A 483,207-nucleotide genomic window follows, 5' to 3' on the forward strand; every position below is an offset into this window, starting at 1 on the left:
ATTTTGCCCCAGATCCCTAAGTGGCCCCCTCAAGGATTGAACTCACAGGCCCATGCTCAAACCACTGAACTATCCTTCCCCACCCTTGACACAGGATCCTGGGGTTTACAGTAGGGTTTGAAGAACAGCGATGTAGACCATTGCAACTCAGGCTCTGAAGACCCACCCTGGTTTTCAGAGCCTGAATGTTTACACAGGTGATGGTAGCACTGTATTTACAAGCACCATGATCCTGAGTCTGCAGACCTGATCTCTAAGACCCACAGCAGAGAGTCTTAGGGTATGTCTACCCTACAGGATTATTCCAATTTTACAAAACCAGTTTATGTAAAAAAAACATTGTATAAAGTCAAATGCACACAGCCCCACAAAGCACAATAATTCGGTGGTGTGCATCCATGTACCAAGGCTAGCATCAATTTCTGGAGTGTTGCACTGTGGGTAGCTATCCCATAGTTCCCGCAGTTGCCTCCACCCATTGGAATTCTGGGTTGAGATCCCACTGAATGATGGTGCAGAAACAGTGTCGCGGGTGATTCTGGGTAAATGTCATCACTCTTTCCTTTCTCTGTGAAAGCAACGGCACACAATCATTTCGTGCCCTTTTTCCCTGGATTGTCCTGGCAGATGCCATAGCATGGCAACTATGGAGCCCATTTTGCCTTTTCACTGTCACCGTATGTGTACTGGATGCCGCTGGCAGAGGTGGTACTGCAGCGCTACACAGAAGCATTCATTTGCCTTTGCAAGGTAGCAGAGAGGGTTACCAGTCATTCTGTACTGTCTGCTGCGCCATTGTAAATTGGCGATGAGATGACGGTTATCAGTTCTGTACTGTCTGCTGCTGTCATGGGTGCTCGTGGCTGACTTTTGCTGAGGTTGGCTGGGGGCACAAAGAAAAATGAGGAGAAACCCCCCCGGGGTCATTTCTTCTTATGCTGTATCTAAAACTAGTCAGTCCCGCCTAGAATACGGAGCAAGTGTACTAGAGAACCAGGGCTGGTCTACACAAGGGAAGGGATTGATCTAAGATGCTTCAGCTATGTTATTCACGTAGCTGAAGTTGAAGTATCTTAGATCAAATTACTTACCATCCTCACGGCGCAGGATCAATGTTCGTGGCTCCCCTATCGACTCCACTACCGCTGTTCGCTTTGATGGAGTTCCAGAGTTGACAGGAGCGCATTCGGGGATCGATATATTGCATCTCATCTAGACACGATATATCGATCCCTGAGAAATCGATTGCTACCTCCTGATGCGGCAGGTAGTGAAGACATAGCCTCAGTGTGTCAGAACCAGAAAACACAGCTGCTTTGTGTCAGATCCCACAGAAATGATGAGCTGCATGCCATTCTAGGGGATGTCCCTGCAACAACTCCACCCATGCTTCCCTGCTCCCCCAACCCTTCTGGGCTACCATTACAGAGTCCCCCCATTTGTGTGACAAAGTAATAAAGAATGCAGGAATAAGCAATACTGACTTTTTAGTGATATAAAATGAGGTGGAGGCAGCCTCCAGCTGCTATAATAGTCCAGGCAGGACATTAAATGGTGGAGGGGAGAGGAGCACAGCATCCCACTGCTATGATAGTGCAGGCAGTACAAAATCTTTTCTTTAGACATGAAATGGGCCGGGGGGGGGTGTGCTGATGGCATTCAGCCCCCAGTTGCTATGATGAGGACAGTTACCAGCTGTTCTGTACCATCTGCCGGGAATAACAGAGTCACACCTAATTTTACCCAGGTTGCCTCTGGCCAACCTCACCTGAGGCCAGCCAGGAGCACTCATGGGCTGATGACAGGGACAGTTACCAGTCCTACTGCACTGTACCATCTGCCACTGGGGAAGGGAGGGAAGAGAATGCTGCTGTTCATTGCCCCAGTACCGTGGCAACCAGCAGCATGCAATAGACATACAGTGACATTGAAAAAAGTCAACAAATGATTTTTCCCCCCTTTCTTTCATGGGTGGGGGAGGGGGAGTAAATTGATGAGATATGCCTTGAACCACTCTGGACAACATGTTTGACCCTACAGCCATTGGAAGTTCAGCCAAGAATGCAAATGTTTTTCGGAGTCTGCTGGGACTGTGGGATAGCTGGAGTCCTCAGTCCACTCTCCCTTCCTCCATGAGCGTCCATTCGATTCTTTGGCTTTCTGTTACGCTTGTCACACAGCACTGTGCTGTGGACTCTGCATCATAGCCTGGAGATTTTTTTCAAATACTTTGGCATTTCGTCTTCTGTAACGGAGCTTTGATAGAACAGATTTGTTTCCCCATACAGCGATCAGATCCAGTATCTCCTGTACAATCCATGCTGGAGCTCTTTTTGGATTTGGGACTGCAGCGCCACCCGTGCTGATCAGAGCTCCACCCTGGGCAAACAGGAAATGCAATTCAAAAGTTTGCGGGGCTTTTCCTGTCTACCTGGCCAGTGCATCTGAGTTCAGATTGCTTTCCAGAGCGGTCACAGTGGTGCACTGTGGGATACCGCCCGGAGGCCAATACTGTTGATTTGCGGCCACACTAACCCTAATCCGATATGGTAATACCTATTTCAGTGCTACTCCTCTCGTCAGGGAGGAGTACAGAAACCGGTTTAAAGAGCCCTTTATATCAATATAAAGGGCCTTGTGTGGACGGGTGCAGCGTTAAATCAGTTTAATGCTGCTAAAATCGGTATAAAGACATAGTGTAGACCAGGCCTTAAAGACACACTGTAGATGTGCTGCTTGAGGATAGAACAAGTTGCTGCTTCTAAATAGACTAGATTCTGCATCTAATTCCATGAGGACCAACATCAAACTTTTATGTTCACAAGCTTCTTAACATTCAACCCAGATTTGTTTCTGGGATAATTTTTCTACCACAGTCCATATAGCCCCTATGCTGACTAATCATGGTTAATCAGTACTGAAATATTCAGCTGCTATATAAGTATGTCCTATGACTTCTAGCCAGAACTGCTGTTGCACTTAGCTCCCCCACTCCCCTGGCAGGCCCTCCGAAAGATTGCCATCTATCAGCACAAACCTGCCCCATGGTGCCTCAAATGGAGGCAGGCTTTGTTCAGACTTGGATAACTCACTATTCAGGTGCTGTGCAAATGAGGGAGAAGGCATTTTTCTGCCACAGAGTTTCATACTAGAAACATGCACTAGTTTAACTACATTTTTTTAAAAAAAATTATGCAAACTTACATTATGTGCACCTGCATTAACAGTACTTTAACCATTGTTTTGTATTGATTTGATCAGTGAAGCTAAACCAGTTCAGATGTCTTAAAGTCCTTCAAGCTCTTCTACAAAGCTAGTTTGCTTGGCATTGTAGATTCCAATTAATTTATCCCTACTGCTAGTAGAGCTGAGGAACATTAAACAGTGCAGGTAGTTTACATGACCTTATGCTACGGTACACAGCTTTTCCCTCTGACCTACAGAAGGTGCTTCATGCTTAAATAATTATTGGGGACCTCAGATAAACAGCTGAGAATTGAATGATCCCTTTGCTCTATGGCAAAACTACATCCCGTCTTGAAATAGCCTCTGATTTCTTAGGGGGTGGTCTAGAAACTGACCTCTCATCTGTACTGTTGCAGACCTTTCAAGATGCAGTATCTTGGTTGAGTAGAAACCACTTGCTAAATATAGAAAGTGCTCAAGCTGCTTGAAACTTGATTGGCTGCTTTAAGAGCTTACTGTTGTGTCCCAAGGAAGTGTAAACCTCCAATTGAAATGTGGCCTAACTTGCAGGAAACTCATTGGCTAAGGCCCTCCTCCCCTTTCAGCAGTGAGTTAACATCATCTCAGTAGCTTGTTCTCTTACCATCCTCAGACTTGCATAACCTGTAAACAGTCTGAACATGTACATGAAAAGCAACACAGCATCAGGCTAGGGCCTGCTATATCACACCTTGCCATGCTCCCTTACCGCCAACAGGGAATGGAATTGGAGGGCTTTTCCTGTAACAGCAACCAGTTCAGCTCCAAGAGCATGCCATCAGACCTTATTTGGGATGGCTTGGTTTTCTAATCATACCCATTTACCACACACCCTTACGCCTCCCTGCATGATACCATCAATCTTTCCCTCTGGCATCCTCCACTGGCTCTATTTCCTGCTTGCTCTCACTTTGCTAACTTCCCACCTCTACTTGTTACTCTTTAATCCTGCCTTCCCCATTCTCTTACCAGCACAGCTAGGTTCCCGATCCGCATCTGAACCACCTTACACCCATCATACCATTCCTTCCTGCACCTCGCTGCTGGCTCTGGAATAACTGCTCTAAAAAACAACTACTTGTGATCTCTTCATCGCACCAGTTCCTGGCTCAAAGAACTGGATCTGACCCTGCCTCTGCCCTCTTAAAGTGCGTCTATACAAGGAGATGGGGTGGTGGTGATAGACATACTGTGAGCTTGATGAGAGCTAGTGTGCTAAAAATAGTGTAGCTGTGGTGGCACAGGCTGGCTATGCCAAGTGCCTACAGAGTCCAGGTGGGTTTGTAGTTGGTATGGGTAGCCTGTGCCAACACAGCTATGCTTTTTAGCACTCTTGTTTGAGAGTTAGCATGAGTATATCTACATGAATCAAGAATCTCACCTTTAACAGTAAAAGCAGCAGAGTCCTGTGGCAACTAACAGACGTATTGCTCATGCTCCAATACGTCTGTTAGTCTATAAGGTGCCACAGGACTCCTTGCTGCTTTTACAGCTCCAGACTAACGGCTACCCCTCTGATACCTTTAACAGTGCAGACCTAACTTTAAGGAGGCATCTATCTTCATACTACCTAGTCTAGATGCTACCATAGGAGTAGTGGTCAGCTCCTTTCCTGCTGCTTCCAACTCCCCTTTGAACAGCACTCTTGTCCCCTACCCTGCTGCTGTCAGCTACCATTCACCCACCTCAGCCTTCCTCTATGCTTTCAACTCCTGGCACTCAATCTCCCACACATCCTGACTAGACTTAACACACACTGCACATTTTCTCATCTCTACGTTCAACTTGCAGAACTAGCTTCAACCCTCTCAACTCCCCAAAAGAGTCGGTCATTCAACTTATCTTCAACAAGTTCTGATCTTTTGGCATCACCCATGAGCCCCTCGATCATCCTATCAGCTGGCCTTTCCCTGGTTTCTAATTCATCAGCATTAATTTGTCTGCATTCAGTCCTCTCCTCCCTCCCTTTCATTTATATGGCTGACTTTCTCCAGCCTTCCTGTTCTCCACCCTTAACTCTTCTTACCCTTGCCAACTTTCAGCCCTTGCACTCAACATCCACTTACTTGTTTGCCGCTGTCATCCTGCTGCATATCATGGGGTTTTTGCCAGATACCTTGACTTCCTCCATTATATTTATTCTCTCTCTTCTGATATCTTCCTGTCAATTGAATCCTAAGCCTGAAATCTCAGCCTTGTTTTTGCCACTTTTCACACACTCCTTAAGCCACATACTTGATTTTTTGAAGAGAATGTCAAAATGACCCTAGGCATCCCTTCATACCCTTCATCTTTCTGCCCTATCCCACATGCAAAAATTTGTATGACCTCTACTTGGTCCAGTAACCCCATCCCCATCCCCTTCCTGATTGCCCTCCTGCCCACTCTCATCCCTTTCCTCCCTCCCTCACACAGTACAAGCACACGAGCCTCTATCTACCCCCCAAAATACCCACCATAAACAGCCGTGACCCCACTTGCCTTTCAAATGACCACTCCATCTCCCTTTCATCTCTAAGCTCACTGAATGTACCATCTACAATCAAGCCAATATCCCTCTCCATTCTGTTTTAGACCTCCTCCAGTCTACCTTCCAGCTCTTGCTCTCAGTCGAAATGGCTCTTGCCCAAAGTACGGAACCAGTCAGTACTCCATCCTCATTCTCTAGTATTCCTTTGGCTTCAACGACTGTCCTTTCCTGATTCTCCACCATCAATAATAGCTCCTTCAGAAGATGCTCCCACTCCTTCCCCCGTCAACTTCCTGTGGGCATTTCATAGAGTTGTGCCCTTACTTTCCTTCTCTTCACCCTTTCAGTCTTTATTTTTGAGTACTCATCTGCAGACATTCAACTACTACCTCTATGCTGCCAACTCAGATCTACCTCTCTACTCCAGCCTTGTCACCTGTCTGCACTAATGTCTGACAGCTCAAGCTCAGCATGGCTAAAACAACTTTTAATCCTTCTCTTCTCCCTCCCCCCTCTTTTCCTCAATCACAGCAGATACCATCCTGCATGTCACTGAGGCCCATAATCTGATCTTTGACTTGAACCAATCTAGGTCCTTGCATCCAGGCTGCGTACAGGTTTCCACATTCTTTCTGCATAAAATCTGGACTCCTGCTCTCCCTGCAGCTCACGGAGGTGGCTCAGTGTTTTGGCATCACAGTCTAACTATGACCCTGGTTTGCTACCAAATAAACTTAATATGCAGCAGTAGATAGCAGGAGTTTCTTTTGCTGCTTCACTTACACCTTCTATTTTAACTTTGGTTCCCAATGTTTTGGGCAGAGGGGAGCACTGTTCTCTCCCCTCAGGAGTCCTGCTTCTCCCTGCTTGCTCTTCTGCCCCATAGAGGCATGGCAGAGCAGTCAAGAAAGCACTGGGTCAAATTGAAGTGGTACTCTCAGAGAGACAGCTTCCCCAGGCTCAGAAGACAGCGTGTTGTGCCCAGCCTTATTCCAACCTCCTGACCTGACCTCCCAGGGCTGGGAGTGAAACAGGCACATGGAGTCCCCTAACTACCCAGGCAGTCACAGCTCCAATGGGGGAGGAATGGACCAGGAGCCCTGCTGCAGGGCAGAGAGATGCTCCAACAGCAAGGAATGCTTCACTAGGTAAGTCCCAAAGCACCCATGCAGAACAAAGAGGGAAGGACTTTTGGGCAACACTTCATCTCCCTAAGTCCCCCTAAAGAGGAGTGCCTTGGGGAAACAGGCCAGGCTTCTAATCAGCCCCCATCCATCCCAAGCCAACCAGGAAGCCTGAGTTGGACGGGTTTTTCCCTTCCAAGGGGAATGGAAGCCATAAGAGGAGGATTTTGAAGTTCTCTGCTTCCTCCTGTATTGAGGAAAAGGAGTGTCTGGCTCTGAACATTGAGAAGCTGTTAACAGTAAGCCCCAAGAGTACATTGCTCCCCTCAAAATCCATGAGGCACCAGTATCCCTCAATTCTCCTTTCAGCAAGTGATTAGGGAAGGAACAAGCCTGAGAAAGGCAAGGATATGAATAAGAGCAACCTCAGGCTCTGTAACGTTCAAGAACCAAAGGGCTCTAGGGGTGAGGCAACAAAGGTTGATGCCACTGTTCCCTCTGAAGAGAAATCCTACCATAAAGAATCCACAGATAGAAAGATCAAGGGCTCTCTCAAAAAGGGCTTTGAAGCATCTTCCACCACTCTCAATTTGCAGGAGCTTCACTTTCCTGGCTGGAAGATCTCTGTCCTTTACAGGCTTTGAGATCACCCTGACTTTGGCTCCATTATTTTAAAAAAATCAAAAATAAAAATCCTAGCAGTAGCTGCTGTAACTCTTAGTAAATCTCAAAGTACTTTATTAAAGGAGGTATATGCAGAGGATCACATAGTACCTTTTTAGACTAATTTTTCAGGAGGGCTCCTGGTTTGACTCTAATGGGCTCACTCAAATAGCATCTATTCACAGCCTTTTCAGGCAACACTGACCTACAGGGCCTAGGATTAAATACCAGTGCATTTTCAGCACCAAGGGTAGAAGTTGGATTAATCTCCTGTAAGGCCTATTCTTAGTAATAGCTTTTTCACAGAAACTGCCATCAATTGGAAATCTGTTGGGAAGGGAGAAAACACCAGATACAAAGAGGGGCGTGGGGGTCCTGAGTAGATATTCCCATAGTGGCCACAATACTGTTTAGTGGTCTGATTTTTTTGTTTTTAAAACAACCTTAGAGTCTGGTCTAAGATGGATCTTTATTAACTGAACAGGACTATACTGAAAATCTGGAGGTTTCTATGTAAAGAATAATGCTGGAGTTCACCCACTGAACATATTGTGCCCATACACTGTCCAGTCTGCACAAAATAGCAGAGGATTCCTGTAGAGAAGAGAGACAACTTGAAACCAGTTGTTTTTTTGAGGAAGGCGGTTGTTTGAGCATAATACAACAGCCCCTGTATTGTCAGTTCTGGCTCTCAAGTTCCCCCTCCCTATATCTCTGTGTGTATGAAAGACTCAAGCCAACTGACTTCACCAGATGCTGCTATATACAAAGCAAATTGAACGTTTAATGCTTCAGTTCTTAGTGTAAAAAAGAAACAAACAAAAAACCTGTTCAGAGCTAAATTCACAGTATTCCCCCAGAGTATTGAGACCTGCATTGGCAACCATCAATCTATGATTTGATTTGAATGTTGCTCTTTGCAGCATGGATGTGCGACACGAGGAGAGGGGGGACAAGCACCACTGAGCAGCAGGTAAGTGAGGTGGTGGGAAGGATGTATGTGAGGAAGGTGGCCACCTAAAAGAAACAGCCAGAGCAGGGCCAGAGGGGAAAGACCAAGAGCAAAATTAGACTGTTGTAAACATTTCCAAAAGAACCCCTTGCATTAGGTAGCTAAAAAGGTAGTAATTGCTGTACTTGGCCTAGAGTCCCATAGGTAGGACACTGCTCCATAGGGCAGTCAAATGTCTTCATTCAATATCCAAGAACTGCACTATTGGCAAAGAACAGAGCATCAAACCACTTCAAAGAGTTAATTGAACCTCACCTCCACTGCTTACCTAACACAACTGGTAGTGAGAGTATATGCTGGTAGTTCAGAGTTGACTAGTCACATAGTACTGCCTCATTCCAGCTTCTAAAATACCCTTGGGAGAGAATTAATTTCCATGTAATCAATTGCTGTGCTTGCCAATAGGATGTCATGTGGGCCTGGAGAGAAGTTAGTCTGCACACAATATAATAGGGAAGTAGCCCACATTAGGAAAATGATGAATCATTGACCTAACATTATGTCTTAGGGTGGTTTTATTCTTCCAGTCCTTACCAAATAGCTCTGCAGTTGTGGGTCTAACTTGCTTGGTAGCATACCTTGTATTTTCTTTATTCATTCTTTTCTGTCATTAGCAGGAAAAGGCTAGAATGTAGCCCAGAGACAAAGAGCAATGTAAGTCAAGCTAGTTTTGGAGAAAAAGCATTTTCTCTTACCCTCAAGTAGTGTAAAACCATGCAGCTCTCTATTTTATCAATGCTGGCAGTCCATCTTACTGAAGCAACATTATGCTAAATAGCATACGCCTATTCATCTTTGAACTTCTTGATAAGTACTGAAAAAGTGGGTATTCATAGACTGAGCTTCAAAAGAGATCTGACAACTTTCTATTAGTGAGTAAACTACTGAAGGCAGCAAAACAGATATAAAGGTATTGGCATTGTCAACAATTACATTCTCTTTTCTACACATTCCCACAACAGGTCTCCTTTATACAGCCAAATTCAACACATTGATGAGTTTATCAATTACCAGGCAGGTAATCACTGCTGGGAATATTCAAGCATTAATAAATTTAGATATAGATTGGAGGACAAGTGCTACTGATAATAGTGGGGCCCTACTTTTCCTGGATGTGCTATCTGGCAGATTTCTTCACCAAATTGTCACTGAACCAACAGGAGGCCATGCCATTTTAGATTTGGTATTGGTGAGTACTGAGGATCTTATGTTTGTATGGGACAACCTTGGTTCAAGTGATCATGAGCTTATTCAGTTTCAACTAAATGGAAGGATAAACAAAAATAGTTCTTCTTCGAGTGATTGCTCACATCCATTCCAGTTAGGTGTGCGCGCCGCGCGTGCACGTTCGTCGGAAACTTTTTTACCCTAGCAACTCCAGTGGGCCGGCAGGTCGCCCCCTAGAGTGGCGCCGCCATGGCGCTCTATATATACCCCTGCCGGCCCGCCCGCTCCTCAGTTCCTTCTTACCGCCGTGTCGGTCGTTGGAACTGTGGAGCGCGGCATAGCTGTCCTCCACGTCCCTAGCTCTCCTAGTTTTCAATCGCTTATCTCTAGTTCTATATAGTTGTTAATTAGTGTTGTTAAGTAAGTAGTTTAGTCAATAGTGTTAAATAGTTCTTGGCCGGGGGCTTAGCCCTTCCCGGCACCCGGCGCCAGGCTCATGCCTGTCTCGCCGGGCTTCAAGCAGTGTGCGGCCTGCAAGAAGCCCATGCCCACCAGCGATCCCCACGAAGCGTGCCTGAAGTGCCTCGGGGAATCGCACAGGTCTGACAAGTGCCGCATCTGTAAGGCTTTCAAGCCGAGGACAAAAAAGGAGAGAGATCAGAGGCTCCGAACTCTCCTAATGGAGGCGGCACTTGACCCGTCGACTTCGCGGACCGTGGTCTCGGCACCGGCACCGGATCGCTCCGGCACCGAGAAGACTCCTCGGCACCGACCTTCTCCGGCACCGGAATCACAGCCTAGGCCGTCGAAGTCTGCTACTCCGGCCAGGCAGACCCGGCTTGAGCGCCCGGCCTCGACATCGGCCGCGGCACCGCCGGCACCGTCAGCACCGTTGACTCCGGGCCCGGCGGGTCCGTTGAGTCCGGTGCCGCCGAGCTCCCCCATGAGATCTGGGGTTGAGATAGTGGTCCCATCAACACCGGTCGACATCCCGGCACCGAGATGGTGGCAGGTCCCGGTCTCGGTCGACCTCCCGGCGCCGAGCCGGTGGCAGTTCCCGGTACCGATCAGGATCCCGGCACCGTGACAGATCCAGGTCCCGGTCCCGATCCCGGCACCGATACGACTCCCGGCACCGGTCCCCGGCACCGAGACGATCCCCCGTGCCGGCCCGCGCCGGCCCGTACCATCCGGGGGCGGCCCCGCCGTGGCCCTCGAGACAGCCGTCCGTATCTTCGCAGGCGGACAGTGCGTATGCGCTCGGCACCGACCGGCAGGCGGCGCTCTTCGGGGATCCGCCGCTGGAAGACCAAGGCCCACCACAGTGGGGATTCTGGACACCCTGGGCATACCATCAGGCCCAGGGCCCCCAGCAGCTCCCTCCCACACCGGCGAATGCGGAGCGTAGGGCCCCTGAAGCCTCCTTGTCTCGCCCCCCTCCCTCCCCGGAGGCGGAGGAAGGGTCCAAACAGCAGGACTCCGCTGTGGCTCCGGAGGTAGAGGCGAGGGCTGAGGAAGACCCTCAGTTGGACACTATCGTGCCTGGGGTCTCCTCATCCTCCTCCCCGGATGAGGCGGTGGCGGGTACCTCCTCCAACAGTCCCCCCCCGCTGGATCTCAGGGCGCACCAGGACCTCCTCAGGCGGTTGGCCCAAAACCTGAGTCTGCAGGCAGAGGAGGTCTCGGAGATAGAGGACCCGATTGTTACCATCCTCTCTTCGGATGCTCCCACCAGGGTCGCCCTGCCCTTTGTACGGACCATTCAGGCCAATGCCAATACTATCTGGCAGTCCCCGGCCTCCATCCCTCCGACAGCGAAAGGAGTCGAGAGAAAGTACATGGCCCCTTCCAAGGGGTATGAATACTTGCACGTTCACCCGACTCCCGGTTCACTGGTGGTGCAGTCGGTGAACGATAGGGAGCGTCACGGCCAGGAGGCTCCGGCCCCCAAATCCAGAGAGGCCAGGCGCATGGACCTCCTTGGCCGTAAGGTATATTCGGCTGGGGCCCTGCAGCTCAGGGTCTCTAATCAGCAGGCCCTGCTGAGCAGGTACGCTTTTAACTCCTGGGTGGCAGTGGACAAATTTAAAGAGCTGCTGCCACAGGATGCTCGCCAGGAGTTTACGGCCATCCTGGACGAGGGCAAAAAGGTCGCGCGCACGGCCTTACAAGCATCCTTGGACGCTGCGGACTCGGCTGCCCGTACCCTCGCGTCGGGAGTTACGATGCGTCGCATCTCCTGGCTGCAGGTTTCCGGCCTTCCGCCAGAGCTCCAGCACACGATACAGGACCTTCCTTTCGAAGGCCAGGGCCTGTTTTCGGAAAAGACAGACCCCAGACTCAAGAGTCTGAAGGACAACCGGGTCATTGCGCGGTCCCTCGGGATGCACACCCCCGTGACGCAGCGTAGACCCTTTAGGCCACAGCAGCAGCCGTACCGTAGGCCGTTTTCCCAGTTCCGCCAGCGGCAGGACCCTTACAGGCGCCGCGGCAGGAACGGCAGGCGCAGGCAGTCTGGGAACCAAGGGGGGCAGAACCAAGGCTCCTCGAAACCCCCGCCTGGTCCTAAGCCTTCATTTTGAAGGTGCGCCCGAGGGCGCTGTAGCAGTTTCCCCTATGGATCCTTTCCCCCCGTTTTCAAACCGCCTTTCGTTTTTCCTCCCGGCGTGGTCCCAAATAACATCGGACCGCTGGGTCTTAAACCTGGTGCAGACGGGATACCGCCTGCAGTTTGTTTCGTTTCCTCCTTCCCGCCCTCCTTCCTCGTCCCTCTTCAGGGACCCCTCTCACGAGCAATTCCTTCGACAGGAGGTGCAGACGCTCCTCTGCAAAGGAGCCATAGAGGCGGTTCCGGAAAACGAGAAAGGCAAGGGGTTTTATTCCCGCTACTTTCTGATCCCCAAGGCCAAGGGGGGCCTCAGGCCTATCCTCGACCTGCGAGAACTCAACAAATACCTCGTGAAGTTGAAGTTCCGCATGGTATCCCTGGGGACCATTATTCCATCCCTGGATCCGGGAGACTGGTACGCCGCCCTCGACATGCAGGACGCGTATTTTCATATTGCCATTTGGCCGCGCCACAGACGCTTTCTCCGCTTCGTTGTGGGGGCTCTTCATTATCAGTTTGCAGTCCTCCCTTTCGGCCTGTCCACGGCCCCAAGGGTGTTTACAAAATGCATGGCAGTTGTCGTAGCGCATCTTCGACGCAACCGTGTCCACGTGTTCCCTTATCTGGACGACTGGTTGATTCGGGGCACGTCGGAGCAGCAGGTCAGCAGCCATGTCCGCCTGATCACCGCCGTATTTGCAAGTCTGGGCCTCTTGATAAACACAGACAAATCCACTCTGAGGCCCACGCAAAAGGTGGAATTTATCGGGGCGGTCTTGGACGCCACGATGGGCAGGGCCTCGCTGCCTCTGCAACGGTTCCAGACCATGGCGGCGATCGTTCAGCGTTTGCGGTCAGCCCCGTTGACGTCAGTAAGGACATGTCTAACCCTGTTAGGCCACATGGCAGCGTGCACTTTTGTGACCGGCTACGCTCGGCTCCACATGAGGCCTCTCCAGCTGTGGCTTATCAGCCGTTACAGGCCGCAAAGGCAACCTTTAGACATGTTAGTCACAATCCCCCAGAAGGTCTTGGACTCTCTCGGCTGGTGGTTGGACCAGTCCGTGTTATGTGCGGGTCTTCCCTTTCACCCCTCTCAGCCATCGGTATCCCTGACAACGGATGCCTCAGATCTGGGCTGGGGGGCCCACCTGGGGACCCTGCGGACACAGGGCCTGTGGTCCCAGGAGGAGGTGGGGCTCCACATCAACATACGGGAGTTGAGAGCGGTCCGCCTTGCTTGTCAAGCGTTTTGTCATCAACTTCAGGGTCGTTGTGTCGCCGTGTTTACGGACAACACGACGACGATGTACTATATCAACAAGCAGGGCGGCACCAGGTCCTCCTCCCTGTGCCACGAGGCGATACGTCTCTGGGACTTTTGCGTAGCCCGCTCCGTTCACCTCAGGGCTTCCTTCCTCCCTGGAGTACGGAACACTCTGGCAGATCGACTGAGCAGATCCTTCCTGTCGCACGAGTGGTCCCTTCGCCCGGATGTCGCTCTCTCCATTTTCCGGAGGTGGGGTTATCCCCGGGTGGACCTCTTTGCGTCCAGGGGGAACAGGAAGTGCCCAGCATTCTGCTCCTTTCAGGGCAGGGAACCGGGGTCGATAGGGGACGCCTTCCTCATCCGGTGGTCGACCCACCTGTACTATGCATTTCCCCCGTTCCCTCTAGTCCACAAGGTCCTCCGGAAGGTGCGCAGGGACAAGGCGCTCGTGATCATGGTAGCCCCGGCGTGGCCCAGGCAGCACTGGTACACCATGCTGCTGGACTTGGCCATAGCCGACCCAGTTCCCCTGCCCCTTCATCCGGACCTGATTACCCAGGACCACGGGACCCTTTGTCACCCAGACCTGCAGTCGCTGCACCTAGCGGCGTGGCTCCTGCGTGGCTGACTGGCCCAGAGCTGCGATGCTCCACGCCTGTGAGAGAGGTGCTCTTGAGCAGCAGGAAACCGTCCACAAGAGCCACGTATTCAGCGAAATGGAAGCGCTTCTCCTGTTGGTGCGTAGAGAGAAATCTCCGCCCTATGGAAGTTTCGGTTTCCGAAATATTAGACTACGTTTTGTCCCTCAAGGGGCAAGGTCTGGCCTTATCGTCGTTGCGAGTCCACCTAGCTGCTATCTCCACCTTTCACCCGGGTGCAGACGGTCGCTCCGTTTTTTCCCACCCGACGGTGTCGAGATTCCTTAAAGGGCTGGAACGTTTATTCCCTAACGTCCGTCCCCCTGCTCCCACCTGGGATCTTAACCTGGTGTTGTCCCGACTCATGGGGCCCCCCTTTGAGCCGTTAGCTACTTGCTCCCTGCTCTACCTCTCTTGGAAAACTGCCTTTCTAGTGGCTGTCACCTCAGCTAGACGGGTGTCGGAGCTCCGAGCTCTTGTGGTAGACCCCCCATATACGGTCTTCCACAAGGACAAGGTGCAGCTGAGACCACACCCTGCTTTTCTGCCCAAGGTGGTCTCAGCCTTCCATGTCAACCAAGAGATTTTCCTTCCGGTTTTTTTCCCAAAACCTCACTCCTCAGGCAGGGAGCAGCAGCTCCACTCGCTGGATGTCCGTAGGGCTCTCGCGTTCTACATAGACAGGACTAAGCCCTTCCGAAAATCCCCCCAGCTTTTCGTGGCGGTAGCAGATCGTATGAAAGGTCTTCCTATCTCCTCCCAGAGGATATCCTCTTGGGTTACGTCCTGTATCAGGACTTGTTATGACTTGGCCCATGTCCCTGCGGGCCGTGTGACTGCGCATTCTACCAGGGCGCAGGCGTCATCGCTGGCTTTCCTAGCCCGTGTGCCCATCCAGGAAATCTGTCGGGCAGCGACCTGGTCATCGGTCCACACTTTTGCTTCCCACTACGCCCTGGTCCAGCAGTCGAGGGAGGATGCGGCCTTCGGAACTGCGGTGCTCCGGGCCGCGACTTCTCACTCCGACCCCACCGCCTAGGTATGGCTTGGGAGTCACCTAACTGGAATGGATGTGAGCAATCACTCGAAGAAGAAAAGACGGTTACTCACCTTTGTAACTGTTGTTCTTCGAGATGTGTTGCTCACATCCATTCCACACCCGCCCTCCTTCCCCACTGTCGGAGTAGCCGGCAAGAAGGAACTGAGGAGCGGGCGGGCCGGCAGGGGTATATATAGAGCGCCATGGCGGCGCCACTCTAGGGGGCGACCTGCCGGCCCACTGGAGTTGCTAGGGTAAAAAAGTTTCCGACGAACGTGCACGCGCGGCGCGCACACCTAACTGGAATGGATGTGAGCAACACATCTCGAAGAACAACAGTTACAAAGGTGAGTAACCGTCTTATCTGCAACTAGCATCCTTGATTTCAAAACAGCTAACTTTAAACAATTAAGGGAAATGGACTGGACCAAAGAACTCAAGGATCTGAATGTGGAGGAAGCTTGGAGTTAGTTAGTTTCTGCAATTTTGACACAGTATCTGATGTCAGCATCCCAAGCAAGGGGAAAAATTTGTAGGGAAGGGTTGCAGACCAAACTGAATAATAAACAAGCATCTCAAACAGGGTGATTAAGAGAAAGCCAAAAGCCCAGAAGGGATGGAAGATGGGATGAATCAGCAAGGAAAGCTACCTCTCAGAGGTCAGAAAGTGTACGAATAGAGTGAGATCTGCCAAAAGCCAAGCAGAGTTGTACCTTGCAAAGGGAATTAAAATCAATAGTAAAAGGTTCTCTAGCCACATAAATAAAAAACAAAGAAAGAAGTGGGACTGTTAAACGCTGAGGGTGGGGTGGAGATTAAAGATAATGTAGGTATGGCCCAGCACCCAAACAAATACATTCTTCATTAGCCTTATTAAAAACGGAGGCAGTTTAGAGATAGTGGCACGGTGACTAATAGATACACAGATATGGAGGTAGATATTACCACAGCTGAGTGGAAGTCAAACTCAAACAGCTTAATGGGACTAAATCAGACAGCCCAGAAAAATCTCCATTCAAGAATATTAAAGAAACTGGCATATGAAGTTGCAAGCCCAATAGCAAGAATTTGTAATGAATCTGTCAACTTGGGGATCATATCCTATGACTGGAGAATTGTTACTATAGCTTCTATTTTTAAGAAAAGCGGGGGAAGTGATGTAGGAAACTACAGGCCTGTTAATTTGACCTCAATAGTAGGCAAATGTATTGGAATAAATTTCAAAAGAGTAGTTAGAGGTGAACTGTAACTGGGATAAAATACAACATGGTTTTACAAAAGGTAGATTGTGCCAAACCAACCTTGTTCTTCTTTGAGATTGATTTTTTAGACGAAGGAAATGCAAGCAGATCAAATGCGTCTGAATTTCAGAAAGGCATTCAATACAGTTCCACATGGGAAATTAATCCCCATTTTCTCCAATTTAACAAACAGGAGAATTGAAAGGTGGGTAAAGAACTGGTTAAAGGTGAACTGTCAGCCTGGAGGGAGGTTACTAGTGGAATTCCTCAGGGATCAATCTTAGGACAAATCTTATTTAACATTTTTATTAGTGGAAGTATGCTAATAAAATCTGCAGATGACGCACAGTTGGGAGGGTTAGCCAATATGGAGAACCAGAATATCCTACAAAATGATCTGGATGACCTCATAAACCAGAGTAATAGATATGGGATAAAATTTAATCTTGCAAAGTTATGCATCAAGGGACTAACAAGAATGTTTGCTATAAGCTGGGGATGTATAATTTGGAAGTGAGGAGGAGGAGAAAGTCTTGAGTGTATTGGTTGATCACAGGATAACTGAGTCATCAATAAAAGCAGCAAAGAATCCTATGGCACCTTACAGACTAACAGACGTTTTGGAGCATGAGCTTTCGTGGGTGAATACCCACTTCATCGGATGCATGCCATGGCATAGTATTCACCTACGAAAGCTCCAAAACGTCTGTTAGTCTATAAGGTGCCACAGGATTCTTTGCTGCTTTTACAGATCCAGACTAACATGGCTACCCTCTGACACTTGAGTCATCAATGTGATGCAGCTGTGAAAAAGGCTAAGGCATGGGTCACTTGTACGTTTAAACTGGTGTAAATATCGGAGTCTCTATAACTTGAAGTCTTTAAGCCATGATTTTAGGACTTCTGTAACTCATGCCATGGCTACACCGGCGCTTTACAGCGCTGCAACTTTCTTGCTCAGGGGTGTGAAAAAAACACCCCCCTGAGCGCTGCAAGATACAACGCTGTAAAGCGTCAGTGTAAACAGTGCCCCAGTGCTGGGAGCACGGCTCCCAGCGCTACAAGCTAAACCCCATGAGGATGTGGAGTACGTGCAGCGCTGGGAGAGCTCTCCTGGCGCTACGACCACACACACACTTCAAAGCACTCCCGTGGCAGCGCTCCCGCGTTTCAAGTATAGCTATACCCTCAGAGAGGTTCTGTGGTCTGCAATGTGCAGGTGGTCAGACTAGATGATCATGATGGTCCTTTTTCACCTTAAAGTCTAAAACCTATGAACAGGCTCGGAAGTTAGGGGCAGTGTCATTGCTTCTGGAATTTCTCTATTTCCCCCTTATGGAGGACATTTTGTGTCAAGTTTCAGTTTCTTCACTTATTCTTTATGCAGAGTGCTTTGGAGGTAGCTGCATTTTGTGTAGGTGTTTCCAGTTTCTATGAACAGATGCTGATTTTTCCCAGAATGTTAGGATGTTTTTTTCTATGTATTCATTCTCTTGCTTCTTTGCTCTTAGTTTGCTTTGCTTTTCATACTACACAGTACTTCAGTTCTACTACACTCAGTTACTTTTAAAGTGTCGTCTTCTTGCTTTATATTCTCTACAAACGAGGAGTAGTATTTTGTTTTGCCAAATGAAAATCTTACATGCTTGATTTTACTCATTGCTATTTATTTTCAAGAAAAAAATGGAACAGTGTTAAGACTAAATATCTCATTTTCATACTTTAACAAAGACTTTATTGCATAATCACTATTGTATTCATAAGTGATTTAGAAACAAATATAGTCTATATGCTATTTTTACTTTGAAGTATATAGTGAAGGCACATTCATTTATACATGTGGAAGGTTGACTGTTTTTCCATGTTCAGCTTACTTTGGTCACCTATAAAACTGTACATAACCAACATAATATAATCTGGAGAATATTAAAAGTGAGTCATTAGAACCATGAGGTTACAGTGTGCAGAAAAAAAAAATCGGTGATTTATTTTTTAAGAGGTCAGATGTACAAATGTGAAGTACAAAGTTTTAAATAAAGAAAATAGCTTTTTATAAAATTCAGAAAAGTGAATTCGCACTTCAAAGTTTCAGCATGGTGAGCACATTTTAAATTATATGATTTTTTATTTCTCCTACTTGATTTCATTATGAAATATATTGGCAAAACATTAGCTTTCATAATTCCTATAAATATCTTTGTCTTTTAAATTATTACTTGACCTGTTCTAGAAGGGAAAGTGTTGAATTCTAAAGAGATGTTTTCTTCTGCACAAGGGATACTGGAAATCAGAGTTTTAAAAAAATTCATGGCTCCTTCTCCAAGTTTAGAATGGTCCTCTTGAAACAACTGAAGCATTAGGAAGCAGTAGACGAACATCTCTGAAGCAGTAAAGTGTGACATGTATCACAAACACGCACAGGTTTAGGGTAGGATGGCAGTGCAAGTTCATTGCTGGAACAAGTGTTGCAAAAGATGTCACCACAGTTTCTACAGTGATGCTACAAGACAGTTTGAGATATAATTAGGGTTGAGTAAGCACAAACTGTACAGTTTAATCTTTAACTACAGCAGGCTATTAGCAAATTGTGATAAGCTCCTGCTGGCACCATCCATGGTTTCCTGAGCCTCCACCCTCCCCACATCAAGGATCCACTTCCTTCCACGTAAGGACTATACAGCATTCAATCTGGAGGCTGTCATCACAGCTGCTTAGACAGAAGGGGGCATGCATCCGGAGGCATTCATTCTTTCAGGAACTAAAAAACTGCCTTTTAGCTCTTCCAGTTCTTGCTGGTTAGAAAAGGAAACCACAATGGGAATTGAACCCAAGTTTCTCAATGGCAGGCATGTTACCTGCTGGACCTGGGGGAAGGGGGCCACTGTCTTCCCACTGCACTAGCTCCCCCTGGCATGTTTGGCTGCTCTCCCTAGCAGCCAGGCCCCAGAGCCACTCCTGGATGCTGCCCGGTGCAGCACAGCAGCTGCCTTGGAGAATGCCTGGTTGCAGCAGCAGTGGACTGCTTCCCGCCCTGGCGTGGCTTCTGGGAAAGTGGCTGAGTGAATCAGAGCAGCCCTACTCCACCATCCCCAGCATGCTCAGAGTTGGCTCCTGTCCCCAGAGTTAAGCCTGGGTAGGAAGCAGCAGCAGCCTGCTCCCTGCCCAAGGTTGACTTCTAGGGATAGGAGCCAACTGAGCATGCCGGAGGGGCTCCAGCTCATTTGGCCACTGTCCCCAGAAGCTGAGCCCCAGGTGCTCTCCTAGTCAGCCAGGACACTGCGCTGCACCAGGCAGCATCCTGGTCAACATGGCTGGAAGAGGCTCTGGCCTTGCCCCTTCCTCTCCCCGCCCAGGCCATCTGCTGGAGGGTCACTTGATCCTGTGTGCACCTCCCACAAGTCACCAACCACCAAGTTACAATTCTCTTTCATTTATTGCTTTAAAAAAAAAAAAAAAAAGGCTTTCTACATAGTTCTCCACTGAACACCACTACCTTTCTTCTTGAAATGGAGAAGTCCTTCTCACATTGTTTACAGTGGGTTGCTTCATCATCTTTTAGCCAGGTATGGCCCTAAAATAAAAAAAATCACATATGCAAGAAAGATCAATTCAGTTATGAATTACTTGGAGAAAGGATTTGAATCTGAAGGTGGTTTGGGAGTTACCTGCAGTATGAGGTCATCTAAAATGAAATATGTACAATATTTAACTTACTGTACCTTTAGTGCTTTATTTACTTCCTTAATATCTTCCATCTTCAGTTTGGATCTGGAAAAGATAAATTAAGAAATTACTTCTCATTTTAACATGAGATAAAAGGTGGCTATTTACAGAAAAAATGCAACAGAGTTTAGCTGGAACTAAGGGGAGGGGGAAGTCCCAATCCCACAACCCTTGTGTGTAAATAGTACCACTGAAGCAAATGGATAAGACACACATGCACAGATTGCCCAAACTTTTGTATCTACTTTCTCCATACTCATCCTTCATTTTCTAACATTCGCACTTATTTAATGTAACTGGATGCTCTTTAATTGTTGCATATGTTGTTAATAGTTTGAAAATCCAACCTAATTTATCTACATAGTTCTTACGTTATTGGAACTTACTGGCTAAGGTGTAGTCCCATTTCTTGTAGAGCTTGTTCCTGTTCTTCACAGATCTTCTCTAACTGCTGCTTCTCATCTTGCAATTTTCGCAGTTCCTGTAATTAATACACTGAATGCTCTGAACAAGAACATGAATGCTGAGCATCTTCACCACAGTATGAATTACAGGGTTTTTTGCAGTTAAAAAAAACCAAACCAAAAAGCCCCCCAAACACCTGACCTTATATAAAAGTGTGTCCTAAACAAATCAACCCAACATACGGAGGAATTTATGATACATTAACTTCTGTACAAAGCTAGATACTTATTCTTGGACTTTAGGATCTTGCTTTTACTATGTTTATGTTAATAACCTGTTCAGATCTAAATGGTAGGCACTTTATGTATCATGGGCAAGTTTTTAAACTGATTATGCAAATACAAAGGTGGTGAAGAGTTTTTTTCAGGTCTTTGCCATCTCTGTGAGAGTAAACTTGCATATGTGGCATAAACCAACCAGTTGGCCAATGGTGCAAGTATTATTCAGTGAATATGCAGTGCACGCACCTCTTTATTTTTTATATTGCCTTAGCAGCTAAGAGCCATAGTTATACACCAGGACCCCATTGTGTTAGGTGCTGCACAAACAAACACAGAACAAAACACTGTCCTTGCCCCAAGGGGCTTACAAATCTTATTAACGTACGCTTTGCTCCTCCAGCACTTAAAATAAATACAACAAATGCCAAATGCACGCCAGGGAGTGGGTTGCTGCAAGTGTAAGAGTAATTTTAATGTAAAGAATGAGGATTTGCAGAAAATGATTTTAAGAAGCATAGAGGATTTGAAAACTTGTAGAATTAGTCCACTCATTTTAGTTTGAAATAGACACCATTTAAACCTTTGTTTAGAATATCAATTCACCTTTCTTTTATAATATGCTGACCCCAAGCTCCTCCAATTTACATTTTCTAGCACACATTTAGTTGAATTGTTGGCCATTTTCTTGTAACCACTTTTACAAGTGGGCAATCGGGGAAGTCTATAGAAATTAACTATTGAAGCAAAGGTGGGAAATACTTGCATAGCTTCTGTTGACTTTCCATGCTAACCACTCACCATGCTCCCAACATGCTTACCTTTTTCAACCCTTCCATTTGTTGCAGTTCTGTTTTTAGCAGACTAGTAGTATCCTTCTCCTGATGCAGCTCTCGTTGCAAAGTTTGTCTCTGTTCTTTTTCAGATTTTAACTCCTTCTCCAGAATTGAGCTGTTAAAAATAGCTTTGGTTGTAACAGAGGCTGTTTTTATAAAGAATTTTAGGAAAAAGGAAGGACAGGAACACTTATGCAATCCAGGGCAAAACTGGAAACATTGCCCTGGGAAGGGGGAGTGACCTGTTTTAGCAGTGCAGAGATCAATAATTCTATTAAAAACAATCTTTTCCTTTGGTCAAAGCAAGGAAGGAGCAGCCAAGACAGTGGGTTTCAGGGGTTGTGGAGTTTTTATTCAGTTAGGTGTGTATTTGACTGCTTATGTATAAATAACTGAACATACAAAACATTACAACTGAGAGCACATGCACATGTACATAGCCCCATCAGTGAAATCCTGGAAAGACTTTGATAAGAATCAGTAGCACAGTGGGAGATGCATTTGGTATTAAATTCCAGACCCTTTTAATGCAGCAAGAGATTGTTTCTCTATTTGAGCACTGACTCTAAAAGTGAATCAGACCAGGTTTGAGAACAGGATGTGTCCTGGGGAGGAGCAAGACAGTGTCCCATAAATCAACATGTCACAGTGAATTCTTTTGCTTGTCTGAATGTTTTCCATTAAGACTGTAAGCCTTTTGGGTCTAATTTTATGTCTGCAGAGGACCTAGCACACACCCTGATGCTAAATAAGTTAATCATGCATAACCTTATTATTAAAAGGCAAAGCATGCAAGATTTTCTTCTCTTAATAAAGCATCCACTCACCCTCTTACCTGCGTACATACATAAAGTTAACAGCTGCAAAGAATTTACCATCCATAAAGAACTAGTTATTTATCACTCTTTAGCACTAATAGAGAAGAAACAAATCTTAAAAACAAAAAAAATTTTTTTTTAATCTTTATATTAAGTATTATAGAAGTAAAAAAAGTACCATTGATTGTCCACCTGGGAGAGTTGTTGCTGCAGAGTCTCAATTCTGCCACCAAACTCTTGCTTCATCTTGTTATTTTTTCCTTCTGCCACCTGCCTAGCCTGTTCTGCATGCTGCAACCTAAAGCAAAATAAGGCATGGAATGCATTTATTATAGTCAATGCACAAAAATATTACTTACGTGTGCACAACTCTGTCCTTTAAAAAAATTCTATTGCACCCATTTTTCTACAGTGGTAGAACTGAGAATCTGAATGTACAGCAATAGGACATTTAAAAAGCAACAGTTTCTGTGGAAGCCCTAAGTCAGCCACATAGGATGTATGCCTTAACTCAGCATACAGAGAATCCATTTACACATGCAGTAATTGTTGTGGTGTGGGCCAGATCTGTATGTATGAGGGTGGAGGGGGCAGAAAGAGAAAATGTACACAAAGGGGAGGTCAGAGAGTGAGCCTGGATCTGTACAGGAGATGAGGGTGTAGTGTGGATACTTGGAGGCTGTGCAGGGTTGGGGGAGGAGGGAGTGGAGGGGCAAAATTTAGCAGTCAGTACTCTGCAACATGGGGAAAAGTGGATGTGTGTTGGGGCAGCCACGGGGAACCCCCATCACACTTGTCCCGATCATGTAGTTTCCCTGCCCCCTGCTCAGGTCCATCAGAATGGTCTCATTCAGTGCTGCCTCTGTTGTGGCCCCGGTCACAGACTGTCTGGGGATCGTTGCAAAGACTGGAGCTAGGGAGGGGGGCTGCGAAGCTGGGCCAGGGAGGCAGCCTATGAGAACAGATGTATGCAGTGGATAGTTTCCAACCTGTCACAGCTTCTCTTAATGTATGGTTACGCCAAATAAGGAGAGTAACTGATTAAGTTTTATATATTTCTATATACAGATATTTATATTTCTAGTATATGGTGATCATGTGGAAGTGCCTGAAGTTTGGAGTTCAAGCTGTGTGTATCTGAAGGCAAAAGAAAGTAATACATTGATGGCTACACTTCAAGACAGGGTGATTTTAATAGTGTTGTCTGGAAGAGTTACCAAGTATTTTATGAAATAGGCAGAACAGAAAATTCTAAGGATCACATGAATGTTAACTGTGGTAAACGTGGAGACTAAATTCAGCCACTTGAAGTGTGAAATGGAGGGATCTTAGTCTTGTTTCCATTGAAAAGCTCAACCAAGTCTTAACTATGCAGGTACTACCGAGGCTTCTAAAATATATAAGAATATTAGAGGTTCATGCAATATTCTTTTTCCAGCATCGCCTTTAAGAGTTTGTAAATATCACCTCTCCTCCATTTGTTTCATAGTAGACATCATCTGATTTGTTTTTCCTTCAAAAGAGGATATTGTTTCTTTTTTCTGTTGCAGTGAGCTCTCTGAATTCTGCAAGAAGAAATATGAACAGACAATTTCACATAAATTCTTTAATATTCCGAAGTATAACCAAAATAATAAGGTTTAGAGCCAACGTTTAGGGCTCGAGAAAGAAAATCAATGATATTTTGAAGAATTCGATGCAGTAAGAAGAAAACTGAGAAGGGCAAGATGTATTAAATGGTGTTCTCTCTTCTGATGTTCACCTCTACCCCGATATAACGCTGTCCTTGGGAGCCAAAACTTACCACGTTATAGGTGAAACCATGTTATATCGAACTTGCTTTGACCCACCAGAGTGCATAGCCCTGCCCCCTCCCGGAGCGCTGCTTTACTGCATTATATCTGAATTCATGTTATATCGGGCCGCGTTATATCAGGGTAGAGGTGTACTAGACGGAGTAATGGGAAAGCAAAGGTCAGGGAGCTGGCATAGGAGGGGTTCTTGAGATCAGGCAACTGAAGGCAGAGGAGATAATGGAGGATTGAGAACATTAGAGGTTGCGAGGAAAGGAAGAGGACAGTAGTTAAAGGAATATATTAGGAGATAAGGAGAATTAAAGGGATATATAACTACCGTTGGCATACCTTAAAAAAAAAAAAAGACTTAAGAAAAGGAAAGGATATGACTGATTCAAGGGTCTTGAGTCAGTATTTGATTTTAGTTATATCACCAGCTGGAATAGTACTGAAGAAGTTAAAAAGTGAAAAAGGAACACCCCCGTTTCTCCTTTGGGAGCCAACAGTCACATACCATCTCTCAAATCTGTGTTAAGGGAGAAGTGAAAAAACACAAGCACCACACAATTTTTAAAGGGCTACTTGGGCAGGATGAGAAAAGGCATAAGAGCTATTAATTGGACCATGGTATTTCAAAATAAGATAAAAGACCAGCACCTGCTTCCATGTAAGTAAAAATTCAGCACAACCAAAAGCTTCTCTTTTTAGAAATAAACACTCAGAGGAAATGAAGTGATCAGGTTGGATGAACATGGAGGATAAGTTAAAGAGATCAGTGACTGTGCTTAAAGAAAGAGGAAGTGAAGATGCATATATAGAAGCTGAGAGAGGGCAAATGTCAGACCAGAACAGGAAGATGCATATGTAGCATTGGAAGTAAGAGTATATTATATGAAGAGACACAGAGTGGTGAAAGCCTAGGTACAATTAAAAATTAAATGAACAGATGAACAAACTAAAAAAGTACCTCACTAGTGGAAATAAAGCTTACGGTTATTAGACTATGTGCGCAAATATTCATTTGCGCCTGCAAGTTTTTGTTGGCTAACTTACACTTCTATAGCACCTTTCATCTTAATGTTTTCAATTGCTTTACAGACATAAAGGAATATTCATAATACTCTTGAGATAGATCAGTATTATATCCATTTGAGGATAGGAAGTCAGAGAGAGAGTAGGGAACAGAACCTAGGGGGATTCTATTTTTCCACCCTGAAGAAGGCAAATAACTTCCATGACCAGTTTGATCTTATAGCCCCATCTGCTCCAATGAACTGAACTTAAGTAGTCTACTGGCTTGAACAGAGGACCAATAGTTAAGACTCCTGGGACCTTATTCTCCCTCTGCACAACAAGAAACTGATTATTTTAGTGCATTCCCTTGAGGGTATCAAATGGTATTCCAAAAAGGAATTTATATAATAATTTACAACAAAGTCTACACAATCTACAATAAAGACTCATGATATCTGGTAAAAGAAAGCTGTGAAAGGAAAGGTTAAAGATAGGTGTTATGGAAGGACTATTGAATAGTAAGACTATCCAACACACTGATACAACATACATGAGAGTTTGCAACAAAGATAACTGTATACTTGCAACAAGGAAAACATGTATGATTACCAAGCAGCAAGACATTTTTTACTTCTCTCCATCTACAAATCGGATATATTTACCTGGGATTTGTGAAACATTTGCAAATTAATCGCTTTAACTTCTTCCAGCTGTTGGCGAAGAGCAACCAAAGTGTCCTGTTTTTCATGAGTATCTTTTTCCAGAAGTTTCATGGCAATTTCCATTTCTGTTTTCATTCCAATCTGCAGCTCCAATTCTCTCTCTAGTTCCTTAGAAGGACATTTCCTAGTTATTGCTATATAGGACATGCATCATGTGTAAGAAACTTCTTACGTGCTAAACCTACATAACACTTGTCTGCATATTATGTCTAAGGAATAATGTTATTTTATTTTATATGTAATGAGACAAACAGCCCAAATAACACAATAGGAGTAAGTTGGTAAGAAGGAGAGCAGCACACAGTATATTCTAACTCTCAGCATTCTGCTACTTTATTTCATTTGCCGTTCTGCTCTAGACAGTAGGACTGAATGTCTAAGTCAGTCTTCTCCATTCTGGGAATTTCTTTCCAGGTAGGGACTGGCTACAGGAGCTGAAAGTCTGAAATGAAGCAAAGGGGTCTTAATCCAGCCAGTCCATAACTGCTGAGAGAATGCTCCACCTGAGAGCTGACTGTTGTAAGTCACAACAATGCATGACTGCAAAGAAAAAAAAAGTTGCTTTTTTGTGTTGATAATTTAAAAATAAATGTTAAAAATACAGTATTCATTTCAACAGTCTAGCAAACAAGAGGAGGATTTCATTCTTCACTTTCTATGAGCTCTGTTTTGTTTTCTTTATGGACTGTTGCTGTCCATCTGTTTAAGCTATTGTGAGAAAGATGCTTGAAAATCCACTGTGCAGCAAGGACCTTGGATTCAAGCAATCCACAACATTTTCATATTACATGCTTGTGATATAGCACTAAAAATAAAGACAAAAACCCACAATCTTTCATTTCACCCTCTCCCATGTAGTATCCTCACCATCCTAATTTTTTTTTCCTCTTTCAACTGCTTCCAGACATCACTGTACATTTCATCCAGACCTTGGCGTGACTGTTTATAGGTATCCAGTTCTATTTTTGTATCCTGTATTGTTACCTACATGAAACATTAGGAAAATTTGTTTTTGAAGTTTGCTTATAATTTGATTATAGGACATAAAATAACATATTTCTATTCATTCTTTTAATATAAAGTAATTTCCTGTGATTGCACAGAATTGACCTTACATCTAATCAGATGGTCATATTTTTGAGAATTCATTTTAATAAATATTAGTACTGAGGTTTTTAAACGTCCAGTGCTTTTGAAGATACTTCACCCCTTTTTAAAAAAAAACATTTGCAGCCTACATCTGAACAGATATGGTTTCATTACATTGTACATTATGATACTAATTTTATTTTTTAAAAATGTGTATTATATGAGAAGCAAATTTTAAACAGAAGGAACATGTTCAATACCCATATCTATATACAAACAAGGTTGGCATTCAAATTGTTTTATAATACTGAAGCTAATGGATCAGAGGACAGCCTATCTTCAATATTTCCCATATTCTTGAACTGGGTGTCTAACCTCTACACTCTTTTCACTCCGCTCACGAATTAATTCATTTTGATGTTTTAACTGTTGCTGTTCTTCCTGAAGTGAACCGATACGATCCGTTGCTGCTGCAAGCTGGTTAGAGAAAAAAATAAGACACTAGTGATTAAACACAGACAAGCATGCAGCATCTGAATGAGATTTAAGCATACCACTTAGAATATGGCTAGAAATAAGTCTTAGTACCATATGTTTCATAATGCAGCAAAGTAAAAAAATAGTCACGGCTACTCTTTAAAATATTAATTATGGAGCTATTTAATTTGGTGAGTTACACATTTGCCTCTCACCTTGAAATACCAGTTCGAATTCTGGCATAGATCATATGTGAGCTGCATTGTTTTATCATAGATAGCTTTGGGATGTGCAAGGTTGGGACTATCATGTGTTTTGTCAACATAATTGACTTTAGGATGCTCAAAAATGAGATATAACGCACACTGAAGGTTAGATCCAACATGCTTTGAGTGGATGACAGTGTTGTCACGGAATGACATCTACAGCAGGGGTAGAGGCTTGACTTTACAGAATGCCGGGAGAAGTGTAAAATCCACTCAGATAATCTAAAATAATCTGTATAGGTGGAGTACTGTAGTAGGATGGGACTCCTATTCTTATCTGCAATTTTTTTTTTTTTTTTGGGGGGGGGGCTGGGAAGCCAAAATGTGACTCCTCCTTACAACTTTTTTTCCTATTCACAGTTTCATTTTTTGCTTTAGTCTTTCTTCTCTCTTAGGCCTTGGCTACACTGGCGCTTTACAGCGCTGCAACTTTCTTGCTCAGGGGTGGGAAAAAAACAACAACAACCCCCCTGAGCGCAGCAAGTTACAGTGCTGCAAAGTGCCAGTGTAAACAGTGCCCCAACACTGGGAGCGTGGCTCCCAGCGCTGCAAGCTAATCCCCACGGAGAGGTGGAGTACCTGCAGCGCTGGGAGAGCTCTCTCCCAGCGCTGGCGCTGCGACCACACTCACACTTCAAAGCGCTGCGTGGGAGTACTCCCGCAGCAGCGCTTTGGAGTTTTGAGTGTAGCCATACCCTAAGATGGGAAATGTGAGCACGTGCTGGGGATAGATGTACGTCCTGTTGGCATAATTAAGGAGGTGAACATTTTAAGGAGGAAGTGGGATGAGGTATTTAATGCCTCCTCATTAGGCAAGTTTGGATTTGTTTTGTTCAGGAAAAACACACTTTATAAAAAACACTTGATCAGACAGATCAGAGTCTGCAGACATCTTGAAATCACCAGTATAACTGGGATTCTTCTGCCAACATCACATCTAACAACCAAAACTTTCTAGGGCTTTATACCACATTTATCACCATGGTATGGTATGTGGAAAAGCTTTCACAGTGTTCTGACTCAAGCCAGTCCTATTTGTCCCCACATTTCACAAGCATGAAACTCACTCCAGATTTGGGGTGAAATCCTGGCCCAACTGAAATAAAATAGCTAAACTCCCCATTCCTTTTTAAGGATGTAACAATTAAACTCTGTTGACTGTATAGCACATTTGTATTTTAAAAAGGTAAAATTAGCCACAAACCTCTTCCTGGAGTTTTGAATTGGTCTTTTCTAAACAATCTATCTTGCTCTGGAGATCACCAACTGTGCAACTGTGGCAAAAGATTTATATTTGGCTTTAAATAAAAAGAATGACATGTTCAGCTTTTATTAATCCTCACAATTATATCTTTGTAACAGTCTCTTAGAAACAGCAACTAGCAGATGAAAAGGCAAAAATTCAAGCTGGTACAGAACCCCTAGGTGAGCCAACTACTTCTTTCACAAGGTGCAGAGTGAAAAGAAAAAAATTATCTTAATTGATTTTTCCAAACGTATGTCTTCACAATTAGCATACTGCTTTCATTTCTGAGGCCCACTTCTGAGATGTGTGCTCTGAATGATGGTGGCCTTGAATGCTCTGCTGCAGATCTACCTGGATTCCAGCTCTTTATGTATCTAGAGTGTGAAAAGGTGCCAGGAACATGGCCCAGGATTGGGTTTGAGTTTGTAAAGAATCATAAAAGCCCTACAAAACCTAAGTTGTTTTCCAAGTGCCTTTTCTGCTATTTTAAATATTTAAGACCTTTTATGCCTTACATTAGTACATTGTAATATCTGCTTTGGTACTTTTCCAGTTCACAACCCATAAAAAATGGCACCACATACAATATTATGTCAAAAATCCAAATTATCTGGTAACACAAAATCAACACCATTAAAGAGCTAAATAAAACTAGTACTATGTAATTTAGTAACTGAGGCTACAGTCACAGATTTATCCATAGTAATCAGTAGATAATGGAATACCAAGCAGAAAAAGTACACACTCTGAATAGACCAATATTGATATAACGGTAATCTCATTATCTAAAGAGGGATTACTACAAGTTGCAACAGAAAACAAATAATTAACTTTTAATTATGTTAGAGATCTCCAGTGGGAACCGGTTATGTACCCAGAAAACGAATTTAGGGCTATCCTCTGTGGAGCCAATCCAGCAAAGCACTCAAAAGCAGACTAGTTTTAAAAGCATGAGTAGTATCATTCTGCTTTCTCCCATAGACTTCCTGGATCATGGATTATTGCCCTGCCTGAAAATAAGTCTGATAACAGAATTATTTGTCAGAGTTCAACCGCTGACAGAATCCCAAGGTTAGTTTGTAATCCTTGGTTTAGTCACAAAAGTTTAATACTTCTCAGCTGATTTTGAAGAGCTGCATAGTTAAAATTCAGAGAAACAACTGGATTTCCTCTCCAGCGTATCCATGGAGGATAGTTCACATTCCTACATGTATTCTCACTTATTGTACAATTTATTTCTAACATCAACAACAGTAATTAGATTTCTTTTGCAAAAAAAAGTCAGTTGCCATTTTAGACTGGAATAAAATCTTTAGGTTTGCTGTGGTCTGTTTATGTGAAGTCTTTCAGGAAAGAGCCAACACACTGGCTAAGAGACTTGAATATGTTCTGCAATGTTATTTAGATTAAATTCCATTTTAGGAATGACTGACATCAATGCTTATTTTGCTTAGTCACTGAAGTTGTTCATAAACAACACAGGGTGCAGATAAATGACTAAGTACTGGTGTAGGTGTGGTTGGATCAGATAAGAATTTGTGTTGTTTAAACAACTGTAAGCTAGTCATGCTAAAAAACAAAAATGAACACATTTGAAGCAAGGGGCACAGTTACAAAATAAACTATTGAAATATTCCTTTAGTGTTTAGTCAAAGCTAAAATAAGAAAAAAATGTACTAAACATTCTAATAAAGTTATAAATAAAAACATACATATTGCAGGTTACAGATTTTTAACAATAGGGTAAGCAAATATGCCTAAAAATATCTATAAAGCACACCAACTTCTTTTTCTAGTTAATGTTTTAAACACATCTAGTCATCCAAGAACTCACACTGGATACAAAATGAAGTTAAATTTTTAGGAGGAGTGTTGACAGCATAATGATTAGTACTTCTCTAGGACTTTCCACCAAAGTTGCATTAGTTACACAAATCCAGTCTTGGATGCTTCCTCTATGCATTTTAATTTAAAATCACTGCTAAGATTATAATGAGTGCTACGATATATTTAGAAATGGAATATGATAAATAATTTTGACTCCACACTTTTGCAGTAGTTACATTTTCTGAACACAAAATTTTAGGAAATACTTAGGAGTTTTTTTTGTACAAGTGACCAAACAGAATAAGGTTCCTTTTCTTAACATTACACATCAGTAACTTGAAACTTTCTAAAATTGAAGAGGACTATATTTCTGAATTAAGTGTGCATTCATATTCTGAATGTTAACTCTTCTTTTAAGGAGCATGAAAAGGTAAGATATAATTAAAACACTAGCATGATCTCAAAATTGGAAGCTAAAGGCATCAAAGGCATTCTGCAACAAAACACTGATATTTACTAAAACATTACTATTTGCAGGAAATTCCATCAACTTTAAGATAATTAGTAATCTCACCATATGGAGTTGTGAATTATGTTCACTGCTTTTATAAACCAATAGTACCACCTCCTTACAGGCAAAATATTTTGTTTAACAAACAGACTTCAACTTATACTACACAGTTATTTTCCCAGGAAAAATTCTCTCAAGCCTCCTAGGCCAATTTCTGTTGCTTTTATTTTGAGACTGGGGAGTGTTAACCACAGAACTGAAAGACTTGCTCTGATGTTTTAAGTATCCAAAGCAGAAAGGGGGAGGGGGGAGAAAAGAGATTATGCAACTGATGAGAAATGGCTTCCTTTGGAAATCACATACTGTGAAAAAGAATCATCATTTAGTGTATGAATTTGTGAGCAAATTCTACAAAAAGGTAGAGGCAGGGCACAGAGAAATGAATGTTTGCGCATTCAAACAAACAGATCTTACCTTAGATGACGGTTAAGTTCTTCCACATAATGCTTCTGGTCAAGCACAGCATTAATCCCTGGATCTCTAATTTTTAAACATTAAGAAATGTAAATGGGGGTATTCATTTTGAAGTGTTAATCTGTACTAGACATGGATCACCATGCCCTTCCCACATTGTTGAATAAGAGAAATGTCAAGTTGACAATCTTCATACAAGACTTTAAAATTACTTTGTCAGTCCACTTAAGATAAACAATGTCATACTACAGATGAAAGACAGACGTTTGAAGAGGCAAAGTAGCAACACTATAAGACAAAAAAATATGAGCAAGGATAAAGGAAGAGGGGAAATAAAAAAGAATAAAACCCGCACAAGGGCATGGAAACAGAATGCCACCAGAAATTAAAAAAAAAGGATAGGAGTTGGGTACCAAACACACATACAGACCAAGTAAGGATGCTCTATAGGGCAAACAGAGATGCTGATGCTAAAAGGGTCCCCTGTGACAATGAGAGATTTCAGTTAACCTGACATACTGGAGAAAGTCAGAAAAGTAAACAAAGGGGTAGAGTATCTACATGTGTAACAGATGATGTTGTTATAACTAAAACTGTAACGGACAAGGCAGCAAACTTCAGTTTAAATCTTAGGAAATATTAAGGGAGGTGTGGCAGGCCAGGGGTAAAACCCCCTTTAAAGCACTGCCAAAACGCTGGCTGCAGCCTGCTCTCTGGCCAGGAGGCCAGGTGTAGAGATGCAGGTACTCAGCAGGGAGCCCATCTGCAAGCCCTAATGAGGGCTGGCTCAGAGGAATATGCTGAGCTAAGTAGCGACAGCAGGGCTGGAGCAGGAGAGGGCTATAAAAGCCCTGGGCAAACCTCAGTGAGGAGACTAGCCTGGGAGGAGACAGGAGGGCAGAATCTGTCTCCTTACCAACAAGGAAGCCTCAAGGGCCAGGAGACCCTGGGGAGGGTCTGTGGGGCACTAACTGTTGGGGGATCTGGGAACTGCACAAGCACTGTAAAGAAAGACACTTGGGTGATCCAGCAAAGGAAGGCGTGGAAGGCTCTTTAATTATACCAGCCTAAACACAGGGTGCAGGCACAAAAGTGGGAGAGTCAGCACTGACCCTGTGACAGGAAGTAAAAATAGATATTTTGGGCACAGCAACCAACTGCATTTGATATTTCTAAGGGGCAAAAGGGAAAACAAAGGAAGGACTCATTATAAAGATACAAAGTCATAGCAGTTGCTAGATGACACTGTCAACTTAAAATCTAGTCAGTTTCAATACAGTGGCTACAAATGCAGCACATGCCCTGAGTGCACTTAGACTATTTTTATGGTTTTATATGGACCTTTTTCTCTTTTTGTAAATGTGTCTCCTCTGTTCACCAGTGTGGAAAGACCCATGCAGAGCAGGGGGAAAATGACAATACAAAGTGAAGTAAACAGCCTACAAACATAGAAAGATATTTCTTCCACCAATATTTTACTTACAATAGTTATGGTGCTGCTTTACCATAAATTAAGTGGTAAAAATCTTTTATTGGACCAACTTCTACTGGTGAAAGAAACAAGCTTTAAAGCTCCACAGAATTCTTTTTCAGGTCTGTGGAGCTCAAAAGCTTGTCATCTTGACCAAAAAAAGTTGGTCCAATAAAATATCTCCCCAACTGTACCTCTTGCATAACCTGGGACCAACATGGCTACAGTAACCCTGTAAACAGAAAGTAGTAGACCACTTCCTTTGTATGCCCTTCACCCACCCACAAAGACCAGGGGAAGCCACACCCTATATATCCATCCCATGAAAAGAGTCAACAATCCCTTTTCAAGGAATTTAATGCACTGAATCTCTGCAAACTCAGATCACGCTAGTTTGAGGACCACGGGGGCCCAAGCTCAGGACATGGAGACATCTCTAACTGGATCAGAGTTCAACAGTGGTGCACTCCAGGGGAGTACTAACATTTGACAGTTTAATATTCTGAGTTTTCTGTAGAAAGAGTAATTAAGATAGTTCATCATACATACTGTTTGCTATCATCACTGTTCTGTATATCCTTAAGGTACAAGGAAAAATCAATCACTCCAACCTGTTAAAAACAATTTTTAAAAGTTACACAGTGTTACAATGAAAGTTAAAGTCTTTCAAGCAGTAGTTACTACCATTATCTAAGTTTCGTTTACTTTTTACCCATTTAATGTTTAAGTTTAGAAATCCAATTCTTATCCTCTGAAGCAAAAGAAGTTTGCCTTTTTATTTAAAAGAGATCAAAATGAAAACTGAACAAAATTCATTGGATACAATGAATCTATCCTTGTTTATGCTAGGAAATTGAATATTGCTGAAAATTACTTTCAGCAATGATTCCCTTGAATAGTTACTGAAAACGTATTTAAGTGCTGCATAGATAGGGCAACAGTTTCCAGTAGTGATTCAGAAAGCATGACAAACTGATATATGGCAGCCAGCAAGTCTTAATCACACTTTCTGAAATCGTGCTGAAAAAGGTTTTAGCACTTGAATTTTCAATATACGTTTGGTATCATCTTCAGTAAGAGGTAAGTTATCTGGTGTGTTTTGTGAATTTCAGTATTGTGCTCTGTAACAATTTCCAATGAACTTAATTCTTGATTTGTCTGTAATAATTCCATATAGGTCTTGTATTTATCAGTAGCCCCTGGTCAGATGAAGTCAGAGGTTTTTAATTTTTATTGCATCACCAACCTATACAATAGTATCAGTAACCCAACTATAATTAGCATTCAGATGGATTTACATAAAGTCATATTAGACTCTAACAAACTTCTCTTTGGCCTGAAAGCAAGATATGAACTCAAGCTGAGAGTAATTAAAAAAAACCTAAATATTAAATTGGATTAATTTGCTGACTGTAAATAAAACAAATCAAACTACTGTAACTTCTATTAAAGGCAACACAGGGACAGTAGGTACAGAACTATTAAAAATGCCAGACTACTTTTCACAAAAGCATATATTTAAATAATTAGCTTTCATTTATTGTCTGTGTGCTCCATTTCTCATAAAAAGTCTTCAAATGTCTGCTTGTGACATAATGCTTCAGACAGCATTAACCCACATAGCGAACCAGGTTTGCAAATTACAGCCCCAATTCAGCGAAGTACTTATGCATGTGCTTAAGAGTCTTTTGAGATTAGTTTTTTATTTTAAAACCTAGTTTTCACCTGGGAATCCAAATCTTCTCCTTTCAAACAAAGGTTCGCATCAAGAACATTCAGTCCAACCAGCAAACCTACAATCACTGCTCCTTCCTCCTCCATCATCAATGCATCAGGTTCATAAAATTCACTAAAAAAGATAATTTAGAGGAAATTCTCACACATCATGATTTCAACTCCAGCAACAGCAGAAGTTCCATTTAACAAAAAGTATTTTATAAAGTGGTATTGCAGCTCTAGATAAAAGAAGAATATATACTGATCCTCTCCTTATCGCATACTGTAATACAAGAACAAGAATAGACTTCTAAACTGAAAAGCAACAAATGCAGAACCCCAATAGGAAATATTTGTTTGCTAAGCATACAGCCAGCTTGTGAAATTCACTGCCATTGCTGCTAGATTTTTTTTATTTTAAATTTAGATTCACAACCACTAGCATTTGTAGCCATTTAAGGCTTTGTATGAACATTATAACAATCGGAGAACAGCATTCAAGGGCTTGAGAGGTACCAAGCCTTTTATCTAAATCAAAGATAGCAGAAAATTACAATCTCGGTTTAAAGAACGATTGTCCTTGATAAAAGATTATACCAAATAAACTTCTCCAACTCTCAACTGTCCATTGTATTTAGAATAAGATTTTGTATGTTTTGTTTCAGTAGTACTCCGAGATTAAAAGAGCACTGGTAATAAGTAACTAATTTCATCAATTTAGACTAAATAATATTAGGAGATGTTGTATGTTGTACTTGGTTTGCTGAACAAACGTTTCCAATACTATCCCAAGGTTTTAGAGCAACAACTACATTGTATGATCTCAAAGCTCACTGTATGGGTTCCAAACTACTTTAGAAAGTAGAAAGAAATTCCACAGAACTGTGTGTTCTGTCAGATCACCAGACAGGATTTTGAAGAACTATAATGGCATCCTTGTACAAACATTCAGCAGTTTTACATTCTCCCCAAGTTTTGAATGGCAACCTTCCCTGTTATTTCAAGCCATTGGCTCACATAATTTATTCATTCCATGAATGTATATTTGTATTTTATTTAGTTCAATTTAACTTTGATAGGTCCAAAGTTAAAAAATGCTCTATTAATAAAACTACATGCAATTTCTGCTCATTAACATTCAGAGAACACTGCCCAGCACTTTCAAACATTAAACTAACTTCATCCATTGTTTTTACTTCCTGAAAAATTTAAAGATGAAAGGAACAAAGGATATTTATCTCAAAACCAACATGCACAGACGTGTCTCTTTGCAATATATAAATGGTATACCATCAAAAATAATACAGATTGGATGTATGGGTACCTTAATAGATGTTTGTGGTCCAATAGTACTCTCAAGTAATCTGCCAGTTTCTTTTGCATGAGTGCAAGATAAAGCCAAGCTCTTCCTCTTCCTACTGCGGTCCTAGAATATAATACAGATGCATTATCAAAATTGCAATAAATCAAGATTTTAAAAGCAATATTTTTAAGTATTTCTGTAATTCAGCATTAACAAAGATGATACTAAGTTGGAGGTAGTATTTTATTAAATGAGCACAAAAACCCATGAAGAAAATTAAGTGAGAATAAAAGTGTTTAGACATCTACAGAGAAATTATTAAACAAATCAAGTATTTAAGTGAATGGGAAGCATCTGGTCAAATCTGGCCCAAATCAAACACAAGATTTTACTATATCTCAGACTAAAAGAAAAATCCCGGTCAGTTATAAATTCCAATGAAAAAACCTTTTAAATACAAATATTCTTCTGTAATGTTTGTAACCTAACCATTGCAGCATTCTGCTGGTGCTCAAGAATTTGGAAGTGAAACTAGTCTATTTACATCATTCAAAAAACAAAGCAAGAAAGCAGACAAATGACACTAAAAACGATTTAAAAATTCTCTCGTTTTGAATAGTTTAAAGGTTACTTCTTGCACAGGTGAGGAATTTTTATTGTACTTTTTTAGCCTGACAGGTTCTTTTGAAGGTTGAGTTGAGGATATAAAAGTGTTGAAAGCTGATATCATGAAAGACATGTAGAGTTTTGTGCTACATTTATACACTATGTCCTCTGGCTCAGAGAATGAGATCTCCCCAAACGAGAGAGAAAGAGACAAGATGTTATTATATTACCCGTCTTCAACTCACTTCAGCTCTGGCAGATTTTTAACACTAGTTGCTATATCTGATGCTTCTGGACAAAGTTTCTCCACCAGCTCCAAAGGACCAAAAAAGGACTTATTCTGTCCAATAAAACTCTTCCTGGCTAAAAGGGAAGAAATACAGTGGTGTTAATAATCAGGAAAATGACAAAACTTTCTCCTTCAACTCCACAATCACAAATCGTATAAAAAGAGATCCTTCAAATATACTCTGTCTTACAGGCCCTTAGTACATACACTGAGTTCATTGCTCAGCCAGGAGATGACAGAGACCTGATACAGAGCATATCAGAATGTAAACAGATTATGTAATTGATCTTCGCTGTACCCCAATATTTCTCCACAGAATTTTGCTGATAAAATATTAACATTTTACATTATAATATGATCCAAAACCACATTAAGGCAAATCTGAATTGATTTCCACAGCCCCTCAACATGCCTATGATTTCAGCCAAACTCATTTAAGAACGAACTATGGTGCTCACCTTTTAGCCCATGCTTTAGACAGTGCTCCATCACCACAAAGAACTGTTGCAAAGGAGGAAAGTCGGAATCCAGAGTCCTACCCAGGCTCAGGGCTGACTGGATCAAGACTTTGATACTGAGCTTCATCATATTCATCAAGTTTGAACGCTCTTCCATTGTGTGGCATTTAACAGCTAAAAAGTTTTAGGGGGAAAAAAAACCCAATGAAAGCATACAGGCTTGTTTGTCCTTAAGACAGCATTGAGAAAGATAGTGCCAAGGCATAGATTTCAACTCTCAGCCTCCCAAGGCCTGAATGTGTGACACTGTATTTTTAAATATGTCAGACATAAAACATAAGGCACAGAAGAAAGAAAATCTATTCATTGGAAGAATACTGACTGACCGACCAGAGGTTCATTTAGGTGCCATGTGTGAATATTGTTATTTCAGATTCTAGAATCAACATATCAGATTCAAATTTACAATAAAAATGATGAAGTAATAGCAGGACTGTGAGATGTAGCCAAAATTTGGCTCTAACAAGAAACACTTTGTAGTGAAGTACAGTTATGAGGTATATGAATAACAACCAGACTGAAGGGTGCTTCTGTCACTGTCTCTAGATTCAAGTTGATTCCATGGTACTCTGGACTGTTTGACTCTCAAGGCCCTAAGCAGGTCTGGATGAAGCTTTTGTAGGCCCCCATGGAAACAATGGAGCATAGTGATGGGAAGTCAGTCCCCAGAGCGAAGGGTCAGCCAGGGACAATGAGGTGATGCATGGCAGGAGTGGCCCCACTCTGCCCAGCCCAGTGCAAGGGCACTATTAAACTGTAGTTGCTAGATGCACAGTGGCCCACCTGGCCCTGTTCTGCCAGCGTGCCTGTTCCCCTTGGGGACAGGACCATGCCGAGCCATACAGCCCCCTCCACCCAACACCCCCATCTCCCTATCGCCAGAGCCTCCCTGGACACCCCATGCCCAGCACCCCCCCCGACCCTGCCACAAATGCACAGTGCCCTGCACAACATCACCCCTGCCCAGCGCCCTCCTGCCCAAAACCCTCACCATAACTGCCCAGCACCATACACAGAACTCCCACTCCCTAGCACCACACACATATCTTCCTCACCCCCTCACAGCCCAGCAACCCCCAAGAGACCCACTCCCCCATGCCTTGCCTCCCAGATACACTCACCAGCCCTGCTGGGAGGTAACTGTGTCTGTCAGGCTGAGCTGGCAGCCCAGTCAGGGCTGGTCCTGGGCTCAGGAATTGCTCCAGCCCTCGTGAGTGGTGCAATCAGCCAGGCCAGGGCATGTCTTGGCTGGGCTCCCTCAGGACCCACTTGCCTGGAGAGGCCCAGCTAAGTCCTCCCATGCTGTTTCCCTCCCAACTAGCTGAGACTGGCCAGGCTTTTGCACCAGTCCTAGGCAGTTTGGCTCCAGGGAGACAGGTAGGGCCCCACAGGTGGTGGGAAGCAGAGACTGCCCAGAGCCGGAGATGTGCTGGGGTCTGGCCAGGGGACAGAGAGGACTGGTGGGTGGGGCCCAGGGGCAGAGAGCCACCCTTGGCCAGCCAGGCCAAGAGAAGCAAGTGGTGGTGATGGTGGTAGGGAGCCAGCAGACTGGCAGGGTCTTGGACCACAGTGCAAGCAGAGCAGGCCAGGGCCCCTTTTGAGCATGGGACCGGCTCCAGGGTGCCACTGTAAACCTGGGACTGGCCCTAAACCATTGCAACAAGCAACACACGTGCTGAAACTCCACCCTAATCCTTGGCCCAGATTGTGTGGAACATTCTTGCATGTAATATAACTTCATCCTATTCCCACCCCTCCATCAGAGCTAGGGCTGGCTGTAAACACAAGCAAACAACTTGTTGCCCTGAACATCTAATGCCAAGATCTTCCAGTGGTTGTGAAGAGAAACCCCATTCCCTGGGTAACCCTGTGGTAGGGTTGCTTGGGTTCCCACAATTTAATACCTGTCTAGCAAACCTAGGAGAGAAACAGCCAAGTGAAATAACTGGCACTCTGCCTACGTTGACAGGGTCCCCTCCACAGTCTCCTGCTCCCCCTGCTCCACTACCCAATTGCCTCCTGTCCTTCCCAATGGGGATTCTCTCCAGGGCCTTCTGCCCCCTACCACTATTCCTCTCAAGTGGGACCCCCATTATATCCCCTGCACCCAGCACTAACCTCCCCCAGTGGAACCCATATGGTCCCCTGCCCCCAACATCATTCCCCCCAGTGGGACCCCCATATCTTCTGCTCCCCAGCGCTCTGCCCCCTATGGGAGCTCTCCCATTACCTCCTGCCCCCTCACTATGTTTTCCCCATTACCTCCTGTTTGCCTTCCCCTGTGGCCCGCTCCCCCCCTCCCCGGCCTCCTAGCCCCACAGCAGAGTGAGGTCACGGGAATGGCCCCAAACCCAGCCCAGCCCCACCCTGTTATCCGCACTGGCTTCTCACCCCTCCAGCGCTGCCAGAGAAACAGCTCCCCCCGCTCTCTCCAAATAGAGACCATTGATTGGACGACGGAGGCTTATCATTATCTTCCCATGCAAGCCAATCAGGGAGCAAGGGCCACAAACTCCGCCTCCAATTGGCTGCAGGTTCAGACAGGCCCCTCGCACGTTCCCATTGGGTGCGAGAGGCTGCGCTACCTCTCCACCTCGATCCTCATTGGCTCGAAAGAGGCACGAGGGACCTGAGAGACGGGCTATGGAAACCGCCCAGTGGAGTGCTCGGGCCGGTGACTGTGGCGAGTTAGCATAGAGAGAACGAGAGCTGTCGCAGGGGGCAGCCGCCATCTTAGACGGGGCAGCTGGTGCGCGTGAGGGAAGCCTGCCCCTCTCCTCCCTCCCAGTAAGCCGCTGTCCGTGTTGGTCACGCGGCCATTTCACAGCACGGCCTGTAGCGAAAACACCGCGCGCTGCGCGGCTCGGTTCCAATGGGGGGGGGGAAGACGCTGAAACCCCCCATCCCTCCATTAACTCCCCCTCATGCGGTGGGTGCGTGGGAGGGCGCTGCCTACCCCATTAACCTTCCTGATGGGGGGCAGAGGGTGCCCCTCTCTCTCCCCTTAGTCCTCCCTCTCTTACGTAGTGTGTGTGGGGATGCTGCCTAGCCCCACTAATCCTCTGCATTGTCCAGTGTGAGTGGGCGCGCTGCCTACTCCTCTCTCCTATGTCAATGGGGGTGTTGCATGCACCCCCATTAAGTCCCCTCCCACACCAGATTCATGTGGGAGCGGTACCTACATGCCACGTCCCGACTTCCAGCCGTGACCCCCTCACTCCCAGGAGCGTGCAACTGCCTACCTGCGACAGCCTCCCTCCTTCACTCCCCAGCCAGCAACACCCCTGCTCTTGACAGCGTGGAGAAAACAACCTCACCATGGTACTTTGGGGATAACAAACATCACAGTGGTGAGAAGGATTATTGTTTATGCCACACCTAAAATGCTCAGAGCTAAACACAAATGTAAAAATAGGAAATCCATTTAAGGCATCCTCAACAACCAGATCCATTTCAGTTCATAGAGCAGCTCTTATTACCACCATTGAAATAAAATACACATGCTGGTGAATCACAACACACTCCTTCCCAACAGACAGCACAATGCATGCATCAGATTCCTCAAAAATCACACTCAAATGCACATGCTGAACTCTGATGTCAGATGTTTTTAGGTAACAGATTTCGGATCTATATGATTAATCTTGCTGAGATTGCAGGTAAACTCATGTTTGAGAAAGATTTTTAGGAACCTGATGCATATATAGTGTCTGGCTGCACAATAGAAGTGAAAAGAAAGTTGACCTGTGGAGGTGAGGAATGAATGGCTTTGTTTAGGTGTTATGTTTCAGCAGCAATGCATTTTTATTTAAGTTGTTGGGATAGTTTCCTAGATCTGAGTTTGTATTGAAAGGAAATATACTTTTGCAACTGTAACTAAGACTTAGTTTACATCCAAAATTACATTGCTTTAGCTAAAAGTGTAATTTTAAATGGATTTAATTAAGGTGGTGCAATTTTGTGCATGGGCACTTTGAAATAGATTTAAACCTGACATGTTGGCTGAGTTGCACCTGTAACAATGCAAATTAAACAAAGAGGTCACTTTTCAACTGATATAAAAAAGTGTCTGTGTTGGGATTTGCATCAATTTAAATTGTTTTTAAAAATTATTTAAGTTAAACTAGTGCAGCTTCTGTGTTTAGACAAACCTTCAGTTAATATTTGTGTGTGTATACATGATAAAAATTATATTTAAACATGAAGGTTGCAAAGTCAAGCATGCAAGAGCTAAGAAATGCCAGAAATCAAGTTGCTTGTGCAACCGTAAGTTGACCCTCTTTTGCATATGCATTGTGATACAGTCCAGTTATATTACTGGATCACACATTGTTTCCTCAGGACCCCTGCCTTATTCAGCGCACAGGACAGATGGTTTTCACTGAATGAGCAGCTATTCAATATTTTGTTTTAGCCTCATTGTGTGGTCCTGTGCCTTGTTTACTGCACACCATTCAAACTCTGCGGTGAATACAGAATTAGTTTCCTCACAGGCATTCTGTAATACTCATCACTATAGTATTGGCAGGGCCAGATTAATGCACAGGCAAACTAGGCCCAAATTCATGGGGGAGCCCAAAATGGGGTCAAATTTGCAACCTGGCATACAGGATCCAAGTGCCACTCAGGGCAGGTCTACACTACAGCAGGGATTGATACGCTGAGATCGATCCACTGGCAGTCGATTTAGAGGTCTAGTAAAGACATGCCAAATTGACTGCAGATCACTCTGCAGTCACCCCCTGTACTCTACCCCTGATGAGAAGAGTAAGGTAAGTCGACGGGAGAAAATCTCCCGTCAACCCCCCGCAGTAACTCGACTTAAGGTACATCGACTCCAGCTACGTTATTCACATAGCTGGAGTTGCGTAGCATAGGTCGACTTACCGTGGTAGTGTAGACATAGATCCAGGTTTGGCCCAGCTACCTCTCAATCATGATGGAGGGGGCAGCCGGGCCAAATTTGAGCAAGCGGCATTGAGACCCCATTTCCTAGGTTGCAATGCTACTCACTTAAATTGGGCCTGGCTGCTCCACTGTCATGGTGAGCAGTGCCCCAAGCAGCTGGAGGATAAGCAGATGGTCCTGGTAGATCTACAGCATTGCCAGCCTGGCCATGGAGAGTGTATTGTATAGTTGTTTGCTGCAATTCATGTTATAAGGTAAGGACCCAGAAGTGCATGTTTGCCTATGGCCCAGTAATGGGTTAATCTGATTCTGGGTATCAGAGTGCTTCACAGAGAAGGAATAGTCAGTTGCACACATACAAAATGGGAAATGATTGCCTACGAAGGAGAAAGGGATCTGGGGGAGCATAGTGGATCACAATCACAAGCTAAATATTAGTCAACAATGTAACACTATTGCAAAAAAAGCAGATATTTTGAGATATATTAGCAGGAGTGTTGTAAACAAGACATGAGAAGTAATTCTGCTCTACTCTGCGCTGATTAGGCCTCAGCTGGAGTATTGTGTACAATTCTGGGTACCACATTTCAGGAAAGATGTGGACAAATTGGAGAAGATCTAGAGAAGAGCAACAAAAATGATTAACAGTCTAGAAACCATGACCTATGAGGGAAGAGAAAAAATTGGGTTGGTTTAATCTGGAGAAAAGATGACTGAGAGGGGACATATAATTTGCAAGTATATAAAAGGTAGTTGCAAGGAGGAGAGAGAAAAATTGTTCTCCTTAACCTCTGAGGAAAGGACAAGCAGCAATGGACAAACTGCAGCAAAGAGCAGTTTAAGTTGGACATTAGGAAAAACTTAACTGTCAGGGTAGTTAAGCACTGGAATAAATTGCCTAGGGAGGTTATGGAATCTCCATCACTGGAGATTTTTAAGAGCAGGTTAGACCTGTCAGGGATGGTCTAGATAATATTTAGTCCTGCCATGAGTGCAGGGGATAGGACTAGATCACCTCTCGAGGTCCTGTCCAGTCCTATGATTCTATGATTTGTGAATTTATACTCAAAACATCTCTGTGAAGCTAGGTGGTTTTGTTATCCTCATTTCACAAATGGGAAGCTGTGACCAAGAAAGAGTCCATTAATTTCAGGGCCCAATTTGAGATGCCTGTTTTTTTTTTTGTTTTTTTTTTTTACAGCGAACGGTAACATTTTATATTTATACTTTCAATTGCCTTAACTATGAAAGCATCATTTCTCTTCTTGCAATCGCTTCCTCATTCACTACACACTGTGTGACTTCTGCAACAAATGAGGCAGGGGACCTACAGACAAGTCTCCTTCACTGCACACAACCCTGTTTCCTCCCCAGAGCAGGTTCATGCTGTGCACTGAACAAGGCATGGATCCTGCTAAGCCAGTCAGCCTCCTGCTGTCTCTCTCTTTCACCCCCCCACATAAAAAAAAAGAAAAAGGAAAAGCCTGGCACTTGTTCCCTTTGCATGGGATTCAGGCAGCTTCCTCCTCTGCTTGGGTGACAATACGGGGGCATTGAGAGCACAGGAGAAACAGTCTCATGGTGGCTCTCCATGTGTGTCTGGCGCCATAGTAGCCATGAGGAGCAATTGGAGGGAAAATCCTCATCAGCCGTGCTGGCTTGGCTGTAGCATACTCTGGTGGAGATAAATAAATTATCCAAAGATTCTATCTGCCAAACTCTTACAAGTCTTTGACCATGCGTGAAGTGTGATTTTTCAAAGGCTTGTAATTAATTAAGTGTGGGCAGTTTTTCAGGGGGACAGCAAAAAGTGTATCCCTGACACTAGAATAAGGGCCAAATTTCAAGGCCTTGCTCCCATGGATGGGAGTGCTAGGGCTTCTCAGATTTGTAATTTTTTTTTTTTTTAACATGGACTATAAGCCCCTGTTTTTTCCCAACCATGTTCTCCAAAATGGATGAACCATTTTTGCTAAAGTTCCTCCAAAATGTTTCAGCCTGAAGCAGAGACCTGGCATGGGAAATGTCAACCCAAATGGTTAAAGTTTGCAAAGTTACAAGCAACTGAAAACAGAGTCTTATAATGGGACTTGCTGGGCAACCTTAACTATAGGCAGTGCTACCAGCCCCATCTGTAATATTTATAGAGTGCCAGTTTGTATAGCACTGTAACAGAGAGAATGTACCAAAATAAACAGGAACCTGCCTCAAGTGACTAACAGAAGTTGGCCCAATAAAAGATACCACCTCATCCAGCCTTGTCTCAAACTAAAAACACACAGGATAGCACGATTGGGTTACAGCCAGAATGGGGTATAGAATAATTTACATACACTACACATTTTTAGAGGTACTTTTCAATTAATAGTTCTTGTTTTGTTTGACGTTTTAAACTTGAGCTGTTTGAGTTACACTGGATAAGCAAAAAATAATAATAAAAAAATCAACACAAAGGTATCCCATCCCCTTGTTTAGCTTAACAAAAGCAACCAGAAAAGTTTCTGACCAAAATCTTTTAAAAAGTTTGGAATGACTGAGAGAAAGGGAGTTTAAAATGAAAGTACATTCTCTTACAACAATGGAATGAAACAAATAACTGCACAGCAATAGACCTCAGTCCGAAGGTGGGTTATCAAATGTTATTTACACTGGAGTTGAGTAACATACCAGTAAACTTCTCTTTTTAGGACTTTATAAATAAACCCAAATACAGGTTGCAAGAGTAAATTTGACTATTGTTCTTTGCACTTCTGAAGCATCAAAATATCTCGTCTATTGCCTCCTGCCCCTTCTGATCTAGCTATGAATGGCCCTGGAAGTATTAAACAGATAGCCAAATTCAGAACTGGTATAAGTGAGAAACTCCATTAGCCCAAGGTCACTGGAGGACAAACCTAATTTACTGTAGTAACTACTAAGCATTTAATTACTGCGTTTTCTATTTATTTGCATGTTCTAAATATCCTCAGGATGGTATAAAAAAGCAGACTATTTGCCTCATATCATGACAATGGAATTCACCTCTCACAATGAGCCAAGTAAGTAATTTGATGCAGCTACAAAATACCCAGTTTACTAAACAAAACCAATAGATATCAAATTGTGTAAATTATGTATTTTAAGATCTACAATGGGCTTTTAAAAAAAAGGAAATTAAAACTAGATTAAAATAAGAGTAAATTACCAAAGAATCCCACAAAAGCAAGGAGTCATAGAATTTAAGGTCAGAAGGGACCATCAGATCATCTTGTCTGATCTGTATTTCACAGGCCACCAACACCTGAAGTATTTACAACCTACAGGAAACTAACCTATTATGTGCCACAGGCAAACAGTAAGAGGGACTGAGGTGTACCAATTCCCAGGGCCTCTCAAAGGCAGGGAACTGATTCAGATGTACCCAGATGATCCTGGCAAGTAGCCCACACCCCATGCAGCAGATTAAGGCAACCCCCACCCCCAAACATCACTTCTCAAAGAAGGAAATCAGATTAGTTATGGGACTGTCTACCTTTGGTAAAATCATGTGTATGTTTGCCTCCATGAATTTAATTATTCTTTCCTTCACAATTTGCTCTAAAAGCTTGCATACTACTAAGATCAGATTGACTGGTCTGTAATTGCCTGGATCACTTCCCCTCCCCCACCCCTTTCTTAAATATACATTTTACAGATATATGGTAGTATCCCCAAATAGACAGAATTATTAAAAATCCTTGCTATCTGATTAGCAATCTCCTATGCCAATTCTTTCAGTATTCTAGGTGCATTCAGCTCTATGTTTTTCTTCAACCTCAGATATGGTAATATTTCTATACACTTTCCATATCCCAGTCCAGCCCTGGGGTTTTAGGACAGACCCTAACACTATCCTAACAGAACCTCTTTCATGAGCCTTCTCTAATGATTTTGACCCAAATAGATTCAGTTTTGTTCATACTATCACTTTGTAGTTCTCCATAGTTTACTAGATCATTGATGTACAAAGCTACCCCCACCACCTTTACCTTTATTTCTGACTCTCCTAAACAGCATATATCCTTCATTTTTTCCTCCAATCATGAGTGCTATTTCACAATGTTTCTGTAGTCAGTGTAATGTCTGATTCGACCATCTGCATCAGTAATTCCAGTTCCTCCATTTTATTGGCAAGACTTATTGCATTCATATACAAGGATATGAGTTTCCTTCAGACCTCACCCAGTTTTCCAGCTGGAAATGCAGAGACATTAAAAATGTCACATCTTTGTATATTGCCAAATCAATCATGGGCACTTGCTCCCCAGGCAGCAAATCTGTGAAGACTTCAAATTTGTGTCTGAATTTTACAGGAGCTGTAGGGCTGCCACACTTTAATACTATGGAGGCATTGCTTTAATTTCATTACACTGCTCTCTAGTAGTGGCATATACAATTTTAACAACTACACTCATATTCAGCAATTCACTTAATATGCATGGGATCATATACATGCATCAAAAGGAATAATTTTATAGCTTTGATTGTTTATTTACAATCCTTTGTGTCTCTCAGAGGATCGCCACACGCTTTACCAAAATATCACTATTATACAGATGGGGAAACTAAGGCACAGGGAGGTTAGAGGGACATTCAACTTTCAGTGTTTATTATTTTTGCAAGTAAAATCTGATTATTGAAAAACTAGAGGAAAATTCTAGTCTGTTTTTCAGTTTACTGTGCACTTGACAGCACTTTATGTATTCATGTTTACTGTTTCCCCTGTATAGTCAGTTCCCTCTGTGCACACTGAAAGGGAAGGGAAGATATTCAAAAAAAAGCTAAATGTGACTGTAAAGCTATAAAAACTGGCAAAGTAACATAGGGGCAGCTGTATTGCCCGAAGTCACTTAACACATTTTGAAAATGATTAGATTTCAAGTTGATGTTTTGAAGTGATTTTTCCAGGGTTATGCAGGAATTCAGTCAGGAACACACTATACTACGTGTGTGTGGAGGGTGGGTGTGCACAGATTTGGGAGCAGAGGAAAAGTTTTCAATTAGCAATAATCGCGCCTCAGATTAACCTCATTGGCTACGATACTGCTAATAATATATGGCTTTCCCCTTCCCACTGAGAAAGTTGCTCAGCCACCTCTGCAGTACCATTCACTTCCCTTCCCCTCCACTAGACCTTGTGAAGGGTGCTCCAAATAGGATGGGAAAGGCTGGAATGGTGGTGGTGGGTAAAATGGGGCAGGAATGCATATCATTTCCCATTTGGCCTTGTGGAAATTCTTCAGAATTTCCAGTGCAGCCTGGGAATTTATTCTTTTTCCCCATGGAGCTCCCATCTAAGTGGGGAAATCCCCTTTCTGGGATGGGAGGCTGGGCTGGGGTAGGTTTCAAAGGCCGCTTCACTGCAGCCAGGGACCAAAAGAGGTGTAGAAGAGGCAAGAGCTGCTGCAGGAACATGCAACTGCCACTGAAATGGCCATAGTCTTCTGCTGTCTCCCTTCCAGGAACTACAAATTTTCTAACCAGGCCATGCACCCTATACCACATGGGTTGGAGTGAGAGGGGCAAACTCACACCAGGCTCCTCCCCAGTGGAATCATGCAGGGATGGGAGGAGAAGAATTCCACAAGAAGATTCTTGTGGACTTTTCCTTCTCTTGGAGGGTTCAATCTGAGTCCAGGTCTAGTGGCTTGACATTATGCTATACTGAGATTTATTTGCTGATTAGAACTAGACATTCAGTTATTAGTTTTCTATATGCAGATCACTCTTGTGTTATATCTTCGTGGACATACACACACAGAGCATTGACTATCTTGTTGCTGCTACGCAGAAACATACCCTGCTACTCTTTTTTTCCACAGAAGCTTCATAAGGCATCTATTGAGTATGAGAAATGCCTTTGTTGTAAGACTCCCAGCTCCTGATCTTTGTGGAAGTAATTAAATATATAATATGAAATCAAACTACTTTAGAATATTTTGATCAGACCCAGTAACTTTTGCACTGTTCATTCAGATCTCTCTCTCTCTCTCTTTGTCCCTCCTCCCACAATTCCTCTTCTGCTTTTCTCTTCCTTTTCCCTTGTTTCCTTTTCTACCAATCCTTTCCTCTCTGGTTGTGTCAATAAAATGTTTGTCTTTAGGTGGGACCTGAACTGTGCTATGTCAGCTCACCTGGGGATAGAGCTTTCAGTAAGTACAATAGACCATGACACGCAATGAGAGGGTAACCGCAGAATCTGATACCTCAATATAGATCTTCCCTATAAAAGAGGGCCCCATTAGAGGATGTAGACAGAGCCATCATGTCCCATCTTTCTCCCCCATGCCTGGCACTATTTAGTCTCCTTCAAGTTGATGTTGCATTTAGTCTGCAATGTTGGAAGACTCTTGTCTGGCATTTTTGGGAAGACTTACAAGAAACAGTTTAGCTAATGTATGCAGCAGTACACACTACATAGAAGGTGACATCCTAACCCTGCTGAAATCAGTGGCAAAACTCCCATAGACTTCAGTGGGGCCAGGATTACACTGATTAAGCAGATTTAAGCCCATAAAAGGACATTCATAAATGTTTGCTAATAAACCATCCAGTTTCTCTTAAGAATCTTTTTATACATTATAAATAATTGTAATATGTTATTAGATATTACACCTCTTTATTGCACAATTGCTTCCTGATGTTTCATTACTGTGTGTGTATTAGAGACTGTGAAAGTCATATGATTAGAAAACATATATAAAAGTTTCCTTGTCCCAGTCAGCCCACCTCTAAGTAAGGAAAGAGACCATACTAGATACCGATGCAGTCATGCTACATCTAAGCCAAACTTTTCTGGGAAACAAAAATGTAATGCACAAAAATTAAAAGCCATCCTCCCCAAAATATAAAAAAGTTATGCTTTCCTTGATAATGTAAACGTTTGCTGAGATTTGTTCTCCAGGATCATAAGTACTTTGTAGAAATCATTACAGTATTCAAGGAGATAGTTTTTTTAATAAAATGCAAAGTAATAATAATGCATCTTTGACACTAAAACATGCCACTTGCAGGCTAACTAACTTATTTGTACAGGGTACAAGAAAGTTTACTGAATAAACATAACCATACTTGTTTTTGCTGTGTTGTCATTGCTGACTGGTTTGGGTACGAGTCCTACCAAAGCTGCAGACTTCAGAGCGTTGCCATAGCTCACTGCTAAGTTTTCTGAAGCTTTCTTGGCCAGTGAAAAGATGGGAGCAGACCATCCTGATTCTTCAACAGTTTTCTCTCCCCCCTCATTTTTTAACTCAGTTATATTAGGAATCAGGTTTCTGTCCATTATTTCAAAATCTTTCTGTTCCAGAGCAGATACATTGCAACTCTCTCCTTCAGCCATCTTTAAAATGTCATATGACACTAGTCATGAGCAATCGAGTGAAGCAGAAACTGTCTGCCCTGTCTTCCAACTTGCAGTTCATAGGAGTTGTATGAAAAAAAGGTGTGTTCTGAGTGATTGTACAACACCCACTTGCATGAGCAAACGTGTCAGATACCAAAACCTCTGTGATTGTGGACATTTTGCCTTGCATGCTTGAAATTATATACACAGCTATATATTTTCTTGTTACTGATTAATTACAACAAATGGTATCCCTTTAGGTATAGTGTAGTGGCTGTCCTTTTGATTTATTTCCAATTGTTATTTGTAGCAATCTGAAAAACCAAATGAATCCGCTGCATTTCTACACAATATTTTAAGTTAGCATTTTGCCAGAGTATATGAAAGTCACAGATTTTGCAGAATTTACAAACACACTCAACCTTTTGAGTCTGGATTGTCCTGCCTAAAAGTGGACCATCATAACCTGGAGAAGAGGGTTGATAAAGGTTTATTATATGGTTTTGAAAGTGAAGTATGCTCCCCTGCACCATCTACACGACAAAAACAGGCATATTTAAGCAGAGTTGGGAAACATGGCTGCAGCTTAGACACATTACAATGTGCCTGCCTGTGTGGACAAAAAGGATATGTTATAATCATGTTGGGGAATCAACCAACCTGATCCTGGTTAGAAAAATGTAACTTTACCAGGTATCTATAGATTAACATGGGGTGCCTTAACATGGCTATAACATGCAGGTTTCTGTCCAGCAACTATATAACATAGTTGGACTACAGCCGTTTAAACTTGTATTAAGCATAATTGGCTCACCTATTTCTAAACTGGCTATTTTTGTTGGATAGACTTTGGAAACATTTTGTTTGGTGGAGGCTAAAAGGACAAGGAGGTAATTTGGGACATCTTGTTACCAACAAACCTGGTAGCAGAAGAAACATCTTTAAACTACAAGTCCCTCATCTTTTGTTTATTTATATATAGTTTCTACTCTCAAATATTTTTATTTGATTGCAGTATAGAGGTGCGAAGCTGCAAGGAGAGTTGCAGAAGTTTCCTTGAGAGAATGTATGTACAGCATACTTAATAGGTTTCAGAGTGGTAGCAGTGTTAGTCTGTATCAGTCTAATGAGATAGATCAATTAACAGCAGGATATCAAGGGAGGAAAAATAACTTTTGAAGGGGTAAAAGAGTGGCCCATTACAGAGAGTTGAAAGAAAGTGAGAGTAACAGTAGGGAGAAATTGGTATTGGGGAAATTAAGATTAGGTTTTGTAATGAGCCACCTACTCCCAGTCTTTATTCAGGCCCAATGTGATGGTATCCAGTTCTCATTAGACTGACCTCACACTTGGTAAAGCGACCCCCATCCTTTCATGTATTTATACCTGCACCTGTATTTTTCATGCCATGCATCTGATGAAGTGGGTCCTAGCCCACAAAAGCTTATGCCCAAATAAATTTGTTAGTCTCTAAGGTGCCACAAGGACTCCTCGTTGTTCATACTTAATAGATAACTTTAAACAAGACTGATAATAGTGGGGGAAGGGAAAGAAGCTGGTCATCATGCCCTGTTGTGAAGGGGAGTGTCTTTTTGAGCTGGTTAACTTTTGTAAATTAGAAAGTTTGGGGGCAGACTGAGGCCCCTTTGTCCCAGGGAAATCTGTTAAAGGGATCTGACGGGAGGAGCCTGAGTTTCTGTTCAGTGACCCTGTGTGGTGGCATGCTAGAGTGGATAGCCTATGGTATTGGTGAAACAATACATCTCCCTCCAGGGCCAAACCCCTGCACAGATGCTTCCAAGAATGGGGATTATGGTGCCTTGGTGGTGGATGAACCTCCTCTTTCATTCAGAAGAGGGAGAGAGATATGTATGTAGATGTAGGGAACACAGGAAGATACAGATTTGGGGCCAGACTAAGATTTTGTATTTAAACTACTGTTCTACTCTCAAGTATTCTCAGGCACTGTAAAAATGTAAAATTCCAGAGTTAACTTAGTCTTCACAAAACAGAGGGCTACTTCTGAGTGCCTGTGAAGGATAATAGAACCTATGAAAGCTGAAATCTCTTATTCACTCAGGATTTATTCAAACAGAATATAGGCTTTTAACTGCTCAGCAGCAGAGCTACAACCATATGTTTTTCATGCCATCTAGTGGCATGAAATGGTATTTGACACAATGCTCGTTTGTTTTTTATGGATACTAGAACAAAGGACAGTTGTTCTGTAATAATTGTATAGGCCCTAGTCCTACAATTGACAGCATGGCCAGGGCCCCATAGAGGAGCCACCTGGAGAGTGAGTTGCAGAAGGAGAACCTCATGGGACTAAGGAGGTGGTCACACAAGAATGGTATTCTCCAAGGGTCTTTGATGATGTCATCTCCATTGAACTATATTTAAATAAAAACAAAATAGATTTCAACTTTTAAATAATGTGAAAGCAGAAAGGGGGAAAATAGAGGGTGGAGATTTCTTCCCTTCCTCCTGAACTGCTGCTCCCAACAATTAAATATGCAGCAGATACAGATTAACATTACAGTACACGTGTTCAATTGCAAAATATTAACTGGAAGTAAGACATAAACAACAATAATATTCCTTCCCATAAAATAAGAGAAAATGAAAAACCTCAAAAGAAATGTGAAAGTGCACAGTAAGGTAATAGTGGAACATTTTAGTTCAATCTTCCCGGCATTTGAGTTCAAAGGAGCTATTTTACTGTGCACAAGGTTACTAAAAATCTATGCTGCATAGTTTTATATTTTTAAAGTAATGAATAGAACCCAGTTATATGTCTAGTAAAAGTGAATTTGAAGTTAGTAAGTCAACCACTGAAATAGCATTAAACAACCCCCACCCCCTTTAGCAATATAAGCAACATGAAATGCTAGGGTTGTTCCAGTTAGGTTCAAATTCCTATTGGGAGTCTTAAGAAAGCAACTCAGGATGTTGTTTAAGTGTGGTCAGGCTTTAGCAGAATTGCTGGTACATCACATACTAAGACTAAATTACTATTTGTTTCATATTGCAGGTTCTTAGTCCTGCCGTCTCGCCCCCAAACATTTATCAATACAAAGGTCATTAGACAGGGGCAGTGCTACTACTTAAAGTTCCCTATATTCATACAGATCCCAAAGAGCGTGCAGTGCTACTTCTGCATTAGATGGTCCCCTTCTGCTGTGACATTTTATTCTAGTAGTCACCTCTGTCACAGACCGTTAGTGCAGCTCTTACCATCTGTGTGAAGGCAGAGCACTATTTTCTTATGGCAGCCTATTAAGCAAGTTTCCTAGCAAGGTTACTGAAGAATGCAGAGGTCAAGTCTGTTACTTAAGTGACATATCTGTCCTATTTCTACATGCCCTGATGTAGAAATCTGCCAGATGCTTCTAAACATGGGCTGCTATAACAGGCCATCTTTGATCCTACTGAAGTCTGGTTCTCGTTTCACATAGCTCTTGTGTCTTACTGTTGTGTTTTACTATTTTTTTAAAATACTGTTTTAGATATCAAAATCATTCATGTGATAATATAATGGAGGGAGGCAGAGTAACGATATATCTGCTGCTTATGGACTCTCTGCTTCTTATGGACACTCTGCTTTGATCTTGAAATTACACACTTAAGAGATTCTGTCTATCTGAAATCAAAGTTTTAAATTAAAAGAGGATGGCTTATATCAACTTCACTGACCTTCAGTGACATTGAAAAGGGTGGAGGAAGTATCATTCAATGAAGATTAATGCAATTTTATATAAGCGGATTCTTCTAGTTCAGTTTTTTCCCCTAAGCTTTATTCGGATGTTCAGTAATACGGACTATTAAAGATATATTTTTGCTATAAAAAGTAGTCTGATATATTTCAAATGCATCATGCACTATTAAAGGATGAATTTTATTAATTACTCATTAATAAAATATCATTCTGATCCGGCTTTAAACATACCTTGCATTTCTGTAACGTCTTCCACCAGAAGATGAGAGCGTACTTTACAAATATTAAAGTGACATCAAATTAAAAGCATTTATATCTTTTTTTTAAACATTCTAGTATTAGAGGTGACACCTAAAATTACTGTAACAGGAAGAGATTAGAGAAAAAATGTTTGAGTCTTTTTTGTGCATTTGACAGCACTTTGTATTGAGTCAACTAGGCCTAGGTCCTGCCCATTAATTACATAGAATACAACTGGACTACTTATGGGAATAAAGTTATTCAGATGGGCAAGTATTTGTGGGATTGGGATCTTAGTTTCCCTTGTGTATGTGTATTTTTCCACACAGCAAGAGGAGAGAGAAAAATCTAGTAAAATAGGAAAATGGGATCGAAAACCACAGAAGTTGGCAGGGGAATTCAGGGACAGATACAGTATGGGAAACTGCCTTTAACTCATTTTTAAATTTATCAGATTGAGCGATAATCATATAGTTTAAGGCCAGAAGGGGCCACCAGATCATTTAGTCTGACTTCTTGCACATCACAGGTCACTAAACCCCACAAGTTACCCCTCTGTTGAGCACAATAACCTGGATGAGACTGAAGTGTTACAGCCCTGAAGAAACTAAACTCTTGTGTGCCACAGGCAGAAAATCGAAGGTGTGAGGTGCACCAATTCCGTAGGCCTCTGCAATGTTAGGGAACCGATTTGGTGAGATACTCCAATGATCCTAACAAGCGATTAGTGCCCAATGTTGTGGAGGAAGGAAAAAAACAAAAATCCCAAGGTCTCTGCCAATCTGTCCTGGAGAAAAATTCCTTTGTGACCCTGAAAATAGTGATCAGTATGACACAGAATGTGAACACAACCAGCCAGCTAAGCATCTGAGAAAGAATTCTCAGTACTGTCTTAAAGCACTGTCTGGTGTCACATCTCCAGTTGTTACCATCTCTGATGCTTCAGAGGAAGGGGAATCCTTCCTCCCCAGAGTACATCTATCTGGGGGAAAATAATCCTTCCTGACCTAGTACAGGCTGCCAGCTGAAGCGTGAGATTAGGTACATAAGACATAGGCCTGGAAAGGACTCCCCATGATAGTTTCTCTTTAGTCAATTAAACCTTGGACACCTCTGTGGGGTAGTTATTCCTATTTCAGAGCTGAGGAAACTGATAAACAGAGAAGTTAAGTGACTTACTACAGTCACATGATCTGTGTATAGCATGTGACAGAACTAGATCTCATGACTCACAGTCCTATTAACTGAAAAGTCACCAATCCTTTCCAATACTGGTTTGTTTTTCCAGAGGGATAGAAGGAAAAATACAGCCTTTTGTTATGGATCAGTTTCTTTCCTAGTGGGGTGCAGCTTTGTTATAGAAGTGTGAACATATCAGTCAATCAGCATGTTTGTCTGGCTTTATGGAAGACTCTGTTGCATCACCAATAGCATTGCCTATTTATTAGATGTTATAAAGTAATAGTAAAAGAAAGATCTGTGTTTTTGAGTGATTCTAGGAATATAGAGGTGCCAGAATTTATTCTTTGCACTGTCTATCTTAAGTGCTTCAGTGACCCCTGTTACTGTGGTATCTGAGCACCTCACATTATTTACTATATTTATCCTCAACACCCCTGCAAAATAGGGAAGTGCTATTATCCCCATTTTAGAAGGGAACTGAGGTACAGACTCTGGCCTGGAGGCTCAAAGGTATTTAGGCTCCTGCCTTTCACTGAAATCAGTGAGACACAAGGCGGGTGAGGTAATCTTTTTTACTGGACCAGATTCTGTTGGTGAAAAAAAACTTTTGAGCTTCACAGGGCTCTTCTTCAGGTCCGGGAAAGGTAATCCCTTGTTTCTCTCCTATTCTGAGACCAACATGGCTCCAACACTGCAAACAACAACTGAAATCAGTGGAAGCTATGAGCCTAAATACCTTTGTGAATCTGGGCCAGAGAGACTTGTGTGGCTTGCCTAAAGTCACAAGAAGTCTGTAGCAAAGCAGAGAATTGAAACTCGTCTCCCAAGTCCCTAGCTGGTGCCTTAACCACCAAACTATCCTTCCTCTCATGTCCTATAGGCATAAAATATAAGAATCACTGGCTCCAACCTGTTGCACATGTTGTGACATGGAAGCCACCACCTCTGTCCTAATCCTCCAGCACAAGCAGTGCTGTGTATATTTCCCAAAGCACTGGTAAAAAAGTAGGGCTGAAATTAATCACATACCAATTATGCTAGTATTAATGAAGGTCTCCAGTTTTGCTTTTATATTCCTTGGGTATAAGTTGATGGTTACCCTATTTTAGTATCTTTTAGAATATAGGCCTTATTATTTAATAGCACCCAGAGGCCCCTCTCAGGAATGGGGTCTCATCATGTTAGGCACTTCACAAACACATCAGACACAGATCCTGCTCCCAAGAGCTTACGAGTTAGTTTTAAGACAAGTTGCAACAAGAGAGTATAACAAACAATCGAAGGGGAAGGTCATATGTATAAAATTATGCATTTACATAACTCAGCAATGTAAAGTGTTCAAATCATATTAATTTTTTTAAAAAATCCTTTGCCTGTTTGTCTGTTTTTATTTTTTCAGTGAACCTCTGGGATAGATACAGGAAACATATGAATAAACATGATCTGGACATTCCCTAATTGATTACCCTGCTAGAATTGGGACATCCCCTATGGACTGCTGAGAGTTTTTCCATGTGTGCAGTGGGGTGATGGGACAGCAAATAGGGGATATCAACAAAAGATCTCCTGTTTTCTTTGGGAAATTACCAAGAAAATTTCATAACAGTCAATATTTTCTTACTTGTCCCATCATTGCACAGCAATTAAATGATTACATTTTGCAGACACAACAGTTTTAGTTGTTGTTCTATCTGTAGCATAGCTAATCAGCTAATAAGCATCCCAATCACCTCTAATCAGGGAGCTTGCTTTAAATATCTGAAATTATTTCCAGTTCTGCTGTTGCAATAGATCAAACAGCCATTCCTTTCCTAATCACATTCTCCTGCTCTCCCACACAAATATACCAAGCAACACCCTCCTTAAGGCAATCCACCCATGATTGTTACTGCAAGATCAGCTTCTAGATCAGGGGTTAGCAACCTTTCGCATGCATCTGACTAAGTGGGCAATCATCCATGAAAGCTTATGTTCCAATACATCTGTTAGTCTTTAAGGTGCCACAGGACTCTTTATTGCTTCTTTCAGAAGTGGTGTGTGGAGTCTTCATTTATTCACTCTGATTTAAGGTTTTGCATACCAGTAATACATTTAAACATTTTTAGAAGGTCTCTTTCTATAAGTCTATAATATATAAGTAAACTATTGTTGTATGTAAAGTAAGTAAGGTTTTAAAAATGTTTAAAATGATTCATTTAAAATTTAATTAAAATGCAGATCCCCCCTGACTAGTGGGGAGGATCCTGGCAGTGTGAGTGCCACTGAAAGTCAGCTCGCGTGCTGCCTTTGGCACGCATGCCATAGGTTGCCTACCCCTGTTCTAGATAGAGGAGCTTCTATGAGGTGTTAGGGTCCTTGAGATGAGGAGATAAATTGTGGTGGGTGAAAGTGAGTGAAGGGAGTAAAAAAAGGTAAATAAAGCTGAATATTTGAATGAGCCCCTTGTTAAAAGTTCATCGCCAATTTACTGGTTAATATTGGGTTGACATCAGAAGAATGTTGCCATTTAACATTTCAATCAAACATTTAGGGCCAAATCCTGTTTCTATGAATATCAGTGGGAGTTTTGCCTGAATAAAGGAGTGTGAACTACATAAGGACGGACCTTAGGATTTGAGATGTGATGATATAGTGATAAATAACTAGTTCCTACTTTTCAATTGCAAATAAAGCAGTTAATAGAAATGAAATTGATTCACGAATGTCACAGACACATCCTATTACTGTGGGAGCTGAGGCAATCAGCAGGCCACCACTAGATGGCACCATAACATTTCAGTCACAGAGAAGAGCCTCAGAGACCAGATTTTTACCTTGCATTGAAATCAGTAGGGTTAGGCACCTATAAACCTTTACAAATCTGGTCCCAATGTCTTGAGAAGCATGTTGAAAGGATCAGGAGGAGAAGTGGTAGCTCTCTTTAGCTCCTACACATTGCATGGACTCCCTAGAACAAATAGTGGGGATCATGTGAAACTACCTGAGGCAGAGAAAATACCTTGCAAGGACTCATCTTCTCACCAAACTCTTTGCAGTACTAATAGGCTGAGTGCAACCCTTAATAAGATATTGATTTTGGGGAGATCTTTTAGTAGCTTCGTGTCAGGACAGAGGTTGAAAACTATGACTCACATTAGACCTATTCCCCCTTTCAAAGCCTTACTTTTTCTGAGAACACTTAGTTTTTATTTGAAAGGAAATCAGCTGATCTGCTTACCTGAGCAACTCCTAACATCATGGTCCCCAGTGAATGTAGCCATGCTAAGGGAGGCCATTTTGGGGAAGGAAGGTAGTTGTCTGGCATGCATTTATAGAAGTTACAAAGATGTGATCAGTGGCCACGTGTTATCCTACTTCAGTAGCACTCCCCTTCGGCACACCCACAGAATTGGGTAAGCCCAGGTGAATTCAGGGTCACTGGAAGGGTCACTTGATTTTCAAAGGTGCTAAGCATCTGCAGCTCTGAGTGACATCTGTGGGTGTTCAGGGATTATGAAGAAAGAGCACACATTTCTGTTTAACATTGTGTGTATGTTAATTTCATTGTAGAAGCCTTAGTTATTTATGTAGTGTTACAAGACCTTTGTAAGAGCCAAGTGAAGTTGCTTGACCTAGCCTACAATACAAGAAACCTGAGGACACCTGTCCAAATGGGAAGAGTTGTGGACTTTGTGAAGCTCAAACCTATGATCTACTTGTGTCCGTCCCCGCCCCCCAAACCGGTTAATTACTATCTGAGCCAAAAGTGGTCCCATGTAAAAGCATCCAAGTTGAGAACAGAACAGTTCAGCTGTATAAATATGTGATGTTTATATTTAGAGTTAAGTTACAAAAAAAGTTAGCTGTTTATATAATCAAATTAAACAAGACTAAATAAGGAATAACTGTCTTTTTTTTTAGGATGGGAGAACTTCAAATGGTGATGGGGTATTAATTTTATAATTGCGTTTTACTTAAGTTGACTATATAAACACCTAGGCTCTTTTGAATATGACTTTCTCTTTTCTATGTATTACATCTTCTCATGGCTGACTGGTTTTGTGTTGGTTTTTGTTGCATGTCCTTATTTTTTTAACTTGGCTGCTATTGCATGTGGAATTTTTTGTATCAAATATATTTTGGGGGGGCTTTAGAAAAGTGGTAAGAATTAATCAGTAACTAGACTGATTGGTGAGTGGTAGAAGGAAGGGATAAAAATCTTAATAAAAGCCCAACCCTAACAGAATTTGAATGCAGTACCTTTGAAACACGAGACATACACTTCTGCTGATACAGTTGTCAACTAATATCCAAGAGAATATTTATATGGGGGTTAAGTAACCACACAAAGGACCCTATATTGTTCCAAAAATGTAATAGAAACTTTGTGAATTAAAAGAGAAAACAGGATCAGATATTTTATATTCAGTCTATGGAATGCAAAGCACATTCCTAGATGATTCCCAAAACTACCATTATGAAAAACTATGCTCTATGTTACGGTTTGATTTTGTTTTAATAAAGCATTTAAATGTTCATTAGATGTTTTAAGTTTATTACCATACTTTAGAGTTAATAAATGCAACAATTTATTTGAGAGAAGAAAAAAATGAACAAACTTGTAATAAAAATAGGACAAGCCTAACTGGATTTGATCTAATTGCCTCAAAAATCTCCAGACCATCACTTTATCTACTAGGTTATATTGTCTTTGCATAAAAGCTTTGTAAATTTACAAGCAGTGGTCCCTGCATGCAATAGAAATATATTGAAAATTATTAAAAACAAGTGGTTAAAAACTGACTATTATTGCAACAGAGTTCCAGAGGTATTTACATTTTATGCAAAACTTCATGCAAATCAGATGTAATTTACTGAGTTCTTTGCTTCTTCAATTTAAAAAAAAATTAAAAGGAATTGGGGAGGAATACTTAGTTTAATATAGAATGTTTAAGTTATGTTTCTCCTTTGATAGGGAGCTTATTAGAATGACTTTCAGTAACTGATGTAAAAGGACTGTCAGATGCATGCATGCAGTTCTGATGAGAGCTGGATGTGCACATCTGAGGGTAGAATGTGGCATGAAGTAATTAGGTCTTTCCAACAAATAATAAAGCTTTGCTTGTTGGTAATGGCTGGGCAATACTCTACATTCCCTGTCAAGCTTGGTCCTATATAGATAACTGTGGTGTTCTTTTTATAATTTTCCTTGAGTCACTTCCATGAGATGCAATAAACAAACACAACAGAGGAGGCCAACTGCACCAGATAGTGTGTAATGCATCCTTCCCCTCAACCTTTGTTTGCTCAGTTTTCTCAGAGTCTTCTGAATGTTTTGTGAATGGTACTGCATACTGACTAGGGAAGGGATCTGAGGAGTCCAGATACCAATGTGATGGGTGGGTGCATAGGATGAATAAATATTCAGCTAAAAGGTTTCTTTAAATACAAACAACTTCAGTATCTCCTCTCCCTCAGTCCTCTTTTATCCTTTCTTTCCTCATCTTCATTTCTTTCTCCCTCCTTTTTCCTTCTTTTATTTTCTCCTCTCTGTTCCTTTATTGGGGCCCCTAAGGCTTCTCCTCTCAAGACTGTGCAGCCAGAAAAGGTGTCATGTTTTCTCTCTCTCTCTCTCTCTCTCTCTCTCACACACACACACACACACACAGACACACACACACACGAAGATCTGACAATATCATCCTATCCAATAAGGGGCAGTATTTGGGAGAGAAGTGTTACAGATGTACAGTAAAACTTTGATTATCCAAAGATCTCAGGGGAAACCCAAAGTCTTTGGATAATTGGTTTACCTAGCTCAAAAATGTTCCTCATTCCAGCTTCTCTTGATCCTGATTCTTCCTGCTGAGCTGAATCCTCTAAGACACCTGCCCAGCTAGCCTAAGTCTTTCCATCTAAGCATGGTTTCAGATGTAAGTCTCTATAAACTGAAGCTTTCTTGAGCACATGAAGACTTATACCTGATGCCCCAATGAAAAACAAGAATATTGGATCTGGGGGCTAAGATTCAGGTATGTCCCTAACTCTGACATGCTGTTCTGATGTTGGCACACATCATGACCATTATCATGTTGCCAACTATCACAATATAAGTCATAAGTCTCCTGATATTTGTTTTTTTACCTTAAAACCCCAGCTTCTGGAATCAGGTGACTGTTGTCAGTGTGCTGTGGTGTGGTGCGCTGCTCTTGTTCGATGATGGTAACAGTTGGCTGTGTGTCTGTCTGTGTGCTGCCCCAGCTCTGTGCAGATAGCTGACACAGCAGACCCTGAGAGAACTCCCAGTGACCACAGACTCTAGCAAGGTATGAAGGAACCCGAGCCAGGTTTATTGTCAAACGAAGAACAGTAATAGTTTCCTATAGACTCTACAGGACACACTATGAATATGTGCCCCCTGGCAATGGACACAGCTCAGTCAGTGGCAGGACACTCCACTGCCCCTTAGGCTGGACAAAGATGCACACTCTGGGACCTACTTTTATACAGTTACAGGACAGATTACTCATCCCTACTGACGTATTGAGGTACAGCCCCTTGGCTCATTAGGGTGCTGTCTCCTCCTTTGATCATGTTGTTTCAAACAGATAGATCTATCCATCATGCTGTCCTTCTGACCCTGTCTTTAAGATGCACCTGCCTGTTCCTTGTTATGTCTGTGGAGTTTACTGATGTCATCTTGGCACATGTTCCTCTTATTAGCATTTATGTGTGGATGCACCTGCTTCTAACAACCCTTTTCTCGCCAACGTCTGTGAGCGGGGCCTGCCTCTGGCTCACAGCCCAGCTTTTGCTTAGCAATGCCTGGAAGTACTTTGGTTCAGGCTTCAGGCCTCAGACTGAGCCTCTGACACAAGAGTTTATGTTTCAGGACTTCATCTTACTACAGTGACCAATGAAAATCTCAGCTTTCATTAAAAAAGGGTATGTCTTCACTATGGAGACTATACTCACATACCTACATCACTGTAGCAATATCAGCATAATCCTGTAGTGTAGATGCAGCCTACACCAACAAAAGGGTTTTTTCTGTCAGTGTAGGAGCGTCACTTCCCCAAATGATGGCAGCTACAGCCATTGAAGTATTCTCCCATTTTGATACAGCTGTGTGTTTGATGAGGGTTAGGTCAGGATTTCACACCCCTGACTGATGTAGCTATGTTGATCCAACTTTTAAGCATAGACCAAGCTTAAGTTTCTAGTCCTCCTAAATACAGAGAAATACTTGAAAATATCACCTGAATGCATCCCAAAGGCTCAGCCCCCAGAAGGCAAATGAAAGAAACTTGATGTTTATTATTTTTTAAAATCTCATCTCATGATTTTATGGGTGCCTGATGCAAGTTTTTGAATATTTGGAAATACTGCCGTTGCACCATGTAGCTTATGTTACTTCCTTCCCTGAAACCTCATTTTTCAGTACTTTTACAGCGGCCATATCATGTATACTGCAAGCTAGGAATCTGCCCTGTTGCATGAAGTACTCAGGCTAGGAAGCATTACATGTTTTCTGCCTTGAAACAAAGTTGAAGGGAACAGTAAAGCCCAGAATCCTTACATACAGCTGGCAAACCTCTATTGTTCTCTCACTTCATGTAATATAGTCCATTTAAAATATCTCTTATATTCAAGATGATTCCTTTTATGTATAAAGCCTCCTTTTTGGGTGTACTTTTATCAAACAGTGTAACAGCTGTAATTTATAGTAACTAGGGTGGAAAATAGAGACAAGCAATAATGCCCCATGTGAAATAAAGTGGAGATCTTTCTTCTTTTAGGTGAACTTGTTTGAATTGTTCAGCTGTTCGAAAGGGAAAGGGATAACTAATTGAATTGCTTCTCTGTACAAGTGGGGAGATAAGAACACCTCCAGTGGTTCGCTATGTTTTCTTAACAGACAATAATAATTGGCATCCTGCTGTTAAGATTCAGTGTCTTGACATCTTTGCTTTTCCTCTTCATCCTATTAATTCCAAAAGATTTTACATGTAGCACTGGCTGCAGTCTGGAAATATGGGGTTAGTCACCATAGCAAAATTTTCAGTAGTGCATATGAATAATATCCTTTTTTTAAAACCTCATCTAAAGATGGTTTAGATCATTGAGGCATGAAAGAAAAATGCAGGATCCTAAAACTAATAAAGGAGGCTGAAGTTAGATACAATTTTATTATCTCCCCCAATAAACATAAAACAAACTAGTTCATTTTTTTATTTAATAAGAAAAAATGAGACATTGTCATTGTTCTGGCCATTACTGCCTCAGCCTATGATCTTGTCAGATCTTATAAGCTAAGCGGAGGTGATTTACATGCGCATTTAGATAAGAGACCTTTTCATTAACTCCTGTACTGACAGGATATGGTGTTACTGATTTTCCCTGAATCAATATTAAATCAGTGCCCCACAGCATTCAGGGGCATTATGCTGTGCTGTTCTGAGGTGCTGTCTTTCAGATGTATAACACAGATAATACTGAGGCCCTAGCCTTAAATCAGTGACCACTTCAGTGCTCCCTAATGTACTAAGGAAGTAATAGGCAAAACAAATCTCAGTTGTTGTCCTATGGTATTGTACCTGTGTGTCCCTACTGCAGACTTAATGTTTCTATTCAAATTCAAAGGATGCTTCCAAAGATTTCATGGTACTTTTAACGTTAGTGGTGTTAAGCTTGATGTCCTGGCCAAATTTCAGTTTTCAGCCCAGATATGTTTCTAGCAAAGAAGGGCCAGAGGTTGTTGCATATCCATAGAGGAACGAGTGAGTCCTAAACCATATATGCTATCTGGAAAGCACTTAATTAGCCTTTTGGTTGAAATGCTCAGTATACATATAAGGCATTACAGAGTCATAACAGCATGACTTCATAGTTAATGTGGTCAAACAGTTTCCAATATCAAGCTGAATGAACCTACTATCACAAATTCATAGGAAAAGCTCCTTTCATTTATAATCTCTCTTCCCAGATGTGGCAGGGCAGGGGTAACCCCCCCGCCCTTCAAAGCCCTGCCAAAATGCTGGCTGCAGCCTGCTCTCTGGCCAGGAGACCAGGTGTAGAGATGCAGGTACTCAGCAGGGAGCCCAGCTGCAAGCCCTAATGAGGGCTGGCTCAGAGGAATATGTTGAACTAAGTAATGACAGCAGGGCTGGAGCAGGAGAGGGCTATAAAAGCCCTGGGCAAACCTCAGTGAGGAGCAGGGCTGGCTTTAGGGCAGTTTCTCTGGTTATCAAGCCCTATGCCCTGCATCCTCTGCCAAAGTGCTGCTGGAAACAGTGGCAATCAATTGAGCTGCCTCTGAATTGCTATTGCTATCTTTAGCGGCAGCTCAGTTGGGTCCTGCACATCCTAAAGCTGGTCCTTGTGAGGAGGCTAGCCTGGGAGGAGACAGGGGGGCAGTGTCTCTGTCTCCTTGCTAACAAGGAAGCCTCAGGGGTCAGGAGACCCTGGGGAGGGTCTGTGGGGCACTAACTGTTGGGGGATCTGAGAACTGCAAAAGCACTGTTGAGAAAGACACATGTGAGCCAGCAGAAGAAGGCATGGAAGGCTCTTTATTATACCAGCCTAAACATAGGGTGCCAACACAAAACTGGGAGGGCCTACTTTAACCCTGTGACCCCAGAGAAGAATTTTTCTGGACAGTTTGAGTTTAATTAGCAACTCAATATTGAGTTAGGTAACTTTAAAAAGGTGGTGGGTTTTTAAAAAAAATCAAATTGTCCATTTTTAACTCAAATATCACTTGATGGAAAAATTTCAGACTTTTTATACACTAAATCTCAGTGAGGCTATGTAGAAAGGGAAGTATGATCTTATGGTTTATCACTAGTCAGAAACTCAGGAGCTCTAGGTTCAATTCCTGTCTCTGCTATATGCTGATTGTGTGACTTGGGCAAATCACTTTTTCTCTCTCTCTCCTGTACATCTGTAAAATGAGGATACTATTCCTTCCTTCCTCCCACCTTGTTGTCTTGTTTAGATAGTAAGCTTTTTGGTGCAGGAACTGCCTCTTTCTATTTGTCTGTACAAGTGCCTCACACAATGAGATCCTAATCTTTGTTGGGATCTCAAGAAGCCTCTGGAATATAAATAATAATAAAAACTATTGGATAGGGCTGCTACTTAGTTGAGGTGCAAATGTTTTTAGTTGTTATGGTTCTCTCTGTGTGTTATAACTTCTGTGAGAGGCACAGTGAATGCTACCAACCTTGCTCTACCTACCAATCTTTCATTTAAAAAAAAAAGAAAGTGAACCCATCACAAGCTTTCTCAGAAGCCTGAAACTGGGTCCATCATGTCTGTTTGAAAGTAAATATTAGCAAACACAGAATATCCTTGTTGTTATTAGAACCTGAGCTGCAAAGTTCCCACATGGATCTGGAGTTTCTAAAGGTCAAGTGAGATTGTATCCAAAGTAGAGGGAGAGACTTAAAGAGAGAGAGATTTTGTCCTGTTGCGTTTATCCTACAGTAAGGATTTGGGACCTATTACTATCAGCTAAGGGAATTTTTTCTTTGGCTCATGTATAGAGGCCTGTGTTTGTAGAACTAAAGGGCCAGTGTTTTTGTCCCATTTCCTTGTGTCTAATTTACATAGTAATTGTTCCTACTCTTTGCAGCACATGGATTTTAGTATGCCCAGAATTTGACCTGGCCCATTATAGAGATAGGGAACAGCTGTCAAGTCTGGATCCCAATCTGGACAAGGATGTCCCCAAAGTTTTGCTGTTTTCACATTCAGGGCTTTTCTTCAAGCTCATTTCTAATTATTATAAACAACAAAATATTGTTGCCTCTATGAAGCTACAAGTATTAGCTGCAATGCCAGCCAAGACACTTCAGACCTTTTCTAGACAGTCTTGAGTCAACTGCTCTGCAAATATTCTGCTGCCTTCATTTGATGCTCCACTGGGCAGCACTTCCCAGCTAGCTGAGCTGCTTTTATGTTTAAATTTTATTTAAGAAACCAAGCAGTGAGTTCTTAGCTCCTAGCATAGCTGCTTATGTAAAAGTTTAACTCAAAAGGGGACCAATTAGATGAGAAGCTATACTGAGTGTAGAGAGGCCAAAGGGATAGAGAGAGAGGAGGAGAGACTTGCGTGGAGAAAATACTAAAGTATTTGGCTGCCTTTATAGCTAGAGCCTCTAATATTTACTTTGAGAAATCATTAAAAATAGAGGAAGAAAGGCTTTTTTTTTACTAGAGATGGATCCGAGCTAAAGCCCAGATCCCAAAACTACGAAATTTGGGTAATCTGGATGTGAACTCTGGGACTCAGACTCATCAATTTCCCCTTGTGCCTTTTTCTTGCCACCTACCTTGTATGTATTATGTAAATGAGCTGAGCTGAAGTCAGGATCACATTTCTTGCACCATTAAAACATATGACCTCATCAAGATAACCCCCAATGGCCAATCAGAACATACATTTGGTTAATCAGTTGTCGTAGTTGTATTATAATACTTGAATTAAGCAGACTCAGGTTTCAATTTACACATTTTTTTCCATGTATCCAAATAACCACATGGGACTAAATATGAGCCTCAAGCTCTCAAACTTAGCTCCCAGTGAATCCATGGAACATCCTCAAAGTCTTAGCTGGGCAGGACTAGGAAGATCATATATATCAGTCTTAATCTCAAATATAACATCTCTGTTTAGAACAATAAACAGCGGGTCATAAAGTGGCCAAGTGATTCTGCACCTTTACTAATCAGTGTTTTACCCTTCATCAGGAGTACTTGGCTGAGCATGGGAAGGCCTTACATGCAGCTTGGTGTCATTTCTCATCTGTCTGTTGGCCTGTAATGCAATAATTTTTAAATGCCAGTCAATCAATTCCAACATTTCCGGAAATGTTCTAGGCACCAATGACTTTAATCTCCAGTGATAACCTCCAAAGGGTTGCGGTTCTGGCTCACTTAAACAATGGTTTTAACTTTCAAAGTTTGCCTATTAAGTCATTATTACCAAGTAACCCTGGAGAATAAAGCCTCATAAAAGGACTTTTTTTTCCATTATGAGCATTAGATGGTTAGGTAACAATATGGTATAAACCAAAGAGATTGTTTCTTGTCTGTAGTTCAGTTTATCTGGTGGTAAATCAAAACTGTGCATCTAGGTAATTCTTTAATAATAGCAGGTTTTGTGCATGCTTCATCCAGACAGTGTAATGAAAATGTCTTATTGCTTATTTTGTATGTAATAAACAAACTGTTATAAATTGGATTGATTTACACTCATCTGCATGAAAAAAGACCGCAATCCACGTTAGAGTTAACAGACCCATCTGGCAGCAACAACAACAAAACAAAACAAAAACAACAACAAAAAAAACCCACCCACCCCCGCCCCCCTCCAAAAACAACAACAACAACAAAAAGGCCTGTCCTTCAAGCTTTGTTTCTTTAAGATTTTTTTCTTGACAGGATCATTTATAATGAGCTTGTTGCTTTTCCTAACCCTAGGAGGGACACACACAGTGATCAAGCAGGCTTTTTAGTTCAGACATCTGAACTCGGGCTATTAAGCTGCAGATTCTCTGGCTAAAGCTGTAACTAAATCTAAGTTTTAAAGCAGCAGTCCGCAAGCAGAATAAAGTTACACGGTTTTCCTTTTTTGTACGCAGAGATTATGGGACTACACCTTGGATAATGTTACATTATATTTCAAATTATTTGCAGTTTTTATTATGGCAGAGCCTATCTGTTTGTATGGCAATCACCAAAGGCACCAAGGAGCTCAAGACTCTAGACTGAGTTTAGTTTGCTTCTTAGAGTGTTATGCTAAATGGTGGCACATGCATCTCTTGTAACTTTTTTATGAATTAGCTGCTAGTCATAGAAATGGGTGGGATACCAGGATATCTCTGTCTCCATTCCAGAGCTCTGGATGGATTGAAAGCCACAGTTGAAATCTTCTGTCAAAGGCCTTGGAAAACAATGAAATTACCATTTTTGTATATAAAACCAACCAACCTCAAACCTGTCTTCTCATTTCTGATTTGGAAAAGTAAAATGTTTTTTGAGTGATCTTATATATCCACTAAAGTAGTGAGTCTGTGCTTATAGTGACATAATACATTGATTTCTATAGAGTGGTTAAAAAAAAACACAGAGTTTCTTTGATTCTTTAAATAAAGACACAAATTAATTTATTGTCAAATTGGGTTGGGGACAAAAGCTATGATCTGCATTAATTTTACTTTAGAATTGTGTGTTTGGCGAGGAAGAGAGCTGGATATACATGTGAAAGCAGGTTGCTTTGCAATATGAAGTTTGTGGGTGCCATGATACAGAGAGAAGAGTAGGATGTATTTGTTTCAGTCAATATCGAGTGAACATTTCTGTGTGGAATTATTGGAAACCTTCGAGGTGGGGGTAACGGCTAGTTATAAAGAACCAGGTTTTCATGATGTATAGATAAATGAGACCAAATTCAGGTGAGTGTAAGAGCACTCCATTTTCTTCCTGTTTACACAAGGACTGAATCTGGCTCAGATAATGTTATATTGCTTTGTTTGTGGGTTCCTTAACCACATTGAAGTAGTTCAGTGAGATGCTATTCACTATCTATTGCAACTTTCTGACTGAGAAAGATACTGATGTCTCCTCTCCTAAGTAAGACACATAGGCCTTCATCCTGCTAAATACCTCCTAAGAGGTTGCTGAGCACCCTCCACCCCATGGAAGCAAATAATAACATTATCTCAGAATCTACAGACCATTATGGAAATGGTTAGTTTCACCCTTGGAACTTTGCAAGCTGAATACTAACCTGATTGTCCAGGTGACTGGGCCTTTTTAGAATTGGGTTATCAGAACCTTCTTAATTTGTGGGTTTAGGTTTTGCTTTAATCACCAAATTCTTCCTTTATTGTTATTAATTTTTTATTTCAGTAGCACCTAGAAGATCCAGTCATGGACCAGGAGTTCATTGTGCTAGATGCTGTACAACCACAGAACAAAAAGACAGTGTGCCTACCTAAGGAGCTCCCAAGCTCCTTAGCATACTGATTTCCTGTGGCATGGTGTGATTTTATTAGACAGGATTGGTTGACTCCCTAGAGAAGGTTTACAAACCAAGTTTAAAAATGGCTCAACCTTCTTTCATCCCCGTCTATCAGGAAGGGTTTCTATGATACACATTCAGTTTCTCTCTACACTATAGATTTTACTGTTCTCCTGAGGGGTTCCATCTTATCTGGTTTGCTATACTTGTACCCCACACACCTAATGATTGATTTAGAGAAGAGCGTCACCTATTGAATTGCTAGTACCAGTTCCGATAATATCTCAATATCTCCCATCCACCGACTGAACCCACCTGGTCTTGCGAAAACTGACACATCACCGCAAGCTGCTGACCAATAGCCTAGCTAAGAGAAAAAGGTTGATTTAGGATTGGATCAGAGCAACATAAAATTCAACACTGTGTGTCAGTATAGTCTCAAAAAACCTAGCCAGGAGCTGCTTATGTTTACATAAGCATTGCCAATCACCCAGCTACCTTACATAAGTCCAGTTAGTTGCTATAGCTAATCAATTTGGCATGCAGCCCAGCAAGGTAGTAAACCTATATACACTGAAGTGGAAAAATTTCATTAAGATAAACTTCACCAATTTGGTTGATAAAATTGACATAAGTCGAAATGCATGTAGGAAGGCTGGTTATCGACTGGTAAAGGACAAAAGGAGTGAGTTTCCTGTGTCCAAACAGGGCTGTGAGGTAACTGCTTGAGGTTAAAGTGGTCATGGCATGATCCAGAAAGCCCAAGGAGGCCATTGTCTAATTAAAGCAGATTTAAAGTGCCCTCAAAGGATGAGCAACAACTCTGATCTTTAGAAGACTGTTACTGAGTAATATTACGTTTTAGTGTCCAGATGTTTGCAGTTTAAATAAACTACAAGAGAGTGAATCCTGCAGATGTTAGTAGAAGTGATTTTCATTTCAGGGAGCTCAGAGCAAACACAAAATAAGCTATTCTAAGGGTCCCTGTAGAGGTCAGAACAAACTATTAATGACTTCAAGAAAGTTTTGTTAATTGTTTACCTGTGACTGATTTCAGAGGCAGGTTCTGTTCTGAAAGAAGATAGGGCCTCACAGTATATCAGTTTGGAGACTTCAGCAATCAGCAGCACCAGAGTAAAGAGTAAGGAGAGAAGAAAGTGGGAGAATAAAATTGGCTCTTCAGTAGAGAATAGACTGTTGTTGTGCCTGCCTTTCATGCTGTCTGCCTCTATATTAATGTCAGACCTTTTATGTGGAAGTTTTTTTTCTTTGGATCACAAAGCACTGCCTAAATCTAGGGCTACATCGTACTCTGCTGCAGTAAAATCCATGGAAAGAAGATGAAATGCCAAGGAAATTCTGCAAGGTTGACCTTGAAGAATGAACTTGGAATGCTCCCCTCTGGCTTGATATTGGCCCTCTTGACATGGTTCCTAAGGGGACCATAATGCCTTGGCTTCTTTGCCTTGAACAATACTGCTTCCTCCTTAAGGGAAGTGTGGGAGTAGAGCAAAGGGGTAATGCTGCTGAAGCAGCACTAACTCTCACAAAAATATCTGCTGGGCTCAGAGCAGCTGCTTTTCTGGGCTCAGCCCTTCCTTTCACCTGCAAGCCTTCTCCCACTAAACCTAGACCCTGCAACCTTGTGGAAGAATGACTTCTGTGGGATGAACAGCAAAGAATCCTGTGGCACCTTATAGACTAACAGACGTTTTGGAGCATGAGCTTTCATGGGTAAATACCCACTTCGTCAGATGCATGTAGTGGAAATTTCTAGGGGCAGGTATATATATGCAGGCAAGCTAGAGATAATGAGGTAGTTCAATCAGGGAGCATGAGGCCCTGTTCTAGCAGCTGAGGTGTGAAAACCAAGGGAGGAGAAACTGGTTTTGTAATTGGCAAGCCATTCACAGGCTTGCCACACTATAGCAGACCTTAAGGTGGCCATCCTGCAGCAAAAAACTTCAGGACCAGACTTCAAAGAGAAACTGCTTAGCTTCAGTTCATCTGCAAATTTGATACTATCAGCTCAGGATTAAACAAAGACTGTGAATGGCTTGCCAATTAAAAAACCAGTTTCTCCTCCCTTGGTTTTCACACCTCAACTGCTAGAACAGGGCCTCATCTTCCCTGATTGAACTACCTCATTATCTCTAGCTTGCCTGCATATATATACCTGCCCCTGGAAATTTCCACTACATGCATCTGATGAAGTGGGTATTCACCCACGAAAGCTCATGCTCCAAAACATCTGTTAGTCTATAAGGTGCCACAGGATTCTTTGCTGCTTTTACAGATCCAGACTAACACAGCTACCCCTCTGATTCTGTGGGATGACAGGTTCAGGGAGCTATGGCTTCTGCTTTCAGTGTCCACAACCTAATTTTGCCCACTGCTGTTCATCTCCACTCTGGACAGGGAAGAATATATACCCTAGAGACTTACAGTTAATATTTGCATTTGGACTATTTGGCTAGGACATTAAGGCTCTTGAGATATATTCTGCTCTGTAAAAGCTGGTGTAACATGCCATTTAGGGTCTTATTCTGGGAATTGCTCAGCATGTCCTGTGAGGTGTTGCATACCATCAGCTCCCATTCAAGTGTCCTCCAAAGGGGCTGACGGTTCTTATCATCTTATGAGACCTGGCTCTAATAGTGTTACAGTTTGGACTGTCTGAAGCATTTTCATTTGACAAGATCTTGAGCAACCATTACTGGGCTATGTGGTTCAGAAATAAAACTGTAATTATTGTCATCAATTCTAGGAAGAGAACATGAATATTCAGCAGTGGGTATCTGGCTTGTTTGGAGAAGACCCTGCTGCAATCAGCAACGGCACTTTTCTTTCATCGTAAATGCAAACGATGCATTTTTATAGAATAGTGAAGGGTGGGCTTTGTAGTGGGATTTTCATCATTTCTGCTACCACAAATGGCCTTTCATGAAGTTCTGAGACAGCAATACTTTCCCAAGCATATGCAAATCATTCCCTACTGACCTTGGTAAATGTCAAGGTATTTGCATTTTCTGGTAGCAGTCTGTTCCTGCTGTCAGTCACAATATTGCTAGATGCACTAAAATTCTTTCAGAGCTGATATTTGTGGGAAGGCAACCTAAATATTTAATTGGTACTTGGGAGAGTAAAACTGCATTAATAGTTCTGTTCTCTAGTATCCCATCATCATGCATAATCAGCAATCACTGTAACCTGGAAGTCATCATCAAAAAATAATGGAGAAGATTTGGGGACAGTTGTTTCTGAAGCAATTTTTGACTGGTTTAGGACCAAGTACAGCCATGATGTAAATGGGTACAACATATTTGACTTCACTGGAGTTAAACCTACTTACACTAACAATTGCATTTGACTCTTCAATCAAATCAGATCAAGTAGATTCTCAGCTAGTGTAAATCCAAGTAGCTCAATTGAAATCAATAGACACACCAAGGGCAGATCCTCAGCTAGTGTAATTTGTCATCATTTCATTGAGTTCACTAGATGCCAATGTTTGGGCAATAGTGATTACACAGTGTTGTCTGCAATGTAAATGACACACTCCAAAAAGGCAATCATAAGTTAATATCACCATCTTTTTCTCTATTCCTCTGTTTAAACCTTGTTGTATTAAGAATTCATGAGTACTTTACATAGGCAGGTGAAAGCAGAGAAATGTACCACTTCATTCGTATTTCTCCGGAGTTATTTTTATAGCAAAGTTGTCCTCTTGAACCTTTAGCTGCAATGCACCATGCAGAATTCCACAGCACTATAATTTATGGAGGAAATGGGTGAGACACCAAATGAATCAGAACCCTTCATTTGACTCCATGCAGTCGGTTGTATTGATGTGGCAATTCCTGGCTAGAAACCAGGACTGTCAGGTGTGCAGGTCCCAGCAATTGGTCCAAAAAGTAATTTTATTTAATCCATAGGCAATATTTACAATTAACTGTTTCGAAATACTTATCAAAATGTATACATTGTATTCTGTACATGTAAAAATGGATGCACTTCAAATGTTTAAAAATGAAAAAGAGGTTTACCAACTGTACTTCCTCTTTTCCCACAAATCTATAGACTCGCTATGGACAACACTTTCATCTCTGCTGCAGCCAGATGTTAGACAAAAAGTGTGCAGTGGATTGTTATCCTTTTTCCTTTTTGTACTTAAATTATTTAAATAACAGTTTTGACACAGGAAATTGGTTTCTAACAATAGGTAATTACAGGGCCAAAAATACATTGTAATAAACATCTACATTCTTTAGATAATATGTTTACTACTTTAGAATAAAACAAAACAAAACAAAACCTGATGATTTTGCAATCTTTAACCTGAGTTTATCTGGATTAGATTCCATTTGTTTATTTAGATTAAAGAATTGTTTAAAGAAAACGGCTGGATTCTTTGGTTCAGTTCTTCACTACCTAATAAGATATTGCAATTTATCATTTAAATGACAACAAAGAGAACCAGAAAAGGATATAAAGCTAAAGCTAACATGGATTCCAAAAACACCTATATTTAAGTTTGAAGCTTTTTAAAAAAAATATAAAAAAATCAGACATTTTAAAATAATGTTGAAAATGGAAGATCATTCTATGACACTTTATAGTAAATAGCTAATCAATTTAATTCCTTGGCAGTCATTGTAATAAGGTTAATTCAGCTACACTCATTAGGTTTTAATAAAAATATAAAAAAGTATATGCAGTAATTCCCAGAATATTAACCTACTCAGTTCCCTAAAGATGTGTACTGGCAACTTTCTAGGAATCTGAGAGCTACTCCTAATTTACATAAAATGTACCACATTGCAGCTGTCCTTATCTTTAATATAAATATGAGCAATATAAAGGTGAACCCTGTGGGGCTTATACATCCCAGCATCTAATGCTTATTATTGAAACAAATAGCTACCATCCAGATGAAGATGAGACATCCCATGCTGGGACCTATAGTCACCATAACTCTGTATTAAAGATTTGGGCAAGTGCAGGCCATGTTTTCTCAGATAAAAATGTTTACACACATTCCTAAAAAGTGAAAACATTATGAAATCCTTAGAATATAGGTTACAAATAAAATAGGTGTAAGAAAGAAATTTAGCAAAATGCAAAGTTTACAGCATGGTACCAAAACACCTAGTGAGGTATAGCTTCAATATCGTGTAAGAACAAAACAATATTGGCAGTTGGGTTGTTAAGCACTGTGAGGTGCCAGCTCTAAGGCTGGTACTTAAATGCTCACAAATGAGCAAGCATGGTTATAATGACTCAGAAACAAAGCAATGTCTGGATGGCCAAGTTACATGAGCCCCTAGCAAGCCTAACTTTTGTAGCAGACATTCATGGGGTTGATGATAATCTAGTGTCCTGCTGACCTTCAGGTATTTTATGACATTCCAAGCACTGGCTGACCTTGACACTGTATTTTTGTCAAGAATGACAGTTCTTGTTTTTTCCCATAGCTATCATCCATGTCACCATTTCATAAAAGAGCTCCAAGAATAATTAGATGTCTAGGAAGATATGTCCTGTAGTGAGAGACTAAAGTAACAACACTATTTAATTTATCCAACAAAATGTTAAGATGTGACTTGATGATGGTCTACAAGCATGTTCATGGGCTAGAGATTTCTGATAGCAGATGGCTCTTTTATCTAGCAGAAAAAAATATATTGAGATCCAATGGTTAGAAACTGAAGCTAGACAAATTCAGACTGGCAATTAGGTGTAAATTTTTAACAGTGAGGGTAATGAACCACTGGCTGTGGCAGATTCTCCATCACTTGTAATCTTTAGTCAAAACTGTATAAAAAAAGATATGCTATAGTTCAAACAGAAGTTCTGGGTTTGCAGAAATTAGTGGCTAAGGTTCTATCTAGAGCAGATAAAATATTTTTTCAGTGGAAAATGCTGATTCATCAAAACCAAAAGTTTTTGTGGGAAAGAGTTGGTTTTGACAAATCTCCTGATTTAAGAAATTTTTGAAAACAAAGTTTTGAAATTGCCGAAATGTCTCATTTCAATATTATCAAAATGAAGTTTCATTTTTCAGTCTGAAATTACTTTATTTTGAAATTGTAGTTAATTTATAGTAAAAAAGGAAACAATTTTAAAAGGTCAAAATTGAAACATAATATTTAAAAATTATTGAAAGTAAACATTTAAATTGACCTGATCTGAACATTTTTTGATGACATTTTTTTTCAAATGTTTTCAAGATTTCGACTTTTCATCCCCATTCAAAATGGAAACTTTTTTGATTTCTCAAAATTCTTGCAGGATGGAAAAATGGTTCCTATCCAGCTCAACTTTTATGGCCTTTGCTATGCAAGAGGTTAGATAAGCTTATCATAGAAGTCCCTTCTGGCCTTAAAATCTATGACTCTTTAAATTCCTCTTCCCCCCCCCCCCCCCCCCCCCCCCGCAATTCATTCTTGAAGAAGAACCTGTTTGCTCTGACCAGTTGGATGGACAAATGATAGTCTTTACTTTCGATTTACTCTGTCCCTGTCTCTTACAGAAGTGCAAGTATTGATAAATATGTTGGTCTATGTGCTTGGCTCTATTTACTGCAACATATTGGATCTACATTTTGTGGTAAATCACCAATTTCTACAGCCCATCAGCAGTGAATTTTGGGGAGGATTAAATGCTTGACAAGAATATTCAAAGCAATCTTATTTTTTGTAGTACATTGCATATAAGCTGTGTGTCAAAATGCTTTGCAGAATTAAACGATACAGATATCAAGCTATAGTAAAAAATGGAAGCAGAGGGAGAGAGAAATGAAGAGTAGAGAGCTGTGATAAGGCAGAAAAGTAGATTGTGAATGGTATGCAGAGTAGATGAGGCAGAAGGAGATAGGAAGACTGCTCCAGAGGATGGAGCTGCAAGTGGAGAAACATCGACAGTGACAAGGGTGTGAGATTTTTCTGAAGCAGTTGTGATCAGTTTGAAATTGAAATGATGTAGCAGTGTAGAAAGTCAATGTTATTATTCCCCAATACCATGTCAATACAGAATGTTAAGCTTACACCAGAATTGCCCATTGTCTTTTCAGTCTAATATCTGGCCGTTGATTGTGGATAACTTCTTTTGCTTCAGAATAAGGGGACTCCCCATAACACCTAGCTAATTGTGAAGTACTGTATATGGCACAGGGGACAGGAGAATTCCTTCCTCACATGTATAAGAGATCACTGCAAGTCTTGAAGCATGAGTCTGGTTGTTGATGTCATTGCTTTAACTTGCATTGCTACAGATGGTATTAAAGGTCATAAAATTAAAATCCAGTGACTATCCGTCTTGAGGATCTCCTGCAGCGATGAATTCCACAGGCTAACTATATGCTGCATAAAAATGCATTGTCCTGAGTCGGGGTACTGCGAGCCCTGGCAGGAGCCCTGCGGGGAGAGGTGCCCCAAGCTCCAGCAGGAGCCATGGGGGGCAGGCACTCCAAGGCTGAGCATCATGAGCCCCGGCAGGAGGTGGGGGGAAGCTGAAGCCCCTACCCTGGGCACCCTGGGCCCTGGCAGAAGCTGTGGAGGGCTGAAACCCTGGGCCTGGGTGCCCCAAGCCCCAGAGAAACCGTGGGGTGGAAGTTCCAGGACTGCTGCAGCACAGAGGTGAGAGTGTACAGCCCTCACTTCTGTGCTGCCTCTGGAGGTGGGTCTGATCTCTCCACTGTGCAGGGGAAGAACAAGTCATGTCCCTTCCCAGCCCAAACGAACAGCTTGGAGTCCCCAGGTGGGGAAGGACTAATTTCACTGTCTGTGACACGTTTTGATTATTATATTACCAGCAAGAGCGAGCTCCATAAAATATTCTTGATTCCAGCCCTCAGAGCTGGAGTGCACACTCCTTCACAACCACTTCGTTAATTAAAGTAAATGACGTAAATATGTAGAAACAGAAACTTCTGATGATGATTGCATTTCATTTTTGGCATCTTCAAAGACAAAGTGTTCTCCCTTTCCAGGCTTTTGACTCAATGGTGGTTGTTGTTCACAAATTTAGTTCAACATGGTATCTGGTTGATTTCTTATGGTGACTCTGTGCAAGCTTCAGTCTCCACATTTTTTGCAGAACTTTTATGACCTTGGTACTAATGATGACCAAACTACCAGGATACAAAGACCCCATCAGGAGCTGACAGGAAGTGTTTTAACAGTGTTTCCCTGCCCCACAGGACAGCTGAGGGGTCTGAGTCCACGTATCCAGGAATGTTGTAGAATTCAGTCATAAAAACAATATGGGTTGGGCTCAGCTGGAGCAAATTAATCTTACAGGAGGGACTACGAGCTAGATCAATTTCTGTGCTGCTGCCATTGCTCATGTAGGGTCAGGAGGGAGGTAGCTGGCAAACATGGGGCTGCCCTTAAATTGCATTCCTCCTATGATTCCATGCAGGGGCAGAGAATAACTGGTAGTGGTGTGTGTGTGTTTGTTCAAATACCTCAGCTATGTCTCTGATTCACCCTCTCTCCAGCCAACCCATAATCTGTAGGCTCCTGTGGAAGTGGCGAAGAACTGGCGGTGCTGGTTCTGCCTTTAGTGTAGATGTTCTCTGAAATGAGGGCATTCCCTGGTGTGGGGTTATGCCCAACACCTGGCTCTTTTGCACTAGCCTAACTAGTGCAAAGGGGGAGCAGGTCTATGCTGAACCAAGAGAAGGACTTGGGGCCAGATTTACAAAGGTATTTAGGTTCCTATATGCATTTTCAGTTGCCTAAATACTTTTGTACCTCTAGCCCTTAGTACTTAACAGTCTCTCACTGCATTTTGAGTTGAGCTTGGAGCTATACCCATCCTGAAATGAGGGGACATACTGGTTGTAAGAAGCCTATTAGATATCACTGAGTCAACTCTGGGTCCAACTTTTGTCTCCTTCACGTAGCCCTCAGTTTACCTAACACTCAGAGGATGTTTCCAAACTTTACCGTCAGTCCTGCTGCTCAGTGTCTGTAGAGTGGGGGGCCAAATTCTGTCTTTTCTTATACCTATGTAAATCCCACTGCCATTAGGGCAATTACATGTCTGTAACAGAGAAGACTTTGGAACTACCTCTACTAAAATTGCTCTTCGTAAACAAACCAGCACTTTATAAAAAAGATTCCCCTCCCCCAACTGTGTGGGAGCTGAATTAGGAAATGAATAGAGGCAGGGTTAAGTAGTGTGCAATATACTTTGATCTGAATAATTTATATGCAAAGTACATAAATATGAGAATCCGAGCTGGTAGCAAAAAGCAGTCTGGTTAAGTGAAACAAGGATCAGTATCAAAGAGAAAAGGAAGCTTTAAAGATACAATGTATATAGTTTAATGGGTGAATTAAACAAGTGAAAAAGTAATTAGGGTCCAAAATCTATTAAGCATCACTTACTTTGGGGAATCTGAACTAACAGAATACATTTTTTTGCCTAGCAGAGTACTACGTTGAAGTGATGAAAAACACAGATGATAAGGAAATAACAAACACTGTAGAGTGCCCTGAATAATCACACTTCTCTGTCTATCTCGGGGGAGGAAGATTTGCATTAATATTTTTAAAAGAAGATTTTTCTTTAATATTCCTAAGGTCCTTCCCAGGAAGCCTATACTTGAAAGGGATAACACCTTGATACTCCAGGGCATAAACCAACCTCTAACTAACAGGAGTTAGGAAAAAACTTTCCCTGGGGTTGGTTATCCTGTAAATGCCTGCTGCAGGGCTTCTTGAACCTTTTATTTTAAGCATCTGGTGCTAACCACTGTCAGAAACAGGATACCGGCTTAGACGTACCACAGCTGTGATATAGTATAGCAATTCCGTGTTTTGTGGCAGAGCAATAATGCTGCTGTGATGAGGGATGATACCCAATTTTCATCTCCATGGCTTAGGCCCTGCTGCTGCAAGAGACATGAAGTGCAGCCATCTCACTGATTTCCTTTTAGGTCCTTCCTCCAACTGGAAAATGCCCAGCAGGCTGGGCCCAGAGTCATTCCTGCACCCCTATCTCTTCAGCATGGGGTTTATCCACCCCACTAATATTCTGTCTTGTGTTTAGTTTTGTTCCAAAGCAGAACTGGCAATAAGATATTTTAATATTCAAATCAGAGTAACCCTCTAGGAATGAACAGGAGCAGAACTTAAGTACAACAACTTGCACTGAATTACATAAGTGTTAAACCAACAGCTCATATGATCTCGCCTCTTCTAGAAAGATCTTCATCAATAAGCAATCCACTATCATGCTGCACATCTTACAGCTTTAGAGAAGCCACAGAAAGCGTGCTTCTGTATGTTTGTTTCTATTGCAGTCCATGAGGTGGTTAGGAGAAGAAGTGGGCCTGAATTAAAGCTCTGGATCAGAACACCCTCAGAACTTTGGGGGAGCTCGGATGTGGACAAAGATCCAAAGATTGGAGCTCAGAGTGCATCTCTCATTGGGAGTGATTTTTATTTATTTCTTTTTGGTTAGACAGATTTTTATAAGCGTCCAGAATAAAATAAAATACAATTTCAGAAACATTTTATAGCCTACAGGCAGAAGTCTGGTGGTTTTCAGTGCATAGTTTCAAAAATGTTATTTTAAAAAGCTGTGTCTGGTTTGCTGATATTTAAGTAGATCTGGGATAAAATTGTCTACAGCACCTCAGGGTGTGTCTACACTGCAGCGTAAACCCAGGATTAGTAGAACCTGAGTTAGCAACCTAGGTTTGTTAATCTAAGGCTTCAGTGTCTACACGCATTTGTAACCCAGGTTAGGAATAGTTGAACCCTGGGTCCCAACGTTGGGCTTTAGTGTCTGTGTGTCAGTATGCAGGCTTAAGTCCAAGCACCCATCTCCCAGACTTCCTAACACCCTCCCACAATGTGGCTGCTCTAGCCTTTTCTTCTTGGTGCAGTGTAGGAAAAGTTGATTGTGCATCAAGCTTGACTGTTCAGAGGACAAAGAAGGTTGGCCTTTGGGATTGTGGAATACTTTTGGCAGACTCCTAGAGTACGAGTCCAGTGGGGCTGCGTCTACCCTGCAAAGCAATAGGGCTTGGACTTGGGTCCCTGCTTGACTCAGGCTCAGACCCTGCACCCCTGAGGGTCCTTGGGTCTGAGCCTGGGATTAGTGTGATTTGTGTTGTAGACAGAAGAGAGGTTAGTCATGAGCCTGAATTGAACCCTGGGCTTATAATGAGACATAAGCTTATAAATCACTGAGGCATTTTTGAAAATTTTAACCACAGTCTATTTCATTGGCCTTATTTGTTATGATATAATGGAGAAAATCCTTTGGGTTCTAAACATCTGGGTGCCTGTTTTTGTTTTTTAATCCATTCCGTATGATAAATTGGTGGCGAATCAAGCTGAGTAATTTTCAGACCCATTTGGCTGCTCAGAAATGAGAACAAACTCAAAAAATTGGTTTTTATAATCTAAGAAAATCCAACCTTAGGTGCTCCCTCTGCTGGTTCTGCAACAGTAGTTGATTGGCAACAACAAATATTATAACAGTGGTGCAGATTTTAGTTGTCAAAGATGGTACCCAGAAAAAGGTACTTTGTAATTTCCAACCAAGGTACCATCTACTTCAGTGTTTAGACTTCCAGGTGACAGATACTTTCTAAATAAATACCTAAAAGTTAGGTAGATAGTTGACTAAACTGAAGTTGTTTTTGATGTTGAACATAAGAGCTACACTAAGTTAATTTTAGCTCTATTCAAAACAAAGGGATAAGATGTCAATATTTGCTAAATGTGAAAGGACAGATTCTGTAGAAATAAATATTTTAAAACTGCCAGGATAGCATTTTAAACACAGAGGAAATAACAAAGATTAAAAAATGGTTTGACTGATCTTTAAACACTGGAAATTGTAATACAGTCAAGATGGCTAAATTTTAAGATGTAGCAAGAGAAGCCAGATGTCATATTTGACTTTAACTTACCTAACACCAAGTCTTACTGCAAAACACAAAAACAGATTTGGTTTCTTGTCAATCAGAAATACATAGCACTTCTGTGGCACCTTGTAGTGTTCATATAATCCAAATATACATCTTTAACTGAGTGTATGACAAGCATTAACTAGACCTCCCAACACCTGGATGGATAAGAGGTGCCTACACTACTTATGTGACGCTGTGTTTGGGGTGGAACATGGCAACTGTCTGATAGCACACAGCCACACTGCACAATAGTTTAAGGTAGGAAAGGTAGGAAGTTGCATACAAGTGAAACAACAGGGGAAATTTAGATAGGGAGGAAATACTTAATGGGGATGATATAACTCCAAAAGAGCAGCAAAACAAAGTTTCTTCAGTGGGCTAGACATTTTGGGCACGAGCCTTGTGTGGCCAGAAGACTTCAATGGGGAGATAAAATCAGCAAACATCTCAAAGACTCAATCTCTCAAGATATGTCCACATTGCAACAAAAACACCACTGTCTGGCTCCAGGACTGCCTGGGCCCAGATGTCTACACTGTAATTTTATAGCCCCGCAGCCCAAGCCCTGCAAGCCTGACTCAGCTGACATGGGCCAGCTGAGGATGTTTTACTGCAGAGTAGACATACCCTGGGAGCCCTATCTTGCAAGGCACTGAGCAGCCTCAACACCTACTGAAGTAAAAGGGAACTGAGGGTGCTCACCAACTTGCAGGGTATGCACTGGGGCAGGGACCCTATCTTCATATCTGCCCACCACACTGTTAGGAATAATCTCTGCTTTCTCAGCATAAGCAAGTTATAAATGTAGGCCAAGCGCTTGCTCTGTATTGGGACTGTTCTGTATGTTCCAAGTTGGTTTTGTTCTGTTCTGCATTTTCCATGCATTTAAACATTCTTTTTGTTAAAAAAATGGAAAATTGAAAAAAATGTATGGAAAGTTTTCCTTTTGGCTGAAATTTTCCTTTCATTGGACCAAAAACCCTGAAGATTTCCCAGTAAAAATATTTATTGAAACCTAAAAGTTTTTATCAAACCATTTAAAAATATTTTCTAATGCCAAAATTTTTCTAAATGTCCATCAAAAAATAATTTTGACCCTTTACAATTAGCTCTAGTTTCCATGTACTGCCTAAACTGGCATCCCATGCTATTTGCTGAGGGAAAAGGTGCTGGCTTAGAACAGGTCTCAGCCTCCATGGCTGAGTAGCTAGGAATGCCTGCAATATGTGGAAGAGGGAGGAATCAGTCACTGTTTTCTGTATAGTATAGAGTACTGTACTAGGAAACAAAGACTGGTTAGAGTATGGATAAGCCCAGATATTTCCAGCTGCACTGGTAATGTAATAAACACACCAGTGTGCTAAACATACACCTTTCCATTGTAGGCTTTGTTTTTCCCCCAGTGCATTTACGCATTTTCAGGGCTAAAGTACAGAAATTCAAAAGAACTTGCATGAAACTATCATTGCACTAATACTCAGTAACTGCCTATGCCCTTCACTGGAACAATATATTCCTGACCATTTTCTATACAACTATGAAAACATAGTGTTTTAGTTTGCTGCTGGCAAGGATGCAGTTCAAAATTCATTTTTATTGGGTCGTCTAAAGCCCGTAAGTGTGTGCACAAACACAGACAGAGAGCCACCCCTCCCCAAACAAAATCATATACTGTTTTAGCCTTTTATCTTATTGAACACAGAAGGTTAAAGTGACATAATGAAAAGTCAGAAAGGGGATGAAGTGGATCAATATATTGCTAAATTCTTATTGAAATTCTAATGCTTTGACTGTTCCATGCAGTTTTATTTCTGCTTAACATTTTCTGAGTAAAAGTCATTGCCCTAGAGATGCAAGATTTATGGACACAAAGAGATGAAAATGATTAGCTAAAAGGTTTCTGAACAAAGAGAATCAAAATCATGATCCATCCTGCTGAAACACTACAGGATGGATCATGTATAGGAGATTGAATTATTTCAAACAAGTTATTAATTTTCAAAGATACTGCATCTTAGAACTTAGCATACCCAGATCACACCAAACCTTTTTTCTCTGCTTCTTTTATAGGGATAACATACTTCTCAAAAAAGCTTTTGGTTATAAAAGATATAAACATCCATGCTTGTTAAACTGCATAAAGATATTTAATCATTTTCTAGACAGATGATTTTTTAATTTAAAAAAAAGAATATAAGTGTTTGCATACCCTGGACTTTCATGAGTTAACATTATGGGCTGGTCCTACAGTTCTAACAAAGGCAAAACTCCAATAGCAGTAAATTCTGACTATTTGCACTCCTGCCCTCATATAGTTTCCATCTGATCTTTCCTGCAGCAGGATAGGTGTATTACCTACAAACATCTGAGACATGCAGCAATGGATTTGGCTCACTGTGTATTTGACCACCCTAAAGAATTGGGCAGGTCTTCTGCTTTTAGACCATATCAGGGAACAGGGACATGTGTTCAGACTTGACTCTGCACTTCACATAGTACAACAAAAAATGGGAGACCTTAACCATCAGACTGATCGAGATCAAGTGGAGAAATGGGAAAAATTCAATTTCTGGTGGTGCATAGGAGTCATGGAAAGGGAGACTCAGTGGTTGGACAGAGGCTAAAGACATGGAAGGATTTATTCTCTGGTCACTGGGGTTTAAAGAGAAGAGAGTGAATTTGGAGGGTGCAATTGTGTTGAAGGTGGATGATGGGAGGGCAGGGTCAATACTTAGAGTTAGAAGGGGATGGGGAGTCAGTTCTAGGTGGCAGATGGATTAAGGGAATGCTTAAGTAGAGCTAGAACTAAGGGATCAAACAGACAAAATCCTTCTGTCTTCAGGGGACTGGAATGACAGAGGCATGGCAACCAGAAGGTATCGATGATTGCAAAGTTTTCAGTCTGATGCTGTCTCCGTCTGGTTTAGGGTGGAATAGAAATAATAATAATAAAAGGCATTACTTTTCTATGTCCAGAACCCAGATAGCTTTCTGGCACACTGGTTGGCAACAGGCCTGCTCAGTGACTGTAGAGTTAGATTATCATTCCCTTATGAAAAGTGATTGATTTTATTATTAATTTTAACTACTGAAAGGGACACACCAAACCCATGGTCTGGGCAGGGATAGGAAGTGTCTAAAGAGGCCTAATTTACACATAATAAAGGGCACTTTTTTGCCACAATTTATGTGTTTTTGGATATTAAGCAGTCTGGGTTACATTATTGACACTGCACTTTTTAGACTGGTTATCTACTTTGAAAACTGCAGATAAATTATTCTTGATTTGTGGTTAAATTATTACTATATAACACTAGAGATTTGTACATGGATTTTTACAAAGCCCATACTAAGACACAGCTCATGCCTGGAAGCACCTGGAAGCTTACTAATAATTCTGCTGTCTTTGTTGCTATGCTGAGCAGTGTCATTACATTTTTGCTGATAAATTCCTGATGGCCAGATCTTTGTTCCCTCCATCTAGCTGCTTCAAGCTGCTCAGTGGACAGCAGATGGGAATCCGTGCATGGTGTAAAGGGGACATGGACAGACTATATTGTCCTCCCATGTTCATAGGCCAGCGGAGTTGCCCCTAGAAGGCTGTTCTAGCCAGTGTAACTTAGAGCAGCACTTAGACTTCTCTAAGCTGCGCCAGGGTTGGACTGGCTTCCTATTGTCCCCGGGATTGTGGGTAGGCTGCAAGAGGACATATCTCACAGCACAACTTGGCCAGATCCAAGGATATGGCCCAATATATCTATACTATTCCCACAGCACTTTTTTAAACATGGGAACTTCTAAGCAAAATTTACTAAATCAAAAAGACTAAATACAAATCGCAGTTGAGAGAAAATGAGATGAGAGCTCAGTAAACCTCAGACAAAGCTGGAAGGATTGAATAATTATGTATATTGTTGCAGGAAATGTATGGAATTTAATTCTTGGTTTCATGCGGGTTTTAAAGCTTTAAGCAGGTTTTATTTTCAATGATTAAATATATTTTTTTCAATACTTTTACATGATTAATGTAACAGTCTGATCTTTCCATGAGTGCATCATAAATACAATCCACATTGGTGTGCTGTATATGGTGGGTTTTATTGCTGCAGCACTTTATGAAATTATTCTTTGGGAAATTATAGATAGTCAATGAATAATTCAAGGCACAGAATAAAACAAAATCTAATAAGCGCTGGGTATGATTGAACTTTGACATTATTACAGTAATGTGTATATATAAACCTCCTTGTTCTTCTGGAACCGGGATTCAAATACAGCATGATTTTTGTAGGAATAGACATTTTCATAAGTAACTCATTTGAGAAGAAAGGTGACATTGATTTACTAATTGGTAAGCTGTCAACCTATAAAACTTGGACTTGTTTCAGGAGAAATGACAAAATAAAGGATAATTGCAGAGGAAATACAGGATTTTGGATGGGGATCCCAGACACTGTAATTATCTCCCTGGGGTTGAAAATGCCACCGTAAGCCAGATAAAGTAAAAGGTAAAGGAAAGGAAGGGATGAATCTCATAAGGTGATAACATAACTGCTATCCCAGACAGATTGAATCCAGAGCAGAAATCACTGCAAAAGCCACACAATCCCCATGTTGAAATTGGGGCAGGGAACTGTAGTTTTGGTGAAGAGAGAAACAGTTACTGTCTTCTTTCTTCCCCGGCACAAAGTGTCAGAGGAAGCTGCTGGCCTTTATATGCGAGTGAAGGGAAGAGATCGAGTTCTGGTTGATCTAGGGAGGTAGACTACAGAAAGATGAAGAAGTTTGGGTGAGACAGAGGAGGGCTTGGGCAGGTGAGGTGACAGGCTGAGCGGGGCCATATACACACAGTACTAGATTGTATCCAAACACATTACTACTGTATCTGGGCTGAGCTTTTGTGGAGGGCTCTGGGGCCCAGGTTTCCATTCTTTTCCCAGGATCATGAGCTATGATACTCTCCTGTCTGTGCACAGATGTGCACTTGATGCTGGTCTGTTAGGAATCCTGCAACTGATTTCAAATAGGACCTGCACTGGCTCCTCCCATGAACTATAAGGAGCTAGCTAGGGCCCTGACTGGTGTGTACATCCAAACACTGAGTATTAGTCACCAGTTTAATCCTGCTTGCATGTTAGAGATGGGCCTAAACCAAAATCCCAAGGACCAGAACACCTCCTAAATTTAGAATAAGGTAAGATCCAAAATCGGCCGATCCCCTATTTCAAACCATACCACTGACTCCAGACTGCCTGCACTGAAAACAATGCTGCCCTGTCTACTCCTCAGCCCTTTCCCATTGATGTATCTGTTTTTATCTCCTATTTCATTTGGTAGGCGTATAATGCAGAAACACAGGGCCAATTCCGCAGCTGTTGTAAATCAAAGTAGCTCCATTAATTTTAATAAACCTTTGCCGATTTATACTTGCTAGGGATCTGGCTCATTGCTTTCAATGGCATTACACTGATTTACACCGGCTGAGCATTTGGCTCATTGATTTCAATGGATCTACACTGGTTTAAAACTGGATCAGGCCCTTAATATTTTTGATTGTCCTTCTTCTGGGAAAGGAAGAAGCAGCAGAAGAGGAATGGATAAATGGATGGATAAATGAGCTGTTTAAAGAGGTAAAAGTCAAGGAGGCAGAATTTTCATTTACCTGGGCTGACAAAGATTAGCAAGAATCTTGGGGATTGCTATGAAAATGACTACAGGGGTCCACAAGTTTGTAAGTACTTTTAAAAACTTGCCCCTCTTGTTCTTTAGGAAAGTTTAAAAAATTAGAGCAATTTTCTTTTTCTATTCTTTTAGACTAATCACTGTTATGCAAATATGGAAATTTGAAAGTGCCTGGGAATAGACCAACACTTAATTTCATTGTGTTTTCTCTGCTCAGTTTAGGGATTTGCACTTTTAATTTCTTTTGCTTAGCTTGTGAATTAATGTTTATTTCGCTAAGCTGGGGGAATCATCATGATTATTATGGAAGGATCAGGCATAAATGTAATTTAAAATGCAATAAAATATGAAAAAGGAACTGGTTTGCTGTTGGAAATTGAGTATAAGTGAACTTGGCCCAAGCAGCTAGGTAAATGCTGCCTGTCATATCAAGCTTTTTTCTTTATCTAAAGAAATTATTAAGTTTCAGACAATTCCTATATTGTTTTCAGTGTTGTAGTGGTGTTGGTCTCAGGATATGAGAAATATAAGGTAGGTGAGGTAATATGTTTTATTAGACCAACTTGCGTTGGTGGAAGGTACAAGGTTTCTGAGCTTTACAGAGCTTTTTACTCAGCTGAAGAAGAGCTCTGTAAAGCTTGAAAGTTTGTACCTCCCACCAACGCAAGTTAGTCCAATAAAGGATATTACCTCACCTACCTGGTCTCTCTCTCAATTCCTATATTGTAAATTTGTGACGAGTGAAGTTGATTAGGAACATCAAGGTTAGTTTAATCCTGACCCTGTTGTATATTATTGCAATATTTGGAATTGTAAGAACCTTAATGGAGGTCCACGTTATTTTTAAAGAACCTAGGGAAACAATTGCCATCATAATTGGAAATACATACCATAATTAATGGATTGTTTTAAGTCGCTTCTCTGTCTTTAACCCTTAAAACACTGGCTAGTCCAAAGAGACCAGGTTACAGCCCACATAGAAACCTAATTCCTTCCTTGTATGGGTCTCTCATTGTGTCACTGTAGGCAGCAGCAGGAAGTGTTGTAGGGAGAGAACCCCTTAGTTCAGGAGTTCTCAAGCTGGGGCTTGGGACCCTTCAGGGGATCACAAGGTTATTACATGGGGGGTTGCGAGCTGTCAACCTCCACCCCAACCTTGCTTGCCTCCAGCATTTATAATGGTGTTAAATATATAAAAAAGTGTGTTTGATTCATAAGGGGGGTTGCACGCAGGGGCTTGCTGTGTGAAAGGGGTTGCCAGTAAAAACATTTGAGACCCACTGCCTTAGTTAGTGCTAAAGCTGGATTTGCATCAGCTAAAGAGAGTAGAAATATGTGAAGCTGCTGCGGTTCCAGCAGCATTGGTGGCAGGCTAAGATGGGACCCAAGGGCTTCCACAGACCACAGAGGCCATTCCTGAAGCTCTTGAAGGGGCCCAGAAATCAGGCAACCAGCAGACTTCGCTGGCTTGAGAGATCAGCTCTGCTAAATCATGCTTCTAAAATGCTTACCTGTTTCCTGAAAGGAGTGGAGATCTTGAGTGTCCTGTGAATAATTACCCCCCTTACCATATTCCTGTAAAGAAGGTGGGTGTCATATCCCATTTCACAGGTAGGGAAACTGAGGCAGAGAGGTGACATGATTGCCCAGACATTGGCAGAGCCAGAACTATAATACTGAAGATTCTGTCTTCCTCTGCCCAATCATCCAGATTACATTATTTCTCAGACTAAAAGTGAACAACATCTAAGTAATAGGAAGAAGATGGAAATATTTCTTAGGTATCTCTATTATGAAATGTAAGTGATCCTTGAAACTGTAGTGGGAATTATAAGATATGAGCCAAAACTAGAATCTTTTGTCTAAACCTTTGTGAGCTATGATGGTTTGGACCAAATGGAGCTATGCTGATCAGTTGATAATCTGGGCTTTGAATTGCAACTAAATCTTAGTGTAGTGCATCATGCCGCAGTAAAACTGATTATACAAGTTCTGGTTTTGAGTGTTTTGTTTCTTTTATTATAACATAAGGGGGATGTGGCTGTCTTGGCAATTAAAGAAACCCTAACGTTATGTGACTTGCAGCATCTATAATACATTATGGGATCAATTATCAAAAAGGTGACTTTTTAATACAAGAGTATGTCTGAAATGATGAATTCCCCATCTGTTAAACAGACTCAGTTTCTGGTGACATTATAAACCTGAAAAGGGCAGCAGGCTCCTTTTTCATCATACACAAATCTCTCAGAAAGAAATTACTATATAGAACACGTTCAGAATTGAGGTACAACATACCCAAGTCACTACTGAATGGTCTGAAGAATGCAATTTACTCTTTTATTCTGTCACTTGATGTTTTTGCAGGATTCCTTTTGACCAAGTGTATCTTGTAAAATCTCACTGAATTGTGTTATGACTGATAGAGATGGGCTCTTGAGAAAGATCTGCCTGCCTCAGTACGCAGTGAAATACTCCATGGTAACCTGAATTTCATGGTACCTGGCTACAGTGAGTCTCAAATCTTCTGGTGTGGTAACCCACTACTTAGCTGAAGTGTGAATGAATGGCAACACTCTGTTAGTCTTAATTCAGCATTGCAAGGGCATAGTCAAATTCTAGACCTATTTACCCACTTGTTTCAATGGCGTTATACTGATGTAAAACTGGAGAGATGCAGTGGCAAACCAGGCCCTCTGACTTCAGAGGCTCCCTAGTCATCATTGTCTATAAGTTATTCAGCATGAGCATGGGTTGTAAAGCAGGCTTGAAGGGTGGATTTTCTTTAAAGATATTGAAAATATGAGAATACTTGTAATTTAAAAATCCTTAAAATAGGTACTTTAAACAGCAGGACACCCAGTATTTATCAGGGCTCTGCACTCCTTTCCTTTCTGGTCAAGGAATTATGGCTATGTCTGTCCCCCAGATTTCTTTCTGATCATTCCCTAGTTTATAACAGGGATGGATTTACCACCTAATACTAATGGGTTAGTTATGGAGCACTTACAGATTTATACTTCCATTTATTCCATTGAAAGGAAAGAATATATTGTACCTTCATAGCCTATGTTTAAAGCAGTGGGAGTTTATTTCCAGTCTGCATTATATACATTTCTAGAATGTTCGTCACTGTATAATTTGGGTGCTTTTATTTAAAATCTTCAGCCCTGAACACATTTCCAACTAATTGGGTTGAATGTTTGCAAAGAAATTGAGGATTGTACAAGGACTTTCTAGCAAAAGTATTGGTACAGAGTAGGTTAGGCTATTTGCCTTGTGCTTATGTAATCTGTTACCAACTCCTTTCCACATTTTCAGGGAAGGTCCTTCTCTCTTTTTCCCTTTCCTTCACAAAGGAAACTGTTTCTTTTCATAAAACCAGAGCTGGATTCTGAAACATTAGAAATTAAAACGTAGCATCTGTGGAAAAATTCACATGTATCTCTGCTTTCATTGTTTTTCTGAATCTGGTGAAATACAGGTCCAAAAAATATAGTCATAAAGGAACCACAGAGTTGCTTTCCCAAAAGCACAGTAAACTGAGAAGCACAACATGAAATGTTCTTTTTAATACATTTCCACTAAATAAATCTACCACACCCAAAGTCAGGCCCAAGAAAAGGAAAGAAAGGAGAGCTGTACTGCAAAAAAGACATATTTCCAATCATCCTTTATACTATTGTACAGCTTTCCTCTTTTCCAATACTTTTGAGTCCTAAAATACTCAGATACTCTTCTTCCACATCCATGCTATTCCTGTCACAAGAATGGTAGTTGATTAGCATGTTGGAAAGGATAAGTCATCCCTGATATATGTGACTGAGGGCTCAATCCTTTGCACTGCTCTAGTCTTGCTGAGGAGATTTAAGCCGCTTTAAACAGGCAGCTGAGGATTCAAGTAAACAGACTGCCATCTGCATCCACCACATTTAGGAGTGTGCTGCTGTCTTTAGCAACTGCAGTGCAGATGCAGAGTACACCAACAGAAGGAGTTTTTCTGCTGGTGTAGAAACTCTATCTTGGCATTGGCTATGTTGACAGGAGCACTCTTCTGTCGACATAGCTGCTACACTGGGGGTTCTGTCAGCATAACTATTGTGTCTTTGTGTGTATTCTTTTTATACCTCTGACCAACGTAGGTATACCTTGAAAGATCCTATGCTTGATTGGAAATACTGAGCTTGGAATGTGGTTTAATTGGAAAAACTGCACTTGAAGGGTAACTGATAAGATAAGAAGAAAAGTCTTTGGAAAAAAGGCCCCAATTATTAGAAATGGTTCTAGCTAGTTTGAACAATAAAGGAGGATCATGTGTCCTGAACCAGTAGTGACCTCAAGTGGGCCCAAACCTGTTTTTTTAGCCAAGGAATTGTCTACACTGGCACGTTTTGTTGCCAAAAACTGCCTTTTGGCAACAAAACAGAGATAGCGTACACACTGCAATGTGACTTTTTTCAGGAAAAAAAAAAAGTTTTGGCGACAAAAAACTTCCACCCCTGTGAGAGATTTTTGTCTTTTTTCCTCTCCCTTTATTGTCAACAAACAGCTAGTGTGGACACCACAGCTTTTTTTTTTTTTTTTCAATTTTATTGACTTCCAGAAAGTGTCCCACAATTCCCCATGCTGCCACTCTGCTCAGCGGTTTGAACTTCACTGCCCTGCAGCCAACCCACCCCTCCCCCTTGCAACCCCGGGAATTTTAAATCTCGTTTCCTGCTTGCTGGCTTCCCAGATGAGCTTCCCGGGGGCTTCCCAGGTGAGCATGGCTGTCTATTGCACCAAATGCGCTCATGCTTGTACCAGTGCTGAGTTGTTAGATCTGATCAGTATATGGAGAGAGGAGTCTGTTCAGTTGCAACTGCGAGTGACCCATAGGAATCAGGACACACACGAGCAAATTTCTCGAGGCTTGTGCGAAGAGGACTATGATCAGGACATGCAGCAGTGCAGAGTGAAGATAAAGGAGCTGATGCAGGCGTACCATATGGTGTGGGAGGCAAACCATTTTTCCGGTGCTGCACTGAAGACCTGCCGCTTCTATAAGGAGCTGAATGCTATCCTCAGTTGTGACCCCATTGAAAATACTAAATATCACAAAAATCATGATAAAATCATTAGAGCTGGCAGTGTACCAGGATTGTTTTTTAAAAAATCCTTTATGCTTTGGGCCAAATTCTGCCCTCAGTGACACCCATGGAACCCCATTAACTTCACTGGCAGAATCTTTCCAATCCTGAGAGCAGAACTGGGCCCTGCAACTTCAAAATCCTGCCTTGATCAGGAACAACTGGGTATTGGAAGAAGCGTCCTTTCTGAGGATATTGAAACCAACCATCATATAAGCCTACAATAATGACACAAGACAGTTGTGCTTATATAACTGCTGAAAGGCTATGTAAGGACTAAGTGTTTCTATCTTTCCAAGTCATGTTCGGTGAGGAACATTCTGCTCAATCCTTGAGGAACAGCCAAACTACCAGTGTTCAAGTAAGTTACATACACAATGAAATGCAGTTCTTAGGAATAGGCATTGTACATTGGCGAGACGAAGAGTCAGGGTAGCTGGCATGTTCTGTCCATTCCACCGATACAGTACTTTTTACTTCATTGGGCTTGGGTGTGGAGATGTCAGTGCAATATTTAGCCCAGTATGTTTAAGGTCAAATGATCAAAATGACTCCAACCAAGGCCTCTTTATGCACATGCAACTTTGTGTAAGTGATTTGCACATACAGTGTTTACAACTGTAATTTTTGCACTTATTTGTGTACACAAGTGATAGACTCTACACTTACAATAACCCATGTACAGTGTGTATGTGAATTAAGTGCAAGAGGATTTTTCATGTGTAAATTCTGGTACTAGTGCACACATAAGAAAGACCATACTGGGTCAGACCAAAGGTCCATCTAGCCCAGTATCCTGTCTTCCGACAGTGGCCAGTGCCAGGTGCCCCAGAGGGAATGAGCAGAACAGATAATCAAGTGATCCATCTCCTGTCACCCATTCCCAGCTTCTGGCAAACAGAGGCTAGGGACATCATCCCTGCCCATCTTGGCTAATAGCCATTGATGGACCTATCCTCCATGAACTTATCTAGTTCTTTTTTTGAAACTTTTTATGGTCTTGGCCTTCACAACATCCTCTGGCAAGGAGTTTCACAGTTTGACTGTGCAGTGTGTGAAAAAAATACTTCCTTTTGTTTGTTTTAAATCTGATGCCTATTAATTTAATTTGGTGACCCCTAGTTCTTAGGTTATGAAGAGTAAATAACACTTTATTTACTTTCACCACACCAGTCACAATGGATCCTGTGCAACAAATGTGTGTGAGAGTGTGTTTCTAACTTCAGTTATGAGAGTGTTTCTCTAAGTTCTGGATATACTTTCTCAAAGGTCAGTCCAGTTATCATAGTTGCCATTGTATCATCTACAATATAGATACTCCAGCTGATCTTTGTCATTCTGGCCCACTTTCTTGTCAGAATTGGTAAGCATTAGAATTTTACTCATTTTATTCACTGCTCACAATAGTAAAGTTAAGTATGAGCTTATGTATTTGAAGGATCAGAGCTTATGAGAGTGTCATGTGAACTGTGCTTTATTCAGTTTATGCATGGCTTCTTCATCTTTTTCTTAAAGCTGCCTACGTAGATCTTTTGGAGAAGCTCCTGATGGCTTGGTGAGCAATCTGAAATATTATGGAGAGGCAGTCACCTCTCCATAGTGAAGGTTGCAACTGAGTTTTCAGCACCTTGCAGGATTGTTCACTTTAGTCTGGATCTTGTGAGATGCTGGGCATTCCTGCAGGGGACTAAGCACCCTCAACCCCTCATTGTCTTCAATGGGAGTTGAGTGTATTCAGCACCTAATGCAATCAAACCCCAAACGAGGAGTGGAGAATGATGGCCTTCATTCTGCTATTTGTCTAGTCAGGAATTTGTAAATTAGTTTTCCTTTTTTCGGTTGTGTCGGACAGTAAAGAAAGCAGGCATTGGCTCAGTCAGGATCAGTCACAGTAAGACATTTTAATTTTCCTGATGAGATGAAGCTGTTGTTAAGGATGCATAAACTAGTCTGAGGTTATGATTTTTCTAGTCACTCTGAGGGCAGAGCTAAGATAGACTGGGACCAGACTCACCGCTGCTCTGCACTGACTTCCTGGAGGTGGAAAGTGCTTCCAGTGCAGCCCCAAAGCCCAGTCCAGCCATCCCTCTTGCAACCTCTTCCACGAGAGCTTCTGTGGGGCCTCTGGCAAAAGAAAATCAGCCTTTCCTTCCTATCACCCCTGAAGTGGGGAGCTGGGGAGCTGGGGAGAATGGAGTGCAGTGGGCACTAGAGGCAACAGGGTGGTATAATTTGCACTGGTGTGACCCCTGGCCCATCTCTATAACCTAGAAATACAATACAAATCCATATGTCCTAAAGATAAATGCAGCTTGTGTGAACTCGCTGACAGTCTTTGAAAAGGTCAGAACTAAATACAATACAGCCCCATTTATCTGAGTGAAACCGGAGACACAGTATTCCTTTAGATTAGTGTTTCCCAAATTTGGGACGCCGCTTGTGTAGGGAAAGCCCCTGGCAGGCTGGGGCAGTTTACCTGCCACGTCCGCAGGTCCGGCCAATCGCGGCTTCCACTGGCTGCGGTTCGCTATTCCAGTCCAATGGGGGCTGCTGGAAGCGGCGCGGCCCGAGGGATGTGCTGGCCGCCCTTCCTGAGCCCCCATTGGCCTGGAGCAATGAACTGCGGCCAGTGGGAGCCGCCATCGGCCAGACCTGCAGACGCGGCAAATAAACTGGCCTGGCCCGCCAGGGGCTTTCCCTAAACAAGCAGCATCCCAAGTTTGGGAAACACTGCTTTAGATAAATGGGGAGAACAGAAAAGTAAATGAGAAGTTTAAGAAAAACTTTATGGCACCCGCTGCTCTATCTGCATTGGGTATCTCACAAAATGGTGTACAATATGTAAAATATGGTGTCAATGGTGTAAAGTAAAAGTTTATACCATCTGCATAGCTGATAAGGTGAGCAGGTGACGAAATTTGTAGATCAGATCTGTGTTCCAGAGCTCAGTTGGTGTAAACTGAAGCAATGGAGATATGTTGATTTATACCAGCCAACCATCTGAGCCTGTATGTGCCAATTCTTCTACTTAATTATGTAGCAGGACTGCTTGGAGTCCCCAACTGAGTTTTGACTCTGCCAGTGTTCCCTAATTTTTCCCATGCGTGTGTGGAATGAATTTTGTTATGTGCACCAATATGTACACCGTTACATCACCTCCATATTGGTGCATGTACAAAATTCAGCGGTGAGGGTGGGGCAGAGGGGTTTGGAGTGTTGGAGGGGGCTGAGGGCTGGAGCAGAGGGTTGCAGTGCGGGGGGCCGGGGGGGTGCTTGAGAACTCCGGTTGGGGGTTTGGGCTCTGGGGTGGGGCTGAGGATGAGGGGCTCAGGGCTGGGGCAGAGGGTTGGCTTGCAGGGGGGCGAGGGCTCTGGCTGGGGGTGCGGGCTCTGGGGTGGGGCTAGGAATGAGGGGTTTGGTGCACAGGCGGCCTTGGGGCTACAGCGGGGAGAGAGGACTCCTCTCAGATCTCTCCCCTCACCAGCAGCACCTGGGCTGGTGGGAAGAGGCACCTCTCCCCTGGTCATGGCAGGTCTGGGGCGGGGCTGGGTTGGGGCCAGAGGATGGACAACTCTCCCTCCAGCTGCAGCTGGTCCAGGCTGAGGCTGGGTTGGGGTCAGGGAAGGGGCACCTCTCCCCTGGTTACAGCAGGTTGGGCTAGGGGAGAGGCGTCTCTCCCCACCACAGCTCTGAGTGCCTGCGCGGCGCTTAATAGGCTGTTGCACAGCTGCATGGCCACACAGCTTAGAGGAACTTAGCATCTCCACAGTGGAGTCCCTGTAAAAACAATGAAAACAAAGTCATGTTTCTGCCCCACAGAGCTTACAATCTAGAATTATTGTATGCAGTATAATTGTAGCAGTGTTGGTCCCAAGATATTAGAAAGACCAGGTGAGTGAGGTAATATCTTTTATTGGACCAATTTCTGTGGTGAAAGAGACAAGCTTTCGAGCTATACAGAGCTCTTTCTTCACGGCAGGGACACATACTCAGATTTGTACAGCTAAGTACAAGTGGAACAGATTGTTTAGCATAGGTAGTTAACACATATTTCAATGGATCATTCAAGATTACATGGCCCATTAACACCCCTCCCGTCATAAAAACCCTTGTGAAGTCCTGAAGTCCTATTTAGGACCTCATTCTCCCCTCCTATGATACTCATTCTTCCAGCCAGGCTGAGGCTGGGGTGTATTTTGTGTCCCTGGGAAGAAGTCTGGGGGTTCTGCTTTGCAGGAAGCAAGGGACATCTTCTGTGATGCTCCTTGCCTTCATTGTACCCCACAGCCCCACGATCCCTGGAGAGCAGGTTCCAGCAGGAGCTGAGCTTAGAAACCTCCCTGATGTTGTTGCCCAGGAACCTCCCCTGGCTTAATGGGATTCCGTAGCCATCTGAGGCTGTTATACATTGTGTGGCTTCTTTTGTGGCCAGAAGAGGATGACCCTGGAGGAAAGCAGCTGGCTTATCACCTTAGTGATACCCTTTAGTTCTGCCAGGTCTAAAACATACCAAGTCCACAGGTAGCTGCTTTCCTGGGACCAGAGGAAGGCCAAAGGTGAAAGCAAGGCTCTCTAGGGAAACTTTCCCTCTCCTGATTGCACAGGACCTCTTCACATGCAGAGTGAAGTATGAGGCTCTACCTTTTATTCCGGCCTCACTCTGGCAAATTCCCACTGAAATCAAGACAAGGTAAACTGCTCCAAGGACTTCAGAGTTTAGCTCCAGGAGATCTTCAAGCTCTTTATAAAATTTAATTCTTCTTTTCCTATTGTATCTAAATGCTGCAAACAATGCCATTTAATGTACTTGATGTTGGTTCATTGGTTCTGAGTAATAACTTTTTACTTAGTTCTACTATCCAAAGATTAATATTAGTGTATTGCTTTGTCTGGTATTTTCAACCTATTTAATTTTATAGACCTTGTGTGAATGGATTGTATTGTTTCTTCTTTATTTTTCCTTTGCACTCACTGTTCCCTGATATTAAGTCTTCCAGTTGCCTGCATCCTTTATATCAGGGTGTGCGGTTGCTGAGCAACACAAGATTTGCTCTTTAAATTATCCAGGGTTTCTACAGCCAGCTTTCTGAGCTGTGCATGGGGAAGCCGTAATACGCCTTAATGCTCTGAAAATATGCCCATTTTTAGTTCAAATTATTTATGAACATTTCTAGTACCTGGGCCATAATATACATATAGTTGACTATATATCTGAAAAGTTATGTAATATAGTTTCATTTCATTTTTAATTTACTACTGCTGTGTATATTCTATCTATCTATCATGCATAATTAAAGCATAAATATAGTTTAGTTATAATCTTTTCAGATTAGAATTGTCCTAACATCTTACTTAACTTTGCAGACCACCTTAAAGTCTTTGCACATTTCCTGCTTTCAGAATGCTGTATATCACATTTCCAGCACCTGGGATATATTGCGAGAGTTGGCAACACTATTATGGTCTAGTCTGGCCTTAAAATTGATGACTCATACTACTTGAAGGCCTATTAACTAACCATTTTTAGATGCAGTTTTTTCATCATTGCCACTGGTGGAGAGTAAGGGGTGCAGAAAGTCCGGTGGATTCAGAGCTAAACTCTTTCCTGGCTTACTTTCTGCCCATGCAGGTCTACTGTGAAACAGAACTCAGTACAGCTTCACAGTACTAGATGTGGCCATTTCCATGACTGCCCTCGGTCATCTTCCCACCATTGACTTCAGTGTGTTTGCACAGGTGTAACCGACAACAGAATCTAACTTTATTTATCAGTCACTTGGTCATTATATCCACATTGCTAGGGGCCCTCAGAACACGAAACTCACCTCGATGATAGTCCCATTGTCTAAAGATATTTAGGGCTCAATCCTGCACAGGGGAATAAAGGTTGTGTGTAGGGCAGCTCCTTACTTTTCACCATGGGTTAACCATAGTGCTGTTTTCTAAATGCGGGGGAAAGCAGCTGTGAAGCAGTGGATAGGAGTGGGTGGACAGCAGCCTGGGCTCTGCCCCCCCCTTCCAACATGCTGGTCACTGCAGCTGACACGGAGGAGGGAAGTGAGTAGGCTAGGTAAAATGCTGGTGCGCTTTCTCCCCCCACCACTAGAACAAGGGATATGTAGGGACTGAACTGTGCCTGTGAATCACAATTCGATCCTTGGCCTGTTCCTTGGGCAGTGCAACTATATACTCATGGTTTGTGGTAACTCCATGATCCAGCCCTTGAGGAGTGTAGTCTTTACCCTCTGCAAGGCTTTTAACTGGTTCTTTTCCATCATTCATGTTGCTATGAAAACGCAATAACATTAAACAGTAACACGGCATGGGTTGATCCTGGGTTGGTTCATCCCTGCCTACCCCAAACTCCTCTAGAAGTCAGCGGGGATTTTTGGTATATAAGGAGTGTAGGATTAAGCTCTTTGTGGATATTTAATGTTGTTGTCTGGAATTCATCTCTCATATGTATCTGAGTGGGAGGTAAAACTCCCCTCACCTACAGTTTGTGCTCTTTCCCCTCTTTTCTCCTGTGCAGATTAATATAGAAATGTAAATATTTAGAGTGGTGATAGCAGCAGATCAGCACCACATCTGCCAGCTTGTAAGAAACGCATCTACAGAAAGCCCAAGGAGTTTGAGTAGCATCCATGTTAGTCTGTATCTGCAAAAAGAACAGGAGTACTTGTGGCACCTTAGAGACTAGCACATTTATTTGAGCATAAGCTTTCGTGGGCTACAACCCACTACTTCTGTTCTTCCTAAGGAGTTTGGCAGTGGATCTGAAGTGGCTGGTGTGCTCTGCTGTAGAAGGCTCTGACAATGTAGGCATGGTACAAGTAAGAAGCTTTGGCCCTAATTAAGGAAAAAGGCACACACTTAAATTTCAGTATATGCTTCATTGATTTCCTGAATCAGGACCTGAGGCTGCTAAAGTTTGATTTATAAACTTAGTTGTTGAAGTGGGTATTTCTACACTGCCTTAATTAAAAAAAATAAATGAGAAAAAGGAATAAAGCCAAAAAAGGTCAAAATGCTAAATTAAAAATAGCCTGCAGCTGATGCCTAGAAACTGCCAGAAACATTAAAAAAAGAAGACGACGCTTCCAGTTTTAATTACCTTCTGAAGTTTGTTTGTTGTAAGATCTGGCTATTTTGTGTTGATTTGACTGGCTAGCTAGAGATCTGGGAGCATTTCTGAATGTTGCTAAAATTACTCACACATTTGCATCTGTACTCTGGAGAGAGGACAATGAGAGGATTCGTTTCTTGATGATTATGCTCACTCTCAGTTTTGAGAACTTTGAATACTTCCTGTGTTTGATTTGGATTGCTGGTTTATTTTATGTTCTCTTCCAGGCCTAAAGTACTATGGGGAAATACTTTGGCATTCTGGGGAAATTAATTATCTGATCTTGGAAATCTTATTTAGCATGTTATTTAAAAAGCAAAACACAAGTGCTTACATAAGCATTTTTAAGTGGGCTTTGGGGGGGCATATTTAATCAATTTTAAGCACATTTCCCCCATATTTTCACATTAATTTTTTAATTAAGTTTTTATCTGGACCTTAGAAACACATGAATTGAATGCTCAATCCTTTCATTCCCCAACATCAATTTCTAAAGCTAACTGTAACAGATTCCTCTTAAAATCCTTGTAATATCCCCACTATGGACCTGATCCTGGAAATAATTAGGCCTCTGTTCAGCAAGGTAATAAGGCATGTGTGTAACTTTACACAGTTGAGGAATACCACTGAAGTCTGTAGGACTCCTTGTGCTTAAACATACATAAGTGCTTTGGTACCTTGCTGAATCAGGAACTTACTATTAAGTGTATTGCTTTGTCCCATCAAAATCCATTGGACTACTCACATTGGTAAGGTTCTGACTGAGAAAAGCACTTAATCACATGCGTAAGTCTATTTGGGATGTCACTTAAACACATGACCATTTTGGGATGACCATTTACAACATATGCTTAAGTCCCATTGACTTCAAAATTGATGTAAGTGATCTGTAAGAACATTCTTAGAGTTAAGCGTGTGCTTAAGTGCTGTGCTGAATAGGGAAACTGCTGAAATGGGGCCTAAATGTTTGCAGGATTGAACACTATAGGCTGGATCTTGCAGCATTAAATTAATGAGAGTAGTGTCAAGCTCTATATTGCCAAAGGATGTTGTGAAGGCCAAGACTATAAGAGGGTTCAGAAAAGATCTAGATAAATTCATGGAGCATAGGTCCATCAATGACAATTAGCTAGGATGGGCAGGGATGGTGTCCCTAGCCTCTGTTTGCCAGAAGCTGGGAATGAGCAAGAGGGAATGGATCACTTGATGATTACCTGTTTTGTTCATTCCTTCTGAGCACCTGGCATTGGCCGCTATTGGAAGACAGGATACTGGGCTAGATGGACTTTTGGTCTGACCCAGTATGGCTGTTCTTATGTTCTTGTTCTGTTATATTAATAAAAGCAGAAAAGAATCCTGTGGCTCCTTATAGAGTAACAGACATATAGGAGCATGAGCGTTCGTGTATGAATACCCACTTGGTCAGATGGACTCTTTTCTGCTTTTACAGATCCAGACTAACGTAGCTACCCCTCTGATACTTGACACCTGCAACGCGCTGTATATTAATGCTGTTGTTTACTGATAACAGCAGAGTAAATAATTGCTGTCAGTTTTAAAATTATTTTATTTTGAATCTGCTATGAGAATATAGATTGTTTTTGGTAACAATTAGGGCCTGATTCTGATTCCATCAACGCCAGTGGGTTTTTGCCATTGATGTCTTGGGCAGAACAAGGCTCCTTTTTCTAATAAAGATTAGGAATGGTTTTCTATTGTTTAGTACAGTTTGCAGGTGATAGGTCGAGTCCAGATGACCACCTACAATTCCTGATTGACTTAATTGGGAAATAGGCGTGTACATTGCAGCCTGTCCTGGTGTTACCCGTGCTGTCAATTATCTAGGACATCAACACAACAGGGTAAATGTCATTGGCTGAAGAGCTGAATAAAGTTCTAGCCTAACAATATCCGTGTATTTTTTTTTCTTGCTTGTGTCATTAGGCCTATAACTTGTTCCTTTTTTCTGGGAAAGCTGCCAGGAATTTTCATACTGAGAAGCTGAGAGTTAATTAAGAGCTAATGGCTGACTGGAGGGTGTTTCATGGTATTTAATGACCAAGTGCAAGAGCTGAGAGTTGAAGGCTTCTCTTCACCCAGTTGGTCATTACTTGCCAAGAAATACCTGACACACAGGACATTATTGATGCTGTAAACCTGGTGAAATGCTTTCTGTTTGACTGGAGTAAATGGGGAAAAAGTCATTTTATAAGGCTGTTTAGGAAGGGAAATCATATTATGAATCTTGAGTGTGTAAACATACCCTAAGATCATTAGATTAATGAAGAAGAGCTCTACTCTCACTTAGCAGACATAGAAGTCTCTGTGCAGATTCTCTTCTCAGTTGTGCAGCACACTGGGATTCTAGATATGCAAAAAATGGAGTGATAGTTTGTGATGACATGCTATCTTTCTTAACCAAGATCCTTTTGAAGTCCATGCCCATACACTGTTGGAACTCTGTGTGTTTGGAGGGCCTTTTGCTGAATGTGGCTGCTGTAGATAGCACATACCTCCCCCCCACCCCAAGCCAGCAGGAGGAAATGTTTGTGAAACTCATTGTCCTTAGATGACACAGCTCCAAGTAGCATTAACTTCCACGGCCATGACTTTGAGTGGACAGGCATGAAGGAGGTAGGCAGAGATGGCATGCCTGAGGAGAGAGCTGTAGCATGTAGGGGAAGCTGACTGGTCACATCGAGGGGCAGACACAACATACAGATGCTTTGGGATCTGTGGAATTTGCCCACAGATCCTTGGATGCCCCTGGGGTTTTACAGTTGCCATCTCTGCTCCTCCATAAACCTTGCAGATGCCTGCTCTCTGAGGGGAGAATGCTGCAGGAACTCTGATTTCACAGGATTTATGTGGCTGTTCTTGTGGGTATTTTCATGGAATGGAGTGTCTGTGGGAGCTTCAGGGCAATATCTTTGCATGCATCAATGGTACTAAGCAGAAGTGGGTGGGCTCTTCTCTGGCAGAATTTCCTCTTTATTGACTGTCCTTCTGTGGTCAGTGCAGAGCAATGTACAAATTGAAGATCAATTTTAAATGAAAAAGAGAGAATATCAACCCCAAAAGGTGAAAAGAAGGAAGCCAGAGAGTTGGTGCTCAAATGCACCTGCCGAGCATATAAAGCCATGAAATGTCTTGGCAGTCATTGCAGAGGAGGCAAGGAAAGAATTATGGCAAATAACAATCAGAAAACGTTGATGATCATCTTTCCAAATGGCTAGAGCGCCTTGAAAATGTCGACCAGAGCAGAGAATACACCTAGGAGACACACAAGATAATTACAGAGGAATTAATAAATCTCAGCAAGAAGACAAAACCAGTATTAGGGGGAAGTATTAGAATGATGTGCCAAGGATGAAAGGATTTCTTAAGTCCAGATGTTCCTCTATAAATCCATGGAAAATAACACTCCCTTTGACTAGCACTTTAAAGCTCCCCAAGGCAAAAAACCACATTTATAAAGTGAACATTTTACAGGTAGTTAAGAGTAAGGAACCCATAATGCTCTCTCTCTTTAGCAATCAGCTCTAGGAAGCCTCTCCAACACTCCATCAAATCCCTGTTTACCAATCTTCTTTGCTGTGATATCTACAAAAAACTTGACAACAGTTTGGCAGTTGGTGTGCTGAGACCACTGCATCATGCTGACCAGTACCGTCCCACTGTGGACTGTTCTCTCCCACGTGTCTATCTGGGTCCACTGTTCTCTCATCTTGTACTTAGATTGTAAGCTCTTTGTGGCAGGAACCATCTTTCTGTTTTGTGTTTGTACAGTGACTAGCATGATGGGGGCTTAGTCCTTGACAGGGGCTGCTTGTTGCTGCTACAATGCTACTAATAAATAATAACAAAACTCCACTATTATTTAAAAATAAACTATCCCCAACCTTAGGTCTGGCCAATAGCCATCTATCCTCTAACCTACAGCCACCCTTGTGAGTTGTTACAGCCTCAGGCCCCATTCCTGCGAAAGGATCTTCTAGTTTGGACCCTTGCGCATGTATAGAGCCTCATTAACTATGCTCATTGATCCAGTTGTTCAAAGGGGGCTTTAGTAATTCCCGTGGGTTATGCAGCTAGCACCAGAGGTTGTGGCGAAAATCCTGAAAACATGAACCCTAAGGACTCAAAAAACAGAAGGCAATGAAAAAGAACCCCAAAATGATTATTTTTAAAATATCACATGGTTTTTAAGCCAATGTCAGGATATTAGCATATTCAATATAAGCACACGCTTGGTGTTTTGCTGAATCAGGGCCATAATGGGAGGAGAATCCTGGAACCAAAATCTACCAGTGGGAACTGAGAGAATAACATGGCCATGTTCTTAAAGAAATACAGACACTAAGGCTGTACAGTGTACAGCTGATAGGTGTAATTCCAGCATAGGCAGGCATACACATGCTAGCTATGCTAGAGCTAGCATGCTAAAATAGCAGTGTGGCCATAGCAGCATGGGCAGTGGGTCAGGCTAGCCACACGGATACCTACCTGGAATTTCAGATGGAGTTGTACTTAAGTGGCTAGCCCAAGCCACCGCCCATGCCACTATGGCCACACTGTTGGTTTTTAGTGCCTGTCATCCAATGACTCATAAAGATGAGATCAAGGAGGCATTTTAGGAAGATCTCAGCAGGGTAATCAGATGGGTGCCACATCCGGACAAACTCATTGTCCTTAGAGACTTTAGTGTTCTTGCGGGAGCTGAATCTGACATGTGCAGCAGGGTGCTGGGCCATCATGGCATTGGAAGGTCAAACTTCAGTGACCAGCTACTTCTCTCCAAGTATGCTAAGTTTAGTCACTATTACCAACACAGTCTTCAAACAGGCCAACAAATATAAGATGACATGGATGCATCCCAGGTCAAAACAGTGGCACATGCTGGACTATTTAATTGTACGGTCTGAAGACATTAAAGATGTGTACATCACCTGCTATTTGAGAGGTGCCAAATGCTGGTCAGACCATTGGCTTTGGAGAAGTATCATTTGGCTACACTTCTCACCAAAGCATCCCAGAGGATACCTCAAACCCCTAAAGAAGATCAATGTGGCTGCCATGAAAGACCCCAGATAACAAGCGAAGTTGGAACAGACACTGGAGATTGCTTTAGCTGAGGTGCCAAAGAACCCCACAGATGAGGCAACCTGGCGGAAGCTCAGAGATGTCACATATAATACAGCATCCAAGGTTCTTGGCTTTGTAAGGCAGAAACACCAAGATAGGTTCAAAGAGAACCCTGAGATAGACTGGCTACTGGAGACCATGTATGCCACACATAAGTCCTACATCTTTAAGAAGAAATCAGCAAGAAGGCCATGTACCATCAGGCCAAACATACACTACAAACATGACTAAGGCTAATGAAGCACACTGGGGGAGCAGAAGGCTATAGAACTCAAGGAAGTAGCTGACAAGCATGACACAAAGGCCTTCTATGAAGGTCTCCATGCTGTGTGTGGCCCGAAATCCAGTGGTACAACCCCTGTCCTCACAGAAGGTGATAATTGGCTGCTTACAGTCAAAGTCTATATTCTATCACTATGGCGAGCACTTTGATAGTCTTCTGAATTGTCTGTCTACTATGTCCAACGAAGCCATTGACTCTCTCACAGCATCCTGTCCTGTAAGAGCTGTCCGTAATCCCTTCTTCTGATGAGGTTACTAAGGCCATCAAGCATCTGTCCATGGCCAGTCTCCAGGCCCTGACGGCATTTCACCTGAAGTGTACAAGAAACTCACCAGCTTTTTCAAGACTATATGGGAACAGGATGCTATGCTCCAGGAATATAAGGATGCTTTCATAGTCCATCAGTACAAATGGAAGGGACACATATCTAGCTGTGACAACCTTCGCAGAATCTCACTGCTGTCTGTAGCAGGGAAGATGATTGCATGGGTTGTCCTCAACAGACTTCTCTCTCACCCAGTGGACTCAGTTTATCTAGAGTCATAGTGTGGCCTTTGTGCTGGCTCTGCCACCACGGACATGAGTTTTGCAGCCCAACAAATACAAGAGAAGGCGTATGATCAGAACAAATACCTGTACATAGTGTTTGTTGACCTGACCAAGGCCTTTGACATGGTGAATTGTGATGGCCTATGGAAACTCCTTCATAAATTTGGTTGCTCAGAAAAGATGACTGCTGTCATCCACTCATTTCATGAAGGCATGATGGCCAGGGTGATAAAGCTTGGTGACTTGTCAGAAGCCTTCCCTATCACCAATAGCACCGAACAAGGATGCATAATGGCTCTTTGCTGTTGTCTTTTCAGCCATGCTTTTGTTTGTATTTCAGAACTTTGACAGAAGCGTACATGTCTGGTTTACATGGGGGGGGCAGGGAGTCTAGTCAATCTACAGCAGTTCAGGGCCTTCACCAAGGTAATGAAACAGCTATTAAGAGTGTTCCAGTTTGCTGATGACTGTGCCCTCATTACGCACACACACTAAAAACAACCAGTTTATCAGGAACTGCTTTGTCTATATGTCAAAATGCTTCAGTTTTACAATCAGACTGAAAAAGACAGAGGCCATGTACCAACCAGCACCAGGCCATTGGCATCACAAGCACCATGATTGACAACACACCTCTCAACTCAGTCAGGAAATTCTGCTGCCTTCATAGCTTACTTTTCAGCAATGCCATGTTGTATTATGAAATTATTCAGCACCTGGCAAAGAGCACATTGTAAAGCCAACACCTTAAACCCTTCCAATAATGTCTATACTTGCAAGACATGCAACTGCATTTGCAAATCCAGGATTGGACTCACTTCTCATGTGAAAAGCTATAAAAACAAATAAATCTAGAACTCAAGTCATACTAGCTGAACACTCATCCATCGAAGTGACAGAAGAATCCATCATCATCAGATGCAAAGATTTGTGTATTGAATTGGGTCTAAGAAGTGTTTCTAAGTCAATGACCTATGTGACCTCAATTTTTGTTTGGTTGTAAACCCTTTCCCATTTCTTCATTCCTTTTTATTAAGAGAGAATTAAAGCCACTCACACCTTGTCAAAATACCAGTTAACACTTCTGCAAGACCTGACAGTTTTCTGTTTCAATTGCATAAATTGTCACTTTAAGTTCCAGACAAAATCTTGCAGAAACAACTCAGATGGATCAGATAATTAACAGTTTGATAACTGGAGCACGTAGCTGAGAGTGGAGGAAAATTTCGTAACAATAAGAATGTTATTTCCATTCTGTTTGAAAGAATTCGAAGAGGGTGATATATGGACACAGAACTTCGAATATATCACAGGAATAGGTTATTATGAATTTGTTTAATGTGCTACAGCTGTGATGGGATGAAATTTTGATCCTCTCAGCTAAACAAATTTCTATTAACTTTTGTAGCAAAAAGTTCAAGAAAACATGTCTTATTTTCTGAATTACGTGAATCAGAGGTTGGCAAAGATCTTGAGAGATTAAAGATGTTTTTTGTCATACTTGATATTTCTGAATGTGTAATTTCAGTTTTTGAAAGTCACTCTTTACAATGGATGCTACACATCATTATCTAAAACAAACATTCCATGATTTCCCTCAGCACATCCTAGAAATAATGATCACTTGCTGCCTACAGAAGTTAAACAACAAATATTGTGCCGCTTAGGATGAAATTTGCACTGAAGCATTTACCCATTCTCACTTTGAATTTGCACATTAGACAGATGGCATCTAGAAGAGTCTTTATTTACACACCTATAGTTAAACTCATTAAAAAGCATTGCCACACACAGCCAAACTTTAAGCTGTATATTTTTTCCAAAATCTCATTAAACTGTTGTACTTTTTCTGCATTTCCTGTGACAATATTCAGAATCACTGAAAGTGTTGCTGTCTAACTCTGAACAAGGAGCTTTATTAAAATAAGGAAAACAATTTCTGTTAGACTAAGAAAAATTGTTATCCCCAAAGCTGCTTCTCTCTCCTTCTGCCTCTCTGTACAGTTTCTTCAAGGGTTTGCACCAGTTTTGGCTGCAGATTTTAAGAAAGAGTACACATATCTTCACACTATCCCAATATTGCATGGGATCACACATTGGAAAATGCACAATACTTGGTAGAAAATGTTTGCAGGATCAGGCCTTTGGGAAATATGTCTAGTGTCTCAGTTCATCTCCATAGAAATGATTCTGATGTCACATACTTTACTGCAACACCACTGAATGAACTAGGCAGGAAGAGCAGGCTAATTAGAAATAAATATTCATAGATTCCAAGGCCATTGTGATCATCTAGTTTGATCTCTTGTGTAACACAGGTTATAAGAACTTCCCCAAAGTAACTTAGAGAGCAGATCTTTTAGGAAAGCATCCAATCCTGATTTAAAAATTGTCAGTGATGGAGAATCCTTCACAACCCTTGATAAATTGTTCCAAAGATTAATTACTCTCCCTGTTAAAAATGTATATCTTATTTCCAGACTAAATTTGTCTAGCTTCAGCCATAAGATTGTTTATAACTTTCTCCTAGATCGAAGAGACCGTTATTAATTATTTGTTCCCCATGTTTACATTTAACACTCTTACCAGCCTTAACTTTGGAAACTAATGGAGATAGGATGAGAGGTATGGATATGGCCCAGCACTTCTGAATTTTGGGAAAATTTGGATCTAGTGGCTCAGAACCAACTCCATTCATCAGCAATGATGGAACGGAGAATGCAGAAAAAGCAACAAGGTTTTGGAAACATAAAGCTGCTGCTTGTATTAATTGTATGTTATCTCAGGAAATGTTTCCTGGGATTGCATGATGAGCCATTTTTCCAGAGGCAGTAGGTCACAGAAGGCCGGGCAGTAATGGCACTGTTTGTCTCCTGACAATATCACCATTATTGTACCATGCTCTATTAGATGTTTATTTGTTTGTATGTGGCAGTAGGTGCTTAAGGTAGCAAAAGAAAACAATAAAAAGCTGCTGCCTCACAGGGTCTTAGTAAAAGGGCTCTTGCACACTTTGCAGGTTCTCAGTGGACATCACTACACAGTCATTCAACATTGTTCTGAATGGCTTAATAATAAAATAATAAAATAATAAAATTTTATGGCCCAATCCTTCAAATCTTCCTTGTGTAAGTAGTTCTTACTGACACAATAATCTGGGGGAAGTTGATATGGTTGTGCGCATGAACAAAAAATACTCTTGTGACCAATGCTGACAGGGTCAAACCCTTACTCTTTGCTATCAATCTTCAGAAAGTCTTTCTTGAGCCATTCACTATGAGAACTAGGTTACTATTAAATATGGTTTCCAAAGCTCTGAATGTTGCAATAAATTTGGAGGCTGGGCACCTGCAAAAAGCTAGGGTTTGCTTATTTTTGAACCCTTAGTTGAGTAGCTTCCACAGGCAAAACCCCCACAGAAGTAAAGGAGAATTTAAACTTCGTAAAGAATATAAGATCAACTCTTCAGTGGGTATTTGATTTTATGTATCCATAGCAAGAATCAAAATAATAAAGAGCCACTCCAGCAAGGTACTGAGCATTCCCTAGTTCCACTGAATTCAGTAGGAGATAAGGTCTCCAGGAATGTGACATTCAGGCATTTGACATACCAAAGCTGTATCGAGCAAACACTGTTCATGGGGCTGAGCTATTGAAATCAATGGCAAAATTTCATTAGCTTCAGTTGGTGCAGAATTTGACCTCTGGTCTCTTAATTTCTTGTTTTCTTAAACAATATTTTTAAAAAATGGTACAAATCCATTTACAGTTGTGTAAAAGTATGATCTTTACATCCTGACTTATCTAAATGCTTTGGCCTACATTCAAAAGGCTAAAGTTTTTCAGTGTTGTTTAAACTGGAATGACATTTAGAATTCTTTCCTGTATGAGTAATAAGACAAGCGCTTGGCAAGAATTTGTCTGTTGCGTTGCAAAAACAAAACAAAAAACCCACAAAAAACATAAATAAGAGGAGCAAAGAGTCCTGTGGCACCTTATAGACTAACAGACGTTTTGGAGAATGAGCTTTCGTGGGTGAATACCCACGTCGTTGGATGCATGTAGTGGAAATCTCCTGGGGCAGGTATATATATGCAAGCAAGAAGCAGGCTAGAGTTAACGAGGTTAGTTCAATCAGGGAGGATGAGGCCCTCTTCCAGCAGCTGAGGCATAGCCTCCAAAACTTTTTGTTCTCTTCAGTCCTTCTCCTTCAAAAAAATCTCACGTTTTAAAACTAAGAACATAATCAAAGAAGAATACTTTAGAAACCAACCCCTCTCTCCGCTCTTGGGGACTCAGTACTTAATGTGACTGTAATATTTATTCTTTGACTTCTTGTATCAACTGCAGAATCACCTTAATTTTCATTGTTGATGATCCTTTGAAAAAGTGCTAAATGGAAATGTGCATATTTTATTTTATTAATATCCATTTTCACCAAAAATATCTTGCAAAACATCTACAGAGCCACCCATAATTATTAATATAGTGCTATAGGCACTTTACAGACAAATAATAAAAGAATCATAGGCCCCTGCTTCAAGGAGTTTACAATGTATGGTCCCTCCTAATCCTGCAAAGATTTCTGTATGTGAATGACTTTAATGTCCCAAGTAGATCCATTGACTTCTATGGAACCATTTGTGTGATTAAAGTTACTTGAGTGCTTAAGTGTTTATACAATCAGATCTAAATTAGACACAACATGGCAAGGGATGACAAAGAGTGAAACAGTTTTATAACAGTGAAAGATCAGAGCATACTAAACTTGATAGATACACATCACATCAGTTACTTTTTGTTTATGTAGTGCCACACCCATGGGTGGGTTGTTGGCAGCAGGAATGAAAGCCGGGACCTCTGGATCTTAAAGCATAAGCCTCTCATGCCTGAACTAAAAGAACTAGGACTATGGCTACACTAGAGGATTTAAAGAGGTCAGCTGCACTGATGCAGCTGCACTTCTGTAAGCTCTCTAGTGTAGCCATTCTAAGCTGATGGGAGAGAGCTCTCCTGTTGACTTAATTAACCCACCCCCAATGAGCACAGGTAGCTATGTCTTCCCACACCAATTATAGCATTGTCCACACCGGCACTTAGTCAGTGTAGCTTATGTTGCTCAGGGAGGTGGCTTATTCACACCCCAGAGCAACATAAGTTATACTGACATAAGTGGTAGCGTAGACATAGTCTAAGGCCTTGCCTACAGTATGGTGTAAGTCAACCTAAGTTATGCAACTCCAGCTACATAAATAATGTAGCTGGAGTTGATGTAGCTTAGGTCGACTTACTACGGCATCTACAGCGCGCTGGGTCAATGGGAGACACTCTCCCATCAACTTTCCTTACACTTCCCGTTCCAATGGAGTACTGGAGTTGATGGGACAGCGATCTGTGGTCGATTTAGTGGGTCTTCACTAGACCCACTAAATTAACCCCTAGTGCATCGTTCACCACAACATCAATCCCCGAGAAGTGTAGACATGGCCTTTGGCTGTATCAGGCTCATCAACCATTGTGTGACCCAGCAGTTGCTAGAGGGAGACAGAGCATCACACTGAATGAATCTGAGTTTTTGATTAATTAATAGTGTTGAGAGTATAGGTGAAGATGGAAGTCAACTGTAAAATTTCTAGGCTAACCATATGTAATAGTAATGTAAAAAATAAGAGGTTTTTTAGTTATATAAATAAAAAGAAAAAAGGATGAAGTTGGGCCACTATGCAGTGTGGATGGAAAGGAGACTAAAGATAATCTAGGTATAGACCAAAACTAATTGAATATTTTGTCTCATTTTTCAATGAGGATAATAATATGGAACATGGGCCTAAAGGTAGGATGGCTGATGGAAAAGTGTGTACAGAAATGGAAATTACCCAATCTGAAATGGAAGAAAAACTTAGAGCTGAATGTGCTCAAATCACAGGGGTGGAGGAACTGAATAATTTCCATCCCAGAATACTGAAAGAATTGGCACATGAGATTGTTAGTCCAGTGGCAAAGTTTGTCAATAAATTTGATATGGCTGGAAAATAGCTAGTGGCATGCTAATATTTAAGAAAGGAAAAAAGGGGATCTGGGAAATTATAGACCTGTTAGTTTGACCTCAGTAGTATGCAAGGCTTTAGAACAAATTGTGAAGGAAAGAATAATTAACTTCATGGAGGCAAACTCTATTCAAGGGATGTAATGCAACATGGGGTTATCAAAAATAGATTTTGCAGACTAACCTAATTACCTTCCTCTGATGAATCAGAGATGGCCATGATTGGAGATGGGCAGTGATGAGCTCCCAAAATCCTAAGAACCAGTTCCCTACCGGGTCCTCGGCGGCAGTTCGGCAGCGGGGGGTGGGGGGGAGTTTTCAGTTGCTCCGGGTTTTCGGTGGCATTTTGGTGGCAGGTCCTTCACCCGGAGCCAGTGAAGACATCCCCCCACCCCCACACGCCGAAGTGCCACCAAAGACCCGGTAGGAAACCGTGCGGTAAGTACAGTACAGGCCCCACGTGCCTGTCTCCCCCCCACACCCATCTGACCCCAACCCACGTCCTGCCCCCAACTGCCCCCCTCAGAACCCGCAAGTTTCTCCTCCCCCTGCTCCCCCACCAGGGTAGTAGCAGCAGCCCGTGGATCCGGGGGCTATTTAAAGGGCCGGGGCTCCCCAGCACCTACCACCCTGTTCCTTTAAATAGCCACCAGAGCCCTGGGGAAGTGGCAGGGCTCTCGTGGCTATTTAAAAGACCAGGGTGGCAGAGGCAGTTGGAGCCCTGACCCTTTAAATAGCCCCTGGAGCCCCCTCACTCCCCCTGGGCTCTGGGAGCTATTTAAAGGGCCCGCAGCTCCCCTGCTTCTACCGCCCCAGCCCTTTAAATGGCCGCCAGAGCCCTGGAGTAGTAGTGGGGCTTGGGTGGCTATTTAAAGGGCCAGGGCAGTAGAAGCAGCAGGAGCCCTGGACTTTTTAAATAGCCCCCAGAGCCCCGCAGCCCGACCCTAGGGCTCCAGCAGTAATGTTCTGGTGGCAATTTAAAGGGCCTGGGGCTCCAGCCCTTGCTGGGAGCCCCAGGCCCTTTAAATTGCCCCCTGGGGAAGCCGGGCCACCCCTTTAGCAACCGGTTCTACACTGGCTTCTAAATTTAACAACCAGTTCTTGCGAACCAGTGTGAACCGGCTACAGCTCACCGCTAGAGATGGGACAGTGATGAGGGTGGGCCAGTGGTTTTAGGTGGCATTTAGCATTCTCTCTCTCTCAGATCTTGGTTGACTGATTTTTGCTCACATCATTAGGATTTAGCTAATCACCATATGTGGAGTCAGATTGGCAGTGACCCGATCGTTGATTATGTCACTCCTTTGCTTTAAATAGGTTTTGCATAGGGGGGGAACCCTTTCCCCCCAAACTTAGTTCCCAAGCCAGTCAGTGGAAAAACACTGGTATTCCCAGATGGATTCCAGTACCAGGTGATGTGATCACATGACTCTGCAGCCAAAACTTAAAGTTTATTTGCAGCGTCCATGGGAAGACTTTCCGGGAAGGTGGGAAATTAGCATCTTTAAAGACCTATTTTTCTGTCTAATGGCTCTTTCTCATAGCAAGCCATCTAGATTGATTGATTGCATTTTGTTTGGTGTGCATTCCCCAAGTGTAAACCCACTGGTAATTGATACATAGTTCAATATTCCAACTTTAAAGAAAGATACATGTGTACAAATAGGATATTCATATTCAGTAAATCATAACCTTTCCGATGATATCTCACATGACCCATCTTGCATAAAATACATATTAGATATGCAGTAATCATATTATAACAATATTTCTATGAAGAATATGGAGTGTAGTGTTACCATGGGGGCCTTCAGCACTGGTGCACCTTGGTCCCTTCTATTCTCTGCCAATGGCATATATTGTCTATTCTCCTGTGAGCTGTAGTGTTTTTGGTCTAATTTTGGTTGTTGGGTTTAGTGTGTGGGTGCTGGGTTGTCAATAGTGGCCAGGAGGTCAGACTAGATGATTCAGTTGTTTTCAGTAAGAGAGTGACAGTAGTTTTACAAAGATCTTTGGCATATAATAGGGATCTAGAAACAGTGCATGGCTGATGACCTGAACTTTTAAAAGGTTATTGAGTTTATCTCTAATGGGGAAGCTGACAGTGCTGAGAAACATAAAGGTAAAATATTACGAATAGCTATTAAGGGATATCCATCTCTAAAGGTGGTATTTTTTTACAGCTGAAATATGTTATACTAAAATACTCCCACCTGGCCTAATTAAAATTGGGAAACACATAAATGCAGTCTCAGTGCTGTTAACCTATAGGATGTGCATTTATGCTTGAATAAAGCTCATTAAGGCCCACATAATTTCCAGGTAAGAGACGAAATTGGTAATAATGAGGTGATAAACCCATGACTGTATATTTTATGGTACTTATAATGAGCTGCAGAAAACTCCATTTAGTAACACTAGATTTAATACAAATAGTATCTTGAAACCTTGAATGGTTCTTTGTGCCAACAAACTTTGATTTCCTGTGTGCTGTTGTGCATACTGTATGAAAACCAGGGTAAATTTAGGGTACCTCTACCCTTAAAATGCTATGGATCTTTTAGGCTTCGCTGCATCATGGTCCAGATGGTGGCCAGCAGTCATTGCACTAGTACAGTGTCCTTTTTAGACCTGCTTGGATGTAATCAAAGATGAGCCATGAGAAGCATTTGTTTAGATGGAACCAGGTGAAAGCTGATCTTTACATTGCATCTCTAGTACAAATCTTAGCTTATGGGGCAGCAGAACTTGCATTTTTAACCTTCATCCCTTAGGGAAGCTTAAGGCAGGAGCTGGCTACGAGATTTCCTAGAATACACTTACTCTTGTACACAGTTGAAATTGACACTCCATCTCGCAGGAATTTCTTCTTTTTTGAGTTGTTGCAATTCAAGTGTTTGTTCCTGCATCTGGTTTAGATTCTTTTTCACTGTTTGCTACAGTATATGGATGTGGATTTTTCCCTTTTGAAAGCTATCGGGAATTCAGGAATCACAGTTCTTCTTCCTGTTTTTTTCCTCTCCGATTTTTCCCTTTTCTTGATTAATTTTTTTTTAAGGTAGTAACAGCTGGGATTTTCTTTCCTCCTATGTATATATTGAGAAATAGGGTGCAACAGGAACCTCAAATAGGAAACCTTCCGTTTTCAGAAATAGGATTTTTTTCAGTCAAATGCTCAGATCCCGTTCTGTCCCTAGAGCTTTGGATCTAAAACCCGAAGAGCCCTATTTTCTGGTACCAGCTTGGATGAGTCCAAAAGCTTGTGCAAAGAGCTGATCTTGGAAGATTTCCAGCATTTTGGACCAAAATCTGTTGAGAATAATTTGAGATTTGGCCTGAGCTCAGACCGAATCTGGAGCAAAAGACCACTTCCTGGGCTCATCACAACAATATATGGAACACTGGGATTGAGTCAAATATATACTCTAACATTTAAGGGAGTTAGGTGTCCAATTATCATTGACAGTCAATGTATATTGGGTTTAAGAACCTTTGAGAATCCCAGCTAAAATTATGTCTCTGACAGCATTTTCTATCATAACAATAGGTGCTCCATAGATAAAACTGATGCTAACTTCCCAATATGAAGAAACCAACCCTCTTGAAATCCTCCCAGAGTAGAATTTTTCTGCTTAGTTTAGTTAAACATTTTAAAAAGGGGATTTAAAGTTATGGTTCAAAATTTTGAAGAACTGGAGCCTGAAGTTAGTCTCCTAAATCCACATTTAAGCACTCCCATAAGTGATTTTCAAAAGGGTGGCTGGAATCATAGGACTGGAAAGGATCTCAAGAGGTCATCTAGTCCAATCCCCTGCACTTATGGCAGGACTAAATATTATCTAGATTATCCCTGACAGGTGTTTGTCTAACCTGCTCTTAAAAATCTCCAATGATGGAGATTCCACAACATTGCTAGGCAATTTATTTCCGTGATTAACCATCCTGACAGGAAGTTTTTCCTAATGTTCAACCTAAACCTCCCTTGCTGCAATTTAAGCTCAATGCTTCTTGTCCTATCCTCAGAAGTTAAGAAGAACAATTCTTCTCCCTCCTTGTAACAACCTTAACAACTCTGCGACACAACTATGATTATTATCCTCATTTTACAGATGGAGAAACTCAGTCGCAGAGAAGTTAAGTGACACTTCCTAGGCCTTCAGTGTCACAACCAGGGTTAGAACTCAGATGTTCCTGGCTATGCTCAATACTGCTTGTATAAAACTATTATCGCGTAACTGGCCTCTGCGCTGTTAAAAATAATGCAGATGCCAGAACCTATGGCCGGATCTAGAGATAAACTGATACTTATAGGACTGGAAGGGACCTTGAGAGGTCATCTAGTTCAGTCCCGTGCACTCAGGGCAGGACTGAGTCTAGACTATTCCTGACAGGTGTTTGCCTAACCGGCTCTTAAAAATCTCCAATGATGGAGATTCTACAAACTTTTATGTACTTGAAAACTGTTATCATGTCCCCTCTCAGACTTCTCTTCTCTTTTCCAGACTGAACAAGCCCAGTTTTTTCAATCTTCCTATAGGTCATGGTTTCTAGACTTTTTAAATCATTTTTGTTAAGTATCAGAGGGGTAGTCCTGTTAGTCTGGATCTGTAAAAGCAGCAAAGAGTCCTGTGGCACCTTATAGACTAACAGACGTTTTGGAGCATGAGCTTTCGTGAGTGAATACCCACTTCGTCAGATGCATGTAGTGGAAATTTCCAGGGGCAGGTATATATACGCAGGCAAGCTAGAGGTAATGAGGTAGTTCAATCAGGGAGGATGAGGCCCTTTTCTAGCAGTTGAGGTGTGAAAACCAAGGGAGGAGAAACTGGTTTTGTAATTGGCAAGCCATTCACAGTCTTTGTTTAATCCTGAGCTGATGGTGTCAAATTTGCAGATGAACTGAAGCTCAGCAGTTTCTCTTTGAAGTCTGGTCCTGAAGTTTTTTTGCTGCAGGATGGCCACTTTAAGGTCTGCTATAGTGTGGCCAGGGAGGTTGAAGTGTTCTCCTACAGGTTTTTGTATATTGCCATTCTTAATATCTGATTTGTGTCCGTTTATCCTTTTCCGTAGCGACTGTCCAGTTTGGCCGATGTACATAGCAGAGGGGCATTGCTGGCATATGATGGCATATATTACATTGGTGGACGTGCAGGTGAATGAACTGGTGATGGTGTGGCTGATCTGGTTAGGTCCTGTGATGCTGTTGCTGGTGTAGGTATGTGGGCAGAGTTGGCATCGAGGTTTGTTGCATGGATTGGTTCCTGAGCTAGAGTTACTATGGTGCGGTGTGCAGTTACTGGTGAGAATATGTTTCAGGTTGGCAGGTTGCCTGTGGGCGAGGACTGGCCTGCCACCCAAGGCCTGTGAAAGTGTGGGATCATTATCCAGGATGGGTTGTAGGTCCCTGATGATGCGTTGGAGAAGTTTTAGCTGGGGACTGTATGTGATGGCCAGTGGAGTCCTGTTGGTTTCTTTCTTGGGTTTGTCTTGCAGTAGGAGGCTTCTGGGTACACGTCTGGCTGTGTTGATCTGTTTCCTTATTTCCTCATGCGGGTATTGTAGTTTTGAGAATGCTTGGTGGAGATTTTGTAGGTGTTGGTCTCTGTCTGAGGGGTTAGAGCAGATGCGGTTGTACCTCAGTGCTTGGCTGTAGACAATGGATTGTGTGATGTGTCCGGGATGGAAGCTGGAGGCATGAAGGTAGGAATAGTGGTCGGTAGGTTTTCGGTATAGGGTGGTGGTAATGTGACCATCACTTATTTTAATGTAATATATGCCATCATATGCCAGCAATGCCCCTCTGCTATGTACATCGGCCAAACTGGACAGTTGCTACGGAAAAGGATAAACGGACACAAATCAGATATTAGGAATGGCAATATACAAAAATCTGTAGGAGAACACTTCAACCTCCCTATTGCAGACCTTAAGGTGGCCATCCTGCAGCAAAAAAACTTCAGGACCAGACTTCAAAGAGAAACTGCTGAGCTTCAGTTCATCTGCAAATTTGACACCATCAGCTCAGGATTAAACAAAGACCGTGAATGGCTTGCCAATTACAAAACCAGTTACTCCTCCCTTGGTTTTCACACCTCAACTGCTAGAACAGGGCCTCATCCTCCCTGATTGAACTACCTCATTATCTCCAGCTCGCCTGCATATATATACCTGCCCCTGGAAATTTCCACTACATGCATCTGACGAAGTGGGTATTCACCTACGAAAGCTCATGCTCCAAAACGTCTGTAAATCATTTTTGTTGTTTTTCTCTGGATTTTCTCCAATTTGTCCACATCTTTCCTGAAATGTGGTGCCCAGAACTGGATACAGTACTCCAGATGAGGCCTAATCAGCACAGAGTAGAGCAGAAGAATTACTTCTGATGTCTTGCTTACAACATTTCTACTAATACATACATTCCCTTTTTTTGCAATAGTGTTACACTATTGTCTCATATTTAGCTTGTGGACCACTATGGCCCCCAGATCCCTTTTCACAGTACTCCTTCCTAGGCAGTCATTTCCCATTTTCTATGTGTGCAACTGATTGTTCCTTCCTAAATGGAATACTTTGCATTTGTCCTTATTGAATTTCATTCTGTTTACTTCAGAACATTTCTCCAGTTTGTCCAGATCATTTTGAATTTTAATCCGATCCTCCAAACCACTTGCAACCCCTCCCAGATTTTATAAGTGTACTCTCTATGCCATCATCTAAATCATTGATGAAGATATTGAACAGAACTGGACCCAGAACTGATCCCTATGGGGCCCCACTCGTTATGCCCTTCCAGCATGACTGTGAACCACTGATAACTACTCTCTGGGAATGGTTTTCCAACCAGGTTTGCGCCTACCTTATAGTAGCTCCATTTAAGTTGCATTTCCCTAGTTTATTTATGAGAAAGTCATGTGAGACAATATCAGAATCTTTACTAAAGTCAAGAACCAGAGTCCACAGTCATGATACTGGGAGGTCAGAAGCAGGAGACATACTGGCAGTGTTTCCCCCAGGAATTGAAATTGGGGGGGGATGTTCAAAAATACGGTGTGTGTGTGGACAACCGATGAGGGGTGAGACCGTTAGGAAAAAAGTGGGCTGTATGGCACCGTAGTAAAAACTGAAAAATGTTTCACAACCATTTTATTAGATTTGACTCATGTTTTTAAATCATCACACAAATTAAAGTTGGCTACACAGGCCTACTATGAAGCACTACATCGACATCCTTCTTGGTTTCTTGTGATTTTGCACAACTCTGTTAATGAACTTCTCGAATCCAGTGCATTCATTTTTGGTAGCTTCTTATGTATCCGGTACTTCCAGTCCTTCATGATATGCTCTTGAAGGCGACTTCTTTCAGAACACACAATTCTATTCAATGAGGAAAAAGAATGCTCAACTGTAGCTGTTGTGACTGGGACTAGAAAGATGAATTCCTACTTCTTTCAGACCAGGAAACCTAGAACAAAAATTGGGTCGAACCACTAGTGATGATAAAGAAGAAGTTGAAGTCAAATCTTCATTTGTTCATCGTATGATATTCCACTCAGTGTTCAAATTCTCCATTCTGTCCTGGTCACATGGCAGCCCCATCACAGTTAGTGCCTCACTCCACTCAACTGTCAGTGTTTTATAAGACAGGCATCTGTAAAAGCTACATAGAGGTTGATAGAATCCAGATGTTGGTGTTGTAGAGATGTAAGAATCAAGTCTGTGTACTTACTTTTTCAGCTGGCTTAACAAACACTTCTTGTCCTCTCCTTTTAAGGAGTCAATATAAGTGCCCTAATTAGTCAACTTCTGAACTGAAGTCTTTGCTTCTTCCAGTACGTTTTCAGTGGCTATCTCTCTGTTTGATCCAAATGTAGCTTCCATTGCTGGACTGAGGTCTACTGCTGTTGTAGCAGATGCCTAAATGCCATTGTTTAATGACCCAAGTGGTTTCAACTGTATACTTACAAGAGAGAATGGTGATTGTTTTCTCTGAACTTAAGAGCAAAGTAGTCCACCAGCCTCACTACTTAGATCTGTTCCAGCTCAGTAGATAAGTTCCAAAGCCAATGGTTGCAGCAATTTTAAGACAACTGCCAAGGATCGCTCATGAGAAAGCCCAGGTTTTCGCAGGTTGGACTAATTTGAACTTCAGTCCCAGTGTATCTTCTATATTTTCCAAGACGTTCAGTCCTTTTGGACTCTTGCTGGAAAAAAGAGTATAATGAAGATATTAAATAATACTTTTAAATGCCTTCTGAAAATTCTGCAGCTTGTACTAGTGCTAGCTGGAGTAGATGGCATCTGCAGTGTGTATAAGAGAGTTTAGAGTTACACTTTTCTCTGAGCAAAGCTTGTACTTCACTATGTCTTCCAGAGAAGTTTGCAGCTCCATCAAATGCACAAGCAACCATCTCTTTGGGGTTCAGTTTACAAGCATTTAACTTTTCTAAGATGTGGGTTGTCAGAAATTCAGCTGATGTTTCTTCTATAACCTGAACCCTAGAAATTCATCTGTTGGCCTACCATTGACATCAAGATAATGTATGCAGTGACAATACTCGACACCCATTTGCATCAGTTCATTCATCATTCAGAAAATGTGCATACATGACTGTGGTTCACTTTTTCAACTGCTGAGTCTTTCAGTGTTGCACTGCATGTTTCTAATCAGTCAGTCAGTTCGTTTCTTGCAGAAAGATAGGGAGCATTTGCTGGTCTTGGTCAGAACCAGTGTCCAACTTCAGGATTAACAAATGACAATGCAGTTAACATTGGCCTCCAGTTTGTAGTCTGGGGTATCTCTTGCTTAAGGAGAAAGTATGATGTGACAACCATGTTGGTTTGAATAAACTGTGTCTCCATTATTTTTAACAGGCTCGTTAAGTAGTTCTAAAATTGGCTTTGACAATGACTGACTGACTTGTAAGGCTTTCTGCATGTCCAGAGGATTGGTGTTTTGCAGCCTTTTCACATAGTTTGTCAGCATTGGCTTTGCTGATTGGTCTGGCATACGAAGCTCCTCCACTTTTATTCTATAAATCCATGGTATGCTCACATCTTGAATACTGCGTGGAGTTCTGGTTGCCCCATCTCAAAAAAGATACATTGGAGTTGGAAAAGGTATGGTGAAAGGCAACTAAAATGGTTAGGAGTATGGAACAGCTTCCACATGAGGAGAGATTAAAAACTGGAACTTTTCAGCTTGGAAAAGAGAGGATATAATAGAGGTCTATAAAATCTGGACTGGTATAGAGAAAGTGAATAAGCTCCTTCATATAACACAAGAACTAGGGGTCACCCAATGAAATTAATAGGCAGCAGGTTTAAAACAAACAAAAGGAAGTATTTCTTCACACAACACACAGCCAACCTGTGGAACTTTTTGCCAGGGGATGTTTGAAGGCCAAAACTATAACAGGGTTAAAAAAAAACTAGATAAGTTAATGGAGGATATTTCCATCAATGTGTATTATACTTTTTCAGGTACAAGTATTTTATACACTGTATGTGTCTTTAAAGTGTGTATTAATGTTTCAGTTTCGATTCAAATTTCCAATCAATGACTAAATTGTCAACACTTCATGTAACTTGTTGACCACTGGGGGGGTGTTGGAGAAATTCATGGGGGGCTTACACCCCCACTGGATGTGTGTGTAGGGAAATCCCTGCATATTGGAGATCATAACCATGAGTGAGGAACCAGAATCAGGCTAGGTCAGGATATCTGAGAGTCAGAGGGAGGACCCAAACTGGAAATCAGGAACCATAAATCAGATGCCAGGAGTCAAGTTGATTTGGAATGCCAGGAAATCAAGGAGCAGGCAGCATGCTGTCCAGAGCAGGGAGAAGTCCAGTTGTTCAGATAGCTTCCTGTTCCTGCTGCTGGCTTAAGTAGGGCCAGTCAGCTGCTCTGGGACTCTGCCAGTTGGACCTCAGGGGTAGAGCCTCTTGCTGGGGCTAGGCTTTGGGAAGTCAAGGTAAGGCATTGTTAGCCAAGTAAGGGGTTGGGGTGGGCTGCTCTCATGAGTCTTGTGGATCTGGGTTTGAGACCCAGGATGTCAAAGCCTATCAAAGTCATATAAATGATTAAAAAAAAAAAGCCTAGAGTGGAAATATTATCACCCTCACTGTTACAGCCACAGATGCAATTTCTTTATTTAGATGTCTTGATATGGATTCAGGTGGCTAACTCTAGGCAACAAAGTTTTGCAAATATTGGTCAGTGTTTTTAAAAAGGACCGTAATATCAATCTCCTGCATTTACAATCTAGCAGAGTCAACAGCAATTGTACTTTAAAAGATTAATCTCTTAAACACAGAGATTTTAAATACTATGATAGGACTAGTAAATTTATTATTTTAACTAGTGCTGTGATAGGACTAGTAATGTTAAACAAAACAACACAGTGACTGAAATAATATGGATTAAGTAGTTATAGCAAGCAGAACTGAAAAAGAATCTCCCTTTGGCACCCAAAGGTCAACAGGATTTATTTTTTTAATGGCTAAACTGTGGTAAAATGTTAATTAAATCTGGACTTGATCATTGGTGCTGAGTTCCCACAACTGCCACTGAATGTGCTCAACACTTTTTTTAAGATTAGGTGACAAGGCACTAGATAAAAGCCTCAAACATTGCATGAAAGAATGTGATTCTCTCTGAATGAAACCATTTTCTGCTTTTGTAATACTGGAAAAAGAACGTACCAGGCTGACCTAGGTGTAATAAAGTGAGTGTTAAGGAACCATAAATATGTATAAGAAGTTCCACCTGAATGGGAGTGGGATATATTTTAGTGAGCAACACCAGTGAGTTTGATACAAATATATGAGAAGCTCTGCAGACAAAACAGAGAGCAAAGGAATGTGTGGAACTATTTCCATGTTTTCTATGGCTTTTGTTCCTCCAAACAAACTCCCAGATGAGCTTTAAACCTGAAGTAAGGGCATTCAGCCATGGTCTATCTTTCTTGGACGATTGTGCTAAGTCTTGTTAGCTGATATCCTACATAGATATTATTGAAGCAATTAAAGGACATGGCCCTCAGTATTTCTAGATAATGCACCATATGTGAATAGTTTTAGGTAGCCTGCTACAAACTGTTAAGGTATGCAGGGCTGTGGTTTGACTTGAATAAGGGTGGTTAAAGGGGATGGGAGGTAGATTATAAGAGGAGTTTGTGGGCTTGCACTTGAAGATGAAGCAAGAATACAAAATATTTATTAGGATTCATATGGTGGGAGAAATTGGATTCTAATTGCTCTGGATATAGGATGTGGGTCATGAAAATCATTGTGGAAATTAGCAATAAATGAGCAGTATGGTCATGTCATGTCCAGTAAACTCTTGATTCCATTACTTAAGTTTTGTCTTTTCAGCACATGCTTAACTTTAAATAAGTGCTTAAGTCCAGCTGAAGTCAATTAAACTTAAGCACATGCTTAAAATAAAATGGCTTGCTGAGTAGGGATAGACTGTTTAAACTACTACAGTTAGAGGAAAACACCAGACAGCTGTAAAAGCAGGTGTATGGAAAATAAAGCTTGCTGTTCTTTTCCTGAGTATTGATGAGTTATCAGAACTCTTTTGCCAACAATTACAACCAGAATATTTCCCTTCTCAAGTTTTGACAAAACTAATGAGATATTGAGGTAAGAAAGTCCAAGGGATTGCTATGCTATATAATATGGATCAAATTAATTTCTACATCAAGGATGTAGTTACGTCAGGGATGATTTTGTTCCTATGTTTTCCAGTCCACATCAACTGGATTCTTTTTGGTACATCTAAAGTTATTCTTCTTTGCCTTTGCCTTATCCCATCAATCGGGGTTGCAGCTCTTGTTCTTCATCTCCAAGCATTCTTGTCAAGTGCATCTTCCAGTCTGACGCCAACCTTCTTCATATCCTCCATCAATGTCTCAAATCACCTTTTTTCTGGGTCTCCCTCATTGTCTTTGTCTTTTATCCTGTGACCACTAGCTCTTGTACTCACTGGCCAACATATCCCACATCTTGTCATCTCACATGACGCAGCCATCTCAGTTGATACTCCATGGACTTTCCTGTGATGGGGGCTACCTGCATCATGCCTTGCAGTGTTTCATTGCATAGCCTATCAGTTGTTTTCTTGTGTATTCTTATTTTGGCAGTGTGAAGTAGTTTTCCTTCTCGCTGATTAGCATTCTGACCCAGACACTGTAGCAGGCCTAATCCTGGTCTTTGCTCTTTAGTTTACCTGGTATAGTCTTATTGCAGAGAATTCCTGTCAAATCCCTCCATTTGCACCAAGTACTCTTCATGTGGCCCCTAACATCAGCATCCACATCATGACTTAACATTGAACCATGGTATATTAGTTATTTCACAGACTTTAACTCTATAACATCTAGTTCTATTGGCTTCTTGTTGTCCCTCTCAATAAAGCATAGTATGTATTCTGTCTTTTCTCGGCTGATTAGTAAATCATTTTTTTTCTAATGCAGCCCTCCATCACTGTGGATCCCTTTTTCCAGTCTGTTTATCTTTGCAGTACAGCATAATGTCACTGATAAAAACCATGCTGTATGGAGCCTCTCCTCTAATCCCTTGTGTCAAGTTGTCCATTACAGTCACAAACAGGAATGGGTTTAAGGCTGATCCTTGATGTATATGTACTATTACAGTAAATGGCTCACTGTAGCCACAGCTCCTTCTCGCTGCTGTTTTTGCTACCCTCATACATATCCCTGATAGTCTGAACATATGTCTGTCTGATTACCACCAGATAGGTCTGGTCAATGGTCTGCGGGGAGATGTTGGATGGGATGGGAACTGAGTTACTGCAGAGAATTCCTTCTTGGGTGCTGGCTGGTGACTCTTGCCCACATGCTCAGGGTTTAGCTGATCGCCATAGTTGGGGTCGGGAAGGAATTTTCCTCCAGGGCGGATTGGCAGGGGCCCTGGAGGTTTTTCGCCTTCCCCTGCAGCGTGGGGCACGGGTCGCTTGCTGGTGGTTTCTCTGCAGCTTGAGGTCTTCAAACCAATTTTGAGGATTTCAATAACTCGGTCCTGGGATAGGGGTTGTTATAAAATTGGATGGGTGGGGTTCTGTGGCCTGCCTTGTGCAGGAGGTCAGACTAGATGATCAGATTGGTCCCTTCTGACCTATGAGTCTATGAGTCTATGAGATTGTGACTGCAAGCCGCACCATAGGAATTCTTTAGGCCTTCTGTAAATCTACAAACATTAAATGCAATTCTTTGCATTTCTTCCTATACTTCTGCAGTATTCAGACTGAAGACACTGCATCCATTGTTGATCTTCTTGGCATGAACCCAGATTGGCTGTTGCTTACATGGTATTCCTGTGCCTCATGGAGACTTTTTTCTCAATAATTCTTTTGAACCATTTTATTGTGTGACTCATTCACTTGGTGCATTGGTAATTTACTACAATTTTGCATTCCTCTTTATACTTGAAGATGAGGACCATAGGCTCTTCCTCCACTCTTTGGGTGTTTTCCAGTATGGAGAATTAAGTTGAAGCGTTGTATTAAGATGGATATATGGTCCTAAAGCATTAAGGATATTAACAAACCCAGTTACTGTTCAATATTTATAGTTTTAAACCAGATTCAGGGTTTGGTATATAGAGACCTCAGCCTGCTTAGTACCATGGCAAACATGCCATTAAAATCCTTAGGCTTTCATTTTAACAACATCCCTTGTTCCCTTTCAGGGTAGAGAGTCTTTACAAGGAAAAAAAACCCTTTTTTGACAGGCTGCTAGATGGTAATTGTCCTTTTGGGGAAAAGAGAAGTTAGTTGAATTGGGCTAGAGTTGTGTTTGTTAAAATCCAATCCCATTTCTTAAAAGACTAAACAAGACCAACACATACAAGAGCGAGAGAACAGAATACCAAAAATAGATCATACAGCTTCTGTCTCTGGAGTTGACTCTCACTTGCAACCTCATTGCTGGAAAAAACACTGGTATAGCACACGGTCTTATCAGCCACTCCAAGACCTGGCAAACTCATACCAGCATCAGGCCATTTAGGGCACTGCTTTTACTTGCCTCTGTACTTGGATCAGGTTAAAGTCTCCTCCAGGTAACTCTCTTTACTGTGGCTCTAGAAGGAAAGAGGCCATTGTTTCAAATGATAAATTGTCCTTATATGCAGTTATGCTTTGAACTATTGTCCATTCATAGAGCTAACTTGTTCACTGTCACACTGATACTTCTTTTACTTTTCACTGATGCTGTTTTTTTTACGTGAAGGGATACCCTTGTTTGTTCAGTGAGGTCCCCTCTATTCAGGGCCGGCTCTAGCCATTTCGCCGCCCTTAGCATGGCGGCACGCCACGGGGGGGCGCTCTGCCGCTTGCCGGTCCCGCGGCTCCGGTTGACCTGCCGCAGGCGTTTCTGCAGACAGTCAACCAGTCCCGCGGCTCCGGTGGACCTGCTGCAGGCATACCTGCGGGAGGCCCACCGGAGCCACCCGCCGCCCTCCCGGCATCCGGCAGAGTGCCCCCCGCAGCATGCCACCCCAAGCACGCGCTTGACGTGCTGGGGCCTGGAGCTGGCCCTGCCTCTATTTCATTGAGGCCCTAAAACAGTTGGCTTTCTAGATGGACCAGTCGCATAGTTTGGCCTATTACAACATACTTCTACTGAATCTTAGGCCTAGTCTACACTAGGGGACGGGGTCAATGAGAGATACTTTGACTTCAGTTACACTATTCCCATAGCTGAAGTTGTGTATCTTATTTCGACTTACCTCCCATCCTCATGGTGCGGGATCGACGTCCACAGCTCCCCCTGTCGACTCCACTACTGCCGCTCACCCTGGTGGAGTTCCGGTGTTGACGGGCACTCGTTCAGGGATCGATATATCGCATCTAGATGAGACGTGATATATCAATCCCCGATAAACCGATCGCTACCCGGCAATCTGGCGGGTAGTGTAGACAGACCCATACTTTGCTTCCTCGTCATGCTTGACAGTCGACAGTCTATGTAATCTGCTGTTCATGCAGTACCTACATGAGTTTCAGTGTGACTGGTGCTTATTTTAATTTTACAGCATTCATGGAGTTTTATATGGCTCTAGCTCCTTTCTGTACTTTCAACTCCAGGATTCTGTTTGACTGGCATTTTCAAAGGAGTCCTAAGAGTTGGGCAGTTAAGTCCTGTAGGTTCCTTTGACAATCTCAGCCTAAGGGAATATTTGTTGAAGACTGAGTTATCTTCATTTTTTTTTTAAGTCTGCTATAAAGAACCTGAGCAAAGCAGTGGAAACAAGATCTCCTACATTTGCTCTGTTGGTGCTGGAATAACTTCTGCATTTATCCTTGATTTTACTGATGGCCTCCTGTGAAGATTTTATAATACAGAACTTGAATTTTCATAGAAGGTACATCCTAAAAAAGTTCTAAAAGTTGCTAAGAAAGGTAGCAACATAATTTAAAAGTGGTTTAGCAGCCATTGTATTACATACCTGCCAAAGACACAAAGCAGCCATACAGGATTATTCATCATTACTTTAGCTTCTGCATTTAAAAACCCTTGCATTTTAGAACTATATATATGCATATAAAGCTTCAGATTGCAATCAAATTGGTCTGTGGTGATGCTTGTCTGGTTTACACCTGAAAACACTTTCTGTGGGCAGCACCTACTTTTCATGTAGAAGGGAAAACTGAGTTCAAATTTAGGACACTTACCATTTGGAGGCAAAATGCTTAAGCCATCCAGATACAATGAAATTCTGCAATGACCCTTAAAACCTACCACTGCAGAATTGAAGGTTAATCTGTCTTATACATCAATCAATCGTGAACAAGCAATATAGTACATTGAGCAAAAGAATAGGAGATTTCAGCATGCTAATGAGTTAGACTCTCAATGTACCTATAACAGGAATTTTAATCTTTTCTGTCACAAGCCTGAGTCTGTAGGCCATAGTAAATGATCCCCAATAAATTCTTAATCTATTCAAAACTCCTGCCAAATAGATGTACATGGATGTCTTGCTTGACAAGCATGCATTGGTTAAAAACACTTGTTACTTTGTCCCTTAATTATTAATACTGTATGGAAAAAGAAGGAACTGTGGTAATAGTTGACAGTTACCAACTCACTGTCATAATACAAGAGCTACTAAACTTATCTGAAGCACTGTGGTGTTGGTCCAAATTTTAATCTGTTCTGTGGATCTGAAAAAACAATGAGGAGTCCGGTGGCACCTTAAAGACTTATTTGGGTATAAGCTTTGTGGGTAAAAAACCCACTTCTTCAGATGCATGGAGTGAAAATTACAGATACAGGCATAAATATATACTGGCATATGAAGAGAAAGGAGTTACCTTACAAGTGGAGAACCAATGTTGAAGGCCAATTCAGTCAGGGTAGATCATAGAATCATAGAATATCAGGGTTGGAAGGGACCTCAGGAGGTCATCTAGTCCAACCCCCTGCTCAAAGGGGGACCAATTCCCAACTAAATCATCCCAGCCAGGGCTTTGTCAAGTCTGACCTTAAGAACCTCTAAGGAAGGAGATTCCACCACCCCCCTAGGTAACCCATTCCAGTGCTTCACCACTCCTCTGAATGAAAAGTTTTTCCTAATATCCAACCTAAACCTCCACCACTGCAACTTGAGACCATTACTCCTTGTTCTGTCATTGGGTAGCACTGAGAACAGTCTAGATCCATCCTCTTTGAAACCTCCTTTCAGGTAGTTGAAAGCAGCTATCAAATCCCCCCTCATTCTTCTCTTCTGCAGACTAAACAATCCCAGTTCCCTCAGCCTCTCCTCATAGGTCATGTGCTCCCCCCTAATCATTTTTGTTGCCCTCCACTGGACTCTTTCCAATTTTTCCACATCCTTCTTGTAGTGTGGGGCCCCAAACTGGACACAGTACTCCAGATGAGGCCTCACCAATGTCGAATAGAGGGGAATGATCACATCCCTCAATCTGCTGGCAATGCCCCTACTTATACAGTCCAAAATGCCATTAGCCTTCTTGGCAACAAGGGCACACTGTTGACTCATATCCTGCTTCTCATCCACTGTAACCTCTAGGTCCTTTTCTGCAGAACTGCTTCCTAGCTATTCAGTACCTAGTTGTAACCGTGCATGGAATTCTCCGTCCTAACTGCAGGACTCTGCACTTGTCCTTGTTGAACCTCCATCAGGTTTCTTTTGGCCCAGTCCTCTAATTTGTCTAGGTCCCTCTGTATCCTATCCCTACCCCCCAGCATATCTACCACTCCTCCAAGTTTAGTGTCATCTGCAAACTTGCTGAGAGTGCAGTCCACGCCATCCTCCAGATCATTAATGAAGATATTGAACAAAACCGGCCCCAGCACCAACCCTTGGGGCACTCCACTTGAAACCGGCTGCCAACTAGACATGGAGCCATTGATCACTACCCGTTGAGCCCGACGATCTAGCCAGCTTTCTATCCACCTTAATAGTCCAATCATCCAGCCCATGCTTGTTTAATTTGCTGGCAAGAATACTGTGGGAGACCGTGTCAAAAGCTTTGCTAAAGTCAAGGAATAACACATCCACTGCTTTCCTCTCATCCACACAGTCAGTTATCTCCTCATAGAAGGCAATTAGGTTAGTCAGGCATGACTTGTCCTTGGGGAATCCATGCTGACTGTTCCTGATCACTTTCTTCTCCTCTAAGTGCTTCAGAACTGATTTCTTGAGGACCTGCTCCATGATTTTTCCAGGGACTGAGGTGAGGCTGAGTGTAGTCCACTCCTAATAATTGATGAGGAGGTGTCAATACTAAGAGGGGAAATTGCTTTTGAAGTGAGCTAGCCACTCCCAGTCCTTATTCAAGCCCAAATTGATGGTGTTAAGTTTGCAAATGAATTGTAGCTCTTCAGTTTTTCTTTGAAGTCTGTTTTTGAAGTTTTTGTTGCTGAAGCATGGCTACTTTTAAATCTATTATTGAATGTCCAGGGAGATTGAAGTGTTCTCGTACTGACTTTTGTACGTTACCATTCCTCATGTCTGATTTGTGTCCATTTATCCTTTTACATATAGACTGTCCAGTTTGGCCAATGTACATGCCAGAAGGGCATTGCTGGCACATATCACATTAGTATATGTGCAGTTGAATGAGTCCCTGATGGTGTGGCTGGTGTGGTTGGGTCCTATGATGGTGTTAGAATAGATATGGGGACAGAGAAGGCAACAAGGTTTATTACAGGGATTGGTTCCTGGTTAGTGTTTCTGTGGTGTATGTGTAGTTGCTGGTGAGTATTTGCTTCAGGGGGGACTGTCTGTAAGCGAGGACTGGCCTGTTTCCCAAGGTCTGTTAGAGTAAGGGATCGTTTTCCAGGTTAGGTTGTAGATAGTTGACACTGTCTCACATGACCTTCTCATAAATACCTAGGGAAATGCAACCTAGATGGAGCTATTATAAGCAGGCACAAAACTGGTTGGAAAACCATTCCCAGAGGGTAGTTATCAGTGGTTCACAGTCATGCTGGAAGGGCATAACAAGTGGAGTCCTGCAGGGGTCAGTTCTGTTAAATATCTTCATCAGTGATTTAGATAATGGCATAGAGAGTATACTTATAAAGTTCGTGGATGATACCAAGCTGGGAGGGGTTGCAAGTGGTTTGGAGGATAGGATTAAAATTCAAAATGATCTGGACAAACTGGAGAAATATTCTGAGGTAGGCAGGATGAAATTCAGTAAGAACAAATGCAAAGTACTCCACTTTGGAAGGAACAATCAGTTGCACACATACAAAATGGGAAATGACTGCGTAGGAAGGAGTACTGCGAAAGAGATCTGGGGGTCATAGTGAACCACAAGCTAAATATGAGGTGTAATCTGGATGTATTACCAACAGTCTTGTAGGCAAGACATGAGAAGTACACCTCTACCTTGATAAAATGCTGTCCTCTGGAGCCAAAAAATCTTACTGCGTTATAGGTGAAACCACGTTATATTGAACTTGCTTTGAGCTGCCGGAGTGCACAGCCCCACCCACCCCTGGAGCGCTGCTTTACCGTGTTATATCCAAATTCGTGTTATATCGGGTTGCATTATATCAGGGTAGAGGTGTAAATCTTCCTCTCTACTCCACCCTGATTAGGCCTCAACTGGAGTATTGTGTCCAGTTCTGGGTGCCACATTTCAGGAAAGATGTGGACAAAATGGAGAAAGTCCAGAGAAAAGCATGACCTATGAGGGAAGATTTAAAAAACTGGGCTTGTTTAGTCTGGAAAAGAGAAGACTGAGAGGGGACATAACAGTTTTCAAGTACATAAAAGGTTGTAGAATCTCCATCATTGGAGATTTTTAAGAGCCAGTTAGACAAACACCTGTCAGGAATGGCCTAGACTTAATCCTGCCCTGAGTGCACGGGACTGGACTAGATGACCTCTTGAGGTCCCTTCCAGTCCTATGATTCTATATAAGTATCGGTTTATACTTAGATCCAGCAATAGGTTCTGGCATCTGCATTACTTTTAATAACACAGAGGCCGGTTACGTGATAATAGTTTTATACAAGCAGTATTAAGCATAGCCAGGAACATCTGAGTTTTAACCCTCGTTGTGACACTGAAGGCCTAGGAAATGTCACATAACTTCTCTGTGACTCAGTTTCTCAATCTGTAAAATGAGGATAATAATCTATAGTTGTGTCACAGAGTTGTTGAGGATTATGGTAATTAGTGCAGGATTTTGAAAATGAAAGGCACTATATAAGTGCTAAGGTTTTTTAATAAATGTAGTTAACAAGTGAGTTCAAAGGTTTTTCAAATCTTAGTCTTTAAGAAAAGTCTATTAGAATTTAATAAGGGTAAATCCAATAAGGATTCAATGGCTACTTCTCTAAAAACCTGTGGAATTTAGTAGAGTGACATCTTTAGCATAGAAATTTTAAACCAGACTATAGGATTTAATAGATTGTATACCTGCTACAGAATTCTACAGGTTATTTTAAAAGTTAGAAAAGGTATAATTCTTTCATAGCATTCTGTATTTACCATAATTTAAACCAACTTCTGTATTACTTCTGGTAAATTTTCCAGGGGTTAGGGAGGGAACATGTAGTTGGACACAAGGGGAGAGATGAATTAAAATTGCAATGATTTATTTAATAAGAATTTCAGATTGCATACGACAGAACTTCAGTATTTCTGCCTCTAATTTGCCTAATTGACAGCTCATTAGCAGCTCTGAAAAACCCTATGACAAAACAAACAATAGGGGACAGAGCCTCTACTTAGCGGGTTATATACAAAATCCAATTAGATTAAAAATTACAGTTGACAAAATACTCTGAAAATAATTTGGAAGAATAATCATTACATAATTTTAGAGCTGTGTCTAGTATAAAATATATATTTCTGCAGGCAAAAATGGAATTTTTATATTCCCTGTCTTTAAAACTTCATTGAGTTTTGGGATGACTTATTTAAGGGTTAAACATGTAATATGTATCATGCACTGGACATCTTGGGAGGTATTAGTTTATTGTGAATTTGCAAATTTTACGTTGCAGGATAAGATATACTGAAATGTAACTGTTTTCCAACTTTCCTCATAAAACAATCAGATATATTTTAAAAAGAGAGGCAGCGAAGCATTGTACTGCTTAACCGTCTGTTCACAGTAGTCTCTCCTCCCTTTATTTGCAGACCTAGCTCCTAGTAAGACTAATGGGAACGTATGCACATGGATAAAGAGGAGACTAAATTTCTTAATTTTCTTGCATCTGGGAGACATCTGTACTTTAAAAATAGGCTGTACTGGACAATGAAGAAAAGGGATAAGGAATAGTGCTTCCTTTCCTATTTTATGCCAAACTAGTTCCCACTGTAATAAATGTATGCTAGGGAGCGAAGTATCAGCGTACCCAACTGCTGCTTAAAATTTTACAACTGAGCCCTGGGGGAGCATGTATGCCAAAAATTAACTGAACAGTATCCCCAAACCATCCTTATTCTTTGTTTCTGTATTCATGTAACTATTTAAAACCCACTGTGGATATATTCCTCAATTTGAACAGTACATTGTATCTTGGGAGAATCATAGCCATATAATAAGGCAGACTCAGCCCAAACTAAGACATTCTAGCTCTACTGAAGACCTATGCATATTTATGGAGAAATCTTTAGTGTACATCTCTCTAAAAATGCAGATGCAGCACCACCTTCTTTCTAAAGCACCTCTCTGCTCAAGCTTCTCTGGCTTGTATGATTCTGTGATACAAAATTGACATTAAATGTAGCTTGTGTAGTGCTGGATTGATAGTGCTGGAGTGCATGGTCCGTTTATTCACAGAAAAGGAACAGAATGGACAGCAGCATTGCTGTCATGTTCACCACTGGTTATGTTCCTCCGTGGTCATATACACACACATTTTATGTCCACAGGCCACCAAAGGTTAGGGGTGAAATCCAGGCACTTTTAAAGTCAGTGAGAGTTTTGCCATTGCCTTCACTTCAGCATGACCCAGTTTTTCCCGTAGGAGAGGAGCTATGGTGTAATAGAGATGATGAAAGGGTCTAGCAGTGCACTGCAGTATTACAAGCAAGGTCATTTGTTCAGTTAAAACACTTAAAAACTTTGTTGCCTTTTGTCTATCAGTGTGTGAGAGAGAAAGAGAGAGAGAGAGAGGAGGAGAGAAGAGAGGGGGGGAGAGAGAGAGAACTTTACAACAGACAACTTGCTCTCATGTGGCCATTTGCTCTGAGCAACACTGTCACAGTTACAGGGTTAGCTGTACTAGTGGCAGGCTCCTCAGTGGCCCTTCTGGACACCCGGAGCCTATCACCAGAGCCAGGGGCAGAGACAGGATTCCAGACCAGGATCAGTGGCCTCTGCGTCCTTTGGGTCGCCATACACACCCTCCAAGTCGCTGCACGGGACCCATCTGGAAGCTGATGATGACCTTGGCACTGACTGCGACGTCAACAATCTCAGCACCGATTGCTGCATCATCCTCTGCACAGGTCACGGCTCCATCTGTGGCACAACCAGTGACACTGACCACAGCATTGACTGCAACACCAGCAGTTGCACCATCTGCAGCACCATCCGTGGAACTGACCGTGGCACCGTCCATGGCACTGACTGCAACACTGGCTGCTGCATCATCTGTGGCACCATCCACAGTACCGACTGCCACACCATCCATGGCACCGTCCATGGCACTGACTTTGGCTCTAGTGGCCTCCTCCTAGCGACCGCAGAGGGCTGAGGGCAAGGAGCAGGCTCTGGTACCGGCCACCATCTCGTCGTCCTTGTCTCCAGATGAGGCGCTAGCTGGTTCAGCCACCGCTCCAGCTTTAGAGTCCAGCAGGATCCTACAGCAGCTGCTGAGAGGGCTGGCCAGAACCTGAACATTAAACCTGAGGCGGAGGTGAAGGAGGCCGACCCGATGTTCGACATTCTTTCCCCTCTGGGCCATCCCGTACTGCGCTGCTGTTGATTAAAACCATCAGTGATGCCATGAAGACCCTGTGGCAGAACCCATCCTCATTGCCGCCTACTGCCAAGAGGCACGAGCGGAGATACTTTGTCCCCTCAAGGGGGTACGAACACCTTTACACGCACACCCAGCCGGACTCCCTGGTAGTGGACATGGCCAACCAGTGAGTTAAACTGGATGGAATTAGATGGATAATTTTTAACCAGCCCAATCATGGACATTTTGAATAGATTTAAAGATAGAGCTGTGCCAATAATGGAATTCTTAGTGTGCTGGCAATTCTGAAAAAAACATAAGCAAAACCAAAACACCTCGCTTTGGGTTGAACTGAAAATTATTTTCAGACATTTAGGTTTGCCAAAAACTTTGAAGAAAATTCAATTTCAAGTTGAAACAACCCAGTCGTTTGACCTGAAATGAAATATTTCACTTTAATTTTGAGCACTTTTGATGGTTTTTAATTTTTTAACAGTAGAATTGTGAATGAAAAATGTTTCATTTGGAAAATATTGAAATGAAAGATATTTCAGTTTTTAATATAATTTTTTTCCCAACCAAAACAATTTGACAAAATTGACACAAATTAATGAAATATGTCAGTGTCACCAACTCTGTACTTTTCCAGTGGAAAAAGAAGTTTGGGTTGAAAAACTTCATTCAGTTCTATTTTAAAACTATGCTCTTATGACGAGCCTAACCTTAAAAGTGCCAGATGCAGGATCTCAGTCAGACCTTAGCTGCCTTGATCTCTTTCCATCCCTAATAGGAAAGGTCAGATGATAAATTTTGTAGCAAAACCAGAACCCCACGCCGGAGTCAGGCAACTGCTGAGATCCTTATTCTGCCATTCCACTCAGTGATGTGGCTTCATCTGATTCTTGACATATTCTGACTGCCTCAAATGTTGGCATAATTAGTGCTTCTCTACGCACATACTGAACTGCCAAGCATCAACACTCATTAATGCTTCCTTTCCATTCTGCAAGGTTGCCTTTGATGCTGGAAGCAATCTACTTTTATTTTCAGAACCAAGTTACAGCTAAGTTTCTTTTCTTTTCTACATTTTGTGTTGAAATCTGCAGCTCGTTAATAACTAAGAGATTAGATTAGTTCAAATTAGATGCCTGCTGAAACAGGCATCATTCCTCATTTAAGTGATGTAGTGTTATAAATCTATTTGATGCAATACAAAACCTTGTCATTTGTGATGAACTAGAAAATGTAACCAGGACTAGATGCTGGACAGCAAATAGTGCAGAAAACTTGTTAAAAAAACAGAACAACAATTTTGTGAAAAGTTTCAAAATTTGTTTTCGTTTAGTGGGATACGAAACAGAACCACTTTGTTTTTTTTCCAATTTTTATGAATGTTTCCCCATAGAAATATTTATTGAAAATTGTTAATTTTTCTTTAAAAGTGAAAAAAAATACAATTACCATTTTGATGTTTTGGTTAAGAATTTTGATTAAAATACTGCCCCAAATTTTGCAAAAAAAAAGTGTTTTGAAAACTTGACTTTCTTGTAAAAATAACCGTTTTTTTTGTAAAAAGGCTTTTTAAATGTCTTATTTTTGTCTGAAAAACTTCAGCCATTTGTTCAGCTTAATGTGTTCAAATGTTTTCAGAACAAGTTCCCACAGATATGTAGTTCAATTGATGTCTATGGAAATGAGCACCTTTGAAAATCACCCCACATACTACTTGCTACAACACTTGTCCCTGGCTAGCACTAACCAACTCATGGTTGCATTTGCTTTCATTTAGTTTTTAATACCATCTTTAGTGCCTTCTACTCCCTTGATAAACAGCTTTTCCATATACTGACAGCGGTAGACAGCTGGTATAATTATCTGATCCCTAGCCTTTTGAAAATGCTGTGAAGTTGGCAAGCATATTGCAAAGATGAGGGGGTCAGAACAAAAGGACTTGTTTTTAAATTGTCATATGGAAATAAACTGGGCTCTAGTGAATATCTTTACTCCTAATTAAAAGCAAAACAAAATACTCGTGAATTGTCATCTCCTGAAAATTACTGTCCAGCTTGCAGTATCGATGTCTGCAGATCCAAACAATCTGAAAAGAGCTCAGAATCAAATAGCTGAATACTGTATTTTGAATCAGTGGGCTGGATTTTTCATTGCCTTGCACCTTGTGTTATAAGATAAACCAGTGTACTGGGGAGTAAACCATTCCCATTGTGATTTAATAGGTCTTACCCCTGCTTTGCACTCACCTTGCACTAGGGTGAAGGACTGCAGAAGGTACAGGGCAAATCTGTGGAATAGCACATGCAATTTGGCTCACGGATAATATTCTTGAAATTACTTTTGATTCTTCCTCATCTACAGGTATATTTTTCCCCTTTTTATTTGTGCTGTACAAGATATATTTCATTTTGTCCCTGCATATTCATTCTAAGTCAACGTTCCTGTTTAGTTTTTGCATGGTTTTGAAGACTCACTGACTTGTTAGAGCTATTCAGGTTCCATTGTCTAGCTGTCTGTGGTCTCTTGTGCAAATTATAAAAGCAGAAGATAACCTAAATTGGAAAAGCTGTGTTTAGAAAACTCCTGAAAGGTTGCATGTAGTTATTTTTGCTTTGGACTCAGGAAGGTCTATACCCCTAAGCATAACTGCAGATACATGATCTGAGCTAAATCTTGTATGTGTCAGTTTTAATTCCATTTGGGAGGATTTATAGATTTTGGGGGTTTTATGACTTGAGACTCAATCTGTACTGTGTTCTTTGCACAAAGGGAGGAATAAAGAAGATCTTGTTTAAGGACTTCGGCTGTTTGTCCTATGGAATAGCTTGCTCCAATCCCTGTGCTTTTTTGTACTATAAACACTGATGATTAAAGTGAAATAAGTGAAGGAAGTTGCTGTGTGGCAGTTTGAGTCTGAAGTACTAAGTCGACCATGCCAGGTTTGAGAGCATTGCTTCCATGGAACCTAGCAGCCTAATTCTCTTCTCATGCTGGTGTAAATCAGGAATAATGCCACTAAAGTCAATGGAGCTGTACTTGTGTAAAAACAGTTCCTCATCTTATTCCTTTGTTTGCATAGTCTGTCCCAGTCCCCAACCCTTGGTCTTTTTACATGTGTCCCTGAGACTGCTAACCTTCCAGGGCAGGGACTGTATCTTTCTCAGCAAAAAGGAACCCTCATTTTGGTCTTTGGCCACCACTATGATGTACTTCTTCATAAAAGTCAAATGGAAGGATTCAAATGCTTCTGAGGATGTGGGGAGAGAAAGGAAAGGGACAAATTTAAATGAATGAGTAAGGTGATGCAGGATCTATGCAAACCAAAAGTATAAAGAAAGAAGAATATGTTGCACTTAACAAAGCTCCATAGGAGAGGACACTATGGAAAGCTATTATGTAGGTTTCAGAGCAGTTGGCATTTCTGTCCATTTCACTATCAGATCGTTCCACTTTATTATTCACTTTTAATTTAAAAAAGCCTCAGAGGAGCATGTTTATCTCTTCAGATATCTTTCAATAAAATAAAAGATAAAAGGTTATGCTCAAATCAAGAGAGTATATCTGTCAGGTCTACTCCAGTCAGACAAAAAGGGTCCCCCCTTCAGTTAAGCCTTATTTGATATCATTTTAAACTCACCTTTGATTGAGATTTTAAATACAATAGTAAAAAATTAAAAGTGACAGCCACACTTGACAGAATGGTAATAAAGCAAAATAAAGACTTTTTTTAATTTTACAGTTGAATAGCAGCTCTCACAGAAAACATCCCTCTGGCTGAGATTCATTAATACCAAAAAGAACACGAGTACTTGTGGCACCTTAGAGACTAACAAATTTATTTGAGCATAAGCTTTCATGGGCTACAGGCCAGTCCTTGCTTAAAGACAGCCCCCCAACCTGAAGCAAATACTCACTAGCAACCGCAGACTACACAACAAAAACACTAACCCAGGAACCTATTCTTGCAACAAAGCCCATTGCCAACTCTGCCCACATATCTATTCAGGGGACACCATCATAGGACCTAATCACATCAGCCACACTATCAGAGGTCTGTTCACCTGCACATCTACCAATGTGATATATGCCATCATGTGCCAGCAATGCCCCTCTGCCATGTACACTGGCCAAACCCGACAATCTCTACGTAAAACAATAAATGGACACAAATCAGACATCAAGAATTATAACAGTAAAAAACCAGTCGGAGAACACTTCAATCTCTCTGGTCACTCGATTACAGACCTACAATTTGCAATATTACAACAAAAAAACTTCAAAACCAGACTCCAATGAGAGACTGCTGAATTGTCCATTTTGCAGATTAATTCCACCATTAAATTAGGTCTGAATAAAGACTGGGAGTGGATGGGTCATTACACAAAGTAAAACTATTTCCCCATGTTTATTTTCCCCCTGTACTGTTCCTCACACCTTTATTTTCCACTGCATGCATCTGATAAAGTGGGCTGTAGCCCACGAAAGCTTATGCTCAAATGTGTTAGTCTCTAAGGTGCCACAAGTACTCTTGTTCTTTTTGCAGATACAGACTAGCACGGCTGCTACTCTGAAACCTGTCATTAATACTGAAGTGATGGTTGAAGTCAGCATTGCAGTACCTATAATGAAAATAATGATTACTGCAGTGAAAGAGAACAAAACATAGTGTACTTAAGTGGATTTAGGCCTCCTCATTCTGGGTAAAGGGTGTGCCTTGGTATTACTGAAAGTTGTTTGTTTGTTGGCCTTTATACAATGAGGTTGGGGGGCTTAGTCCATTTCCCAATGGACAGGTGTTCACAGCTCAAAATGTGATGAAGATGCTGCAAATCACAGACTCCATAGAGCCTATTCCTTTGAGGTGCTGAGGACACTTGTCAATATGTATTCGTCACCTTTCAGTATCAGGCCCTAGATCAGTGAGAAATGCTACAGACAAAGAAGTGAATCATTGCCATGAATGTAAGAGCAATTCCTGTAGTGACCCCATCAGACCTAGAGCCAGAGGCCAGATTCCCACAGTCATTGAATGCACTGCAAAGACTCCCAGTGACTTCAGTGGGAATTACAGTGGGCTCCAGAAGAACCAAATGTACTGACAATGAAGAAGAGGGTTAAGGTCCCAGTCATGCAACTAGAGATGTGGGGGGGGGGAGGGATATGAGGTCACGTGCCCCCTCTGGATTTGCTGGTTGGCTTGTACTGAGCATACTCACACAGCCAGATGCTCTGTACTATTGGCAAACATGGGTTGTCTCTGTGCAACCATAAAAAAAGCAATGAGAGTTTTGCCATTGCTAAAACAGAAGAGGGATTGAGCTCTAAGATCCTGATCCAAAGCCCACTTAAGTTAACAGGAATTTTTCAGTTGGCTTCAATAGGCTTTGGGTTAGGCCCTAAATCTGTTGTTTTCAAATAATGTAGTCTACTGCATACCCTCTGAGATGGAGTCATAATATACCTATGAAAAGAGGCGGGGAGGCGGTGAAGTCTGTAAGGGATAAAATGATGCAGTGTCTGTCATTACAGGATTTTTCTCACATACTCCAGTTTGAAAACCAATGCTCTAAATGATAATATTTCATCTGTGTATCACAAGCTGGATAATAGATCAGTGATTGGCAGGCTGTCAGTACTGTTAAAATATAATGCTCACTGAAGCAAAGACTATGAGTGATAATTGACTTAAATAGAAATGTATCTGCTCTGCTCCTCTCCTTTATGGAAAAGTCCTGTAGAATTCAGTAGAAAAATGAGGGTCTTGCTATTGGTTTTTGAACCAGCCTATAAAATTTAATGGAGAATTATAATCCTGTTACTGATTTCTCCAGAGTGTTAAAAATACCTTCAAGAAGCACAAATTTTTCTAATTTCTATAGTTCTTAGAAATTCAGGTGGCTTATAGAGAAAATACTATATAGAACTGTATTGCTTCCTTGCCTATTAAGTTAGGTTGGACTTTCCTGTTAGCTTTGTTTGCTGTGAAGCAAATATTGTTTAAATAGTTGGGAGAAAATACCAGGTATAATGGGCTCTTTGATCTCACAGAGAAAGGTATAATGAGAACCAAAGTGAAGGTGATTAACTAGTGAAACAAACTACCAAGGGAAGTTTTGAAGTCTTCAGATCAAGACTGGATGCCTTTCTGAAGATATGCTTTAGACAACACAAGATACTGGGCTCAATACAGGAATAACAGTGAAATTCTATGCCTGTTGTTATTGAGGAGGCCAGACAAGATCATCTAATGGTCCCTTCTGGCCTTAAAATCTATTAGTCTAATCTATAAAGATAAATAACTGAACTGATCCTTATTTAATAGCAACAAATGTTTCCCCGGATATTCCTATTGCATCTTCCTCTGAAATATTTGGTGGTTGCCTCTGCCAGGGACAAGATACCAGAGTAGATGGACCACAGATCTGATCCAGTCTGGCAAGTCCTACGTAACATAGGGCCAAATCCTGAGAGATGCTGACTCCTATGGGAGTGGCAGGTGCTCAGTACCTCTCAGGATTTGGCACATGTTGATTTGTCCAGTGCTGTAGCAGTGAAGAGCTTTTATGGAACCAGATATCTCCTTGGGAAAGTATATACTAATTAACGAAATGTAAAAAAAAAAACCCTAGGCCAGTGTAAAAAACTAGATTGTAGCTACAGAAACCAAGCAGTGAAGATCTGTTCCAAAGCAGTCAGAAGAAAAGGAGTGAAATCAGTTTCATTTCTGTTGTCAGCTGATGTGCACAGATACGTGTGTGATTCTGCCTCTTTTTTGTGATGCTTCCTAGCAGTGTAGTTTAATCCCTAGGACAACTCAATTGTTTCAGGGGTGAACCAGGACACTGTGCTCAGGTTAGAAAATATTTGTACAAGGAGGGTGACAAGGGCCCAAGTGTGAAATAAAACCTGTATAACATGAGATGCTGATCTTTCTTTTTTTTTTTTTATAAAGAGTGATAGTCAAGGTGACATCTTTACTAACCTGCATCACTGTTCTGTTTCTGGGCTTCTGGTTGAAGCATCTGAAGTAATTTCTTGCTGGTTTCAGAGCTGTTTATCGGCCAGAGGATCTGGTGTGCATGCTGTTGCTGGGAAACTGAGACTGGGAAGAAGTAGGGGGGAAATGTGGCAGGTGGAAGCAGCATGTGGAAATGTTGTTCCATTTAGTTTTAACAAGGTTTTTGAGTGTCTTGTGTATGGGTACCTGTTTTAACACTCTCTCTGTTCCTGGTGGTTTGGGGAATATAGGTGTGTTCCTGGCTGAGAGAAACTCGGTCTGAACAAAATGAAATAAGGTTTTAAAGAAATACACTATCCTTATTTCTCAGAATGTTAGGGGAGAAAATGGCAGAAGCTTGCCAGGAATAAGAGAACTATCTAATTAGTGGTTGTATATTTTTTTCACTGCTCAAAGAGCGGAGCTGTTATTTACTATGGGGAAAATAAATGTAAAAAGATTTAGATTGTAGGGACCCTTTATTCATTATATGTGTGCAGTGCCTGTCTCAAGGGGGCCCTGATTCCTTGTTGGAGCCTCTAGGCACTACCTCAGTACAATAATAAAAGCAAGGAGAGTGTAGCAGGGTGGTTACCCCACTCCTGCCCTGAAGGGCTTAAACCAGCCCTGGGAGAGGGCTGTGGCAGGGAAAGCAGCTACTAGGCTGGCTGAGGAAGCAGCTGCAGCTGGGCCGTGCCCCAATCAGGCCTTAGCTGGCCCTATATAAGAGGCTGGGAGCCAGGAGCTCAACAGTTTCTCTCTGTGTTCAGAGAGAGATTGGCCTGGCTGCAGGGAGGTTAACCAGGTATCTGGAGTGGAGCAGGGCTGGGGAAAGGCCAAGGGATCTGGGGAGCTCTGGCCTAGGAAAGCCCCAGGCTGCAGGCCTGGTAAGGCCTATTTGCTGCTGGGTTGCAGGGGCAGCCCACAGGTAGCCAGAGGCAGCAGGTCCAAACTTCTTTGCCTGTGATGAATGGCTTATACTGCAGTCTGCCCCAGTGAACAGGGGCTAGATGGAGACTGGGCAGTAGCCAAGACTGAGGCAAAGTGGGAATAGTGGATGAGGGGTTCCCCTGGTAGGGGGAGACCCAGACTGTGGTGGTACTGACAGGGGCAGCACCCAGTTAAAGGAGCACTGGGGTTCTGGCAGGGACTCGGGGCCAAGCAGCAGCAGGACACTGGCTGACAGAGGGTGCTCTGGAGGCTGGATGAGCTAATTCCCTGAGACTAGCAGGAGGCGCCACAGGGGTGAGTCCTGCACGGTCACAGAGAGAAACAGGAGCAGCAAGAGCACTCATAGCTAAGGGTGTCACTAGGACACAGAATAGCTGCTGGCACAGGCCCTTCTCAAGGAGGTAAACATATTAAAGACAATGGAGCAGAAAAAAGACAAGTGAGATTCCTTTTCCTTGGAGTAAGAATACATGTGATGGCTGACACATTGGCGATTGAAGTAGGCTCTTTTAGAGCTAAAAGCATGAGCTTCTACAGTATGAACTAAAAGGACAAAGCTCCCTAGGCTGGGTTGTAAGACTCTCATCCTCTGTAGGTTGGATACAAAGGAAAGACCTGTAACACATCAGTGGGTTACATACAGACCACAGTATAAATTAACAAACAGCATTATTTGGTCAGAAAACCAAGGTTCCTCTCCCCACTCCTGCTGCTAGCTAACATTGTTTCTACAGACAGCATGTTGAATCCAGATGCTGATATAGAGGAGTTAATGGAGAGCATATTAGTCATATGAAAACAAATGATCAGGAAATAAAACTGGCTGAGGACTAGAGAAAGGATGTGTTGCTTCATTTTTTGATAGCCATTGGAAATATAAATGCTGTACTTTCTTCCAGGGGACAGACTGACCTGGGACATTACAGAAACTTTTTCCCTGCTATGTTTTGGTGTTTGAATCAGGGATTAGTTAGCAAAAAAGAACAGAAACCACCTACTCTCCCCCACTATTTTGAGCATAAAAGAGAGCAAAAGAGCTGAAAACCCTCATGAAAGAAGAAGTTCGTTCTCTTCAGTGATAATACCCTACAACTTCTTTCACATTCCTCCATCAAAACAGGTGAAGGAAACAGGCTACTCCTACCAGAGAAACTTACAAACCCATCCTTAGAAGTAAATGAATGGACCCCAAATGCACAAAAAATTAGAAGGGCCTACAGTAGGACTGGTATATGCCCCTATATGGGTGGTGCCTTTCATTTGTTTCTCTCTCTGTTATTGGCTCTCTGGGTTTCAAAATTATCACCTGGACTCCAGTAGCACCTAGAGTCCTCAGCCCCATTGTATTAAGTACTGTTCAAACATATAACAAAGAACCCTGAGGAACTTAACCATATAAGCATCAAATTAACTTCAGCCACTCCTACTTCTGCTGCTGTTTAGCTTGTCACAATACAATGCTTATTATTAAAGGGGCTTAAACTGGAAGGTACCCAGTACCTTCCATTCCAGTAGTTTGGTAGGGATGTACTGAACACTTTGCAGGAGTAGGTCAGTTTTGCAGAAGGGAGGAGGAAGACATGTTAAAACAGAAGAGATACTACATTGTATCTCTTTTGTGCACTTCTTCCTGGGGTGTGTGTGCAGCCATGCATGTGCGAGTGTGTTGTGTTTTGTTTTCCAAAGAAAATAACGGTTTTGGTACTTTGTTCTCCCTTCCTGCCTGTGCCTTTCCCCTCTAATTTGGCAATGCATGAGGGGCAATGCAGCTATAGGAATTGGCTGCTATGGCCAATTGGACTGCAAAATAAATTTTTACCAGCATGTAAATGCTGATAATGATTAGGAGTGTAATCTCATTCAAATTGTTTTCATAATTAATGTGCATCAACTGGCAGGTGGATAATCCTAGACATGGTATTAGAGATATTGGAGATATGATTGGCTGCATAATGAGAAAAAGTATCTGTAAAGCAGGGATCACAATGACATTAGGTTTGGAATTAAATAAAAATTACGGATGGCGGACGGCAAAAATATGAAATGTGCAAAGCCCAGGGCTTTAAATGGCATTGACTATTAGGAGCAGAACTGGTTCATGAAGCTCTGTGCAGAGAAGAGAACTAGGGTGAGATCCTCTCCACTGAAGTCAAAGGGAGTCTTGCCATTGACTTCAGTGGGGTCCAGATTTGATCCCTACATAGTCGACATGGAGCCATGAATCAGGTGGAACTGTGGTTCTGGTATTAAACAACTCTATACAAAGTTCTGAAAAAAAGTATTTGTTTTATGGAATATATTTTTCTTAGTGACATGGCACAGTGGAGAGGCAAAAGTTCAAGAGCCAGAACTCCGACTTCTAAACCCTCCACTAACTCTCTCTGTGAACTTCATTTAAATCACTTACTATTTTGGCTTCAGTCTTCTGTTGCTATAAATATGATGATCTTCACAGGGGCATTAGAAGATTGGTTGTCCTGGGTACATGCTTTGAAGATATCAAGGATCTTCAACTCAAGTGGTTGTTGAGGGCTTGGATAGTCCTTGTAATTGGATGTCCTGGTGCCCTCAGTCTTCACTCAAGCAAACTTTTTAGATTATGGAAGTTTGAGTTAAGAATTTACGATTTGTCCTCATTTACTTTTCTAAATCATGCAGGCCACATCTGGCTTCTGCATGTGGCTAGTCTTGTTTCCAAAATGACTCCAGGATTTGAAATCGCCCTCTGTCTTTCACTTTTACATTTTCTGGCTATATTATGATTAACTGAATTGGGGGTAAGATTTAAAAGGAATCCTTAAATTCAGTGATTAAATTATTTGGATAGATTTATTAATAACAATTATGTATATCATAGTAGCACCTAGAGGCCTTAACCTCAACTTGGGCATCATTGTGCTAGGCACTTTGCATACACAAATTAAGTCAGGCCCACATCCTCATAGGTATTTAGGCACCTAACTACTTTTGAGAATCTTGGCCTAAGTACCTCCCTGAAAGAGCTACAGTATATGTGGAAATTAAGGTTCAGGCTGCACAGGTGGGATTTTCTAAATTGCCTAAGCAAGGTAGATGCCTAGCTCCCTATGAAAGTCAGTGGAGTTGACCGTCAATTGACTTTGGATCAGTGCACAACATAACACTAGTAGGAGTATATTGCATTAAGAAGAGTTTCTGCCTCTTTAAGAGAGTTCTCAGACATGATCCTGGAATGTAAAGGAAGAAAACATATGGTTGGCCATCTGCTGTTTTAGGTTCTTAATCTGCCACCTTTACTCACTTTGAGTTGAGTTCAATGGGAGTGCTCACATTGCAAAGTACTTCTCAACGTAACATTTGTGTAGGGTAACCAGATAGCATATGTGAAAAATTGGGTCGGGGGTAATAGGTGCCTATATAAGAAAAAGTCCTGAATATTAGGACTGTCCCTATAAAATCTGGACATCTGGTCACCCTACAATTGTTGCAATACCACATAATTGATTTCAGTGGATTTACTTAACATGCCTAAGGGCTGGCAGTATTGAGCCCTTAGTAAATAGTTTGGAAAAAAATAATGGATTTTTTTTAGTCTTCATCCTTATTGACTTCAGCCTCATTCATCATATAGCATCACCACAATCATCTCGATACATTACGAATTGGGTAGGAATTCAATGACTAAGCTTGCTATTAGGATTCAAACTGCCCAGTTATTAACAGTAGAAACAATTGTAAAACAAACACTTCTATTGCTTCATGAATCTCATGCTTAAGGGCATACATTCTGAGTTGTTCCCCATATGTACTGCAAACTTCCAATATTTTAGAATTCCTAACATATGTAAAATATTTTGGATCAAGATGTGCACAAAAGCAAGTACTGGGACTAAAGGGGAAATGTGCCAGTGAATGCCCCTAGACAGGCACCGTGCCCAAATTCGTTGGGCGGAAAACTCAGCTGAACAACATACCCGCAAGTCATCCGCCTGTTAGGAAGTAAAGTAGGAAGAAGGGATATGACTTGTGCAGTCTTGTTTTATTGGCAAAAATGTCTGCACAAAATGAGTTTCAAAGTGGCATGTGCAAGCACATGTAAAAACTGAATTTTAAAATTTTGTATTCATCCCTTCGGGAACAGGAACAATACCACATGATATGTCTGAACAACCACAGCTAGCCATCACAGCTTGAATGGCAAATATTAAATGTCGAGATGTGTTGGTAATTAATCTGTGCATTTTTTTAATTGCCAAAATGTCACAATTTCAAATAATGAATAAATCAAAAGACTGTCTGTTCATGGAATATCTTTGAACAGTGAGAGGTTAAATTTGTCAGATTATTCCTAGTGGATTATTCTCTCAGCCATTATCCTTTCAAGAGGAAGTCACTGCCCCCAAAGAATTTACAGTCTGAACAGATTAACAAAGAAGGGGAGAAAGGATGTAGTAGAATTCATATTTTGCAGCTTGATAACTGAATCACAGAGTGACTTGCCTGGAAGTCTGTGGCAGAGCTGGGAATTTAACTCTGATCTTCTGAGCCCCTTAAGTCACAAGACCATCCATCCTCTCAATTAAGCCACACTTTCTTCTATAGATGACTCAGCAGTTCTGTTTTTATGCCTAAAGCCCTGATTCTGCAAAAACTATATGGCGGTCCCTATGCAGTGCCATTGACTCTCTACATGACTTCCTTTAATACAAACAAAGGGTTAAGAAATCATTAAGTGAATGGATGTTTTGATTTGGATCTGTGCAGGAAAGTGTGGTTGAAGGGCAGAAGAGTTAAAACATAAGTTGGAATGTTCTTTTTTTGTTCTGTGGTTTAGGAAAAAACCCTCAATCGACATGACTTTAAAAGAAAAATCAATAGGAAACTAGTATGAGTTACACGAATTAAAAAAATCTCACATTGGGAAGTTAAGCTAATGAAAAAGGGGGCAGGTTTATAAAATAAGTGCTCCTTTAGTTTAATGTTGATTAGAGAACTATATTTTCAAACTGAACATAATTTCTGTAGCAAATTAATGAATGCTACTGAAAGGAAAGAAAGAGGGAAGCCATTTTACACTAGCATAACAAATGCCACAAAGATTTATCCTATTACATATACAAAACTTAATTGCAGATGCATCATTTTAAAGTTTCTTAGCATTATTCACCATCTTATGTTACACCTGCTGGTAAATAATCTTGTAGCATACATTAATTGTGGTAAGTGATCCAATTAACTGTTTAATCAGGTAATTTATTTATAAAAGCTGTCATCTAAACTGTGAAAAGAGAGAGACGTGAGCAGTTAGAGCTTTTTAGGAATTCCTTAAATTCCATAGGTTTGAAGAAATCTTTAGCATCCTAGTGTATTGTTTCTGAATTAAATGACATCCTCTTTGTAGAATGCATGTAGAGCAAGCATCAGGGTTGTCCCACAACATTTTGGCACCTGAGGCAGGGAGCTCAAATGATGCCCCCAAGCCCCCTCGCTTGGGCCAAACTTTGAAAGGTATCTATTCTGCCTTCTTCCAACCAGTCTATTTTCATTGTCTTTGGGGAACATGAAGTTTTTTCATTTGCTGTGGCCCATGCAGTACAAGGAAGTCCCTCAGGCTACTGCTCAAGTGAGTCCACAATCCTGGATCATCTAGACTTAAGGAACTAAACTCAGCAGCAGCTGTTTTTTGCGCCTCCACCACACTCTCTTCTCTCATCTATACTTTTCTTCAGGAATGTGCATGGTTCCATCTATTTGAGATGGAGATATGGATGCTGCAGTAGCTGCCAGGTCACTTGCACTCTGACTAACTGGAAGATCAGGCATCTCCTCACCACTCACATCTCTCACAGTGAACATTTGTGTCTGTGTATCTCAGGAGAGCTCCTTCCTGCTTAGATAGAAAAGCTTCCTTTGCTTGCTTTCTTTTTCTGAATGCTGCCCCAGAGGGGCATTTTCTTCTTTCACTCATGACTGCTGTTCTGTGCCAGGTATAGTGGCTCTCAACAGAGCCGACTTTAGGAAGTGTGGGGCCCAATTCGAACAGTTTCGATGGGGCCCCGGCAGGGATGACTTAAAAAAAAAACAACAACAAAAAACAACAAAAAGCACATGTAAAAAAACACATGGGGCTTGTGCTCACCGAGCGGTGCTCCGAGTCTTCGGCGGCACTTTGGTGGCGGGTCCTTTGCTCGCTCCAGGCCTTCGACGGCACTGAAGGACTCGTTGCCAACATGCCACCGAAGACCCGGAGCACCGCCAGGTGAATAAAAATTAAAAAGGCGCCTCTAGCCAGGGAAGGGATTCTCACTGGGCATAGGGCCCTCTTAGGCGCGGGGCCCGATTCGGGGGAATTGGTGGAATAGGCCTAAAGCCGGCCCTGGCTCTCAACACTCAATTGAAGGGGACAAATAAGCAGGCTGGTAACAGGGCCTGAGTGAGAGAAGATATCAGTGTCTTAAGGGCCTAACTGGCTCCTCCTACTTCAGTTGACTGCGTGTTCTCCTCAAGTGGGTTCAGGGAAGCAGTAGGAAACAGGAAGCATCCTGAGAAGCTGGTGTTAATCAGTTCAATTAATCAGTCCTGGGGGTGCTAAAGAGGTACATAAGAGGCTCCTCCTCTCTCTCCCTGCAGCTGCTGCTTTCTGTTATGCCCTCTCACCTTTTCTCTTGCCTGCCTGTTATGTCTTGTGCCCTTCTTCCTCCAGCACAGCACTCCACCATCTCTGTGCATCTAGAGGAGAGAGAATACATTTGCACCAGCAGTAGACACAATTTTCTACACTCTGGGTCCTAGTGATGCCCCCCTACCCCGTCTCAGTTCGTCTCATGGTAAGGCCAGCCCTGGCAAGCATGAACGTGGGACTGAAAGATACCCATCTGAATTGGATGCTGAGTATTAATTCGTTAATACTCTGCTGAGTATTAATTTGTTAATACTCAGTTCTTTACAAAATTATTTACTCTGGATTTAGGCCTGATCCAAACATCCACCTGAATTCTGTGGCAGTCCAGATCCAGAGCTAAATGCTGCAACTAGATCCAACTAAGGGCCAGATTAATTGTTGCTCTGTGTATAATTAGAGGACTCTGTCCTCTAAGTCTGCCAGTGCAGCACCTCTCATGAGCAGTAATTTTGCTTTTTAAAAGTATAGTATTTGTAAAAATAACCCTCGCCCCAAGAAAGCCCCTAGTGTTTTGGTTATCTACAACAACTTAACCGGATTAAAAAAATATGTAGGGTTTGGTTGTGTTTTCACTGCATAGCCAATAGTAATTGACTAAGCCCATTTAAAAGGTATAGTGTATTCTTCCTCACACACAGCCAGCCTGCTCTACTGGTTGGCCCAGGGAAGGGTGAAGGACTGTGGTTCCACTTATTTCTTGCCCAGTTATTTGTGGGAGAGGGCAACTGGGGCACAGGCCCTGTGTCGCAAGGGCCTGATCCAAAGCTCATTGTAGTCAATGGATAGATACTGTAGTCTTTTATTTAAAGTAAATTTTGTAATGTGGTATTACACCACCATAGGTTCGGCTCTGGCAACTACAGTTTCAAGCTTAACAGAGTGGAAGTCACCTCTGGTACTTGCTTTAGAGTTAGAGTCTCTAGGAACACACAAAGACCAAGGATAGTGACCATACATACATTCACAAGAACAAGTCTAGTCTGTTTTACAAGTGTTATTAAAGTTACATTTAAAGTTATGATTACCCAAGCATACAGAAATTCTATACAGACCTATACACAAGTTACAAATATAGTTATACTCACTTCCTTAATAACAGTGTTAGGGTCTGATGCAGTGGTGAGCAACCTGTGGCCCATGGGCCACATGCGGCCCATCAGGGTAATCTAATTGCAGGCCATGAGACATTTTGCTGACATTGACTGACTGTCTGCAGGCACGGCCCCACAGCTCCCAGTGGCTGCAGTTCGCCGTTCCCGGTCAATGGGAGCAGCGAGAAGTGGCGGCCAGCATGTCCCTGCGGGCCGCAGGTTGCCCACTGCTGGTCTGATGGGTCTCTCATGGATTGATCATCAATAAAGGGATGGTTCCTGCTGGAGTTTCCCACAGGGAGCTCAATTTTGCCCCTCTGGGCACCTTCTTTTTATAATGTGATTCTGTCTATACCTACATTCTGCAAATGTCCATAAAAGTGTCAATCCTCTTTTTCCTTATTGGTCTGTGTCCCCTAGAAACTTAAGTGACCCCAATTTCTATAGGTTGTGTAGGCTCTCTTTATTCTCATTAGCATTGACACACAATTGGTATCAAGTGGTTAAGGCAGATGTTGGAAACATGTGCCTTTACAGCCTTTGTATGATTTTAAAATTAATATTCTGGCTAATTTTTCACAATATTACCACTTGCTACCTCTTTTCCCATAATCTCAGGGCATTGGATTATTCTTTGGTCACTTATTTGTGTCAGCATTTCTTAGTTCCAAGGCCTAAAATAGCTAAACTAAAATCTTGCAGGCCTCAGCCTACAAGCCTTGCATTTCAACCCCACTTACTTAGGTACGTAATACATGATTATTCCCTCTAAATACTGATTAATCTTATGCTTCTATCATCCTACAACTTAACTCTATTTAGCATACAATGATTATATATAACATAATATGTTAGTTAATTGTAACACCACACAGTAAATGAACAATAAACTAAAATCATTGGCTAAAATGTACTGTCTTCATTTAGATCAGGCCTCAGTTGTAGCCAGAACAAAGAATGCGGGAAGACTCCTTACTGTTTTCTGCATGTCTGTGTAAGGGCAGAGCACAATCTAACCCATCATTATATTTCTGAACAAGTGTTGCTCCTGAAATGCATTACTCACAGAGAATTCCTATAGTCTAATGTTTTGTCTTTTATAAAGCTTAAGTTTTATTACTGTGGAAAAAGGATGACTTTTATTAGAAAAGCCATTCAGTAACTTATTTTTGTGTTCGCAGAAGTAATATATGGAGAAAGGAAAATGTACCTGACTGATTCTCAAGGAAACAGGCAAGCATGCATATTTTCAGGGACTTGTACAATTCAAAGCCATCAATTTATTGAAAAACCAGCTTTCCTTATGGAGAGAAAATAGGTATGTTGTGAACTGAGTATTTCCTCAAAGGTAAACATTATTCAGTGCACTGCTAGGCATGCTCTTCCTTGATATAGCTGGTTAGATAAAATTACTGGCTAGCCATATGTATACAAGCTCAGTGCTGCAAAATGCGTTCCCCAGAGCTAGCTGACAGGATGATATTTTAATTAGTCTGGGATTCTCAGTGGAAAACGGTAGGACATGCAGAGAATAGTTAATTATTTTTAAAATGTCATTGAAAAAGGTGAGCACCAGGCTCCTGTTAAAAATTAGCAGAAAAGTTCACAAATTGAAAGGAATGTTTTCACTTAGTGTGAGTGTTAAAGGAGTATCCCGAACTTTGTATCACTTTGTCTCTATTTCAGATGTAAACGGGTACTAGAGCTCAAACAAACAGTACCAAGCCCTCAGGCTATTATGATCATGAAGCCAAGTTTGAATATCCTCAAATGCTTTAATGCATTACAGATAAATCCACCTAATAAAAAGACAGTAATATATCTTTAGACAACAAGCTGAATCACTTGTAGCAGATGCCGCAATACAGCACAAGTCGGTACCACTAGCTTCTACTGGACAGAAGAAGGGGCTTTGGTACTAATGACAATGAGGTACTTGAATTCAAAATGGTAACAAATGAGTCCATAGAACATAACACCATAAAGATACTGAATTTCTGTTATTGCACTGTCACTACTGCAGTTCCTTTGGTGGTAACAACAGTGGGAGTGCTAGGACAGACCAACTGAAGGCATTTTAGCTCCTGTGACAACATGGTGGCTAAAATGTCAGTGTCCAGTCTCATATGTCCATCATTGCTACCTCAGTGGAGCTACTGCATGGGGGGAACAGCAGTGGGAAATTTTAGAAAAAGAGGGGGGTGTGGACACTCCCAGTTTCCCCAGGAAATGATGTGGAATAATACTTAGCTATTTTTCTAGCACAGGGATCAGCAACCTTTCAGAAGTGGTGGGCCGAGTCTTCATTTATTCACTCTAATTTAAGGTTTTGCGTGCCAGTCATACATTTTAACACTTTTAGAAGGTCTCTTTCTATAAGTCTATAATATAGAACTAAACTATTTTGTATGTAAAGTAAATAAGGTTTTTAAAATGTTTTAAGAAGCTTCATTTAAAAAATGCAGAGCCCCCTGGACCGGTGGCCAGGATCTGGGCATTGTGAGTGCCACTGAAAATCAGCTCACATGCCACAGGTTGCCTGCCCCTGATCTAGCACTTTTCATCAGCAGATCTCAAAGCACTTACAAAAAGGGCCAGCATCATCCCCATTTTACAGATAGGGAAACTGAAACTCAGAGTGTGCCTTGGCCAATGGCAGAGCCAGGAATAGACCCCAGATATCCTGAGTTCCATTCCAGTGCTTTATCCACTATGTGGTTCAGTTCTATCTACACTTGCAGTTTAGTTGCACCTGTTGTTGATGCTCATTGTCGGCAATGGGCAAATTTCCTTGTGTCGGTAAAGTTTGTAGGCACAATACCTCCTAGAGCTCCTCTAGGGCCCTGTGGCTTTGTACTGCCTACAATGGTCCTGTGCTTTAATGGTGCAATCATGCTCTAAACGGGCAAGTGTTGCAAACACAACTGGGAAGAGAGAAATAATGTAAAGGGACCTAAAGAGTTCAGAAATAGGGGCAGGAAGCAAAATGAGATTAAAGCAGGAAAAATGCAAGTATACCTGGGGAAAACAATAAAATCAGTTCTAGCCAGCTCAGTAGGGGAAATGCTAAGGGAATTCAGAGAAGAGAACAAAAATGATTAAGGGGAAGGAGGAACTGACTTGTGAAGAGAGATTAATAAAGCTGTGGGCCCAGTCCTGAAGCCCTTACTCAGCAAGATTGCCAGAGGAAAAAATGGATTTCAGCAATAGAAATTCTTGGCCCAATTAATATTATAGTAATTTACAAGTATTTGAATGGGGTGAGCGAGAAGGACAAGAAAGATGTGGATTAAATTGATCCAGAGTAAATGTAGGCCGAATATCAGACATTTCTCACCTGTCCTTATAAGATCTTAAATAGCCTTTCAATTAAAGCAGTAGAAGTTTCATTTAAATATTTAAAACTCAACTGTCAGCTTTTTCAAATAAATCAAAAGGAAAGTATTGCACATTGTCAGTCACATTGGTGTTTTGAAACTGAAACAAGCAACCTTCAGTGTAAAGTTTACAAAATCCCAGTAAGACTATTGTCTGAGAGAAATGAACGTTTGTGTGAAATGTCTGTTTCATCATACTCGGCAAGTGGGTGAAGTAGTATTACTTATTTAACAAACTTATGTTGGTGAAAGACTCAAAGTTTGTCCAATTAAAGATATTACCTCACCCTGCTTGTCTCTCCAATACTCTGGGACAAACACACTGCAAACATGTTTCATCTAGTTACCAAGCATCTGTTTTTTTACTGGAACACCCAGTCAAAAAGGGATCCTGGTGGCTCTGGTCAGCGCAGTCGGGCTGCTTAAAGTCTGGTTGGCCACAGTAGCCAGCTCCACGCAGCTGCCAGAAGCGACCGGCATCTCCCGCCGGTTCCTAGGCACAGGGGCGGCCAGGGATCTCTGTGTGCTGCCCCTGCAGCTCCCATTGCTGCAGTTCCTGCCAAAGGGAGCTGCAGAGCTGGTACTGGGGATGGTGCCTGTACCACAGGCAGGGGCAGCATGCAGAGCCCCACTGGCTGCCCCTGCATCTAGGAGCTGGAGGGACATGTGCCACTTCCTGGGAGCCACCTGAGGTAAACACCACCCGGAGCCCAAACCCCGTCCGGCACCTCAGTCCCCTGTCCCAGCCCTGAGCCCCTTCCCGCACCCAAACTCCCTCTCAGAGTGCACCCCCCCATGCCCCTCTCACACCCCAACCCCCTGCTCTGGTGCTGAGCCCCCTCCCGCACCTAAACTCCCTCCCAGAACCTGCCCCCCTTCCTGCCCCCCTACCCCTCCGAATCCCTCTCGCACTCCGAATCCCTCAGCCCCAGCCTGGAACGCCCTTCTGTAACCCAAACCCCTCATTCCCGGTCCTACCTCAGAGCTCACACCCAGCCGAAGCCCTCACCCCTCTGCCCAACCCCTGTCCCCGTCCAGAGCCCCCTCCTGCACCCTGAAACCCTAATTTTTGGCCCCATCCTGGAGCCCACACCCCCTCCCACACCTCAACCCCTGCCCCAGCATGGAGCTCTCTGCCACACTCTGAACCCCTTGGCCCCACTCCCCAGCCTGGAACCCCCTGTTGCATCCCAAGCTCTTCATCCCTGGCCCCATCCCAGAGCCCTCACCACTTCCCTCACCCCAACTCCCTGCCTCAGCCCAATGAAAGTGAGCGAGGGTGAGGGAGATCAAATGATGGAGGGAGGGGCCTTAGAGATGCGGTAGGGCAGGGAGTGGGGCAAGGGTATTTAGTTTTCTGCAGTCAGAAAATTGGCAACCCTAGTTTCATCCTATTCTTTTGCTTCATGAAAGAACCAAACAATGGTTGTTTGCAGGACTGGATTTAATACAGCCGACATCTTTCAAAATCAAGTCTGACGTCAATTATTTTTAAACTTTAATTTCTTTTTGAGTTAATCTTTTGAGTGAATGACTTATTACAGCTTTTGATACTAAAAAAAGACCAAGAAATACCAGAAACTTTGTATGATTTGATGTACAGATTTATCCAGCTGTAGTACAAAACATGAAGCTAGGTTGTAAAAGATGCATAAATGGAGGCCTAAGAGCTATAGCTTGCTTTTGAGTGTTCCATTTGCTTTTTTATGAGGAAAGAATGGCTTTGCTGATGGAAAACTAAATCCAGTTTTGCATATGAGTGATGACAAGTGCAAGTGGTGGCTTGGCAGAGTAAAAAAAAATTAGTTTCATAATATTTGGCTGACTTCCTTTAAATGTAACACTGCTTACATCTGTACTAATGTAAAAGATATTATTGATCTAGGACAAGAAATTTTATAAATATACTCCCAGCCTCTGCAATGCCTGGGAATACATTTATAACAATGTTCTTCCTAGCTGTAGACTAGTTTAAAAAAAATTAACAAAATTCTTTGTGACTTTTATGCCGTGTAATTCCATATGATTTATTAATACATAGGAACAATAGAATAGTTAGGTTAAAAGATCATTCCCTAATGCAGGCTGAATGCTTGGTGACTTCAAATATATATTTACAATAAGACAGCTACAAAATATTATTACTAGTTTAATATATGCTGGGACACCTCAGTGTAGCAAGATGTCTAACTGTGAGGGTTCATTTATGATTGAATCTGACGGGGCAGCTGCCCTATATAGGGAGTTAGGGTTCAGTCTGACAGTGACTGCTTTATGAAAGACCCATCTGGGCAGAATTGATTGCCCCATGTGGCTGATTATTAAATGAGCACTGGGGCCTAATATAGGTTACCTAAGCTCAGTTGAGGGGACTCCCAAGGGAAACAGGAAGCTCTTATAGAGAGGAGCTTCCAAGAGAGGACTGAGTCAGAAAACTGACTAGGGAGCCTAGAGGGTGAGCTTTCCAGGGAACCTACCAGAATGGGAAGCCTGTAAGAGTTGCTCCTAGATGAAGGGCTGCAGTTGACAGATATCAGAGAGGAGCTTAGTCCTCAGCTGTGAGGTCTCCCAGATAAATGTGGGGTTGAAATGTTTTGTTATGTTCTGGGCTGGCATTTTTGTTAATAATATTAGACCTTCTAAAATGGGGCACATTTTAGCATCAGCTATCTGGACTTGTTGATACAGGTACTTGATTTTTCCCTTACCCAAGAAAAGGGCTCCCTGCAACACCAACCACCTCCTGCCAAGGGGTGGGGCCAGGTTGAGCCTGCAACACATGAAGAGTCTGTTTTCAGTATCAAGCGCATCTGTATATTCCTCCCCATCTGGTCTACCAAGGCACACCTCTTGGGCAGAAACCAATCTCTTACCTCCCTCCTGACCAGGGATGTTTAAGGCTTTACAGATCCTGCCTTATACTGTGATATCCCAAGCCAGAAAAGCCTAAAAGGCCAGCACCTGTGTTGACATCTTTTCTATGAGAGCGTGGACCAGTGTATTGCCCACAGTTATAAGTTTATCATGCAGGTCCTTCTAAGCTCACTATTTATTTGTAAAGGGGGGAAAAAGCTTACCAAAGGTCACCCTCTACTCCAACCTGAAGCTCTGGTAGGTTTAGGTCCTTGAAAACCTACACATGCTGGTTTCCCATGGTACAAGTTCATCTATTTTAGATCTTTAATCAGAACACAGGCTGGACAGATCAGTTCTTTATACAACTTGGCACATTTTCAATGCAGTATTCTGAACTACCAGTCTTTTTGAACTTTTAATAAGTCACATTTCTTCCCCACTTGCCCTTTCTGCCTCCGAGAGGTTACATACAATGCAACCCACAATAATGCTAAACTTAATAGGAACATCTTTCGAAAGATACTGCCGGAAATTGCCATCTTCGGTCAAGTTTCTTGATACTGTATATGTATTTGACTATCATTACACTTGTCCCTAAAAATTTACTGTGCCACCAATGATACTGCAAACCACCAGCAGTTCAAGGCCCCAGTTTTTTGCTAACAAGCAGATGCAAAAATTATAATTGCTACTTTTTGTGCTATGAACCATTTGAATCTGTTAATGATTTTGTTGCCCATGCTTAATATTTAAATACAAGCTGCGCTAGATGTAAATTATGTGATTTTGGAAGATGATTTTGGGTGACTAGAAAATTGAACATCTGTTCTGTAGGTGAACAGCATTGGCAGCTAATCTCTTGTGTCTTGGTGTCTTTATTCTCAACTTCTTGTTTGATGGTTGGCTATCATTTGTGTGGAGTGATGAAAATACCTTCTTTGACAAGACAGTGCACAAAAGCATTTGAACATGCTGATGGCTGATTTAAAATCCTCTGCCACAAGCTGATTATGCCAGCTGTTGGAAAAGTAGTCACAGTATGCATATGCTGAGTCAAGAGACACAATTACTATATAAATCATACATCCTTTAACTTCAAAAACACAGACTTCGACTGCTTGAGCTAAAGAGGACTACCTTAGCCAGCACTAGGAGGAGATTCCTTGTCCTGTCTGTGTGCCACCTACTAGAGGGCAATATTACTCATGCACAAAAGCAGCACTACCAATTGTCCTTCACAGTATCTCTTAGCTTGTGAGGGAGATTGAGTCTCCTAAAAGACATTGGGTTACAAACCACTTCTCTATAGGAGTAGCCTATACCGACAAGAATTGGAAAGGGCTGTATTTTTTTAAATTTGAATTTCAGATTTGTTCTTTATTGTAAATGAGCATTAATTAACCATGGATTTTTTGTCATATTTTGGAAAGATGGGGCAGCAAATATGAAATTATTTTGGAAGAAAACAGTCTGAGTGATTTGCTTTGATTTGTTCTATAAAATTAAACTGACACGCAAATATAAACCTTGAGCCAGATCAGAGTGTGTCCCATATACTGCGGGAAGCAGACAGATTCTCTTTGAAGCATTTTTCTCTGCATTGTTCCATGAGTGGGATGGGTGGTGGTGGTGGTTTGGTATTTATTTCTTTCTCTCCCTTCAAGCCTTCTCTAGAATAAAGTAAGGGTGTGTCCTATAAATCAGTCAATTACTTGAGGTCCTCATAGGCCATTGGATCCTTTGCCTCTGCATGAGCTCTAATCTCCTATCCCTTCTGCTACTTGCTCGCTTGCAGCACGTTTCTAATGGTGGGAAAGAGTAGTTTCTGTGCAGATGGGAGGAACTATGGAAAAGTAATACAGCCTTTGACAATATTTCAGAGGAAAAGTAACCTCCATGGGGCATGTGTGCATTTCTCAGTGTTTGCCTGCCCACTCTTCTGGCCCACCCAACTCCTTACCCTCTTCATTTCATGTGAGAGGTTGGCTCTACGCATAGAGGCAGGGCTGCCGAGAGTGGGTTTGGGCCCTGGTAAAAAAAATTTTTTTTTTTTGCTCCCCTCTTCCCCACTCCCCGGCAAGGGTGGACTGGCTAACGGGGTCAAGGAAGCCGAGCCCCCCTTCCGGACTGCTCGGCCTTGGTAATTTGTACTGGCTTCTCCTCCCACCCCCAGCTCTGCATAGAGGATAAGGAGTGTCTTTAGGCTTAAAATCAAAGGATGCTTTTGAACACATACTAGTGTGGAAGGAGCAGAGTAGAACTTTGTCTTCAGTATATAGCTGGACAAAAGTAGAGCAGTAGAGATCCTGAGAATCAGCCGCCATCTCATATTGTTACAATATGGCAAATATAGTGACTTAACAGTTGATACTCAACTGTGCACATGGTTTATTCACACTTCAACAGTGAGAGCAAGGATAAAACACAGATCCTAATCCTCAAAAACACGTCCCTCTCACTTGAGTAAAAGAAGAGCTCTCTCCTTTAGCTGCTACTAGAACAGGACATTCACACGCAACCTTATAGTAACCAGTAGAAGGCAGGGGTCCCCAAACTGTGGCTGATGGAGCACTTTCTGGTGGCCTGTGGTGACCTGGATGGTCATACAATACTTGCTCTCTTTCACGTATCCAGATACTACATTGCATTTAAAAGACAGCTAACAATATAGCAATACTTTCCATGTAAGTATTTGCTACAGTTGCCACAGGATTATTGTTGTTGTATATATAGCAAAGGAGGTCATCTAAGTAATCATGATGGACTAGGACAGTGGTTCTCAAACTTTTTTACGGTGACCCCTTTCACACAGCAAGCCTCTAAGTGTGACCTCCCCCCTTATAAATTGAAAACACAGTTTTATATATTGAACACCATTATAAATGTTGAAGGCAAAGCAGGGTTTGGAATGGAGGCTGACAGCTTGTGACCCCCCCATGTAATAGCCTTGTGACCCCTTGAGGAGTCCCAACCCCCAGTTTGAGAACCCCTGGACTAGGAGATGCCTGTGTGAGGCAATGCAATTGATAAGTTTGATAAGCACTTGTAACAGGGCAGCCTGCTCCCTTAAGGGCCAGAAGCCTGGGTCCAGCCCAGCTCTGTTCACTAATTGGATGTAGCCCAGAAGGGGGAACAGGTGTCCCCTATAAAGGGCTGCAGGCAGGCAAGGAGAGTGTGTATACTGCAGGATTGGACAGTCTTCCTCAGTGTTCTCTTAGGAAGGGAGAGTCCAGGTGAGGCACTTTGGGAGTCATGGCTAACTAGAAAACTCTAGCTGGGAATTGTTTTCAGTTTGTGGTTGTTTGGACAATAAATGGAGAGTAGAGGAGAAGGGATAAAGACTGATTTGGGTGTGGTTGATAATTCCCCAGGCTGGTGAAGAAAGTTGCTAGTTTACATCCCTGCATTTGATTCATTATTATGAGTGACTATTCTTCTCCAACAACTGTCCTCTGCATTCAGTACATGTTAGTCTTTATGATCAGTGCATATGACTATTGCCTGTCAAGTTGTATATTGTCTGCCTGTGGCTATCCTTAGTATTTCTGAATTTTGAGGTAGTTACCTAAGATACTCAAATCAGCTCTTGATTTTAGAGGAACACTTTTTTTTTTTTAATAAAACCAAATCCTCTGAAATATTTTAATGATTTCATTTACTGTAAGGATGGTTTGGGAGCTGCAGTCAGTGGGGAATGTCTGTAACAGTTGTATTTTGATGGCAAAGGGCCAGATTATTAACAGGGTTCAGAATCCAGCTGCTCCCTGTGAGAAGAATGGGATCTGCGGGTACTGAACACTTTGAAAAATCTGGCCATTACATAGAGACTCCTTTAATTGCAATATACTGTAACACCACCTCTGATCAAGTAATATACTTTTAAATGAGTTAAAGACCAAGTTTGTGCAGTTCTGTGTTGTGTCTGAGCACATCTTATTCAGAAGCTGCAGATAATCAATATGGTGTTGTTTTTTAAAGCTAACCCTTTACCACAGTCCTTCAGTGCTAGAGATATAAAATTCTCTTATCATGGAAACCTCAGAAATACCCTTTAGACAGTTTTCAGGGGGAGAAAACATACAATAATAAATTCCTAGGAAAGTGAGTTACAATAACTCATATTTCCAAAGAAGCTGCCAATCAACACTTCTTACCATCAATTTATGGAAACAGTAACTTTCCCTATTATTATTGTAAAGATTGTTAGTACCACTAATAAAATGTTCTTTAAGTTCCACAGCTTGATGGGTTTCCTTTGGAATCATATTAATCCTTCTAATTCTAACTGTTTTCAATATTAAGAAAAGTATTTGCAGAACTACAGTACCAGAATAAGGCCACCTTTCCCAGGAAATACAGCTCCAATTACAATTTTATTGAAAAAAGACCAACAAGGCCATAGTTGAGTGATTCCCTTGTCATATGTGGAATGCTAAATTATTGCTCAAGAGCAGTGCTTGTGTCCTAGAACTGAATCTGCAGTGGGAAGCTTAGTACATAGAGACCAAGCGGGAGTCAGCAAAAGTAAACAGAGGGGGAAGCCTGCACCCATTTACCATTATCAGCCATTCATGCAAAGCTTTGCCTGTCTGCCCCCAAGGGTCCTAGGCACCTTTCTTTGCTGTAGAATGCCTGTCCTTCTTTTCCAAAGCCCACATGCCATATCCTTCATCTTTCATCTTCCTGAATTCTTTACCACTTTCTGGTATTCATTTGCTGTGTCCTCAGTTGGAAAGCATCTGTTCCTCTGTCCTGATTCTTCTTTTTGTTTGTTTGTAATTACTTCCAGTTCTTTTGGAGAAGAGCACCTGGTAGACTACTGCTCACATAAGAGGCATCTTTGTCTCAGAATATATCACTGGGTGTAACGAGTGAAATCCAAATGAGCGCATGCAGTTCATCTTGCAGAGAAAAACAGTTTGGAAGCTTAATCCACTACCAGTATTTAAAAACTAAACTGATCACTGCACTTTCAGCTTGATTTTCACTTCCCTTGATATCATTTTTAAATAACTAAGCATTTTTATTGTCTTTAAAAATGTCCATGGTTGTCATTTTTCTTTTGGAAATGGCTTTATTTAAAGGGAGCATTTTATGTTCATCTCTCCATCACTTCACTCTTACCTGTTGCTCAAAGATGCCTCTGAAATTCAGATTGCTATATCTTGATCTTCCACTGCACAAGCCTGCTTCACTAAATATAACTGTTCTTTTTGAAGGCTAATATGCTGCATGCATGAAAGTGTGAACATAGGAATTATCATACTGGATCACACCAGGAGTCCATCTAGTTCAGTACTAACAGTGGCCAATTCTAAATACTATGCAGTCTGGCCATGCCCCTTCACTGGGGCTACAGCAAGCCAGGGAGAAAGAGAATAAAATCGCCACAGGCCAGACAGGTCCTGCAGCCTCTGCCTGAGGGCAGGTAAGAATCCCCTTGTCCCACACTGAAATAGGGTGACCGGATGTCCTAATTTTATAGGGTCTTTTTCTTGTATAGGCTCCTATTACCCCACACCCCCATCCTGATTTTTTCACACTTGCTATCTGGTCACCCTACGCTGGAACAGGGTATCCTAGAGACACCCTTTCCCCATCCCACACTGCCAGGGGCTTTCCAAGAGCCTGTCCCATGCTGGCATAGACTGTCCCAGACATCATCCCCCTGTCCCATGCCGGCAGGGGCTTTCCTAGAGACACCCCCGTCCCGTGCTGGGAGAGGGCTGTCCCAGAGACAATGTACTATAGGGAGGGAACTGGCCAGTCTCCCACTAGGGAGGGAGCTGTCTCAGTATTCCCTGCTCTGGGAATGTCTTGTCTCCCCTGCTGAGGGCCTTGGGCTAGTCCCCTCTGCCCCACGCTCTCAGTGGAACACAGCCGGCCCATTCTCATTGTGGGCTAGGAGGTATTAGGGGGACAAGGAGAACATCAAGGACAGCTCAAGTTTATCCCGAGGAGGAAGGCCGTCTGTCCAGCACACAGTATTGGCAATACCCCACCACAGCAGGCAGCATTTCAACACGTCTTGGCCAGGTCCCTGGGCACACAAGGGGAGGTGGGCATCTGATCTGAGGTCGCAACAGATGGAGTGTGCCTAGGCACTTAGGGAATTAACTGCTTATAGTGGAAATCTATTTTCTGAAACCCAAGCAGTTAGTAGTTTGCTTATGCTCTGCAGGGTGTGAGGATTTTATCCTATCTAATATAACTGAGGATCTTTAGCTTATACATATAAATGTCTAAGCCTTTTTTGAACTCTGTTTTTCTTAGTCACAGTGATCTCTTATAGCAATGAGTTCCACTGATTCATTTTTTGACTGTATGTATTTTTTTTTTCCTTTTTAATTGTTTTAAGTTTGCTGCCTTTTGTTTTTATTATCATCCCTCTTGTTCTTGCATTATAAAAGGTAAATAAGAGTTTGTGGTTTATACATAGAATATCAAGGTTGGAAGGGACCTTAGGAGGTCATCTAGTTCAACCCCCTGCTCAAAGCAGGGCCAATCCCCAGACAGATTTTTGCCCCAGATCCCTAAATGGCCCCTTCAAGGATTGAACTCACAACCCTGGGTTTAGCAAGCCAATGCTCAAACCACTGAGCTATCCCCCATCATATACCTCACTATAACATCCCCTCTTACTCATCTGATTCTTAAACTGAGAATTGTAGTCTTTTAATTCTCCTTCTACATGTGAAAGTGTTTCCATATCTTTAATAACTTTCATCACCTGTCCCTGGACCTCTTTATTTTCCTGAAATCACTTACCCGGACAGTCCAACAATGGACTTGTGTAAAGTATGGTGGCAGGAGAGTAATCGTGGGACAAATTCGTGTGTGTGTGTGTATGTGTGTGATGGGATCTCGTGCTAGTGTTGACATACGAGGATTCGGCAAATGCTACTGGGGAACGTGGATGTGTGAGATCAGACTAGCCCTGTTTCTAGATTATAGTGGGAAGGTGTGTGCAATTTCAGTCACACTATCTTGTCCACACAAGCCATGTGCCATACTAGTGCAGAAATTGCAACAAATAGGGCAACAAACTTGGGTGCAGGTTTAAATTTGGGGCTTCTTCTCCTAGCAAATGCCATCGATCCCTCATGGTTCCTCCACCTTTCCAGAGTTACTTCTTGAAAGACAATGATGTTCTCTTATTGGTTGTAATTGGCTGGAGGCTTATTTAATGGTGGTCTACATTCACCATGTCCGGTACCATCTCTGGACATCTGTGTCATTTTAGAGGGACGGCAGCGCCACCTGCTGTTCCACCACACACTGTTGGGACTGACGACAGATTGTCCTTGACTGCTTATTTGAATGGTTTCCGTGCTTCCATTGCAGCTACTCTTCATATTTGGATGGCGTTACACTATCTGCAACCTGTGGATATGCTCAGTGGCATGATGCTGCCTCTGGGAAGTGACCCCCGCAGAGTGTGTTCACCTATTTTCTAATGGATGGAATTATAGTGCTTAAGCATGCATGAAGGAGCTCCTCTTCTTGTTGAAGTGTTAGGGGGCCTGTGCTTTTGGAGTAAAAAAATCTGGGTTCTATTTCCACTGTTGTAAATTTCCAAGTAGTCATGCAGCATGCAGTGGAGTGACACCTGTGAAGTGCCTAGTTGGCCACAGATTGGTTATAATAATAATCTCCTAGTTTAGATATTAACTCTCATGACAGAGTATCAAAGCATTAATCACTGCTAGGCGAAAAAAGTTTCCTCAGAAGAAGATTGAAAAGATTGGTTCCCTCATATCACTCAACAGGTTAGTGAAGTGCTGAGGAGTGGGCAATATGCTGAGCTCTTAAATGGGTAAATAGCTAGATCTGTGGGTTATTTTAACTTTCACAACAAGCCTGCACGGTGTGAGTTCTTGTTACAAACTTAAAATCCAGGCCAGGTTCGGGAGCCTGGGCTGATTTAAGGTTTTGGACAGACAGCCATGTGAAATTCAGTGGCTTCAACGTACAACTAGGCAAACTCAGGCTGTTTTGCAGTGGTTTGACCAATATTTTGAGGGCAAGATAAGAAATCGCATATTCTTGTGGATAGGGCAGTAGATTATGAGGCAGGAGACTTGGGTTCTATTCTTTGCTCTGCCATGGAGCTCTTGGGCAAGTCACAGCATCTTTCTGTGCCTTTCTCCTCTTACCTTTTGTCGGTCTTGTCTGTTTACAATATGAGCTCTTCAAAGCTGTCCATTTACCGTGTTCCCGTACAGAGCCTAGCACAACGGGAGCCTGATCTTGTTTGAAGCCACCAGGTATTATGGTAATATGTGGATTGCAGGGAAAAGTGAAAATAAATCACTCAAACTACTGCAAACTAAAGCTGCCTGTTTTACACAGCTATTAGTTAACGCTCCTCTCCAATTATTTGTTTTCTTCCACTTTTGTGCTGATACTCTGATAATGATGTCAAAGCAAGATGTGTCTGAGCTGCAAAATTCAGATCTAGCTCTTGAATTGCCTCAGAGTTTGAGGGGTATTTGAATTGAACCTCCCTCTAGGTAAGGTCAGAAGCACAGCATTAGGATTTTACATAGTAAGAGTGGTCACCAGCAGCTCAGCTTGCATTTCAATCCTTTCGAGTTTGAGAGCAGAATTGTCAAGACCTCTCCTTTTCATATGATTTGGATCCTCTTCTCAAACACCCATTTCCGTTCCTCCCCTTTCTCCTGCTGCTTATAACTTCCCACCTGGAGAGTGGGAGAGCACAAGCAGCAGCATGTGATTGACATGTCTGTGTTGTTACATCAATGTCTGTGTTAAAATTGCATTAGAAAAGATGAGGCAGTGTGGAACACAGTAAGTGAGACACATATAGAACCCAACATTAGGAACTTCCCGGTACCATACAATTATGGATAGGAATGAATTGCTGCGTTGTTTTAGCAGCCTTTGAAAAGGACAAGGGTTTAGAAATGCTTTGCTTGATCCAGGCTGTAAGGATCATGGGCTGCTCTATATTTTCCTGTTGGGACATGGACTGCTAGTAATTATGGTACCATGCCCTTCAGAGGACAAAAATAGTGTAGGTTTCTAAGTGCACCAGACAACATTTGTTGTGCTAACTATGTTTTTTCTCTTGTTCTTTTTTGGAGCGGGTACTACTTGAATTATGATCTCTGTAATATAATCCGTTTGTGATAGAAAACATAACTCACATGAATACTGGTGGATAAAAGATCCATGGTTAAAACATAAAGAAGAACTGAGGCCCAAGAGATGGAATCTGAGATCTTTGAAGAAGAAATTTTTCTGACCTTGAAGACAGAGTTGTTGTGTATAACTTGCTCTACAGCTGGATTTCCAGTTGATCCATTGATATTTATGCATTCCATTGGCACATAAGAAATGACCTGCTTATATCAGTATTCTGAGACTATCCACCTCGTGGATCCTGTACTATGGCTCACTGGCCAAGAAAGGGAATCTGTTAGTTGATATTGACCTGGATGATGTAGAAGATTCCTGTGAATAAAAATAAAATTGATAAGCTTTTAAAAATATTTGCTATTAATTTATTTTAAAGAATACTATAGTGCTTGTGTTTGTCTGTATTAGAACATGTGTACATCATGTTAGTTAACATAACTTAGCACTAGTACATAAGGACTACCATGCTTAACATCATGTCAGCCAGTTGTGAATAACCCTAGGGTTACAGCCACCTGACATGTTAACTATGGCATGTGTTTAAAATATGTTCTTATACAGTGTCATTTCCCAGTGTAGACATGGTCCTTGGTAAAGCGTTAAACTTTTGAAGCCTGAAGTATTGGTTTCAGTTCCTTGGGGGCGGGTGGGTGGGTGGGTGTGTGTGTAAAGTCAGGGTGAAGTAAGGAGTGGAAAAGGAGGCTCAGAGACTAGACAACCACTAACTTTAAGAATCCTCCCGTCGTCTCCTCTATATCACTTACATTAGTGCATGTATATTACAGAACAGATACTCGTCGTAAACCTTTCCAGGCAAAGAATGAAATCCCTCTTATGAGGACAGATGGAGAGTTATGCAACTTCAGGAGGATTATGCACATGTGTATATGTAATGTTGTGAAGTCCCCCGGTGGATTACAAACTTGAGGAGTAGTAGCAGCACAGATTTGGATTAAAAAAAGCATAACTTTAGTAGTGAATGTAATGTTTGTAGAAGGGGCTTGAAGGCTGGAGTCCCCACTGAACCAATGCAGCCGAGTTAGTGCAGTGCCCCTTTATAGTGTCTTAAGTCTGACCAGGTGTAAAATGCTTTGTTCAGTATCAGAGTCAATGCCAATCCAGTCCTTGGTCTCTTACTGATACCAGATACAAGATGCCAGTGGGAGTTTGGTTTGGTAATGTGGATGCCTTTTTCACTAGGAATTAGACTTAGATATATCAACTCATATGACTAAGCTCCTGGGAAATGATTACTATAGACCTGCGATGGGGTAGAGGGAGGGGTTGCCCCTTCATTTCTTTCCCCTGGCTGTCACTGAGTCCTGGTAACCATGGGATTCTGCAAGCTCTTCTAAACAAGAGGATGTGATGTGACTCAGTGGGCACCTTGGGCCTTTCCAACCAGAAGATAAAACCCCAATGTACACAATGATCATTAACAATTGACCAGAGCCTTATCTTGCCCAAAATTCAAAGTGGGGAGGTGGTTTAGAATTTGTTACTCTTCACCTAAAGATATGTATTTTATGTAGTTTAATAAAACTGTAAGGTATCTAGCAGATACATGCTAAGTGGCACAACTGTTTCCTGTTAAGAACTAACATTTCCTGTTGGGCTAGATGAGTTTGAACATCTGTGAACTCATGCGCCACTCTGGAAGAAATACGTGTATCTCAATCAGCCTTTTCCAAATAGGAATGCTAACATCAAATAAGCAAGGAATAAGGCTTAACTGTTTCTTGTGACTGATTTCTCTATCCTCTCAGTCAAAATATCCCTCCTATCCAGAGCTGGGAGCCGCAGAAGGTCCCCCAGGGTTCACTGCTCTGTCTTCAAATCTGCATTGGAGAGTGAAATACTCCTTGCACACATGAACATAGACTGATGATAAGAAGCTATTCTTGTGCCAAAGAGAGAATTTCTGACTGACACAGACAAGATGCCTAGACCATCCTCTCTCACAGATTCTATAGTTCTCGTAAGCTGCTACCAAAGGAAGACAGACCTCATAAGTTATCAGTGGAAACTTTTGTTTGAAAATGTGAAACACATAAGAACAGCCATACTGGGTCAGACCAAAGGTCCATCTATCCCAGTATCCTATCTTCCGACAGTGGCCAATGCCAGGTGTCAGAGAGGGAATGAACAGAACAGGTAATCATCATGTGATTCATCCCCTGTTGCCCATTCCCAGCTTCTGGCAAACAGAGGCTTAGGGACACCATGCCTGTCCATCCTTGCTAATAACCATTGATGGACCTATCCTCCATGAACTTTTCTAGTTTTTTTTTTTTAACCTGTTAGTCTTAGCCTTCACAACATCTTCTGGCAAGGAGTTCCACAGGTTGATTGTGCATTGTATGAAAAAATACTTCCTTTTGTTTGTTTTAAACCTGCTTGGGTTTGGTTGATCACTGAGATGCCATCTTTTATGTAAGATCACATCATTTCTATGAAAGTGAAAACTCATCAGTAAAACCTTATCTCAGTTTAACTACTTTGAACTTCAAACAGCACGATACCAAAAATTTGTTCACAATGTCCAGGGAAGTAAACAGCTAGGACATGACATTTCAGTAGGTAGATTTCACATTTTTCACTGCTTACTTTGCTTTCTGCTTTATAGGATTTTTTTTCTGTCTGACTATGAAATGCCCTTGAATAACTTTCAGTAGCTCCATATTAGAGGATCAAACATTAAGTACAGAAAGCCAAATAATGGGAAAACATTCTTGTAAACTTAATCTAGTATATAGACATTGAGTCTGAGTCTGATATTATCAACACCCATTTCACACCGGGGACACTGCACTGAGTATACTGGGATTGCTCCTGATTTACACTACAAAAAACGGGAGGAACAATCAAACCTTTCTGAGATTCTGCAATCAATGCAATGAACCAGATAGCCAGGAAGCCTACTAACTAGCTTTCAGGTCACAAAATGAACCTTGTGATCTACTTGTCACTGTTGGTTAAAATTGCAGCAGACAGCAGCCATAGAATTGCTGAAAGTTAAATATTTGCATTAAAGTGATTTTATTACATTTGTGGAAATGAGAAAAGGTCATTAGAAACATTCATATTTCTCTTTGTGCCCCAGGGGCACGGAAGGCTTAATGCGTGATCTGGGTTTGCTGGAAAAAGCAGGCTTTCCACAGCTTTGTTTCCAGGTGTAAATTGTTTTATTATGCCTTCTAAATTTGTTTCCTTAACATCCATTTATATCCACTTGCCTTACTATTTCCACCCTACTGGCAGTAGCAGTTCAGCAGCAATCCCCCTTGAATCACAATGGTTCTCTTTCTTTTTTTTTTTTTTTTTTTTTTTTTTTTTTTGTATGAATCAAGTTTTATTACTTTTTTAAGGAAAACATACAATGTGCCTGCTCAAATAAGGGCTATTTGTATTACAGATGAGACCTTGATGCATCATTTATAGAATGCACTGAGGAACAGCCAACATTGTTTTACTACATGCACTTCAATAATGGCCCATCTTTTACTAAAGATTTTGTAAGCTGTTCTCATTACTGACATTTAGCACTAGGTTCACAGTCACCCTACCCTGCACTTTAAGGACCCCAGTCTCCCACTGCAATCAGTTGGGGTGCTGGTATACCAGGAATGAAGGGTTGGGCCCTAAATTCTGCCCTACAGAGGAGAATGAAAATGATCCTAGCTCTACTCTGTAGTGTTCCCAAAGACCTGAATTTCCTAATGCCAGTGATGCAGGTTGCTTACTCTAGTACAGGGGTAGGCAACCTAGGGCATGTGTGCCGAAGGCGGCACGCAAGCTGATTTTCAGTGGCACTCACACGCCTGGGTCCTGGCTACCAGTCCAATGAAGCTTCTTAAACATTTTAAAAACCTCTTTTACTTTACAGACAACAATAGTTAGTTATATATTTTAGACTTATAGAAAGAGACCTTCTAAAAATATTAAAACGTATTATTGGCACGCGACACTTTAAATCAGAGTGAATAAATGAAGACTCGGCACACCGCTTCTGAAAGGTTGCCGACCCCTGCTCTAGTATATGTTTTATTGAACAGTTCCCTTCCCCACACTCCTCTGTCCCAACCAGTGAAGGGCCAAGTAGGAGCTAAGGCAATTTTAAACTCCCCTGATGTTACCTCCTTCATGCACAGATGCAGAGACTGGAGCTAAAGAAAATTTAATTTGCTACCTGGGCAGTAGTGATAGCAATGGGTTTAAGCATTTAAGTGAGAGAGGGAGATGAGTGAGGCACATATCCATCAATTTTTCACCTCCCCATTGACTTTGACCGCCCCCCCCAGTCATCAATAAACATTTCTGTTTGTAACCATTGTGCTCCTGTGGTAGGCTGAACTTCCTCCAGAGCAGGTGACTCTCTCACTGAGTCAGACTTCATGAGCTCCCAGAATTTATTTGGCTCAGATACTCTTGTACCTTCTCCTTTCCTGTCACCAAGGTACTTTAACAGCAAGCTACAGAAACAGTGTCACCTCCATGACCGAAGAAAAACCACTTCAAATATGAGCTTCTGGTTGGCGGTATATTTTCCTTAACCTGATTTGTAAGGATTTATCTCTGAGTCAAGTGCGGGTACCATCAAATGAACTCAATATCTCTGCTTCTGCTTAAGGCTTAAGCTCCTCTCCAAAGATACAATTAGTTACAGTTTTCTCCCTTTCAGTGTTAAGGCTCTTACTAGCCCAAAAGGCATGATTTTAAAAATTAAATAAATAAAACATGTAGCTTCGATTCCTAAGTTGCAAGTGCACCTGCATCCTTTGAGCTGGCAATATAAGGTGGTGAGAATAGGAGAAGGGAAGAGCTTGTCTCTCATTGCTATGGGAAATGAAAAGTTATTTGCCTCATTGTCTGTAAATATAAAGAACAAAACTCAAAGTACGTTTAAAAAAATTGTTCAAAATTGCAGGATGACTTAAAGTATGAGCAGTGGGTGGGGCACTGGACTGGAAGTCAATTTATTCTCTCCTTTACCACTTTGGCAAATTACTTTACCCTTCTATGCCTGCTTTCCCTTCCCTCCTTTGTCTGTCTAGCCTATTTAGACTGTAAACTCTTTGCAGCAGGGACTGTTATGCTATGTGTTTATACAATGTATAACACAGAGTTCCCTGTCTCCACTGCAGCTTGGAGGTACTGCTGTACTACAGAAAAATATTCTGCAGCTGGAGAATCTCAAAAATGCTTTTTTAAAAAGAGGGATCTATTTGTAGAGGAAAAAAAATCTATTTATGAAAAGTCTGTATCAAACATGGGACTGCAAAACAGGAGATTTAAAAATGAAAGGTCTCTGATGGCATTGCAGCTAGTCCATCCCTCTGTGGCTACACTGCTATTTTTAGTGCACTAGCACAATCTGCTGGTGTGGGTATGTCTTTGTGAGCTGGACATTACACCTTCCAGCTCCAGTGTAGACATAACTTTGGGCAAGTCACTTAGTGTATGTCTACACTGCAACTAGACACTTGGGGCTGGCCTGTGCCAGCTGACCCGAGCTTGCAGGTCTTAGGCTAAAGGGCTGTTTCATTGCAGTATATATGTTTGGGCTCAGGCTAGCACCCAGGCTCTGGAACCCCTGAAGTGGAAGGTAACATAGGTCTGGCTGCAGCCCAAATGTCTACATACCCTTAGGGTGTGGCAGAGCACGGAATGGCTTTCATGGATTCCAGGATACTGCTCTAACCACTGCATCATCCTTCCTCTACAGGCCTGCCGGCGGATAGTGTGGGAACACTTGTACTGCTGCTGCCCATGCAGTGGAGTAATAGGGGATTGACAGCCCTGGGTACTGAAATCTGGCACTAAATCTGCATTTAAAAAAAAATTAAAAAGGAAGCAAGGATTTTGCCCTTTGACTCTGTTTCCTCCTCTCAAAATAGGTATCGTATAAATTTAGAAATGGATTGGATAGTAACGAATAAGAGTTTTTCAGGAGGGAAATCAAATGTCCCAATACTAATCAGCTAAAACTAAAATCACCCAAATACTTGTATAGGAAAGGCAGGTATTCTGGGAACATGCTGGGTAAATCACATGATGAGAATGTTAATAGTGAGGCACTAAATCAGCACAGAAGGAACCAAGGTGAAAATGAGGAGAGATTGTACTATTTATATAAAACAACCCCCAGTTATCCTAGCAATTACATGGAGATGGCTAATGAAGGGTGTGGTAACAATGAACATTTGTGGATTATGATGAGCGAGAGAGAATGTAAAGGGGGATTAAGATAAAGCATTTACTTTAGACCCTTAAATCAGAACTAAATGGCTGAATGAATACCAAAGATGAAGAGTTACAAGACTCAGTCCTCACAGTGTATTTCAGTTATTTGGATATTGGTTAGAGAGACCATTTGAGAAAAGTTCTTATGAATGCTAACCTGAAGTTTCAAAAATTAGAGAAATTAGCTAAAGGGGAAGCAATTTTGGACATGGCATTGACAGACTAGGAGGGCATAAGTAGGAACTTGGCATGAAGCGTAGAATTCTGGAGTAGGCTATCAGGAATTGACTGTACTCCCTATGCTGTATTAGTGGGAACAAGTAGGAAGTTGCACGAAAGCCTGGGAGAGAACAATTTTGTGAAATTGTGTAATCCCAGAGTAGATGGATGTTCTAAGTGAGCGCATGTAGACTGACTTGCACTGAGCATCTGCAGGATCAGGGGAGTGCGAGGGTGAGCTTTATGCCACCTTTACACCACTCCACTGCCTCTCAGCTTGTGTCACGCAGATAAAGCTCTGTTCAATTGTTTCTCTTGCTCTGTGGATTCAATGAAAACATAATTACTTGGATTAATGTTTGGAAGGCTGTCTTTAGCCACCTGGATAGAAACTTTAGAGGGGAAGGATGTCCAGGGGCTAGTGCCAGGGGCTCGTAGTGGTGGGGGTTAGTGCCCCCCGGCCCCTGACTGGAGTTTGAAACTTGGCCTGCCCACTCCTTTGTGAAGATAGAGGCTGTTGGGCCGAATTTGGGTGGAGTTGTGGCCCCATGTGCCTGTTTGTCCTCCTCCCCCAAATCTTTACAGTCCTTCCAGTGCCCATGGGCACTAGACACCCACAGCCTCTGGGGGGAGACAGAGCAGGAGGCACTATGAATCCCCAGTTCCCAGAGGGGTGAGACTATTGGATCTGGGCTTTGGGTACTTTCTGGGGAAGTGGAGATGCAGGAGGAGGTTTGGGTCTGGGGCTCCCAGAACCACCTGGCCCCTGGTGGTGCTGGTGCTCTTCAGCTTGACTATCTGTGCAAGAGTGTGGGGCTGGGTGCAGAAAGGAGCATGAGATAGCTCGGACTGGACAGGGGGAAAGATGTGGGCTCGGTGCAGGGCTGGAAAGTGAGACCTCTAGGCCTCCGCCCTAGGAAAATTCTGGCTGCGCCCGTGGTTGGCACACTAGCCTGAAACTTGGGAGACCTGGGTTCAAGCCCATGCTCAGTCACAGACTTCCTATGTAACCTTGGCCAAGCCACTTAACTGACAGCTCCCCATTGTGAAATGGAGATGGTAGTACTTCCCACAACACCCACGGGAAATGGTGGATAAGTACATTACAGAGTGAGGAGCTAAGAACCTGCAGCCGTGGGAGCCATGTAAGCATAACAAATAACTTACATTTAAATTCTGTAGAAATGTTGAAATCACCAGGGAAGTGCTGGCTCAATCTGGCACTTGATATACTGAAAGTAAAGACTTACAGAAACACCCATATGATCTATGCTGCATGAACATAAGACTGTTCTGCTATGCGGGGCTGATTCAGCCAGTGCCACCAGAGATGCAATCAAAGGGACTTTTCTAGTGTCACGTTTACCACTAATGCTACAGTATTCCATGTTGTGGAATACAAACTGAAATCCCACAGGAATTGGGATGTATTATTGCCAGGAGCACATCGTGGGCTCTTTCCTCCTCTTGTTTATCAGGAAACCAAAATCCATTGTTTTCCTAACCCGCTCCACAAATGCACATGCCATTAGAGACATGTTATCTGTTCACTCCCCTGCTACTCATCTTGACCCCCTAAAAGATTGCACTGCAAAGGAATTTGTGGCAGATGAAGTGGGAGAAGGTCACGTAATAAATCTTAGGTCTTGGAGTTAGGAGGCTGCATCAAATGCCTACATAAAAGGGTCCATCCTTGCATAAATATCCTTGCTAATAAGGGAAAATCCATCCAGAGCATATAGCCTATGCTTCACCCAAGTCCTAATATTGGACTCAACTTGTACCGAAGAGCCTATGTGGGCCCTCTGTGCTGAGCTGAATTTCATCCTTCATCCATTTAGTTTTTTTGCAATATTGTAATTTTCTTTTGCTCCTCTAGCCCAGTGGTCTCCAAACTTTTTTGATCGTCACCCCATCAGTAAAAAAATTTTGAGCACGCACCCCAATATATGTATGTATGTTTATTTATAAATTATATAATGTACTACTATACTAATATATTATCTACATTATAAAACATACAAAAAATAGAAATTAAAGGATGAGATACAATATTAAAATTTTTATTGTATTTTATTTATTAGTGGTACAAAACCTTTTTACTCTCTCAAAAAATTAATATTTTTAGTGAGCAATGTGATTGAATATGCTTCATTATTTCTGAAAATCTTGGTTTAACACTTTGTGATACAGTGATTCGAAGGTCTGGATTAGGGCTAGGGTGCGGGAGGGTGCTTAGAGTGGGGGTACGGGTCTGGGAGGGAGTTAGGGTGCGGGAGGGTGCTTAGAGTGGGGGGTGCAGGGTCTGAGAGGGTGCTCAGGGTGGAGGTGCGGGAGGCTCAGGGCTGGGGCAGGCAGGAGGTGCAGAGCACTTATCTGGGGCAGCTCCTGTTTGGTGCAGGGGGTGTGCAGGTGGCTCTACACACTGTGGCACCACCTCCATGGCCTCGATTCTGGGGGCCACAATTCTGGGAGCTACCCCCCCACCCTGGGCAGGGCCACCTGGAATGCAGGGACTGCAGAGCCCTGGGCTAAGGGGGCCCCCAGGCCCTGGCCTGCAGCACTAAAGCCCCTTTTGGAATGCGGCCCTACGAGCACGGGCTGGAGGACTCGGGAGGAGCAGGGGCAGCCGCACAGCCAGCAGCCGGAGAAAAGTGGCGCTTCTCTCCAGCCGGCTTTGAAGGGGAAAGCACCGCTTCTTTCCGGTCGCTGGCTACACGGCTGCCCCTGCTCCTCCAGGGGCCAGAGGACTCAGGGCCACATTCTGAAAGGGGCTTTACAGCTGCAGACCTGGGCCCCGGGGCCCCCTTAGCCTAGGGCCCTGCAGCCCTTAAAGCCCCTGCGTTCTGGGTGGCCCTGCCTGCGAGGGAGCGGGGCAGCTTCCCCGCTCACTCGTTCCCTCCCTTCTCCGGCTGCCGCCCCCGGTGGTGCTCCTCCTGCTGTGCCCCCCAATGGATCGTCTTGCGTGCACCCCACTTTGGAGACCACTGCTCTAGCCAGTTGCTTTTACTGCTATTGTTGCTTCTATGAGGGTTTCTTTAGCTACCTCTTTCTCAATTACATGTTTCTCTGGCACTGGAAATGGTTCGTCCTGCTGTCACCTTATCTTAGAAATGAATCTATCAAAAAACAAACAAACAAAAAAAACCTTGAACATTCACACCAATGTACTAACTTCTGCATCAGGCCCCACTTTGAGTTATGTATTTTTTTGTCATTGAACTCAGACTAGTGGGAGGGGAGAGAAGGACAGGGCTGTTTCATTTTAGTTTTTTGGCATACGGTGTTGCAAAATACGTTTTAAATACATGTGTCAGGTGGTGTATAGTACTGCCACGTATCAGGGATAAGAAGGGTTCAAACAATAGAGGGCCTAGAAATTTCAAGCGTGGAGGAAATGAACTGGCACAGAACTTTAATTTTTCTTCCTTTTAATTAAGATTTATAATGTCACGTAACTGGTATGTATACATATGGCTAGGAGCAAAAGCAGAAAAACATGATCTGCATGAAAACCACAAGCAGCTGATCTATAGTCCTTTCACATAAAAATACTAAGGTCACCAATAACAGGGTTAGAAATAAAGTTTCTTCCCTCCCTCGCAGGAGAATCTTTGGAGTAAGAACTAGGAACCATGTCATGCCATTAATTTTAAGCAGAACTCCCCCTATGAATTTCATTGGGGGTGGGGGAATTTTGCTTAAAAACTGATGGACTAATGCCCCTTGGAGAAGGTATAGAACATAAGAATGGCCATAATGGGTCAGGTGAAAGGTCCATTTAGCGCAGAATCCTCCTTCCAACAGTGGCCAATGACAGGTGCCCCCGAGGGAATGAACAGAACAGGTAATCATCAAGTGATCCATCCCCTGTCGCCCATTCCCAGCTTCCGGCAAACAAATGCAATATAATGCCAGAAAGACTCCCTCCACCCCCCCACCCAGAAATTTTCCTTTCAGCAACATAAATTGATTTCTCCTCTATAACAAATAAGGGTTTTGAACTCTCAGGAACAGAGGGCGGAGTGCTCTATATCTATATTTAAAAACATTCTCGCAAAGCAGCAGCTAGTGCCATAAATTAAAGACACGTGCACTTTACTGAGCTAAGTAAAATGTGCTACAAGAAAGAAATAGTGCCCTGCACCCTCAGACCAGTCAGGGTATCCCCCCCACCACCTTCCACTCTTATGAGAAACTGGTATTACCAGGACTCTCAGAGGCGTGAGCTCGAACAGGCTGAATACTGGGGCCTTTACTCCAACTGAAATTGATGGTAGCTTTTCTGAACAAAGACTTGAGGATTTCATTTAATCAAAAATTAAGCCCAGATTTAGAACAGAGGTAAAGATCAAGGGTTGCAAGTCTCAGGCTGAACTTGGCCAATTCTGTCATAATTTTGTTTAAAGGTTTTATGCTGGAGCCTGGCAGCAAAGGAAGTGGCCTCTACCTTCATTAGACACAGCAGAGCTGTTGGTGGTAGGTGGTTTGGTTAATCTGCACTTCCTACGCTAGATTACTCAGTCAAGTTCTTCTTGCTGCAAGGCTTCATGCTGTGGAGGATATATCAGTTTGGACAGAGCTACCTGCTATTGTGGTGTTGGAACAGCATCTTAATGGGACAAGTGCAACAGCATCTTGCATTTCAGCTCTTGTCAGTCATTGAGGCTCTGGTCTTGGGCATGCCTGGGGCCACTCCCATTGATTACAACAGGACCAAGATTTCACCCATTAACTTCAGTGGAACTATGATGATTTATAGCAGTTAAGGCTCTGGCTTCATCACTTGACTGAGGCCATGTCTACACTACAAAATTAAGTCAACCTACTTTTTTTCTGGCATACAGCAGTAATTACATAGCTTGTGCATGTCTGTGCTTTGCTCCTTGTGCCAGCGATGTGCATCCTCGCCAGGAGCGCTTGTATCAATTGTACTGTCAGCATGGGGCACTGTGGGAAGGCTCCTGAAAGCCATTAACAGTTGACAGAAGCAACACAGTGTCTGTGCTGACACTGTGTTGCCCTAACTACATCGACTTTGACTCTACACTGCTGGAGGCGGTGGAGTTATTAAGTTGGTGTAGCTGGGAAGTCATGTCAGTGGGAGCAAAATTTAAGTGTAGATACTTCCATAGTTAGGCTGACATAAGCTGCTTTGTATCAGCCTAACTCTGTAGTGTAGACCAGACCTGACAATCTTACCAACTATCGATTTGTTTCTATTCTCCCTTTTCCTAAGTTACAGAGAAGGTTATAGGCAAAGCAGTTCTGGAGGCACCAGGAACCAATGGATTTCCTTTGATCTTCTTTGGCTGTGGTAAGATAATAACAGCTGCATGTGAAACTTATTTGCTCCATAGAGAAACTTGTGGAAGGTTTGTTGGTATCTTACTCTTCCTTGCTTATGTCATAGCTCTTCAATGCAGCTGTTCTCCATATTAAGCAGATTTGCTAACCTCCAACTCTTCCAATTAGATTCCATCTCAGTTAACACAACTCTCTTGTTGGCCAGTCCATGTGTTGTATTTCCACAGCATCTGTTGTCACTGTATTCTCTCTCTCAGGAACATGCATGCGAGACCTTTGGTAATAAACATATGACCTGTTCATGTTCCCCTCAAATCAGTGGGGATTCTGCCTGTGACTTAAGTCAGAGCAAGACTGGATCCATGGACTCTAAAGGAACCATATCACTTTAAAATACAAGCCCAATAAAAATAAAGCTGGAGCTTTACCAGCCATGGAGCTGTACTGATGAGCATATATAGGATTTTCAGTAAGAGAAGCTGCTCAATACAAGCTCACAAAAAAACAAACAGGGAAATCTATTGCAAAAGCTTCCCCCAAAGAAAAGGGCATCCAAGAAAAACACTAAAGAGAAGATTGATATGTATAGTTTAAGTGGTTCTGCTCTTACAGGTATCTATCAACCCTCTTCCCTTTTTACCAGCTTTAAAGATCAGACTTCCCAAAACAGAGGAGGAAAAAACATAGGGATATAGACCAGGAGTTCTTAAACTGTGGGTCATGACCCCTGAGGGGGTTGCAAGGTTATTATGTGGGGGGTTGTGAGCTGTCAGCCTCCACTCCCAAACCCTGCTTCACTTCTATCATTTATAATAGTGTTTAATCTTAAAGTGTTTTTAATGTATAAGGGGGCAGAGGTTGCACAAAGAGGCGTGCTGTGCGAAAAGGGTCACCAATACAAAAGTTTGAGAGCCACCCATATAGACATTATAGACTCATAGACTTTAGGGTCAGAAGGGACCAATATGATCATCTAGTCTGACCTCCTGCACAAATCAGGCCACAGAATCCTACCCACCCACTTCGAACACAAATCCCTAACCTATGTCTGAGTTACTGAAGTCTTCAAATTGCGGTTTGAAAACCTCAGGCTGCAGAGAATCCACCAGCAAGTGACCCATGCCCCACGCTGCAGAGGAAGGCAAAAAACCTCCAGGGTCCCTGCCAATCTGCCCCGGAGGAAAATTCCTTCCTGACCTCAAATATGGCAATCAGCTAAACCCTGAGCATGTGGGCAAGATTCACATTACCAGACTGGATCAGAAGTGAGGTCCATCTTCTCCTGTACCCTGTCTCCCACAATGACCAGTACCAGATGTTTTTTACAGTCTTGTTCTACTCCAATATTTCTACTTTTGGGGCTTGGTCCTACACCCTCCCACTGGGTGTAAGCCCAGTGGAGTCAAATGGGTTAATAATGTAAAGGCTGCAGGATTGGGCCCTTAATCATGCAGAGTAGCAATAAACAGGGATAGCCAGTGAAAACTTGCTCCAGGAAACCATCAAATGCAAATAATCCTTGGGATGTAAAACGTGCAAATACACCTATGACTCAATCTACTATGAGTGAGACCCCAAACCAGTGACAACAAAGAGGCAAGGCCTTCTAGACTACTGCAAAATGGGCCAGTAAACTGATGAAAATAGTAAATAATCCTGGAAGTAAACGTATATTTATTCAACTGCTATACTAAAGTCACATGTAAACATTGGGCCTTCAGGCTGTGTCTGTCCAGGTAGCAAAATTATTATGGCAAGAATGTAACTTATTTTCTTTACATAAAAATCACAGTTAATAATTATTTATTGTTATTTGCATTACATTAGCACCTAGAGACTCCTTGCAAGATCAGGGCTCCATTGTGCTAAATGCTGTACTGGCAGTCCTTGCACCAAATAATTTACAATCTAAATATTCTCCACCTGCTCCCCAAGAAATGCTCTGCTCCAAATGTATTATATCCAGGTGAAACTCTGTGATTTTGATTTGCATTAGTCCATGTCATCATTTTCTTCAGTTCTGATCTTTACATTTCCAAATGAATCTGAGACTCAAGTGAAAACATCTGAACATCACCTGGCCTTGCATGAAAAAGTTGCTTGTTTTTCATGCAAATCCTTGGATTAATACCAGGGTTGCTCTGTCTCTGTTTTTGATGCAAACATTTTGCACAACTCTACTTGTTGCTGATAAACTGCAAATGGGGAGGAAAAGGTGGGGAGGGTGTGTGTGGATGTGTATTTAAATAAGTGTTTAGATTTATTTAGTAATACTGAGAATTTCTAGCGGCTGTAGCAGCTAATCCGACTACTTGGCCAGAAATTAGACGTGTCCTTCAATTTATAAAGTGTTTGAGATGGGAGCTAACTTGTGCGGCAAAGTTGAGACCCAAAGATGATAAGCTTCCCTGAAGGGGAGGTCAAATTTGGCTTCTTCCACAAAGCGGCCTGAGTGCCAAATTGAGATGTGGGCCCAACTTCCCCCGAATGTGCTCTGTGTAGGGATCTGGTCCACGTCTTCAGATCCGTGAGTAACATAAACCCACTGGGAAAAGGAGCGTGTGCGCCCCTCATCTTGCTGCGCAAGGTCTAGCGTAATGTCAGGACTCCAGAAATAACGAGAGCTTGGCGCAGACTGAGGTCCGAGCTGGGCGTCTTGGGACAGGAATTTGAGCGCATTAGGACCTGGAGGGAGCGGGGCGCTCACTACTCTGGGCTGCTGCGAGCGAAGAGTCAAGGGCAAAGAAACGTGGCTGTCGAAGCGGTGGGTGGGGAAGTGTCCCGCAGCCAGAGTTGGATCCGAGAGGGAGGGGAGCCGCGGGACGGCTGCCAGGGCTCGCTCCGGAGCAGCGCTGCGCTGCGCTGGGTGGCAGCGCCTCTGTCAATCAGCCTGACTCCACTCCCGCACGCCCTGTGTTCTCCAGTGCTGCGCTCCAGCTGCCTCCTCGTGTCTCCGCTCGCTGCGAGCTGACAGAGCGGCCGCCGCTGCTGCCGGGTGCATGCACCGGGGGACCGGAGCGGGACTGAGGCGTCCCGGGGCGGCGCCGGGCTGCCCTCAGTTGGTGCTGGGTAGCGGCGGGGAACTTTAACGCTGGCTCCAAGTGTTGGGCTCGGTCTGCGGTTCAGCTGCAATGGATCCTCCAGCGGGGATCGCCTGTCTGCTGCTCTGCTGTGCGCTCTTCCTGCCCGGGAGCGCCCTGCAGAGCTCCAGGGAGAGAGGTAGGTCTGGGCTGGGGGCTGGCTCCGTCCCTCAGACCCCCACCCCAGGGCCGTCCCTAGCTATTTGGGTGCCCTGCAGCCTCCCAAGCTTCCCCCCGCCCCAGGGTCTGGGAGGCTGGAGCTGTGAGGGGGGCACTTTTGGGGCCCCACAGTGGCCCGGGGGATTAGCGGGGGGGCCGGGAGCAGCCCGCTCCGCTTCCCTTGCCCCAGCCCCAGCCGTGTTGCTCAGGGGAGGGGGTTTGGGGGAAGGGATCCCCTCAACCGCTTCCCGCCGCCGGTGTGGAGGGGGGAGAACCGTTCCCTAACTCCCCCTCTTCCCCCAGCCATACGGCTGGGGCCGGGGCAAGGGAAGCGGAGCAGGCTGGGGCCGCGTTGCTCCGCCGCTGGTGCGGGGAGGGGGCGCATCCTTTCCCCAACCTCCCCGCACTCACCGGCGGCGGGAAGCGCAGTGCCGCGGCTGGGAGCTGACGGGGTGGAGCGGGCTGGGGCTGGGCTGTTCCGCTTCCTGCCGGTGCCGGTGAGTGTGGGGTCGCTGGGGGAAGAGGTGGAATGAGGGTGGGTCAGAGGTGGGGCGTTGGGAGTTGTCCCGGGCCCCACCCCTAAGGACGGCCCTGCCCACCCCCTGCTGCCATGCCCTTGGCCTAGCCCCTGCTCCCCTGCAGCCTTCCCCTCTGAAGTCCCAGCTAGCTGCCCTGGCGCTGTCAACTCCCCTTTAACTTCTGCTCACACTTTTTTGGGCGAGACTTGCAGTTGCTAACCTCTTCTGGCGGCAGCAGCAGCAAAGGGGCAGATGGGTCTGCCTCCTCCGGGGAAGGGACTTCTGGCATCTGGAGGAATGACACTGCTGTGCCCGTGTCTCTGCAGTCCCATAGCCACCCTCTGGCAGCCCCAGCGGGAGGATAAGACTGGAAAGAGAGGAGGCTGCGGGAGACTGGTTTAAATCCCGGAACGCATGCGAGAGAGAGAGTGTCGAGAGGGGGTGGGAAGTGGGAACCTGGAATGAACTCTGGTTTCAGTGTAACACATCTGACAGATCAGAGGTTAGTGTGTCAGATCCTGAAATTCCATGTGTAGAATAAAACACATTGTAGCAGCTTTAAAAGCTCTGAAAGTTGACGAGACATTCCCGCTGGTCCCAGCCTGAGTTACCAGCTGTATATTGCATCTGCTAATCATGCTTCCAATTTGTTTAGAATTTGATCAACTTCTCCCACCGTTGTTTTTTGGGGAAACTTATTTTCGTTTATAATATCAGCATTTGCAGGTCATAAATTTAAACATTTCCTTCCCCTAACCTCTGTGTATAGGCCTGGTCGGAGGTCAGTTTAATAGACACTGAAGCATTCTCAAGGATTGTGCCAGCAGTCCCCAGAAATTCAGCATCCTAGGTGATTAATGACAACAGTCTGAATAGCTCAGCTGTCTCAACTGACTTCATTTCATAAAACATCTGGAAAGGGGATGCAGGGTGCTTATTTTGTAGGAGGACTTTGCTGTCTTACAGTCTCTTATTATTGCACTTTGCTCTATGTTAGGAACTAAAACAGTTTGAATGACCTCTACACAGTATGTTTAGTCACACTTGTGAATGAAGTGGCCATCTCCCTTACGTAATTCTGTGATGGGGTAATGGATCATAGACTGATAATTCTAAACCAATAATTCTAAACTAATTTTTAGTTTTAATACTGTTTTTTATCTTTAAAGATCCTATTTTGAGGAACATAGAGGAATACAGACTTGTCGTCCCAATCAGCACAGATTCAGAAGGCAGATTCCTATCTAACCTGGTGTCTGGACCTCCAAGGGGGCGCTTCCGAAGAGATGCTGGGGATATGCAACTTGAAGCTTCAAATGAGCAAATATTTTATAATATCACTGTTTTTGGAAGAGAGTTTCACTTCAGGCTGAGACTGAACTCTAGGCTGGTTGCCCCTGGAGCACGAATTGAATGGCAAGAGGATTCTAATGTGACTCATATTGAACCACTCCATGGGAATTGCCTATATGTTGGGGATATCACTGATTTGCCTAACGCTTCAGTTGCTATAAGCAACTGTGATGGGCTGGTAAGCTGCTTTGCTATTATACCTAATATGACTTTACTTAATTTTCCTGTACTATATATATTGAAAATGTGTTGAACTTTGTCCTTAAAACTTGCACCTCATATGCTATGATAACTATGAATTCAAGTTAACTAGGTGTTCCTTAACATAGGGGTAGCTGTGTTGCAACAATAGCTGCTTTTACAGGTAGACTGGGAGCAAGTTCAGTGAGAACAGGCATGTTCTGGTTACAGTAGAACAGGGGGGAGGGATAGCTCAGTGGTTTGTGCATTGGCCTGCTAAATCCAGGGTTGAGAGCCCCCTCCTTGAGGGGGCCACTTAGGGATTTGGGGCAAAACCAGTACTTGGTCCTGCTAGTGAAGGCTGGGGGCTGGACTCAATGACCTTTCAGGGTCCCTTCCAGTTCTCTGAGAGGTATATCTCCATATATTATATTATTAATAGTTAAAATAGACTGCTAAATACTGTAACTCAGCAGTGATTTTTCATTAGAACTTACTTGAGGTTTTTAACATTTAAAAGAGGAATAAGCGTCATGTTGTGACAACATATTTAATCTTCATAATATGGCTTTTATCTTTCTCATTTCAGTTTAGGATGAGAAGGGGATTTTTAGAAGAGGAGAACATTGCAAACAGATTTGACATGTTATGCTTTTATCTCTGATAATGAAACTTGTTCAAAGGATAGGGTCAGACCTTTACAGTTTTACAGATCTTTCACTGGAGCCAATTCTCTTGCCCAACCAAGTGATTTATGAAAAGTAGCAGAAGTGTTAAAGGGTTTCACAAGGAAACTGCTCCATATCATGCATTTTACATGGCTGGGTATGTGTGAGCTTGGTGTGGTTTTCTATTCTGGAACACATGTTCAGTGGCCAAACTATATCTATTTGTGGCAGACATCTGAAAGAAGCAGACACTGTGATTTTAACAGTAATTGCTATGTAGAGCAAACTTTGGTTAAATGACAAAGTGACTTTTTGAGGAGGCGTAGTGAACTTTTAATCTATCCAATAACTTCTTGGTAGACTTTTGGGTCTCTTGGGTCTCTTATCTTTGTGATTATCTAATTTCTATATAGTTTTCTGCTCTTCTTAATCAACCATTTGACTCAGTTGTAGTCCATTTTTTTTTCTAGGTAGTCATAGAAAACTGTTGGTTTACAGCACCAGAACACGTCTCAAAACTATAAAATGAAGTGAGAGGAAAGTCATCTCATTTACTTTTCCTTATTTCCACACCTGTGAATCTTCTGCACTCTTAACTGTATATGTTCTTATTTCTAGAAGTAGGCTTTAATGTTGCAGTATGAGGTGGACAGGTTGCTAGGGGCTAAAGTTCCTTCAAGAAATACTCTGATAGCACATTTTTGCATCCCAAGAACACACCAGGAAGCAGAAGATGACTTCCCCTTGCTCAGGTGGGGAGTGGTTGTGCCAGCACAATACCTGGTGCAGATTAATCAACACACAATTGCAACTGCTTTGGCCAGTGCATAGCTAGGGGTAGAGCCAAGATTCTGCCTACTCCTCACCCACTTGCAGCAGTGGGGAAGTAGCAGTCTTGTGGAGGCTACTATTCCTCCTGTACTGGCTACACACACTGATGCAGGGGATAATAGGGAGACCTGTTCCTTCTTACTCCTTCATAAGCATTAGATGGGCTGCAGTCTGCTTATTAATATTTTAAGAGTCAAATATCAATTGACTAGCAAAGAACTTGGTCAAAGCAAAAGATTAGGAGCCTCTATCCCCATGGCCTTGCACCTTGTGTTGTCATTTATACCTGTGCACAGTGGATAGATAATGCTGCTGTTTGCACAGGTGTAAATAACTTCATAAAGTGCAAGGGAGAGGCTAATTGGAGCCAATGTCTCCAGTGATCAGTAAAGCCACCCTTCACATAATGATAAGAATAATTTTAAATAGCTAAAAGCTATAAAACAACATTGGTTATCCAAAGAATGCCACCTGGTTGTCTAGTAGTGTCAGTTAGTTAGGATAAATTAAACACAATTGCATTATCAACTGTCTGAACCTTAATGACTGACTTCTATGGAATAATATTTGAGTGAGTTGAGTATGATCATCCAAGTGAAGGCATTATTTTCACTTATGTAAACCTCGTTTGTGGCCAATATGCATGGAATAAATTGATGTGATTCCATTGTACCAACTTGCAACTGCCTGTTGCACTTTATTCACTTAGGCCCGTTCCTGAAAACATTTATGCTTAATTTCAAGCTCATAAATAAAGTGCTTTCAGGACTTGGGCCTCGCTTTAGAATAATAGAAATAATATCATTACCCTGGAATACTGACCCAAATGGGATATTTTCAGCTTTTCAAATAAACATCCTGTTTTACCTTTTTGTTTGCTTTGTGTCATTGCTTAGTACTGGCTTTGGCATTTAGCTAGCAGCTGGAGACTGTTATCCTGTGATAATGTTCTACACTAGTGACTAGCTCTTTGTAAATATGAGAAAGAATTAAAAAATAATAATTTAAACTTCAGCCAAATGAGCATCAGCCAAAAGTAAAAAGCAAATGCAGAAAAATGTACATAGAGGGTGACTCAACTCCCATTAAAGTGAATGAAAAAGCTTCTGCTGACTTCTGTGGGTACTGGATTAGATCCTTAGTTACTGAGGTAAATAATCTTAATAGAATACTAAGATTTCAAGCTAGGTTGAAATACTGTGGGTTAGTTTCTTATCTGGGTCCATAATTAATATGCTGGGTTCTGTCCAGAATTCTTATTTCCCCCCTGTCCATTAGGGAAACTAACAGGTTAAAGAGAGAAGGGAATGAGAGCTAGCAAATTCTAATCTGGCTCTGACACGGATTTGCCCAAGGTCACATAATGTCTGTGCCTTGATTCATCCACTTCTAAATGGATAATTTTAGACTGTAAATTATTTAGGACAGACTATCACCTATATCTGTCTGTACAGTGCCTAAATAACTTAGGTCTTGTAATGCAGAGCAGTGCCCAAGTACCTTTTTAAAAACTTGGGTGTAAATTATTCCCAAGGTCACACGGGAAGTCTGTGGTGGAGCAGTGAATTGACCTTGGGTCTCCTGTTTTCTAGGCTAGTGCCCTAATCACTGGACCACGCTACCTAGAACCTTTTAGGTTCTTAACAGTTGATTCATATCTGAGAACCATAGGAGGCTGTTCAGTATTCTAGGCTTATTAGTGTGTCTTAATCTGAATCCTTCCCATTCTGTCAAAGGTCGCTTAGGGCACAAACAAGGCCCTGCCATCCCTGTCTGTCCTGGGCTGTTCGTTGCATGTCCTCTGTGTTGTTCAGTGACATAAACTTTCCCTCTCTAAGTACTGTTTGACAGAGTGATTCTTGGGATCAGCCCTTCTACGTGTCCCTCCAGCCGCCTAATGGCATGCCTGCTGTGGCAGATGTTCTGGCTTCATTCCTAATACATGTCCCAGATATTCCTCCTCCTTTGCTGGATAACTTTGAAGATAAGGGATTGCTGAACTCTGACAAATCTTGGCGCTTGTTATAAATTCTATTTAATGCCTCATATTTTCCTGAGGCATTTGCTTTCAGAGGCATTTAGTTATCTGGACCTTTTGGTGGATTTCCATCTTTCACATCCTTACATAAAGATGGAAATAACATTTCAGTTGAAAATGTTGTGGTTTGGTTTTCAGTTGTAGATCTTCAGTGACTGAATCTTGTTTAAACTGGTGAACGTAGTTGCTGCCTTGCCAATTCATGACGTTATTTTCTTCTGCATATGTGCATTGGCTTACATATTACTACCAAGTGCATCTTACATTGCAGTTAATACACATGAGGAGATGGTCTGCTGCTGCTGGTTGTACCAGAAAGCTAAGGTTGTTGGAACTGATATAAATCACAGCAGTCAGTCTGCAAGTGAAGTTGTATTCTATGCAGTAGAGAGTTTAGGTTTTTTTTTTTAAATCCTTGAATGTGTGATCACTCTAAAACGCACAGTGGGGTTGTATATCCAACTATGTATGATATTTCAGTCAGAACTGAGGGCTGGTTGTTTTTAATGTGGGTCTTCCCAGAGCTTTCCAAAGTAGAAATCAACCACCACCACCAGTTTCACTAAGCACTGGATTTGGCAAGGGGGGAGAGCCAGGGATGGATGAAGACTTCCAAAGTATGTAAACCAGACATATTTTTCATAGCTGAATTAGGCTTTGAGAGATCATTGACATATTGAAGCTTATTAGTAGGGAACTTTCCTTATGAGCTCTCTAGAGCTGTGAATGTGGGTTGTTTTTTGTTTTTTGTTTTTAAAACCATGTTAAGAAAGTGTCACCGTAACTTGCCTACTTAAAATAAAAGACACTTGTTCTATGTTGGGCTACTGAATATCTTCACTGTTGACTGAATCACACCCAAAATGGGTATGAGTGTTTTCTGAGTTTACAGCTTCAGTCCCCAGTTCTCCATTCCAGCAAAGCTATGCTCTGTACAGGGTACCCTTGTGCCTCCCTATATTCTGCGTCATATAAGGGCCTGCCCTAGTGTAAAAACAACCACAAAGCAGCTCTAAAATTCTCAGCTGCTTGTTACCTCTGTGATCGTTCCAGAAGACACAGTACTCTGGTCACACGCTTCTTCTTGGTATGCCCTGTACATTAGGGATGCCATTGGCGCACAATGAAGAGCCGCTAGTTCCTGGGTTAGGGTTATTCTCTGATGGATGGATCCACTCCCTTTACAACCTCTCTTCATTGCTGGCATGCCACAGGGCAATGAAAAATCAGGCCTATGGCATTCTTTCCTGACTTCCTTCCAAAGGGCCATCTTTACCTCCCCCTGAAAAGCAAGGATCAGAAATCTGCGGGCCACCATGGCCACCTGTATGAAAGACCTGTGACAGCACTGCAGGCTGGTCTTCATGGCTGCAGAGCCCTACATAATGACCATCTGCTATGTCACAATCCTCCTCCCTCTGTGGAGGGTTTTCATTGAATGGTGGGTGAAGAAAGGAAAGTTATTGTTGGTGGTGGTCAGTGTTCACTGTACACCTGCCCAGTCCAAGAGCCTCTGCCCAACTACAAGGCCCAATCCCCAGGGAACACTAGTGGTGTTGAAGAAAGAAAGGGAGCGTGCCATGGAGCCAGAACTCTTCACTTTATTGCATCCAGATTTGCTACTTGTGGGAAGTGAGGGGAACATACTGACTAACATCAGTACCAATATTTATGGTGGCTGAAAGTCTTCAGCAGGATTTGCATGATGCCAACATTTTTGGGTGTAGAATTTCAATGATTCTGAATATGCCCCATCCTCTTTATAATATATTTCTACATCTATAGGAAACTGGCTAGAGTGTGTACTTAAATACAAAAAGACGTGAGATAAACACAGTACAAACTGGGCATGTGACTCCATGTAAGAGAAACAATATGCACACAATCAATTTGGATCAGTACAGAATCTAGCATTGTGATGTATTTTAGTGGATATGCAAATATGCAAATAATGCATGCTGATTAGAATGCTTGAGTTTCTTATGTATAAGTCTATCTTTGCAAAGAATTTGGACTGTAGCAAAGCCTTAAATGGTTTTTAATGTCTCCAGTTCAGTGCCACTAAAAAACACCCAGTGGTAAATCCTGAATAACAAGAACTAAGTATAATAATTTATTCCATGTCTGGAACACAACAGAAGGCTCAAATATAACTTTGAACTTTGATGTCCTGCCATCTGTGTAAAGTAAAATTTGGGCAGCTATAAATAATATGTACCCACGATGTTCACTTGTGTTCTAAGGGGTGTGTGTATATGTGGATGGGTGGATTTGAAGAGGACGGCAGGGAACTGAATCTCAAAATGATGGGGGCCAGATCTTTAGCTGGTGTAAATTGACATACTTTCAGGGCCGGCTCCAACTTTTTTGCCACCCCAAGTGGCAAAGAGAGAGGGACAAAAAAGAAGGGGAAAAACCTCCTTCAGGTCGCTGGCACTTCATTCTTCGGTGGCAATTCAGCAGCTGGTCCTTCCCTCCAAGAAGGACTGGGGGACTTGCAGCTAAAGACCCGGACATGCTGCCCCCTTCCATGGGCCGCCCAAAGCATCAGCTTGCTGAGCTGGTGCCTGGAGCTGGCCCTGCATACTTTTACTGAAGTCAATAATATTGTACCAATTTAAAGTAACTGAGGCTAGGACCCTGAGTAGAGCCCTGTGTGGGACTGTTTTTTTTTAAATCCTGCTCCTGTCCCATCTCACAATACCTGCTCCTGCATTTTTCTGCAAAAACCTTAGATCCCACAAATCCTGCAAGAGAGACAGATTCCCCGATGCTACTGAAACAAAATTATATATAAACACAATTCAGACACAATTTTTACCAATAAAAGAATAAAACAAATCGTGCTTAACCCATGTAAAAAAATACTTTAACTCCTGTTGTAATAGACATCAAATCTTTCTTCCCCTTGCTTAAATTTTAGTATTAAAATCTTTATTTAAAAATAAGATTTAATGTTTCCTGCAAATTCCCACAGTCTGGTTGTTTTTGCCCACCCAGTCCCGCCTGCAACAAAGTACATTTTCTTCTTCAAGAGATGTCCCTGTGGGTGCTCCACTCCAGGTGTTGGTGCGTTCCTGTGCTTTTGCTCGGAGAGTTTTGCAGAAGTGCCTGTATGGGTCATGCACTCTCGGTGCCTACCTTACGCGCCATTGGCGCTCAAAGTGTCATATGTGTGACCCAGACTCTTCAGTTCCTTCTCAGCTGTCCCTGGCCTGAGACAGAGCTCAGCAGTCCGTTTGAAAACCTGTAGTCCCATTCCATCACAGTTTTCCAGTGATGAAGATGGGGGAGTGGAAGGGGTATTCTCTCACCATTCTTCCCTGATTAGGACACCTACTGCTGCTGGACCATTAAGATCATAGTCCACATATGCTCACGACATGTGACCTTGGTATGGCCACCCATGGATGGGACCGCCCATACCTTTCCCTGGTCACTGGCCTTATTGGAGTCCTTAGGGGGGCGGGTCTGACAGAAGACACCATAGCAGGCACCCCATCCCATGTAGGGAGGACACCAGATCTTCGCCTCCACCTATGGAGACAGCAGCGGTGAACACACAAGAGGAACCTGTGGCAGAGCAGGAAGAGGACACTGCTCCCCAACACCTCGCCACCCAACAATAATTCTTCCTCCTCACCAGATGAGGCTATTATGCCTCCACCACCAACCACGGCAGATGACTTTCACCCACTTCCAAGACTTGTTTAAAAAAGTAGCTAACGAGCTTAAGATTGTTCTAGAGGAAGTGCCAGAAACTCAGCATGAGTTAACAGATATTCTGCGGACGTCTTCCTCCTCCAAGATAGTATTGCCAATCAATGCAGCTATCACGGAACCTGCCAAAACGGCGTGACAAACTCCAGCCACAATTCCACCAATATGCAAAAGGGCGGACTGAAAATATTACATTCCCTCGAAGGGATCAGAATTTCTCTTTATACACCCAGCAGCCAACTTGCTGGTGGTGGAGGCAGCCAACCAAAGGGGCAAACAGCATTTCCGCTCCACCCCCATCAATAAAGAGAATAAGAGGCTAGACCTGTTTTTCCGCAAAGTATATGCCTCATTCACACTTCAGTTTAGTGTCAAATTATGTGGCATTACTCCCAAATATGACCACAGGAGCTATGGAAAATTTATGGACTTTATTAATGACATCCCTGAGGACGAGACAACAATTTAAATCTTTGATCTCTGAAGGACAGATGATTGCACATATGGCTCTAGAGGCTTCATTGGACACAGCTGACACTGCAGCCAGATCCACTGCTACTGCTGTTGTCATGTGATGGGCCTCGTGGTTTAACTCCTCAACATTTCTATGAGAGATACAGAATACAGCTGAAGACCTTCCTTGCAATGTAGAAAAATTGTTCGCAGCCAAAACCAAAAAGTTGCTGCACATGTTTAAAGACTTGAGGGCCATGCTCCAGTCCCTTGGCATCCATACACCTGCCACAAGAAGGAGACAATGTAGATATCAACCATATCAGTGCCCTAGATACCCAACTTACACATAGCAACACCAAAATCAGTACAAACAAGAAAAACAGCAATGACAGAGACAGAGGCCACAAGGATGATACCTTCATTATCAGCAGCATCTCAGCCTACTCTGATGAGCAAATGTGACCATCCCAATAAAAAAATGCAGGATGGTGACCAATTGTTGATCTCAGGTGACTGAACAGGTTTGTGGAAAAAACAAAAGTTCAAGATGGTCACTTTAACAACAATAATAGCAGCGCTGGAGCAGGGGGATTGGTTTTCAGCCCTCGACCTGCAGGATGCTTATTTTCATGTCACAATATACCCTCCACAAAGATGTTTTCTCAGATTTACTTTGGGCACAGACCACTATCAGAACAAGGTACTACCTTTTGGCCTGTCAACAGCATCCCATATTTTTTCCAAGATCCTCACCATGGTAATGGTGCATCTGAGAAAGCAGGGAATAATAATTTTTTCCTTACCCGGACAACTGTCTCCTGAAGTTGCACATTCAATCAGGCCTCATTTGCTCCACTCCAATGGCGATAGAGTGTTTCCAGAGTCTTGGTCTACAAATAAACATAAATAAATCAACAATAATACCAGCTCAACAGTGAGAATTCATTGGCGTGTACCTCGACGCAAGGGTGGTGAAGGCATCACTTCCACGAGACAGGTTCAACACGATAAAGACACTCATTTCCACAGTATGGAACAGTCCACAGATCACTGCCCACAAATGCCTAAAACTCTTGGGCTATATGGCAGCATGCACATTTGTGGTCAGACATGCACGCTTGCACATGCGCTGCCTGTAAGGATGGCTAGCAATTGTGTACAGACCAAACAAACGAAGAATAAACATATGATTAACAATGCCCCATAAGGTCAAGGACTCACTAACCTGGTGGACTCACCTGCACAAGCTGTGCTCTGGGATCCCATTCACACAAGACCCTCAATCACAGATGATTACAACAGGTGCTTCCCTCATTGGGTGGGGAGCACAAATGCAAAAGCATACAGTACGGGGACTATGGGCCACAACTGAGACAAGTCTACACATAAACTTGCTGGCACTGCAGATTTCACAAAGTTCCTGCCTCCACTTCCTCCTGTTCATAAAAAAACCAGAACATTAGAGTATTGACCGACAACATTGCTTGCATGTTTTACATAAAAGGCAACGAGCAGTCAGATCACCTTTGCTATGCTCCGAGGCTATGAAACTCTGTTGTGTTGGATACACCAGCTATACCTACCTGGATGCCAGAGCACCTCAGCAGATGTTTTCCCCATGAATGGGAATCAAATGATACGATACTGTAATATGTATTCTGAAAGTGGGGTCACCCATGGGTAGATCTATTTGCGACTGCCTGCAATACCAAATGTCCGAAATTCTGCTCGAGAGCAGGTCTGGGAAAACAATCCATGGGAGATGTGTTCCTGATTAGTTGAAACATAGACCTTTTCTATGCATTCCCACCAATACAATTGCTACCCAGAGTGATACAGAAAATAAGGACCGACAAAGCCAGAGTCATCCTCATAGCCCCCATATGGCCAAGACAACCATAAATACTACGGATGTTGGCACGTGCTCCAATCATGCTCCCTGTCCACATAGGCCTACTGACACAATGGGAGGGACAAATATAACATCTGAATATAGAGATGCTTCATCTCAAGGCATGGATTCTCTATGGCTCTCTAATAATGAGCTAACTTGTTCTGACCAGGTCCAAAAGGTGCTACTCCATAGTAGAAAACACTTTACATGTAGCACCTACTTATATAAATAGGAGAGATTTACAACATGGTGCACTGCCAGACAAACTGATGCAATGTCTGCATCTCTCCCATTGATATTAGACTACCTTCTAGAACTGAAACAATCTGGCCTCTCTGTTAGTGCAATGAAGGTACACCTGATAACCATCACTGCCTTTCACCAAAAGATTGATGACACTACAGTCTTTGCCCGCCCAATTGCCAAACAATTCCTCAGGGGCATTCAAACTCTCTATCCAGACGTTTGACCATCCACATTACCTGGGACTTAAACTTTGTGCTAATGATCCTGACTTGGAAATTGTTTTGAATCTTTAGCAACCTGCTCTTTCTTGCACCTGTCCATGAAGGTATCATTCCTAGTTGCAATCACATCAAGAGACGTGTGGGAGAAGTTGGGAACTTATGGCAGACTGACCTTATATGATCTTTTTTAAGGGTTAAGTCACATTAAGTATCTGTCCCAAATTCCTGCCCAAGGTACATTAGTCTTTTCACATTAACCAACTTATACAGCTTCCGACTTTCTTTTCTAAACCACACGAGAACTTGCGAAGCCACGATGCATACTCTGGACATTAAAAAGGCACTGGTTTTCTACCTGGGCAGAACCAAACCATTCAAAGTCTCACTGAGGACTCTTTGCATCTATGGCTGAACACTCCAAAGGAACCTCCATATCCACTCAAAGACTCTCTAAATGGATATCTGGATGCATTCATCTGCTATCGATTAAAAGGCACACAACCTCCATCAACAATTAGGATGCCCTCTATTAGATCTATATCAGCATCCACAGCATTCCTAAACAATGTTCCCCTTATAGACCTATGCAAAACCGCCACCAGGGCCTCTGAACACATCTTTGCCAAACATTATGCAATCACACAAGGCCCTAAATCAGGTATAGAAACACAGAAGATTTGGGTTGGAAGAGACCTCAGGGAGTCATCTAGTCCAACCCCCTGCTCAAAGCAGGACCAACACCAATCAATACCCAGCTTTTCTAAGTGGTACTATCCACAGTTATCTTACTAACTTTGAAGCCCCTACCATCTTAGTCACCTGGAGTGGAGCACCCACAGGAACATCTCTCAAAGAACAAGAGAAGGTTACTCACCTTGTGCAGTAATTAAGGTTCTTTGAGATGTGTCTCTGTGGGTGCTCCACTACCCAGCCCGCTCCCTTCTACTTCAGAGTTTGATGCAAGCTCTCCAGTAGAGAAGGAACTGAGGAGTCTGGGTCGCGTGCACGATACTCCAAGCGCCAACGGCATGTGAGGCAAGCACCACGCATGTGTGAGCTGTACGAGCATTGCTGAAAAACACTCCAAGCAAACACTCCATTACCTGGAGTGGAGCACCCACAGGGACATTCATCTCCAAGAATCTCAGTTACTGCACAAGGTGAGTAAACTTCTCTTACCCATTCCCACTATTTTGGCAGCGGGTCCTGCAGGACTCAAGAGATCCCAGTCCTGCTGCAGGGTTCCTGCCCTGAACTTTGTGCTACATCAGTGTAATTCTCTGGTATCAAAATCTATATGGGACTTTTTTACTTTGTGTGCTTTTTTAAACTAAATCTCAGATGTCCAGGGACTCTGCAATATTGCTTTTAAAATGGTAAGTTATTACAAATAGAGATGTGACAAGTAAACTATTAAGAACAATTCTGGCTACTTCATTCTTCTTTAAACTGCATCGAGTGTCAAGCCTTGCTTGCCTTATTTAAGTGAGGGGTTGAGTTCAGTAGCACTACTCAAGTGAGCAGGGATTGCTTTTCAGTATTTCCGACTAGGTTGTATGCTATAACAACCCTCACAAAATATTTTTGAGAGAAACCCTTATTCTCTGTCAGCTTGCCCAGATGCTAATTCCTCTAAAAATGCCTGGTCCATGGTAGTACCATTTAAGCTTTGTTCCCTAATAGCAGTAGTGACCCCAGCACAGGGCCCATCTTGGTGAGTTAATGACAATCAAGACTCTCCTAGCCAATCACTAATATTCAGGAAGTAGCTTGTTACTTTGGTTGTTATTGCTTAAGTGCCTGTTTGCCAGATGTCCTAACAAAAAAGATTTTATGTGGGATTTGCAAGTATCTTCCTGTTTTAGAAATCAAGTAAAGAAATTATTTGTGTGCACTTAATCTCTCTCATCTCTGACAGATGCTGTGCTCTAAAGTGTTAAGTTTACGGGCCTCCATTAAGGAAAGCACTTAAGCACATACTGAAAGTCCATCCCTGTTCAGGACAATCCCGATTAACTTTAAGCATGTGCCTGAGTCCCACTGAATTCAATGGGATTTAATCATGTGCTTAAGTACTGTCCTGTTGGGATGCTTTCCTGAATCGGGACCATAGGACCTGATCCCTAGCCAGTTGAAGTCAATGGGAGTCTTTTTTTCCATTGACTTTAGTGAGCTTTGCATCAGGCCCATCGTGCGTGTTTTTGATAAAGGCTGCCTTGTAATTTATTCACCATTAATTTTAAATAAGTTCAAAATATCTTGTAGCAGCATTTTCTACTTTTGGTATGAAGTCTGTTTTGACTTGTTATATCTTTCCTTAAAAAATTCTGAGTATTTCAGGCAATCCCTGTTTTCTTTTTCCAATAACATGATGTGTATGTGTTGGCAATATTCTTCTAGTTCTAAATATCAGTTTAGTAATGTCACCTTAAAAGTTGCCTTTATGATTATGATGATCAGATGATCTGTTACTGATTGTTGGTGAGACTGATTTCTGTACTATTTGAGAGCCCAATCTTGCAAATACATATGCACAAGATTGGGCTCTCAAAACGTCTGTTAGTCTATAAGGTGCCACAGGACTCTTTGCTGCCTATGCACAAGAGTAACTCTCCACGAAAAATACACCACCTGAAGGCAAACAAATTCTTCTAAACTTTTTCATTCTTTCTCCAGTGAGATTCAGCCATATATTTTTTGTGTGAATTTGCAATTTAGTTTTGTTTGTATTTTATTTTGCCCTTTGTTCACACTAGTTTGTAATATATGAAGCGAAGTAGAACTCAAGATAGGGCAAATTATTATGCAAATATTCTCACCTGCTTTCATCTGAAAATGGAAGATGTAATTTCCCACATCAGGCAAACAGACACCATCTGGACAGAATATCCTAACACTGTCAAAGTTGATACCTTTGTGCTATTTGTAAGCCTTTGGATAAAAGATAGGCATTTCCTTACGTCTTATTTGACCTTGTGTTGTGCTCTCCTTGTTGTTGTGTCTTTGATGTACTCTAGTTCTTGTGTGGTCCAAGAGCAGTTTTCCAACTAGAACTTAGAACAGTGTACAATGGGCCTAATGGCTCCCTCTGTTTTCCATCTTGAAAGGTTCAAAAATAATAGCTAATTTTGACAAAGTCATAAATACCTCCACAAATGAGCAGAACATTTATTTTGAGAATCCTGTCCCTCTTCAGCTTCCAGAGCGTGTTGCTATTAGCTTGCAATAAACTTCTTGCTTCCCTCTGGTGTGGTTTGTAGGCTTCTTTGTGATTTTGCAAGATTCTCTAAGGAGCTAGCAGTACAAATTCCTGCAACTGGTCAGAATTTCCCATACTTGAAGCTGATTTAGAATTTTGGTTGGTATAGGAAGCTGGAAAAGATTTTTCTCAAGTCAACCAGTTCCAGCCTCTGCAGAGAGCAGGATCATTGTTTCCTATAATCTAAAATACGGAAGTATTTTATCTGACCTATTTTTGATTCTGGTGACAGCTACCTCTGTCGGCATATCAGTCCATTGCCTTGTTGCTTATTCAGATAGGCAACTTCTCACGTCAAAGCTTATTACCTAAAACAAAGACATGGAGAACAATTGCTGTGCTGAATTGCATACAGTTCCCTTCCACTGCTTCCTATTAACAGCTCTGTAATATTTGTACAGTATTTTCATGTTAATCCTATCCCTCACTGAAACTTAGGATTTATTGCTTTTTTTGCTCCCAATCAGTCTCTCTCTGTATGTTGTAGCCTCTATTCCCTTTGTCCATTATACCTGTGTCTGTTTGAAATTCATCTTTGTTTTCAGTGTCATCTTTTAGTGTTTTCTTTTATTATGTAACTATATAATGAAAGGCCTACATTTCCAACAGTATTTTTAGTGCCATCACACCAAAAATGTAACAATTTCTTTCATCATCTAACAAAGGCTCTTTTCATCATATAAGAGCCTCCTGTCTAGTCAAAGTCCAAGATACTGATTCTTTTTGTTTTATTCAGTAGTGCTGTGCTGTTTGGTCACAGCCATTTTATTGTCCACTAGAGCTCTTTTGACAATTGGTGATTTTCTTAAAGCTCCAGTGCCTGGAGTCATGTGAATATGTGCAAAACCAAAAAACCACGCCAGTTAAACCACGCCAAATTATATATAAATTCTTAAGATTTTTAAGCCACTCTTGATATTTTTGCAGGCTTGATTCATGATTTTTGGACAGCTGAAGTGGCAATACTGCTTTTGCACTCCCCTCCCCCCATTGCATCTTTTTCTGCATTATCGTTTCCTCAATAAGTTTCCCACATTTTTAGCTATGCTAATTATTTCTCTCTCCAGGTAAAATTCTACCTTCATCTGATGCAAGTGTTATGTGATTAAAGGACAGAATAAAGAAGCAACAGCTACACCTTGTACAAGACTCATTGTACCAGTGTAAGGGAATATTGCTTATGGTTGACTGAGTTGGTTGATAAAGGATTTGCTACTCAGTGCACTTTCCTCTCCTTTGCAAAGGTGCAGAGTTTACCCCTGTTTTGCATGTGCTTTACACAGAGCTAGCCAATTGGGTTCTGTCATGCTCCCGTCCCCATGTTTGGCAGACCATGTCCCCAGAGCAGTGAAGCCCTGGCCAGGGCCGGCTCTAGCCATTTCGCCACTCCAAGCACAGCGGCACGCCACGGGGGGTGCTCTGCCGCTCGCCGGTCCCGCAGCTCCAGTGGACCTCCCGCAGGCGTCCCTGCGGAGGGTCCACTGATCCCGCGGCTCCAGTGGACCTCCCGCAGGTGTGCCTGTGGATGCCCCACCGGAGCTGAGGGACCAGCGGACCCTTCACAGGGACGCCTGTGGGAGGTCCACCGGAGCCGCTTGCCACCCTCCTGGCAACCAGCAGAGCGCCCCCCGCGGCATGCCACCCCAAGCATGCGCTTGGCGCGCTGGGGCCTGGAGCCGGCCCTGGCCCTGGCCATTGTAGACTATGACCCATGCCTCATACCAGTCTCTTCTGGTGCTGGAGAGAGATCCTGTTCTGATCTCACTTACAGTTAACCTGTCTTTCTTACTTTTTGTATGAGGATTCTGTAGTTTTGGCTCTATCCACTTGGACATTACCATCCATCTGTGAATTCTAATAAATGTGGGGTTCATGGTATTACTGTATCGTGATTCATGTGGTGTCCCAACATGGACCACTATTAGGTTCCATTTAATTCAAGTTGTACCAGCATTCTGAGGCAGCTCTGTTCAGCAAATTGATATGTTGCTTTTTTGTATTCCTTCCTTTGCCTCATTCGTGGGATTCTACCCACCATCTCCTGTAACTTTTCCATCTTTGCTCCCCTAAAACAAAGTACAACTTCATTGTACAACTTACTGTTACTTCTCATCCATAATATCCTAAATATAATTATTTTGTGATCTCTTACTTACCCATTCCCTTTAACAGGAAATGGAAATGTATTCTTCTGTATTGGTTTATGCCAAATTCAAGGTTTCCCCACTTTTTATTGCACCTTTATTGACCTTTATTCTCAACAAAAATAACTGCTTACTCGTATGCATCTCTCCACATGGATCTCAGGAATTAAAATTATCTGTGAGCAATGGTTCCTGTGCTTTTTGTAATCTTTTTACATCTGATAAGCACTGCATCTTTGCTTTAATTCTTATTTTGTGACCTGTTCTACCTTGGTGTTGTATAAATAAATCCAGGTGTATTTCCTTGCTTTGTCTTCCTCTTTACCATGTCCCATAGTTTCACCTCTTTCCAATTGTATTTCATTGTATTGTCACACTATGTTTTCTCCATGTTTTAACCTAAAACTCACTTGAGCAGGGTGCATGAATTGCAGCCCATTCTCCATTAGAAAAATAGCATTGCTGTGCGAGCACTGAATGAACAAAGGTTCAGTTAACATTACTGGTGCCTAGGTGAACAACAAAAGCTCCTCTTTCATCTATCTAGCTAAAGCTAATGTAATGCTTGTGAAGGTATAGGTTATTGCTCTTCGTTGGAGATGGAAACTCAGGAGCTGCTGTTCCTGCTATATAATGAGTGTGAACAAAACCATGGTGTAGCTAGCTCTAAAATATTAATATTTTCCTTTAAAATGGGAAAACAAAAATCTGAATCTCACTCAACATTTTAACTGATCTCTAAAAGCCATAAAAGTAAAATACCTTTATGCTGCTTTAAGAGGACGGTGTTCTGTATCTTGACATAGGTCCTGAATATTTAAACTCTTGCTGATGTGTGTTCTGATTAATTACGTGCTGTAAGAATAATGAACTGAACAGGTTTTGGAGGAAAAATTGCACCGCTAACTTTCAGGGTTGCTGGCACCACTTCAGTGATTTCTTTTCCTTCCCTCTTTCAGTTGTGATACCTAAAATAGGTTGACCATTAGAAAGACATGGATCTGTAGGGTCACACTTCTGATATAGCATGTTTTACAGGAGGCCTAGGTAGATGCTCTTGGTCTTTCTTTCAGACAGAGAACAGAACACTAATCCAGTTTGGCAAGGGACTTAAATGTATGTGTAACTTTTAGCAGTTAATAGGAGTCAGGTGCTTAGATGCTTTTGAAAATCCCACTAGGCTTGTAGCTGTATCCTTAGCCCTAAGGCCTAGATTCGCACAACTACCATCTACACACACAAACCTCTGACGTGAGTTTGGTGATGCTTTAAATCTTGGTGGGCCCAGCTGTGGGTACCGACTGGAGCCTGGGTGCCACTTTCATTTAGACTGGTCACCCATCCACTTTGCAGTGTGGGCACAGGTTAGTGAACTTGGATGCTGATAGCCCACCATCATGGGCAGTGACTATAATAGGCTAAGTCTCCCCAAACAGACTGTAGCTCACCTCCCTTTGGAGGCGTGTTGCTGGCCTGCTGCCTGTGGAGTGCTGCTGCCAAAAGAGTGCTCTGGCGATGACCTGGCCCACACTCCACCCTGAGGTCCTGCTCCCGTATCCTGCTCTTAACCTGTGGCCCCACTCACACTGCTTCTCTTCTTGTCCCTGCTCCACCACTTCCCTGAGGCCCCCTGCCTGCCTCTCGTGCTTCTCTGCTCGGTTTTTTACTCCAAAAAGTGCTGTACTTTCTTCTAACGTTCTCTTTAAATGGCCTGCCCTAGGTGCAGTACTACCTCTATTATCCAAAGGTCCCTCAGGACACCCAGAATTTAAACATAATTAGGGGACTGGCTTTTGCTGCTGGCCATTCCTCCAGTTATAGACAGCTGGCTTGCTTCCCCAAGGCCTGTCAGCACAGCGGGACTAAGGCACTTACTGATCCAGCCGGCTGTATTATAGTCAAACCTCACTTATTTGGAACCGTAGTGACCTATGAAATGGTCCTGTCCCCAGAACGGTAGTCACGTAACGTGCCTGTGACAGGGATAACGGGGAAGTTTGGACAGATGAGGTTCAGGTAATGAAGTTTGTGCTGTGTCCTGTTAGTCCTATGAATTAAGTCAAATGCTTAGAAATTTATTTCTCGAGTAAAATTTTCTAATGTGCCTAAGTGACTTTGGAACATAAGTCCAATCAACATTGTTAGGCTCAAGCTCCTTACTGCCTATTTGAAGTAGGCACCTAAGTCACTGAGGCACTTTTGAAAATTTTACCCCTAGTCAGAACAATCTTTAATAATCCAGTGCCTGGAATACACACTTTGGGTGGCAGTGGTGTTCTGAAACTGAATGCATATACAAAGTAAGAAAACAGACATGCTGGGCAATTGATGACAGCTTCTTTTTAAGGACGCAAACCTGATTGAAAGGATTTCATGAGAAGTAATGTGAAACATGGAACTCTGATGGAAAGCAATTTATGCAGGGTCAAATTCTCTGCTGGTGTAAATGGGTACAGACTACAGTTTGGACTATTTCCATGGAGTTTTGCTCATAGGCTCCAGCAGGGAATGTGGCTCAGGGAGTGAAAAAATGACAATCTGGGGATAAATCTGAAAGCTGTAATTGTATCCAGAGGTCTGACTCACTTTTCGGTGGTGTATTTAGCTAGGTAATTCTAAAGATTCTATTGTTTTGTGTACTGGATCTTTAAATCTATGAGGACTCAACTGTAGCCATTTTCTGTACAGTTCAGTACAGGCTGTTGGAAGATGCCCTCCATTTGCTTTTTCTCATTGACACTTGCTCTTGTGCTCTTTGCACAAAGATGGGTCTGGCTGAAAGTATCCACTCTGTGAACAAACCATATTAGAGTTCTGTACATCTGCACTTGTTGGTATGTGGAAGGAAATGTTGAATACCACAGCTGGTGCAAGCCACAAACAAGATAACCCCACTCGCAAATCTGATCAAATATCAATTCACCTTGGAATGATCAAAAGTGAAAGCAATAGAAAGAGGTCAAAACACCCCTGGACAATAATAGAAAAGGCTGCACAAAGAGTCTGATGCTTGCTAAAACAATAGCTATCTTCACGGGGTGGTAACAAACATCAGGAATCAGTCCTCTCTAAGATACAAAAAGTTAGGCTTGATAGCAAAGTAGCATATGCAAGTCCGGAAATATCTGACAAACTAACCACAGCTCCCACTCCCAGACATTGGTGAGGAATTGTAAATGCTATATAAAGTTGGAGAACTGCAAACTGGGCTAGGCAGTATTGTGCCCAGAACTGTCAAGTGCTCCTGGGAGGGAGATAGGACACAATGGGCCTCCCTTCTCCTCGTGTTTCTGCCCCTGTGTGGGAGCCACATACAGTCTCTTTTCTTGCATTCCAAGGGCTTGATACAACTTAATCTGAATTCAACAGAATGATTCCCATTGACTCCTATGGGAGTTGATTTGGTGTCTGTTATGTACAGAGAGTGGGACTCACGCCCCAAGAGCAGTGCTAAAAATTATGTAGGAAGTTGGAGAAGAGCTAGGTAGTAACTCTGCTCTCCTCCACAGCAGCCAGCCAACCTGGACTAGTGCAAGGGAAAGCACATGCCGCCCCCTTAAGCAGGCCATCCCAGTCCCTATTGCTGTTTGTGCTTCTCTTGAGACCTCCAGAGATTTTGTGCCACACTTGCAGCTCCCATTAATTTCATTTGGAACTGAGGGTACTAGGCACCTCTGAAAATCAGGCTTGAGGCATCTTAAATTGGGCACCCAAAATCAGAGTCCACTTTTGAAAGATTGACCTGTAATGATCTCTCAGAAGGAATCATACCTACAAGTTATCCCACTGGAATACCTTCCATCCAGAGCAGTTTAATTCCCCCTGACCTGACATCAGTTAATACTATACCTCAGTACAGTCTTGAGAAAGCAAGAAGAGAGAGCTTACCAAAATAAAGAACCAACTTGGCAGGTTCAGTGGAAAAGAATAAGGCCTATTTTCTTGAGGAAATGAGTCAAAATATCCCAGGAGCAAAATTTAATGCAAACCCTGTAAAAAATGACAAAGCAAGGGGGAGGGAAAGAGGAAAATATACATTTTACACTTAAAAGCCCTTTTTGCAGTTTTCCCCCCAGGTATGTAAAAGACAGAGCAGTTCAGTATATCAGCCTATTGGAATGTATCCTACACACTGTGACTTACCAGATGTCATACTTACTATTATGTTACCAGGCTTATTGCTTGCTGCTTACTTCCTGAGTAGTCCCATCAAAACTGTGTACAAGACTTAGACCTGAATTTGAAATGTTAGGGGGAAAAAAGCCTCTTTAAACCAAACCGCAGAAACTGACCAAGGACAGGTGATAGCACAGGCTATGGTTGTGTCACTGATGATGGGCTTTTATAGTTTTGTAAATAATAGCTTAAAGCTAAATCCTTCTCGTCAGGATCAAACTTGTTCCGTAATCATGTGAGTCTATCTTACAATTTCTGTAAGGGGAATGTGAAAGACACTTTCTGGAAAATATACAGCACAGCAGAATATATTTAAAAACCTTTATTTGAGAAATAAATGGCTGCCTGATGATGAAGACAATTAATCTGAGCCAAGAGCATTTCACAGTCCAACTCTCTCTCATGGTGAAAGTTATACTAAAATTTGGCAGCCACCATAGCTTGCAAAGCTGAATATGTCTTTTAAAAAGTTTTGCATATAGTTAAACAAAATATTTAAGTAACAGCTGGACAAAAACATGGTTTTAAAATATTGTTTTGTAGAACAATGCAAATCCAGCTAATAGCACAATATTTTACTTATTGCAAACCTCAAAGATTAATCTGTAACCAAAGTTTCACATCTTTTTAGTCCAATACCATGAAGTGTTCAAAAGGTTTTTGAACTTTAGGGATGAACTTGGACTAATTTAAAACTTGTAACACAACTTGAAACCAGACATTGGAAAAAAGTTTTAGGTTTCATTGTAAACTTTAACACAGGTCTAGAATGCACTAGAAAAAACTTCTGTGGTTCAAAATAAATATTAAAGATGTCTACCAATTTTAAATTTTCTCCTAAGTTTACAGCGCACTAAATTTGGAGTAAGCAGCCTGTGGTAAAGGCAAAGGAGACTGTGGGTTATTTAGAGAACGGCTCACCACTCTTTTAAAGCAGAGAAGAGGGAAATACTAAATTCAGGCTGAAGAGCAATGGCCTACCAAAGAGAAAAAAGGAATTTACAAGAAGTTTTTCTTTCTTTGAAGTTTCTCAGTAGTAAAAGTGGAATTACTGTAGCAATATATTTGTTGCAACATTCACCACAGGCAATTGTATTCAGTAATAATCCTGCACATCTTGACTTTATAAAATGCAGGAAAATATGTCCAATAAATACTGAACCTCTTTGAAAACCAGAATTTAAATTCAGAATAATCTTAACATGTTCAAAACTGAGAACAACATGGGAATAAATATGCCCAAATCTATTTTTATTGCAGTAGACTTACTGTTTTGCATTAGTGCCCGAGAGGCCCACTATGAATTACTGAGGTTTGGACTTGATCTGAAGTCCATGGAAGCCAATGAGTATGTTTCCGCTGTTTTCAGTGGACTTTGCATTAGGCCCTATTTGAATTGCTAGGAACTGGAAAAAAAAAACAAACAAAAAACATGCTGCTCTCCTTGTCTTTGACCATGTTTCCTGTCGCCTGGTATGCTGGCAGCAGGGAAAGAGACTGGCATAAGAGCCTCAACTCCAGGTCTTTGCCACCAGAGGATCCCCCTTCCACTTGAATGAGCCTCCCAAGCCCTCATATGCTGGCTTGTTAGTCTGTAAGGTGCCACAGGACTCGTTGGCGCATATGTGGCGTGTTTAAGTATTATGGCCAGTAGTAGTGGGAAGAATGACCAGTGTCAATAAAATTCTGGCAGCTCAACTGTTCACTGGTTCTTTCCGTTAGTGCAGTAATTGGTAATGGAATGCCCTGGCTCCTCAACATGTGTCCAGCCAATTAGGACCTTGCTTTTCTCTGATGCAACTGCTTTCCAACCCCATGCTACCTTTCTGTGGAGGGTTTGCCAAAGTTTGGCTAAGTGTGATTGCCAAAGTTCCAGCAGGCTGTCTGTAGATGGGCTAATTATAGGGTTACCAGATAGCAACTGTGAAAAAATGGGACAGGGGTGAGGAGGTAATAGGTGCCTATATAAGAAAATGTCCCCCAAAAGGGGACTGTCCCTTTAAAAATGGGACATCTGGTCACCCTAGCTAATTAGAAGTTCAGTAATCATGGGCCAGATCTACATCTAATGTACATCATCATAGCTCCATGGAGCTCTTCCAGCTTGCACCATTTGAGGACCTGCTCCCCTACAGCTAGTGCTTGCTCTCTTTTGGACTTTGCCATAATGTGTTAGGAGCTATAATGATTTTTTTGGGGAGGTTGGAAGAGGTGTAACTGCAAATTAAGCTGCTGAACTCAGTGGGGAGATTTTTCAGAGGTAGCACTGTGGAATTGATTTCTATTCCTCGAAGCAGCAGGAACATATTTAATAAGGAAACTAGATTTCCCTAGCATCCCTTAAAGCCGGAGGTGGGCAAACTTTTTGGTTCAAGGGCTACATCTGGGTATGGAAATTGTATGGTGGGCCATGAATGCCCATGAAATCGGGGGTTGGGGTGTGGGAGGGGGTGAGAGCTCTAGGGTGGGGTTGAGGGTGCAGGAGGGTGCTCCAGGCTGGGACCGAGGGGTTTGGAGGGCGGGAGGGGGATCGGGGCTGGGGCATGGGAGGGGAAATGGGGGGCAGGATCCAGGCAGCACTTACCCAAGCAGCTCCCAGAAGCAGCGGCATGTCCCCCCTCTGGCTCTTATGCGGAGGCGCTGCCCTGTCCGCAGGCACTGCCCGGTAGCTCCCATTGGCTGCAGTTCCCAGCCAGTGGGAGCTGCAGGGCTGGCGCTTGGGGTGGGGGCAGGGTGCAGAGCCCCCTGGCTGCCTCTATGCATAGGAGCGGAGGGGGGACATGCTGCTGCTTCTAGGAGTCGCCTGGAGCGGGGCAAGCTCCCCACCCCTCTCTCCACCTGGAGTGCCGGAGCGGGGCAAGCTCTGGATCCTGATCCCCAGTGGGAGCTCAAGGGGTGGATTAAAACGTCTGGTGGGCCGGATGCGGCCCCCAGGCTGTAGTTTGCCCACCTCTGCTTAAAGCTCTTGTAGTTCTTGGTCCCAAAGTGGACAGCAGAGTAAAATGGTCTGACTTAAGCTCTAAATTGCATATCCCCAAATAGCTGAAGTCACTGAAGGCCCTTTCAACTTTTTGTAAATTTTTTACTATATAGCATATGATTGTGCAAACTTGTGGAGACTGTGCCATGGTCTGCAATGCTGTTTAATACATTGTTAATACTTAATGTGAAATATGTTGCAGTTCTCAAAGGGATAGTAAACTGTTGCAATCTTGCATTCTTGTGGAGTGAGTGCAACATGTTCTTACTAGATGTACAGACTTCAGTACTTTCTGCACATAGGTTACATTTTTCTAATGCACTTTTAGAATTAACCCCGTGCAGTCCATAACTAGATGATATCATCTTGTAATATTTTATTCTACGGTTGGTAAATATTGAACAGATATACTCATAACTGTCTTACTCTGGGAAACAGGATTTCCTTTGTTTTGTGTTTATTTTCTTTATGTCCACTTCTTCGTGGAGGTTAAACAGACCTAAGGGCACAAATTCTTCCCTTAGTTACACCTGTACAGCTTTACTGACTTCACTGAAATTGCATTGGGGATGGAGGAGTAAATATTAGGAGGATTTGGCCCATTGTGTTTGACTGTGACATAGGCTTTTCTTTTCAGTTCTAACAATTAAGCATCAATCAGAATAAAATTATGCACTGGTAAAATGAGTAGAGCAAGAATAATTTTTGAAGCTAGCTACTTGCATATCCCAAGAAAATGAAGGTATAAAAACATTGGGCCATATTATGTCATTGTTTTTTTTTAAAGCTGAACTCCCTCTCAAGTCAAAGGAGATTTCTGGCTTAAAAATCCGTGGCATGGTATTGCTTGTTGAGCAATAACTGACACCTTTTTGGCTGTAAACTTTGAATTAACCAGTACTGCTTTGTTTTGGAAGGATGGCATGTTGAAAGGTTAAAATTAAGAGCCTTCTCTTTTCAGAGAATGCTTGTGAAGATCATTCTGTTAACAGAAGAGATAATCTAAAGAGGAAAGTGGCAACCACCTGCTAGACAAGCCTCTCTTGGCAGATAATATATGGAGTAACATTGACATCAGCCTTGAAGGAGGCAATGTTCCTGCCCTCCTGGTCAGAAGCATAGGGAATACTGCAATTGTGCCTGAGAGAAAGATTGGTTCCCTAAAGCAATATGCCAGGATATTTATCTTTTTTGGACCAGTTTGGTGGAGTGAGAGGAAAGGCTATAAAAGTATTTCATGTCCTAATCAGTCATGCCATAAAATAGCATGGGCAATCATCTTATCTCAGACTTTAAAATCATTGGGTCAGATCCAGACCTAGTGTAATCATCTCTGCTAATGTCACTAGAGTAGGTGCTTGAACTTACACCAGGTCTGCACTTGGCATACAGTTCATATGTACTTAAATTTTAATTTTTTTTTTTAAGTAGAACCTCACAGCTTAAATTAAAAAGCCAGAGCCAATGATGGAATTTAATGTACACGGGTTGCTTCGCGACCTACATGGTGCCAGGAAAAAGAGACAAGATGCTTTAAGGTATCATGAAGGAAGCATTATCAAGATGGGCTAAGCCTCCAGAGGGAGTTCCAGTCTTTCATAGGCAGCTCTTGGGATAAGTGGTTAGCATCTGAGGTGCCATCGCTATACAAGATGCTCCAATATTTTATCAAGCTGGAAATTTAGAGCAGTTTCCAAATCACATTTGGATGCTATTCAGCTGAATTGCACTGTATCACTTGTGGCCATTTCTAATTAGTGGAAGGTGACTTTGCAGTTCTGCTCTGGTGCTGAGGAGATATGAGGGAGCACAGTACTCGAACAGTGAATTGAGCATTTTGTCACATTGCTGCCTGTTTGTCTCCGTGTTACCATTGCCAGTTTTGGGGACAGCCTTTTATAAAAGAATGGAACTAACTACGTTTTGTTAAATTTCTGTATCTCTGTGTGAGCCATCTGGGTGTGCGTCTCCTCTGGCATTCTGTCATATCAAATAAAAAAAAAAAAAGCACATGGGTCTCTCCTATAGGAGTTCCAGTTCCCTGTACATCTCAGGAAGTCATCTATACATGGTCACTTGGAACATTTTGCTGATGTCTCATTCTGTATTACTATATCTAACTTGGTTATAGGCATGTTTTCAGCATCTGTGCAAAACTTGCATAGCGGACAAATTTTTCCCTGGTTTCCCCCAGGCTGGTGCAGGTGGAAAGGTGGCAGGAAGCCACCTCTGGCCCCATCCCCTCAGGCGCGCCCAATATAGCTCCATCAACCCTGAGGATCTGGCACAGAATGTGACTTGAAAAATAAGGAAGATAATTTTGCAGTCTTGGATGTATGCACCTCCAATATGCAAGCTAAAGCCATGATAGGAGGAGAACAAAAGCTTACAACAAAGTTGGTTGTTAGGTTGAGGAAGCATTGCACAGTTAGCACCTGATCAAGATGCATCTGACTTGGAGATCTGTTGATGAAAAGCACTATATAAGAGCTAGGTCTTATTATTCACAATTTTTGCGCTTCTTGAAGCATGAGAGGACTGGCCAGTGCCAGAGGGCAGCGTATTACAGTTGAACCAGAGCTAACTTGGGGTGCTCTCAAGCATCATTGCGACTGTTCCTCACCTAAGCTACCTCAATCTTGTTGATGAGTCTATGGATTCTCACCAGACACCCGCTCCAAAGCCAGTGACCATCTCAGCATTGTTCCTTTGTCTGGGAATGTGGGGCAAAAGAGCTGCCTTCAGAATTGATACCAGGAGGTTATTAAAGTGCTGCACCACATTTACAGGCTTCGAATTCTTAGACTAAATATTGTTTTCAAGTCTAGCTCCCCACAGGCTACTTGTTAGCTGGTGAGCAGTAGTGCTCTCCTTTTCATTAGCTGGAAATACTTCTTTCACTGAAGAAAAATGTGCTGTGGTTTGTGCATAGCAGCGAGGAGTGTTCAGAGCAGCTAAGATTGTATCTTTGTGTGTGTTGGGGGAGAGGGGTGGGCCAGGATGGGGAGAATATTTAAAAACATCTGGTGATTAGTATTAGCAGGATAGAATGCTCAATGCCATCATCACGGTTCTGAGGAAGCAAGACATACGTTTTGAGTGGACCCAATGCAGCCATGTAGGGCTGAGCAAAAAGCTTTACATCCCTCAGTCACCTATGCTACCCAGCTACTCATTGGCTACTCACAGTAGCAGTCTCTGAGCTCTAGAATGTACAGGAAATACTAACAAGTCCCTCCAAAAGAGGCAGTGAGGAAGCAAGGTGGTGGTCCCGTTCCACCTCAACACTAACCTGCAGAGCAGGACTGGCATACTATGGAGATCACTCTGCTCTATGCTAGGTAGGGCAGATTGCATTTCCTCCACACCTTTTTCATGAGCAACATCTTTGCTTTTTCTGTAGTAAATAAGGATAGGCCTAGAGCTGAATGTCTCATTACCAAACCCATCATAAAAACAGCTAGTTAGTCCCATCTTGCATTTCCATCAGTCACCTTAATCAAATTGGCAAGTGACTATGTACTATAGGGTGGGCTCCTGAATGAAGCCTTCCCAGGGTTGGGTTGGTAAACCTGATTCTGAAACATGCAACAAAGTTAAGAATGTTTCAAGAATGTACTTTTAAAGTGTGTATGAATGGTATATCAATTTGGTTTCTCACCGTAAATTTGTTTTATTGGATTATAATACTAATCTAGGACCTGGTCCATAGCTTATTAACATCATTGAAATGACTTTTATTGACTTCAGTGGGCTTTGGATCATACTCACACTGATTAACTAGAAAAATATCCCTTAGAGATAAAGAAAACTGAAGAGAGAACAGTGAAATACTGCTTTAATGACACTTCTGAAGTTGAGAGGACAGTAGGCACAGTGGCAACATCTCTACAAATAGCTAAACTTTCCCTATTAGTGGTGGTGTCTCCTTTTTTTTTTTTTTTTTGGTGGGATGGGGTGGGAAGATGTTACTGGTTTTTAAAAATGTGTCTATACAGGTTTATAGATGTACTAAATACTATACAAGTACTATAAGCTACATATGAAGCCTTCTCAAATGGGGACTTCAGTAGCTTCATTATTTAAAGTGTGTGACAGGAAGAAAAAGGTAGGAAGTGGAATATGAAATGAAGAATTAGATAGGACCCAAAGCTCAAGTCAGGCACCTATAATACATATTAGTGTTTTGTTTTGTTTTTATTCTTGCACAGTGTTTCTGGAATCCAAGATGGTGTAGTTGCTAAGAATAGCAGAAATAGCAGAAATATTTTCTTGAAGCTATCAACAATGCTAGAGGATGAAGGGCATTGTGAGGAGAGTTCAGCCTTTCTGGAAGGTTGCTTTCCATATTGTCTGCACATTGTATGAAAGGTTGTTGTATATCAAGATAATCTCTTCTTGTTGGCATTTAAATATGTTAGGCCTGATTCTTCATTGACTGTTGCCCAGCACCTGATATATCCCACCCCAAACACATTATCAAACATTCATTTCATCCTCAACAATAACCATTTTACATTCAACAACAAACACTTTTTGCCCAAACCATAGGAACCGCCATGGCTCCCCAGAATGTTGGCCTCTTCGTTTGGCACCTTAAGGAAGAATTTCTGGACAAAGGCATCACAGAAACAATGACCATACCTGAGCTACATCAATGACCTTTTCATCCTCTGGTCAAACAACCTAAACTCCCTCACAGATTTCCACCATACCTTTTACACAGTTAAAACCGCCTTCATCAAACGAGGACACCCCATCTTGGAAGTAGATCACCTTATGGAAAGGGCCACCCAAATACTCTGAGAGAACCTGCTTCAGTACAGGTGAAAATCCCCACTCCTACCACAGACCCCTACTTGTCACTCAGCACACTATGGTGGGTCCTGTACGGCGTATCATCAAACAATTACAACCCATATTTGATGGGGACCATATCCTGAAATAAATTTTACCCACCCCTTTCCTCTGGCCTGCTCACCCCCTTTTTCTGGCCTTCAAACAACCCACCAACTTTGCCAAGCTCATCATTGGAAGTAAGACCCCCAAAGACCGGGACCCAACAACTCAGAATGGCACAAGACCCTGCCATAACATATGCAAAACCTACAGACATATCTCCACAGCTATGATGGTCAACACCTCCCCCCCCAAAACCCCTCGTCTTTCAAGATCAGTGGGTCCTACACATGTCTATCCCAGCACGTGATGTTCCTCATCCAGTACCCTAAATGCCTCAATATCAATGGTGTGTGTGAAACAAGACAATCACTACGCACTTGAATGAACTCACACAGAAAAATGATAAGACAAAAACACCATCACCCTTGGGTGGACTTTTCACAAAGTGATCGCTCTATATGTGACCTTCAGTCCCCTTTCTCAAAGGAAACCTATGGAACTCTTTCAAAAGACTAATTTGGGAGCTAGACACATGGGACTTTCACATGCATAAGGTTCTGCCTGCACAATTCCTATGGGATGATCAGTACTTAAGTTCCAATCCCTGTAAGGGTATGTCTAGACTACCCATTGTATCGGTGGGTAGAGATCGATTTATTGGGGATCGGTATTGCGCATCTCGTCTAGACATGATATATCGATCCCCGAACGCACTCCCATCAACTCCAGAACTACTCCAAAGCGAGCGGCAGTAGCAGAGTCGACGGGGGAGCCGCTGCTGTCAGTCCTGCGCTGTGAGGATGGGAGGTAAGTCAAAATAAGATACGTTGACTTCAGCTACGGTATTCCTGTAGCTGCGTATCGTACACCTCCCCCTGCCCCCGCAGTGTAGACCAGGCCTGAGAATTGTGTGGTTTTCCCCTCTTGGACTGACATGCAACAGCAACCACTTTAAATTCCTGTTCTTGAAGTTATCCAGGTCCTCTGCATGACTCATCACCTTCCAGTAATTCACTCCATGTTTGGAACAGTTGGAACTTGGGCATTTACTTTTGATGTAATATGTTGCTTTCCCCTCTCCCCCTGTTTCTGGAAGGTCTTCTTCATGGCTGTGAGGAACAAGAGGTGGGTAACACACTTACCTGTTTCACTGCTAACCGTTGCAGAACAGCTTAACTGTAGTTCCTTCTAGCTCAAGGGTTGAAAGAGTGACTTCATTTTAGTTCCTTTATCATAACAAATGAATCCATTTCTTTTGGTTTCACTGATCTTTGTGCTCCTTTAGCCTCTTCCAAAGTCCACTGATATTACTGGAAATACTTTGGATCAGTCCCTTTGGGACCAATTTCTGAAGGTGCTGAGACTGATTTCAATGAGAGTTGAGGGTGCTCACCATTTTACAGAAATTTTCAATGCAGAAACACAGCATTGGTATATAATGTATTGGATTTCATGAGACTACACTGCTTTATACAGGACGGTTATAGCATCACCAAGTAACAGTGGTCTAGATAAAAATGGATTGTTGCTGTGGAACCAGCCACAGAATCAATCATGTAGTGCCAGATTGAAAATAAATTAATAAAGGTGGAATTCATAAGTGCTGCCTGCTGGATGCAAAATTAATCTGGCATTTAAAACTGGAGAATGCTGTTCCTCATTCGTTTTGTCATAACCCTTTTTACTTGGCATGTAGCAGCTGTCCATGGATTCTCTTCCCCACATCACGGTTCATGCAGTAGGGCCAGGATACAAATCAAATTCAGGGATAATGGACCAAACTATATTTTGTGTGTGTGATGCAAGTCCAAAAATAAAGACTCCCCCCCCTCAAAGTAGGGAAAAAACCCTCACTTTTCAAACTCTCATTTCTTCCAAATCCCATGGATGCCTAAATGATCTTCTGACATCACACCTGAAAAAATTACAAGGTTACAAAAATTACAAAAAATTACAATGATCGCAAGACATCACACCTGAAAAAATTAGGGTGGCAAAGTTGTTTGTTTTGAGGAAGTTGGGTGTGGGTTTTGTGTTTAAAATCAAGCTGCTGATGGAAAGCTAGTGACAATCTTATCTATGGAATTAGCACCATAATAGTCCCAGGGTATCATTTAGGAAAGTAAAACCAAACAAAACCATGAATCTGTTGAAACAGAGGAAGGAGCACAAATTAGAAAAGATTGTCACTGCATAATGGCACAGTGAGGCTCTGCTTGAATACTGGTCAGAATTGCAGGCCTCATCTTGCAAGAGTGATAGGGTTTAGAAGGTGTCAGGAAAAAAGATAATATAGATAAGTCAGATGCTAAATGTCTATTCAGTGATCCCATTTCAAACATATGAATAATTTTACTCCCACAAGTAGTCCTGTGGAATTCAGTGTGAGCACTTAGATGAGGACAGTTACATATGTGTGTAAGATTTAGAGGATCAGGTCCCAAGGTAACAAAAGGAATGGCTATTAAAGGAATTTAATATTTATGCAGTGGGTTATTAATGTTGAATTGTAGAATGGACAGCTGGGTACATACCAGAAGAGAAAAACAAACATACAAAGGAAAATATAGATGGATCTACCATATATGGATCACAAAAACCTTATCCATCCAGGAATACTATTATTCTGTAGGAGCTCAAATTACTTTCTGTGCTGGATAGGAAGAACCAATTTAAAATATGGTGTATAAAGCTTGCATTACATCAGTGGTTCTCAAACTGTGGGTCTGGACCCCATTTTAATGGGGTCACCAGGGCTGTCGTTAGACTTGCTAGGGCCTAAGGCCAAGGCCAAAGCCTGATGTCTTCAGCCCTGGTGCTGGAGCTCAGGTTACAGGCCCCCTTGTGAAGCAGCTAGTACTTTTTGTTGTCAGAAGGGGGCCATGGCGCACTGAAGTTTGGGAACCCCTGCATTACATTAATTTGCAGTGGTTCTAAATTAAATTCATTCAGTTGCTGGACAAATGACAAACTAATTTTCTTTTCCACTGAAAACTTTTAATTTGACAGCCCTAGTATTTTTTTTTTAAAAAAGGGTAAAATGTTGCCTTATGTTCCATGAATTACTTCCTGAAAATTGCAGAATGTGCTTTTACTGTGTAAAATGACTGTGTATATTTCCATAGCAACCTCACCTTCTCATGTCCTGAATCTACAGACAGCAACAGATGACTTTTAAAACTAGAAAGCATTGGCATATTATGTTTAATTACAAAACACAGAAACAAATGGCAGAATCAGAGCAGGAGCCAGCAGCTTGGAGGCGTGTCCAAAGGATGGTCTCTCAGTGATGATTAGGTAGAAAGGTATCCATGATGAATATGTTGTTGTGACAAAATTGCTTGCATACTTGAGTACAGGATAATTACCTGAAGCACATGTAAACTTTCCTGATCTCACTGCTCAGAGGGCCAGTGCAAAGCCTATCCCCTGCTGACTCACTATTTAAGGGTTCAAGTGTGTTTTTAGTGCTTCCTATCCTTTGTGGTGGCCCTCTGCACACTGGTAAATTTCATCCTTGTACAGAAATGCATAAGGAGACAAGGAGTTAACTTTCTCATCTGACTTCCAGGTGGCAGGGGAATAGTGAATTAGGGCTAGGATCTGAAGGTCCAGTCAGACATTTAGAAGACACACAAGAAACACCGTAAAACTGGCTTCCATGGCAGTAGTGGGTAAATAAGTTTTTGAGGATCACAGCTCCACAAAAGGGTGAAATCCTGGCCCCATTGAAGTTGATGGAAGTTTTGCCATTAACTTCAATGGGGCCAAGATTGCATTTCCAGTTGCTAGGGGTCTGGGTTGCAGTCCCACGGAGTTTTGTTTTTCATATGATTTTGTGTAAAATCTGTTGGTTAAACCCTGTTTATGCTAAGCTCCTATCAGCCCTGACCACCTCTTACCTGCATCAATGCTGACACTTGCACATGAAGTTGTTTGAATTTGCACCTGCAAAAAATCCCTGATGTTCTCATGGTTTTTTGTGTTGAAATTCTCACCTCTGCGCACACAGTTGTTTGCTTGTGTCCCAGATCATATTGGTGCATGTGTAAACAAATAGATCGTGGATTATAGCTTGGCTGGAAATTGAGCTCTAGGACTTCAGATTTTTATTCTTATCTTGGTGAAAGCTTGCTTTTTCCTGCTTTGGTAGCTAACATGCCCCTCCTGACCCTGGCTCTGGCTTCTATTCTCCAATTGCCCCACACTCTCATCTTCTTTCTATGATGAAAATTTAGCGTGGACATTAGAAATGTTTCCAAGGGAAATTGTTGAAGCTTCAAAACCTGCCCAGACAAAATTTGAGGGGTGGATTGTATGACCTAATATGTCTCATCTGTTCTCAGTACCTATGAGTCTTGGTCACCTGGTGTTTTGCATACAGCTAACTTTCAAGATTTGTTTATTCTTTACTATTCTACATTTAATCCCTTCACATCAAAAAACAAAACAAAACAAACAAAAAAAACAGGCAAACATTTTCTTGTGGATAAGATTTTTAATGAACAGCAAAGTAGAATAGTTAGGTTTGCTTAACACAGTCACAGAACGTCAAGTTTCTGCTCCTGCAGGTAGGAGGTAAAGCTAACTGCTTACTGTGAGCAATGCCTTTGCTGTCCTCTTTTATTCTGTACCATGGCTTTGCCTGCTGAAGCAAACATTTAAAAAAATATATACTTGTGGAAATGGGCAACCTGCCAAAAAATTGTCACTCATTAAAATTGCCTGTTGATCTCTTTTTAAAGCTCTTGGGGAAATTAGCATTATTCTTAGGAAGTGATAATCAATTCTGACTTATTGTAGTATTCTTGTAAGACACTTTCCTGAAGGATCGCTCTGTTTCTACTGAACAGAAGAGGCAAGGTAGTGGAATAGTACTCTCTGCTTTCAGGCTGTCAACATGTATTTGGTTTGATCTCTTATATGATGAGATGTGGGAGGGATGGTCTAACTTAGTAGAATTTTTCATGACCCTTAAATCATTATTATAGTGGTAAATTTCTTCACTAAATTAAGATTATGTTAAATGCTTCTCAGATTGTGATTTGTGACTAAACATGGCTTGTAATAGGGGAAACCACTTCAAGGATCACCATACCTATATGGAATGAACCTGGTTGGCTTTCTCCTCTGTCAAGAACAAAAATACAAATTGATTGTGATAACACTTTGCTGTTGGTAATAGCACTGAAGCCCCCACTTCAAATATGTTTCCTACTGTGGTTATACCACTGGTTAATAAACTCAGCCCACTCACCAACTTGCTTGCAAATACCAAAATACAGGGTTCTTACTATATATGGTAGTCTCTCTCTCCTTTCCTGAACAGTTGTGTAGAGTGGCAGTGCTGTGTTCCATATCAGAGGTGGGTGAATGACCGTTGTCCATGCAATATGTAAAATGTTTTGGGGAGGAAAGATTCTACTGTAATGAGTCGTCATCTGGGACTGAACATGGACTTTTGGTCTAAATGCAAAAACTGTACTGTTTGAGCTAAAGGTGTTAGTGCAAGGAAGGACAGGTGGTAAAACTGTTCAGGTACAGTGTCTGGCCATGGATTATTGCCTCTTTGTTGCTGTCCTTGTGAAGGCAGGTGATATGTAACGGTTCTTTGTATCACTCCATGGGTTTCTAACCAACTAAACTTGTATGCTGAATGCTAGGTCTAATGCTTTGATCCAGATCAGACATAATATGGGTGAAATTTGGTATCTTTCCCCTTTGCTAGTCAGGAAATTAGATAATTCATCTAAAAAGGTCTCTTTGGTGAGAGAAGCTTCTAATGAATTGTCTAACAGGAACTGATTTTCAGATAATTAATTTATGTTTTGCCTTCTGTAGCTAGCCAAACATTTTATACAAATGATCCAATAATCTACATTTTCTACACTTCCTCTGATATGAACCCAGTTTCAGACATGAGAATGGGCATTTGTCCCTTTCAAAATGTATTTGGTTCTTTTGAAATTCCAGGCATTTAAATAAATGTGTTTCTCTTCCCTGCTAATTTCCATATCTTGTTCTATCTATAGCAAATCTAATCAAACGCTGATTACAAATCCTCTTTTGATTGCTGCAGCCACTGAAAGTCAATATTTCCTTTTTTCTTTTCTTTTCCCCCTTTTTCATATTGAACATAGCCCATTCTACTAGTCTGTCCTTTCAGGAACCCTGTAAAAATTATTACTCCTGTGTCCTTTTTGTATTTTGAAGCCACAAACTAAACTCCGTATTATAGTTGTTTTTGCTAATGCTGAGTAAGGAGAACTAGACTAGATCGGGGTAGGCAACCTATGGCACGGGTGCTGAAGGCGGCATGCAAGCTGATTTTCAGTGGCACTCACACTGCCCGGATCCTGGCCATCGGTCTGGGTGGCTCTGCATTTTAATTTAATTTTAAATGAAGCTTCTTAAACATTTTAAAAACCTTATTTACTTTACATACAAGAATAGTTTAGTTATATATTATAGACTTATAGAAAGAGATCTTCTAAAAACGTTAAAATGTATTACTGGCACACGAAACCTGGAATTAGAGTGACTAAATGAAGACTCGGCACACCACTTCTGAAAGGTTGCCGACCACTGGACTAAATTGTACATAGGACATAAGAATCCTACATTAGTATTTGCAGCTGCATTGCTTTGCTCATTATTATCTAATGTTGCTCGTATTGTCACCTCTGGAGCTATTTATACACTAGTTCATCAGCCACCTTCTTCCAATTTGATAATGTTGCTTACAGATTCCCAGCAAGACTTTAATGTCTGGCTTCAGAGGAGTCTGGTACATACCTTTTTGACTGGGAGAAGAGCAGAGGATACAAAAGGAGCATAAAATGGTGGATCCTCAAATTGTGCGTAGGATTGTTTGGTCATTTGGGAAAAGGGCTTCAGAACAATTATATCATTAGAAAACATTACTTCCCCTCTCCTCCTCTTCCTCCCTCCCCCAATTTAGTTTCCCTCAGTCACTTTATCTTCTTCAGATTAGCAATTTATATCTGGGATTGATAATCCCTCACTCAGTTGATGCAGTGTCTTACTTTGCAGGTGGATATTCCTAAATTTCTTGAGCTTTCCAGTACTGTAATTGTGTCCAGCGTTTGTAAATCTTGTCTCTTTGCATTGATACCAAGTTAATTAAATAGGAGGAGGAGGAGCACTGACCTGAAAGAACAAATGGTTGTTAGTTGCTGGTGATGTATTTTAATTAGTATTTTAGACCAGATTTGCAAAGGACACTAGTTAAGTTGTATTACCCTGTCAGTGTCAGATTTAAAATAGCTCTCTTGGACCAGCTAATACTAGTATATGGACATATGCATGTAAAGAACTCCTGTAGATTGTTCCTGGTTATCAGGGCAGGCTCTGGCTTTTTTGCCACCCCAAATGCCAAAAAAAAAAAAGGTGCAGCTGGAGCGGCAAAGCCAGGGGAAACCCCCCCACTGCGGCGCAGCCGGAGCCAGGGTGCAGGGGGGCTTTCTGCGCTGCAGACGTGCCCCAGGCAGTGGAGGGGTGGGGAAGGGAGTAGTGGGGAGGGAGAGAATGAGGGCGGCCAGAGCTTCAGCAGGGCGCTCGCCATGCGGCCCCAACTGCTGGGCTGCCTGCCGGGCAAGCTCCATGCCACCTCTGGTTGACGGGAAGGGAGAACACGGGCTGCTGGGCTTGCTGCAGACCTGGCACCGGCAGACGGAGCGCGCAGCCCGCTCCCAGCAGGATACTCCTCTCCTCCGCACTGCCGCCCCCTACAGGATGGCCAGATCGGCGAACCAAAAAAAAAAGCGTCCGTGCCGCCCTAGGATTGGGCGGAATGCTGCCCTGTAGAAACTGCTGCACCAAGCACGAGCTTGCTCGGCTGGTGCCTGGAGCCAGCCCTGCTGGTTATGGACAAGATTCAGTCCTTTGGGGGTTGGAATTTTCTTTTTGTCTAGCTTCAGGCCCAAACTCCTCATCTTGCACCAGTATTTGAGACTACTTTATCAGTCTTTAGGCCATGCTGCAAGGCACATTTGTTTTGCTGAGTTGAGAGAGCATGGGAGGACTTTGGTAAATCATTAAATCCTTAATTCAAGAAAGCATTTAAGCATATGTTTAACTTTAAATTTATGCTTAGAAACCTTTCCTGAATATAGATGCTTTCTTGAATTGGGGTCAAAGATCCGATATATATATTTTAGTTGGTGAATTAAGGTTTATGTTAATTACTGGGCAAAGGGGGATTCCTGCAGGAGTCTATTTGTATAATTATATTTTCAAAATATTTCAGGTAGCACATAGAGTGAAAGACTGGCCTGCCATTTTGTGGAACATATGTAGAAATTAAAAGTAATTAAGAAATTTCAGAAATATTAAATTAATATTGGTAAATTAAAAATGCCTAAAACAGTTTTAAAGGTGAATGAATGAGCAAGTGACCCTTGTGTGTGCCTCCATAGTATATTGGAAAAGATGAGTAAACTGACTAAATTTTGTGTACATCAGAGGTTTACACCAAGGATGATAATAAGAGAAGACTTGTAGAAGAAGCCATACTAGCTGCAACACGTAAGGCTGAAAAGCAGCTTCCGTTAGAAACCTTTTCAGCTTCATGTAACATTAGCCAACAAATTTTTTTTGGGTTAAAAGGTTTTCATTCCTGGGCATCAGGCCACATGTGCGTTTTTATGTATGTGGAAAGTTTCAGCAAAAATCCATTCAGTCATCCTTTTTTTCCCTTTTTTCCTCTTTTTCTCTCTCATCAGCATTCCTATATGGTATCACCTATGCATGTATAACTCAGCAGATGAACTTGTTTTGTTGAACCTTGGCTTGTTTTGCAGAGTGTATGGCGGTTGAAAGAAATTTATCCGGTGCTTTAAGTTATGAGTGTTGAAAGTTACTGCATGTGTGTGAGGCGGATCTGTTACATCCCTTTACTTCATAGGTTTTAAGATCTGTAGTGACCATTATGATCATTGTTTGACTCCAGCGTGACGAAAGGTGTCCAGCCTAAATTTAGACTTCTTGTGGGGGAGAATCCACCACATCCCTTGGTAAACAGTTCCAGTGATTAATTACCTTCACTGTTAAAATTTGCACGCAGGACCACGTTTGCAGTATTTAGATGCAGGGAGGTGCCTAATGGGATTACAAAATTGCATATGTGAGTTAGGTGTCTACCTCCATGACTTTCAAGGAGAATTTGGCACCTAACTCACACAGGCACATTTATAAATCCCACTAGATACTTATTTGCACATTTATACATCTAAAAACATCTGGCCCCTCATAACTAGTTTGACTTTTTCTGTCTTCAGATTCCAGCCTTTGATTTTTGCTTGATCTAAATCTTAGGATGTTGGAAATGTAGATTTGCAGTAGATTTTGCTGTCAGGCTTTTCTGCTCCATCTATGGAGGCTTTGAACATATGGGGCACTGTGAAGTATTTTACATTTACAAGTTTAGATTAAGCTAATGTGTGAGGAAGTAGGGATAGTAATGGTCCTTTCCAAAAGGCCCCCTGGAGTAGAAGAGTGCACACAGATCTCCTGAGTTTTGGTCCAACTTCTGCCATGGTAACACTTCATATTTGTTTAGCCCTTTACTTTACTTTAGTTAGGCCTCACAGCTCCCTTTGCAGTAGCTACTGTAAATATCAGTATTTTAAAGATCACGAAAAAGAGACCCAAAGAGTTTCAAGTGCCCCCAAACTCTCCTGTGTTACAATTTGACATACTCAGACAATCTAAGTGGTGTTACACTGTCTGCCATGGTATTGTGGGGGGGGGGGGGTTTCTATTGAAATAAGCTAGCTCAGTTGAACACTCTACCTTTCTGCATGAGTCATTTGGGATAATTCTCTGAAAATATCCACCGCAGCAGCAGTTGAAAAAGCTACCAGAATGTTGGGAATCATTAAGAAAAGGATAGATAATTGTTGTATCAACCAGGCAAGGTACTAACAAACTTCAACAGGACTTTATTTTTAAAGTAGAAACCTCTTCACCAAGCTGCTGCTGCACGCTCTGTAACTCTCACTCTGCCTCCTCAACTCTTCCCCCCACTTCCTGTTTGAGTCCCAGCAGCCAGTTTCCCCACTTCTAATAATTACAAGCAACATCTAAACACTGCATTCCCTCCTCTCTTAAGAAACTCTCCCAATTAAAGTAAACGTTGTTCTAACCACAGGAACAAATAGGAAACAAGACACTATACTATTGGCAGAAATATTATGTTGAAAACACTGTAGATACTACATAACATAGTGTCTAGTCCGGACAGGTGGTCGTCTGGGTCTGACAGGCTGTCTCTGAAGCCCTGGTTCTAATGCGATGTCTTGTTGTGTTAATACTCTGGTGAAGTCATCCAATACAGACTGGGCGTTGGCATAATCTCCTCTTGGTGCATAGGCGGGTGCAAGATAGGAAGCATTCCATACCCGCCCATCAGAAAGTCGATGGGTGTAAGGTCCTTTCTTTATCATTTTAAGAGGAGCTGTGAATTTATGGTCCCCTTTGCATAAAATTCCAGGTTTTCGTATCCTAATGAAGGAACCACACTCAAACTTTGGTTCCTTAGCACCCCACCGCTTGTTCGTGAAAGCCTTATACTTTGCTTGGTTCTGTTCAACTGTTTTTCTCACATAATCATCGGCTGGGGCCTCAGGTCATGCCTTTAACAATCCAGCAATGTTCAGTTTGGTATTCATCTGTTTCCCATGCAGTAATCTGCAGGTGATGTTTGCGTTGTGGCATGTCGTGTAGCCCGGTATGCTTGCAAGAAATCAGTAGTGAAGGGTATCCACAGTCGCCCTTCCAGTTTAGTTGTTTGCAAACTCTCTTTCAAACTGCTGTTAAACCATTCGATTTCCCCACTGGCTTGAGGGTAATATAGGGATGACCTTCTGTGTAAAATGTTCCTCTCGGCTAGAAAAGTTTCAAACTCCAGGGAAGTATATTGACTACCATTATCTGAAACCAGTTCTTTGGGGTTACCTTCCCTGCTAAAAACTGAAGAGAGGAACTTAATTACTGTAGCAGAAGAGATTTGCGATGTAAACACTACCTCAGCCCATTTACTGAAATAGTCTATTAAAAGTGATGGCATAATGACAGTCAATTGGAGCAGTATCAAAGGGTCCTACAATGTCAATTGCCACTTTTTCCCATGCAGATTCAGGAAGAGGAACAGGCTGTAATGGAGAGGTACATGTCACTGCTGTCTTGTTACACAGGATTTTATGAGTGCTTCAGTTTGAGAGTCCATCCCTGGCCACCAATACAGATCCCATAGTCGTTGTTTGGTTCTGACAATTCCTTAATGAGTATTGTGTGCTAGGTGTATGAGTTTTTACTGTAATTTTTCTGGCACAAGTAGCCAGTGTGTACCTCGTAGCACACAGCCATCGAGCAAAGAAAGTTCATCCCGAACACTAAAATAAGGCAGCAGAACTGAGTCAAGGTTAGGGTTACTGGGCCATCTCTTTGTCAGAAATTTCCATAGTTTTTGTTGAATTGGACACGTGGAACAAGCAGCTTGAAAATGTTCTCTTGTAACTGCAGTAAGAGTGCTTGTAATAAGCGCAACTACTACATCCTCATCCTCCACTGGACCATCTGGTGAAGGCAAAGGCAGGTGAGAGGCAATCAGCGACCACATTTTTGTTTCCAGGCTTATATTCCAGTTCATACCTGAAAGAGAGTTGTCTTCCAGACCATCTAACAATACGATATCCTGCTCTTCCCAGTCCTTCTGTGGTGAGCAACATCGTCAAAGGGCTGTGGTCTGTGCATAAATTGAACGTGCGGCCCCACAGGTAAATTCTCCATTTTTCAGTAGCCCAGACACAAGCAAGTGCTTCTTTTTTGACTGTAGAATATTTTCTCTCCACATTACTTAGTGTCCTTGAAGCAAACGCAACAGTCCTCTCTGTGTTGTCCTCACGAAGTTGTGTGATGACAGCCCCAAGTCCACAATCAGAAGCATCAGTAGTTACAATTGTGGGCAATGCAGGACTGAATGGTGCAAGTACTGGACTATGTACAATCAAGTCTTTCACCATTTCGAAACTAGCTTGTGCATCTGTTGTCCACACTAAGGTTGAACTTCTCCATAGTAATTCTTGTAACAGTTCAATGACAGAAGCATAATCGGGAATGAATTTTGCATGCCAGGAGGTAAGACCCAAGAAGGAACGTGAGGTTTGCAAATCTATTGGAGGAGGAGCATTTGAAATTGCCAGGATATGATCTGGATCAGGTTTTAGTTCAGCCTGTGAAATTGTATGCCCCAAATAGGAGAATTCAGTTTGTCTGAATTTGCATTTGGACCTATTGAGCTTAAGGCCTGCTTTGCTAATGCAGTGTAGTACAGACTGCAGGTTATTGTCATGCTCCTCCGTAGTAGTTCCAAATATGATGATATCATCCAAATAGCGCTGAACTCCATGTTGATTCTTTGGAATCAATGACATCATTTTTTGGAAGGCACTTGGGGCTGATGCAAACCGTATGGAACACGTTTAAAACAAAATAGTCCGTCATGTGTAATAAATGCTGTGAGGTCTCTGCTATCTTCATGCAACATAACCTGGTGGTATGCGCTCTGCAAATCAAGAGTAGAAAACGTCTTTGCTCCATGGAGTTCTGCAAATACTTCTATATGAGAAAGAGGATGGCTGTCAATCACAATAGCTTTATTTGGCTCCCTTAAGTCCACACAAAGGCGAAAGCCTCCATTCTTCTTCTGTGTCACTACTATAGGTAAAACCCATTCCGAGGAGTTCATCTCTTCAATAATGTCCTTTTGAACAAGTTTTCTAAGTTCCTCTGAAACAGCTTCTCTGACTGAAAATGGTGAGCACCGTAATTTCTGTCGTATAGGCATCACATTATTCCGCCTTTTAACTTTATGCAGAAACCCATAAGCACAGCCGAGTTTCTCCTCAACCTGGTGTTGGGTCCCAGCTGAAACTGGTGTGTGTACCGCAAGAGTGCTTTGCTGAGGAAGATCAATTTCTCCATTAACTACCCTGAGATTTAAAGCAGCCAATAAACCTCTGTCAAGGATAGGACTGCCTTTGTGGACAATGTAGAACTCTGCAGTTACACAGCAATCACCAAAAGTAACTATTGCTGGCAGGCAGCCATGTACTGGAATAGGGTTTTTCAAATAGCACACCAGCTGAAGTTTTGGGTTCAGTAGAGGCACATCTTTAAAGTAATGCAAATAGATGGAATCAGGTAGTATAGATACTGCCGAGCCAGTGTCCAGCATTAGCTGAATAGAGTGTGATTTGCCTGAGGGTATGGCGGAAACGTTTACAATGCACATTATCTATTCTGGAATATGTGCAGTAGTGGTTTTGTCCACGCTTAGCACAGTAACATCTGGTATTGTAACTGCATGCACCTGTTGATTGAACTGGCTACTGTGACACACTTTAGCAAAATGCCCAATCTTTTTGCAATGATTGCACTGAGCTACTTTTGCTGGACATCCTGTGTAGCTTGCAAGGTGTTGTGGGGATCCACAGCGAAAGCATGCTTTTACTGTATTTCGAATTTGCTGATTCAGTGGCTTTTCATTAGTTTTCCTCCTGCAATTGTTTGTCTGCAGCGATAGTGAACTTTTCTGCAAAGGAGTCACAGCCTGGACTGTGCCTCTTGTATCCCTGCTCATTATTTTGGCTTCAGCTGTAGCTAACTCAATCTGAGTAGCAATGGTTATTGCTTTTTCTAGTGTAAGTTGTGGTTCTAGAAGTAAGCATAAGTAAGTAAGGGCGACAGGGGCGGATCACTTGATGAATACCTATTCTGTTCATTTCCTCTGGGGCACCTGGCATTGGCCACTGTCGGAAGACAAGATACTGGGCTAGATGAACCTTTGGTCTGACCCAGTATGGTCGTTCTTATGTTCTTATGTGAAGTCTCTTTTGCAATTGAATCTAGTGGCTAGTTCTGTGTTCTCTCCTTCTCTTTAGCTCTTGTTGGCTTTTATTGCACTAAATAGGCTGAAGGCACAAGATGTACCAGCGTCTTCTAATCAAACCTGGGCAATGCATGCAGAGTTATGTGCCTCACCCAGAATCAATTTTTGAATATTGTTGGCTTAGTTGATGACCAGCCTTTTTTCATATGTTAGCATGAGGCTGGGTTTAGATTGTAAATACCTGCTGTGGTTTACTTAATTTCTTAATTACGTAAACTCTCAGTACAGTGAAATTATAAGGTGCTTATGGCACCATTTTGTTTAATTAACTCTGATATACTACAAACTCTAATATCAATGCCAAATATATATATATATGGCTCTAAATACAATGTAGTGGTAGTATTTACATTTCCCCATACCTAATTAGAACACATGCAAGTTAAGCAATTACTGATAGATCAATACAGTATTTTCAGAAAATCAGTTGTTTAGGATCAGCAGAAAAGGCTGAGGGGAGTTGGTGGAAAAGGCTGGTTGTCAGCAAACTTGTGGCCGCCAAAACAACTACCTCTATGGTTAGTCTCTTATAGTAACCTGGATTTCCATTAATGGAATAGTTAATAGGCAGATACAGAATATTACTTTCTCTATTCTAGTTTGGGAATGAATATTTTCTATGCTCTAGGTTCTGCTTTCTCAAGCTTTGAAGAAACAAAAGACCTTAAGCACCCCTTTGGCTGTAAATACTTAGAATGTCATTATCAAAACTGCAGTGGCATCTAAAGTAGGAAGTAAATGTTATGTTCCCAAGCTGCTGATTAAAGCTAGACAAATTTACTCTTGTTTAAAAAAATGTGGTGTGTGTTAAAGGCTGTAATTGGCTCTGGAGAAGACCTTATACTTGTGTTCCCCAGTCATGGCTGTCTGCACTTATCTCATTCTTGGCATCCTCCCATTTTCAAGTAAGACGTGGCAGTAAAGTATTCTGAGGCTATGCCAAAGAGCAGATTGTTATAGGAAAAAAGTTTCTTACACGTTATGTTGAACTCTAAGCTGCTAGGGAATTAGGCTAACGTTTGTCCTGTAGAGTTAAGGAGAAAGATTGTCATTGGAGTAGCAGAAAGTTCTTTGCAAGTGTTTCTGAGCATGGTGAATATGGCTGGCTGAGGAAGAACCTAGATCTGTGCCTCAATTTACTTGTTAAGCTCTTAGAATCTGACTCCTTTGTGCTAGGTACTTTGGTTAAGTGCGACAGAGAAACATCTGACGACACTAAGTGGTCTGCTGTGGTCTGGGTCTCAGACAGTCAGTCAGTGGTGTGAAGGAGATAGCTGCCCTGCAAGAAACACTGTGTGAGATGATTTTTTTCTAAATGTATCTGAGAAATTGGACTGAAAATGGGTCAGGGCACATGATTTTAAATGTATGTTAACTATGGATCAAACTTCCCTACCACCAGGATTTTGTAGCAGAAGAATACTTCTGCTTACCTCCTGTAGCAGAGACTATTCATTATCCATTAAGCTGTGTGGGGGGGGGGGGGGGGGGAAGGTGGGAGAATCTCTGTTCCAACGTATTTATTAAATGCTAGCTTGGAATATTGAGTGGAGTAATGGCGCTACAATTAGGAAGGAGAAGACAAAATGGAAAATGAGGATTGTTATATTGAACGTTATGTATTGATCCATAAACACATATGTATTAATTTGTGGAATCTTCTCTGGAAAATGATAGGATTAAAAGCATGTTCTTCTAATATAGTAAATCTGGGTTGGAATAGGCGAAAGTGGTGGAGCGACTACAGATGGCAAAGGAAGACTATTTTTGTTTGACAGCGTATGTGTTTTGAAGGTTAATAAAGGAATAAGGTGCAATGTTGCATGATGGAAGGGAGGAAAATATATTTTAATTTTAAATTGATTGAGCGAGGATAATATTCCTGATCAGGTTTTATTGGAGGCACAACTTCACTGGCCCAAGAGATGTTGAGATCTTAGCTGTATCTGAACTGGAACCAGGAATGAATTTCCTCCAAGTATTGGATCTGACCCAAACCCAGAATCTGGTTTGGTTTTGGGGATCCATCTGAAATGTTACAGGGTTCAGATTAGAGGTTCTGGTTTTGCCCCAAGTCTGGTTAAAACACACACTTTCTGATCTTGCATTTCATTGCAGTCATAGAGCAAAAGTGTCTAAAAAACAGGTTTTGCTTGGTTAAAGTAACGAATCTGACAGCATACCCAATACACGAAGCAGTCACTCCCTCCAATTTCTCATTCTGCTAATTAAAGATGCCTGTTCTCCTCTCTACCTGCTTTCTAATAAGTATTTCTTTAATGAGTTAAAGTTCTGTTCCTGGGTGGGAAAGGGAAATAAATATGGCAAACTGAATAACAATGTCCTCTGATATCTGTTTCACAAAGGCTTGTGATTCACCTTCCATTTAAGCAGGTACCCTATCCATAGGAACCCTAACTCTAGGGCGAGGACCCCTACCCATAGGAATCTTAACCTTAGCTCCAAGTACCCTGTCAGGGTATGTTAATAAGTCTTCAGTTAATGGCTAAATACTATATAGGGAACTGGTATAATGAAATTATTCAAAGTAATTAGGACAGAAAATTATTTAATTTGCCTAGCTGAAAATCCTTCGACTTGTTGATCTGAGGCCATATTTGGTTGAGTTCTGTGTGTATAATTCTAAGCTGAAGAAGCCCTTTATGGCAGCTTGTAATCTTTAATAAGTGTTGCATTATGCAACAGTGTGTAAATTGTGATGGGGACGGATTGGAATAGCATGCACTTGAAATACAAAACTGACAATTAAATCTCTAACATATAAATGAACCTTTGGATAGTAGAGCCTGAGACCACAAAAGTGGTTAGAAAAAGATACTTTTAGGTGAAGAGAAATATCCTGCATCATTGAGCTCAATTCTTCTGCTTGACTAGTCGCCTGTTTTCATTCTATATTTCATAAATATTAATAGTAGTATCATGGATTTAATGGATCACATTCATCCCTGTCAGAATGCCATTGACTTCAGTGCAGTTATACCTGGGATTAATTTGGCCTACCATTTCCTGTCGCAAGTGAAAATGGTCTTTGTGATGGGTTATTACACTACATTGGTTTGGCCAGGTTACGTATGGCGTGTTTGGAATGTAGCTGATTCTCTTAAGTCATGAAATTTGGCAAATCAATTTCTTAATGCAGACTGGATGGGAAATAGAATGAAAGTCATACTTTTTTTTTTAATTTTCACTTTGCATTCATCATAGGTGTTTCATGCATCTGGTTGCTTAGAAATTAGGAAAATTATCTATAAAAGGGAAAAGATGCACAGTTAGTTTGTAAAGGCTTCGTGTTCAAATGTTCACGTTTCCTGACCTCAGTGGCTAGGACTGCTGGATCTCTCATTATCTGGTTTTATTAGGCTCAAATTCTTCCCAAGTGCCAAAATTACCTACAGCTAAGTGCGGAGTGAACTTCAAATTAGTATACTGGATGGGCATGTGGAATGTCTGCTGCTTTTCTGAATTTACAAAAGTCCCCCTCCCCCATTCCCTCCCCATTACTATGCTCTAGCTTCCTACTCTTCGTGTCTCATCATGGGCCTGATGCAAAGCCCAGTGATGTCAATGGAATACTTTCAATTGTCTTTGTATCAGGCCCTAAAAACGAGAGCACAGGCTTTTGAAACAGACCTATTTGTCTGTTATTTAGCCACTTGTCTGGCTTAATAGGTACAGTAACATTTTTTTTTATGCATATTTTGTCAGCCAGCTCTTAAAATTTTGGACAAACCTCTCTACAGTAATAGGAACTAGAGATGTTTGTCCACAAGGGGATTATTATTACTGGATATTGCTCTATTACATGTGTACACCAATTTACTCTCTTCTAGAATCTTTCTTCTTGCTCCAGTGACAAACAGTGTTGGACCATAGCCTTCCCTTGGCACTTTGAAATCTAACTTATTTCATTCCAGCTGGTGTTTCTGACCTTTAGAACTGGAATTTTAAACACACTTTGTTGGCATTAAGTCCTGCAGTATGCTCTAGTCAATAATTTGTTGAATCACTCCTGTGCCTTCCAATATCCATCTCTCTCTCGTAATAATGAAAACTCTCAGAAGAGCCAGCTTTAAACAGAGGATGCAGTGTACTCCCAAGGCTTTTGACCTTTTCTAAAGAAGGGAATTATTTTGGAAATGTGTCCATTTTAAGGGTCTGTTAATTGACAAATGAAACTAAAGTCAAAATTAAACTGGAAAAAATCTATAAAATATTGACTTTATCTCAGGGAAACAATTTAGGAGAACGGCCTTTGTTCTTAGTAAGGAATCAGCATGGTTTGATTCTGTATGTATGTACTTAATGTGATCCTTTCAACATAATCATGGGTTTCCTTCGATTATTTTTTTTCTGAGAGTCTGTGACGGGTTGGATGCCCTTCCGGGGTGCCACCTGATGTACTGGGGTTCCCCTGAGCCTGCCTCTTCCACCAGGCTGGGCTCCCTTACCTTGTTCTGCTGCACACACACATAGGTAGTGATACACCCAGCTGCAAACAGACACAGAGGCACTCAGATCAGCTCTGTGTGGGAAGACTCAGCTCAGAGATTGCCCAGCGCTCAAGTGCACACATCCTCTGGAGTGTAAACCCAAAATGATATTGCCTTATGCTGTATAGAGATCTATACGGCGGAAGCTCATGAAATTTGCTCGCTCCCTCCCTCAATGTGGAGGAAGATGTGCACAACTTCCACCCACCCCCCGTTATGAATTACACGAAGTAGTTATAGAATAAACAAAAAACAAGTTTTGTCATTAACAAAGGTAGATATAAGTAATTATAAAGGATAGCAAACAGATCAAATCAGATTACTGAGCAAATAAAACAAAACACACAACTTAAGCTTAATACACTAAATTAACTGGTTAATATTAGCAAATTCTCACCCTAAAAGATGTTTTGTGCAGGTTGCAGAGTTTCTTGAAGGTAAACTGCACTGTTTGCAGCTTAACTCTCCAGGTATTCCTTTCACAGGCTAGATCTTTCTTGCCTGGGCTCCACCCCTGTCCCCTCCCCCCTTTGTGTCTTCAGGTGGTTTTCAGCAGTCTTCCTTTTTGGGCAGGGAGGCAGTGAAGAAGAGCCAAGATTAACTCAGCCTTAAATAGGATTTACATATGGTGGGAATCCTTTGTTTCCTAGTTTGACCCCCCACCCCCTTCCAGTGGAAAAATACCAGCATGGTACAAGATGGTATCCCGTACCAGGTGACATGGTCACCTGTCCCTGCAGTGTCAAGACACCATCCCAGGAAGCTTCTCAGAAAGGTAGTAGCTTAATATCTTCCAAATCCTATTGTCCTTCCTAATGGCTCATCCAGGCTGATTGCCTACTGTCTGGTGGGTGTTCCCCAGGCGCAAGCACTTGTGTGATTGATAGATAGCATATTCCTAACTTCTGATACAGAAATGATACATGCATACAAATGAGACAATCTTATTCAGTACATCATAACCTTTCCAATAATACCTCACATGAGCCATCTTGCATAAAACATATCTTAGTTATGCCATATTCATATCATAACAATATTTCTATGAAGAATATGGGGCTCAATGTCACAGTCTTCAAGCCATGACAGAGGTGAGCTCTGATCTTCCTATGTAGGAAATGCACGTAGCAGTAAAGTATAAGCATTATGGCAGTTTTGCTTGGCGTACATTTTACCACTGATAAAAACAGATTCTGGAGACACATCTCTTGGAGATAAGGCAGCATTATTTTACAGATGGGTTCAGTGCCTTATCCAAGATCATGTACCATCTTGGGCAAAGCCCAGCCCCTGCTCTAACCACTAGCCTAGATTTGCTATCTTAAAATAAAGTTTGTGTACTATGTTAAAGATGCTTCTCCTAATGCTACATCAAATCCACGTGACCTTCTGGGCTGATATAAATACAGATTCAGAACATTTGAAGTGGCCTGATTTTTCAGAGGTGCACTCACAAATTCCACTGAAGTCAGAAGGAATAGAAATGAGTTAAAATCAGGCCACCTCTATTTAGGTGTCTAAATATGGGATTGCAGAACAATTTTGTTTAAATTATTTTCTTTTCAATTTTCCTAAGACTGAGTGGGGTTTTTTTTGTATCTGCTACTTTAGTGGACGGCAGTAGATTGGGGTTAAGGGTGCTCAGGAGTTCAGGATAAATGGTGGTGGCCATTTAAAACCAAATACAGCTTGAGGAGAGAGTATCCATGTCAAAGTATCCATGTTGCCTTAATCCAGATCTATGTGAAGCTTGTAGTCTGGGTGATGAGGGGATATTTACTTTGCCGTAGGTTCTGCTTCTGAACCTGGCACGGTAGTAAAGTTTAAATAAAATGAGGATGATGAGGAGCACACGATAAATAGTCTCACTATGTATTCTCTGACTAGTCATGTTATAAATTTTATTAGCAAAACAAACAAGATCACAAACACTGTAATATAGCAAAAGAGAGAGAGCCGATACACAGTGGCCAGCACTTATATACTCACATCATCCCATGCAGCGAACACTGGACTAGAGAAAACAATCCACGGAAAGTCATCAGGCCAGTGTATTCCAACATTTACCACTGCCCTTATACTGAGCTTTTATAGGGAGTTACACTGAAGCACACTATGTTATGCATATTCAGTTATGGTTTCAACCTTCTTTCCTAATACATACTCCCATACCATAATAATACTCCGGTCCCTATATTCAATAGGTCACTTAGTCATGTTATAGTCATTAGCATTTACGTCAGTTGCCAGGGTACATCTGTGTTTAGAAACATGTAAGTTTTGGTTAAATTAAACATCCTTTTAAACTTTCCCTACAATTCCAAAAGTATACTTTTAGGGTACCTCATTTCGCCTTTTTCCATCTCGTTTATGATAATACTTATCTTGTGATTTAAGGTCAAACTATTGGTTAAATATAATTTACCTAGTAGCTACCTACATTATTATTGCCATTTTATATCGAGGCCTTGGTTATGTTTAGCTATATGTTATACAGGTCTGAGGCCTGTAGGTCCTTGTGTTACAGCCTTATAATATTTATGCTTTACTTATATAAGCACAATTTATATATGGCTGGCTACGAACTCCAACTTGAGCCTTCTAGGCTTAAAAGACTCCTGTTATTTTCTGATCTGTGCACATGCTCATCTGGAATTGCCCCTTATAGCTCCGCTTCTAATCTAAATCTACTCTCTCTCTCCCTCTGCCAACTATCTTTTATGATCCCATGCATACATACAAGGGGAAAGTGAGTAGCATGTATTTGTTTGTTCTGGTTTTGTTTGGAGTAAACATCCCAGTTATCCCAAATGCTCCTCCTGCTGAAACAATTCAATTTACTGAATGTAATGAACCTTACTTGTTAGTAATCTCCATAGTTGGGAGAAGCTTTCTGCTCTACCTTTTTTCTTTTACTTATTTACTTAAGCGCTCTTTGTTTTGGCCATGATGTTTTATGCTCTGTTCCCTGGGGCCCCTCATGAAAATAAAATGTTGCATCTTAGAACATCCTGTTGAATAAAACTGCCTGAATAAAATACACATGCTTGTTTTATGACACAGACTGACTGTGCAAGGGAGAGGTGAGGAATGTAGGTCCCCAAGGAGCAAGGGGTGCTTAGGTGCTCCCTCGCCTTTTCCTTTGATCATAATGAAATAGATGTTACTCTCCTTTTACTTTTAATTACGCTTTCCACACTCTGCAGCAATTTCAAGCCTGATTTTAGAAAGACTTTAAATGAATAATACTAAAAAGACCATAACTAGGCAGTGCCCAATCCATGCCCTCAAATGTCATACTGCAGCTTGTTTTATATAGCTACTACAGGTCATTCTGTCATTCTGAAGGTTTAAATGAAGCCTTTAAAATTTGTTTTAGTGCATTAGTGTATACAGAATATAATATGCTGTTGCTCAGAAATGATACTCTGCTTGTAACTAAAAAGTTTAATTGTGCAAAGATGAAGTATCTCTGGTCTGTTATTCCTATAGGTGCTTTCCTTCGACATACTCAGGATCCTGCATACACAACATGAGCTTTGCCTAGCAATAACATGTTATATTCTGTAGACACTAATGCATTAACAAATTTTAAACCTTTAGTATAGAGTAAATCAGAGTTAAATGTGAAGGCCATCAGATTACGTATTAAGAGTACGGTGGGCTCACTAATTTTTCCATCAGTGTTCCCCCCCCCAAGTGGTAATGAACCTTGATAGCTATATAAACTAAGTTGCAATTAAATAGTAACTTACATTTAAAGGCCTCAAAGTACGTTACATGGACTAACTACTCTTTGCAACACCACTGTGAAGCTGGTCATTTTTTTCATTTCCATTTCACAAACTGGGAAACTCTGGCAAAGAAATTCGATTGTGAGTTGGTGATGAGTTAATGACAGAGCTAGGACTGGAAGTCAAGATCCTGTAGGAGCTCTTCCCATTAAACCAGATTCCCTCCAAACTTTATAATAGCTTGTCACGGTGTATGGGGAAGTCAGGGCCCTCCACCCCCACTTCCTGCGATTCACCGTGACTCTCAGCCAGACAGTAGATCAGAAGGTTTATTTAGATGACAGGAACACAGTCCAAACCCAGAGCTTGTAGGTACAAACAGGACTCCTTAGTCAGGTCCCTCTGGGGGATAGGGAGCTTAGACCCTAGCCTTGAGGTTCCCTCTGTTTTTCCAGCCAGCCCAAAACTGAAAACCCCCCTCCAGCAGTCTCACTCCCCTCCCCCCAGCTCCTCCTCCAGCCTTTGTCCAGTTTCCCCGGGCAAAGGTGTCACCTGGCCCAACTCCCCTCCTGGCTCAGGTTACAGGCTCAGGTATTGTCCCTCAAGTAAAGTCATCCCATCCTCCAATGCAGATAGTCCCAGTAAAACTAGACGACATTCCCACGTCAATCCGCCCTGCTCCCTGCTGTGTCACATAGCTGCCTGCAGAGATCTACTGACAAATTCTCCCAAAGTCTACAGTCAGGCCTCCCAAAGCATGCATCTCCAGAAATGGTATGGCATGTAAAATTTGACAACATTCTGAAGCCACCTGTGTAACCTGGACAGCATATAGGGGTTGCCTTATGAAGAGGTTGTCAATTATTTTTATTATAAACCCATACAACAAAGGGAATAATCTCATCTGAAAAATAATCACTCAATGCCATATAACTTGTTAATTATATATTGTATATAATTATAACATCATTCTTCAAGGAGCCTGATTCTGATCTCACCCCACTGTAAATCAGTAAATAGCTGAAATCAGTGAGGTTACGCAAGTGTAAAGGGCCCAAGGTTTTTAAACCATTGTACCATCTAATGCCTGCTTAGCTGGTTCTAAATACGTGATGAATTAAAAATTACAATTCTACCCGTCCTGTACTGGGTTGAACCCACAGAGTCATTATGATCTGCCTGCTGGCTCTGTAACTATGGTTAATTGAAACCTAATCCTCTCCAAGTTGTATTGATTTCATTGATATTAGTGCATGGCAAGGTTCTAATACAAACAGAAGGGAATTAAATGAGAATAGCTCCATGAAGGTTGGTTCTGTTCAGGTTATAGGTAAATCAATGTCTAAGAAATGGAAGAGAATAAATATTCAAAGGCAAAGGAAATGTTTACAAACATCAAGTGTATGGAAAACAGCACTGGAAAAATGAATCAGCAACAACGATGACTTGCTGGTGTCCTTTCAAGCCAAGTGATATACTTCTTAATTAAGACAGTGCCTCTTGGGATGGGGCTAATTGGCTAAGTTAAGTTGGAGAGGAAGTAGATGAGAATAGTCTTTTTATAGTTTATTTGCTCATTATTAGAGCTCTTGAAGAAATACAGCTGTAATTTGTACCATTTCTTTCCAGAGGATTCTGTATATTTGCAGAAACTATGTAAGTAATTTTTCTGAGAAACCTACTTATTTTTTGCAACTAAGCCATCATAATGTTCATGCTGCATTAACTACAAGGGAAAAGAAATCTGCCAGAGCTATTAGCAAACGCCCGAGACTTGTCACCCGAATTTGTGAAATTAAACAGATTATTGACTTTACTACACTAACTTTAAGAAGCTGGAACAGACTACAGGAATCTGCTGAGTCTCCAAAGCCTGATCTTGGGCCTGACACTAGGAGGTGTGGTGCAGTTTCAAGTCCCAGTAAAGTTGTGAAGCTACTGAAGAGCAAGGCAGGTTCTCTTTCCTCTGCTTCTGTCCTATGGAGAAAGGCGTGGAAAAGTTCAGGGCCTTGTTGCACTCTGGTCCCTCAGTAAATGTGAGAGTTGCAGAGACAGGATTGATGCTCCTAATGCTAACAGTATGTGACACCCTTCAATTCTTTGGAGACCAACCAGCCAGGCTTCAGAACAGGACAAACTATACAATTTGCCCTAATCTCAATGGGAACTTATTTCCCTGTGGCAAAGGTTAGAGGTCAGATGTCCTTCTAATTCACTTGATCTTTCAGTTGCCTCCAAAACAATCAACTGTGAGATGTGGTTAAAATGGCATCACTTATTTCTTTGAGTGAGATCCCAGGTGGTAGTAGTAGGCCACTGCTGTTCTTGAAGGCTTTTGGCTTTGGAGTCTCATAGGGCTGATTCTTGTCGTCATGCTCGTTCCACGCTGATGTGTACTGGTAGGAAGGGGCATTGTGCGGCAAAATGGGCTGTACTGTGTCATCAATATGCTGATGATAACTGACTCTTTCCTTTTCAGGAGGCTTACATGGTATGATTTTATTGCTTTCCCAATATTATGAAAAATATATGGAGACAGCCAGGTAGCTTAATATCAGTCTGGATAAGATGGAGATAATGCTGATTGGCCGAAGCATTTTAAGGAAGGAGGGAGTGTGATCACTCCTTCAGTGTATAGTTGCTTAGGATTTGGTAGCTAACTTTGTATATGTGGATGCTTTAATGGCACACATTAATATAAAAGCCTTAGGGAAAATCTGAAGTGTGGCTTTCATTATCTTTCTGTGGAAGAAGGATAATGCAACCAGCTTGACAAAATACTTTACTAAGATGTGTTTGTGACTGTCAAATCAGCAATCCCTGGTTTATCCCATCCAAAGAGTGTATTGTTAAATGTGAGATTGAAATTCTTTTCATTTATGAATATAATGTGCCATGGTTAAATCCAAGTATGCTAATGAAAATCTGAGTAGGCTTAATACATCCTCCTGCTCTGATTGACTAGTACTGTATCCAACCATAGTAACAGAGTTTACATGTTTTTTGTTTCATTGCTACTAAAGATGAGAAATTAAGAGAAAAGACCAGTAAACCTTAAAATACAGGATCAAGATGTCCTCTCAGTTACACTGATGTAACCACATTAAATCCAATGGGAATTTCACCAACATAATTGATAGATTTCGGCAGAAAGACATGGGTGATTTGTTAATATAGGAGTGGGATTTTGGCTCGAATAGAGGATAGCAGTTGAATATATGGTGGGTGAAGTCCAAGACAGTGTGGTGTGATCATGCTATGCAAAAAAATTAACCTCAGGGCTCTTAACCTGCACAGTTCTGTAGACAATACTTATCCATCTTTGCAATATATTCAGCCTTCACCTGGCAAGGGAAGGAGAGGGAGTCTCTCCCAGACATATCCTTGTATTCAGGGATATCTCCCAAGTCCCAGTAGGTCATAAAATGAACTTCAAAGCATGTCCTTTTATTCATATGTGCCATATTCTGAGTTTGTCAAGAGCTCCATATCTATTTTTCATCAGATATGATAAGGAAACACAAGCATACCATAAAGTACTTTTCTTTTATGTTCTTTTCCATCATGTGCTTTCAACTGCCAGTTGGTTTATCTGGATGTCCATTGTGTATAGCAGATTCTTTGAAGGCTCCTATTATGTGTTGCAAGTTTTAGAATTTGACTCATTTTACAATACTTGAGTCTTTATTTTAAAAAAAAATTTTTTAACAGTGTGGTGGGCTCGAAGTGTGCTAAGATCCTGGTCTAACACTAGCTGTATGGTTGGTGGTTGGCTGATGCCAGTATGAATTGGGCAATTCCCATATTTTATGCTTGCTGAGTTTTGAAAAATAACATGCTTTTGACATAAAATTTAAACAAAGCTATGGCTTTTCCTCCACTTCTTAAAAGTGAGCCAAAATCGCATTTCTTGCTATATCTAAATAGTTTATAAAATATTGTATATGCTTTTCATTTTCTTTCTTGGTCCTGTGATGTCCTGTGATCTAGGGTTACTCCTGGTTAGCTGTGTATGCTAAGACTTTTTAAAACAGTGGTGCAATTTAACTCAGATTTGGGATGAGAATTATAAGACAGTCTTCCTGATAACCATTCCCCTGCCAGCAGCTGGAAGACAAATGAGGTAATCTCAACATAAAGGTGCTATGGACAAGTTGTATGTTGCATGTAAAAGAAAATATAAACCATAACATTTATTCCTTCATTGCAAAGAATGTTAACTGGAACTTTGTCACTGTACGGTATATGCTTTGGCCTATAGAGAAGTGATTATTTTATAGATAAAAAGAATCCCTTCTCTATAGTCCAAAGCATATATTCTCTCTAGCTATCTATATAGTATGTGTGGATGTATATCCAAACTATGATACATCTATCGTTTAATATATATTTTTCACTAAGTGAAAGGTATTGTAAGTGTTAGTGCATATGCTCTGCATTATCTCAAAGACCCAAATCATCTTCCCTCATAATGCTTCTTTCCTTTTACTTTTCCAAATGCTTAATAGTAAATCTTCAGTGCGGAGCACTAAGATTTATTTCTAAATTCTTACACTGACAATTTACTCCTTAAAGTTGAAAGCTTGGATTTAATTTAAGCTGCCATAGCAAAACACATTTCTTACTCAGAGACAAACATGAAACTCATAACATTTGTCTAACTTGTGTATGTGTAAGGAAATGGGGTACGCATTAGTTTGCCATTTAGTCTTCACTAAAAACCTGAACGAAGTGCTTTCCTGGGACTCTCCCCTCTTCTCTCCTCTCCCCCGCCCCCCATCTCCTTTTCTGTGATTATTTGTTTGGTGTCACTCTTGGATGCAGATTTGACTGAGTGCTTTTGTACTGTGACCCTGTTGCCACGTGAAAAGTATCTGATGATAATTGTGATGTATAGGGATGTAAAAATGGGTATTGTGAAATTGATTCAATGTAGCTTGCTGGGATTGTTATTTTCCCTACACTTAATTATCCTGTTAAGCAAACAGTTTGGATAGGCTAATACAGTTCACAGCCGTGGACCAATTTCATGTATACAAGATAATCTGCAACTTCAAACAAAATATGAGGGGAAAAATTATTTTGAAACTGTCATTGTCTGGTTGCAGACCTGAAAGTGAACCTACAGTCTCATTGCATTGTGGGTATATTTTGCAGATACAGTTACTGACTAAAATTTTCTTGTAGATAAGTTATACCTAATGTAATAGTGAAGATACTGTACACCTTGTACATTTGTCACTTTAAATGTATAGGTGTTAGTGTGGCATATCTACTCCCTGAGTATCCCCACAGTTCAGATAGCCATGGAGTTCATATACTGAGGTGAGCTGCCATCGCAGGGCTTACACAGAGCTTTATTTAAACCCTCCTGGCAGGGGATGTTGCCATATTGCCAACCTCAAGCATTCAAGAATTGTGAATCAGGCTCTAAAAAGTCAGGGACTGTCTTACAAAACCATGTGATTTTTTAAATGAATTTGAGTTCTTTTGGCTTTTGAGCCTTGCATATACATTTCAGTCACATTTTCAAACTTTTCTCCACAACCAGAAGGGCTAGAAACTTACCTTTAAAAAAAAAAATTAAAGCTGAGATTCTTACGTAGTCACATAATTCCAAGAACTGTGGCTTTATGCAAAACACCGAATATCATGAGACTTGTGAAAAAACGTGAGAATTACCAATGCTGTGTCGTGTGAACACAAAGATGACAGACTCGATGTACTTAATTGGAGAACTAGAGAATGACATCTCACCTGGGAGTTTTTTTTATTCAGTTCCTCCTACAACATATCCAGGTCCTCTTTAGGAACTGGAGGAGCAAGAACTCCGAGTTAAACTCAGCTCTACGGAATCTGTACGTTACCTAACACAATGTGACCCTGGCCTAGTAGGGATCTCAAAGAGCTATAAAGGGGCTTTGGTGTAAAAGAGAACTGTGCATTGACCCCAGAAGAATCCTATTGCTCTATGAATGTATAGAAACATATTGACAGTGGAACAAAAGCTAATAATCACTTCAAGCTACAGTAAAGACCTATACGTACTTCCTGTGATGTTGACAATATCTGCAGTGTTTGAATTGATTATTTCAGTGGGATGCACTGTGTATCACAGAAGTAAGAATGGGTTCCATTGGTGTTTTTTTATTTTAGAAAGGCTAGAATACAAAGTCCACTTTCTTGTTCCACTCCTTTGTGTGTTTGGGAATTGTAGGATTCTCCAAACCAAACAGGAAACCAACTGTCTCAGCTTTTGCTGCTGCTGTGAGATGTGTACTTCCCACCTGGTGTTTATGAATTGTCCAGTCAGGTGAATGGGGAATGTCAGAACTTACAAGATACATCTGGCCACTCTAGATAAATACTTTCACTGGCCAGGATCAGGCACTTGCAACATCAATCAACAGTGAAATGTTAGCATTTAAGCTAAAGCATCAAATGGTAACTTTTGAGTGTCACTATGCGTAATCCACAGACCTCCTTGGTGTGGTGTTCTGTCCCATCTAGTGACACCAAGACCACTTAAGGAGACAGATCAATGATTCTGCTCTACAGCCTGAGCTAAAAGCCATACAGCTTTTAGCTCATGCAGTAAAGGCTCATGTATCTAGCTTCGGAGGTCCCAGGTTTGATCCCACCCACCAATGACGGGGGTCTGTCAGTGTTACACATGCTATGAAGAGGAATGGCATCGCTTGCACCTCTTCTCAGTGCTATGGGTCCAGCCAGTCACATTGCAGACTCTGCAAGCAAACAGTTCTCCAGGCAACAATGTGAAAGTTACATTCTGTTCCTGAAGAGCTGGACAGTCTTTGTTTGAACAAAAGCTTTAAAATAAAGACAAACGCAACTGGCAAAAATTTAGGCTTGACTCTCCCCTTCCAACTATGAGAGCAGAGGGAGCAAACCTATGCAGAAATAAGGAGAGTAGTGACTGTGCAGGAATGAGGGGGGTGGGGGGGGCTGTGGCTTTCTGGCATGGTTCCTTTCCCCTGTACCATGAAAACCCCTTCAGGCAAACTTGATGGGTTTTCAGAGTGAGAAGTACAGGGTCATGATTGCATAGATCCAGAGGGCCCAGCTAAATGCAATGTGCTACCTCAACTACCAGGAGACTTCCATTTGGAAATCTACTTGATAGTTAGTGCTGGCTGAGTAGCATTTGCTTTTCACTCCCCTTCAAGAGTCTTTGGCAGCACAAATATGTCAGTAAGTTGATAGGATTTTTCCGCCAAAAAGGGATCATCTTTTTGTAACTGGTTCAAATAATGCAGATAGCAGAGATTCCTTACAAGTGACAGCAATAACAGGAGCCTTTCCTGCTTGGATTCTGTTCACTTTTACATTTCAGGAACACATGTGACTCCAGCAATCCCAGTGTCTGTTCAGGGAGGATATTACCTTTAACTACAAGTGTATTCTGTAAGGAAGCAGTTTCTGCAGACTTGATCCAAACTGGATTTGACACAATCTCCTTGCTATCTCTGATTCATTGAGTCCACTCATTCATGAAGCTTGTTCACTTTAATGACATTGATTCATTTTATTTCCCCTCTAGAGAAGTTAATGCCAGCTGTATTTCATCCTCCCAGGCAAGCCTTTGTTCCAACATGCCGCCCATAAATAGTCCCTTTGCTGACCCACCTCAGGTTGTGTTGCCAAAGATGGTACTGGCTCCACCCACATGTAGGAGGGCTGCAGTTAAAATTTTTTTTTGATGCTGTCTGCATTGGTCAGCATTTTGAGGCTTTTCACTTTTGCCTGAAGGTGGAGTGCCAGTTACCTGCTTGATAAGCTAGAGTTGGTTGGGACATTTTTGATAAAATTTTGTTTGGTTGAAGTGTTTTGCAGAGATGTATCAGTTTCAACCAAGTTTTCTTGGGTCCAGGAGTCACTGTGTGTGTGTGAGAGAGAGAGAGAGTGGTTATTACAGCACTGGCCAGAGATGTGGGAGGCCCTAGTTCAAGTCTCTCCTCTGTCTGACTGAGTGATCTCATTTGAAAAATTCCACTCTGAATGCAGAACAAAAACAAATGTCAAAACATCAAAAATGGCTGTGAAATAGAATTGTCCTCCAGACAGCTTTATGATAAGCCCTCTCCAGAGAACCAACCACTTGTACAACTGTTTCCCACTTTGCAGAATCTGTACTGAAACCCTAATTCTGTTTTGGTTCTACAAAAAGTTCTTAGCATCTTGTAATAAACCTGCTTTCCACAGATCTCTTTCTGTTTCTTATTGCCTCACTGTTAGGCCAAAGACCAGACACCATGGTGGGGTGGAAAATAAGAAGGAAGAGAACTTAGGAAAACCTGAATTATTGTGATTGAAGAAAAACCAGCTGGACTCTGAAACAAAGTAGTAAGGGCAAAGCTCTTCTAGACTCTTAAAGTTTAGATTTAGTGGACACATCTGGGGACTCTACTTTAGAGCCAGTTTTCAAAGAGCTTGCAAGGGACGTATATAGAGCGAGAGAGAGATTGATTTTGCTTTTAAAGTGAAAAATGCTTCTGTAGTTAAGGGCGTGTGTGGAAAAACTATGAAGTTGGAATGTGAGAGCAGAAGCTGCACAAAGCCTTTCTTATTGCCAAGTCACTGTTTATGAGGAGATAAGAGAGAAACGGATAGGACATGATAAGAGCAAATGGACTTGCTTGAGTGTTATGAAAATAAACAAAGGGGGAAGGATCTGTGCAAAGAAGCAAGCTCATAACTAGCAGGATCCCCAGAACTTCAGAATAGCTACCTGAGAGATTTAGAGCATTTCCCAGTGACTCAAGCCATTTGTTAACTTGTCCAGAGATAGCTGGGACCTGAGGGCATCACTTAAACTGTGAGATGCATAAACTGTTCAGAGAGATTGGTATCAGACCAATTAAGTTAGGGTTTGCAAGCCATGAGACAGTAGCAGTCTGCTCAGCCAACAGAATGAAGGTGGTGGGTGTGTGGCAGATTTCGGTCTTTGGAACATGCACTCCAGTTTAGGTTGAATTTATTTTATTTTTCAAAAGATGATCAAAGTAACTAATTCTCCCTAGAATTATCACAGGAACATTTTCATAACATTATGGTGCCTGAAGCTTTTATATGCTCAGGGCTGAATATTCATACTTGGTTTTTTTCTTTATTTGCTAATACAATTTTCTGAACTTCAAAGAAATTTGTATGCATAAATCACAGGAATATATATTTACTTGATTTGTATCTATGTAAGCCTATTTGCACAGGGAAATCCTGATTTTACATGCACAAATTGGTGCATATGCAAAATTTTCATTAACAGGTTTAGAAGTTGGTTTAAAAAATTGGCTTAAACTATTAAATTTATCTGAGATTGTAAGATTGTTGGTAAAATGCCATAAATTTACTGTAGAGTATAAATTATGTTAAATAATAGTAAGTTAAAAGCAAGTGACTATCACTGAAGAAATTGAGTCCCTGAATCAAAATTAAAGGAAATATATAGGAAAACAAACAAACCAGCCTAGTAAATAATTACTAGTTTCTTAGAAAAAAGAATGAGGAGTCCTGCTGGCACCTTAGAGACTAACACATTTATTTGGGAATAAGCTTTTGGGGGCTACAGCCCACTTCATCGGATGCATGCAGTGGAAAATACAGTAGGAAGATATATATACACAGAGGACATGAAAAAATGGGTGTTGCTATACTAACTTAGAGCATTTCTTAGAGTCTGTAGATTCCAGTCCTATATAAACCTTTAAATTGTGAAAGGTTTTCATATAATGAGGCATGAATGGGTGGTTGTTGAATGCATTCCACAGCATGAATTTCATGATGTTTAAATGGGAACATTTGAGAGGTGCAAACATGTTAAAAAATAAGCTTGAAGTTTGAAAATATGTATGAAATAAACTGGGGGAAATGAACAGTAGTAAAGGATAGAGCAGATATGTCAAACATTAAGTCCACTCAATACCTTGATCTACCCTGCATGGTAATTTATGTTTATGCTGTAATCAGGCTCAACCTATAGAAGCATTAGCAGCAAAAATGATGCTCCTTTGAAGAGATGTGCTCTGTACATAGACAGCTGCAAAGGGAAGCTATGAGCTGACAATTCTACTCTGGTTCCCTTTGTAGTTGTCTTAGCATGCAAAGAGAGCTTTATGCAATATTGCCAACCCCAAGTGTTCAAAAACAGATAATCAGATGCCCCAGAATTATGAGATAATTAAAAATAAATAAAAATAAAGGTAAAATTTGGGTTCTTTCTATTTGTTTGCTAGTTTTTGAGCCTTGTGGGTTCATATTTTCAAGTTTTTCTCTGCAACCACAAGACCTATACACACTCTTTTTTGTTGTAAATGAAAGCCGAGTCTCATAATCACATGACTCCAGGAGTTGAGGCTTTTAGAAAAACATCATATATCAAGAGGCTTGCAATAAAACTAAGACAAACAATTTTCTCTGTGCGTGAAGTGTGCAGGCACATTTATATTGAGGAGAAAGGCCTCATAGGAAACTGACTGGGATTGTGCAGGATAAGTCTCTTGCTTTATAGCCCATAATCTTTAATCAGCCTGTCTGTTCTGCCACCTAAATTATAACATGCAGACTCTGTACTGTGATCAAAACACAATCCTGAGTTAAGATTAAATAGGTGTATAGAGAAAGGTGGCTTTGTGACATGAACAGTTTGTTAAACCGGGGAATAAAAGGATGTGAAATGTAGTGAATCTCTAGAGGTGAAAGGGTAAGCATTAATAACAACACTTAGCACTTACATAGAGTTTTTCCTCCTTAGAACCTTACAGCATTGAACTGTTTACATGGTATTGAAGGGACTGCAGTGAAATTCCATCCTTGATAGAGCTAAGCAAAATTTTTTTCCCTGAAATCCTTTTTTTGAAAAAATGTGCAGATTCAGTGACACCGAAATGTTCTGTGAGTTTGTATTGATTTTGCTGGATTGTTCAATTAGAAACCCTGTTTGGCCTCCCAAAAACAAAAAATTCTGAAACTCAAAGCATTTCATTGTGATATTTTCTAGAAGAAAGTTTAATTTTTTTTTAAATTCAATATGACTTTGTTATAGAAGTTTATTTTAATTGTAAAAAGTTTTCAGAAATGCTTGAATTGTAATGAAACATTTCATTTGAGGTCAAATTGTTTTATTCAACTTCAAATGTGTGGTTTTTCTTTTTGATTTACCTTTTTTTTTTTTTTAATTAATGTTTTGGTTTGACATGAAATGATTATTTTTCCAATGTTTTAGAATTGCGAACAAACTGAACAATCAGTTATTTGTCCAGGTCTATGGAAGGGGTGGAGATTACTGCTTCCGTACCACTCTTCACCTCCATAGCAACAGGGGGACCCAACCAATAGCAGAAGGACTCTTGCAGGATCCAGGATTTGTGAATAACACGGAATTTGTGTGTAACTTGCTGAACTCAGGCCTTGAAAAGGCAACTCCAATATCAATTTATGTAAACAGGAAACTTTTTTCAGTCATTCAGATGTTTTTGAACTGCACATATTACTTTTATAATATTAATTCTATTTGCCCTAAAAAAATGGGAAAATACTTTCAGCAAGCCTGCCTTATTTTATCTTTCATACCTGCATACAGACTCGTTTTGCCTGTAAACGTATTTCCCTTCCTAGGGTTGCATTATTTTGTCTTTGAATTTGAAAACCAAGTGCATCTGTAAAACCAAAATGTAATAGCATTTGTGTAGTATTGCGTTCATTTGCATTAATGTCTCTTAAAGTATATAGGCTGCATATTTTATGCATCACAAGATGGTAGAATTATGTGCATTTAAAGAAAATAAAACGTATTTTCATAAAGGTCAGTTTCTAACTGGCTCCAGGTTCATTTAATTTTGATGGTACATAACAGTTGCAATAAAAGGAATAGTGCTGGTGGAAACTTAGATTTACTTTGCAAACTCACAGTATACGGAGCCTTACTTTCATAGCTCGTCCACAAAAAGCACTTCCATTACATTCTTGTCTTTCTTGAAAAAATACAGCTGCAGAACAAGTCCTATTTATACTGCTCAGAATGACAGTCTTTCCACTGAATGGATCCAGCCCTATGTACTGTGAGACAGCATAGTTGTAGGCTGTCAGATTAAGAATATAGGAATTATCATACCAATTCAGATCAATTGTCGTATCTCTGAAAGTGGCCAGAGCCAGATGCTTCAGGGCAAGGTACAAGAAAGTTACAATAGACAATTACATAGTAATCTGCCCTATGGAAAGTTTCTTCCTAACACCAGGCAATGATTTTGTTTAATGCCCTGGAGCATGATGCTTTATAGCCCTTATATTTTTAGGTAGGCTTATATAAATGTGGCTGTTCTTACTAGACTATTTTACCAACAATAGATTAATGTCTTAACTAACTTTTTAAATCCAAGAATAGGGAACTGAAGTATGCTTATTCCAGTCGTCTTAACTTGAGCGGCATGGTAGATTTTGGATTCATTTAAGGAATTCTGGGAGTCTTCAGCTAGCAATGTCCAGGCCTCTGAGAGAGAGAGAAGGGCTGTTTGAGTAGATTAGAGCGGATTAAAAACAAAGGAGCATTGAACATGAGCAGATTTTGCCAAAGAGATACTGTACATGTGGCCAAGCTCAGTTTATTTATATTTACCCTTCCTCAACAACTGCATTTGGAATCTGGTTTACTACCAAATAAATGACCAACTGTCTAAAGTAAATTGTCTAATTAGAGAAGCAGCTTGACAGGCTTGAGTTGCCAATAAAAAATTAACTTTTAGGTTTCTTTGAAATTGCTACATTTGGTCTGGTAGATAATTATCAGCAGTGGGACTGTTCTGTTAATGTCTGGCAACAGAACTGATGGCTGTACTACCTACCCTTCTTGGCACTGGATTACGCTGCATGGTGGTTGAGGCCCTTTTAACTTTTAGGAAATTGAAGTTACATTTTCTCCAAGTCACTCAAGGGGCCTGAACCAACTCCAATTATGTCTTCCCCTTACAAATATTTTGAGGTCTCTCTTCTTTATTGTTGCTATGCACAATTGTGGTTTTAACATAGTTGCAGAAATCACATCTGTCAAGTTGGGCACGTGTGTCTATTTGGGATCACTATCATGAATGGTAGGTTTCTTCACTCTGACACCACTCACTCTATAGGGTTTGCACCGCCTTGCATAAGGTTGGCAGGTTACCATCTTTGCTTTTCTGGTCTAGACTTTAGTAGAGCTGAATGAATAATGCAAAGAATTTCCATGAAAACTAATTCATTTTTTTTTTCTAAAATCAAGTTCATATTGAATCCAGTGGGACTCTGGATGTGGGTAAAGTTACTCATGGACAGGTTTTTTTACATTAGAGTCTAGGTAAATAATACTATTGACCTCCACAACAAGTAAACCAGTTGGACACAAGGACTGCAGAACTGGGTCCCAAGTAGATCCCGTAGACCTGATTTAGTGTACTGTTGTTTGTGGAAATTTGTCACTTCAGCTTTTGTTCCTCTGTCATTACTTTCATGTCTAAAGATTTATTGTAATGGGAGCTATATCCTCCAGGTTACAAGAGTTGTTTTTAAATTCCATAAATTATTCCTACTTTTTTTTTCTCCTCCATGCTGAACTATTTTTGTGATCAATTTGTTAAATGTTCTGTGCATTAATGCCAATTCAGTTATTTTTTTAGACAGTTGTAACTGACCAGATGCTGGGGCCAGAGATGTCTCTATATTAGGAGAATCCTCAGCTGCCCCATCAGGTAGTGCAAAGCAGGCAGAATGGAGGATGAGGATGTGTTCTCTGGTATCTGAAGTTTTCCATGGAATCTCAGTTTCCACTGTATTATTCATTGACCTAGATAACTAAAGTTCAGCTATAGGTATATTCTGTCTCACTATCTTTAATACACAATGGCTTATTCTTTAAATTTATGTCAAGCACAGAAGATACTGCACAAAATAGAGACTCATAACTGAAGAAGACTGGACTCAGACTGCAGTTAGAATGCAGATATTTTCTTCAGATAGACCCCTTACTGGAGCATGTGTTACTTATACGTGGCATGCCACATGTGGTTTACATTTAAATGGTAACTTTCTCCTTTTTATTTTTTGTCTCCCCTCATCTTGCCTTCGGTTGCTATCTTTTAAAGCTCCTGGCAGAGGTTAGATGAGCAGGTCTCTTTAGAGCCAAAAGCAATATCACTTTTTTAGTCAGCAGGCTGTGATACTTCATGCTGCTGCTTAGAATTTAGATTTCCTTTATGTACTCTACATATGTATACATTAAAATAACATAAAAATCCATTCTGTCTGTCCATCTTAAAAATACATTTCTGCGGCTGCACGTGACTTTTCACCAGTTGCAGACCACTTTCGTTGGATGGATCGTATAGCTGCACCCAGGCAATTTTAAGTATCTCAGATTGCACGAAGAATGCAGTATCAGGCTTCACTCCTTTTTTTATACTGAAGGCATACATGTAGTAGGGAAAGGAAACTTGGAATGGAATTCTTGGTTATGCATGGTGATTTTTCATCAGTTTGTTTTCTACTATGTAAATCTGTCATTTTTAAAAATCCATCAGTGGCTGATGGATTGTAAACCCTTTGTGACAGCAGCTGTGAATTCATTCCTTTTCAGTGAAACATGAACTCCATTCTCCTCCCTGCCACCTCATCCTTTCTTTCAGATCTCTGTTCTTTTCCCTGTTACTATAGGCTGCCTTGCCCTCTTCCATGCTGCCTTCCTTCTGTTTCCATCTTCCTTCTTTTTGCTTCTTCCCCATTGTTTTCATCTCCCCTTCTTGCCATTTTGTGTCATCTGCCTTCGTGCAGTATCCTCCCTTTTGTACATAAGAAGGTAGATGATTCACCTCAGCCAAACTGCAGCTTCTGAGTGACCCAGTGCATTTTCTCTTGTGGGAGGCTGGGCTAGCACAGAGTGGAACAGCTAGAGACATGAAGCTAGGTCAACTTGTGTAAATAGTCATAGCTCCATTGAAATCAATGTGCTGTAATGATATACCTGAGTTATGGATCTGTCCCATGGCCTCCACTTCCAGTGGAAGGCCAGGATCCAGAGGAATGGGGCTCCTTACCATGGACCTTGGCCTGGGCACGCTGACCTCCATACTTGCAAGCACTCCCATAACATATAGATTTTCTCCCCTGCCAGGCCTGTTGTGGCTGCCCCCCCATCGCTGCTCTTACTTTCTCTGCATTGTGTAAAAGCCCCAGAGGAGGATTTTGAGCTACGCAGAGCAGCAGTAACTTGTGGCATGTATTGTACTATATGGTAAGTTATGCTACCTGAGATGGCACTGTGCCATGTCCCACAGGTCCTTTGACCACTCCTCCATTATGTTAGCCATATTCCTTGGCTGCAAATCATGGCCGACGCTACTATATAACCACTAGAGCTAGTTGAAAGATTTTCATCCAACTTTCTTTTGATTTTAAAAAACAAAACAAAACAGCTTTTCAACTAAATGTACATGAAAAATCATCTGTTGTCATAAAAATGTTCAGGTTTTTCATTAAAAAATTAAAACTAACTACTATTTTTGTTTTAAACAAAAAACGAAATACTGATTTATTTATTTAATAAATTTTTTTTTGGATTTTTTTTTTTTCATTTTCTTAAGTTTTTGGAGGGGAGAAAAATTACTTCCCAGCCAGCTCTAAGAGCTACCTTTCACCTCTCTTCTTTCTTCTACTTCTGTCTCCTTTAGCGGCATTTTGGTCACTACACGTGGAGGTAAGAAAAACTGGAGTGCAGATCTGCCCCGGCCACACCCCTCAGTCAGCTCCCTACCTCCAAGCTGCCTCAGAATGCCCCAGGGCTTTTGCAGAGGCACTGCAGAAGTCCTCTGGGCTGTGGGATGAAAGGGAGGGGATTCAAAAAAATGATGGCCCTTTTATGCCAGCCTAGTTAGTGCGAGGCTATAAAAGAACAATGAATCAGGCCTCTGTCTTTGCTTATCATGGAATAAACATAGACCTGGGTATAAGGGACAATGTTTTCTGCCAAAGGGTGTTGTGAAATGCCAGTAACTTTTTGACAATATTTCTAAGATATTGGGAGAAAAATATTGAAGTACTGTAAATCTGTATATAAGGCACCCCTTCTATTTTAGTTACCATTGAACTGACCTTGGAGACATCTAAGTGATGGCAGAATAACATGCATTCAAATTCCCACTGGTGTCCGGGCTTGTCTAGCAAAGTGTTGTTTTACCTTCTGGTAACATAGGGTATCGTTTATCCTCAGGGTTGTGATTGATACAGTAATGTACTGATTTGCAGTTCCATGACATATGCTAGTTACAGTGGTACATTAGCTTTCATAAACACAGACCTCACAGTGCATTTGGAAGAGACCACACCAAATGACTGTCATGGAAGATATCTGAGATATCTTATTTAACTTAATACTAGACCAAATGGAGATACTTTGCAACAGTGTCTTCAAAATTATTTTCTGAAGACCACAGTCTGGCCATTTGGCTGCCTGTAAAATGATGCATTTCCTTGGGTACCATAGCTGGGAAATGGAGTTTGTAACATTTTAAAATAGAAACTAGGAAAGCACCCCATAGTAATTTATCGGTCTTTGCTTAGAAGAACTGTTGTTTTTTTCCAGAGAAGCCAGACTAATTGGAAACAGAGTCCTTACATTGCTGAGATGACAAACACAGGGCCTCACCGTTTGGGTCTGGCCAAACTATGCTTAGCACTGGCCCTGACAGGTAAGGGTAAAGATGGCTTTACACCACATTACCACAAAGGGCAGATCTGGTTCCCAGCATAAGTAAGAACAGCTTTAAGGCTACTCTCGTTTAACAGAACCCATGGGTCTAAAGTGGTGGGTGAATACTGATGAAGTGCAGCCTATTCTGGCCTTGCTCATTTGACTCCAGCATGTCCTTTAAACCAGGGCTTTACAATAGGAGAGGATGTACGGTGGAATCTCCAGCTTATAAACTTAGGCAAATGTTAAGACTGCTTTGCCTTGTTAGAGTAGGACAAAGCCTGTAAAAGGCCAAGAATTTTGACCCCAGTATTTGATTGTGGAAGTGGCATTGAGTCTTTCATAATTAAGGATAAAATTTTGTTATGGTGGTCATGGAAGTCACAGATTCCATGACTTTCAGAGACTGCCATGGCATTTTTCCTTCAGCTTCAGCCATGGCCAGGGCAGAAGGCCAGAGCTCTCAGCCAGCAGAGGCCCTAGAGCTCTGAGCCCCTGGCCCTGAAGTTGTCTGGCTCAGGCTTAAGTCATCCCCCTGTCAAATCCTGCCTCCTCCCATTATTTTTAGTAAAAGTCACAGACAGGTTGCAGGCTCCCTTGAATTTTAGTTTATTGCCTGCGACCTGTCTGTGACCTTTACTAAAAAATAACGGTGATGAAATCTTAACCTTATCCATAATAATCAGATTCTTCACCTGTAGTAGCTACCATTCTGGAGGTGATAAATTACTACTTTTCCTCTTTGTACAGCCAGCAGACAGTAGTCAGCATCGTTGCTTCCAACGCTGCTTGGCTGCTTTGAGATTTTTCTTTAGTCTCATCTCTATGTTGACTGACACAATATAGCAGTAGCTCCATTACTACTTCAGATGTCAGCATGTTGTTTTCCCCCAAGTATTGGGCAGTGGAGATGTTTGGAATGCCTGTCTTTACTGCAGGATTTGTGTACATAAATTGCTCTGGGGTTTATGATTACATCCCTGTCAAAAGGAACTAAATGAGTTGCTGTTTCTGGGACCCATACAGTGTTTCCAGGTCAGATCAGAGAAAAGGAGGAAGGATGTCAGACAGCAGATGGAGTATCAGGATATGAAGAGCTCATTCTATCCCAGTCGCCCTTACACATGGCAAGGTAGAGGGCTTAAAATCAAGGACTTCATCTTGAGAAGCATATCAGTTAAACACTGTAGAGACAAGGACTGCTTCTTTTAAAACTACTAGTATATCTTGAAGTAGGTCAGTAGGTCAGTAGGTCATGGTTAGATCTCTTTAGTTTCTCGTGAATATCAAAGCTTACAATTCAGATGTTGGAGGATTCAACATCAAGATCCCTAAATTGTAGACATGAGAACATATTCTGCATTCACACGAAAACAGACATTTCAGACACAGAATAGTTAGTTGCTATGACTGACCCGCTTGTGAAATGTTTCCAAGATTCCATTGCACAATGTTTAGTTTATAAATTGTTTAACTTTTTCCCACACAGTAGGATTTAGCAAATAAATTGGAAATTAGAATTGAGTGAACAATTCATAAAGAGTAATTCATGTTATGAATGTCACCTCTTTTTCCTATTTGTGAATTACTGTGAGTAGACCATGATTTGCTTGAATTTGTATGTTGATCAAAATAGTTCACCAAATAATTTCAGCCAACAACTCTTGGGGTATAGCTTGTTCGCAAGCAGTATTTGATATTCAGAATTCAAACTGCTTGATTATATGTTTATATAAACACACATGATTATATATTTCTGTTCCCTGGTTGGATAAGTGTAACTCTTAGAACAGAGTTTATTATTTTAAATAATTGTGATTAAGATTCAAAATTTGCTTTGCATGAATATTCTGCAATATTTGCTTAAAAAAATCCCTCTTTTGGCCAACACTTCTGCTGATAAATTTGCCAATCAATTTCATTTAGAAATTCAAACCAATATATGCGGAAAACATCTTGCACTTTTCTCATTGCTGGAATAGAAATCCTTATTTCTAGTTCTCACACAAACTCTTTGCATGTGATAACTCCACCTAGATGTTAATGCTCACCAGACTACAATATGTACTTTTTCTGTATGCACTTTGAAAACAGACAGAAATCTAATTGTATATATCTCTTCCCTTCTGCTGAAACAGTGATCGTATATTAGGTCTACATCAGACCTTAAGAATTCAAAATTTTCAGTAATCGGCTCTTTTAAAACATTGACTAGATGAGCACACAATAGCAGACAAACTGTCTCTCACAACAATAGCCTTCCATGACACACTCTGCAACCCAGCAAGGAGTGATGCTTTATCTTTTTTTCAGTTTTCACAAGTCCTCACCTTACCTTCACTTTACCAGATTTTTTTTCCCCCAGAACTGGAAACTAGAATAATCTATCCAGCTATACTAACCTGCAGGAATTCTTCCAAACCTTCTCTCTGCATGCTACAGATGCCGTTAGGATCACATCAAGTGTAGAAATACCATTAGTTACAATATGTAGCATTTTGGACATTCAAAAACTTTGTTACTGTTCATTGGACTAGGGTGTCACACTTTGCTTCTCCCCAGTACACTTGTTGCAACAATCTCTGCTTATGGGCTTTTTCTTTATGTTGTCTTGTGGTTAAGGACTCGTTCCTGTGAGCTGACTTTAACCTTATGAAACATGCCTCTGGTTCCTGTCTCTCTCACTGAATAGTTCTTCATATAAGGTGCGCTGTCTATAGTGGTTAGAGTGCAGTGATCGAGTGAATAGCAACTCCAATAAATGTGTGTAATTTATCCAGCTTATTTTTGTTTTCTTGAACAAACAGAAAAGAACAGCCACAGAAAAGAAAAGCAGATGGATCTAATGCTTAAATTGAACTGCTTCCCCTCCAGGCAGACTCCCAGCAATGCCATTCCCTGCAGAGATCTTTCACTAGAACTAAATGAATACATGTCAGTAGTTTGTAGTTTATCCTACTGCTTCAACATAACTGACAACCAAGCCCAAAGATCTCTTACATTAGCATCAGGCAGAAATATTGCTAGAAATTTTAGCTTCATACGTAGCCCTTCACATGTCCTCTAATACAGGTCTTTTCATGCTGCATTTCATAGTAAAGACGCTTTATTAAAAATAAATGATTGAATGCATTAGTGGTCAAGTGCACACATCTCATTTCATGTGCCTGTTATCACCTACAGGCTGAAGTTTCTCACAGTAAGATTATTAGAATGCTCCACTTTATCCTGAAAAAGACAGTAGTCTCATTATGGGATAATTACTTTGAGAATACCATCTCTTTCTTATATTTTAGAAATGTATTTATATAGTATCTGTGTGTGTGTGTGTGTGTGTGTGTGTGTGTACATGTTCATGAATATCCTTCTAAATTTATAATAATGTACCTATGTGTGTGGGTGTGAATATCATAGATGAGGCAGGTAGTGTTACCTATAGTTAAGATTGACCAACACTTAAATCCCTATTTCAGTTGCTTATAACTTTGCCAAACCAATTGTCTTGGCTGAAAATGTACATGCTGGGTCTCTGCTTCAGGCAAAAAAATTTTGAAAGTTTTTCAGAAAAAATGGTTCAGTCTTTTGCAAGAATGAGATTAGGGGAAAAATGTGTTTTGTCCATGTTTTAAAAAACAAAACAAAAGAACTTACCATTTCACTGAGAATCTCTAGCGCCTCTGTACTTTGGAGCAGGGATCTCCTTAGAGTCAAGGATGTGCCTTTTGATGAATGAACCCCTCTACATTCAAGTCAATTTCCTCCTCCTGCCCTATGGTATTTTGATGCCAGTAGGGGGAGCCTTGCGAGCACAGGAGAGACTGTCTCTATGCTATTAGTTCCTATGCCCAGTGCAACAGGTGTCCACAGCAGCTGGAGGGAGAAATTGCAGGGAAAGCACTGCTCATACCCTGCAGCCCTGGGCTAGAGTTTGCTCAGTCACTTTGTGGGGATAGTGTGACACATTCTAGATGGCATGTAATAACTGTGATGGGATACTAGCCCAAACTCAAAGTATTAATTACATGTCCCTGATATGATATCACAAAAGTGATTTCCTTCCTGCCTCCCCACAATTAGCATGCTTTCACAGCCTAAATATGTGGAGCGGCTTTTTGGTACACTGTGGGAAAATGGGTGTTATTTTTTGTATTGAGGGCAGTGAAGAGTCAGAACATCCAATTTTGCTTCTCTTGATCTGAAGCGATTATCACTTTCCTGTTTGCAGAAACTACAGTTGCATTTAAAAACAATTTTTTTTAATTGATGTCCCAAATAACTTCCTCCTCTTAACAGAACATTTCCATTTCTGTTACATCCCCAGTAGCCTGGCTTCAACAGAAAACTTCTCCTTCCACCTATGAATGTAAGTCACAACAGCAGCCTTCCTTCGTTGAGGGAGGCTAATGTAACCATAGGTTTCATTGCAGAGTGAAGTCTGTCACTCATAATCCTTCCTGGTCTGAGGAGAGATCTTGAATCTCTCACATTGCAATGCAGAGTGCTAACTGTGAGGGCCACCAGGCCAATGCCCATACTGTAGTGCCAGCTGTATTCTGCTGAATAAATAAATGACACAGTCTATGGGCTTGGCTACACTGGAGAGTTGCAGTGCTGCAACTTACTCACCATCCACATTTGCAAGGCACATACAGCGCTGCATCTCCCTGGCTGCAGCGCTGGCTGTACTCTTGTTCTGCTTGGGGTATAACGATTGCAGCGCTGGTGATGCAGTGCTGCTCCGCCAGTGTGGCCGCCAAAAGCGCTGTAATTGGCCTCCAGAGGTATTCGGGGGTATCCCAGAATGCCTGTTCAGCAACTCCCAGCAGCGCTGCAGATGCTGCAAATGTGGCCACACTGCAGCGCTGGTAGGTGTCAGTGTGGCCACACTGCAGCGCTTTCCCTACACAGCTGTATGAAGACAGCTGTAACTCCCAGTGCTGTACAGCTGCAAGTGTAGCCATACCTTAATTCTACTATATGCAGTTGCATAAATGGACTTGATTTATATGAGCTGGTATGTTGTGACTGCTTGGTCATAACTTGTCATTGTTACCTTGTATCTTCCCACTCCCCTCGTCTCTTCTCTCCCCTTGGATCAGTTTTTTGATCTATTTGTTTATAGTTAGAAGGTAAGCTTTGTGGCAGGGGTTGTCTTTTTGTTACATGTGTGTACAGGTGTTAAATCTCATATTACTACCATAAAATAGTTTAGCCAGTTAATTAGGCTGAAAAACTTAGGTTTGCTCTTCATTGATCCATCTGCTCTGTATCTTTTTGGTTCAGGCACATTCCATAGATAAGATCTAGGTCCTTCGGTGCAAAGTGGTTATTCATTAAAAATACAATTCAGCTTATTGGCATTTGTTCCTCTTTGCTATAACATGACCCAGATGTAAGCAACTGTTCATAGAAAAAAATAAAGATATTTGTATGCAGAGAAGCTATTTTCCTCTTTTCATAACATTTCAGACATGACAATGTATCTTGATGTACAGTATTCTCCTGCCCAGGATATCCAATGTCAGATCAAAGTAAGTGATGTTAACTTCATCTATTATTAAAGTGAGTCTTCTAAATATAATTAAATATAGGTTTACAGTGTTAAAACCCACATTTTGCAGCCTACAGTTCTGTCTGTGGTTAAGAGTGTGTCTAGAGTCAGATACATTTGTGATGGAAAAGCAGGGAGAGTGTTATGCCGGAGAGAATTCACCAATTCTAAATGTACCCAATTATATTATTTTGGCTTATGGTAATGGTAATTCTCAGTAGTATTACGATTGATTGTTTGTACTGTGGTAGCATCTACAGGTGCCAGCCCTGTTGTGCTAGATGCTGTAGGAGTGTACGGCTTCAGAGAACACTCCTTTAAAGTACAATATTCTATGTGCAGTCTTTATCCTAGATTTATGTCTTGGTATCAAGAATGTAGGTTAGTATGGTTTGAGGCTATGCCAGCAGAAATTAGCAATATGATTAACCTCTTCACTGCTGAGTCACTGCAACCTCCTAATGCTAAAAGAATAGTGTCATAACCAGCTAATCTCCTTCATAACGTCAATATTCATGTACATCTTATTTTTCCTATAGATCATGTACTTTTTAAAGTGTTGTGATCACATGATCAGAAAATCCTATTTAATAATGTATTCAGTGTGGTTATTTTCCTGGTAGTAAATTGGAGATGATGATCTACATATCTACGTTGTGAAGTTGTTCTGAATTGCTGAAATCCTTATTTTGGGTCCTGATACTGTGAGATGCTTGGGTGACCTCAGTTCCCACTAATTTCTCTGGGACTTCATGTGTGCCCCAGAATATTTGGTTGTTCTTTGGATGCACATTTAACTGGGATAGCATTAGATTCAGGTGTGAAATACAGATTTGCTCATTTGATTACATCTGGAAATATTCTAACAAAGATTTATTTTGGTGGCTCTTAGTCAATTGTCTTTACATATTAATTTAAGCAATATATAAAACTTCTATACACACTGACTAGAAATTGACAAGTGCTCCAGTATACATGAGCTTAAATACAAAAAGGAATTTTAATGTAAATGTTTTCTACACATTTCTCCCTATGATTCACTAGTAAAATAGGAAACCTTCATTTGCACACATTTGTTACTTAGGCCAGGCATCTTGCTTATTGTGGTACTGTGCGTGAGGCTTTTCACAGGAGAACAGATTCCTAGAAGACCATGACCATTTGCCGTGTGAGGTGTGAATGTTGTTGTTCTTGATCTGTTGCAGTCACATCTGCTTTATCATGCAGGCAAGTCTGCAGTGAGAGCCTGCCATACTGTGTCTCTTTGGTTTCTAGAATGGAACACAATGAACATTTTTGAAGTGTGTGGTTCAGTTCCTCCCCTTTAGCCAGAAGTGATACTCATAGACCAAAAATTTAAACTTTAAAATTTTTTTTGGCTACTTATATTGATTCTTTTCCAGGGGAGTTAAAAGTGAGGTAGTGCTGAAGGGCACGTTCAGTTATCCATTCCTAGAATCCTCTTTTTCTGTAGTGTTAGACAATGGCCCAGCATTTAAAATGTATTTAAGTGTTGCTGCGCTTAGCACTGCAATACCTGTTTCATTTTCAAAAGGGATTTAGGCACTTGGGAAAATCTCATTGATGGATGATAAGATTTAAGCTTCGAAGTCACTTTTAACAAAGAGGCAAAGGCTCCTAAATCAGGTATGTTTTGCAATGCCTAAATACCTTTAAAAGTCTGAGCCTCTGTTAATATACCAAGGTATCTCACTGCTGAGTTCCTGTTCTGGTACCAAAGTGGGGATGGATGTTCCAATAATTGTGTGACGTGACAAGTGTAGCGCTGAGTATAAAAAGGTAAATACTTTCTATGCAAAATTTTGAAAATTGTATTTTAAAATATTACTTGAATTTCTCAGTTTTTCAGTTAAACAAAAATTTTCATGTTAGTGTTAAAAAACCTGAAAAAAATCTCCTTTTCCCCCCCTCCTTTTCCCAGTGGGGAAAAACAGGAGCATAAAGGGCTCAGAGAGAGACCCTGAAAACCAAAAGGTTTTCACTTCTCAAGAAATTAAACAAACTTTATTTTTTCTTTTTGTTGAAAATTTTGAAAATTTTGAGGGCAACAGATTTTTCCAGAAACGTTATTTGTCTTTGGAAAAAAAACCCTTTTTGACCAAAAAAAAGAACTTTTTTTTTTTATTCCAAAAATTTCAGCGGTCTCTAGTCAATGATGTGCTTGCCTCGATTTCATACTCCCAGGATCTGCAGTTGGGAGGTGAGATTGTAGCATGTGTAGACCCTCTGGCTGAAGACCCCAGAAATAGTTTACTTGACAAGGGAGAGGAAGCAAGAGGTAAGAGATTGGGGTTTATGGAGGGGAGAATTGTGTACAAGGGCTAGATGCTCTGTAACAAAGCTGAAATGTTTTGTATTTTTAGGTAGAGAGGCAAGGATAATCTGTAAAACATAGCACAGACCTCTGTTAAATTACCCTCCCCTGACACCCAGGAACGTGAACTAGACCTGTTAGTGATACCTCAGTTAAATCACTCTGTGGTTACATTGCTGCACTCATATGGTGTGACAGTAACTGTTCCTGACTTGAGCGAGTAGGCTACCCTCCCCATAGGTAATTACAGCCAGAGCTCCCTATCTATTTGTGTTCATTGTGGGTGTGTGATATCTTTAAAGGGTGAGTGATGGTCTACTGTGTTACTGTGGTGTGATTACATATAGCAGCACTGTGCTCTCTGACGGAGAGGCTGGAAGGGAGAACCCACTTCCAGATATGAGTACACCACCACCAAAGTTATGCATGCCCTGCCCTGGGGTTTGTGTGTGTCTAACTTGGCTTACACAGAGACCTGGGGTTAGTGTCTGCTGTTACATACTTTTAATTCTCATGCTTACTGAATATACCAGGTAAGAGAGGCGTGTTCCGATCAAAACCTAAAGTCACCACACTAAATAGCCTCTGGCTTTCCAAGACGGAACAGGTTCTTTTCACGAATTATAATTCTGAATGATGGAAGACTTCTTTAAAAAGTTGAAATATAACTAAAATGTATGGATCCTGTCCTCCAGGCTTTTGCAGGAATGCCAGTGTATCTTCTACCTTTCTGTTGTTCTTGTGCTTTAACTCTGATTGTTGTTCTATACGTATCTGGGTCACATCAGGGCACTCATGCTAGTGCCTGTGCTGTCAGCTGGGAGGTGGTGGTTTGTGTTCAGTCGTGTGCACACACTGTTTGAGTGCTAATAAGTCTTTGCAGGAGTGAAGTAATTGCTTGTTGCTCCAGCACACCAGACTGACCAGACAAATTGCATCATCGCTGTGTTGCTCTGAGAGGCGAATGTTTCCACTAGCCGTGGAAGCGAGGGGAAAAGAACAAAGTGCACGGACAAATGCAATTACTAAAGCAAATCAAAATATTGTGCCATCGGATCTGCAACCACATTAAAACCAGTGAGCTGTAGGGAAACGGCAGAAAATATGCTCAACATCAGGTGAAAATATGGATGAGAAATTAAGAAGCTGAAACTGGATGGTGGTCTGGATAATACCAGGACAGACCAAAACTAACAACAAAAAGCAGGCGAGGCCAAGAATATAAAAAGAAAAGCCACCCTAAATCACGGTTGGAGGAAACCACTATGCAACCTGTCTTGTGTAGATTTCCTTCCTTGTCTTCCCTCCTCCCATATTCTTGTTAATTTTTCACATGAAATGCCTATTGAACTTGGCTCCAGAGGAGAGAAAACAGGTGGCATTTAATGATAGGAAGTGGTACAATACAACAGAAGCCTCAAATGTCCTCCTTGCCTTAGGGACCAGACTCCAGTAGCTCTGACAAGAGGTCCCGTGAGGGCAATTTCTGAGATTGGAATCGTGCCTTCCTTGAACTAGAACTACTGCTGAAAGGCACGGATGTAATCCAGTGTGCTGCTGCGTATTTTTTAAAAGGAAGGGAGAAGAATTGCATGAAAAATGATAAAACCTGGAAAACTTTTAAAATAATCTTTATAGTTTTGTGAAATTCTTACTTTCCCCAGTTTGGATGAGTACCAGGAAATTCAAATTGAGTTTAAGGAAACGTTAATTTCACAGTTACGTTATGTTAAAACGCTGTGGGTGGTGGTTTTGATGTAGAGGTAGCAGAAGAAGGTAGTGGCACACTAGAAGAGGAGACAATTAGTGGCAGTGCTACATGCAGCAGAGTCGCAGGAGGGGAGAGAGATATCGAGAGATCAGTGTAATGATGTTTCCCTTAAGACTACCGTATTGTAACAAGAACCCCAGCACTGCTGGAAGTTAGTCTAAAGTTCTAGAGCTGTTAAGGGTATGGAACAGTCTGCTGCAGCTCTGCTGATCAAAAATAGAAAGGATGCCTTGTAGTTTAGGCACTGGGTTAGGACTCAGGAGATCTAGATTCAATTCCTCATCTCTGCCACGGACTTTCTGTGTGTCCTTGGGCAAACTACTCAATTTCTCTGTGCCTAATTTCCATGACTGTAAAATCAGGATATTGCTTTCTTACATCACAGGGTGTTGTATAGCTAAACTCATTAATGTTTACAAGGTGCTCAGCTTCTACAGAGGTGGAGTATCTGGATAGAACTTTCACGCCTGTTGAAATAAAGGTGGTGGTAAGAGATTGGTCTTTGATGCCTACCATCAGTCACATGACAGAGGTCAAGATTACAAAAGCTTATGACATTGTCACATGATAGGGATGACTAGCCAGTAACCCCAGTGCCGGCCATTACACCTTCCTCTTTCTTAAATAATAAAAAAAAATCAAATATCAATCCAAACCAATAAACAGAAACTAATCTGGCCACTTGGCAGTTAATAAAATAGAAAAATGGAGATGTTCCAGATGATGGTGAGGTTAGATAATCTGAAGCTTCTTGACTAGTGCTGCTTAACATTTTTCATTTGGCACTTATTTTAGATGAAAAATGGCCCCTGCCTTTTTTAAAATGAAAACTTTCACAAAATGCATTTCTCTTTTTGAAAGTTTCTGATTTTTTTCATTGAAATGGAAACTTTTGAAATTTCAGTTTTTTGAATCTTCAGTTTTTGTTTTCCACTTATCTCCCCCCACTTCTTTTCCTTGTTCATTTCTGCCACTGAAGGCAATAGAAAAAGTGATACCTCTTTTGCCCCCTCATTTAATTTATTTCATTTGTCCTCTTTTCACTCTGTAAGTTTGCAAAACTCATTTAATTTTGGAAAAGTTACAGAATGGCACAGAGATGAATGAAACTCTGTATCTGCAAAGTTCAGGAAGTTTTGCAAAGTTACGGAGTAGAACAGAATAATTGCCAGACTTGATCAGACTCAGTCTGTTCAGTTCAGTCTCCTGTCTCTGACAGTGGCCAGCACCAGATGCTTCAGAGGAAGGTGTAGGAACCTTACAGTAGAAGATGATGGATAATCTGCTCCCACATTGTCTCTTGATTTAGCTAGAAATTGATTTAAGGCTTGAAGCACAAGGTTTAATATCCCTTCCAAATTTTTTTTTATAATTAAGTATGGTAACTCTGGATATTCTTGATATCCATACAATGTCCCATTTTGAATCTTGCTAAATTGTGGGTTTCAATTACTTCCTTTGGCAGTGAGTTCCACAATCTAATGGCACATTTTAATTTGGTTGAGTGTCCCCTTGTTCTTGTATTGTGAGACAGGGAGAACTGATGTTTGGGACCTACCTTCTGTAGAGCACTCCTTATTTCATATACCTTATCTCCTGTTTCATTCCTCTCCTGTTAAGGTAAACAGTCCCTGTATTTTCAATCTCTCTCCATATGAGAGTTTGTCAAAGCCCTTGATCATTCTTGTCACCCTTCTCTGAACCGCCTCTAGTTCTGCAATATCCCTTTTGAGAGGGGGTGACCAGTGCAGCAGCTCCATATAAGGTCACTTAATTGATTTATAAAAAGGAATTCTAATATTGTCTGTATTATTTTTCTATCCTATTCCTTATGCATCCTAACGTCATCTTTGCTTTTTTGACCAGAACTGCCTATTGAGCGGAAGTCATCATCAGATGTCTACAATGATGCTTAGGACCGTTTTCTGTGTTAATAATAGTTAATTTAGAACCTACGAAGGTATATAGGTACTTTATATTTTCCCCTCCAAAGTATATTAGATTGCATTTATTGACATTAAAATTCATTTGTCATGTTACCCATTCATTTATCTTTTTTAGGTCTCTGAAGTTTCTCACAACACCTGTACCCCCATCTTCTGTACCTTATCTCCAGAAAGGGGAGGGGGCAGGGGAACAACACAACAGGGCTCAGGAGAGAGGGAGCTTGCTGGCAGCAGGTGCTGTCTCAATTTGCTAATCTACTTAAAAAGGCAGTGTACTTAGAGTGGGCTCAATGTACTTAAAGGGGCAATGCACCTCTCTCTCACACACCATGTGCATCTCTGTCTCTCTCTGCCATGCTGTCTCCCCTCCCTCCATTCGTGCTGCCTTGTAAAGTGTGAGGCTACACTAACAATGTGTTACCCCTTGAGGGATGTTTGTTAATAACTACCATCTGTGAAACTCAGTGGCTTTCTGATCACATGGCTGCTTCTTACTCTTAGAAGAGTTCAAGATTGTCCTGTTTGGCTATAAGGGGGATCCAGCAATTTGAGCCTATGTTTGCTGCTTTTGATGTTTCTGGAGAACAGACAGTTTTCTTCACCCTTTCTGCCTGAAATATTGAGATGCTTTTTGTTTTCCATTGCATTTTTCACTCTGTTTCCTTTTCAGCTTGGACAAATTGTACTTTTCACACTTCCCTGCTGTTAATGGCTGGCTGCAGTTGTATTCTTTTGGGTTCTTTTTGTGTCTGTCTTTGTTTTAAGTTGTTTTGTGTTTTTGTGTTAAATGTAGTGGAACTCTTGTTCTTGTTGCCATAGTACACACAGTAGATGCAGGGAACAATGTAAAATTCTTGATGCCGAATGAAGTGGCTATATCAGTAACTGCATCCCTAGAGGGGATGGAGAAGATGATTAGGAAAGGAGCAGATGGTAAAGAAATAGAGAATTTGAGAAGGGAAAAACAGGAAAAGGTCATCTTGTCCATCCCTCCTCTGATGCAGGGATATTCACTACAGAATGTTGTTGACTTCTTTGAGTCTAGATTTAAATTACTCTAGTGATGTGGCTTTGTTTTATTTGTCTAACATCAGCTTATGATCAGAAGCCTTTTATCCTGTTCACCATAGCGGAAACCTCAGCTCTATTTTATACCCTTCTGTTCTTCATTAGGGATAGACTAGGGAGTTTGGTAGATCTTAGTTTTATAAAAGTACTAGTTGTCTCTATAGTGCCTAGAAAATAGGGTTGGGATTTCTGGGCATTACTACAATACAAATAATTAGTAATAATATTAGCTCACTGATTTTAAGGCCAGAAGGGACCATTGTGACCATCTACTCTGAACTGAATAAAACAGGTCAGACTAGATGATCATAATAGTCCCTATGGGCTTTAAATTCTATGAATCCATAATTCTCATTGGCTCTCATGGGAGCTGGATCATGCCCTAAGCAAACATACATCTGAAGAAATATTCTGTGATAACAACTTTGTTCCTGAGAGTTCAAGGTGAATAATTTTCCATTTGGAAAGCGTTCTTTTTTCAGTTGGTATGTTCATTGATTTGTTTTTGTTTGTTTGTTATTGCTTAGGTAGAATTCATCTTCGTCTTGGTTAAAGTCACTGCAGAAACTTTCATTTCAGGTGATGTCTTAAGTTCAAATTGGATGCAGTTAATCTCTTTGGTTCTTGCTGTTAGCAAATTCATGGACTTGATATTCATGCTTTTTTTCTTGGAAAGATCGAGATTGAGAAATTGTGTTGCAGAGAACTGCAATTATTACGCCCAGCTTGCAACAACAGTAATCAAGCTCAAGTCCCTTGAGTGCAAAGGATCTATCACATTTATCATTTTCATTCTCAATAGCTATTTAATAACTTTTTTTCTCTTTTCTATTTGGAACCTGAGGGCCACAAACCTTAATAGAGTTGCCAAAATGTTCCATTTCTGGCATCATTTCTTGCTGAAGTAACTGCTGCCTTTTGTTTCAAAAGCTATAGGGTATAAAACATCTACAGCTTAACTCTTCAGAGACAATGATCCTCCCATTGGAAGCTGGAAGCATCGGAAAGAGGGTAGGCAAAACTGCCACCCAAAGAAGTTGTGCTCTGAGTCCCTTAATAGTAATTGGGAAAGCTTATTCTAGATTTGACTCAAAACCCAGTAGCTAATGTGGAGCCTCCAGTGGAATCTCAGTAACTATAATTTACACAGAGATTCTCTTAGCAGTGCAGTTTCTTTTAGGAGAAGAGTTATCTAAAGCAACTTTGGTAATGGTGTCTAGTAGTAGAAACAGGGGACTGATAGTCAGGATGCCTGGGTTCTATTCAGAGTGGAAGACATGAGTTGCTATGGGACTTAGGAAAAATCTTTTTACTTCTGTGTCTATTTTCCCATATATTAAATTGGGGTAATACTTAACATACCTCACAATATGCCCCCCCGACCCTCCCCCCCAAAAGCGTTGCATTTCTATGATGAAATGTGTAACATAGATGCAAAATATTGGGTCAGAATTTCAGCTGGTGTAAACTCATGTAGCTCCATTGACTTCAGTTGACACCAGCTGAGGATCTGGCTGTTGTCATTGTTATTCATTATCTGTGAATGTCTTAGCCACTACGTAATGTGATTGCACTGACAAAGCTTTATTGGAGGTAGAAGTGAAAGTCTATTGGCAGAGAGGCCTTAACGTTGATATAAGTTATTTCCCTTTCATTTGCTTGGGGTTACCTTGTACTGAAGTGGAGAAGCAGACTAATAAATCAGATAGAGTATTGCCCTGGAACATGTATGTGATCATTCCGTTTTTTTAATTTACATCCAATGAAACTGGAAACCACGTTGCATAACTAGAAGGGCATGAAAGAAGCTTCAAAAGGGTTGATTTATAGTTGACAATAAGAAAAATTCATGCATTCAGTTTAAAACTCCCCCTCGGGACTATATAAATCATTGTAGCTGTAGGGCAGTAGTAACACAGTACAATATGTGCCAATGCGTTTGAAATGTTTTATGTAACTTTTCAGTACTTCTGTTCAGTTAAAAGAAAAATAGATTTACCATACTATGCAATTCTGGCCCTGTAATTCAAGGCATCCTCTCAAAGAAACAAACACAGAAGCTAAACAGGATTAAAAATGTAAGCTAGTCCATTTTCCGCTTGTGCATTTTTCTAACTTAAACTATTGAAGGATTAAAATAGTTTATGTAGCAGCTGTGAGATGACTTGTAGCACACATGATTGGGAGTCAGGAGAGCTAGGTTTCAGTCCCGACTCTGACTCTAAATCACAGTGTAAATTGAGACAAGTCATTACAGCTGTCTGTGCCTCCATGTTTCCCCATTTGTAAAATGAGGATAATGAGGCATATCCATTATCCCAGAGAGAGTAAGGATGGTTGGGTGGTTAAGGCACAGGCATGAATTTAAGAGATCTATATTCTGTCCCTGGTTCCGCTACACATTTCCTGTGAGATCTGGGACAAGTCATTTATTTTCTCTGTGCCTCAGTTCCCCTTCAGTGAAAATGGGATAATATTTCTCTGCCTCACTTCTATATTGTGGAGATAAATCCATTGGTTGAGAGAGCCCCATATTCCATAGTGATAAGATTCCATAGAAAACCTATAAATAAAAATAAAATGTTAAAAGTTCTTTGAGATTCCCTACTGAAAAGTGCTAGATCAGTGCTAAGTTTTATTATTATATTTTAAGAGATGTGTTTGTGCGCAGAATGCATTTGATTTCCATAGGCTTGACTAAGACCTTGCCTAGCCACCTTGCTCCTGTGTAAATACAACCTTTTCCCATTTTGAATTGCCTAGGAAATCTCTTTGAAGCTAAACAATGAAATGCAAACCTGTAGGGTTCTTTGCTTCTGTGATTTAATTGATCAGTACAAATCAGAAGGTAATACAGTGTAGTCATTTTAAGTATTTATCACCGGTTAGTTTTCAGATTGGCACACATAACTGAAATTTAAGATCATTTTTTGGATTTGTTAGTGTGCAGCTCATGTATACCCACATGGTGTTGGTTGCCTTTTTACTTCAATGTAATCAAATATTCCACAAGGATGGGGGATTGCTGTCTTTGCACAGCAAAATTGTCTCTAGGAGCTTCCGAAGTGTTCTGATTTCTTGTAAGCTACTGTTTTATTAATTGACTAATCAAAGACTTGGATTTATTTCTTAAAATATTAATTTGTAGATAATGCACATTTAATCCTGTTCTTCCTTTCCTTGGCTATTGGGAGGTAAATCCATCCTTGTGTGGAATAAGCAATTCTATAAGCCCATGCTAATGAGGAAAAAGTGATCATTAATTAAACTTGAAGCTACAGGACGGGCCCAAAGTCTGGAGTCTTGAAAGAGTAGAGGCAGCAGTAGTTAGTGAGTTTACTTGAGTACGGCCTAGGACATGAAGCTGTGATGTCAATGTGAACGAGAAGACAATTAAGTCGCTCACTGAGCACAGAGCTACAGAAGACATTTAATTAGCTATAGGAGCTAAAGCTGTGAAACCTGGAGTCATGCCCTGTAAATAAGAGAGGAGGTGGTGGTAGTTAAGGGGGCTAGAAGAGAGGCATATTTTGAACTGAGCTCTACAATACTGTTGGAAACCCTGGCTCAGGTCCCAACTGATAGAAAGGCAGGAGGTGCAAGGGCCACAGAGAACAAATGGAATTTCCCTTACAGAAGAGGCGAGGGGGGGTAACAGAAATGTTTCTTGGTGTGAATGTCACCTGGGACACAATGGGCCTGTCGGGTGTAGCAGCTGTACTAAATGTGGCTGAGAGTCGGAAGCTCTTTTCCTGGTTCTCAGTTCCATGCTAAATCCATTGGACCCTGCTGCTGCCTTTCTTTTTTCTTTCTCACCATGTAGTGGGAAACTACGACTGTTTACTTAGTTGCTTAGCTACTTTTGTTGTTCTAAGGCAATTATTAATTCCCTCACTAGTAATTCACAGAGCTCTTCTATGGTGAAATTACATTGACTGTCAGTCGGGGTTAGACACCTGACTGCCAGTTATGCCTTTTGGAATGTTCCCTCTAAGTGAGTAAATGGAAAAACAGAACATTTTTTTTTACTCACTCCCTTATATTTTTAGCAATCTCAGATATTAGCTACAACTCTAGTAGGGCAAAATATTCAGAGATGTGATGGGAGGGTTTTGTGTGTTGTCATCCCTTTATAGTGGCAACTCAGTTTCTGTTTTCATCCCAGTCTTGCCCCATCTTTCCCCCTCTACAATCCAACAAAGGCATATCATCCTCAAAATTGCTAGGTTGGGATTTTTCTACCACATCTGAATTAAATTAGGCAAGAAATCTGGTTTAGGATAATCCAAAATATATTCCCCAGACTCCAAACAGCCTTCTAACTTTTTCTGCAGCTTTTATACCAAAAATATGAGGGAGAAAATATGCAGGAGGGAGATCACACTTGCTGGGCTATGTCAAATGTGATTTTTAGTGTCCATAATAAACTTTTTGTTGATCAGGTCCTAACTTTGGGATAGCTCATCAGTTTGTGATGTAGCCTATAGTAAGGGTCAATGCACTGTTGTGCTGTCTCTGGAGCCGCCTAAGAGGGAAGTTGTGACTCCTGGTCTCCCCATTGTGTGGGGGAGGGAGTAAACTGTGACCGATCCTGTCACAGAGGCAGGGAGAGAACATGGAGCTTGGCAGGGACAATGGACAGAGGAGAGGGACCACAGTGGAGAAGAGAGTGTGTGATGTTAGTAGAATGGTGAACACTGAGCTCCTTCAGTCCTTAAAACATCATGTCAGATCCCGCTGGCCAGTGTTAGGAGGTGCACTGCACATGCCCCTTTTACCAGGCTTGGCGGGCGTCCATACCTTCCAACTTCCACATGGCTTAATAGGCTCATCAGTGACCCACCAGTGTCTCCTTTTCCTCAATGGGATGGGATAGCATTCTTCATGCTTTCTTTCTGAAGTGCCCCCTATGTGGCTTAGACTCCCAAATATTTTTCTTACTAACCTGAGGAGGGTTTGTTCTCTTACTTAATCATAAGGAAGATGCAGTTATCTTCTTCTGCTCCACCTCTTGATGCTTGTTAATGAGCTCTAAGAGGTGTTTGACTTGAGAAATTTGTGGTCTGGATATAAAGCCTTTGGAAGGAGGGCCTAGGGCTATCCTATCGTGGGAAATATTTGGAGACTATGGACTATTAGATTGGTGCATCCCAAAGGCAAATACTTTTTCTCTTCGTTAGTATTTTGTACAAGCTAGGGGATAAGGCACTCCTGGCAGGGCTGATTTAGCAATATCCTTCCTGCAGTATAAGCACCAAAACAAAAGGGGAACGGGGAAAAGGGAAGAGTGAGCTCGGCAGTTCTTCCAGAGTTTCAAGTCATTTCTATGGCTGGTGCTGAATTTCATGTCTGGTCCTGAATTACACAGCATTTACTGTGGCTCGAGAATCATAGTAAACCGGAGGTATTGTTTATAGGTGACTAGTGAATATGCAACAGTCCTGAGCATTGACTAAAAATAAAAAGCTCGAACAGAATACAAAAGACACTGTGCTTTGCAGCTACTTTTGAACTTCTGGTTCTCTTGAAGCAATCACCCATCCTCTGCTCCAAAAATTGGTAACTTACTAGTGAATGGGCCCAATTCTGCTTTACTTTCCACTGGGGTAAATCCAGATGATCTTCAGTGACCTGTTGAATTTCCTCTGGACTAACCTTTGTGGAACTGAAAGCAGAATTTGGTCCAAAGAATTTGATCTTTTTAGTTTTTGCCATCTAGAAATACTCTCCAGGAACATTATAATGATAGTCGTGATTGTTAAACTTTGAGATCTTTGAACATTTATTTTCTTGGCACAAACAATGTTGTCACTAGTGTGGGATATGGCAACAGTGAAGAAAAGAACTTGTCATGTAAATGGTATGTTTATGCTAATGCGAACACCTCTTCTGCCTTTGACTTGGAGTTCTTTTGACTTGCACATATTACACTATTTGCTGGGTCATAAAACCTCATGATGATGAGCTTGTATCCACAGATGTATCATAGCAAGAACTATTATTTTTCTGATTTCCTGGATAGAAACAATAATAAAAATACTTAGCAATTACAGTGAGCTTTTCAATTTCAAAGCATTTGACAAACATTATCTAATCAGCCCTCGTAACTCCCCTATGAGATAGGTAATATTATTCCTATTTGACAGATGGGCAAATTAGGTACCAAGGTTAAATGACTCACTCGGAGGTACCAGGCAGGCAGGAGTCCTTAGAACGTCCTTGTCATAAACAGATAGCTAAGGGTTAATGTCTCTTTCACCTGAAAAAAAGTAACCTGAAGCACCTGACCAGAGGACCAATCAGGAAACCAGACTTTTTCAGGTCTGGGTGGAGGGAAGTTTGTGTCTGAGTTCTTTGTCTTGAATTTGTCCCTCTTGGCTATGGGAAGGATTTTTCTATTTCCTGCTTTCTAATCTTCTGTTTCCAAGTTGTGAGTACAAAGATAGGTTTGTTTTTTTGTATTTACATGTATGTGTTGCTGGAATGTGTTAAATTGTATTCTTTTGAATAAGGCTGTTTATTCATATTTCTTATAAGCAATTGACCCTGTATTTGTCACCTTAATACAGAGAGACCATTTTTATGTATTTTCTTTCTTTTTATATAAAGCTTTCTTTTTAAGACCTGTTGGAGTTTTTCTTTAGTGGGGAACTCCAGGGAATTGAGTCTGTGCTCACCAGGGAATTGGGGGGAGGAAGAAGTCAGGGGGAAATCTCTCTGTGTTAGATTTACTAGCCTGACTTTGCATTCCCTCTGGGTGAGGGGGGAAGAGAGATTAGCTCTCGGTACTTCTGTTTTCCAAGGCTGGAAACAGGGAGGGTGGAATCCCTCTGTTTAGATTCACGGAGTTTGCTTCTGTTTATCTCTCCAGGAACCCAGGGAGGGAATAGCTGGAAGGGAGAAGGGAAGGGAAATGGTTTATTCCCCTTTGTTGTGAGACTCAAGGAATTTGGGTCTTGGGGTCCCCCAGGGAAGGTTTTTTGGGGGGACCAGAGTGCCCCAAAACACTCTAATTTTTTGGGTGGTGGCAGCTTTACCAGGTCCAAGCTGGTAACTAAGCTTGGAGGTTTTCATGCTAACCCCCATATTTTGGACGCTAAGGTCCAAATCTGGGACTAGGTTTTGACAGTCCTGATACCCAGTCCTCTGCTCTAGACACTTAAACTACACCTTTCGTCTAGGCCTGTGTTAGCATCTTTCCTCAGAGGTCTGCATGTATAGCTAGTGATAGCCTGAGTGGGAAAGCTCGGATCTGGAACAGAATCTGATTCCATACTTTCCCCGTGTTCGGAGTATGGTGGCTGCAGATTTGACATTTCAGTTCAGCTTGTTACATAGAGAGGCATGGATTGTAAAGTGTGGAACTTCCCAGAATAGGGTTGGGTCCAGTATTGGGCTCAACTCTATACGTGACCTTCATTATCGCTTAGACTGTGAACTCCTCAGGACTTGGATTATGGCTTACTTTCCAAACAGAAAAGATCTAGTATATAAATAAATAAAAATAATAGCTATTATTCATGTTGATTATTTCCCTATGAGTGGCAGCTCATTTGCTGTACTTTACCATATCCGTGTGTGCAGTTTACTGCAGTTACACACACAAACAGATAGATGGGTACAAACACATTTGTTGCACACATTCACTGGTATGCTATGATGTCCAGCAATGCAAAGCAGCCATAAACCTGGCTTAGCTCACCAGAGCAGTGCAAACGACAGAGACCACTAACCTGAGTTTACATCTCTGGACACAAAGCAGCTGCAGTGTACTGGTGAATCTGGCCCTGTACATGTAGTTATGATAATTATACGCACGATTTTGTTAAACCGGTATACTAGTGAAGGCACACAAATACATGCATGGTTTTGAACATGTGAATGCTTTCCATGGTAAAATTTTCATTTTCTTCTTGACAAACAGAAGGCCCAAACCCCAAAATATTTTAGTTTGGAAATGGTGCCTCATTTCTCCAATCGCTTCCATAGGCAGGACTCTCATCATGCACTGCTTCCCTCTCCAAGAAGGGAGACCAAGATGCATAAGGTGAAATGTAGTCTGACCAGGGTGCCTATAGTGGAGAATGAGAGCATAAGGCACTATGGCAGCTTTTCCAAACTGAAATATTTACCAAATTTTTGCCCTAAAATTGAAATTTTCCACTGCAAATTTAGACAAAAACAAACTTCAGTACCACAGCAGCATTTTTCCTAGCATCATGAGGTGGCTTTGCCTATTAAACCCTCCATGAATTATTAAGATCCACCTTTAATTGCTTTATTATTGGTGACTTTAATTCATCTAGAAATGTATACTTTTTATATTTGCCCACTTAAGTTAATTGTAAATGGCAACTGCACACCTATATCATGTAGCAGTTAAGCCACATGTATATTTGCTCTGGGTTTAAATATGACATCCTCATCATAGTCTGCTTCTGTTTGAGCATGCAAATTTTTGCTCCTTTCTTGATCTGTAGTTGTGCATATTTCATGCAAAGTTTTGAAAATTTAGTTCTTGGCATATGTATACTTTTAAAAAAAGATATAAGCAACAGAACATTAATTCCAAAGTTTCTTTGTACACATTCCTGTTTACAGGAACAAGATCAATTGCTTTTTACCCAGTTTAGCATTTGTTTTCTTGGTTGTCCTAGCTTGCTTGGCTGCTGAACCTGTTTCACCTTCCTTGTGTCTGATGTAGAATCTAAATTAGATAAAAGGAATCAGGACAGGATTTCAAATTCAGTTTGCTCGCTGTATAGGCAACAGAGTAACAACCTGAACTGCTTGAATATAATTTTGTTTCTTTAATCCTTCCCCTTTAATCTGTTTTTATATATACTATATATATAAAAATAAATCAAATTGAGGACTGGAAGTCTTGCCTAATGTAAGTTAAGACATGACAAATGAACCTGACATTTTTTCAAGAAGGGACTCAAAGAGCATGCTGTATTTATAGTAGCAGCAAAAGTAGTTTACTGTTTTGTAGCAAAAGTATTTCTGGGCACTTGCACTGTATTAAAATTTTACCATTTGGGGTATGGTGGAGTGTCCAAATGACAACAACGGTAATTTGGACATTGACTTCAAAGGGGCCAGAAATTGGGTCCCTTTTTGGTTCTCTTGGGAGTGCTATGATCTACAAATAATTTGGAATCCAAGGTGCTTAGATACCACGATAACGAGTGTGGTATAAATGCACAGACACACTCATTTGCACATGCTATAAGTCTAGTGATTGGATGGGGTACTGCTTAATGGTGCTTGACTCTCTAGTGCAGGGGTGGCCGACCTGTGGCTCCGGAGCCACATGCGGCTCTTCAGAAATGAATATGCGGCTCCTTGTATAAGCCCCGACTCTGGGGCTGGAGCTATAGGTGCCAACTTTCCAATGTGCCGGGGGGTGCTCACTGCTCTGCCACAGGCCCTGCCCTCATTCCACCCCTTCCCGCCCCCTCCCCTCAGCCGGCAGTGCCCTCGCTCCCCCACTTCTCCCGCCTCCCGAGCCTCCTGCATGCCACGAAACAGCTGATTGGGAGGTGCGGGGGGGAGGCGCTGATTGGTGGGGCTGCTGGTGGGTGGGAGACTCTGGGAGCAGGGTGGGGGAGCTAATGAGGGGCTGCTGATGTGTTACTGTGGCTCTTTGGCAATGTACGTTAGTAAATTCTGGCTCATTCTCAAGTTGGCCGTTCCTGCCCTAGTGTCACTGATTAGCAGAATAAAGAAAAGGGAGTTACTAACAGCTGAAGCAGCCAGCTTCCAGAAGGCTACGTTTGGTGACGTTCCCCTATTTAGTACTGTTAAGAATTTCTTTTGCTGTGTTTCATGTCATCATAATCCAGGCTTTCTGTTTACAAAACTAGAGTTCTTTAGTTCAAGTGCTCAAATGTAGACGTGCAAACTGATATGTACCCATCTTGTCAGGAAAATCAATGCAAGCCAATTGTCGACTATCTTAACCTTCCTCAGCAGAGCAGTACTATAACATTAAACAAACATTTGTGGTGAAAGGCGAGATATTTTTCCATCCAAATAAAAATGTTGGAAAGATAGTTTGTTCACTATGGTAGTAAAAAACAAACTCTCTTAATGACTTTCACACTGATCTAGTTAGCAGTGGACATGCTGAGAATGCTTGTGTCAGGCTTTTCTTTTGTGCTTCAATGGACAAGTAAGGTTTTCAGTTTTTCATGCCAGTATATTTGTCCTGGTTTGGATTTTTAAGCTTTTATCCCTTAGAAACTTATTACAGAAAATTATATTTTAATCATTTTTTGCTAACTGGCTAAGAGAGTTTGTGCCAGTTCAGTCTTTGGTGTCGTCTTTACATGATGCATTAATGCAGGAGAAAAATGTACAAAGCTTATTTGCCAGCTAACCAGGCTTAGCACTTCCCCATCTTGTCTCTGAATAGAACGATCTGATCAAGCACCATAGAACTGTACATCTGGAATGGCTCATGATGCTGAATTGATCCTGTATTTAGCAGGCATGGGTATTCGTACAACATTGGAGCAATTTGTGGCTGACAAATCACTATGGTCATATTACCTGTTTCTTTGTAGTTGATTTCTAATTGAGAGCCCATTTCCACATACATATTTTAGTCCCAGCCCTTGCTAATTAGATTCTAATAGAAATCCCTTTGGTCTGGTGTTTTACCTTTGTCCTTCCTTGTCAAGTTGAGGCATTAATGCTACATTTTGCTCTAATAAAGAATTCATCTAGTTTGCTCCCTGCACTCTAACTGCTCTCTGGAGAGTGCTAAAGTGTGCTTAAGCATATTGTAACTGTTTACTCACAATATCTGCTGTATGCATAGTAACTTAAAATATTCCATCTCTGTCCTGTCATTCCTAGGCTGGCATGATTCGCACAGACAAGGACGAGTTCTTCATTGAGCCTCAGGAGAAGGGCAGTCAGGAGGAAGACGGAGGCAGGACACATGTGGTATATCGCAGAGCAGCTGTGAAGAAGCCACTTCTCACCAAGAACTCAGATATCCAGTATAAAGGCAAGGCTGAGATGTTAATGACAACTGGTGTTTAATGCATAGCTAAAAGCATGTGTCTAGTAAGCAGCCTCTATGATCTGCTGCCTCTGGCTGTTTGTCCTTGAGAGTGGAAATACCTTTTCTTCTCTTTATATGTGGAAGGGTAGGGGAAGGCTGGGCTAGATTAGACAAACATTGCAGCAGCCTTAAACACTTGCCAGTGTGGCAAATCTTTTCCCCTTTTAATGTACAGGTAGGAGTGGTAATTCACCCATGATGAAGCTGGGTATTAGGCTGGATATTAGGAAAACCTTTTTCACTCAGAGGGCTGGTCTACACTACGAGGGAAAATCGATCTTAGATATGCAACTTCAGCTACGTGAATAACGTAGCTGAAGTCAAAGTATCTAAGATCGAATTACTCGCCGTCCTCACGGCGCGGGATCGATGTCCGTGGCTCCCCCTGTCGATTCTGCAACTCCGTTTGGGTTGGTGGAGTTACGGAATCAATATAAGCGCGTTTGGGGATCGATATATCGCGTCTAGATGAGACGCGATATATCGATCCCCGAGCAATGGATTGCTACCAGCCGATATGGCGGGTAGTGAAGACGTACCCAGAGAGTGGTGAAGCACTGGAATGAGTTACCTAAGGAGGTGGTGGAATCTCCTTCCTTGGAGGTTTTTAAGGTCAGGCTTGACAAAGCCCTGGCTGGGATGATTTAGTTGGGAATTAATCCAGGTTTGAGCAGGGGGTTGGACTAGATGACCTCCTGAGGTCCCTTCCAGACCTGATATTCTATGATTCTATTACAAGCCACAGTTGAGCCATATGTAAGAGCAACCCTGGGACATCACAGGTGGAGCAGCAATGCGGTGGTTCCTGTACACCTTTCAAATATGGGGGAAACATTGTCTACACGGGCTCTGCACAGGCCACCTTGGAAGGCTGCAGTGGTGTCTGGGCTTTGTGCTGGCACTTTCTTCATGGGGGATGGAGTGCCATTGGGGGTGGTTAATTTCACCCCAGAGGAATAAGATGTTGTGTCCTCAGACACAGATATGGAACTCCCATTGAATTATGTATCCAGGTTTGAGGGTAGAATTTGACTCAATATGTTATGGAAAGAGCTGTATTAAAAGGAATCTCAAAGCTGCCAAGAAGTCTTCACTGTGTGACATAAGCAGTCTTGTATAGAAAAGAATTTTCTACCTATATGTATGGTAACTGCTTTTGCCAAGTGCCTTTTTAGCAGTGGATACAAATCTTGTAAGTGGATATATTCACAACTAATATTAATACTGCTATTGACTGGATTGTTTGGGTGGCAAAGCAAAAAACAGCCACATTTGGGCCCAACTCTGTTGTACAGTATAGTAAATTAATGTACTACTAATAATTTAAGAGCAACCTAGTGTTAGTTAGTTGCAGTTCTGTTATTACATACAGTACTAGGTGTGTGATTGCCATCAGCAGAAGGCTTTTTTCCAAGGGTCCTCAATGTCCCTGTAATTATGTGGCCCTTCAGTACCAGCTTCTAAAGACAAATATAAAATTGTGATACATTTGTAAATTCCTGCCTTTTCGGTGGCAGAAATGAAACACACAAACCAGTTAGAATGCTACATATTAACAGAGACCAGGCAGTAGAATTATAAAAAAGGCAAATAGGATCTCTTCTCCTTCAGGCCATATTCGGAGCGTATGGTGATGTAAGTTACACAGGGCTCGAATTGAAAACAAAAAACAGTAGCAGTCTCCTAAGCTTCACCCACTTGAGACATCAAAATCATATGCCAATCAAAGCAGATTGTGCAGATGTCCTCTGGTGAGCTCCTTGAGCTGGCTCATTTCAGTGGGATTCAGATACACCCCTGGACAGAGCTGGACTAAGGCAATTGGCATGTGCCTAGGGCCCCTCCTCCCGGAGTCACACGGTGGAATTTGTTATATTAATACGTGCTTATACCATTATTTTAACGCTGAAAAATATCTCTGTCTGGCCGTTTCCTTTTAAACAAAAGAGACTTAATTTTATTCACACCTTATGGCAGTATTTTTGGTTTTAGATGGTAATATTGCTCAGGAGTAGGAGTTTGATACACAAAAAAGCACAAATCATATTTCAGTTTTGATAGCTCAGCTCAAATATTGGCATGCTGTACCTGCTAGAGGAAGACCCTTGACAACAGTGTCTCAAAACCTCTCAGTAAAATGTAGAGACCTAGTGTAAGCCTTTCTCTCGCAGAGCTGTCTGAAAATAACCCTAGTGTAGCTGGCTGGTAGGCATAATAGAGCAATTACAAAGCCAAAATGACAATTATGTTGCAACATTATAGTTCAACCTGTGACTATATGCAAGTACACTGCAGTTCTGTGTTTATACAGCACCTTGCACACAGGGGAACAAGGTGCTACTGTCATAAACAGATAGCTAAGGGTTAATGTCTCTTTCACCTGAAACACCTGACCAGAGAACCAATCAGGAAACTGGATTTTTTCAACTTTGGGTGGAGGGAAGTGTGTCTCTGAGTCTTTTGTCTGTTTGCCTGCTTCTCTGAGCTTTGGAGAAGTACTTTTTATTTTCTAGTCTTCTGTTTCTAAGTGTAAGGACAAAGAGATCAGATAGTAAGTTCTATGGTTTCTTTTCTTTGGTATTTGCATGAATGTAAGTGCTGGAGTGCTTTAATTTGTATTCTTTTTGAATAAGGCTGTTTATTCAATATTCTTTTAAGCAATTGACCCTGTGTTGTATCATCTTAATACAGAGAGACCATTTGTATTTTTTCTTTCTTTTTTATATAAAGTTTTCTTTTAAGACCTGTTGGAGTTTTTCTTTACTTCAGGGAAATTAAGTCTGTACTCACCAGGGAATTGGTGGGAGGAAGAAATCAAGGGGAGAGCTGTGTGTTGGATTGCTAGCCTGATTTTGCATTTCCTCTGGGTGAAGAGGAAAGTGCTTTTGTTCCAGGATTGGGAACGGAGAGGGGGACTCACTCTGCGTAGTTTCACAGAGCTTGTGTCTGTGTATCTCTCCAGGAGCACCTGGAGGGGGGAAGGGAATCAGGATTATTTCCCTTTGTTGTGAGACTCAAGGGATTTGGGTCTTGTGGTCCCCAGGGAAGGTTTTTTCAGGGGGACCAGAGTGCCCCAAAACACTCTAATTTTTTGGGTGGTGGCAGCAGTACCAGGTCCAAGCTGGTAACTAAGCTTGGAGGTTTTCATGCTAACCCCCAAATTTTGGACGCTAAGGTCCAGAATCTGGGAATAAGGTTATGTCATGGTGTGCAGCGGCGGGATATAGACAGAATCCAGAAGCCAGTAGGAATATTATATTTTTCTTTTCTCTGCTAAGGGCTTTTTAGCAGAGAGAAACAGTTTGGTTTTAAAAGGGAACCAGAGAGAATTTTTTTTTTCTGCTCTCTCTAGCAGTTTGTGGTTTGCATGTTAAGCGAAAAGACTGTTTAGGGTCTTTTGTCATGCAATAGCCCTCCCATTAGGAGGCAAAATACCAGCACTTATATGCATGCAGATAAAGTGGTTTTTCTGGTTTCCCTTAATTGAACATTAGCTAGAGAGAGAAAAGGGAAAAGGCACTGTTGCTAGGCAGACTTCAGGAGGCAACAGAGAACCTGCAGTTCAGAAGATAAACACCGGAGGGCACCCCAACACAAGAAAACAGGAACCATGACTTCTAAGGCAAAAAGAAACGCCGAAGAACACATCAAAGAAGCTGAACACAGGCGACAACTGGAAATGAAACAAAAAGAGATGGAGATAAAAGAAAAGGAAGAAAGCATCAAACAGGCAGCCCAAGAGGCAGCACACAAAAGAAAACTAGAAGAAGATGAGGCAGCCCACAGAAGACAGATAGAACTCCAGAGGGAAGCCCACCAACAGGCCATGGAATTAGAAAAGGCTAAGCAACAGACTCCAGCCAATCCTAGCAACCCATCGCCCATTATTGCTCCACAGCACAGGAAATTTCCCACCTACAAGGCAGGTGATGACACCGAGGCCTTCTTGGAAAATTTTGAAAGAGCCTGTCTTGGGTACAGCATCCCCGAAGACCAGTACATGGTAGAATTAAGGCCACACCTCAGTGGACCTTTAGCAGAGGTGGCAGCTGAAATGCCCAAGCCGCAAATGAATGACTATAAACTTTTTCAAACCAAGGCCAGATACAGGATGGGGATAACCCCAGATCATGCCCGTCGGCGCTTCAGAACCCAAAAATGGAAACCAGAGGTGTCATTTCCCAAACACGCCTACTACATTGCAAAAAACTATGAGGCCTGGTTAACAGGAAACAACATTCAAACCTTGGAAGAAGTGAACCTCCTCATACAAATGGAGCAGTTCTTGGATGGTGTTCCTGAAGATGGGGGCCATGATAAGAAAATTCATCAACGAATTCTCCAATAATTGGGACCTAGTGTTGCAGCAGTTGCTGTTTGCCTACAGGGCTGTACCACATCCCAGTTTAGGGTTTTCACCATTTGAACTTGTGTATGGTCACGAGGTTAAGGGGCCATTACAGTTGGTGAAGCAGCAATGGGAGGGGTTTACGCCTTCTCCAGGAACTAACATTCTGGACTTTGTAAGCAACCTACAAAGCACCCTCCGACACTCTTTAGCCCTTGCTAGAGAGAACCTAAAGGATGCTCAAGAAGAGCAAAAGGCCTGGTATGACAGACATGCCAGAGAACGTTCCTTCAAGGTAGGAGACCAGGTTATGGTCTTGAAGGCGCAACAGGCCCATAAGATGGAAGCATCATGGGAAGGGCCATTCACGGTCCAAGAGCGCCTGGGAGCTGTAAACTACCTCATAGCATTTCCCAATTCCTCACTAAAGCCTAAAGTGTACCATGTTAATTCTCTCAAGCCTTTCTATTCCAGAGACTTACAGGTTTGTCAGTTTACAGTCCAGGGAGATGATGCTGAGTGGCCTGACGGTGTCTACTACGACGGGAAAAAAGACGGTGGCGTGGAAGAGGTGAACCTCTCAACCACCCTGGAACGTCTGCAGCGGCAACAAATCAAGGAGCTGTGCACTAGCTTCGCCCCATTGTTCTCAGCCACCCCAGGACGGACTGAACGGGCATACCACTCCATTGATACAGGTAATGCTCACCCCATCAGAACCCCACCCTACCGGGTGTCTCCTCATGCCCAAGCTGCTATAGAACGGGAGATCCAGAACATGCTACAGATGGGTATAATCCGCTCATCTACCAGTGCATGGGCATCTCCAGTGGTTCTGGTACCCAAACCAGATGGGGAAATACGCTTTTGCGTGGACTACCGTAAGCTAAATGCGGTAACTCGTCCGGACAACTATCCAATGCCACGCACTGATGAGCTATTGGAAAAGTTGGGACGTGCCCAGTTCATCTCTACAATAGACTTAACCAAGGGGTACTGGCAAGTACCGCTAGATGAACCCGCCAAGGAGAGGTCAGCATTCGTCACCCATGCGGGGGTGTATGAATTCAATGTCCTTCCTTTCGGCCTTCGAAATGCGCCCGCCACCTTCCAGAGGCTGGTAGATGGTCTACTAGCTGGACTGGGAGAATTCGCAGTTGCCTACCTCGATGATGTGGCCATTTTTTCAGACTCCTGGCCAGAACACCTACTACACCTGGAAAAGGTCTTTGAGCGCATCAGGCAGGCAGGACTAACTGTTAAGGCCAAAAAGTGTCAAATAGGCCAAAACAGAGTGACTTACCTGGGGCACCAGGTGGGTCGAGGAACCATAAACCCCCTACAGGCCAAGGTGGATGCTATCCAAAAGTGGCCTGTCCCAAGGTCAAAAAAACAGGTCCAATCCTTCTTAGGCTTGGCCGGATACTACAGGCGATTTGTACCACACTACAGCCAAATCGCTGCCCCATTGACCGACCTAACCAAAAAGACCCAGCCAAATGCCGTTAAGTGGACTAATGAGTGTCAAAAAGCCTTTACCCAGCTTAAGGCAACGCTCATGTCTGACCCTGTACTCAGGGCCCCGGACTTTGACAAGCCATTCCTAGTAACCACGGATGCATCTGAGCGTGGTATAGGAGCAGTACTCATGCAGGAAGCAACAGATCACAACTTCCATCCTGTCGTGTTTCTCAGCAAAAAACTGTCTGAGAGGGAAAGTCACTGGTCAGTCAGTGAAAAGGAATGCTATGCCATTGTGTACGCCCTGGAGAAGCTACGCCCATATGTTTGGGGACGGCGGTTCCAACTACAAACTGACCATGCTGCACTAAAGTGGCTTCATACTGCCAAGGGGAACAACAAGAAACTTCTTCGTTGGAGTTTAGCTCTCCAAGATTTTGATTTTGAAATTCAACACATCACAGGAGCTTCTAACAAAGTTGCTGATGCACTCTCCCGTGAGAGTTTCCCAGAATCCAGTAGTTAAAAAGTGTTCTTAAAGTGTAAAAGTCTGTTAGTTATATACTTAGTAGTATATGTAAAGGTGCATGTGTTGTATTAATCTGTTTATTTTCAAGTTCTAGAAGGAAATTGCCGCCAGTGAGCTTCCCCACTGTCTGCAATTTGGGGGGCGTGTCATAAACAGATAGCTAAGGGTTAATGTCTCTTTCACCTGAAACACCTGACCAGAGAACCAATCAGGAAACTGGATTTTTTCAACTTTGGGTGGAGGGAAGTGTGTCTCTGAGTCTTTTGTCTGTTTGCCTGCTTCTCTGAGCTTTGGAGAAGTACTTTTTATTTTCTAGTCTTCTGTTTCTAAGTGTAAGGACAAAGAGATCAGATAGTAAGTTCTATGGTTTCTTTTCTTTGGTATTTGCATGAATGTAAGTGCTGGAGTGCTTTAATTTGTATTCTTTTTGAATAAGGCTGTTTATTCAATATTCTTTTAAGCAATTGACCCTGTGTTGTATCATCTTAATACAGAGAGACCATTTGTATTTTTTCTTTCTTTTTTATATAAAGTTTTCTTTTAAGACCTGTTGGAGTTTTCTTTACTTCAGGGAAATTAAGTCTGTACTCACCAGGGAATTGGTGGGAGGAAGAAATCAAGGGGAGAGCTGTGTGTTGGATTGCTAGCCTGATTTTGCATTTCCTCTGGGTGAAGAGGAAAGTGCTTTTGTTCCAGGATTGGGAACGGAGAGGGGGACTCACTCTGCGTAGTTTCACAGAGCTTGTGTCTGTGTATCTCTCCAGGAGCACCTGGAGGGGGGAAGGGAATCAGGATTATTTCCCTTTGTTGTGAGACTCAAGGGATTTGGGTCTTGTGGTCCCCAGGGAAGGTTTTTTCAGGGGGACCAGAGTGCCCCAAAACACTCTAATTTTTTGGGTGGTGGCAGCAGTACCAGGTCCAAGCTGGTAACTAAGCTTGGAGGTTTTCATGCTAACCCCCAAATTTTGGACACTAAGGTCCAGAATCTGGGAATAAGGTTATGTCAGCTACCGCAATACAAATGATTATTTTTAATAATAGAAAGGTAAGCAGACTGTAATTAAGAGTTAAGAAGCATGCTTACTGAAGAGGGTGATGAAGAGAGAGAGTCTGATCCTGCTGGGCTTAGGACTCTGAGTTTATTTGAATTAATGCAGACCTCTGCTTGGGGAAGGGATGACTATTTTAAGTAGAGATGATTGAAATTCTTCAAATTTCCAACTTTCAGTGAAAATGTAAAAGAAAAATCACGGAAAATTTTGATGAAAAGTTTTGCAAAATTCCCTTCCAACGCTCATCCCATTTTTTCACCAGTTGGTCGAACATTTTCAATGTTTTGACATTTTGAAAAAAGGAGGAATAGTGTCAAGAAAATGTTCATGAAATTCTTTTTTTTTTTTAAACTGGATCTAATTTTAAGTCTTCTAATTTTTTTCCATTCAGTCTGGCTTTTCCCATCGCTATTGAAAATATGCAACCTCTGCTGATGGTAGGATGATATTCATCAGTGAAAACTACTTGAAGACAGCCGTTATTTATGCTCCGGTCTTGTCAGTGTTTCAACAAGTGTTTTAATGCTAAGCCATTGTTTTCTTTAAAGGAAAATACCAGCTGATCTCTCTTCTCTGGCTTTCTGGGTATCATTGTTCCAGTTCAGTCTTGCATCTGGAGACTCCATTTCCTCTTTGAAATGATGGAGCAGCTATAGAATTGGGTTCAGCTGGCTATCCACTGAGCTCACCACAGGGAAGTATGTTAAGTGCATGGCTGGGCTTTCTCCAGAATGCAACTAGAGGTCATAGGAGGAGCCAGAGTCTGGTTGAGAGAATGATATCCTGCTTCCATAGGATGATGTCACATTTGCTCCACCTTGGCATTGGTTGTAGTGAAGTTTACATTACCAGATACTGTAAGGTGAACTTGAGAGCAGCGTGTCCATACTTCTTTCTTTTTTTTTTCCTTTTATCTTAAAACAAGGGAAATGGGGACTTTATTCCAGCTGTTCAAAAAATCAGCCTTCTAAACACTGGGGACACTGGGGTATTCTTCTTTGTATATAAAGGTTCTGCAGACTTGTTTTTTAATAAATGGAATGTGCTGGGAGAGAACAGATGTGAAAAAAAATGGCAAAGATGTGTTCTGATTCAAGACTATCTCAGATTTTCTTCTGAGTTTAAACAAAACACTATCCAAGTAGAAGGGGGAAAGTAAATACCAGTTTCTGACAGCTTAAATCACTGATTTTGGCAGATTTTTCTGTTTGGCAAGGTGACAGTAATAGTCTAAGGGTATGATATATCCACCCACTCGTGCCTTTCTCACACAACTCTGTTTTTCCAGTATATTAATAAACAAACTACTTATGCTTTAGACAAATAATTGTCTTCAGAGTTCAAACAACACATTAGTACTGTAGGAGTTATTATGTTTTGACCAGAATCTGGGTAATTCTTTTAGAAAGAGGCAGAAATATTTTCATGTGCTAGTTTGTGTGTTGCTGGTAAGTTGTTAAGCTCTCCAGCAGGAATATACCCTGTATTTTCTGCTGATTATATTCTTAATATGTAAATGGATATAATAATTTGTCTTCTAATTATGCCCTCTACTTTCCAATGTAGCGGGCATCTTTAAAACTTATTGTTTTGAAAGATTCTACTATTTCTAGTAGAAGTCCTCATTATAAAGATGGGAAATATTGCTTGAGAATGGTAAAAACTTTTACACAGTAAAACTTATTAAGTGTGCCCATTATATCATGTGTAGAATATTATTTTTCTGACTTTGATTTATTGTGATATTTTGTTCAAATGTTCTTTACATGTGAAATGAAGAAATGATGTTTTTATTAAAGTTGAGACCATGTCTAAAAAATGCAAGAATTTAATTTTGCATGTGCAAAAGTGGATTCTAGTTAAAGCCGGTTTGAAGATCAGCCCCATAAAAAAGAAACGTTTTTATAGCATGTGTACAGTTAAATCATCATGTCCATTCTTATGATGCATGCGATCAATTGAAAGGAAATAATTCTACTAAAGTTTTCCTAAACATGTTCATTTTCTTTCTTTAAATCATGGGCTAAATACACCACAAATGTCCAAGTTTCAAGTGAGTTTTGATATTGCTTGATGGAGAGGCAGAGACTCAATTTTAATTGATAGATTCTTTTATTATGCAGATGAAGGATTTCTTTAACAAGGAACAGTTTATTATAGAACAAGGCTGCAAGTTAATTAAGTAGAACCACTTTGAAACAGACAAATCATTCTTGTCCTAATTAGCAACTCGATCCTTGGAATTTCCAAAGCCTGTTGAGACACTCAGATCCCACCATGGACATATGCTGAGCACTTGGCCCTGCCTACAAAATCTTAGCTTCCTGATGTTCTGCGACCCATAGAAGGTCAGATATTGGGTCCCTGAACACAGAGTCCTTACCTACAAACTCAAAGCCTGTTGAGGCATTCTGAAAGGCAGGCACATTCATTCAATTTCAGACCTGTCCACGGGCAAATGCATAGACAAACTCGATATCCTGCAATGGTGCCTACTGTCCACTTGGGTGGTATGTTTTAAAACAATAAAAAACTCATCCACGTGATATCCATGAGGGATGGACTCACACTGGCACATAGAAGTTTAGCTGTCCTTTCTGATGCCAAACTCCAGAGGCGTGGTAGTTTGAGTACCCCATAAATGTGATCATTTTGTCTATGAGTTTTATGCGTGTGCAATACCTTTCCTACTCTGTGAATGTAGTTTCTCTGGTCATGTGTGAAGTAGAGAAGCTTCCCAACAGGGACCTGTTTCTGGCATAATAGTAGAGGAACTTAAGATAGTAGCAGATGTGCAGGTTCATAGGCACAATAACATCAGAATAATTAATAGCCATACAGTACATTTATACTGCACCCTTCTCCAAAACAAATTCCTGGGTTGTTTCACAATTCCTATATAATTAAAAGCAGCAAACCTCCTATCCAATTGGATTCACAAACTAAAGTGAGCCAGTCCAATGAACAGAATGGGGAAGTTAGATCAGTAACCATGAGAGCTAGGCTTTCTCCAGAAAATTATAGTGATTTTTCAATTTGATTCATGTGCTTGTTAAAGTGAACCCTGGTCATTTCTTTGTTAATTATTTTAGCTTGTTTAATTGATGAATCTCCTTCTCAATTGCCCATCAATTTAGAAGGGTGCTACAGTAAGCAAATTTAAGGAGCTCAGCTAACAAGTTACCCAAGACTTCTGAGGGTACTCAAATATGAAACTGTAGAACTGCTAACTGTTGTATGTAACCTTCTTGCTTAAATCAGCCTCTGTACCAGATCTGTGGAGGGTAGCTAATGTAATGCATATTTTTAAAAAAGGCTCCAGAGACAATCCTGGCAATTGCAGGCTGGTGAGCCTAACTTCAGTACCAGGTAAACTGGTTGAAACCACTGTAAAGCACAGAATTATCAGACACATAATAAACATGCTATGTTGAAGAAGAGTCAACACAGCTTTTGTACAGGGAGATCATGCCTCACCAATCTATCACAATTCTTTGAGGGAGTCAACAAATATGGACAAGGGTGATCCAGTTGATATAGTATATTTGGATTTTCAGAAAACCTTTGACGAGTTCCCTCACCAAAAGCTCTTAAGCAAAGTAAGCAGTCATAGGTTAAAAGGGAAGGTCTTCTTATGAATCAGTAATTGTTTCCTATCTTTTAATCAAAGGATAGGAAACAATGGAGAGCGGTAAATAGTGGGTTCCCCAAGGATCTGTATTGAGATCTGTGCTGTTCAACTTATTCATAAATGTTCTGGAAAAGGGGTAAACTTTGAGGTCAGCAGGTGGGCCTGGTTGATTCAAGTTCAGGGTCAACCAGCAGTGGCTACGTGGGGATGGCTGCGATACCTGCCCTCCTCTAACCCAGTGCAGAAACTCCAGGAGAGCAAGGCTCATTCCCAATCCCATCTCCTAATGTCCTGTTACATTGTTGTGGGGAGATGTTGGGATTTTGGGGTCCTATGCTGACATAGCTGTAAAGACTGGGGACATTTCCCTCCCTCAGTACTGATGGCGCATTAGATAGCCACTCCCGCGTGTTTGGTTTTGGGGGCCATGTTCTCCAAACTTCAATAAATGTTGAGGCGGAGAAAAACATGGCAATTTAGATTTGACTAAACAAAAGATGGAAAAGTAAAATGTAGAGTAAATAAAGTTAGATGACAGTTCTTGTAGGTTTTAAAGATTATATTTCAGAGGAAAGCTCTTCCATCATAGTTCATCAGACTGTCAATGCTATTGATTTACTATAGTTTTCAAATTACTTTTAAAAAAACAAAATGCACATTTGTTTCGTATTTCTTGGGATTGCCCGAAATGATACATAAATTGGCTGAAAATTGGCTGGTTGCCATTCTAATTTAAAGAAACTATGCCAGTTACCTTTGCAAAGGAATTGCTCTATTAGAAAACTGAAGTTCCTCCAAATCCAATCGATTTTTCCTTTCATTGTGCACCCCTGATGATTAATTACTGTTCTCTTCTTTTGCAGTCACTAAGACAGCAGTGACAATATTTTTTTTGTCTCCTTCCTACATCATATGTGCATGATAAATACGTCTGTCTTTCTCTTGTCTTTGATTTGTCTCTGAATTTCACTCTGCTGATTCACAGAGCTTCTCTGGAGAGAGATGGATTGATTATTCAGTTGCAATTCAACTTTTGAATAAGACGCAGGGTTATGCACTTGTGGAAAGACAAGTCTCCAAGGACTGTTATTAGGCCATTGGATGTCACTCTTGCTAACTGCAGATGTGACTGATGAAGCATTTCTTTGCTAGCATAAGAAAATATGTGTCTTGAAGCAGTTTTAACAAGAAGCTTTTGGATAGTCTTAGAGATGTCTCTTTTCATAGCTCAAACAGCATTTTTTAACTTGCTGATCTGTTGTCTTAATTCTTTTCATAGATATAGTGAAAATTTATCTATGAAGCTGACTTTTCTAAAAACATTTCTGTCTTGCCCGTTAAACAGTCTCTCTGTATCAGTGGTCTCCAAACTGTGGGGTATGCCTGCAGGGTGCAGTGTGGATGAACATTTGGGTTGGGGAGCGCATGGTGGGGCCTGGGCCAGCCCTCACTTTGGGCCAGGAGGGAGCACCACCCAGTCCGGCTCTGTCCCCAGCTGCAGTTCTGCTCCACTCCCTGCCCAACTCCCTACCCAGCTCCAGCCACAGCTCTGCTCGATCCCCAGCTCAGCTCTGGCCTCATTACCTCTTCGCCCACAGGCCAGCTCAGCCTCTAGCTCCAGCTCCTTCCCCATCCCCAGTTCTGCCCCCAGCTCTGCGTTCAGTCCAAGCTCCTCAGCTGAGCCCAACTGTGCAGTAATGGAGATGTGGGGGTGCGGATAGAATCCATTACTGGTAAGGGGGAAGCATGATAGGAAGCGTTTGGGCACCACTGCTCCATATTGTATTTCACCATAAAGTAACTCAGATTTATTTAAACAAATTTCTGGCTTAAAAGAGGTACTGCACTTTTAACTTCCAAATTCAGATTTTTTAGGGGGGGATGAGGACGGAGGGCAGCAAGTATCTTGTTTTCTTCCCTTACTGAAAAACCCAGTGAAAATATATTGAGAGTTAAACTATTGCTAACATGGTCAACCATAGATGGTGAAATAATAATTAATAAGGGAAATAACAATGGGTAAATTCATATCTCCCAATCTGCTGATCCTTACTTCAGTAAAAGTCCAGTACATACCCTCAGTGTTCATATCTTTGCTAATGGACAGGGTTCTTGCATATGGCTGGTTGAAATGTGGAATACTATCCTTTTTCCCATCATGGATATATTCTTCTATCATAGTGGTTGCCAAATTGTGGCCTGTTGACAGTCATTGGTCCATGAAGCATTTGCTCACGGTGTGGGGGCAGGTCACAGAGAGCTAGAATCTTAACCGTCAGGCCCGGCCCATGTTTTCTCCACTACCCATAAGGACATGGGTGTCAGGATGGTGGTGTTTGAGATGCTGGTGGAGATTTTATGTGGGCAATTAATTGAATTTTGCTACACCTATTGTGGAAGAGAAGGATGTAATCCATGTAACTGAAGACTGTATCATAAGGCCTGCTCACAAGGCAACTGAATTAAAGTTGCATAGGCAACTTTAATGTTCTTGTAAATATAACTTATTTTTTGTATATAGTAAATAAATTGCATCCAGAGAAGTTGAACATACATTAAATAATTTTCTAATATTACTTTTCCAAGAAAGCCAGTGCCGTAGTTATAGTAATGTTATTAGTTCACCAGTGGGACATGTCGGAGTTTGCGAGTGAGAACACGATTATGCATTGATAGGTATGTATCTACCTGACAATTTGTCTATTAAGATGTAGTCCACAATACAGTATTTGAGAACTTTTGCTCTAATAAATTCACTTTTAATGTGGGCGTTAGAAACTTGATAATGTATATTGTTGAAGTTCTGCAGATAGTAGATCTTTGGCACCACAATAGTATGATTATTCTTTTAAGCCCTGATTCAAGAAAGCACTTAAATACGTGTTTAACTTTCAGCATGTGCTTAAGTCAAATTGACTTCAGGCATGTGCTTAAAGTTGAGAATGTATATAAATGCTTTCCTAAATATCCATGCTTTCCTAAATTGGAGTCATAAGACATGATCCAGCAAGGTGCTGAGCAAACCTTTAGTTTCCCATAGTTTCCTTTCAGATCAACAGGAACTGAAGGCACACAGCATTTACAGGATCAGTCTTATATTTATTTAAATATTAGCTTTACTTAAGTATTGGCAGTCTGCTCATGTAACATATCAGTAACTGACTTAAAAATAAAATGCAGTTCCTTCTTCATTGATGAATTCACTTTAAATTCTATGAACTAAATTAAAACAATATGATAGATCAGAATATTCTTAAGTGTTTTTTGCAAACACTTTACAACTGGAGGTGGATGTTACTAAATGCACTAAGTGGCTAAATATAACATGAAAACGAAGCCTGATATTGCTTCATATGGTAAGTTTCCCAGTCCTGAAATCTATAAAATGTTTGCATGACCCATTAATGAAAACATATGGGAAGTTCTCTGCCCTTCTCCCCATTCTTTTCTTTTAAGTTCCTTAGCGTTAGTGGTGTGTGAAATGCCACGTTGGATTAAACTACGCCATGTTATGCATGCTCATATTTGCATTTATGTTTTAGAGGCAAAACATTATTAAAATTGAGGTTTGGGGGAATGTCTTTGTTTATAGGCTCATCACTATGATATCGGTTCACCTCCCAGGAATTAATTAATTTATCCTCACAACATCCCTATGAAGTAAAGAACTATTTATTAATGCTGTTTCACAAATGTCCTAAGAGAAGCCAAATGCTTTTTTTAAAAATAAACAATAGTACAGTAAAATGTATTTGTACAACCGGCCAATGTTTAATGTTGATTTCTGCTGCTAAAGGCCCACTGTAGAATCTGAAGAGCAGCAGTTTCCAGGTCAAATCTCTGCGCTCTCTCTCTTTCAGTTTTTGCTATTTAGTTTTTAGCTTCCCAGAGTTTGTAATCAGATTCAGAATAACTTCTTTATATTCTGCATTCCTATTGTCTAACCAACCAAGTATTAGGTAGGTCAGCAGTGATGCCAGAGGCCTGCTATATCTTGGCTAGTCTGGTGCAGTTAGAAAAGAACCCTGGGTCACTGAAAGACACAGCTGTTCCACTTTGTCAATAACAAATGTCCTGTAGTTCTTATCTTTATTTGGAAAACTGATTCTGGAACTGAGGATCTAAGAATGTGGCTCCCTATATTATTTGCTATTTTGTTCCATGGTAGCAATTCTTGATCAGTATGGCAATTGTCAAGGATGGTATTTAATAATTATGAGCATGACTCTGTTCTGGGGTTGCTCTTATTCCTTACCACTTTTTTAGCAGATGGATGAGTGGGATAATTTGATTTAACAATGCTGTTTCCGCGTTGACTTGTTTAGTAACTCATACATAATTTCAGGATATTAAAACAAATGTTCTTTTATGGTCTATTGGGTTAGAATGGATATCAAGGAATTTATATTCTCCTTTCCTAAGAACTGACTGTTATCTCAGCCCAGTTTCACACTTAAGAAAATCCAACAAAAGTTTAATGGAGTTCCTGCTGGCTTACTCCAGTGTAAGTGAGGTCAGAATCTCTGGTTGCATGGACATTTGGGCATTAACTGATGGTTTGAGTACAGGCAAGCTGAGAATAAATATGTAGGTCATTTAATTGTATTTTACCTGGCTGATATTGTAAATTGCAGGGGTTATATTTGTCAATTGGTACTGTTTGACAAGAAAATGGGCCCAATTCTGCAAGCCTTTACTTCTGAGAGTAGCTCTTACTCATGTGAGTTGTCCCACTGAAGTCAATGAAAGTACTCGTGAGTAAAGACTACTCGTATGTAAGTCTTTGCAAAATCAACTTCTATGTTCAGAGATAGTAGGCAGAATAACATCTGGTGTGCGTCTGCTAAATGAAATCTTGTGGTAGAGGCCTGACAAACATTTCATGCTTTTGATGGTGGCAGCAATGGATATGAATCTTGTCTACTGACCTTGATAATGACTTTAAAATAGTGATCATGCTAAAAACTCTAGGCATGATCAAATTAAAGCAATGGGCAAACCCAGAGCTGAGAGTGAAACAGGCATCCTTAAATGCTCATGTCACATTTCTGTCATTGCTTGAGACAGAGGAGCCACATATGAGGCCCTATGAAGTGATCCAAGCATAAGGAAGATATTTCCAGCTGGTTTTGAATATTCTCAGCTGTGGGTTTGTTTGCAGGAAATGTGCTACTTGGAGCCCAGCCATGTGGGGGGTTTTTTTTGTTTTTTTTTTTTTAAAAACATGGTTGTGCTGCTGGTCTCTCTTGGCTTTCTGCAAATGGTGGTGACTGTCAGGGCAAATGCCAGGCCCACAAGCAGAGTTAGAAATAATAACTACTGAGCTAATTCTATTGTCTACGGGAGAGGAAGCTACTATATGAAATTGTTTTGCTGCTAACATGCCGATAGCTAGAATAATGAATGAGTGTTGAGTCTCTAGGCTTCTTTGGAGTACCAGCTTATCAAACTCTGAGCTGTGGCTGGATAGGCAGCCAGCGGGGCTTGAACTCTGGGCAACTGAAGAGAAGCTGCCTTCTTGGAGCCAGGACATGAGATGTCACTCTAAGATTGGATAGGTTTCTGAAGTAGACGTTTGTGATAGTTAATATTGGCACTAATGACACTGCGTCACAGGATATCTCACACATGGTAGATGACTTTAGGGGACTCAGAAGTATGCTGAAGAAGACAAATGTCCAAGCGATCATCTCTGAGATTCTTCTGTCCCAGGAGTGAAGGAAAACAGAAGGCAGAAGATTCTGGAAGTGAAACCCTAGCTAAGGAGTTAGTGTAGGGTAGAAGATTTTGAGGTTGTGGAACATTCCTCCACCTTCAATAGGAAGAGGGTGCTGTATACTTTGGAGGCCATCACTCCAGTAGAAGGGGGACCAGTCATGAGGACAGGCTGGTTAGAATAGTCAGGAGAGAGTTAAACTAATAGCAAAAGGGAAGGGTAAAAAGAGGGAAGGTCTGAATATTCAGCACAAAATTGAGATGTTGAGAACAAAATTAACCAAGGAACCAAAGGAGATGAAGAGAAGAAATTATTGAATTGCCTATATATGAATGCTAGGAACTTGGGTAATAAACAAGAAGAATTGGAATATCTCATTTATGAGCATAAATTTGATCTAGTTGGTGGGATGATTTGCATAGTTGGAATGTTCTAATCAATTCAGAAAGGATCAAGTAGGAAAAAGGGGAGGAGTGCCGCTCTGTCAAAAATGGCATACCTGTTTCCGAGTCACTGATAACTCAGAAGAAAATGATCTTGAATACTTATGGATCAATGTCCAAACAGATAAAGCACAAGACGGGGTATTAGTTGGTGTCTGCTCCAAACCATCAAATCGTACTGGGGAACAAGATGACCCCCCAGTTGGTAAGGCAACTCCCATCTTTTCATGTGCTATAATATATATTCTGCTTACTGTATTTTTCACTCCATGGATCTAATGAAGTGGGTTTTAGCCCATGAAAGCTTATGCCCAAATAAATTTGTTAGTCTCTAAGGGGTCACAAGGACTCCTTGTTGTTTTTGCTGATACAGACTAACACAGCTACCACTCTGGATCTCAAACAATTATACAGATATTACAGCATGTTGTGATGTTCAGCCAGGAAGTTGTAAATACGGATGGGGGGCAACTGTTACAGTACTCTGTCATCTCCCCGTAGACTTGCACTGTTAGTCTTATACATAGTCTGACACCATAATCATTGTCTCCACAGATCTGTACTAATCTAGCCTGGGGTCTGTATTCCCACAGAAACTTCCATGCCCTAATGAAAATAAGTGACTCCCTTTACGCTGGTGGTTCTGGGCCTTGGGCTATATTGTCAGGGTTGGGATTAGCAAGCAGGGCTAACACACCTTAGGAAATTGACTAACCACAGCACACAGCTAGCTATCCGCAGCTTAGAAAATTAACTCAGACTGCTGGGCTGTCCCCAGTGACCATGGAGGGATACCTTTCATTGGCCGACTGACCCAAGAGTGGCCCTATAGGGGGAAGCACCACTACACACAAGGCGGAGGGAGTTTAGTAAGAGAGTTGAGTTTATAACGTGTTACCATGTCTGTTGTTGTTCTTGGAATCTTAGGAGTTTGTTGCTGGAATAAACAGCGTGCTTTATTCTCTGGCGAGAACTTTGATCTATTGCCTTGGTTTACTTGTGTTTTTCCCTTACCTTTATCGGATGCTGAGTTTTCCTGTGGCTACTTATTTGCTTCAGTGCTCTGTACATGTGTGGAACATCTGGCACAGCTTGTTTGGTTGATGGCAGATAGTCCTTCCAGGAGGGAAAATTACTATCTGGATGGTTGGGAGATTAGGGATTGTTGTTGTTTCAGCCACAGGATGTTGAAACTCCACTGAGAGAGCAAGGAGTTGCCTTAGAGGAGGCCTCAGCAGGCTCTGCACTACCACCTGTGTGAGGGGAGAGGGTTTAAGGGAAACCATAACTCCAGAAGGGCGAAACCCCAGAGCTGGGAGCAGTGGGTCTCAATTAGTTGTCTTCTTCCACAACAGTGTGGTGGCCATACTGTGCTTCATACAGTTGTCCTTGGAGCAGAGCCCATTTATCTGGGTTTTGTTCAATGTGATAATTTGGGGGATTGGTCTGTGTACAACTTGTGAATTCTGATTGGTTTTATGAACCGTATGTATAACCCCAACCCTCGGTGAGTAGTAAACCAACCATGGGCTGACAGAAACCCTGGCATGTATCATACCCCCTGCCTTGAAGAAGCTACAGAACAAAACAAAATAAATTATTAATATTTAAGTCACTCTGCTCTGGCAGGACAATGGATAGGCTAAGGGGAACCTAAAATGGAAAAAATCCAGTTATTCCAGGTGGTCTTCAGAGAGGGGAGTTTGGAGCAGTGGAAATCCTTCAGAAAGGGAATGCCAAGACTAAGGTGTTGGGACAACTCTTTAAAAAAACACAGGAAGACTCCAAGAGGGTGATGGGACAAAATGGACAGCCTTAGAGGGGACTTGGTTGCAGGACCAACCAAAGCTGAAGGAAGCTAACTGGAGAGAGACACCATGTTCTAGAGGAGAAACCATGTGTAGGAGAGGAAGGATCCTGGGTTCTCCAGAGGACACTGACCTAAATCTCAAAGAATGCCCAAGAGTGGTGAGGAAACTGAAGAAGGTAATGGCATGTAGGTGTGTTCTTATTTTGCATGAATCGGTATGACTTCTATGGTGTCTAAAGAGCATTTGTTTTAGAAACCCTGTGCAAATCCTTGGTCTGTTTAATTCAACAAGTATTTGTCCTTGAATGCCCACAAGGCCAGAGCTCTGGGAGACTGTGTGCTTACACAACTGGGTGTCTGCAGGAGCTGACACTAGTCTTCGGGTCTAGACAGTTGGATCATGGAGTCTCAGGTCTTGGAAGGGGGTGCTAAAAAGAGAATCTGCACCCCAAAAGCATATGTAGAAACCCTGATCCATAAGCAGTGTCTGGACCAGCATGTGGGACCCAAACACAGTGGCCTGGTGAGTGTCCAGCAGGGAGAGAGAGACCTAGACTCTGAAAGTCCATTTCTCAAAATTTGGACCCTCGTGACTAGCAATTTTAAAAGGGGCATAATTTTCTGCTGATAATACTAATGCTCATTCACCAAGTATAAATATTTTTAAATATCAAGATTTGTTTTTTAAAATATCTATTTTAAACAGACTTCTGTTGCTGAAAAATATCTCTTTAAAAAGGTATTTGCCAAACATATTGAGCCCCAAAGTAGTGTGAAAGTAAAAGCTTAATTGTGGAGTTATAAGTGACACCTGCAAGGGTTCTTTAACTTACAACCCTATCAGGTATTTCTGCATTTTATATCTGTATCAGTTTGCCTTTCAAGAGAGTTTTTCCCAGCATACGTATGGAGGCACATTATAGTTGGTTAAAGGACCTGCTGACTGTGAATGGTGAGAGACACGGGAAATTTTTTATGCCTGAAGTAGCTGCCTCTAAGATACGTATCCCAATGGCTCTCTTCAAAAACCACCATGCATACTTAGCAGTAAAGGCAGGAAAGAAAGTTTGACTCACTGCCGTGGAGATCTTTGACTTTTAAAGAGATATGAACCATTATTTTATCTCCTCATTCTGCCAGATTATTTTAAAAAATGCACCTCGTTACTCTATAAACCTTTAAAGCAATTTATTTAGAGTGACAAGGGGTTCTGTGCTGGTCTTTTGATGTGGGAACTGATGACATTTTGAAAACCTAATTTTTTCATAGACTGGCAAACCCAGGTCACCACAGATAAAAGCCGCTTTCTAGTTGGCAGCCAATGTATTTGCAGCAGTTAAATGTTTATATGAGAATTGGCCAGTGTCTGGCTGTTAATAACTAATTTAAAAAGTATTAAGAATTGCACCTCATAAGCTCTGTTTTTGTTGACATACATGTTTCAGAATTAATTCATCCTATTTCTATCTAAGGTTTCCCGCCTTTATATGTCTCCCATTAGCATAGTAATGAGCACCTCACAAGCTTTTAATGTATTTATCCTCAGAATACCCCATGAGCTAGGACAGTGCTATGGGGAACTGAGACACAGAGTGGCTGAGAGACTTGTCCAAAGGTCACACAGGAAGTCCGTGTGGAGCAGGGACTTGAACTCTGGTCTCCCAAAGCCTCCCTTAGTGCTCTAACCTCTGGATGGTCCTACTTCTCTATTAAATTTTTACCCTTTTCACATTTTTAGTTAAGGAAGCAGTGACTGAACCATAGACTGGAAATGACAGATTTTAACTGTTATTGTACCGCAAGCTAAAGTGTTTTTGTTTTTTAAAGTAGGGTCGCAGGAGACCCATTAAATTATGAAATGCTGAGAAAGACCAGTCTTAAGACCTCCAGCTGAGGTCACTAAATGTCTCCAGGTAACCCTAAAGCACTAGCACTGAATCTGCAGCATGCACGCAAGTGCATCCACACACAAAAAACTACTGCTCAGTCACGGGCAGTCAGTATCAAAGGCCAAGACAGGCTAAGCCTCCCCTAACCCAGGCTGTGGGCCTACCCATGTTTCACCTCTAGGTCCCGTATCCCTCCCTGGCTCACCTGAAGCTGGCAGGGGCTCAGCTCCAGCCAGCGGCCTGGGGCTGCCTGGTGCGGCACTCGGCTAGCCTTGGGAGTCGGATCAAAAGCGCTTGAGCTGGCCAGGGACTTGAGGATCCTCTGGTGGCATGAGAGGAGTGGCTCGGGGATCGGTCGTTAGCCTACCCAAAGGGAAAGTTTTTCCACCGCCCATGTGCTCAGCCATAGTCAAGTGTCTTGTCTTCAATTGCTAAGTTTCCAGGTAATTTTTCTTGAACAGCACAATTGCATGTGAGCAGGGAACCAGACCATATTGACATTTCCATGGTAATACATTATGGTATTTCAGATTGACCTTCAGGTCATAAATTATCAAAGCAGGATATAAGATTTGGGAAAATCTATTTGTATGGTACAAATAATAAAAAGAAATCTAGCAACAAAGTCAGAAAAAAATCCAGGGTTTTGAATCATATCAACACTTAAAATCAAGTGGGATTGTTTGTTTAATGAAACCGTTGGTGTTGAGTTAGAGCAGATCTCAGGCCAGAGATAGAGATCTGTTCATTTTGTCTGTGTATGTGTTTTGTGTATCTGGCTTGATGTGTGAAAAGAGACCAGGAAAGTCTTGCAACACTCTCTAGCAAGTGCACCCCCTCTTGTGCTTTTAGGAATGCTGCTGGAAGGCTCGATGGAGAGCCATGTCTCGTTGTCGTTGTGCTAAGATTGCTGTTCCCACACTGTCTTTTGGCAAAAATGCTAGGATATCCCACTTGCATATTTAGAACTGGAGACTTTCCAGCGACTATTCATAATGTTTTCATAGCACCTGATTTCTCCATTTGGGGCACCATATCCGTCTGTGTCTTGCATGAGGGAATTAAATGGCTCTGCTGCTCTATTGCTGAAGTGGTAATGCTGGTGGAAGGCACTGGCAAGGTCATGGGTGGGGTTCCTTACAGGACTGACTTTAAAAAAAGGGTGACTAAGAACTTAATATCTGCTATTGATAAGATTTACAATCCTGACGTATTTCAAAGCCCTTAGAATTGGAAAGCCTTTGTAATTGTCTCTGAAACAGATCTGTGAGCATTTCTAAAAGTCGTTTGCCGGCTTTATTGTTAGCGTCTCCTCCTTTTATAATGATCATCCTTAAATTGTAAAGATAAAGTCCCTTCTTAGGATTCAGTTGTTTCTTTTCCTACTTCACATTTTTAAACATGTTGAAGTGACTTATAAAATCATGAAAGTTTTCACAACTTGAGAGATGGAACTTGACTCCCTCCAAAAATTGCAACATCTTATTCCAAATCCCCATAGGCTGTACATGTTCCACGATTGCTAGCTCTTATTGACCTTACGTGAGTAACGTTTGCTGTGAACTTCTATAATAATAAATTATTGGTTGGCAAATGTATAGTGTTCAGCCAAATGATGAGGCTGATCCATTTGTCACTGATGTCAGTGGAAAAGTTCCCACTGCATTCAGTGGGAACAGGCCACAGTGCAGGGCTGTGGGAAACTTGCTGCTTCCATTTCACATGGATTTCAACAACTATTTTAATCTGTTTCTGTTTTACTTAATTTTGTACCCCTTGAGTTTCATTGTTTAGTTTGAGGTTCAGTCGAACTCAACAAGGCTAAAGTGAAACTTGAAATGAGACCAGGATGTTTCATTAAGCTTTGGCCATTGCATAGGGTTTACTGGACGAAGTGGCCAAATGTCATATATTTTCTTAGGTAACCACAAAACTCACTTCTTCCCCTGCCTCCACCAAATTTGTGCCTGTCCAGACATGGAAAAGTCTTTCGTTTTTGATTAAAAGATTCTCAGAGCCCAAAACTGTTGAGCATAAAACTCTCATTCATTCCTTGTTTGAAAGCCAAACTAGTGCACAGCTACATGGCTTTGGTTTTATTGTGAAAAGTTCACAAAACTCCACTTTTAGGACATTTTCCCTTTTAGGTAATTATATTTGAAAAATCTTTTCAATAAGATCCTCAAGGTCCAATGGATCCAGTATTTCTGTTACGTGTCTAATTAAGTGGAGAAATTCCTTTCCTTGGTTGTCAGACAGATAGACTGATAGGAAAGGAACATATTTAACCCAGTCTATTTCGTAGATCTGGAATCCACTGAGCAACAATAGAGGTGGGGTGGCCCATGGTTAGCCTCCTGAAAACCTATTTAATGCAAAACATGGTAGCCTACATTTGTGTGGGAGAGGTGACTATGAAAACCTAGCAACCTGTGCACTCCATTGGTTACAGTACCAGGTACAATGTTCTTAGCCAGTACCAGGTACATATTTCCTACCCACTGTTTTCTGTGGTCTCCTAAAAACGAGATAGCAAGTACAGGCTCTATCTTTCTGCATTGCAGAAAATGAATAATCTTTTCCTATAAAAGGCAAATGGGGACTGGAATGAAATGAAAGCCTTGGAGATAATATTTGGTCTGCCCTTGTGTCGAATGCCCATGGAAGGCATTCCAATGCAAAGAGAATATTTCCTTTTTCTATTCCCTGGTCATCCGTAAATTATGTTGCCAAGTAGCTCAGAGCAGAACTGAAGAGGCAATAGGCAAACAGCCACCATTGTCATGTTTTCTTGGATTATAAAGAAATCAGTCAATCAACCTTGTTCTTGGTACAAGTTCATGAGGAAGTACATGGCTGATTTCAGATTCATTATATAAAGAGTTCCAATCTATTATATTCTTGCTAACGCTCCACCTGAACTTATGTCACTGAAAGATACATATTGACAATTTTCAGCATAGCTGCTAGAAAATGTACTGTCTCTTTTGGCTTTTAAGAGGAAAAAGCCAGGGCTGAATGTGTAGTTAAAAACCTACAATACATACTATGGAAGGAATTTATCACTGCATTAATGAAGTCATTGCAACGTCTTTTCTTGGCAAGTTGAGACCTGATTAGACTTTTATTTATATAAACCAGAGGTTTTCAACCTTCTCCATATTTTGACCGTATGTTACAGCAGAAAAAAGTTTGGGAACCCTCCTTCTATGTAGGCATAAAGAAAGGTAGGGTGGTTGGTTCTTTGATTGAGAACCCATGATAAAAACAAACTGGTGGAAATTTTTTTTCCAAGGCCTAATCCTGCAATCTGTAGTGAAACAAGCAGTCTTTATTCACATGAATAGTCTCATTTGGGGTTTGCAAACTCCCCTCTCCTGGGGTCATTGAGAAGTTTTCCCAGACCAGAACTATCAACTTCTGCACAATCTCAGGCCCTAGTGCTGCCAATATTTACTCCTATGACTAGCTTTATGCACATAAGCAGTTCCACTGGTCCCAATGAGACTACTTGTGTGTATAGTTAGTCCCTGTGTGAAAACTTCCTATTCACCCAGGATCCAGTGGAGTTTTCATACCCTCCATGGGGCCATTTAGATAAGCAAGGCCTCTTAATTTCCTGAAACTAAATCAGGACAAAATGCAGGCCTTGTTACAGTTATCTTCTCTACAGAAGTTTCCTGAGTTCCTTTTATTCCTCTCAATCTGTTTTGTCTAGAACTCCTTAGCCCCAAACCAGTCATGCTTTATACTGTCTGGAAATAACTAAAGGAATAGTTATTACAAACAACTCTGTTACAGTCCCTCAGTTTTCTTTATAGTTCTGTAGCGAACTTGCCATTTTTTTCTTTCATTCTCAAATTAAAAGAAATTGGTCCCAGTCCAAACCCCTTGGAACTTTGGGTAGATCAGATCTTGACCTGAACTTTGTGACTTGGAACCAACTCTGCAAATAGCACAGAAAATGCTGTTATACACTTATGCTTAAGTTATTAATATCTTTAAACAGAGCGATGAAGAATTCAAACCAGGACATTGCCATACGCATGTGAAATCATAGAACCATAGAGTTAGAAGGGACCACAAGGGTCACAGAAGGGACCGAAAGGGTCAGAGGGTAAAATGATATGCAAAAGGGTCAGAAATAAAATGACGTTAAATTATCAGAGATTACATTTATTTTTATTTGCATTGCAGTAGCACATAGTACTCTAATCATGGACTAGGACCTCCATTGTGCTAGGTGCTGTACAAAGAGAGCCAAAAGACAGTCCCTGCCCCAAAGACCTCACAGTCTTCATTAAATTTAAGAAAAACCCTTCTCCAGTACAATCTGTTCTAGTGATGGTGCACAATAGAACAAAACTTCATGTGCCTTCACAGCAAAACCTATTGCAGTATCGACTGGAAAATTTTATTATCATCAAACACAAATACTCTTTCTACTCTTATAATATAAATAAAAAGTCCAATATTTTTCATTGTAGGTTTCAAGTTCTTAAGGCAGTGACATAAATATTTTTAGCATTTACAGAGAACCTGTTATGAAGGTTACTTAGTCAATTTCATAGATGGGGGGGGGAGGGGAGATCAATAAGGCATCCTAGACTATTGAAACTCCCTTCCTGACCTCTGTACCTGGGGCTGCGCTCCTCTCTCCTTTTCCCCCAGAAGAATCCCCTTCATGACAAAACGAGGGTGAGCCGTGGGACTTCATTTTATTTCACCCTTTACTTTAGACCCAAAGTGATTAATCAAATGTTTCAGACATGCTGCCATGAGTTCAGTGTGAATTTATATCCCTGGGAAGTGCTGAGCTCAAACAGTAAGAAAAGAGTGCCCATACAAATCTGACTGAGGCACTGCTCCCCCTTTGTGCAGCGGTTAAAAAATATAAGGAACTTTGATGGAATTGTTTTCATTATTCTGTGCTGTTATGGAGACTTTGACAAGAGGAGAGAGTGCTATAATGCTTCAGTAGGTTTGGTAGGATTAGGATTTTATCAGTACGTGTCAATTTCCTCGTATGCACACAAACCAAAAAAATATTTCCATACACAGTAATGTAAATTTACAGATAGGCAAAGCAAGAAAAATGCTGGATGACAGAACTTATTAGAGTCCAAATCCAGTGATTTAGACCCTTGAGTTAAGTTTGTTAGAAATGGGCTAGTGAATGAATAGTAAAAACAGGGATAATTTGTTGATTTTGAGATATTTACTTGGTATATTTCAACATATGATATTGCCAGTTTGTGTTTGAACAATTTTATAAAGCTTTAACTTTTTGAATCTCAGTGTCTGCTGTCACTAAATAATTGTCTGTCCCCCCATTTCCCACAACTGTGAAAATTGAAATTGATAAAAATAGGGAAAAAATGCTTGACACCCGTAATTTCATGCAACTGTGAATTTAGATCAATAACAATCTTTAAAAATGCTTAAATACAAACACTGATATTATCCATCAATTTTATATATAATTTTGCCAACTCTGTGCTTAGAAGGCAGGGTGGCTTTGTGTTGTGTTACACCTCAGGACTGGCCAGTTTCCTTGGTTGGGGGCGCTCTGTGGCATGCTAGGTGGTGAGCACTGGGAAGAACCATTCCTAGTACACACTGTGTATTGGAACCGTGGAGAAGGGCCAGTTCCAATGCACATTGCCAGCAATCTGTTCCTAAATCCATGCAGGGCTCTCACTTCATCCATGAGAGTGGGAGTGATGGGAAAGAGGAACAGCATATAGAGGAGTGGGAGGGTGAAGAGAGGAAGAGTTTGCTGGACTCCTCTTCCTCACCGTAGGATAGTAAGGAGTCCTTAAGGTTCTCAGGACTAAAAAAGAGCTTTCATGCATAGAGGAAATCTTCTCAATAGTCTTCAGATTTCACCATATGTCCCTTTTGTCTGTTACATGCCTTGCGCAATGTGCCTAAAGCTAGCTAATTATTAAAACACCAATTTTTTCAAAACGACGTCTCTCTGTCTCATGGCTCAACATTTCCTATCTGATCCTTCAGTGGAAACTTAATACTAAACTTGTAATGTCCTAAAACTTTCCATTAGCCTTGCACCATAATGTCATCATTACAGGTTGGGAAGAGGAGGAAGCTGAACTGTGTGTAGGTCTAAGAGACATTATTAGAATACAGGTCACTACCATGTTAGTGTAGTCCAAAAATGTCTGTGATTTATAGTCATGTGCTTCATTTATAATGCCACCTAGTGCCTGATGATGGTAGATGGTACTGCGGGCTTGCAGTATGCTTTGCCTTCTGTAGGAGTCTTGATGAGAAAAGCAGCCTGGCTTGATTTAAGTAGTGATAAAACCTTAGTTCTTCTAATCTTCTGTGTGTTCCTTTTTATTGATCCATCTATATCTTATATTAGATCGCTGTCTATATTACCTAAACAACTAAGCTGACATTTTCAAAGCCTCCTACAGGATGTGGCTGCTGCCAGTTTCCATCACTTTTAATAAGAATTGAGCTTCCAAATCTGTTAGGCAGCTTTGAAAAACTCAGCCCTGTTTTACAAAACAGTCCTGAAGTATGTGCTGCATCCAAGGTCCTTTATTAGAATCATATTTGATCAGAACCAAGTTTGATCTGTGCTTGGGCAAATTTTTTAGATTCTGTAATTTAGCAAGATGAGGCCCTATATTTGAAACCAAATACTATAATAAAGAGAATACTGGTGAAATATCTTTTGCTTAGTAGAACTATTCCCCTGCAAGTTGGCTGCAGTATGTAAGACCCATTGCAAATGCAACAGTTATGCAAACAGTTTTGCCTGTAAACATGAAACGGGAGCATGGTGGGTTTGTTTTTTTTTGCCAATTCTGCCCAAAAAAAACTACGTAATTTTTTACCCAGGAAAATATCATGAGTTTTGGCCTATATTCACAATGGCTTCCTTTCTGAAAACTGATCTTAGCCAAGTAAAGGTAAAATGTAGTTTGGGTCATGCTAATTTTGTATTAGTGATAGCAGGAAAGTATGTTTAAAAAACTTTTTGATAAAAATAATGGTGAAAATGCCACATAAAATGTTTATCATTAAGGTTCCAAAGCAAAGTCGTGTGGATAGCTCCCTGCGTTAGTATGAAACCTCATTCACTTCATGATGCAGAGGTCCTGTCAGGTGTATAGACCTAAAGAATCAGGTCCTAAACGTGTAAATGTTATTTCACAGATGGTTGCAGGTTTGGCATCAAGTTAAAAATTTCCAGTACAGTTTGGTTGAAACGACATTGATTGTAAATAGTTTGATTTGGCTAGGATTTTAATTTCTCGTCTTGTGGGGTTGATCACAGTTTATAGGGTTAAAAAGTAGAGTCTTATTTTGTTCTAATATATCTGATCAGAGAGCCCCTTGACAGTTAATGTTCATATGCTTGCTTCTCTTGAGAAAACATTTCTTTCCATTCTGTACATTCAGTCCTTGTGAGCAAATGGGTTGGGAATGTACTTAATAATTTGTGAGTAACTAATAAAATCCTCCCAATGCTTTGTGATGGTCCAAAATGATTCCTCTTTCATCCATCTCTCTCTCTCTTTCTCTCTTCCTCTGCATTTATCTTTTGCTTTGTGGACTGATGTCTGATTTGCCAACATCATCAAAACCACAAAAATCTGGTTTAGTATTTGAGTCAATTATGCTGTTTAATGATTCAGGAGCCAAATATGTAGATTCTTGAATTTGTTTATATAGTGATATTAGTATCAAAAATCTATTATGGCAACAATCTATCACCCAGTCCACCCCCCCAACACGTGCAGCACTGGTCCCTATTGTATATTCGCGAACATTTTGCTCAGACTTATTTTAAATAATTCCAGAGAGAGAGATTCAACAGTTTTCTCTTGGAGACTGTTCTGCAGACTGCGTGACCTCATTGTTTGAAAATGAGGTCCAAGTCCAGCTTTAATTTTCTTGTACACAATTTAATAACATCCTGTATACTTATTCCCATTTCCTCCATGAACAATTTTCTTCTCCTTGAGCTAACAGACTTTAGATACATAGATTATTTCACGTTGCTTAAGTTATCTTTTTAATCAAGCTGTACTTGCTTAGTTCTTGTGAACCTTTCTTCATAAGCCATTTTTCTCTCTACTCCTTCCTCATCTTTAGCTTTGTATACACACAAAAGTTATACCACTTCAACTTTATTGGCATAGTCAAAAGCAGTACAACTCTTCCTAATGTGAATGTAGTAAGGTTAGTGTGGCTTATTCTGTACAGGCAGGGGAATAAACTATAACTGTATCAAACTACAATTTGTTCCAGTATAACTATTTCAATTAAAAAAAATCACATCTCTAACCAAAATAATGATACTTAAGCATCGTGTGAAAACCAGGCTTTAGTTGCCCTTCTGCATTCTTGCTAATTTGTCTCATTCCTCTTGGGTGTAGTGGTCAAAATTAGTCATTTCTCCAAGTGTCACCATAGAGGATACTTGACATTCTTTTGGCCCTTAAATTGATGCTTGGTATCTAGTGTAAAAAAAAAAAGAGAGAGAGAGAGACTGAAATCTGAGATTCACCAATGGAAATATTAAGGTTTCATTTTGTTTTGGTTGCACTTGGTAAAACTCCCATTAACTTCAATGAGACCAGGATTTCATCCATAGTCCAGCTCTTCTTCATGTATTCTGAGTGGGAAGAAGGGTTGGATTTGGGAGTCGGGAGGGAGGGCATATGTGACTGACGTTTTGACTGTAAATTGAGATGGATGTTAATTCCTTTTAAAATTTCAATTCTTCCCTACCTGCAGATGTTATGAGTAGAATTTGGACCTGACTAAACAGAGCTATCCTCTTCTATCAAAGTCATCTTTAGTTTAGAATTTCTCACTTTGATTCACCTTTTATGTGTTCTTAAAATAATCCAGATGGCAGGGATCTGGGACAGTAAACCAGCAGTTTGCCTTTAATTGAACAAACAAGACTTTTTATTCTTTAAAAAAATAACAGGCAGACAACTTGGCAGCATAGTGATCATCTGAATAAGAATGTGTCCTTGAACAGAGTTCATGTAGTGCTGTGGTCGGGTGGTGATTGGAAGGAGAGTTCAGGAGAGAGGATTCTTATCCTAGAACACACATTCATTAATGAGTCTCAGTGATTAAAACATCCAGAGTAAGCAACAACCAATATTGTATATGTCTAGAATTAGGGCAAAGCAAAACCTGCAGCGTTATCCTGACACTTGTTATAGGCACCATAGCACAGACATTAGATAGCCATTTCTTTAAGGGTTTTGAGTTTGTGGTATTAGAGAGGCTGGGTTATAGTGTAATGGCAAACCAAAACCCCAGTGATGTTTAGGAGCTGAAAAGTCACATGAAGATCAGTTTTATTTAGGATTTTGTGAAACAGATTCCTCTCTCTCTCTCTCTATGCTGGTGTAAATCTGGAGCAACTCCAAGGACTGTCCAAAAACTTGACTTAAAGACATTGACTTCACTGGATTTAGTCCAGACTTACATTCTACTCTCAGTTATACTGATGTATCCCATCTCTTTATCTTTCCACATGCTAGACACTTTCCAAAAATGAGGTGAATGTTTTTTTCTGAAAGGATGACTATAAATCATCTGATGTCTTTGTTGTGGTACATGCTAACCAAAACATAGTAAATAATGCCAAAATGTATCCAGCATATTTTTTTAACTATTGCTCAGCAGTTCAGTGAAATTCTTGCCAGTTAAATCATGGAAATTTTAGGAACATGAATTAATAACAAATGGAACTCAAAGGTACTGTGAATGGCACTTACATTCATACACATTGTGTCACCTCTGCCACATTTAGGTGCAGTAATACTGGCGGTGGGAAGATCAAACTGAACCTGTCTAAAGTTGGTCCAAACCAGCCCTGCTTTGCCTTGAGAAAACATTACTTCACTTGGTAAAACCATTTGAAAGATTAGAAAATGCTGATCAAAACAGAATTGAAATGCCATCATGCAAACACACACAGTCACCCAAAATGTTAAACAGTTCAGAAAACTCAAGGTCACGGGTTGAAATCCTGTTGAAGTCAATGGGAGTTTTAACATTGACTTCAATGGAGCCAGGATTTCATCCAGTGCTCTTAACACAGGAAAAGCATCACCTGTGAAGTTTGCTAACTACATTCCTTGTCTGCCACTCTCTGTGCTGAAGCAATATCTCTGCCTTACCAAGTGAAGGGATCCCTCCTGTATTGTTGAACTAGCCTAGCAATAGGATCCAATCTGTTGGAAGGCAGGGTGTCCACTACATATGCATTCATCCACTTACAAGGCCTTCCTAGGGCTAAAGAATGATAGGAGGCAACAGCAAGGGAGTTGAATGTGCTCATTACCTCACAGGATTGAGCTGTACAGCCTTTCCAACCACACTTCGCCCCTCTCCCATTAACCTTTTCTACAGCATGTCTATCAACGCTAGAAAGTGTTCTCAGTGTTAGCATGAAATAACCATGCCCAGGAGACTGAAGGCAATGTCTCCAAGGTATTTCTACTCTCTGATGTCCCAGGGAGTTGATATCCTGTGGTCATCCACTAAAGCATAATGTGTAAGCTAAGACATTGCTCTCAACCCTTCCAGACTTCTGTACTCTATTCAGTAGTCTGATTTGTCTTCCATAGCCCCAAGTTTCACCTCACTTAAGAACTGCTTGCTTACAAACTCAGACATAAAAATACAGTAAAAGCTGTGTTATCTGACCCTGTACCAACCGGAATGCTCTATAAACTGGCATTTTTAATCTTCATAGAAAGTCCGATTTATAGTCCAGCTGGTGCGGAGCCAGCAGGCAGGGCTGGCTCTAGCCACCAGCGTTCCAAGCATGTGCTTCGGGCGGCCCTTTTCAAGGGGTGGCACTCCTGCCTTTTTTTATATAAATTTTGGCTTGGGGCGGCAAAAATCCTGGAGCTGGCCCTGCCAGCAGGCTCCCTACCTGGCTCCATGTGGCTCCCCAGAAGCAGTGACATGTCCCTGCTGCTCCTAGACGGAGGAACGTCCATGAGGGGTTTGGAGTGTGGGAGGGAGTTTGGAGAGCTGGATTCAGGGGGCGCTTATCTCACACGGCTCCCTGCAAGTAGCGACCTGTCCTGGCTGCTCCTAGGCAATCCAGAATGTTAGTACTTGGGTTGCACTATCAGCACCATACGAACAATTCTTTTGTATTGGGCTTGCACACCATTTATTCGTGTTTGTGTAGCATTTAGGTGTAACCTGACTTTAGGTTGACCTTTGTGTGCTATATAAATGTTTAATAATGATAATAATATGTAGTGCAGTGGTGCTGTTGAGACTACCATCTCCAGTGCCTTCTATGGTATTAAGAATTTAAAATTTGAACATGGTTTTGCTACATATGGCAAAACAGAGCAAGGCAAGAAATTTTCACTATATTCCTGAATTGCACGACTATCATAAATACAATTTTGTAGAAATCTGCTTAAATCCTTCGTATCTGAATTTCCTATTGAGGAAAATAGAATGGAGCATGAACTCTGGCAAATCAAATACAATTAACCAGGCCAAAAAAGAATTTGAAGAGCAACTAGCAAAAGACACAAAACCTAACAGCAAAAACTGTTTTAAGTATTTCAGAAGCAGGAAGCCTGCCAAACACTCAGTAGGCCAACTGGACAATCATGGTGCTGAAAAAGCATTTAAAGAAGACAAGGCTGTTGCAAAGAAGCTAAATGATTTCTTTTTATCAGTCTTCTTCACTGCAGAGGATGTGGGGGAGATTCCCACACCTGAGCCATTTTTTTAGGTGACAGATCTGAGGAGCTGTCCCAGATTGAGGTGTCAATAGAGGAGATTTTTGGAACAAATTGATAAATTTAACTGTAATAAGTCACCAAGACCAGATACTATTCACCTAAGAGTTCTAAAGTAATTCAGTTCTGCATTTTCATACCTAACCATGATATGTAACCTATTGCTTAAATCAGCCTATTGCTTAAATCAGCCTCTGTACCAGATGATTAGAGGATAGCTAATGTAATGCCATGCTTTTTTAAAGGCTCCAGAAGTAATCCTGGAAATTACAGGCCAGTATGCTTAACTCCAGTACCAGGCAAATCAGTTGACATCAGAGTAAAGAACAGAATTATCAGACACATAGAGGAACACAATATGTTGTGGAAGAGTCAACATGGCTTTTGTAAGGGGAAATAATGCCTCACCAATGTGTTAGAATTTTTTGAGGGGATCAACAAGCATGTCAACAAGGGCAATCCAGTTGTTATAGTGTACTTGGACTTTCAGAAAGCCTCTGACAAGGACCCCCACCAAAAGCTTTTCAGCAAAGTAAGCAGTCATGGGATAAGAGAGAAGGTCCTCTCACAGATCAGTAATTGGTTAAAAGATAGGAAACAACGGGTAGCAATAAATAGTCAGTTTTTACAATGGAAAGTGATAAATAGCCCCTAAGGATCTGTACTGGAACGTGTGCTGCTCAGCATATTCATAAATGACTGGAAAAAGAGATTAACAGTGAGGTGACAAATTTTGCAGATGATACTAAATTACTCAGGATAGTTACTGAAGTCCAAAGCTGCCTGTGAAGAGTTACAAAGGGATCTCACAAAACTGGGTGACTGGTCAAAAAAGTGGCAGGTGAAATTCAGTGTTGATAAGTACAAAATAATGCCATTGGAAAACATAATCCCAACTATACATACAACATTACGAGTTCTAAATTAGCTCTAACACTCAAGAAAGAGATTTTGGAGTCATTGTGGCTAATTCTCTGAAAACATCTTCATGGTGTGCACCAGTGGTCAAAAAAGCTAACAGAAAGTTAGGAACCATCAGGAAAGGGATAGGTGATATGAGAGAAAATATTATAGTGCTATTGTATAAATCCATGGAAAATAGTGCATGCAGTTCTGGTTGTACCTTCTCAAAAAAGATGCATTAGAATTGGAAAAGATACAGAGAAGGGAATCAAAAATTATTAGAGGTATGGAACATCTTCCATATAAGAAGTGATTAAAAAGACTAGGGCTGTTCAGCTTAGAAAAGAGATGAGATGTGGAGATACTAAATGAGATGTGGAGACACAAAACTGGGAGGAGTGGTAGATACGCTGGAGGAGAGGGATAGGATACAGAGGAACCTAGACAAATTAGAGGATTGGGCCAAAAGAAATCTGATAAGGCTCAACAAGGACAAGTCCAGCATCCTGCACTTAGGATGGACGAATCCCATGCACTGCTACAGCGTATGGACCGAATGGCTAGGCAGCAGTTCTGCAGAAATGGACCTGGGGGTTACAGTGGACGAGAAGCTGGATATGAGTCAACAGTGTGTCCTTGTTGCCAAGAAGGCTAATGGCATTTTGGATGGTGTAAGTAGGGGCATTGCCAGCAGATCAAGGGACATGATCATTCCCCTATATTTGACACTGGTGAGGTGTCATCTGGAGTACTGTGTCCAGCTTTGGGCCCTACACTACAAGAAGGATGTGGAAAAATTGGAAAGAGTCCAGCGGAGGGCAACAAAAATGATCAGGGGGCTGGAGCACATGACTTATAAGGAGAGGCTGAGGGAACCCGGATTATTTAGTCTGCAGGAGAGAAGAATGAGAGGGGATTTGATAGCTGCTTTCAACTGCCTGAAAGGGAGTTCCAAAGAAGATGGATCTAAACTGTTCTCAGTGGTACCAGATTACAGAACAAGGAATAATAATCTCAAATTGCAGTGGGGGAAATTTAGGTTGGATATTAGGAAACAGTATTTCATGAGGAGGGTGGTGAAGCACTGGAATGGGTTACCTAGGGAGGTGGTGAAATCTCCTCCCATAGAGGTTTTTAAGATCAGGCTTGGCAAAGCCCTGTCTGGAATGATTTAGTTTGGGATTGGTCCTGCTTTGAGCAGGGGGTTGGACTAGATGACCTCTTGAGGTCCCTTCCAACCCTGATATTCTATGATTCTGTGATATGATAGAGGTCTATAAAATCGTAAGTGATATGGAGAAAGTGAATAGGGAAGAGTTATTTACCTCTTCACATAACACAAGAACCAGGGGCCACCCAATGAAATTAATAGGCAATAGGCTTAAAACAAACATAAGGAAGTAATTCTTCACACAGTGCACACTCAACCTGTGGAACTTCTTGTCAAGAGATGTTGTGAAGGCAAAAAGAGTAACTGGGTTCAAAAAAGAATTAGATATGTTCATGGAAGATGGGTCAATTGATGGTCTTGGTTGCAAGCCCATACTCTGGGTGTCCTTAAAACTCTGACTGCCAGAAGCAGGGACTGGACAATAGGGGATGGATAATTTGAAATTGACCTGTTCTGTTCATTCCCTCTGAAGCGTCTGGCACTGGCAACTGTTAGAGGCAGGATACTGGGTTAGATGGATCATTGTTCTGACTCAGTATGGCCATGCTTATGAGGTAATGAGTGTGAAATTTTAATTTGCACTTGTCAGTCAGAAGCAAGGGGAGCACAAAATAATAGGCTATGTTTCACACTTTCTGCTGAGCAAAACAGTGTATTAAGTTTCTTTTAACTTTTGAATAAACTTTTGTGCAGGCAGTTTTGAAATGGTGCTAAGTCTACAGAGATAGCTAAATTATAAGCAGAGCGGCTGGCACCACCAATTATTAAGGTTGCCTGATGCTTCCCATTATAAGATGCTATTTCAGTTGCTTATAACTGCCAAACTTTAACCGTTTGGGCTGAAATTTCCCATGCTGGGTATCTGCCTCAGGCTGATTTTTAATTTCCGTCCCAGTGGTTTGGGCATTTCCAGAAATGAAGTTACAGTTTTGCATATTTAAAATAATTGTGGTGACCTTTTCTTTAAAAAGTTCTAGTGCCCCTATCGCAGTTTAAGACAATTGCACCTGTACTTCCTGTCTGTGGTCCACCAAGGGCAGGCACTCTTAGGCTTCTGGTTCCACAGACACCATTTCTCTTGGGCAGAGACCTGCGTCTCTCTCCTCATGACTGGGATGTATTTCCAAGCTGTAAAGTTCCTTGCCTACACTGTGAATTCCCCACTGGTCTCTAGAGAATCCAGTTTGAACCAGTATAGGGCTCTCCAGTTGGTGGTACCTCTCAGGACGTGTTACCACTAGGGTTGCCAACCCTCCTGGAATCGGCCTCAATCTCCCGGGTGCTATTGAAAGTAATCTGGGAGATTTTCATAGGCCAAAAGTCGAGTTGGGGGTGCAGTGGGGGGTGCCCCTTACCAGTTGGGGGTGCTTCCTACCTGCCTTGGCTCCTGGAAGTGGCCAGCACGTCTGGCTCCTAGGCGCAGGGGCAGCCAGTGGGTCTCTGCGTGCTGCCCCTACAGCTTCCATTGGCCAGAAACCATGGCCAGTGGGAGCTGCAGGGACAGTGCCTGCAGGCAGGGGCAGCACACAGGGACTCCTGGGTGCCCCTGAGCCAAGGAGCCACAGGGACATGCTGCAACTTCCAGGAGCCGCCTGAGGTAAGCACCGCCTGGCCGGAGCCTGCACCCCTGTCTCGCACCCCAACCCATGCCCCAGTCCAGTGAAAGTGAGTTGAGGGGGGAGAGCAAGCGACGGAGGAAGAGGGAATGGAATGAGTGGGGGGCCAAGGCCTCGGACAAGGTGGGGGCAGGATTGGGGCAAGGGTGTTTGTGCGATTAGACAGTTGGCAACCCCAGTTACAACCCGAGGGAGTTTGCCAGATCACTCCTGTCATAAACAGATAGTTAAGGGTTAATAGAACAGGAGTACTTCATGTCTCTTTTGACTGTAAAGGGTTAACAAGTTCAGTGAGCCTGGCTGTCACCTGACCAGAGGACCAATCAGGGGACAGGATACTTTCAAATCTTGAGGGAGGGAAGTTTTTGTGTGTGCTGTTAGTGTTTGGTTGTTGTTCACTCTGGGGGCTCAGAGTAACCAGACGTGCAAACAGGTTTCTCTCCAATCTCCCTGATATAGGTTCTTATATGTCCAAAAAAGTAAGTACTAGGTAGGTAAGGCGAGTTAGGCTTATGTTTGTTTTCTTTATTTGCAAATGTGTATTTGGCTGGAAGGAGTTCAATGTGTATTTTGCTGGAAGGATTTTAATTTGTACTTGAATACTTAGGCTGGGGGGGTATTCCCAGTGTCTATAGCTGAAAGACCCTGTAATATATTCCATCTTAAATTTACAAAGATAATTTTTACTGTTTTTTCTTTCTTTAATTAAAAGCTTTTCTTGTTTAAGAACCTGATTGTTTTTTTATTCTGGTGAGACCCCAGGGGATCTGGGTCTGGATTCACCAGGGATTGGTGGGGAGAAAGGAGGGAAGGGGGAGAGAGAGGTTAATTTTCTCTCTGTGTTAGGATTATTTTCTCTCTCAGGTAGAGTCTGGGAGGGGGAGAGAGAAGGAGGGGGGAAGGTGAATTTTCCTCTCTGTTTTAAGATTCAAGGAGTTTGAATCACAGTGATCTTCCAGGGTAACCCAGGGAGGGGAAGCCTGGGAGAGGCAACGGTGAGGGAAAGGATTTACTTTCCTTGTGTTAAGATCCAGAGGGACTGGGTCTTGGGGCTCCCCAGGCAAGGTTTTGGGGGGACCAGAGTGTACCAGGCACTGGAATTCCTCCTTGGTGGCAGCGCTACAAGTACTAAGCTGGTAATTGACCTTAGAGGAATTCATGCTGGTACCCCATCTTTTGGACACTAAGGTTCAGAGTGGGGGTTTATACCATGACAACTCCCCACCATTCTTAGTTCCTGGAGGGCTGTGGTGCCCCTCCCCCAATGGAATTACATACAATTGCTGGCCCACAACAATACATAAACAGTTCAGCTTAATTAATAAGGTTTGTCCAGGACGTTGCAGGAAATTGCCATATCGTTCACACTCCAGTGCTTTGGAGCAGTGAGGGACATGAAAATTGGGAGGGGGCAGGTGAACTTTATCAGGGATATGCCCTGTGCTGTCCCTATGAAAATCTGCCCAAATTTGGCCAAGTTGTAAGGCTGTGAAATATCACACTTTTTGCACATGTTCAGTAGAGACATGCTAGAGTTTAACAGCTCAAATCTCTGGAGATCCCATTCTCACTGGCCTCTCAGCTCCTAGTGCTGACCAGATTGTGCCCTGTTTGCAGAAAGCCCAGGGCCACAGGACTGAAGCTGGACTTTTCTTGCTTCTGGTTGCTGCATACCAGGGCTGGCGAGGCAGTGGAACTGAGAGCAGGGAGCTTCTGTCTCCTGTGCTCTCTCTGTCCCCCTTGTTGGCAGCCCAGAGGAGGAAGCTCGTCTGATTCAAGTGAGGAGGGAACCCATGGTGGGCCAGGGTGTGGAAAAGTAGTAGATATGGACAAAAAGTCTTGTGAACTTATAAGTAATGACTGTATCACAGTGCATAGGCACAAAGGGGCTGAATTCTGTTCCACAGGCATTATATTGCAACTTTAATTCTGGCATTTTCTAATTTCTGAGTGCTTGACTTTGCAAGCTTGAAAAGTTCTTTTAATATAAGGTCGTGTGTGTGTGTGTGTAAAATAGAAAATAAGAGATTACGTGCATTTGTTACGATTTAATACTAGTCTCAATATAATTCAGAGTGCTTCCTGAGAGAAGTAGGATGGGATTGATTCTTCAAAACTCTCACAGGATCTAATCCAAATCCCACTGAAGTCAGTGAGAGTCTTTCCAGTGACTTTCATGAGGGTTGGATAGGGCCTGCAAGAATTCAGATCTATGTTACAGGGGTGTAGTGTTTAATAAATGGCTGTCTAAAACATTTTGAGTAATTTTGCATTGCCTCACTACATACTGCGATTTATAACGCAATGTCTGATAAACTTACCAATAAACAAACAAATGACAGTACTGTACTTTATTCTACTGCAAGAAAATATTTTAAAAATTGCATTTACACATTTCTGAACATTTTGATGACCATTGTTGCTACTAACCTAGAGCGCTGTAGAATTTTACATTCTGAGTTCCTTAATGTTACAGTGTTATGGTCAAAACTGTGTCTAGAGAAGCTGATGTGATTTTCAGTAATTCTGAGATTGGAGTTTCTGATAATGAGGATTTTTATCTCCTGGGGACTAGGGGTTGAAGGAAAAATATATATTTTTAAATGAATCACATGGATTCCTTGCTGGAGAGAGTGAGCTATGCCAACATACGACTGTTGGTTAAATGTCATAGAGCAAACTGATTTTGCTGTGGCAGCTATAAAATCCTGTTCTGGTTGAGGTTATGGAAACATACTCGAGAAGAAATTCAGATATTTCTTGGGGGCAGCGAGGAAAAGGATAATTGACTTCTTGTGAATATTTTGGTCCTTTAATAATGTTTTTTTAAATGTTTTGCTTGTGTTAAAGTGCAAATTATGTTTTCCTAATATAATGGAACATAACCAAACACATGATTTAGTACTTTGCATCGTAATGTGGCCTCACATAACATAGACCTTTCCATTCTGGCCAAATTCTGCAGCCCTTAATTGGGTAAAACTTCAGTTGACTGGAAGGCATGCTTGATTAAGGATGGCTGAAATTGGCCCACAGTGACTCTCAGTGCAGACTTGTGAATGAAAACAATTGCAAAATATCCAAATACATCCAATGAAAACAAATGTGTTAGATGGATCTCATCTGTTAATGTTTATTTCCTCTTGTCTCCTGTTCTGTTGCCCACAAGAACTGGATAACCGCTAGGCATTCTGCCTCCCAAACAGAAGTGAACCTATCCTCACAGAGTAAGCATTAGCAGCACAAAGGGAAGCTAAGGTGGCTGGAGATTTGTCACTGGGGAGTTCCCCCTCCACCGGGGCAATCTCTGCTGGTGTGAGATTGACTGACAGTTCTACTGCTTCCTGTGCAAGTTGCATTATCTCCTGTGCTGGAGCCATCCTCCCACAGTGTAAGGAACCATAGGGAAGCATTGTGGCCTGATTGCTAGGGCACTGGTTTTTTGGGTGCCCTTGGGCAAATTAGTTTTCCTCATTGTGCCTCAGTTTCACCATCTGTAAAATGGAGATAATAATACTTCCTTTGTAAAACATTTTGAGCTCTACAGATGACAAGGTGGGGGAGCTCTTTCTCAGGTCAGCTTTGTGTAAGCTCAAAAGCTTGTCTCTTCTACCAACAGAAGTTGATCCAATAACAAATATTACCTCACCTGCCTTGTCTCTAATATTCTGGGACCAATATGGCTATAACTATACTGCAAACAACAGTGGAAGGTTTATAAGAGCTAGGTATTATTATCATGAAAGGGAGGGGTGGGCATGTTGGGAACATGGAGGGGGACATAGTTGGGAAGGGATTGGTATGTCGGAGCAAGGCTTTGCTACTGCAAGCTCTCCAGGAAGGAGAGTCTTAGAAGGATCTTACCTGAGTGGTGAAAGTGAAAGTTGCCCATGAGCTTTTACTTTTCCTGGGGCTGGATGTGTGTGAGTCAGGGAGGCACAACCGGCTCTCCGGCAGCCCCACCTCTCTACTGCACTCGAGCAGAGCTTGTGCATAACAGAGAATGAAGCTCATCGAATCACTTTCTGGTGTGATGGAATGGAATCAAAAGATTCAAAGAAAACATTCCATTATGTACATTGGCCGTTTCGCCAGGAACCATGCAGGAGAATAGATATGTCAAAATATTCATTGGATGGCAACTGAGGTGAGCTACATTTTGAGCCGGCCTTAACACCAACTTGGTGTTAGCTTGAAGAGCCTCTTTACTGCCATGCACTGTCAGGTAATGGCTGCACTTTGCATAACTACATCTGGCAAAGATACCCAGCAGTTAGCATTTTCACAGCACTTTATGCAAGTGTGGTTAGCATTTAGGCAGGGCCGTCCTTAGGCATAGGCAGAATAGGCAGCAGCGTAGGGTCTCACACTGCCTGGGGGCACCACTCTGCAGGCAGCCCAGACAGTGTAGAAGCAGGGCTGCTGGGTCCTAGAGAGAGCCGAATGCAGCACAGTCTGAGGATGGGATTGGCTGCTGGGGTCTCTGGGAAGGGGAGGGGGAGGGGGTGGGAGTTGGGAAAGGAGCTCACCTGTGAGTGTGACTCTTTCCCCCCCGGCTGAGGTCAGGTGAGGCTGTGGCTCTGGAACCAGTATCCTTTGTTGTCTCCCATAACATCCATTCTTCTCCCCCCTGCCCCACGGAGCACCCCCTCCTCCCCAGGAGCACCCCTCTCTCTCTCCTCCCTCCCCTCCGTCAGGGCTAGGTTGGGTGAAGTCCTGGGGGGGGAAGGAGGCTGGCTGGCTGCTTGCTGAGGAATGAAAGTGAAAGTAACTCACTTCCTGGGCAGGCAGCCAGAATTGGAATGTGACACAGGGCTTGGCTGGGCTTAGCCAGATGTGTGAAAAATCAGGATAGGGGATTGGGGTAGGGTGAGCAGATATCCCTATTTTATAGGGACAGTCCCAATTTGGGGGTCTTTTTCTTATTTAGGCTCCTTTTACCCCTCCCACCCCCACCCATCCCTGTCCTGATTTTACACACTTTCTGTCTGGTCACTCTAGGTGGGGGTAATTGGTGCCTATATAAGACAAAGCCCCAAAAATCAGGACATCTGGATCTGGCCACCCTAGCTGGGGAGCGCCTCTCCCCCGGGCTGGCAGCTGCCAGCGATCCATCTCATTCGAGGGGAGCTGCACAGGGCAGGATGAGCTGCTGTGGCTCTATGGGTGCCCTGTCCCTGAGATCAGATGCTGTGCTAACTTCACCATGGTCCATAAGGCTGCTGGTGGTGCCCATTGGCGTGTGATTGGACCTGAGGGTTTGCTGCTGCTGTTGCCACTCTGCACCCCAAGAGGTAGATTTTGGGGTCCTGCAGTTTTCTACCTATCTCCTCCTCTGCTGCAGCTGTTGGACCAGCGGGCTGGGGGGTGAGCCAAGCATGAAAGCAGTACTGTGTTGCCATTTAGATTGTCATTTAACAACTTTGTTTGCCAAAAATTCTTGCTAACAATCCTGAATCCAATTTCAATATTTTTTTTTTTAAAAATCAATATCTTAGCCAAAAACAGAAAATTAAGTTGTTGACAATTATTAGTGACAGGTTTGGTTTGAGGCAGGGAGTGGGCCAGTTTTCATCAGAGAAACAAAAAATGTTGACTGACTTTCCTATAGCCTGTTACTCCTGATAAGAGCCCTCCAACAACTGTAATATGCTCATCTCCTTACTAGTGTATAAAGCAGGGGTCGGCAACCTACGGCACACGTGTCAAAGGTGGCAGGTGAGCTGATTTTTGATGGTATGCAGCAGCAGGCTGAGCAGCTCAGCCCATCACTGTTCTAGGGTTCCGGCTGCTGCCCTATTGCCAGCTGGGATACCAGCCATTGGCCCCACTCAGCACCTGCTGCTGGCCTGGGGACCCCCAAGGAACCCCAGGCTGGCAGTGGGCTGAGCAGGCCAGCTGAACCACTCAACCTGCTGTCAGCCTGGGGTTCCATTCACTCAGCCGGTGGCGGGCTGAGCAGGGCCGATGGGGGGTTGAGTGGCTCAGTCTGCTGCCAGTCTGGGGTGCCAGCAGCACTCAGCCTACTGCTACTCCAGGGTTCCGGCTGCCGGCCCCTTGCCAGTCAGGAGCTCAGCCGCCAGCCCCACTCTGCCTCCTGCCAGCCTGGGTGAGCAGAATCCCAGGCTGGTAGCGGGCTGAGGGGGGGTTGGCGGCTGGGATCCTGGCTGGCAGGAGTTGGTGGTCAGAACCCCAGACCAGCAGCGGGCTGAGCAGGGCCTGGGATCCTTGTCTAGGGTTCCAGCCACCAGCCCGCTGCCGGTTTGGGGTTTCATTTACTCAGCTGGCAGCGGCCTGAGCAGGACCGGTGGCCAAGACCTCAGATAATAACAATAGTTTATTTATATAATATAGACATAGAGAGAAACCTTCTACAAACATTAAAATGTATTACTGGCACGAGAAACCTTAAATTACAGTGAACTTGGCACACCACTTCTGAAAGGTTGCCGACCCGACCCCTGGTATAGAGTGACCATATGTTGTACTAAGATTCTCCTGCTTTTTTTTTCCCCTGTGAGTCAGTATAACTTTTGCCAGCCCAGAAGTTGGGCAGCCAATGTTTTACGTTTTCACAATGTTTTCTCCAACTTTCATAAAGTAAATACATAGTTAATGTGAGTTAAAAAGGCCAGGGACACTTCTTTGTGAAGAATCTGTACAGAAGATCATGCCCATTGACGATCCAGAAAAGAAATTTGAGGTTGAATTTTTTAATGTTGTGATGGATAAAGCAGTATCTGCTGTTGATGAAAGGTTTAATACCTTGCAAGTACACCATGAACAGTTTGGATTTTTGTATGACATAACTAAATTCAACGAAATAGGAAAACAAGAGCAACTAATGACAAAGTGCAAGAACCTAGAGAGCCTCCTGAAGCACGGTGATAGTTTTGATTTAAATGGACTTGAACTGTATGAAGAATTGAGTACACTGTCATCAATGTTGCCACATGCAAAATCGGTGATGGACATTGTACAGTTTATTCATACCCGCAAACTTGTTGACATATATCCTAATGTGTACATTGCCACTCGTATTCTACTGACAATTCCTTTAACAGTAGCATTAGGAGAATGGAGTTTCTCAAAACTAAAGCTAATTAAAAACTATCTCCGCTCTACCATGAGTCAGGAACGCTTAACTGGTCTTGCTATTCTTGCAATCAAACAAGACACGACTTTGTCTTTGTCATACGATGACATTACTGATTTTGCAGCCAAAAAAGCCAGAAAGATTGCTTTTAATTAAAAACAAATCTTTGTTTCAATACCTCTTCATATAAATTTCCAATAAAATTTTGATAAATTAAAAAAAAATTGCATCATTCTGTCATCAGAATTTTTTCTATAGTGCTGCTTCTTTAGTGCTAGTCCATCAACATTACAGTGTGCTTAATTAAGTTAAACTGGTTTTAATAACATGAATGTGGCAAGTTTTCCAATACTGTAAGCTTATGTTTGTGTTGCTAAGAGCAGATCAGGCACAGGGGCACCAGTTTAATAATCTCGCTTAGGACACCATAAATCCTAAGGCCGGCCCTGCATTTAGGAGGCTCTTCTTCAGGTCATATAGTCCTTAATTCAGTATCTGTCAGCTATGTGGGAGAGAAAGATGCATCTGTAGATTTCCACTCAGAGCCGGAGCTGGAATGGTAAGCTTTTATGACCTGAAGGAGGCTATGCTTTCCTGCTTGACTGCTGTATCCTGGGTTGAGCATCATCCCTTTGTAGTTCTAGGAAATTGGGCTCCAATTTGAACCACTGTTAAGTTCAACCCCTATTGGCAATTCCCTTTCTTAAGGAACCACTTTACAGTATCTCCTGCATGTATATTTGTTTTGCAATCTGCATTAAAAGACCATCCATTCAATGCCTTCAGCAGGAAGATCAGGCTGTTCTGGTATATTATAGCTGCTATGCATAAATTAATACCAATCCAGGTATTTGACCATTCTGCACAATACGCCAATGCATAGATAAAGTTTGTCCTATAGCAACAACATGTGGAAATGTTAGAATAAGTTACTGGGCCAAATTCAGCCACTGGTGTAAGTGAGTGCAATTCCATTGTTGTTTTGCACTCAAGGACTGAATTTGGCCTACTGACTTGTCAAAGATTCACGCTGGTTCACTGAAAAAACCTGAAGTATCCTAGACTAATGCACTCATTCACATTTCAGTGAATATAGTGCAATGTTGTTTCTCCTTTTTTTAATAGAATTTTTTAATTGCAAACTTGTGAAATTTTTCAGTGTGCACCACGTTAACTGAAACTTTTGAACTGCATTATGGCATCAAATATTACTTTCTGATGTGACTCTGTCTTGAATAGATTTTTTTGTTTGGTGTTTCCTCTTGTTCTGTTCACCCTATCAGTAAAGATCACATCTACTAGATTACAATTTTTTTGATGTTCTCTTGAATGTATACTCCAGTGCAGGCTGGTGGCATCTTTGTGTAGATTTTTGATGGAGGGGGAGAAGGAAATAGAAAACAATTTTACAGATCTCCCTGTGCACATGACCTTGATGTGACAGTAGCTTAAATCCATTTGGGCATGTGATAAGTCTATTGACTTGTTTTGCCATCAACATCAATGGAAGTAGGTTTGGCTCAATATACCTTTACATGGGACAGAAAGTTTTGGTCCAAAGGGGGAGTAGTGTATATACAAACATGTTCTGTAGACAGGTGAATGCACAATTTAGTGTTAAACATTTCTTGTTTCATTTGTTAGTTGCCATTGTTAATAATAAAAACAGCCCTATTAAGCTGTAAATCTGCTCTCACGGCATTTCTGCTAAAGTTATTGTAGTGTTTGCAAAGGAAAAATATCTTTTCAATCAAAGCAACACATGATTAAGAAATGAAAGCACAACTTAAAATATTCCTTATTGTCTGCAGTTTTATTAGTAAGAATAGTGTGTGTAGAGTAGAGAAGTATATTGGTTTGCATGAATATTAATATGCTCCAAGATTTAACAGTTTAAATGTAAGTTACAGAGTTTCAGTTCATTAGCAATTACCATGTCTGGGAGATGGTTAATCTCCAATGGCAGCCCTTTAGATCCTTGGCATTTGTGGCTGCAGATGGGTGAAAGTCTCTTTCCAGACACACACACAGCAAAGTAAACCTCTCCAGTGAAAGGTAAATGCATGTAAATGACTACCAAGAGAACCGAAGAGTAACTGCATTGGCTTCCTTCATCATGTCTCATTGTGACTATTAATTTATTCATGTGCTAGTTGCCCTTCAAAAGACCAAGTTCTGATTTTTTTAATATGCCATTGACAATGTGTTTATCCGCCATAATGTTCTAGCAAAAGGGAACAGATTGTTTGGTTTCTCTTTGTAGTTTCTTTGACTTTATTGTTGCGGGGGGTGGAGGGGGTGGGAGAGACAGGGACATTTCCTTGTTCGAAACAGTGAACTACATTATGGAATCTGCTCTTCTCTTTTTCCTTTCAACCTCAAGTATTTTGGATTCCCACCTTCAAATTTCCCTAATCCTGTGTTGAAGCAAGACAAACTTGTATGGAATAGCTATACCTTAATTGTAAAGAACTCTGTCCTACAATCCCTGTCTGATTCTCTTTAGTTTGTTTTTTGGAACCTGCTGTTCTTCCAGACATGCTATTCGAGTGACAGAATCTCTCTTAAACAGTTGAGTTTGGCGCTCTGGGGCAGGTCATCCATATTTCTTGGCCAATCTGGTTGGCCTTGGATTTCAAAACACATATGCTGCCCGTATCTTCTTTTTTTTGGACATCCTAAGTGACCTCATTTCTTCAAGGTGGCCACTGGTTTACAACTTGCAACACATTCAGGTGGCCAGTTTTTCAGAAAGCGATGAGCGCACTGCTCTCCGAATATCAGCCCATTTAGGGAGTTTCCATGGACACCCAAAATTGCTTGGCATGTGCAAATCTTGGTTACTGACTTTGTTTGGGGTTTGTTAGAAATACACCTCTACCCTGATAGAACGCGACCCCACGTAACACGAATTCGGATATAATGCGGTAAAGCAGCGGGGAGCCCAGGGCCCTCTAAAGTGCCACCCGAGCCCCGCTGCTTTACCGCGTTATATCTGAATTTGTGTGGCGCCCTGGGCTCTTTAAATCCCCACCCGAGCCTGGCTGCCAGAGCTCTGGTGGTGATTTAAAGGACTTGGGGCTCCCCACAGCAGCTGGAGCACAGGGCCCTTTAAATCCCTGCTGGGGCTCTGGCAGCCGGGTTCGGGCGGTGATTTAAAGGGCCCGAGGCTCTGGCCGCTGCAGGGAGTCCCGGGCCCTTTAAATCCCCACCCGAGAACTGCTGCCAGAGCTCCGGCAGTGATTTAAAGGGACCAGGGCTCCCCACAGCAGCTGGACCATCGGTGGAGCACTGCAGCAGGGCTGGGCCTACACTCACTGGCGGCAGGAAGTGCAGTGACCCAGCTGCAGCTACGTTGCAGGTGAGTGCTGGGGGTGGCTCCCCACTGCCCCCTAAGCCAGCCCTGCCCCCCTGTGGAGGCCTGCCCCTGCCCCATGGGGGGTTGCATAGGACCCCAGAATAGCTAGGGACAGCCCTGCAGGGAAACATCTGTTACATAGAGGAAGAGTGGATGGGTTATTTTGACTTGTATCTGTATGGTATCACCCAATTATAGATGGACAGTTAAACAGCATCCTTGTCAGACTACTGGACATCCACAGCTCCAGCCCCAATTTACTCATCTAGGAAAGGCAGAGAAATTGCACATCCGCAGAGGCTGATTTGACCTAAGAGGTTAGGCAAGTGGAATTAAAGCTTCACTTGGCTGACAGAACCTACTCCTTTCAACTTTGTTTCAAAGCCTTCCTGCAATATGGTTTTTAGTAGTGTACTTCTTAAGTAGGGCAAAACTCCCAAGTTTGGACTGACATAAACAAAGCTCCCCGTGCATGTCTAGGCCCCTTTCCATATTACCTTGGCTGGCCTTTGTTGCAGCAGATTTTTCACCTCCTCTCATAGGCCTAGAGCTAAAGGTTATTTTCATCCCTCCAGATTCCTGCTGCTTATCTCTCTGATCCTCTGCCAAAAGTTAACAACTCCAGCAGGAGGAGGTTGACAGCACTAGGCTCGCATAGTTTGTGCTGGATCTGTTGTTCCCGCGCCCTCTGTCTGCCTGTGACGTGCTCTGACCTTTGGATTTTTGCACTGCTGCCTAGTTTCTGTCTCTACACTCTTATTTTCATTCTTGTAAGATCTTGTTTTATTTATCCTTCTCCATGCTGAAGCGACAGTATCAGGTAGCAACATTGACACACCATTGCTTCCAGAATCATGAGCCTAACACTGAAATCCCTGCTAGACTCCTCTTTTCAGGGAAAGGGAACCCTAAAGTCAGAATGGTTTTGCGTTTTGTGGATGTTTAGCCAAAGATGACTCTTTGTAATTCCTCCTTCAGTATGTATTTCAGGTGGCTCTCCTCTGTGATTTACTTATTTATTAGGTTCAAGAACTTTATAACATTGGAGATAGTCAAAACAAGGGCTGACAAAAACCGAGTCTCAATAATGTTGATGAGATCTTTTTGCCTAAATAAAATGGAAGGCTATACATATACATTTTAAAAATAGCTTTTTTGTTGTTTATGTATTACCACTTGTCTGTTTCTCTGCTGAAAATTGTTTTTCCTCCATTAAATGAAAGGGAGCTGAGTGCCTCTAAATCTAATGTAGCATGAAAAAGAGACATGGTCTGAGCACAGAACCCTAGTCCCAGAGCTAGTGACTCCTGAGTATTAATTACGTCTCTGATGCTTACTCTTTGTGGTCTCAGGCTAGTCTTTGCCACCATTCCGCCATCTGTGAATCAGGATAAATAATATAATCACCTCACCAGTGAGCGGTGTGTGGTAATTAGTTATTGTTTAAAGGAGAAAAGCCCCGTCGGTGCTATCATTTACAGCTTTTAAGAGCTCAGGGACAAAAATGCAGCATTTGAATTCTAATTTAGTATTCTGTCCTAATAATTCTCACAGGTTTTGTTGGTCTAACGCCTGATGTACTCACAGAACTAAAAAGTGAAGAGAGTGAGAACTTTTCAATATATTCTTAGTGAAAAACAGATGCTTCTAGGTAAATTATTGGTATGTTTTCAGAATTTATATGGTATGGAAATCAGGATCTGCTGGAAGATGCACTATGATGTGTAGTGGAAAATACATAAAAGTCACAATAAATAATATGTGGCTGCAACAGAGGAGGCAGTGGTGCCTACTGGATAGAGACCTGGGGTCTATTCCTGGCTTTACCACAGACCTACGAGGTGAACTGGGAAAGTCATTTCACTGCTCCGTGACTCAGTTTCGCAATCTGTAAAATGGTAATAATGTTGCTGACCTCTTTTGTAAAGTGTTTTCAAATCTACTGACAAAAAGTGCTGGGTAAGAGCTAGTTGGTAGTGGGAAACTAATGCTGGATGCAGAAGGGAGCAGACTGCTTATTAAAAGGATATTTTGCCTTGAGCATATTAGACCAGTATTCCAGGATCAGGCTGCTTATTGGTTTTTGAGCAGTGCTTAAGCTGTTAGGTTTTAAATCTATAAAGTGCTAAATGGCTTCAGGTCCTCACCTAAGAGACTTGTGTCTCAACCTGGGTGACAGGAATATACAGGTACTTGATCTGGCGCTCCCTTGGTTTAATAGTGAGGGAGCTGCTGGCAGGATATTCTTGGTGATGAGTCCACAACTTTAGGTTTAGTTCATTACTTTGTTTTCAAGTCATTGGAATCTGCTGCCCCCGACAAGCCTGCTGCACAGCCAGTCCATCAGCTGTTGTAGTTTTATTTGTGTATTTGGAATAAATTCTTATAGCCTTCTCTCGTGTCTTGTTTATTCATTATTTATTATTCATTTATTATCTAACTCATTATTAGAATACATTACATTGCCCTTTCTCTCATCCTCCTACTATTAACCCTATCTCAAGTATTATTTTTTGTAGTATTATGATGAATATAAAAGAAAGATCAATTACTTTTAGGGGGCTCTCCTGGACTGGTATACTAGCATCCAGAGTTTAGAAAAATCACATTCTTACAGACTTGTGAAATTTCTCATAAATAAAGCAGTACATAACATCATATAAACCTATTACAACTGGACACTGCTTCCTTGCACAGCAAGGTAAAAGAAAAGCCTTATGGGTAAGTATATTCATATGTAGCCATCTGACTTGGATTAGTGTACTTAATATGGTTTGCTATTGCTCTCTTGGTGAAAACAAAGAATGCAAAAACAGAAACTCACATCTCCCGGAACTTTGCTTTGCTGAAGAGTTAGTTTAGCTGAATGTTTTTAGCAAAATGGACTCTGTGGCCTCATATAATTGTTTTCTCATGGAAATACGTCTTGTAGAACAGATTAACAAGCCTCCATGCATATTTTTTTTCCTTTATGAAATTGAGTAGCCTGTGTCGCTTTCAACACCAGCTGGCTTCTGTGGCTACTCACAGAATGTGATCCTTTGTACTGCACAGTACTGTAAATGGCCAGTATCTTAAAACCCAAACAAAATGCATGTCCTGTAATCGGGGCAACTTCATACTGAATATGATTTATGGTAATATCACTGTTAGCATGTGATACAATGCTGGCCTAAAACAGTGCCTCTCTTTAGACATCCAGTCAACATCTTTCAACATCTTCCTATGTTTTAGATAAAGCACAGGCAGTAAGATGCCTCCCAACACACAGATGTTTTAAACTTTAGTGATTTACTTTCTGGACACAGAAATATAGCATATACAATACTCAGGTTGGGCTATTTCTATATAACATAGGGCTGTTAATCTGAATGGAGTGTGAGTACAACCTAGGATACAGTGGACTTGATTCTGATGTCCCTTAAGACCAGTTTAACTCAGTTGCCTTATGTTATCCCTGATTTACACTGGTATAATTCAGAGCAGAATCAGTTCTAATAAGTAATAACATATTCCCAGATAAAAACTACATTCAACTGGAGTTAAGATTGAGAGTAATCTAAGGGTAAAACACTAAAAACATTACAGGATGTTGTAATTATCCCAAAAACAAAACTCAGGAAATTCAGAGTTAAACTTAAATGAAATCCAAACATGTTAAGTTATGGAAAGGCATAGTTAGGTCACCCAAGTGGCAGCAGTCAGGAAAAATGGTGGCCCCCTATACTGCTAGAGGCCACCATTTTCCTTGAGGGCAGCATGGCTTCATTTTTACTGGAAACAATGAGAGGAGTTAGCCATTTTGAGTGTCAGATACTTCAGAGGAAACGAACAGACCAGGGCAGCTTTGACTGATCCATCCCCTGTTGTCAAGTTCCAGCTTCCGGCAGTTGGAGGTTTATGGACACCATTTTGGAGCATGCTATCTTCCATGAACTGATCTAATTTTTTTTTAACCCAGTAGGACCTGTGTGCCCTCAGTTCCATTGCAAACAATAGCAGGTGGCTGTTTTGAAATAGGGAAGCTTTTCTTTGAATTCTCTATAGAAGATTATTTTTCAGCCACTACAGAAAAGAATTTCTTTAATGAAGAATAACAAAACTAAGACCACTATTCTAAAAAAAAATTAAACATAGGCAGTGCACAAGATTTCAGGAGTGAAGAGGTTGTATTATGTTATTGTATTATTCATTTACTAAAGTCATCCAGGACTAAAGTATGGTCCAGTACATTTAAATGTAAATTTCTTAGAGGATCCATTTTTGCTTTAAGAGCAAAATTCAGCTTAACCTTAAGTATGGAACCATGATTTATTCTTATATGTACTGTATGTATGTGGTGGAGCTTGAAATAATTAAATCATTCCCCCTTTTCTAAGCCTGTAAACTGTATATTAGCCTCACTAATTGCTAAAAATAATTTATTTGTATTTGCCTGGTTTTGGAAGCTGATGCAACAGTTTAACTAGCAACAGCTAAATGAGAGAGGAACTTCCACTTGTTTAATTTACTTCCTTGCATGCTGATATTCAGTGTTCTTCCAGCTCCCGCTATTAAATAGCAGTGCTGGTGTCTGGGCCCTGGTGACAAACCCAAGGGGGCCTGGGTGTGCTTTTATGGGAACAGAGTTGTTTTCTACTGTGTGTTGTGATACATCGCCATTAAGTTTCTAGTTGTTCTCGTATTACTAGATATTCTGCAATGGTATTAATCTGAAGCGAACTGGAAAGGAGCGTTGAAGTAATCAGCTAATGATGAAACTGATGATTTTTGAAAACTAGTGGGGAGTTGTTTTTAAGCTTTCCTCTCTTTTGGAGCAAGTAGGAGGCAGCTTCAGAGATCACTGTTAGGGTTTTCTCACCCACTTGCATAGAGGTGCGGGGCCTAGAACACAGGTCTGCAGAGCCTGGGATGGCTGACATGTCCATTAGGGTTGCTAACTTTCTAATCGCACAAAACCGAACACTCCTTCCTTGGCCCTCCCCGAAGCCCTGCCCCTTCTCCGAAGCCTGCCCCCTGGTCGCTCCATCCCCCCTCCTTCAGTTGTTCACTCTCCCCCACCCTCACTCACTTTCACTGGGCTGGGGCAGGGGTTCAGAGTGGGGGAGGGGTGCAGGCTCCAGCTGGAGGAGTGGGATCTGGGGTGGGGCCAGGGATGAGGGGTTTGGGGTGCAGGAGGAGGCTCCAGGCTGGGGGAGGAGGTTGGGGTGCCGTGGGGGTGAGAGATCCAGTTGGGGGTGTGGGCTCTAGAGTGGGGCCAGGGATGAGGGGTTTAGGGTGCAGGAGGGAGCTCAGGGCTGGGGCAAGGTGTTGAGCAGGGTGTGGGGTGCGAGCTCTGGCAGGGAGTTTGGGTGTGGTAGGGGACTCAGGCCTGGGGCAGGGGGTTGAAGTGCAGGAGAGTGGGTGGATGGGGTCCCGGCGGTGCTTACCGCCGCTCCCAGGAAGCACCTGCCAGGTCCCTGCACCCCTAGGCACATTAGCGGCCGGGGAGTCTGTGTGCTGCCCTTTCACCCACAGGCACCACCCCCACAACTCTCACTGGTCGCAGGTCCTGGCCAATGGGAGTTGCAGAGCCAGCACTGGGGCAGGGGCAGCGCCCGGAGCCTCCCTGGCTGCCCATGAACTAGGGGCTGCAGGGACCTGGCAGTTGCTTCCTGGGAGCCGCACAGAGCTTGGGCAGGCAGGAAGCCTGCCTTAGCCCCAGGGTCCCGCTGCACTGCCGGCTGTACTTTTAATGGCCCTGTTGGTGATGCTGACCGAAGCCGCCAGGATCCCTTTTTGACTGGGCATTCTGGTCAAAAACCAGATGCCTGGCAACCCTAATGCCCACAGTGCCACCAGGAGGCCATACAGAGCCACAGCCAAGGAGCACTATGAAGAATAGACAAAGCAGGAAGTTCTGTCCAAGGGAGCCAGACTGACAATATCCTGCAGCCCTCTGATTGGCCAACCACCTTATTTAACCCTGGAGAGTACCCCAGGAAGCTGTCTGGGCAACAACACAGACATGCTGTGACTCCATACTTCACTTGGCTTCCAATCCCAGCTTGACAATGAGCCTGACTCTGGCCTCCTGATGCCAGCCTGGTACTACCTCTGTTATCCAGTCTCCACCTCCAGCCTGATTCTGACCCTGATTCCTGCCTCCCGATTCCAGCCTGGTATTCTCTCTCATCTCCGGTCTCTGACTCTGGCCTGATTTTGACCTCAATTGTTGCTCATTGAACATGGCTCTAGCAATTCCTCCAATCCCGGCTCACTAACTACCATCCGTGACATGTGGACTCCAGTCCAGCTGTGGCTGCTAGGCCAGACTACCTATGTCTTGGTGGCTTACAACTTGTCTTTTGTGTTTCTGACCTATGAAGCAGAATTTCTGTTAAACTAACAGTTTTCTGCTAGTGTGCTATGAGGACCTTAATTTCCATCATTTCAGTGACACTGGAAAGAACATTTCAAGATAACACAATCCTGATCATACGTCATCTGCTCAACCCGCTTCTTAGTTCTGGAAAATCCTCGCACAGTGCATAAGTTTGGGAGTTATTTTGTCCATAGTTCTGGTTGGATGTATTTTAGAAATATAGGATGAAATTCTGGCTCTGAAGTCAATGGTAAAACTCCCATTAGCTTCATTAGACCAAGATTTCATCCATAAAAGTTTGGATTTGAAATTTTGATTCAAGCCCATAACTAACATAAACAAAGACAGTACATTTGATGGGAAGGAAGAATAATTCCAAGCAGAAATACACCAATACAGAGTGGAGACCAACAATGCAGAGTGAAACATGAATCTCCATGTGTTTGTTTTTTTCCCCAAATTTGACTTTTATGCTTTAGGAGATGTGGTTCAGGAACATGTACAGAACCTTCTGATGTATTGTTCTGAAGCACATTTATCTTTAGGTGCCAAATATCACAGAATATCAGAGTTGGAAGGGACCTCAGGAGGTCATCTAGTCCAACCCCCTGCTCAAAGCAGGACCAGTCCCCAGACAGATTTTTACCCCAGATTCCTTAATGGCCCCCTCAAGGATTGAACTCACAGCTCTGGGTTTAGCAGGCCAATGCTCAAACCACTGAGCTATCCCTCCCCCGAATAGAATGTTATGTATTGGATCTCAACTTGAATGCCACCTGTATTAAGGACGCTCATCCTGGGAATTTAACCGCGCCTGTCTGCCAGCAACTGGTCTTCCTGGATAGTTATTAAAGTTTGTTAACTAATAAAGCAGTGGTGTGGATAGTGCCATTGTGAACACTTTCTGTTGACCTCTAAGCTTTGGTGTAACTGTTTATATCACATTTGAAACAGCTTTGGTGTGTATTTCTCTGCCAGCCAGTCACATATCTAATTTTCAGAACTATTGATAAAGTTAGTGCAGTTCACACATATACTCTGAGTATTTTTCACTGGTCTCCATGGTAAATGGCAGAACTTAAGGCCTTGAAAGCGGAGGAATGGAAGCTAGGAGGACAATGGGAGAGCAGCTACATTTCTTGTACACATCCTTTGAAAATTTCTTATGTCTAGGTATCAAAACCCTGTGACAGCTGCTAGGGTCTGACAATTCATAGATTCATAGACCTTGAGAGGCCATCTAATCCAGTCCCCTGCACTCATGACAGGACTTCAGTTTAAGCAAAGGATTAAAAAACCCACAACAGTCTGGAATTGTACTTAGAATTACGGTATATGTTATCCAAGTGCATTTCTGAAACTCTGCTGCTGGGGAAAAATCAAATTTTTTTATGATTTTTGAGCAGTGGAGGAAGGGAAGGAAATTGGAAAACTGAAATTCTCAGCACTTAAATGGCTCCTTCTGTAGCCACTTAATTTTCTCTGGACATAGCATCATCATCCATATAACTGACCTTCCTGGAAAGATCTGTCACTTTAAAAACTATTCTGCTATAGGAGATGTAGTCAATGAAATAAGGGAGTGGTTGAGATGGAGTTGAGGTTCTTTGGTTCCAGAGGGATGCTGGTTTAACATCACAAAAACAGTAAATTTGATCATCCCTTTGCTACTGGCAGATTGTTCTTTTAGATAATGCTCTGATTAATTTGAAATATGCTGTTATTTTATATACAGTATTTTCTAAGAAAGTCAAAAAAAGTTGTTATGAAAGATTTGTATGTAAGTAATTATGGTGCTTCAGTATTCAGTACAGACAGAAATTAATATATGAGGTGAAAATGTCAAAATAAAAGGTCAAGAAAGTGAATTACAAAGAAAGTTTAACATTAGCTAAGAGGCACTGTTTGTTGGCAGCAGCTCCCTGCAGTATAAAAAGGGTTAGGAAGGGGACTTATAAAGACTGAATATTTCAAACTTAATTAAAATTCTGTATAAGGTAGATAAAGAGTCATGTTGCATATTGAAAGTAGGACAATTAATATAATGAAAAATTCATGTTTATAGCTGCTGGATTTTGCTTGGGGATACTTCATGAGCCAAAAGTGATCTTTTTCCTTAGAGGTGATTCTAAGAGCAAGACATGAGACAGGTGTGTTAAGGAAACTCCATTCAAAGAATATAGAGAGTTCTTTAAAATAATAGCCGCCAAGTATATAAATTATAACTTAGAGATGTTTAACAGTGATATTCCTTACAGTAATCTGAGCTATACCTCATTATGAGAAAGTAAGTCACGTAAAAATTACATGATGATATAGCAGGGTTTATAATGGTGGAATCACAGTAATCATCAAAAATAATGAACCATATAGTAGGATGTTACTAATAAAATGGATGGTGAAAGTGCACAATGATTCAATATGTCTGTCTTTTAACTTGAAAATTCAAAGTGCCCTTTGTGCTCCTTAAAATTTCACCCTCTCTGAGTTTTGAAAGTAGATATATATGTTGTTGAAAAGTCATAATATTCATAAATTTATAAGCTAGTGTTTTTTAAATTAACCCATCTGATTCCAGTAAAAAAGTGACTCCTTGATGAGTTACCACAGGCCATTTTGCAGACTGAACTAGAGGTCAGAATTAGTGAATTTTCTTTCACTTGGGCAGAGATTTGCAGTTGTTGATGTTATTGTTCCATTGTACCCTGGATTTCAAAGATAATATGCTTATTTAGAAAGAATGGCCTAGTTCAGATGGCTATTGTCTCAAATGATGTATGCAAAGTACTGCAATTTTATGCTAGAATTACTGGTTTTTTTTTTCTTTTGTAAACATTTTTAAGACGACCAATTTAAATGAATTTGTACAAACATCTCATATTAAATACCGAGAGGATTTTTGCCTTGGCTAGCTTCTGTGGGAAGTCTGCTTTAGGCCTTGCATGTAATGGTGCACTGACATTTTAAGATGCTACAATATCAAAATAAATTGTGTGTGGAATTCAACTATGGGTACCAAAAAGCGACTCTCTTCTTAAGGTGGATAGAAACCTTTTGAGTAGATGTGAAAGATTCACTTGTCTCCATTGTTGCTATTGAAAACTCTCAGCTTAGATGTTCATAAGTAGGATGTACTGTGTGCTGGATCTGCTCAGCAATGGACTCAGCTTCCATCAGCCCCTACCCCATTGCATTTTCCTTTCCCTGGCCAGGTAAGGGGAAGGTCCTGATTGGGGAAGTAGTGGCCACATGGCAAGCCAGGAGTTGCACAGAAGCTGGATGGAGAGACAAGTCCCCAGAACTGTATAGAACAGGTTGTCACTGCTGGATGTTACAGCTGGGTGCAGGTCTTTGTGGGAGTTATGGTGAAGTAGCAGTAGCTGGGCAGGGAGCCCGTGCAGAGGGGCCCCAGTGACAGACATTATCTGAACCTGGCCTGGAAACCTGCAAGCTCCTATGTGTCTGAGTAGAGACTAGACTGGAAAGGGCACCCAGGCACTAGGCCTAGAGAGCTCTGATTCTCGACTGGACTGCCCCAGAGGCTCAAACAAGAATTTGCTATCACTCACTTTGAACTGTAACTGTGTAAGCTTCTCTACCTAGGGTATTTGCAATTTTCTTTTTCCTGTCATCACTAGTAAAATACCCTTTCACCTCGCCATGTCCTTCGGTGGTTATTGGAACCTACAAGGACTAGTGCCCGCAAGGCCTAGCTACCAAAGCACCTACGTGCTTGCCTCTGAGTTACAGTACACCTCGCATGCTATTAGCACCTTTAGGGTTGCTTAGTAGCCCCAGTAATCACAACTGTACTCAAAACAGAAAAGCAATGTCTTCTAGCTAGAGTAGCTCAGCAGAGCTTCTTCCAGCTCTGGGAGGGAAGTATCATCATATGTAGCAGAACTGTTGCCCACAAACCATCAGGGCCCAAGTTCATTCTAGTTTGTGGTTACATGCAAGTTGTACAGTAACTCCTCACTTAACGTTGTATTATGTTTCTGAAAAATGTGACTTTAAGTGAAATGATGTTAAGCGAATCCAATTTCCCCATAAGAAGTAATGTAAGTGAGGGGGTTAGGTTCCAGGGAAATTTTTTTCACCAGACAAAAGACTATATATATACACAAACAAAAACACACACAGTATAATTTTTTTAACAAACAATTTAATACTGGTACACAGTGATGATGATTGTGAAGCTTGGTTGAGGTGGAGGAGTCAGAGGGTGGGATATTTCCCAGGGAATGCCTTACTGCTAAATGAACTAGCAATTGACTGAGCCCTCAAAGGTTAACTCTCACAACACTCTACAAGGCAACAGGAAAGGAGGAAGGGCAGACGGACGCACACCCTGTGTGAGAGGAAAAAAAAGGGAATTTCCCCTTTAAGTAGATGACACCAGGCTTAAGTACTCTGTCTTGTTAATTAAATCAGCTTGCTGAGACCTGAGACCGCCGCCACTGCCTAGAACAGGGGTCGGCAACCTTTCAGAAGTGCTGTTCTGAGTCTTCATTTTTCACTCTAATTTAAGGTTTTGCGTGCCAGTAATACATTGTAATGTTTTTAGAAGGTCTCTTTCGCTAAGTCTATAATATATATATATATATATATATATATAACTAAACTGTTGTATGTAAAGTAAATAAGGTTTTTAAAATGTTTAAGGAGCTTCATTTAAAATTAAATTAAAATGCAGAGCCCCCCCCCCCCCGACCAGTGGCCAGGACCCGGGCACTGTGAGTGCCACTGAAAATCAGCTTGTGTGCCGCCTTTGGCACGGGTACCATAGGTTGCCTACCTTTGGCCTAGAAGCTCCCTTCATCCGTCGTGTGTCCCCTCTGCTCTATGGAAGATGGGGTAAGTGGGATGCAGGAGCAGGGCGGTGGGGGAGCCACCCTGACATTATGCCCCACCTTCCCTTCTCCCCCCATCCAGCAAGCAGGAGTCTCTGGGAGCAGCTCCAAAGCAGAGGGCAGGAGCAGCACGTTGCAGTGGGGGGAGGGTCAGCTGCTTCACAGGGAACTTAGGAGAGTGGGGAGCTGATGGAGGGGGCTCTTGGTCCACCCTGGTTCCAACCACCCACCAGCTAGCTGCAACGGGCTGCTCTTCCTGCAAGCAGTGGACAACGTTAGAAGGGAGCATTTCACAACTTTAAACTAGCATGTTCCCTAATTGATCAGCAACTTAACATCGAAACAATGTTAACCGGGATGACTTTAAATAAGGAGTTCCTGTTTTACTGTGGTATAATTCCTTTAGCTTGAATAGAGTTTTGTTTTATCTACACCAACGTAAATGAAATCAAAACTGGCCTCTACAATTTTAGGAAGCATGTTGAATACTAAAGTAAATGAGACATGTTCTTGTCCATGACAGTGGTATAAATCTGGAGTAGCTTCATTGACTTCAGTTGAGTTACAATGGTGTAAAACTGGTGTAGCTACGAGAAGACTCAGGTGCTTAGCAGCTAGTCACCAGATGCAGGGCTTTGGTAGATTAATTAAGTCAGCTATCATGCCTGGTTACCAGATGGCAGGCCCAAAGCTACACAGTAATCTCTAGCGTGTGATATTATAACAATATTATGTAAATTATAGCCAGAGATCAGCCATACGTTTTTGTTCCTTCAGACACGGCAGTACTTCACTAATGAGATCAGTGAGATCCTTCCCCCTGGGTCTTCACTCCCACAACATGGCATGGTACAGGTTACAATAAGTGTCCTTCCCACAGCTTGGTTCCATAATAAGTGCAGCTCTATTCTGAAAAGTAATTTTGTAAAGAGAACATTGTGGAGTTCCACATGTATCGCAAAATGACTTCCAGATCAAATCTATCCTGTTTTCAAATATAAAGATGTTTCTTCGAATGCCTTCCCCTACAATTTCAAACGAGGATCTGCAGATCAAGGTGGATTCTTTTCTGCTTATAAATCATCCACAGCAAAGATTCTGCATTTAGAACTTAGTTAAAAGTTATGTTATATCTATCCAAATAGAACCTAGATCACTCTCCCATTAACTATACTCTGCTATAACATTAGGAAACATTAGTGTTAATTATATGTAGAAATAGAGTTAAAAACACAACAGGTATGGAAATAAAGGCAAGATTTAAAATATATTTTTGAAAACAGGCAAGGGTTAAAACATAAATCATATGTCTCTGAAAAATTTTCAGCCCAACAAATAAAGCTCGGATTAAGAAGAGATGCCTGTCATTACCCTAACCACTTTGCATGTGCGTTTTATCCCCTTCTCTCTCCCTGTGTCTGCTTGTTGTTGTATTTCTAGATTGTAAACTCTTTGGAGCAGGGAGCTTCTCTTTGTGTAAACACAAAGCAATGCACAATGAGGCCCTGATCCTGACTGGGGATTTTGGACACTGCCACAATACAAATAACAAGAGTAATACTTTTAGTATGTTGGGTTTGCAGGGTGACTCTTAATAGGGAAGAGATGAGCTGTCTCCGAATGTGTCAGTTTTTATGCACTCCCCCCACTGGTTGGGTTGCATGTGGGAGGGGTTTTAGAAAGAGGCTGGGGAATGGGAAATGAAACAAAAGATATGTCTACACTGCAATTAAAAACCTGCAGCAGGCCCATGCCAGCTGACTTGGACTTGGGCTGACTCCACCCCTTGTCAAGATCCCTGACCCCCTTCGTGGCTAAAGGCTCCACCCCCACCCCCCATAACCTCTTGTTTAGAGCTGTGGAACATTTCAGAGTTATAAACAACCTCCATTCCTGAGGTGTCTGTAACTCAGGTTCTACTGTAAATGGTGTGAAGTGTCTGGACCATCTGGAGAGCAACTTTTCAATATGAAAATCAGAAGTGATTTATTGTATGCAATTTGCTATTACTAAAATCAGAGTGTGAATCACATTTTCTGGACCTTTGACTGTTTTAAAATCTTAGATAATCTGTCCTTAATAGGTCTTGTCTTAAACACATCTATAAGTCTTTGGGTTTTACATGGCTGCCCATCACCGTAGTATCTGCATGCTTTCCACATGAAATCAATAGCAGTAAGTAATGATGTTTCTAGTGGATTTCATTGAGTACATGGTATTATAGATAGAGGTGGCCAGTCCAAACACTGCCTTGTTATCTGTGTTCTATTCGTTGTACTGTCCTTCTGCAAAAATAACCTATTTCATTTGACTTTTTTGTTTGTTTACTACTATAGCTTGCAATTACAAAGTCCAAAGGAATATAGAGCAATGAGAAAAATATTGGAAGTCTCTCCCTACGGGATGGGTGGAGACTACATGGGAAGGCACAGTTAAATTAAGGCTACCAGGCACAGATTCAGGCAAGGCAGGCCATGCTTAAGTAACCTGCTGAACTTCTTTGAGCATATTACTGCCATAATCAATAAGGAAATATCAGCAGATATATTATACTTAGATTTGGAAAAAGCATTTGACAAGGCTTTGCGTCCAAGATTAGAGGCCAAGGTACAGAGTTGTAGAACAGGACTGCAGTGGGGAACATATGATATGTCATGCAATGCCAAATAGAGTGCATAAAAAGAAGTGATACCATTACTATAAAAGGGACTTGTGAAATCCTGCCCGGAATACTGTGCGCCTCACTGGTCAATACACCATAAATAAGATACTGCATTAGAGAGTACACCATGGGCAACAGAGATGCTAACTGGTATGGAGAGTCTGGTTCATGAGGATGTGTGAAGGGAATTGGACTTATTTTCACTGGGAAAGAGACTTAATTGATGGTTTCAAAGGGCCAGATTCTGCCTAGCCCTAATGTGAGTATTCGGGGGTGGAGGAGAGGACATAAAAGCTGGTGCCACTGTAACATCACCCACCCACTCCCCGAACCATTCAGAGGGGAGTGCACCCCTCCCTAAACATGTAAGGGGTTAGATAGAATTATAACCTCTCTGCTCTGGGATGCCTGAGGGCTGCTACCACCCTTTGGCACCCAAAAATGGGCAAGGACAGGAAGCAGGATGTAAAACCCTCCAAAAATGGGAAGAAAATGTTGGGGCTCTGAAAAGCAAATAAAGGAGTGAGAGGCTTGAGGGAGAGGGAAGGATAGATAGTCCTATAACTTTGTTCCAAACCAGAACTTCCAAATCAACAATGTTCCCTTCTGTCTCTCCATACACCCAGCTCTTCCTAGGCTGCCTAGTTACCTACCATGGAAAAGAACATCTACTCTCTCAATTGAGAATAATTGGAAGGCTCTTGCTGTCGCTTCCTGGGTCAAATTGACCAAGATTGCCAGAAAGACAACCTCAGTCTTCCAGTTCTTTTGTGGAACGGACTGCCCTTAGCAACTGCCAGATGCTCAATATAGCCAGCCTCAGGACATGATGCAAGATGCAATTGTTTGATTTAGTTGTCATTTGTTGTTTTTTTTTAATTTTATTCCTGGGTGAAATGACAACATGGTTGCTGACATTTCTGCAGACAGCAGTGTTCTTCATTACTACTTGGGGGTAACTTTGGATCAAATGTGCTTTTTTAAATTTTGTAATGTTGTGGGTACTATACCATAAAAGAGGAGAAAACAACATGTATTTAAAAGGAAGCATAGAGCATATAGGCCACTCAATATAGAATCCAGGGGCACCTAATCTGTCTGTACCAACAGCTAGCACAGTGGGGACCTGATTTTTGACTGGTGTTCCTTGAAGCCCCTGTAATTCAGATAAACAATAATGATTTAAATGTGCAGTGCCAGAATGTCTAAGCGAGTAAATTAGGGGTGTATGTTATCTACATAAACTCTCTCTCATGACGCATCCATTATGTATTTTGCGTAGTTTTAAAAACTCAGACTCCGGAATGAACAAGCACCATGCAGCAGGATTAACCTTGATCTAATGGGAGCAATTTGTTTTATTGCTTTTAAACAAATTGACAGTTTAGAGCTACCTTCTTGGATATGGCAGCACTACATGCTAAGTTTGAATGACAGTTGGTCTGAGTGGTTTAAACATTAAAACCTCCAGCGTGGCTTTTCACAGTCCCGGACCTGACTGACATTACTCAGAAATTCACCCTTCAATGTTAAGTGAGGCACATATTTTCATCTCTCTTAGAAGAACCGCAAAGCAAGCACAGCCTTTTTCAGATTTGAGCAGAAACTTTAAAATCCTAGTCTGCCAGTCAAAGTGATGCTCTCCTAATATGGTGTTACATTTAACATGTGGTTTTATTAGAGGAGATGTTTCTCTGCCAGGTTATGCATGAAAGGCTTGATATAATTAATATATTTAAAAGTTGTATAGAAGTACTGTCTGATTACACAATGTGTAGCTGTTAAATTGCTAATTAGAGCTCCTACTCATTTTGTAGTAGGAGAAAGAGGAACAGCGTAGAGGAAGGAATTGTGCTCTGACAATGCACAGTGCTGCATAAATCTAATAAAATATCCTGATTTGTTTTCCCAACTTCTAGTTACAGTTCTAAAGGTACATGCTCCATATAGAGAAATGTGAATGAACCAGTGAATTCTGTTGGTTTTTAAGTGTAGCTAATAAGATTCATTCTTGCACAGTTACCTGATTTGCACAGGCAGTCACTGCATTGCACACAAAGAAGGCATACAATTCCATCCCTAAATCTAGCCTTTATAGGTAACTGCGCATCAGTATCGCCACATCCTCTCCTACCTATGTGGAAGGATTCACAGCTGTGTTCAAGTCTGGGGGAGTGCTTGACCCTGGGAGGGACTAGTTGCAATACACCCTGCATGGGATGCTGCATGTGCCATGGAAAGTTGCTACTGTATACACATGTTGTTCAAACATGTCTTGTTTCACACAGAACAGGTGGGAAGGAGAGTCACAGCACAGTAACTCTTCACTTAAAGTCATCCGGGTTAATGTTGTTTTGTTGTTACGTTGCTGATCAATTAGAGAACATACTTGTTTAAAGTTGCGCAGTGCTCCCTCATAATGTTGTTTGGCAGCCGCCTGCTTTGTCCACTGCTGCCAATGCACATCTCTCTCTCTGTCTCCATGCTGTCTCCTCTCCCTCCATTTGTGCTGCCTTGTAGAGTGTGAGGCTACATTAACAACAATGTGTTAACCTTTCAGGGCTCAGCCAAGTGCTAGTTTATCATTCAGCACCAAGGCATTCCTGGGAAATATCCCACCTTCTGACTCCACTGCCTCAACCAAGCTTCACGATCATCATTGCTGTGTACAGTATTAAATTGTTTGTTTTTAAAACTTATACTCTGTCTCTGTGTTTGTGTGCGTGTATGTGTATATATATATGACAAAGTCTTTTGTCTGGTGAAAAAAATTTCCCTGGAACCTACACCCCCCCGCCCATGTACATTAATTCTTATGGGGAAATTGGATTCGCTTAACACCATTTTGCTTAAAGTCGCATTTTTCAGGAACGTAACTACAACGTTAAGTGAGGAGTTACTGTATGTGGTTAACCCAAGCAGCCACAGTCTGGAAGTGAGATCCCACATGATGCAGCACACAAGCACTGGTGATATACTGCAGTGGGTTCCAGTCAGACTTTGGAAGCAGCTAAAGCTGGCAAAATCATACAAATGACCCTGGGCCTCCACTTGTTCACTCAGGGCCGGCTCCAGCCAGCAGCCGAGCAAGCTTGTGCTTGGGGCGGCAGATTCTACGGGGCAGCATTCTGCCCAACCCTAGGGTGGCATGGCTGGGCTTTTTTTTGTTTGTTTGTTTGTTCACTGCTCTGGCCGCCCTGTAGGGAGCGGCGGCGCAGAGGAGGAGAGCATCCTACAGCAAACTCAGCAGGGCTGCCCGTGTCCTACCCTCCCCGCTGACTGGAGTGGCGTGGAGCCCTCCTGGCAGGCGGTTGGGGCCGGGTGGCGAGCACCCCGCTGAAGTGCTGGCCACCTCCCTTCTCTCTCTTTCCCCCTTTCCCTCCCTCTCCCATTCCATGTCCCCCCCCCCGCTTTGCTGCTTCAGCTGCTCCGTGTTCCCCCCCCGCTTTGCCGCTTCAGCCGCTCCGTGTTCCCCCCCCGCTTTGCCGCTTTAGCCACACCGTGTTCCCCCCCCTTTGCCGCTTCAGCCACGCCGTGTTCCCCCCCTGCTTTGCCGCTTCAGCCACGCCTTGTTTCCCCCCCCCCGCTTTACCGCTTCAGCTGGTCTATGTTCCCCCCCTGCTTTGCCGCGTCAGCTGCACCGTGTTTTTGTTTGCTCCCCCCCCCCTCCCGGCTTTGCCGCTCCAGCTGCCCCCCTCCCCTTTTTGTTGTTGTTGTTGCTTGAGGCAACAAAAAAGCAAGGCCGGCCCTGTTTCCACTGATCAGAACAACACACTTGAAATCACCCCACTTAGATCTTTTATGTATTTGATACTTGTACCATTCTTGTGCACTATTGCTGCTTCTCTGTCGTTAGTATTTTTATCAGTCCTTCAGGATGTTCATTTCTAACCCTATGATCATCTCCCATTTTGCACAGACTAATGACCAGAGCCAGCTTCAGGCCGATTGCCCCGATTCCCGGGAATCGGGCCCCGTGCCTAAGAGAGCCTCGCGCCTTAGGCATCTTTTAAATTTTTTAAATTGTTTTTACTCACCCAGCACTCACGGGGGGAGTCCGGGTCTTCGTTGGCATTTCGGCAGTGGAGGGGTCCCGGACAGACCGCCACTGAAATGCTGGAGTGAACCCCTGCCGCTGAAGTGCCGCCGAAGCCCCAGACTGCCGCCAGATATTTGAATTGGGCCCCGCAGTTCATAAAGCCGGTCCTGCTAATGACTATCCCTGTTGCTTGTGGAATAGCATTAAGTATTTAAATAATGAAAATGCCTGCAGTGCTTGGTACCTGCTTGAATGGCAGATGCTTAACAAGACAAAAGCTCTCTTTCCATTGCAATAAACTGTCAATTCAAGCTCTGCTTTAACATCCTAGAGTAGCTGTTCTCTTTCTAGCACAGACAGCTGTCCAGTCAACTTTCTCTCAAGTCACAGTCTCAGCAATACAAGCTATTGTTATCTTGTGTAGGAGACTGTGAAAATGTTGGTGCCTGACCGTTCATGCTGGAGGTCTGTTTTAGCACTCTTTTTTTTCCTTACTTGTCAATTACTTGTTCCAGACTAACAGTCTTCCTACTTTTCTCCCCTCTGTGCTCATTTACGAACCCCAAACACTTTTGGGCTGTCACGTTGTCTTTTTGCCTCTTCCATTGCAGTACTCCCAGCAGTCTTTTCCTTCCATGCCCCATTTCCTGGAAGCCTACACATGATGCTTTCCCCCTCCCATGTGTCTGTTTTCTGAGAGCACAGTAGATATCACAATGGACCAAAGATTTGTATCTCTCAAAACCAAACACACATATCTCCCTCACTCCCCAAAAACACAAAACAACCAGCTAAATAAAATACCGAATATGTTTTTTGAGCTGTGCAAAATGCTTAGCTTAAATGTACTCAAAATAAAACAGGTTTGGTTCCAGTTTGACCTGTGTATGTGGAAGAGGATTGTTTCATTTGAACTCTTCTTTGTGCCCACACAAAGGTGAAATCCAGGCCCCACTGAAGTCAATGGGAGTTTTGTCCTTGACTGATAAGTTAGCTGGAGAAATGCAGGCTTTGTGGAACTACCATTAAATAGATACATAATTGGTTAAACAACTGCAAACAAAGAGGAACTGCAAACAAGGAAACAAACTATTAATGGAATGATGTCAGATTGGAGGGAGGTCTCAAATGGGGTTCCCCAGGGATGTGTTCTGGATCTGGTGTTAACATCTTTATTAATGACCTGGATGTAGAAATGGAGAACATACTGATCAAATTTGCAGATGACACAAAGTTGGGGGAGGGGAGGTGTTGCCAACACTTTGGAGGACAGAGCTAAAATTCAGAGGGACCTTGATAAACTGAAGAACTCGTCTATATACAACAAAATGAAATTCAACAAAGGCAAATATAAGGTGCTACCTTTTAGGGAAGAAAAAAATAAATGCACAAATACAGAATGGGTATAACTGGCTTAAAGATAATAATCTCCTAGAATTGGAAGGGACCTTGCGTCCAGTCCCCTGCCTTCACTAGCAGGACCAATTTTTTGCCCCAATCCTAAGTGCTCCCCTCAAGGATTGAGCTCACAACCTTGGGTTTAGCAGGCCAATGCTCAAACCAACTGAGCTATCCGTCGTCCTTCAGCATTGCTGAGAAGGTTCTGGGATTTGTGGTGGATTACAGCCTCAACATGAATCAGCAATGTGATGCTGTTGCAAAAGAAGCAAATGCAATTTTAGTTTGCATTAACAGAAGCATAGTATGCAAGTCACGGAAGATGACAGTACCACTCTACTCGGTGCTGGTTAGGCCTCAGCTGTAATACTTGTCCAATTTTGGTCACAGTTGTATAGAAAGGATGGAGAGAATGTAGCCTTTTATTTTATTAAAGTAAATTTAATGATGTATTACATCATTGTAGGTTTGACTCTGGTGGCTACAGTCTCAAGCTCAATAGAGTTACCTTTGCCACGTGTTTCAGATCTAGAGCTTGTAGGAACACACATAGACCAAGGAAAGTAATGCATACAATCACAAGAACAATGTCTAATATCTTTTACTGATTTTATTATAGTAGCAAAGTTATGAATATCCAAGCAGATATAAAGCCTAAATATATCCATACACAAATTATATCTACTGTCATGCTCTCATCCTCCTAGATAGTGTTAGGATCTGATGGATCTCTCATGGATTGATCATCAATAGATGGATGGTTCCTGCTGGAATTTTCCTGTAGGAAGCTCAGGTTTCCCAGTCTGAGCATCCTCTTTTATAATGTGATTCTGACTGTACCTACACTCTGCATGTGCATGAAAGTGTTAACTCTCTTTTTCCTTATTTGTGTTGTATCCTTCAAGAATTTTGCTGTACCCCATTCTCTATAAGTTGTGTATAGTTCTTTTTATTCTCATTAGCATTGACACACAACTTGTATCCTGTGGTTAAGGCATGTGTTAAAAAAAATGTGACTCTAGAGCATTTTTATGATCTAAAATTAAACTTACTGCTAATTTTTCGCAATACCACACATTGATACATCATTTCCCATAATCTTGTGGCATCGCATTATTCTTTGGTTACTTACTTATATGAAGCATTTCTTAATTCTAAGGCCTAAAATGGCTAAACTAAAATCTTACAGGCCTCTCAGCCTGTACGTCTTGCATTTCAGCCCTCCTTTATTTAGAAAGCTAATACATATTTATCACTTCTAACTGATCAGTCTATACTTCTATAATCCTAACATCACACAACACACAATACATGAATGATAAAATAAAATCATTGGCTACAAGAAGCTGGAAAGGATCCAGAGGTGAGCAACAAGATGATCAAAGGGATGGAATGCAAGCCATATGAGCAAAGCCTGAAGGAACTGGGTATGCTTAGTTTGGAAAAGATGAGATGAATGGGGGACATGATAGCAGTCTTCACATACTTGAAAGGCTGCTGTAAAAAATGTGGAGAAAAGTTGTTCTCTCTTGCCACAAGGGAAGGACAAGAGGCAATGCATTCAAAGTACAGCATAGCAGATTTAAATTAAATCTCAGGAAAAACTTCCTAACTGTAAGAGGAGTAGGACAATGGAACTCGCATCATCTGTCACTATGTTGCCTCCCCTTTCAGTAAAGGTCCCACACTTTCCCTGACCACCTTCTTGTTGTTAACATACCTGTAAAAAAAAACCCTTCTGTTACCCTTCACGTCTCTTGCCAGCTGCAACTCCAGTCATGCCTTGGCCTTTCTGATTACACCCCCACATGCTCTAGCAATATTTTTATACTCCTCCCTAGTCATCTGTCCAAATTTCCATTTCTTGTAAGCTCTCTTTTTGAGTTTAAGCTCACCGAAAATTTCACTGTTAAGCCAAGCTGATCGCCTGCCATATTTGCTATTCTTTCTGCACATCGGGATGGTTTGTTCCTGAGCCGTCAATAAGGCTTCTTTAAAATACAGCCAGCTGTCCTGGACTCCTTTCCCCCTCACATTAGCCTCCCAGGGGATCCTACCCATCAGTTCCCTAAGGGAGTCTAAGTCTGCTTTTCTTAAGTCCAGCGTCCGTATTTTGCTACTCTCCTTTCTTCCTTTTGTCAGGATCCTGAACTCAGCCATCTCATGGTCACTGCTGCCTAGGTTGCCACCTGCTTCTACTTCTCCTACCAATTCTTCCCTGTTTGTAAGCAGCAGGTCAAGAGGAGCACTGCCCTAGTTGGTTCTTCCAGCACTTGTAGCAGGAAGTTGGCCCCAACACTCTCCAAAAACTTCCTGGATTGTCTGTGCACTGCTGTATTGCTCTCCCAACAGATGTCAGGTTGATTGAAGTCCCCCATTAGAACCAGGACTGTGATCTGGAAACTTGAGTTAGTTGTCCCACGAAAGCCATGGCTACCTCATCCTTCTGATCTGGTGGTCTATGGCATACTCCCACCACGATATCACCTTTGTTGTTCTCGCCTCTAAACTGAACCCAAAGACACTCAACAGGCTTTTCTCTAGTTTCATACTGGAGCTCTAAGCAATCATACTACTCTCTTAGATACAATGCAACTCCTCCACCTTTCTTCCTGTACCTATCCTTCCTGAATAGTTTATACCCATCCATGACAGTGCTCCATTTATGTAAACTGCCCCACCCAATTTCTGTTATTCCGATCACATCATAGTTCCTTGATTTTGCCAGGTCTTCCAATTCTTCCTGCTTGTTACCCAGGCTTCTTGCGTTGTTGTATATGCACTTAACATAACTAGCCGATTGCCCTATTTTCTCAGTATGAATCAGGTGGCTTCCCGTCTTGTACCCTCCTCCTTGTGTTTCCTCACTGTATCCCACTTCCCCACTTACCTCTGGGCTTAGGTCGCCATCCCCGGCGAACCTGAATTCCTCCCTGAAGTATGAAGTCAAAAGTGTCTGTGGGACAAGAACTTATTTGCTTGGGATGAATCCAGCACAAATTTGCCAAGTCAAATGGTTTTTCTTGCAGACTACATATTTTTGGTCTTTTTTCACATGGCAACTCTGCTGGTTTCCTGAGTTTCTCTGAAGCTGTGGGAATTGTAAATGAAAGTACAGAGTGATTTGTTCGTGTTAAGAAATTGTCCTGGCACTCAAATGCTTCAGTGTGATCTCTTTCACTGACTCCTCTCCTAATTTAGATTATCCAGATACAGATGTTCTCTCTCATTTTCAGAGCATTATCAGGGTTTTAGGATGCATTTGTTTAAAATATTTCTGGTGCAGTTGTCTGGAAGTGCCACCGGCATGAACCCATTCACACCACCTCAGAACTTCCACTAGATCTGAGATTTTGTTCCTTGCCCTGTTGTCTCTGTTAGCCTATACTCTTTTGTTGCAGGGAGGAAGATTAAATTCTGAGGGAGTCAACATTTTGCTTGATCCTTCACTTGAGGAAAAACTAGCAAGGATAGCACTTATTTGAATCTCACACGGTATCTATTACTGGAACCTGCTGTCTGAAATTCAAATCTTCTCTGTAGGGCAATGGTTATCTCCATTCCCTCTCAATCCTTTCTTTTGCATAATACCCTAATGATCACTCACCAATAAAAAAGCCTGGAAAGTTGAAACATTCTCATATTGAGGCAGCTGAGGTCTGTCACTCAGGTGTGGTTATGCATTTACTATGGCATCATTTCTCTCCAATTCAAAGCTCCAGCAGCCATATCCTTGTGATAAGGGGATGCTGAGACTGATGAGATATGCAATGGTTGCTGCACTAATTTCATACCACAGCTTGACACTCATACTTTATGATTTCACCTTTAAAAGGGTTTTTCCTTTACAAGCTGCTTTCTGTTCTCTTCTTCGCACGTTGTGTTTTATCTTTCACAGCATCCTTGTCTCAGCTGGCCACACAAAGTTAATATTTCCTAATTTTACAGGGACTAAGGGATATTGCTAATGGTATGAACTGTGATGTGCTGTTTGCATAACCTCTATGTAACAAATGGGGACAGCAGCGTGAATGTGGTCAGCCTCTGGAAAAGGCAGAACTCCATTCAAACTAGAGGGTGTGAGAACACCCATGATTAGGTATGATACTCCCACATCAAATATGAGCCCTCAGAATTTGGGCAAGATCCAGTTGCTCTTTTTTTTTCCCTCCTCCCTCCTTTGGCTATTCCTGTGTAGTAGTACAGTTGGAGATATTCACAATATAATCTCTAACTCTTAGAAAGAACTCAGGGATGGGAAACTTTGCAGCATTGTGTGACTTTGCAGGATTCAGAGGGTTATACCTAATTTCCATACTTTTAAAATAAGTGTGTACACCCACAGTATTTTCCTGTAGCCGTGCCTTCTGTGCTAGGCTAAGAAGCTGCTTGTTGCTTGAATACATCAGTTAAAAGGAAAAACCTAGGGCATACAGAGAGCCCCTAGAAGATTAGGGATGTGATATTTGCCTGACCTGGTGCTGAACCCTGTTCTCCTCCCCAAGGCTCCCAAAACTTTGGAAACGTGTTATTCTGATTTGTAATCATGTTACAATATGCTAGCAATGTAGTTTGAAGACTACAAGCCTGACTCTTCTCTCACGTCCACTTAGTTAACACTGACATAACTCCATTGAGCTACAATGTAGTTACTCCCAATTTACTCTAGAGAAAGTGAGAGGAGAATTAGGCCCTACCAACTGGAAAACTTGTGATATTTCTGATCCAGGGTGGATACCAGAAATACAAAACAAAAAAAAAACCACAACAGCAACCACATGAATGTTTCAGAAACTTTACAGGATCGGGGGAAGTTTGGTTCTAAAATATGCTGAAGGTTTGGGGTAATTGACCCATCACTAGTAGAAGTGTGGTATAGGGTCGAGCTTAAAGCTTTATGCTAGTAGAAAGCATATAGCTAAGATAATCAGAATCTGGTAAACCAAGGGGGAAGAACACCTAAACATGAGAGACTGGTTTCTGTTGAAGCGGAATGGGATAAAAGCAGCTGGTGATGTCATATTTCTTATAAAGCTGAAAACAGTGGAAGAAGTGATGGGTATTGATTCGTGCCAGATTCAATAAATACACTGTCCAGCTGCCACACTGGAGGGGACCAGGTAAAAATATACAAGCCCCAAACAATGCATCGTGTGGGACTTGTGGGAGTGTCTGGAACACTCAAGCCAAGCAAAGTCTTTATTGACTGTGTTCCTTTCATATCTTTTCTTCTTGCGTAATCGAATAAAATTTATCAGCCAAGTAAATGCTATTTTGTACAAGCACTTTAAAAGCATTCATTTTGAGTACTGATTCAGCAAAGCTTCTCGCTGAAAAGAACAGTGTAGATAGAACAACAGAAAATGTCCTTCGCCAAGGATGCAGTGAACAGCCTCCCAGTAGAAATATGAAAATAATTAGTGTTTATGCTTGTGATTTAACTATGTGGAATTATTTTTTTTACTAGCCGGATAATGCACAGAATTTATATCATTGTCTTAAAATTTGGGACGATAATACTGCCTTATTTTGCAGAGGTTTATGGGAGGATACATTCATTGGTAGTTAAGGTGTTCAGATACTACAGAAAGGGAGCTATGTTAGTTCCTAGGTAGATAGTGTATGTCCAGGGTGCCTGTTAAACTATGTAAACACAGAAGTGCTCAGTAATTATTATTACTGATGTCTCTTATCATAGAATCATAGGACTGGAAGGGAAGGGACCTTTGTTATGTTTGACAGACAAATAGTCTTCATCTAAGCAATAATTTCTGGGACAAACAGGTAAAAGAAGGGGGATGTGTGTGTGTACATATATTTATAAAATATACAGATTTACAGCTGCTGATTAATGGGAGTGGCTTTGAATTTGTCCCACATAATCTTATATCAGCTGTTTAACCTGATGAAAGGCTTTTTAACTTGAAGCAAAATAGCTGCAGCCGAATCTTTTAGGTGAATAGTCCAGATGGTACAGGTTCGAACGATCAGAACCAAGTATTTATATCAAAACCTAACTCACTTTAGAAGCATGGGATTTCAAACTAGTCACCCTGTTTTACCAGTTTTAGCATGTACATCTCAATCCAAATGTATTAATTAATGGCAGCCTATAATTCTTACAGGTGGGTTCTCTAGTTGGTTTTTTGATTAATGTAACTTATGCTTCTGTAAAGGAGTAAGTGGTTTCATTGGTGGTGGCTTTGGAGTTTTGCATTCATTATGGAGAAGTAACAGATTAGGGGCTATACATTCTTTATACACTAAGTAGAATTCAGAATGCAGTGAACGTATCAAGCCCTGAGGCAACCTTCTGCTTTTACCTTAATATTGTCTGTATATTTCTAATAGCTATAGATTTGTCTAGCCTTTTACCCTCAGCTAGGCTTAGTAACACTTTGGATAGTTTAATGACATATTTTGAATATCTCAAGGTTTGCTATTGGTTATACCAGTGTAGTCAAGTGAACCATTCTAATAGTTTGCCAATATCCTTGTCTCATATTAAAAAGTCATTAGCAGAAGAATCTGACTGATAAAAAAGTATTTATGTTAGCTAACAAGTGACATTTCCCCCATTTGGATCATATCTCATTAAAATACAAAGTTATTTCACTAAAGGTTTTATTATATTTATGCCTAAATGGAAGAATTTTTCATATTCTTATCATTTGACTTTATACGTTCACTTTCCAGATCCTTCATTTTATTTTCTAGACCAAGGGCCCAATTCTCACTTCCCCTAATGCCACTTGACAGGGCTCTGGAGGTGTAAAGGGTCTCAAAGGGAGTATAAATATAATTTATTGCCTTTTGAAGGATGGTTTGTGCTGCCAGAGCAGTGTAAAGTTTTCTTATGTAAATGAGCATCAGGCTTATGTAACTTTGGTTTTTGATGCAATGGTTGGGTATGACTTTACTCTTTTAAGATAGTTCCTAAATGCATGGTAAGCAGTACTATCTGGTACCAGTATAGCTTGTTTCACAGAAGAATTACGTCAATTGGATTACATAATAAGCCATTCGAAAAGATGGAGGAATTGTACCTCTATCTTCTACAAGGAAGTCAGACATCACTGAGGTTGACCTGGACACCAATAATAAATAATCTTGTATGCATGTTCTGAAATTACCATGATGTCAATGGAAGATAGATGGGGCAAAGAGGGAAATAAAAAATAAATCACATTTACAGTTGGCATCCACAGTACCCTATGTCCTTGTGAGCCCACAGGTATCAAGGCTATGCTAATCTTAGCTTTTTTTAAAAATTACATGTTTAGCACTTTTCATTGCAGAGATCACTTGAAAATTTTTCATGTTAACTTTTCCTGAAACTGGGTGTGCTATTCACATTCCCAGAGCCTGGACTTGATGGCTTGAGAAGCACATGGCTGTGGTTTGCTTTGATTTTTTTTGTAGGAAGTAGTGGGATATACTTTTACTCCCACTTTTACATTTTTATTATTTTAACCTTCATTTCATGTATGTAAAATAAATAAGGCTTTTAAAATGTTTAAGAAGCTTAATTTAAAATTAAATTAAAATGCAAAGCCCCCCGAACCGGTGGCTAGGACCCAGGTGTGTGAGTGCCACTGAAAATCAGCTCACGTGCTGCTTTCAGCACACGTGCCATAGGTTGCCTATCCCTGCTGTAGAATTATAACAGGTTGATTGAGAACACGTAAGAAAGTCAGGATACATGCGTTTTTCCCCATTGTAAGAGTTTTTTTCTGTTCCTTTTTCAAAAACCGAAGACAGGTCATTATTTACAAAGCATTGTGTAGTTAAAAGATCCTTCTGTGTGGCCGCAGCTCATTGTATAGGAGGAACAGAAGTTGATCATATGGTCATATGGGTCATTGTAAAATATGATCAGATTTCTATTTATTTGTATTGTATTTAACATTTAAAAGTTTAGTTGAGTGATTTTTAGTTTATGATCATCTAGTTAGGACTTTTTTCCTCTTAAAATGTATTGTATAATTCAGCTTTTGAAATGTTAACTAAATATGAGCAGAATTTTTTGTTCTATGAGTAGAGCTAAAATGCATTTATAAAGTAAATGTTTGCTTATAACCTTTGTTATTTTTCAAAGGTGCTTCTAATCAGCTCAGGTGTATCATGTGAATTTCTTTGCTTATTTTCCAGTGGTAGGGAACTGTAAATTTTGATTACTTGCAGGATTTTTTATGTTTGTTTGTTTGCACTGTAATGAAATTTCATTTTCCCTTGCTGCAAAATACACGGTGTAAAAAGAGCATCGACATCAGATTAAACTGTTGTAATTCAAGTCTTGTACCATGGCTTGGCATTTCACTCTATTACAATTGCAAATGAGGTTGTTGTACATGTCCCTTAAAGTGCCAGGGGTCACCTATCTCAGTCATGAAATGTGCTAATTCTCTGTAATTTGCTCATGCTTTGCAGTCTGGACTGAACATTCAAGTGTCTCATTGGCAGAAGTTAACTAGAATAGCACTGAGCTTAAGACCATAGGGAAAAAAATTGTGGGACAATCCTGATCCCAAGATCAGAACCTGAGTAAAAGGGCACTGCAGGTTAGAGTTATGTGGGGATTCATACGACAGAATCTTTTTTTCCATCTGCAAGTAGGTTCTGGGCCACACACACAGTTCTAGGGATGGTGTTATGCAGGAGATCAGACAATGAGCACAATGGCCTTATCTATGAAAAAATGAAAATAAAGAATTTGCACAGAAACTGAAAACAGAAAGCTGCTGTCATAATTGTTTAATTGCTCTTTATTTGTGGATTATATGGCAACAGTCACAATCCTAGGCCCAAGCACGTGCTTAAGTGCTGTCTTGCTTGGGAATCCTTTTCTGACCAGGGCCTTAAGGCTGTAGCATTTTACTAGTACACAGTGTAGGATTTGTTTTCCCTTTTATTTAGGACACTTTTCAATTTGCTTTCACCTCTCAACACCTCTCTTCCATTTTAATTCACCTTGTTGGATTTGTCCTGTGTTCTTATGCATGATGTATAGCATAAGAGTCCAAATGCAAACCATGCTATGAAAAAAGAATTCATGAATTATGAAGAGGCTGTTGTGGTTAAGTAGGAGTTTAAAGATGAAAACACAAATAGAGGGCATTAAAAATAAAATACAAAGAAAGTGGGAAAGAGGATGGTAGAGCAGACCTATAAATACACATAGAAAAGTTGGAGATTTAAAAAGGAGTAATGATTAGCAATTGAGCCAGACATATTGCAACTATGTGCCCAACTAGCAAAAATAAAAAGCCATTGTGTTATTTAAAAATGAGGGTAGAGAAATTATATCATGGGCTAAGGAGCAAAAGTTAACTGCTGCTTTTGTCTGTCTTTATAAAGGAGGCAGGTGTCAATCTCACTGAGTTGATGTTCAGCTCCCCAGGGAGGACAGATGAGAATTTATGTAACATAGAATTAACAGACTTAATTTGGAGATCAGTTGCTCGTGGAGGACAGTTAAAATGGGTAGCATGCAAGGAATAGGGATGATTAGAAAAATGCGAGGTGCAATTTAAAGGTCTTGAGTCAAAAGAGCTGCAGAAGTAGCTAGAGGGTTGTGCAAGTTAAGCATGTGTCAAGGGTACCTGAGTATGGTACTTTCCCTTCTCCCAGTCCAGCAGTAAACATGAGCCAGCTAGCTCAGCAGCAATGCAGATCTGCAATTTATAGCAGCTTGGTCAAAGTGACAGGAAGCCTAACTCAGGGGTTTCTTCAGGAGCGTGCCTGGAAATACTAGCATCAGATCCACTGAGTCAGAAATGCTGGTCTTTGGGGCTTGTTGTTTCATAATGAGAGGCATTTTGCACCATGTTACTGTTGTTCTTATTACTAAGCTGTCGGCAGAGGAAAATGAGCTGCATTTTTAAAAGTCAATTGGACAATCAGAATGTGAAACTTATACGTTTAAAAGTAAATTGCCATGGTTTGTCCTATCCACATGTCTCAGACTGTGACTGTGCCTATGTGAGGTAATATTAGGGTGACCAGACAGCAAGTGTGAAAATCGGGACAAGGGTGGGGGGGGGGAGCTAAGAGGAGCCTATATAAGAAAAAGACCCCAAAATCGGGACTGTCCCTATAAAATCGGGACATCTGGTGACCCTAGGTGGTAGGTTCTTTTCAGGATGCCATGTTGGGTTCTGCTCTGTGTTTTGGAGAATGTGCTGTTTCAATTTCACTAATGTGGATCTTTCCTAGCAGGAGCAAGGTGAAAGTTTCCAGAAGAGGTTATTTGTTAATGTTACTCTGGGGAGATGGAGCACAAAAATTGGCACAGATAATTAGTGGCTGGTATTCAGATATGCAGAAGTTGCTGCAAATGAGCACCTTATAGAGAGACGTTGGGATAATTTACTAAAATATGGTGCAGTCCAAGGTAACTTTTGGAATGTTATTGCACAAACCGCATGCGCCTGAGGGGCTGTATGGAAGGTGGCACATTGGAAATGTGAGGAGGCAGTTCAGACTCTTATTTTGTTCTTATTTCCCCCTCTCTCGTTTCTGACACTCGATAATTAACAGAGCAGGAATGTGATGGTCTAACAGTAAAATTACTGGGGTTAGTGGACCAGTATGATAAAAGACAAAATGCAGCCTCAACCTGAGATTGACAAATCACGGATTTATAACAGATGCTTCTGCTTCTCATTTATTTTCCCTGTTACCTGATATAAGTGTTATTTATTTTGGATCTTTTGTTTTTTCTGATTTAAACATAATTTGTTGGGGAGGAGTGGTAGAAATAGTAGCAGTGCACCATCCATTAGACCGTGACAGTGAGATGAATAATGATCAAATGAGTAAATCAAAAGGGGGCATCTCCAGCAGCCACAGGATAATCAACTAGGAAAAGATACTAAATAAGAGGGCAGAATATGTAGTTACCATGACAAGTGCTTTGTATGACTTGTGAACAGTGTGTGGCAGTGACACCTGTGGGGGCGCTGAAGGACAGTGCTGCCTGCTGGAGAGCGGCGTTCTGTTCCACAGGAAGGATGTGAAACCAGATCCTGAGAGGTACTGAATACCTGTAACTCCCATAATTGTCCTGGAAAGGATACCACTTGGGGAGCAAAGATGAGATTGGCTGTGAAGAATTCATGCTCCAAGGAAAGACTAAAGGCATTGGATGGCTTGCCTTCAAAGTGACCTATTGGAGAACTTCAGTGGGCGTGTTTAGGACACTAGGGGACATAATAAGGAAAAGAAGAGTGAAATAATAAGGAATCCAGCAAGCAACTGGCTGCAAAGGTTAGTGAACAGAGAACTAGGATCATCCCATGAGGCTTTGCAGGATTATTCATGGCAGGAATATAGATGTTATGTGTAGTCAAGCCTGTCATCTCCAGAACACCCCCTTAGGTCTGGACACAATACTGCAGGGGTTCGTCCAATCTAATGCGCCTTTGTCCATGTTGATTCCACAATGGCATGTTGTTTTAAGTGGCTATACCCTCTGGCTGGTTCACTTCTCCATTTGTCTCCAACTGCAGTGTCCAAAATAAGAAAATCCAAAGTCTAATGTCTTTAAGCCTGGCCTTCAACTACCATCTAGGACTTGTAGTTCTCATGGTCTCATGCATTTCTAGTACTCTTATCTTCCTCTTTGTTCTCCTCTGGGTTCCAGCCCATGGACCCTGTTTTAGGTGGATAAGGACTAATCACTGTGCCCCTCTACCCCTTCCCTGAGCTGCTCCTGTCTTCTTCCTTGATATGGTCACCAGACCTCTGAACAATGCTATACCCCCAATCCCCTGACTGTGTGGTTCTTTCCAGCTTCTTCTTAGCCAGCTGTGGAGATGCTTCCATGAAGACCATTTTCTGCCCTGCTCTGCAGATGCTGGGCTGTATTGTGAGTATTTAGAGCAGTCAATATCTCACTTGTCCAGACTGAAGTTTCCCACAGCCCTCCTCCTGCAACTGGGGTTGTGCCTCGGATCAGCTGCAAGGCTTTTGTGAGCTTCCTTCAGCAGGCTAGTCTTCTCCTGCCAATGTCTCCCTACTCTGAGGGAAGAGGCAGTCTTTATGCTGGTCCCCTTCTCCCAACTCCTTCCCAATTGGTTGGGTGAGAAGGGAGCCATGCCCCACTCTCTCTATAAGGCTCCTGGCCCCTGGGCTTTAAAGGTACAGTAATAGATTCCCTCTCCAAGCATTATTCATTCCCAGGGCTGCTTCCTTTCTATCCCTATTCCCTTAGGTCTCTCTATCTAGATATCTGTTGGCTCTTTCAAGCCCTTAAAGGGCCATGGCAGGTGAGGGATGGGAGGGCTGACCATCCTGTCACACCTCCTAGAAATCATTATTTTATTTTGATTTAAACACCTAAACAGGAAAAAAAAAAAACCAGACAGCTCTCTCAAGGACAGCATCACAGTCCATAAGAACAACAGAACAGAGGCGGATCTGCCAGCACCACCATCAAAACTGCCTGTCATCAATGACATCAACACAATCTCCTTATCTCAGATCACGCCAAAGCATTCAGCCCCTCAGAGGGCCAGTCTCCCTTGCCCTGCCAAGCACTGGAAAGAGAAACCATTTCTCAATATCATGTTCAGTAGCCTTTGTTTTGCTGTTTTTTATTATACCTATCTGTGTGCAAAGTAAACAGGACATGACTTGTAGCCATTGCCAAGCTAGTCTAGCTTTTCTAAAAAGCTTGTAAGATTTACTGTCAAATTTCACACTGACTACAGTTTGCCATAGTAGAGAACAAAAATACGGTTGCCACAAGATTTCATAGTAAATCTCATGAGGTTTTGAGTGATTGCTAAATAATTACTTCCGGTTGCTATAAAAGATTAACACGAACATTTTTATGCAGGAATGCCCTATGAAATAGGGCTGCAATGGGCTGCTTGACAGATTTTCAAACCCTGGTGAAGAATTCCCTTTAGGATTGCTAGTCTAGGGTTGTTTACCTGTCAGCCTGAAACTGTCAACTGGGTTTATAGGGAAGAACGAATTTTCAAGTTGAGCCATTGATTCTGACCAACTTAATTTCCAAAAACTTCAAGCTGCCCCAAGAGTTGGAGCCAATGGAAGTCTGCAGAATATGATTGCTGCATTCATTAGCTACATTTAAGGCTGTCTTTATCATAGGAAGAACTCCTGTTTGGAGCAGCGGAGGAAAGAAGGGGTACTGAAACAGACCTTCTCCCCTTCTGTTTGTGTCATCAATCTGTTGCATCTTGTTGTTAGCCAAGATTGTAAACTCTTTGGTGGCAGGGCCTGTGCTTTTATTACGTGGTTGTATGCCTACTGCAATGGGGTTCTTTTTCATAGATATTTAAGGTCAGAAGGGACCAACAGATCATCTAGTGTTGCCTGTATAATAGAGGACTTATAATTTCATCCAGTTGTTCTTGTATTGAGAGCAGTAACTTGTGTTTGACTAATTCTGGAAAGACAAGGTGGGTGAGGTAATAATTTTAATTGGTCCAGCTTCCGTTAGTGAAAGAGACAAGCTTTCAAGATTACACAAAGCTCTTCTTTGGGTGATCTGGGAAAGATACTCACAGATAAATACAAGGGTGGAAAAGATAAGGGGTTAACACATGTTACAAGAGACCATTTAAGGTGAAGGGGGCAGCTAAAACCTCTACAGACTTGACATGACAGCCCCCATCTTTTCTTGTTCTCTGTATGTATATATATCTTGTATATCTTTCTACTGTATTTTCCACTCCATGCATCTGATGAAGTGGGTTTTAGCCCACAAAAGCTTATGTCCAAATAAATATGTTAGTCTCTAAGGTGCCATAAGTACTTCTCGTTCTTTTTGCTGATGCAGACTAACGTTGGTCCCACTCTGAAACCTCTGCAGTTGTAGAATAAAGGAGGTTTAGTAGGTTACAAATTGTTGTAATGAGCCATAAAACGAACGTCTTTCTTGAGCCCATGATTTTTGGTAACTATCAGAGTTATGAATTTAAGCTCCCAGGCTTATCTTTTGAATGTGATGCACAAGTTTCCTTTGAGGACAAGAACTAGGAGGTCAGATATGAGTGATCATTTTGTGACAAGTGTTTGCCCACAGTGATATGGTGTTTTTATCTTTTACCATTTTTCTGTGCGAGTTCATTCAAGAGCCTGGTGGTTGTTTGGTTTCACCCACATAGTTGTTACTTGGGCCTTTTGATATACAGGATGAGGTACAGCACATGTTATGATAAGCATGTGTAGGACCTATGGCACAGCTGCTGCTGCTGCTGGACCCCAGTTGAGGTTTGGTGGGGGAAATATTTGCATTTTATTATGCATCATGCAGGTTCTGGGGCAGTTGAGGAGAGAGTATGTGCTACTCACTTCCTGGGTTCATCAGTAATCTCCCTGGACTCTAGGGAGATTACTGATGAACCCAGGAAGTGAGTAACATATACCACCTCCTCAGCCACCCTGGAACCTGCATGGGGCATATCAAATCTAAGGTGGTTCTTCTGGAAGAGAGAAGAACTTTTGAATTTTCCTGTGGGGTGGCTTCAGGTCTGCAGAGTGGCAACGTGGCTCTGTGGCTCTGGCTGACCTAGGGCTCCTCTGGGGTGGGCTCAGGGCTGTGGGGAGGAGTGAGCATGGGGTCCCGGGACTCTGGCTATGGGAGGGGGTGTGGGTATGGGCGGAAAGGGTGGAGCCGGGGGCTAGCCTCCCCAAAGTGGGGCTCCACCCACCACCCATGCCTATGGATCTTGAAAAGTTTTTTATGGGTGGTATTGTTCATCATAGCAGTGGCGATATGTCTGCAGGTTTTGCATGTGTTGTTATGGTTGGGTCTGGTGCCTTTTGAGTTGGTCTGTCCTGGACTGTGGGGAGCTTGCTTCTGATGATGAGCTTGGCAAAGTTGTTGGATTGTTTGAAGGCCAGGAAAGGGAATCATCCAGTCTTAATTTGAAGACTTCAAGTGACGGAGAAGTTAGTGTAGGGTTAAGTGCCAATACTTTGTTTTCAAGATCGTTTAAGCGGACACAGATCGTTCATTAACCGCAGCCTAGTCCATTTTTTTTAAATAATGAGCACTATTGAAAACAAATAAATAATTAACAGTAATAATATTTCCTAATTTTCCACCTAGGAGTTTGTGCTTGTATGTACAGCAATTCAATATGACAAGTCAAGTTGGGCACAAAGGATGAAAAGTTGTTTTAAAAAAATCTTGAATATATTTCTCATTGTATTTCTTTGTTATGTAAAATGTCCATGAGTTGTAGAAAACTTATCCACATCATTGCTTTTCAGATAGATTTTCATTTCTATGAATAAATCTAATATTTCTCTACTGGCAGTGGTTTGTTTGTCCTCACATGGCTTAATGCAGAGGGCTTACATGGGTAATTGCATTTGTAGTGAAATTTGATCCTAGAACTGCAGAATCTGAATAATAAAAGGAAGGCATATGGGCACAAATCCTCAAAAATATTTAGGCACCTAATTCCCATTAGAAGATCTGGGCTATTATTATATTTGCAGTTAGGGACAGCACCCCATTACAAGACAGCTGAACAGTCTCTTTATTCCAGAAACTTCTAACAACAACGAGGATTGTACTTCAAACAGGCACATGGTATATCAACATAGTAGCACGCTCTAGCACCGTCTTATAATTGTTGTTGTTATGTATTTATATTGTGGTAGGTGCAGGTGCCGGCTTCTTACGGATTCAGGGGAACTTAAACCCCCTCTCTGCCCCAGGCTCCGCCCACACCCGTTTCCTTCCCCCAGTTCCCCACCGCTTCTCCCAAGTCCCCACCCTGCCTGTTCCTGCCCCAACTCCACCCCTGCCCCACCTCTTCTTGCCCAGTTCCATCCCCTCCCCTGAGTATGCCCCGTCCTCACTCCTCCCTCTCCTTCCCCGTCCCTCCCTCCCTCCTGCACGCCGCAGAACAGCTGATTGCTATGGGCAGGAGGAGCACTGGGAAGGAGGGAGAGGAGTTGATCAGTAGGGCCGCCGTCAGATGGGAGGCGTGAGGGGACAGGGGAGCTGGCTGCCAGTGGGTGCAAAGCGCCCACAAATTTTTTTCCATGTGTTTTCCAGCACTGGAGCACCCACAGAGTCGGTGCTTATGGAGGTAGGGTCGATCGGCCGCAGCCCCGTTGTCTTAGGCATTGTACACACACATAAGAAAGAGATGGTCCCTGCTCTGAAGAGCATACAGTCTAAGTATAAGGCGACATACAACTGTCCAACATCCACTGGATGCCACAAAGATATGGGGAGAGGATTCACATTTGTTGCAATGTGGATATACTGTAGGCCAGATTTTTCTCTTTGCTACACCTGTTTAAATGCAGAATAATGCTAATGAAGTTACTTACACTGGTATAATGCTGGAGAAGAATCTGCTTCTTTTTCTGTCTCTCTCTCTTTTTTTTTAACCATATTTTGTCTTTTCAAAGAGGATTAAAACAATCACGCCTTGATATACTGTTGACAGCCTATTTTTCAATTTAATTTCAGCAGCTGACCTGAGTAATCTGGATAACCTTGTCAATATGCTGAGCCTCATTGAAGACCGAGTAAATAGCTCAAGAAAGAGATATCGGAGGCATGCGACTGATGATGACTACAACATTGAAGTTCTCCTGGGAGTTGATGACTCAGTTGTGCAGTTCCATGGAAAAGAACATGTACAAAAGTACCTTCTGACCCTGATGAATATCGTAAGTAACTTACTGCTACCTGCGCTGAGACCTCAAAATGAAATTAGTGTAAATTTACTTCACTTTAGCCCTTTGAATAAAACACAGTAGATCATTCTCAGTACAGGAAATAACATAAAAATCCAGGCCGCTTCTACATAAGTATAAAAAAATAAAAAGTGATGGCCAGGAACAGTACTGTCAGTGGGACCATTGCCATGCTTCAAGTTAGGTTTGTGCTTCAGTGCCATGCTGGACCAAGCCTAGAGTCATGGAAGAGTATTTGGAATTCTGGGACTAGCACTGAAAAGCAGTCGTCATGCTTTAGGATGTATGTTCCCTTATGCCATGTTCCCCACAGACAAACTAGATATTATGAGCTATGTTATAATAAGAGATTAGAAACATTGATTGGCTTGTAAATTTATTTTTTAAAGTATTTGATTAAGTCATTTGATATATTGACAGTCACCCGACCATTGGTCCAGACTTTCTTTACTCTGCATTTAAATATATACAGTAAGCTACTTAGTCTTCTGAAATTGATATAATTTGCTCCATTGTTGGCATGTCTGGGTTTGCCTAACTAAATATGTAATCTTTTAGACCCCATCAGTGTAATAGACTGTGCATGGTTTGGTTGTAGGGTTGCCAGGTGTCTGGTTTTTGACCAGAACCCCCAGTTGAAAAGGGACCTGGCAGCTCCGTTCAGGACCGCTGACAGGGCTGTTAAAAGTCTGGTTGGTATGGGGCTGGCAGGCTCCCTACTTAGCTCCGTGTGTCTCCCCAGAAGTGACGACATGTCCTAGGCAGACAGATGGCTGGGGGGCTCTGCACTCTGCCTCTGCCCACAGGCGCTGCCCCCACAGCTCCCATTGGCCGGGAACCACGGCCAATGGGAGCTGCGGGGGCAGCACCTGTGGGCAGAGGCAGCATGCAGTACTGCCTGGCCACGCCTCCACCTAGGAGCCGAGGGACATGCCAGCCACTTCTGGGAGCTACCTGAGATAAGGACTGTCTGCAGCCCGCATTCCCTCCTACACCATGTCCCCCTACCCTAGTCGTCAGCCCCCTCCTGCACCCAGACTCCGTCCCAGAGCCTGCACCCCCTCTCATACCCCTGCCCTAGCCCTGAGTTCACCTTCTGCACTCAAATTCCCTCCTGGAGCCCACACCCCTGCCCAGGCCTGGTAAAAATGAATGAGCGAGTGAGAAATAGAGCAAGCGACAGAGGGAGGGGGATGAAGTGATCGAGGTCGGGGCCTCGGACAAGGAGGGCAGGGGCAAGGCCTCAGGGAAGGAGTGGAGGTGGGGCAAGGGTGTTTGATTTTCTGCGATTAGAAAGTTGACATCCCTATGTGGTAGTGATAAAGATAGACACAAATCTCCATTAAATATAATTGGGTAGAATTTAACAGAAGACACTGCCATATTTAGTCTTTGACTGAAAGAATTTGACTGGTAGGGGTTTAGACTGACCCCAGAGGCTGAATGTCTTGATAGATGACTTTGGGGCACTTTGCAGAATGTGGAAGTTGAAACGTGAATGGAAGCCCAAAACACTCGGAACATTTCTGTCTGGAGCATTTTTTTAAATGTTATTATTTTATGACTATGATTATGAGACTCTTATCTCTGCATGGAGTTTTAAACTGACTGCCCAGATATATAACACTAATCTGACAATCTCATCTGTAATTTTTAGACACTCCTAGTGTATTTTTCCAGTGACATCATGGGACCTCCAACATCTGTCCCCCATCATGCAGTCTTTCTTTCAGCACATTATAGATGTTTAAGGAACTGTTTATTCTGTTTTATAGTCTGGCCAGCACAGAGGTAAATCACTATGGGGAAGGGGACTGGGGAAGACCCGGCTGATGGCTTCTATCCTGTGCCAGGCTCAGCTGCTAGTTTTATCTGGGCTAGGGAGGACAGGACTTCCTCTTTCCCTGCATGGCATCTGGGGCCGGGTCAGACCCACTCCCAGATTTTCCCCCTATCTGTAGGAACCTCTGCAAACTCTTCCCCCAACCCCATACTTACTGCACCCATCGCTCCTTAGCTGCAGGGGGAGAGTTCACTGTACAGGGAGCTGCTCCCCCATTTGCACAGCCCCTGTGCATCCAGACCCCTCATACCCAGACCATCCTGCCGAGCCTCACTCCCCCCCCCCAGACCCAGAACCCTCCCTGATGAGCCCCACTCCCCCTGCAGCTGGACCACCCCGACGAGCCACCTGCACCTCGATCCCCTCCCTATTGAGCCCCAACAGCTGCACCTAGATCCCCACCCCACTGAGCCCCACTCCCCCAGCTCTGGACCCCCCGATAAGTCTTCCACACCAAGACCCCCCAGCTGAGCTCTATTCTCCCCACACCTTGACCTGCCCCACTGGGCCCCAACCACCTTCACCTGGACCCCCCTGCGTAGTCTCATTACCATTGCACCCAGAACCCCCCCAACAAGCTCCTGTGCATCCAGATCCCCCATTGAGCTGCCCGTACCCAGATTGCCCCACACAGAACCCTCTTAACTTTAAAAAAAATAATTAAAAGTGGTTTAGTGATGTTGTATATTAAATCTAGTGATTAAAAACTAATTTTATTCCATCCTAGTTTTCCTTTCAGGCATAACTTACACACACCTGTTCCCCATGTGCATTCTCACATTCTTGCGTAGTTGATTTCTTTATCTGCAATCTTTATCTAATGCTGCCATTAACCCTTATTATTCCTACAGGCTCTATCAAGACAGCCCCTAGATATTGCAAAGTGGGGATACTCTAAATGAATATGTTACAGGAAAATACAGAATCATAGAAGTTAGAAAAGAACTGCTTGTTCCCCTTTTCCAGCTCCTTGCTAATGCTGGATTTTTCTGTCAACATTTTCTGCAGGGTTCTGTGCAATGTGTATCTTAGAATGCTTCTAGGAAGGGTGCTGACATGAATTCCTTAGGCAGACTTTTCAGTAGCAATAGATTGTGCTGTCAGGAAACTTTTTCCTGAGAACCAGCCTAACTATTTTCTTAACTCATCTTTATTCCATTTTTCTTGGTCACAGCTCTTTAGACCACCCCAGAAACTGATCTCCTGCTTGATGTTTGCCAGGGGCTGCAGAGCACCACTGAAAGCATGTGTGTGTGGGAGATTGATTTGCCCCCCCACCACCTGACCCTCCCTCACCCCTTGACCCATGAGCCCCTCCACAAATACCCTCCAAATCTGAGTGAATGGCATTGTGACCTGCTACATGAAGTTGCAGCACCACTCAGGTTTGGCCTAGCAAAAAAAGTGGTTGGCCTGTGGCCCGGGTGCCACCAACCCTCAGTTCTGTGGCCTATGACATTTAAATGCAACCCTTTAAATGCCATGCAAGTCCACCTTTATTTATAATCTAGCCAAGATAGCCATAATTAATTGCTTTATTTCTTTAACAACTTTCTTTAACATCCCCTCAACTCCCCAAAATAATTTTGTTAATACTTTCTCAGAAAAGACAAGAAACTACATACTAAATATTTTGGCCACACCAGATATTGTCAAAAAGGTGACTGAGGGGTGAAGTGAAAGTAGATGCTGCCAAACTATTTGACTGGGTGACAGACTCCAAAGGAAAGGTAATAAGTGAAAGCAAATATATAGTAGAACAATACTCACAGAAAATTTAAAAGGAGAAATGTATTTATGTAGAGTGCCATTAATGTGTGCTGCAATGCAAACTGCAATATACTGTAAAAATTAGCAGAAATATGGCATTAAAATATATTAAGAGGGAAGGTCACTACAGGACAAAGGTGTGGACCCTAGAATTTGTCTCTGTTTGTATAAGAAAGGAAAACTGGCTGTCAAATAATATAAGGAGTTGGACTCAAAATAACATAACAGACTTGGGCTCAATCCTAATCCTGCTGAAATCAGTGGGAGTTTTGCCATTAACTTTCCTGGGAGAAGGCCCAAACTACTGATGTTTAAATAGAAAGGATTGGATACGGAACAAATCAGGAAATGCAGTAATTGAGAATTTGGCATAAAATATCCTTTAGACAAAACATTTCATTCCACAAGCAATAGAAACACTGCATAGAATAAATTTACCCAAACAACCATTCAGGACAAAAAACCAGCTAAGCCACGCCTAGGTTGTGTCTATACTAAAATTGTTATTCACTTTTCCCATTGCAGTGCTATGCCAGTTCCCCACCATCTAGAGCATCAGTGGCAGGAGTTCTGGAGTATATTAACATGGTGTCATAAAATCCAGATCAGCACAGGTGTAGATGACATGGTGGTTGAAATGCTGATTGCTGATATTTTTAAACAGAAGGAATAAAAATGTAATCTGACTCTGATTAAAAAAAAGAATACAAAGAAATAAGACAGACCAAACCTTTTCTTGCTCAATGATATCTCAAATGTGGGCATTATTTACTTATTGTGTTTTTCAGATTAAGAGACAGAGAGATACTCTGCCATCAATACCGATGAGCAAACAACCCACTGAAATAGAACATTATGTGAAACTAAAGATGTGAAACAGGGCAGAAAGCATGTATTGAAAAACATATAACAATTTAACAAGCCTTCAGGACAGTCCCTTTCACGGATCATCGAAGTGCATACACACATGTAGAGTTATGAATATATGTGGTGGTAGCTTCCTCCAATAACAAGCTATAAAGTACGAACTAAAGACCAATGTGAGTCAGGCAAAAGTGTTTACTGTAAGACAAGTGCAGTTGAATTCTCCACGATGAACTGATTCCTGAAGGCTAAATCCCTGTGATAACTCCCCTTACCATAAACATGGAAAGAAGGGAGCCCAAACAAGGTTACTTTTCCCGGCTTTGTTAGGTTATAATGTGTGCAAAGGGCATTAGCAGAAGGGTGTCCCTAATTAACCTTTCTCTGTGCGGTTGGGTGAGGCCCCAATGCCAACCCAATCAAACCAATATTTTTTTCAAGCCCAGTGTAATGACTTATTCAGTAAATCTGTTTTACATTGGCTAAGGTGACAGGTCAATGTCAACACCAAAAGTCCATAAAGGGAGGAAAAACCCAGGGCTGGGGTGTTCAGAATGGCCTGAACAGCTACTCTGATTTTCCCCCCATAATTTGGAAATGAAGTCACAATCCGGCCATAACTAATGGTGATAAATGCCAGAGGATTTTTCACACTTCGGGCTGCAGCTAATCATAGCCTGGCTAAGCTATGAGAGTTTCGGTGGAGTGGAGGAGGCCATTTGCCATGTCATTTTTAGGCTCCAAACATTTCCACATACAAAATCTCTTGTTTCCATTAATGCCTTGGTACCTCCCCACAAAATAGTTTAAGCCTTTTCAGTGCAGTCTTTTAAGCAAATACTGCAGTTTTCACTTTATAGAGCCCCTCAGTAGCAGCCTGGTGCCCTTGCCATTTCTCCTGCACACGGTAGTGTGGTTTCTACCCTGTAGGACATTATCTTGCAAGGTGCGCTCTGTACCTCAAAAGACTGGGTTCACATGTCAGTGACACATTAACTTCAGATTTATTGTTGTAGCAGTTGTGCTGTTGTATACAACAGTATGTAATATTACTATTTATGATGGGGCACCCGACTCCTTGAAGTAAAGCAGAAGTGATTAAATAGTATATTGAAATATCTTCTGACTATGTAGTCTACATGAGGGTGTGAAAGATACTCTTACTTCTCAAGTGAAAACAACAAATGTCAGAGATTCTATTAATCCATCTCCTTTTGCCATGCTTTCTCTATGTCTTGGGGAGGTGTTTAAAGTACACTAGGCAAAACTGATTATCTGGAGAGTCTTATGCTTTATTGTGAAATAGAAATTACATACTACGTGAAAATAGTGGAAGAAGAACTAAGCTTTTAATGGATAGTATAGTAATGATTTTGGCACTTGTGACACCAAGAAAGTGCCATTTGTGCCAAGGGTCCCAAACCATTTCATAATTTGATTACAAAATGCTTTCAAGGTTTAAGCAGTACTTCCAATGGCCATTTCTGCTGGACATGCAAGGGGTTAATCTATGCTTTAAAATCTAGTTCCAGGAGCCATTTTTCTGAACTGGACTTTGAATTTTGGTGATGTGGAGGGTTTCAGCCTCTAGATCCAACTCCTCCACGCTCCAGTTTTGAATATGGGTTCACATCCAAAACTGAAGATACTGTTTTCTGGATGAGATGCAGCCCAAGATGACAGAAATCTAGTTAAAATATCTGATTTCCATCATTTAAAATTGCTGAAGTCTCAGGAGATCAGGTAACCTGGTGAGATTTTTCAACATGTCAGCTCTTAAGAGTCATTACCACCCACCCTGAACCTCTGGGTTAAGTTTCAAGCTCACCTCAGAACTTGACCCTACTCTCAACACCATCTCAAAATTGCCATGGGGGGTATTTTAGAGGTAGGTTCCAAATGTATGTAGGTTTACACAATCTGTCTCCCAGGGCTTAATGGATAAGCAGCTTATGAGATTTCTCCTCCACAGAGTGTTTGTCTCTCCTCAATACTCTCACAAAGTAGTTTTTCAATTTCTGTGCAAATTCTGTGTCTTTTGTTACAATGATTACCCTTGCCCATTGAGGTTCTATTTTCTCTCTTTACCCTAATGTATTTATCTCATTTCCATGCTGAAATCTCGCTTCAGGCATCTCATTTTGTGATGTGGCATGTCTCCTTTTTCCAACTTTTTCGGAAGAATTTGAGTGAAATCTGCATACATTGTTGATTTCAGACTTTATGAAATCTTAGGAGCCTAAGTCCTATTGACTTATAGTGAGACTTAGGCTCCTAAGGGTGAGATTTTAAAAAGTATTTGGGGGCCTAACATTGCAAATAGGCACCTCATGGGATTTTCAGACACGCCTAGGTGCCTAATTCTCATGAAAATAAATCACTGGGAGTTAGGTGCCTTAGAGCTTTTGAAAAATCTCACTAGATACACCTATTTACTTCCTTAGGTTCATAAATACTTTAAAAAAACTGAACATTAGTGGCTTTTGAATATGTTATCCTTTGTCTTTAATAGGATGTACATTATATAGTTATCATATGTGAGAATTTAACTTTTGTAGATTTGGATGATGGAAGGTGAAGATATTCTGATACAGAACAGGAAGTCCTAAATGAGTGGAAAGGGCAGAAAAGTCATCATTTTTAACTGACAAATTGATGAAAGCCTGCAAAGCGTGTCTGATTCAAGCTGTTGGAAAAGATGATGATTGAACCATTTGAAATAATAGTATACTCTGTAAGCAGAATCGTATTTATTAAACTGGGTAGCATTTTTAGGGGAGGGAGGATATTTCAGTAATACTGTACTTAAAGAAAAAGATGTGCATTTTTTAAAAAATCAAATAATCTGTATACATTATTTCAAATAATTTATTTCAACACATACTCTTTAAGTTTGAGCTAATTCTTAATAATTATGCAGCTAGTAATTGTAAGTCTAATACTATACACCTAGATTTTAATTAACAGTATTTAAATTAGAGCTCATGTGTGCTTTAAATGTGTGTTTGGATGTTAACTCATCATTCACGGTATTCTAAGAATCAATACTTTTGAACTGTGGAAAATACAGATTTTGCCTGTGCCTCGGTGATTTATTTTTTTTTTTAGTATCTTTGCTGCTAAATTTCAGCAAAAGTTGTGTGTGCAATTTGACATCTGACAGATATATTGGGAAATGTTTATTGAACTCTTAGAAGTTTCACTCATTTCTATGGTGGCTTTCAGGTGTAATTTTCAACAGTATGAAGGCTGGATTAGATGTGCACTTCCCATTATTGTTAATGCCTATTTTTTTTCCATGAATAAAACTGGTAGCTTATAGTGATGAGCAAACCTCCCAAAGTTCAGATCAAATAAGACGTACAGTCAAAGACTGTGATGTCTAGACAAATTTAGTCAGTTGTTTTGAAGTACTCATTCTCATCATCGCCTCTCAGCAGCAACAGCCTTCCCCATCTTGAAACTCCCAGACAGCTAGTACCAGTCTGACTAGAACATTGGCATTGACCAGATGCTGGTTGACTTTACCCCAGATCTAAACATGAGCCCTGACCACAAAGTTTGCATCCAGATCTGAACTTTCTTTAAGAATGGGGATGTTGTAGTGTTATCATTGTTACTATTGATCATGATTATTGTGGTTATGTGTAAGGGACAATTGAGAATGGGGCGTGCTTCAAAGTGTTTACAGTCTAAATATAGGATTATGGTTCAGGCCTATCTCCATCTAAAGCATGAACCTGACCCATGTCCTTTTCCAGGTTCTGAAATTTCTGATAAAGAACTTCCTCATTCTGTTGAAGAATGGAGATATGAGACTGGCTCGTCCCACTTACAGGGACCTAACAGAGTAAAGCCCCAACCTCACTGAGGCTTCCAGGAATTACAGCAATGTATATGTAAATAGAGAAGAAGGATGGTTTAGTTGTTAGAGCAGTAGCCTGTGACTCCAGCGACCCAGGTTCAATTCCCTTCTCCACCACCGCCGTCCTATGTGACCTTGCGCAAATCACTCAGTCTCCCTGTGACACACTTCCCTTATCTCACAGGGGTGTGTGAGGATAAGTACATTGTGTAAGGACTGTTGAGGGGTGATGATAACATAGTTTGCATGATGGAGGACTGAATAAATGGGTAATTAGGATCAGATTCTGATAGGTATCCAAACTTTTGAAGGCTTTCCTTAACCAAACCTCTGAGGTTCACCTAGTCCTCTTTGTCTAGTGCATTAACATGGCACCGTCATCTTCTCTATGAAAAATAATTAAATGGGTTATTTTACTGTGTTATACTGTGAATAGACTTTGCAATAAGACATTGTGATAGAAAGCTTGAGATCATAATGCAAATTAGACTGCTTCAGTCAAAACTTAGTTTATATTGTTTGGAGAAACATCTCGGTGTAGTTTGTAGGCAAAAGCTGGAGTTCAAAAAAGTCTAAGGAAGGAACAAAGCAATTGGTCTAGCAGCCAGCAAAAAGTCTATAACCTCTCTAAAGCCAAAGTTACTGTCAAAGATGAGATAGGGATCTATAATACTAAGCTAACTAGCTTCTTGCCAAGCCAACACATCTGTGCTGTGGAATGTTTTAAATTTGGATCATAAGCAACTAATTTGGACTTAATTATATCCACGGTGCTCTCACACAAACTGAGGTAAGTCAAAATACTAACCTGGTATTTACATATGGAATGCCAGATTCTCATCTCAATTTTTCAATGTACATTGTCCTATATTTCCAGAATGTCCATCATTGCACATAAGTGTTTGAGCACAATGGTAGATTATTTTTTCAAGAGGCGTGGGGTGCACTTCTTCACATCTGAGTTCAGAATTTGACTTCCAAGTTTTGTCTAGATTGTGCGCTCTCATTATTATTTTTCCTCGTGACACTGAACAAAGACTTGCAGGAGGAAGGGTTCCTTCACAGGGAAAATGAAAAAGTGTCGTTTGGTAATTAGAAGAGGGGCCTGGGAGTCCTGATTCATGAGTTGTGCCCACAGACTTGCTGTGTGACCATGATGGAGTTATTCAGTCTCACTGTCTCTTGGGTTACCCTCCAAGGAAATGTGTGTAATGCTGATGGTGTTGCTTGAAAGAATAGAACAATAATGTGGCTGTTGTGGGAGTGGGATTTTTCTTTTGGGGAGATTTTTGGACTACAAAGATGTTGTGTATTTGGTTGTCATGGTTTTTGTTCCTATGACAACTGAGTTAGATTATTAGGGGGTAGCCCAGCCAGCTTCGGCCGGTTACGCGAGCTCTGTGTCTGTAAATAAATGGTAGTTTTGTTAGCTGTCTGCTATCTGGCCTCAAGTGATTTCTTCCTAAACCGGCTGCCCTCAAGGATATAACAAGTGGCGACGATAGATGGGATTCCGGTGCTGCTCCAGTAACAGAAGGAAGTAGAAGTCAAGGTAAAGAACAAACAAACAAAAAAACTGCTTGTTTGCACTGACTGTGAAAGTGAAACTAAGAATCATGGCTACTCTGACCAGGCCACTGGAACCTTTTGATGAGAATATAGTGCAGTGGCATGTGTATACTGAGCGTTTTGAGCTTTTTGTTATTGCAAATGACATTACAGAGGCAAAGAAGGTGCCAATATTCTTAAGTGTTGTAGGGGCTAAAACCTACTCCCTGCTGCACAGCTTACTACACCCTGTTAAGCCTGAGACTAAATCTTACGGTGATATCGTGGAAATCCTGGGGTCCCATTTTTCCCCCAAACCACTGGTAATTGCTGAAAGATATCGGTTCCACAAAAGAGACCAAAAAGAAGATGAAACAGTTGTACAATTTGTAGCAATTTTTAAAAAGCTAGCAAACACTGTGAATTTAAAGAGCTGTTAAATGATGCCCTGCGTGACAAGTTAGTGTGTGGCCTCTACAGTGAAGCTATATGGAAGCGTCTACTGACAGAGGCTCAGCTTACATTACCGAAGGCTGTTGATATTGCTGTCTCCGTGGAACTGGCTACAAGTGGGGTGCAATACATCGGTGCATCCCCTAGGGTGCAAAAAGTGTCACAAGAACCTACCCACAAAACTGTGCAGAGTCAGGAATGTTACTGCTGTGGTAAGCCAGGTCACCAGGCATCAGAATGCTGGTGTAAGGACCTGATGTGTCGACACTGTGGCAAAAAGGGACACATTGAGTGTGCCTGTAAACAAAAGAAAAAGAGGCCTGTGGTCTGGCTGACAAAAAGAGGAACCCTGCATACCCTAGAGCAGACCCAGGATGATCAAGGTGACACTTCATCGCAAGAGGAAGTGCCACTGCATGTTTTGTCTTTGGCGGTGGGCTCACATGAATACTGGGTAACCCCGTTGTTGGATGGCAAATCTATACGCATGGAACTGGACACCGGTGCAGCCGTCTCGCTGGTCTCCGAGACTGTGTATAAAGAAAAGCTACAGCATCTTCCGCTTAAGGCAACAAAAACTGTTCTGAAGACGTATATGGGAGAAGCTGTGCCCATGTTGGGCACTATTGATGTTAAGGTGGAGCTCAATGGACAGGCTGCTAAATTGCCACTGTTCGTGGTGAGAGGTAACTACCCAGCCTTAATGGGTAGATCTTGGCTTGGGAAGATTCAGCTGAACTGGGCAGAAGTGCACCGGATGACTAAAGAAGAAACCAGTCTAACCCCTATACTAAGGAAACATGCTGCTGTTTTTGGAGAAGATTTGGGAAGTATGAAGGGAATCACTTGGAACACTGAACATTAGACCTGACAGTCCATCAAAATATCTGAAAGCCCGAACTGTGCCATATGCCATCAGGCCAAAAGTTGAAGCAAACCTGGAGCGCCTGGTCACCAATGGAGTCCTAATACCAGTTACCCATAGCTCATGGGCCACTCCTGTCATTCCAATAGTGAAGAAAGATGGCTCTCTCCGGATTTGCAGTGATTTTAAAGTCACTGTCAACCCAGTGTTGTGTGCAGAGCAATACCTGCTTCCCCGCATCGATGACCTCTTCGCAGGCCTGGCTGGGGGACAAAAGTTCAGTAAGATTGATCTGAGTCAAGCATATTTACAGATGCACGTCCCAAGAGCTGTTGACTATTGTGACTCAAAAGGGGCTTTATCGATACTGTCGCCTACTCTTCGGAATAACGTCTGCTCCCGCCCTGTTCCAGAGGGCTATGGACCAGATCTTGTGTGGCTTGTCAGGAGTTCAGTGCTATCTGGATGATATCCTGGTCACTGGAAGGAATGAAGAGGATCACTTAAAGAATTTAGAGGCTACCCTACAAAGACTGGAAGAGTATGGCCTACGAGTTCACAAAGACAAGTGTGAATTCTTCAAGTCCTCTGTTGAATATTTGGGAAACAACATTGATTCTGCAGGTCTTCATAAGGCCCCTGCAAAAGTTAAAGCTATTGTGGAGGCTCCCCCACCTCGAAATGTAAGCCAGCTGCGCTCGTTTCTAGGACTACTGAACTGTTATGGAAAGTTCATCTCACAGTTAGCCACACTGCTAAAACCGCTTCATGAGCTCCTGGGGCAGAACAAGGCCTGGAAGTGGACTGAAGCCTGTGATGTTGCATTTAACAAAGCTAAGGATGCATTGCTAAATTCTGAAATTCTAACGCACTTTGATCCATTCTTACCCTTACAATTGGCCTGCGATGCCTCCCCTTATGGAGTGGGAGCAGTCGTGTCACACATTATGCCTTCGGGAGAAGAGAGACCTATTGCTTTTGCTTCATGCACTCTAAGCAAAGCAGAAACTAACTACACTCAAATCAAACGTGAGGCATTAGAAATGTTTTTGGAATTCGGAAGTTTCATCAGTACCTGTTTGGGCAAAAGTTTACTCTTCTCACAGACCATCAACCTCTGACATCAATTTTTGGACCCTACACAGGCATTCCCCCATTAGCTGCTAGTCGTATGCAACGCTGGGCATTGTTACTTTCAGCACACATATGAAATCAAATATCGGAAATTCACTCTGCACAGCAATGCAGGTGGCCTCTCAAGATTGTCTTTGCCAGCAAACATCAAGATAGTGCCCAAAAGGAAATCTTCTACTTTAAACAGGTAGAGAATACACCCATCACTGGTACTCAGATAAAGAAGGCAACTCGCATTGACCCAATATTGTCCCAAGTTATGGACCTGGTGATGCATGGAAAATCTCGACAAACCTCTCCGGTCTCACCCGACCTTGTTACCTACATGTCTAGGAGGACGGAGTTATCAGTCCAATCTGGAGACGTGTCATTATTCCACCACCACTGAGATCACAAATGTTAGAACAGCTCCATTCCGGTCACTGTGGAATAGTACGTATGAAGGAAATTGCACGAAGCTATTTTTGGTGGCCTGGATTGGACAGTGCTATTGAAGAGAAGGCAAAAGCTTGTATGTCATGTCAGGGTGTGAGGAATGCACCCCAGTGGGCACCCCTACACCCATGGGACTGGCCTGAAAACCCGTGGCAACGTATTCACATTGACTTCGCTGGCCCCCTTGAAGGAAGCATGTTCTTGGTGGCAGTAGATGCCCATTCTAAATGGCCAGAAGTCTCTATTATGCAGTCCACTACTGCAGAGAGTACTATCCAAAAACTACAGGGACTCTTTAGTCATTTCGGTCTGCCAGAACAACTTGTGAGCGACAACGGACCGCAGTTCGTCTCTCAGGAGTTTCAAAATTTTATGAAGGCAAATGGGATACACCACATCACATCAGCACCATATCATCCATCCACCAACGGATTAGCTGAATGATTTGTGCAGACAATGAAACAATGCTTTGAAATCAGGAAGGGGACAACACTCCATTCAAAAGCGTCTGGATACCTTCTTACTTTCCTACAGAAACACACCACATGCTACGACCCAGGCATCCCCGGCCTTTCTAATGATGGGACGACAGCTGCGCACTTGCTTTGATCTGCTGAAACCTTCTGAACCCCGACAAATTGTGCAACATCAGCAGCAATATCAAGTCATCAGACGGGCACCCAGAGCAAAAGACCGAACCTTTAGCCCGGGACAGCCAGTTTTGGCTTGGAATTATACTTCCAGAGCTAAATGGGTTCCTTCCACAATCATCACTCAAACAGGACCTGTTTCCTACACAGTCCGGACTGCAGAGAATCTTACCTGGCAGTGACATGTAGATCAGCTGTTGCCAGGTCATGCCAGTCCTCAGGACACATCTGCAGTTGAGTGGTCTGACTTCACCTCTTCCGGCGAGACACCGAATCACGAATCATGAATCACCTGTTCCTGACTGTTCTCCTCCATTACTGCCGGCGGCTGAGATACCCCTTTGCCCAGCACAAGCTGATACCACCCACTCACCTGTTCATGCTGCAGACCCTGAGCCCATGGTACTTTCGGGTGCAACAACACCAGAAGTTCGCCATAATCCACCTAGAGACAGAAGGCCTCCTCATCGGCTGGATCTTTAGCTAGGGCGAAGCCACGGTTATGGGGCAAAATAATCCCCAGGGTTTAGCCGGGAATGGAGGCAGTCTACCCTCCTTCTCTAATCTAGTGTGTGTTTTATTTAGGGGATGTTCTTATTGGTGGGGAGGAAAATGTTGTGTATTAGGTTGTCATGGTTTTTGTTCCTATGACAACTGAGTTAGATTATTAGGGGATAGCCCAGCCAGCTTCGGCCGGTTAGGCGAGCTTTGTGTCTGTAAATAAATGGTAGTTTTGTTAGCTGTCTGCTGTCTGGCCTCAAGTGATTTCTTCCTAAACCGGCTGCCCCCAAGGATATAACAAAAGATTTGAGTGGCCATGCCCTCCACCATGGTTTCTGCTTGATATTACAAAATTTAAAAAAGACATTAATGCTGTACCAAAATAGGCAATAAATGCATTGCTCCCCAGCCATTCCATGTCTGCTGTTGGCAACAACCATACAACTGAAAAGCCAGATGAATCAGCTGCATCTCAGTGTCCTAAAAATGGCTTGATAGGAGTTTGGATGTCCCACCTGAGGAAGGGCATGGAGTAGAAGGCAACCTCCCCACTGCAACTGATACAGCAGTGACATCTTTAAATCCTGATGTGAGGACCTCAGTAACTCAGCCGGAGGTTAGGGGTCTATTACAGGAATGGGTTGTGGGGGTGAGGTTCTGTGGCCTGCAATGGGCAGGAGGTCTGACTAGATGATCATGAGGGTCCTTTCTGACCGTAAGTCTATGAGTCTATCTAACCTCTCTCTCTCCTTCCCCCCAGGCCTCTGCCCAGAGTTAATGGGTACAGAAAACTTCAGTAATAAGAGGGTTTTGTATCTTTTCAGTGATCATAAAAATGTTTGAGTGAACTGGATGGATCAACAAATTGTGGTAGCTGAAAAGCCAGATGAACAAGCTGCGTCTTGCATTGTGCCCTAAGAATGGCTTAGGTCTGTGAGCTTTGGTATCCTATGTTGCTGATTTAGAATAGGGCTAATAGTCACATTATTTATTACATGACCGTTGCTACTAATTGGTTCGTTGAGATTTCTCTGAAATCAGACGCAGTGACTTTTAATAAAGCAGGCTCCCCATTGCATAACAAGCATTAATAAAGATTCTACACCAGGATACTGCATAAATGAGTCCACCTGTGACTTTTTCCTCACTGTGGTTGCTTTTATTAAGAGTGGCCTAATATAGAAAACCACTCACAGTTTTTGGCAGATCCTGTCAAATTTACTTCTGATAACACCTTCAAAAGTACAGGGCTGCTATTATTATTTGGATCGTAATAATGCCCAAAAGCCCCAGTCATGATCGGGGCCCCATTGTGGCAGGCACTTTAAAAACACATTAATGTTTCTCAAACCTAATATACACAAAGTATAATGCATCCCTCACAGCTAGGGTTACCATATGTCCAGGTTTTCCAGGAGATTTCCTCTGATCCTCTGTCCAGGCGGATTTTTCTAATTAGAGGAAATGTCCAGGATTTTTCTGAAGCAGAGGTAGCAGCTCAGAAGGAGCTGGTTCTGCATCCCAATGGGTCCCTCCCTGCACCCGCAGCTGCCAGATCCTGCCCACCCAAGTCCTGGTTCCCAGACTGGGATGGGGAGAGGCAGGGAGGTGCTAATTGATGTCTGGCACTGTGTCCTGGGCCTGCACCACGTGCCCTGCCACTGTGACAGGGAGCGACACTGCCCCCCACCTCAAGAGTGAGGCCCTCTGGCACCCTTCAGGTGTACCCCTCCCAGTACACATACACCCCTCAGCACCTCCCAAATACTCCCTCCAAGTCCACAACACCCCTCCAGCACACCCCAAATACCCCGTCAGCACCCTCCAACTGTATTCCCCTCCAGCAGTGTCTTCTTTTGGAAAGATGTTAACCCTACTCACAACTGCATGGCTTGTTTGCATTGTACTTGGTTACAGTGTCGGGTTCAAGTTTGCTTAAGAGAAACTGAAAAAAGTGGGGGAGATTCGGATGCAAAAATAAACACAGTCAATATATCTCATGTAGTGCACCAACTTGTGTCAGCCTAACTTTCAAGTGAAACATTCTTTATCCCCAGTACAGAGCACAAGGCTTGCATTTAGATAGAACAGCATAGTTTTTAATTAAAACACCATGAAAATAAACCATGGAATTAAATTACAGGAAAAAAATGGTCTGTGATCTACAATAGTTTTGCCAACCCCCAAAAATACTTTTCCAAACCTTTAACTCTTTTAGATTCCCTCAGCCCTACTTGTCATCCTCTGTAAATGCTGAATCACCATGTGACATCTCCAGGGCCGATGCTTCCATTTAGGTAACCTAGGCAGTCACCTAAGGCGCCAGGATTTGGGAAGGTGGCAGACTGCTCCGGTGGACCTCCCGCAGGCGTGCCTGCGGACGGTCCACTGGTCCCGCGGCTCCGGTAGAGCATCTGCAGACACGCCTGCGGGAGGTCCACCGGAGCCACGGGACCGGCGAGCCAGCCCTGCGCCTAGGGCACCAAAAACCCTGGCGCCGCTACTGGACATCTCATGAGATTTGATGCAAAATCTGCCCTTCCCAGAGTGCAGGAGCTGCAGTTCTGAGAGCCTTTTTGTGTGCTCTGCTTTCCTGTGCACCAGCATAACATTAGAATCTGACCCTCATGGGTTAAGGATAAACAGGAAGCGCCGTTCTGATGTCTCTTAGAGCGGTATAAACCAGGGCATCCCCACTGAAGTAACTGGAGTTACACTGCTGAATAATTAGGATGAAATCAGAAGCAGCGCTACATCCCTTACTCTAGACGCATGCATTTTTTTGTATCGGGCTATCTGTACATTGAAGTAAATAGATCTGCTTGTAATGCAGTAGTTCTATGTTTGAGGAAAAACACCACAAATCTGGAGCTTTAAAATTCCATAGTTCTACTGGTAATTTTATGTTTCAAAGTGTAATTCTCATGCACATTTGAGCACATCTATTTGAGAGCTCAGTCACTTGGATCTCCTTTCTTTAACAGTACATTGAAACAAACAGATGCCATTCACATCCCACGTTGAAATAAGTGTGAATCTATTTCAGTGTGTTGTCATATGCTGTCCCCCCCATTTTAAATAACCAAGGAAATGCAAAGCAAAGAAATGATTAATAGTAGAGCTAGTCAGGAAATTTGTCAGAATATTTTTCCTTTGGAAAATGCCCATTTTGTCAAAATCAAAACTTTCCGTGGGAATGCATAGATTTTGATGAAATTTTATTTAAAAAAAAGTTTCAACCTTATTGGAATGGATCATTTTAATTTTTTTTGGAAGTAACTTATTGTTTTAAAATTTATTTTATATTCCATTTAAAATGATAATAAAATATAACATTAAAAGAATCAAAATCTGACTCTCAATCTGTTTCCATTGCAAAGAGGTACTTCATACAGCCACAGTTTCGCCCAGCGAAAGAGACGTAGGGTCCAGCTCCCACAGAAGGAGTATTGCATTGGAGCTGAATCAATCCCTAGATGTGACGTTAGGATCCAGGGCTTTGATTTGGCCCTATGTCTGAGAGAAAACCTACTACACAGATGTCAAGGAACCTTTACAATGTTTATGCTTTTTTATTCATTCACAAAATGTGTTTGTTAGATGTCAGTTGGGTGAACTGGATAACAATGTTTCAATGCCGTTCTGTTAATGTTTCCCTGCCAAGTTTTAATTTGGCATGTGGTAATGATACAGTTGATGTATTGCTTCACTATTGTTAAAAAAGGCTGAGGTTAAGTTCTGAAGGCTAATGAGAAAGGAATGTGTAAGAATTGGGGTTATGGCTCATGAACTAATAAAACACTTAGTTACATGTCACACTTATTATTTCCTATACACAGAAGATTTTATTCAGTGTTTATTTTATGTATATTTAAGTTACTGCAAATTTCAGCTTGTTATCAGTGAGCCTATATTCTTATCCCAATGCACATAGAATCAGGCAAATTAGCATCCCTGCATCAAGATGACAATTCCCTTGAGTGTGTGGGGTATCTAGTAAAGAACACAATGAAATGTCCTTGTTGGCACAAAGCTTTCCTTTAAGCACATAATTTATTTTAAATAAAAGTGTATATGTAAATCCTTCAGTATGTTAATCTGCCTTTTCAAAAGTCCCTGAGAGGAAAGGTAAAGATATTTCAAATATAGGAGCCTAAAGTTAGGATTCTAAATTCACGTTTAGGCACCTAAATAGTTGGCCTAATTTTCAAAAGCACCAAGGACTAAGTAGCTGTCACTGCCTTTGTTGGGAACTGCAGGTGCTCACTACTTTTGAAAATCAGGCCGATATTTAGATGCCCAAATGTGAATTTAGAAGCAAATTTAGGCTCATATTTTTGAAAATCTATATCAAATGTATTCAGATACATTCAGGTAACAGTCAAAGACATTGTTGTAAAGTAGACAGTACATGATATTTAGAGAGAGATCAGAAGTGAGTTATATTTGATATGGTCCCTTTTGGACTAAGGTATATTGAAAAAATAGGAGTGTATTGATCTTGTTTTTAATAAACAACTCTGCAGAAGCTTAATAACTTATCCCAGTGAATGTGTTTCTTATGTCAGAAACAAACCATGAAATCTGAGCGATTCTTTGTCTCACACATAAAATAGTCCACTTTTGGCCCATGATGTACTAGGGGTGCTAATGATCTGAGGGGAAGGGAGCAGGGAATATATTTGCCTTGCAGATATTTATTTATCTACTTATTCTAATTTGTAAAGCAAAAAACCAAACATATTTATAAGACCCTGAGTTGGCCTTCTTTCACTCCTCTCATCATAGATGACCCCAATCAGCTCTTTTAATAGCTAATATTTTGCCCAACTTGCTTAGAGTATTATTTTTTCTGTATTCCTTGGATTTCTGTATTTCATTCTCCATTATAATATTCATAGTGTTGTCTTCAGTGTTCTTAGAATAGTTTGTCTGTGTGTATGTGTGATTATGTATATATGTATAATACAACCCCCCCATTTTTCTATGTTAGTATTTTACAGATTTTGTTATGCTTGTATAGTTTGAAATTAATCAATTTTGACATAATAAAAACAACCCATGTGGTTGACTGTTTCATAAGGATATCACCCTGAGAGTATTTTAATAATTTAGTCCATGGTTTAGGGAAGCACTTTATGCACCTGATTAAGTTTCACTGACTTTAGTGGGTTCCTGAACAAAGACAAGTTCCTGATTTGACGCCTATATGAAACCTTTATGGTAGAGCCTTGTAGTTCACAGAGAGAAAGTTCTTTCAGTTAGTGAAAATGCCCCTTTTTTACAAATGAGTATGGTTGATCTGTATCTTAAAGACACAACATATAAAAAGTTTGTGTTTTATAATTGCTACTGTGATTACTTATTGACAGAATCATTATTAAAAATATCCACACTCTTTTGCAGGTGAATGAAATCTACCATGATGAGTCCTTAGGTGCCCACATTAATGTTGTTTTGGTGAGGATAATCATGCTGAGCCATGGGAAAGTAAGTAATTTTAATAATGGAACTAGATGTTCCCAGGATTCTTTTAATGAACTGTGTAATTCATTTGTGACACATACTACTCTGTTTTAATGGGTTCATTGTCCGTGTGTCTATTAATATAGCATTAATGTATAATATGTAATTTACATCTACACTTGTTTATTATATGAAATGCATGCTGACAAGTAACTGTAACATAAAATTTCCTGTTGTGTTTTCTCTTATTATGTCACTTTAAGTTACCACTTTGCTTTCGCAGTATTATTTCAAGTTTGTTTTAGATAACTTGTGGCAAATTTTATGGGTAATGACCCTTTTGGCACTAGAGGGGGTGTCATATATACTGTGTATGTTATACATGCATAAGCAGTAACACATGACATTGTGTACAGTTATATTACCATATATAAGCGTATTGTGGGCTCCATTTTGCTGAGCACAATGGTTCTGATCCAGAAAATCCCTTAAGCTTGTGCTTAACTAAAGTTGGATGACACGTTTAAAGTTAAGCATTTGCTTTGCTGGATTTGGGCCAGAGTGCTTTGCACTTTGCAGAATCAAATCAAAATTAAATATTACAAGTTTTTATTTTTACTTTTTACTATTCTGTTGCTGTTTCTGTGGAATGAGTCAGTTTACAGGCAACACTCCTGTAAAGAACATTGGAATGAGGAGTAATTTTGAAAGTGGGATTACTTTACAGCCTTTAGTATTTTTATCCCAGTTTTGCCTGAACAACTTCTAATTCTTTGGAGATTGGAGGAGAGTTATAAGTGTGTTTATAACATTCAATGAATGAGGACAAGCCCTACCAATACCTCTTAGGTATAGCAGCACCTCAACTATTCAAGTGAAAATATTTTTGTGATCTAGCTTGCCTTTTTGTGACTACAGTTACTGGCATTTGGACATTCATGAACTGTACCTGATTTGCAGAGACAGCTAAGTATTTAGACATGCAAGTGGCCTAAATGGTATCCATAAACAATAGAGCAGGAATTCTCAAACTGGGGGTCAGGCCCCCTTAGGGGGTCATGAGGTTATTACATGGGGGATCGTGAGCTGTCAGCCTCCACCCCAAACCCACCTTTTCCTCAAGCATTTATAATGGCGTTAAATATATTTAGAAGTGTTTTTAATTGATAAGGGGGGTCACACTCAGAGGTTTGCTATGTGAAAGGGGTCACCAGTCCAAAAGTTTGAGAACCGCTGCAATAGAGAGTCAGGTCAGTTGGTATAAATTGGTGTAGCTCCAGTGAAGTGAACAGACTTATACTGAGTTGCAGTAGCTGAAGATCTGGCACAACATCAGCTCTTTGCTGAGAGTCAGGAGGCCCTGAGTTCTAATCCGGGCTCTGCCACTGACTAACCATGGGGCCTTGGATTAGTCAATTGACCTTTCTGTCTGAGCTTCCTCATATGTAAATTGAGGATAGTAATACTTTCTTGCCCACCTCACAGGGTGATGTGCTTTGGCGATATAAAGTGATATATAAATGCTAAGATAAGGAGTAGAATGTGGGGGGAGTGTTTTGTATCTGCCATACTATGGCCCAGCATTCATAGTGTGTATATTTAGAAAGTTGGGTTATAATAGGGGAAATAACTTAATAATTGGTATACAGATAATAACTGAGAGAGTGTAAACAGGCTAATAATTCTCAGCTTGGGGTGGTAGCAGATACCCACGCAGCTGGAACCTTTATCAATCAATCAGTTGCCTTGTTTTATAATTCCCATTTATTAAATGCATGCATTGCTATGTCTATCTCTGTATAATTATACAATCTATAATACTCTGATATCTTGTAACTTCTGCTGGTTTATCTGCTGAAATACAGTAAGTACAGTAGATCCCAATTCCACTTCCAGATTCTTGTTTGCGTTCCAAGGAGAGAGTGGATTGTTTTTCAAGAAGGAAAGAGGGAAAAAATCTAAACAAAAAATATTGTTCCTTAATAATTTGCATCTCACTGATACTGCAGACCTGTATAGAAAGCAGTGTGCTTCTGTCACTAATTTGCATCCCAACGAGATTAGCAGAAGATGAAAACATTCACTCCTTAATGACTGTTTGGCCTGTGTGAAAGGAGCAGGTAATTCCAGTCAAGTTTCCAATGGGCATATGATCACATTACAAAAATGACCATTGCAGTTAGCACCAACCGATCCTTTTATTGGCAGCCTCAGTAGTGAGTAACCTGGAGCTGGATTCTGATACCCAATGGGTAGCGTCTGCAAGTAGCCCCACTGACTTCAACAGAATTATATGTGGAGTAAGGTACCATTTGGGTATCAGAATCTGATCCTGAATGAGCATGGAGACTGAGCTCCCCTCTCACTTCTAGAGGTTTGGGGCCTGATTCTCATTTACGCTCCAGCCTCTTTACACCATTCTGGAAGTGTAATTTTATGTCATTATAATTTGTCCCCTACTTGGAGGCCCCTTTACCTAGCCATTGTGCGATAAAGGAGTCTGCGTGTAAATGAGACTCAGGCCCAGATTTCTCTTCAGAGTAGGATTGTCAGGGAAAGGACATTGTACTGCTCCTGCCTTCTCTGTCTGTTCTGTAGGGGGGACAAGAGGCCTCTAATCTTGTGCCGGCAGAAGCAGTTTTAGAACTAAAGGGATGTGCACAAGTTGAAACAATCCAAGAGTAAAATGGTGTATTTGGCTTCACTATGTGGAAATATCACCACAGAATCTTGTTTGAGTAAAGTATTGCTTTAGAAACCTTCCAGTGAGTACCTGGAGGCTCGTTTGCTTCATTCTGAGCAATTCGGTATATAGATCACTAGCTTGATAAATAATCAAAATCATTACACTGGGATTCCATAGTAGATGGGGCAGGAGTGAGCGGTGTGCTGTTTTTCCTTTGAGGTTGTGACACAGTTGTGAGTTATTGCAAGTACTGCCCACCCACAACAGCCTTTCACTGTAGTGTGTTTTTTAAAGAGGATTATTTTATTTTATACAACATGTCATCTGTTGGTGAGGGTAATACAGACAATACAGTAGGTTGCATAGCAACCAGCTTTTCAATGGTTGTTTTATGAAGGCATCACAGTCACTGAACTGCACTCATTTTCAGTATTTTCAGGGCAGTAAAATGAACCCAGCTGTAGTTTTGAAAGTTTCAGGTCCTTGAAATTTCAGCAGTTAGATGAGAATGAACAAATACAGAAGAGATACAGGAAGTTGCTCCTCTACATTCATTGTGATAACATATTGCAGCTATCTAATGAACTGAAATCAAAACATCTGAGAGAGTTGGATTGAAATGGCACATTTTCATACACAATTTATTGCTTCCACACTTAAGCCAAGCATGAGAGAAGTGATATTTTTTCATAAGGAATAAGGCTAGACTGTGACCTTACAATCTGTCTCGAGTAAAGGGCAACATATAGCTGTGTTGCCCTAGGAGTAGACCCTGGAACAAATTGTAACTGAATGTCACAGTTCATTTCCTGGATCCCCACTTGTTTATATCAGAAGCAGATTACTACCCCCCTCTTCTGTGTAAATGCAACTGCCCCAGCAGGCAAACTGAGGGTGCGATCACAGCTCCACCCAGTTCCCACGTTTGCCCCAGGGATAGTGGCCCTCCAGGGGCTGTTTTCTGCACTGTACTCTGAAGCATTTGGCCCATTCAAAAGAGAAGGGGGACATTTTCTCTCCACTCACTCCCCTGAACAGGCATGTAAGGCAAACAATGATTTAGTCCTCATTCAGTGACTTGAAAATGTTTTTTTGCGGGGATGTATATGCCATAACTATAGCACCACCGCAGCAAAGAAATTGTGAAGAAAATTTTTCAGTCAGAGGCATATTTCCCAATGAACTTTGTCTAATTTAGTTTGTCTCTTTCTAATTTTAATCTGGATTCACTTCATAATTCATGAGAGATACAAGGTGGGTGAGGTAATATCTTTTACTGGACAAATTTCTGTTCGTGGTTGGAACAAGATTTGAGCCCCTGGAAAGCGAGTAAAAGATATTACTTCACCCACCTTGTCTCTTTAATAGCCTGGAGCCAACATGGCTACAACAGCATTGTAAACAATATATGATAATTCATGTTTGTCTTCCTTTCTGAAAAAAATTATTCATTTTCTTATTTAATGTTCAACATTCAGTAAAGATAGATATTTTGAGGTGCCCAGATACTGCAGTGATGGGTGCTTACAGTTGCTGTAGTTAGATTTTTTTGGATGGAACAGGGCTCGTTCCTGCTCTGTTGATGTCAGAGGTAGCTAGTTCTATTCCAAACTTTGTAAATTACAGATAGATTTGGGAGGAAAGCTATCACCCAACATCTACATTAATAATTCAGACATATTATTTGATATAACAGCTCTGTAATCCAATCTAATATTAAAATAATCATAGTGAAATAAACAAAATAATAACCAGAAAACCTCACAGAGAAAATGATAGAAGACAAGATGAATGACATGAGAATGAATAAAAACAACAATTTGTAGTAGTAATTCTTAAGATTTAGATAGGGCTTTATATTCCAAAGTGCTGAACAAACATGAACTAATGTATTCTCCCAACTTTCCTGTGAAGTAGGTGAGTAAAGAATGTTACACAATTATGAAACAAAGATGTTACATGAATATTCCAATACAACACAGCAAGTCATTGGCAGACCAGGGTTTAGATTTCTTACATTCCTGGCTTCCACCACCATGCTCAGTCCATCAGACAATACTGCTTCTGTGCAAATGTAGCAAGTACACTAGAATATGTTGATGTCTCATAACAGCAAGAGAGAGAGCGAGACACACATTAACCATAACAGGCATCATGCAAACGGAAGAGAATTCAGGAAGGATTTTCCTCTAGGATCGCTCTGGATGCAGTTCACCAAATGGACACCAGGATTAAAATCCTGGCTCCATTGACTTTTCGGGATTTGATTGATTGATTGTATCTTTTCATGACAGGATGTTTTATTTATCCTTGTGTATCTATTTTTTTTCAAATTTAACTATGACAAATGGTATTGTGATGCCTCCATGTGGATAGGGAGTAGCAGAGCCAGCCATGCTGGTAAGAAGTGGCTTGCTTTGACCCAGCTTCCTTTTTTCTCCATTCTTCACAGAAGGGTAATGTGAGTAATGTAGCTGAAGTGGAGCTACAAGCATGGGAAGGCTAGAAGGACAAGTTTATTCCATACTGAACGAGGGAGGTACCTGACCTGACCACGTTCCATTTGTTCCTGGTTGGTTTAGAAAGGGGTCTGTGGTGGTTTCAGGGCTCAGTTGGGTGAGATGCTGAACACCCTATGTTTCCATTGAAATCACTATGTTCAGGAGGCCCTTAGTAGCAGCTTATAGAATTGATGCACTTTTGCCAAATTAGTAACTGTTACCTATGGTATTATTTATTTAATCAGTCGTTCCTTTATTTATTATTGTTACTACTTGTTACATGAATTGCTGTAACACCTAAAAGCACCAGTCAGGATTGTGCGAGGCACTGGACCGACACATAGGAAGATAGGGTCCCAGACCCCAATTGCATGCGCTGACTCCATGCAGGCGTAGACTGAGTTGCAGGGCCAGGCACCAAGTATTATTTATTTGTGTATTGAGCTTTGCTTGTTGTGTTGCTGTGTATGTAAGTTTGCATCATTTTTCCATTAGTTTATTTGAGTGGTGGAGGGGTATTTTATCCTCTCTCCTTCTGTAGGAATGAACGAATCACCTTAATTTTAAATCAGACTCATTGCATATTGTTTCTAAACTCATTTTGTTGGGGGTCTTGGGGGGTGCTGCACTGGCTGACCCTATACACTGTACTTTGTATTTCCAATTTGCTTATATTTATACAGGATTAGCAACTGAGAAATAACTGCTATCAAAAAGTGTTAGAAATCCTTCAAACACACAATGTCAGTTTGCTGAGTGAGCGCTTTTTGTTAGTGTGGTGACCATGGACGCCCGATACTCCCTTTTATTTATTTTTCCTTATCTAGTACAGTATGACAGGAAAAAATAAATAAATTAATCTACTATATGATAAATAACAGAAATGCCATATAGAAATAATGTGAACAGAGTATTTTATGGAGTGTTCACTCATTTAGAAAAGGAAAAGCATAGATTTTAGATTGCCTCAAAAATATACGCGCTTCAGTACTCTAACTTTCACTATCAGCGCTTTAAAATCTACCAAGTTAAGCTTCCTGCGCTCACCCCCATGGAGCATCTGCAAATTCTGAAGAATGGCAGTATCTTGCCAGTTGTTACTCTTGGAGCACCATCTAATGGATGAGTTATGAAAGATCCTTTTTCTAGCAAGACAAGCCAAAGTTCTTTGCATTCTTGTCATTTGGTACCCACTTTGAGTTAATATACAACCAAAGCCAATTATTCCAAATCCCAGTTAATCAAAACCCTTAATTAACCAAAATGTGATCATGTCCCTGATATCAATAAGTGGTTCACAGAAATTCCCAATTTTAGTGTTCCTGAAAGTTTTGGATTGCTTTGGATTAAGTTTCTTTCTACTATGCACCTATACAAACTTTAATATTTGCAACATTCCCACAGGGTAGAATCTTCACTATTAGCTGTCCCTGCTTTCTCCTCCACACATACAGGTTGTTTCCTTACCCATGACCTGTCTAGTCAGCAGACATCCCATGGTATTTCTGTTGCCTGCCCCCTAAAGCGCCCAGAAAGTTCCTGATTCTCTTGCTCCAGTGAGAATGAAGTTTCTCTCTCCACTGGCAGCCTTCCCACCGATCAGTTGAGTAACGTTCTCCACGGTCCTGCTGGGAAATATGTCCTTTTCAGCTGTCTCCAAGATCCTAGCCAGCTGCAGCACCTGCAGGCTCTTGGCAGCCAGCAGCACAGACACATCCTTAGCAACCAGTACCACATGCCTCTTCACCTCCTACTCAGCAAGTGCCTGCTAGCCCACATGCCTCAGTGTTTGCAGACTAAACAGGGATAAATTTTTGCCTCACTCCGACTCTTGGTTTTTCTGCCCAGTCTGTTTCTACCTCTGTTTTTTTCTTAATCCTCTGAATCCCATTTTCTTTGCACAGGGACCAATTTAACCCATGGTCGCCTTACCTGGGTATGGGGGAAACTCGCCTCTTGTCTACAATGGGAAATAATATAAAGAGTTATGTAGCGTCTTGGTATCTCAGCTTCTGGGAACCCCAAGTCCATCAAGTCTTTCCATGAACCATCTCTGCCATATCTCATGTCCCATCTGCAACACATCCCTATGGTTCCCATGGATTTCTAAGGAGTTCTCTTCAGCAGGATGGAGGTAATAACTCTGAGATCCTAGTGGGACTCCAGGAGTCTGGGAGGATCCCAGGAACCTAGCAGAATCTGTGATGCCCCCTTGCCTCATCTGTTTTGAGAATCCTTGCTAAATAGCAAAAAGCAATTATTCAGGAGAGGCACCCTCGGTTAACCAGCCAGGTTTACCATTGCTTGATGCTATCCTGTGGGGAACAAGGAGTAATGACCAGTGCACCAATGCTCAAAGACCTTTGAATATAATTATTATATCTTAGTGAAGAAAGTGGACTGTTTCCTGTCCACAATGTGGACTCTCAAATGGTTTCCCTGTATGGAAATCCTTCCTGCTAACTGAGATCATAGCTTCCCTAGTGATGTCAGTGGCGATCCCTTTAATGGACTTGTCACTGAGTGTTTGAGTTTGTGTTATAAGTGCTTATTTGCACCATACCTTTTGTGTAAGGCATTCTGATGCCTGAATCCAAACTCTCTACCTGGTTTATTAATCTGTCGTTGTCAAAGCTTCCAGTGCTTCAACATTCTTGTTTTGCCAAAATCCAGGAATCATTTTGGCAGGCCATTCTTTTATCTAGTCCAGTATTTCCCTCCACAGCTCTTTTAGGAATTCCCTTCTCCTGTACTCTTTACTGGATTAGAAGAAATGACAAATGCATCCTTATGTCTAAACATAAACCACATTTATTTTCTCTCATTTTTGGCACAAGCTAGTTTTTGTTCTCCATTAAGGATTTTGGAATGATAAGAGTTTGTAGTGCTGTATGTATAATTAAAATGCTGTGGCTCTTGTTATGGTAACGTTGTCCTAGCAACATTACTTGTGCAAATGGAAGGCCAGAGTTCACATATGTGTTTCATACAAATTTTGGAAGACACAGGATGGATCCATTTTATATCATCCCACATAGAGTAACCTTTCATAAGTATTAACTGCACACCACTGAAAATACCATGCCTGAAATGCTTAAGAAAATGCTATTTTTTAAAAAGCAAATGTTAAGATTGGACTCTAAAATACCTTTTTTTTGTCCCTCATCCAAGGATATTTACCCTTTACACCACACCTGACACACACTGACTCTTTTTGAATCACCTAAGTGGTTACGAGGTAGCACAGGTATAATATGTTCCCCACAGGAAGTGCTGCTTAATGAGTGGATGGCTATATTTTGTGCCATTATCAAGTGGTCTTAAGATGTAGGATGAGTTGAATTAATTTTTGACAAGTGCAGACTTCAAAAGCACACTTAGGCATTGCACCTAACTGGATAGCCAGTAGCATTCAAAGGCCCAACAAAACACTGTTAACTCCTCTGTCCCCTTGCACTGCTGATTAAAAAGTCATGCGCATATTCTGTCAATCTGCCATTTCTTCCAATGGCTTTCCTCAGCCAATAAGCATCACTCCTCTCTTATCCTGGATGAGTCTTAGCCAACTAACTGTTGTCCAAATTCCAAACTTGGGCTGCATGATTGGTAAGTAATTGCAACATCCAGATCTGATGAAATTGAGCCATTGAACTGGGTATCATCTTACTAACTCTCCTAGCAGCCTCACATTAGATAGAGCTAGTTGGAAAAAAATTCAAAATAGATTTTTGTCGGAAAAAGCTGTTTTGACTAAACAAATATTTTTAATTAAATGGTTTTGGTTAAATTTCCCGTAAAAGAAAAAAACATTGAAATGATTATTTTTATTTGGAAACTTTTTTTTTGAAAATTACGATTTTTTGTTTCAAAATTCCAATATTTTATGATATAGGTGTTCATTTTTGTATTTTTACATTACAACACAACACTGATAGGAGACACTTTGATCTGGAAAATATATTTCAATCAGTACTGAGTAGCATCTCCCCTTAATTATTTTTAAAATAAAATAAAAATAATAGAATATTTCAAGTAATATATTGTCAGGAAATAATGTAAAATAATAATTATAATGATAAAATATAAACATTAGAAAAAACATAAAGTAAATTCCAAAATAAAATTTTTCCAAAATGAAAAGTTTTAGGATTTTCATTTTGCCGGTAATTTCAAAATATTTGTTTCCATTCCAAATTGGAACAAAACCAGAATTTTGAAATTTCCCCAGAAGAATGCAGTTTCTGGGACAGGGTGATAATTTGCAAGATTGACCACAACAAAATATGTGTGTGGGGGGGAAAGTGGGAGTGTTAAGCAAATGCTGTACAAACCCTTCTTAAGGAATTGCTATCACCTTGCTTTCCAAATACACCTATAATGGACCCATGATCTCCCTTCTCAACTTCACCCACCAAGAAGTACAAAGACCCAATATGCAAATTGTAATTGGAAACTCCCTCAGCACTTCAGTGAGTGACACTGACTGAAACTCAAGAAGAGAAGATTTAACGTTAGTTCTTTCCTACTCCACACCAAACCATGTTTTTGCTCCCTGTGAGGCTGGTAATCCAATCTGATTGGTGTACTCTTATTCATGGAGTAGCTGGAAGACTTTAGAAATTGTGAAACTTTTTATGCAGCAAGTGAGGAGCCAACACAGATTACCCAGGCATTTCACCACTAGGGACAATTTGTTGGAAATTTTCAGATACTGTGGTGGAGGCCTCCTGCAGAGACATGAGTTTTTAATGTCATAATTGGTCAGACTCAGAACAAGACTGCTATCATCATCCCGGCATCAAAAACAAGCTTGAACTGGAGATTCAGATTTAGTTTCTTCACAGATTTCTTAATCAAATGCTAAATTAAACTATAATTAACCAAGTGTTAATGTTGGAAGGTAAAAGAGAGTGAAATGCCATCCACAGCTTCTGTCGAGGGAATGTGTTAGTAGACAGCTTCTGTGGATTAATCAATTATTTCACAGAGTAGGTAGGTTCCATTTCAGATTAGTCATTTAGGGTTGAATCTAAGATAAATGGTAGCAGAGGACAGAGAATATGTCCATTTGTTCTGATGAGTGGCAGAGTGCAGAAGCTCTGACTCATTTTAATTTTAAATGCTTTAAATTTTAGCAAAGACAAAAATTTTAATCAATGAGGAGACTGAAGTTATAGGCCACTAATTACTCCTAAGTGAGCCTAAGCTTACGTCTTCACTAGGAACGCTGCACTGCTGTAGCACTTCAGTATAGGCACTCACTACAGCGATGGGATGGGTTCTTGTATCGCTGTGGTTAATGCATTTCCCTGAGAGGTAGTAATTGAGTCAATGGAAGAATTCTTCCGTCAACCTAGTGCTGCCTACACGCCGGGGTAGGTCGGTTTAACTAAGTCACTTAGGGATGTGGTTCTTTCACACTCCTGAGCGACCTAGCTGAGTCAACCTGACTTCAGTGTCAGCCTGGCCTGGGTTTGTGTCACGTGGACCATGCATTGAAATCCCCATTGAAGTCATTAAGAGTTTTGCCATTGCCTTCAATGAGGCCAGGATTTCACCTTGAGAGATCAGAAGAAAGTGTAAGTGATGACAACACAGACTACACTAGATTCACCTCCTGACTTGTGGCCTGCTAAATTCCCTGTAAGCTGAGTGGCCGGGTAGTTGCCTATTAATCCCAGCCTCATGCAGGGGCTCAGGGCTGAGGCGGGGAGAGATGCCTCTCCCCCAGCATGGACCTGCCACAGCAGGCAGAGACACCTGTCCCTGCTGGCCCCAGCACAGACCTGACCTGCCCCAGACTTGCCATGGCTGGGGGAGAGGAGCCCCTCCCCTAGCCCCAACCCAACCTCTGCACGCATCTGCCATGGCTGGGGGAGAGGTGCTTCACTCCCTAGGTGCTGCTGCGGGGAGAGAGAGCTAGGGGGAGTCCTCTCTTCCCACCGTAGCCCCTAGGCAGTCTGCACCCCAAACTCCTCATCCCTGCTCCCCCCGCCCCCGGAGCCCCCTCTAATCCTGTGCCCCAGCCCTGAGCCCCACTCCCACACTCCGAAATCCTTGGCCTTGCTCTCACCACATGAATTTTGTTACACATCACCTCCATATTGGTGCACATAATGGAGGGGGAAATGGGCAGGAAAAAATAGAGGGAACACTGGTCATCATGACGCTGTATTATTATTATTATTATTTTATTTATTATTAGCATTAGAAATAAGGCCAAACAGGTGTTTGCCATCTCTATCGTCTATGGGCAAACTCTCTGCTGGTGTGACTCTGCTGAAGTTAGCAGAAAATTTGGCGGTAAGAAGGAGAAAATGTAGGCAGAATATCAGGAGAAGTTGCTGACAGTGAGATCTAGCAGCCTATGGAATAATCTGCCAAGAGAGTTGATGGAAGCCACATTCCTTGACATATTTAAAACCAGCCTGGATGAAATCATAGGAAATGTATAATGAGGAACAGTTATGCACTGTCAGGAAGATAACTGGATGAGAGTGTTCCAGCTCTACATTCTATGTGCAGTAAACTACATTAGACTCTTCAGTATCTCAAATCCAGTGGGACTTGCCTACATATAGATTGATTAAATAGAGGGTAATACGTCTCATAAGTTTGTTACTAAGTTAACCGTGATCTTTTCTTGCAATAAATCGTAGGCAACATGAATTATGTCAAAAATGCCATAACTAATGTGTAAATGGACATGTGATATTTCCATACATAGTTCATACAATAAGTCTTATTCTTGCAATATTTCCTTTAACATGAATGGAGCTTTCATACAATGTTTGAACAAATGTCTAAGCATGTTTTCAAAGGTAACAAATTGAGAAAGGTTGGCCAAAGTTAATTGGACTGAAATGCTTTGGTCTACCTAAAGATTTTGGGTTCAATATAGAGGTATCTGGGTGAAATGTAAGAGTCTGTGATATGCAGGAGATCAGACTAGGTGATCTAATAGTCCCTTCTGGCCTTATAATCTATGAAACAATGAAATAATCATCTTTTTCTTCTTTGAATATCCAGTCCATGAGCTTAATAGAGATTGGGAACCCTTCCCAGAGTTTGGAGAATGTATGTCGCTGGGCCTATCTACAACAGAAGCCTGACACTGCACATGCAGAATATCATGACCATGCTATTTTTCTCACAAGGCAGGATTTTGGTCCATCTGGCATGCAAGGTAAGGTATATGCTGAGTGATAAAATGTCTTATAAAATATTACAGTTACTGATTGGAGTTTCTTTCACCATTCAGAAAAAGCTGATTTAGCTTAGGAGCCACTAACATTTATCCTTAGTGTGAATATTTTGCCAAGTGCTATTCGTTTTCAGGTGATCTATGCTAGGAATGCATTCCTTTCTGTTTCAGTCCTCATTGTTTTACCTCTCTATTTCAATACCGTTATTGTGGGGCACATGCAGGGTGACCAGACAGCAAGTGTGAAAAATCAGGATGGGGGCTGGGGGGCAATAGGTGCCTATATAAGACAACGCCCCAAATATTGGGACTGTCCCTATACAATCAGGATATCTGGTCACCCTAGGAAGATGTCTTTACCCTTATTTAAGCCAAAGATATCTTATTGCTTTGATCCTTGTATGCAAGGTATGTAATGTAGAGGAGGTGTGTGTGTGTGTGTGTGTGTGTGTGTGTGTGTGTGTGTGTGTGTGTGTGTGTGTGTGTGTGTGTGTGTGTGTGTGTGTAGGTTTTAAAGATTCCCAAAAGCTAAGAAGTAATTGTGCCTTAAGGCACAGCTCCAGAATAGTTATTGTAGTACTCCAGCAGGAGTTCCCAGAAATATTGTGCCTTTATAGATGCTTATTACTGAAGGGGCCTAGAACAGCGTGGCCAAGAGTAGCCCCAGCTTTTACCCCTTCACAGGGCATAGCTTGTGCTCCCAGCTCCCTTGTGAATCATTCTGCTGGCCGATTAGAGAGCATGAGGCTTTTCTCCACTCCATTTGGACTGACTAGTGCCACTGTTGGCATTGGCCAAGAGCACTCTTGGTACCTACCCCCTGAGGACTTGAACTGTATGAAGCCCCTATGACGTCATGCTAGAATAGAGTCCTTGTCCTCGCTCTCTGTACCCCTTCACAAGCAGGGGAGACTCTAGGGATTTTGCCGCTCCAAGCACGGCAGGCAGGCTGCCTCCGGCGGTTTGCCTGCGGAGGGTCCTCTGGTCCCATGGCTTCGGTGGACTTCCCGCAGGCGTGCCTGGAGGGGGCCTGGAGCCGCCCCTGTTCACAAGACAAGGTCCAGAATGACTTTAAAGGAGATTACACTGAATTCTTGGTGAACTGTGAAAATAAATGTTCAACAGCCAGACTTTGTCTTTTATAGAAGTGGGAGCACATGATTAAAAGTCCAGGGCAGAGATCTCTTGTTACCTTTCAAAGCAGTATTGCAGTTGTATCCAATCCATGCATGATCTAGGAGATTAATGTGCTTGTTTCACAGGGGATAATACTTGATTGACTTGGAGCCAGATTTTATGTTTCTTCTAGATAGGCACCATGTACCCCAGCATAAAATGAATGTATTTATTCCAAGTGTGCATTGTCTTCAGTAGACATGTGACTGCTGGTTATCTGCTAGGTAGTGTAGTGTTGAACAAGGTGTAGTGAGTGTGTAAACATTTATGCCTAGAGTTGAATCTCAAATACTGTTACATTCTTGTGTAAAGACCCATGTGTCTCAAAACTAAACAGCCTGCATTCACACAAGAAAAATGGTTACTCAATATTATCTGAGAACAAGGGGAAATACTCTAGCAGCATTATAACGTAATAGTGGCAGTGTGGTCTACTGGTTTGAACATGGGGCTAGGAACCAGAAATTTGTAGGTCGTAACCCCAGCTCTGCTGCTCAGTCATTATGGGTATATCTATACTGGAATAAAAAATATGCAGCATGGCTGTAGCTGCCCAGGTCAGCTGACTCAGACTTGTGGGGTTCAGGTAGTGGGGTTAAAATCACCTTGTAGTCATTCGGGCTCTAGACCCCTCCCCCATCATTGGATCCCAGAGTTCGGGCTTCAGCCCAGGCCTGAATGTCTACACTCCACAGTCCGAGCCCCACAAGCCAGAGTCAGCTGACAGGGCCAGCCGGGGGTGTTTAAGTGCTGTGTAGCCATACCCTATGTGGCCTTGGAGAAGTCGTTCAGCCTTATTGTGCCTGTTTCCCCATCTGTACAAAATGGAGATAATAATGCTTGCTTGCTGATATCACAGGGCTGTTATGAGGATTCAGTATTTAGGGCCAAGATTGTCCACAATGTAGTTCAGGATAGAATTTGGCCCTTAATATTAATTCAGTGCTTAGAATAATGTAAAGCACTATGTGGCTGTTCAGAACTAATTTTAAATGTGAATAGTGTAAAGTGGGTCTAGGAGGACATGTTAGTTTAGGACATCTAGCACTATGCTGCTCCCTTTCTGGAAGCCTGGTGATGACACTTCTGTAAGTACCACTTCTGTGCTGCTGCAAGACCACAGGTGCCACAGCAGTAGAGATTAGATGAAGGTGTTGTATAAAGAGTTCTCATAAACATTCTCACCCAGATTCACTTATTTCTTGAGTCATGCTTTCTCTATTTAGGCTATGCTCCAGTTACTGGAATGTGTCATCCTGTAAGAAGTTGTACCCTCAACCATGAAGATGGTTTTTCCTCTGCATTTGTGGTGGCCCATGAAACTGGGCACGTGTAAGTACTTTAAAAGGTCCTATCTTATTATGTCTTTGATGCTGGGGACTGTTTGTGGCATTGGGAAGGTGTGTCCTTGTGCTTAAGACACAAGACTAAAGAGTTAGGCCTAGATTCCATTCTTAGCACTGAAAGAATTCCTTTGTGACCTTGGATAAACCCATTAATACACTCAGTTTTTGCAGCTGTAAAATGGAGGCATGCTTACCTATGTCACAGGCGCATTCTGAGGCTAAACTGATTAAGGCCTACAAAATGCATTCTGATCTCCTGGCAGAAGAGCGAAGTATTTGTTGTTATGCAAAATAATTTATTTGCTATAGTGGAAGACATGACTCTCGAAAGCAATTCTCAGTAAATATAGTCATGTCTTCTATGTGTGCATCACCTTCTAGAAATACTGTATAACACCTCATTGAGGGTACACTGTATCATAGGATATCAGGGTTGGAAGCGACCTGTCATCTAGTCCAACTCCCTGCTCAAAGCAGGACCAATCTCCAGACAGATTTTTGTCCCAGATCCCTAAATGGCCCCCTCAAGGGTTGAACTCACAACCCTGGGTCTAAGCAGGCCAATGCTCAAACCACTGAACTATCCTTCCCCCCCATGTTCCAGCATAATCACATATGCCAACAACTGAAGCTACATCCACTTCCTAATACATTCATTTGACAAATACGACTGTTTTATTTGCTTGTGTAGTAAGAACCAGTGTCCAGGCAGGGAGCTGGTAAATCTTTTATCAGAGGAGTAGCCGTGTTAGTCTGGATCTGTAAAAGCAGCAAAGAGTCCTGTGGCACCTTATAGACTAACAGACATATTGGAGCATGAGCTTTCGTGTGTGAATACCCACTTCGTCGGATGCGTCCATAAGGTGCCATAGGACTCTTTTTGGTAAATCTTTTGTTATTTTAGGATGACTCAGTTTCTTCAGGAATAAAGCACGTTCATTTAGATGTTGTCATCTCCGCAGTGGAATCACAAATCCCAGAAGTCTTTTCACTGAATGGGGCTTTACTGTTCCTACATTAAGAACACTTGTCAGAGTCCGGTGAATCCTACCGTGCATATTAATTAAATAAGAATACAGAACTGACATCTACGTGTATTTGGTTCTCATATCACTAACCTTTGGCTTCAGCATTTCAGCAGCTAGGAACATGTGATCAGAATAGATGATACATCACTAAAGATGTATTTAGCTTTTGAAATCACCTTTAGTCTGAACGTGTTACCATATAGTTAGTTATCAGGCTGTGTCTCCCGAAAGAAGACCTCAGTATCAGTCAAATTTCATTCTCAGAAAAAATATAGTAGAAACCCCTAACAAAGGGCAAGAGGGAAGATTGGTTTTGTTTTGTGTTTTTTTAATAAAGCAAAAAGGAATAAAAAATTGCTGTCGCTTGGGGTGAAAGTTTTAGAAGCTTCCTAAGTCACTTAAGAACCACAGTCCCATTTACTTTCAGTGGGATTAAAGATCCTAAGACACTTAGGGCTTTTGATTTTACCCTTGATGAAAATATGCTTGTTCTTCTGTCTTCTGTTCTAGATTAGGCATGGAGCATGATGGTCAGGGCAACAGGTGTGGGGATGAGGTCCGAATGGGGAGCATCATGGCCCCTCTTGTCCAGGCTGCATTCCATCGCTTCCACTGGTCTCGCTGTAGTCAACAAGAGCTGAACAGATATCTACAGTGAGTAACTTATGAAGCTGACTGTCTTTGGCTAGGAAGTTTTTAAAAGTCCCTCTAGAGTCATATTTGAACTTTGTGCTTTTATTAGCTACTAAGACTGGGTTTTAAAAAACCCCAAACCTCATCCTGCTGGGAACAAAACACTTTTCCAGGAGATGCAAATAACAAAGGCTCGGATTGACTATTCATTTAATTACAGCTATTATTGTTACTGAAATTTGATAATATGTACACTGTCATCCTAGAATCTGCAAGCAAATATCATTACTGGTCTTGTTACCAACTTGCTTCCTCCTACCCTGCAGCTGATGGAAAACCTGTCTCATTAATCTGAGTAACACTCTTCAGTTCTAAGGGTAGCTAGAGAATTGACTGCAACTCTGGTTAGTAGCAGTATGCATCAGCAGCATTTCCCAACTACTAATGCTGTGCTGAGCCAGTTGCATTGTACTGTGATGCTTAAGGAGGAAACTGTTCCCTTGGATGTGTGTGCAGGGCTCCCACTGATCCGTGGCAGCCTTTCAAGAACACCAAAAGGAAGAATTTGGCCCTAAAGCTTTCTTTCTGTGATTACTTTATCTTTAAATACCCTGTCATTACAAAGGGCAGTCCATTTCCCATGCTTTCTAACAGCCTCCTTTATGTTCCTTTCCTCTTTAAAGGGAAACCATCGACTTGAAACTGAGTTTCAAAAAGCGAATAAAAAAAGAACTCTGTCTGCTTATGTGTCCTCCTGTCAATGGATGCGTTTTTCCTATTTTATAAAAAATCTTTTTTTCTCTTTGGCTGCTGTGTGAAAGACATACAAACAATGGGGGGGAAACCTATTAACTGACTATACCAGGAAACTCTGAAAATGCCTAGAAAAAAGCTGTGAAATATGCAAAATAAACCAATTAAAAGAAACCACTCTTTATTTTCTCACTGCTTTTTAAGTTACGGTATCTGAAGTCAATTTAATATACAGTCCTTAAATAAAGAACACATCAGATATTAAACGTATAAAAACAGACACTGCACTTTGATCTTAGCTCCAAGTACATGAAGTGTTACTTTTGGCAACAATATGTAAAAAATTATGAGGAGAAAGTGTGATTTTTTGATTAAGTCCCTTTAAGCTATTTGTGTTAAATAAAAGTAATCTGGCCCAGAGCTGTGATTTATATTTTAAGCACAGGGTACAGTAAATTGCTTCTATGAATAAAAATATTGCACAGATAAGAGACGAGTATGATGTCTTATTCTAAAGTAGACCTAGGCCTGGTCTACACTACGCGTTTAAACCAAATTTAGCAGTGTTAAACCAATTTAACCCTGCACCCGTCCACACAGTGAGGCCCTTTATATTGATATAAAGGGCTCTTTAAACCAGTTTCTGTACTTCTCCATGATGAGAGGAGTTGCGCTGAAATCGGTATTGCCATGTTGGATTAGGGTTAGTGTGGCTGCAAATCGACGGTATTGGCCTCCGGGCGGTATCCCACAGTGCACCATTGTGACCGCTCTGGAAAGCCATCTGAACTTGAATGCACTGGCCAGGCATACAGGAAAAGCCCCGTGAACTTTTGAATTTCATTTCCTGTTTGGCCAGCGTGGAGAGCTCACCAGCACAGGTGACCACGCAGAGCTCATCAGCTCAGATAACAATGCAGTCTCCTGAGAATTGAAAAGGAGCTCCAGCATGGACCGCACGGGAATTACTGGATCTGATTGCTGTATGGGAAGAGGATTCCGTGCTAACAGAACTCCGTTCCAAAAGACGAAATGAAAAAACATTTGAAAAAATTTCCAAGGCCATGATGCAGAGAGGCCACGCCAGGGGGCTGGTCTGCACTAGGGGGCGGGATCGAGCTAAGAAACGCAACTTCAGCTACGTGAATAGTGTAGCTGAAGTCGAAGTGTCTTAGATCGAGTTGCCTACCATCCTCACGGTGCGGGATTGACGTCTGCGGCTCCCCCCGTCGACTCCGCCACCGCCGTTCAGTTCCAGAGTCGACAGGAGCGCGTTCGGGGATTGATATATCGCGTCTAGATGAGACGCAATATATCGATCCCTCAGAAATCGATTGCTACCCGCCGATATGGCCGGTAGTGAAGACGTACCCAGGGACTCAGTACAGTGCTGTGTGAAAGTTAAGGAGCTCAGACAAGCCTACCAGAAAACCAAAGAAGCAAACGGAAGGTCCGGGGCAGGGCCGAAAACATGCCCCTTCTACGCTGAGGTGCATGCAATTCTCGGGGGGTCCGTCACCAGTACCCCACCCCTGTCTGTGAATTCTGAGGTGGGGGTGGTAATCTCAGCCATGGCTGAGGATTCTGTGGACGGGGAAGATGAGGAGGAGGAAGAGAAGGACGAGCTTGCAGAGAGCACACAGCACTCAGTTCTCCCCAACAACCAGGAGCTTTTTCTCACGCTGATGGAATTACCCTCCCAACCCTTCCAAGCCACTATCCCACACAATGAAGCCATGGAAGGGACCTCTGGTGAGTGTACCTTTGTAAATATAAAACATGGTCTAAAAGCAAGCATTTTTTAATGATTAATTTGCCCTGAGGACTTGGGATGCATTCGCAACCAGTACAGTTATTGAAAAAGTCTGTTAACATGTCTGGGGATGGAGCGGAAATCCTCCAGGGACATCTCCATGAAATGCTCCTGGAGGTACTCCAAAAGCCTTTGCAGAAGGTTTCTGGGCAAGGCAGCCTTATTCCGTCCTCCATGGTAGGACACTTGACCACGCCATGCATGTAGCAAGTAATCTTGTATCATTGCATGACAAAGCCTAGCTGCATATGATCCCGGAGTTTGCTGGCATTCAAGCAACTTCCGTTCTTTATCTCACTTTGTTATCCTCAGGAGAGTGATATCATTCATAATAACCTGGTTGAAATTCTGGAATTTAATTAAGGGGACAGAGATGGCCATTCCTACTGGGCTGTTTGCCTGTTGCTTAAAAGAAATCCTTCCTTGCAGGTAGCCAAGCAGGGGGAAGGGGGGCAGGTGATTGGCGCTGAGCTTTTTCACGTTTGGTAGCAGTACCAGTCACGTGGTGGTGGGGAAGGGGGGTGTTTAGCAGTATCTTCCATGATACCAGCCACGCAGTGGGAGGAGGGGTAAAGCGATCATCCCAGAGAATTGGATGGGTGGGTGGTTTCTGCTGCTGCAAGTTAACAGGAAAGAAGCAGCACTGAACGGGCTTTGCTTGCTATTTGGTAAAGGAGGGCGCTGGATATATGAAGGCTGCAGAAGACAATGGCTTACCATGGCCGCATGCAAGCCGAATTCTGCTGCCCGGACCTGCATCTGTGAGATCTCTAACACCAGAGCTGCAGGCACTCAATATTAAGATGCAAAATACGACCTTGTAGTCAAATCACATGTGCTATGTAAGGTGAATAGTGTTGTTCACCGTGAAAGAGTATAAGCATTGTTCTGTAAAATGTATCTTTTTAAATACTTCTCTCCCTTTTTTCCCTCCCTCATGCAGCTGCAAAATTTTCAAGCCTCCCTACTCCATCCCGAAGGCTATCTCAGTTAAGGCAGCAGAAAAAAAAGACACAAAACGAAATGTTCTCGGAAATCATGGAATTGACCCGCAATGAAAGAGCTCATCTGAATGAGTGGAAGGACGGGGTATCAAATTACAGGAAAGATGCCGGTGAACGTGAGGACAGGAGGGACGCTCGAGATGAGAGGTGGCAGCAGGAAGATCAGAGGTGTAGACAGGAAGATCAGCGATGGAGGGATGCAGAGCTGGGGCTGCTGTGTGATCAAACTGACATGCTCCGGCGTCTGGTGGAGATTCAGGAACAGCAGCAGGATCACAGAGTGCCGCTGCAGCCCATGTATAACCACCCTCACTATGTTCCACATCCTCCTCACCCAGACATGTAAGAATGCGTGGCGGGAGGCTCTGTGCACCCGCCCACTCCACTCCCATGGACAGCCCAACCAAAAGGCTGTCATTACTTCGAAATTTTTTTAGTGGCCTTTTCCTTCCCTCCTATCCTCCTCCCAAACCACACCCGGGCTACCTTGTCAGTTCTCTCCCTCTTTTTATAATGAATTAATAAAGAATACATGATTTTTAAATGATAGTGACTTTATTTCCTTAAGCAAGCTGTAATCTAAGGGGGAGGGTGGGTTGTTTACAGGGAATGAGTCAATCAAGGGTGGAGGGGTTCATCAAGGAGAAACAAACACAGCAGTCACACTGTACCCTAGCCTGTTATGAAACTCGTTTTCAAAGCTTCTCTGATGCGCACCGCTTCGTGGTGTGCTCTTCTAATCGCCCTGGTGTCTAGCTGCGCATAATCAGTGGCCAGGTGATTTGCCTCAGCCTCCCACCCCGCCATAAAGGTCTCCCCCTTACTCTCACAGAGATTGTGGAGCACACAGCAAGCAGCAATAACAATGGGGACATTGGTTTGGCTGAGGTCTGAGCGAGGCAGTAATGTGCGCCAGCGCGTCTTTAAATGGCCAAATGCACATTCTACCACCATCCTGCACTTGCTCAGCCTGTAGCTGAACAGCTCCTGACCACTGTCCAGGCTGCCTGTGTATGGCTTCATGAGCCATGGCATCAAGGGGTAGGCTGGGTCCCCCAGGATAACTACAGGCATTTCAACATCCCCAACTGTTATTTTCTGGTCTGGGAAGTAATTCCCTTGCTGCAGCCATTTAAACAGAGTAGTGTTCCTGAAGACGCGAGCGTCATGAACCCTTCCTGGCCATCCCATGTGGATGTTGGTGAAACATCCCTTGTGATCCACCAGTGCTTGCAGCACTATTGAAAAGTACCCCTTGCGGTTTATGTACTGGGTGCCCTGGTGCTCCGGTGCCAAGATAGGGATATGGGTTCCATCTATCGCCCCACCACAGTTAGGGAATCCCATTGCAGCAAAGCCATCCACTATGACCTGCACATTTCCCAGAGTCACAACCTTTCGTAGCAGCAGCTTAATGATTGCTTTGGCTACTTGCATCACAGGAGCCCCCACAGTAGATCTTCCCACTCCAAATTGATTCCAGACTGACCGGTAGCTGTCTGGCGTTGCAAGCTTCCAGAGGGCTATTGCCACTCGCTTCTCAACTGAGAGGGCTGCTCTCATCTTGGTATTCTGGCATTTCAGGGCAGGGGAAAGCAAGTCGCAAAGTTCCATGAAAGTGCCCTTACACGTGCGAAAGTTTCACAGCCACTGTGAATTGTCCCAAACCTGCAAAACTATGCCGTCCCACCAGTCTGTGCTTGTTTCCTGGGCCCAAAATCAGCGTTCAATGGCTAGAACCTGCCCCATTACCAGCAGGATCTCCAAAGCGCAGGGGCCCATGGTTCGAGAGAATTCTGTGTCCATGTCCTCATCGCTCTCGTCGCCGCGCTGCCATAGCCGCTGCCTCCTCGCCTGGCTTTGCAGGTCCTGGTTCAGCATAGACTGCTCGAGAATGCGCGAGGTGTTAATAACATCCGTGATTGCAGTCTTGATCTGAGCAGGGTCCATGCTTGGCTATGTGCTATGGCGTTTGCACAGTTCACCCAGGAAAAAAGGCGTGAAACGTCTGCTATCATGGAGGGCAGGGTGAGGCTGTACCCAGAACCATCTGCGACAATGGTTTTTGCCACATCAAGAACTGGGATCTCAACCCAGAATTCCGAAGGCAGGGGAGACTGCGGTAACTATGGGATAGCTACCCACAGTGCAACGCTCCGGAAATCGACACCAGCCTCGGTACATGGATGCACACCACCGAATTAATGTGCTTAGTGTGGCTGCATGCACTCAACTTTATACAATCTGTTTTAAAAAAATGGTTTCTGTAAAATCGGTATAATCCTGTAGTGTAGACATACCTCTAGACTGAAAATTCTGTCCTGTGTTCATTGAGATGATTAGAATGACCTGAATAATTGCCAGATCTAGGACACTCCGAGTCTTTCTACACAATCCACAAGGACTTTGATCCTAAATGGACTTTTGGTTACCATTTTTCACAGCCAAAGAACTACTTTTGTGAATATGATGAATAATGGCAGAAAACATGAGAGGAAAATAATGGCCATAAAAACAGAGAAATGAGTTTGTTAAATTTAACGAATTTTGTGATGTCACAAGATAATACTAGATTACATATGAACATAGCAGGGATACTGTCCACCATGAGACACTTGAGAAAGTAGCTTTGAAATTATGAAATTCACAGTTACACCATAGTCAACCATTACTTGTGGATCCTCTATGCTCGAGGAGTCTTCCCCATGTATGTTTCAAGTTCATTGTAGACAATATGTTTGCAGTGGGGACATACAAGTATTTAAGATATCAGGAGAATCTGTAATAGGAGCACCTCCTCCCTCCCACAAACAAACATGTACACACACACATACACTCTCTCTCTTTCTCTCAGGAAGGAAGCCCTGTCAGAATCTTGTAAAGAGAGGAAAGATGTCAAAAGATGGAACAGCCCTACAGTTTAATAAAGCAAAGGCCAATAAGTACATTTGCTTGTATGTGAACTTGCTTCTCCTGGTCTAGTGTATAGGAATTTATTATGGAGCTCAGCAATATTCATGGGTGGCAGTCCTGACGTTTGCTTTTAAAGCTTTACTTGAAAGGCAGCAGGCAAGAAGAAATTCCACAAATGGGAAATTAATTAAATTTTTTCTTTTCTTCTCAGCCTCATTTGTAGAGGATTCTTTCTCGATTCTTTTCAAGTAGGGACTCTGGGGAGTTACAGAAATATACCTGCAAGCTAAATGGAAATTATAATGGAAAGACATAAGAAAAATAAAAGGTCGAATGCTGTCCCATGTTAAATGCAGATACAGCATGGTAAATACCATGTAAGCATAACTGAAATACTAACTGTTCTTTATGAACCAGTATCTGAGAAATTATACCTTGTATTTTGTTTGGAATGAAAATTTAAAGAAACCATAAATGCTATAAAAGTCTCACATTCCCGTCTGTTACTGTAATTTTTGCCTATTGCAGTTCCTATGATTGTCTGCGTGATGATCCTTTTGAACATGATTGGCCTTCCCTTCCCCAGCTGCCAGGAATTCACTACTCCATGAATGAGCAGTGCCGTTTTGATTTTGGTTTGGGCTACATGATGTGCACAGCTGTAAGTACTTAGCTGAGTTCTGCTGTTCCTCATCCAGAAGTATTGTAATTGTCCTTGAAATGGCCTTAATACGAACATTATAGTTAGGGCTTCTGATTTTAGGTTTTAATGGATAAACACTGATAAAAAAACACCCTGATGGGGGAGGGCGGAGAGAAGAAATCAGTGATTATCTAATAAACATGAGGAAAACATCAGAAATGGTTACTTGCATCTAAGGGCTTGTCTACACAGAGCAGTAATGTGAACTATGAAGGTGTGATTTCTAAAGTGCACGAATGTGTTGCATATTAGTTGGTCCACGTAGACCCGACTTGTGCACACTAAAGGTTCTGCAGGACACTTTAATCTAATGCTACATTAAAGTGCACTAGGGAACATTACAAAGAAATTATTCATTACAATATATACTGCTGTCATGAATAATGTAATATATGTGACAGATATTGCAGCTGCATGCCATATCTTTGGGAAAACATTGGATTAAGGTTATGAATGATTTATGTATCGCTGTGGGCCAGGGATTATATGCAGTTCTGATGGGTTGGGAGGGTTGTGTTTAGCTCCCCCAGAAACTAATAACAGTATGGGGTGAGTAAGGTAAATCACTCAGCTGTACACACCTCCAGAGAGCTACCACCCCTGGGGAGGCTTGCATATCTTGGTTCAAACTGGGTTTTCCTGATACCAATAGACAAAGGAAGGGCTTTTGGCATAACAAATCTTCATTTAAACTAACTCAGGATCTTCTTTCTGATCCAGGACCTTCTCTCCAAGGGGAGCCTCAACCCTTGCTGAAGGGTTGAAAGACTTTGGCCTGCTAGGGTCCCATAAGACTGATGGGTGACTCCTGGTGTGTTTAGTGTGTGTTTAAATCTGTTAATTGTTTCTATTACATTTCCTCTGTAACGTTTTTGCCTGAAGAAAAACGGTGCTTGCTTAGACAGAGCTGTGTGATAACCTGTAACTGCTGGTCATAGCTCTTGGAGAGAAAGGACAGGTGCTGGCTTTCAGGCAGACTGGTTTGCTGGAGGTATCACAGTGTAAGTCAGGAGCTGTGCAGCCTAACTCACTGTGCTACCTCCCCATCCCCGTCAGAAGGAAGTGAGGCAAGAGTCCCTACCCATAGACAGATGATGGCTGGAGGCCTGACACCTGATTGGGCATGCCTGGAGTGGACCATGGAAGTGGGGAATATAGGTGAAATTACTCTGAAGCTGTGACAATATATATTACCCGTTACAGTATATACAAAGAGAGAGCCTCCCCAAACCTCTAACTTTTGGACATCTACATAAAAATAAAAAATTGCTACTAATAAACCTTGAAAATGAAATTAATAAACCCTGAAAAACAGAAGCCCTAATTATAGCGAAGCCTGCCATGAAGAATATTGTGTCCAGCTAACTATAAACAAGGAATAATACACTAACTTTGATATGATAAGGAAACTCTTTTTAATCTTGTTGGGTCTTTTATTTTTTTTTTAATCAGAGGTCAAGAAATTATTATGCTCTAATTTCATTAGCAGTTCCAGGCTTGAAACAGAAAGCCAGCTGTGTCATTTAGTCTGCCACGCACAGTGTTGGTGTCTGTTTACTTCTTTTTTTGCAAGACTTCCATCTAGGCTAGAGAGAAACAATAGTGGTTTTCATCACTTGCTTGTTTAATGTTTCACGCTTACTGCTCACATAAGGCGAGATGCTGCATCTCGCACAAAAATAACCAATTTTATTGAAAGGATGATGTATTATTGTTCCTAATGTGGGCAAGGGGCACTGAAGGCAGATAAGACAGTTTGCATGCACATTTAGTGAAGCAGTGGTCTCCCTTGTCCGTGAACATAATACTCAAAGAGCATCTTTGAGGTAAGGCAGGATTAGTACAACTCCCTACTGGCTTGGCTTGAGGGAAGATGGTCTTTTGAGACATGTGATAGAGCTTTGCCTCCCACTTCCGTCTCCTAAAAGTGGGACTAAACTGTAAGCTATGCAAAGAGGAGTTCCAGAAGGTGTGGCAGCTGCTCACGCACAGTGAGAATTCTGGTTCAAAACTCATCAGTGATAACATGTATGACAAACGCAGCGACTCCCGACATTGAATAGGAGACTCTAAACATCAGCTGTATTAGGATGTCTGTACACAATCCTGTTGATGCTACTCTGGGAGAAAGTCACTGGTATGTATTCTTTTGAATAGTACCTTCTTCAAATAACTTCTGTTGACCTAGTGGCCAATCTGTGTTTGAGTGAAATGGGTGAATCTCTACTCTTTCAACTTCTGCATCAACTCTGTTCACTTTCCCACTAAGGTACCAGTCCCTCAGGTCTGGGCTACACTATGGATTTAGGTCTAATTTAGCCATGTTCAGTCGATTTAGAAAGGAATTCATCACACAACCAACTCCATTCCGTCGACCTAAAGAGCTCTTAAAATCGACTTCTGTACTCCTCCCTGGCGAGAGGAGTAGCGCTAAAATCGACTTTGCTGGGTTGAATTTGAGGTAGTGAGGACGCAAATCAATGGTATTGGCCTCCAGGAGCTATCCCAGAGTGCTCCATTGTGACTGCTCTGGACAGCACTTTGAATTCTAATGCAGTAGCCAGGTACACAGGAAAAGCTCTGTGAACTTTTGAATTTCATTTCCTGTTTAGTCAGCGTGGCAAACTCAGCAGCGCAGGTGACCATGCAGTCCCCCCAGAATCATAGAGCGTAGAATGTTTCTACACTCCCCCATCATCTCTGTCCCTGACGTTATCGCAGATTTGAAAGTGAAAAAAACGCGCTTGCGATGACGTGTTTTCCGAGCTCATGCAGTCCTCCTGCACTGATAGGGCACAGCTTAATGCATGGAGGCATTCAGTGGCAGAGGCCAGGGAAGAATTAAGTGAGTGCGAAGAGCGGAGGCAGGACGCAATGCTGAGGCTAATGGGGGAGCAAACGAACATGATGATGAAGCATCTGTTGGAGCTGCAGGGAAGCCAACAAGAGCACAGACCCCCGCAGCATCCACTGTATAACTGCCTATGCTCATCCCCATATTCCATAGCCTCCTCATCCAGATGCCTGAGAACGTGGGGGGGGGGAAGGCTCCGGGCACCCAGCCACTCTACTGCAGAGGATGGCCAAAGCAACAGAAGGCTGTCATTCATACAGTTTGATTTTTAGTGTGGCTACAATAAGCAATGTGGCCTTGTCTTTCCCTCCTCCCCCACCCGGGCTACCTTGTCCGTTATCTCATTTTTTTTAATTAATAAAGAAAGAATGCATGGTTTCAAAATAATAGTTACCTTATTTCGAAGGGAGGAGGGTGGTTGGCTTACAGGGAATTAAAATCAACAAAGAAGGTGGGTTTGCATCAAGTTGAAACACACACAATTGTCACGCCAAAGTCTGGCCGGTCATAAAAACTGGTTTTCAAAGCCTCTCTGATGTGCAGCGCGCCTTGCTGTGCTCTTCTAATCGCCCTGGTATCTGGCACAAAATGATTGTCTGCCATTGTTTTTACGGGGGGAGAGGCGACTGATGAAATGTACCCCAGACCACCCCGACAATGTTTTTAATCCTATCAGGCATTGGGAGCTTAACCCAGAATTCCAATGGGTGGCGGAGACTGCGAGAACTGTGGGATAACTACCCACAGTGCACTGCTCCTTAAGTCAATGCTAGACATGGTAGTGAGGATGCACTCTGCTGACTTAATGCACTTAGTGTGGACATACGCAATCGACTGTATAAAATCAATTTCTAAAAATCGACTTCTATAAAATCGACCTAATTTCGTAGTGTAGACGTACCCTCAGGAACCTGTGCAAATGGGACCTTTGTTTGCAGCACCAATTTAGCATAGTGCTAAATCCAGCTTTGTGCTCCACAGGTGTCTTCAGCAAGGAAGAGGGCTTGGACAGACCATTCTCTCACACACACCCAGCCGCTCCCCACAGCAGTAAAGCAGCATGTGTACCTACCACCCCCGAGAGCAGTAGACAAGGAAACTGTCTTGCCTTTGCCCAACACAATATATAACCTGTTAGCTAAGGTGTCTAGTCAGATCCTTTGCTGGCTAGCAACCCCAGTGAAGTCCTGGTCCATGACTTTGGCTCCTAGGCATTTCAATTATACAGATAAATAATGTCTAGTGCCGTCTACTGCGTGCAGCTCATCCACATGGTGGCTAATTGCCCTTGTCCATTCTATCCTGTGAACCCACTTTCACATTTCCAGCATCACTCCACTCAGGGCAGGATTTCACTTTGAGAGTCAGTGATGTTGCATGAAAACTCCACTCAGATGTGACCTGGCCACAGAGATATTATTAAATGCTCCTTATTACTCTGTGATATTATCTGCCTCTTTTAAAGCTGGAAGAAAATAGACAGCAGAGAGTGTTTCTAATGAAATTCTGTCTGACAGCTCCAAAAGCAACATATGCTCTGCGTTTTTGTGTGTCCTAGTTCCGTACATTTGATCCCTGCAAGCAGCTGTGGTGTAGCCATCCCGATAACCCTTATTTCTGCAAAACAAAGAAGGGACCACCACTGGATGGGACTATGTGCGCGCCTGGAAAGGTGAGACTATATATCACATTTTTTCATGCTATTGGGCGTACTGGTATGTGTTTGTGCATTTGGGGGATTTCATCAGAGAATCAAGGAACAAGATGGCGTTGTTCTTTCTGGTTTGACCTTCTCTGAATTTGTGTGCAATCTGGTCCACTCATTTCAGAGGCAATACAAAAAAGGACCACAACAGGGGTAAGACTGGAGACTAAGACTTATGAAGAGAAAATGTTCACTAGTAGTCCTCAAACTATGGTTCACTGCAGACCACCCAGAAAAGACTGACAAAGTTGTGAATTGGGAGGATTGTATGGATATGATTCAAGTGCAGATGCCAGTGTCTTGTAAAGTGGTCTACAGAAGAATTGACTTGGATAGTCATTGTTATATAGTATAAAAAAGAGAGTGCACAAAGAGGGGCTTAGTATCTTAATACTTTTTAAGTCAGTAGCTCATAATATTTGGCACTTACTGTTTTTCATCTCTACAAACTTTAACTCATTCATCCTCACATCACTCAAAAAAAGTATTTTAATCTAACTGAATGGAGGAGAGAAACTGAGGAAGACAGTTTAAGTGTTTAGCTCAAAACTGTAAGGGAAGTCAAGTTGAGAGCTTGCTTAGAACTAAGGAGTTCCAGGGGCCCCGGTTTGACGAAAAGTATTGGCTTTTGCATTGCTAGTAAAAATCTAATCAGCTCAGAGATGGGATAATCTGAGCTGTGAAGAAAAGTCGAGAGATAAAATAAGGTTGCAGCAACATGAGGTCTGGAGCTAAAGATTTGTGTTGATCTGTTCTATGTAACATCTGTCTAGCGGTCTAACCTGTTTTCAGTACCAGGCCTTGTAGTCTCTGGGCATCAATAGATCTGTACTTATTTGCAAATCGTAGTGATATGGTCACAAGAAGAGTTATTCATTTGCAAACAATCTGTAATAAGTGTGGTTGTGTTTACACCACTGGTGATGCTTATTGGCAGCCATGGCATCAGAAAGTAATAAGATTTCAGAGATTACAGTTGAACTAAGACCACAGTAACAATAGTCAGAGGAGCCCAAATGAAAGTGTAAGTGTGATGGGGAAAGCACAGCAGGTGTGGGAATCCAGGCTGGATACATGAGAGAGGTTGCCTTAGCTTTTGACAGTCTTTTGACAGTCGCTTCAAAGGAGGATGGGACTATGAGACCTATTCAAGGGCACCAATATGAGAGCAGCTAGTGACTATTATGAAGGCAGAAGCCAGGGGCCATTATGAATGCTTTGGTGGGGAGGAAATATTGGAGGCTTATTTAGTGGTTTGCAGGGAGCTCATTAAGGATCTGATCCCAAAACCCATTAACATTAATGGAAACACTCCTCCTGACATCCCTGGGCTTTGGATCAATCAGTCTATACAATGACCCTTTCGGGGCAGTGTTACCACTTGGAAAGGGTTTTTCTAAATGGTGTTAAAAGCAACATACCGTTTCCATGATGGACAGCATAATTTATACAAGTAAATTATGTTAGCAGCTGCTGCTGTGGTTTGAACCCTCTCTTTTCGGATAAAAATTGTCATGTGGTTCTAAATTCTTTCCCCCTGCACAGTGTGGTCTGCTGGAACCCAATCTCTTCTCTTTTTCTCCTCCCCAGATGATTCCTATTATGTAACACCATATCGTCTGTGGGAAATGTAGCAATAAAACTTGAAAAATTAAACCCCAAACCTAAGACAACATTTTTAGTTAGTTAGTCAGGATGTTATTTTTGGTTAATAATATAAAATTTGCTATTTATACAATTAATAAATTTAACAAAAATGCAGTATTGAACATAATCTATACTGGAAAATGATTACTTGTTTAACTGTTATTACTGTATAGCACAGCGTTGGAATGTCAAAATAATTGAATAAATAATATAAAAAATGAGTTTCATTCCAAATATGTTGGAGACAGGCTTTTGAATGAACAAAGCACTTCAGAACAAACTTTACTAATTGAACCTGCCTTGGTTGGTGAGAAGGATGAAGGTCTCTTCTATTTCTCTTTTCTGTGACTGTAGTTAAGCATTTTTATGTTACCAGATTGCTAGTGAGCAGAGAGAGAAAGAGAACTGGCAAATGGGAGCCATCCATAATAGCTAGCTGGAGAAGGTTAAGTTTTGACTGCCATCAAAACTATACCCATTGGTTATATGGAAGATAGTAGTTATACTGTAGATAGTAAGTGAATTGTTTGTTGTTCTCTTACTAGGGTGACCAGACAGCAAACGTGAAAAATCGGGACAGGGAGTGGAGGGTAATAGGAGCCTGTATAAGAAAAAGACCCAAAAATTGGGACTGTTCTTATAAAATCGGGACATCTGGTCACCATATTCTCTTACCAAACTGGCACCTTTTGGAACAGCTGATACTACTGTATGCATTTGGGATGAAGTCCTGGCATCATTGAAGACAACAGCAAAACTCCCATTTCACCCTTGGTAGTTTACTTCATTAGACAATTAGTTAAGGCAAGGATAGCTGCCATTTTGTCACTTGCTAAGTGTTCAACATTCCTTTCTTGAGTCCTACTTTGAAGCACGTCAGCCTTTAATAATTGGAGCTTCATCTGGAAGAAGGTTAAAAAAACCCAGAACTTCATCTTTTCTCTGACAATAAAAACTACTTTGCTTGGTCTTCCATGTTTCACATGGATGGACATAATACACATGTGTCTAAGGTCTGTAATATGATTTTGCATTAAATGTTTTTATGAAACCAGAGACAAATATAATTATTTTCCTTTTGCTAGCTCTCCCTTCCTCCCGGCCTATCAGTCATTTTAGTACTTCACACAAAAATTGGAAGAAACAAAGGACATTAACAAACTAGAATAGCCTTGCACTTCCAACCATATAGTTAAGGATTAGCCAATGTTTCCATTATAAACAAAGATCTTCAGTACCTCAGCTGAGATGTTGCATACTGTGTTTCAGACAAGAGAGAAGTTTTATGGCTAACTATAAATTGGCCATTTTTATAGTTATGGAGACACTGAAGAGAGTTTATGCATATTTGAAGCTTTAGTAGATAATAGAATTATAATCATCTTATCCCTAAGGACACTGTTCCAGATTTTTTTGGTAAACATTTTGTTTTCTTCCAATTTGAAAATTATATAAAATTAAAAAGTACATTGTTAACTAATATTAAAAAGACTGAGCCTAAGCTTTCTTCACAATAGCATGAGTTTTAAAAGTGTCCTTAAATTTGAATTTGCTGGCTCTAAATATGAACAATATATTTATCAGGAAGGTGATGGTACTTAGTGGTTCTGAATACAGGCAAATCAGATGAACTCCCTGCCATCTTTTCCTTGCCTCTTTGCCCTCTATTTTTGTTGCTCTTTTTTGATGCATGCACCATCACCACCCACTTTGGACCATACCGAGATCTCTGTTATATAATAGATTATGTTGTGAGGGTGTGATTGTACCATTTACACAGCATAGAGAGATGAGAGTCAAGCCCTACCTTTGCAATTTCCTTTTATATGAAATGGAAGGTCCCACATTCCTTACTACCTGATCAGAGTCTGAGGAAGAGTAAAATAACTTGAAACTTTGTCCACATATTTTCTTTGGAATAAGGTCAGGCAAAAAAGGAACAACCATAAATAATTAACTAAAGGTGTTGGTTCAAAAAGATCAATTTGTTTCCCATTTCTGAGATTTGCAGCTGTCACCACTAATTCCAAGTGCCTACTTTAAGATGGGCCAATCTAAACACTACTGGTGCGTCATGAAAACATTCTGGCTTTGCAACGGCCGACAGAACTGAATGCCAGAAATGGTTGTGATGTTGTTTTGGAGACTAACTCAAGTTAAGGGGGACAGATTTTCACCACAGTGTTGCTTGCAGAGTACTGATAGCTGCTCTCTGAACTTTTCTAACCTTAGTTGATGTTCCTGAACAGAATCTAATCTAGCCTGTCCTCTCCCTCACTGAAGGAACTGTCAGGGGACCCAGACCACCTACGATAGAGACTAGATAACTAGAATGTTTTCAGCAGATGTTGTATGGCAGCATAAAAGTCTTTGTTCTGAGTTCCCAGCCCATATCTTGGACACAGCTCTGAGATTAAGTAGTGAAAGGAGGACAAACTGTTAAATTTTCTAATGTCTTACATATTTGTCTGATCCAGCAAGATTTACCAAAATTCATCCATAGTTTCCAGCAGCAGTCTTTTGCCTTTTGGTTTATCTTCAAATGCTTCCAGCTAAAGTCCAATATAAGTGTAGGAATTATTGGAAATAATCACTCTAAAGAGTTAGATTTTGCCACTTCCAGCACTTTCAAATGGATTTCCATGGGGCCATTGGAGAAATGTGACCCACTGTATTTTGTTCATTTGCAACAGGCTGACAATTCACTCTTTTTAGTGATGAAATGACAAAATATTTTCCTGTCTTCCTCCTTCCCAGGTAGAAAAGGAAATATTGCTGTGAAAAACCCTGCCTTTTGTCATACAAAATATTAATTTTTTGTTACATTTTATGGAGAAATCATATATTGTTTTGCATTGCAGGAAAATCTAATTTTTACCAGCATTGAGAGGGAGTTCTGAGCAAGGAGGAATTGCAGGATCTGGCCCTATACTGCTTTTTAAAAAACTTTAATCTTGCAAGGATTTATGCATGCGTTTAATACTATGCGATCTGAGCAGTCCCATTAACTTTCATGAGACTGCTCCCATGGGTAAAGTGAAGCATTTGCACAAATCCTTGTGGGATAGGAGCCTTAATATGAAGTTGAATATGTTGCATAAATTGCATTGTAAGATCTGCAGATAAGGAGCAACTAGACAAAGCTTAAATCTTCTTAATGCACTTTGACCTAAAAAAGCATATGCTTTCCAGGTGATGATATATTTATTTACCTGTATCTGATTCTCTTAGCCCCGCTGTTAGCCTCAGGCTTCTCCAACTGCATGAAATCAAAAAGTGTTTGACCGTTTTTTTAAACTAGTACTTTTTGGTTGAGACATTTGCTTTGGCTGAGGCAGCTAGGCCTTCCTCATGAGAAAGAAACAAGAAATAAGAGCATTCATGCAAAAGAGATTGCATGCTACAATCCATCTGCTGTCTGCAAAGAGGAGTGCGCAGGCTTATGCCACCTGGCACTCATTTATTTTGTTGTTAGAGAGGTAAGAACCCTCATATCTTTCAGTGCCAACAAAGTTGACATTATTCTTGAATGTGGACACATAAACCAAAGATCCAAGTACACAGTTGACCTAGCAGCTATTTTCCTTCCTTGCACTGTTTTAACAAGAAGATGATCCAAGCTGACCCTTTCTTTTCCCTCCTTCATAAAAGCATGGAAATTATTAAATATTGAAATTGAAATATACTGTTAAAAATTGACCAAGAAAAAGGTATTTTGACAAGGCTAATATGCACTTGAGGCAGTCCAGATAATTTCCCAGTGAGAAAGCAGACCTCCACTTCTCTCAGGAGATAGTTGGATAAGTGACTAACAGACAGTGAGAATACTTGATTCGCCACTCAAAGAAACTTTTATTGGCTTGCAGAGCCCATTGTTATGCGACAGCCTTCATTTGATACTTCACAACTAAATATGCTTGAGCAGATGAAACAGTTGGCCTAGACCTGCAATGCTCTGCCATGATAGCGAAGTTTAAATAAATCTCTCCATGGTAGGATCTCAGCACATCATGGAGGAGATTGAGAAACACAAACCCTAACAGACATACAGACTTTGGGAGTATCTTACAAATGTTTGGACTGAAAAACAGGGATGTGCCCTAAATAGAACAAGCAATGTCTCTTATAATGTAGTCAGACACAAAAAGAAGGTATACCAGCCCTCTCTTGCAAATTAATTTGAAAGTGCCAGTGTCCCTTGGAATGGGGGTTCTCAACCTTCTTCTTTCTGAACCCCCCACCTCCCAACATGCTTTAAAAACTCCATGGCCCACCTGTGCCACAACAACTGTTTTTCTGCATATAAAATCCAGGGCCAGATTTAGGGGAAAGCAAGCAGGGCAGTTGCCTGGGGCCCCACACCATGGGGGCCCCGTGAAGCTAAACTGCTCGGGCTTTGACTTCAGCCCTGGGTGGTGGGGTGATGGCAACGTGGGCTTTCTGCCCTTGGTCCCAATGAATCTGATGCCAACCCTGTTTGTTGGACCCCCTGAAACCTGCTTGTGGACCCCAATGGGGCCATGGACCCCTGGTTGAGAACTGCTGCCTTAGCAGCACACTGGCTCCTTCTTGGCATGTACACTTTTTGCTTCAAAGAACAGCTGAAATCAGTCAGCAGTAGAACCTTTTACTGTAATAGATTTAAACGTCCTCTCCTGGAAGTCGCACTTGTTTTTGACTGTCCCTTCTGCCAGAAAAAGAGGCGAGACTACAAGCAGAATTGTCTCCTCTTCCACTCAGAAAACAGTTTACGTTTACCCTCCCTTTTTTCCTTCTTACCAAAAAACTGTTTTGTGCTTTAATATCAGTTACATAATTAAAATGAAAACCTCTGTTTTTGCTAGAAATAGAGGTTCCAATTGGCCCTTCTCCAGCTGATTAAGAAGTTAACTGGGTTAATGGTGGGAAGGAAAGAATCCAGGTTCCTTCATTACACTGGAGATGAAGCTGTTTATATTTGACATCCTCATGCTCCTTCCCCCTTGTGAAAGTGCTGGATTCTATTACGGATCTTGTTCTCCTGTGGAAGCTCCCCCTGCAAACTCTTCTCCTTTCATCCCAAAACAAGAATTGGCAGAGCTGGAGATGACTCATTTTGCAAGTTTCTTGATGGCTAAACTTCAGCTTCCATGTTTACCATGTGGAGACTGGCAACCAACATAGGACTAATTGCTCCGGTGAAAATTGAGACAGCTTCTTTCCCTTGAGCAACAGTGCCAACAGTGCTTCACTTCTATTAACTCACCATTTTGTGAGCCTCTCAGTCCTCCTCTGCCCCCTGAGTTCAAGCACTAGATCATTTCATAGTAAGCTGTAAATACGCAGTTGATCTCAGATAGGCTGGGTGAGTCAGAGAATAATGTGTAAATTACACCTGATGGTTCAAAGCTTTGATGGTGAGAGAAGGATTTTTGGATAATTGCAGACCAGGAAATATTGAGTCATCTTCTCTCAAACAAGGTTGAAATGTGGACTGACAGCCTGATGCATGCTTCCACACAGGCCCCAGCCACCCTTCATCTGTTGTTCAGGTTAAGCCCTGCCTCCAGACTGGCATCACTAGGGAATCTGAGAAGGGTACAGCACTGAACTTTCAAATTCTTATGAAGCATGAGAGAATTAGCATTCATGACATGAGGCTAGAGAAAATTCATCATAAATGGCTTTTGTGAGTAACCCACCTCCTTCATAAAGCTTTTCAGCAGTAATATGTACATGCTACTCTTTGATTCTTAAATTCATTGCCATCTGTATTCATGTCTTTAGATGAGAACCCTCAGGAGCAGAGATTTAGGTTTTGCTAGGAAGAATTTACATGTGTTAGGGCCCCCTATACATATAGTCCAATGCCCCAGTTTTGCTTTGACATAAAGCATCTGGCATAGAGGACCAAATACTGATACCGAGTAGTTGAGATCAGTGATACTGTCCAATTATTACTTGATGTTAGTAAGGGTGTTGGAATCTGACCCTTACTGACTCTCATGCTCCCCTGGAATGAATGTGATCCCTTAATCATGTTTTAACGTAGAGTATTTTACAGTCATGATAGAGAATCAACATCTTAAACCAAGTTTCTCCTCTATTTTTTTGAGCTGCTGTCTAACCAAATTACTGACACAATAAATAATCTGAATAGTGATTCAAAGTCACTAAACAATTCAGCAACTCAGTAAAATACATTGTTACAATTTTACTAATTATTCCCTTTTTTATTTACTTTATTGATGATTGTCCATCACTTCGAAGAATTTGTCTTCCTGAGCACTAATCATTCTACGCTTTAAGAAAGATTTTGTGTTCTAAATCTTCTCTTTTTGTTTTTGCTGGCAGCATGCATTTGGCCATATGCTTTGCTTATCCTAGCTGCCAAATTCTTGGATTCTCAGGCTTGTTAAGCTGTGTAAAATTTTGTTGTTGACTTGAATGAGAAGAAAAGTAAGTGAATGATTGCACTTGTTGTTATGGCCATCTGTGTGTGAGAACCAGGCCTCTCACCTTGACAGGAACTGCTAAAACAGACAAACTACAGCGTGAGTGGGGTGTAAAATAATTACTGCTTCTAAAATATCTCCTGGCACCCAGATTTCATCAGTGTAACTTTTATAGGAATGATGAAAAGGAAGGACCAAATTCTGCTGTCCTTAACTGAGGAAAAACTGCCCTTAACCTCAGGAGGAATCTTTCTTAAGGACTGGAGAATTTGGCTCTGAGGTATTAGGGGGTCTCGTTAAAGAGGGAGGGGATAAAGTTGAAAAGATGGAAACTTTTTGGTGTTTAGCAAAGGGGCAGCTTTCAAACGCTTTAGGACCACTATACTCTTATATTTGAAATTGAATCTGAAATCATAGAGCAACGTAGACAGCGAGGCATCGATTAAGTCAGTAAAGACATACGGCCCTCGAGTACATACTCTACATGTTCTCAGCTGGCCCAAGCCCTGCCTCCCATCTAAACTGCTAGTTTGAGCAGTGTAGTGTCCTGCTGCCTCCCTACTGCTGGAGCCTTTCCTGTCCACGGGAAAAGACTCCGGCAGCGGGGAAACAGCTGGAAAGGCTGCCAGCTCCCTGCCGCTGGAGCCCTTTGCACCGCAGGGAAAGTCTCCAGCAGTGAGGAAAGGCTCTGGTGGTGGATGAGCAGCCTTTCCCTTTCCCCCTGCCAGAGCCTTTCCTCACTGCAGTGAAAGTCTCTGGCAGTGGGGAGTAATTAAAGCTGCCTTTCCTCTGCCGGAACCTTTCACTGACATGTGTCGCTACACACTGTAGTGTGGACATGGTGTATTTTTTCACGGTGGCTTGTAGTCAGCTACGTGTAAGCTGCACACCACTGAAAATGGTGTCCAGCGTAGACATAGCCATAGAGATGAAGAAAACCTTTTAGGTCAGATATTAGTTACTCTAAGGCAGGGGTCTCAAACTCCTGGCCCTCCAGCAGTTTTGGGGCTGGGTTTCTCCCTTGGCCTGCCTTGCCGCCCCTGGGTTGATATACTGTGACAGTAACTGTGCATCTTAAAGCTTTCAGCACAATGGGTGGGTGCGCCCTTTCCCTCCTCTGTACACAGTATTTTATGTTGCAATGAAACTGTACATTGTAGAAAGAATCCTCCTCATTGCCAGATAAACCGAGTGCATGTGGTATGACAGATAACACTTTGTATCTCTGGTTTCGAAAGCTTACGTCTCTACCGCTTGTACTAAATGAGAGTCTGTTAGTTGCTGTAAAGTTATGGTTGCAGCCACAAGATGGAGCCATAATACTCTGGAGGATGTGTGACATTCCAGGCAATAGAGGGCAGTGGTACACACTTAGGTCCTGATCCTGCAATAACTTATGCACATGCTTAACTTTATGGACCTAGGGAGAGTTAAATATGGGTGTGTTTGCAGGATTGGGACCGTAGGCACATCAGGACAGCGTGGACTCATTCTTATCTTCTGGAGTAGTGAAGAAATTTATAACCTATGCCTATAAATGAAACCTGGGTATTATGTTCAGATTTCATTGACCATAACGATATGCAGTACTCAGGGTATGTGTTCAACTGTATGAAGATGACACCACACAATATCTAACCTTTTCAATGTTCTCTTTTAGCACTGCTTTAAAGGTCACTGCATCTGGTTAACTCCAGATATCTTGAAACAGGATGGAAATTGGGGAGCATGGAGTAAGTTTGGCTCCTGTTCTCGAACCTGCGGTACGGGGGTAAAATACAGGACACGGCAATGTGACAATCCATAGTAAGTTCAATATATACAGGTTTTTTTCCTTATATGCAGTGAATGACTGTGGGGGAATTCCTGTTAAGTTACTGATAAAGTAATGCACCAAGGAGTATTGCATAGTGCAGGTTAAAAACAGGGTGTGTCTACACCTACAGAGGTGTGTAGAGTACAGACACTGCATGCACAGCTAGCAGGGGTATAAATAGAAGTATGGATGGTGAGGCACAGCTTAGGTGAGTAGAGAAGAGAGCCTGATGGGCCTGAACCCCCAGGCTGTACACCCTACACAGCTCTCAAAATGCCCTAGCAGCGCCTCCCACGTCCACAGTGCTATTTGTAGGGAATAGCAGAGGGGAGCCGCCAGAGCATTTTCTTGCTGCCTCGCTGCTGCCGGAACCTTTCACTGTGGTGTGTAGTTACACTGTGGTGTGTACTGTACTCCACCATAAGTGTAGACATAGCCTGGGAGTCTGAACTCCTGGATTATATGCTGCCAGAATTTCTACTGACCCACTTTTTGCCCCTGAGTAGATCATTTATCTTCTCTGTACCTCAGTGTATACATCTGTGAAGCTGGTTATAACAGTACAATACATTACAGGGGACTTGAAATGATTATATCCATTATTAACATCAGTGGATACTGAAACAGTCCCTAAGAGATTTGTAAAAACAAACCTCCCTTGCTTCGCTCATTAATACTATCGTTAACCATTATTTTTCTTTCCTCTTCACAGCCCAGCTAATGGAGGCCGTACATGCATAGGACCAACCTATGAGTTCCAGCTTTGCAACACTCAAGATTGTCCTCAGGATTCTGATGATTTTAGAGAGGAGCAGTGTAGACAATGGGATCCATACTTTGAATATCAGAATACAAAACACCACTGGCTCCCATATGAGCATCTCGATGGTTAGTGATTCCCCATCTTGTTCTAATGTTGTCTTAGCAAATTCAGTCCCAGTTTGATAGCTCTGGAGACAGAAATTCATTGTCTGACAATGAGGTGCCACCTGGTCATTAGAGCTGCAGGCTTCCCCCGGTCCTCTTACCAATATGTATCAACCTGGTGAAGGAGAGAGCCCCTCTTAGGGTGAACAGACAGTTCTGCTTTCCATCCCTGGCTCCTCTGCTTGTGCTGTCAGCAACATTGCAGACTGTTGATACAGAAGCAGGAATGGGTTGTTAGTTTGTTTCCTTAGTGTCTTGAAAACATGATGATGGAGATAAAAAAACAAATTTCAGACTTTACAACAGTGGGAGCTGCTGTTCATCTTTAAAATCAGGACATTTAGTTCAATTCCTTAGTATGGATTAAGAGTCCTAACAGGCAGCCAAGTTTTAAAATTTTGGCCTCAGCAAAGAATGGATAATAAGAGTTGGCCACATCTGGTTTCTCAGATCCCAATAGAGGAAAGGCTCTTCTTAAGGGCAATCATAATGCATTCAGCCTGAGAGTTGATGGGAACCAGGAGTTAATGGCAAAATGCCCATGTAGTTCATTTGTCTGAATTGCTCCCCAAAACAATTTTCAATAGTGCTTTATTTGTTTGTTCCGTTTTTGTGCAACCTGGGATTTTAAGAGGAGCAGATGCAGATAGCTTCATTGCTTCATTTCAAGATGTACATTTTCTTCCACAGATAGGGGCCCACAGACGTATGTAAGGAATATTTTTCTACAGCCTGACTCACTGAAGCTAATGGGATTCTTTTCATTGACTTCAGTGGGCTTTAGATTAGACAACTACCTGGTCTGCTCCATTTTTTATCATTATGTTGTTTAGTTAGGGGTATGATATTTTACTGAAATAATTATACCATCTTATTCCCCTTCCTGTAGAGAAATAAGGCTACAGGTGCCAGTATAGCTGCATCCACATGTTGGGGGCTGTGCCATTTAACTATCTACCAGTATAGTTAAAGGGATACAACTTTGGTGTGTAGACAAGCCTTAAGTTCATGAAAGTATGGTAGAAAGTGCAGTTCTAATACATTCAAGGCCACACACCACCCTCTTATGAAGATAAGTGCGTATAAATTGAGTATTTTAGTGGATATACACTATTCATAGTCTGGGAGCAACATACATTTTTATCTTACCCTGTATTTTCTCTAGAGAGTCACTTTGGCAGATCCGCCTGAAGTTAGGGTCTCCATCTCCCTACATTTGGCTGGCTGTTGTCTTGCTAGTGTTAATCCCATCAATGGGGACAGCTCTGAGTCCTCTCCCTCAAAAATGCTTTGTTCAATGCCATATCCTTTATCACACCATATGCTAACACATCTTCCTTTATGACATCCCACCACTTTTTCTTGGGTTGGCCTCTCCATCTTTTTCCTTCAGTCTTGCTCTGTTGGACTCTCTTCCCCACATAGTTGTCAGGACTACACCTTACGTGATCAAACTGTCTGAGCCTGCACTCCCTCATTTATGGGTGTTACTTTGAGCATGCCTCTAACATACTCAATCTTCACATGGTCTGTCTTGCTTACGCCACTCAGCCATTTGCATTTCTGTGGAACAGATTGTTTGCTCATGATGGTTCTTTGTTTCCTAACACTCAGTGCCGTACATTAAAACTGGACGGGCCATCATTTTATAGACTTTCCCTTTTAATTTTACTGGTATCTTCCTGTCACACACACCACCACTCATCTCTCTCCATCTGAGCCTGGCATTTATGATTATAGTTCTAATTTCCTCCTCAATTTCCACATTTTCCCAGATTCTGGAGCCCAGATACTTGAAAGATTGTGTTTTCGGCATTGTCTGCCCATCTAGTGTCAAGAATAATACTTCCATGTTCACATTATTGAGACTGCAGACTGTTTCTCCTCTCCTTATTTTGACCCCAAGTCTCTCCAACACATTTCTCCTTTTATCAAGATCCTCTTTTAGACTGTCCTTCTCCTCACTGCATAGAATTATAGCATCTGCAAACAACAGGCTGCCAAGCTGCTGCTTCTGTATGTTCCTCAGGAGGGTATCCAGGACAAGAATGAAAAAGAAAGGGCTTTTGGCTCGCTGTACCCATTATAATCAACTGAACCTCAGAAGGCTTAGAAATTTGGTGCTTTGTCTGCTGTACTGCATGCACATACCTTTGGGCTAGCTTGTGCCTTTTGGACTGTGTGCCCACAGGATGGCATACAGTGGAATAAGAGCCCACTGTATGCAACTAGTCAATGGGCAAAGCAAGAAATGTGTGTGAAAATGAGATACAAAGAAGCCATGTTTGAGGTCCTAGGTTTATTCAGTCCTTAACCAGTCATTTCAGCTCTGTTGCATGTTTTCAGCTCACCCAGAACAGATTAGAAGAAAGAAATGCAATGGTTTGGCTGTTTGCACACATACTAGTGGTAAAATTACCTTATTCATGGTCTGTCAGAGTGCCTGTCTTGTTTGATGTCTTAAGCTATCGTAGATCCAAGCACTGCAGTAGTAGAGAATAACGTTTTTGTTTAGGAGCAAACAGTCCAATACTCTCCTAAGAGTCTTTGGAAGCCAATGTCACATACAGTGTTGAACTGTCACTATTCAGGGGCAAAATCTTATCTGCTTTTTCAATTTTAAATATAGTGAGCATTGAGGCAGAATTCCACCCCTTGGGTAGTGGGGCTCTGAACCGCCCAAACATAGGCCAGATTGCACAGTACAGAATGCAGCCCCTTAAGAAGTAAAATGGCTTCTTATGTCTACCCTGCATTATTAACTCGGGTCTGTGGGACCTGACTTTGTGGACTCGATGTTTCCAACTACTGCTTGCGCATCCACACTGCAATTTAAACTCTAGCATATGTTTGCTGGACCTGGGTCCCAGAACCATGCTACTGCGTCTGTACTGCACTACACAGACCTCCTGACTTGCATCTGCGGCTTGAGTGCTGTCCACACTGCAAAATGGTAGGGCTTGGACCTGAGTCTCAGGAGGGCTCGGGCTCTGACCCGCCCCCCCCCCCCCAGCAGACTCCTAGAAGTCAGGTCTTGAGTGCTTGCTAACCCAAGTCAGATTGAATTGTGTGTAGACAGAAGGTGGGCATGGGCTCAAACGTGAGTCAGAGCCTGGGCTCAGTGTGCAGTGTAAACTCAACTAAGTCATTTAGGGTTTGTCTACACTGGGGAAAACAAAAAAGCCACAGCTGTGAGTCTCAGAGCCTGGATCAGCCTAAGGCAGGCTTGCGGGGCTTGAGCTACAGGGCTAAAAATAGCAGTGGAGACATTCCCAGTCAGGCTGGAGCTCAGGCTCTGAACCCGGCCAAAGAGGTCAGTTTACCTGGGCTCTGAGATTCACAGCTGTGGATCTTTTTTTGCAGTGTTGACAAACCCTAAGATACAGTCCCAAGAACAATCCATTGGTTCTTTTTTATCCAGCAGTTTCCAACTGAGCCTTTGTAGAATAATGATAGTAACAATTTAGCATTTATTGGATGCGGACAGTGTGCTCAGCGCTGTATGAAAGATGATGCAGGCTAGTAGCTAATACTGCTGCCATTCAAACTGACATTCATAGCTTGAGCAAATGAACTGTTCAAGCTTAACAATAAAACATGAGGCATTTTGTCTTCTAGCTAAAGAAAGGTGCCGCCTGTACTGTGAGTCCAAGGAGACTGGTGACGTCGTGTATATGAAACGAATGGTACATGATGGAACCCGCTGCTCATATAAAGATTTTTATAGCATCTGTGTGCGAGGGGATTGTTTGGTAAGTAGCATCACTCCTGATGCTTCCCTTTTAACATTTTTCAAGACTAGCTGATGCAAAAACTATCAAAACAGTCACTTGAATGTTGTCTGAGAATGAATATTTAAGTGAATGCCATAATGCTTTGGGCAGTGGAGAGATTTCATTACAATTACTGTCACAATATTGTGTGTGATATTTGCAGTTGCCATCACTTTGCATGGGAATCGATTCCAGCAGCGTCTACCTACACAAGTAGTGGTATATGCAGTAGTTTTTAAGATGAATCATGACAGTTAGCTTTCAGGGAAGCTTTTCCTTCATAAGGCTTGATGATGATGGAACGTATAGTGAAATATGAACATACAGCGACTTTTGAAGGAAGTGGTGTTAAAAGGTATCTGGTGTGTATGCTGTATCTGTTTAATCTGGCTATAATCACCAACAATTTGTATAAATTGGGATCTGCTATAATTCATCAGTATTTTAAATTACAGTTTGGAACAGAATTATAGCCCTGATTCATCACACCACTTCTGCAGGTGTTTTAACTTTAAGCAGGTGCTTAAATCCCAGTGTAACTTCAGCTTGTGCTTAACTTTAAACACATGCTTAAGAGCCCTGAGTTAATAGTGATGCTTTCCTGAACCAGGACCCTAATGAATCACAAAATATATTTACCGAACTGCAATTACTGCAATGACTGGAAATGTGTGTGTTTACCAATGTGCACTCTAGGGAAGTACTATAATTTTTTAGCTAATATTAAAAACCTATTTTTGATATCTTAATCCAAGGATCATTTGAGTTAAAGTTTGGATGAACAAGTAGCATTGTCTTTCCTCTCTGCTCACAGAAAGTTGGATGTGACAGGGTAATAGGTTCCTCTAAGCAAGAGGATAAGTGTGGTGTCTGTGGTGGAGATAACTCTCACTGCAAGGTGGTGAAAGGAACGTTCTCCGGGACACCAAAGAAACCAGGTCAGTTCATTCAAGATGTATTGTTCTGGGTGAATGATTTCAGTGAGTTCTCTTGTTTGTTCACGCTGGATCTCTTTGCTACCATGACAAACGCAGGCCTATTGCAGATAGTTTTAGGCTTAGCTATTCCAGCAGACACTGTCAGGACTTTATCTTTGAGATGGGTCTTGAGTTTGGAAGTACGTAAAAAGCTTTTCCAAGTTGTCATTCCTCTATGCTAAGATCAGGGCCTATGCCTGCCACAGTTGGTACAGGGAAGTGGTTTTAATGGTTCCCCCTAAGAGACTTGTAGACCGATTTGTGTTGCAGATTTCTCTGCAAACTAATGTAGCTCATCTATTGAATCTGATTCCATGGAATGCTATGACAGTATCTTATCTCCAGTCATTACCAGTCTGGAACTTGGATGTCCTGCTCTTCTACATTGTGTGTGGTCATTTGGGGAGATAAGGAACCATTTTGGTCTGAAGTGGCATAAGTTTGCTGATGACATTTAAACTGTTTTTGTTAACCCAGAGGTCACTGTCTCTTTCCTCTCTCGTTACCTGATGTAGAGATAGGAATAGCATAATTGCTTATGCCCAGCTTGCTTTAAAACATCCTGAGTTTTGTAAAAATAAATCCATTTATATACAGTAAAACAGATTTGCCCTGTTTTTATCATATTGACCAGTTATTATTTTTTTAATATTGGAATAAAGGGTACATTAAGATGTTTGAAATTCCTGCTGGTGCAAGGCACTTGCTTGTACAAGAAACAGATGCCACCATTCATAATCTTGGTGAGTATTCATTTGTGATATATTTTCTGTACAGGCTTAGTTTGCTTCTCCCCCACCCCCCAAGCTCCTAATGTGTTTGTGCATTGGTCTGCGCAAAAGAACCCTCCTCCCTTTACATGCACAAATTAGGAATTGGATCCTAATTCCCTCATGTTTTATTACTTAGCACCTTCGCAGGATGATCCCAGAATCAGTGTGTGTCTGCTGCTATATGGGGTGTTGAATTTCATTAGAGGGTGTGATAGCATTTGCATTGTCTTCACGTGTATAGTTCACAATATGCATCCTGTATTCATCCTCTTCCCAGCTACCTCCAAAGCATACCACTGTCATTCTCTCTGTTTCAAATTCTGCACCACTGTTAATAGTAATGATGCTAGGATGGCCAATCAATCACAAAATTTAGACAGTAATTGAAATCCTCTCCTTACAGTGCAATGGGATCAGTAGGAAGCAGTGCCTGATAGGTTATTATTAATTGGAAGTGGATTCACAGCTAATTCTGCTATGAATCATTCAAGCTTCTCTTTAGTAAATGCTTCCTTAAAAATGCCATTCATTACCCCCTGGCAGATCAGAATGGTGACCAATTCAGGAACCACATTAGACTCATTCTTCATTTGGGGTAAACCAGTTGCATTAGTATGACCACCCATTCCCCTCAATCTGCTGCTTCTTCACAAGCCTGTACATACTGCTAATATAATTATACTTCAGGACTGAGCAAGGCACTGAGAGAGTCCAGGAGATTGTGGACATTGAGGAGGAGGGTCATTCCTGAGAGGAATAGGCTGCTCAATCTGCTGTTAGTGAATGGAGTGGATTAAAATGTGTATAGTGAATAAAGAAACACTTTATCTTCTAACTTCAACACAAAACGTAGGTCAACGAAGTACCATCGGACAAGATAAGCCAGTTCCTTCATCCCCAGTAAAGATCAGGGGGTAGAAGACCAGCAACAGATAAACCAATGTGTGGTGTTACCTATTTTACTGCCCAGGCTGAAGAACATCTGACCGTTTTCCTTGTGCCCAGATGTTCCCTACCTGCACCCAGCACAAGCAGCTCATGACTCTGAATCCAAGTGCAGCAGCTTCAGGCCGTGTTTGCTGTACTTGAGTGAAAAAGACTGAATTGTTGATAGAAGCAGAATATAGGGATATTGTAGAGCAGGCCCAACTCAGAACCGGCTCTTCCACTTGGGGAAGCTGGTTTAATCAAGAGGGGAACAATGTAGAATGGAGGAAGGACTCCCTTAGATAGGACCCAGGTACTAACAGATGGAGGAGGCTGATCATTGCTGCTGCAACAAAGAGGTTACTCCAGGGGTGGGGACAGAGATGTGAAATGCAGACAGGTTGCAGTGATAGGAATCAGTGCTTGGTGCCAGGAGGTCCACTTGGTGATTGACATCTAGATAAACACCTAGGGATTTCTGGGATATACGTTGGTACCTGTTTTTTAAGGTTGTGGAAGGTTGTAAGAGATGTCAGGGAGCTGAATTTAGTTTTCTAGAAAAAGTCTTGTGTCAAGACTTTCCCTTTTAGTTTTCTCTAAAATGTCTCGAATTCCACGCTCCATTGAAACCTTAGGGTTTCAATGTATGGATGAGTCTATGGAGCAAAGAGGAATAGTTTACATTCATTAGGCACCTGGGAACATTTTAGGAAGGGAAGGTCTATCTAGTGAACCAGACTGCTGGTGCATAAATTAACAGAGGCCTAAATTTTCCAAAGTGACTGGTGCCTGGGGATGCCTCAGATTTTGAAGCCCAACTAGTTACATCTTAAAGAGGCCTGATTTTCAGAGGATGAGTACACAGTGCTTTCTGAAGATCAAGCCATATTAAGATGTCTCAAAATGAGCCCCTGAAATGGAATCACCCAAAATCACTAGCCAGTTCTGAAAATCTTGGCCAGTGGTTGTTGGTTTATTTAAATTATAAGGTGGCGGAAAGCCTGAAGGTGGTGAGGAGCACTTGAGTTAGATGTACACATTTGCCGGGGATATCAGTAAAACAAAGACCACTCAAGTATCTGATAGTAGAAGATAGGACAGAAATTAACTGGAGAAGGGATGGGTTCAGATCACAGGGGTGTATCCTGGAAAAGTAACTGGAGCAAAATACAAATAGACACAAGGCCAAAAAAAATAAATAAATAAAAATCCACAGAAGACTGTGTGTCGAGTGAGAAAACAAAATGAGGTAAAGCAGAATGCCTAAAAAATTCTCTCTCAAACCAATGAGAGAACTGGGGAAGAACAGACACTGGTATCCTTGGAGCTCTTTCATCTAGCCTTCTACTGAAAAAAATATTAGAAATGAGATGAAAACCCCAAGTATTCATGTTTGTTATGTTACTTCTAGCAATTAAGAACCAAGAAACAGGGAAATTCATTTTAAATGAAGACAACTATGTACCGGATTCTAAAATATTTGTTGACATGGGTGTGGAGTGGGAATACCGGAATGATGATGATAGAGAAACAGTGCAGACCATGGGGCCTTTGCGCAATGGTATAGCCATTCTGGTAAGTCGCTTGAAAACCATCTTCTGTGGAAGAGTGTCCGGGTTACACTGAGTCATAATGTTTTATAGTATATTAAGGTTCCTTTTGTGAAACACATTGTCATCTGCTTTAAGAATAAAAGTGATGTATTTTAATCCCTTTCGAATTCACTCATTGCCACTTACTGGAAATGTGTTTAACAGTAATTCCAGGGTTGTAGGTCAAGCATCTGACCTTCCCAGTTATTTCCTGTGGATGGCCTAGGAATCATCACTCACTAATGGATATCCAACTTACTAATCACAGCTGAGATGTGAACATTAAGAAAAAAAATCAGTGTACCACATCATAGTCAGATGTAAATTACCCTTTAACAACATCTGCACCGACTTTTGAAAATGGCTGGCACATGATCCTTGATGCAAAAGGATCCTTTAATGGGGTCTCAGGTGGTTTAGTCCATTTCAGAATTTTAATTCACAAATCTTTTAAACTCTGCTCATTATATTGTACATTGTAAAACAGTAAATGCAGTGTAAAAACTGTGGGCCAGACCCTCCACTGGTGTAAGCTCACAGAGTCTCACTGAAGGCAGAGGAGCTGTGCTGATCTAAACCAATTGAAAATCTAGCCTGCTGGAAGAATAAAAATTACATTCTCTAAGGGCCAGATTTCAATACCTTCACTCATGTGGAATAGCAACGTACTCCATGAATGGTCCCATTGGCTTTAGTACTACAGCGGAAGCTGGCTCTAAGTCATTTTTTATGTGGAAGCTCCATTCCTTGGTTAGGTAATGAGTTTATTATTCACAGAACTTGCAAGACTATCGTGAGAAAGGTTGTGTTTATTGCAGAGGTTATTACAATTCTTTCCACCTGTTTTAGTTAATCTTTAAAAGCAGCAAAGAGTCCTGTGGCACCTTATAGACTAACAGACGTTTTGGAGCATGAGCTTTCGTGGGTGAATACCCACTTCATCAGATGCATGTAGTGGAAATCTCCAGGGGCAGGTATATATATGCAGGCAAGCTAGAGATAATGAGGTAGTTCAATCAGGGAGGATGAGGCCCTGTTCTAGCAGTTGAGGTGTGAAAACCAAGGGAGGAGAAACTGGTTCTGTAATTGGCAAGCCATTCACAGTCTTTGTTTAATCCTGAGCTGATGGTGTCAAATTTGCAGATGAACTGAAGCTCAGCAGTTTCTCTTTGAAGTCTGGTCCTGAAGTCTTTTTGCTGCAGGATGGCCACCTTAAGGCCTGCTATAGTGTGGCCAGGGAGGTTGAAGAATTTAAATTGTGATTCTATTTTTATTTCCTATATAAACAATTTTGACCTCTATGCTAGCATTTATAATCACTTAAAATCTAACTTTGTGCTTCGGGAATCTGCTCAGATTACAAAGGCTGGTGTATGTTCACTATTCTTTTGATGAAGTGGCAAACTAATTAATGAGCTTGCACTGTTAAAGAAAAGATCTAGAGCAGTGTAAAATAGTATATCTTTGGGGCGTAAGGCTTGGGAGCTGGGAGAACTGGCTGGAGTCTCTTTGTATAATTCATGACTGGTTTAGAGAGCGTTCATGCAACTCAGTTAATCTTTGTATTTTTATTAATCTTTGTTGTTAGTAGAATCACCATTATCATTGTACCCTAATGTTTGTCTCCTTTAGAATAGGCTATGGAAAAATTTAGCGCTTTAAAGTCAATGCAACGCTGGCAAGAAAAATCAATCCAAAGCAGTGACGGTCTATTTAAACGTGCAGTGTAAGAATCCCTATATTCCAAGGATACAGAGATACTTAACAGCAAGAACAGCTCTAATGGGTTAAAACATTTACATCTCTTGGGGGATGTTTTTATATTTGTGTCATGATTGTCATTGTAAGATTGATATAAGCTTTTTAAAGGTTTTATTTTGTCTTGTTTGCTAACTAGGTGATTCCTCATGGTGGTGCCAAGGTTTCTTTGACTTACAAATACATGATCCATGAAGACTCCTTAAATGTAGATAACAACAATGTTTTGGAGGATGATTCAGTAACATATGAATGGGCTCTGAAAAAATGGTCCCAGTGTTCAAAACCCTGTGGAGGAGGTAAAAAGAGAACACATTTAAAACTGAGGAAAGGAAATGGCTTTTATTTTTTACACAACACAATTAATCTGTGGAATTCATTGCCACAAGACAGTAATAAGGCCAAGAGCTTAGCAGGATTTATTTAAATAAAGGATTAGAAATAAAGAATAAGAAAATCCATATTTGCATTAGACTAGAAAAAATGTGTAAGGAATATTAACCACCATGCTTCTGGATACAAACTGAACAAGCATAGGGTTAGGGACAAGCTTCCTCTTTGAGCAGCTTATCCCATATCTGTCCATTGTCCATAACTGTCTGGAGCATCCCTTACTGCTCTAGAGACAGGATATCTGGCTGAGATGGACCTTTGGTCACATCTGGTATGACAGTTTCTGTCTTTGTCCCTGTCTGATACTGAGAAATTGTACTAATTATATACGAGTTGGCTGTCTGCTGATGAAAACTAGTATGTCAAAACTTCAAGCACATAACACAAATCATATCCATTGGCAGATTAATTCTGAATCCTTTGTGTCCAATGATCTTAGCCTCCAGTTTAGGGATCAGTGAGTACCAGACCCTGATCCTGATGAATGCTGGTGACCAGTGCTGCCTGGAGATAGGAGGTTTCAGCTGCTGTGCTGTTTGGCTGCTCTTTTAGGTGTGCAAATTTAGAGGACACTGATGAAGCTTTTACTCTTGTAATGCGAAGAGGTGCACCTTTAAAAACATAAAAACAGTCATTCTGGGTCAGACAAAAGGTCCATCTAGCCCAGTATCCTGTCTCTGACAGTCGCCAGTGCCGGATGCTTCAGAGGGAATTAACAGAGTGGGGCAATTTATCAAGTGATCATCCCCTGTCATCCAGTCCCAGATTCTGGCAGTTGGGGGTTTGGGGACACCCGGAATATGGGATTGAGTCCTTGCCCATCTTGGCTAATAGACAATTATAGACCTAGCCTTCATGAGCTTATCTAATTCTGTTTGAACCTAGTTATACTTCTGGCCTTCACAATATCCTTTGGCAATGAGTTCCACAGGTTGACTGTGTGTTGTGTGAAGAAATCACTTCTTTATGTTGCTTTTAACCCTTCTGCCTATTAATTTCATTGGAAGATGCCTAGTTCTTGTGTTATGTGAAGGGATAAATAACACTTCCCTATTCGCTTTCTCTACACCATTCATGATTTATAGACATCTATCTATATCCTCCCTAGTAATCTCTTTTCTAAACTGAACTGCCTGTGTCTTTTTAATCTCTTCTCATATGGAACCTATTCCATACCCATAATTATTTTTATTGCTCTTCTCTGCATGCTTCCAGAAGAGTCAGTCATTTATTGTGATTATAGCTTTGTTGTGAGAAGACAAAGAGGACTGGTAGTTCTGGGTGCTAAATAGGTAGCTGCTTGTAATGAGTAAAGTAAATGCTAATCAGATGCAATCTACAATCCCGTAGAATGGTCACCTACCATTCAAAATACACCGTTAGCCATTTCATGGACAAGTACAATCTGAGTTGTGTGTAAGTATTGTAAATGCTGAAGATAAAAGTAGTATCTTTCTTAAGGTAATCAGTTTACGAAATATGGTTGCCGGAGGAAGACAGACCACAAGATGGTTCATCGGAGATACTGCGAGACGATCCAAAAGCCAAAGCCTATTCGCAGAGTGTGCAATCCGCAGGAATGTTCCCAACCAATGTAAGCTTTGCTGTCCCTTAGAATTGGTCATAGCCCATGTCCAGTTAATGCTAATGGTCAACTGGAACGAAGTGCTTTCAGCTATCCCCATATACCTTCCTACTCTGACATGTGGCTGTTTTAGATTAGGAGCCCTTCACCATTATTTTACATCATTGCCTAGATAGTGTTATGCAATGCTAAAGTGTTGCTTGCAGAAACACTATTTCTGGGAATGACAGATCCTGCTGATTCTGAGACAGGTTGGGTCAGAAAAATACTCCCGTCTTGATCCAAACACTTATATTCACTGGACCAGAAGTGCAGTCATATAAATTGGTTTTACAGTGTGTGAATTTAACTATATAAAAGCAAGCATATAGAGTGTTGTTTAAGAGAAGAAATGTCATACATTTCTAATACAAACACCAATAAAACTCTCAGCATATTTTTAAAGCTGCAAAGGTCAGGGAAGGGAATGGTTTGGCTCATGCAAGTTTTTGCTGAAACATTTATGTTGATTTCCATGGATATCCCAGGACAGCATTTTAAGAGGTTATTATTTGTGCTTCCTTCTTGTTGTTGTGTATAGTCAATTATTACGGATGTATTTATTCACATTTTACAGGTGCTTTTTTGACTGGCAGCAAGTTAACCCTGTCACATGTAGGACTCACATATTTCTCTTGTTGCTACCGCAACAAGTAAGGAGTAAGTTGATCTACCGCTTTTATCTCTGGCAACCGAGTCTTGATTCCAATGCGTGTGATGAATAACTAGACAATACCAGCCAATATTTTGTAACTCCCTTCCAAAGACAAACTCCAGAGAAGGAGAAGTCAAAAAACTATGCCCCATCAACACAACAAAGATCAGGGTTTAACAAGTTTATTTACCAGCACTGACTTAATGACCACAATTAGAACTCTCTGCGTAAAGCTACAATCTTCTGTTACTCAGTTCTGAGCTCCTTTCCAGGTAGTAGAACTATAAATGAAAGTAAAATTAAATTACACACGCACATGAGCCACAAAATTCAGATACGGATTTCAAAGACCCCAAATTTAAGGGTGCTTGGATCTGGAGTTTTGGCTCAGCCCATTATAGAGATATTAGCCAACTACAATATTCATATCAGGATCTTGGTTCTAAATCCCCAATGTTTGCGCAGTCTCTGATCCAGGGTTTTGGTTTGGGCCCCTCCCTAATTAAACTAGTAACTTCATTCTTACCTAGAAGGTGGTTTTAATCCTAAATGGGGCCTTCTCGTTCATAGGCGAGGCAGATTTTGATTGGACTCCTTAGCACTGAGGCCAACAGAATAAAACTGTAAGCTGCTGCTCCCTCACAATTAATGGAGGACCATTGCAACTCAGTTGTCCCAGAGATCCTTTTCCTTTTCCTTTTCCTCCAAGGATTGTTGCCTTACTCCTCTACTGTGTAATTTCATAAAATCAGAGGTTAAAAACAGAGGAGATGTATGACATCACCAGTCCATCTCCTGATCAATGCATGATTATTCCCTACACCACCTTTTCCAGTGCTTTGTACAAACTTTAAATGTCCCAAGTAATGATATTTCCATCAGCTCCCTTCTGGAACCCTGCCACTGCCTAGCACATCTCAAACTCAGGCATTTTTCAGTCTATATTTATATTTAGTTTACGCCAGTTGTACCTGCATGTACCACACTAAATAATATCCCCTCTTTTTGGTTTTTGCATCCCTCAAATATTTGTAGACTATGATCATGTGCACCCACTTTGTCATCACTTAGCCCATCTTTCAGTATTCCTCCAGTCCCTCACTCCTTCCACTTTGTCACTTTAGTTCTTGCAAAATGGTGCCCAGAATGTAATACAGCGTTCTAGATTTCTGTGCATCTATAGCTAAATGTCCCCCCATCAGCTGGGCTGTAATAGTAATTTTTAAAAGACTATTTCCTAAATTGCCATCACAGGGATTTATTGATTTATTTCAAGGGACCCTTATCAGATCTTCACAGAACATTACGGAGCTCAGTGGTATGGTGGCAAGATTGTCTTCTGCCATTGTGAAAGAGGGTGAAACCTCCCTACGGGTAAGAATGAGCTCAGAGTTCTGTGAAAACTGTATTAGAAATATTACATAGTTAGCAAATATCCCAGGACCAACATGGCTACAACAACACTCCACATCATCAGCAAAACTAAATTTCATCTGCTCTGTGGCTAAGCATCAAATATACCACACAGCTTCCCCTGTAGATAGAAAGCAATATTCTTGGTGTCTAATGATGTGGGGAGATGGTATTTAAAAATGGAGTAAGCTCTGGATCCAACAGAGATGGATCAGAGAAGTCCCCAAATGATGCTGAGGTTTTTGACACTCCCTCTCTCCCTCTTTTTTTCTGCCACCATCTAATAGTTTCCCCAGATACTCTTCTGCCTCCTTTGTGGCCTTCAGTAGCTTGCTGCTTCACCCCGCCCCTCCACACAATCCCCACGGGAGGAGAAAAGGGACCTGAGGCGTTACTTTGTTCTCACCACAATGCCTCTAATTTAGATTCTACTAGAGACAGTTTTCTAAAGAGAAGCAGCTTTTGTAACAAGGAGCACATAGAAAAGAAAAGTAAACGTGACATATTATTCTCCTCTTGGTTATGCACGCAACCTGTGTTAGCACTAATGGGATGTGTGCATTTGCATCAGAAAGGGAATGTATACCTACAAGAGTCTCCGTATGAACATCCCCATGTAATCAAGCTGTCTACATGTTCTGTACAGTACAAGATGCTTAGTGGTTTATATTCTGTTCTTTAAAATATTACTGCAGGGATTTAGGAGGCCCTTAATGTTGCTCCTAAAAGGTAATATCTTTTAATGGACCAACTTCTGTTGGTGAGGGAGAGAAACTTTTGAACCACACAGAGCTCTCTCTCACCAACAGAAGCTGGTCCAATAAAAGATATTACCTTACCCACCCTGTCTTTCTAATCCTGGTACTGACAAGGCTACAACACAGCCTACGACCACTTAATACTACTTTATCTTAGGGCTAGTTGGTTTTGTTTGTTTTTTTAACTTTTGAAATAGTAAATCCACCAAATGTGGGCCTGTAATGAGTAGGGGCCTCATTAGAGAATTCCGAAGAAAGAGAAGTTAAGTGGAAATATTCATGTTGAGATAATATTATGGGAGAAAAAATAACATTTTTCTTTTCCTAGCCATATCAGTGATTTGTGTGTTTGGTCTATTCTGTCTGAAAGTGAACAGAATTAATTGTAAGGGTCTCAAAAGGAGCCTAAAAGTGTTAGGTGCCCACATGCAAATTGGGTATCTAACTCCTTTAGTCTCCTTTGCAGATCTCAGCCCTTTTACATGCAGTCCTTAAAGGACCAGCTTAGAACCAAAATAAGTGAAATGAAGTAATATTGACGCCTTCATCTCAGGAATAAAGAACAATTAGAAAGCATTACTACACTGGTGCCCCAGGTGAACTCACGTAATACAATACTGAAGTATGGTAGGAAGAGATGTGACCTTCATTATAATGGGTTTCATGCCTCTGGCCATTATGCTTTGAACTACAGTATAATTGTCGCTGAGCTGCCATCTACTTGCAAGAATTTAATAATCCGGTGCACAGTAAAAAGTTAAGAAAATAAGTTATTGTGAGATGAATGTAGGGAGGGCCTCAATAGGAGTAGAAAGGTGCAAGCTTTGAAATGGGTACATAAATGTTTCTCCCCAACCTGCTTAGATCTTTAATGTTAAAGACAAAACATCTCTTTTGCCAGTTGCACATATGGTGATAAAAACCACAAATTGGATACAGTCTTGTCACTGATAGAGAGCACTGAATTCAAAATGGTGGTACTGAACCTCTAGATACCAAAAATAACTCTACAACGGATGAAATTTCACATCGTGCAAGTCCAGAGCATTAGTCTTTCGATGCTATTTTTCAGAATAGACAGTGATTTCTCCTTATTAAAGAATTAATCATCTAACAAATTTGGATCTGGAATGCATTTTGTATTATGACAGTGCAAAAAATTCTGAAATTCTCAAAAATGTATGTGTGTGTTCCTTTTTCTTTTTATAACCTATCTGAGATATGTATGGCAAGATTTAGTCAAGAGATTTAGAATTCCTTTAGCTTCCCCTATATGCAAAGTTAGTTTTATCTGATATTTCTTCAAGATCATTCACAACACAAACCTGTCACAGTATTAACTGCTGCTAGATCTAAAATATTACGTTGATCGACTAAATTCCTTCTTGTCAGTAGCTTGCTTGGAATGGTAAGACACCCTAAATCAATCCTAATTACAATAGCCCTAAGTGCTACCACTAACAGACCGAAGGACCCATACTGCACTATTTTTCCAGTGCAGAAGACACTGCTTGGATGCATTTAGCCCACTTACTGTCAGCTTCAGTGCTGTGGCTAATTCAGCCTCCCAGAACATTTAGTAATTTTTACTTATCCTCTTTCATTTACTAGAGTGGGATCAAGATCAACATACTGCTAATCCTGAAATTTAAGAATTGTAGTTCAATAAATATTTTTGACATGACTAATGTATGAGAGAGAGCGTTTTACCTCACATGTCCTGTTTTTCATTAACCAGATGGGTTACAGGAGATTGGGAGCCCTGCAGCAAAAGCTGTGGAAAAACAGGATATCAAGTACGTTCTGTACGGTGTATCCAACCCCTACATGACAACACAAATCGTTCTGTTCATACCAAATATTGCAACAATGATCGTCCAGAAGGCAGAAGGTCTTGCAATCGAGCACTTTGTCCTGCCCAGTGGAGGATAGGACCCTGGTCACAGGTAGATAATGATCAGAAGTAATTAGCAATCATATTTTTCATAATATTTTATAAAGCAGGGAAGGGGGAGTCTTCAGCGAGTTGTCCTGTCCTGCTACTGCACTGACTGGAAAACTTCTGCTTACCAGTGTAGAGCACAATATATCCACCAGGGCTAATTCAGCCCAGAAGTGAGTTTAGGTGGGGGTAATGGCAATATGGACAGCAGTAAAACACCTAGCAATTAGTTCAGAAGTAATGCTGTTTGATTTTGCTCCCATGAGCCAGATCTTTCTGGTCTTGGTTGCAGGTTCAGAAAGAAAGGACTTGGCCCCTTCAGCATTTCTCTTCTGTTTGTCACTTCAATTATTTCACCAAATGACACTGCTCGGAGAAAAATAATACAATAGATTTGTGTTGTGCCTTTTTCTTTTTTCCTTAAAGTCCTTTATGGACATGGCTGGGTTTTTTTTAGAAGTGCCTATAAGAGTTAGGCACCCAACCTCATTGAAATTAAATGGGCATTGGGCATCTTTGACGAAGAAAAGCCATTATGAGGGAAGGATACAAGTATTGAGTAAAAGGGATTTCAGGCTAGTTGTTCTTCCAGTGCTACTTTTTCCATACAAAGCAGATCCAATGGTTCTAGCAAAGTAACAGGAGTTGGGAGTGCTAAGCTTCCTATTCCTGGCTCTTCCACTAACATAGTGTGCAACTTTGTAAGTGTGCACTTACCCTCATTGTGCTCAGTTTCCCCATGTGCCAAGGATTTACCAATTTCCCAGGAGCATTGCGAGGCTTGATCTATTCATGTCTGTAGAGTGCCCTAAGCTCCTCAGCTGGAAGGAGAGATGCAAGTGTAACGTAGTGGCATTACATGTCAAAGTACTCAAGTTGAAAAGATACCATACATCAAAATTATCTGTCATGATGGTTCTCCATGAAGCAATTTACAAAGTGTAGCTGTGTCTGTAGGAACATTTGATTTTAGCCCAACAGGAGCCATAGGATTGTGGTTTTTTCTTCGTGGCTTTCTTAAGAATTGTAAGCACTACAGTTCAGGATAGATGCAGTGGCTAGATGGCTGTCATACAGTCTTATTCATATACTGCTTAGACTTTGAGCTCTTTTAGGGAGGGATCGTGTTTTCACAGTGGGCTCTCACCAGGGTTGGAGGTTTCTGTGAATGCTCTTGTAGTATGAATGTGATAACGTGGTTAGGTCAAATTATGTACCATACGTAGCTGGACTGTGGTCCAAGACAAAAAGAGAATTCCTAATAAATCATGTGCAAAAGATGAATCTAGGCCTAATTTGTGCATTTTTCTCCCCAGTGCTCTGTAACTTGTGGAAATGGCACACAGGAACGACAGGTTTTGTGCCGGACTAGAGACAATGCTAGTGGCTATTGTAAAGATGACAAACCGGAAACAGTGAGGATCTGCAGACTATCTCTGTGCCCTAGTAAGCACTCTGCTCTTTGTTGTTGTGACTGGCATGTTTTGCTAATTTTGAAAACGTTATTGCAAGTAAACATGGTTAAACAGTGAAGCCCTCTGTAACTGAATTCACATGCATGCAAGAGGTTAATTTGTATTCAGCAATATGTGCCAGGGGTTTTGAGTGTCAATGAGATTGTGGACCTGTAAGTGGTCTGTGTGGCTAGCATACTTTCTATGCCTCATTATTTCACAGTGATATGGGACACTAGCCAATCCAGCTGCTATGATATTGCAGGCCAGAAGCGCAGAGAACACTGAGGTGGAATTATGGGAACTGCTCCTGCTCAATGCCAATGATTCTGAGAAGTGTTGGGATTGGCCAGAGTGTGGTGGGGTGGTACCCATTAAAAGCAGCACTGTGCAGAAGTGGGCCTCTTCCTGCTCCATCTCTCCACCAATGATATCTCAGGGCTGTTGCTCTCTTCCTGTCACTTCTATCAACACAGGTCATCTTTAGGAGTTACCTTGTTTGAGGTTTCAAGGCTATAATATATTTGTGTCCACTGAGCCTGTTCCTGTCCTCACTGTTTTTTTTGCCATTTGCAAATGTTGCCTGTGAGATCATTTAAAAATGATAAACAGCAAAATCATACAATTTATTAGCAAAACATCAGTACAACTATTGAGAACAACAATTATTGAATACTAAGTAAAAATATGGCCTTGGAGTTAGCCTGTGGACTTATTAAGAAAAGTATCACTTATATGTACCCTGCCAAAGATCCTAAAGAGTGCAGCTGTTAAACACAAATCTGATGACCCTTAGACTGCAATACATGATTAATACTGCTACTGGAAACTGGTACTTTTCAGTCTTCCTTCCAAGTTTGCTATTACACTCCAAACCAGGGAGTAAAATTATTAATTAATAGCAAATTGAAAAAAAAGACATCGCTCTTCAGTTATTCTAAAAGATACCAACTTAGCAACATTTTAGTCTCACTCACTACTCCTTTTTCCACTCAAGCCAGCTCAATCTGATCAGTTATGACATAGTACCGCTATTGATGCTAATATATTTTGTGCTTACATTTTTTCCTCTATTCCAGGAAATGTTTCTGATCCATCAAAGAAAACTTATATGATACAATGGCTGTCAAGACCAGATGGAGATTATCCCATCCAGAAAATATCTTCAAGTAAAAGACCCATTTATAACTCTGCTTTTGCCCTTAAATGCATGCCACATCAAATGTGGACTTTGCCTTTTGCTCTTTTCTTCTCTATCTATGGAAAATTCCCTTGACTTTACCAAGTTAAACCTTGGGCTGAATCTTTTTTTCCTCACTGGGCCCTTGGTGCGCAGTGTCTTTCTTCTCTGGAGCTCGTGCACCAATGATGGCGGAGGTCTTGGAGTTGTTAGATGTGTGAAGTAGGATCTCTGCAGTATGTTGTATGTTGCACTCCTCTGAAAGGGAGCTGGAGTCAGTTTGTTTGTTGGTTGGTGATGGTGAAAAAAGGCTTACTGGTTCATGATGTTCAGTTTGATAGCAAAACTGAGAACTTATTGTGAATGTGATCACATCACAATGATGACACCGTGTAGTGCTAAAGTTCTCCTTTATCTAAAGGCTCTGAATCTCATAACATACTAGTTTTCCTTTCAGGGGTAGTTTTTTGGATGAAAGAATTCATTCCAGTTTCTGTTGCAGTGTCATTGCTTACTTATCCATGCTGCTCAACTTTATTCCTAACTTAATAACTGTGTTTGTTTTTTGTGAAGAGCTTATTATTACAAGTAGCTCAGTTTCTGTTGATATTTTAAATGCTGCTATTCTGCTGTATGCTTTCTTCAAACTCTTACCTGTTTTGAATATTTTCTTTTCAAAAGCTACAAGGTTCTTTTTTTCTGCATACAGTTTTGCCAGAGTTTTGTATATTTTTCCTATGTTTTTGTTAAATGTAAGTGGTCCAAGCTATAAAGATTTATTGGTGGTGGTGTTTTTAAACATAGTTGAGGCAATATGATATTTTCATAGACTATGATGTCTCAAGTTGCTCAACATTGACCTACTTATGATCATTACATCCATTGGTCTTTTTTCACCATATGCATGTTTGACTTGATGGGTATGATTGTGTGTGTGTATGTTCTATATGTGTGTCAACTGGCAAACATAACAGTATGAACAACTACAGAATTACCTCAATTTTTATTGCTTTTTTTTTTTTTTTGCATAGAAAAAATTTTTTTTAGAAAAATGCCTTAATGTTTAAATGTAATGGCATTAAGTACCAGACCCAGCTTTAAATACAAACAGTACACTGGAACCATGAGTTAATCTTCATAAACAGCATTTTTACTTGAATGATAAAATTATTGGAAGGAAGGAAGTAAATTTAATCAAAGGTTAATTTGCACAGTCCATGTACATTTCATAAAGAAATGGTCATTATTTAATGTTTCAAAATTTAATTGCCATTGTTGCTTCACCTTATGTGTTTGTGTTGAAGATTTGGAATTCACTATGCATAAAACCATTTGTGACATCAAGTAATAGTAGAAGCATATCAATTTTTAAACAGCAGTCTTTGAGTTACACAGTAAATTGTTACTTTATTCCACTGATCCTATCCTTTAGAAAGGTGGCACTTTCAAATCTTTGGCTCTTCAGCAATGTAGCACTTCAAACTTGTCATTATCATGTGATCACATATTTAAATTTTGCTGTTAATATGATAATTTCCTGAAACATGTTAATAATTTACATGACAAGGTGAAAAAGCAAAGACACATCCCTGGCACTGAATACTGTTATGTAAAATAATTGGTGTTTAACTGTATAAATATATTCATGACTGTTACCTTTAAATAGACAAATGTTTAGTGATGTTTCAAAATATGGATGGCTACAGAGAACGGTGCCATAAAGGTATCTGGGCATTGTGCACTATGTCTATATGCACTTTGGTTTATCAGGGATATTTTATTAGTGTTTTGTATGTATTGAACATTAATATTAAAGATGTGCCAATTCATCTTGCTTTCCAATATTTTTATTAGACCAATTTAATATGTACCAAAGTGACTTTGAAACTGACTTATTTTTTTCTTAGTGATGATTTGAAGACATACTGCCAGTCTGTCATACATACTGCAAATAAAACAGAAGTTCAGCACATCTGACTATTTTGGTTTGGAAAGACAATATACATTTCATTTTGATCTTCATAAGTTGCAAGGTTTTGGAAATTTATTCATGTAAAATATATGAAACTAAACTTTTATTAGCTACTGGAATTTGATTCTCATGTAATTTTTATGCTTGATTACTGCATGTTTTTGCTTTAAAAAAGGCATTTTTCTAAAGAGGCATCTATTAACTCTTATAATATATAGACAAGAATGGCTGTGCCTTTTGAACCTAAATTTAAATATTAGCTTGCAGAAAATTCAACAGGTACTGTATATTTGGAAAAGCTTGTACTAAAGCCACATAGGGCAATATGTTCAAGGGAGCCTCAACACGATCTATAAAACTTTCTGCATGCAAAAACTTGCACACACTAAATTACATCTCCAGGCTTGAAGCTGCTTTGAAAATTTGTCCAAAACTCTGTTACTGTTCTCAGATTTCCAGGAAGGAGTTCCTTCCGATTGTTGTCTGAGTTTATCATCTGAAAATAAACTGACAAATTAAAATAAGAACCATATTTTTGTTTTTCTACAGAAAATGCAATAATCAATGGATAAATGGGTTAGTTTAAAGACCAGTAGTTTGTCTTGTCAATCAACCCTAGCTTTTCAAAGCAAGAGCAATAGTTAGTTATTAGCATATGCTAGACTGATATGTTTGCCAATTAAACACTATAACTCCCTATATTTGTAACTGAGCATGAATGAAGAGCTGACACCTATGCTTTCTAAATTCACATAATATTTCTGAATCTGCTGTGGTGCTGTAAGTTGCTGCAATGTTGCTGAGAGCTTAAATAAAAGGGTGGCAAAGTATGGTATCAGTAATGCTAAACATATGTGGCTTTATGTATATTCTGCAATGAGGTATACTGTGAATTAAGACAAGTATTTGAAATGATATATCTTGTCATATAAGAGTTCACAACAACTTCTATTATCATTACTAGTCAATAGGTATGATTGTGTTCCCAAGATAATGCAGGAACTTTCACCTACAGCTGGCTCCTGGGTTACTGCAGAAGAGGGCCCTGGGGCTTATAAAGTGACAGTCAGCATTGTAGCTACTGAGAAAATAACTTGTCATGATTCAAAGTGTCATTCTAACCTACCTTCTTCCTCAGCACTTTCCCCAGTCTGGGTTTATTTGCGTGGCAGGAATTAATGTAATTCTGTTTGCTGCAGTGCTCCAGTACCTCCTGGTTCTAGGCAAGGCAACAGTCACCCTGTCCATGCACGGGGACAGACAGCGCACAGTGACTCCTCTGTGGGTCAGGGCCACCCAGAGGATTCTGGGGGCCTGGGGTCTTTGGCGGTGGGGGGCCCCTGCTTTGGCGGTAATTCAGCGGCGGGGGGTCCTTCCACTCTGGGACCTGCCACTGAAGTCCCCTGGGGCCCCCTGCTGCCGAATTACTGTCGAAGCGGGACCCGCCGCCGAAGTGCAGCCCAGTCTTCGGCGGTAATTCGGTGGCAGGGAGTCCCCGCCATGGCTCTTTGGGGCCCTTCGGCGGCAGGTCCCAGAACGGAAGGACCCCCTGCCACCGAAGACCCGGAGCAGAAGAAGCTCCGGGGGCCCAGGCCCCGTGAGAGTTTTCCGGGGCTTCTGGAGAGAGTGAAGGACCCTGAAAAAGTCTCCTGGGGGCCCCTGCGGGGCCTGGGGCAAATTGCCCAACTCCCCCCCCACCCCCTGGACAGCCCTGCTGTGGGTAAAAGAGAAACAGGTGGAAAGTCCTAGCCTTCTTCGCTTCCACTCCCCAACTACTGATTGAAGATTGCACCCCAGCCAGTCTGCCCTAGGTCGGGAGACAAGGATTTTAGTAGTTTCTGACTAGACTTGGATAAATGCTCTAGAATAAGAAGATGGCTAACCCCCCTAATCCTAAACTTTGCCACACAGAGTTCATTGACCCCAGGATCTGGCCCACTGCATTCATTGTGACTCATTCAGACTAGATGATCTAAATAATCCCTTTGGGCCTTAACATCTATTAATTATCCTGGTTTAATCTTGATTAGGTATCTTCATTCCCTGATTTACAGAAGACAGGGGTTTACAGGGAGTCTCCCCGTCACTAATGTCAATTAGCACAGTTCTACCTCGCTTGTGTAAAAAGCTCACCAGATTCCAAGTTCCTCCTTAAAGGCAGACAAGGTTTGCTCCAAAGTCTTCACAGTTCTCTCAGGCAAGATAACCATTTAGGAAATGCCACCACATTCAGACTGAAAGCTAGACAGCTGAGCATTGACTTTCATATCAATTATTTTAAATTAGAAGCTATACACAGCCTCAGACAAGGCTACTGTTTTTTGAAGCTCAGCGATGTGCATATAAAAGTAAGCCCAGGGCTGAGATTAGTGGTCTTTTACACTTTAATCCCTCCTTGTTTTTAGTTAAGTCACTGTTACTCTGCATAACAGCATATAAAAGGAGTGAAGGAATAAAGAGCTCCTGAGAATAATTTGTGACTTAAGCTATTTGGAGGCTTAAGGTGGAATTCTGGAGTAACAACATAGCATTAGCAAGGTTCTTATGAGTTCACTACTGCATTGTCATGAAGTATGTCACCACCACAGCTTAGTGGTAGTATAGCGTAAGGGAAAGACGGGGAGTGCTTGGATTTATCATAGAGATGAGGCCAACATGCAAAATTCAGATCTGGCTTTGATCACCCTAGAGTTTGATGGTGTCAGGATTTAGGGTCTCAGTTAGACCTGCTATAATTAAAAGGGTCCATTAGTCAAATTCCCAGCCCAGTTTGTATTTCAAACCCTGCCTCCATTGCCAAAGCCGGAGTGTGCCTGTTGCTAATTTGATAGGATATGACTTTAAATGCTCTTCTGCAATAAGGCATCCCCCACATGCTGTTTATTTACCTTTCCTCTTTTTCTCTTTCAGGGGAACGTTGCCAAGGAGACAGGTCCATGTTTTGTCGCATGGAAGTTCTCTCTCGTTACTGTTCAATGCCTGGTTACAATAAGCTGTGTTGCAAGTCCTGTAACATGTATAACAACATAACAGAGGATGATAATGTAACTGATTCTAACCTAAATAAGAATGACATTGAGGAGGATCTCCTACCTACCCTTACTACTCCTACTGGGGCGGTTGTCATTCAGACTACTGCTAGTCCTCCTCTTGTTCCCAAATCAAACGCCACCCATTCCAATGCAACTCAGGACCCCCCAGAAATTAATGCAGTAGACGTGTCATATAAAATCGATGGGCTGGACAATGAAGTAGCTCAGCACAACCTCATGCCCCGGAGGAGACTGACTTACGAAAGGACAAAGAACCAAAGAATTCAGGAGCTGATCGCTGAGAAAAGAAAAAGAGAGACTATTAGTAAGCTACATTAAAATGGAAATATGGCACAAACGACATTTTTTTCTCTTATAGAGATGTTACCGCCACCATAGTAATGCCCATGTCATAAAAACTAGAAAGAAAAAAGTGGTGCTATGGCAGAAATGCCAAATCCTAATGCCTAAACAAACAGAAATGTAAGATCGTTTCATAATGCTAGTATAAACATTTCAATGGCTAGGTTTACAGGGTGCTATAACGTACTAGTGCAATATCAGTACAGTATTTCACTGAATCCAAACAAACCTATTATCTAGCCCAGATCAGCAGGTTTATTGATTATGGGCTCTTTTCACCCCTCAATGCATTGCATAACTCCCAGGGAATGTGAATGGGAGTTACATTGAACAGGGAGGAGAACAGACCCCATTACCTACAAATGCCTTTAATAGTGACAGTCGGTTGATCAAGAGAAGCATTGCATCAAACCAAACACTAAATTACTTCCAGATTCAGGAAGGTATTTAAGAACATGCAGGACTTTAAACATGCAAATAGTCCCACTGCCTTAAATGGAACTATTCTCATGGCTACACTTACATGGACACTCGTGTACCTTTCTTAACTGGGATCTTATATTTGAGATTCTTTGTACAACCATATATTTAATTTCAGTTCAGAACTGATAATCAGTAGTTTGCATGTTCCCATAAACAATTTCAAAGCATTTTTCTAAGCATTTGCATCTATAAAAATTATTTACTATTTGACTGGACCTATTCAATTTAGACTGACAATGTCCTAGTCTTTTGAATATCTTTATTTCATAAACTCCTGTAATACAATCTCCCCAATGGTTTTAGTTGACATTCTTTTCGGTCTACATTTTATCCACATTCTGTTTAACTTAAAATGACTGGAGTCTCTTTTCCTTTCCTTTCCTTTGGTGCTTCATGAAGAAAGCGTAATTGTGTGTGTTAACATTTTCCATGGTACAATGTTATGTCATTCTGAAGGAAAACAATGTGTATTATCAGTCTTTCCTTAGGACAGCTCTGGTGCAGCAGAAGTGAACAATTGTTCATCATGCTTATATATAAACATGTACCAAGTTTGCTTAGATCTTAGAGATGTGTAGCCTGACAGCCCTTTGAGTACTTCCTTTCCCTGCAATATCTTCTGATAGCTGAGGGCCTATATAAGCAACCTCACCATTTTCCATAGCTCATTTTGGATGGCTGGTAGGCAGAAGACACATTCAACTTGGTGGTTTGTACCTTTTGGTGAGGCCTGCCTGCTTTCAAATGCAAGGATGCTACCAGCCGACTTACAGGATAACTAATGTGAATAGTAGGTACTGAGCATTTGAGCCAAAGACCACTACGCTCAGTGGAAAGGCTCCCATTGACTTCTGTGGGTTTTGCAAACCCTGGAATTTTGTAGGAGTAGGAATTAAAATCTTTGTGGGTGTGAGGTTTGTTAATTTTGCTCTTGCCTACTGCGTTGACTTTCCCATGTCTGCTCAAGCTTGTTAATATTTTCCAGGGGATAAGGTCTCTTTGAAACTGTCATTTCATATAGAAAAGACAGGCAGGGATTAGGGCCACTTTGATACTGCCAGTTCACGTAGAAAAGGCAATTGAGAGGTGGCAAAATGCTCTCAATTCAAGTTTTTGATCTTGAAGTGAGACCATTACCTTGTATCTTCTCAGTTGCACAGCTAGTTTGGGCATATGCTAAATTCCCAATGCATATAAGATGTTACATAGCTTAGTTGCAGCTGAAGCAATGTTGAACCTTGCAGCCGGGCCCTCACTGAAAAGCAAACCACAACTGACTTTCTGCTGTCCATGATGGGGCCCCCAGTGCTGCTTTTAAATGTTGTGAGTGAATGGGTCACCTAGCTTCCATTGCAGTGTCCCAGTTTAGATTGGAAAGAGACAGCGCTAATAGTATCCCTGAGTGCACTGAATTATTGAAACCAGCAGCTGAATCTATGCCCAGAAATTGTTGAAAGGACAAAAGCCAAGGGTTAACAAAAATAATTTATAAACAATGTTAGACAAAGTAGTAGAGAAGGGGCCAATTTTATCCCTGTTGTAATGCCATCAGCTTCACTTCCTCACAGAATGATATGGAGGTCAATTCAAAGTAATGCTTCTGAAGTGATAGGGGCATACAGAACAGCCTAAAGTTACATCAGGGCTTGATATAGGTAAAGACTCTTGTAACATCCCTGTGCTCTCAGGTTTCAAAGTATTAGATCAAGCCAGAGAGACTCAAGGAGCTACGATGCATTAGCAGACTCTGAAACCTCTTTAAAGGGGCTAATTGCTAAAGGGAGACAAAGATCCACACTCTCCCCATATACACTGTACTTACACAACCTTTTCCATTCTTTTCCTACAATGACTCTTCTCTTGTGGCTGGTGGGAGAACGTTCCACTAAAGCAGGGGTTTCTTTTTGGTTCTAAAAAATAAAATTAAAGGTCCAGATTGTACACTAACGCAGGCCAGGTTGGTGTATGTGGTCAGTCAGTTGGTTGAATTAATGGCTTAGGTGAAGATAAGAACTCAGAGAAGGGAAGAGCTGTCTTGAAGATCTACCTATCTCATAGAATGGGAAGGGACCCCAAAAGTTCATGGAGTCTAGACCCCTGCCTAGCAGGACCAAGTACTGATTTTGTCCTAGATCCCTAAGTGGCCCCCTCAACGATTGAACTCACAACCCTGGGTTTAGTAGGCTAATGCTCAAACCACTGAGCTATCCCTCCTCCCCCAGCTTAGTATCAAACAGTTCCACATTTGATGCACAGTGCCATCTTCTACAATCCCCAAATGCATACAGTCTGCCAAAACCTTCAGCAGAAATGGGACAACTACCTGTTTTGGCAAGGAAGAGAAAGGGCAGAAGAGATAGTAGGAAAATATTGTTTGCATGTAGCAGGGTGTACCCCACCCCCCATGCTGTTTGTGATGGAGAAGAGAAGTAGGAAAGAAGATAGGCAGTGCAGAGAAGAGGAAAAGGAAGAAGCTGTAGGTGCAGCTGCTGGCTGAAGATAGTTGGGTGAGTTTTCATGATTCCAGTGCTACTTTAGCTTAGCTAAGGCTTGAGATTTTATGCTACATGCTCAGAAAGTGGTGAAGTTGCTAGCTGTGGTCCTGGCTCATACAGAGGATGAGTTTGGAGCACCTCAGATGCAGCCCCAATAGATATATTAATATTTGGCACAGCACTGCAAGCTTAGCCCCTTGTGCTATCAAAGGAGATGCCAGCACCTGTAACAGAGGCACAAAGTTATTATTAATCATGTTTGTTACATTGTTGCCTAAGGATCAACCAAGAATCCCCCACACACACTTGTACTAGGCACTGCACAGAAAGATCCTGCCATGAGACGACAGATAAATAGACGAGACAGACGACCTCTCTTTGTTTTTCCTGTGTGCTCCCAAGCATTGCTGACTGTGACCTGTGCTGTCTGTTCGGTGCCCACAGCCAAGCACAGGCCTGCGCATGTGGGAGTGTAACATTATGCAGCAGCAGCCTTTCCTGGGGGTTTCAGTGCAGCTAACAAGTTTATCTGGCAGACCCTCACAGTCTGGTTCAGAGGCTGCCATGTCACTTGCATAAAATATGGAAGTGAAGTCATGGGCTCCAAAAAGAAAAAATTGGGCAACTTTTATCTCAGAAAGTCTTAGCTAAAACAGCCCCTGTTCAGCTGCTATGCATAAAATCTAGATGCAGGAGAAAGCAGGGTAGGTTTGACTTCACAGCTTGTAGGAATGAGCGCTATTTTATGCTTTTCGTGTTTCCCCTGCTCTATTGTGATAGTTCAACTTAAAGAATACTCTCCTCTTTCCCTGTATCACCCTAACTTTCGGTCTATGAGGGCAATGCAATAAACAGGGACCCCCCCCCCAACATAGCCAAACAGCATGTCCAGTCACACAGTAAACTAGACAAACCTATGTGTGGGGAAACCTTGAAGGTTTTGGAGCTAGGCAGGTAGCCACCAGACTCTAAGTCTCCACTTCCCCAGAATTATTTTCCCTCCATCAGGCCATGTGACCCCTTTCTCTCTACCCCCTTCTCTGCATCCTTAAGTGTTGCCATGGACTCCTCATGCGGGGAGGAGTTGATAGATGCTTGCAAAATTCATTTGGTCGCTTTGATGGATAACAACCCTGTACTGTCCTCTGGCACCTTCTGGGGTCATATTTCCTTCTTCACATAGAACCAGGAGAGAACACATTTAAATGGTTGCTGCTGCTCCTGAATGCATGGAATAGGTTTAGCAAGCCAGGGTAGCCAGGAAGAAATACATGACAAAAAACCCACAACTCAAAGGTTGCCCTACAATTTTCCCATTACCTCCATAGAGCGGGTGGAATGCTGTGGGTTAGAATCTAACAGAAAAACCACATTTTCACTGAACCATCCCACCCTAGGAAACAGTAAATTTGCAGGGGGGAGGGCGTGTCTGCTTTTCTGTATCATTTCACACAGCTCTACCCTGCACCCATGTTTTGCATAGCAGCAAATGACTAGATGCATTCTGCCTTATGTTAGAACTATAGGAGAGCCAGGGCCAAACCCTCTGGAGATGAAACTTTTGTCAACCTCACGAGCTGCATTTTGAGTTTCAAAGCTCGTTCAGAGTTCAGAAATAGTTTGGCACTTCAACACTTTCCCCTGTCCCAAGAATGATTCAGTTCTTAAAATCATGTACCAAGCTCCAGGGAAGCCCATCCTGTATAGGAGAAACAGAACACTCCACAGAAAGCAAGGCTGGTACCAGTATACATAGGGTATTCATTAGGGGCCTGACTGAGCCATGCCCACAAAAGTTAACAGGTGTCTTTCCACTGACCTAGAACTCTTTCCGTTTTCAGCTGTCTGTATTGAGCTTTCACTCTGCCTTCTTGCTTTATTTTTGACTATTTTAATTCCAGTGGGTTGCTTTTCCACCTTAGGCTTCCCCCCCCCCCATGAAGTCAGTGACATCTGAACACAAATCAAACTCTTCAGTCCATGTTGTTCAGCAGGGTAAGATACTGGCCAATGAGGGTTTGCCACTTTCTCTTTACAATATTTCCATATGAGAAAGAATCTTACCCTAAACCATAAGAACTGCATTCCTTTAAACTGACCATAGTATTTCCAGTTCACAGAGAAGTGAAAAACCTAAATACCTTTCAGGATTTGGGCCACTCAGGTTAAGAGTAACCAACATGAAGCAGTAATTGGGGTCTGGCTCACAGTTGCTTTTGTTCCTTTTTATGTGGTGGAATATATGAATTGTTTACAGGCCTGTTAAACTTCGGACCGCAGCTTCCTCTTGCACGGCTACTTTTAGTAGCATAGCTATAAACTGGGCAAAAACAATTTTATTACATGGTCTTTAAATGTTTAACCATCGCCTAGGCAGTAGCTTTTGATGCCTCCCAACCCCAGGGTACCAATTTAACACAATACCCAGAAATAAAAGAAAGGAATCTATTTAGTTGTAGATCTACTATTTATGTAGTGGCCACTGGCTGTCTGATCTGAAAGCTGAAACAGCGTTCTCCCTTAAGAGAGAGGATTTCCTGGTAGGTATTCATATAGTCATGGAGATTAAGGGTTTAGGGGCCCAGCACCACGCCCATTAAATCCAACCACCAAATTAATACATCCAGATTTTGAATGCAAGCCGATCAACTTTCTAAATTAATCTTTCTTTGCTCAGTATCTTAAAGAGACCCTAAAAATTAACCATATTTCCTTTGTCTCCAATCAACTCCCATTTTTAACTCACCTAATATTCCCTTTAGAATTCCTGTAATCCATGGTATTCACTCACCAGTCCTGATTTTAACACCTTCCATTCAATATTTAGATTCTCTCAGTACTCACTTAAAATGCTTTAAGATATTTGAACAGTCTATAAATGGTGCTTTACTAGTACTCAAAGGGGCTGTATGATTTACTTTATTATATAATGCATTTAATATTTTATATAATCACCTACAATGCACAGTATTAGCTATGTTCATCTGAATAACTGTATGGCACTGCCATTCAATTACAATACATACGTCTTCACAGCAATTGCAATGAATAGCCATTTTTTGTATATTAAAATGTATATACAAATTAGAACTTTTACTTTTATAATTTATTAAAGTTCAAAGATCTGTGTTCTTTTGCAAAAGTGTTGAACTTTTCCCTTTGCTGACTCATTGTGTCCAAAGAAACATTGGATGTGAGTGTACTGAGGAAACAGGTGGTTTCAGACTCCAGTGAGTGTCTGTTTCCTTTCCTAGATGCTATGTTTAGTTCACTCTGATCAGGATGGGGTTGCTGCAGAAATCCTGAGCACAAACACATTGTTAGTGTTTGGTCTGGGCTAGCAGACCCTCAGCAAGTATAAATAGGCACAGCTTCATTGAAGTCAAACTAATGTACACCAGCTTGGGATCTGGTGTCACATGTGTTCTGCTGAAACCTGTGAATGTCTGTCTTATTAGTTCACATGTTGTCGACTTCGTCGATTTAGGGCTTGGCTACACTGCAGAGTTGCAGCACTGGTGGTGGGTTTACAGCGCTGCAACTTAGTAACTGTCCACACCTGCAAGGCACATCCAGCGCTGCAACTCCCTGGCTGCAACGCTGGCTGTACACCTGGTCTGCTTGGGGGTGTAACAATTGCAGCGCTGGTGATGCAGCGCTGCTCATCAAGTGTGGCCACCAAAAGCGCTGTTATTGGCCTCCAGGGTATTAGGAGGTATGCCAGAATGCCTGGCCACAACAACCCGGAAGAATGCCTGAACTCCGAGCTCCCCGGGGCTACTTATCTAAAAACAAACACAGCTGCTCTTTGCTCCAGCCAGCGATGAGCGGAGGCAGGGGAATTGCTTTGGAATGTTCACAGCTGTTTGCTGGAGGAGAGAGGGGAGTCCGTGTTGAGCAGCTGCTTATGTGGTATGAAGACTATTTAGGAGTGCATAATTTGCAGTTAGTGAATAAGAGACAGGTGGGGGAAGGGGTCGAAACTTTTAAAATGATTGAAGGTAGGTGCTGTGTATCTTCCAGTCCTTAGAACTTGCAAGGCAGGGAGCTGAGAACAGTGTCAGCTCCAAAAATCCACTCTCTCTCCACCCCCGTTTTGAAAAGCACATTGCAGCCACTTGAACGCTGGGACAGCTGCCCATAATGCACCACTCCCAACAGCGCTGCAAGTGCTGCAAATGTGGCCACACTGCAGCGCTGGTAGCTGTCAGTGTGGCCACACTACAGCGCTTTCCCTACACAGCTGTACGAAGACAGCTGTAACTCCCAGCACTGTACAGCTGTAAGTGTTACCCATACCCTTAGTTAGCTGGGCTTCAGTTTATGAATGGTATGTTACTTTTGCTTTGGAAGAGAGATTTACACTGTAATTGTACCTTTCATAAAATACTGCCCCCAGACACATTCTCCTACATGTTTATAAACAGATTCACTCTAAATCCTCTCCCCACTAATTGAACTCTGTTTCTTGAGGATCTGGAAGAGTATTGCTCTCCTTTTCTACTCAGAACTAGTACACAGCAGCATCCAGGGTGATGCAACATGTTCTTTAATCAAAGTAACTTACCATGTTCTTGTTTTTAGTTGAGAGGTGGATACATTTGTCTAGATGCCCTGGTAAAATACTGGATTAGATGCATCACTGGTTTGATCCCATATGGCAATTCCTATGTTCTCTGAATTCATACTGTTGTTGGTTCCTCTCTTCCCCCAAAATTTATGCATCTGATATAGTTTAGGCCCTGACCCAAAGGCCACCAAAATCTGAAGAAAGACTTCCATTGACTCTAGTGGGCTTTGGATCAGGACTTCATAGCACTTATTTTCAGGATGTTTTTAATGGTAGATCAAAGAGGTAGTTGATATTTTATTCTGAATCAGACTATTTTACCTTTAAACATTAAACAGGGCCTGAGACAGATCCTCCTTGAAACTGAAATCCTAATTACAGTTTTTATAATTTCTCTCTTAATTGCAGATTTCGTCCCCATTAATGCAACTGAAATTCAGTTTGTTTGGCAGGGAAGGTATGTTTACACTGCAATAAATCACCCTCAGCTCACCCATGTCAGCTGACTTGGGCTCACAGGACTCAGACTGCGGGGCTAGAGAATCCAGTGTAGATATTCAGGCTTGGGTGGCGCCCCAGCACTAGGACCCTGCAAGAGGGGGAAGGTCTCAGAAACCAGGTTCCAGCCTGGGCCCAGATGTCCACACTGCAATTTCATGGCCCTGCAGCCAGAGTCAGCTGACAAAGGCCACCTGCAGGTATTTTATTGCAGTGTAGCCATACTGTGAGAGACCTGAGGAAAGAGGAGAGTGTGGCTATTAGTTCGAAATTCTTGTAGCTTCACTTTCACTTAATATATCGTTGGAGCTTTTCTTTGAGTGGCGGGGAGGTATATATTTAAATTTTATTCCAGCTTTCAGAATACAGTAAACATAGGCAGCAGCAGCAAAGCATTTAACTTGATATGGAATAGACACACTACAGAAAAAGCTTGTAAAACTCACCCCCAGAGCTCTTCTCCGCAATAGAGGCTTCTGCAGATGTTAGAGCAAGAGGCAAAGAGATAATGAATGGTTTCCCTTACAATCATCTTTAAGCTATTATCTTCATGGCCTATTTGTGTCTTATTTTCCAGACTCTGACAGTATCTTGTCAAAAAGCTCTTAACCAAAATGCAACCATTGGTTACCAGCATCTGAGCTCCTCCAGTGCAATTATTTGCAAGGAACAACTTATGCCATGTAGACATTGTATCTGATTGCACAGAATGTGCAGATATAAAACTGGAGACCCCATTTTAAAACCAGTATCAAGACCTCTGAAGCTCACAGGGGCAGACTGGTAAGATTTCTGATGGAAAGCCTTTACAGTGTAAATGGCTTGAGGATTTTACCTATTATTTTAGGGCGTAATCCTGATCCTACTGAGGTCAATAGGAGTTTTAGCATTAATTTCACTGGGAGCAAAATCCAACCAGTCAGGGCCAGCTCCAGGCCCCAGCGCGCCAAGCGCGTGCTTGGGGCGGCATGCCGCAGGGGGCGCTCTGCTGGTTGCCGGGAGGGTGGCAGGCGGCTCTGGTGGACCTCCCGCAGGCGTGCCTGCGGAGGGTCCTCTGGTCCCGCGACTCCGGTGGAGCATCCGCAGGCATGTTGGTAGACAGGATACTGGACTAGATGAACCTGCGGGACCGGCGAGTGGCAGAGCGCCCCCCTGTGGCATGCCGCTGTGCTTGGGGCAGCGAAATGGCTAGAGCCGGCCCTGCAACCAGTATATTGTAAGTGTACAGGCCTGAATAAAGAAACTCATACAGTTTTAGATCTTTTTAAATGGAAGAAATGTCTTGTGGAGATGATGGATTGTATGTTGCTCCATCAATTTTTAATTTTTTTTTCTTTCAAACGTGAAAACAAATAGATCTGATGGCTCAAAATGATGGGATACAGAAACGGTCTCTTGCAGGTTACAAGTCTGAATCAAGCCCAGGTATATTATTGATTAGTAAAAGACTGTGGTTCTTCCTAAAACATTCCAGTGTAATATAAGAGGGTTTAAGCTGGGTGCAGACTTAACATAAGAATGGCCACACTGGGTCAGACCAAAGGTCCATCTAGTCCAGTATCCTGTCTACCAACAGTGGCCAATGCCAGGTGCTTCAGAGGGAGAACCCCATCAACTCATGCTATGTCAGACTCGGAAAGAAATGATGCATCATGTGCATGTTTATTTGGGGATGAAGGGAAGCCAGTGGGAATTGGGCACCTCAATACCTTTGAAGATCAGGGCCTCCCAATCGGTTCTATAGCTAGCAAAAAAGAAGTGGATCCCAGACGTTCACTAGAAAGGGTGTGCTAAGTCCCAAGTATTAGTGCTGAGCCAGTACACATCCCCACCCCCCACGTTTCTGCAGATACTTGTTCAAATGCAAGATCTTCAATAGCTCCTCCCCCAAACCCTTTTTGAGTTAGCTAGTATATTCGTGGAAAGCGAGCATGAGAAAGATGGTCTTGTGGTTAAGATACTAAACAGGGACGCCAGGGTCAGGTGCCAGCTCTGCCAAGATTTCCCATGTGACCTTGGGCAGGTCATTTAGCCCCAGAGCTTCAAAAGTATTTAGGTACCTTACTGCCACCTAAATACCTTTGCAGATCTGGGCCTCTGCTTTCCATCTGTTACATGGGCCTAATACAACTTCCTTTTTCCCACCTTTTCTCTGGCTTTCTATTCAGTCCCTTCCTCAAAGAGTTTACAGTCCAGTTCTTGCTACATGTCTATAAAGCACTGGGCACAATGGGGCCCTGATATCAGTTGGGATCGCTAGGTGCCCTCAGAATGCAAATAATAGAGAACAACATATCAGGTTACTGCCAGCAAAGTTCATGCAATCAGCAAATATAGAAAAACCTCAAACATCAGTAGTTGCACTGGAAATCTGATTCGAAGAGTTAAGCTCCCCCCAAAATGAAATGAAAGCAGCACTGCGCTCCAGTGCTTAATTTGTGCTAGGACCGAGTACTTCTAGGCTTGGCAGCTCACAGCCCTGACCCCTCTGGGTTTGCTCCATCAGTTATGAACATAAAAAGCTTGAGCCCCCGCACCACTTTCATTACAAATTAAGCACTGCTGCTCTCATTTCAGACTATTAATCCTTACAAAGGAATGGCTCACAGCCCACCACCAGACTAAGAATTTTTCTTAAAATAATTTCAGACAACAAATACCTTCAAGAAACAACAGAACTGTGGGTTAAATTCACTGACTAACTCACTTGCTGAGATTTATCCATTCAGCTCTTTACCCTACATGCATTAAAGCAGACCGCTATTTGGCACTGCAGGAAAAGGAAACATTAGCATAAGAGATCATTGCTGAAGGCAGAATTCTTCAGCTTGTTTGCATATTCTGCATTCAGACTGTAACCACAAATAGCAAACACATGTATTGGCTGTTTCTGCATGTAAAGTTAGGCCTGGCTCCATAAATCCACAAAAACAAACCCACTCCCTGTGAAATGGTTTACAAAGGTGCTAAAGCCAATGAAAGTGATACACGAAATGTCAAAAACAACAGTTGCACTGCAGGGTTAACTTGGGTTTTAACTGCTGAGCTGTACGTCTTACTGGCCTATAGGTAGGGCTGCCAACTTTCTAACCACACAAAACCAAACACCCCACTCTCCTGCCCATGCTCACTGTATCCCCCCTCCCTCCCCCTTTCACAGGGCTGGTGCAGGGGATTGGGGGGCAGGTAGGGGGTGAGGGCTCTGACTGGGGGTGTGGGCTCTGGGGATGAGGGGTTTGGGGTGGAGGAGGGGGCTCAAAGCTGGGACAGGGAGTTAGGAGGGGGCAGACTCTGGGAGGCAGTTTGGATGTGGGAGGGGACTCAAGGCTGGGGTATGGGGTTGGGGTCTGGGGTGGAGGGGGCAGACTCTGGGAGGCAGTTTGGATGTGGGAGGGGACTCAAGGCTGGGGCATGGGGTTGGGGTCTGGGGTCCAGGTGGCACTTACTGTGGCTCCCAGATCCATGAAGTGCAGCCCCTAGGCGCCTATGTGGCCAGGGAGGCTCCATGTGCTGCCCTCAAACCCGCAGGAGCCGCACTTGCAGCTCCCGTTGGTTGTGGTTTCCGTCAATGGGAGCTGCGGAGCCAGCAGTAGGGGTGGGGTCAGCGCGCAGAGCCTCCCTGGCCACCCAGGCCCCCAGGGTCTACAAGGACCTGGTGGCTGCTTCTGGGGTGCAGCGCAGAACCAGGACAGGCAGGGAGCCTGCCCTAGCCCCGCTGCACCACTGATCAGGAGCCATCCTGCTGGAAAGGTATAACAAGTGGGGTTCCGCAGGGGTCTGTTTTGGGAGCGGTTCTGTTCAATATCTTCATCAACGATTTAGATGTTGGCATAGAAAGTACGCTTATTAAATTTGCGGACGATACCAAACTGGGAGGGATTGCAACTGCTTTGGAGGACAGGGTCAAAATTCAAAATGATCTGGACAAATTGGAGAAATGGTCTGAGGTAAACAGGATGAAGTTCAATAAAGATAAATGCAAAGTGCTCCACCTAGGAAGGAACAATCAGTTTCACACATACAGAATGGGAGGAGACTGTCTAGGAAGGAGTATGGCAGAAAGAGATCTAGGGGTCATAGTGGACCACAAGCTTAATATGAGTCAACAGTGTGATACTGTTGCAAAAAAAGCAAACGTGATTCTGGGATGCATTAACAGGTGTGTTGTAAACAAGACACGAGAAGTCATTCTTCCGCTTTACTCTGCGCTGGTTAGGCCTCAACTGGAGTATTGTGTCCAGTTCTGGGCACCGCATTTCAAGAAAGATGTGGAGAAATTGGAGAGGGTCCAGAGAAGAGCAACAAGAATGATTAAAGGTCTTGAGAACATGACCTATGAAGGAAGGCTGAAGGAATTGGGTTTGTTTAGTTTGGAAAAGAGAAGACTGAGAGGGGACCTGATAGCAGTTTTCAGGTATCTAAAAGGGTGTCATCAGGAAGAGGGAGAAAACTTGTTCACCTTAGCCTCCAATGATAGAACAAGAAGCAATGGGCTTAAACTGCGGCAGGGTAGATTTAGGTTGGACATTAGGAAAAAGTTCCTAACTGTCAGGGTAGTTAAACACTGGAATAAATTGCCTAGGGAGGTTGTGGAATCTCCATCTCTGGAGATATTTAAGAGTAGGTTAGATAAATGTCTGTTAGGGATGGTCTAGACAGTATTTGGTCCTGCCATGAGGGCAGGGGACTGGACTCAATGACCTCTCGAGGTCCCTTCCAGTCCTAGAGTCTATGAGTCTATGAGGTAAGTCTGCCCCAACCTCCTACCCCAGCCCAGAGCCCCCTCCTACACCCTAAACCCCTCATCGCCAGCCCCAGCCCAGAGCCTGCACCCCCAGCCCAGAGCCTGTATCCCTCCTGCACCCCAACCTCCACCTCAACCTGCAGCCCCCTCCCACACTCTGAATCCCTCAGCTCCATCCTGGAGCCCCCTCCTGCACCCCTAGCTGAAGCCCTCACCCCCTCCTGCACCTCAAGTCCCTGCCCCAGTCCAGAGCCCCCTAATACACCCTGAACCCCTCATTTCTGGCCCCACCCCAGCCCAGTGAAAGTGAGTGAGGGTGGAGGTGAGCGAGCCACCAAGGGAGGGGAAAGGTAATGAGCAGGGGGCCGTCCCTTGGGGAAGGACAGGGTGAGGGTGTTCAGTTCTGTGTGATTCAAAAGTTGGCAACCCTGTTTGGGGCCTAACTTCTTGTAACACAACGCAGAGCTCCTGGCTAGTGTGTGAGCCCAGCTTTTCGCATACATGCTCTTTGTCTTTTATCTTTATATGTACACAGCGTGCTCTGTATTCTAGCCAAAGCCAACTAGTGTGGAGGGGGAGGAAGAGGCACCACAGACCCTATTAAGGTCCCTAAACTGCTAGCCCAGACCCCTGCCTGGGTGTGTATTTCCATGGATGTCAGGGAGGATGCTGCAGGGTCTGTGTGAGTGGATTGCACTGCAGGATCAGGGTTACACTGAGCAAATATTTTTGTCCTGGAACCAGTTTGCACTTTAGCCCTTCCACTTTCACAATGTAAAATACACTAATGGAGAAGTCACACGGCTACCTCCCATCATGCACTGCTCTGATAACATAAGGAGCAGCCAATGATGCTCTCAAAGGCAAGGGAAAATAGCAGTGCAGCAATTTATGGCAATAGTCAGTCCTTAACATAGCCAACATGGTTTATAAATATGAGTGACCCCTCTGCTGATGGAGGGGGAAGGGTAAACCCATCATCTATCTGTGACCCATCCCACTCAACCACCCAACAACAGCTTAGCTAGCAGCAGAGCTGCCGCACTTCTCTGTTTTAGTCAGTCACAGCCACATGCAACTAATGTATAGCTACAGGGAGCAGCGATCTCATTATTTTTATGGCACCCAGTCCAGCAAAGCACTTGAGCAGATTGCAGTCAATGGAATTACTCACATGCTTGAAGTTAAGCCCCTATTTAAGCAAGTGCTTAGCAGGATCAGTGCCATAGAAAGGGACAATGGGCTTCAGAAACTTTAGCTTCAAATCCTGGCTCTGCTACCGTGATACTGTACAGCCTTGGCCAGATTATCAAGTTAGCTCTGCACCTATTTAGGTGCCAAAATAACTGGTAGCCAGATTTCTGAAAGTGCTCTGCACATTGGATGGCCAGCTGGCCCTCAGGTGTCTAAATGGGAATGAAGCTCTTCTGACAATCAGGTGCTAACTGTGGGTGCTGAGTGCTTGGCAATCTGGACTGGAGCCTTTTGAAAAACCTGACCCATAGTCTCTCTGCTTTAGTTTCCTTATCTGGAAAATGAGAAGAGCAATATTCATCCATCTTACTGCAATGTTGTGAGTCACAATTCATTAGCATTTTAAAATCTTCTTAGGGAAGATGCCAATAAAAAGGCAAAATACTATAACAAAAAAAGAATGAACGGCACCAACTGTAAGTGTGCAATTTTTAAGCTCGTTTCAGGCGTAAGGACAGCAGGATATATACATCTATAACTCACAAAGTTTAATCTGATAAACCTCACGTATCACTAGCACAACCTCCCCCCCACCCGCTCCCTAAATGGCCCTATTTGGCTGGGGCGGATCCACGTGTTAGCTTACCAAGGCTCCAGCTCTAGGCAGGACAGCAGCAGCAGGGGGATCACATTTATCCCTTCCCTTTGCAGACGCAATGCAAGCGCTACAAGCACTCTGCCACTAGATGGTGGCATGGGATAGCAAGTAGAGTTTTGAAATAGGCTCTCTCCTGTAGTCACAGTTGAGGAGAATTCTGCACAAATGAAATGCTGCCCATCATACTCAACCCTGAAGATAGCCCATGCCAAGCTTCCTTTAAAGACAGACAGAACATCCACCTCCCTATTCACTACCCTCGCATCTGAACTACGTGAAGTCTTCAGAAAATAAATTTCCTTGGTGGAACTCTACTTTTATGGGGCATTAAATAAAACCAAGTAAAAGCCTTTAGCAGAAGGGAGGATTAAGGGATATTAACACTGCAATGTTTTCAGCAAGTGTTTGGTATCTACTGACCCTCCTGTTTTACCAAGCAAAATACCATTATCAAGACTGCAACAAATCTAGAGAAATTAAAAGGTATCAATTAAGTCAGCAATTGGAACCACTAAAATAAAAGCTGGGCAAACAATTCCCAAGGACTCATTCAGCAAATTGTGCCCAGGTTTCTGGCTCTGAGCTGTCTGTGAGGAGATGATGATGTTCCGGAATTTGTTCACTGTTTCCCTATTGTTTAACAAATCATTTATGGACCGAAAAGACATTAGTTGTGATTGTTTTGGACTGTGTGTGAATGGTTTGCTCTGTGAGTACTCGTGATTTACGCAGTGTGATTGCTCACCTCAGTTACAAGGTTCTGTTTCTGCTCACCCACCAATGACTGAAACTGTATAAAAAGGAGGGAAAATCAGAGCTTTCAGGATGGCTGCCAAACTTTTCTGGTGCAAAAGGCGTTTGGGTTGCTGCTTCAGATGAATGCAAATCCCATTCCTGGGGAACCTGAGTGGTCGTCCATCCCTTTTCATGAAGTGCAGAGATGCTAACCGTGGCTGAATGGTTTTTCAGAACTAGCAGCCAGATGTGTAATATCAGTGTAAAATAAGGACCATTTGTTTTTAAGAAAGTCATAAATAATACAGAGCCCAGGGAGTGCTACAGCTAAATCCCCAGCCTTTTGAAAGCCTGAATGTTAGGAGATGACCTCGCTGTTGCAAGGCCTAACATTTTTGCACAGTCTACAGCTTCACACATTATATATTGTATAAGGATATTTTATGGGATTTTCTTCCATGTTTCAGTAAGTTAAGTCAGCCCTTTAACTACGGTATTAATTTACTGGTTACACACAGTCTGAACCACTTCAGTGCATAGTTCCACATACATTTCAAATCTCAACCATCCTAAAATGCTTACAGAAATAAAGAGATGATGAGAACAAACAAGATCAAAGGGGCTTGGGTCCTATTCCCTAATGAAGATGTTTATTTAAATGAAAGATGCTTTCATTACAGAGTACAATATATGAAGCCCCACTACTAGCCTGCATTTCTGTCACAGAATGAGTGGAGTTGTACTGAAATCATGCTTTACATCCAAGAACTGTTTTTTTTGTTGTTTTTTTTTGCAGAGTGGAGGCAAATTTTAAGAGCTACCAATGCATTCTAACAAGTGCAGCTTCTGCCAAGGTAGCACTTAGCGTACCTTCTTCTTTATGCATGCCATGTGTCCCTTTTGGCAGAATTCCAGGAATTCTAGTCTTTCTGAGAAGGCACACAACTAAATTGGCACTTACTCGGTGCTGCTGCTCCATTCTTTTCCCTTTGCTGCAGAAATTGGAACATCACCGAATTCCAGTCATTGCCCAGTGGCATGGTCTATATAGTTCTGTTAGGCTCTTTAGAAAGTTCACACACTGTCATAAGCACGGCTTCTTTAGGGCTGAGATGTAGGTTGGTTCTCTGATAAAACTAAGACTATTATGGCCCAGATTTTTGGGAGAGCTCATCACCCCGCAGCTCTCATTGTTCTCACATTCCCACTGGCAGCTGCTGAGTCCTAAGCACTTTTCAAATCTGGTCACTATGTTTAGGTGCTTAAATGGGAGCTGAATTCTTTTCAAACTCCAGCCCCAAATACGGGGGCTAAGCACTAACAGAAGGCCTGGTCTACATTTAAATTTTACACTGACCTAGCTACATCATTCAGGAGTGTGAAAAATTCACACTCCTGAGCACTGTAGTTAAGCTGACCTAACTCCTGGTATAAAGGCAGGTAGGCTAAGGCCTTGGCTACACTGGCACTTTACAGCGCTGCAACTTTCGCGCTCAGGGGTGTGAAAAAACACCCCCCTGAGCGCTGCAAGATACAGCGCTGTAAAGCCTCAGTGTAATCAGCGCTGCAAGCTACACCCGTAAGGGATGTGGTTTACGTGCAGTGCTGGGAGAGCTCTCTCCCAGCACTGGTGCTCCGACTACACTCACACTTCGCTTTGAAATTTCAAGTGTAGCCATACCCTAACAGAAGAATTCTTCATTCAACTTTACTGCTGTCGCTCAGAGAGGTGGATTACCTACAGAGATGGAAAAACTCCATCTGTTGCTGTGGGAAGCATCTACACTATGGCACTACAGCAGCACAACTGCTATGCTATAGTGCAGACCTGGCCAAAGTCTGGCCTTACAATAACATTAAGGGTTTGGGTTTAAGCTATCACCACCTGGAAATTCAAAGTTAAGGTCCAAGCAGGAGATTTTCAAAACTTTCATTGAAACCCTATGGGATTTGTGTTCCTAAACTCAGATGGCATTTAAACATCTCACATTCAGTTACTTCAATTAGGAGTTGGCTAGGTACCTACAGCCCAGATCCTCAAAAGTACTTATGTACTTCTGAAATCCCTCCAGGATCCCATCCTGGGCACCAGGTTGAGTTCAGGTGTTGCCGACAGCTCACCCCAGAACAATGAAAGACCTTTTATACCATGGTGCAATAACCAAGTAGAGGCAAAGAATTTTATTCTTATCAACTTCCTTCCCCCCCCCACCCCATCCCAAGAGTTTAAGCTATAACCACTATTTTATTTCCTCATTCCCTCCATGAATTGCTTATGGTATTTGAACAGGTTTCTTCCAATAGTTATTGTGAAATCTGCAGTCCGTGCTACAATTGCTGGTGAAAGTTCTCCATCCAGTTCCATCGAGTTAATATCAAACTGTTCATTAATGTTTCACAGCAATGTCTTTAGTACATACCACTGTATCTGCCATCTGTACTGCACAAAAGGTTAATGGTCTGTGTTAGTATAATTAATAAAAGGAAAGTCTGGAATCTGATATAAATCAGGTCTAACATGACATTTCAATGACAGTTTAAGAAAGTATGTGAGAGAGAGGCAGCTTCATGCTCTAAGGCTTTTAAGAACATAGGCATTGCCACACCAGGACCAGACCTGCGGATTATCTAGCCCAGTAACTTGTCTGATAGCGGGCAGTATGAGATGCTTCAACGAAGGTGCACAAACCCCACAGTAGCCTCACGTGGGATAGTCTGAGTATATCCTCTTAACTCTTAATAATTACAGATTGGCTTAAATCCTGAAGAATGAGGTATATTATCCCTCCTGAAACTCAAGTATCTACTATATCTGTATAGTTACCCCTATGAAAGGTCTAGTACCCAGGAGCGGCGCCAGGGTTTCTGATGCCCTAGGCAGACGGCCATTTTGCCGCCCCCCGCGGCCCCGGTGGACCTACCGCAGTCATGGCGGCGGACGGTCCACTGCTGGAAAGGCTCCAGTGGAGCTGTCACAGTGATGCCGGCGGGCGATCCGTTGGTCTAAAGGCTCCGGTGGACCTGCCGCAGGCATGACTGCGGTAGGTCCGTCGGAGCCTTTAGACCATCGCACCGTCCGCCGAAATGACTGCGGCAGCTCCACCAGAGCCTTTCCAGCAGCGGACCGTCCGCCGGCATGACCGCGGTAGGTCCACTGGGGCCACGTGCCACCCCCCCCCCGGCAAAATAGCGCCCTCCAAAAATTCTGGCATCCTATGCCATTGCCTAGGTCGCCTAAATGGTAGCGCTGGCCCTGCTAGTACCTCATCTCTCTCATTCAGTAACTAAGAGGAAATTGAGTGCTAAAACTAGTCAAGCAACAATGGCTGCATTTCTCTGACACTCTTTGGAACAACTTTGGTCTTGTCTACACTGCAGACCTCTATTTACTACGTTGCTCAGGGGTGTGAAAAATCCACACCCCTGAGCAACAGAGTTATACCAGCCTAACTCCCTGTGTAGAGAGTGCTACATCAGTGGGAGAGCTTCTCCCTGCCAAATAGCTGCTGCTGCCCGCTGGGAGTGGTTTAATTATGCTGATGGGAGAGCGGCTACGAGAGAGAGCTTACGGCGGTGCCAATGCATCGGTACAGCTGTGCCACTGTAACTTGCTAGTGTAGACACATCCTAAGCTGAGGGGAGAGTTCTCCCCCGTCGGCTTCGAGCGGCTTCATTAAAGTGCTGTGGTGGCACAGCTGTGCCAATGCAGCATTATAAGTGTAGACGATTCCAGTGTTGCCAACTCTCGTGGCTGATCAAGAATCTCACAAGAGTTGATATTGTATTGAAAGCCCCAGCTCCTGGCAGTGGGTGATTATGCCAGAATCTCAGCTTTCATTGGGCAGACTTGCAAGGCCTCCACTCAGCGTGATGGCCTTTCTCTGGTTGGATGCAACTCAGTAACTTTTGAACATGGCAGCTGAGCAATTCCAAAAACGTCAGGGAATGTTCTAGGCCAATGTTTTTTCACCTGTGGTCCGTGAACTTCTGGGGTTCTGCAGACTATGTCTAAGATTTCAAGAGGGGCCTGCACTTCCATTTAAGTATTTTAGAAGTCTGCAATTGAAAAAAAGGTTGAAAACCATTATTCTAGACATCACCAGGCAGAACCTTATCAATTGTGGTGACAAATGGAAAAAACAGAGGTGGAGAAATATGGAGCTCATGGCATCTGCTTTACAGCTGACGTGTGTGCTAGCAGGTCTGCGGTTGCCTATAGATCAATGAACCATTAACACCTACTAGCATAACACCACTACCCTCCATTGCAGTGCTACCCTTCATCCCAACACCTCAAATGACTTCTCCTGCAGACAGAAAGAAAAGGAATCAGAATGGTGAGGAGAGGGGAATGAGGGAGCCCACAGACCCTGGGTATGGGAGCATACAGAGCCCCTTGCATGGCTAAAAGCCTAGGAGCAGTTAGGAACAACAGCTGTGGGCCAGAGTCTCACCCATCAGGAGGGAGAGTGAAGGAAGTGTGATTCCTTTTTCCCTCCTACCTCTGTCACCCCAAAGCCTGCTCCATGCTGGGGGGGGGGAGGGGGAAGAGAGAGGACAGCAGTCTGTCCATCCCTTCCCTTCCCGAGGGAAGAAAGAGGCTTTGGAAGAGTAGAAAAAGGAGAGAGAGAGCGCGAGCGAGCCCTGGCACAGGGTGGAGAACAGCAGGAAAACGGGGACACACAGAGCCCCTGGCATGGGGGGTATCAGGGAGTTCCTCAAACAGAGGGGGCAGGAGGGTCACACATAGGGAGCTTTTGGGGGGAATTGAGGGATGCCAGGAGCCTTGGTGTGAGCTAGGCCCACCGAAGCAGCCACATGTGTGACCTCTCCCCCCCCACCCCCAGTATTAGCACAAGTACATTTTTAATGTTCACGTTTACAGAGAAAATCTTGAAATTGTGACTTGAGCGCTCGAAAGGCTCAGAAACTAGAAGGCAAAGAAACTTTCTCAAAAAAAAATTTTTTTTTAAAAACATACTCATGATTTATAATCCCACCTCCTGATTTTTGAGGTCCTGCCTCCTGATTCTAGGCTGTTTGAGGCAGGCAGTACTCAAGCTGATAAGAGACATGTTCTGAGCTCTGACAAACTTTGAGGAGGGTCAGGGACAAAGGCCCCCTGGTGCTCTGGAATGCCCAATTAATGCTCCATTTAACTTGTCTGGTCATTAGACGTGCCTTGACATGCATAACTACAGTGGGTAATTCAATCAGGGTCTGGCCAACTCTCCCACTTTGGAAAGACTTACATAATCACAGGCTGCTGTTTCTGGCTCAGATCCTGCCAGCAGATGTGTTGGTATGGCCCCGTATGCCTGCAATGTGTCACTTGTCCACCCCAGTACATCTGTGTGCCAGATCAGGCCCAATAAGGTCATTGTCTTTCTTATACATCATAGAGATTCATATTTTGGAAAGCTACAGTAAAAATGTCACAAAAACATATTGTCTATAAATACCAAACAAGAGAAGGGATTCCTGTCTATTGGATTTTGTCAGAACAAAAGCGGATTTTAGGGGGAAAACACCAACCTCCCTGGCCCCTAGAATGCCCAAGTCAGTTCTAAGGCAAAGTCTGATTAGAAACAATTACTTTACTTAATACTAAATTACAGTGATAAGTGATAAAGCATCATTCACCCCAAATGGTCTCCGATTCGTTTGTAAACTCAGAGCCTGATGCCGAAGGTTGGAATTTAGGAGCCTAAGAGAGTTAGGCACCTAATTCTTTAAACCCATTAGGCAGTCCCAGCTGTAATCATTACACACTCAAGCAGTCCCATTGACTAGTATGAGGGGACATTTACAGTCTGATCCTGTACAACCCCCATGTAGCTGATTAAGCTAGCTCATGGAAATAGTCCTTTGAGTACCAATGGAATTACTCATGCAAGTAAAGTTACTTGTGTGTATAAAGTTTTGGGAGCCAGGCCCTATAACAAGGGGCTACTTAAAAGCACCACTGAATTTTAAAAAAAAATTAACAGCAAAATTCCACATCACAACAGTTTCATCGCCTGATGCAATGAGAAGACTCCAGTTGTCTTCAGTGGCCATTGGATCAAGCTGTAGGAAAGGAAAGGGGGACGAATTTCAGATCTGGGGGGTTTGCAGACAACTTAAGTAGAAGAGCCAGCTTTCAACTCATGCTCCTGTTCCTGAGCACAGGTTTTCCAGTGAACATATAATAATTACACAGCAGCTACTTGAATTTGGTGTTTAGTCTGTTGTGCCATTTACTACCTACTACACTGAAGCAAACCAAAATTCTCACCACTGGTAAAACTAATGCAGGGAGGAGGAAGCCGGGGAGGGAAGAGAGAGGGTAAGAAATCAGTCTAGTGATCTCTTCCCCAACTCAATTGTATTTTTATGACAATCAATCAGAGGCAGCTATCCCAGCTCTAAGATGGTCATTTTGGATGAAATATGGTCAGTGTACATAAAAGTGACCACTTCTTTTGGGTGCCCAACACAAGACACCAAAGACTTTTTTTTTTTTAAATAAATAAGGTGCCGAGTACCAGCAGAGCCCATTTATTTTAACTAGAGCTATCTGATCTCCACATTTCTGCAAATCAGGCCCCCGTGGTGGTTTAAATTGGGCTTCTAAAAATGGAGATCCTCCCTGCCCCGCCCCAACAAAAAAAAAAAATCTACGCTCACTTTGAAAGTGTAGCCCGAAAAGCTCCGGCTAACCAATAGCTAGTTACGCACTCAGTGGCATGAGCAATGCTCCCTTTGCTGTTTTTCTTTATTGTTAATCTCAGTCCATTATGGTTTTTATGCACACAGGAATGCTGATTGATTGCATTCACTCTGAAGGGTATAAATACAGAATTACAGGGAGAGGATGTGTCCACGCCAAAGCTTTCTTCAAAAGGGCATGAGAGAAACATCAGCCACTTCCAGAAGAGACAGAGAGCTTTGAAGAGGCTCAGCATTGTCACGTTTTGGACAATCCTTTTGAAGAAACACAAAAGAAGGGCTGCGGTGAAGGTAAGGTAAAGAAAAATAAAGTGGTGCTCTGCACAAGCTGAGGGCAATATTAAATGTTTGTGGGTATATATATATATATATATATATATATATATATATATATATATATATATATATAGCGCTGGTATTTGCAAAAGAAACCATTTACACTTAAAACCTTTAATTAAATAAAAGTAGGGAAAAGATTGTGAAGAACAGAATAGTTCAAAAGGATTTAAATAACTATTCCAATATTTTTCAATTTGAGCAAATGGAATTTTACAACAATATCCAAAGAGAGCTGGAATAAACAAAGCATTGTGCTTTGATATTTGAATAAAACATTTGATCTGAAAACTATATTTTTACTGTAGGTCAGAGTGGCAAAGGTGAGCTTTATTGTAGTGGCTCCCAAGTACTGTGGAACACTCAGGTCACACTGAGACTTGACCTGCAACCTTGGTCACAGAAGTCAGTCCCTACTCACAAAAAGTCACATTGAGATTCCTCTGGTTACTGGTTTGCTGGATCAGGCCATGGCTCTTTCAAGAAGGGGTAAGGCTACAGCAGAAAAGAATGATGTCTGCACAAACAAATGCATCTCAGGAGTACTCTATAGAAAGGAATGACACACACAGGCATGTGTTATTCCCCACCCCCATCCCCGTTCAGACTAGTCATTTTCTCCATTGAGGCTATCCCAGGTATTTGTAACCATCTGATTATGTAAATATATTCTGAGTTTCCCACTCTACAGTAATTACTATCCTTGCAAGGCAAGGAGGGGAAATTTAAGCCCCAAGCAGTTGCTGGTAGCTCTCTATACCTATTCTTGCCCTTTGAAAACAACAGATTGGTATTCAATGTATTTGTAATAAACTAAGGCAGTGTTTCCTCAGCCAGTGGGTCACAACCCCCAGGTGGGTTACAAAAAGATAATCAGGGTGACCACAAGGTACTGAAAGTTCTATAACAATCCAAAGGCTTTTCCAATCCGGGGAAATTGATCAGAGTAGTTATCCTTAGAGGGAGCTATTCTGGAATAATTACTCTGCTCACGAAGCAAAGTAATTATTCTGGAATAAAAGCATTTGTATTGCAGATCAGAGTGTCCACAAAAGGGAGTTATTTCAGAATAGTTAAATTATACTGGAATAGCTAGGACAGTCCATTTCACCCATGTAGAAAAGGCCCAAAGTAAAGAATCTCATTCCTCACACTCCTTTATCCTTCAAGGTCAAATGTTCTCTGTCAAGCTCTCAGAATATACAAAAATAATATAAGCAAAGTAAAAGAAAATGTAAGGGAGTTGTGAATATTTTTGATTGAAGGGTTGCCAATCTGATAATGTTGAGAAATACTGAACTAAGGAATACATTCTCTCTTGCTCTTGAGGAAATAGACAAAGCACATTCAAGGCCCAGCTTTCACATGCTGTATTTTCCCCACAAAACACTGTTGCTGTATTTAATAAATTGTATGTAAAAAATTAGGATAAAAATCACACCCAGTCTTCATAGATGTGTAGCGTGTTGACATAAGGTGGAAACAGCAGGAGTCAGCTAGAAAAGCCAGACTGATGTGGCTAATTCAGGAAAGCACTTAAGAACATGCCTAAATCCATCCTTAGTCAGGAAAGTCTCTCTGACATGCTTAAGTGCTTTCCTGAATAGGGGCCAGTATGACTTATCACTCAGCATTTCACCTGTACAGGGAAGCTCAGATTAATTCTGACTGTGGTTAGTGGTGTGGGGAAGTCAACATTTGAAACCCTCTTAAACCAAAGAAATCTCATGGCAACCGAGTTTAAAACTGTATCGTAGATGGAGTGGTAGACAAGAGGTCCTGAATTAAGACAGGTAGTCTTTACTCATCCCCCTTTTCCCCCAGTTCTACATAATTATATTGAGATAATTGCAATGGTTAGGGCTGAAGGGCAAATTCAATCAGTGCTGTTTCATTCATTTACATGTCAGGGGACTGACTATGAGGATGCAGAAGGAGCCTTTGATTCACAAATCACAAAACTAGTATCTCTCGATAGCAGATGTTGCCTGTTTTGAAAAGATCATTTACAGCCGTAGTGATAAACTAGGGCCATCTGGTTGGAATTCTGTCCTCCCTGAATTACAATGTAAAAAAGTTCTGAAGAACAAACTCCTGAGTTTCAGATTCAGGCTAGATTCTACTCTGAGCTCCATCTGGGGTAAATCTGGACTAACTCCACTGACATCTGTGGAGCTACTCCAGATTTATTCCAGTGTAAACAAGAGCAGAATGAGGTTCGCTGCTTAGCCTGTCGGGTGAGTAAGGGTTCGGTTACAGGGGGAATATTATCACATAGCCCCATTAAATGTGCACAACATCTCCCCTTTGCTGTACATCAAGATACAGCAATTGAGACAGGAGCTAGAGGATTCTCCTATTGGAGACATTTTACTACATGGGTGAATATCTCCTTGCCCATCTACTTAATGATGATGGATTTGACCATGTTAAGTCTATCAGTATGGTGTTGCTCACACAAATTCTGGCATTTCCACTCTGGATTTTTTTCTTAGCCACAGTGTATTGGGTATTTCCGAATTGCATTTTAATTTTTTGTGCTCACATTTTCTCTCTCCCCACACAAAGTCGAGGAAAGACACTTTACGATTCAAGATGGTTTTGGAAACTACACAGCGAGGCCTGATCCTACCAAGTGTTGCCTCTAAAGTGCTGAGGTTCGTTTCCCACCAGCATACGTACGTCTATGTAGGACATACGTCAGCAGGAGAGGAGCGTGACCAGCACCTCACAGACTCAGGAGTTGGCCATGGGTGACACTATGGTTGGTTCCTCTGGTCTTTGATTTTAAGGCTGAGCATCATCTTAATAAGTTAATAGCAAAGGGGAGGTGCTGTGTTAGTGAAACGCCTGGTAAGTGTGTTTTACAGGTCCTCCCCCTCCCCCCTGCAGTGTTGATCCACAAAGGATCTGAGTCTGATGCAGCCCCAGACAAAATTTGGGGTCTGTAGCTCAAGCTGCAGCAATTTGTGCTTTTAGGCCTGGTGGTCTCATGCCCATTTTATTTGCCAAAATGGTGGCCACCTCATTAACATCCATTTTGCCACCCTTATTGTCAGTGCATAGTATCTTACTCCATCAGTGATCACATCAGGGATGAAAGTAAAACTGAGCTCTTACCGATACGGGCCCAGCTCTGGAAGGGGCAGGGCCTCAGGCAGAAGAGGCGGAGCTGGGGTCAGCATCCCCCAGCCAGCTCTCCCACCCAACTGCACTGCCTGTCCTGCACTGCCCGGGGCTCCAGGGGAGATTTAGAGGGCCTGGAGCTCCGACCGCTGCTGCCACAATAGCAGCAGCCCTGGGCCCTTTTAAACCATGGCCCCAGGGCAGCTACTTATTTTGCCCCAGTAATCTGGAGCCTTTCCTCATCCTCTCTTTCTGGTTTATTTTTATGACAGTAGTGGTGCCCCAGATAGGCAAGGTTTTGTAAATAAAGATAGGAAGACGGTCCCTGCGCCAAAGAACTTGCAAACTGAAGAAATCTACAAGCAGAGGAAGTGTAGGGCAAAGGATGAAACCTACAAAGCAGTCAAGATGATGGCTGGCACATGGCATGAGAGCTCCATGTCATAGCATATATAATGAAAACTTCTTTACTCATATCCTTCCTGTATACATAGAATGGACCAGATGCACCACATCCCTCTTTAGGCACTATTCAATAATACATACAACAACTGTATGTCTGCAACCCTGATCAGGACCCCATTGTGCTAGGGATTGTGTGTATGTGTACACACACCCACCCACCCACACCCTCCCTGCCCTCCGAACCCAAAGACAATCTAACCAGACAAAGAAAAAGGGTAAGAGGGCAAAGAGAGGGGAAGTGATTCACCCACGGTCACACAGCAGGTCAGTGGCAGATCCAGGAAGAGAACTAGATCTGCCAACTCCCAGTCCAATGCTCTATCCACTAGTCCAAACTGTGCCGTTCACTTTGTGCCACTCTAGTGAGAGAGAGACAGAAGCCATCTGGATCTCCTCCTTAGTCGGAATAGAGGCAACATAACAAACCTAAGCACCTCTCTTCCTGCAGCCCCTAGCACAGCAAGCTTGTTGTGGGCAGTGTGGAGAGGAGCAGACTGGGGCATCTGTGCTCTGGCTATCCCCGTCTGGCAGACTGTCCCTTGGGATCCTTTGCTAACTGGCATAAATGACTGCAGCCAAGAGGCTCTTCTAAAACTTCAGATGGCTCCAGGATCAAGGAACCTTAACTAGCTCCCTTGTGTTTCTCCCTCACCCCCACCTGAAGCTAGCAACTGAGAATCAAGACGAATATATTGCTAGTATTTTCACAGACTCCATGCAATGCACATACAGCTGCTCTCTTCCTGTGGCTCCAGGAGATGTACATAACAATACATTTACATTCTACTCTCTGAAAATGTAAAACATTATAACTGATCACCACCACATTCTCACAGCAAAGAAGATTTGCTGCCGAAGCCGTTTTGCTGCCAATACCATTGTCCTGCCTCGCTGATTCCATTCTGTCTTTCCGGTAATACAAGGCATTTATCAAATTAGGATTCTCAGGAAATGCAAGGGATCCAGCAGTCTATATTTAGCAACAACAAACAAAAGAACAGCACCATCAGCTGACTGGAAGCTGTTAGCCTGATGCACAGTCCAGTTTTAGACAGCTTAATCTTCCGTCTTGGAAACAAGGAGAGAAAGGTGCTGAAAACTGAAGATTAGAAATACACCCAGCTATAAGAGAGAGAGAAAAAAATAACCAGGTAAGGAATTGAAATAGATCCTTTGTCTCTAGTGCTGCTTAAATGAGATCACAGCCATTCGAGCTTGTGAACCTTCAGGGATCTCGAGAACAGGGGAGCCCACATATCTGTAGGTTTAGTAGGTATTGCTATTCTCATCCAGCACCTAGCCAGGGGACTAGGAGGGCCACAGGGCCTAGCCCTGACACATGGCCTCTGCGTGGCTTTCTAGCACCGTAGTGCTAATGTGATCTCAGCTGGATTCTGTCTGAGTTCAGCCAGGTCAGACGTATCTGTGTGAGTTTGCAGGAGAGGGGAAGCCCCTAAAAATAGTATAGTGGCTGTATTGGCTTGGGCCAGCCCCGAGTATCCCGCATGATTCCCTGGGTACGTACATGGGTGGCTAGCCCAAGTCGCTGCCCATGCCACCCCACCCAGCTATTTTTAGGAGGGAGCTGGAGCAGAGCTAGTGCGTTTATCTACTTGAGCTGGGAAGTGCTGTGTAGACCTCCCACAAGTCTGAAATCAACCCACTGCCATTTGAAAGTGTCATTGGAAATACATCATCGGATTGTTGTTTGCTCTGAGAGAAGGGGAGAACTGGCCATGTGAGCAAGAAAGGAAGTTAATGGGAGTTGCAGGTACCCAGCCCCTTTGAACATCAGGCCATTTCTCTAGGTGCCCAAGTACGCACTGGGATATTTAACTCTAAAACACCCACATTTGGACAGCTGGGCCCGGATCCTGCTATCACGGACATTGATGGCAACACACCAATGGGAGCAAAAATCAGGACCTAATTTTCTTACTTAGAGGCTTTAAAGAGGAAGAGTAGATGGAAAAGAAGGGAAGTAAAAAGCAAACCTAACACCTGGTTTAACCAGAGAGGACTTATTTTAAATTCAACAATTTCTGGTTTCAGTTTACTTTTCTGGTTGTATCTAAGGGCAGGTCTACACTACTGCTTAAGTCAATCTAACTTACATCACTCAGGGGTGTGAAGAAGACAGGCCCCGAGCAACGCAAGTTACAGAGACCTAAGCACTGTCCACACCTGTGCTATGTCAGCAGGAGACGCTCTCTCGACAGCATAGAGCGTCTTCACCAGATGCGCTACAGCCGTGCCTATGTAGCACTTCTAGAGGAGACCTGCTCTAAGATAAAAACCAGGAACAGAGCAGAGCAGGAGGGAGAGTACACAGCAATTTCTACACGGTGTGCTGAGGATGAGCAGATTACAGCAAGTTGACCACGTGTAAAATGCAAACAGAGATTCAACAAAGCCCGGATTTATTTCCGGCAATAGAGAAAATGATACATGCATATAAATACCTAATTATGCACATAAGCATACAGTGGAGTTTGTACCATTCTGACTCTGAGTATTCTCATACAAGTCTGGTGAAGGGAGCCTGGGAACTTAAATTCGTAACTCTGCTAGACACTGAAAACCATGGACTCAGAGACACTGATTTTATGGCTCATTACAACAATTTGTAATACACCTCATCGCCTGCTAACCTTTAACTACCCACTTCATTTTAAGTGGGCTCCAACAGCATGTGTGAGCCCCTTAGGCTGAACAAGCTGTTCCAAATTGTATTTAGCTAAGACATTCTGGTTACTTCCCCACAGGGCCACCCGGCAGGGGGCGGGGGGCGTGCAAGTGGGGCAATTTGCCCCAGGCCCACACGAGAGTTTTCAGGGGCTCCCCATGAGAGTTCTCGGTGGGTCCTTCAGTGCTGCCGAACACACCCAGAGTGAGTGAAGGTGAAAGACTCGCTGCCGAAGACCTGGAGCTTCTTCCGCTCCGGGTGTTCGGCGGCGGGGGTCCTTCCGCTCCGGGTGTTCGGCGGCGGGGGTCCTTCCGCTCCGGGTGTTCGGCGGCGGGGGTCCTTCCGCTCCGGGTGTTCGGCGGCGGGTAATTCATTTGCTCCGGGACCCACCGCCGAAGTGCCCTGAAAACCCAGAGTGGAAGGACCCCCGCCGCCAAAGACCCCAGGCGCTCCGAATCCTCTGGGCGGCCCTGCTTCCTCAGATCCGAAGAAGAGCTCTATGAAGCGTGAAAGCTTGTACCTTCCACCAACAGAAGTTGGTCCAATAAAAGACATCATCTCACTCACCTTGTCCCTCATCTATCCTGGGGAAAAAACACAGAGTTACAACAACACTGCAAACAATTTAGGAGATAGTCAAGAACTGGATAAAGGGCATAACATGACCATTTCTGCCAGAAAATACTTTAAACCAATAAACAAACTGGAAACAGGACTCTGAGAACTGAAACAATCCTTAAGATTTTATGCTAGTTGATAAACAATTCCGACCGACATGGGTGGAGCAGTGATGGCCCTACATTTTATTCCCCTTGCATCTGCATAAGCAGAGCAGAATTACATTTATTCATTCAACCACCGGAACGGATGAATGTGAGGACATTTTTGCACCATCAGGTACCTTATTTCTGAGCCTTATGGAAAAGCTCAAACAATGTCCATTGAATATCAGATATTTCCCCCATTAACTAGGGCCCAATCCCACACTTTTATCAGGGAAGCCACCCAGTTATGCTGCGCTATACCCAACAGGGGAGTGAGTAAGGACAGCAGGCAGGAGCTCCCATTAGGCCTCTGCTGATAATCTTGCTCCTCCAAAACTGACTGTACTAGAATGATATTTTGCAAACCTGTGGATTGTTAAGGTGTTTTTCCCTTGCATTGTTTTAGAAAGAAACAAAGTTACTGTCAGGATTTCAGTTGCGTAAGCTTCTTTATTGAATTGTTTTTCCTTGACCAGGTCTGAATAATCAACCATGTGGCATATTTTGTTCATTACCCCTTTCTGAAACCCTTGAAATAAAGATTTAGTAACAGCATTGCTCTAAAGCTCCCTTACTTCTTGACTACAGCAGAGGCGGGGGAGAGAGAGGGAGAGAGGTCATATGAAATCTACAGAAATGCCAGAGTTCCTGTAACAAAGCTGATCATTTTAATATACTAATTACATGGTGTATATTCTTTGCAGCAATGGCACCCCGCATACGACTGACTATATCAAAACCTCTCCCAACCATCTGTGAAACCCAGGAGGAAATTTTAGAAGATGTAACCAGCAATGCAGAAGGCTTTGGGAGCTTCTCTATCAACTCAGATTCTTGTTCCAGTGACGACTACCTTCAATCTATCTGCCATTTAGCAAGACCCACCTTCCCAGTGCTTCCTGAAAACAACTGCGTGTTCCAAGACAAGAAGGTATTAGAAACACTCCAAAGAGTGTCCTGGTTCCCAAAGCTGGCAGTGGCACAGCGCGTCATTCCAAAGTGCAAGCTGACCAACATCTTCTCAGACATGATGTCTTTAGAAAAAGTTAGTTTAGTACTTGACAATGCAAAGCTACACCCCTGTACCAGGGCTGACCCACTGGAACAGTTGTACACACAAGCGGAGAAGACACGATGCTACAGGGGTTCTGTTTATGGTGAAAGCTCTGGCACTGATGACATACAGCGTAGCCATTTCAGCCCTTGTGATACCAGGAGGGGGGATGAAATTCATCCATCCACCTCTCAAGAAAAAACAGAGAAACAAGATCTAGCTGGGGTCTTCAGTTTTCCAAGGCTTCCCTCTCCAAGACCAATAGAGAGAGAAAGTAGCTGCTCAGAGCAGAAGTGTCTGAAAAGCAATAAGATAACGGCTGTTTCTGAAAACGATCAAACTCAGAAAGAAAATTGCACCATATTCATTGATGGTAAATGGATATGGCCACACCCACCAAGACAGAAACTGCAGGGAAACAAGGTTTTGAGCTGCCCTCCACGAAGACAATGTGTTGTGTTCAAAACAGCAGGTGCCACTGAAAAAGAAGAGCTGAAATCTTCTAGCTATAACCAAACTGTAAAGGGAGATGTTCTTAATAAGCAACATTACCCACAATGCTTTCATGTAGATAAAAAAGCCATGACCCACAGCTGGATGTCTGAGTGCAAGTGTGCCTGGAAAGGGGCAAAGGTTAATGCTTGCCTACTTCCTGCCATCGCAGAAATATGAAAAAGTGATGCTGAGCAGCTGCATCTTTTGCAAGAAATTGTGGTCACTGCTATCTTAAATTTCTCCCTGCTACCTGCTTGCATTGTGCAGAGAGAAGGGGTGCAGTATACGTTTACAATGAAGCAGATACATGTGTGACCCATTACACCTCTCACCTATGTGCAAACAGGCAATACATCTACTAACGTGGCCATGCTTTAAAAGAGGAGAGCTCTAAAGACCAAACTATTGATTCAGGTCTCAGATATGCATGCATTTGTAACAGCTTCTCTCCTCAGCTCAGCAACTCCTTTTGCACATGCCTGCCTGTGCTCTGAGAACAGCTGTAATAATGTGTGTCTCTACATCAGAGATGGAGGTATCAGTCAGGTACACTAAAAAGGGGAAACGGCTGTTTAGAAGTGGGATGTGTAATCTGTAGGAGCATCAAGCCAATGGTGGTTTACAGCACATGCCAAAATTGGCACATGTCACAACCCTGGATGTATTCACTCTGCAAGGAAACTCCTGCAGGATGCTTAGACTATATGTGCGTTCTGACACAAGTGCAGGTTCTGAGAGAGGATGATCAGCCTCACTGCTAACATCTCATTTGACAGCTGGCGGGTTAAACATTTCAACATGTAAATGCCCTAAAAGCGATGTGGTCTCATTGATAAACTCAATCCATTAGCATGCGAGGTGGGAAATACAAAAACCTCCTTGGGCAGAACTCTCCTTGTGCGTACAATTAATCTCACTAGAAGCATGTTTGATTTATGCTGTCAAGGGAGGAGAATCAGACACTCCATGTGCAGAAGCCTGTCCAGTAACATGCCGGTGCTTGTCTTGTGTTGCTATTCTTGTAGTTTAGTGAAAACTGTCTGCTTTTTCACTGCTATTAGGGACTCAAGTGAATTTCCAGCAGCCCAGGTACTGACATTCTCTTCAGAATTATGCTCTTCTCTGCCTGTGCATACTAAGTTTTTGATTATGCTTATCCACTGATACTTAAAAGCTATCACACACACACACACACACACACACACACACACACACACACACACACACACACACACTCCCACTGTTTAAGATGTAGAGAACAAATAGATTGCAAACAGATTCTGCAACCTGACTGCACTCTAGAATGCATAGTGTTGTACAGAGGCAGCATAGTCTAGTGATTAAAGCAGACGATTGAAAATCAGAGAATCCTGTTTGAGGTTCAACTCTGCTAGCGTAGCAGTGGTAGCATGGGCTGACCATTCTGCATACAAATCCTCCCAGACCCTGCCCTAGGTAACTACTCAGGGTTGCTAGCCCCTGCCCATGCTACTGAGTGTATATCACTATTTTTAGCATGCTAGCTTGATAAGAGCTAGTGTGAGTATGTCTCATGGAGCTGGGTGTGTAATTCACTGCTCAACGGGTAAATGTAGCCTCAGTGTGTTGCCTTGGGCAAGTTAATTTCTGTGCCTGTCTCCTCACCTATACTGTGGGGCTAATAATATTGACTTACTTTTGTGTGAAGTGCTGTGAGAGCCAAGAAGGAAAAGCTCTTTGTATGTGGCCTGTGTCTCTCCAGGTACACTGAACCCTATGGTATATACAAAGTGATCCGTCTTTTGTTAGCATTACATCTGCAATGATACCAGTGAGAGAGACAGAGTAAGTCATGAATCTGGATTTCCCCTCAGACAGAGAACAAACCAGGAGGCCACCACTAAAATTATCCATGTTGGAGACATGAAAGAGGCATATGAAAAATGACTGACCCCGTGAGTGTGCAATGCATGTGCATTTTAACCATGAAAGTGGTCAGGGATGTCTATGGTTCAGTCTACATTTTAAAAACAAAATGTTGAGGCAGTTTAAAATAAACTCCTTTCTATTTTAATCCTCCTTTAATTACAGTTATTTCTTGTGGTGAAATTTAGATTTATTAGTTACTTTGTGCAGATGAGCGTCTAAATGGATATAAGGGGACGCAAATGACTGCTTGAGAGGATTGCAGGAATACTTGGCGACTTAGAGGTAAGAAAACCTCCACAAACAACCAACTCAATTATAGCTCCACCATTTAAAGGCTTGTGAACAGACTTAAAACACACATTTCATTACATTACTTACAGAAAGATGCACTTCTCACTCCATAACCAGTGGAAAAATGTAGAGGGAAATGTCTGCAAAATATTACTAGTAGTGAATCAGTTTTCAGACAGAAGAACAAGTTGAAAAACCTGTGTGTGCTGCTGAAACTTAAAAGAGAAATGTTTATGATTACAGAGGTGTAATCTTGAAAGATGGTCTGAGGCCATTTCTGAAAAACCCTGGTTAGATTAAAGCAAGGACACAGTTTCTCATCAGCACCTACTGGGTAGTAGTAAGTTTGAAGCTGTTGATTCCTCACCTTTCTGACCCATATAGACCCTGATTTCTTTTTTGCATTCCACTACAGCATGATAAGCTGTTGAGCGGAGAAGCTTTTCATTTAATTTTCTTAATGTTATGACTTGGCCATATGGAAGATCCCTGATGACCCAGGGCAGAGAGGTTTTAGAGGAGTAACGGATATCATCTCTAGCTTTTACAACTCACAGAACAATGGTGAATAACTGGAAGGCTGCCTGCCTGCCTCTTTTCCTCTTTGTGCTTTGCTCCCTTCTGCATGTGTTAACTGTTCTCTTGAGGCACCATCTGGAGTGAAAGGATGCTGTGTCTCCCTCTTCCCCTCATAATTACCCTCCAAGTAAATATTTATGAGGCTGCAATGCCTAGCAAATCTGTGCCTATTGTATGTACCACCAATAGACAGAAATGTGTTTATGCTTGTGAGAGGGTAAGCAAATAAAAATGTCCAATGAGATTATTGCAGTACCTGTTCTTTTCAGTGCAGCTGTTACCTGTATGACATTTAGGCCACACGACCATTTGTATGTGCAGACTGACTCCACGGCAAGCACATCCACTTTCAGATGGCTGAGAGCACCTTGACAGCCATGTTGTGCACTGTCCTGCCAAGCAGGAGGCTCCAGTGAGGCCCAGTAAAACTGAGACTCTTGAAATAATTTGACTGCAGGGGTTGAGGCTTTAAGAAACAAAACATCATGAACCTCACAATAAGTTGCCAAAGCTGCTACCTGCTCACAGAAGGCAGGAGTGGAGTAGGGCAGCAGAGGCAACACTGAAAGGGGGCAAGGGAGGGGAGTTGCAGCAGAAGTAGGGGGAACTGCAATACTGAAGGTAACGGGGAGGGGCAGAAGAGGAGAGAACTTAGGTGAGGACTCACAAAACCAGAGCCTATCGGGAGGCGGAAACGGGGGGTGGGTGGAGCAGACATGACGGAAAGTGTGAAATGGAAAGACGCTGAAGCAGCGTTCACCAAAAAAGAAAGCGAGAGTGGAGGGATTTTATTTTTATTGGCTTCAGCCAACCTCAAAAAACTTCCCCTCTTCAGCTTTAGAGAAATTGTTTTTACAAAGCAAAGCACTTTGCCTTCTTTATCACCCCCATGTCTGTGTTAAACCTGCACGCCTTGCTGCGGCTGTGGGATTACCGGGAGGGTAATTAACCATCGGAACAACTTACCTAGGGACCTGGGGAAGGATTCTCCATCATTTGCAGTCTCTAAATCAAGACTGGATGGCCTTCGCAGAGATGTGCTCTGGCTCAGAGAGCAGTGAGTGGCTTAATGCCAGAATTAGGAGGGGAGATTCTCCGGTCTGTGTCATCTAGGTGGTCAGGCTACATGTTCCTAACAATCCCTGCTGGCTTTAAAATCTAAGAAGCTATTAATGAAACCCAATTTATGGATAACAGGGTCAAAATCCTGATATGAAGGTTTTGGCTTTGGTGATTTCCTAGTTCAGCAGATGCATCAAACTTCTTGTCCTTTCCAGCAACCCAGAACGCCTCACAATCACTATACAACCCCAGTAGCTACGCTCTGGTGTTGTTTGATCTATGACCGCTAAAAACCTGGGCAGAGCCTTCCATTTTGCTTTGTGCTGTGAGTTAGATTTGCTGCAAAACAAACCTTTTACCAAAAATACAGAAAAAGTATTTATGAACAGTCTTGTGACTAGACACAGCAGAATGATGTTGCTGGTAGCTGTGGAACAGTTGCTAGAGCAGAGATGGGCAAACTATGGCCTGTGGGCCAGATCTGGCCCACCAGCTGTTTTAAGCCAGTCTTCGAGCTCCTGCTGGGGAGCAGGGTTTGGGGCTTGCCCCGCTCCAGCCGGGGAGCAGGGTGGGGGCTGCAACTTACAAGGTTATATTACGTTTACATAAAAATAATTTGATTGTCAGAGACAAGTTCTCCCTGTTTTAACACCAAACACCACCACGGCATTTGCTACTTGTTTATTCATTTGTGCAACTTTTTATTTGCCAGCATGTTTGCAGAAAGCAAACCAGCTGTATAAGTACCAGCACAAATGCAGACTCCCAGGAGTAGGCGCCCCGGAAGGACTGTCATGGCCAGTATGAAAAGCTCTCTCTCTCTTTTTTATTCATAGAAAAGATTAGTCAAGCAACTGCTAATAGGGAACAAATCAGCAACAATCCCAACCTGTTTGTGGATGGTTCAAACAGAATAAAGGAATACCAATCGATAAAGTTTAGGTCAGCCAATAAGATTAGAATAAAATCAAAACCATGTGACTTGGGTAAATAATCCCATAGTGTGTCTAGCAAACCTCAAAGAGCAAATACCCACTTTCTGAGACTCTGAAAGCTGCCAACGGGATTTGGATGCCACTTTCCATTAAAAATGCATCAAATCTCTTAGACAGCTCTGACACTCCGACACAGTGACCAGCCTGCCAGCAATCCATAGATTAACACTTCTTTACACAAACCACTCAAGTTACAAATAAGAACACACTCAAACAGAAAGAATCAAACCTTGCTCACTCAAAATTTGCAAACGGGGGGGAAAAGCCCCTTCTGAACTCTCAGTTATCCCCCTCCCCCAGTAATGCACTCAGCTCTAATGGAAGCAGCAAAGAATCCTGTGGCACCTTATAGACTAACAGACGTTTTGGAGCATGAGCTTTCGTGGGTGAATAACCACTTCTTCAGATGCATGTGGTGGAAATTTCCAGGGGCAGGTATATATATGCTAGCAAGCAAGCTAGAGATAACGAGGTCAGTTCAATCAGGGAGGATGAGGCCCTGTTCTAGCAGTTGAGGTGTGAAAACCAAGAGAGGAGAAACTGGTTCTGTAGTTGGCAAGCCATTTACAGTCTTTGTTCAATCCTGAGCTGATGGTGTGTCACACAGAAAGAATGCGATGACTGAGAACCAGCATCAAGGGTAGAATAAAAACCTATCATCAGAGTTTTCAAATGGCAAAATTACTAATCATTTAAAAAGAGAGGAGAAGTTGATGGACCCACATGATCAGAGTTGTTTTGTGAAGAAAAAAACCCCCCAGGAAGTCTTACCCCAGTCAGAACATAGCAAGAGGCCATTTGCACCACGGGAGGTTCATTTCTGTGCTCAGACAGACATTGATCAGAGGATGACCATGTGACACTGGCTCAGCTGTTAAGTACCAATAGGCCATTCAGGGTAGGTCTGGAGTATAATCAGTATATAGCACAAGAGACTAATGATGGGACAGTAGAACCTCAGAGAGATACAAACACCAGAGTTATGAACTGACTAGTCAACCACACCCCTCATTTGGAGCCAGAAGTACACAAGCAGGCAGCAGCAGAGACCAAACCCCAATCCCCCACCAAACACAATACGGTACTGTGTTAAACTATTTAAAAACAAACAAACAAAACAGCGTTTTTCTTCTCCATAGTAAAGTGCAAAGTTTTACTACAGACTACATAAAAAGCAGTAGCAAAGTCAGTACAAACTAAAATTTCATAGAGATAATGACCTGTTTATACTGCTCCATGTGTTATAAGTACAATATATATATTCTAATTGATTTTATAAATATATGGTAAAAATGAGAAAGTCAGCCATTTTTCAGTGATAGCTTGTGACACTTTTGTATATTTATGCCTGAGTTTGTAAGCCAGTAGTTTAAGTGAGGAGAAATTTGAGGGCTCGCAAGACAAATCAGACTCCTGAAAGGGGTACAGTAGTCTGGAAAGGTTAAGAGCCACGGCTTTAAGGGAAATCTAGCTGTTCACATTCATTTTAAATCAACAACACGAAGCTTCCAGTCTAAAGGAATTGGAGCCTGGGCTGTGAATAGAGCCATATTCCTTTTGGATTTGGGGGCTGGCTCATAACAAATCTGCATCATTGTACATGGGTATTTGTACCTTTAACATCCCTTCCCTCCTGCAGAATGGAGCTCTTTGGAATCATTCTGCTTTGGTTGCCCAGGTTTACTCATTGTGAGCCCAAACCATGATGGTTTGGACCCAAAGTCTCCTGTCTTTTCTGCCCTGAAATTGGAGGTGCCCTGATAAATGAACTCCGCAAGTTTTCAGACCCAACAAGCCAGAAGTAAGTTGATGGTTGTCACAAGTCTTCGTGGCTGCTCCGCTCCCTCATCTCTCACCCCTGAAACTTCAGGTCAGTGCACTCCCAACTCTTTCAGACACCTAGTCCACAACTTGGCTGTGTTCTAGCCCTGCAACACCACTTCAAGTGATGGGAACAGCCAGATTCGTCCCAGCCAAGAATTCTGTTACTGCAAAGGGGATACCATAGTAGTATAGGGCTGGCCTACCAAGCCCCAGGGCAGCGCATGCAGACACAGGCCCCAGGGTCATAGGTGCTGGAAGTAGGGGTGCTGTGCACTCCCTGGCTTGAAGTGGTTTCCATTATATACCGGGTTTGCAGTTTGGTTCAATAGCTCCCAGCACCCCCACTAGAAAAATTGTTCCAGGGCCTCTGCCCAGGGTTTGATGGGGTGTGTTTGAGATGAGGGTATGGCTAAAACTCTCCATGCTCCAGCTACTCTGACCTGCACAGGAGCCCATAGGTGACTGGGAAGATCACTGCCCAGTAGATTAAGGGGAACTGCTTATGATGCGATGGAATAGTAAGGCTTAAAGGAGTCTCTTAGATCAGAAATTAGAGCGGAAGGACGCTGGATGGATGGTACCTAAAGATGAATTAGCTGCGAGCAGAAAAACTGAATAAACAAAAACTCTTCAAATCCAGATAGCAGTATAAAATGTTGTGAAGTAAACACAGTTTTAAAAAGAGCAGCAAGACTTGCATCCGGGTAGTTAATGTATGGCATAGGAGCAAGAGATAAGAACAGAGTGATATTTAGTGAAGATCAAAGGAGCTATTGGTTAATTTCCAATTGATCATTCATTTAAAAAATTGAAGAGAAAGCTCTTCTGGGAGAACTTTGAGAAGAAGAACCTGTGGAACTGTGCCTAGTTGCTGCCCCGATAGCTTCTGGAGAACATATTTTTGATAAACTATTAGCGATGTATGATAAGCGGTGTTAAAAAAAGGTGAACTAATTAAGACAGGAAAAGATGTGTTAATGACTAGGCAGGATTTATTTGTCTTTAGTGTATGAAACCCTCAAGCGTGCGATTAACTAAAGGCCTTGTACCAGTAACTGCGTGGGAAACGGAGATCCAAGGAAAAGTGTCATGATAACAGAAATGGGCAGCCTGCGCATCCTGTTGTGAAATATAGACATTGCTGGGTACGTGATGCCTATACACTCCATATTATCAGTAGCAGCAGTATTCTGGTGGGCCAGCATTTTTACCAGGTTTCCAACCCCAGACCATGAAGTTTGGCTTCCTCCATTCAGGTATGTGACAGTGCAGGAGGTTAATGGCTAGGATGCAAATGCACATAAAACACCCCTGGCAATGATGCCTTCCCCAGAATTGATCCCTTCCAGAGGCAATACTTCTAAGACACTGGCACGGAACAGTATCTCGGGAGGTGAAGATAGGGTTTGGTTCGGTTTTTTGGAGGACTGTCCAGTTAAAACTTAGGGTCTGATCCAAAGCCCTTTGAAATCACTGGCTCATAGTGGGTATAGCATTAGAAACGTTGGTTTGTATTTGTGTTTGGCAAGGCAAATCAGACTGTGGGCTCCTTTATTTATTTTTATTAGTATTTCGTCAACCATTTCCTGCATTTGGTGTCTAAACGAAGCTTCAGGAGCTGGTGGAAAGCCCATCAACCTGCAACAAGAGCCACAGGAAATGTCACAAAAATGGGGGTGTTAACCACAGCTGTCTGCTTGTGCGAGCCAAATGATTTACAAAAAACACTTACAAGCACTCCCCTGTCTAGTAGTAAGTCTACATTGTGCAAAGGCCATCAGTACTGTTAAGTAAAACTGATAACAGCATTGAGACACACCAACATCTCCTTGAATGGATTACAGTTAATTTTAATAATTTTCCCCCTTGTCACAAGCACATAGAAGACAGCTTAGAGCCCACATTAAGTGTTAATTAATATCTGCATTGCAATTATGCTGACGGGCCAATGAGATTGTGCAATGTGCTGTACAAACACATAGAAAATGAAAGTCCCTGTCTCAAAGAGCTTACAATCCATGAGTTCTTGAATTAGATAGGCAGGGCGCTTTAGATCAGGACTGATTTGAACAAGGAGCACAAGGAAATTTGTCCAGTACTTGACCACCACTATCAACAGTTCTGTGTCTCTGACCACAGATCTCAAAGCACTTGATCCAAAGAGAACTTCCCTTTGTAAAGGTCCATCATTTTCTATCTCTGTGTACAGTGCTTACCACAGTGGGACTTTGGCCTGTATTAATATTGTATCAGCCTGTATTAACAGTGCATCGTTAGCCTGGCTTTCAATTGCTGGACCTGGTCTCATAGCCATGCTAATGCGCCCATACTGCATGACACAGACCTTGTGACTCAGATTTGTGATCTGAGCTGTGTCCACACTGCAAAATGACAGGGCTTGAACCTAAGTCAAAGCGAGACTCAGTCTGTGACCCACCCCACTAGCAGGATCCTAGGACCCAGGGCTTGAGTGCTTGCTGACCTGAATCAGGCTGAAGTGTGTGGATGGAAGGGGGTCTTGGGCTCAAACCTGTGACAACCTGGGCATTGTAGACATACATCTTAAGTGCTACCACACGGTGTTAATAAGTCTCATTTCCCCACCCCCCACAATTTACAGATGGGGGAAACTGAGGGATGGGGCAGTGAGGTGACTTGGCCAAGGGCACCCAGCAGAGCAGTTGCAGAGCCATGAAGAGAATCCAGGGCTTCTGAGTCTCAAGTCAGTGCTGTACCCATTGAATCACATTGCCTCCCACTAAAATGAAAGTGAGGTGGGGTGAAAGAACAAAAAACTTGTCTTGGCTAAAATGTTATTTTCAAATACAAAAATCAAAACCTGTGAGAAAACAGAGACCACATGATAGCCTCTGCAACATTCATTAAGCAGCCACTCACCTGGTCCAGAATTTCCCCCACATTTCCACTGAAGTTTAAATTTGGCACCAGACTTTCCACCCAACGCTGACTCTTCCCCGCTTTTCTGTAGCTAACAAAGCCTGAGTTATGCAGTGTCACAACCACTGAGTGGCAGGTTTCAACCTGAGAGGGGAAACGAGAGAGAGATCTGCTCTCAGAATGGCTAGCAAGGTGGTAATGTCACTGGTGTACTTGTGTCACTGCGGTGTGATGTATGTTTGGCTCTCAAATGGTTTGTTCTGAGTATTAGTCATTAAAAACAAATTCTACCACCATCTTAAAAATTTGTATATTAAATACTTCTGTTGGACTTAATACATCTCATATTCAGAGTTTCTATGGGACTAAATAAATGCATCACCCCACATTTGCTGAGGGATGGACTAGAAAGGATTTAAAGTTCTTTCCATCTAAAGATTTCATTTTCTTGCTTGAATTAAAATATTGTCATTCACTACATATTCCTCATTTACAAGTAAAATTGCAAACATTTTATTTCCATCTCTTTACAAACCTGCACATCAAAATATTACTGTTAAAATCGTAAATAGCCAAGAAGATAAACTTTACCATCAGCAAACACAATAGCTTAGAAAGGTTTAATTCTAAATGCTTCTCTTTGAATGTTGAAACAGTAAGGGTTATCCTTTTAAAATACTGTTGAAATTCTTTATGCATAGGTGTATTCAGGGATGGTGGGCAGTGTTTGTTTTTTTTGTTTTTTTGTTTTCTGCAGTTCAATGCACAAACGACTGGGCTGAAGGATTAAAAAAAAATTATAGAAATACTTCCTACCAGCAGTTCTTATGAAACTACAGAAATGATGCAAGTCTCCTTGGGCCCCTCTTTCAACACTTCAAAGCATAATCAAAGTTGCATCCCTTTTGAAATATCTTATTATATTATAGTGTTTACCAGAAAGGAGGATTCAAATACTGGCTAAATCCTAAGAAAAGGACAAAGATTTGTAACTAACTCAAAGACTGTAAGTAGAATGGAGAACTTGGTCTCTTTGCATCATTGGGGTGTCCTCCGACTGCCCTTTCTCCTGGGAACACTGCTTTTTCCCCTGGCCTGACACCAAGTCCTTGATGTGCTGAGGAAGGGCTGCAGTCACCCAGACAGCTCTTGTTTCTATATGAGGTACTGTCTGGGTTGCAATTGTACACTGTTCAGTCTCCAACGTGAGTTTCTGCTTCCTGGCATCCGTCTCTGCATGGCCAACTCCTGCTCGCACATTGAGCACTGCTGTTCCTCATGCCCTGCCTCCACCCTAGAATGTGCTAATTCTTGCTCTGGTTTTATTTTCAGTTTGACAGAATTCTGCCCAGAAGTGCTTCATTCTCCAGTTCTCATCAACAGCTTTTCAAGCTATCCCTGTGAGCTCCGAAAAGGAGACAAAAGCTTCCCCTCATCTCCTCACAGCTGTATCAACTCAAAATGTCCAGTTCTCTCCATTCCTTTTCTGAACAACCATTGGCTTTCCCCATCCTAAGTTGCTCCAACCTGAACGTTGTTGCCAATCTCCTTCCACTCAGGACTGGGATACCACACCAGTCTCTTACCAAAGTCACCAGTCACAGAACCCCTCTTACTACCCCAGCACATAGCTGAACTTGCCATCCTTGTATCCCCACCTTCCTCTCTATGGGGGGTAGATTCGCAGCATTTCCCCATGCACACACGAGACGTGTTCAGGAAGGTACCTGTCCATCTTCTTTGCCAAAATCCAAAGTGCACAAGGCTTTCCACTGACACTCCTTCCAGCCTCACTGGTACCACATATGGCTGAATCCTGGTGCCATTCAGAGAGGACCCCAGGCTATAAACCTGGCTAGACTAGTAGCCCAGCTAATTGCACTTCATTTTGTTGTTGTTGTTGTTGGGCATTCATACTAGATAGGCCCAGGCTTGCTGCACCTTGAAGTGCACCCAGGGCCGGCGCTACCATTTAGGCGACCTAGGCAATCGCCTAGGGCGCCATGATTATTGAGGGGGTGGCATTTTGCCGGGGGGGGTGGCAGATGGCTCTGGTGGAGCTGCCGCAGGCATTCCTGCGGAGGGTCTGTTGGTCCATGACTCCGGTGGAGCTGTCGCAGTCATGCCTGCGGACAGTCGGCTGCTCCCGTAGCTCCAGTGGGCCGTCCACAGGCATGACTGCGACAGCTCCACCGGAGCCACGGACAAACGGACCCTCCACAGGCATGACTGCGGCAGCTCCACCGGAGCCGCGGGATCAGCACGGGGGGGGGGGGGGCGGCGGAATGGCCGTGCGCCTAGGGCGAGAGAAACCCTGGCGCCGGTCCCGAGTGCACCACTGGACTTCCTCAGCTGTCCCCAGAACTGATTCTGTTAGATTGTAGGACTGACCAAAGCCCTGGCAGCCAGGGGCGGCTCTAGACATTTTGCCACCCCAAGCACAGCCTCATGCCGTGGGGTCGTTCTGCCACTCGCCGGTCCCACGGCTCCGGTGGGCCTCCCGCAGGCATCCACCGAAGCCGTGGGACCAGCGGACCCTCTGCAGACATGCCGCCGAAGGCACCCTGCCTGCCGCCCTCCCGGAAACCGGCAGAGCGCCCCCCACAGCATGCCACCCCAAGCACGCGCTTGGCGTGCTGGGGCCTGGAGCCGCCCCTGCTGGCAGCTACTGTGCATTCCTGTTTTGGGCTACTCAGTACGCTCTCCTGAAGAGCTTCCCTGCAACTCCTGAGCTTGGGGGATCCCCTCTCACAGCCTTCCCCTCCTATTCCACCATGCCACTCAGGGCACTTGGCTCCTTCAACCTCCAAAAAAGCTTGTACCCTCTTGATTGCCTCACCCACTGAGGCTTCAAGTATCAGACGGGTAGCCATGTTAGTCTGGATCTGTAAAAGCAGCAAAGAATCCTGTGGCACCTTATAGACTAACAGACGTTTTGGAGCATGAGCTTTCGTGGGTGAATACCCACTTCGTCAGATGCATGTAGTGGAAAATTTCCAGGGGCAGGTATATATATATGCAAGCAAGCTAGAGATAATGAGGTTAGTTCAATCAGGGAGGATAAGGCCCTCTTCCAGCAGTTGAGATGTGAAAACCAAGAGAGGAGAAACTGGTTTTGTAGTTGGCAAGCCATTCACAGTCTTTGTTTAATCCTGAGCTGATGGTGTCAAATCTGCAGATGAACTGAAGCTCAGCAGTTTCTCTTTGAAGTTTGGTCCTGAAGTTTTTTTGCTGCAGGATGGCCACCTTAAGGTCTGCTATAGTGTGGCCAGGGAGGTTGAAGTGTTCTCCTACAGGTTTTTGTATATTGCCATTCCTAATATCTGATTTGTGTCCATTTATCCTTTTCCGTAGAGACTGTCCAGTTTGGCCGATGTACATAGCAGAGGGGCATTGCTGGCATATATTACATTGGTGGACAAGCAGGTGAATGAACCGGTGATGGTGTGGCTAATCTGGTTAAGTCCTGTGATGGTGTCGCTGGTGTAGATATGTGGGCAGAGTTGGCATCGAGGTTTGTTGCATGGATTGGTTCCTGAGCTAGAGTTACTATGGTGCGGTGTGCAGTTACTGGTGAGAATATGTTTCAGTTGGCAGGTTGTCTGTGGGCGAGGACTGGCCTGCCACCCAAGGCCTGTGAAAGTGTGGGATCATTGTCCAGGATGGGTTGTAGATCCCTGATGATGCGTTGGAGGGGTTTTAGCTGGGGACTGTATGTGATGGCCAGTGGAGTCCTGTTGGTTTCTTTCTTGGGTTTGTCTTGCAGTAGGAGGCTTCTGGGTACACGTTTCCTTATTTCCTCGTGCGGGTATTGTAGTTTTGAGAATGCTTGGTGGAGATTTTGTAGGTGTTGGTCTCTCTCTGAGGGGTTAAAGCAGATGCGGTTGTACCTCAGTGCTTGGCTGTAGACAATGGATCTTGTGATGTGTCCGGGATGGAAGCTGGAGGCGTGAACGTAGGCATAGTGGTCAGTAGGTTTTCGGTATAAGGTGGTGTTAATGTGACCATCACTTATTTGCATCGTGGTGTCTAGGAAGTGGACACCCAATGTAGATTGGTCCAGGCTGAAGCTGATGGTGGGGTGGAAGCTGTTGAAATTGTGGTGGAATTTTTCCAGAGACTCCTTCCCATGGGTCCAGATGATGAAGATGTCATCAATGTAGCATAGGTAGAGAAGGGGCGTGAGTGGACGAGAGCTGAGGAAGCGTTGTTCCTGGTCGGCCATAAAAATATTGGCATATTGTGGGGCCATGCAGGTGCCCATAGCGGTGCCATTGATCTGGAGATATATATTGTCATCAAATTTGAAATAGTTGTGTGTGAGGATTGACTGCCTCAGCCACTGAGTGCTTATGGACCAAGTGATCCTCGGTTTTCTCTATGAAATTAGTTTCCGGGCATAAACACTGGAAAGCAAGGTCCCAAAACCTCTAAGACACTAACCAGGTCTGTGTTCTACTCCCTGCAGGAAGTTGCAGGGACCACGAGGCTAGGGACCAGCTGCCCCAAGCAATCCTCTCCAATGCCAGCCGAAATCTCAGGAGCCATCGACCCAGCTGCTTCCACAACCACTCCTGTTGCTGGAAGTAGGCTTTCTGCATCCACTATTGAGTAGCAAATTGTGCCTCTTGCTATTTCTGCAGGCTCCCTGCCACAATCGCAGGAGCAAGGTCTGGGTGTATTGCTCCGCTCCATCTTTCCTGATTAACCAA

The 483,207-nt window shown here is 42.0% G+C and overlaps 3 protein-coding genes, 1 long non-coding RNA gene and 1 pseudogene across 11 annotated transcripts; 2 read left to right on the forward strand and 3 right to left on the reverse strand.

Moving 5' to 3' along the window:
• Positions 1-18,103: 18,103 nt before the first annotated feature.
• On the reverse strand, positions 18,104-50,148 carry RUFY1 (RUN and FYVE domain containing 1). Of its 6 annotated transcripts, none has more exons than XM_030573539.1 (18): positions 49,840-50,148; positions 37,783-37,956; positions 37,281-37,398; positions 36,451-36,552; positions 35,136-35,259; positions 33,960-34,021; positions 31,940-32,005; positions 29,086-29,155; positions 27,514-27,615; positions 26,917-27,033; positions 25,990-26,157; positions 23,985-24,082; positions 22,696-22,815; positions 21,685-21,814; positions 20,567-20,661; positions 20,177-20,225; positions 19,951-20,028; positions 18,104-18,957 (listed from the first exon to the last, which is right to left on the reverse strand). In XM_030573539.1, the coding sequence occupies exons 1-18, from the start codon at positions 50,105-50,107 to the stop codon at positions 18,814-18,816; spliced, it is 2,085 nt and encodes a 694-aa protein (XP_030429399.1). In that variant the 5' UTR covers positions 50,108-50,148; the 3' UTR covers positions 18,104-18,813. The 6 variants fall into 6 exon arrangements, with proteins under 6 accessions (XP_030429399.1, XP_030429402.1, XP_030429401.1 ...); XM_030573542.1 differs by lacking the exon at positions 49,840-50,148 and adding an exon at positions 41,085-41,163; XM_030573541.1 differs by lacking the exon at positions 49,840-50,148 and adding an exon at positions 41,025-41,114.
• Positions 41,118-443,994, forward strand: ADAMTS2 (ADAM metallopeptidase with thrombospondin type 1 motif 2). Of its 3 annotated transcripts, XM_030573537.1 has the most exons (23): positions 41,118-41,192; positions 45,720-45,788; positions 181,386-181,747; positions 271,771-271,924; positions 354,572-354,774; positions 374,136-374,219; positions 386,412-386,568; positions 388,989-389,094; positions 390,647-390,790; positions 397,781-397,913; positions 402,368-402,481; positions 412,256-412,401; positions 413,124-413,299; positions 416,957-417,090; positions 417,926-418,049; positions 418,751-418,831; positions 421,200-421,363; positions 423,278-423,437; positions 424,993-425,125; positions 429,720-429,927; positions 431,240-431,369; positions 432,457-432,546; positions 437,440-443,994. In XM_030573537.1, exons 2-23 carry the CDS (start codon positions 45,755-45,757, stop codon positions 437,898-437,900), a joined length of 3,498 nt encoding a protein of 1,165 aa, XP_030429397.1. In that variant the 5' UTR covers positions 41,118-41,192; positions 45,720-45,754; the 3' UTR covers positions 437,901-443,994. The 3 variants fall into 3 exon arrangements, with proteins under 3 accessions (XP_030429397.1, XP_030429396.1, XP_030429398.1); XM_030573536.1 differs by lacking the exons at positions 41,118-41,192; positions 45,720-45,788 and adding an exon at positions 178,337-179,678; XM_030573538.1 differs by lacking the exons at positions 41,118-41,192; positions 45,720-45,788 and adding an exon at positions 180,686-180,718.
• LOC115656978 lies at positions 47,622-47,830 on the reverse strand (annotated as a pseudogene).
• Positions 220,013-228,440, reverse strand: LOC115656609. Its single transcript, XR_004001703.1, has 3 exons — positions 228,431-228,440; positions 222,691-222,693; positions 220,013-220,227 (listed from the first exon to the last, which is right to left on the reverse strand). It is a non-coding gene; the product is annotated as an uncharacterized LOC115656609 (long non-coding RNA).
• A 21,013-nt stretch (positions 443,995-465,007) lies between the features above and the next one.
• On the forward strand, positions 465,008-470,131 carry LOC115656420. Its single transcript, XM_030573125.1, has 2 exons — positions 465,008-465,090; positions 468,094-470,131. The coding sequence occupies exon 2, from the start codon at positions 468,096-468,098 to the stop codon at positions 469,113-469,115; it is 1,020 nt and encodes a 339-aa protein (XP_030428985.1). The 5' UTR covers positions 465,008-465,090; positions 468,094-468,095; the 3' UTR covers positions 469,116-470,131.
• Positions 470,132-483,207: the final 13,076 nt, after the last annotated feature.

This window comes from Gopherus evgoodei, chromosome 8 (genome assembly GCF_007399415.2).
Source record: "Gopherus evgoodei ecotype Sinaloan lineage chromosome 8, rGopEvg1_v1.p, whole genome shotgun sequence".
In the NCBI taxonomy this organism is placed as follows: Eukaryota; Metazoa; Chordata; order Testudines; family Testudinidae; genus Gopherus; species Gopherus evgoodei.

What these genes read in the sequence shown, in the direction of transcription:
- ADAMTS2 (XM_030573536.1), top strand. Translation starts at nt 179,591, where the DNA reads ATGGATCCTCCAGCGGGGATCGCCTGTCTGCTGCTCTGCTGTGCGCTC. An exon ending in CTCAGATATCCAGTATAAAG is followed by an intron (nt 271,925 to 354,571) that starts GCAAGGCTGAGA and finishes ATTTAATTTCAG; the next exon opens with CAGCTGACCTGAGTAATCTG. An exon ending in GAGCTGAACAGATATCTACA is followed by an intron (nt 390,791 to 397,780) that starts GTGAGTAACTTA and finishes TGCCTATTGCAG; the next exon opens with TTCCTATGATTGTCTGCGTG.
- LOC115656420 (XM_030573125.1), top strand. Translation starts at nt 468,096, where the DNA reads ATGGCACCCCGCATACGACTGACTATATCAAAACCTCTCCCAACCATC.
- RUFY1 (XM_030573539.1), bottom strand. Translation starts at nt 50,107, where the DNA reads ATGGCTGAAGGAGAGAGTTGCAATGTATCTGCTCTGGAACAGAAAGAT. An exon ending in GAACTTAACCGTCATCTAAG is followed by an intron (nt 29,156 to 31,939) that starts GTAAGATCTGTT and finishes CTTTTGCCACAG; the next exon opens with TTGCACAGTTGGTGATCTCC. An exon ending in AGGAAAAAAAAATTAGGATG is followed by an intron (nt 26,158 to 26,916) that starts GTGAGGATACTA and finishes TGTCCTTCTAAG; the next exon opens with GAACTAGAGAGAGAATTGGA.